Source organism: Arvicanthis niloticus, chromosome 1 (genome assembly GCF_011762505.2).
Source record: "Arvicanthis niloticus isolate mArvNil1 chromosome 1, mArvNil1.pat.X, whole genome shotgun sequence".
Taxonomy (NCBI): Eukaryota; Metazoa; Chordata; class Mammalia; order Rodentia; family Muridae; genus Arvicanthis; species Arvicanthis niloticus.
In genome coordinates, this window is record NC_047658.1 from 27871566 (window position 1) to 28448281 (window position 576716).

At 40.3% G+C, this 576716-nt stretch overlaps 2 protein-coding genes and 2 pseudogenes across 6 annotated transcripts; 2 read left to right on the forward strand and 2 right to left on the reverse strand.

Moving 5' to 3' along the window:
- Positions 1-22903: 22903 nt before the first annotated feature.
- On the forward strand, positions 22904-197849 carry Herc2 (HECT and RLD domain containing E3 ubiquitin protein ligase 2). 2 transcript variants are annotated; one of them, XM_034490041.2, is made up of 93 exons: positions 22904-23063; positions 23601-23693; positions 38474-38588; positions 43193-43330; positions 48077-48296; positions 50385-50485; positions 51327-51483; positions 53407-53517; positions 55070-55241; positions 56823-56996; positions 59570-59758; positions 60332-60483; positions 61532-61689; positions 61781-61894; positions 65222-65473; positions 67678-67871; positions 70668-70868; positions 74785-75013; positions 75136-75260; positions 76435-76613; positions 80786-80970; positions 81589-81744; positions 82488-82673; positions 88427-88597; positions 89209-89312; positions 90436-90586; positions 92624-92838; positions 93055-93187; positions 93293-93420; positions 93508-93703; positions 98269-98402; positions 98899-99072; positions 99146-99282; positions 99430-99581; positions 100499-100690; positions 109659-109846; positions 110470-110662; positions 112575-112757; positions 118350-118531; positions 118961-119108; positions 119182-119378; positions 119699-119929; positions 120975-121113; positions 122334-122477; positions 122801-122943; positions 123229-123496; positions 123588-123724; positions 124984-125082; positions 126420-126588; positions 126689-126814; positions 127616-127724; positions 127839-127978; positions 131601-131791; positions 133279-133384; positions 133469-133560; positions 140033-140208; positions 143194-143305; positions 145673-145754; positions 145856-145999; positions 147453-147543; positions 147823-148000; positions 148149-148230; positions 148315-148486; positions 149219-149363; positions 151841-152066; positions 153060-153231; positions 154461-154647; positions 155085-155225; positions 160032-160223; positions 163468-163621; positions 168489-168596; positions 170139-170270; positions 170746-170904; positions 170994-171112; positions 171651-171776; positions 172189-172344; positions 172851-172966; positions 173058-173256; positions 174049-174263; positions 179498-179675; positions 180118-180279; positions 182063-182154; positions 182540-182679; positions 186267-186454; positions 187022-187219; positions 189646-189729; positions 192031-192172; positions 192347-192541; positions 193851-193963; positions 194516-194706; positions 195317-195422; positions 195696-195908; positions 196906-197849. In XM_034490041.2, the coding sequence occupies exons 2-93, from the start codon at positions 23622-23624 to the stop codon at positions 197176-197178; spliced, it is 14511 nt and encodes a 4836-aa protein (XP_034345932.1). In that variant the 5' UTR covers positions 22904-23063; positions 23601-23621; the 3' UTR covers positions 197179-197849. The 2 variants fall into 2 exon arrangements, with proteins under 2 accessions (XP_034345932.1, XP_076791286.1); XM_076935171.1 differs by lacking the exon at positions 168489-168596.
- Positions 197850-205958: 8109 nt separating this feature from the next.
- Positions 205959-485051, forward strand: Oca2 (OCA2 melanosomal transmembrane protein). Of its 4 annotated transcripts, none has more exons than XM_076935176.1 (25): positions 205959-206195; positions 225473-225736; positions 244111-244206; positions 247096-247284; positions 249833-249890; positions 251050-251122; positions 259111-259271; positions 260855-260934; positions 262461-262614; positions 285135-285206; positions 286816-286881; positions 290109-290165; positions 296137-296261; positions 297164-297302; positions 299644-299776; positions 301024-301171; positions 302637-302694; positions 304906-305014; positions 318801-318928; positions 378550-378609; positions 379175-379279; positions 388218-388311; positions 393273-393366; positions 400675-400750; positions 484488-485051. In XM_076935176.1, exons 2-25 carry the CDS (start codon positions 225492-225494, stop codon positions 484626-484628), a joined length of 2661 nt encoding a protein of 886 aa, XP_076791291.1. In that variant the 5' UTR covers positions 205959-206195; positions 225473-225491; the 3' UTR covers positions 484629-485051. The 4 variants fall into 4 exon arrangements, with proteins under 4 accessions (XP_076791291.1, XP_076791297.1, XP_076791298.1 ...); XM_076935182.1 differs by having other exon boundaries at positions 225477-225736; XM_034486390.2 differs by lacking the exon at positions 400675-400750 and having other exon boundaries at positions 205963-206195.
- LOC117712272 (peroxiredoxin-1 pseudogene) lies at positions 279491-281781 on the reverse strand (annotated as a pseudogene).
- Positions 485052-565399: 80348 nt separating the features above from the next.
- On the reverse strand, positions 565400-565546 carry LOC117700969 (U2 spliceosomal RNA; annotated as a pseudogene).
- Positions 565547-576716: the final 11170 nt, after the last annotated feature.

Sequence of the window (576716 nt, forward strand, 5' to 3'; positions counted from 1 at the left end):
CAGCCTAACATGTCTTATCCAGCTACCATTTCAATAAATGTTTACATAAAAAATATTTTTATACCATTCCTTTACATTTTTGGTAGAGGTAAAAGGTTTACAGGTAATAAATTTATTCATAATGTTTAAGAGCCCATGGAACAATATTTGTTAAAAAATAATTGCTTCAGAAAATGGGTAATGTTTTATATTTTACATATATATACAAATTTTGTTGCCTTAATACAAAAAGGGTAAGAGGTTAAATCTTTTGGTGTGTATTATTCATTGTGTGATATTTGATTAGTGGATTTCTCTAAGAAATTTTTTCTACAAGCTATCGCTTCAATATAGCGAGCTTTTAAAATTTTTAAAATACTTGTTACTTCAAAAAATATTCAAAGACAGTGTCTTTCAATGTTTGAGTCAATTTGACTTTAGAAATAACTCAGCCATTAAGGCTGGACTTAATTTAAAATATAAAGGCTAAACTCCCAGCGGCCACGTGGTGTCTCACAACCATTTGTGGTGAGGATCTAACGCCATCTTCTGGCCTGTGAGTGTACATACAAAGAAAAATAGTTTACTTTAATCTTGAATTACTCTTAGTAATTTTTAAAGGTTGTTAAGAGATATTATTTGACTAAAACCTCATTTTAAGCTTACCATAAGAGGATTAAAAACCTCTGTTTAATGTTTTCAAAGGGATACAAGTCCAAAATAAAATCATATATATATTTTCTTGAGTTTATCTTGCTTTAACACAATTAAATTATGTGTTGTAGTCATTGTTTTAAAATGTTAAAAAGGGGTATATCTGCCTTTGTCTTGTTAAATATGTTTCATAAAGTGCAGAATGTTTCGGCTACAAGATTTAATATCTCTAGCCATTTAAATAACATTAAATTTAATAAGGTGTTTAAAATACATCTGCACAACCGGTGTTGGTGTGTGTAGACCCTTCATTTTTCTTTATGTTATCCAACCTTCAGAATAATTTTGATATCTTGGATTATAAGAATGTTACATGCTTTTAGCACAAGGCTAGAATGGATCACTAGACCTAGCCTTGGTTGTGCATGTGCCTACCTTTGTGCCCATCTCAGTACATCGTTATGGAGACTTAAAATAGACTTTGGTCAATCAGAGAGTTGATTGGCTCTAGCCCATGTGAAGGGGCTCACAGATGTGGCTCAAATAAGCTGTGTCAACAGCCCCACATCCAGGTGTTACACCTCTAAGATTTGTGAATGATGCTTTTACTTAAAGCCATGATCTTTCTGCTTATTTAAAAGGAAAGTGAAATGGGAAATTGGACCAGATACAGCAGTGATTGCAAATCCGGATTTCCAGCCTTGATGGAGTGTGGATGGAGCCTGTTTCCTGTGGAGATTTTACTTCTTAAAAATAAATGTCTTCTGCCTTTTCTTTCTTTCTTTCTTTCTTTCTTTCTTTCTTTCTTTCTTTCTAAAGAGCGGGAATAGGCCTGCTTGATATACAGTTCTATGATGTGAATTAGTATTCATAAATGGTTGGTTTGTAAGCTCAGAGCCCAGCAATATAAGTGACAAGGTAGCTTGAAGCCTAAGCACTCGCAAACCTTGGAGCAAACATTCCTCCCTGAAATTTGATGATCTAGGCTAAAAAATAGCCTATGACAGAGACACTCTCAGTCTATGCACCCCAAGAGCTCAGCTCATTTGCACTGGGTAGATGAGAGGTCTTGTCCAGTCAGCTCTTGCCTAAATAATTGTGATACCTAATAATAGGTTGACAGCCCTCGCACCCCTGGGAGCTATATATACTCCATTGCACAGGGATGGGTGTCAATTCTCTTTATATTTCCTTAGCCCGTGCACCCAGAGGACTCGTTTCCATAGCACCTGGAAGGGTAAGGAAAAATTCTTCGGGCTATAAGCTCTTGATCGCTTATTCCCCCCCCAAGATGGAGTTTGCTTGATCGGGTTTGAGTTCGAATCTTATTTGGTACTACATTTAATCGGCAAAAGGCTGTTTCATATTAATAATTTAAACGGGGGAGATGTAGGAAGCTGCTGTTAGCTGCGCAGTTGCTAGGCAGATAGGCGTGCCTTAGCCACTGCCAATCCCGAGGCATATTGGATGGTGAGCGAACAGCCAATCAAAAGTGAATACGTCACTCTGGACTGTACTTAAGCAGGACCCCTTCCTCAGCTCGCCCCTTCCGAGTTTCTCCACGTGGGTGATAAAGATTAAAAAGCCTCGTTTCACAGTAACTACCTGATCTCTGCGTCTCGTGATTTCTCCGCGGATGCAAAGCTCAAAGGGGGGCGCGTTAGATCTTCCCCCTCATCTATACCTATTATCCTTAGGTTTGGCCTTCTCATTGTGTCTTGGATTTCTTGTATATTTTGGGTTAGTAGCTTTTTGTATTTTGCATTTTCTTTGACAGTTGTGTCAATGTTTTCCATGGTATCTTCTGCACATGAGATTCTCTCTTCCATCTCTTGTATTCTGTTGGTGATACTTGTGTCTATGACTCCTGATCTTTTTTTTAGGTTTTCTATCTCCAGGGTATTGTCCCTTTGTGATTTCTTTATTGTTTCTACTTCCATTTTTAGATCCTGCATGGTTCTGTTTAATTCCTTTTCCCGTTTGGTTGCATTTTCTTGCAATTCCTTAAGGGATTTTTGTGTTTCCTCTTTAAGGGTTTCTATCTGTCTACCAGTGCTCTCCTTAAGTTCTTTGAGAGCGTTATTTATGTCTTTCTTAAAGCCTTCTATCATCATCATGAGAAGTGATTTTAATTCTGATTCCTGCTTTTCTGGTGTGATGGGGTGTTCAGGGCTTGCTCTGATGGGGGAGCTGGGTTCTGATGATGCCATGTAACTTTGGTTTCTGTTGCTTATGTTCTTGCTCTTGCCTTTTGCCATCTGGTTAACTCTAGTGCTGCCTGTACTTGCTGTCTCTGACTGAAGCCTGTCTTTCTAGTTATCTAGCTTGTGTCTGATCTCCTAGGGGTCCAGATGTCTCTGTGATCTTTTCCAGCTGCACTGATTACAGTGGTACCTCTAGGATGCCTCAGGATATGGTGCCTTCAAGGTAGTAGTCCAGCTAGGTGTCTGCTGTTCTGGGTGCAGTGTCTCCTCTAGAATATCTCAGGATACGTTGTCTGAAGCTCTGAGTTCATTTGTTCCTCTGTGGCTCTGGATTGAGTGGACCTTCCAGTATGTCTCAGGTGGAATCCGGGGTCAACACAACGGCAGACCTGGCAGAGGTCTGATCCAGGCCTCAGATCTGGGAACTAGTTTCTAAGACACTGTCCAAGTTAGAGCGCCTGGGATCCCTGCTTCCTCTGGGTTCTTGGAGGTTGAGGACAGAGCTGCCACCCAAGATCTGCTCAGTGCTCTGTCCCAGACTGGAAGGAACCAGTGTTCCAGGCCTGGAGTGACTTCCTGGGTCCTTTTGGTTCCCAGTTATTCCCTGTTTAGGGCGGGCCCTGCTGTCTGCTTACCTAAGATACTGCCTGAGTTCGAGCGCCTGGGATCCCTGCTTCCTCTGGGTTCTTGGAGGTTGGGGACAGAGCTGCCACCCAAGATCTGCTCAGTGCTCTGGCCCAGACTGGAAGGAACCAGTCGGGAGAGCCACTCTTGCAAGCTCTCAACATGCAGATGCTGTCTGCCCTTGGCTTCCACTAGAGGTGACCAGGCAAGCAGGGTTTCTGCACCCTTCTCCAAAGAAAGGACAATCAGTCCTCCAGCCCAAACCACTAACCCCTGTGGGTGGGCCCTAGACTCTGAGCTACCCAGGGAAGTTCCTTCTTAGCCTGTGGGTGGCCGGTCCTCCTCACTCACAGATGTTTCTGCCTTTTCTTTATGCTGCCTCAGAAATCTAACAGGTTTTGTTGTTGTTGTTGCTTCTTTTCTTAATTTTAATTTTTATTATTTTTTTTAAATCAAAGGTAGTTAGCTCCACAAGAACTCACATCTCTTTAATCATTCTCTAACCTTTTTGCATGATTAGCCAATTACATCATTGTGGTGGTTTGAATGTGTTTGAATGCTTGGCCCATCAGGAGAGACACTATTAGGAGATGTGCCCTTGTTGGAGGAAATGTGTCACTCTGGGAGCAGGCTTTGAGGTTTCCTATGCTCAGCCTACACTCAGTGTAGCTCACAGTCTCCTGCTGCTGCCTGTGGATCAAGATGTAGAACTCTCAGCTCTTTCTGTAGTACCATGTCTGTCTGAAGGCTGCCATGTTTCCTGTCACAACAATAATGGACTAAACCTCTAAAATTGTAAGCCATCCCCAATTAAATGTTTTCTTTTATAATAGTTGTTGTGGTCACAATGTCTCTTTGTCAGGGGCATCTCTGTCTATACACTAAAGGCCTGGAATCAGTCATGGGCTTGAAGACAGCGGCAGGCCTAACATGCATACCTGCTAGCACAAAGTCTTGGGTCTCTGTGGAAAAACACTAACTAGAACAGATGGCTAGAAGCTATTGTAAACAAACAGATAGTTACCAGACTCTAGTCATAGACCTTGTAGATAGGTGACTTTGGGTAGAAAGTACCAACTTAGATTAGGACAAGCGAATCATAGGCGGAGTCATAGTGAACTGTCCCCTGAACCTTCACCCAGCTGACACACTGTTCTGGAAGATATCTGTACTCCCCCTGAACACCTATGCTCCTGCGCCATCCCCTTCCCCACATCCTGCCTTTTTGTGTATATAACCTGTGTGTGAAAAATTAAAAATTTCGATCTGATCAGCCTATAGACAGGTCACCCGTTCTTTGTGTCTTTGCCTGCTAACCCCCCTCCCCCGCTCTCTTTCAGGTGATCTCCCCAGACCCCTGTTTAATGTCCTGCTGGACAGGACATCTCTTCACAGCAATAAAACCCTAACCAAGACTACCAGAGTGTGAAGTCTTGCTCCAACAAGTAGAATGAGACAAAGTCACCATGTTTTTCAGGGATAAAATGCAGAAAAATTTTGACCAAAAGGTTCAGATTCTGGTGCATGGTTTTTGCAAAAAGGATTTTCTTGTCAAGCTATTTTCCTTTAGTTTGTGTGTTCCTTTAATGCAACATTGAAATTATTTGTTTTTACTGGGCATTAGAATTATTTTCCCACTGGATGGGCATCATCATTTTGGCTTAAACAAACTGTTCTCACATTCAATATGTTTCAAGCTGCCTTATAGGGTGATGTTTTTTAAATCATATGTCTAAAATTAAAGTTAGTAAAATCATACTGTTTGGAGTTATGTGTCTTTTAACTCTGTTTCAATGTTATATGACATCATTTGACTCCTTGGGATGAGAAAAGAGGAAATAATGTCACTTTGTAGTTTGCTGCCTGTGGTGGTTTGAATAGATATTGCCCCCATAGACTCATGTGTTTGAATGCTTGGTGCATAGAGAGTGGCACTATTAGGAGGTATGGCCCTGTGGAGTAGGTATGCCTTGATAAAGGAAGTGTGTAACCATGGGGGCAGGTTTTGAGGTCTCCTATGCTCAAGCTACACCCAGTGTGGTACACAGTCTCCTTGTTCTGCCTTCAGATCAAGATGTAGAACTCTCAGCTTCTCCAGCACCATGTCTGCCTGCACATTGCCATGTTGATAATGATGATAATGGACTAAACCCCTGAAACTGTAAGCCAGCCCCAATTAAACGTTTTCCTTTGTAAGAGTTGCCATGGTCATGGCCTCTCTTCACAACAATGAAAACCCTAAGACATTGCCTGTCTTTGATTTCTATTGCTGTGATAAAATTTGACCAAAAACTACTTGGGGAAGAAAGGGTTTATTCCAGCTTATAGTTTCTAGTTCATCATTGTGGTGCTTTGAATATGCTTGGCCCATTGAAAGTGGCATTGCTAGGAGGTATGGCCTTATGGAGGAAGTGTAGTCTTGTTAGAGGAAGTATGTCACTGTGGAAGTGGGGCTTTGAGGTCTCATATATATTCTAAAACCCCCTCCTGGCTTCCTGCAGAAGACAGTTTCTCCTTGCTGCCTTCAGATCTCCTCCATCACCATATCTGCCTACTTCCTGTCATGTTTCCTACCATGGTGATAATGGAGAGAACCTCTGAAACTCTAAGCCAGCCCCAATTTGCCTTTATAAGAGTTGCCTTGGTCATGTTGTCCCTTCACAGATATAAAACCCTAGCTAAGACAAGCATCCAGGGAATTCAGAGCAGGAACCTGGAGGCAAGGGCCTTAGAGGAGTGCTGCATACTGACTTCCTATCTATGGCTTGCTTTGCCTGCTTTCTTATAGCACCTAGGACCACAAACCATGGTTTGTATCACTCACAATGAACTGGGCCCTTCCACAGCAACCACCCATCAAGAAAGTGCACTAAAATATTGCCCTTGGGCCAGTCTCCAGGAGAGAAGGCAGCATTTTATCAATTGAGGTTCCCTCTTCTAAAATGGATTCCTTGTTAACTTGACATACAAACACATCACTATTCAACTAGAAACTCCTTTTCCTCATTTGTATCTAAGATGGCATGTTAATATTAATCCCACAGTATAATACATTCCAGCACTTAAAAGGTTTAGATCTTTAAAAATCCAAACATTTCATAAGTTCTGCCACTTTAAAACATCCAAAGTCTCAAAATTTACACCTTTCTAAAATATTCTGAGTCTCTAAAATATCCATAGTCTCTCTGAAACTACAACATCTCTGTAAAACTCCCAAGTCTCCTTAAAATTCCAAAGTCTCTCAACTGTGGGCCCTGTAGAATAAAACTAAGCGTCATACTTTCTTATTCCAAGAGAGAAGAGCCAGAACGCAGTCATGCAGTCACACAGTCAAAGCAAAACCAAGGTCCATAGTGTAAAGCTTAGTGTCAGCCTTCAGGGACTCATGTTTTTTTTTGTTTTTTTTTTTTTTTTACTCTTTCCAAAGGGCTTAGATAGCTATCCACAACACAAGACTGCTCACCTCCTAAGCTCAGGCCAGCTCCACTCACAGCAGCTGCTGTCCGTGGCAGTCATCCAATGGTACTGTTATTTCCAAAGTGCTGGGGTCTTCTGCAGCATCTGGGTCACACTTTCACCAATAGCTTCTCCTGGACTCTCTTCATTGTCTCTGGTCCTGCCACATGGTGCCAAGCCTCACCTTTCCATGATCACTTCAATCCTGGACCCTCTACTGCATCTGGGGCTTTACCTTCACCAATGTCCCCTCTTGGCTTCTTTCTCTTCAGGGACTTCAGGCTTGGCACAAAATGCCAAGCCTCAGTTGTTCACTAGGACCCCATCATACCTTTAAGGTTAGTATCACCTGGGGGACTCATGTGTTACCTAGTTTGGCTGTCAGTATGAGATAAATCCTCCCCCGCCCCCCGACCCTCTGGACCACAGCTTCTGTGTGTTGACTCTGCAGAAACACTCCCAGAAGACTTCACCTCAGTGATGCTGGTTCCTTCTTGATCACTGCTAATTATTCAGCCCCAACTGTCTAGCACCGATTGTCTCAGAAAAGCAAAGATTTCACTTTAATGGTTTTTATTGCAAAATATCACTCAAAGCCCAGTGATAGACTTCTTGATTCTCGCTGAAACTTCAAAAGTCAAGCCCTCATCATCTGCATTTTTCTCAACACCCTCAAGCCTCCCACAGAATGGTACACTGAGCTCTGAGCACTCAATGACTTTCCCAGCTTCAAGTTTCAAATGCCTCCAAAATCCTCCCCCAAAACACAAGGTTTGGTTCGTCAGCAATGCCCCACTTCTAGTACCTATTTCTCTCTAAGGCTTCATTGCTGTGATAAAACACTACTACCTAAAGCAACGTGGTAAGGGAAGGGTTTTACTCAGCTTACAGTTCCATATCACAATCCATCAATGTTGGAAGTCGGGGCAGGAACTCAAGCAGGGCAGGTATTTGGATGAAACAGAAGCCTGTTGTGATGCTTTCTCTCCCAGTTTTGCTCAGTCTGCTTTTGTATAGTATCCATGACCACCAGCTCAAGGATAGTGTGGAACCAAAATGGCCCAGGGTTATAGAGGAAGGGTCAAGGGAACTTCCACTCCTGCTACCTCAAACATGAGAATGGCCGGAGCTGGCCACTTTCCCCCTCCTAACCTGGCACCATAAACCTGGCTCCCCCACCATCAACCCTAGCAAGGTTTATGTAAGCCTCCTGTAAGCCTCCTGCCATCCCCCACTCTGTACCCTACAGTCCCTGAGTATGTAGATGAAGTATCATCCAACACCCCTGCTCTGGCCAATGGCACACAGCCACACAGTCTTTGCCCTAGAGACCCTGGCCACCTCCCTGGGGACATAAATACCTCTCCCCCAATAAACAAACTAGTTCTCCAAAGCTGTTCCTGGGTGTGTTCTTTGCCTGCACACTCATGCACACTCATCAACAACTGAGGCCCTGTACTGCACCCCACCACTCCTGGTTAAGCTTCCGTCCCTCCAGTGCAGCTCCCTGTGCAATGATCCTGGGTACTCCAAGGGGAGAGTGGATATGGGGCAGCAGGATAGAATTGCCTATAGTAAGCTAGGCATTCCCACATCAATCATCGACCAAGGCTATAATTTACCACAGGCCAGTCTCCTGGGGGGATTTTCCTCTGTTGATATTCTCTCTTCTAAAATAACTATCTTGGGTATCAAACTAGCCAGCACCCTACCTTTTGGGGGGTATTCATTTTTATTCATTTTCTTCCAATTTGCTTGAGTTCTCTCTCTCTCTCTCATTCATTCATATATATATATACATATATATATATATATGTATGTATGTATGTATAATATTATCTACACTGTTCTTTTACAGAGTTTTCCCTTCAAAGTTATCTTTCAATCTTTCATGTCATTATACTTTTTTAAATGAATAATGGTATGTAATGGTATGGTAGTTTGAGTGAGAATGGCCCCCATATGCTTTCACATAGTTGAATGTTTGGTTCCCAGTTAGTGCACTGTTTAGGAAGGATTAGACTATGCCCTGTTGAAGGAGGTGTGTCACTGAGGATAGGATTGGAGGTTTCAGAAAGTGCATGCCAGGCCCTGTCTCAAGCTCTCTCTGCCTCTTACCTGAAATTGGGATGTAAATAAGTTCTCAGCTACTACTGCAATGCCATGTTTACCTGTTTCCTGCAGTGACGATCATAGATTAACCCCCTGAAACTATAAGCAAGCCCCCAATTAAATGCTATCTGCTATAGCTGCCTAATTCATGGTCTCTTTGCAGCAACAGAAAAATAACTAAGGTGTTATATGTAAATACAAGTCTTTGAGTTCTTGTAGTCCAGGCAAATCTTGAATACTCAGTTCTAGCTTTAAAACATTGGTTTTTTTTTTTTTTTTTTTTTTTTTCAGTCAGTTGTTGTTGGTGTATGCCTTTAATATCAGCGCTCAGGAGGCAGAGGCAGGTGGATTTCTGTGAGTTTGAGGCCAGCCCAGTCTACAGAGCTAGTTCCAGGACAGGCAGTGCTACACAGAGAAACCCTGTCTGGGGAAAAAAAAAACAGTACAACAACAAAATCAAACAGACAAACAAAAAACCACCAACAAAAAACAAAATAACCCCTGAACCAAACTGGTTTACCTCATTTTGGCGCTTCAGGTTTTATTTGAATGATCTGCTGTTACTCTGATAGCCTGCCTTTGTATGTGACTTGAGGTTTCCTTTTTGTATCTTTCACTATACTTCCTTTGTTCTGTGTATTTAGTGTTTTCATTATAATATGATGGGGAAGTTCTTTTGGTCTTTTTTATGTTAGGGGTCCTGAAGTCCTTCTGTATCTGGGTTGGCATCTCTATTCCTAGCTCTCAGAATTATTGTTAAAATTCTTTTGAGGTTTTCTATTCTTTTTCAAATGAGACTCTTCTTCTATGCCTACCACCCATAAATCTGATTTTTTCAAGGGTTTGTATATATGTTGAAAGTCTCATTGGTATTTTATTATTTTGTCTTTTTGGATTTTCTCCATCTTCACTCTCAGACAGTCTCTTCTTCCTTTGACCCATTCTATTGCTGAGATGTTCCCTAGATTTTCTTTCTTTTCTTTTTAAACTTACTGATTCTTCATGAGTTTCACCATCATGCACCCCAATCTGACTTATCTTCATGTTCCTTTGTATCCATCCTCTGCCCTTGAAACTCCCCACAAAGAAAATTTTTTTAAAAGATTAGAAATTAAATAAAACAAAGCATAGAAAATACCTCATGTGGAAGCTGTAGCGTGTCACAGTGTGTCCCACTTTTGTCCACACATCTTCACTTGCAAATGTTCATTGCAGTGAGTCACTGGTCTGGTTTTAGGCCTCTGGCTTCAGCTATACCATCAATACTGGATCCTCACTAGAAGTCTTCTTGGCTATCCTGTTGTTACCGTGTTGTGGAGATCCTGCAGCTTTGGATCTGCAGGACCAGCCCTTTCACCTGCTCTAGCACTTCACAGATGAAGTAGATTTTGGGGTGGGCCAACTCAAAGCCCTGTATTTGGCCTGGGTGGTAGCTGAGGTGGTCAGTCATCTGCACCACCAGGCGCGCAGCACTCACTGCTCTGCCTAGCTTACCCAGTGTTGCAGCCTGCAAGAAGTGGGGTCAATTCTCATGCCCTTGAAGCTAGCTCTCCAACACCCATGAGTCTCCCCAGTGCTGTGAGGGGTGGGGCCAGCTCTGCACAACCCTTGGATTTTTACATGGTTCTGGGTGGTAGCCCAGACTAGGGACATTCTGGTCTTTACTGGTAATGTAAGCCACAGACACAGACCTGTCGAGAACCGCTCTGCCCCACGTTTGGGTGCCAAAATGTCGGGGACCACTCTATCAATGTTGGAACCCTCACTGCCAAAAGCCTTGGGAACTAAGTTGTTAGAGCCCACACTGCCCCAGGCTGCTCTGGTCTGCGGGTTGGGGTTCAGCAAGAGAGAGAGAGAGGATGGATGCGAAGAATGGAGACCAGACAGAGTATGATTCAATCCTGTTTATTCTTCAGTCTCTGTTCTTCTCTCCAAGTCCCTAGTTCCAAGTCCCTAGTTCCTAGTACCAAGTCTCAGGTCCTAATCCTAAGTCTCTGTTCTAGTTGCTAGTTTCTTTTCCAATCACTAGTCTTTTTCCAAGTTACCCGCTCCAAGTCTCAAGTCTCAAGTGTCTAGTTCCTAGTTCCTAGTGCCTCCAAGTCTCAAGTCCTGGGTTTTGGCACCAAGTCCTAATCCCAGTTCTCTAGGACAAGTGTCTAGTTCCTAGTTCCAAGTCCCTAGTTCCTAGCATCAAGTCTCAGGTCCTAATCCTAGTTCTAAATTGCTAGTCTCTTTCCCAGTTCCAAGTTCTCCTCCAAGTTCCGAGTTTCCAGTGATGTCTTCTGTCTGCCTCTCAGCCTTTTATGTCTCACTTCTAAGTCACGCCTTTAAGTCATGCCTTTAAGTCTCACACACCCAAGGGAAGATCCTGGGTATCTAAAACAAGATGTTATCAGAGTGTGCTCAGCTGTTGTAGGCTGTTGTAAACAAGTCTCTTGTCAGGGTATATGGCTCAAGATGGTTGCAAGGATGATAGCTGCCTTCTGTCGGGTCTCCACACAGACCCCTGATGCTAACAGCCATGGACCCAGACATGGCCCTTAGTGACAGCATGGACTGGGACCTCACCATGGCTTTAGGTGGTGGGACAGCCAACTCACAACAAGCTATTCCTCTACTCGCACATTGTAGAGTCTCTTGCTGCCCAGGAAGGCCTCTGGATGTCCTCCACCTGCCTGGCTGGCTTCTGTTTCTAGTAGAAATAGCTATTTGAAGTAGTTATTTGACAATTTCTTTCTTGGTTTTTACCTGTAACCCAAATGTTGTGAGACGCAGAAACAGGTGGATCCCAAGCGTTCACTGACCATGTATCCAGTCTTGTGGAAATGGAAAGCTTCAGGTTCAGTGATAGACCACTTCTATATTGCTATTCGTTATTGAAGGATGTCAGGACAGGAAGTCAAGCAGGGTAGGAACATGCTTACTGTGATAGTCACAGCCATTTTCTAGTGAAGACTGTCTCTTAGAGAGGGTGAACATTTGTACTAGTGAGTAGAGCAGCCCTGAGGGCCACAGCAACCTTATCCATTTATTGAAATGAATCGCCACCTCTGGGGGTGGGAACTTCGCAAACACAGCAGGGCTGTCAGAGGTAAGGCAAGAACCTGTTTATCTCCAAAAACTGTAGGGACCAACAGTGCTCGTCGGGTTCATTGCAGACACTTGGGCACCAATGACTCCCAACTGAAAAGAAATTCAGGATCCAAGTTTGTAAGGGGTTAGGGAAAATGGCGAATTTGCAAAATCCGTGCAAGTTTGTGAAGCTGAAGCAATCCTCCCACACATGGGGGCCTTGGCGCCCCTCCTTCAGCCCTAAGACTAGCCCACCACTAGGTACATCTGCAGGGATCTGCACCCTGCCTAGCCCCATGGTGGCTGGCGCACTGGAGCTGCCAGGGTCACTGCCCTTTAGCTATCTCAGCTTCTGTGGAGGCATCAGCTTCCCAGGTCTGCCTTTCTCGCCATGCCAGACATGGGGTTCATCCCTAGATTTTCAAATTTTAACTTACTACCTTAAAAAAAATTATTTCTGACACTTCAGATTGGTCTTTCTGTAGCATTTTATTTCAAATCCCTCTTATCACCCACCACCATCCTTATTTCATTCAGCCACTTTGTGTCTTTGTAATCATTATTTTGCATTCTCTGACATTTCATTTAAGTCTTGTTACTTGTCAGTTTTATAGGTTTAATAAATTTTGGTTATATTGTCTTGTTTCTTTGTTGTTGTTGTTGTTCTCTCATATATTACATCCCAAGCCCAGTTTTTCTTACCTCCTCCCCTCCTCCTAACCCCTCTCCCCCACACCCCTCTCCCCCAGATGCACTCCTCCTTGATTTTTCTTCAGAAAAGAGCAGGCCTTTCAATGATATCAACCAAACATGGCATAACCGGTTACAATACTAGGCACAAACCCTCCTGTCAAGGCTGGATGAGCCAACCCAGTAGGACAAAAAGGATCTGAAGAACTGGCAATAGCCAGAGATAACTCCCACTGCCTCTGTATGGAGCCCCACAAGAAACACCAAGCTACACAATCACAACACATATGCAAAGGCCCTAGTTCAGACCCATTCAGGCTTCCTGGTGGTTGGTTCAGTCTCTGTGGACTTCCCCATGAGCCCTGCTTAGTTGATTCTGTGGACTTTGTTCTTGTGGTGACTTCAAATTCTCTGGCTCCTACAACTGTTCCTCCCCTTCTTCCTTGGGATTCCCTGAGCTCTGCCTAATGTTTGGCTGTGGGTCCCTGTATCTACATTCATCAGTAGCTAGATGATGTCTTTTTGATGAGAATTGGGCTATGCTCTGGTCTATGAGTATAGGAATCATTTCACTGGCTTGTTGTGTTTGGTTCTATCCTAGATCTCTAGGCTATCTAACCTCTGGTTCTTGACCCTTCAGGCAGTGTCAGCATGGGCTCCTTCTCCTGGACCTCAAGTTGGACCAGTCATTGTTTGGTCACTCACACAAGTTCTGTGCCACCATTACCCCATCACATCTGGCATGCAGGACACATTACATGTTGAAGGTTTGTGGCTGGGTTAATGCCTCAGTCATACCATTGGGAGCTTTGTCTGGTAACAGAAGATGGCCAGTTCAGGACCCATCTCTCCCATTACTAGGAGTCTTCAATAGGCTCACTGTGGTATATTCCAGAGAATTTCCACTGTATGAGGTTTCCACATCGTCTCCAAAATGCCCTCCCATTCCAGTTGTGTCTCTCCGCATTCTCTATCTTTCATCCCCCTCATACCTGATCCCTCCTGTTCCTGTCCTTACCTGCTCTGAGTTCACCAGCAAAATCTATTTATTCTATTTCACCTTCCCAGGGAGACTTGTGTATCTTCCTGTTAACCCCCTACCACAAGGGCAGGTGATCCCTTGAACCCTCCTTGTCACTTAACCTCTCTGGGTCTATGGATTGTAGCATGATTATCTTTTACTTTACAGTTCATAATATCCACTAATGAGTGAGTATATACCATGCTTGTCTTTTTGGGTCTGGGTTACTTCACGCAGGATGGATGACTTTTTTTTTTTTTTTTTTCCAGTTTCATTCGTCTGCAAATTTCATGGTGCCCTTTATTTCTTAATAGCTGAGTAATACTTCATTGTGCAAATGCATCACATTTTCTTTATTTAATTCTTGGGTTGAGGGACATCTAGGTTGTTTCCAGTTTCTGGCTATTAGGAATAAAGCTGCTATGAATATAGTTGAGCAAGTGTCCTTATGGTAGGAAGGAGTGTCCTTTGAATATATGTCCAGCAGTGATAATAATGTACTAATGTTACTGAATTGGGATTTAATGTTTATGTTAGTTTTACTTTATGTGCATTGGTGGTTTTCCTGCATGTGTGTTGGCTCCCCCAAAACTAGAGTTACAGACAGTTATGAGCTGTCATGTGGGTGCTGGGAATTGAACCCAGGTCCTTGGGAAAAACAGTCAGTGTTCTTAATTGATGAGCCATCTCTCCAGCCCTGTGTAGTTTTTGTTTTTTGTTTTTGTTTTTTTTTTAAATTATTTTCATTATCTCAGTTGAAATATTTGCAATGTTCAAGTAGGACTTACATGTGGTAATTTTGAATGTGTAATTCAGAAAATAGTTCCTCTTGGGTCTGGAGAGATGGCTTAGCAATGAAGAACACTTATTCTTGCTGAGGATCCAGGTTCAGTTCCCCTCACTTACTTGGTGGCTCACTACCGCCAGTAACTCTAGTTTTTCGGAATCTAATACTCTTGAAATCCATGGGCTCCTGATGACATGTGATGCACATACACTCCCTCGTGCTCACACATACATACACATTATAAACAAACAAACAAATGTTGTTGGTTTTCTTTCAGAGAAACTTAGAAAAGAATTTCTCAGACCAGAGGTTCTGGGTCCCACATGTAAGCTCTATATTAGTCCCTCAGTAGGCTATTAACTGGGAGAACAGTCATGGCTGATTTGCTATTTGCATGACTGTAGCCATCTGACTTCAGTACGAATTGAAGGATAAACAATCAAGGATATTATAGAGAGTACTCAGATAGTAGTTAATAAAATTTTAGATTGATTTTAAAAGAAAAAAAATCAAAGTAGGTAAAGTAGGAGAGAAAGTTGATGTATTGCTATGTGCTATAGATTTTAAAGTTTGTTAATGCTATGCAAGGCTGTAATTAATAAGTAAAAAGAGAGGGGATAAGAATGAGAAACTGAAGAAAATGTAAGAATAAGAGGAGGAATACCGAGACATGCTTGAAGCATGTAGTACAGAATGCCTCCTAGTAATAGCATGGAGAAAAATAATAGTCCGAAAACCTAACTGAATACTATATAAACAAAAGCAAAAAGGTCATGAGATTTATATTCCCGAGTGCAGATGAAATAATAGAGATAAATTAAAAGTACATGCACAGCATGGATGTCTGGAAGAGATGTGCTGAGCTGGAAGGTGACGTTCTCAGAATCTTGGTTCCGTCTTGTGAAGGTCCTATGCTGGCAGTCACAGCTGTTGTGAGTTCTTGAGTGCCAGAGCCATGGCAAGCATATAAGATAGCCTTTCTCAGCCATCCTCTCCATCACAATGCTTCCCAAGCCTCCTTGTGTGTATGTGTTTGTGTATGTATGTTTGTGTGTATGTGTGTTTATGTAGGTAAAAATGGCTGGAGAACCGCAGGGTTCCCTATGCCAGGCTGTGTGTAGTTGGCTGGGAACGATCTGGGTTCCTCCAGCTGGAAGTTAGGCCCGGCTGCTCACTAAAGGCCTCTCCACGGCTCCTCATGGCGCAGCCCCAACACACGAGAAAGTCCTTGGGTTTCCAAAACTAGTTTATTGGCATGACAGATGGTGGATGGATCTGGATGCACACCCCAAACCCAGGGCAGACCAGAGTTAAATAGGAAGGGAACGAAGGGGGAGGGGCTGGGGAGGAATGCTTATTTGGCTCCACCCTCTGGCCTTCAGGTACCTTGTTAGTATGTAAATCTCTCTAGGGCCTGAGGCCTGTTCCCAACCTGTGCCTAAGTGACTGAAGGGTGCAGGTTGAATGGAGATCAGACCCGAGTGTCAGGAACCTGGGTTCTGGGGGGGGCATGGCCGAACCCAAAACCCAAGAACCAGGATATACCCTTCTATGGCCTGACATGTTTACATGTGTGTATGTTTGTGTGTGTTTACATGTGTTTGTGTGTGTGTTATGACATCTTCTTTAAGGCTTCATACTCAGCACTCACTTGTTTCCAACACAATGACAAGCCGTGAGTCTCTGCCAATGGAAGAATGCTGCTTGCTCATCATGGCTTGCTTGACCTGCTTTCTTATACAGCCCAGTGAGAAAGGTTATTATCAAGGGAAAAAGTAACAATAATAAATGCTGGTGAAAATATGGGAAAGCAGGAATGCTTATCCATGTTGAATGGAGTTTATATCCATGCAGTCACTATGGAAGTGTGGAGAGTTCCCAACACACTAAGAATAGAACTACCATATGCTCCAGGTATACCATAACCAGGGAGTACCTGACCAGGGATGGCACTGCCCACAGTGAGCTGAACCCTCCCACATCAAACATCAATCAAGAAGCCGATCCATAGCCTCACCTACAGGCCAGTTGGTTGTGATATTTTCTTAATTGAGGTTTTTTTCTTCCCAATGAATCTAGCTTGTGTTAAGTTGACATAACACTAACCAGGACAGTTGAATAAGAAAGCTAGCCGAGTTAAGAAGTGAGGCAGTAAGTAGCCCTTCCCCATCATTTCTATTTCAGTACCTGCCATGACTTTCCTCAATGACAGATGGTGACCTGGAAGTGTAAGACAAACCTTCTTCTTCTCAAGTTGCTTATGGTCAGAGGGGTTGTTTTTAGTTTTAAATCAAGAAAATAAATATTTTATTTTATAAAGTACATTTAATGAAAATTACCCACATTTTCATTGAAATAGGCTTGAAACAGACTGACAAGAAGCTATCTCTTCAGTATGCTAAAAAATGACAAGTTAACGTGCTGATTCTTCTAAAGCTCCACTTATAAATTTAATACAATCTTTTAAAAAAGCATAGTTAGCTTTTTCATGATCTTGATGAACTTATTCTAGTGACAGAAGTCAGGAAAATGCATGTGAGTTCTAGGCTCACAGGACAGTCATAATCATTCAAAGGGGAGCTGACTGCAGATGCATGCCTTTAAAACTACTTTTGTTTTTTAGATATAATTACATCATTTCCCTCTTTCTTTCCTTTCTCCAAACCCTCCCATATACCCTATCTTTGCTCTCTTCCAAATTTATGCCTTTTTCTACTAATTGTTATTACATGCATATTATATGTAAATATAACCTGTTCAATCTATATAATGTAGCCCATATATATATTTTCAGGGTTGACCATTTGGTATTAGATAACCAATTGGTGTGCTTCTCCCTGGGGAAGACTGTTTCTTCTGACCTTGGGATTCCTTAGTTGCCTGTAGTTCTTTATGTATAGTTGAAGCTTCATGGTCTTTCCCTCACCCATGCTGGCATGTCTGTTGTTGCTGCTCTTATTCAGCTTATGCTTAGGCAGTCACATTGGTGAGAAATTACAGGTGTCACTTCTAACATTCCTAGAAAACACTATCTCACAGCAAACTCCCCAATCCCTCTGATTCTTACAGTTTTTCTGTCCCTTCCTTCACACTGATCTCTGAGCACTGGGTGTAGGAGTTGTTTTGTAGATGTATCCATTGGGACTGTGTTCCACAACTTTGCATTTTGATAGACTGTGATTTTTCTATAATGGTTCCCATTTGTTCCAAAGAGAAGTTTTCTTAATGGGGGATGAGGATGATATTTATCTGTGGGTATAAGGACAAAAAATTTAGAATGTAGTTAGGAATTATGTTGTTTTAGTTACATGTTAGTTGTAGGTTCTTCTCCAAGACGTAACTTCACTAGCCCTGGCTAAATGGCTAGGTTTCCAGTACCAGACATGATTTTCTTCTTGTTGAATGGGTTCTACGAGCAATTTTAAAGTAGTTGGTTGCTGCCAAAACATGTATCATGCCACTATTACACCCTTAGGTTTGTCATATTGTTGAATCATGCTGGTCATTGTTGTGGTTCACAGGTATCATAGATGGGTAGGACTCTTGGTTGCTTCCCTCCTTTGGAGGTTTACACGGTGCCTCCTGCTACTATGAAAGCTAGTCTTCAGGAAGAAGGCATTCATGTCAGTTCTAGCTCAGGGTCCTCTGAGCCCTGCATCTGAAGTGCATGGTGTCTTCAGCAATAGGGACTTACCTTCCGTCTCTAGGTGAGGTTGGTAGCTAAGAGCAATAGTCATAGCCTGAAATGTTTTGGAAGTCTCTTGAACCACTCTGATAGTTGGATTATTTTATCATAGCAACAGAAAATCAAACTAGAAAATTATGTATTATATGGGTGGAGTGTTGAAGCAATTTTGGTTAAGAATAGCAAGAACAGGAAGAGATAAAAAATATAATCAGGTAGCCTATCATAGTCTTCACTCTTATAAGGCTGAGACATAAAGACCCTACAAAGACCAAAAGCTTTATAGCTTACAGTCCATCATGTAGAGAGTCAAGGCTGGAACCTGGATGCAGGAACTGAAGTAGAGATGACAGAGGCATGCTGCTTACTGGTTTGCTCCCCATGGCTTACTCAGCCTGCTTTCTTATATAACCCCAAGTATGGTACCAGCACCAGTGGGCTAAGTGGTCCCATATGGATCATGAAACAAGAAATGCACAAACGAACTAGCTTGCACAGGATTATACTCCACAGACAGTCTTTAATTTATGAGTTTTTTATATCACTATTTCTCACTAATGATTGCTTCTTGATAAGAAAAATTCTGCCCAGGCATAATGCTTTCAATACTTTAATACTGAATATTGCTGCACCCATCTACAGCTGTTATTGTTTTAACATAAAAATGAAAAGATGGCTAAGTTTCTTTCCTCCCCCTATTTAGAAGCCATTGGGTTGGGGGATCTCTTGCTAATTTGAGCTACTCCAAATGTCCTGAAAGCCCATTCTGGGTTCAGAAGGACATACATGGGTGCTCTTGACATGCCACCAACAATTCTAATGTAATTTGACTTGGACATTTAAAAAATATCATTTCTCCTTGCTTCTCCTGGTTCCTTGTCAAGGACTTATAACGCTAATAACTTTTGCCTTTACGTCTTCCTCACATCATTTTCCAGGAACCAGAGAAGGACTTCAGCTCCTCTCTATACTAGGCTTCTATATGTAGTGACAATTCTGGAATTTTGGTTTCTTTAAAAAACACAGAAATACAGAAATATTGTAAGAATATATTTTGTTTTAATCCCAGGTGTGGAGTATGATGATGCTTCAGATTGCCCACAATAGCTGGCTATGATTTGCCTCGTGCTCTAGCAGAGGCATGATTCTTGACAGCTGCTGATAGTTTCTGAGATTGTGTGATGTTTGGAATTCTGGGGACTTTTCAGAGGGTATATAAATGCCAGGGCCTACAAAGGCAGGGTGGTTGTTGTTGTTTGTTAAGTAGTTATGTGCAAAGAAGAAACAGCAACAAGAAAAAATTAGATATCCCAATAGAGAAGATCAAACTTGCCCCCAAAACTTATGTCCATAATCAGCAGGACATAGTCTAATGATAAGGTCACCCACTTTCTGACTCCTGACTTTATTTAGGGGTCTCTTTCCTTTCTTCTCTCTTCCTTTCTCTCCTATCTAGAGTTAGGGTCTTGAAAGAGTGGAGAAAGAAGCCATAAATAGCAAAAGAGAGCTTCAGTTATACAAATGAAACTACCAACAACACACTTTTGGGATCTTTTAGACAGATTCACTGGAGGTGTACCCTGACTGCCATGTCTGATGGCCCCATTCTGCTTGAAGTAGTCAGAATGGTAATTATCCCAATTTCATCATGGGAGTGTCACTTCTTCAGAGGGAGGGTGGGTAATTAAACAAAATTGAATAGGCAGGCTTGGGTAAAAATAATACAAGAACAAAACAAACCACCCACATTTCTGTCTTGCCAGAAAGCACAAACTGTCCTTGGGTCTCTTGGCAGCTTGACTTTGGCTAGAAACTAGAGATGTCTAAAAAGTGTGTGTGTGTGTGTGTGTGTGTGTGTGTGCTCACACACGCATGTGAGCACTTGACCTCTGATGCTGGCTCCTAAATAATTCTATCTCTTCAGAGGGAGAATAGTAAAATAGCAGTAAAACTCTATTAAGAGAAGTCTCCTTGTCAGGAGAATAGAATCTTTGGCCAGGGTGAAAACATTACATTCCAGCTGGGACAAGTCACTGAGTCTTGGGACCCCAGTCAGGTGGGCTTACCTTAAGCCATGCTTGAGCCATCAGCTACCAATATTTTACTGTTAATAAACACATCACAAAGTCAACAGATGCTGGCTAACCTCACAGACGGTTATCGTGACAAGAACCTATACTCTCTGAATCTCCCTCTTTGCATGGTTAACCAATCATGTGATTGTGAAGTCAGGCTTCTACCAATGGGATGAGATACAGCCATCGCCTACATTTAGGGATAAACAACAGGGACCTTCTTGGGCATGCATGCTCACTAGCTTGGTTTGGGGTTTCAAGAACCTTTTTTTGAAAAAAAAAAAAAAAAAAAAAAGATCACCTTGCTGAGCTACTCTTGTTTTATTCATGTGTTCTTTTGTGTGACACAAAGTCTATTTTACCACAAACCAAAACCAGGTCCTTTGTAAAAGTAGCAAATGCTCTTAACGTCCAAGGCATCTCTTCAGCCATGTATGTTAAATTACTAACGAATAGTTATCATATTCTTAAACACAAATTCCTAAAGACAATAGGCACCAACTTATGAAGAACTGGGCAAGGTCAGTACTACCGAGCCACTGGAAGGGAGACAGCCTTTGAGCAGGCATGCACAGGGAAACGGGAATCTAGGAATATTAATGTATTTTTTTTTATTGAAACATTTAAGATGCTGACTTCCTGCTTTCTTTTTCCTTTCCAAGATAAAGACTTAGTGGGCTTTTCCTATCAGAAGACTTGTTTGGTGAGACTTTCAAATCTCCCACTAAGAGGGTGTCTGGTATGGAGAAACAGCCAGCCTTCCTTTCTTTGTCTGGATTATACATTTCCCTGAAATAGCCCAATCCAGGTAGTTTTGAGGGAGAGAATGACTTATACCAAACATATAAAGGCCAAACATATAAAAATTTTGCCTCTGACAGATACTATCTTTGGATTCCTTCTCTAATGGGTCACTCTGTCTCTGTATATTTTGTTCTCCTTCTCCCCGCCCCCCTCTTAGTCTGCGTTTCTGTTTTCAAGAAATATTGGCTGAGTTCTGAGACCTTGCTTTTTTTTTTTTGCTGCCCTAGTCTTTAAATTAACAGAAAAAAAAAAATCTACCCCTGCCATCCTAGACACTTCATGATATTGCACTATGGTTTGAATGTCCCTTCAGATCTGTTGAAATGTTACAGCTTTTGTAACAGTATTAAGAGGTGGACCCTTTAAGAAGTGATTAAGTCAAGTAGACTATGCCTCATAGATCAAAAAGATATGTTTGCTTGGTGTATTCTTGCCACACATGGGTTCTCCTGCCTCTATACCATGTTATGCTACATCAGAAACACCATCACCAGATGCCAGTGCCATGCTCTTAGACTTAGCCTCCAGAAGTGTGAGATGTAAATTTCTGTATTTATTATTCAGTCATGTTATTGTTACCGAAACACAAAATGGACTGCAAACATAATTTTTTTTTGAGCTAGCAGACACAGCTCTAAAAATGTATGTAAGTATGTATGTAAGTATGTATGTAAAAATGCTCCAGTATGTGGAGGGACCAAGGTTGTATTGCCTAGGAAGGGAGCCTGAGGACCAGAGAAGCCCCCTCAAGTGTCACATTCCACTGGTAACAAAGCTGTCTTGCCTCAGGTTCAAAGCCCAGTCCAACTTACTTGTATTTTGGATGTGGTTGAATCTGAAACCTTGTTCAGATACTTTTGAGAAGAAGCAGAACTAAATTAGAGTCACAGAGCCATTGGGAAGTGTGATAAAAGACTGTGAACCTTTTATACTGCTTCCTGCTGCTTGAAATAGAAATGTGATGTCCAGAGCTATGGCAAATCCCTTAACCCCTGGAGTGAACTTAAAAGATACATACCAAGGATGACAAAAGACAGGCCTCTTAACGTTGCAACTGAGCCACCATACCACTGTGGCATATCCCTGACTGATGCCTTTTTACAAGTGGGAAAAATGAACTATCGTATTCAAAACATAACACACCCAGTTCCTATTAAAAGTGTTCTAAGTCTTTTGCCTTCTCACGGAAAAGTTTAATTTCTAAATGCTTGGAGATTGTGTTATGTTCTATTTATAGTTATTTTTATTATTCCATGATGATCAGAGAACATATTTTGTGTGATTTTAAGTGCTCTTTCTTACTATCCCCCCCCCCCCAAAGGGTGTCTTCACTCAAAATCCACCTGCTTCTGCCTCCCTAACGCCAGGATTAAAGGCATGCACCACAGGCTCGGCTCAATTGCTTTTTCTTAAATTTCGTCTTATGCCCACTGACTCAAAGGCCAAAAGGACGCTGTCGTTAAAGCACAGGGAGCCTTGAGAACCCTGTCCCGCTGGAAATAACGCAGTTAACTTCGAGTCCCTGGAAGCACCACAGTCTGAGACGGGTAGAGAATCGGCAAGCAAGCGTGCGTGCGCACAAGTCCCGCCTCCCGGCGTCTGCAGTTGGCTCTCGCCGAGCGGGTGAGTCTCAAGAAGGAAGATGAGTCGTGTGGAAGGAAGCGGAAGTTGGGAGGGACTGCGACGCTGCTCGCCCATTGGCTGAAGCCGTCTCTCAACCTCGCGCTATTGGGCCGGCGCAGTCATGCGTCAGCCTGCGCTTCAGGCCGCAGACTGGATCGCGAGCGCCGGCCGGCTCCTGCAGGGAGTGTTCCCTCAGCCGGCAGGCGGAGCGGGCGGCGCCAGGTTTGCCCGAGCTGGGCCGAAGGAAGGCGGAGGGGCCGAAGACGGGCGGCGCCAGGTCCGGGAGAGCGGGGCCCAGAAAGCGGCGGGCGGAAGGCGGGCGTTGGCGCGGAGGTTTTAGGGCCTGTGCGCTCTGGAGGCCGCGCAGTCACGGCTCTCTTTTTTAGTATTTAGGCGATTATTGTAGATTTATCTGCAGACGTGACTTTTGTTTATTTACCACACTCCGCCGGACTGCTGTAGGTATAGCGGCTGATGAACGCTAGTGTCATTTGTCGTTGCGATAGTGAGCTTTTCTGTCGTGTGTATGAGAGTGTCCCTTTGGATTTGAGCGAGTGGGACGACATTGTGCAGTGGTCGCCGGTGACCACTGTATGTATTGGGAAATCCCGGCGACTCTACCTCTATTGAAGTGGTATTTCCCTCCCTTCTCCCGTTCTGGGTCCAGCTTTCCCTCTCATCCCTCATCCTCTCGTCCCCTCCCCCAGCTCTCTTTCCCTGTTTTATGTTCTCTGCCTCTGCCGCGTTAAACAGCAGAATGGTGTAAATAGCAGTTAAAGCTTTAGGACTCCAGCGTTTCTGTTTTGACTTGCAGGCCTGACCACCGGGAGGAAACATGCCTTCTGAGTCTTTCTGTTTGGCTGCCCAGTCTCGACTTGACTCCAAATGGTTGAAAACAGATATCCAGGTGGGGTTAACATGTTTTTTTTTTTTTTTTTTTTTTTCTTTTTTCTTTGTGTGTTCCGATCGCTATAAAAATGTTTGGTTAAGGAGAATGTGTGAGTGAATAGCAATTAGTTCTTAGGAAAGTTATTTCTTATAATTTACAGTGTAACATTTATTATGACTGTTGAAGAGATGCTATGTGGTTGTGTCTTAACTGAAGTTATTTGTAAGTGCAAGAAACTTGAGATCCAGTTATACAATTTTTTAATATTTCTATTCAGGAGTTTTTAAAAATTATTTATTTATTTATTTATTTATTTTATTTAAGACAGGGTTTCATATTCCCAGGCTGGCCTTGAACTCCTCCATGTAGGCGAGGATGACCTGAAATCCGATTCTTTTGCCTCCACCTCTGGAGTGCTAGCATTGCAGGCTTGTGCCACCTTGCTAGGATTATGTGGTATAGTTAGGCAAGTATTTTACCAGCTGAACTCCATCCCAGCTCCTGCCAACAGTCTTGATCAAGACTTGACTGTTGTGTGTTTGCTGCTGCTGCTGCTTCTTTTTCTTCTTCCTCTTCATTTTTCTTCTTCATTCATTCTTCTTCTTTCTTCTTTTATTTTTAGAAAGGGTCTCACTGTTAACTGTGCCTGGCTGGCCTCTGCTTCCTGAGTGCTGGGATTAAAAGCATGTACCGATACTTTTGGAGATGATTGTTAACTATGCAGGAAAGTAGTGAAGTGATATGTAGTTATCATTTCTGCGGTTTTATGTTTGTGCTCCTGGAGAGATGAAAGTTTAGTTAAGCTGCTAAACTCAACTCATTGAGTTTTATATATACTACCACAGCTGTAATTAAGAAAAATGCTCAGATTTTCACACCAGGAACAGGAGAAACAGAATGCTGGCTTGTGACTGTAATGTTTAGTAAAGTAATTACAAGTGTATCAGGAAATTATGAAATAAATGATCACAATAAAAGTTTTGTAGATGGTTCCTTCTAAGCTACTGTTGTTTATGAATAGTTTGAAAGAGTACTTTTGGATCTTCATATCACCAGCATAAAAGAGTGTCTGAAATGTTTCTGTTGTCTGTGTGTCTTTTCCTCCTTTTGGAGACGAGGGTGCTGACCACATTAAGTATTTGTCAAATAATTAACTTTTTATAACAGTCTTACTTAGAGCTTATTATTAGCAACCATTACTGTAAGGCAGGGTAAACAGCGATTGATTATGGAGTTTTATAAATGAAAACTTACTGCCTTCTTGTGATTTCCTTTTCCCTTTAAACATGGGTTGAGTGCCAGTAGGTATGAGACCAAGTGTTGAGGACAGCTGGAGATGACTGTTGGAGATGCTAGGTTTGCTGTTCATGGTGTGCTGCTAGATAGGACTGAGCTAAGGGGACTTAAAAGTGGTTTGATAGTTCTTATTCTTTTGTTGTTTAGATACTTCTTTTTGTGTAGCAATTAGTGTCTGCTTTCTTTTGTCTTTTGTAACCAGATTGGAGAGGTGAAAAATAAGTGATTTTTTTTTTTAATATCCGAGAGTCAAACTTTAAAAAACATTATTTTTGTGTGTATATGATTTGAGTCAGTGTGTTCTTGTTGGAAAGTATGCATTTGGCATCTGTGTGTGTAGAATTTGGGGGACATCCCCAGTGTCAGTCCTGAACTTCTACAGTGTTTGCAGTAGGGTCTCTCTTATTTGCTGCTTTGTGTACTCTAGCCTGGCTGGCCTTCATGCTTCCGAGGGAATTTTCCTGCCTCTACCTCCTGCCATCCTGTACGAAAGCACAGACATACTCTACTGAGTTTGGCTTTTATATGAGCTCCAGGGATCTAAAGTCAGGTTTTCAGGCTTTGTTGGCAATGACTTTTACCTGCTTAGTCAACTCCACATCCCAAGACAGATGCTTTATTTCCTTTTTGGAGTCAACATATTTTGAAACACTTGTTGAAATAAAGAGAGTATCCTAAGAATTGGGAGTTTAGCTTAGTGGGAGAGTAGATTCCTACTGTGTTCAATGAGTTTGTTTCTGCATCGTCTTCAATGCAGAAAAACCAAACCAAACCAAAAAACCCCACATTGAACGAAAACAGAGAATCATCCCCCTTTGCGTAATGGAGTTGTTTTTCCCCTTTAGTAATCACAATTGAATAACTGCTGAATATGAGTTTTAGTATTTTGATCTAAAACCAGCTTAAGAATATGTTGTTATTCATATACCACTTAGTTCCTCATTATTACATAGGCTTTTCATTGACTTACAGCTAGTAAACAGTATGTGGGAAAGTCATATATATGTGCATATGTATATACATTTAGGAAATTTATTTTGGTACGCTTATTTTGTTGGGAATATCAAAGAAATTTCTAGTAACTTTAGAAAGATATTTTTGAAGTATGAAATTTGTTGTTGTTGTTGTTTTGTTTTTCTGAGATGGGTTTCTTTGTGGAGTTCTGGCTTTCCTGAAATTTACTCTGTAGACCAGGCTGGCCTTGAACTCGAAGAGATCTGCTTGGTTCTGCCTCCTCAGTGCCAAGATTAAACCTGTGTGCCACTGCTTCCAGCAAAGTGTGAAAACTTCTAATATGTGTATGATAAACATTGATCCTTGATTACTTTATTGTAGATATTAACATGTCAGGCTTAGTTTCTTGCAACCAGCAGTTTTTGATGTAGTGCCTGTTGCATGCCAATTATCTGTCTGGTTTTCACATACATTATATAAGTATATAAATATGTTTATTTGTTTATAAATATGTATTTATATACTTGTAAATTTATAAATTTATATTAATGTATTTTATAATAATAAAGTACATATAATATATAAATATATATTAATTTATATTTATATAATATATATTATATATGAGTATATAAGTGCATATAATTATTTATATATTATATATAAATATTAATTTATATATAATATATAATATATGAATATATGAATATAGAATATATTTTATATGAATATATAAATAATATATTTATATATTTATATATATTTTATATAAATATATATTCTATATAAACAAAAATATGTATAATATATTTATAATACAGAAATACAGTTACATAAATGTATATATACTATATAAACATGTGTATATGTATATATATTTATGTGTATATATATATCTACACACATATGTATATATATAAACATTGTGAACTGGGAAAGTGGCTCAGTCAGAAGAGCTTGTTTTGCAAGTGTGAGGACACACAATGGTTGATGTTGGTCATAGGTACGACATTAGAGAGAGAAGCTTACTAAGATGCTAAGCCCTCATTTTCTGAAGGAGCAGAGGGGTTTAGCCTTATTGAAAAAAGACTGACCCCAGCTAGCTCACTCCAGTTACTTTTATTCAATCACTACTCAAAATTAATTGGGGCTAGGAAAGGTTCTAACTACCAGTGTTAGCTTGTTCTTGCTGCCTGAGTAAGCTGACAACCCACAGAAAGCTCAATCTTCTTTGACCATGGCTAGCCATAATCAAGACCTCCAGGTTTGTCAGGAGTATCTTAGGACCAAGGTTTGTGCAGCTGCAAGCTCTCACTTTCCAGGGCTACTACATTTCTTCAAGGTTCAAACAGTCTCAAAACAATTTCTCAGTTTCTACTGCTTAACCTAAATGTAGCAAAGGCTTTGCTGAGGCATTTCACTCAAAGCCAGACACAAAAGTGTCACTTTATATATCTCTGCAAACATAAATTCTGATTTCCATCATATACTTAACTGTCAGCTGACTCTGATGGTCCTTCTGTAATCTCTGTGATTAAAATCAAAGACAGAAATTCCCAGAAAAGCTCAATACCGGCTGAATGAAAGGCGCTTGGTTCAAGTGAGAGTTTCTGTGTCAGTAAATAAAGGAAGAGGAAGAGACCTGATGTCAAATTCTGGCCTCCAGACACATTTGCATGTGTCCCTGCACACATTAATGCACCAATACACGTGCATGCACACAAACATGCCGGAAGTCTTTCCACACTTGAATGTTAAGCACTCCTAACTTTTATGTAGATTCATTGAGGCATCTAGCTTTCCTTCATAACTCTCAAACAGGCAATGTAATTAAGGGCTAAGATGTGTGGCTATATTACTGTTTATCTGATGTAATTGTATTTTTCCAGTAAACCAAAAAGGAAATTACATAAAGGACTGAACATAGTGAACATAGTGCATTACACCTTTAGCAGTTTTTTTCCCCAATCTTGATGAAAGGCTAAGAATATGTTTTTGAGCTTGAGTCCAGAATAGAAATTTGTTGCTCTTTCTTACATAAGTTGCATTCAGGATATTTCTATTTAAGGAGTCTTTGAAATGGCACATGAAATTAGATATGCATGAAGCATTTGTAAACCTTTTAGTTTTGAAAATAGTGATAGACTCAGGAAGTTGCCAACAAAATAGTATCAGTGTCTTCTCTTTTACCAGATGCTTCCAATGGTTATATTTTTACTTAACTGGTATAAGATCAGAATCAGATTTATATTATTACAGTTTATGTGCACAGTTCTGTGCCTTTCTGTTGTAATGTCTATTCATGTAACCATCACCACCAGAGTGATCTACTTGGTGATGCTCCTTTATAGTGACTTCCATTACAATCTGTGATCTCTGGCACTGAGAACTGATCTGTTCTGTAGAGTTGTTATTTTGAAATTATCATATGGTGTGTGGTTTTTCTGAGATAACTTTGTTCATTTAGCATAATTTCTTTATAGTTTTTGAGTTACAGCAGTAATTAAATCTGGATCATCTATTTGTATTTGACAGTCATCAACTTTAGGCTTAAAGTGTACTTAAAAATTAAACATTGAATATAAATATGGTCATATTATGCTTAGACATATCAGTAGATCAAAAGGTGTATAAGCATGGACATTTAATGAATGCTCTTCTTATGATTCTGACTAATTATCCAGCTGGTTGCTGAGATGCTCAAATAAAAGATTATGGTCAATGGTAAATTGATGTTTTGGGATTTTCTTTCCCTATCTAAGTATTATTTCCTCATAGTAGAATAGTATTGTTGATAGAATTTCATAATGACAACAAGGGTTTGCTATTTTTGTATATGATATTTTGTTGGGTTGATTCAAAGCATTATGTACAGTTACTAACTTGGATGCTCCCTATGATTTTTTTTTTTTTTTAAATCTTCAAAAAGAAGTTTGACTCGGCTGTTTAAGGAACACACCCAAAGGGCATTGCCTCACTATGTTTTTCCAGTAATTGGTAATCTCGCTCTTAAACAGACCAAACCCTGCTTTAGTAAATAAATAGAATAGGAATGGAGAGAAAAGCAATATATATTTTTGTGTAACGTTTACCATATGGTCAATTAGAATATCATAACTTAAAGTATTATGTTGTTTTCCAGTTTAGAATTTATATCTTTAATATTTATGCATCCCCTTTATGCTTCATACTTTCTTATTCCAAGAGGGAGGAGCCAGGGGACAATCCCAGTCAGATGGAAGCAAATCTAAAGTCCAACAGTGTAAAGCTCCTTGTCAGCCTTCTGGGACTCATGATCTTCTAGGCACTACAGGGCTTGGCACAGGTGCTTCTCTGCTTTTGCCATCCACTACACACGCAGCTCCTTTTTTAGGCTTTGGCTCCATTCCACTGCTGCTATCCTTGATGGTTGTCCCCTGGTATTGGCATCTCCAAAATTCTGAGTTCTTCACTGTAACTAGATTGTACCTTCTTCAGTAGCTTCTCATGGGCTCTCTTCAGGGACTGAAACCTGCCACGTGGTGCCAAGCTTCAGCCTCTCCTACACTCCTTTAGTCCTGCTTTTCACTGCTATTGAAGCTGCACCTTTACCAGTGGTCTCTCCCAGGTCTCTTTCAATGCCATGTGCCTTTAAAACCGGAGCCAGCTGGAAGACTCTTACATATTACCAAGATTAGCTGCCAGTGTGAGGTACCTTGGCTACATCGTCTACAGCTTCTGTGTGCTGACCTTGAGGAAACACTTCCCAGAATATTATCCCACAGTTATGTTGGCTTCTTCTCAATTGTTCTTTCTTAGCTCCAGCTGACCAGTATTTAGTATGTCAGCAAAGCAAAGCTTTCATCTTTTTTTTTTTAGTGGTTCAAGTCTCTTAATCATAGCCAATTTAGTTGACTAGAGCCATAGATTCTTAATACTTAATTACATAAATAACAAGCCAGGCTTCCATTGTCTGCATTGCTTTCAGTATTTTAGTCTTCTAAGCTTCCACAGAACAGTCAATTGAACTCTGAGTGTTCAGTAGCTTTTCCAGCCCCAGATCCCAAATGCTACCATAAATCTCTCCAAAACACATCATCAAGTCTGTCCTAACAATGCCCCACTCCTTGTACCAATTTCTGTCTTAGGGTCTCTATTGTAATAAAACACCATGACCAAAATCAACTTGGAGAAGGAAGGATTACAGTTTGTAGTCCATCATCCAGGGAAGTCATGCCAGAAGCCTGGAGGCAGGAATTGAAGCAGAGACTGTGGCTGAATTATTCTTACTGGCTTGTTTCTCAAGGCTTGCTTATCCTGCTTTCTTCTACATCCCAGGACCACATGCCCAAGGATGGCATCACCCATAGTGGGCTGGGCCCTCCCACATCAATCAATCATTAAGAAAATGCTCAATATGCTTGCCCACAGGTGTTTTCTCACTTGTTCTCTCTTCTCAGAAATGTCTAGATTTGTGTTAGGTTTTTAAAAGCCAACCAGCACAGTAGTCTGTCATTTTTCATGGCTAGCACAGAGTTATTTGAACATTATACTTATGTGGGAAGGTAACACATAACACATGAATTAATTTTTTTGAAAAATATTGAAAAATTGACTTTCTATTTTATAAATACTTCTTGAAAATGTTCTCTATTGATGTGTTAAATATTATGGGTAGGATGATAAGCAACTTCTGCCCAAAAGGTGCCAATATTTAAGCTGGATTATTAGCTAAGCAGAGATCATATAATATGTAATGTGAGCAGTACTAGAAAAATTAAAAGAGCTAGCCAGTCATTGTTTACTGTGAACCATTAAGTAGTAAAAGGTTGGATATTATATCTAATCAGGTTTGCTAGTAAAAACAGTGTCAAGGTAGGACACTTTTAATCCGAAACTCTTGGGAAGCAGAGTTAGGTAGATCTCTGAATTTGAGGCCAGCCTGATTTATAGAGGACAGAGATTCCAGGACAGCCAGGACTACACAGAGAAACTTGAAAAACCAAACCAAACCAATCAACCAGTATCAAGCCCAGAGTCAAGTGAAGGCAGGATGTTAATGAACTGAAAAAGGTAACAGAAAGCAGCCTTGCCTTTGAGAGGATGCAAGTGTATGGATTCCTGGAGCACCAGTATGATACTAGGTCCACATAGTGAGACAGCATGAGTTCCTTTGTGGAGATGGATGCAGAGTGTGGGGAAGTCAGAGGAAAATGCAATTGTTCTCTCTTGGAGTGCTTTCTCTTTTTCATCTTGTTGTAAATATTTTGAGACTTTGTTAAAAAAATCCGTATCTATTAACTGTCCCTCAAATTTTCAGTTTAAAATAGTTGATAATGATTTGCTATAATAGTTTTGTAGATAAATGTACTTTTTATTGGTGTTTTATAGTAATTATTTGGGCTTTGTAAATCTTTTTTTTTAATTAAAAATATTTATTTTTTAATTAATGTATTTTGTTTGCATCCCAAATGCTGCTCCCCCTTCTGGTCTCTTTGTTACCTAGTCCTCCCCCAATCTCAGTTCCCTTCTCTGAGAGGGTAAGACCCCCTCCTGGTTACCGCCACCCTGGCATATCAAGTCTTTGCCAGATTGGGTGCATCCTCTCCCACTGAAGCCAGACAGGGCAGCCATGAAGACTGAGCTGCCTGTCTGCTACATATGTGCCTGGGGGCCTTGTTCCAGCCCCTGTATGTTCTTTGGTTGGTGGCGCACATTCTGAGAGCTCCCATGTCCAGGTTTGTTAACTCTGTTGGGCTTCCTGTGGGGTTCCCAGCTAGTTCTGGGCTTTCAGTCCTTCTGCCAACTCTTTCATAAGTGTTGTGAGCATATGCCAGGAGTGTACGGGTTCCTTCAGACCTCATCTGATCCTCAGGCCGGAGTTACAGGCAGTTATGCACTGTCTGAGATGTGTGTTGGGAACCAAAGTCAGGTCCTAAAACTGACAGGCCTATAACTCCAGCTTTGTGGAAAACTGGAGCAGCAGAGTTGTAAATTTGTGGTGCAAGAGAATGAGTTTGAGATTAGTCTGGGCACTTCACCTCAGTAAGGCACTATCTTAAAAATTTCAAAGCAGGGTGGGTAAGAAAGAAAAGGGAGGAAGGAAAGGCTGGGAATTTTGAATCTATAGTTCAGTGGTTGAGAGCTTGGCTCACATATGTGAGATCAGCCTGGATGTTAGAGAATACCCCAGAAAGATTTCTCCTGGGCTTGTGAGGAATGAATAGAGAAAGGAAGTTCTTTGCTATCACATGACTGTAGATCCAGATAGCACTACTAGTGGCCCAGTGTGGTCATGGAATGGAAGGGATCAGACTTGTGTGATGGACTCCTTGTGTGTTTAGGGGATAGGAGCAGACTGGCATAGCACTATACAATTGAGGTTCTCACTGTACTATTTTGCATCACTCCATTTGGATTTTTTTTTTTTTATAGAGCCTTTAATGCTTTTATCTGCTGAGTTAGTCACAGATACCAGTATGTTGAATGATTCTGTCATTTGCATTGATCGGTTGCTCTAGCTATAGGTTGATACATGTTTGCTAAAAAGTTATTAAATATTGAGCATTATAATAAATGTTATTTTATGTCACATTTTGTTTTATGTCTTTAGTTTTGAGATGGAGTCATAATCTGTTTCCCAGGCTGACTTTATATATTTTTGATCCAATTGCTTCAGCCTTCTGAATGTCTGTGAGAATAGGCATATATTATAGTACCTGGCAGTGGATTTAGTTTTAGTTTAGTTGTTGTTGTTGTTTTTTAAAGAAATAAAGATTGAGAGTACGGGGATATGGTTAATGTAATATATATATATATATATATATATATATATATATATATATATATATATATGAAAATAAAAAGTGAGAATGAGTTTTGCTTTGGCGAATATATAAATTGGTTTAGATCAATTTGTTTTTAAAGCTCTATTTTAATGCTTAGTTAGGTTGGTCCATATAGCTTTTATTCTTAGATAATTTGTCTTAACCACTGCGGCATACCCTTCTTTAGACTACCTAATGCTTGCTTGGTACATGTTCTCACTGTTGCAGTTATGTTGCTTGAGCCCAAGTTTCATGTCTGTTGGTTATTAGTTCCTGCAATCCTTCACACTTTCCTCAAGATGTCCAATCTGTGCCTTTCAAGAAAAAAATTCCTTGCTGTATACACAGCTTCTGTTCCATACTCTTCTTGAGGAGATGCCAGCCACATCTCTTTTTGTACATAGTGGAGGGATGACAGAAAAAATAACTTTTCTACCAAAATTCAGCATGGGTTTATAGGCCATGGATGACTCAGAGGCTGCTCCACCTCTAAAAGCCTACCTCTGCCTGAGTGGGGATTCATGAAAACTAACCCTGGAGCTCTGTGGATGGTTTGCAGATGATTGATAGATTTGATAGTTTCCTCTCTAGGCATCTGTTTACTGCTTTCTATAATCTTGAGGAGGGTCCTTGTAAATCTTGTTAATTTTAAGGACTTTCTGAGACTTGTAAGTTGTTTACTTTTTAGTCTTATGAGCTGCCCCTTTTCTTTCCTGGATGGAAAGTTTGAGTTCTGAAGAAATTTGTGCATAATTATTGTGGTGGTTTGAATGAAAAATGTCCTTCATAGGCTTACATATTTTAACACTTGGTCCCTTAGTGTTGGTACTGTTTGAAGAGAATATGAAACGTTTTAGGCGAAGCCTTGCTGGAGAACTGCCTCAATGGGGGCGGTATTTCTGAGTTTATAGCTTCACCCCACTTCTAGTTCCTTCTTCCTGTTTTGTGGTTGAAGATATGGTTGCTCAGGGTACTGCTCCCACTGTCTGCCCTCAGCCCCTCCTGCCATTATTACCCACAATTTTTAAAATAATTTTTGACCACCAGTGTCTCTGATCTAGGCTGTATTTCAGAACACTGCTATGTGGGTACCAGCCAATCTCTGACAATCCTAGAGTGCAATTGGGGATGAGCATAGTGGCCTTCCGTCTCTTTTGGGATGTTGGCATTTCCTGTAATCTGTCATATATAGCTCACTTGTTGCAATTTCCAGATTTGGTCTTCTATCTTGGAGCACTGGGTAAGATCTAGGTTTATATTTATGATATATTAGTAAGGAGAACTGTTGATGGTAAGTAATTAACTCTGAGAAAAAAATTATTTTGGCCAAGTAAGGATCACTGTCCTAGTTAAGGTTTCTTTTGCTGTAATGAAACACCATGACCAAAAGCAAGTTGGGAGAGGGAAGGGCTTTTTGACTTGTACTTCCACAACACTGTTAATCATTGAAGGAAGTCAAGACAAGAACTAAAGCATGACAGGATCTTGAAGGCAGGGACTGATGCAGAGGCTATGGAAGAGTGCTGGCTCCCTATATCTTGCTCAGCCTGGGATGTCATCACCTACAATGAGCTGGGCTCTTCCCCCATCACTCACTAATTAAGGAAATGGCTGCCTACAGCCCAATCTTTTAGAGACATTTTCTCAATTGTGATTTACCTCCTGTCACATGACTTTAGCCAGGGTCAGGTTGAGCTAGAACAATCACCATAGTCCCTTTCTTCAATAGTAGCTCTCTGAGGACCAAGCCTTTAACTATGAACTCTGAGGGACACTTGCCTAAATTGTAGCATTTGTATAAATTTCCACAGTTAAAACTGATTTTTTAAAAAAAAATTTTAAATTTATTTTACTTTTTTGAGCACACTGTTGCTCTCTTCAGATGCACCAGAAGAGGGCATTGGATCTCATTACAGATGGTTTTGAGCCACCATTGTTGTGGGAAGTATTAAAAAAACATAAGTCTGTTACACACCATGTGGTTGCTGGGAATTGAACTCAGGACCTCTGGAAGACAGATAGTGCTCTTAACCACTGAGCCATCTCTCTAGCCCTTATTCTTGTTTTTTAAAATATTACTTATTTACTATTATTTATGAGTACACTGTCTTCAGACACACCAGAAGAGTGTATCAGATCCCTTTACAGATGGTTGTGAGCCACCATGTGGTTGCTGGGAATTGAACTCAGGATCTCTGGAAGAGCAGTCAGTGGTCTTAACCGCTGAACCATCTCTCCAGCCCCTTATTCTTGTTTTTATTCTCTGCCTTTCTCCAGTTTTCATATCTGACCTGATCACTTAACTGAAATGACCATAATACTTCCTTTGTCTTGATTAATTGACTCTTGACTCTGACTCCTTCACTTTATATTTTTGTAGTTTCTTCCTCTTTCTCCCTCCTTTATAATTGTAATTATATGGAAGCTTGTAAGGCTCATGGGTTCCCTTGAGATCTGAGCATGAAGGATGAATATAACTCCTGTAACAGCACATCTGAGCCGTGAGGCTTGGCCTCTTTGCCTGTAGCCATTTGCACTGTGGTGTGGACTCGATTCCATTGATAGGTCTTAATTGCTGTTCTCTCACTTAGAGCCTTGCCTTCCTGTTCCTTCATTAAGCCTCAAGGTACTCCGAGTATAGTTTCAGAAGGTCCTGTTTCTCTCCTGCTTGTTGCTACTTTACCAAGAGCCCTCTGTTAGGGTTTCAAGCTATTTCATTAGTAATGTGAATAGTACTAGCATAGGGCTGAGAAAAAGCAGTGTGTCTGTGGGACTAAACAGAATACCAATTAGTTTTTTATTACTGTGTAGCAAATCACTAAACACAAGTTTAACAACTTAAAACAATTCACTTCTATTTTAACATTTTGGTGGGTCAAGAGTCTGTTTGTAGTGTAGCTCAGTCTTCTGCTGGCTGTTCCTTGCCCTCATTTGGGCCTCAGAGTCCTCACTGACCTTGTAAGCTCCAAAGATAAGATTTCGTTTGCTTAACTAGAAGCAATGGACTTGGAGCCTTAACACATTGAAATGAAAGCACTTACTTAGCTAGCAGTGTAACCCACCATCTTATTTATAGTCTTGCATATAGTGTGTTAGGAGAGAACACAAGTTGAATATATACCCCACAGGACCAGAATTTGGGGACCATCTTATCCAGTTATCGGTCATCATAGATAATTATATAAAGGTGAGATCTGAATATTTACTTGCATAGAGTGGTTGGGAGAGAACTATGAATAACTGGAGTAAAAGTGTAGAAGAATTCAGGGCTGGAGAAATGGCTCAGCAGTTAAAAGCACTCACTGCTCTTGCAGAAGACTTGGATTCAGTTCTCAGGACCTACCTAGTGACTCATAATTGTCTGGAATTCCAGATCTAGGGTATCCTATGCCTGTTTCTACCTCTGTGCACTCCAGCACATAAGAGGTAGTTACAGGATAGCTGTCATCAAGACAAAACCAAATGGTGATGTGAATGGTAGGAAAAAGGAACCCTTATGTACTGTTGACAGGGAATGTCCTCAGAGGAATCAAAGGCTGCACATGGTAGATGCTCTGCAGTACCCATGCTTACAGTTTTCTAGTCACAATTGCCAAGGTATGACATCAGCTTTGGTGTCCATCAGTGAGGTGAATAAGTAAAAAAAAATGTTGTGCATATATAAAACACACACACACACACACACTCACACATTCACACACTCTATATGCTCGCTCTCTCGCTCCCTCCCTCGCTCCTCCCTCTCCCCCTCCCTCTCCCTCTCCCCTCCCCCTCCCCCTCCCCCCTCACATACACACACACACACACACACACACACACACACACACGCACGCACGCACGCACACACACACACACACACACACACACACACACGACTGTTTCTCAACTATTAAGAAAAACAGGTTTGGGTGATTTTTTTGAGAAAATGAGAGGAAATGATGCTTATGAGCAAAATAAGCCAGATTCAGAAAGGCAAAACTTGTTTTCTGTAGTATGTAGAACCTTTTTTTTTTTTTTTTATCTTTTTAAAATAAAAGTAGGGGGACTCTTAAGGACTAGACCAGGGACAGGTATATCTATGGAGATGACTGTGCATAATAGAGTACATGTGATCAAAATACCTTAGATGATATGTGGAAATATTGGGAAACCCATTTGTATAAGACCTTTTATTGTAACACATTGTTGTAATCCTACCACAAGGAAGGCTGAGGCTGGCCTAGGATACTTAGTGATAACCAGAGAAGTGATTCACTAATAAATCAGCACAGTGTGCACACTGTTACACAATGTGCACTTTGACCTTAGTGCTTTTGTTGCATGATCTTTTTGCATGTTTTTGGTAGGTGGTGGATCACACCTTGAATGGCAACACTCAAAAGGCAGATCTGAGTTCAAGGCCAGCCTAGTCTACAGAGTGAGCTTCAGGACAGCCAGGGCTACACAGAGAAACTGTCTTTAAAAAAAAAAAAAAACAAAACAACAACAACAACAAAGACTCTGTCACTGAAACACCATACATTTTGAACACAGGACTTGGAGAAATTGAGCTAGAACTGTCTTGAAGGCCTCCTGTATGAGGGCTGGCTCTCATAGTATCAGAAGATGGTATGTAATCTTGCAAGGGAAAAAGTAATCAGTACTACCCAGCTATGAAGCCTGCAAACCACAGCTATCACTGACCCAGTAGGATATCCCCCATGGTGTAATAGGTGCACTTTAATTTTGGGGATAACTACCAGCTGTCTAATTTTCTTACTGCCAGCTTAATAGGAGGGCATTCATGCCTGATACTATAAACCTAGTCAGGTATTTGTGGCTGGAGAAGTCATAGACCCTAGAGGTGAAGCTACTTTGCCATTTTCCTAAATTGATATGATTTCTAACTGTATTCTAAACATATATCTACAGATATATACTTATATAAGTATGTATATGTCATGTGAAGTTCTCACTTCTCATTAAAGAAGTTTCTTTTGGTAGCAGACAGAGGCTTTACAGAGATTCATAGCTGGTCATTGAAGTAAGTATGGGGTGCCCAGACCAATTGATTTAATACAGCCCCATCACTTAAGGCAAAAGGGACATCATAGATGAAGGGATGGAAAGATTTTTTAAGAGGCAGAGAACCAGGATGCCTAATGTGAGTTAGTATATTCTCTACATGACAGGGGTGCTGTACCCATGAAAACACAATAGTGGGGTTACCTAAAAAAGACTGTACACAATGTCAGCATCAATTGACATGCCAGTGTGGATGGGGAAATTTCACAAGGTCTCACCCCAGATCAAGAGCTATGGGCCATCTGTAGCTGCTGAGAGAATCAGTTTGCTTCAGTGATGAGCCCCTGGATAATTCACTCTGAAGATCAGGCCTAAACACATACGAGCATACTAGGTAGACCCAGTAAGTTGTGTATACTTTATATGTGTGTGTAATATAGCTATATGTGTGTGTGTGTATATATATATATTATATATGTGTATGTGTGTGAATATATATACATATATATATATATATATATACACACACACACACTGTGTATGTGTATGTATGTAGTAATAATAGACACAGAAGAGGAGGTCATGAATTTGAAGGGATGGTGGGGATAGGAGTTGGAAGGCAGAAGGGTGGAATTGACATAGGTAGAGTACACACGTGAAATTGTCAAAAATATAAAATCTTCGAATAAAAAAGATTTATACTGATCTCTCTAAGTTTATCTTTTTTGTATTTGCCAGCTTGCATTCACAAGAGATGGACTCTGTGGTCTATGGAACGAAATGGTTAAAGATGGGGAAATTGTGTATACTGGAACAGAATTAACACAAAATAGGGAACTTCCTTCTAGAAAAGGTAGGAACTTTTAATGCATATCTTTCTATTTTTTAATGTTAATGGCATGTTAAGAAAAAATTTAAAAATTACATGTGCGTGCATGCTCGTGTGTGTGTGTCTGTCTGTCTGTCTGTGTCTGTGTGTGCATGCAGGTGCTGTGGTATGCATGTCAGGGTACAAATATGTGAGAGCTGGTTCTCTTTGTTGTGTTCTTTAGTGATAAGTACCTTTGTATACTGAGCTATCTCCTTCTCCCCCTTTAAAAATAACTTTTATTTATTTGTGTTTATAAATTGCCTTTTAGAGAAACGTTGCATATATGCCAGAAAACAGGAGCACTTGAGCATTGGCCTCTGGATGTTTGTTTTCCCTTTGTTATTCTTGTCTATAATGTTAGTTAATATTTCATATTGTCCAGACTTTTTGTTTGTGTTAACTATTGTGTAGCCTGCATGAAGTTATGAATGAATAACTTTTCCTGTAAACTTTGAAACAGATCTTCCCATAGCTAACAATAAATATTGATTATTGTGAGAGTAGATGAAAATTATTTCTCTATAAACCTTTATCAGTGAATAGTAATCCTGTATAGGCCTGTAGTGATAGATTTAACACAACTCAGTGTGTGATTGTTGACTTGCCTGGTGATTCAAATCAGCATTAAGACTTTAAAAAAAAGGAATGGATGCCAGCACTTATTCAGATGTGTTGTATCTGAAAAGCCCCAGTTACAGTTCACTGCAGAGTTTGTTGAGTGTTATTCCAATATCAAAAAATCATTACTTTTAGAGTGTTTTTTTTTTTTTTTTTTCTTTTTCAAGACAGTGTTTCTCTGGCTGTCCTGGAACTTGCTCTGTAGACCAGGCTGGTCTGCCTCTGCATCCTGAGTGCTGGGAATAAAGATGGCACTTACTCTACCCAGCTTACTTTTAGGATGCATGGTTTTTCTCTTCGTGTAATGAATTAGTATACTGTTGATTGGAAAGTACATGAGGAAAAGTATTATTAGCTTATGTTATTTGTTACATCATTTAGTAGAGGGAGCTCTGTTTCTTGTATTTATGTGTAAAATTTCTATCTACACACAGAGTAATTGAAAGATATGTACAGTGAATGGATGCAAACTCATGCCCTCACTGTTTGGCTCAACTTGTTCATTTTATCACTTGTGACCATCCATGCATGTGTCTCGTCTGGCTTCCTTAGATGCTTGCTTCATTAGTGTGTGGGGAAAGTTGTGTATCTGTGTTTACGTTTGAAAGCAAGTGTGCATGTGGAGGTCAGAGAATAATTATAGGAGTCAATTCTTTCCTTCCACCTTGATTTTCAAGGCAGGGTCTTATTTCTGCTGCTCTGTGTGCCCCAGGTAAACTGACCCCAAAGCTGACAGGAACAAATACAAAACAATCTATTTTTTGTACCATACCTAGGGTTTCCAGCATACTAGGCAAAACTCTGGGTCGTGTTAGGCAGACCCAGACGTGTTAGACAGACTCTGCTGTGCTATACTTAGCCTATAAAACTTGTTTTCAATAATAAAGCCTTTTAGTATTTATGATATGCCAAAGTTGGATTGATGTACAGAAAATGTTAAAAGTACAAGATTTTTAGTTTGGGCTACAGTATCTGGCTGGATTGTTAGTTTGTTTTGTCTGAAATTAGTCAATTTACTTCTCTTGGGCTGTTCTCCACTTAGTAGCAGCTCTCCAGGTCTCAGGCTCAGTACTTTGAACAAAGATGGCCTTGGGTAGTTTGTACAAATGTCCTCATCATCTTAAAGTCCTAAGATTAGTCAGTTGCTAGCTGGTCCTCAGATGAGGTAACAAACAACCTGAACTTCTGTTTACAGATAACCTTTAGGATTTCCTGGGGCTTTAGGAATGTTAGCCCCTGGCCTTTTTCTTCTCTGCAACAAGTTTTTTTTTTTTTTTTTTTTTTTTTTTTGTGTGTGTGTGTGTATACATACATGTGTGCATGGCGATAGAATATGCTTAGTAATGTGCTCTACTACTGAGCTACACCTCTATATTCTTTCCAGCATTTCTTTTTTTTCAAGACACTTTATTTATCAATATTTGTATAAACATATATACTTATACATGTATACATATATAAACAATAATTAAATAATAAGATGTATTTAAAAAGTATGGGGGGGTTCTTTCCAGCATTTCTTAATTTACTATGTGTTTGGATAATTTTGTGGTCTGGGTCAAGTGTATCTTTTGATTCCTGCAGTCATGAAAAGGAGAGTTGTATAGACACTAAAGTGAGCTTCTTTCCTGTGAGCTGGTGTTGCTAATTATTATAATGTTCATCATGCTCTCGAGGGACTTATCTTGTTCTTGCTGTGGTATTCTGATTTGTGCTCCTGAGATTAAAGCCTGAGGTGTGTTTGGAGATGTTCTTGTTAACTGTGAAAAAATTTCCATCCTGAAGAGGTAAAAGTAAGTAATATGATCTCTAATACAATAGACTTTACATGTGTGGATTCCTGTAGTCTCTACCTTAATCTGGATAGTTTCATCATTGTCCAACTCCCAGTGTTGCTCCTTTCATCCACCTAGAGTCTACTTCATCCAGTGATCTGTTCTTGAGATATCAGTAGAGTGTTTCATGTGTGTTTACTGTTATGTAAATAGAATGTGAGGCTCTTTTGTTTATTTAGTTTTTTCCTTGTGCCATTTGGTGTTTGTTCCAGAAAAATCCCATGCCTTACAGTCCAGAAAAATCCCATGCTTACAGTCTGAGGACAGACTGTAAGCAAGACCATGAAAAGGAAGAAAGGGAGGCAGACAGATTAGAACTGTAGAGAGCACAGCTTATTGGGACTTATAGAACTATGGGCCTTGGTGGCAGCAAAACCAGATGGATCCCACAGTTTGGGTCAAAAAGAGGGATTCATTTATGGTTGGAGAAAAGTGACTTCATTGTGGCTAAAATGTACTTTTTTTTTTTAAAGATCCAACCGAAGAGTCAAATGTGCCCTGGCAGCCAAGGTCTAGTTATTAATTCCATGTACCATTCTAATGATTTTGTGTATTATGGTTTATTGTTAAATGAAACAGGAATAATATAATAAGTCTACTCTTGATAGCCATGGTGGTTATGATTTACAATGGCAGCATTATGACCAGGTCATATCTATCAGGCAGGAGGATTCATGGAAGCCTACTACTTGTTGATCAGGCCAACAGAAGTTGTGTGTTACCCAGAACCTACTGCTTGTAATTGGCATCTGAAGTGGAAGCAGAGCCCTTAATCTGTGTGTTCTGTTCTCCCGTTAGTTACTACCAGAATTGAATTAAATTGCTGGACATATAATTGGTGTTAAGAGAGAATTAGAGAATTGGTTGGTGTGAAACACAAACACATGTACACACACACACACACACACACACACTATAAGATGTAATATATGTGTGTGTGTGTGTAGTTATATGGTTATTTTAGTTAGAGCCTTTTATGACTGGACTTGTTGACACTCAGAGTTTTTCTGTTTCCTCTTCAAAACTCTGTAAGGGGTTTCAAGGTACTTATTACTGTCTGAGACTACAGTGGCCTGAGGTAGTAGTTTTCTACTTTTATGTTTCAGTGCTCTTGAATTATACTTTAGTGATAATGGTTCTTAAAATTTAGTGTGTGTGTGTGCGCGCGTGTGCGCGCGCGTGCGCTTATGTGCTATGGCATGTATGTTGAGATCAGAGGACAACCACTTCTGGGCTCTGGGGATTGGACTCCGATTGTCAAGCCTCACTGAGCCATTTGCCATCTCAGTGAGTGTGGTCTCATGTAGCAGTGGTTCTCAGCTGGCAGGAGAGGAGAACGTTGTATAGTTCAAAATGATTTTACTGTTGTCTCCCTAATTCTTCTTTTGGTGATTCAGCAATTTAGAGTCACTGAATTAAAGCACTTTGTGTAAAGTACAAATAGATAAACATTAAAGGTGAACTTTCTTAGTTGTGAAATCTAGTAGAACATAGATACAATATTTAAAAAACCTTCATGTGTTAAAGAATTAAAAATTCCTCATATTGTTTGTATTCATTAATTACTAAATAAACTATGTTGAATCTTTTGTAGGGTTTTTTTTTTTTTTTTCTTAAATGTAATGTATATGAGTACACTGTAGCTGCCCTCAGACACACCAGAAGAGACCATCAGATCCCATTACAGATGGTTGTGAGCCACCATATGGCTGCTGGGAATTGAACTCAGGACCTCTGGAAGAGCAGTCAGTGCTCTCAGCTGCTGAGTCATCTCTCCAGCCCCTTTTGTAGTTCTAACTCCTGTGTTTTTAAAAACCTAAAACATTGAGTAAATGATGTGTGCTGTAGCTCTCTCATGTTTGGGACGAGCATTTGTAGTGATTGATAAGATGTGCTTCACCTTTTGTCTTCCCCTTAAGACGTGCTCTCTCCTTCTCTCTTTCATTTTCTTTCTTCTGTCTTTATTTTGAGACAGCACCTTACTCTCTAGCCTAGTCTGGCCTGGAACTTACCATGTGACCCAGGGCAACTTTAAACTCATGTGCTGTACATTATAGGTGTGAGCTGCCATGTCCAGCTTTACTGTTTCATTTTGAAAAACAATTATGGACTTGAACATTTTTAATTCTCCAGATGATGGTGTTGATACTCAGAGTGGAACCAAGAAAGAAGATCTTAATGACAAAGAGAAGAAGGAGGAAGAAGAGACACCTGCTCCCGTGTGTAGAGCCAAATCAATCCTGGAGAGTTGGGTGTGGGGCAAGCAGCCAGGTATTACACTTTCTGACAGCAGTGGATCAAGTCTTTGTTTGTTAATGGAATTTTCTAAAATTAAAATCTGTTTGTATTACAGTAAAATATGTCTGATATAAAACATAACCATTATAACCGTTTTTAAGTGTGTAGTTATATAACTTATACTACACATATATTATATATAGGTTATGGAAGTTCATACTATGGCACAAAATTTCTACCACCCAAATCCATTGAACACTACCCCTGCAGATCCCCAGGTAGCCACAGTCAACTAGGAAGTCTGCACTTCACTATTCAAAAGCACCACATATAAATAGTATCAGAGAGTATTTATTCATTTTATCTAGCTTATTTTGCTTAGTATACTTTTAAGTTCATCCATACTTTGGCCTTTTAAATGTTTTAAATGTCACTGTTTTGTGTGCCTATTTTGATTATTTGGGCACTAGTTGGTAGACTCTTGGTTTACTTCTCTCTTGTTTTTTTCATAACAGTAACCTTTATTTAAAATAGGTATAATCTAGGAAGATCAATTCATATGAGTTTCCAAGTAGTTATTAAAGTCAGAAACAATTCTAATAAACATAAATATAAAAGTAAATAAACAAATGAACCCAGAAAAAACATTCTCTGTAGAAAAACTACAAAAGGAACAACCTTTCTAAGTGTGAAAACCAGTAACCATTATTAACCACCAAGCCTCTATATACTAGTCTGAAGGCAGCCTTTCCTAGTGAGTACCACTCTTGGCCTTGAGCTCTGCTTCATTGTTACTGTGCCCTGAGTAGATGTGTGCTGCTGCCATGAACATGCTTGGTCAGACTCTGTGAGGTCACTGCTTTCAGTTCTGTATGTATTCCCAAGGAACCAGTAATGGGCCATGTTAATACTAGAAGGAACTTTTTAAAGCACTGGGACAGTGTCTTCCAGAGGCCACACTGGTTTCACTCTTTGAATAGTACACCAAGGTTTCAGTTTCTCCAGGTCCTTGATAGCACTTGTTTGTTATTTTCTTTTTGATAATATCCACCCAATCATTGTGAAATGGAGTGTTACTGTTTTGATTTGTATTTATAGTTAATGATCTTGAGCATTGTTTTTTCAGTATACCTACTGATCTGTAAATGTTCTTTGGAGAAATATTTATTTAAATCTTTGTTTATGAAAATATATTTCTTAATTTTTAGTTATGTACTTTTTTAGCATTTCTAAATTCATCTCTTCTTTTTATCCGAGCAAGTAAAATAACACTTTCTTCTTTAGTCTTTTTTTTTATTATATTTAATTTAAATCTTTAAAATATCTCATGCGTATTTGTTTCCAAACTTGTTTTCATATGTGTTGGGGCTTGATCCCAGGGTCTTTTTATAAGCTAATTTAATTTTGTTGGCTAATAAAACATTTTGTATAATTTAATTCCTTTCAAATCTGTTGAGTCTTGTGTTACGGCTCAAGATATAATGTGCTTTGTTGACTGTTTCCTATGTACTTGTGAAGAACATTATATATTTTTTTTCTCTGCAAATCCCCCCCCCCCCCCCAGAGATGAGGTTTCTCGGCGTAGACCTGGCTGGCCTGGAACTCACAGAGATCCGCCTGCCTTTGCTTCCCAAGTGTTGGTATTAAAGGCATATACCACCACTGCCTGTCTTACACAGTGAATCTTTTTTTTTTTTTTGTTTTTTGTTTTTTGTTTTTTCGAGACAGGGTTTCTCTGTGTAGCCCTGGCTGTCCTGGAACTCACTCTGTAGACCAGGCTGGCCTCGAACTCAGAAATCTACCTGCCTCTGCCTCCCAAGTGCTGGGATTAAAGGCGTGTGCCACCACCACCCGGCCACAGTGAATCTTTAATAGAATTTTGTTTTGCTTTACAGTTCTGAGAATGGAAGCCAGGGTGTACATGTTAGATAGTCCTTCACTGAGTTACCACCCAGGCCTTATTGTATGAATCTTAATGGAGTCAAGTTAGTTGATACAGTCCAAATGTTCTTTGTTGGTATTACTTTAAAATTTTAAATTAGCATATAAGGTCTTAGGGATCATTATGACATTTTCCAATGAAATACGTTGTGTTGATCTGCTTCTCCTCAAGTCCTCTTTGTAAGAGACCATCTCTTTATCATCTTTCATGTCCCATGTGTTCTTTTACCCACTCTCGTCCTTCCTTCTCACCTATTTTTGCCTTTCTTTGTAGTCTCCTTTACTCACACTTATACCTGTCTATATGCATACATGTATGCATTACAGCTTCTGAGTCTCATGATGGAGGACATTCAATTCTTGCCTGAGTTTGGGTCACCTCACTTAATATTATACTTTGCAGATCCAGCCATTTTCCTTCAAATTTCATTATTTCATTTTTCTTTACGACTGAATATGACTCCCAATGTGTATACATGCCATATTTTGATTATCTGTTCATCTGTTGATGGACATTATTCCTACTTGTTCTGTACATTATTGGGCGAGGAATCACACTAATACATAAGACTGGATTATTACTCCAGGCTGGCATATGTTGGCACTCCGTACCATATCAGGTTGCTTTCTAGTTTGAAGGATGTAGGTAAAGAGATAACACAAACAAGAACAGGGAGCATTGTGGAATGGTTTTAGACCATTTTGTTTTAGACACCTGCTTTCTGGCCCAGTGCATGAAGTGAGATTGCATTGACATGTATGGCCTCCTCATACAGTAGGGCTATTTAGGGTGTGCAGAGCTTCCATTTTATATGTAGAATTATAGACAACTTATAATCATCACAGGTTCTGTTCCATACATTTTGGGTTTCAGATGTGCTTGCTGAAAGTAAATCAAAGTAAAGCACATCTGAAACCCAAAACACATTGTTTAGCACATGTCCAGAGTTTTTGTACATGAAGTCTTCCCCTATACTCCCTTGATTGGGCCTTGTTCTCTGTCTTCTTTGTTTTTCTAGTGTCTCTCTTGTGGTGAGAGAGAAGTAAATCAAAGTCTGACTGCTTATCTTCTCTTCCATGCTAGGAGTATTGAAGCCTTTTGAGTTAGTTGTGGACTTTCAGTTCTTCAGGCTTTACTTCATGTATTTTAAATCTCAGTAATTAGGTATATGAACTTTTAGGATATTTTTTTTTCACACTGGCAGAAGAGAAATGTATTAAAACATTGAGATGCCATTTCACCCCCAGACAGAATACATATCATTAAGAAGACAAATGACAAATGCTGATGAGGATGTGGCAATAAAGGAACCCTTATATACTGCTGATGGGGCTATAAGTTTAGCCACTAAGGAAATCAGTTGGAGCTCTAAACACGCTTCACCCCAAAAGCAGAAATACCATGTATTTCTACAATGTAGAAATTCTGATTTGCCACCTTGAGACCAATATAGAATTCAAGGTGTTGTTCATCTTGTTTTCCATGACTGTCAGCTCTTAGACATTTCAGTTTCAGATTGCCAGTGTGCAGGCCCCTGGCATTCTACCTGCAGTGCCTGATGGCCAGGAATGAAGTTGAGTCCTGGGAAGTAGTGAGATGTACTCTCCAATGCTTTCTAAAAACTGTACTTCCTATGGAGAGCATGTTCAAGTGATGGGTAGCCAGAAAACTGATATCTTCATTCAAGGGAGGTTGGACATGGCTTTGTGATTGACTGTCAGGGCCCGAGTCTTAGAGGCCGGGGACAGTTGTAGTAAAGCCAGGAGATAAACACAGGAGCATTGCTAGCATGGGGGTGGTGACAGGTAACTTAATTTACAGCTGTAGTAGTTTGCAGTGTCAGGTAACTTAGTTGATAGGCCAGGATTTTTTTAAGTTATTTTGTTCATGTGATTGTCTTATAGCTACTTTAAAAAAAAATCAAAAAACAACCAAAAAACTCTTGTGAAAAAATTCAAACATTCACTAGAGAAAATAGATTAAGTACTTATTATACAACCCAATTACCCTATCTTCTAATAAAATAGTTCCATAATGTATTTTATTTATTATTCATACTAAATGTATTGAAATACTACTTTTGGGTTTGGGAAGACCTATCTACAGCATACATGTAAAACAAATAAGGTGTGGTGGCTCTCATTTGTAAATCCTAGCACTGACGTGGTAGAGACAGGCAAATCCCTGGGGCTTGCTGGTAAGCCAGCCTAGTGTACTTGGCATGGTCCAGGCCAATGAGAAACCCTGTTCCAAAAACAGGTAGATAGTACATGAAGAATGACACCCAAAGTTATCCTGGTTTCTATACACATGTGCACTTGGCTACACACATGCACAGGAGTACATGCACACATGTACAGAAACACTGCACATGAGCATGTGTGCACATACACACTCACCCACCCCTGCACTTTCTGACCGTAGTTGCATAGCAAAGTGGTTAGAGGTTTTCCATAGGAAGTGGGCTGTTGAGAAGTTTTGAGGATTGTTTATTTGTTTGGGCTAAGCCTTGAGCCTGGGACCTTGTGCATTGCTAAACAAGGGTTCTTCAGTGTTGTATTAGCAACTTGGACATGGTGATTACAGAGAATCGATGTACAGTGGAGCCCAAAAGCTATCCATGTCCTCTATGTGATTCCAGTCAGGTTCTTTAACCTCTCTGCCTGAGTTTCCTATGTGGACATACAGTACTACCAGCTATGTGCACAGTGGTTAATGCTTTGGGCAGTATTGTATACTTAGGTGTTTCCTATTGTTATTGTCTAATTTCTCAGTATTATTGACAACCATGCCCAAGATACTGACAAGTTAGAATGTTTTCTTACTTTGTATTTCAGATGTGAATGAACTGAAGGAGTGTCTTTCTGTGTTGGTTAAAGAACAGCAAGCCCTGGCTGTTCAGTCAGCTACCACTACACTCTCAGCCTTGAGGTTGAAGCAGAGGCTGGTGATCCTCGAGCGCTATTTCATTGCCTTGAACAGAACTGTTTTCCAGGAGAATGTCAAAGTTAAGTGGAAAAGCAGCAGCATTTCTGTGCCTCCCACGGAGAAGAAAAGGTAAAAATAAAAATGGGAGAACCCTTTTGCCATTCCCGTGTAAGTTCTGGCTCTTTTTTAAAGACATTTTCTCTATTACTAAAGATGCCTCTAGACATACGGTTTTTTAATTTGTGGATATTTATTAATATGTCAGCATATTTCCCCCATGGTATTAACTAGTGTCTACTAAAATATTTAAGGCTCATGTAAAATTGTATCTTTTTCTGAATGTAACTGAAAATTCTTGTCCACGGAACAGTGTCTAGGTAACTCTTATTTTACATGCTTCAGAGCTTGTTTGTTTGGTTGTGATAGTGACTGTCATTCCCTGGAATGCACATGGGAATTGTGTTGCAAATTCATGAGTAAGTGTGGGGACCTTCATCCATCTTGCAGACTAGTGTTAATTGTAACTTCATTTGGTTCGCCCTTCCCTCATCTCTACTCTGCTTTCTTCTCCCTCTTTCTCCTCTGTCCTCTCACCTCCCTTCTCCTATCCTCCCCCTCCCTATTACATCTGGTCAAATCATGTTGTCATACTTAGAGTAAGTTTTCATGTTAACTGTACCAAGGGACCTCTGGGGTTTATTTCCACTTGAAAATAGTTGATGTAGTGATAGGTATAGTAGAGCCTTTGTGTCTGGCTGTGAGTGAAGTTTCTCAGCAAGGCCTTTGCTATGTTTGGGTCAATCAGCAAAAGTTAAGAAATTGTTTTGAGACTGTTTGTACCTTGAAGAACTGTAGTCTCCCTGGGCAGTATGCACGTGGTGTTGTATGAGAACTTGCAGCTGCATAAACCTTGGTCCTAAGACACTCCAGACAAACTTAGACTTCTTTTGATTATGGCTAGTCATGGTAAAAAGAGACTGAGATTTGTGAGGGTTGTCTGCTATCTCAGGCAGCAAGGGCAAGATAACTTTGGTAGCTAGAACCTTTCCCAGCCCCAGTTTAATTTTGTGCAATGATTGAATAAAAGTAATTGGAGTAGCTAGTCAGGGTCACTCTTTTTTCAAAAAACCTGAACTCCTCTGCTCCTTCAAAACTTAAAAGCTTAGCATCTTGGTGAGCCTCTCTCTCTACTGTGGCACCTATGACCAATATTAGCCATTACCTGGCCAGTCAAAAAGACTGACACAAAGCCAGACTCAAAGGCAGACACAACAGCTTCTTACATATCACTACATCATGTCGGGGCATAGGTTTTCATTTTCTAACCACATAGGCAGCAGCCCACAGTGATGGTCACTGCTCTGAGATGTGAGTGGTTGATGCTAAGAGACCTTAAGTACACTTGCGTGTTGGACATATCAACCTAAGATACAGAATTGTCTTGAGTGTTCTGTTGACTTAAGCATTAGTGACTTAATTGGAATATCTTTCACTGGTTGAAGGAATTCCTAAAATTAAAATTTATAGTAGATTGTATTTATTTGTGTGTGCATGTGCGCATGTACACACGCTCATACACACACAATCACACACACACAAGAAACAATAGTAAGGAAAAAAAGAGGCTATTTTGAGTGTGGTTTTTATACTGGCTTAGGGCTATAGGTTTTTTTCTTGGAGCTAAGACTGTCTTGAGGAGAGCTGAGATTCATGATGTTACAGGAACAATTTTCCTCAAGGGAAAATATTGATAATAGTCTTCTAAACTTTTCTAATCAGGTTTAACATAAGTATATAGCTTTAAAGGCTCTATTTTGTAATACTTATATTTCTCATTCAGAAATATATTCCTGTGTTCCTGGCATCTTCCTCTGGAAGTAGCAAATAGCTCTTCTTCCTTAACAGCCACTCGTAGATGTTCACACAGCATCCCCTACACTATTGAGGTTCCCACAGATAAGTTCACAGAGCCTCCCCTGTACTATTGAGATCCTCACAGATAAGTGCACAGAGTGTCCCCTGCAGTATTCATGTCCTCACAGAGAAACTTCCTTTACAAAGGATATTTTATTCAAAGTATAAAAAATTGACACTAAAACCCACAAAGGACCCTGATAGTTAAAGTAGACCATAGGTCATATCCTGGTCTTACTTTATTTTATTATTTTCATGGTCCTCTGACTGACCAGTTGTTATAGCTGATGTGCTTATTTGCAGTGCCCGTCCCACAGGCAGAGGTGTAGAAGGACTTGCCAGAGTCGGATCCCGAGCAGCACTCTCGTTTGCCTTTGCTTTCTTACGGAGGGCCTGGCGTTCAGGTATGTGTGTAGTGTGCCATTCTGTTACCTTCATAGAGAGGAGTTTTGGGTTTCCTGAGCAATTCTGCCACAGCAATTTTCTCATTGGCCACCTACTAGCCAACATGACTCCTGGGTCCCTGAGACCGTTTCAGGGGTGTAAATGTCATTGTTCTCTTTACCATAAGTTCTTTCTTTCTTAAGGCAAGAGACTACAGGGTCTCTGAGTTTTCAGGTCTTTGTTTTAAGACAGTGTTCATTTATTACAACCCCATCTCATCTCTTTTACCATGGAATAAAAGCTTTAGTTAGAAGTTATCAGTTGAACACCCATAATCTGAAAATATGCAGTCTGATATGCTCAAGTCTTTTGATCCTTGATTTCACAAGTGGAAAATCCCTCACTCAGCCTCATGTGATATGTTGCTGCTGGAATGCAGTCCCACTAAAGATACTGCATAAGGCTTTCTCCAGGTTCTCTGTGTAAGATGGACATGAAACAGAATTGAAATTAGACTTTTCTCAAGAACACACACACACACGCACACGCACACACGTGCACACGCACACACACGCACACACGTGCACACATGCACACACATACAGAGAAAGAAACACAGACAGACAGATAGACAGAGTCTCTTCTGACACCCAACATTTCATGTAAGATGCTCAATCTTTATTGTTTATGTGAGAGACATCAAAGGTGGAATGGAATTTCAACAGGTATTAGAGTTTGGTCTGTTGAATTGCATGTGTGTTGTCACCTGAGGTTTTGGAGCCTCAGTGGGAGTGACTAGAACTCCATTTGTCAGCAGTCCCTAAGGGTGGGCAGCCTCCTCTGACTCACTGTGTTATTCAGGTGAGGATGCGGATCTCTGCAGTGAGCTCTTGCAGGAGTCCCTGGATGCCCTTCGAGCTCTTCCTGAAGCCTCCCTCTTTGATGAGAGCACAGTATCCTCGGTGTGGTTGGAGGTGGTAGAGAGAGCAACGAGGTTCCTCAGGTCTGTCGTGACTGGGTGAGTTTGTCCTTTCCTTACATTTCTATGGCATAGCTCTAGTATGCTTGAGCCTCATTCTCATCTTCTCATATTATTGCAACTTAGGGAACTTGATGTCTAGGTTTTGCTGCTGTGTTTTCAGCACACTTTTAAGATCTTGTATTCACATTAAAATTGTTTTTGTACAGTTTGTGTGTGAGGTATGTGTGTATTTGTTTGTGTGAGAGAGAGTGTGTATGAATAGCTGCATGTGTCACAGTGAACGTACACAAGTCAGAACACCTTGTTTTTCTACCATGTGTGACCTAGACATTGAACTCAGGTAAGTCAGTCTTGGCAGCAAGTGCCTTTACCCACTGAGCCAGTTCCCAGCCCACTGTCAACTTTTTAGATGATCTAATTCATGATTATTATGACTTGACCCAAGAAGCTATCATATTAAGTGTGATTGAAAATATCAGCTTTTTTTTTTTTGTTATTTATTGTTTTTTGGAGGTATTTGACCGACCATCTATCTATTCATCCGTCCATCCATCCATCCATCCATCCATCCATCCATCCATCCATCCATCCATCCAAACTGAACACTTCTTTTGAGCCTCTTGGCAATGATGAGGAACCACTTTCTTTATTTTTTTAGGGATTGATGGTGCTTACCTTGAAGTCTCGGTAGATACTATATGAGTACATGGCTTCTCAGACAAAATTCTCTGACTAGTGCTGGGGATGTAGCTTAGTTGTAGAACAGTTGTTGAGCATGGACAACTAAGTTTGATCCTTTTCTCTACAGGAAAAAGAAAACAAACCAAAAACCTATGAACCTGTTTGTTAGTTTACTAGTGCTGTAACAAAAACCTTGGACAACCACCTGAAAGGAGAGAAGGTTTTTGCTGATTGTTTTAAGGACTTCAGGCTATGTTTACTTGGCCCTGTTGCTTTGGATCTGTATCAACACAGTTCTCTATAGAAAAGGCTGTTTAGTCCATGGCAGCCAGTAAACAAAGAAGAGGAGCTACCAGAATTGTAGTATTTCCTTCAAGAGTGCACCAGCAATGATTAACTCTTGAACTTTGCTCTATCAGATTTAATTTAAAAATTTTAAAGTTATAAAGTCTTTCCTTCTGAATCTTAGGTTTAGGAAATTTGTTATTTATTACTGAGTAACAGTTCAAATATTTCTTTGATTTGAAATATGAATATGCATAGACATGCCTTTAGATCTTCTGGTGACTTTAAAAATTCTCTAATTTCTGTGGGAAAGTTGACTATATTTTGTTCAAATTGGAAAAAAATGGGTAAACACACATCCACCTACTCACCCTCCTTTCTTCCTTCCTTTCCTTCTTTTCTTGAGATAGGCTTGCATTCAGCCCAGGCTGGATTCAGACTATTATGTAACTAGGGATGTCCTTGAACTTCTGATCCTTCTGCCTCCACCTCAAGTACTAGGATTATAATAACCCTGTATAACCCTGTCCAGTTTATGGAGTAATGGGCATGGAAAACGGGCTTGTGCATGCTAGCCTAAGGACTCTACCCAGCCCCATTAAAGACCGCTCTATGCATTTTTGTGTAATGATGTAGATGATTTTATGCTTTAGAAACATAGGGTGTATCTTTTGGTGTAGTATAATATCTACATTCATGCTTTTTAAAACTTTAGTAGGTGGGAAATAGAGATTAGTGATAGAGCCTAACACCCAGTGTGTCCATGGCTTAAGATTCAGTCCTACACACAGAAGAAAGCACCCGCCACTAATAAGGATTGTTCACTCACTCTCACTTATCTTTCCTCTCTTCCATTTTCCCTCTTTCTGTGTATTTGAGTGGACGAGCACGAGCTTGCCTTTTTACATGGGAGAGAAGATAATTAGCGTGCTGGTATGATATAAAAATTTCTGATTTCTCTGATGTCTGGCCTTCCTGTCACTGTCATTTCAGGGATGTTCATGGAACACCAGGGACCAAGGGGCCAGGAGGAGTTCCTCTACAGGACCAGCACTTGGCTTTGGCCATTCTACTGGAGTTGGCTGTCCAGAGAGGCACACTTAGGTGAGTTACAGCTCAGGTCACCTCAGGAGATGGTTGTGTATCTGAAAAGCCTGCTGTGTTGTGGGATTCCACTTAACTGTTTGTGACTGGAGCACATAGTTGTGTTCTGGGCAGACCTTCATTCCAGGACACCGTGTTTGTTTGTTTGTTTGTTTATTTATTAATACTTTTTATTGCCTTTTTTTTTTTTTTTTTTTGGTGAATTTCACATCCCAATGATCTCTCTGTCCCTGCGGTGTGTCACACAGTATATAAACCCTTTTACCCAAACTGCGTTTCTTGCAAATGATCATTGCAGTGAGTCAGTGTCTGGTTCAAGGCCTCTGACTTCTGCTACGTTATCAGTACTGGATCCTCAGCGGAACTCTTCTCAGATATCCTGTTCTTGCCCTGTGTCATGGAGAGCCTGCATCTTTGGATCTGCAGGACCAGCCCCTTCAGTAGTTCATAGATGGGGTAACTGTTGGGGTGGGCCAAAGCCCTAGATCTGGGCCTGAATGGTAGCTGAGTTGTTCAGCCTGACAGTTCTTCCTCCCTCATGTCATAGGGGCCAGCTCTCTTTTACTTACACCTGGGCAAGCTCTTCAGTACTGCCCAGTCAAGGGGTGGGGCCAACTACAGCTACAGCTGATGAGGGGTAGGGCCAACTCTGCACAGCCCTCAGACATCATGGCCCTAGGCAGCAGCCTAAACCAGGGACATCTACATGGCCTTTGGTGGCAGTGGACTCCCACTCTTATAGGTCCATGGACCCAGACAAGGTCCTCAGCTGTAGCAAGGGCCAGGACTTCCACATGGCCTCAGGTGGCATTGCCAGCTACTCGCATCAGGCTGTCCCTCACTTCCCTTGAGTCTCTAGTTCTGCCTTTCTTCATTGTGCACTCACCATTCTGCTTCTCTTTCTTTCACCACTCCACTACTTAGTTGCTCATATTAGTGGCACCAGGGGCCTTTGGGTGCCTGGGGTCATCTCAGAGTGCTGTGCCCTGCATATGCTGTGTGATGCCAGGTGGTGGTCAGCTTGGACATGCCCTTTGGACACCTAGGCTGTGTGGCACTGGGTGGGGGTTGTCTCAGGCTTGCTCTGTCTACCTAGGCCTTGTGGTACCAGGCAGGGGTCATCTCTGGCCCCCCTGTGTTTATTCTTGTGCTAGTCCATTTTGTTGTTTTTATTTCTTTTTAGGCTAATTTATCTAGTCATCTAAGAGCTCTTCTTTTAAGATGTTTTTCTCTAAGTAACTGTTTATTTAGTTTTTCTGAAATAAATATTCTTAATTTGTTATCTTAAGATCCAGAAGTTTTATGTACAAAGTACTACTTCAATGCCTTAGCTTTTTTTTTTTTTTTATTAAATACTTTTTAGTAGACAGTTGTCTTTTGCTAAATTCTTGGCATTAATTCAGTGATTTAATTGCCAAGATTTATTTCCATAACATAATGTTAGCATCTTTTCATATCATTTTTCTGTAATTCTAATTATTTTCTTAGTTTTGATGTGGTATGGCAAACATTAATTTGTTTTTACTAGAGAGTAAATATTCTTCCTTTTCAGCCAAATGTTGTCTGCCATCCTGTTGTTGCTTCAGCTGTGGGACAGTGGGGCACAGGAAACTGACAATGAGCGGTCTGCCCAGGGCACCAGTGCTCCTCTTTTGCCTCTGCTGCAGCGGTTTCAGAGCATCATCTGCAGTAAGGACATGCCACACACAGAGAGCGATATGCATGTGAGTATCACCTGGGTTGTGTGTATAGGTGACCCTTTCTTATTCTGTTAATATCAAAGAAGTAGTTTTATTTTAAGTAAGTCAGATTGTGTACTTCTATGGGAGTAGATATCTTTTGGGTGTATTGTTTACTGTTGATAGGAGCAAGTGAAATGGGGCAGGTATGGAAGGTTACACGTACTATGTCGACAAGATAGAAATAGAGTATCATGCACACTGTAGAGATTCTTCCATATGGCAGCTTTTAGATTTGAACTTAGGAAGACGAATATGGTTTGTCGTGGATCCACTGACCTTCTAGAGAGACCTGTGTACTGCCTGCCATGTTGATTTTGCAGACTTCTTCACTGAGTCAGCTGTGGCAGTCTCTGTGTGTTCCAGAAGCTGCTTGACTGTTTTGGGAGTGAAGTTTAGATGCTGTATTAGGCTGTTTTGTGTAAATATAAACAAATACTTGGTGAAATCTCAGGACTTTGGCTTTCTTTTTGTCTTTTCTCTAAAAAGTTAGGTGTTTCATAACCCTTTGGCCTGATTTTTGTGTTGACACTCCTAAGTGATAATAAGACTCTGTTTTTACAAGAATTAGAAATATGATGCTAATTGTAAATAAAATAAAGCTTTGGTAGAGTCGGCAGCAGACCAGGTGGTACAGACCTGGAATCTTAGCTACTTGATAGGCTGAGGCAGAAGGATCAAAAATTTAATACTAGCCCAGGCAGCTTAAGGAGACCCTGTCTCCAAATTTCAAGTGGGTAGGGTGGAGGTTGTTAAAGACTCTTAGAGTACTTGCCTAACAATAGGTTCAATCCCTGGGACTGCAAAACCAGAAAATAAATCAAAATCCCTCTTTAAAGTGGGCAATATTCATATCAAAATGAGGGGTTTTGTTATGTTTTGTTTTTAGCTTTCTTTCAAAGGCATGCTGAAGTACTGTGTTATGTTTCAGAGAGCTTGCTCAGTGTTTCTATAATTTTAAAAAAAGTGTGCATATGTGTGTGTCTGTCTGTCTCCATCTTTACCTTGTGTGGAGCACAAAGGTCAATTTGGGGCTTTATTCCTCAAGAGCCACCAACCTTATTCTCACTTGTCTAGAATTCCTCAGGTAGATCAGACTGGCCGGCCAGTGACCTTGTCTGAACCTCCCTTATCAGGAATTACAAGGGCACAGCACTGTGACTTTTTTTTTTTTTTTTTTTTTAAATATGGGTTCTGGGAATTGAATTCAGGTCCTCTTGCTAAGCACTGTATGGACTGAACTATTTTTCCAGTTCCCTTATCAGGGTTTGAGGGCAGTCTTCCTAAAGGGTGGTTTGGCTGTATTAACAGTTCATATGGAGTTTGTATATGTGTGGTACTAAAGTACATAGATAGTACAGTCAATATTATGTGTATTTATATGCCATATATAGAGGGGAAAATGTATAGTGTAGTTGTATAATAAACATTGTTATTCGATGGCTAAAATATGATAACACAGGAAATGCATAACTAAATACAAAACATAAATAGTGATTAGAAGTTGATTGTGATATTTTTTCTTCCACTGTTTCTGACTATGTTAATTTCTCTCTCTTAATCTAGCTTTTATCTGGCCCTCTAAGCCCCAATGAGAGTTTCCTAAGGTACCTTACTCTTCCACAAGACAATGAACTTGCCATTGATTTACGACAAACTGCAGTTGTTGTCATGGCTCATTTAGACCGTCTGGCTACACCCTGTATGCCTCCTTTGTGTAGCTCTCCAACATCTCATAAGGTATGTGCTAGAGTAGCACTTTTTTCTTGTGTAATGATAAAAATCTCTCCAACCTTTAATGTGCTAGGCAAGTACTTTAACATGGTCTTAGTTTCTCTTGTTGGTGTGAGTTAAAAACAAAGAGCAAAAAATGACAACAACAATAACAAAAACCACACCAAAAAAGCCCTTTAAAATTCTGTCAAAAGTAACCTAAGGGAGAAAGAGTTTTTTTATTATAGCTCACAATTTGAGTATACATGGAAGCAGGAGCTTGAAGCAGCTGGTCACATTGCAGTCACAGTCAGTAATCAAGAGAGCAGTGAATGCTTACTGATGCTCAGCTTGCTTTTTCCACAGATAGTTCACTGCCCAGGGAATCGGTCCACCCACAGTTAAGATGAGTCTTCCCACATCAATTGAAATAGCAAGATAATTCTCTGCAGGCGTGTCAAGAGGCTCACCTCCTAGGCCATTCCAGATTTTGTCAGGTTGATAATTAACACTAACCATCACAAACACTGAACTCCAACCGGCTTAGTATTATTTGTGTGGTGTTTAACTAGGAGTTCTTGTAGATTCTCATTCTGTGTATGTGCCACATTTGCTATGTCTGATAATGATGGTTAGAATGTTTAAATGTGCCTGTAGTTCAGAGCGGGTCAGTGCTGAGTGGGTTCTGAGGAAAACAGACACATTTAGAAATGCTTCGATCAAGTGGGCTGTGCGCACTTTAAAATAGAGGGCATCTACATTCATTGAGTAGGTGTAAGTACAGTATGGAGGAGAGGTAAGTCAGTCTCGGTGGGAGGTCTCCGCAGGGGAGCAGTCCCAGGTTGTAAACATCTGGGGGAGAGGAGGAAGTGTAATCCACACTTTGTGTATGCACTGTGAATAATGTTGCTCTGACTGGGGAAGGCTTTCTTTTTTTTCCTGAATCTGAAGTATTTGGGTCCTTGACATGGCCATGCTCATATCAATAATGTACTTATTCAGAACTTCATCTACTCATAAGAAGTACTCAGGGCTTAGTCACTGAATTGGGGACCTCAGAGAGCTTACTTTTGTCCACATGACAGCAGACTTCATGCCATGTGTAGGGAAATGCCAGAGAATCTTTTCTGATACTAGTGCTAGAAGTTAAACTGTGGCCTTGTACACTCTAATCATATATGTTGTCACTGAGGTACTTAGTGTATAATGTTGGTTATAATATAATGACAACACAGTCATATTTTATGTAGAATGTATAAATAATAGTATGGTAGGAGCAGTGATTGGCTTGTGTGACAAGAACCTGGACATGCCTGCCCATCAAAGGTATCACGTATGAACACAGCTGCTGATCACAATGTTTCTCCTATTGTAGCCATGAGACAATGGACATTTGGGGTGGTAGTGCTCCTGTCAGGATTATACAGATTAATCCTAGCTTTCAATCTAAGCTTTTTACTTGGGGGAAATATATATGTATATAATTTTAATAATTTTATTTATTTATAATATATATTTTTCTGTCTGTTGTCTGTCTGTCTGTCTGTCTGTCTGTCTGTCTGTCTGTCTGTCTCTACATGGTTCAAAATCAGGACTATTGTTTGCTCTCTTGACGTTCACATGCCCTGCATCCCACCTGCTTGATCCAATTTTGCCAAGCTTGGTCTGTAATTTTTCACTGTTCTCTGGAATGGACATATTAGTGATACCATGTTACAGTTATTCTTTGGCTTCTTTTTTCTTTAGCTTTTTCTTCTCACCAAATAGATATACTGGTATCTTTCTGTATTAGTAAATACAGATGGTCTCTTAACTTTTATAAGCTGTTTTAATACATATGTTATGTGTTTAACTCTACCTGTCAGATTTCTCTCTCCTCCTTCTCTGCCACTTCCTCCTGCAGTTGATTTTATTACTGTTATTTTGAGATAGTGTTTCACTATGTAGCCCTATCTGGCCTGGAATCTACGTTGACCAGGATTTGGCCTTGAATTCATAACGTCTGCCTATCCTTGTCTCTTGAGTGCTGTGATGAATGGCATGGGCTACCATGGCTGGCCATGCATCATTTTCTTAATAATTCTCTTTTTAATGGACACCTGAATTATTGATAGTTTTGCTGCCCCAGTAATACTGTGGTGGGTGATCTGGTACATGTTTCTCTGTTGATCTCCGAGTGCCCATGCATATGTGCCTTTGTAGCATTAGTGAGATAACTCAGCTGGGCTAGTTATCTTCAGGTTGTTCCGAAATAGCTTCCTTCCTGTCACCGTCACCAATGAAATCATTTTCGCCCAGCCTTATGCTTGGAGTTTTGATTTTCTCCAGTTTTGACACAAAAATAACCTGATATGGTTTAAGTATTGAAAAAATATGTTGAAGGGCCAGCTTTTGATTGGTACTCTTAAAATGAAATATTATGGACAAATAACCCAGGGAATTTACCATTTAACTGAGGTAATGTGAAATGTTCTGAGTTATTTTGATGTTTTCAATCAATCTCTTTACTTGTTTTGTTTTTAGCTTATGAAGCATCTCTGTATTGGCCCTGGGTGTTCTCTTACTCTAAAGAAATGTTTACATGTGCTCTTTTCCTACAGGGATCATTGCAGGAGGTCATAGGTTGGGGGTTAATAGGATGGAAATACTATGCCAATGTGATTGGTCCAATCCAGTGTGAAGGCCTTGCCAGTCTTGGGGTAATGCAGGTGGCCTGTGCAGAGAAGCGCTTCTTGATCCTCTCTCGAAATGGCCGTGTGTACACACAGGCTTACAACAGTGACATGCTGGTAGGTGCTGAGTGTAGTGTGCCTGCATGCCTCCTTCAGTGGTGTGGTCTCTGCTGTAGATGCAACACAGTCTAGTGTTCTTGGTCATTGGTGTCTGTTCATTGTCTATTATTAGTCATGTTAAATTATCTTAGTTATAATTATTATCAGGGTTTTGAGTTTGTAAGATCAAGAACTCCATCAGGTAATTCCTGTTGTTAATCACAATTGCTTTTTGAAAACCCATTTTTCACATGTATGGCAGTTAACAGAAAAAGAATGGGGTCTGATGAGGACTGTGGTACATTGGGCCATGTGCGCTCTCATTTAAGGAAAGTATGTGAGTTGTGCATCTGTGTTACACAGGCTGCCTACCCTAGGGATTCCCACCCAGCATTTGTTATTCCGTGGATCACTTGGAGAATTCTTACTGTTCTCTTGGTGCTGGAATGGAGAACAGGTCAGAGCCCTGAAGATTCCTAGTCTGTTCATTTGAGTATATTTGTTCAGGGAGAATATGAATGGAAGAGTCATCCTGTGTTCATTGTTCATTACTATGACTGACTAATGTTATTCTTGACTTTACCTTTCTAGGCTCCACAGCTGGTCCAGGGTCTTGCTTCCAGGAACATTGTGAAAATTGCTGCCCATTCTGATGGTCACCACTATCTGGCTTTGGCTGCCACAGGGGAGGTGTACTCCTGGGGCTGTGGGGATGGCGGAAGGCTGGGCCATGGGGACACAGTGTACGTATAGAAATGTTTCAGAAGCTGATATGTTTCTGGTTGTCTATATTCACAACAGAATGGAAAAATATCAGGGGTGATTTTATCTGCTACTGCTGAGTTTAGATAAGGAGGGAGATATAATATAATCTCTCCCCTCCCCTCCCCTTCAGTCCCCTCCTCTCCCCTCCCCTCCTCTCCCCTCCTCTTCTATCCCCTCCCCTTCTCTCCCCTCCCTTTCTCTCCCTTTCCCTCCCCTCCCCTTCCTCATCTTATGAAGTCAGAGCATCATCGAGGAGCAGTCAGGTCAAGTGAGAAACATTCCCAACCTCAACTGTATCTGAGTTGGTGGAGAAGGGACTGGAAGGCGTATGGCCTGTTGATACTGAGAGGGGAGAGAGGGGAATATCACTACTTAGAATATTCTCTTTGAAGAAAAGAGAAAAGAGAAAAGAGAAAAGTAGTGATATGTATGATGCATTATTTTAGAGGTCAGAAATAACCCTAAAGCTACAATGTAAGAAATTGAGAAAAATGAGGTAAAACCAGTGGTAACCCCCCCACCTCCACCCTATTTTACTGTAGGCTTTGGCAAATTCATTCAGTGTAGGAACCACCACAATCAAGAGAGAATGTGTTACCATTGTTCCCACGCTTGTCTTTGTATCCTTTGTAGTCATTCCCTGATTTCCTTCTAGCTCCTGCCAACCATTGTCTTGCCCTCTGTTCATATTATTTTGTCATTCCTAACACTGATTATAGTCAATTGTATAGGAGTTTATTTCTGACTTTGACTTATACTAATATTTTGCAGTATAGCCATGTTGTAGGGTGTCTCAGCATTCATTGCTTTGTTGCTGATTGTGGTTTGGGACATTAGGAGCAGAACTGCTTTATTTAGTTCTTTGTGTAAGTCTTTAATAGATACTCTTGCAGTATCCAGGTTAGCAAGCAGTAATGTTTGGTGTTTGAGATAGAAAGGCAAAAAGTCTTGTGTTCTGATTACCTCTTTACTTTTTTAACTCTTATGAAACACCTATGATGTTGTTTGTTGCCTTCCTTCCTGTAGGCCTCTGGAGGAGCCCAAGGTGATCTCAGCTTTCTCAGGAAAGCAGGCTGGGAAGCACGTGGTGCACATAGCCTGTGGGAGCACATACAGTGCTGCCATCACTGCAGAGGGGGAGCTGTACACCTGGGGCCGTGGAAACTACGGCCGCTTGGGCCATGGTATGTCTGCTGTACAAGAGTATAATCATGAGGTAGGAGGACCTTGTTTCTTTTGAGAGTCATTGACAATGACACTTGTATCTGTTTCAAGGCTCCAGTGAAGATGAGGCCATTCCAATGCTGGTGGCTGGACTCAAAGGACTTAAGGTCATCGATGTTGCGTGTGGGAGTGGGGATGCTCAAACCCTGGCTGTGACTGAGAACGGTATGTAGAGCTTATGCTGCCCTGGGCAGTTTCTTAGGGATGTAAGTGGCTGTTGCCTGGATGAATGAGTTTGGGAGTTGTATGAACCTCCTTAGGCTGCCTTCCCTGGTTGGTGAGTGTATAGGTTACTTTTTTGTTGCTTTGATAAAGCACAATAACCAATGTAACTCGTAGGAGGAAGAGTTATTTTGAGTTATGTTTCCAGAGGATTAAAGTCCATCATGACTGAGAGACATAGCAGCAGTCAGGCAAGACAGCTGGAGCAGAACCTTGAAAGATCACATCTTGAATGCAAGCACAAAACAAAGATAGGAGAAGCTTTTTACTCTCAAAGCCTCCTTGCAGTGATGTGGTTTTTCCAGCAGTCTGCACTACCGTTTACACCTTCCCAAGACAACAGCTGAAAACCTAGTGTTCAAATGCCCAAGATTAAGAGGGACATTTCTTATTTAAACTACCACACTAGGATCTCAGTGGCTTCAGTGAAAAGCCCCAAGAATTTACCAGGATTTGGTTCTTGAAAGCAGGTAGTTGCCTAGGGGCTCCCACTTTTCCTAGTGGGTATTTCATTTTTTCACTAAAAATTTACAGCTAATATTATAACTGACATTCTGAATTTTCACTATTAATATATCACCCAACATTTAACCTCTATTGATTTATTACAGCCAATCTTTCATAGTCATTGTATACTTTACAATCTCATGTACCTTATAAAATTGCTGGCTTATGTTTTATTAGTGAGATTGAGATTGTATACTTTTTTGTTGTTGTTGTTGTACTGTGATTCATGGTTCCAGGATCCAAGTACTTTACCATTGAAATTTATTCCTGTTTAGCCGTAGTTACATATTTTTGTGTTTATTAGTGAGACAGTATCTTGCTAAGTAGCCCTGAATGTCTCTGAACTCATTTTCCTCTTGGCTTAGCTTCCATAGGGCTGCGATCACAGGTGTTTGTCACCATGCATAGTGCATATGTATGTATGTATGTATGTATGTGTGTGTGTATATATGTATATATGTACATACATACAAATATATATATGTATATACATACATACACACACATACACACAGTAGTGGTTCAGGCTTGATGGTCAAAAATGCATCCGTTTTTACAATGAATTTGTCTGTCTGCATTATGATGATCTCACTTCCGTACCTTGTCAGTCCTTGCATCAACTGGGGAATTTCTTAGTTTGTTTTTCCTATAAAGGTTGTTTTAAGGTTTTACTTTTGTAAACAGACACCATGACCAAGGCAACTTGTAGACAATATTTAATTGGGGTGGCTTACAGGTTCAGAGGTTCGGTTCATTATCATCAAGTTGAGAGCATGGCATCCGGGTAGGCATGGTGCAGGAGGAGCTGAGAGTTCTATATCTTCATCTGGAGGCTGCTAGAAGACTGGCTCCCAGGCAGCTAGGACTAGGGTCTTAAAGCCCACACCCACAGTGACTTCACCTACTCCAACAAGGCCACACTCTAGGCCAAGCATATACTAACCATCACAGAGGTTGAATGGTGTGTAGAGAATTGACTATTGAGAGTGTCTTTGGTACAACATAAAATCTCCAGCACTTCCCTATCCTCCTAGAGCCTACCATTGATACATACACATTTTCAGAATCACCGTGCTTCTGCTGCTTTTTGAATTCTACAGAGAGTAGTCATCTGAAAGGTCCCTTCATTATTTGCAAATGTCTACTATTGAATGAGTCATATTTTACCAAATTATTAGCTAAGATGGTTTTGTTTTGTGACAGAACCTTGCTTTTTTTTCTAATGGGCTCCTACCTTCCTCATGAGTCCTGGGACGACTGTGTAGGAGTTACAGTTCCTGGCTAGGTTAGGCAAGTTGTGCTTGGGTTTTATTTGATATTCTGTTTAAACTTTCTGTGAGGAAAATTTTGTAATGATAAAATGGATGGGACTAGGAATAAGGCTATAAATGTTGCTCACACTTGTGCTTTTTTGGTGCAATTCTTTCGGAGAAACATTTTTGTGGCATGATTGTATTCTGAGGTGGTTGGTGCAGTAGAAGCATCCTGCCTGCCTTTGCAGTCTGCTCTTGGGTGATAGGCTCGATGAAAACATTGGCTTAAGTGTAAGCAATAGAATTTTAGACAGGACATATAAAATTAGGTTCATATTCTAAGATATATATGCACACTGAGTTTTTTTCTTTCACTGATTAGCAAACAGTGTATTATTTACAGTTTTCAGTTTAGATGAGGGATTAGCCAATCTTGATAGCTAGCATTATATTGGAATGCATCCAAATTAGCTTATGTGTTGTTTTTGGCTGTTTTCTAGTGACAGTGGCATAGTTGGGTCCTTATTACAGCCTGTATCACCCACAAAGGCTAAATAAAAATATCATCTTATTTTTAAGAAAAAGTATATTGATCTTTGGTTTGGACAGTTGAAAGCAGAATGAGAATAGAGTTATTTACAAGCAAACTGAAAGTTTCATTTTGTCTTTTTTCTTCTGGACTTCCTCTTACAGCTTTCTCTAGTGTGTAACTGAACAGTTTTTTCCTCCCAATTTACTCAGGGTTAGCAAATTATTCAGCTCAATTTTAAAGACCACTTTTGTATTTGTATTGTATTTGTCTATGTCATTTAATTAAATTACATGCACTGATATGTGGCGTGCCATTGGGAAGCACTACAGTGCTGTGAGGACGCCACAGTGCAGACAGACTCAGGGTGGTCCATAAAAGGCAGCATTGCCACACACCTCAGTATTCATGTCTGTGGAGCAGTGGGATTTTTGTTTTGTGTTTAGAATTTAGCTCCAGCAGCAGCATTGGTCCCAAAAAGTAAGAGTCAGAACTCTGTTTTCCATTTAATCTAAATAAAAAGTAACTTCCAGTTTTTACTTTTAAAATAAGATTTGTTTATTTGTATTTTATGAGTATGTATGTTTTGCCTTTAAAGTATGAATGAGAAGTATGTGTGTGTGTCTGTGCATATGTGTGTTTGGGGGGTACCTGAGGAGGGCAGAAGAGAATGCCAATCCCCTGAAACTGGAATTTAGGATGGTTATAAGTGCTGAGTGGGAACCAGAGTCCTCTCAAGAACATAATTATTCTAAACCACTGTACGATTTCTCAAGGTCTTGTTTACAATTTTTTAATTGCTAATATATCAATCTGAAATATAAATTAGATTATATTTAGTCAAAAATCTGTGTAGTATTAACTATATATATATGTAAGATATATGTGTTTTATGGATTGTATTATTTTCAGTCGTTTAAAACTTCCATTATGATGTGCAATGATTTTTACTTCATTGAATATGTAATTTGTGTTTTCTAGGCCAAGTGTGGTCTTGGGGAGATGGCGACTATGGGAAGTTGGGTAGAGGCGGAAGTGATGGCTGCAAAACCCCAAAGCTGATTGAAAAACTTCAAGACTTAGATGTCATCAAAGTGCGATGTGGAAGTCAGTTTTCTATTGCTTTGACAAAAGATGGCCAAGTTTATTCATGGGGAAAAGGTGACAATCAGAGGCTTGGGCATGGAACAGAAGAACATGTCCGTTATCCCAAACTCTTGGAAGGTTTGCAAGGTGATTGCAGGAGTGAAGTTAATCCTTATGGATCTATTCTTTAGAAATCTTCAGATTTCTTTTCTTACCTTATATCCAGTGAATGGAGTGTCATTAGCAATATCTTGATAGCTGTAAATAATGGAAAGTGGCTTATCTATTTTAATAAATATTCTAAGATTATTCTTATCAAATTTAACTTCTAATTCATTTACTTTGAGACTTACTGTGCTGTGGGGTTATAGCAGGAAGTAGGCTTGATTTCTCCCGACTTGGTCTGCTATGACCTTGTTTTTGGTGGTAAGGTATATGTGCTTGGTTACAGAACTGTCCAATGTGTATTGGAGTTGACAGGGAAGGGGAAGTCCATGTGGGTGTGAGTGAGGCGTCTCTGTAGTGTGGTGCTCACTGTGGCATAGAGGGTGGATTGCCTCTGAGAGATCCTCACATAGTCTTAGGCATTCTTGCTAGGAATGGCATGTTTGGAGAAAGAGCCATTAAAACCATGGACTTCATAAAGGGAAAACCTCTCCTTTTTTCTCCATAATGTTTGGCCTCGTGGGATTGTAGGTTGTCCCCATACTGTCCAAAGAGGGGTAGGGGATGTGTCGGGGGTAGAGGCTGGTAAAATATAGATGAGCTGACAGGAAAGCAGAGAAGGGTGAGGTCAGTGAGTCAGGCAAGGTTAGCACATGTATGTTCATTGGTCCCTTTGGTATTTTATTTAGTTCAGAGTGAAAAACATTCTTAAAGGGCTAGCTTATTAATTGTTAAGGGAATAGTCCTCTTGTGTTCCCCTAAAAGTTTATTCACAGATACAGGATTTGGCCTGCATTTTGTTTCACAGATTCATTTCACTAGTTCATTTTCCTTTCTCTCTTTCTGTTTCTTTAATGAGAGGGTTTGGAAATAGGGCTTTTAAGGAGACTTGTCAGTTCTCTGTTCATCAGTTTTATTTTATAGCATGTTAATACTTTAGTCAGTGGGAGTCTCTGTGCTCATCAGGTGTTTTATTCCCAGGCTTCTGTGATAAGTGGTAAAATAACACAGTTCACTGTATTGCACAACTCTATTGAAATTCAGTTGGCCTCTTAAATTTTTCTCCATTCATACAGAAAAACTAGGTTTCTAGTTATTAACTAAAATTTGTTTGGTGCTTTACTCTAGGAATATTTAAATTACTATTGATGTTAACTTATAGTAACTCAGACTTACTAGGTAACACTTTTGTTAGATTTACCTACAAGAAAGGTACAGTGCTTTTCTAACAGTACACAAATAGAAAAATGTTCATGTCATGCGACTTTGAGAAAAGAAAGGCTTCCTTTTAAGAAAAGGCCTTTAGTAAAGAATATGCTTTGCATGGTTACATCTAGGGTACTGAAGAAAAAAATCTATAAACTAGAAATACCATTTTCCCACCAATGTAATTAAATGTCAGAATTAGTGGAACAGGGGTTGGTGAGATGTCTCAGCTAGTAAAAGCACTTGCTGTGCAAGTATAGTGTTCTAAATTTGATCCTGGAACTCCCATAAAGGTGGGAGAAGACAACCAACTTTCCTTCTGACCGCCACATGTGTGCTGTGGCATGTCCTCTCCTGTCCAGTAATCAATCAGCTAATCAGTCAATAAATTAATTATGAGAATGTTTTGGTGGCCAAGCATGTTTAAAAAACAGTTTCTCAGGAAACCTATCTATTAAAAGAGCCAAAGGAGTGCTGCTTTAAGTTTTTCGTTTTGTTTAGTTTTTTAGTTTTTTCAGGGCAGGGTTTAAAGCCATCAGAAGTTCTTGAACAGTACAGATGAATAAGGGATCAGGCTTTCTTGAGATCTTCCTAGTTAATTATAGGGTGTATCTTTTTATGGTGTGTATATATATCTATGTGTCTATGTGTATCTTATCCCATATGAACAAGACTAGGGATATGAACTTAAAAAAATCATACTGTCTTTTTGATTAAAATTCTGAATAAGGAACAGAAAAAAAGACTTCATACTGTAGCTCTAGCTTATTTGTAGACTGTGTTATTAATAAATCATAGTTGACAAGACATGACATTTTAATATGTCATATCAAGTAAATTGAGCTTCATATTGAAGGACGTGTTACTTATCAGAAGTTAGTATTGACTGCTTTATGTTCTTCTGCAGCTATGAGCAGATGTCCTTCTAGGACTTACAGCTATAGGCTGGATGGTGTTAACTGTGTCTGTCTTTTCTCTAGGGAAGAAGGTGATTGATGTGGCTGCAGGCTCCACTCACTGCCTTGCTCTGACAGAAGACAGTGAGGTGCACAGCTGGGGGAGCAATGATCAGTGCCAGCACTTTGACACTCTCCGTGTGACCAAGCCAGAACCTACTGCACTACCAGGACTGGACACCAAACACATAGTTGGAATTGCTTGTGGGCCTGCCCAGGTACTGACTGCATAGTTAGGTTTGGTTTTTTGTACAATTTTATTTTACTTTCCAAATGGTCACTGCTAGTATGTAGAAATACTAGTGTTTGTCCCTCTGTCTTGTGGTTGTTCCACAACAAATTATTACATTTAGTTCTTTTAGCCTTTTTTTCTGTACATTGTAGAGATAGCGTATTCTCCCTCTCTCTTCCTCCCACCCTCTATCTCTCTCTCTCTTCATTGTTGGCTGTGAATTGCTTCTTTTTTTTTTTTTTTTTTTTTTTTTTTTTTTGGAAGTACTCTATCTAAATGGATGCTGAAATTTGTTCAAAAATTTTTTTCTGACATTATGTAAATTAAGTAGTTTTCATTTTGGAAAGTACTGGTTTTCAAATATTGACTAATCTCTGCATTACTGCTATAACTATTGGTCATGGTATTTTATCCTTTTGATGTTTATAGGTTTTACTTGCTAATATTTTGTTATTTATTTTTGTGTGTTCGTGCGTGTGTGTGCGTGCGTGTGTGTGTGTGAGCACCTGTAGACACACTCATCAGGGTTGTTGGCATCCAACTTTTTTTGTGCTGTCTTCTTACTTGATTTCTGTAAAGTTAAAGCTGGCCTCATGAAAAGAACCCGGGTACTTTCTCTAGTGTTTTCTAAAAGAGATTATGTACAGTGCTACTTCTTTAAATGTTTATGAATTCATCTGAGTCTAGAAATATAATTAGAAATACAATTTCATTAGAAGTTCAATTTCTTTAACAGGAAAAGAGGCATTCCTGGCTTCTGTTTTATGGGTAGGTTTTTCTGGTAATGGCCATGAGGAATTGTTCCATTCTGTTACAGTTGTTCAATTAATGGATAAAGGGGTTTTTGTTTGTTGTTTTGTTTTTTGTTTTAATATCTTTAATCTTTTTTTATAGTTCAGTCATTATCCCCATCCTGATCTGCCCTCAGTCTGCCCTCTAACAGTTTCTCATCCCTTTCCTCCTCCCCCATCTCCAAAAGGATATCTCCACTCCCCCAACCCCTACCCCGGCAGGCCTCCCCACTCCCTGGAGCCTCAGGTCTTTAGAGGGTTAGGTGCATCTTCTCTCACTGAGACTAGACAAGGCGGTCCTGTGCTGTATAAGTATCAGGGGCCTTGGACCAGCTGGTGTTTGCTGCCTGGTGGGGCTGATGTTTTGTGGTTCAGTGTCTGGGTGGGGTTCAGGTTGGTTGAGACTGTTAGTCTTCCTATGGGACTACCCTCCTCCTCAACTTCTTCCAGCCTTTCCCTAATTCAACCACAGGGGTTTCTGGCTTCTGTCCATTGGTTGGATGTAAGTATCTGCATCTGTCAGGGTCAGCTGCTTGTTGGGCCTCTCAGAGGACAGCCATGACAGGCTCCTGTAAGCACACCATAGCATCAGTAATAGTGTCAGGCCTTTAAGTTTCCCATTTAGATGGATCCCAATTTGGGCTGGTTGTTATGTTTTTTAAAGTATTCTCTGACTAAGCATTTGAGGTCATATGCCACTTGGATACTAGTAATTTGTGTGTATATGTGTGTGTGTGTGTATGTGTGTGTGTGTGTGTGTGTGTGTGTGTGTGTATATATATATATATATATATATATATATATATCCTTTTTGCTTCAGTTTTTCCCCTGATTAGAGGTTTAATTTTATTGATCTTTTAAAATGATTACTTTCAGTTCATTTTTTACTTATTATTTTTTCTAACTATGTTGGTTTTTTTTCCTCTTTTTAAAGTGTCTTTCACTTAAGCTTACTTCGGGCTTAGTTTTCAGGTTACTTAAAGTGGCATCATGGGTTATTGGGTTTAGCCCTTTTTAAAAAAATTTTTTATTGGATATTTTATTTACATTTCAGATGTAATCCCCTCCCCCCCCCCCCAGAAACCCCCTATCCCATCCCCCCTCCTCCTGCTTTTGTGAGGATATGCCCCCACCCATCCTCCCACTCCCACCTCCCCACCCATGATTTCCCCCATACTGGGGCATCCAGCCTTCACTAGACCAAGGACTTCCTCACCCACCTATGCCTGACACTGTCATCCTCTCCTACATATACAACTGGAGCCATGGCCTCTCCCTATGTGCTCCCAGGCTTGTGGTTTAAACCCTGGGACCTCTGGTTGGTTGACATTGCTGCTCTCCTCATGGGGCTGCAAACCCTTTCAGTTCCTTCAGTCTTCTCTCTAACTTCTCCATTGGAAACTCCATGATCAGCTCAATGGTTAGCTGTGAGCATCCACCTCTGTATATTTCAGGCTCTGGCAGACCTCTAAGGAGACAGCTATATCAGGAGTTTAGCCCTTTTTTGTCTCTATGTGTTCGATACTATAAAATTTTCCTCTAAGTAAACTGTTTCTAGGTGAATTGTTCTCTGACTGCCAGTTAGGTTAATGTACTGCCAGTACATGATCCTGATGGTATAATTGAGTTTCCTTCTTTAAAAGGCTGTGTATGCACTAAGATGCTTTATACTTAGAGCTGTTGTTGTGCCACTGTAAGTGAGTTGAGTGCTCACTCCCCGCCATTAGTGTAGATTAGAAATTTTGTGAGTGAAAGTTTGGAAAAAGCGTTTGTATTTTTTGGGTGTGGAAATGAGGTGGGGTGGTGAAATAAGAGAGGAAATTAGAGATAGTTTATAAGCTAGACAGCTGTGAATTTGGAGATGTAGAGGGATGAATAGGTAACGTTAGGTATTTTTATTGCACTCAGTGGTAAACAGCCTCTTCAGTGGTACAGACTGTTGATGAACCTACAGATTTCATGTTAGGTCTTTTTTTTTTTTTCTTGCACAGAGCTTTGCATGGTCATCTTGTTCTGAGTGGTCCATTGGCCTTCGTGTCCCTTTTGTAGTGGACATCTGCTCAATGACTTTTGAGCAGCTGGATCTCCTGCTGCGGCAAGTCAGTGAGGGAATGGACGGCACCGCTGACTGGCCCCCACCACAAGAGAAAGAGTGCATGGCTGTGGCAACACTGAATCTTCTGCGACTGCAGGTGGTAATTCTTTGCTGGTTTCTTATCCCTCTAGAAATGCCTCAGGAACTCCCGAGTATGTTCATGGGTATAGAATGTATGAATTTTAGCCTGTTCAGTGAACTGATAACAAAACATTGAAAGTATAATAAAATAAGATTATGATGGAGTTATGTGTATAAGGCTTTCAATACTTGTTTTGTTTTTCCTGGAAGTCAGTCTTGCATATAGGAAAGAGTATGTCAGTTATTTCTGCCATATTCACCTTCCTGACATTCATGTGGGGAGAGTATAGAGCCTGAAACAGTAGACGAAAGAGAGGGGTAAATCCAGTTGAGATACCAGTGCTACCTGGAATTTCTTTTGGACTGTGAAAGCTGTATTCAGTAAGTTTGGCTTCCTACATCAGTACCTTCTCTTCCTCACATGGGTATGAACACCTAGCCTTTCTCCTAGTCTCTCTTTTTTACCCTTGTAGGATGATCCTAAACTGCCTTTTCATTATATTAGATATAAGGTCTATTGTCATTTTGTTTCTCTCTGAAAGAGAACATTTCCAATTACAATTTTAGGATATTGTGTGATTTTGAAAAAAAATGTTATTTTTAAATATTATGTATGTATATATATGTGTGTCTCTGTATGGGTATGCAGGTGGGTATACTAACTTTAGGATATGGTCTGATTTTATAGATTATAAAATAGTAACAAAAGTACTTTAGGGCTGGTATAATTATTTTTTAATTTTCTCTAATAGAATTTTTAAAAAATGCCATACTCAAAATATAGTCCTTTGTTTTCTCAGTAGCCAGTTGACTTTGTCACCAGTGCTAATATACCCTGTCTTCTGGGATCAGATCATTTTCTCAGATTCCTTCTTATAAAGGTTTTCTTTTCAGTCTTCAGTGCATGTGCTATTAAAGTTTGAAAAATATTTGCTTATTTTAGCTTTTCAAGATAATTCATTAAGTTAGAGGGGGATCTACCCTCTCAATTCTAGAAATGAATCTATGGCATCACACATGCTCAGCAAGTGTTTGCCACTCAGCTGTGCTCTTGCCACAGGTCATCTCCTTTTTATTAGCACTTGGAAAATGTTCTACTGAAAATCGGTCTTCTATTGTTGATGGGAAGCCTTTCACTGGTACATTTGATCCTTTGTAGCTAATACATCTTTCTCTTTGGTAGCCTTTCAAATGTTCTATTTAGGTGAAACTTTTCTAAATGTAACTTGAGGTTATGAATGTTACTTAGCCTGAGAGTTCATGTTCTCATTAAGTTTGAAATTGTTCTCTACTTTTAATCTATGTCCCCCCAGAGAACGCCTAATAGATATGTTGAGCTTCTCTTTATTGTCCCACCTTTCATGCCTTCCTTGATAGTTTTAAATCTCTTTGTCTCTTTCATCATTTATTTCTCAGTCTTATTGTTCTAAGTGGTTGACTCATTTCTTCAGTTCAAAATTGTTCCTTTAGCTCAGTAGACCCTGTTACTGAATTATTTAATGATTGTTAGTTTGGAGTCCTGTATAAGATGGTGGTTTGAGCACATTTTCCTAGGCCCATGCAACTGGAGCCTCTGTGTATACAGTCCAAAAAGCATGACTATTAGGGCAGGACCTAGAATGCAGAAGGGCCACAAAGGATCTTCCCTGGCCGGGCACAAAGGATCTTCCCTGGCCCTGCACAACTGTCTCAAGAGTTCTGTTGTTGAAACTATTTTTTCATTTCTAGAACGTGGTCAGTTTTGAAGCCTTTGTTTTTATCACAGTATTTTTGTCTACTGGTGTCTGTTTTATTATTATTGTTGTTGTTGGTGGTGGTGGTTTTTTGAGATAGGGTTTCTCTTCGTAGCTCTGGCTGTCCTGGAACTTGCTCTGTAGACCAGGCTGGCCTCACCTCAGAGGTCCACCTGTCTCTGCCTCCCTAGTGCTGGGATTAAAGGTGTGCATCACCGCCACGATGCTTGTTCTCGTTTTTCTAAGATTTATTTTTATTGCTTTTGTTTATATATATTTGTTTGAGTGTCTATATGAATGTATGTGTATGGCTGCCCGTGTTGGCCAGAAGAGGTCATCAGATCCTCTGGTGTTGGAATTACAAGTCATTGTGAGCATGAGGACTGGGAATAAAACTGTATCCTAAATTTATTTTTTATTTTTATTTATTTATTTATTTTTGTTCTTTTGAGACAGGGTTTCTCTGTGTATCCCTGGCTGTCCTGGAACTCACTCTGTAGACCAGGCTGGCCTCGAACTCAGAAATCTGCCTGCCTCTGCCTCCCAAGTGCTGGGATTAAAGGTGTGTGCCACCACTGCCCAGCTGTCCTAAATTTATAACTGAGTAAACTACTGAGCCATGGTTCCAGTCCCAACCTTAATTAAAACATTTTATATTATATTTATGCATTTATGTGTGTGTGTGTGTGTATGCGCGCGTGCCCATGTGTGTTTGTGTGTGTGTGTGTGTGTGTGTGTTTAGGTCAGAGGGTAACTTGTGGAAGTCAGTTACTCATCTACCATGTAGGTCCTAGTTTAAGTTCAGGTTGTTAGGCTTGGTGGTAAGTGACTTTTTTGGCTACGGAGTATTACTGGCTCTCTGATCCTTAACTTCTAAGAATGTTTTTCATATAATTATATGTACTTTTTTTCCATCCTTTTTTAATTGCCATCATCTCTAGGGACATAATTTTCTTTGACAAAGATTCTTTCTCATGTTAGTGTGTTGCAGATAATTAATGCCTTGCTCCTTTTCATAGTGACAGTGGTTTCTCTTTGGTTTGGTCAAGGTGACCCTAGAAGACAGTTTTGTATTTGCTTGTGTTGTGTTGTAGTGTTTCGCAGGCTGTAGTTGGATCAGATTTTCTGCTTGATCTCTCTGATATCTGTGCTTAGATGGGTAGTAGACTCTGGGCAGACTAGCTCTCTGGTTTCTTGTCCACTAGATGCTTTTGCATAGGAATACTGTGGCACACAGTATTCTGGCAGATTTCTAGGGAAAGCTCAGGTTTAGCAGGTGGTTGTGAGGAGCTTGGGAGCTGCTCTTCTGTTCATTGGATGGTTGATTTAAAGCCCAGCCTGGGCCCTGATTTTGAAAGTGGAACCTTTGGCTCCTACCTTTGCCAGTGTTCTTGTTTTGCCCTGAGGACTTTGCTTGTGTTCTGTACTTTATCTAGTTTTAAACTGCAGTTGGTTGTAGGCATTTTTCTGTTGGGTGCAGACTGTTGGGGATTGCACTGATGGTTGCTGCTTTTACATTAATTAGTCCTTTGTGCTGATCTTGTATTTTGCAGTTGCATAGTCAGAACTGGGTAAGACATTGTTTTTGTAAAGTACTTTTACAATGAGATTTCCCAGCTGGTTAAAAAATTTTAATAGTTTTTAGAAATTTATGTAAGGATCAGTCTTTCTAATCTGAAAATTAAAATTTGAAATGGTCCCGATTTTAAACTTTTTCAGTGTTAATGCGATTCTGTAGATGGAAAATTCATTGTATACCAACTACTTCATGTGTAAAAATATTTAAAATAATGTAGCTGGGCATGGTGGCCCATGGCTTTAATCCCAGCATGTGGGAGGCAGAAGGAGGTGGATTTCTGTTGAGTTCAAGGCCAGCCTGGTCTACAGAGTGAGTTCTAGGACAGCAAACAAAGTAATGTATAATTTATGTCTAGGGTACATATATAAGGTGTATATGAAGCACAAATAAATTTTGTATAATACATGAGTCCTTTAACTTACCTCCTGTGTTTGAAAATATTCCAATATCTGAAATACTGAAGCATTTTGGATAAGGGATATCAACTTGAACTGAATGAAAAGTTAATTTTTTTATATAATTAAAATTTCAAATTAAACTTTATTCAGTCTTTTATTAGCATTTTAAAAATACATTTTTGTTTGGATGTTCTAAATAATTATTTTTTTTCCTTTTTATAGTTGCATGCTGCCATTAGTCACCAGGTTGACCCGGAATTCCTTGGTTTAGGTCTGGGCAGTGTGCTCCTGAACAGCCTGAAGCAGACAGTGGTGACCCTGGCCAGCAGTGCAGGAGTGCTGAGCACTGTGCAGTCAGCTGCCCAGGCTGTACTACAGAGCGGCTGGTCTGTGCTGCTGCCCACAGCTGAGGAGCGGGCCAGGGCGCTGTCAGCACTCTTGCCCTGCACAGGTGAGCTTGGTTAAGTGGAGAATTGGGCACTGATAGGAATGTGGGGAGGATGTGGGATGGCACTATCCACATTGCTAAAAACAAACACCAAACTAAACAGAACAAAACCCCTCTTTTTTCAGTTTCAGGCAATGAAGTGAATATAAGTCCAGGTCGTCGATTCATGATTGATCTTTTAGTTGGCAGCTTGATGGCTGATGGAGGATTAGAGTCAGCTTTAAATGCAGCCATTACAGCAGAAATTCAGGTATGGCCCTAGAAGTACAGAGGAGTCAGTGAGTGGTTTTACTTAGTGTATAGTTGAGATTGAAAACTGTGTACTGGGACATATGTAGGAATCATGACTGTAATCATTGAAGACCCCAAAATGTAAAACTTTTAGTTACATACACGTTTTTAAAATTTAAACTCTTGTTTTTATTTGTGATAAAATAATCGCACCTTAAGTGTCTACTTTGATGAATTTGACAGATCCTTCCATCACATAGATTATTTTCATCATCTTGGAAGATCCTTATGTTCCTTTGTGTTTAGGCTACTCCCCTGCCTTAGATTATTTGCCTTGAATGTCATGTAAATGGGATAGAAGGTAGGAGTGCCTCCTTATTTGTCTCATTTGTCTCAATTGATGGTTTCTGTATTCCACCATATCACAGTTTATGTTACTACTTTGTTCTTATGATTGAGAATTCTTTCATGGTTTTTATTGTTGAAAAGTCCTGCATCGAATGGTTCTAACACTTGTTTGGTGGTTTCAAGTCTACTGGGATCATTAGGATCATTAAGTTCATCAGGGAGAATGTGGCTGCTAGCTCTCTGAGCATATCTTTTCCCCATGACTAAATATTTTGGGGAGGAATTAGCTAAGTTCTAGGATGCATGTGTGCTTATAGATTCCCAGATGGGCCCTGTTCCTTACATGTGAACAGCTGTGTGAGAGCTGCAGCTCTTCATTCCTGACTCTGTATGAGTCATCACATACTTAGTAGTTGTCAGAATTGGTGGCAAAGATTTCAGTGTCTTGGGGCTGGAGAGATGACTCAGCAATAAGAGTATTGGCTGCTGCTCTTCCAGATGGCCTTGATTTGATTTCCAGCACTTACATGCTGGCTTATAAGGTCTCAGTCAAGTTCTAGGGCATCTGATGTTATCTTCTGGCCTCTGCCAGCACTGGGCACACATGTTGTCCAGACATACATGCTACATGCAAGCAAAACACTCATACACATAAAAAAAGAAAAAAAGAAAAGAAAAGCAGAAAGAAAGAGAATACTATATTTAAAACCATAGCAACCAAGAAGTGAGGTTTCTGACAGGATATACAGGTAGGTGTTGTCAGTTGCGTGCATTAGCATCTGAGGCTAGGACTGCTGTGGTGTTGATGAGGTCACTGTTCACCAGTTTGTGTTTTTGAATTTCAGGATATAGAAGCCAAAAAAGAAGCACAGAAGGAAAAAGAAATTGATGAGCAAGAAGCCAATGCTTCCACATTTCATAGAAGTAGGACTCCTCTGGATAAAGACCTAATTAATACTGGGATCTATGAATCGTCGGGCAAACAGTGTTTGCCTCTAGTTCAACTCATACAGCAACTTCTTAGGTAAACAGTATTAGCTGTGTCATCTTTTATTTCGAAGTTACTGTTTTAAACACTTAGTGAAATCTAACACTAAAGCCTGAAGAATGGCTTTAGCTGTTGAAGACATACTCTGAAGATTACCTAGGATAGAGGTTAAGAGTGAAGAGAAGGCTCTTAAGCATGAGTAAGAAGGGAAGATACGAAGACGTTTGTACCACTGTACAATTGGAGTATCATAAAAATATTTTTATGTCCATTAATAAGCAAGGAAAAGCAAATTATAACAATTATGGCAAGGTTACAATTTTTTTTATTTTTACATTTAAGTATGTTGATGTTCTGCCTGCATATATGTTTGTATGAGGGTTTTAGATTCCCTAGAACTGGAATTACAGGTAGTTATGAACTGCCATGTGGGTTCTGGGAAGAGCAGCTACTGCTCTTAACTGCTGAGTCATCTCTCTAACCTGGGCAGGGTTACTTTTTAAAGAGGTTAATTAATACTCATTGTTGTCAGCCAGTGTTACACAAAGAAACCCTTTTTAAAAAACAAAACAGAAAAAAGACAAAACCAGAAAACCTTATAAGACAAACTTATAAAAAAACTTACAATTTTTAACTTAAATTAAGAACGTAATGAAAGAATAGTGAGTGGTTCTTTGGAAAGCTGTTTTCAGACGTAGTAAGGATGAAATGAACTCAAACTGTCATCAAAAGTTAACCTTGGGAAGGGTCGAAGCCAAACATAGTTGGATAAAAAAGATAATTCAAAGAGTCAATGAAAGAAATCACATTCAAGGGATGGAGAAATGGCTCAGCAGTTAAGGCCGCTCACTGGCTGCTCTTCCAGAGGTCCTCAGTTTAATTCCCAGCAAGCACATGGTGGCTCACAACTATCTATAATGAGACCTGATGCCCTCTTCTGGCATGCAGGTGTACATGCAGATGCCATAAAAATAAATACATAAAATAAAATAAATACATAAAAATAAATACATCATTTAAAAAAAGAAATCACATTCTTAACATTCTGCTTTCTGAATCTAGGTTCTTTGTTTATTATGCTTTCAGTTTTGGGAGAGGCGGCAAAGGGACAGTCTTATATAACCGGCTTGGCCTTGAATTTGCTATGTAGATAAGTGTGGCCCTGAACGTCTGAATCTCCCTCTTCTTCCTCCTAACATGCCTAGATTGTATTTTATACTCATAAAGAGAGTAGAGTTCTAGTGGGCTGGTCCAGGCAGTTGCCCAGACAGCAGAAGACCAGGTTCTGGCAGCAGCTGTTTCCATGTTTGCCGTAGGTAGGGTGGGTATACCTGCTCTCTTCAGAGGTTAGTGGTGTAATTTTGGTGATTATATTTTAAAACTAATGGTTATTGTCAATTTTAGTAATAAAGTGATAAAATTTTCAGTGATAAAAACCAATAGAAAGGGCTGTATAGCTGGAGGTAGACTCAATGGTAAAGTGGTTGCCTAGCATACATTGATGGCTTCAATATCTAGCACTCATTGAATACACAACACACACACACACACACACACACACACACACACACACACCCATATATACACCCACCCAATAGTTTTTTCCTACACCCACCCAATAGTTTTTTCCTATATTGCGTTCATGTTGAAATGGTAAAATCTTCTAAGTATTTGAATGTGTTAGCTTTGTGTCACTGTGAGAAAGGATTTATTTTGATTCATGGTTTCATAGGCTTTACTCCATGGTTGGTTGGCTCTTGCATTTGGGCCTGTGGTGTATCATAGTAGAAGTATATGGCAGAGCAAAGCTGTTCATCTTATGGTGTCTTGGATGTAAATGGGAAGCTAGGAAGGGCAGGACTCCCAGTATCCCCTTTGAGGTGACAAAGTTCCCAGTGACTAAAGTTCTTTCTACTAGGTCCCATTTCTTCAGGGTTCTGCCACCTCCCAGTAGTGCCCAACTGAGGACTAAGTTTTTGCTAGCTGCGCTTTTGTGGACTGTCTCTCAAAGCTAGAGCATGGGGTAAATATATTCAATTTTGAGTATTTATTTTTACTTTTATTCATGTGAGTAAAAAAATTACATATAGGTGCTCTTTCTCTAGGGGTTCTTTCTATTTAGTAAGTGTATTTTTTTATCCCTATGGCAGGTAGGTTCCTATGTGTGCCACGGAATTATACCTGTTTTGCAAGAATCTTTCAAAATCAGTCAGAGAAGCCTTTTGAGTACCTCTAAATCTAGGCTGTTAAGATAAGCATAGCATATATAATATGCCATTTTTGTATGAATAGACATGTTATTCTTAAAATAATGATCAGAAGGTATTTATGTTGACTTGATTACTTCAGTTTTTACAAAACAGTCTGAAAATATAAGAGGACTTAGAAACATTTCCTGTCATTTATTTCTTAAAAAATGGGAGTTGATGAAATTGATCTTTGCTAAAAATAATCAAGAACAGATTTCAGACTGATTCTTGAATTTTTTGCTGCCAAGTACTACAGAATATTTTTTACATGTGAAAGTAAAAGAGTTCTGATGATTTTATAATAAATGAACCCTATTACACATTTTGATTATAGATCTGAACTTTATAATAAAGGAAATAAGTTAAATTTTTTATACCATTAGTTCTGTAAGATGTATCATTTTATAAAAGACTTATTTTTATTATTTTAAATTATGTATATATGTGTGCCTATGTTGGGGTATGTGCATGTAAATGCAGGTGCACATGGAGACCATAGGCCTTAGATTACTTATGTGTGCTGAGAACCAAACTTGGGTCCTTATAACTTTGAGGCATCTTGCCAGCTCCACCCCACAAAGATGTGTCTTAAGCGTGAGATTCTAGACCCATTTCTTCTGTTGTCAGGGCTACTTATCAGGTTGTGAGTTTGACAGGACCTCACTTTGTGTTTGTTGTAATGTGTGATCAGGGTGAGGTCCTACACCTTAGTAAATATTACAGTGTAAATGAAATTTCTGCAGGAGCCTGAGCCACTCATTTTTTTCTTACTGTCCTGTCTTCATTCACATTGTTCAAAGTTTTGTATCAACCACAGTATAGAAGCTATCAATATTTTTTCAATAGTCTGCTGTTACAGTAGGAATTTAGAGGTGAAGTCTCACAAAACAGAATATGTGAAATTCTCAAAGAATAAACAAAAACATTATTATTTAAAAACAGAGGTGGAGCCTAAAGTATGCCCTTAATCTTTTCTGATGAGTAGAAGTTCCTAGGCTGGTCTTCTGCAGACCATGGTAGGTGTTGGTAGCCTTACATGTAGGACTGCTGGGGTAGATCTGATTTGTGGCAGCCCTGGAACCAGGCTTAATTTTTGACTTTTTCTATTTCCCTTCATTAGCCTATCTTTTTCTTTCTGCTCTCTGTACCAGAGATTAGGCCTGGCTGTTCTCTGTTCCCTCTAAACTGATATCATGCTGACCTCAGTTATACCTTGCTTATGTAGATAATAGCCCTCCCCCCAAACAAACAAACAAACAAACAAAACTTGAGTTAGTCCGTGTTGCAGAATCTCATTGTAACATCGTGGTTCTGATGCCCCTCTACTTCTGACCCTTGTTATTTCTACCTTTGTTTCTTTGAACCTGGTCTATAGAATAGGACTCTCCACTACTTACTTTATGAACTTGTCAGAAGCTCATGACTTTCTTCCTCTCTTCTCATACTTGAGGGCTCAAGTCACAGTACATAGTAGGGACTGAAGCTGCTGCTCCTTGCTGTGTTGTTTGGGCATCCCATTCTAATCAGGGGCAATTTATACTCATTTTATTATTCCTTTCTGTGTTCTCTGCTGAGAGGATCCCCATGTCCATTCTTTAGCAGGTGCAAAGGCAGTGTAATGATGGGGTGCATCTTGACTTTTAGAACAAATGACATTTATATTTGAAGTACTGCTCTGGGGAAAAAATAAGACTTGCTTTCAGACGTTTGTATAGAACTTTCAGTTTTTGAGCAAGATCTGCTCTTATTTTGTGTCATTGATGTTCTGGTAGGGCTTTATTACATCTTTGGCATCTGATCAGTTTAGAATGAGGTGTGCTGCTTCGTGTAGATCCACCTCATACATTTGGTAGGTAACTTATGTATGGTCTGTGCTTCTGATAATTACTTCATGCTGAGTTCTTTCCTTTGCTTTTTAACAGAAAACTTTGTTTTTTCACTTTCTTTTCCCTTACTTAGAAACATTGCTTCTCAGACTGTAGCCAGACTGAAAGATGTTGCTCGCCGCATTTCCTCGTGTCTGGACTTCGAGCAGCATAGTTGTGAGAGATCGGCTTCATTGGATCTGTTACTGCGCTTTCAGCGCCTGCTCATCAGTAAACTTTATCCAGGAGAAAATATTGGTCCAATCTCAGATACTTCCAGTAAGTTTTTTTTTTAAAACATAAAAGTGTCTTGTACATTTGGAGCTTTTAAATTTTGTTTTTGTTTTGTTTTGGTCATCCCAGTATGTATATCCAAGTATGGTTCTCAAACTATATTAAATGTACCAATTGGAAGCTAAATTTTTAATCTTCTCTTTTGAGCATATATATTTATACTAATCACTTTAAAAATATTTATTTATAACAATTCATTTTTACGTATGTGAATCCCTTACCTGTTGCATGTATATGTGTGTAGCACATGTATGTTTGGTACTCAGAGAGGTCAGAAGAGGGCTTCAGGTTTCCTTAAACTGGAGTTACGGTTGTAAGTTGCCATGTGGGTACTGAACTGTCTGATCAGCGTTGGAGTATTATTATTTTACTTAATTGTCTATGCATTTAAATTCTTAAGGTTTTCAGGCATGTAATCAAATTCATTATTCTTTTAGTTCCATGATACAAAAAATAGTCAAAGACTGAGGGTAAATTGTTCTTATTTGAGTAAATAGGTAAACTATCTCTTCTTAGGAATGGAATAGTAGAACAACTCAGTTATTGGATACAACATTAGTATTTTTAGTAATGAAAATGTAATTTTCTGAATCTTCCTTTAAGGTCCTGAGCTAATGGGTGTTGGCTCTTTGCTGAAGAAGTACACAGCTCTCGTGTGCACACACATTGGAGACATCCTGCCCGTGGCTGCCAGCATCGCTTCCAGTAGCTGGCAGCACTTTGCAGAAGTTGCCTGTGTAATGGAAGGGGACTTTACAGGTACTTTTTTGTAGTGTTTCTTTTTTTTTTTCTTTCTTTTTTAACCTTTCTTGTACTTTGACTAGACATATGTTAAGTCATTTGTTATTTTAGGTGACTGGTAAAAGCTATGGTGTATTCTTTACTGATAAAACTGTGTGTTCAACTCTACATTTTCTACTCCCCTTGCCTTTTTCCATTCCTCCTTCCTTTTTTCCCTTTCCCTTTTTGTTAAGTTACCTGGGAATGGAATCTTATAATACAAATGAAAATGTAGTGAGATGAATGCTTAGGATTTAATTTCATTTTGACTGTATAAAAATGAATTGCTACTTTCAGAATCTTGTGATAATTTTGTGAGATGAGAGAATTATTTTGTAGGGCTTATTTTTAGATGGTAAGAACATTGCCAAACTTTTCTGAATAAATCTCACACAGGTGAAATTGGTCTGTGAAGTCCATGTGTTTTTGAAAAATATTTATGTCCCTTAAGAGTTCAGTCTTAAAGCTGCACTACTCTCTTAAAAAAAACAAAAAAACAAAAAAACAAAAAAACAGTACTATGCTAACAGAAATATCCTAACACATAAGCCTTCCTCATTCTGTGACATAGATCTTAAACATAGAGCAAGGTTATTGATTCTGTGTTTTTTTTTTTTTTTTTGTTTTGTTTGTTTTTTGTATTATTGATCATGCTAGGGGCCTGCTGCCCCAGGTCACACTGTAAAAAGCTTACTGCTTTTTTTTTTTTTTTTTAAATATAGGTGTACTCCTTCCAGAGCTAGTGGTCTCCATAGTGCTTCTGCTCAGTAAAAATGCTAGTTTAATGCAAGAGGCTGGCGCTATACCTCTGCTTGGAGGTCTCTTGGAGCACCTGGATCGTTTCAACCACTTAGCACCAGGAAAGGAGCGGGATGATCATGAAGAGTTGGCCTGGCCTGGAATTATGGGTATGCTATCTTCACTTAATGCACTTTCACTGAGGGAAGTTATATTTTTGTTTGCTGTAACCCAGTCCTTCCTTTCTGATTGAAAGAATTTGAAAAAGGAAGTCTAATTACTGCTCTTTTCATTGATGACCATATGAGTGGGAATAGACTGTTATCCAAATAAGAGATTTAGGTTATATTTAAGAGAGATTTTTCATTTAGTAGTTAAATTCTGAAATGTAGAAAGTTTTTAAAACTCCTTCCCTGAGTGGTATTTCTAGAAGTTACTATTAGATGAATAGGTATAGAGCAGCCTGATGGGGCTGGATTTCTGAAGTCATTCATGATGTTTTGTCATTGGTGAACAGGGAATTCTGTATTCATTTGACTTTGTCTTTGAAGTCATTGTCTATTGTCAAAAATATTTCATCTTAGTCGGGAGCTTCTATCCTACCTTTGATTATTCACTTCCTGGATAAAAGACACACAGCTTTAATATTTATAATAAACCTTAATCAACATTAAAGCTGGACAGATATTTACCCTGTCTGCTATTAGAATCTATTTTCCCATTGATTACCCCATTTCATAATTTGCCATGATCCATTTGGGCAGCTCTTAACTTTAATTGGCTAGCCCTCATGGTCATATTTTTTTTTCACTTTTATTATTTTTTTTATATTTTATTTACATTTCAGATGCCATCCCCTTTCCCCATTTCCCCTCCCTAGAAAACCCCTATCCCATGCCCACATTTCCTTTTATACATTTTTTTAAATGTTAATCAAAGGCTTTATAAGTTTGGTAATGCTCAATCAGAAGTGTAACCCACTACCCAACCTAGATATATAAACTATCTTTGACTGGTGGAGACACGTGAACATCTGCCTCCATTCCCCCCTCCCCCCCTTCTCGATCTTTCTCTCTCTCATCACCTAGCTTCACTCTTCCTCAATAAAACTTTTCTCTCAAAATGCAATTAGAGCATAGTTATTCCTAATTGTACCAGTGAGGTACAAGATAGTCGTAATACCCAGTCCATCATTTTGTTGACTAACCAGAACCTCTGTCATCTGTCCTAACTAAAACACTTAGTTTTGAACCTGGCTTTTTTCTTGGCTTTAGAATGAATGTCAGCTGAAAACCATCCACTCAGATCTTTTCTCTCAAAGTAAATAGCCAGGATTGGCTATGAGACTATAGGTCTTCACCCTGTCAGAAATCCAGAATGACTGAGTTAACTGAAATTATGGGAAGCACTAAGCATAGCTTCTAAAACTTAGCCAATTTATAGAGACTGCTGAACACCTGGAAAGCCCCTATACTACCGAACGTTGGAGTATCAAATCTTCAGCCTTCTGGTTCAGAATCATCTGACAGACCTTAGTGATGCAGAATTATTAAGGGCTGATTACTCTGTCTAGGCAGATATATGTAATCAGTCGACTATTTTGCAAGTGTGTCCTTTTCTCATGGTCATATTTTTATGACTCACTTTCCCTTTGGCTGCTTCCTTCTCTTTTCACCTTCTCCTCTCCTTGTGGTCTCCTCATACTCCAAGCCCAGGGGACCTCTCCCCCCCCCCCCCCCCCATGTCTCTTCTGCTTAGTTATTGGCTTTCAGCATCTTTCTTTAACCAACAGGAGCAAGGTCACATTGTACTTGTGGATAATGGTGGCTAGTATTTATCATTACAAGACTTATCAAAAGAGCAAGTTGAAACAAAGTCTTGACTTCTCCAGTTTTTAGCTGTGGAGTAGTTGAAGCTGAGGCTGACTCACTGCTCTGTGATTCTGGTATCTTGGGCTCAGAATTAGCTGGAGTTGTGAATTGGTTTTCATGAAAGCATTTGCTAGTTAATTTTTTTCCTTTTCCCCATTACATATTCACCATTACACTGCAAGCTTAAACCAGAGCTGACAGAACTCCTGAAGAAAATTGCCGTGGATGTCAAATCAAGTTTTTTACATTTTTAGGAAATGTATTTTTAAGTGCAGTTAAAACTTATTTCAGTCCTGTTTTTCTATTTGTATTTCAGAGTGAACTTAAGTGCTGCCCTTTTTGTTTTCTCTGCTAAGTTTGAATAAGAGCATGATTTGACCAAATTTTACTTAATTTAAATCTTTTTTCTTGATGTTGTTTTTAAAAATATTTTTATTATTATTTGTGTGTGCATTGGTTAGTATGTTGAGTGATGTATGCTAGAGCATGACTGTGGAAGTCTGAAAGGACAGTTTTGTGGAGTGAGTTATCACTTTACACATTTATGTGGGTTCTGGGGATTGACCTCGGGTGTCTGGCCTATGTGGCAAGTGCCTTTATCTACCGAGCCATGGAGCCTGTAATGTAACACTAAGGATGTTTAAAAAAAACATAATGGAAGTACATTATTTAATAAGCTTCCAAAATACATGTATAATGCTCCTCTTAGTATCCAATGGTTGGCAAATAAAAAGCCCAATGCCACCTGTGGGAAATCTTTTTTTAAGCTGTTGTTCACTGATGTCCTAGAGACTCCTCCAGAATGATACAGGCTATTACTGTTGGTCTTGGTTGCCCACAAGAATTTGGTGGTAAGACCCTGTTGCTGGCGATAGTACACATGTTTGTCACAGGACGTGGACAACTCGAGCTGGTACTGGTCAGTAAGCTTCCTGCTGGGTAGCCATTATAGTACCTGAAGATGTGTAGCCTTGGTTTGGGATGGGGAGAGAATCATTAACATTCCTAACCTTGTGATGGACCCTGTGAACTGCAGTAACAGTTAGTGTGGCAAGATAAAGCTACTGGGTGCAAAAATGACAGAGATGCTATATAGGACTAACAGTTGTTGGTTGGCTTTAAGGCTTCTTCATAGGAGGAAATGCATCTCTGGTACTGTTGAATCTGGTCAGGGGTCATGGTTGGGGAGTTAATAGGAAACCATGGTGAACCTAGTATTATTGCTTTGCTAAATGAACACAGTATTAAATTTCCCTATAAAGTTTTATGTCAGTACCCATGTAATCTATGGCTAGCTCTCAGACCTTATCAGAGAAGTTTCTTTGTATTGTGGATGGTAGTTGAGGAAAAAGCTTGTGACTGGTCAAAGTACAGAGCACAAGGTACAAGTGTCTGTGGAGTGCACAGCCACATATTGGATATCAGTCTGAGCTCCTACCCATTCTAAGGCTCAAGGACCACCATGAGAGAGGATGTAGACATATATCAAGAAACAGAGAGGTTTGGGAGGACCAGTGTGAAACAGACGTCCAGACACAGCAGAACTGTTCCACTACAAAACTCATAGCACCTGTGGTTGCTTATGCAAGACCTGTGAAGATGAGGGTTCAACACTGTAACGTGAATTGTGAAGGGGTTTCTAATGCTTGACTCCTAACTGAGGAGCTATGGATAGTTAATGGTGTCACTTGCCTTTGAGGATGTGGCCTCTGGACTTCAGTAGAAGTCTCCATATTCGTGAGTATCTGGGTAACAAAAATTGGACTGGGTAGATTATTAAAAACAAAAACAAAAACTCTGTGAATCTGAGTGGGGGTAGAGCAGATGGGCCAGCATCTGGGAGGAGTTAGAGGACGGGGGGAGGGGAGGAGGTGGTAAATGTGATAAATATACATTGCATACATGTATGAAATTCTCAGAATTATTAAAAATGTTATATTTAAGAATGGATTTTTCATATGATATACTTTGATCATATTCACTATATTTTCCTGCCTTATTCCATTCTCGATCCCACCAGACTTCCCTTCTCCCCAAATTAATCTTTTACCCACTTTTCTCCCCTCCTTTTTCCTCCTCTCCCCTTCCATTTCTTTCATGGCCCACTGCATTTAATTAGTGTTGCTTTCATGAGTGTTGGTAGGGGGTTATTTACTTAAGACAAAGGCCATAAGTATCTACACTATTGAATAACAGGATTCCCTCTCTCCCAGCAGCTGTTAATTGCATTAATTGCCCAGGGAGAGTGGGGCCTTGTGAACCCCATCCACACCCATGATGTACTGTTGATAGGTCCAGTCTTGTGCAGGTAGTTGCCACTTCTGAGAGTTCATGGGCATAACAGTCAAGCATGTATAGAAGATAGTTTCACAGCACTCCTCCCCATTCTGTCTTATCCCTTTTCTATCTCCCCTGCCACCTGAGGAGTAAAGGTGGGGGTTATATGTCACCACTCAACAGTCACTCAAAACCATCTTTAAAAAACTTTTGTTTTACACATATTCATGCAATACATACACAAATACAAGGCTTAGCTCTGTGTTTGCTCTCAGGGCAAGCTGTGTGACATCTGTCTAGGTTAAGCGTGGAAACATGGCAGGGCTGTTATAAACATGGCCTCAACTGGGAAGGTTCCCTCTCCAGGATGAATGCTTATTACCATTACCATTTTATTATCAAGTAAAATTGGCTCCTGAACAGTTTAGTTTTTAATTTTGTCTGTTCTTGGACCTCACATAAATGAAATTGTACAGTTATATCTTTGGGTCTGCCTTCTTTTCCTCAGCATTACTCTTAGCTTCATGTCACCATCAAGTTCTATTTTTTTTTTTTTTTTTACTATATGTAATATATCATTATTGACCATTTTATTATTTATTAATTCTGCTTGCTGATTCCAGGTTTAGGTTACAGCAAGTTTTGGCTTGCACATTCGTGTGTTTCTTGGTGGAAGTGCTGGTTTCTAGATGATGCTTACTGCAAAATGGCACATTTTTGTAGCTACTGTGCTTACTTTCATCTCCATTACTCAGTTTGAGGATTTTTGTACTTCTGCATCAGGACCTGGCACTTGTCCTTTGGTGGATATACTGTTGTATCTTCTGTGGCTTCCTTTTTTTCTCCTTCTGTGTTTGGTGCTAAGGATGAAACCCAGGATCTTGCATACCCTTGGCAAAAATTTTACTACTGAATTATATTCCTAGTTAATTTTCTTCAGATTGTTGTTCAGGTTTAATACACTTCTACATGCGTGTTAAACAGTGAGCGTGCTCTTTGCAAAGTGCCAACTCAAGTCTTAGTCACATTTTTCTTCTTTTTAAAGTAATTATATACTTTGCATCCAATAAGCCTTTGGCTTTATTTCTTGAAGAATTTTTTTTCTCATATTGTTTTCTGATGAACAAATGAATATTAATTTCATCAATTTCTTAATCTTTTTGGTTGTTCATTGTGCCTTAAAAATGCTTTCCCTGAGATGAGAAATGATTCAGGGGATAAAGCATGTGCACCTATGAGGACAGAGTTTGGATCTCCATCGTTCATATTTAAAAAAAGCCTGGTGGTAGCTAGGTGTGAAGGTGCATTTCTTTAATCCCCCATACTTGAGAGGCAGAGATCTGAGTTTGAGGCCAGCCAAGGCTATATAGTGATATGAGATCCTGTCCCAAACCCTAAAAGAAAAAGAAAAAAAAAAAAAAAAAAAAAAGCCTAGTGAGTGTAATCCCAGCTTCTTGGAGATGGATATGGAAACCATCTGGGCAATCTGACTAGCTAAAGTAACCAAGTTAGCTCCAGACTCAACAATCAGTAATAAATTTGGTTGATTTTGATCTAAGAAGACAACAGACAACATCATCCACCTCTGGCTTCCTTACACCTATGCATGTATGGATAAATACATACCTACACATATGTGCAAACATGCACACAACACACCATAAACATGTACAAAAAGTCTTTTCCTACTGGAGATTTCATCTATACTGTGTTTTAAAAGTTTTATTGTTGGGACATTTGATCTGATGACTGCTGTTTGGTCTCTATTTCTATAGAGTCATTTTTCACTGGTCAGAACTGTAGAAACAATGAGGAGGTGACTCTGATACGCAAAGCTGATTTGGAGAACCACAATAAAGATGGTGGCTTCTGGACTGTAATTGATGGAAAAGTGTATGATATAAAAGACTTTCAGACACAGTCATTAACAGGAAATAGTATACTGGGTAAGGCTTTACTTTCTATTCCATAGTTTAAAATTACATTATGTGTGATTTTAAGTAGAGTCCTCAGTTTATGAATTTCTTAAATTTAGCCCCAGATTTAACAAAATCTGGGACTTTGGTTTTGTCTTCACAAGAAGTTTAGGCTCAAGTTGAAGAATTTCTCATCATCATGCTTTTCTTCTTCTTGTTTTATCTATCTGTTTGTCTTTTTGTCTTTCTGTCTGTCTGTCTATCTATCTATCTATCTATCTATCTATCTATCTATCTATCTATCTATCTTGAGATAGAAGTTTTCTCTGTGTAGCTCTGGCTGTCTTGGAATTCTTGTAAACCAGGCTGGACTTGCACTCAGAAATCTGTCTGTCTCTTGTTTCCGAAGTGCTGGGATTAAAGGCAGGCACCACCATGCCCAGCCTCCCATCATGCATTTTTATTTTCTAGTACTTTGTAGAACTTATTCTAAGTTCCTGAGTTGCTCCAGGCAAGCCTGGGAGAGTGACAGATTCTTCCATGCCAGTGACCCAGACTCACTTCCTGTCTGCTGTCCATCTACTGGAGCTGTCTGAACAAACTGCATTGAACTCATACTGCTGTTTCCCTTGTTGTTTTAGCTCAGTTTGCAGGGGAAGATCCAGTGGTAGCTTTGGAAGCAGCTTTGCAGTTTGAAGACACACAGGAATCCATGCATGCCTTCTGTGTTGGCCAGTATTTGGAGGTGAGGCTGTGTGCCTGCTTTGTGTGAAATAAAGGAGGTGCCCTTCTTATGTGCCTGTTGTGGTATGACTTTTTACCTAGTTATACTAATAGTTGGACATAAAATGTTTAGTTGGATTAGGGTTTTTTTGGTAAATGAATTTGCATTTTATGTGTTAAGGTTTATTATATACAAGTTTTGAAGAGTTAACATCATTCCAGAAATAGAGAAATGTTCCCCAAAACATGACATTAAACTTTGGCCTTACAGTTTGTAGAATCTTCCCCCCATCCCTGAGACTGGGTTTCTCTTTGTGTTACTCTGGCTGTCTTAGAATTTGATATCTGCAGAGCAGACTGGCTTCAAACTCACAGAGATCCACCTGTCTCCACCCTCTGAATGCTGGGATTCAAGGTGTGTGCCATCACCGCCTGGCACATAAAAATTTAGAAAAGCTTGCTTTTCTAAAAAAATGATAGAACTGTAATTTTTTGAAAGAACTGTAATTTTTTTGAAAGAAATATGTTTTTGTCGCAAATTAATGAATATTGGAGTTCACATATTCGAATTGACCTTCCAGACATCCAGAGGTAACAAAAGTCAGCAAATGCCATAAATGAGGCTTAAGCCATTTTATTATAAAAGGGAGAATGAACTTCATGCATTGTGTGAGTTGACTGGAAAGTTTATGTAGTACACCTGATTTGTTTTTCCTACACAGAATGGCTGGTTTCATGACCATGTGTGGCCACAGCTTACTGTTCTATAATGATACTGCTGTTATGTTTACTGCTGTCATTTCTCATTGTTTCTTTGCACTCAGTGATTTGTTGTCCTTTCCTGAAACATTACATACAGCCATTTTGAAATATCTATTGGATTCTTGAAGGGAATATTCTAGTTCAGTCATTTAATGATGCTTCTCTTTTATGCCCCAGTGCTGTTACTCATTTTCTCTTGTTTGTTCTCTAGTGTTTTAGATGCAGTTAAATGGTTGTTCTAACAGAAACTCATTACAGGATGTAGTAACAAGTACCTTTTTGTTCTGATTGTGGTAGTAGATCGGCACATAAGCTGCTAGTCTTTTTTGATACTGTAATTTTAATTAATTTTGTTTTCTGAACCAACAAATTAATTTTTCCAGCCTGACCAAGAAGTTGTTACCATACCAGATCTTGGAAGTTTGTCTTCACCTCTGATTGACACAGAGAGGAACCTGGGCCTACTTCTTGGATTACATGCTTCCTATTTAGCAATGAGCACACCACTATCTCCTGTGGAGGTTGAATGCGCCAGTAAGAAAAAAAAAAATATTTTTTTGTTAACCAGTTTTACGGTGCAGTACTTTGGACAGAAATGCCTAATGGGAAGGACATGCTTAGGAGGGCAGGAACCTTTAGAGTGGATGTCTGGAGATGGCAGGATGGCCTCCATGCCTGCTAAGCTGCCTGTGAACTAGACTGTACTTCTTGCATTCCTCCCTGATACTTGTCATACTAATGGAGGATGAGTTTCACCTAAGTCAGCAAAGGAGAGGCTTGAAGACACTAGGGTTAGAGGAATGGAAGGCACTGTGCAGTCTGGCAGGAGGGGCCCTTCCCACTGCCAGGTCAGAAGCTTGTCTTTGGAGGATAAAAGGTGCTTGCTTATTTTTTTGCATAGAGCAAGGTGATTAGGGTCAGCTCAGCCTGTGTTTTAGAAGAATTGATATAGCCATTTGTGAAAGTTCCCCAGTACTTCAAATCTAGATATCCAAGAGCACTGAAGGCATCCTAAATTTGATTGCTGGAGTGATTACCAGACTAGATTAGATTTACTGATAAATTAAGTCCTTAATGAAAACCTGCAGTGATGTGCATTCCAGTAATTTTCTAGTGGGGTTTCCTCCAGTGAGACATAAGCAGCTATAATTAATACTCCTCATTGCCACAACAAAAGGTATATTCCTGTCAGACTTGCCTGATCCCACATCTCACACATGGAACAGTACACATAACTCTTCTTTCCAGTTTTTTGCTTTCCCATCAGTAAGATTTTTTTTTTTTTTTTGATTGTGGGTTTGTTAAAGTATTGTCTTGTTTCTTTAGTTTTATGAACAATTCAGATTGAAGATGGTCTTTATAGAAATCTTTCAGGCATGCTGTTTCTTATCTGTGTGCTCAGCATCTTTGTCTTATTCTAGAACTCAGAATGCTCAGTTGTCACTTCCTCTTTCTTTAGTATAGTGGTGATTTTCTGCCTTCATGCCCTTGATATGCCTCTGCTATCTTTCCTTCACAACTGGAGTTGAGTGCTTAGCTGTGTAAGGGGAGATTTTGCGGCTTACCCATGTGAAAGCATACTATCCGAGTCTTCAGATGGTGTGTTAACAAATCCTAAGTAAATCTAAGTAACATGATTGACAGGCCCATTTGGCTACATTATACATGGTGAATGAGACTAGCTGGTAATACAGAAAGTCAGAGTGTGATTTAGGAGTGAAGTTTAGGCTTTTGTAGCAATTGTTTTATGACTAATCTGGATCCTGTAGGCACTATATTTCTTCCATGGGCACAGCCACAGTGACCTACCTGAGGTCCTTCCACGGGGCCCACATCCTACAGATCTCATCACATCCTAGCATCACAATATTGGGGACTAAGCTCCCAAAGTAAGAATTCTTTGGGGACGTGTTAAAGCTGTTTCCCAACCAGAGCACACAGACTTGTGAAGCCTGCACTGGGTTCTAGTGCCATACATTTTAGTTCTGTTTCTGTTGTCAGATAAAACACCTCTGCCCAGCCTTGAGGGTAAGAAAAGGCTTATTGGCTTACAGTTGCTGGTTACAGTCCATCATTATGGGAAAGTCCAGGCAGGACTTAAAGTAGCTAATCACTCACACAGTTGAAAGCAGAGAGAAAATGAATACATTCATGCTTACTACACAGCTCACTGTCTGCAATTTCAGTCATAGACCCAAATCCTGAGAATGGTGTCACTCATGAGCCTAGGTCTTCCCAGGTCAGTAGATGCAGTGAAGGCAATCTGTCAAAAATGTTCTAGGGTCCATCTGATCTAGACAGTCTCTTATAGTATAGGAAGTCTCTTCTCAAGTGATTCTACTTTGTGTCAAGATGATGGTTCAAACAAACCATCACATCATCCTTAGGTGTAATGGGCAATCAGAAACTTCTAGTGTAGAGAATGTAAGTATGTTAGTAACTTAAGATGAATGATACTGAATTTCCTTTTTAAAATTGAGTATTCAGTTCTGGATTTTATTTTATTATAGTGTGTATTTCTGAAGAGGTTACTTCAGTTTCTCTTTAATGAATACTTACACATTTTTCTAGAGTGGCTGCAGTCATCGATTTTCTCTGGGGGTCTACAGACCAGCCAGATTCACTACAGCTATAACGAAGAAAAAGATGAGGACCACTGTAGCTCTCCTGGGGGCACACCCATCAGCAAATCCCGACTGTGTTCTCACAGATGGGCCTTGGGTGATCATTCTCAGGCATTCCTGCAAGCCATCGCAGACAATAACATCCAGGACTACAATGTGAAGGTGAGCTAGATTCTTCTGACGTACCATTCTGTATCTTCAACACAGCACAACTTTGTTATTTGGGGATTTAGTTTTGAGGTGATAAATTGATTCTGCATTCATAAACGTGAGATATAGATCATCTGTTGCAAAAAGTTGGGTAAAAGCTGTGGCATGTTAGGGTTTGTGAAGATTGACTCTTGGCTCTGAGGTTACCTCTGACCCTTCTTCTCACAGGACTTTCTGTGTCAAATTGAAAGGTACTGTAGACAGTGCCACTTGACCACACCAATCACATTTCCTCCTGAGCATCCTGTGGAAGAGGTTGGCCGTCTTCTGTTATGCTGCCTCCTAAAACACGAAGATTTAGGTACAGACCTCAGTATTTATGTGTTTTAATTACATTGTAGACTTTTCCGATGGCATGTGTTATACATTAATTCTTACCTTGCCTTTCACAAAATGTCTTTTACAGGTCACGTGGCATTATCTTTAGTTCATGTAGGTACACTTGGTATTGAGCAAGTAAAGCACAGAACATTGCCTAAATCTGTGGTGGATGTGTGTAGAGTTGTCTACCAAGCAAAATGCTCACTCATTAAGGTGATTGGATTTTAATTCTTTTTCTGTGCTGTGTAGACAGTTGCCAAATTCTTACTGTTAAGTCTGTTTCCCTATTTATCTTGGCAGACTCATCAAGAACAGGGCCGTTCCTACAAGGAGGTGTGTGCTCCTGTCATTGAACGCTTGAGATTTCTCTTCAATGAATTGAGGCCTGCCGTTTGTAGTGACCTCTCTATAATGTCTAAGTTTAAGCTGTTAGGCTCATTACCCCGTTGGAGGAGGATAGCTCAAAAGATCATTCGAGAAAGAAGGAAAAAGAGAGGTAATAATGTAAAATGTTAGAATATATTGTTACAGTGTATTCTATCTAAGCCTTTGGCTGAGTCTGTGCTATCAGAGGGAAGTTTTTGATAACTGGCATGTATCAGAATGCCTGTGGTATTTCCATGTATTGTCATAGTATTTATGTATATTTGTTATTGAATACAACAGTCTTGATTATTTTAGTAAGTTGATAAGAAAAATTCATAACATTATCCTGGTAATGAGATTATTGGAACATTTTATCTTATGATTTGATATTACTACTTTTATAAGAAAATGTTTTGTTGTTGTTTTGAAGTACTGAGTATAATAGTTTCCCTCCTCTATCTTATATATTGTGCTGGGTATTATCTGCAGTTTTGAGGACCTTCAGTGGGTGCTCAAAACTGCAGGTAATATCAAGTGCAATAAATATGGCTCAGTATGAGATGAGTGTAATAATAAAGCAGCATATTTATTACTGTTGAATATAGTGAGCTTACCTGGATATAGTAATTCTTTCCTCAAACTCAAGACAGATAAAAGTATTTCTGGACCACAGTAGACCATAGGAATTGACACTGTGGACAGTGAGGTCATAGCCAGATCTCAGGCGTGTCTCAAACTCAGTTACCTCATGTCTCTGGAGACCCTGACTTCCTTATGTGTGTCTAGACTTACTGTGTGATCTTAGAAGCTGGTTCCTCCCTTTCCTTCTTCTTCTACTCCATTCCATTCCTTTCTTTCCTCCTTTCCTTTTTCTCTCCCCTTCTTATCCCTTTCCTCTTCTCCATCTCTTATTCCTTCTTCCTTCCCTTCTACCCCCTTCTTCCTACTAACCTCTCCCTTTTTCCTCCCTAATCCCTTTCTCTTTGCTTTTTTCTTTTCCCTATTTTCTGTCTTCCTTTCCTTGCCCGCCATTTCTTTCCTTTCCCTCTGTATTCCAACTCACTTTTAACGAAATTAACTTGTAGAAATGGTTGATGATACTGGTATTGAGCCATGTCCCCAGTACATTGTCAGACTTGATAACGTGCACTCATGCTGACAGTTAGGATTGATCACTGCAGAAGGATACAAAAGGATATTAACAAAGGTGAGGATATATGTGAGGAAGATGAGAGCAAATCTGGCACAGCTTCCAGTGCATCCTTGCTATGGGATCTCGTGTGGACCTTCTTAGTTCTCACAGTGCTATTGTCTATCAGGAAAACTTTCTTGAACCTTGGTGTCCAACGTTTCTGTTGATGACTATAAGAACCAGTAAGCAGGCAGGACTTGTGTGATTGACATCAGTTACTCAGATTCCAATGCCCTAGAGCAAAATTAGATCATCTCTTTAAGTCACAATCTAATATCACCTATCCAGGTGTCTTAGTTAGGGTTTCCATTGCTGAGAAGAGACTTCATGACCAAGGCAACTCTTAAAAGGGACAACATTTAATTGGGGCTGGCTTACAGATTCAGAAGTTCAGTCCATTATGGTAGGAAGCATGGCAGTGTCCAGGCAGACACACTGCTGGAGAAGGAGCCAAGAGTTCTACCTCTTGATTAGAAGGTAGTCAGGAGAAGACTGGCTCTTCTGCCTTTGGTGGAGCTCAATCATAGGATCTCAAATCCCACCGGCATAGTGATGTACTTCCTCTAACAAGGCCATTACCTATTTTAACAAGGCCACATCTCCTAATGTGCCACTTCCCATGGGCTAGCATATTGAAACCACCACACCAAGTAAACTGGTCACATGGCCCTAGGATTCAGGTACATGAAAACATTCTTTCAGACACATGGCCCTGCTATGTATCCTAAGCTGGTCTTATGTTTATTTTCTGACTCTGCCTTTGTGGTTGTGTATTATAGGGGTGTTCTATCAAACCCAGCCAAAACACTCTTAATGGGAAGCTATTCTTTTCTCTTTTCTTTCTTTTTTTATTCTCTCATATGTTACATTCTGATCACAGTTTTCCCAGTCCATCCTCCTACCTCTCCTCTCCCCGAGATCCACTCCTCCTTTTCTTTTAGGAAAGGATAGGTCTCATAGGGTTATCAACCAAACATGGTATATCAAATTACAATAAGAGTAGGCACCTCTACTCATATTATGGTTGGACAAGGCAACCTGGTGGGAGGAAAAATGTTCCCAAAGCCGGCAAAAAAGTCAGAGACAGACCCACTCAAGAACACCAAACTACAGAAGCAATATACATGCAGAAGACGTAGGTCAGGCCCATACAGGCTCTCTGATTGTTCAGTCTCTGTGAGCACCTATGAGCCCAGGTATAATTCTGTGGGCCATTTTCTTGTGGCGTCTTTTACCCTCTGGCTCCTACAATCCTTCTTTCCTTTCTTCTGCAGGATCCCCCAAACTCCACTAATGTTTAGCTGTGAGACTCTACATCTGGTCCCATTATTTGCTGAATGAAGCCTCTCAGATGATGATTATGTTAGGCTCCAGTCTAAAAGTATAGCAGAGTATCATTAAGTCATTTCATTGACTTTTTTTTTTTTTTTTTGACAGTTGAGTTTGGTTCTATTCTAGGTCTCTGGGCTATCCAGCCTTTGGTTCCTGGCTATCCAAGCAGTGTCAGGCTTGATTCCCCCTCCTGTCGTGGGATTCAAGTTGGACCAGTCATTGGTGGGCCACTACCACAAATACTGTGCCACTTTACCCTAGTGGATCTTGCTGGCAGGACAAATTGTAGGTCAAAAGTTTGGTGGCTCGGGTGGTGTCCCAGTCCTACTGGAAGCCTTGAAGAGACTATTGTTGGGGCTTAGTGCTTATGCATGCATGCATGCATGCATGCATCCATCCATCCATCCATCCTTCCTTCCTTCCTTCCTTCCTTCCTTCCTTCCTTCCCTCCCTCCCTCCCTCCCTCCCTCCCTCCCTCCCTCCCTCCCTCCCTCCTTCCTTCCCTCCCTCCCTTTCTCCTTTTTTCTTTTAAGAAATCATTATTTTATATGTATGGGTGTTTTGTTTACATGTATGTTTGTGTACCACATGAATGCCTGTTGCTCCTGAAGACCAGAAGAGGATGCTAGATACACTGGAACTGGGGTTACAGACAATGATGAGTTGCCATGTGGATTCTAGGAATTGAACCTGGGTCTTCTGGATGAGTATCTAGTGTTCTTCACTGAAGAACCATTTCTCCAACCAAACATACTTTTCTTATATTTTTGGTTGTGAGCCTAGCCTTTAACGGCTGAGCCATCTCTCCAGCCCCATACTTTTCTTAACTTGCAGGGTTTGGACAATTCAGTACTGCTTTGTTATTACTTTATGCCTATGTATATTGTCCTTTTTTTATATTATATATTGAACAGAATTAAGCTAAAAACCGTAAAGAGATTAAGACAGGGAAGAAATACCACATAGTATTATGCAAATTCAATAGAAGTGTTCTTAACTAAAGAGGCTAGCAGAAGAGGCATGCAGTTTATTTATACACTGATGGTTAAGAATCATGCAGGAGACCAGCAAGGACAAGCAGGGACTGGAGGCCAAATGTGGCTTGTTGCTGTCTTTGCCCTGTTTATTTGCTAAGATTGGCTGTTTCCAATTTTAAATTGTAAGAAGCCATAAAAAAGATAACATGTTGACACATGAAATTTCATGAAATTTAAATTGCAACTTGCATAAATAAAAGTGTAATTTTAAAAAATATTTGTTATGTGTGACACATGTGCATGTGGGCCCAAGTGCCAGGGCACACTTGTGAAGGTCAGAGGACAGCTTGCAAGAGTCTGTCACTACCACGTGGGTTCCAGGGATTAAACTCCCAGTGCCCGGGTTGGCAGCACATGCCTTTTCTGCTGAGCTCTAGCAGCAGTTCCTTCCTGCCTCCCCCTGTTTATATTCATGTCATCCGGATCTGCGCTTTGTGCTATAGAAACTGTAGGGTTGTGCATTTACAAAGAAATGCATGGCCTCAGACACTTAGTTACTCACTCACCCTTGCTCTTTAGGAGAGGCTTGCTCTTCATGAGAGCTCTTCTCTGTTGCAGTGTCTCACTTCTTCTGTCCTTTGAATGATATGGCAGAGTGTTGTTTCTAGATACCATGAGAGACTCACTGTGATAGTTTCTACTTTTGTCGTTTGAGCATTACAGCTGATGGTGCTATTCTGTACTTTTTTAAAAGAAAATATCTAACATTCTTTCTCTTTCTGCTGCGATGATAAAACACTATGACCAGAAGCAATTTGGAGAGGAAAGGGTTTATTTCATCTTACAACTTTCAAGTCACACTCTGTCATGGAGGGAGGTCAGGACAGGAACTTCAAGTGGAATCTGGAGAGGGCAACTGAAACAGGCAATGGAAAAGTGCTGATTACTGGCTTGCTTCTCATGACTTGCTCAGCTCATTTTTTTTGCAGATCCCAAGACCACCATCCCAGGGATGGGGTGCTCTGGGATCTCCCACATCAGTCACTTATTAAAAGAATGCCCTAGTGGTTGCCCATAGGCCAGTCTTGGGAGGCATCTGTCAAACTGACAAAAACCCCAATTTACTCATTCTTGCACATTAAAGTATTTCTTAATTAAAAGTTATAGAAATGATTTTTATGCTTTTAATTACAGTTCCTAAGAAACCAGAATCTACTGATGGTGAAGAAAAAATTGGAAATGAAGAGAGTGACTTAGAAGAAGCTTGTGTTTTGCCTCATAGTCCTATAAATGTAGACAAAAGACCCATTTCCATGAAGTCTCCCAAGGTGAAGTATGTTCTGTGATTCTTAGATTGTGTTATAGAAATACTACACACAAATGAATCTCTGGTACCATGCTGTTGTACTGAGTACCTGTACAGTAGTGAGTATGTTGTGTTGCTGTTACAAGTATGGTACCAGACTGCATAGTAAACTTGGCTGACAGTGTTCTGTCTAGTCACACTGCTGGAAAACTACTTCCTTTTGTTTTGGGTTCAGTATTTCTTCTTTTTTTTCCTTTTCTTTTTTTGTCATTCATTCATTTTCATATTTGCTTGAGAAACTATTGGTTACTGACTATTATATTTTTAAAAGTAATATCTGTTATTTAATCAATTCAAAATATCAGTGACAGTGCTTTCCAAGCTTGTGTTACAGTGTTTTGGGTTGTAGTCCTAATGAACAAATAACAGAACTATTTGTATCTTATTTATATTCAAAGAACTTTTATAGTACATGGTAATAAGGTAAACTAATGGTTTATATTGTTCTTTTTTGTTAGGATAAATGGCAACCATTGTTGAATACAGTTACAGGGGTTCATAAATATAAATGGTTAAAGCAAAATGTGCAGGGCCTTTACCCACAGTCTGCACTCCTCAATACAATTGTTGAATTTGCCCTTAAAGAAGAGCCAGTAGATGTGGAAAAAATGCGGAAGTGCCTACTAAAACAGGTAAGACTTTCTGTGACACGATTCTTTCATTGAGTCAGATAGAGCACTGAATATAAATGTTGTTGTTTTGCAGTTGGAGAGAGCAGAGGTTCGTCTGGAAGGGATAGATACAATTCTGAAACTTGCAGCCAAAAGTTTTTTACTTCCTTCTGTGCAGTATGCTATGTTTTGTGGATGGCAAAGACTTATTCCTGAAGGAATTGATATAGGGTAAAGCTTTATAAAATTTTTTCTCAAAATGGGAATTTTGACAATGCAGTAATGTTCTTTTGAAGTTAAAAGTCTGGCAATGTCCCGAGTCAAATTCTGTTTTTTTTTTTTTTTTTTTTTTTATTTTATTTTTTTTTTATTTGAAAGGGAACCACTTACGGACTGTTTGAGGGATGTGGATTTGATCCCACCGTTTAATCGGATGTTGCTGGAAGTGACTTTTGGCAAGCTGTATGCTTGGGCAGTTCAGAATATTCGTTCTGTTCTAATGGATGCAAGTGCCAAGTTTAAAGAGCTGGGTGAGCTAAACAAAAAGTGATAATTAGAAAGCTCTATTTTAAAACTGATATTATGGTAATGACTGTGATTGTAGTGCTATATATATATATATATATTGTTTAAATTTTCAAAGAGGTTACTTTTTGCTTTAGAAATTTGTTCAACAGGTCAATAATCTTAGGTGCTTTTAGCCATTTTTTTAAAAATAAGATTGAGAATAAAACTTTAAAAAACTTGACAAAATAAATAATCTCAAAATATTCTGAAAACTACATTTTTAGGAGTGTTGTACCATATACTATAGGTGCTAGTGTCCTAAACTAATACTTTTCTTTTAGATAATTTGAGTATCTGTAGAGAAATAATAAGATTTGTTGTTTGGTAGTAAAGTGAAAGATGACCAAAGATGTTTAGAAAACACCATAATACTGTTTTTAAACTTTAGGGTGCTATTGTATAATATGGAGTGCCACACTTTGGGGTGCTTATCCCCAAACTTTTAAATTGGTATTTGTTTGCAATTTTTTGTTGTTTCATTTTGTTTTTTGGATCTTACTATGAATCAGGGTTTTACTATGTAGCCTTTGCTGGCCTGGAACTCAGTATTTAGACCAGGTTGGCCTTCAACTCACAGAGGTCTACCTACAGTGCGCTGGTGAAAATTGTACTAGAATTTATTACTGAGCTGACTTTTAATTTACCCCCTTTGTACTGTATATTGAAGACAGCAGTGTGTGTAATGTAGATAATGGAACTATCACAAAATAAAATAGATCTACCCTAACCACATTATGCGGAAACTCAATTTTCAAAAAAAAAAAAAAAAAAAAGATATAGAAATGAACAAGTAATTAATAACCAAACTGCAGTGTGTATGTGTGAGTGTGTGTATTGTACCCCAAAATAAGCAATTCAAACGAATGTTTATGTTTGTTAGGTATCCAGCCTGTTCCCCTACAAACCATTACCAATGAGAACCCGGCGGGACCAAGTCTGGGTACCATCCCACAAGCTCGATTTCTTCTGGTGATGCTCAGCATGCTTACCCTGCAGCATGGTGCAAACAACCTTGACCTCCTGCTCAACTCAGGCACGCTGGCACTCACACAGACAGCCCTAAGGCTGATCGGTAGGTTGGAATTGGCTTTGGGTCCTTTAGAAAAATGTAACTGGTGTTTTTTCCTTTAATAAAATATTGTAGTAAAATACATATAACATAAAAGCAAGCCTTTAAAATGTGTTGAGTTTGTAACTGAAAAACATTAGGGACATTAATATTTTTTTTTCTTTATTTTTCTTTTTGATCTTGTTGCTTTGTTTTTTAAGACAGGATTTCACATTTTTTGTATCCATTCTTCTGCTGAAGGACATCTGGGTTCTTTCCAGCGTCTGGCTATTATAAATAAGGCTGCTATGAACATAGAGGAACATATGTCCTTGTTATATGTTGGAGCATCTTCTGGGTATATGTCCAGGAGTGGTATAACTGGGTCCTCAGGTAGTACTATGTCCAGTTACCTGAGGAACAGCCAGACTGATTTCCAGAATAGTTGTACTAGCTTGCAGTCCCACAAAAATGGAGGATTCCTCTTTTTCCACATCTTAGCAAGAATCTGCTATCACCTGAGTTTTTGGTCTTAGCCATTCTGACTGGTGTGAGGTGGAATCTCAGGGTTGTTTTGATTTGTATTTCCCTGATGACTAAGGATGTTGAAAATTTCGGCCATTTGATCTTTCTCAGTTAAGAATTCTTTGTTTAGCTCTGTACCCCATTTTTAATAGGCTTATTTGGTTGTCTGGAGTCTAATTCTTGAGTTCTTTTTATATATTGGATATTAGCCCTCTATCGTATGTGGTAAAGATCTTTTCCCAATCTGTTGATTGCCTTTTTGTCAGTGTAAAAGGATACTTTTACAGTGTCCTTTGTCTTACAGAAACTTCGTAATTTTATGAGGTCCCATTTGTCAATTCTTGATCTTAGAGCATAAGCCATTGGTGTTCTGTTCAGGAACTTTTCCCCTGTGCCTAAGCATTCGAGGGTCTTCCCCACCTTCTCTGCTATTAGTTTCAGTGTATCTGGTTTTATGTGAAGTTCCTTTATCCACTTGGACTTGAGCTTTGTACAAGGAGATGAGAATGGATCGGTTTGCATTCTTCTACATGCTGACCTCCAGTTGAACCAGCACCATTTGTTGAAAATGCTGTCCTTTGTTTTAGCTCCTTTGTCAAAGATCAAGTGACCATAGGTGTGTGGGTTTATTTCTGGGTCTTCAATTCTATTTCATTGATCTTCCTGCCTGTCTCTGTACCAATACCATGCAGTTTTTATCACTACTGCTCTGTAGTACAGCTTGAGGTCAGGGATGGTAATTCCTCCAGAAGTTCTTTTATTGTTGAGAATAGTTTTTGCTATCCTGGGTTTTTTGTTATTCCAAATGAATTTGAGAATTTCTCTAACTCTGTGAAGAATTGAGTTGGGATTTTAATTGCATTGAATCTGTAGATTGCTTTTGGCAAGATGGCCATTTTCACTATATTAATCTTGCTAATCCATGAGCATTGGAGATCTTTCCATTTTCTGAGATGTTTGATTTCTTTCTTCAGAGTCTTGAAGTTCTTGTCATACAGATCTTTCACTTGCTTGGTTAGATTCACACCAAGGTATTTTATATTATTTTGTGACTATTGTGAAGGGTATCATTTCCCTAATTTCTTGAGTAGAGGAAGGCTACTGATTTGTTAGAGTTGATTTAATAACCAGCCACTTTGCTGAAGTTGTTTATCAGGTTTAGGAGTTCTCTGGTGGAAGTTTTGGGGTCACTTAAGTATACTATCATATCATCTGCAAATAGTGAAATTTTGACTTCTTCCTTTCCTATTTGTATCCCTTTGACTTCCTTTTGTTGTCTAATTGCTCTGGCTAGGACTTCCAGTACTATATTGAATAGGTAGGGGGAGAGTGGGCAGCCTTGTCTAGTCCCCGATCTTAGTGGGATTGTTTCAAGTTTCTCTCCATTTAGTTTGATGTTGGCTACTGGCTTTCTGTATATTGCTTTTACTATGTTTAGGTATGGGCCTTGAATTCCTGATCTTTTCAAGACTTTTACTGTGAAGGGATGTTGAATTTTATCAAATGCATTCTCAGCATCTAGTGAGGTATCATGTGGGTTTTTTTTCTTTGAGTTTGTTTATATAGTATATTTACATTGATGGATTTCTGATATTGAACCATCTCTGCATTCCTGAGATAAAGCCTACTTGATGATGGATGATTGTTTTGATGTGTTCTTGGATTCGGTTTGCGAGAATTTCATTGAGTATTTTTGCATCAGTATTCATAAAGAAGATTGGTCTGAAATTCTCTTTTGTTGTTGGGTCTTTGTGAGGTTTAGATCTGAGCATGATTATGGCTTCATAGAACGAATTGGGTAGAGTTCCTCCTGTTTCTATTTTGTGGAATAGTTTGAAGAGAATTGGTATGTAGGTCTTCCTTGAAGGTCTGATAGAATTCTGCACCAAAACCATCTGGTCTTGGGCTTTTTTTGGTGGGGAGACTTTTAATGACTGCTGCTATTTCTTTAGGGGTTATAGGACTGTTTAGATCATTTATTTGCTCCTGATTTAACTTTGGTACCTGGTATCTGTCTAGAAAAATTTCCATTTTATCCAGATTTTCCAGTTTTGTTGATTATAAGCTTTTGTAGTAGGATCTAATGATTTTTTTTGAATTTCTTCAGTTTCTGTTGTTATGTCTTCCTTTTCAGTTCTAAGTTTATTAATTTTCATACTGACTCTGTGCCCTCTGGTTAGTCTGGCTAAGGGATTATCTATCTTCTTGATTTTCTCAAAGACCAGCTCCTGGTTTTGTTGATACTTTGTATAGTTCTTTCTGTTTCTAGATGGTTGATTTCAGCCCTGAGTTTGATTATTTCCTGCCTTCTACTACTCTTGGGTGTATTTGCTTCTTTTTGTTCTAGAGCTTTCAGGTGTGCTGTCAAGTTGCTAGTGTATGCTCTTTCTTTTTGTAGACACTTAGAGCTATGAACTTTCCCCTTAGCACTGCTTTCATTGTGTCCCATAAGTTTTGGTATGATGAGCCTTCATTTTCATTAAATTCTAAAAAGTCTTTAATTTCTTTCTTTATTGCTTCTTTGACCAAGTCATCATTGAGTAGAGCGTTATTCAGTTTCCATGTATATGTGGGCTTTCCATTGTATTTGTTATTATTGAAGACCAGCCTTAGTCCGTGGTGATCTGATAGAATGCAAGAGATTATTTCAGTCTTTTTGTATCTGTTTAGGCCTGCTTCTGTAGAAACGTAAAATTAATAAAAAGCTCTGATTTTGGTTTTAATCTCTAACATTAACTTCCCCCAGGGACACATTCAGGGAAGAGCACATTCCAAAGACTCAAACAAACATTCCATGAAGAAAGACCCAAGATAGGAGTTTATTAGCCCTTAATACAGTAAAACCTGGGTAAATAGAAGCTACTTAAGCTGGCGTTCTTTGTTAGGTCCAAATTTGGGTTACTTAGCAACTGAGCATGGGAACAGCTGTTAAAGTCAGCCCTTGTAGTTATTAAGAGGTAAAACTGCCTTTATGAGCCCTGTGAATATGATATAAATACTGCCCCCAACTCTAATTCGGGACTCTTTTGCCTACATACAAGGGGACCATGGTACACCAGCATCAATAAACCTCATGTTATTATAGTGAGTCCTGTCCGTGAGATCTCTGGGGGAGTGCGTCCCTTGGTTTTAGATACTTAGAATCCAACACTTTGTGACCTGTTATGGTCTGTTTTGGAGAAGGTACTGTGAGGTGCTGAGAAAAAGGTGTATTCTTTTGTTTTAGGATGAAATGTTCTATAGATATCTGTTCAATCTGTTTGGTTCTTAACTTATGTTAATTCCACTGTGTCTCTGTTTAGTTTCTGTTTCCATGATATGTCCATTACAAAATGAAGTATTACTCAGCTATTAAAAACAATGAATTTGAGAAATTCTTAGGTAAATGGGTGGAACTAGAAAATATCCTGAGTGAGGTAACCCAATCACAAAAGAACACACATGGTATGCACTCACTGATATGTAGATATTAGCCCAAAAGCTTGAAATAGCCAAGATTCAACTCACAGACCACATGAAGCTCATGAAGAAGGAAGACCAAGTGTGGGTGCTTTGGTCCTTCTTAGAAGGAGTAACAAAATACTCCAGGGAGCAAATATGGAGACAAAGTGTGGGACAGAAACTGAAAGAGGAGCTGTCTGGAGACTATTCCACCTGGGTATCCATCCCATGTGCCGTCACCAAAGGAAGAAGCTGATGTGGATGTCAGGAAGTGCATGCTGACAGGAGCCTGATATAGCTGTCTCCTTAGAAGTCTGCCAGAGTCTGACATATTCAGAGGTGAATGCTCATAGCTAACCATTGAACTGATCAAGGGGTTCCCAATGGAGGAGTTAGAGAGAAGGAGCTGAAAGGGTTTGCAGCCCCATGAAGAGAGCAACAATACCAACCAACCAGAGCTCCCCATGGTCTAAACCACCAGCCTGGGAGCACATAGGGAGGGATTCATGGCTCCAGCTGTATATGTAGGGGAGGATGGCATTGTCATGCTAGGTGGGAGAGGAGATCCTTGGTCCCATGAAGGCTGGACGCTGAGTGTGGGGGAATTCGAGGGTGACGAGGTGGGAGTTGGTGGGTAGGTGTGGGTACATCCTCATAGAAGCAGGAGGAGGGGGGATAGGATAGGGGGTTTCTGGGAGGTGGGAAATGGGGTAAGGGGATAACACCTGAAATGCAAATAATAATAATAAAAAAGACAGGATTTCACTACCCTTGCTTAGCTTGGAGCTCACTATGGAGCCTAGGCTGACCTTGAAGTTAAAGAGATCCACCTGCCTTTGCCTCCAGAGTGTTGGGTTTACAGGTGTGGGCCACCATGCCCATCAGGGACATTCACATTTTGAGCAGCTGTTACTGTTGTCTTGTTTCAGAAAATTTTCATAAACACAAATTCAAGTCTATGTCCATTTAGCAGTCACTATTGTCGTCAAGTCCCAGGTAACCAAAAATCAGCCTTCTGCTTCAATGGATTTACATTTTTGAGTATTTCTTGTAAGTGCAGTGTGCCATTTGTAGGCTTTTATTTTTGAGTTTTAGTATATGCCAGTACTTTATTCTTTTTATGACTGAAAATGTGATTATTTTCTATTTGACATTTATACACTGGTGGACAGATGTTTTACTATTTTACTTTAGTGAGTAGTTTCATTAGGGATGTTTGTATATAAATTCTTGAATACCTATTTTTAGTTCTTTTGCTTATAAAAGGAGTAGACTACTGAGGTCTGTGATACAGGTAGTGATAGTGGTAGTGGTACAGGTTGGATGTCATCTACTGGTGTTTCCAGATTGGTTTGTACTGGAATCAGAGTAGAAACATACAGATGAGAGAAACCAAACTGTTTATTAAGGAAGAAATTATTTCTGAGCTAAAATGATCACTAATGAGCTATAGTATTTGGGGAACATAAGAATATGAATGGCACCTGTACTGCACAGATTGGATAGTTTTATGGTGTGCAACTTTTGTGTACATACTGATACATATAGCCTTAGGGAGAGATTTTTAGTTTTTCTGCTAACTGGCTTCTTTCATACACTTTTTTTTCCCCTCTTAAAGTTACTCTCTATAGCTATGCTTGGCCTGAATATCTATGCTTACAGAGAATTTTTGCCTCTGACTCTAGAATGTGGGCATTAGGCCTGCCACATGTAAACATGAAAGTCTTACTTCTGTTGCACTTCTGCCCAGGGATATGGGTGCTTCACTTTGAATGATTAATGTAGCAGACTCTGCCACAGAGTTGCACACTGCCTCCCCACATGCAAGTCCCAGCATCTCTGGACCTTTGACAGTTTTATTGCTGTAGTTTGGGGATTAAGGCCATCTCAATGAATGTGAAGTGCTCTCTAGAATTTTTTTTGTTTGCCTTCCAACTTAATGACAAATGACTTCATGGTCTGTTTACATCTTTGCAGAAATGTCCTTTGCCATTTTTTAAAAAGTGAGTCACATTCTTTGTCTTTTTGGTACTGAGATATAGGAGTACTATTTAAAAAATTAATAAATGAAGCATACATTTAAAGAAGAGTTACCAGTCTTCAAGTTCTTCACAAATTATGTTGGATGATAGATCTTTGTACATCTGTAGACCTTTAACAGACGTTCTGTGATTTGAGGATAAACTTTCCTGTCTTGTGAATTGTATTTTTCTTTGATGCACAGAAGTTGTTAACTTTTGATGGTCCATCTAGTTTACTCTTCCTTTTGCTGTCTGTGCTTCTTTCATTACCAAGAATCCAGTGCCAAGACTAAGGCTGTGAAAATTACTTATTATTGCTTCTGTAGGTTTTATTGTTTCAGCTCTTATATGTAGGTCTTTTGTACATTTTTAAAATTTTTATTTATTTTACACTTTGACTGCAGTTTCCTCTCCCCCCTCTCCTCCCATCCACTTTCTCTTTAGAAAAGGACTGGCCTTGATGGATATTAACCAGCTATGACATATCAAGTTGCAGTAAGACTAGACACCTCCTCTTGTATTTAGTCTAGAGAAGGCAACCCAAAAGTGAGAAGGATCCCAAAGGCAGGTAGCAGAGTCAGAGACAGCTGCTTCTCCTATTGTTAGGAGTCCCACAAGAAGATTAAGCTACACAACTGTAACACATGTGTGGGGTGGGGCTAGGTGTGTCTCATGTAGGCTCCCTGGTTGCCTGCTCAGTCTCTGTGAGCCCCTGTGGGCCTAGGTTTGTTGATTCTGTAGGTTTTCTTGTGGAGTTCCCTGACCCCTCTGGATCCTACAATCCTCCCTCTTCTTTGGCAGGCTTCCCCAAGCTCTACCTAATGATTGGCTGCCGGTCTCTGCTTCTGTTTCTATCAGTTTCTGGGTAAAGCCTCTTGAATGGCAATTGAGCCAGATGACAATCTATGAGTATAGTGGAATATTATTAGGAAACATTTCATTGACTTTTAAAACTTCATTTGTGTTTGGTTCTATCATGAGTCTCTGGGCTATCCAACCTCTGGCTCCTGGCCCTCTGGGTAGTGTCAGGGGTGTGCTCCTTCTCATGGAATGGGTCTCAAGCTAGACCAGTCATTGATTGTTCATACCCATAGTTTCTGCACCACTTTTACCCCAGCACATCTTGTAGGCAGGACAAATTGTAGGTTGAAGGTTTTGTGGTTGGGTTTGTGTCCCAATCCCTCCATTTAAAGTCTTGCCTGGTTACAGGAAATGGCCAGTTTTGGCTTCATATTCCCCATTTCTAGGAGTCTTAGCTAGAGTTACCCTCATTGATTCCTGGGACTTTCTACTGCCCTAGGTTTCTAGCTCATCCCAGAGATTCCCCCTCCTCCCATTCCAGCTGTCTTTCCCAGTACTCTCTCCTTACATTCTCCCCACACCTGATCCCATCTCCACTCCACACCCTGTCTCTCTCTGACCTACCTGAGTTGTCCATTCTGTTTCTCTTTATCAGTGAGATTCATGTGTCATCCCCCCAACCCTTATTGGGCCTTCCTTGTTACTATTGTAGCATGGTTATCCTTTACTTTATGGCTAATATCCACCCAGAAGTGAGTATATACCATGCTTGTCTTTCTGGGTCTGGGTTACCTCACTCAGAATGATCTTTCTAGTTCCATCCATTTGCCTGCAGATTTCATGGTAACATTATTTTTATTATTATTTTAACATTATTATTATTTTAACATTATTTTTATTATTTTATTATTTTTAATACTCCATTGTATAAATGTGTCATATTTTCTTTATATATTCGTAAGTTGTGGGACATCTAGGTTGTTTCCAGTTTCTGGCTATTACAAATAAACATAGTTGAGCAAGTGTCCTTGTGGTATGATGGAATAGGATATATGCCCAGGAGTGGTATAGCTAGGTTTTGAGGTAGAGCTATTCCTGATTTCCTGAGAAACTGCAACATTGATTTCCGAAGTGGCTAAACAGGTTTGCCCTTCCACTAGCAATGGAGGAGTGTTCTCCTTGCTCCACATGCTCACCAGCATGAGCTGTCACTTGTGTTTTTTATCTTAGCTATTTTGATTTATATTTCCCTGATGGCTCACTTGGTAGACCAGGCTGCCTTAGATTACCCTGTGTTGAGATTAAAGGCACGTGCCACCACCACCGCCTGGTTTTCTCTTTTCTTTTCTCTTTTCTCTCATCTCCTCTCCTTTCCTTTGTTTTCCCCTTTCTTTCTTTCTTGGTTCCTTTTCATCTCTGATTTTATTAATTTGCCTCTCTTTCCATCTTTAAGTTAATTTGGCTAAAGGTTTATCAATCTTACTGATTTTTGCCAAGAACTAATTCATTTCATTGATTATTTGTGTTGTTGTTGGTGGTAGTGGTGTTTGTCAGTTCATATTTTTTTGGTTTCAGTCCTGAGTTCACTTAGTTTTCAGCACCCATGTTTGGTGGCTTACCACTGCCTATAACTCCAGCTCTAGGACACCTGAGGCCCTCTTTTAGACTCATGTTACCATTGTACCAACACGTACAAACCCACATTTAGACATATAATTTACACATAAGTAATGACACAATATAAAAAATAATAAAAATATGACAGTGCCTGTTATGGGCTCAGCTGTTGTCTTAGTCAGGGTTTCTATTCCTGCACAAACGTCATGACCAAGAAGCAAGTTGGAGAGGAAAGGGTTTATTCAGCTTACACTTCCACATTGCTGTTCATCATCAAAGGAAGTCAGGGCTGGAAGTCAAGCAGGGCAGGAAGCTGATGTATAGGCCGTGGAGGGATGTTACTTATTGACTTGCTCCTCCTGCCTTGCTCAGCTTGCTTTCTTATAGAACCCAAGAGTACCAGCTCAGGGATGGCACCACCCACAATGGGTCTTCCTCCCCCTTAATCACTAATTGAGAGAATGCCTTACAACTAGATCTCATAAGGACATTTCCTCAACTGAGGCTCTTTCTCTGTGATAACTCTAGCTTGTGTCAAGTTGACACACAAAACCAGCCATTACAGTTGTTGTTTGATGTTCTGACAGGTCCTACTTGTGACAGTGTTGAGGACGACATGAATGCTTCTGCCCGGGGAGCTTCTGCTACAGTGTTGGAAGAAACAAGGAAGGAAACTGCTCCTGTTCAGCTCCCTGTTTCAGGGCCAGAACTGGCGGCTATGATGAAGATTGGAACCAGGGTCATGAGAGGGGTGGATTGGAAGTGGGGTGACCAGGTATTCAGAGGTTTCATTAACATCTTAGCACATCTCATGTATCAATCAGTAGGAGTTAGAGTAGGTGGCTGCCTGAATTCAGGACTTGTAAGATTGATAGATGATTTAGCTGCTGATTTCTGAACAATAAAATAGAGGCAAAAGACATTGTCCTTTCCCTGATGTCATGGGGATTTTCTCAGCCACACTGCTTAAGCATGTGTTTTGTCACAGTATTCTTAGAAGTAAAATTGCCTGAGACCAAGTAATAGCATGCTATCAACAGCTTTTTTCCTTTGGAATGGTTGATCGAATATTGCTGTGGGGCCTAGGTTTGCACACTAAAGAAGTGATCAGGTCATTGGAGAGACCACTTCCATTGTTAGGACACTCATTAATATGTTTATTCAGAGTCCCCTAGTTGAGAGAATTTACTCCATGTCTCGGTATTTCTTTGATAAAGGAATATGAACATGTGATTTTGTGGCATTTAAAGATAATATGATCTGTACATTTTTTTTCAAGTAAGTTTTAGTCAGGAGGATGCTGATGGAAAGTCTGTATACAGAATTTATACAGGAACTACAGTGGGTTCAGAACAGGACACATACTCTCTTACCTGGTTTATATTTTCACTTTTTCAGGATGGGCCTCCCCCAGGTCTAGGCCGGGTAATTGGTGAGCTGGGAGAGGATGGCTGGATCAGGGTCCAGTGGGACACAGGCAGCACTAACTCATACAGGATGGGAAAAGAAGGAAAATACGACCTCAAGCTGGTGGAGCTGCCTGTGTCATCACAACCCTCTGCAGAGGATTCAGACACAGAGGATGACTCTGGTGGGTGACTCACAAAGTCTTTTAGTTCAAGATAGCTGGGCAAATTGTTCATGTGTTAGATAGCTTTCATTTCCCTCTGGAAAGTTAGACAGTGATCAAGATTCATCTGAAGACATTTCTCTGGCTGCACTTCAAACACAAGATTCTGGTATAGCTGTATAATGGGGCTCTAGATCTAGTAACCCAGACAGACTGATCTATCTTAACCTTTACTTCCTGATGTCCTTGTCAGAGGAGGATGGAAAAGAGGCTATGCAGCATTACTTTTAAAATTAGATCTTAAAAGTGTGTGTGGGTGTGCGCGCGTACAGACACGCACACTCATCTGCATGTCTATAAGTTAATAGGACAGCTTATGGGAGTCAGTTCTTCTTTCATCAACCAGGTCTCAGGGGATTTAACTTAGGTTGTCAGGTTTGGTGGCAGGTTTCTATCTGATGATCCTTAAAATACCAAAACCCATTTATCTATTTATTTTGTGGGGGTTGAGGCACAGACATTCCACAGCATATCTGTGGAGATCAGAAGACAGCTGTGGGGGTCACTTCTCTCTTTTTACCATGTAAATTCTGGGGAGCAAACTGAGGTTGTCAGGCATGGTAGCAAGGACCTGTACCCATTAAGCTAGCTTGCTGGTCTTTAGTCTTACTTCTGTTTGGTTTGTGTGGTTGGCCAAAGCCTGATAGTAGTTTACATGGTGGATTCAGTAGTGTTATGTTTTGTTCTTCTGGACCCTTTGCTTTTTCCTACATCAGCTTCAAGTTGCGAGGTATGACCCCACCTGCTTCCTTTGAGCCCCTCCATATTCTTTGATTTAGAATACTTCAGCCTATCTAGCAACACAGAGAATTTGGAAGTGGATCTAAGCTGTAGTATGTGCCTCTGGACCACATGTGTGTAGCCCCCTTTTCAGCTGTATCTGGGGTATTCCTCATTGTAGAATTAGAGCCAGGAAGAGGTAGGTATGTGACAGTGGTGACTTCCTTGTCCCACAGAATGGCTGGCTACGCAAATGGTCTGTCAATTGCCTTCACTCAGGTTGTAGCTCCTAGACATTTGATGTTGTCTTTCTAAAGAAGGGAAACTTTGTTATAATTTTTTGCTTCTGAGTTATATAATAAGGTTGCTTAAACAGAATGTTACTCTAAACTCTCATTTTTTTTAGGTTAGAATAGATGGCTTAGTTCATAAAAGTGCTTATTATTGTCTAGCAAAGGACCTGAATTCGATTCCTAGTTAAAAGCTGGTGCAGTGATACACATGCTTGTAATCTGAACTCTGGTTGGTCTCAGACTCACTCACCAGACATGCATGCTAGCCTGCCTAATCAGCAATTCCCAAGTTTTGTGAAAGCCACCCCTGTTTCATATAATTGAAATGGATGTTACCTGAAGAAAGAAGACACCTGAGGTTTTCCTCTGATCTCTATACACTATGAGTACCTGCACACCCCACATTCCCAATGTAATTTTTCTTAAGGTAGGGACAGAAATGATTGGGGCAGCCAGGTGCAGAAGTGAGAAGCTGACACAGGCTATCTTGGACCCAGGAGTTTGAGCTAGGTTGGGTAACCGTGAGATTCTGTCTCTTGGGAAAAAAAGAAAGGGAGAAAGAGAATAAATGATAAGTTTTACCTTTTTCCATGAAGATGTTTCCCTTTCTAGTATTAAAACACAACTAAGTCATCTGTCAGTCTTGTAAGTACTGAGTTCAGGTAATCACCTATTCTAAATTCTAAAGAACCAGTTTGTTAGTTCTGTGTACCTTCTTAATTTTACTGTGAACCTAGAACTATTCTAAAATTTGTTCATGTTTTTTGAAAAGAAGAAAGTATGATATGAAACACTGTAAATGATATCCACAGACAATTTTATTTGGGATTGTCATTTCTCATTGCCATTCTCCTTTTCAGAAGCAGAACAAGGTGAAAGAAACATTCACCCCACTTCAATGATGCTGACCAGCGTTATTAACTTACTGCAAACTCTGTGTCTCTCTGTTGGAGTTCATGCTGACATCATGCAGAGTGAGGCCACCAAGACTTTGTGCGGACTGCTTCGAATGTTAGTGGAAAGCGGAACAACAGATAAGCCATGTATGAAATGAATAATTGTGGGCCACAGAACCTCAGCGTGGATATATGTGTGTAAATTTCTCATATTTGTGTGTTTGTGGGTAAGTCTGGATGTTAGAATGTGGATCAGCATGCGTGTGAGGACTAATGTAATAAAGTTCCTGTGGCTGCTGTACCAAGACATTATAAACAAGGTATAATAAACAACAGAGTCCTGACAGGGCTAGTTTCTTCTCAGGCTACCAGCGAGAATCTCTTCTAGGCTTCTCTAGCATTGGTTTGCTTGGCAGTTTTTTTCTTGTAGGCACATCAACCTAGTGTGTATCTTCTCGTTCACATGATTTCCTCTGTACATTTGTGTTTATGTGCATGTGTTTCAGATTTACTCTTTACAAGAATGCCAGTTAGCCTCATCTCTGATCTAATTTACATCTTCAATGACTCCATTTCCAAACAAGATCATATTTTGAGATACTAGTGTTAGCACTTTAACATGTTAATGGGGTTGGGAGTTGGGGGAGGTGTATGTGTGGGAACTAGTCAACCTCTGATGTTCCTTTAGAGTTCTGGAGATTAGAAATCCTCAAGGCAGGTTGTCCACAGAGCTGTGTTCCTCACTGAGCTCTAAAGGAAGGTCTTCCTTTTTCTTTTGTTGTCAGTCTTGTGCTACAGAGCTCACTGGTAGTCTCTGTATCTATCTTCACTTAGTCTGCATCACTTCGTGACCTTTTCTTGTCTGGAAATCTTTCATTTGCTTCGGCTCAACGCAATCCAGCATGTTATCTCAGTCTTTATTATTAATCTACATAGACTTTATTTCCAGCTAGGATCAAATGCTGGTGTTCTGATTGAGTGTCAATGGCAAATATGGAAGTGGAGTGAAGGAACTTGTGAGCATATGTAACTCTTAGCATGTTTGTAAATGTGTTTGGATACATTTGTGAGTGTGTGTTAGCTCTGTGTGAGTATTTAAATTTTAGTATGTTGATATGAGACAGAATGTGTTTGTCATTGCTGAGTTTTCTAGTCAGAGTTCTCTAGAGAAACAGAACTGATAGAATTAGTCCATCAGAATGGAAACAGGGTTTGTTAGCGTGGCTTAAACGATTTAGTCTGACTATTACAACAGTGACTTGTCTCCCAACAGAAAGTCCAAGAGTCCAGTAGTTTGGTCCACAAGGCTGAATGTCTGCTGATTTTCAGCTTATGCAAAAATCACAAAGATTCTGGTACCAGTGAGGGAACAGACTTGCCAGTGAGAGTGAGGGCAAGCAGGCAGAGCAAACACTTCCTTTATGTATGTAGCGAAATTACATTTAGGAAGTAGCAATGAATATGAGGAATGGCATTAAAGGGTTGTAGCACTAAGAAGGTTAAGAACCTCTGTTCTATGTTCTTTATATAGGCTGCCACCAGAAGGTGTAGTTAACAATTTAAGATGGGTCTTTTTACTTCAAATGATCTAATCAAGAAAAATCCCTCCCAGATGTACCTAGCATCTTGGGTTTTAGGTAATTCCATGTAGTCAAGTTGACAACCAAGAACAGCTGTCACACTGAATGAGTGATTCTGTGTTGGGAACATGAAGGTATATGTTTGAGTGTTTGAGTGTGATTGTGTAAGTATAGAGTAAGTGTCTGTTAGGGCATACCGATATGAGCAAATAGTTGCATGAGCTATCGTATGAATGCGCTTGTATGTATGTTCCAGTTGTGTGGGTGCAAGTGTGTGAATGTAATTTGAAGTGTGTATGTGAGGCATGCTTGAATGTACAGGAGTGGTTGAGGATATGTAGGCATGTTATTGGATGTAAATCTGAGTTTGGCATGCTTAAGTGGCAGTGAAAGTACAGGAATATATGTGTGGGTGAAGGGGATAAAAATGAGTAGACATGGTCAGTGAAGGGCTCCAGCCAGCCCACATATGGCAGGTATGGCTCTGTCAGGCCTTGCCCTACTCATTGTTCCTTCTTGTAGTGGTAAATCTCCAACCCAAATAAGACTGGTCAAAGAAAACACAACTCAATAATTATGAATATAAACTGCACGCCTAGATTGGGCAGATTTACCATTACAGTACTCTATTCCCCAGCTATGAGATCCCTTGTAACTTGTGATTTTTCCAGGCCGTGTGCTTCTCCTCCATTGTTTTTCACCTCCTGCTCCTTTGTCGGCTTCCTCCTCTGTAGTCTTCCTCTTCCATGCCTCCCCCCCCCCTCCCCCAAACCTTTTTCTCCACCTCCCCTTCTACTGCCCAGTCACTGGCTCTAGCCTTTATTTTACAAATTAAGGTGGGCAGAAGGTTCAATAGAAGTCACCTGTGTACTGATTCACTCCTCCAATATTGTAATTGTTGAAGTACAAGATAGACCTAATACCCAGTCCATCATTTTTGTTAACTAAATAGGACCTCTGCCATCTCTCCTAACTAAAAGACTTAGTTCTGAACCAGGCTTTTGTCCTGTCTTTAGAATGAATGCCATCTCAAAACCATCTTCTCAAAGTAAATAGCCTGGGTTGGCTGTGAGACTATAGGTCTTCAACCCCATCAGAAATCCAGAATGAATTAACTGAAGATACAGGAAGCACAAAGTGTAGCTTCTAAAACGTAGCCAATTTATATAGACCGCTGATTACCTGGACAGTCCAGTACTTCAAAACATTGGAGCATCTGGTCTTCAGCCTTCTGGCCCAGGATTATCTGAAAGACCTAGTAATGCAGAATTTTTAAGGGCTGATCACTCTGTCTAGGCAGATATAATCAGTCTACTGTTCTGCAAGTGTGTCCCTTTTCTGGACAGTATTTTGTCTATAGATGGAAAGAGGCAATTCTTGCCTAGTGGCTGTCTCACCACAACTGGAATAACTCCAAAGATGCTCAATTTCTTCTTAGAATCCAAAGACAGGGAAGCTGTCAGGAGCAGACAGACAAATGAATGTTTATACAGGAATGTTTGTAATGTCAATTCTGGGGACTTCTGACGTTTTTGAAAACCAGCTATCTATGTAAAGCAATCTGGACTGTTGTCCGTTGACTCCTCTCCACTATTTCTAATTAAATCTAGAAAACACCCTAACAATAAACTTAGAGCCATGCAATTGCTATAGGCCCTTAACTCACAGGCCAACCATCTCTAATTAGTTTTAAAAAAAGTTAAAGAAGGACTGGGTCTAAGCCTTGTATTCCTAAATGTGTTATATAGGCATAATGCCTATATGAGAGAAACAATATTAATCCCACTTGTATATTAATATGAAACTTATATTAGTGAAAACCTTAAATTTGTACAAAATAAATTCTGTGCCAATGTAAGAGATTATAACTTCAACTTTGTATCAATTATAAAGATTTCTACCAATGTAAGATATACCTATGTAATGTTTGGCTTAAGAGTAAATTTGCTAACCTAACCTTATTTGTCTATTTCTATGATTTCTATGATATTAAGTCTATCTTGTACTTTAAAATTACAATATGGTAATATAGTTGTGTTCAATTTATATCTGAGAGAAAAGAGTCTTTTAATTGAACAGAAAGGGAGAAGTGTTGTGGATAGTCCTGGCCTTGTATTTTGAATCTAATTCCACTTTCCTGAGAGGGGCTGCAGAGGAGGAGTAAACTTTTATCTCACGTTAGTTGAGTTCTAAGCAATAAATTGGGTGCCAATTTGTAGAAGTAATTATTTAATTCGGTCGCTGGTCAGGCGGACTGTCTAAGCTGTGGCCATGTACTGGCCCTGCCACCCACAAGACGGCAGCGTGGGAGATGGCTCTGTCAGTGGTTGGGCTGAGCCCAGACCATCCTGCCATCCATGTGGTACCGGGTATGAATGAAACTCTAATGCTTAAAGATTAACCAAAGGCTTTATATGTTTGGTAATGTTTAATAACAATATGCTCATACAATTAGAGGTGTTTTCCCAATTACCTAACCTAAATATAAGTTGTTACCCAGGACTGCTCTCCATATCCGAGTGGCTCTTCATTCTCCTACATCTCTGCTCTCTTGATCCTTCTCTTCCTCCTCCTTCTTACTCTCCTTACTCTCCTTACTCCTCCTTTTCCTCTCCTTACTCCTCTCACCTTAGCTCCTCCCAACTTCCACTACACTTTTTCCTTGCTAAAAACTGTTAGATTACATTGCTAAAGCTAGCCACCAAGGTCCATTCCTGTATTTGGCACTTCCTCTTCCAGAGGCTAACTTCCAAGGTCCAGCTATCAAGGTATTAAAGTCCTGCAATCAGAAAACCCCTTTGGCTCAATTAACTTGTCCAATTAAAATTTAAGAACCTCATCCTAACACAGGGGTTTTCCATTTACCTTTTAAACCACCATTTGCCTATGGACCACGTCTGTCTCCTCTCTATCCAGAGGTACTCTACCTCTTCTCTCCTCTGCCTTTTCCCTTTCCCTTCTCCCGTGACCTCTGTTTCCTCCTTGTTTCTTATTCCCTGCCTTTTGTCCCTCTGGGGCAAATAAATCTCCCTTGTGTTGAGAACTTGGTTGGGGTTCTTGAGCCAATACTGTCCCTCTTCCATTGTGATAATATATGATAGTATGGAAGCAGGGTGTAAGGAAGAGTGTGTAAGGGAGCACATGTATTGTGTCACTATCAGACAGGGATTTCTGTGGTTGCACTATTTTGAAAGTTTCCAGGAGAGGAAAGGTCAGAATTTTGTGTGTCACTGTGAGGAAACTTAGTTGGTGATGCAGGAAGAAAGTGAGCATAGGTGGGTGTGAGTACAAGTGGATAGTAGTGTTTGAGTTTGTCTGAGTAGTTGTTTAAACATGCCTTACTTTATGAGTATGAGAGAGGAATGCGTTAGGAGTACATGTAAAATGTGGGCTTGCATCTTAGGTTCTATATGTATATGGGATAAATGGGGATTATAGGACATGATTTCATTAGTGATCACAGTGGTGGTATAGGAGAGCATGTGTGGGTGTATGTGAGTGACCATGGCAGAGAATGATTGAATGTTTCTGAGTAGTTTCTGATTTAGTGTCTTTATTATATGTGTGTATGTATGAGAGTGAATGTTAGTGTGTGAGCCTGTGTCTTATGTGAGCTTGCAGGGTAGGAAGGCAACATGGGGCAGAGGGAAGTTGCTGCTGGGAAGTCCCAGCAGAGCCCTGTTGGGATTCAGACTTCAGGCTGCATGTCCTAGCTTGAGAAGGAATAGATAGGGGGACAAGTCCTGGGAAACCAGGAGAAGAGAAACTTCATTCTTACTGGGTAGATTAGCACGTCCTTTTAATCCCAGTGTCAGAGAAGTGAAAGCAGGGGATCGTGTACTCTGGCTACATAAGAAAAAAACTAAAGTTCATTCTCACTCTTCTAGTGCGGAGCTCAAACTTTTATGATGTTCAGATCAAAATGAGATCATGAGGACATTTAAGGCATATGAACTTCAAAAGTATAATAGATGCATATTGTTAATTACTGATGTTAGAATTACAGATTTTATTTCCTTGAAATTGCATAAATAGTCAGTCCTGTTGTAAAGTAGCCTGTTTCCCCAAAGGAGTTAGGAGGTTATGCAAAATGTGAGGGTTGCGCTAATGCTTTGGTTTCTCGAGACATAGTTTGAGCACGTTTTGTCTCTTCTGGCAGCTCCTCCAGACAGACTGGTGGCCAGGGAGCAGCACCGGAGCTGGTGTACACTGGGCTTCGTCCGGAGCATTGCACTCACCCCACAGGCCTGTGGTGCTCTCAGCTCCCCAAGGTGGATCACACTGCTGATGAAGGTTGTGGAAGGCCACGCACCCTTCACTGCTGCCTCCCTGCAGAGGCAGGTAATATGTTGCTGGCAAAACCCGGTTCACTGTGAAACACGGCAGTGCTGAAGCTTTCTGACCTTGTAACCAGGTTCTTTATTGATGCTGAATGGAGGAAATAGCAATAAGGAAAACAGAGTAGTTCTTCTGCCTTCAGTTGCTGAGGTTCTTGATTACTGCAGTTGTAGAAGTTGCTACTTGCCTTTTCATAACTGCTCTCTGCCCCCTTGGAATAGTAGTGTGGTTGCCAAGAATTAAGTTTAAAGAACAATTTTCATTTAATGTACATTTATTTTAAATTCCTGATAATCCTTCCTATTAACCAGCTTGGTTAATAATGAACATAATATAGTTGTATATTATCAATTTATTAAAGTAGGTAGAAAGAAGGTAAAAATGTATAATGTCTTTTTTTTTTTTAATTTGTTTTATGTTGTCTTTGGTCAGATCCTAGCTGTTCATTTGCTACAAGCAGTTCTGCCATCATGGGACAAGACAGAAAGGGCACGGGACATGAAATGTCTTGTGGAAAAGCTGTTTGGCTTCTTGGGCAGTTTGCTCACTACTTGTTCTTCTGATGTTCCGTTACTTAGAGGTGAGTGGCTGTGCCTTTACTCAATACCCCTCTTAATGAGCAGTGTGCCACACAGCTTTTCTCTGTCCTTCAGAATCCACACTGAGGAAGCGGAGGGCCCGGCCACAGGCTTCCTTGACTGCCACCCACAGCAGCACTCTGGCTGAAGAAGTGGTGGGGCTGCTCCGCACTCTGCACTCCCTGACCCAGTGGAATGGCCTCATCAACAAATACATTAACTCCCAGCTTTGCTCTGTCACACAAAACTATCCCGGAAAGACATCAGAAAGGGTGTGTTTCATGTTTTCAAATAAGCATAGTAGGACTTTAGCTTTAAATTATCTTAAAACACAATAGTGTTTTTGTTTCATTACTTAAGGGCATTTTAATGAAAGTAATTATTAAAGAAGTTTATAATCCAGAAGGCAGGCACAGTAAAAGGTTTGCTTGAGCCTTCAAACCTGGGACAGTAGAGTGAGATACTCTGTCTTAAAATAAATTTATAAATAGTGAATAAGATAAAGTGACTTAAATCTAGCCAAACTTGTAAGGACAGGCAATTTGGAGGACTTTGCACCTCATACTTGCTCTTTCCTTCCCTTCTGCACTAGGCCCAGTTAGAAGATTACTTCCCAGACTCTGAGAACCTTGAAGTGGGAGGCCTCATGGCAGTCCTTGCTGTGATTGGAGGGATCGATGGCCGACTGCGCCTGGGAGGCCAGGTCATGCATGATGAGTTTGGAGAGGGCACAGTGACTCGCATCACTCCGAAGGGCAGAATCACTGTGCAGTTCTGTGACATGAGGATGTGCCGAGTTTGCCCACTGAATCAGCTCAAACCGGTATATAGCTTATGCTCAGCTTTTCAGTATTGAGGGTAAAACTGGCTTGTAACGTTAGAACTTAGAAAAACCTGTACTTTATGTCACTTTTTTGGAAGCTATGCAAATCAGGAGAGTTACTTCTTTTCTTCTTGTACTAGTTTGTACTCCTGAGAAAGGCCTGACTCCTGGGGGCAAACAGCCAGGGGCTTTCAAAATCATAAACATAAAAAAAGGATTAACACTCTATAAGGTAATTTGTAGAAGTTTAGCCCTGGTTTTTCATCCAGCCCTATGCTCCCAGAAATAAGCATCGGACTCAAAATACATTTACAAATACCTTAATTATATCACTATCTTGTCACATCTTCCTAGCCAATCTACCGCCTCACTCTATCCCAGAATTCTTTCTCCTTCCAGATGTCCCACCTTCTATTTCCTGCCTAAGCCATACGGTTTTTAATTGACAGGTGATGCATCTATTCAATACACAAGATATTCTGTCTACAGTAATTTTAGCAGTTTAAAATAGGAGTTTCTAAAACATTTTTTTCTAAAACATTTTTATTGAGTAATTTAAACTTTTAAAAAATGACTTCTTAAAAACATTTTTTCTTTAGTTGGAAAAATATATTTAATCATGTTGAATACCATATCTTAACTAGCTACTGTAGCATAAGTTTATGACTTAGAGACAATAGAGAAAGTTTATATAGTTTTAATGCAACCCAAGTGCAATTTGACTAATTTTTTAAAAAAATAAGTGGTTTGGTTATTATAGGAATAAAAACATGTAGAAAATTTGGAATTTACAGAAAATGTCATAAATTATAACAGTCACCCTGATGTATTACTGATAAATGGTAATAAAAACATTAATATAGATTATATCATACATATAATACACACACACACCTTTATCATTCTGCAGTATCTTTCAGAATATTCATAGGTAGGACATGACTTGGAGTATGTGAGTTTAAATTCAGGGCTCATGCTGTAATAAGTCTCAGACTATATATTAACCTCATCAGCAACTGTGAAGGTTTCTGTGCTCTTTCATCAGCTCCCTGCTGTGGCCTTTAGTGTGAACAATTTGCCTTTTACGGAGCCTATGCTTTCTGTCTGGGCTGAGTTGGTGAACCTTGCTGGAAGCAAATTGGAAAAACACAAAACAAAGAAATCAGCAAAACAGGCCTTTGCAGGTCAGTATATAGTGCTCCTTGGTGAAATAATCAGAACTGGCATCATTTGCCTTTTACTCAGAGTGCATTCATATGACTCCTGAAGCCTTGGCATTCTCGTGGACTTAGTGCTTGTCAGTCTGTAGTTGGAAATCTAAGATACTTCTGAGGTGTTTGTCTTTGACCTTACATCTGGAACCTCATGGCTTCTGCCTGTCAGTGTTTATTCTAAGCAAACTTTTAGGATCCTGCGTTCATTTCCTGTCTACTAGGTCTCTGACTTATGACCCCTTTGGTGTCAGCTCTTTGTCTTTGGATTCTCTTGGCTTTGTCTCTGTGCATGGTAAGTAGCTTGCTTAAAGCTTTCTTCCCTTTGGATCTGAAAACTACCTTTTTGACTTCCCTTTTCCTGCCCCTTGGTTAGTCTCTGAGATTGTTTCTTTGCTTGCTTTTCATACCATTGAAGTAGTTAGGTTTCTCTCATAACCCCCACCTCATTCTGTCTGCTCTTTGAGCATACTCCCCTAGTTTCCTCCCCATATTTGTTTTTGTTGCTCTAGCATTTAGGATGGTAAACATCTTTAATTCTGCAGCTCCCAACTCTGAATGGTGGGCCTGTGGATATAAACAACTATTTGCCCCAAATTCAGTCTACTTTCTTGCAGTTGCCACCATTTTCCTCATCATGCTGAACAAATAACTGCCAGTTGGTCCAAATTTAGGTATTTTCATTCTTTGAACCTACACTTACTATGCTGCCTCTAGGGCCTCCCACATGCCATGCTGGGGAAGTTGTTTTCCCCTGCACAGCCAGTCTTGTGGTGGTTTCCTTGGTCTGCTGTCAGACACACGTGACATGGCTTCACATCACTGTACCAGATTGTTCATTCTAGGGAAATGGCTTCAGTTACACTAGATGCATGTGAAAGAATCCATTAGGATTATTTCAAGAAGATATGAAAATATTTTACTTGTGTTTGGTTGGAGTTTCAGTAATTTGGGAAACATTTAATGATGACACTAAATGCTTATTGTGGTTCTAGTCTTCCATTTAGCCCATTAGGACAGATATCTAGAACTTGGAAGGAAGAAGACCAGAAGAGTTCACTCCTTGACAGTAATGTGTCACTGATGCGGGCGACCAGTTCATTCCTGAAGGGCATGTCACTGCTTTCATGTTGCATGGTCGGTGAAAAAGAGAGCTGGGTATGAGGTTCTTACTGGGCTCCTTTGTTCCATAGGACAAGTAGACTTGGACCTGCTGCGGAGTCAGCAGTTAAAGCTGTACATCCTGAAAGCAGGGCGGGCACTGCTTTCCCACCAAGACAAACTAAGGCAGATACTGTCTCAGCCAGCAGTTCAGGAAACTGGAACTCTTCATACAGGTATTTTTTTTTTTTAAACAGAAATATTTTAAATATATTTGAAGGAAAGGAAGATACTCTAGAAAAAAATATACAAGAGCTATGAATAAGCAGGTCTTAAAAGGAGAATACAGTGTCTTACACCACACAAGGATGTGGGGCCTGACTGCTAGCCACCAACTGTTAATGCAGTTGTCATCTTACAAGATTTGTAAGTCTGAGGGGTGGGGTGGAACCCTCATACCTGGCTGTGTAAGGTATGGTACAGGTGGCCAGTGCATTACCTTTAGTAGAGATGTTGGTTGTTGTAAAGTAGAGTGTTCAAATTGTGCTTACAAATTTAGATGATGGAGCAGCTGTATCCCCTGACCTTGGGGATATGTCACCTGAAGGGCCACAGCCTCCCATGATTCTCCTGCAGCAGCTACTATCCTCAGCCACCCAGCCGTCTCCTGTGAAGGCTATATTTGATAAACAGGAACTTGAGGTACACTTCTCTAATCTTGACAGTTTTAATCCAGTATACTTAGTTGTGAAGACTAATTGACTAGCTCTGTACTGAAGCAGTCAGCAGCATTATTTGACTACCCATTTTTTTCCTTTTCTTAACTAGCTTTTCCTGTCTTTAACATGTTTTATTAATTCATTTTGAGATGTACGCATGAATCTGGGCTTTCTGTAATGCAACTCATAGAAGATGTTGGTGGTTCACATTTCCTAAGATGGTAGACATTAGATAGGACATGTTTACAAACCTTCCTTATTTTCCCAGGCTGCTGCTTTGGCCCTCTGTCAGTGTTTGGCTGTGGAATCCACACATCCTTCAAGTCCAGGGTGTGAAGATTGTAGCTCCAGTGAGGCTACAACCCCAGTCTCCGTACAGCACATCCATCTTGCCAGGGCGAAGAAGCGCAGGCAGTCCCCAGCTCCTGCTCTGCCTATTGTGGTGCAGCTCATGGAAATGGGATTTCCTAGGAAAAATATAGAGTTTGCTCTGAAGTCGCTCACCGGCACCTCTGGAAATGCATCTGGTTTGCCTGGTATGACTTTTTCTTGTCCATGCTTGCTTTTTTGTGGGGTTGATGTTCAGTGCTATTGGTCTTGATGGCAACTGAATGTTTTTGCTCCTAGGTGTGGAAGCCTTGGTTGGGTGGCTGTTAGACCACTCTGATGTCCAGGTTACAGAGTTCTCGGATGCAGAAACAGTATCTGACGAGTATTCAGATGAAGAGGTGGTGGAGGATGCAGATGATACCCCTTATCCTGTGGTCAGTAGCACCCACATGTCCTGCCTGTCTTATATGATGATTCTTATATGCTACTTCTTTCCATCTCTTAAAAGAACCAATGTATCCCTTGTGAACTTTTCTACAAGATTTACCCACAATTCTGCTAGGTACATAACAAAGTTACCTGTTTTGCTGCTGAGATAATGATTGGGTTTTCTCCATTAGAATTTCTCTCAGCTTTAAAATAAACCATTGTGTAGCAATCTAGTGATGTTGGGTAGTTTTTAGAAGATACTGAAAACACTGAAAGGTTATGTCTTTTGTAGACACAGCTACCCTGGAGAGTGAAAGCAGGATAATTGATTGACCCTGGTAGTTCAAAGCTGGTCTTAGCAACATACTTAGGTATTATCTGGTTAACATACAGATAAACATTCTGGACCCTCTATAGCAAGAGAATCATGAGTTCAAGGCCGGTCTGCATTATATAGTAGTTTCAGACTAGCCTTGGAAGCATGGAAATACTACACTCCGACCATACCTGGCATGGTACTGCATGAGTGTAATACCATTTTGAAGACAGGCATAAGGATTGAGAGTTGGAGACTAGCCGAGGGTGCATAGTGAAAGCCAGTCTAAAGACAGCCATCCAAGCAAACAATAAATCATGTTTTGTGTGACATTCTGAGGAAGTTGTTTTATAAAATTCATTTTTTGAGCCTTGGAAATCTTTGGATATTGAGAGCTGTTTAAAGATTCATTTTGCTTGGATAGATGACTAAGTGGTTAAGAGCACTTGTTGTTCTTGCAGAAACTTAGATTTTATTCTCAGAAGCCACGTGGTGGCCTACAACTATATGTAATTTCATTTGTCCTCTCTGGGCACCAGGCATGCACATTGTTTTTGTGTGTGTGTGTGTGTGTGTGTGTGTGTGTGTGTGTGTGTGTGTATGCAGGTACAACACTAATGATATAATGTATAAAATTTTTTTACAACTATTTTGCATACTGTGCTATTAATATTAAGGTAGGAAGATTTTCATAAAGAAAACACAATATTTTCTACTGCATTTGCTTATACTATAGACTTAGTGTTTTATTTTGTGTTTTTTGCAATAGAGTCTTACTATTTAGCTATGGCTGTTCTGGAACTATATAGACCAGAAAGACCTCAATCACCCATAGAGATCCATCTGTCTCTGCCTTCTGCTATTAAAGATGTATGTCACCATGCCAAGCCAACACTCTGTCTTAAGTATATTTCTCAATTCTTTTTCAAATGTATTTATGTCATTTAGGCTGCTGGTGCTGTTGTGACTGAAAGCCAGACTTACAAGAAGCGTGCTGATTTCCTGAGTAATGACGATTATGCTGTGTATGTGAGAGAGAACGTTCAGGTGGGCATTGATTAGGATGAACCTTGTTCATGCTTTGACAAATACTTGACCATCTCTCATATACTAAGCAGTAGTTGAGTTGACAGATGCCCTTGCCCTTGGGGAACCTGCTGACCTTGTGAGTGGAAGATAGTCAAACTGGCTTAGTAAGATCTACTTATTAGAAGGAAGCATGGATATTATAGGTATGAGAAAGAAGAGACCAGCAAGGTAGATTGCTCTTGGTATGGTGGTAAGATCTATGTTGGGAAAGTTCAAATAGAGCATGAACTAGGACTGGAGTGTGACTGGACTCATCCTGATACTTTGGTAGGAAGGCTTTTTACGTTTTTATATTGATAGGTATCTGTTATTGGGTGCCTACTCATCTTGCTTGTTCTACAATAAGTGTACCAAACCTAGACCCATTTGCAGGCCCATGTGATAGTGATTTTCTAAGTTAATACTCTTGGATTTATCAGCTTAGGTTTTCTTTGATGAGTTTTTTTTCTTTTTTAACCAATTCTAGTTGTATTACAATTTTTGTAGGAAAGACAGGACAAGCACCATAATTATTTCCAGTGATATAAGAGCTTTATCTATTCAGTTTTCACAATGATGTATTGGTGGTCTGCTGCTTTTAAGGTGACCAAGAAGCTTTGGTTTGCTTATTATGATTATGATGAATTTATCAGCTGTAGGATGTGTTTGAGCTGTTACTCCTTTTGATGATCAGAGGGTCCTCCTGTGTGAACATTGTAATCTGTAGCTACAGTGTTTTGTGGCAGAAGAAGATATAGGCTCATGTATGTATTTCCCAGAGACATTTGGATCCCCTTAATCTAAATTCTACTTATCTTAGTTTGCTTTATGTTACTGTGATAAAATACCTAATCTAAAACAACCTGGAAGGAAAGGATTATTTGACTTACATAACCTAGTCCCACCCTGTCAAGTAGGGAAGTCAGGGCAGTGACTCAAGGCAAGAATCTACTGATAGGAGCTGAAGCAGAGGTCATGCACAAATGCAGCTACTGGTTTTGCTCCCCATGGCTTGCTCAAGTTGTGTAGATCACTTGTCCAGGAATGGCACTCCCCACAGATGATTGGACTCTACCCCCATTAATCACTAATCAAGAGGATGTCTCACAGACATGCCCACAGGCCAACCTGATGGAGGCAGTTCCTTACAGTTCCTTCTTCCTAGGGGACTCTAATTGTGTCAAGTTGACAAACTAACCAGGATAATACTTTAAACATACTTCTGGGTCCTAAATAAAATCTTTCCTGAAGAATAGAAAATCCCATTGTATCTCTTGTTTAGGTGTACTTGACTTGACTTTGCATTTCAATTTTAGGTGGGAATGATGGTTAGATGCTGTCGAACATATGAAGAAGTATGTGAAGGTGATGTGGGCAAAGTCATCAAACTGGATAGAGATGGATTACATGACCTTAATGTGCAGTGTGATTGGCAGCAGAAAGGGGGCACTTACTGGGTTAGGTACATTCATGTTGAGCTTATAGGTGAGCACACTCCTTATTAATGTGTTACATTTCTTAGAGACATAGTTCCCAGAAAATGAACAAACACTAATCATTGTGCATTTGCCAATGAAATCCTTAGGGTATCCTCCACCGAGTTCTTCTTCTCACATCAAGATTGGTGATAAAGTACGGGTCAAAGCTTCTGTTACCACACCAAAATACAAGTGGGGATCTGTAACTCATCAAAGTGTGGGGCTTGTGAAAGGTAATATCCAAGCAACAAAATGCTGTCTTAAAGAGCATAATTTTCTTTTATTTATGTATATATTCAGCATTTATTTATTTTAACTAGCTGATAAGAATTTTAATAAATATGTCTGAGAAATACAGTAAAGGACAGAAATAACAGACATAAACAATAACAGGTTTTGGTATGAAGAGAAAATAGACATGTATCACCATTCCTGATTATTTTATCTTTAAACATTTGATGCTACAATACTGGTACTTCCCCAGTGGTTAAGGCCATTGTTAAAGAACTTCTCAGATTATGCAAGAACAAATGACTTCTTTATATCTTTCTTTTTATAATTATTTTTCTTTGCTTAAAATGTTCTTAAATGATCAAAAGAAAGATAAGATAAAAACAATTGTGGTTGTTAAGTCAATGTTTTGAAAGACTATTGTTCATAAAGAATGGCAGTTGTTATTTATTAATACAGCTTTATTCCCTAATATATGAAGGCACTAAGTGTAATTTTTGACTTTTTATAGCTAAAAAATTGCTAGTTTGGAGATTATGAGGATGAATAAAAGTAGACTATAGTATACTAAACTAATCCTCTGAAACTGCTTCCTAATGCAACCACAGTTAAGCCACTCTTCTCTCCTGGAGCTGGCAATGATTTTGTGTGCCATTTCATCCCTAAGTCTCTTACCTGGACTTCTCATGCAACAGTCTTATCAACTGTGAGCAACTGTAGCATAGACTCACAGAGCCACAGTGGTTTACTATAGGCATATGTTGACTTTAAAGGAGCCTCAGGGAGTTTCTGTCCTGTGCTAGCTTTCAGTGCCAATGGGAAAGACATCATTGTGGACTTCCCCCAGCAGTCTCACTGGACTGGGTTGCTGTCGGAAATGGAGTTGGTGCCTAGTATTCATCCAGGGGTTACGTGAGTTCCTGATTTTGTGATTGCTGAATTTCTTTGGGGAGGAAGAGTTTTCTTTTAAAGGTATTTAAAAGTGACATCATTATTTTCTTACCAACTTAACTATTTTAAAAACAGGTGTGATGGCTGTCAGACTTTTCCTATCAACGGATCCAGATTCAAATGCAGAAACTGTGATGACTTTGATTTTTGTGAAACATGTTTCAAGACAAAAAAACACAACACCAGGCATACTTTTGGCAGGATTAATGAGCCAGGTAGAGCTGAATGCTTATGTTTTATCTTCCATCAAATATCACTAGTTAGGTAATTACGGGAGTTTGTTCTTAGGCTCATATGTGTACAGTGAGTGTTTTAGAGGAGCACAGGTAGAGAGAAGGGGCGGCTTGATCCATTTCCTCACCCTTTCTCCTAGTTCTTTCTTTTTAGAATAGTAAGGTTTGCTTGTTTAAGTTTCTGTGAAGAAATGTTAGAATTATCTTCTGAAACTAAGAGCATGCTTAGTTGGATGCAGTTGAAATTGATGGAGTATAAGTTTTCATTTGTACAATATATTTTTATTGAAGTATACAGAGCCTAGAATTTGCCATTATAAATTTACTGTGTATGTCCCTGTACAACTGGTGCTATTATGTATTTCCAAAACATTTGTGTCTATCCAAACAGACATTAGCAGCTAACTTTCTCACCTTCTTTTCCCTATCCCCTGGTGTCTTAGTTAGGATTTCTGTTGCTGTGATATAACACCATGACCAAAAGCAGCTTGGGGAAGAAAGGGTTTATTTAACCTTATAATTTACAAGTCCATAATCCAGGCAAGCAACAGCAAGAACCATAAGAGGAGCCCTACTTACTGGCTTGCACCTACCCCTGGCTTGCTCAGTCTCCTTTGTTTTAGCACCCAGGAACACCTGATGAGGAATAGCTCCCACAAAGGCTAGGCCTGCCCCACATCAATCAGTAAATAAGAAAATGCTCCATGAATTTGCCTACAGATAAATCTAATGGAGGCACTTTTTTCAATTTACATTCCTTCCTCCTGAATGACTCTAGCTTATGTCAACTTACTTTCTGTGTCTATGACTTTGTGTACTTAACGTAAATTATGTGGACAGATCTGTCAAATAGTTACTACACTGATTGTGGCTTAGTTTACCACACTGTGTTGTGGTAAATATGGTTCTGGGAGAGATATACCCACTGTCATTTTTACATATTTAGTAGGGGTTTTTATCCCACTTCAGACCATACTGTTCCCAGTTAAAAGACACAGAAACCTTTAGATTTTAGTAAGCTTAAAATTGCTACAGCTGGGCAGATATCAACCACCTAAGCTATTTTGTCTACTTCCCTGTGATGACCTCCAAGATATCACTTGCCGAGTTCCACCCGGGTAGTTCCTCCTCCATCAGGCAAGCCCTAAATGCCATGTGCTCATGTTCTACCTACACCATGGCAACTTCCTTCCTTCCTCTCTATCCTGGTCTCTACCTCAGACTCTAATTCCAGGAACCAGTGCTCTGTCTACCTCTTTCCTGTCTAGCCCAGTCTGCCAGCAACTTTATTAACCAATCATGGATAACTTGGGGGGCAAGGTTTACATAGCATCATTTGGTGTTCCTGAGGATTTCCTCATCTGGGGTGACCACATCTTGGGGGCCAGTATTTAGTACTTAAATACATAGTAGCACCAGACCAACTCCATACACACTGTCTTTAGGGTTCATCTGTGTTGTAATATGTATTAGAATGTGTCTTAGTTGGTAGTTACAATTTTCCACTATGTGCATATACCAGGTGTTTTTATTCTTTTATTTATTCATGAGCATTTAAGTCTTCCCTCCCTCTTTTGACTGTTGTGAATGATGTAGCCAGTAAGATTGATATGAAAGTGTCAGTCTATGGCTTGCTTTTATAGTCTTTACTGTGTGCCTCAGAGCTACTACCAGAACGTTTGAACATTCTTGTATTGAATCTATGCTTTAGAGGTGATGGTCATTTCCACGGGAAATAAACTGACATATGTGGGTACTGTACTTCTGCAGGCCTTACTAGCTCTAATATGTATGCATGTTTAGATGTAGGCAAGCTAGCCTGAAGCTGGCTGTGTAGTGGAGCCTGATCTTGTTCCTCTGGCCTCTAGCTCCTCAGTGCAAAGATTATAAGCATGTCCTACCAACCTCATTGTTTTCTATAGTTCTGAGTATTATCTTTCCTGGCATTTTCTGTCATCACTTTGAAATTCTGTGCCATTGGAATTTGGTTCATTGTTTTCTGCTGAGTTTGCCGGCAGTCTAATTGTGGGGCCATGAATCCCTACAATTGTTTCCCCGTAATCTGATTTTGAAACAATATTTTTGTATCAACACATAAATTTTACATGTGAATAGATGCATGCTTTTTATATTTATCATTATTAGGTAGGTAAAGCTTCTTAATTCTGTGGCTTGGTATTTTTGGTTAGTTCTTGAAAACTGCCCACCCACTTTTTTTGCATGTCGATTTTGCTCCATTCTCTTGTATTGTGGGGTGTGCTCTTGGCTCTGTATTTGCTTTTGTCTCATTCCTTGTTTGTGACCTGTTCTTCCTCAGTTCATGCTAGATGTTTCAGAACCTCTTCAGAGTCTCATCTGTTGTAAACTACTTATAAAATTCTTAATTGTATTGTTACATTTATCCTTTTTCTTGTTTTTTTCAGTCTTTGTGAATAGTCTATTTTTATTTATTTTTGATGTTCTAAATCATGTTTTCTTGTAGTCCTTATGTACCTTTTGTTCTTTTGACTTTATATTTCAAAAAAAAAATTATATGTATGGGTACTTTGGCTGCAAGTAAGTCTGTGTATCATGTATGCATGCCAGATACCTGTGGAGGCTAGAAAAGGTTCCGTGACTGGAGGTACAGATGGCTATGAGCCACCATGTAGCTACTGAAAATTGAATCTGGGTAGTTTAGAAGAGCAGCTCTTAACCACCAGCTCCCTGGCCCTTGTATATTAAACAATGTTTTTGGAATCAGTTTGGGCCTCATACTCACTTTGTCCGCAAAATAGGGAAGAGAGGTTTATTTTGTCAGGCGTTAGTAATACCTTTTTGATCTCATTTTTGTCAACTGTCTTTGATTGATATAGTTGTATGTTGAACTGTAATCTATAAAAAGAAAGTATGCCTCTAACCTAATGTCACTTCAGAGATTACTCTTACTTTATGCTTCCTTTTGGGCTCTCCAATGCAGCTTGGTTTCTGTAGATAGCATGGCCTCCTTGTTCTCCTCTAACAGATACTCAAGGGATCTGTCAAATCTAGGTATCTCCTTGGCACACTTCCATTTATCCCTAGCCTTCTTTAGATGCTGGCCTTGTAATTCTTTTCTACCTCATTACTTCTGATACTTTCAGACAGAGGTTTATTTACATTTATTTACATTGTTTTACATTGTTTGTCTAGTTGGGAAAGGCTGGCTGAAATTTTCACCATTAATGGATGTGTAAATACTTTACAGATTTAACATTTAGCTCTGAATTCATACAAGCATTTTAATTTTTATCTTATATTTTGTGGGTTTTAGAGGTTGATCCAGGAGCATTTTGTATGTCAGGCAAGAACTCTCTCACAGAATTACTCCCTCAGATCCTAAAAGCAGTTTTAATAAAAGTTTTTTTTTTTTTTTTTAGCCAGACATTAATCCCAGCACTTGGGAGGCAGAGACAGGCAGGCTTTAAAAAGCTATTTTTAGTATTAACCAGCTCTTCTAATTTAAAGGTAATTAGAAAATAGTATAGTTAGAAGCTCTTTGCTGTATAATCCTCTTAGTTTCTCAAACTTGGAGGCTCTGACCAGTCCCACAAGTGTTTATCCTCTGTTTGACCACATGCCATAGGGCAGTCTGCAGTGTTTTGTGGCCGTTCTGGAAAGCAGCTGAAACGATGTCACAGCAGTCAGCCTGGAATGCTACTGGACAGCTGGTCCCGAATGGTAAAGAGCCTGAATGTATCATCCTCTGTAAACCAGGCTTCTCGTCTCATTGATGGCAGTGAGCCCTGTTGGCAGTCATCCGGGTCACAAGGAAAGGTAATATTTGGTGGGATGTGTCAGGAAATAGTATATTTTATTGTATTATTATAATAATATAATTCCAATGGCACAGAATTTCAAAGTGATGATGGAAAATGCCCAGGAAAGATCATACTCAGAACTATAGAAAACAATGAGCTCTGTAAGTCATGCTTATAATCTTGGCACTGAGGAGCTAGAGGCAATATTATAATATATTATATTTTAGTTCATAAAGTTACAGAGTAGTATGTTCGGTATTGTTGCTAGATTTTAAACAGTATGAACAACAGATTTTATTAAGTGACCAATTGATAAACAGGTTCACTGCATGTTTTTTGTTATATTTTCATATACAAAATATTAGTTCCTATTATACTACTGGTTATAAATTTTTCTAGCATACAAATGAGTTTTGTGCATTGCACTAAAACTGTGTGCTGACAGGGCAGATGTGAAACAGGGTGGGGGAGGTGGGGCCATTATCTTATCTCAACTGTAGTGTTTCTGTGACTTATTCAGTATAAAAGGACTATCTCTAGCCAGAAGTCTATAACTATATGGGGCTTGGAGTGAGATCTTGCTCTAATTAGGATGTGGTGGGGACAGATCTGTTGCAGTAAATATTTTAAGGGTGGTTCTATGCTCCTGGTGGGTGAGCACAAAGCTCTGCACCTGCCCAAGAGCCCTGGATTCATGAATGAAAGACACACAACTTTTATATTTGGTCTGCCTTAACTACCTCAGTGGATGGGCACTTCCAAACCTCCCCACAGCTAGCATACCCTCCCCTCTGGTATTTCGGAGTTAACATTTTCTAAATCTATATTTTATCTTTGCTGCCTTGTTTCCTTCTAGGCAGACCTCCCATTGGGTCACTTTCTTTTTGCCCCTACATTTTAGCCATCTTACCCTCCTGCACCTTCACAGCCTGGTCCGTTCTAAGCTCCTCTCATGGACTGACTCCCTCTTTCCCCCTCCTATGTTTCTTGCTGTGGAATCCTAAAAGTTCTACCTCTGCCCAGCCATTGGCCACTGGCTCTTTATTGACCAGTGAAAAAACAAACTGTTGGCAGGGACCTGCAGAGGACATACGAATTCCCATGTTAGCACAGATCAGATCCTCAACAGAGATGTTATTGTTTTTCCAGAGTAAGGTTAAATTTTCATGTTACATTTTGTATTTTAAAAAATCTCATAGGTTCACACTTCCAAAATACTGTTTTATTTTACTTTAACTTAAAAAGCGGCTTTATTTATTTGTGCGTGTGCTTGTGTGCGTGTGTGCGTGTGCGCGTGTGTGCGTGTGTGCGTGTGTGTGTGTGTGTGTGTGTGTGTGTCTGTCTGTCTGTCTGTCTGTCTACAATCTAGGGATTGAATTTGGGTCATCAGGTTTAGCAGCAAGTACTTTTATCCTCTGAGCCATTATACAATATTTTAGCAGAAAAATATAACAAATTTTGGTAACTGAGAATTTTTTTTCTCTTCTTCCCTTTTTGAAAAAGCATTGGATTCGCTTGGAGATTTTCCCAGATGTTCTTGTTCATAGATTAAAAATGATAGTAGATCCAGCAGACAGTAGCTACATGCCGTCTCTAGTTGTGGTGTCAGGTAATTGAATTCATTTACTTTAAAAGAAGCATCTCCTTACTTTTAATAAAGATTATTTGATTTTTAACTCTTTTTTTGTTCTAGGTGGAAATTCTTTAAATAACCTCATTGAACTAAAAACAATTAATATCAACCAAACTGACACCACTGTGCCCCTGCTAAGTGACTGTGCAGAGGTGAGTTGTAGTGGCCCTCTTTCTTTTTGTGTGATTTCATGTAGAACATGAATGACTAGCATGTGTTAGCACATAGCCCAACTTTTTCCTCCTCAAATGATTTGCATATTTCAGTACCTTATTTTATTCGACTACTCTAGGAAAAGAAAGCAAACTGATTAAATTTTTGCTATTTTTGGTAGTAAGCATATGTGCATATTCCTGGTACTCTTTAAAAACATCCATAAGTATTTGTCAACACCAAGTATCTTTTCCTTAGTGGTAGATTTTCTGGCTATATTTGTGATGCTGAAATTTCTTCTTTATTGTTGCACCCTGTGGTTCAACTGTTAAACTTGTGAGGTAGTAATAAAATAACTAGCAGATGGAATCCAAGTTTATTGTGTCTCTTGAAAATTCTGAAGTTTCTTGGCAAAGTTTTTCTGTCAACCTGTAGGCTGGCTCATGGTTTCTTTAGCTGTGCAGAAGAAGCTTCTTTAACTCCATGTGATCCTGTTTGTTAAATCTTGGGGCTGTTAGTTCTACTCTTGGTGCTCTGTGCGTGAAGTTCTTGTGTATACCTATATATGCAGTGCTTTCTCTACACTTTCCTTTAGCAATTTCAGGGTTTCAGCTTTTCAGTTACTCTCTGATTCACTTTAAGTTTTGTGTAGAATGAGAGAAATGGATCTCTTTCTTCTGCAGATGGACATCCAGTTGTGTCAATACCGTTTGTTTAATAGGTTGTATCTTTCTAGTGTTTGTTTTGACAATTTTTTTTAAATAGCTGTGTGAGTTTATTTCTGGGTCCTTTATTCTGTTTTATTTGTTAGCATATTGGCTTTTGTGCCAGTACCATTTGGTTTTTGACACTGTAGCTGTGTAGAATGATTTAAGGCCACATACTGTGATACATCTGACAGTGTTCTTTCTGCTTAGAATTGCTTTGTCTGCACATGTTTTTTTCTTTTTTGTATTTACTTAGGATTTTTAAGTTTTTTCTACTTCAATTAATATAATTGCAATTTTGAAGAAGATTAAATTGAATCTGTTAATTACTATTGGTGACATAGCTGTTTTTATAATATTAACTCTGACAGTTCTGTAGCATGGGAGTCTTTCAGTCACTTAGTGCTGCCTTCAGCATTCTTCTTATACCTACCTTTCCCTTCTTCAGGTTTATTCCTAGATTTTCTTCTTATTTTTTAAAGAAGCTATTGTGTACAGGGTTTTGTTTTTCCCGAGTTTCTTTCTCAGCAAGTTCATTATTGCTAATAATATTTGTATTATTATTTTGTATACTGTAACTTTAATGAAAGCATATCAGATCTTCAAGTTTTCTATTAGACTTATAGAATCTTTACCATCTGCAAATTAACATCTCTTTAGTTTTTAGCCCTTCTCTCTTTTTTTCTTGACTTAGTCTGTAGCTGAGATGATGAAAACTATACGTATAAGACTAGATAAAGCAAGTTCTCTTTTTTTCTGGTTTTAGAGGTAATGCCAGTTTTCCCATTTAATACAATGTTGACTATAAGTTTGCCATACTTAATACTCAATATTATTATAAAGGGACATGTTCCATTTACTCCTAGTTTCTTCAGGAATTTTTATCATTAGTTCAATTCTGTCAACCACCTTTTCTATATTTATTGAAATGACTGTGATTTTTGTCTTAAGTATATTAAGATTGTATTGATTTGCATATATTGAAACAACCTTCCACATGTGGAATGAAACCAACTTAATCATGACATGTTATCTTATTAATGTGATTTTTGAACATAATTTGCAAAGATATTTTTGTATCTGTTTATAAGGAAATTGGTCATCATTTCATTTTTGGTTGTTTGGTTTTGATATCAAGGTGATAACTGGCTTAGTAAAATGAGTTTGAGTTTGTACCTTCTTCTCTTTTGTGTTTTGTGAAATATTTTTATACATGTTGATTACTACCAGATTTTCTTTAAATGTTTCCTATTATTTAGCAGTAAATTCATCCAGTTCTGGGCTTTTCATTATAAAGAGATACTTAAATATTGCTTCAGTATCTTTGAATGTAATGGATTTGTTTAAATTGTTTATATCTTCTAGGTTTAATTTTAGTATGTCATATATAGTTAGAAAATTTTTTATTTCTTCTTTATTTCCAAACTTGAAATATACATTTTCAAAGTATTCTCTAATGGTCTTATGTGTTTCTTTGGAGCCTGTTTTAGCAACTTTTTAAACTCTAGTTTTATTAATTAAAATAATCTCTCTCTTTGGTTAGTTTGGCTAGGGATTTGTCAATTTTATTAGTCTTTCCAAAGAACCAGCTCTTATTTTATGTATTTATTATTCTTTCAGTTTCTGTTTTAGTGATTTTTGCCCTAATCTTTATTATTTACCAGTTGCTGCATTTAGGTTTAGTTTGTTTTTATTTTTTTCAAACCTTGAGTTGTATATCATTACTTGGGAATCTGTCTCTAAATGCCTGTAGGAGGACTGCCTGGGCTTACCTCTCCTGTCTGATACACTGTACTCTTATTGTAGGAACTTGACATTTCACACTCTCATTCCTTCAGTGAGTCACTCAAACTGATTATTTAATCATTAAGTATTTGGGTGTTTTCTAAAGTTCACATTGGGATAGATTTCTGGTATTTCTGTCCTGTGTTTAGGTAAACTTCAGGGATTATTTCTGTGTCTCTGTTTCTGCCTCTGTGTCTGTCTCTGTTTCTCTGATTGCTTTATGGCCTGTAACATGATCAGATTTAGAGAATGGGTACAATATTCTGTATATACCTATTAAATCCAGCTCATCTGCGAATGAAAAAAGATGGTTTTGTTTCATTTTTTAGACAAGGCCTCACTACTCAATATGAAACCTCGACTGGTCTGGTACTTGTTGTATATAACAAGTTGGCCTAAAATTCAGATAACTGCTTGCAGGATTAATGGTGCGCAACTGCCATACCTAGAGTAGATGGTATAATTTAGTTCTGATTTTTTTTTTAACTTTTAGTTTAGTTGGCTCATCTACTCCTATATCTAATATGAGAGTAGGGTATTGGAGTTTTTCACTATTATTTTGTCATGACCTGTGTAACCTTTCATGCCTTTTAGTGTTTGTTTTGTGGAATTTGGAGCTTCAAGATTCAGGATATTAAATGCTTACAATAGTTAGGTCCTCTTGATGAATTGTTCCTTTTTTTTTTTTTTTTTTTTTTTTTAACATATAGTGGTCCTCTACTTTTTAATCTTTTTTTGTAATTTTTATTACAGTTTACTTATCTGTCTGTCTATCTCTATCTATCATCTATCTCTTTTCATTCATCCATTTATCCATCCATCCATCCTTCCATCCATCCATCCATCCATCCATCTACCTGTTTATCTACCTGTCTGTCTGTCTGTCTATCTATCTATCTATCTATCTATCTATCTATCTATCTATCTATCGATCGCACAGTGGCACAACTCTTTCTTTCCAATATGTGAGTCTTTGAGATCCAATCAAATTTGGTGGTCAGGATTGGAGACAGGTGCCTTTGCCTTGTGAGTGAGCCACCTTACTGGCCCAGTTTATAGCAGTCCTCTTTATCTCTTCTAAGTAGTTGTGGCTTGAAGACTGTTGTCAGATGTGCAATGGCTACCAGCTTGTTTGCAACTCCTATTTTGTACGTAGGTTGATTTCTAGCCCTTGATTCAGTTTTTGGAGACAACAGATAGTTGTATCTTGCCATTTAATTCAGTGAATTAAGTGTCTTGGTTTCTTTTCTGGTTGCTGTGATAAAATATTTTAGCAAAACACCATAAAGAGAAAAGGTTCATTGCATCGAGTTTAATGTTTTATCATTTCAAGGAAGTCACAGTGGCAAGAGCCCAAAACAATTGGTCACATCAAATCTAAAGTCTGTCTAATCTAAATCTAAAGTCTGTCTGTCTGAAGCAATGAATGAATGAGTGTATGCTCAGTTCCTCTGTGCATTTACATAGCCTACATCCCGGTCAGGAATTGGTGCCAGTCTCAGTGGGCAGGTGTTCTCACATCTTCAGTTAGTCACAGGAATGACCAAAGGCCCATTTCCTAGGTGGTTCTTGGTTGTTTTAGGTTGACAGTTCTATCCCAAGGAGGTATATAGATCTTCCAGTTGGCTAGTTAGGAGCATCTGTCTTCATGGTTATTACTCAGAAAGTTTTATGATTGATGGTTTTGGTGATGGTGGTATTCTGGTTGGTTGGTTTATTGATACTCTTTTCTTTCTCTTCTGATAGTTTTGGATGTTTTTTGCTCTACTATTCTGACATGATGAAGTCCTTCTGAGTCATGTGTTGTCCCTCCTCCTTTCTTTTTCATGATACATATTCTTTCCTATATTCTCTGGGATGAAACTCCCTTCTTCCTCTCTGTACATTATTCTCTTGGCTTTTTTTCCTTCTTTGGTATTAGCCTAATTGCCATTGAACTGTTATCTGTGCATTCATTTAAGCATTCTTACTTCCCTGTAAATGTTAATGAATAGTTTTGCTGAGTGTCACAATCTTGATTGACAGCTACTTACTTTCAGGGCTTGAAATGCATCATTTTCTATTTTCCTGGCTTTTAGGGTTGGTGATGGCAGGTCTAATTTTATTCTGATATTTCTTTATGTGAGGGTAAATTGTTGTTTCTTCCTTGCAGCTTTTAGTTTTGTTTCTTTACTTTAAAATTTTTTTTTTTTTAAAAAATGTCTTGACTGTAATATACTATGCAGATTTCTTCTCTGGTCTTTTTCTTTTTTCTTTTCTTTCTCAAGTGTTCTAAACACTTTCTGGTTTTGCATATCTTTCATATGCTAGGTTTGAGTCCTTCTCAGCTAGGATTTCATTGAGTACCTTGTCTAAGCCATTTGATTTTATCTCAGTTATATGAGTTACTTGTGGGGGTTTGGTGTCTTGAATTAGTCTAACATTTTGGTTGTTTTGGTCAAGCTCCTTTCCTTGATCCTCATGTTGAGTTGTATGTTAGCTGTGGTCTCTACCCTGGAATGTACTCTTCTGTGTCAACAGGAAGAAGTAAGAAGATGATCTTACTGCTGGGCTTTCTATTTGATTGTTTTTTCTTTCATCTCATACTTATTTTTCTTTCTTTTTGGAGTCTTGATTTTCTTTCCAAAATTTTCCTTGAAGTTACTGGTTTTCTGTTCAGGGGAAAACTGACTGAAGTAACAGTTGTGATAATGCTTTGACAGTAGTCCCAGCATTAGCTTCAGGAGTGAGTTTTGTGTCCCTCACTTTTATCCTTATAAGACTTGGATATAGGGACACTAGTGTACTGGTTGAGGGAAATGGTATAAACACATAGAGTATCCTTATATAAGTAGTTAATGAAGGAACTGTGGGAAGGAAAGGAAGTAGAGTACAAAGGAAAGTATATAGGTAGGTTAGAGGCTTAAAAAAAGCAGTAGAAAACATTGTATATCAGATTTAGCAAAAAGAGATACAGACCTAAAAACCTTTTCCAACAAAGTATAAGTTACAACATACCAGTTGAATACTTAAGATACAAGAATGTAAATATGAAAAAAAGATTAAAAATTACAAAAGATGCATATATATAAAATAGAGTGCTAAAGTCAAAAGTTAATGATTCAGAGCAATATAGAATAAAGGAGAAGGTATTACATTCTCATTGGTGCTTCTTGAACCTGGCTGGGGAGAGCTTGTTCTTGTGTTCTGTGATTCAGTACACTGTGCCAAATTCTGCCACCACAAACTCCACGAAACCTGTGTATCTCCTCCTTACTTATTGCCTGGGTGGGGTTGCTGCAAATCTTAGCTTCACAGTCTCATTTGTGCTTGTGCAGATCTGCACTGTAGCTTGGGGTCTGGTGTTCCTGGCTTTGATGCTGCACCATGTTCCAAATTTTGTAGCCCATTCCCTGGGTCTGATTCACCTGTTTCATTGGATTTTTTTAATCCCCAGATCCCTTATCCCTCCTTGACAAGTAGTCAGGCAGACTCAGTCTCTGTGACATTCTTCCTACATTCCCAACTGCCTAGCTGTGAGATCACCTGCTCTCCAGGCAGTGGCTAGGAAGGAGAATTTTAAATGTTATAATGTTCAATTTCAGATTCTTTTACCTCTTTGTAGTGTATGGTTTGCTGATGCCTACTTAACTTGAAATTCTACCTCCAGTTTGAATTTCCAACAACCCACCCTGTCTCTTTTGGCAGTTTTCAAGCTTTCATTTGGGCTAGGAGTCACTTCCTGGCAATGCTTATCTCTCTGTACTCCTTGGTGTGCTCAGATGTGTTAGCTGGCTTCTATGTGGGAGAAAAATAAAATCCACCTCACCTTCTTTTTGCTGTCTGTATTCTTTCTGTTACTTTGACATTGGTGGCCTTTTATCTTGGCTTTCTATCCAGACACATGAAATAACAAATGCAGTTTCTGATCTCCCATCCTCCCAGAACATTGTCTGTCTCTCGAGCCTGAGATGTTTGTACCCATTGTTTTCTCATCCAGTATCACAGGTACATCGAAATTGCAATAAAACAGTGCAGGAGCTCAGGAATTGACTGCAAAATCCATGGTCTCATCCTGCTCGGACGCATCCGTGCTGAGGAGGAGGATTTGGCTGCGGTTCCTTTTCTGGCTTCAGATAATGAGGAGGAGGAGGATGACAAAGGCAGCACTGGGAGGTGAGCATTCCTACTGTTGGGCTCACTTACTTCTGTTCCATTCACAGGAGTAAATGCTTACTCTGAATGAGGATAGCATTGTGCCTACTAGAGTGATTAATAAATTTAGTTGGGGTTTCGAGGATAATTGCAAGAAAATAAAACATAATAAATACATATTTCAACAAAAACATAATCATGAGAAAGGATTGAAAACAAAGTTTACTTTTTCTTTTAGCCTGAATCATCTCTGTTTTGGTATAAATCCTTATAGCTTCCTCTTTTGTTCCCTGGCCAAAAGATGTTTTTCCATGGTTATGGTATAGTATATATTTTATGGCTACTTAATTTACTATTAACTTAAACATTTATTTTTGCTTTATTGTAGTAGAATATACTAAGCATAGTCTTTCATTTCAACAATTTTAAATTTATAGTTTGCTAGTATTAAATACATGGACATTGCTTTAAAACTGTCTCTGGGTTGTCTTTAGGTTCTTGTATATAATTTTTATGGACTCTTAGGACTTCTTGTTAATCCTGACTTTATGTGTAGTAGTGATGACTGTTACTGTAGTTATCATATCATATGCCTGTGGAGCGTCTTCTGTGGGTCAGTCCTGTGGTGAACATACACACTGAAATCAGACAATCTCATCTCCATCAATTTGGAACTGGGAAGAAAGGGGAACATGTGCTGCCTTGAGGGGCTATAGTGGAATGTTGCCCCCGACAGGAAGAGTTGGTGTTATAAGGTAGAGTGAGCAGGCAAAAGTAATGGACTAGCATATGCCAGAGCCAACAGATTCTTCATTTGTGTGTTTATTCCAAGACATTTATGGAACAAAGGCTACTTTAGGCCTCATTTGCAGTTCTAGCAGCAACATTGTAGATATACTTTCCTCACAGATTGTGCTTTTGTAGATGAATTTGTGCATGTGGAATTATTTGGGCAAGCATGTACCAAATATATTGCCATTTGTCCAACATTGCTAAGACTCTGAAATTCCTAGTAGAGCCAGAGCCTTCCATAGGCATTGGCACCAACTCAGTTAAACAAACACACTTTGCTCTGAGTTGCTTTCAGTGATATAAGAAGACAGAAAAAGTAGTTCCATTTGCATTACTGCTCAGTACACGCTCTCTCATGAGTGGGCCAGCAACTGTGGCTGAGCCAAGTTATTTCAGGGCCTGTGGCATTAGATTTAGATGCTGTCCTGCCTTATTTTAAAACTTCTTCATAGAAGATGAAAAGGAAATACTATATGCATATACTAGCTTATCTACAGTACATGTGAGAATTATAGATTAATGTTTCCTCATTTAATGGTCACTAAAGTGAACTGGGCAGGTCCAATTAGTACATCTATTATATATGTGAGGTAATCATGACTTAGTGATGATTTAAAATGGTTGAATGCACTAACAGGAAAATTGACATTTCAATGAACTTTTAAATTTCTAAATAATACTATTAGTTAGCTAATAACATTTGGATTAATTAGCAGTCTAAACAGTTTGTCTCAGAGCCAGCTCTCAAATTGGATGTGTTCACAGTGATGATGATTAGCTGACCATTCAGTACTTAACATGGTACCGTTCGTTGAATATTCTGAATGTCAGCTCTTGTTTCTCAGCTATATTTTGACCAAAAAAATCTATTACATGATAATCTGATACCTTGTATATTAATTTGTTCTACTTTGCCTTTTATCAGATAAGTCAGCTTTTCTACATTTTATTCCCATATAAAAGGGTTTTGATCTCCTAAAGCAAACATTTATTCTTATATAACATGCTTTTTAAAAAAAGACAAATCTTTATAAAGGGTAGTTTCTAGAACCCAACGTTTTCCATTCCTTGTAAAAATAGATCAAAAAACAAGTTAAAAAAGGGGGCGGGCACTTGGCCTCAAAATACCAACTGAGAAAAATCTGAACACTGTCCCAGGCACTGTGAGACGTTTATCAAGTTGAGAACTGGTGCTGTGACTGATGTTGATTGAGTTTCCGATCATGGAAGACAGGTCAGGGGGTGGGTTCAGCAAAGTAGGTAGCAAATCGGGAACAAGAGGATGACAGAGCCACCAGCCTAGTGGGCCAGTGGCCAGACGTTCTAGCTTGTGTGGTAGACAGAGGATGGAAAGGAAGAAAGTAGCATTTTGCCTGATGTGTGTCTATAACAGAAGAGCTCCAATATTATGTAGTTAAGTCTTTTTAGTTGTTTTCTTTGAGAAATAACATGACCACACATGTGTCTAGGTACAGTGGCCCATCTCCCAAATGCCACAAGGTGTACTTCTAGGTGGAATCTCTTAGGACTTTTCCCCAGTGGCTCCACAGCTCCAGTTGAGTTCTGTTCACTGTGTACCCTCTTGACAAGTAGAACTTGTCTTGAGCCAGTGAAACATAGTAATATTTACTTGTGTTTAAGTAGTAAGCAGATATGTACTAGATCATAGGAGTTTTGTCTCACAGAATCTTATGGTGGAGGAATGACCAATTGATTTGATACCAGAATGCTCTCCATCAAACACAAAAGGCTAAAATTAAAATTTTGCTATTAAAAGATTACATGTTACTGGGTATGGCAATGCATACCTATTATCCTAGCACGCAGGAGACAGAGGCAGGCAGATCTCTCTGAGTTTAAAGAATAGTCCAGTCCACCTAGTGAGGTTCATACTAGACTGGGCTGCATATTCCATGCCAGACATAGTAAGATCCTATCTCAAAAACAAATAAACACACAAACGGACAAAACCAAAACAAACTAATATACACATGTTTATTGTAGTGAAGGTAAGATAGAGTTACAATGTACAGTTTTCACCTATGGAATAGCTATAGAAATGTTGGTCCCATGGAACACTTACACAGATTGGGGGTTTTATTGTGTGAGTTCCTAAGAGTGACTAGAATCTGCTCATTACTTGGAGTTGCTCTCTTGTGTTTTAAATGCTTTGTGTTGAATAAGCTTTGTTTCTACTTTTGTTTTCCTGTCCAGTCTTATTAGAAAGAAAACTCCAGGGTTGGAATCAACAGCTACAATAAGAACCAAAGTGTTTGTGTGGGGACTGAATGACAAGGACCAGCTTGGTGGGCTTAAAGGCTCTAAGGTACTAATATATGCCCTGTGGCTGATATGAATGCTTACTGTTGCTTCTGTCTGAGGCTCAGCTGGAATCAGACTCTTTAAGGATGTACTTTCTAGATGTAGTTTAAGAAACTCAGATTTCAAAAGTAATAAACATTGTCAATTGAGTTTGTGAGAAACCTCTATCCTTTAGATACAATTGTATTCTGCCTCTCTAAAAGACTAGAGCATAAACTGAAACATGTGAAATGATTTGACAATTTATAGGTAAAACTGTAGGTTATAACTATATCTTGCCTTCAGTACAGTAAAATACTTAAACAATAATGTGTACTAATGCCATACTGGTACAAACATGAATAAGTTGTGACTTGCTTTTTGGATATTTGAGGTGGAATAGCCTTTATGGTGAGGATGCTTTGTGAGCACAGAGAAGAGATAAAAATTCACCTGGATGGACACACTTGTCATCGTGGAGTGGCTCTGGGGTAGAGACTTACTCACTATTAATAAGTCATGAGGCCAAGGAAAGCTGTGTGACAGCTCCCGTGCCTGGACTTCATTTCATAACAAGTTGGGTTGAAGGCTAATTTCTATTTACGTACAAAAAGATAAGCTCCCCCAGAATAAACATAACTATAACAGATAATACATTTGAACTAGGATTGAGTTCATTGCATAATATCATGAATCCCAGAAACAGTTCACTCCAAACTTTAGTATTAGGAGACAACTCCATCAGATGAAATCTGCTCTTTTTAGTATTCTGTGATAACATATTTATTTATGCCCCTCTGTCACCTGTAGTGTCAAGAAGCAGAGACTGTTAGAACTCAACTTAAACTTCTTCCATGTTCATACTTGAACTAATTTTATTTTTATTTTGGAAGCTTTAAATTTTATTTGTGTCCTAAGGCTCCTGATACTCATTTTGAAGGGGGCAATGGCAGGTAGATATAGTTGTCTCATTTCTGCCAGAGCTCGTTTTAGTTAACACTTCATGTTGTAGGCCATTCAAGTTGGTAAAACAAATCACTGTATAATAATAAAGGGTTTCTTAGAGGACTTTTTAACTTAAACCACATCTATCTACAATGGAAAATAGAAACATATATAATCTCCCCTCCCCTCCCCTCCCCTCCCCTCCCCTCCCCTCCCCTCCCCTCCCCTCCCCTCCCCTCCCCTCCCCTCTCCTCCCCTCTCCTCCTGTCTTCTCCTCTCCTCTTTCTTCTATTTGAGACAGGGTCTCACTATGTAAACCACACCTGGCCTTAAACTCACAGAAATCCCTTGTCTGGCTTTGCTCACCACGCCCAGTTTACACAGGAGCTATGAGTCAGAATCAAAGAGAGTGAACAAGGCAATGACTTGAAGTGCGATTTACCCTTTCGTTTTACTTTGTATTGTGTATTGCTTGACCTTTCTTGTTGCTGTGGCAAAATACCTCAAAGAAGCAACTCAAGGAAGGAAAGATTTGTTTGGGCCCACATTTGAGAGAGACACAGTCTGTCACGGTGGGGAAGGCATGGTGGTGGTAGCTTACTTACATCTGAGCAGATCGGAAGCAGAGAGAAGGCTACCTGCAGAGTTGTGCCTCCTCAAGGCCGGCCTCCGAGTATTTCATTTTCTCCATCTAGCTCCTATCTGCTACAGAGTCTTCAGTAATCCAGAATAGTACTACAAGCTGGAGACCAAATGTTCAAACACACCTGTGTGTGCGTGTGTTGGGGGGGGGGGGGTTTGGTATGTTATGTTCAAATCATAACATACATACATACTTCATTTTATACCTTTTAGTACAGAAATGTTCTCATGTACCTGGGTGGAAAGGTTAAGAGTTATGAATTCTCATGTCTCTGTTTGTGCATTCAGTTGTTACCAACAACTGGTTCCTTTTTGGTATGTATGTGCACATGGATGTTAGATGTGAATGGCTGGTGCCACTCTTTTGGCACCGTTTGTTTTTTGAGACAGGGTCTTTTCACATACCAAACTCTGTGATTAGGCTAGGTTGGCTAACCAACAAGTTTCAAAGGATCAAGCTGCATTTCTTTCCTAGCATTGAGATTGTAAACCATGATTGGCTCTTTTATATAGATTTTAGGGATTGAACTCAAATCCCCATGCCTGTTTGACAAGCCCTGGACTGAATCATCTCCCTAGCTCCTGGTCTAATTAGGTGTCTGCCCTGCAAATCCACTTTAAGTCAATCTAATAGTATTTCATCTTTAAAATATTTAGCTTGTATATGTAAGAGCTAAGGACTCTTGTGGCTAAGGTAATCAGAAACTAACAGCTGTTCTGTGTATTTTCTGGTAAGATCACTTATGATTTAAAAAGTTTAAACAAACATCTTTTTCCATTCTTTGTTTTAAATATCCTATTCCAGATAAAGGTTCCTTCATTCTCGGAGACTCTGTCAGCCCTGAATGTGGTTCAGGTGGCTGGTGGTTCTAAGAGCTTGTTTGCAGGTATGATGGTAATTCTAATATTGGAAAAATTATGTTTGGCACACATAAAACAATAGCCTTTATGTTCTGAAAAGTGACACTTCCTTTGACTGTTCTTGCAGTGACTGTGGAAGGGAAGGTATATTCTTGTGGAGAAGCCACAAATGGCCGGCTAGGCCTGGGAATGTCTAGTGGTACTGTTCCTATTCCTCGGCAGATTACAGCTCTCAGCAGCTATGTGGTCAAGAAGGTAGCAGTTCACTCAGGTATGTACATCAGTGCTCAGTTTCTAATAAGCTTTTGCTCCTGGAAGTAAGTGACTAAGACCCTTAAGTAACTTCCTGAAATGTCCCTGTGTTGTTTTTCAAGGTTTTTTGTTAATTACTCTGAAGAAAAGGTGGATGTTATAACTCCCTGGGTGGTCTAAGATTTAGTTATTAGTACGTAATGAAGATTTTTGGAATCTAGCATTGTTGGCATTTCAGGTGTGTGGGTGTATAAAAAGTGTGCGTTCAGACCTGGAGTGATTGTGTCAGGCCCAGCATGTTTTAGCTAGGAAACTACTGTAGAAGTCAGTGGCTTTCTTAAAGTTCCCTCAGGTACCTATCAATCTGCAGTGATGAGAAATGAGTTCATTGCTGCCCTTCAGTTTCAGCTTTGGCTTTACTGAATGTTCTTCTGAAGCCCTATGCTAGATTCTTAAAGAATGGAACTAAACTCTTGATAACAAGCTCAATTCATGCTCATACTGGATAGGATATGATATAGCCGTGTGTAACAGACAATTTAAATGGTAGTAGCTTATGCAAAACAAGAATGTACTTTTCTACTCTGTTAACCTCCAGGGCAGTGGTTCTCAATCTGTGAGTCACTTTGCGGGGGGAGGGGGTCACATATCAGATATTCTGCATATCAATACTTATATTATGACTCAGCAGCAAAATTAGAGTTCTGAAGTAGCAATTAAATAGTTTTATGGTTGTGGGTCACCAAAACATGAGGAATTGTATTAAAGGGTAGTAGCATTAGGAAGGTTGAAAACCAATGCTCTAGGGTTAGGGTGCGGGTCCAGGCCCATCTATCTGCCTGTGAAGAGTCCTGGCTCTTCTGGCCTCTTTCTGTGGGAAGGTGGCTATAATACTCTAGCTCCATGCAGCTTCTCTCTAGAGTGGAAGTTGTTGTTATTGCTGATAATATGGGGTCTTCTGTTGGGGATAAAGAGTAGGAAGTGAATGCTGGGTACCAGGAGTCTCATCTGCTGCACTGCCCTGACACACAAAAGTTGTAGAGCCTTGACTGTATAGCTAAACCTCATGGACTCAGAGTGTCTGGGAAGAGAATAAGCTGATGTGCTTTCAAAATGGTGGGTTTAAATAGTCCCACTGACAGTGGTGCTATTTGTGATGACAGTCTGCTTAATTATAATGTGTTCATTTTTACCTTTTATCTAAGTATTCTTATATATTAAAAGCAACAGAAGCACCATTAATAGTCATTATTATTTTGCTTTTTCTTTGTTGGTAAAATATTTTAACAATTTATAATTTACTAAAAGTCCATTTATTTTAGATATATGTCACCTACATAGCTTGTATGATAACTGTGATGATAATTCTGTTTATTCATTCAGTCAACACATGCACATTGACTACATGCTATATTCCAAGCAGAATGAGTAGCAAAAACCTTTGGCAACCTTTCCCTGTATGAATGTTGCAGGTGGCCGACATGCTACAGCCCTAACCGTGGATGGGAAAGTGTTTTCATGGGGTGAAGGTGATGATGGGAAACTTGGACACTTCAGCAGAATGTAAGGCTGCTTCCTTCAGTCTCACTCATTAATAGGGAACTGTTAACTAGTAATAATAGTGTATTTTCATAGTTATTTTGCAGAAAATTAATGTTATAAATTATTTATTAAAATAAATAATAAAATTTTAAAAATCTGGATGGATATACTGTGATTTTACATACAATCTTTTAAGATTTGATAGTTAGAGTGATGTATATATATATTTTTTGTTGACCAAAGATGGGCCACCTCTGTGAAAAGATGTTTGATGAGGAGTGTAATTTACTCTTACTTTAGGAACTGTGATAAGCCCAGACTGATAGAGGCCCTGAAAACCAAGCGGATCAGGGACATAGCCTGTGGGAGTTCTCATAGTGCAGCTCTGACATCCAGTGGGGAACTGTATACCTGGGGCCTTGGAGAGTATGGCCGACTGGGACACGGGGATAATACAACCCAGCTGAAACCCAAAATGGTGAGTAGATACATTTTTTATTGCTTATAAAGAATATCTAGCAAAGATAAGCCTTAAGTCTAGGTTTTTAAAGACTTGAACACTATTGACTTTACTTGTTTTCTCACTTCCCATGCTTCATTCTGTTTTTCAATTTGTCATTGAGTAGGTAAAAGTCCTTCTTGGTCACAGAGTAATCCAGGTTGCATGTGGAAGCAGAGATGCACAGACATTGGCCCTGACTGATGAAGGTAAGAGCTGGTTGTGATGTTGGTTTCTGACTGAGTATCAGTGTTACGAACTATTTACCAGAGGTATTTATTTTTCAAACCTAGGTTTGGTGTTTTCCTGGGGTGATGGTGATTTTGGAAAATTGGGCCGAGGAGGAAGTGAAGGCTGTAATATTCCCCAGAACATTGAGAGACTAAATGGCCAGGGGGTATGCCAGATTGAGTGTGGAGCTCAGTTTTCCTTGGCACTCACCAAGTCGGGAGTGGTGTGGACGTGGTATGTGAACTTCCTCAGTGTTATTGCCAAATGTGGAGTGTGTGACAAGCCCTGTGCGCAACCTAGGCTGCTTGTAAAACTCTTTCTCACTCATTTGGCATCATTATATAGGAAAAAAACCTATATTGCATTGTTGAATTGAGATTACTGATGATATTACAGAACGATCTTACAGTGTTTTTGTGAAGAAATCCAGAGAAGTTTAAACCAGTTTGCATGAGGTTTAAGTAGGTTTTAATAAAGAAAAAAAATCTGTGTTCCATTGTACTGGAAGCTATATGAAATAAGGAGAGCAAAACAGACTTCTAACTTCATTTAATCCTGGAAAAATTTGTTTTCTCCGTGTCTCTGTCTCTTTCTCTCTCTCTGTTTCTTTCTCTCACTCTCTCTCTCTCTCTCTCTCTCTCTCTGTGTGTGTGTGTTTTTTTAAAGTGTGGATTGAGTGGAGGAAAGTTAGCAGTGCTGTCTATTTTTTTTTTGGTTTTTTTTTTTTTTTTTTTAACAATGAAATCTATAGTAACTGAGCTATTGTAAGACATATTACAGCATGAAAGATCTTATTAGCCAAGTAATGAGTTAATTTGGATATGGCATGTAGTTTTAGAATTCTAGGATCCTGAATACTATGTAAGACATTATCACTTCTTTCTAGAAGATATATGGCAGTGAAAGTTTGCTTGTATAGCATTGCCAAACTGTAACCATATAATGACACTGTTGCTTTTCTCTCAGGGGGAAAGGAGACTACTTCAGACTGGGTCATGGCTCTGATGTGCATGTGCGCAAGCCACAGGTGGTGGAAGGACTGAGAGGGAAGAAGATTGTGCATGTGGCAGTTGGAGCCCTGCATTGCCTAGCAGTCACAGACTCAGGGCAGGTAAGGCTGGAGTGGCCTGTAGTGCCCTCTTGGAGTGCTCATCAGCTTATACCCCTAATCTCGTCAAAACTGGAGTAATCAGAGTGGGTATGCTGGTATATGTTTATAATCCCAGCATTTGGAAGTCTGAAGCAGGAGGATAGCTAGTTGAAGGCTGGCCTAGGTTACATAGTAAGTTGCAGGCCAGCCTGGGCCACATTTTCACATGCCACACCAAAAAAATGAAAACAAAAAATACCTGTAAACTCCGGAGATGCTTGAATGAGTTTTAATATTAGGTTGGTGTAAATGGAATTGTTGAAATTTGCTATTTGATCCTAAACTGTATTCTTAAATAAGTGGTTTATTATGAATACCTTTAAATAATTATTTATTTATGAGTATGTTTATGTCTGTCCATCTGTGTGTATGTGTACATACATGTTTAAGTCAGAGGATACCTTTGTGGAGTTCATTCTCTCCTTTCACCATATGAATCTTGGAGATTAATCTCAGGTCCCTAGTCATGGCCATAAGAACTTTTACTTGCTGAGTCATCTCAGCAGCCCCTATTGTGCATCACATTAAAGTGCATCGCATCAAAGCACATTTCTCAATATGTGAGGTTTCTGTTTGTTTGTTTGTTTGTTTGTTTTTTGCGGATTTTGATGCTAATAACTTATTACTTGTCATTTATGTTATGCTATTGAAATGATATTAGACCCCCCCAAAAAAGACACCCAAATTTAAGTGACTTTCTTAAGTTCAAGATGAGTCATAAAACAATGGCAACAATTCATAAAATCAGCAATTTGTCTGGCCCAGAAACTGTTAACAATAGACAATGCAGTTCTGGCTCCAGATGTTTTACAATGAGAGGAGAGAAGGTGGGAAGCATAGGGCTGAGCATCAGGAGCTGCCGATGACCAAGTGACAGTAGTCATGAAGGATGGTTCATAGGGCTTCATAAGATATTGCCAGCTAGCTCAGCTTGGACCATTCAACAGTCGGTATTTGATGCAAATTGGAAAGTTTTCCATTGTCATCTCTTAATTTATGAACAATAGAACTGTTTTTCGATTAGATTGTGCTATGATTAGATTGTGAAGAAAAGTGGATTGTATAGAACAATCAGCTGTGACGTGCTTGGTAGTTGGAAAGAGAAGAAACTCTAAAAACACTTCCCAAAGCAAAACTTGCACAAAATAAAGCATGAAAAGGCCATGGTCATTGTTGATGGTTTGCTAGTCATCTGAGCCATTACTGCTTTCAGAATCTTGCCCAAATCATTGCATCTGAGAAGGATGCTCAGCAAATCAGTGACGTGAGACATCTGTTTAACCAGTGATTCAAAGGTTAAACTAGTTGGGCTGTGATCTTTTGTCTCATCCACCATGTGCACCAGACCTCTCATCACCCATCTGCCATATTTCCAAACTTCTTATGGGGGGAATACTTTACACAACCAATGGGATACAGAAAATATTTTCTAAGAGTTGGTCAAATCCTCAAGCTTAGATTTTTGTATTGTAGAAACAAACAAACTTATTTCTCATTGGTAAAAATGTATTTATTGGTTACAGTGGTTCCCATTTTGATTAATAAATACTTCTTTTGACCTACTTACATGATTTAAAATTTATGCTCCAAAACTGTAGTTTTTGCAAATCTGTTTTGCACCAGCCTAATATTGGAGATCTGTTAGAGTGGTACTCATCTTGTTTACTGATATATTGTCAGCACAGGTTGGGTTGGGGACCCTTTGCAAATCTCCTCTCCATTCTGAAGTCCATGCTGGAATATAAAAGTTATCATTGAAAGTTACTCCTGCCTCTAAGCTATTAGCAGTTTCTACTTTTAAAAAACCTGATGCATGATAGAGGCTGAACCTACACAATGAAGGATATACTTACATGACAGAGGCAGAACCTACACAATGGAGGATATACTTACATGACAGAGGCTGTACATCTACTTTATTTTGGAAATACACAATATTTGATATATATTACTAATTTTGTTGCTTTGATAGGTATATACTATTACTAGCCCATTGAGCCATATTTTAAATTTGGTTTATGAAAGTGAAATTAGCATATTATTGTTTAGTCAGAAGTGAATTATTCTTTATGACTATAAAACCTAAAATGCAAATTACCTGAAAAATGAGCAGGGTATTTTTATTTTTCTTTACAATTTATGGTGTGGCAGAATTATTGCATTTAGCCAAAGCAAGGATGTACCCTGCATCCCCCCATCCAAAAAAGGATAAAGTAATTAGAATAATACTAAATATTTATAGTTGTTGGAAAGCATTTTCATAGTTGATTTTTCCTTGGAACTGTATGTACTCATGTTCTTTTGTTACATTGTAAGTGATTTTTATCTCTAAGAGTCCAGTTTTTTCAAGTACTATGACAGATGTTGTATGCATTTTCAAGTTAAGTGTTTAAAAATTATGTGAATTTGAAAAATGTAAATTCTTTACCCCTTAACAGGTGTATGCTTGGGGGGACAATGACCACGGCCAACAAGGCAATGGCACAACCACAGTTAACAGAAAGCCAACACTTGTGCAAGGCCTGGAAGGTCAGAAGATCACTCGAGTGGCTTGTGGGTCATCACATAGTGTAGCATGGACGACAGTGGATGTAGCCACACCATCTGTCCATGAGCCTGTCCTCTTCCAGACTGCAAGAGACCCACTAGGTGCTTCTTACTTAGGTAACAAAAAATTTATAAAAATTGCGCAAGTTTTGATGTAAATTTTTTTCATTGTCATACTTACTAAAATTTTAGTAATGTAATCATATCAGTGTTATGTGTTGTTAATAAATCAGTGTTGATGTGACTAAAGCAATGCTAAGAGGTAAATTCATAAAAGTATACATTAAAAAAAGACTTTATAGAATTCATCTTGACAAATCAAAATAAACCTAAAGGGGGAAACTAATGAAGGTCAGAACCAAAATTGGTAAAGCTGAAAGCAGGAAGCTAGATTTTGGGGCTGTCTAGTTACAAATGCTACTCTATCCCATCCCTACTCGTGTCCCTGGGATAGAGGCTGTCCTCTAGACCAGTATACGCTTCTTACCCAAGATCTCAAAAAATCTTTGTTTCCTAGGTGGTGGTATACTGAATTTGTCTTTATATCCTCTGGGGTTCTAGTATTGGGCATCAAATCCAGGGCCCTGTGCACTGAAATACATGCCTGGTGCTTCCACCCACTCCAACAAGTATAGCTCACTGTGGGTGGTGGCAACCCCAGACAGGTGGTCCTGGGGCATATAAGAATACAGGCTGAGTAAACCACAAGGAATAAGCCATTAAGCAATGTTCCTCCATGGGTCTGCATCAGTTCCTGCTTTGAGGTTCCAGACTGCATTCCTACCTTGACTTTCATCAGTGATGAACTATGATTTTGAAGTATAAGTAAAATAAGCTTTTTCCTAAGTTCAGCAGTGGGAGTAACTTCTTGAGTCCCTCCTTTGTTTATGCTGAGATTTTGGCTGCCAAGGAGAGAGCCTTTTGAGAACTCCCAGTGTATTTTGAATAACGGGGTTTTCAGCTTAGATAATGTGAGAGGCACTTCATAAATATCAAAGTGCAGTTGTGTTTTTTTTTTTTTTTTTTTCCCCAAAATAACCTAAATGCTCAAACCAGAGAAAAGGAGCATCTGTGATCTTAAAACAACTTCGATTTTTGTTTCTCTTTCAGGTGTGCCTTCAGATGCTGATTCTTCTTCTTCCAGCAATAAGATAAGTGGTGCGAATAACTGTAAGCCTAATCGCCCTTCTCTTGCCAAGATCCTCCTGTCACTGGAAGGAAACCTGGCCAAGCAGCAGGCCTTATCTCACATCCTAACAGCACTGCAGATCATGTATGCCAGGTAGGCTGCTGCTGTGCTGGCTTGTAAATTCTTCCACTATGTAAACTTCATGGCTTTCTAATATTTTAATGGGCCAAATGTTTACAAGAATTTTGTGTTTTGTCTTAAGTGCTATGAGTTGCAAGTCACATACCTTCACTGGTGATTTATAGGATCTTGGCACTTTACAATAAAATCCAACTGAGTATTGATATATGAATCAGAAAATCAAGCTTAAGGATGTTTTCATTTTGTTGATAATTCTCTATCAGTATGACGGAAAGAGAAAGAGTGAGTTGATAATTTATGGTGATATTTAAAAAGATTATTCTTTGATTCACTTGATAAGGTAGTTCTTGCTGTGTTCCATATTCATTTGTTGCTGTTGTTTTAGTCAGTTTTCTAGTTTTGGCCTCTGGTAGCATATCACGGTGGGATGCCTAGGAAGAGCAGAACCTGCTCACTTTACAGTCAGAAGTTGAAAAGAGAAGGAAGCAATCAAGGTTCCACTCCCCTCAGTGACATGTTCTACTGACCCAGGGGCACCCACTAGACCCTGTGTACAAGTCCCACCACCTCCCAGTAGTGATAGCTGAATAGTAGGACTTTACCACATGGTCTTTTGGGGAAGGTCCAAACCATAGTAAAACTTGCCCTCTTAGTTAAAGTGTCCTGGATGTGGATCTGATAGTTGTGCTTATATAGCTTAAGAGCAACACCTAAAACAGACAAGTAAGGGCCAGTTAATCTGCTGATTATTATATCAAGTTGTTATTACACATCAACTATTTGTTCCTCAAGTCCCAGCAGCAACCCAACAGGTGCTCTGACTTTGGATTAGACACTCTTCCATTTGTCGCTTAAGTATATCATGTGTTGTGTAGTATAACAATGAGGGTACATTCCCAGAAATACATTATATTAATGTTATAAGGAGCATATGCCTATAAACTAAGCTCACTGGGGCCTTTCTAGCTGATATAATCCTATAAAATCATAGTTTAATATATATTGTGGACTGAAATGCTACTGTGTGTCTTATATCTATAAAAAAGATCGGGTATACATTTTAGCTTGGAGCTGTTGGCTACCTAGTTAATAATGCACAGTAGTTTCTAAAGCTTATTTATTTGTACATATTCTGTACAAATGAAGACATACTTTTAGTGAGCACTTGACCCATCCTGCTGCTTCTTATGGTGCCCAGATGAAAGGGTGGCTCACCACAGCCTGGCTTTCTGTTCTGACAGAGATGCAGTGGTTGGAGCCTTGATGCCGGCTGGCATGCTCGCCCCAGTGGAGTGCCCCTCATTCTCCTCCTCAGCACCTGCTTCTGATGTATCGGCAATGGCCAGTCCCATGAATGTGGAGGAAGGCATACTGGCTGCTGATCTTGAGGACAGACTGAGTCCAAATCTGTGGCAAGAAAAGAGAGAGGTAAAAGGGAGCCTTAAAGCAATGTTGAGTTGAAAGGGAACGATGGCTTCTCTGTGTCTAGGAAACTCTACTTCTTCTGTCACCTCATTTTTGTGTCTGCTATTTGATTTTGAGCTTGACTTAGTAAAATATATTCCATTTCAAGAGATTTCTTTTTAAAAAAATTTGCTCATTTAAAAAGTCATTAAGTACAATTCTGAAATGTAAAAAGTCAGAAAGTCAGAGAATTTGTTAACTGTTTGGGAGAAGACTCCTTAGAGAGATGTGAACTCAGTCTACTCTGATGTGTGGGTCCTGCTGTTGTTACAGGGCTGTTTTGGCTCACTAGGGTTGCTAGGTGATATGATCACTGAATCATTCCAAAGTGCTATAAGTAGTTTCAGTGTGCTATATAGACAGACTTCTTAAACATTTCCTCTGGTGTATTCTCCAATCAGATCGTCTCCTCTGAGGATGCTGTGACCCCCTCTGCAGTGACACCATCTGCTCCCTCAGCCTCCTCTCGACCATTTATCCCAGTGACAGATGACCCAGGAGCTGCCAGCATTATTGCAGAAACCATGACTAAAACCAAAGAGGTCAGGAAACATTCTTCTTTGACTTCAAATGAAAAATAGCCTTAAATGTACTCAGAAGTTAGGAGGCATTAGTAATCTGCTTGGAAAAAATATAGTTTACAGATTTTTTTTTTTTTAATTAAGCGTATCAGCATTTAGGGAAACAAGGATAAAGGAAAAGTGGCAAAGAGTAAAGTCAGAGCGAGAAGGAAAATGCTAGAGATTTAAGTGTTTGAGAAAGTTGTAGAGAAGGTGTAGAGAAAGGATGGCCATAAAAGCCTTTTTCAGTGAGATATTCACAGCAGCTGAATGAAAATGTAAATAATAACAAGGGCTTCTAACCTCAGTCAGTATCTGCTCACAGCTGTGTGGATGTGTCTTGTGTCAGTGTGCATGGTTGTCAGTGAGGTTGCTAATCCAGGGTACAACGGGTAAGTATGTGATGGTCCTCCCAGATGAGAAAGTTCTGTGGCTGGAGTCTGCTTTTGCCAATCCCTAGTCTAAGGCTTCCTGCCTATAAATTATACCCTTGTCTTGGGTATTTTGTGGTATTGTTTCTTCCTACATACTGGGCATTTTGTGACTGAAGCTCTGAGATAGTGAGCAAAGCCCACTGCCCTGTTATGATCTTTATTATACTTATCAGGATATCTGCACCACATACTTTTGCTTCTTTGTAACAAAATAACAGAGGCAGGTAGATATAGACAAATAGAGAAATAAGACATCCTGGTAGAATGGTAGATTAGAAGCCTTATTTGTGTGAATGGATTTAAAAAATTAAGATGTGAAATAAATTTTTATCTGGGTGGTGTTGGTGCATGCCTTTAATTCCAGAATTTGTGAGGTAGAGGGAGGTGGATTGGTAAGTTCAAGGCCAACCTGGTCTACAGCGTGAGCTCCACAACAGCCAGGACTACATAGAGAAACCCTATTTCAAAAATCAGTCAGTCAATCAATCAATCAGTCAATCATTCTATAAGAGATGGAGCTAAAAAAAACAGAAAGAAGCATTGGTGGGATTTCTCTGTGAACAGAGGAGCTATGCCCTTCTTGGCCTCGCTGTATACATGCTACATATTGCACTTGGACAATCTCTCTGGCTTTTGTAGTGCTGCTGATAGAACCACTTTCCTGGCATCTAAAGCTGCCTGACTTCATGTGAGCAGACTGGTGCAGCTGAGCATTGGTGGCTTGGCTGCTTTGTTCCCAGAGAAATCCCACCAGTGCTTGTTTCTGTTAGCTGTCTCTTACAGGAGGTTTGTTTGTTTGAAATCCATTCATACAGATAGGGTTTCTAACCTGCTCTTTTACCAGGATGTCTTGCTTGTTGGTTTATATCTGTCTGCCTTTCTTATATTGTTATAGATTCATGGGTTTCTATTCTATTTAAGTGAGCTATTTATTTCTGTCACTGTTTAGAGCCAAGTTTTCTCTCATAAGTCTTTGAGTATTTCTTTTTATCATTGTTGTTGTGATAGAATTAAGAAATAAATTGTGCATGTGTGTTTGTTGGGGCGGGGGGGGGGGGTGAAAGTTACATGCATGAAAAAAACAGGGTGTGTCATCTATTTCAGTCTAGTCCCTGTAAGTAGCCAGCTTTCTGTGTTGGCTACCACCTGCGTACTTCCAGGCATCTTTTCTTGGGTACAGGCACTGGTACTCAAAGACAATCTGTCTTGCTTAGGGGACCACATCTTTCCTCTGCATGACTTATGGCCACCCCAACTTCAAAGCTAGCTGGACTTCCTCACTTGATGTACTGCACAAGGCACCCCATCACCCAGCGTCATACAAGTACATCACCTTCCCTTACTCACATTCTTTCTTATGCCAGCTATCCCACTTAGGGACAGATATATATTGTTTTTATTTATGATAGAATCCCTTAACTCATTCCATAGTTACTATGACAGGAAGCGTGTTCTATAAACATGTTGCATCTATAAAGGGGATGCACAGCCACCTGTGTAATAAAGTTACCTTAAATTCAGTCTAGAGTCAGTTTTTGTTTCTGACAATCTTCTGCTATGAGTTTGAAGAGGAATTTTGGAACACTTGTCTCTCTCCCCCCATGGGAGAGGGTAATTAACATTTTTTAGTCAGAGGACACTTGTTGGACTAACATTTAGAGGAGGAAGGGAAAGGCCGATTAACATTTTTCAGACCACAGGGAAGGGAACCCACCTGCAGGTGGGGAAGGCCCAGAGCGTGTAGACACATTTTGCAGGACAGACCAATTCTTGTCACTTACAGACAAGGGAGGTCTTTGTCACCTCATTTTCTAAAGACCAATTAGTTTAAAAGTCACACTATTCTGCCAATCATATTGTGTCTAGTCACTGTTTTTCTAGTCTACCCCTTAAACTATATAAAAACTGCTCTTAGCTTTAGCTCGGAGGTTCCTGTAGCCTCATTTGGGGAACCCCAGTGTACTGGTATCAATAAACTTCTTGTTTTTGTATCGAACCCCCTGACTGTGAGTGTTTCTGTGAAAGCGCATCCCCCAATTTGGATCTTAGGGTCCAACAATTAATGCATAAAGTATCCTGAAGTTTTTGCTTTTAGGTAGAAGGAGGATGCAATGATTCTCTTCCTACAAATTTATCAGTGAGACATAGGCGGTTTCCAGATTGTATCCTCAAATTCTTATCATGAATTATAGCAAGGTAATTTTCCTGCTAGTGTTGGTATATAGTTTATATTTATGGGTATGTAGCCATATTTTTTTTTAAAGATCCTCATCAGATATTGTTAGATTTCTACCTCTGTGTCTTAAGACTGAAGATATTCTATATATTGATAGTTAAGTACTCTCCTGGCTGCTTTTGCTGTCATTCTGGAATGTCATCATTTCTAATGAATTGTGCTTACTCTCTGGTCCCAGGACAAAGAGTTTTGGTTGTTCTCCCTGTTTTCATTTCTGTTATTCTAATTTAGTGAGGTCACAAAAGCAGAAGAGTAGAAAGCCTTCTGGGTTTGACTCTTTTTTTTTTTTTTTTTTTTTTAAATGATGAATAAAAATTTATTTTTTAATGCTTTTTAGGGTTTATAAGAGGTTCTCCCCTAAATGAAGTATGTTCTTTTTTTTATTGGATATTTTATTTATTTACATTTCAGATGTCATCTCCTTTCCCCATTTCCCCTCCCAAGAATCCCCTATCCCATCCCCCCCCCTCCTTTTTGCTTTTATACCATTTTGATTACATGCAAGCATTAAGGTCAGTTTTAGGTTGAGGGACTAGCAATACAATAGATGCAAATAGTCAAGGAACAAGCAAGACAATAAACACAAATAGTCAAAGAACAGGCAAGGCAATAAACAAAATTCCATGAACACTCCAGTGATCACTGTTTCTAAGGGCTTATCAGGACCAAAATATCTGAGCCAACTTCACTGTCCTAGCCCAGAGTCATCTTCGTGTCTGAAGCATACTTCCTTTTTCTAGCCTAAAATTTAGATTCCTGCCTGAAATTACTTTTTTGTTCTAGCCTAATGTCAGATTCCTGCCTAGAGTCTACTTCCTTGTCCTTGGCCAATGTCATATTTTTGTACCCAGCAGCCCATTTCCTTGTCCTTGGCCCATGTCCGGTTTCTGCCGAGCAGCCCCAAAGGCTCTCCACCTCTCCTCCTTTTTTTTTTTTTTTTTTTTTTTTTTCTTTTCGTTAACAAGACTGAGCCCGATTCTACCTAGGGAAGACACAGAACTAGTTTCTGCCTTTGTCTCACATAATTTTTAGGCTGAGTACAGAAGTGGCCTACTTCAACTTTGATGGCTGGGGTCTCTTTCTACTTTTTATGAGTATTGCCCATGTCTGACCTATAAGAGACTCTTAATGTGTAGAAAATAAGGTGGGAACAGCTGACCCAGATGAGGCACCTTCACAGGCTAGGGTCTTGGCAAGGTGGGAGTTGCTTCTTTATTATTGAGTCCTCCACCTTCCAAGGCTCCAGGGGCAGACCATACTGGGGCAGTGAGGGAATAAAGAAAAGACAGAAACACAGAAAGCTGGGGCTGAGTGGACTGCACTCTCTGTGGAGAAGCCACAGCATCCTGGAAGCTCAGTGTGTTTATTTTATAGACTTGAACAAGGAGGAGGGGTTACTGTACGCAGCTGGATTAGGGGGCAGTGTAGGCTTAGGTAACCTCAGCAGGAGCAGTCTCTGCAGGCCGTACATCCCAGAGAGAAAAGGCTATGGTGGACATTTTCTGCACACAGAACAGCTTGGACTAGAAGGGAAGCCCTCTGAGCCTCACTTCCCTGGGGGTGATGTTTTGCTATTCTCCCACTGGTCTGAGGCATGAAATGGCTGTGCTCATGTCAACAGCACATATTCACTCAGGCCTTCTTCTACTCCCTAGTAGTATGGAAGTAAAAAATAATTTTTTAAATGTTAACTAAAAATGTTAAATAATTATTTTTTTAAGGAACCTGAGGAAGGTTGATAGTGTGAATGATGTGTTAGAGATCTAGATGAAAGTTGTAATATAAAATCTGATGAGGAATGGTAGGTTTCACATGGCATGGTATCCTTTTAACTCACATTAGGTATGCTGCCTACCTGGTCATAATAGCAAGCTGTCATTTCTTTACATTTCAAGGCATTATTCCTTGGTGGATGCTATAAGTGCTTCGTAAAATTGTTTCTTGCTCTTGAAAATTGGATAGAGCTTAATGGAGATATTGGGATCAATCGTGTCTTGGTCTTGTTTTTAATGTTTTCCCCCATTCCTAATGTGTCCTTTGAGCTCCAGGATAGACTGGTGACTTTTATCTTTCCATACATCATTCTCTGTTTTAACTGATAATTGTCAATTCGTTTAGGATGTTGAAAGCCAAAATAAAACATCAGGCCCAGAGCCCCAGTCCCTGGATGAGTTCACCAGTCTGCTGATCCCTGATGACACCCGGGTGGTGGTGGACCTGCTCAAGCTGTCAGTGTGCAGCAGGGCTGGAGACAGGGGCAGGGAAGTGCTTTCTGCTGTGCTGTCCGGCATGGGCACTGCCTACCCACAGGTGAGTGATGGGGAAGACACACTATGTGGGACCAGCTTTCTCTGCAAGAATCACTGTTCTTCACACATGGTCTCATCCTAGACTGCTCCGTGGACAGAGGTTTAGAAGCTGTCCTTTAAAAAAAAGTGTATCCCAGTTCTCCCAGTGATTTCTTTTATCCATCTAGGACTGAATCGTTTATTTTTCTTAAAAAAGATTTGTTTCTTATAAGTATTTGCCTGAGTGTATATATGCATAACATGTTCATACATGGTACCTGAGGAGGCCAGAAGAGGGTTTTAGATCCCCTTGAATTGGAGTTACAGATGGCTCTAAGCCATCATGTAAGTGGAAGGAACTAAACTTAGGTTATCTGCAAGAGTAGTAAGTGCTCTTAACCACTGGGCCATCTCACTAGCTCTTGTTCTTTAAAACCAAAAGCATTATTTTATTTTTATTATGTTTTTTAGCTTGTGTTTGGGGTGTGTTTGTGTGTGTGTGTGTGTCTGTGTCTCTGTGTGTGTGTGTGTGTGTGTACACTTTGTAGCAATTGTTTTCTTACTCCTTTTACCATATAGTTCTAGGGATTGAACTCAGGTCATCAGGCTTGGTGGCAAAAACCTGCCTTGCCAGCCCTGTGTATCTTATTCTTACTAAATAAATAAGCCCTTCTATACTTTTGCCTCTAGTTTGTTTTTAGATATTTGGTCAACATTGTTTTGCCATACAAGAATTCTCATTTCTAGGTAGACAAATCTGCCAATATTTTTCATGTCTAACTTCGGAACAATATGCTAAAAGTATATGATACTAATAAAAATACATGGCATTGTTGTAAAGAAATTTTTCTGACTTTACTCCTGAGCATCTTTATAATTTCATTTATTATGTTTACACTTTATCCTAATAAAAACAGTAAAATAGTAAAATAGTAAAATGGTTCAGCTTGTTTTAATATGTGGCAAAGCAGTGGCCCCAACAATATTTGTGAAATAATTCATCCAGTGTCTTGAAAATTATTTATTCTATTCTAAATTCTTATATGCATTTGGGTCTTTTAACAGTGTTGTTTTATTTGAAATGACATCTTTAAAAATGTTTGTATTATAATGTATATGAAAATGTGTACTATTTACTATGTGTATGTCACGGCAAACATGGAGATTAGAGGGCAGTCTGCAGCAGTTAATTCTCTCCTTTCATTATATGGGTGCTAGGAATTTACCTCAGTTGGTCAGGCTTGACAGCAAGCATCTTTACCTGATGAGCCATCTCACTGGTCCAGAAATGACTTCTTATGCTCTAATGTCATAGTATTTTAATATTACATATTTTAATATTTGTTAGCACTGAATCCAGTGGGACTTTCTATCACTGTGGGGAAGTTCTTTTTTGGAGCTGTCTAGAACTGAGGCCACCAGATATAGATATTGTACCTTAACAACTTAACATTTATTTTATTTAACTATATTAAATAACTTAAATTTGTGGTTCAAACATGGTGAAGTCTATGTGCAATTCCAGCATTCAGGGGAAGAAGCAAGACCTCTCCCAATCCCCAGATGTTTGCTGGTCTTTCCTTGATAGGGATAATGGTCTGCTGGGCAGGGGAAGGCTCCAAAATCCAACGGTCACATGTGGATTCTGCATAAAGACAAATAGACAATAGTGCTGACAATTTGGTGAATCAGTCAGGTTCTAGGAAAGACAGAAGTAAGGGTGCAATCATCTTTATTTGTTTGTTTTGTTTTTAAGACAGAGCCTTACAAAGCAGCTCTGGTTGGCCTAGAAATTGTTGTATATACCAGGCTGGCCTTAAACTCACAAAGATCTTACCTTTTTCTGCCTCCTGAATGCTGGAATTAAAGGCATGCACACCACACTTTACAGTTGCAATCATCTTTAAATTGTCCTTGCAGAGGTGAGATAGACACTTGATGACCTGTCCTTATCTAATATTTGAGACTCGTAAATTAATTTATATAAATATGCTTATGTGGCAGTGATATCACTTTGTCATTAATGTAGCTTTATTAAACTGAATTGTTATCTAAACATGAGGTAAATAGAGAAGGATAATCCTGGAAAACAGAAAGTGGGATTTTTCTTTTTGTGTTAAATTTGGGGACTGACAATATTGTCTGTATTCATGTCTTTTTAATTTTTTGAATTTTATTTATTATTAGTGTGGGTAAGGTAGCATGATATGTGTATGTGTGGAAGTCATAGAGCAATTTTTAGAATAATTTCTTGTTTTCTAATTTTGCATGGAGTCCAGGTGTCAAACTCAGTTTGTCAGGCTCACATGGCAAGTACCTTTGTAAACCAAGCCATCTCTCTGCCTCAACCATGTTGGAGCCTATGTTAAGATACTGCCTCTGCCATAGATGGGCCTGAGTGGTATGGTTGTTCCTGGGTCCTGCCCTCTGACTCAACCTGACTCCTTATGCTTTCGAGGATCTTGATCATTATTATCAAATTTCTGCTCCATCTCATGATATTTTTGTCCCCTAGGCTGACTCTTCTCACCAAGAAGTAATCTTGTCCAGGTGTAGATGAGACTGTTATTATCACTGGTCTTTCAGTTTATGAGTCAGCTTTGAGTGTGTTTTGTGTGAGGTGCTTTCCAAATGCTTTCCTGTAGATAGTTGTAATTCTCATAGTACCTTTACTGTGCCTTGATTTTATGCATAAAAAAACCAGGTCTAAAATGAACCTTTGTTTCTTAACTCAGTTTTCTTCTTTCATTTCTTTCTTCCTTTCTTTTTCTAGTGTTATGTGTGTGCATGTGTGCGTGTGTCTCTGGGTGTAAGTCTCTGTGTGTATTTGTGTATCTGTTTATGGGCACACATACACACTTGATTATGTTCAGGCCAGAAGTCAGTGTCAGGTGTCTTCCTTGATTAGTCTTCCATTTTGTTTTTTGAGACACCACCTCTTACTGAATCTGGAACTCAATGATAGGCTGGAAAGATAGGAACCACCCACCTATCTTTGTTTCCTGTGCACTGGGAATGCAGATGTGCATTGCCATACTTGTCCTTTTACATGGGCTCTAGTGATCTAAAGTCAGGTCCACATACTTGCATACCACTGAGTCATTTCCCCAGTCCCTTGGTGGGGTTTTTGTTGTTGTTTGTTTTGTTTTTCCTCCAAGTCCTTCACTCTGCCACTCTTTCCCTGTAGAGAAGCACAGAGCTGGATGCATGGGTAGGGCATGGATGACCCAGGGGTGGCATTTACTCATGTCTCTGTTCCTTTCTAGGTGGCAGACATGTTGTTGGAGCTCTGTGTCACTGAGTTAGAAGATGTAGCCACAGACTCACAGAGTGGACGTCTTTCTTCCCAGCCTGTGGTGGTAGAGAGTAGCCATCCCTATACAGATGACACCTCCACCAGTGGCACAGTGAAGATACCAGGTATGTGGACCAACCCTGGGAAGGGCTGCAAGGTCCACTGTCTGTAGAAGGGCTTGTTTTGTAGCCACTTTCAGGGGAACAATCATTTCCCTTTTCTGAAAAATAAGGGAATAGGATTATTTTAGATCATCTTCCAAAATCGTAGTGAAATAAAATGCAGCATAAAAGCTACACTGTATTAGTTTGCTTTTTGTTGCTATGATAAACACCAATACCAAAAGCAGCTTGAGAGGAAAGGGTTTATTTGACTTTACCTCCAGGTCACAATTCATATTGAGGGAAGTTGGGGTGGAAACTCAATAAGAACTAAAGCAGAAACCATAGAGTGATGCTGCTCACTGTTTGCTCACATGCTTGTGCTCACTAGCTTTCTTCTGTATCCCAGATCTGGCTACTGTGTTGTTTCTAGGCATTTTTGATGCACAGAGATAAGCTGAATGCTTAGATATACACAGTCACTGACTTGTGTGTGTATAATGACACTTCACTACAGTTGTAAAGTGTCAGGCTTCTACACTAATACTGTTCTTATCTATCTGCATCTTTGATGGTACTGTCCATAGTGGGCTGGGCCTCTCACATCAATCATCAGTTAGAACAATCTGACCTGCAGCTCCTCAATTGGAATTCCCTTTGGTGACCTTAGGCTTTGTTAAGTTAAAAGCTGGACCTAACTGGAACATACATCAAATAAAAATTTAACGATTCACCTATCAGGTGAATGAATTTGCCTTCACTAAGACCTAGGTCTAAAGTCAGCTGTCCCCACCTCCTGTGAGGTAAAGTCATCCTGATGTTGAGCACCTCAGATGTGCAATTTTGGCAACCTGTGTTCCTCAATTGTACATTTTTAGTTTCTTCCTCCCTTCCCCCATTCACTGTTCCCTTTTACCTGCTACGTGGTTTGTCTGTTGAGGCAGTCAAGAGGCTGAACTTACCCTCCTTGAACAAATCTACTTTTGTACATGCCCACAATTCAGCATGTTTCTCAGCCTGGTTGTTCCACTTTCATCCACTTGGCAAACTGTTTTGATTTCTGCCACCTCAGTAAAGCACCTACTGTCTGCACATTGCTCCTCAAAATGTCTGCTGCTTCTGCTCAGCACCAAGATTATTGATTCATCAGGGGTGGGGGAGGGTGGAGGGTTGACAAGTAGTGCTGTTCTAATTGAATTGTTTTTATCTTATCAGCTGGAATACTTAATAAAGATATTTTCTCTCACCTTTTAAGTTGACTACTAGGGATAGTGTCTACATGAGAAAGGCAGGATACAGGATTGATTCTTTCCTTGTGGTTACTGTGTTTTAGGAGAATGAATCCTTCCTTCCCCTGCCACTTTTCCAAAGTGCTCATGTAGTATTTGTGTGTTTATATCATTTGTGGCTTGCAAAATGTTTCTGGTGGTTTGTTGGTAACTCCCATGCAGTCTGCAGTGGCAAAGAATTCTAGGGTTGTCCTGTGTGTTCTGCCTTCCACCTAGGATCACCATTGTTTCAAGATCATAACTTGGTGCTAAGAGACCTATTGCCATATGTTGCCACTGTTTTTAAACACCTTCAGTGACAGAAATGAGCCTGATTGGTAGATGAATATAATGAGGACTTACAGCTGTAAAATGCACAGTGTTGTAAAATGCACTATCCTTGTTTCATCAGATCTGCATCTCTTTTTTTCATGTCAGATCCTGATCAGGACAGAGTTGGGATGTCTCTTACTAGCAAAAATCAGCTGCTAGAAACAAAATGTGACAGGACCTCTTCTTTCTTCACATCCTGCTAACCTTTGTCTGAACCCTTTAATTCATTGTAGTAGCTTTAGATATAATGGCTTCATGTGTTGGTCTGTAGCCTTAGTTTTCCTGCATCAAATGTTCCTTCCTCAGGCTGTTGTCTGAGCATGCAGTAAATTCCTCTGTAGCTCCGGGTCAGTCTTTTCCACTAGAGGTTGTGCTATTTGAACTTGAAAGGTTGCTTTTCTGCTGTTAAGCTCTTGGATCACTCATCTGTGGAAGTATGAACAGGTTAATGTTTTCTCTTTTAAGTTATTGTCCTTTTCTGTAATAAAAACTTGTATTAGGGTATATGTTTACTTAGTCACTCTAGGTAATATTTATAGATATAGGGTATACTTTTAGCTCCCAATGTTCTTTCAGAGCATTTTCTTGAATCAGTTTGTGATGCTCTCCCCCTAACTTAGTTCTCTTTTCAGGCATTATGATATCTCTATGTTGGGTGTCTTGGGTTTAATGGTGGTTATTTCCTTCCTTGGGACTCTGATGTATATTTTGAGTCTTCCTTTTCTGGTTTAAATCTTCATTTTGGACTTTTTTAAAATTGTAAGTTATTTTGAATTTTAGCAGGGATATATTTTGGTTTTCTAATTTTTAACTGTTACTCCTTTCTGTCTTGAGTCTTTCTATTGTTTTGACATGATGGTGGCAGTCATAGTGGTATGCGGAACCTTTCTGGCCAGTGTTCATTATCTATAGGGGTATGACCCCAAACTTTGTTTTTTTCTAACAGTAATTTTTAATACTTTTATTTTGTTTATTTTAAATGTATAGTATTGAGCTTTCAGAATGAGATAGGGCTTACAAAGTATTTTTTGTCTAGTTTTGTTCTCATTTTAATCTGTTGTACTTTCATGATGATGAAATTTAAAAATAGTACTGTTCATGGAAGCACAAGCCTTTGATCTCAGCACTGAGGAGGCAGAGACAAGCCTATGCATCTTGTGAGTTCCAGGCCAGGCAGGACTACCAAGTCAGACTTTGTCTCAAAACCACAAAAAATGGCTGGGGTTATAGTAGTGCATGCTTTTAATCCCAGTACTCAGGAGGCAGAGACGGATGATGGATTTCTGTGAATTTGAGGCCAGCCTGGTCTGTATAGTGAATTTCAGGATATCAGAGCTTAATAGTGAGACAGAGTCTCAAACAAGTCAAAAACAAGTAAACAAAACCACCAGAACCCAACCTAACCATCAGAACAAACAAACAAAAAACACACACACACACCCATTTAAAAACTAAAGTGGCAGCTGGAAAACTAAAGTGCTTGCTGTGTATCATGAGGGCCTAAGTTCAGTCCCCAGCCCATGTAAAAGAAGTGGGTACATTGGACTCCAGCCAATGGAGACAGAGGCAAATGGATCTTAGGGACTCATTGGCCAATCAGTGTAGCTGAATTGAGCTATAGGCCAGTGACAGACCCTATCAAAAACCATGGTAGACAGTGCCTGAAGAACAGCACCTGCTTTGTCCTCTATACAGACAAGTAACCATACATACATACAAATACTGTTCACTTACATGCAATAAAAATTGAATAAGAAGTATTTCTACCTAGATCTTAAATAAAAATCATGTGAATATCTTCCTTTTCTGTTTCTCACTTCATACCCATCTACTAACCAAATATATGTTCCAAATTCAATAATTTCTTAGTGACACTCCAGGCCTTCTGAGCCAGTCCAATATATTTGTTTTCCTCCCACTCACTTCTTATGTCCCCTCATACAACGTTCAAATATGTCTCTAAAAACTAGTCAGAGCTGTAGTCCTCCATGAGGAACTGCACAGTGTGTATCCCTTTGACTGTTAGTGTAACCTAAAGTCCTATACAAGGCCAGTCACATTCTCTCTTTTGCTCCCATTCTTTTTCAAGTGTCTTTCCTGATTGTTCTTACAAGACTTTGGATACCAAATATGTGAGATTTTCCACTAAGCAATTCTCAGTAAACACCAGCTGGGTGTATAGCAAGTCAGCTAAGTTCTGCCACTACTAGAATACCTAAAGGGTGCAGTCCCACAAGTTTGTTTCTACTTTAGATGTCACCTCACAGTTAACATCAGCTTTGGCTATCAATCAAAAGTTCACACATTGCGAATGTGATTGTGTTAGTCACTTGAGGTAGTCAGCTTATAAAATGTAAGGGTTTATTCTGCCTGGGCAGTTATGGAGGTTGCAGCACATAGTTTGTACAAAGCATCATGTTGTGGGAAAACATGAGGGTGGAAGACAAATAACCCACCTCACAGCCAAGAAACAGGAAGCAGCCAAGCAGAGAAACAGGAAGGAGCCACAGTCTCACATTCCTTTCCATGGGCACACTCCTAAAAACTTAAGGGCTTCCAATAAGGCCCAGCCCACCTCTCATAGTGCCAAATGGGGGAACAAGTTTGTAACTTACAGAAGCTATCTTATGGTTTTACTGCTGTGAAGAGACACCATGACTCAGGCAACTCTTATAAGGACTACATTTAATTGGGACTGGCTTACAGATTCAGAGGTTCATTTCATTATCATCAAGGTGGGAGCATGGCAGCATCCAGGAGGCATGGTGCAGGAGGGGCTGAGAGTTCTACATCTTCATCTGAAGGCTGCTAGGAGAGACTGGCTAGGATGAGGGTCTTAAAACCCACACCCCCATAATGACACACCTACTCCCAACAAGGTCGCACCTACTCCAACAAGGCTACACCTCCAAATAGTGCCACTCCCAAGCTAAGTATATTCAAACCATGACAAAGACTTAGGGGATCATTCAAGATCACCCTTAGCACTGTCTTGAAGGCATCATAATATGGTTGGTCAGGTGATAGAATTGCAGCATGGAAGTTGTAGAGGTGAGAGAACAGAACAGCTCAGCCAAGTGAAGTGGTTCTCTGGCCTTTTAGTCTAGGGCAGAGCCTTCTGTTGGGGGCTAGTGCTGGGGAAGGTGGTTAACCTCAGGCTATGATTTTGGTGCTGGTTCTTCTCCAGCTCCTACATGCAGTTCTAGGCTTACTCTTCCTACTTTGCTTAACTGTGACTTTCACTTGCTCTCTGGAGTTTCCACTGTGTTTTCTGCTTGCTTATACTCCAGGTGCAGAAGGACTCAGGGTGGAGTTTGACCGGCAGTGCTCCACAGAGAGGCGCCATGATCCTCTCACTGTCATGGATGGTGTCAACAGGATTGTGTCGGTGCGGTCAGGTGAAGAAGGGAGGGCAAGTAGGGACAGTCCTCCTCGCTTGTGCTCCATAAAAGGAGTTGTTAGCATAAGACAGGATACTGGTCCTTCATTCCATGGGAACTTTAAGGAAGGTATAGCAAGGTAATGAGTTGTAAAACAGTAGGTTTTGTTTTCCTCTTTCCAGTACTTTGAATAAGATATGATCTGTGTGATGTGTGCTTCATACCACTGTCAGAGAGGGTTATTGAGTGCCTGGTGTGAGAGATGCCCTGGCAGTTGGAGAACCATAGGTGTGAGTACTGGGGCCTACTTAGCATTGGTGGCATACTATAGAATGTAAAGGAATTCTGCTCTGACTGATAGTAAGGGTTTGGCTCATGGAGTGCTGTGCCTGGAGGGTGAACAGAATGTGCAGTGCATGGGAGACACGGTGTGTGGTCTTGTCTACTCTGCTGAGCTCCATAAGGTCAGGAAGAGGGGTCTAATAAACTTGTTTAAAACTTTGAATGTTTTAGAATTGTTAATGCATGGACATGTTAATGCATGTGTATGAGTCTTGTCATATCTTTTTAGTAGGGGAGGGGGGATGTGAGTGTCTGTGTATGCATGAGTGTGTGTGTGTGTGTTACCCCTATACACATATATACACCTCCCTGTGCTAAGTATTGAACCCAGGGTCCATGTTCATGCGAGGCAAACACTCTCCCACTAAGCTCCATCTTCTTTCATAAAGGCTGAGGAATTTCCCTGTGAAACACTAAGTATGTAAATGGTTGTGGTTTTATGGGCTGCATGTGGTACTTGTCTTTACCACTCAGAGTGTATGTAGTAAGCAGCATGACTATGTTGCATGGTATCACATGAGTCCTTGCTCTAAATGTGGTACAGTGATGATGGACATGGCTTGTCTGGTATTTTTATAAATGTCTTTCAAAAGAGTTCTAGTAGTGTTGTTATTTGTGCTAGTCTCACTGTCTTGGGATGGAAATCCAACAGGCTGTGTGTATACTGTTGCCTCGTGCTTCTACATCATTAAGTTGCTCAGTCTCTCCTGATCTTTTAAAAGACCATTATACAGCTCCACAGATCTTGGATCTGACCAGGTTACTCTATTCCTTCCTTGAGTACAGCCTGTCTTGGCCATGCTGAATTGTTTACAGATGCCCCTTGTGGGAATTTTGGGTCTTTCTGCCATTGCCTAACTACCTGCCATACTCAGAAGCATTCTGAGAACCTACCTTGATATGGGCCTGCTCTCCCTGCAGATTGTCACAGTGCATCCCAGTTGTGTACATAATCATTTCCCCATGTGGTAGCTTCTTTTGGGGCAGCGTGTCTTTATGTGCCTTCAGGTTCTCCAGTACTTGATCAGAGGCTGAATTGAAATCTGTGGATAGGTAGAATATCTTCAACCCACTGTGAATGTAAGCTTGTGAAGTCTTGGGCTGAAGTTCAGGAGCCTGCTTCTGAAGTAGTGTGAACAGCTGTGCTTTGTATCTAGGGAGTCTCGTTGGTAAGATGGTGGAGTCATCTTAATTCCAGGGTGTGCTTTCCTCTGCTAGGTCGAGAATGGTCTGACTGGTCAAGTGAGCTTCGAATCCCTGGAGATGAGCTGAAGTGGAAGTTTATCAGTGATGGGTCTGTGAATGGGTGGGGCTGGCGCTTCACAGTTTATCCCATCATGCCAGCTGCAGGTAAGATGGGTTGTGCTTATCACCCAAAGAAGTGAAACTATGCAAAGTTTCCATTCTGTGATTTAAGGATTGTTGTATGCCTTGGGGAAGAACAGTCCGAGTCCCTACCTGGGGAGGGTCAGACAAAGAGCTGTCTAAGCTTCCCCTGTCAGGGTGCTTACTTAGCCCTGTCCTCACTCCATAGGAATTGGTGCTCCTGTGGTTCCTAATGCGTTTTGGTTCATAGCTAAATGCCAGTTTGAAGAGCGTGGCTCAGGGTTGGAGACGATTGCTTGCTAGTAGAATGCTTCAATCTCTAGCACAGAAAAACAAGCGAGCAACAAGCTAGCAAATAGCTTGACTTCTGAGACTTAGACAGCAGTGCTGTCTGTTCTTCCCTTATACTGTGTTCTAGTGGGAGTTAAGTTTTTGAGTTTATCCATAGGAAGTGGTCCTCACCATACCACACAGGGACATTTGCAGGGCTTCTTTACAGGCCCTAAGGACCTCCTCTCGGATCGCTGTGTCCTCTCCTGTCCATCCATGGACCTAGTGACCTGTCTCCTGGACTTCCGACTCAATCTCACCTCCAACAGAAGCATTGTCCCTCGCCTTGCTGCCTCTCTGGCTGCATGTGCTCAGCTGAGTGCCCTAGGTTAGTGGTACCTCCATGGTCATCCTGTCTGTTTACCTAAGTTGAAGAAAGTAGTCCAGATTCTAAACTTTCCCTGTGTGTTGTTTCAGCTGCCAGCCACAGAATGTGGGCTCTTCAGAGACTGAGGAGACTGCTCACCACAGAATTTGGGCAGTCAATTAACATAAACAGGCTGCTGGGAGAAAATGATGGGGAAACAAGAGCTTTGGTATGAAGCATTAGGGTTTCTAGACCCGTTCAGGATAAATGAGCTGCTATAATCATTAAAACCTCTAAACCAGAGAGAAGAATTCGGAATTCTGGCCTACCTGTTAGGCAGCTTTGTCATATCTAAACTTTTTTTCATGCTGCTGAATATGCCAAGTTCAAGCTGGACTAATTTTTATTTTGAAGTCTGTGTATTGACCCCTGTGAATATTGTATTAGATTTTACAGGCCTGATTGGCCACATCCCTTTTATCGTGCTATAAAGAGAAGGTTCCATTCCAGTTGTTTCTACCATAGGAGAAGATGAGCAGGATTTGCCAAAAAGGGAAGTTCCCTGGGAGTGGCTAACTAAAACCAAGACCAAACATTCTGAATGTTGATACTTTCTTTGCATTATGTACACACCCTTTCCCAAGTTGAGAATTTAAATTCTCATTTCCTTTTTTAGGGGATATACAATCCTTTACTTATAAGGAACAAAACAAACCCCAGGGCTCACCTGGGTTTCTGTAATTGAATATTGTTTTGCTGTTTTTAAGAGCTTTACAGGCAGTGCTCTTGCTGCTTTGGTGAAAGGCCTTCCAGAAGCTTTGCAGAGGCAGTTTGAGTATGAAGATCCTATTGTGAGAGGTGGCAAACAGCTGCTCCATAGTCCATTCTTCAAGGTAATATTTTACTTAAAGTGGTCATCTATAGCTCTTTGGATGGGAGAGCCACTGAGAGCTCTTATGGTAGTGTCACAGACCTGTTTGGGAACAGTTCTTAGTATTGCTGAAGGGCCATATGAAATATACCTCAGAAAGTGGTTATGTATGTGATCAAAGCCTTTATTCCAGAGGCTGTTTTTCATATTAGCATGCTTTGAGATACACAGATGTTCTTAGTTATTGTGGGTACCATAACTGTTGTTGGTATGGGGCCCTGTGTCTCCTGAAGCTGTTATCTTCCTAGAAACTTGCTCTGAGAAAATGAGGAGCTTGGGAACAAGGGTCCTCATAGCTCAGCATGATAGCCTTCTTTCAAACATTAGCTTTGTTTCTAAGAATCCCTGTGTTTCCAATTTTTTGTTGACTGCAGGTGCTAGTAGCTCTTGCTTGTGACTTGGAATTGGACACACTCCCTTGCTGTGCAGAGACCCATAAATGGGCTTGGTTCCGAAGATACTGCATGGCCTCCCGTGTTGCTGTGGCCCTGGACAAAAGAACACCATTGCCTCGTCTGTTTCTTGATGAGGTAACGTGTGTGTGTGTGTGTGTGTGTGTAATTTTTGGAGTTGCATTTGAAATATATGGTGAAAAAGATGCCAGTGTAAAAAAGACATAGTTTTGCTAAGAATAACCATAAGAAACTTACAGATAAAAATGGATACTGTAACATGTAAATTTCAACTAACATTAGATTTTAGCAAAGTAACAAAGATATAATGATAATGGTATTGACTTTTTTTTTTTACCATCTAAGAGTTGATGTAATAAAACTGATTTTTCATACTTAGTATAAAATCATGATGTTGACGTTGCTATAACTTCATATTACCATTTAAAGATTTCCCCTGTCGTCTTACTATAACTGATTTTATTCTTTTACAAGGAACAAAGAGTAAGCCAGGTCTCACATTGTATCTTGGGTTAGACTGGAGCTCACTCTGTAGCCCAGGCTGTCCTTGCTAGGATTGTAAGAGTGAATAACCACACCCAGCTTATTTGTTTGACTCATTAGTTCAAAATAATGTTCCAAAGGTTGCTAAGAAGATTCGTGAATTAATGGCAGATAGCGAAAGTATGGATGTTCTCCATGAAAGCCACAATGTCTTTAAAAGAGAGCAAGATGAGCAACTTGTGCAGTGGATGAACAGGTACTATTTCAGAACTAAGAAAAAATGTTGTACGTAAGTGTTTTTACACAAAGTTCTTTTACATCAAATGTTCTTTTAATGTTTGTTATAGGCGACCAGATGACTGGACTCTTTCTGCTGGCGGTAGTGGAACCATTTATGGATGGGGGCATAATCATAGGGGGCAGCTTGGAGGAATTGAAGGTGCAAAAGTAAAAGTTCCCACTCCATGTGAAGCACTTGCAACTCTCAGGCCAGTGCAGTTAATTGGAGGAGAGCAGACACTGTTTGCTGTGACAGCTGATGGGAAGGTAAGGGTGCAGTGTGTGTGTGTGTGTGTGTGTGTGTGTGAGAGAGAGAGAGAGAGAGAGAGAGAGAGAGAGAGAGAGAGAGAGAGATGCTTCCTTAGGATTGAAAATGTTGTGGCTAGAGATTTTGTTTGTTTCTTGTATGTGTAAGAACTTATATTAAAGTACTACCTGAAGAATGATTATGATAGCACCAAAAGCAGGTAGCTATCTTAAATATTTCTCTATAATATTTAGATATATTTTAACTATATTATTTTTTTTGAAGCACACTACATCCATTATCTGTATTACTTTTAAAAATGAAAACACTTGCTGTCTTACTCTTCTTTTTGTAATGCAGCTCATAGATCTCTGTAGATAGCTGTTTTCTATAAGGGAATTTTTGTTCCTTTTCAGTTTGCATGCTTATATATTTTTTTCCTTTTGGATAAGAGGAAGGGAGCTGTATCCTTATAGTTGGAAATTGGGGTACAAGATTGGATGGGGGAAGGAAGCACCGTTCTCCAGTTATGTCTTTGTGGACATGCCACCAGTAACCCACAGGATTTTCTTCTAAAAGGCCTCACATTTCAAAATTCTCACCATCCATCAGTAGCACTACCCTAGGGACCAAAGCTTTTACACATAGATATTTGGAGAACACTTCTCCAAACCATAACAGTATGTAAAATCTTAAAATTTCCTGTGATTTTGGGCTTACGTTAAAATTGTCTCTGTGGTGTAAAATGTATTGAATGCTGACTCTTTGCGGTAATTACTAAATACAGAAATATTTCTATCTTTTCATCTTAGCTGTATGCTACTGGTTATGGTGCTGGTGGAAGACTGGGGATTGGAGGGACAGAGTCAGTGTCTACTCCAACGTTACTAGAGTCCATTCAACATGTGTTCATTAAGAAAGTTGCTGTGAACTCGGGAGGAAAACATTGCCTTGCTCTCTCTTCAGAAGGAGAAGTTTACTCTTGGGGCGAGGCAGAAGATGGGAAGTTGGGACATGGCAACAGAAGGTACTGTGAAAATGCCATTTTCAATGTTTATTTGGTTTGGTTTAATGCCGACACACTGTATTGGTCTTTGTCTTTTAGAACATGTACAATAACCTGCTCAAATTAGAAAGGTTCATGACTTACTTGTCAGAAATAGGTTCACATGTCACTGTATGTGGGCTTACCTGTATGACTCCTGTAGTGGGAGAGAAACATTAAGTTTTGAGGTTTTTGCTTACAGGTTTTATGAATACTGAGAATATTTTTGAATATTACCTTGTTACTCTTCAGTGAATCACATTGGCATTTTGGTTATTATTACATGATACCACAATTATGAGTATAGAAGAGATGGGGCAAGTAATAGAGAAGGCACCATTCTTCAGACCAAGCAACCGGACTCAGTTGTTTTTTAAAAAAATTCTTGTACCTACCACCCAAAGTAGAAATGGATACGTATCTTAGAAATAACTAAAAAACACGAGACAAAATATGCACAAACCTGAAAGTCACTGACTATCAGACAGCAAAATAGGATTCCCTTAGAAATAGGAAACAAACAAGACTAGTCCAAAAAGTTTCTCCAGTATATCATCAGTAGACAGTTCCCATATCACAGGGTAGGAAAGAAAGAACTGGCAGATAGTGACAGAATTCTGTAGTTTAGAGAGGAGAGAACTGAAGATCTAAGGAGGTCAAAAGACGTAGAATATGCAGGAGAGGAGAGAGCTGTATAAAGAGACTCCAGAGACCCTTAGAACCCAGTAAGGCAGTCACATATGAAGCCTAAGAAAACCACTCCAAATGACTGAAAGAAACATTCCTGTGTGCTCACAGAGAAGAGACAGAGCTCCTAGAAACCTCATAGTTCATAAGTAGTTAGATTACAGAAAGTAATAACGAAAGACTAGAGCGTTAACTTAGATTACCATCTGTAGCTCTAATTCCAGGATGTTATGTGACCTCTGTGGGTACTGCACATGCAGTACACTTACATGTGAGCAAAACACTCCACATCAGTAAATATATAAGTGCCCAATAACAGGAGAAACAATGAATCATATACTATTAGGATGATTCCTCTACCAAAACTTAAAAACTGAAATCATTTTTATAAATAATGGAACTCAGAGCTCAATCATTTTTATGACTATAAATAAACCCCTTATCAAGGTAAACTTTATAATGACCTATAGCCACTCAAAAATTGCAGGTATGCAGAAGAACAAGAAATACACCCATATGAGGAGAAAATCTAGTCAGTCAAAACCGGTTCAGAAACGACACAGTGATAGAATGTATTTATTTTAACCACATACCATGTTGATAATAAACAAGTAAAAGCTTGAGCAGGTTAAATAGAGCCTAAAAATTATTCATATGCTCAAATCAAAGTCTTAAAGATAAAAAATATTCACAGAAAGAAAAAAATGAATTATATAGAGTTAATGCCTGAGTTGACGTTGTAAAAAAAAAAGACCAGAGAAGTGGAAGATATAACCACAGAAAATATCCAGAGTGAAAACGCAAGGGAAAAAAGGAATGTGTAACTGGCGGGACACTAGGGAACTATAGGACAATCCTATACGGCTTAATGTATTCATAGTTAGAACATTTAAAAGAGGGGAATGGGAGATTTTAAAGAAATAACTAAAACTCCAAATTGATTAACAGCAATAAACTTATAGGTGCAGTAATCTTAAAGAATCCCAAGCAAAAGAAACATGAGGAGGAATATAAAGATGGCACCAAAGTATACTGACTGAATTTTGAAAAGCAGTTGGGATGGGTCAGATTAAGGTATGGTAGGTGAAAGGCATATTTAAAGGAATAAGAAACCATAATAAAGTAATACAATAGGTGTGAAATCAGAAAACAGTCAACTAGAAAACAGACAGCAAGGTGAGATCTTAAACACGAGCATGTTTCTATCATCTGTAATGATCTGAACACTCGGAAGTCAGACTCTGACCTGGGGTGATGGCTTAGTGTGTTTTGAGCTTGGGGACCTGAACTTGACTCTCTGAACCCATACTTTTAAAATAAATAAATAAATAAATAAATAAATAAATAAATAAATAAAGGCATAGTGGCATACACGTGTAACTCAGAAGGCAGAGACAGGCAGATCTGTGAGGCTCAATGGCCAGTCAGCCCAGCAAACTGGACAAGTTTTAAGTTTAAGTTTTGTTGAGATGCTGTCTCAACAAAAAGGTGGATGTCCTCTAAGGAACAACACTTAAGATTGTCCTTTAGTCTCCATACCCACATATGTGCATGACCACTGCACACACTCAAAATAAACCAAAGTCAAAATGATGGGAAAATGTATGTACTATGCTAATACTAACCAAAAATAAACTCACAATATTGTGTATAATATATGTTCACAACAAAGACTATTGACAGGAATTAAAATGTTCCTTCATGATGAAGTATTTCTTTAGGTCATCAAGAAAACATTGTAAATTGTAAGCTAAGTCACCTAATAGACATTAATGAAAATAAAAATACGCTCCAACTATGGAGCTTAGACGGATGGCTCAGTGGTGAAGACTACTGGCTGCCCTTGCAGAGATCCAACTCAGGCTTCATCCACAGCACTCACAGGGTGCATCACAACTATCTGTAATTCCAGTTCTAGGGGACCCAGCACTGGTCTCTGAGGGCATTGCACACATTGCACAGTCATACTTGTAAGAACTGCTAGAACTTCCAGGATAAATTAGACAACCCCCCCCCCCCCCATGATCATGGTTTTAAATATTCTTCCTTTAATAATAGATTTAAAAAAAGGTATGAAATACGTAAAGAGAAAAAAATGGGTAAGTACAAACTTCACCAAATTAACATTTCAAGAAAACTGTGACAAACAAAATTTTGATCTTTTCATATGTGCATGGAGCACCTATAAATGTAGACTATGCATTGGACTGCAAATAGCAGATTTTACATAGCAAATGGATTTAAGTTCATACAAAGCTTATTCTCTTATCTGCAAAGAAATTAAAGTGGGAATTAATAGCAAATCTTTGAAAATCATCTCAATCTTAGCCAAGAGGTTGAAAAGCAATGAAAGCATCAGAAAAACTGATAGATCAAAGAATGAGTGAAAAATCAAATGATAAATAATTTTAAACAGAACGAACATGAAATTGATTTACCAAATGTGTGAGATCCAGCAAAAGCAGTACACATTTTAAAGGAAACTTTTAATGTGAAATGCCACTCTTAAAGACAGTAGCAAAAATGGTATAAAACCATAACTTCAGGATATATACACTGTACTGCAGGAATTCCTGTAGGAAGAAGGACAAACAATTCAGCAGAAAAAAAGGGTCAGAATCCTTAATACAGAAAGCTAGGAAGGAGGTAGTAGGAAAATAGAGAGGAAGTCTGGTTCTTAGAGGTAAATACAGTTAGCAACACTTCTGTCAAGACTGATGGTAAATAGATTTCAGTTCACAGGGATTTAGGAGATGAAGTAATTTCAAGCATAGTTTGCAGGTGTCAAAAGATCACAAAGGAAAGCTGGGGATGTAGCTTAGTGGGGAAGCCATCTTCCTAACTTACCTCAGGGCCTGGTGCTTTCTGGGACCATCAGAACAAAATAGATCTGTAAAATTCAAACAACAAAACAACCACCACAGAAAAGAGTAAACAAAAAACCTACAAGTAGCAACCAAGTGTGATTATGTTTTTCTGTAATCAAGGTACTTGGCTGAGGTGGGCTAGAGGTCACATGACTATCCTCCCCCACACCCCTGAACTCTAGGCACTTGAGAACTACATGCTGGGCCCTGTTTCAAACAGCAGAAATCACAGTTTAATAAGCAGTGTTGGATTCTAAAGATCTAATAACACGGGATGTGCTCCCCCAGAGATACTCAGGGACAGGACTCGCTGTAATAACATGAGGTTTATTGATGAATTAATAATAGCTGGTACTGGGGTTCTCTTGTATGAAGGCAAGAAGAACCCTGAGCCAAAATTGAGGGCAGTATTTATACCATATTCATGGGGCTCATAAAGTCAGTTATACAATTATTTCTTAAACATTAACCATAAAGGCCAAACTCCAACAGCCGTTCTCAGGCTCAGTTTCCATCCTCAGGCCTGGTTGCTAAGTCTGTTTACCCAGGTTTTACTGTGCTAAGGCCTCATAAACTCTTATCTTGGGTCCTTCTTCCTCTGGAACGCCTTTGAAATGTGCTTCTCCCGGGATGTGTCCCTGGGGGAAGTTAATATTTGAGTTTAAAACCAAAATCAGAGCTTTTTATTAATTTTAAGTTTCTACAGCAGCTTTATAGCAGCAAAGATGACTTTTTAGAAGAATTGGACAAACTCAAAACCAAACAAAACCCCAATAACCCACAGACTCAAAAAACAAAGTTTTTGATTTCTGATGTAATGTAACCTAATTTTTCAGAACATTTAAGAGAAAGGAGAATTCTCCATGCTTTCTTTTTCTTTTTGGAGACAGGGTTTTGCTATTTAAAATTACTCAGGGTGGCCGCAGACCTGTGATCTTCCTGCCCAGACTCCGGGCATTATAGCTGTGTGCCACAAAACCCATTTCCTATTGTTTTCTTTGTTCTCTTTGTTTGGGGGCCTTTAGGATGTTGAGCAAATTTTCAATCACCAAGCTAGTCTTATACCCCAACTCAATTATTATTTTAAAGAGAACTTTACCTTTATCAAAAAAGACTTGGAAAGAATTCTTAAAATCTTAAGAAATCAAATCCAACAGTATACAAAAGAATAATATTATATGATCAAATGGCATTTATGCCAGAATTCTTAACATTGGGTCCACACTAAAAATTGAGTCAATATAGAAAGAACACATAGACATATAACATGTTGAGCAGACTGAGTAAGAGCCAGGACACACACACACACACACACACACACACACACACACACACACACCTACATATCTACCTATACTCAAACAAAATATTCACTGGCTCATAGGCCTTACAAAAACATATCATAGGTCTGGTTTGAAACTGTGGAAGCCTACTCTGGCATTCAGCTACCCTGTGTAAAGGTAGATAGATAGAAGTAATTACATTTTGATTTCAGGCTTAAATGATTTTTCTTTATTGACTTTATAATCACTTGACTAAGAGAATATTTAGAAACAAACACTGAAAAAATAAGTAGCAAATAAATGTTTAAATTTAAACAAGTGTTTAAATTTTAAAATATGTAAGAATAAAAATATTTTAGTATGTTGTATTCTTTTGCAGTCCGTGTGACCGCCCTCGTGTCATTGAGTCTCTGAGAGGAATTGAAGTGGTTGATGTTGCTGCTGGTGGAGCCCATAGTGCCTGTGTCACAGCAGCTGGAGACCTCTACACATGGGGCAAAGGCCGATATGGCCGCTTGGGGCACAGTGACAGTGAGGACCAGTTAAAGCCAAAACTGGTGAGAAGGTACTGGGTTTAAACGCCCAGGTCCAGGCTCAAGTGTCCGCTCATGCTGTGGTGTTGACATGGGGTAGGGGCCATTTGTCTTTGGTGCTACGTTCCTTTTATTTTAGAGTCAGTGGTCATAGGTTCACCATTTATAAGTATGTTTTCTTATTGATGGAACTTTTATACTTCTTGTAAAGGAGTGAATGATCAGTCTTCATGGTGGCACATAGTTGGCTCACTATGACCCTACAGTTCAGATTTATATTATTCATATAAATATAAATTTATATTGTTCACATAGAGAGGAATGCATTTCTACCTTAAATAATTATTAAACTTTTTTCTTTGTAAAGTCTCAAGCAATCACAAAGTGCCAACACTATTACTATAAAGCCTCTTTTTAGTGATCAAAAATTACTGTCAGCTAAATCCTGCATTTCTTTTTCCTGAAGGTGGAAGCACTGCAGGGCCATCGTGTCATAGACATTGCATGTGGCAGTGGTGATGCCCAGACACTGTGCCTCACTGATGATGATACTGTCTGGTCCTGGGGAGATGGAGACTATGGCAAGCTTGGCAGAGGAGGCAGTGATGGCTGCAAAGTGCCCATGAAGGTATTTTCGATCTGGGCATCCCAGATCTCCAGTTTCTTTCCCTTCAGTGTGCTGCTTAGGAGCATTCTGTTCACTGCAGAAAATGCACTGAAGTAAAAAGTGACTAAAGGGGCCAGGACATTTGGATACCTTAGGTGCTGTTTATGTCCACTTGGGAAAGACATGTAATCCAGATATGTTCCAAAGAGCCTGTGGTTTTTAGTGTGTACATGTGCTTGAGATACAGAGCTAACGTGGGTTCCACTCACTTCAGTTTACAGTGGTAAATAGGGGCCATGTCATCTAATGTAGGATATAGACTAGAGCTTGCTTCTAGTGGATTTGATCGATCTCAAGCAAAGAAAAGAGGCTATGTGTTGCCAAGTCCATAGGCTTAAGTTAGGGGTCTACCTGTGCTGGGGGTGACTTGGCAGTTTCTTAAAGCTGTCAGGTGAACTGACTGTCTTTGGTAGGTGGCTCTAGAGATTGAGGGGAGCAGTATGTCTAGGTCATACTAGATCAGTGTGCTAGATCATTTTCTCTGTGCCTTGCAGTATGTGGATATGGTGATGTAGTATAGTTGGGGCACTATGAAAGAAGACTAGGACTTCTGTATACTCAGGGTCCTTTCTTACTGTATAAATGTAGAACAGAGTCTCAGAACACAGACATCCTAGGGCAGAATCGGACCACGTGGTTCGATTCTTCATATGAGAGACCTAGGTCCAACCACATAGCTTTTGTTTTGGAGTCGTGCTTCTCAGTGCACTTGCTGTTGATTCCAGAATGACTCTTTTAGTCTAAGTCAGTTTAAGTTTTTAAAGTGAAAATTCACAGTGAGGCATAGCACTATATGTCATAATCACAGTACTCCAGGTTGTAAATTCAAGGCTTAACTTGGGTTATATAATGAGACTTTCTAAAAGAAAAAAAAAATCAAATTAAAATCTACTCCTTCACTCACACAGAATGCTCAATATTTATCTCAGGGTGGCACTCATTTCTGTCAGCTGTAGACCTTCCCTTTTTCCAGTACAGGTAGGTATATTGTGACCTCATTGTAAGTTGTTCAGAATTTCTACTTTTATGAAGGAAAATGATTTGCCTTGGTCTTGATTAACTAAGGAAGGCTTTTTACATTTGAATATTAAGATATTGAACATAGAAAAATCTGGTGGAGGATATTACTGATGGTCCTGTGACAGGGCAAGAGATCCAGACAGACTAATTAAGAGAATGAGGTTTTAGTTAATTTTAAAATTAAATATGGGAAATTAAGTAGGAAGGCATACACAGATACCACACAGAGCAAAGCTTGCTGGGTGAGGAGAAGCAGTGACCTGTGAGGCCTGACAGGATCCTAGACATGAGATGTAGAGGGTAGACACTGGGAGTTCATAGGGTCAACACAGCTCACGGGATTGCCAACTGAGGGCGTGTTAATTATGCTGACCTGATCAGAGGATCAGGACCACAGTACCCTGGCCATCTCTCCCTGAGTCTCAGAGTCTGACATTGCTATAAGTAGTTGAGGAAAAACACAGAGCTTATTGGAAACTGGTTCTATCATATCAGTCTTGGGAGAGAAGACTTTAGACTTTACCTGGTTCTTCCTGTGCTTCCTTCATTTCTGCTTCCTTCCTGAAGTTACTTTGGTTACATTGGATGTTAGTACTGTATTAATTATTCTATGTGAATACAGATTGTCAGAGTTCTTACTAGATTTGGTTAAGTGTCGATATGATTATAGCGGTTGACAGTGACGTTGATGAAGCCTGCCTGATTGAGCCTTTTTCCTTTCTAGATTGATTCTCTCACTGGCCTTGGAGTAGTTAAAGTGGAATGTGGATCTCAGTTTTCTGTCGCTCTTACTAAGTCTGGAGCTGTTTATACATGGTACGTCAAACTGTGCAATGACACTAAAAACATACTTAAAATTTTTAATTTTGTTTGGGCATTTTGCTTGCATGTATGTCTGTGTACTACATGCATGCTTGGTGCCCACAGATGCCAGAAAAGCCATTATGTCCCCTTGGAGCTTGATTTAGACATGTTAGTGATTTATCATGTTACCTGGGTCTGCTAGAAGAACAGTAAGTTCTCTTGATTGTTGAGCCACCTCTCCAGCCCCTAGAACCATTTTAATTGCCTTCTTGTTAACTTCTCTGATGGGCTGTGATTTGGTTATAGAGGTTATACCACAATGGTAGCTGCATGAAGGGTACAGGGTGGAATACAGATGACCATAGCCCAGTAAGTTTCATGCTTTCCTTCTATGCAGGGGTAAAGGTGATTATCACCGGCTGGGCCATGGATCCGATGACCATGTTCGGAGACCTCGGCAGGTTCAAGGACTGCAGGGGAAAAAAGTCATTGCTATCGCCACTGGCTCCCTGCACTGTGTGTGCTGCACAGAGGATGGTAGGTTCAAGCCTGACGTTACAGAGCTGAGGCCTGTAACTCTAAGGTTATCTCACATAATTCAAATTGTAGTTCTAGAGACTGAGGGCAGGGTTTGACCCCCCCATCCTCAGTCCTCTGTGTTACGCTCATGAGTCTATTGTGTTGTGTGGCTATGCAGAAAGGCCTTGAGATACTGTCCTCAGACAGGCATCCTGTGAGTCAGTCCTTGGCATCTGGGAACTCTAGCCTGACAGTGCTCCCCCTTCCTCAGATGATGAGTGGGGCTCAGTGTGCCTCAACTGTTTGTATAATGTGGTCTATATTGATAGCTGGTTTCTTCTGGGGTCTGGGACTTAGATTGTGCCAGGTGAACATGGTCCACCCCAGTGAAGATTCTTACTGTAGTCTGTAGCCATCATACCTGTGGATGGTGTGGCCCACCAGGCAGTTTAGAACACTGAGGCTCATGCAGAGTTGGCAAATGTATTTCTCCATAATCTTGCTGGCCACAAGGGACAAAATGTCTGGTGTGGGAGGTGGGGGTGGGGGTGGGGGGAGGATTACCACATAACCCAGGAGACCAAAACCATGGCAGCATCATTGAAAGCTTCAAAGAAAAGAATGAGCACTTTGCCATCAGGCCCAGCTTCCTCAGGGCTACACCAAAGATGATGGCAAACAGTACCAAGTTCAGAATGTTCATGCTCTCTACCTCACAGCCCACCTGGAAACTGGTTGCCAGATTATTCTTTGTGTACAGGTAGCAGCTTGCTATAGATACTGATCTGTGTCTCTGGATACAGATGAGGTAGCGTAAGAATAGAATGTAGCAAACACCAGATTGGAGGAGAGAATATTTCTCACAAGATCTAGGGAGGAATCCAGCACCTCCTGTTGTCTCCAGCTGAGCCTTTGATGTTGCCAAAGGTGCCCAGCAGCAGTACCAGAGACAAGTCCACTCTGAGTACATATAGAAAAAGACCAGCACCCATGCACCCAAGGGCTCTCCTGTCCAGTCTGGTGCACCTCCAGTCAGGCTGCAAACCAGATGATCAGCAGGCACAGCAGTAGCACTCTGGAGAAGGTAGGGGAAGGTGAAAGTGGTCAAGCGAGAGCACACTAGGGTTAAGGAGATGGTTGTCCACAGTGCTTCAGCAGCGTCTGCCACCAAGACCACCAGCATCAGCACCGTGCCGGCCACCACCTTGAGCAGCACCAGCAGTTGGGCATGAATGCAGTGGTGTACCTGGTCCTGGGAACTGCTGCATACCTGTTAATGCACTGTGGTTCTGTCTTGAGCTCAGTGCTGGGCTACCCATTTGTAGTAGCATCCACAGTCACTACCCCCTGGAGTAAGCCTTTCGTGATCAGCAGTTTAGCTGAGCTGCAATCAGGGAGTTCCTTGAGAACCTAGAAAACTGAGGCTGAAACTTGGGAGGGGGCCTTGGAGTTGTGTGCCCACAGGCTCTTGGAGGCTGGAGTGTTGTTCTGTGCTCTGATACTCCTTTATTTTCCCTTATAGTGCTGGATTCCCAAAAGAGAGGCATTGAGAGCCCTGGGTTAGATTTTTGAGATCGGAGGAGGCTGGACATTTTGGATCCAGGAGTTTTTCAGGCTAGTACTTAGGTGTCTTTGGCTCTGGGAAGGCTTGAGGGTACCCAGGAGGCTAACATCTGCAGGAAGTTCAGCCCAGGTGCTGTAAATCCAGAAAGCCTGTGACCCTAGGTCCTGAGATACCAGGGCTAGGGTGGCTAGAGATTAGACACTGGGTACCAGAGCCCAGAGTGTGGTCGATAGAGGGTCTTGGGGTCTGGAGAGAAAATTCAGATTTCTAAATGCAAAAAAGACAGGGCCTGGGAATGTGGAAAGTGGTTCTCTGCTTTTGTTCCTAAGTCATCCTTTCAAGTAACTCTCAGGGGTTTTTGTTTTGTCCCATCACTCATGTTAACAACACCAACTACTTGGCATAAGTTTATGTCTTCCAGGGTTTTCCTCTGTGGAAATGTTTTCTATTTACTAAGTATTTGTAAGAAAAAGATAAAAAAAATCTACTTGATGTCTCTTTGCTCATCCAGTATTTTCTTAGCTTATTTGTTATCCTGGGTGGTACTGAGAGTTGAAACATTTAGTTGGGCCTATGTGGGACCCGTGGCTTCCTGACATATAGTACCAGATATATTTCATTCTGGCCTTTTCTCTGTCTACATTTACAACTCTTTTCTCTTTTAGTGATAAACCTGGATTCCATTAAATGCTTTTAATTATATTGATGTTCAGATTATATCCTGTTGGGCTGATTTTATCTCCTTATGTGCCTAATTATTAATATTTTCTTCTTGGGACAAAAGATGGTGCCACCCACCTTCTCACGTTCTCAGTCTGCATTTGGCTGTTTCCTTAGGAACTCTTACTCCTTTGGAGAACAACATGTAAAAGATCCAGGTGATGAGTATGATCATTGAAATAGGGGTTCGTGTTGTCTAGGCCACCTTATTGATTGTAGCCAAGAAGCATAGATGTTAAAAACACACATAGTTGCACTTTGTGTCTGTGGTTGAAGATTGCATTTACACACACACCCCCAGTTCCATTCAGCAGCACAGGTTTCATTCTGGCTTGTTTTCTTTCCACATGTTTAACTCCTTCTCTTTTAGAGATAAACTAGGATCCTTGTATCTTTTCTATAATAGCTTAGTCACTTTTTTCATTACTCTACAGTTCTTTTTGTCCTCCCCTCTGTGGGCTCTTGCTTTGTCATAGGCTGCCACACAGCCACACAGTAGATGCAGTGGGTTATCCCAGTACAGAAGCTTCCTTTTCTCAACCTCAGTGCCTCCCTTATCTGTGTGCACTTTTGCAGAGATATCTTCTGAGGACACATGCTCAGGTACTCATCCTATGACTTTATAACTGAATTCCTACAGAGCAGGAAAAGACAAGACATAGCGTATTGCTCTTGATCACACAGCCATTTTATTTGAGAAAGTGGCTGAATGATCCACCCTAAGGAGACTGCATTTGATATTGCCAGAAAGCAAAAGCCTCATATCTGGTCTACTCAACACATGACCTTTCATTTAGACCATTTTTTTTTTTAATGATGGTACTTCACAGTTTAGATCCAGCATGGACTCAGAAAATACAATGAATTTTATGAATGATGAAGCCTATGCCTAGATTATGAACAACTAGGGAAGGGTACATATCTTTAGAACATATGGATTTTGTTCAGTTTTAAAGACTGACTTTTTTTCATCTGTCTAGCATTTAGGAGCTGTCTAGGTTGTTAGGAATATTTCCTTAAGTTTCATCTTACTTGTTCTGATAGAGAAATGCTGCTGTTACATACCTGGTCCAGAGAACTAATAAACCAGACCAGACTAGAGTTTTGGCCGACAGGTGAGGTAGAGAGTCCTGGGAAGTGTTCTTAGCTTCTTTAGGTACATGATTGTATAGTGTGTGTTGACATCTAGAATCTGGTGCTTAGAGAGGTGAGCACTAAGACAAAACAGAAGGGTAGTAAGTACTGCCATTGTGATGGGAAGACACTGGAATTGTGCACTCACTGCTTCTGAACCTAAGTTCTTTAAATTTACTTTGTTTAGGTGAAGTTTACACATGGGGTGACAATGATGAGGGACAGCTAGGAGATGGAACAACAAATGCTATTCAGAGACCACGATTGGTAGCTGCCCTTCAGGGTAAGAAGGTCAACCGCGTGGCCTGTGGTTCTGCACACACCCTTGCCTGGTCAACCAGCAAGCCAGCGAGCGCTGGCAAGCTCCCTGCACAGGTCAGTGCTAGCTGGGTAGGTGTGCTAGAATTGGGGCACATTGTGACAGTTAACTATCATGCAGGTACAGCCTCAGGTGGCTCATCTTTTCATTATATATTTACAGAGGTGTTTCATTGATAACAATTCAGTTTATAATATCATAAAATAGTGCTATTAAGAACTGTAATATTGAGCTGAGAGCATAACTCAATGATAGAATGCTTACCTGCTTGGCATACATGAGGTCCTGGGTTTAATCCCCAGGAAAGGGGGAAAAAAGGTAGAGAAAAATAGACTTAATACTCATACCAACCAACATCATTTGTCCAACAATGTGTTGCCTTCTTTACATTTTGTAACTATATAAAATAATTGATTGTATATGTAGCCTACATATTTCTTGGTAAACTTATTTCTGTAAACTAATGTTTGTAACATTCTTCAATGCTTATTTATCTTAAATGATCAGACTAGTCAGAAAGAACATGATGAGTTTTACAGATTACTCTGAGAAATCCTAATGCTGGTTTTTTGGCTTTCTGTGCTTTGCCACTCAGTGGATTCAGTGAAACTTTGGTGTTTCAGGTACCCATGGAGTACAACCATTTACAAGAGATCCCCATCATTGCTCTACGGAACCGACTGCTGCTGCTGCATCATATCTCAGAGCTCTTTTGTCCCTGCATCCCCATGTTTGACCTAGAGGGCTCTCTTGATGAAACTGGACTTGGGCCGTCGGTTGGGTTTGACACACTCCGAGGGATCTTAATATCTCAGGGAAAGGTATTTTGTAGCAGTCTGTAGGATAGGCTAACTGTGGTGGTCAGTAAACTTTTACTCAACAAAAATCCATATTCTGGGACTGAAGATACAGACTTTTAATTCAGCAGGTGGTCTTTGAGTGTCTGCTACATGCCAGCTATTTCTAAGTACTAGAACATGTTCATAAAAAAATAGCTATGAAGCCAAGCCTCGTGCACATGGTTTTCTCTGCCTGCCTGGCCTTGAAGGTTTTTGGTCAGTTCCACTGACACAGGAGGGAAAAGGTCTTAGGTAATTGCTTCTCCTATATATGTTCAGCAGAGGGTTGGGAGCTTAGAGAGAAGCTCTGTGCCAGGTTGTATAGGTGGAGATATCTTGCTGAGAGAGGATTTAACAGGAACAGGAAGTAGACAGAGTCAGGAATTTTGGCATGGGATGTGTTTTGACCCATTGACTTTTTTATTAACCAGAGCTTCCTTGTAGGGAAAGTAAAAGATGTTGAATTTCTGGTGGGAAGCTTAACATGATCTTAGAGGGGATTCAGCATTATATAGCAGGTATAGGAACACAGAAGGTGAGTTAAGGATCTCTCCACCTAGAAGGTCTGCAATTCTTTGATATATGTTGATATCAAGGAGTATAGTCTATTCTTATTGATAAAATTTAGTAGTTTTACAGTGATGTCCCAAACAGTTATTCTCTTTTAGGATAGGTTTTGTTGTACTGAATAGGAGGGCTGTGTGTATTTTATGTCCATTGTGTGCTACTGAGCAATAAAGATAGTATCTAAAAGATGTTCTCACCGGGCAGTGGTGGTGCACGCCTTTAATTCCAGCACTTGGGAGGCAGAGGCAGGCAGATTTCTGAGTTTGAGGCCAGCCTGGTCTACAGAGTGAGTTCCAGGATAGCCAGGGCTACACAGAGAAACCCTGTCTCGAAAAACCAAAAAAAAAAAAAAAAAAAAAAAAAAAAGATGTTCTCTCTGATATTAGATGTAAGAAGAAACCCAATTTCAACTGTTTTTCCAGTAGTTAAAAAATGGCAAAGTTAATTCTGTCTGTCATCTTCACTTTGTCTTACCCTTGAAAGAATAGAGGACAGTAGGCAACAAAGAGGAAAAACATCTCTACTTGTAGAGAGGGAAGAACATAAGACTGGTCACGTCCTGCGTGAGGTAGTATGAGTCACCTCCTGCAGGCAAGAACCTCTGGGATGGGCTTCCGGTAAATTAATCCTGGGGCAGCGTGGACAGTGATGTTGGAGTGTCTGCACTGAAGCAGTACCAGGAGAGGGCAGCCTGGTACTGGGTGTGTGAAGGACCCTGAGCTGAGCAGCCTCTGATTGACAGTCTCTGGATGGGAGTTAGATAAGACAGTGCAAAGGTAGTCTTAAGTGGCCCTGATCCAGAGTAGCAGTGAGAAGTTGGTGTGGATTTGGAAGGTGGAGGCAGGAGAATTGTGAGTATGAGACCACCCTAGGTTACATAATGAGTTCATAGCTAGAGTAGGCTGCATAACTGGAGTTATAAGACTTTTTCTTAAAAACAAAACAAAACAAAGCCATTGCAACAGTTATCACTAGAGGGGAGCTGGGCAACCAGGGATTCAGAGTAGAGAAGTGCTCTGAGAGAGGAGTGGAACATGCAGGAAGGCAAGTAGAGCTGAGACCGTGCATGGGCAATAATGGTACATAGTTTTCTACCAGTAAAACTTTAATCTCCTTCAAAGTTAGTGCTTCCTGGGGTTGCTTAATTTAAGTCCCACTTCTGCTGTCTGGGTTTTGCATTCTCTAGAGTCAGATCTGGGAGAGGGGCTTAGGATCTATAGGAGGCCTTTGTGCTTCTGCAGGTCTCCTTCCTCCTTAGCTCTGAAAAGAGGGCACTGGTGCCCCCTGAGCAAAGAGGCCTGAGACCACTGTTTCCTTTGAATGCCCCTCAAGTGTTCCTTCTGGATGATGCCCATATTCTTACTGTCATACCAACACTGTCCTTGCTGTCTTCACCCTGGTGTCTTTTAGTGTATGTTTACAGTGTATTCCCTACCCTGGGTCTGGCTTGATCCATAAGATCCTTGACTCAACAGCTGCTCTGCGGTGCAGTTAAGAGTTTGAACATCCTACCCTGTTGCTGTTGAACTTGTAGTTTGGCAAGAAATCCTCAGTCTTTTAGACCTGAGTAGTTGGAGTAGGTGTTTGCCAGGCCTCATCCCTCTGATCTGCTCTTCCTGAGGGACTTGCTTCTTTGCTCAGCTGTCAGTCATGCTTGTAAGCTCGCCAGTTCTCTACATCACTTGCTAAGCTACTTAACCTTTGTCATAGAACAGAAAAGGAGCCATTTTCTGTTCTCAAGGAAATCTGACTTTTAGAAATAGAGGATATAAAACAGTGGCATGGTTCTCAGACACGATGATTTCTATTTCAGACTCTAAACTGTTTTTTTCTTGTTTTAGGAAGCAGCTTTCAGAAAGGTAGTGCAAGCAACTATGGTGCGAGATCGCCAGCATGGGCCTGTGGTGGAGCTGAACCGTATCCAGGTAGCTCTCTCCCCATCTGACAGGTGTACAAGTGATACTTTCATGGTATAAGTGATGTCCCTGTAGTCTTGAGGGATGGCAGTACTCATGGGCTTATGGAGCAGGTTTTCTGTATGTAGTACTCTGGGATGCAGAGGTTTTAGGGGCCATTTGTATGAAAATAAAAAAGATTTCCTTGGCATACCCCAAAAGCACAGACAAAGAGAAGTTTTTAAAAGGTAGAGTAAGAAGCAGCTATATTTTCCTCACAAGGTAATAAGGCCACTCTTCTATGTGGCCTTTGTATATTTGTTATACACAAAGCTAAGTCACTCTTGCAAATTGCTAGGGTTTTTTTTTTTTTTTTTTTTTTTTTTTTTTTTTTGGGTGGAACAGTTCACATTCCTTTGAGCCTTGTAACCTCCTGACTCTGAGAGTTTTCCAGTTTAATAAGTCAGTCTTGCTAACATTGTCTCATGAAAAAAAAGGGAAAATTAGGTCATTTCTGAATTAACACTGCTTCGAAGTACACATAAACTTATACTTTGAAATTTTTAATTAAAAACCCAGAGGAATTCCAGTCAGTGATTGTGATAGTGCATGGCATTTGACATTTAATACGCAAATGAAATTAGCCTCGCCTCTCAGATCAGAAACAGAGAGACATGAAGAACAAATTCTTTGTTACTGAACCTTTGTATTAACACATGATTTTTATCCTGATGGTGATTACATGACGAGAATTTTTTTCTGAATTGTACTTGGGGGCATTTTGGATTAAGAAATCAAACTCTTGTCCTTTGTTGAACAACACATGTGACCACATTGGTGGAACTGGTGTCTCTAGTGATGAGCGTCACGGTATCTAGTGCTAGCTGTAGTTTGGTCCACTAGTTTCACAAATAAATGGGCTGTTTAATTCATTCCATAAAAAAGCTGTTATTTCCCCACCTTGGATGACGAGCATTCTAAAGTTTGCAAGACAAGGAAAATTGTATCCTGGGTCAGGTTCCTGTCTTAGGCAGACCTACAGGCTCCTTGGAGCTAGGAGTCTCACTGGGATGTCCATGGCTGGAGGTATCAGTAAGGCCCTGACTGCTTAGAGCCTAAAGTCCTACACTGGGATTGCTGCTGCTTGCTGTCTTTTTTCCTTGGAGATTTTCAATAATACTTGTTTTCTGCTGATCGTTATGTCCCTACTTTTGTGTTTAAAATGGTCAATATGCGTAGAAAAAAAAAGTGACAGATTAAAAAAAAAAAAAAAAAAAAAGCACACAAACATCCTCAGAACAGTGTGCAGTGTAGACTGACATCTAGGGTGCCTCATCATCCGTAGTCTTTGGGCACAGGAGCCTACAGTTAGTGCAGTTATACTCTAAGGGTAGAACGCTCTTCACAAACACTGTAATAGAATTGTTTTTCACCGAAGTCAGACTCTTATGAAGTCTAAGGTGAATTCATGGTGACAGCACTGAGTCAGACTGGCCATACTGCCATGGGGTTGGCATTTATGGTGGCGGTGGTCGGCACTAGTTTCATGAGACTCAGGAAGGCTTAATACTGCCCACTGGAAGGCACTCGAGAGATTCATACACACAGCTCATTTTCCTGGGGAGGGTTTTCTTTTGTTTTGTATAATGAATTTTAGTCAAACCCCTACCACCACCCATTACTTTCTCTTATGTCCCACCCCGCACTTCCCCACTCCCCGCTGCTGAAACCTGGTTCTTTCCTACAAGTTCCCCTGACTTTCCTACTTTCCTGCCTTTGATACTTGTGTGAACTACTGAATTTATTTTTTTTTTTAATTTTTGCATTAGCACAGATGGGGGTTATTTACTGAATCATAGGTCAACTTATTAGTTATCAGTGGCTCTTCTATTGAAGAGAGTGGTACCCTCTGTTCCTATAACTATTATCTATCAATAGACTGTCAGGGAGGGGTGGGACCTTGAGCTCCGTGGTGGGATTTTTATTGTTATGAAAATGGTGCTGTTTGGTATGCAGAAATTCTGAAAAATCAGTGTCTATAAAAATGTTTCTATGTCCAGGGATTTGTTTTTGTTTACTAGAGGTAGTAAGGTAACTGCCCCTCCTTATGACACCTGCTTAATGCAGAAGTCTTCCAGGTGTTAACTTAGAAGGAACCAAAGTGTGTGTGGGGTGTTAGGGCAGGCCAGTGCCAGCTGCAGAGAGGGTCTGAGTGTGGAGTAAAGAGAAGGAGTTTTGAGGACTTATATACAGGCTTCTCTACAGCTGCTTCCAGGCTATGCGTTTTCTGCTGCTTCAGTGTCTTATGCTTTTCGTTCATTTCCTCTCTAGGTTAAACGCTCCAGGAGTAAAGGTGGATTAGCTGGCCCTGATGGCACCAAGTCTGTCTTTGGGCAGATGTGTGCTAAGATGAGTTCCTTCAGTCCTGACAGCCTTCTTCTTCCTCACCGAGTCTGGAAAGTCAAGTTTGTTGGTGAGATTTTCTGTGCATATCTATAGAACTTATTTGCTGGGGAGAGGGAGCCTGAGGGATAGCAAGCTGAGTAGTACTTGAGTACCGCGTGCAGAGGATGAGAGTAGCCACCTTGCTGGCGCTGTTTGGTGGTGTTGGGTGGCCTATGTGTTGCTGATTCTTCTTTCCTTGCAGGTGAATCTGTGGACGACTGTGGCGGTGGCTACAGTGAGTCTATAGCAGAGATTTGTGAGGAGCTACAAAACGGACTCACTCCCCTTCTGATTGTGACTCCCAATGGCAGGGATGAGTCTGGTGCCAACAGAGACTGTTACCTATTGAACCCTGCCACCCGGGCACCCGTGCACTGCAGCATGTTCCGATTCCTAGGTGGGCCTCAGTTGTGTGTCATACTGCTGTGGAGGGCCTGTACCACCATTAAATTAGTGTAGCATCTCTTGTCTATCTCAGAGCAACAGTGGGTATTATGAGTACATATGTTTAGCTTTTGAGACATTGGCGATGAAAGTGATGTGCAGTGATTTTTATGCGTTTACCAACATTATGGAGGAGAAAACATTTGTACTTAGTGTTTAGGACTTGATAGTGGTGAGCTAGCAAAAGTTATGACCATTCTTTGTACAGCTATAGGGATTTATAGTTAGGCAGGGTGTGATGTGTGTTCAATGCTATATGCTTGCTTTGACATGCAGAGGATCTGAAGTAGTGTTTGTGTTCTAAACGTATCTGTTTCAGGAGATATTTAAAATGGCAGCAAATGATCTGTCTTGTGATATGGGGCTGCCATGTTCCTGACTAGGCTACACCTGAGGCCATGAGCAGTAGAGGTGCCAGTGCCACTCGGCTCAGGCCACCCTGAGGCGGCCAGAGACACTGACCCTGCCACCCATGAGACACCAGTGTGGGAGATGGCTCTGCCAGTCTTCCACGCTTTCTCCACAAGGTTGGGCTGAGCCCAGACCATCCCGCCATCCATGCGGTCGATACCCGGTAGAAAATGAGACTCTAATGTTTATGATTAATCAAAGGCTTTATATGTTTGATAATGCTCAGTTAACAAGATGCTCACATAATTAGAGGTGTTAAGCAATTAACTAACCTAGATATAAGTTGTTACCCAGGACTGCTCTCGGTACATGTGTGGTCATCCATGGGCACCTCCAACTCTGCCTACCTCTGCACCTCCTTTTCCTCCTTCTCTTCCTCTCCTTACTCCTCCCACCTTAGCTCTTCCCAACTTTCGGGGAAATTTTCCCACTACATATATCTGAAACTCAGGAGTGCACAGAGAGAGATGGCGTTGGCTGTGAGCCTGTCACTCTTTGTCTGGGTCTGCGGAGAGTGCTCTCTCACCCTACCGCTACCTGTTAACAGAACATTCACCTTCTTGGAGGAACCCATCTCTTTGCTTTGCCATCAAAGGGACAAGAGTTCCTTTAATCCTGTGTATGAAAAGAATAAGAAGAGTTAGTGACTTGTGTCATAGGAGGAAAAGGAAGTAAGTTTTGAGTAGGACCTGCTGGTTCAAGATGGGGCTAGCTCTCAGTTTGGATGGTTCTGGTTTAGAAGGCTCCGTGGTTTCAGTGCAGAGCTGATACTACAAAGCATGTTTGAACAAGCAAGAAGCAACTTCTCATCCATTCCAAGTACATTCTGACCTTCTGGTTTGAATAATCAGGCGTGTTACTGGGCATTGCCATCCGAACTGGGAGTCCGCTGAGTTTGAATCTTGCTGAGCCTGTATGGAAGCAGCTGGCTGGGATGAGCCTTACCATTGCAGACCTGAGTGAGGTAATTTATCTGGGCTGTGGGTCTTGTTAAGGGGCTTGGGCTTTTCTGGGTACCTGAGATAACACTCATGGTTATATGAAAGCAACTGTCCTCTGACCACTTCCTAGAGTAGAGAAAAGTATGGACCTGAGAGAGTTGGTATAATATACTTTGTGTTGCTTAGCAACTGATGTAGCCTGATAGACAAGGGAAATCACTGTCATGTGCAGAGCTGGGCTACACCTCAGGTTCCCAGGAAGGGGACTGATAGGACAGACATAGTCTGGTATCCCTGAGCCACCTTGCTCTTTATGCCCTTTAGGGTTTAGGGGGGAGTATTGGTTATCCACCATTTAGTTATTTCCTCAGCAATAAAGCAGTACATTAAAGAACTTTCTGGATCTTTATTTAGTTCTTTGGGTGAAGTGCTTCCTTGCAGAAGTCTTTTTTTCCTTCTTCTTCAGATTAAGTTAGATATGGCTGGCAGTGCTTGCCTTGGACTGGGCTCTGTGATAGGGAACAACCCAGGCTTAGCATGTACAACCCAGGCTTAGCATGTATACTCTTTGACAGGTTGATAAAGATTTTATTCCTGGGCTTATGTACATTCGTGACAATGAAGCCACTTCAGAGGAGTTTGAGGCTATGAGCCTGCCCTTCACCGTGCCAAGTGCCAGTGGCCAGGACATCCAGCTAAGCTCCAAGCATACACACATCACCCTGGACAACCGTGCAGAGTATGTCCGGCTGGCAATAAACTACAGGTTTGTGATCTTTTGTCTCTTTATTGCTTTGACTTAGTAAATAACAAAAGCAGCAGATTATAGTTTCTTGGCTATTTATGTCTTTTAGATATATTAAAATATACTCATTTTCTTCAACTATTGCTAGTCCTTGTTATGAATTTTATTTGGTGACTTGTGTTCAGAGTACTTATTCCCACCTGAAATTTCTAGATTTCAGTAAAATAGTGAGGTAAATATAATGTTCTCTTTTGCGGGACAATCCCCACAGGGATATCAGGCCTTAGTGACCCTCTATACTTCCTTTGTCAGCTCCTCAGAAAGGGATATAGTTGGGGCCATTATAGCTTCTGTGAGCTTTGGCACTATCATACCCAGCACTGACAAATGACAGTGCTTAAAGTGTGTGTGGCTGTAGTTAATCATTGAGGTTATGTCCTGTGCACCATCCTATACAAACTCCCAGTAGTGTGTATGAAGAGCATTGCCCAGAGCCAGCCTCTCAGTCCTATCCTATGGTGTGTGTGGTAGCAGTACTTGTGTGTAAAGCTTGGTATCAGCAGGACAAAGTGCCCAGTAAATGTAGGTACAGGTGTAAGGAAGATTATTTTCTGTTTCTGTTTTTTCTAAGACTCCATGAATTTGATGAGCAAGTGGCTGCTGTCCGGGAAGGGATGGCTCGAGTGGTGCCTGTACCCCTTCTCTCTCTTTTCACTGGATATGAACTGGAGACAATGGTATGTGACTGCTTTGTGCTACCTAGAGCTGTCTTGGTATACTAGCTCTCCCATTGGATCTTTTACGTAAAACCTTCCATTTGGAAAGCTGAGGCTTGACTGTGACAGTGAATGAATGACAACATAGCTTTCCCACTAGATGCTGAAGTTCAGGATGGCACACATGGCCTCCTGAGAAGAGTATAGGAACCTTATTAGAGAGAAAGAGGATTAGATTCATGTTGAAAAAAAAGATGGAAGCATAAGCCTGCTCTAATAGGATGTTTTTCCTAGGTATGTGGGAGTCCAGACATCCCACTGCATCTTTTAAAGTCAGTGGCAACGTATAAAGGGATTGAACCTTCTGCATCCTTGGTCCAGTGGTTCTGGGAGGTGATGGAATCTTTCTCTAACACGGAACGCTCCCTCTTTCTTCGCTTTGTGTGGGGCCGGACAAGGTTGCCTAGGACCATTGCTGACTTCCGGGGCAGAGACTTTGTCATCCAGGTAGGCTCCTCACCAGGATCCCAGAGCTCTGTATTGACAGCAGTAGTGACTTGTGTGTATTCTGCTTTAGAGCAGTGAGAAAACAGATTCTGTACAATGAAAATGGGAAATACCTAACTTCTGTAATTTGAAGTCTTTGAATTTTACAATTTAAGGTTTTGAACACTATAACCTATTTTTGCATAGTGTATCTATGCCATAGCCAGTACATACTATTGTTAATACCCTCATATAGATTTTGAATACACATACTTCATAAAGCATTTGTTTGATTTTCTGGTTGGGTCAGGTCACTAAATATTATGCTAGCAGAGAAAAATGAGATTGTCATACATTTGAGAGCAAGTTTGTTTTGTCTTAGAACTCAATGGTCTGGTGATTTAAACAAGTGCAGTTTACCTTTTAAGATCACTGAGGAGGGAAAACCAAACCTAACAGTCTTCTTAGTCCTGAGACCATGGTAGCAATAGCCTTGGAGACACATTTGTACCAGATTATCAAAATATCCATCTTCCAGGAACATCTTTGATAGCAAGCAGTTTTTCTAAAACAACAATTAAGATTCGGTTTTGTTGCTTTCTAGTATCTTGATCTGTAGGTGCCAAAAATGGGTTTGATGCTTTTAGAAAGAATATCCTGTGGTGGTCAATTGGTGGACCCCAGTCTAATGCCCCATTCATAGACTGGTGTCAGCTAGGTGGTGGGGTTTTACCTACACCAGTAGGAGACAGTGGACCAGGCTGTTCCATTGGCCACCTTCATGGGACTCCTTGGTGATGATAAGGGGTCACAGTAAAATTGTTTTGCTTCTCTTATTGCTGAACCTAGGGATGAGTTACTTTTTTATATATCTAAAATTGGTTCGATTCTACATTTTCTTAATGTTTTTATTTCTAGCCCAATATATAGTTTCTGTAATAATGATGTGAACACAGTAAAATAAATGAAGTTTTACTTTTCTTCACCACAATCTCTTATTAATATTCTCTACCAACAGGTCTTGGATAAATACAACCCTCCTGATCACTTCCTTCCAGAATCCTACACATGCTTCTTTCTGTTGAAGTTGCCCAGGTATTCCTGCAAGCAGGTGCTTGAGGAAAAGCTGAAGTATGCTATCCACTTTTGCAAGTCCATAGACACAGATGACTATGCTCGCATAGCTCTCACTGGAGAGCCAGCTGCCGATGACAGCAGTGAGGACTCAGATAATGAGGACGCAGACTCTTTTGCTTCAGACTCTACACAAGACTACTTGACAGGACACTAAGACGGAAACCCCATCAGGAAGAGATATGGCTGAACAAGCAGGAATCGTCCTGCTGTGTAAATTGTAAATGTCGAGTGCACTTGATGAAGAATATCACTCTTTGAAGTGTGTGGTAGAGAGAGAGACTGGCTGGCTGAGAGTACTGTGTGGTAGGACAATGGCAAGATGAGCCTGTGCATGAGGAACTCATGGGGTACTTCTTCCCCATAATGCTGCATTACCTATAGGACCCAGTGTTTACTACAGTGTAAATGTTTATATGGACACAGAACAGCATCACTAAAATAAAGCCTTTCTACTTGTGGGTGCAATAGATTCCTTCTTTTTCCTTTGCAGTGTCATCTTGATTGTATATTGAAAATACTGTGTAATGATGAAATCATATTATAAATATTTCAACTAATTTTACTCTGAATTTGTTTATTAAAAGCTTTTTGAACATTAAATTATTATTTCTTCAATGCATTTAGAAGTTATTTAGAACAGGAAACAAAAATGCCATTCAGGCCTCTTCTCCCCGGGTACACCATTTTAGCATATGTATTATGTGATTGGAATTGAGGCATTTTAGTGGACAATATCATAATTTCTATCATGGAAAGTGTATTTAATGTCTGTGTCATGTATATGCCAAAATTTTAATTCCTATAAATAAAACATGTGTCACAAAATTGTAGGCTGAGCTTTCTTAACCAATTAGACTAGCACATGTGGATCTGTCACAACCAAACCAAACTCAGTAACAAAGCACTGGAACAGTTATTAAGATAGCTGCTCTCAGGACCCAAGGAGGCCCAGGGACCCTCAGAGCTCCTCCTCTAACTCTGTAAAAATGCCCTCATGCTCATTTCCAATGCTTGTTCCCACTGGTCTGGGTCAGGCACACCCTTGGTCCTATTGGCCACTGGGTAGGGTTTGCTGTGCGTGGTAAGTTCTCTGCAAATGGAAGAATAGAGAACAGCATAGAAGAACTGACCTGGTATGCTAGATCTTGAGATCTAGTATCAGATAGAGTCCAAACTTTGTAGTTCATGTTGGAAGGCAATTTTTGCAAAAATTAATTGTAAACTAAGACTGAGTTGTCTTTGATTCTTAGTCATAGCTGCTTCATTTTGGTCCAAGAGGGTACAGGACAACTAACCCTTTAACTTTTTAACCTCATGCAACTTAATATGAAGTCAAAATATCAAAATCTGTGCCAAAAAACCTACTGTAGAGAAGACAGGCCATTTGGGAGTGTAGCCTTTTAGTCACACTTGATAATGTGTGTTGTGAAGTTTTACCAGTGTTTTCAATTGCACATTAGTTGGTTTGACACATCATGGTTGTTTAACTACTAATAAAAACAGTAGTAGATTGTGCATTTAGAATACACAAAAACCTGCAATCTGCTTGAATTTACAAGCAGTGTGGTACTACAGAATAATCTTATTTTCTGTTAATTGTAACAAAATACCTGAAGCTGACTAATTTCATGAAGAAGGCTAGCACTTGGGAGCCTGAGGCAGAAGGATTCAGCTTGACTACCTTTCATGACTTCCTGGGGGAAATGTTAAAAAAAATTCTATTCACCTCAGGTAGACACCAAAGAAAGACTTCTGTTCAGTCCAGATTGGTAAACTGTAGAGTTTACGGGAGTGACAGGAACATGCATGTCTGGCTCAAAAGACAGCTACACCACTGGAAAGTCTCCCTGGGCTTCACGGCCAACCACAACACGGAAGAGCACCCCTGTAGCAGCACGGGTCGCACTGTGTGAGTCTCCTGGCATTCTAGTTATCTTTTCTGTTGCCTTGATAACAGAAACAAGTTCGGGAGGAAAGGTCTTACTTACCTCATTTTACAAATGTATCATTAGGGAAGCTGAGGCCTGCTTTCAGGCTCACATTCAGCTGCTTTTCCCCTGCTTAGGGGTGATACTGGCTTGTAGTACACTGGGCTGTCTTGCATCAATTAGCGATCCAGAAAATGCCCCACAGACATGCCCATAGGTTAGTCTGATGGAGACAGTTCCTCATCAAGGGTTCCACTTCCTAGATGTGTCAAAATGACAACCAAGAATAGCCATCACACCTGGGCAACTTAAAGGCAGCCACATTATTGAAAAGTCCCTCTTCCCTGTCAACGGTTGACTTCTATAACCTCATAGAAGACGGAGACTGCATGAGGATCTTGCCAGCACTGTGAGCCTCCTGAGCCCTCTCCAGCTTTTTGTGAGTGGATATTAATAGTCTTCATTTTAGGATTGAGGGCAATGGTTGTGTTCAACCTGAAAAAGACATATATTGCACACCATCTTCCTCCAGCTCTTACATTATTTCTACCCTGTCTTCTGTAGGTGAGTCTTGTTGGGAATGAGGTGATCAGATTGTTTTCTTCCATTTATGGTCGGATATTAGGCTGATATGCTACAGCAACAGTGCAGACTACAGCTAAGATATTCTTAGCATTTTGACTTCATAGGAGCATATGAAGTAACTGCCACGAGTTACCGTAAGGTGTTACCTTCCACTACAGCTGACAGCTGAGTCATCTATGGACACAAACACAAATGCTTAGAAAATAATTTGATATAAACATACCAATTTAACAAAACAATAGCTGTAGCCACCTTACAGGGTATTGGTTTCCCTACCTCAGATTTATGGTGCCAAACAGAAGTCCTTCCTCTGGAGCTAACACTTAAATACAGTTGGAAAGTAACAGTTGTTCTAAATTGCAGCAGCAGGAGATCTTGCAAGACATGCCAGCAGTGTTATATACAAGGGTCCATAGCCAAGCTGGACCATTGGTGACCATTCTCCTGTAGCCTGCATGGCACCTTTTGGAGCTACAAATGTCAGCCAATAGGGAAATTCTAGCTCAGTCCCAGCCTGATTTTTCTGTATCTTACAACCTTCCATATAGTGTCTTTAATGATTGTCCAGGATTTCAAACAAAAGGTCCATTCTTAACAAGTGAGGATTGATTTGGGGACTGAAGCATCTCCTGAATAAGTTTTAGACAGCTACACTACTGAACAGTTCCCTCCTGATAATTGTTCATCTCATATATTGAAGCGATTAAGGTAACACCATCTTATCCTGACTCCATTTTGTGTTTGCTTAGACAATTCTCAGCTTTCTACCTCCACAACAGTCATATATACCTTGGTAACACATTTGAGATTTCCATGACCTTGACTATGGCCCAGGGGTATTAACCAAAGTAAGTAATGTTTATGCAAACAACATAAATTAAAGATGGTATAAGTCAAAAATAAATGTCATGTTATGTTTGAAATAATAACTGCCAGAAATGAATGTTTCGAGGTTTACTCTGATCCTCATCTAATTTTGATATAAATTATGTTCTTTGTACATTTTGTCTTTAAAAACGCTGTACCCCTGAGTTTTGGCATCAAGAAACTGAGGTATGAGTATGCTTTTGGTCACTGGCCAATAAAGGACAACTATCCTTTTAACCAGCATTGTTGTCTATATCTTTCTTACATGGATTATTACAATCTCAGAACAGCGAGTGATTTCTGAGAATATTGTGGCGCTTGTGAACTCCATGAGCTCCGTCAGCACTGTGATTCCTGTGAGACCCGTGGGTCCCTTGAGAGTCCTGAGAGCCACATACAACTTGCACCTTCCCTCTTTCCCCAGGAGGGAAAGTTAGTAGGATGGATCTCTTGAGGGTCTCCTGTACAAGAACAAACCTCCCTGAATTAAGATAGTAATAGTCATGACTGACCAACCCAGAAGGAACACACAGCAGATCCTTTCTCAAAAGACAGTGGGAAGGATGATAGGGGGTAGGAGATAATTTTACTGTGCTTAGCTCTGGTGATGACTTCATGGCAGTATCACAATGGCATGTATGTATAAGGAAGATTACATCTCAAGGTGAGAGCCAAGGAAGGATTGATTGACGTCTTGAAAGTCAGGACCTATCTACCATAATCTCTTCTGCAGACACAACAATGACCTTAGAGCCTTCCACCAAGCTTTGCCTCTCAATTCCTTTCACTTCTAACATTTCCCATTGAAAACTCAGCTTCTAACACATGAGCCCTTACGGACAAACCAAATTCAAGGCATGGTAATGCCTCATACACTTTACCATTATGATTCCTGTCAACAGCTGGTTTCCTTGCATGGGTGAACTCCTCTATTGTCCCCAGCGGTAAGTTGCCTTTCCTCCAAGACTTGGCCAAGGCAACTCTAAGAGCTAGTAGGTGTAGGAAGTTTCTTATTGAGCTCTGACTAGAGAAGTTGGAGTGGAGGCTTCTCCCTCCAGAGGCTTGATCCAAGCAAGACCTCAGAAGTTGACCTTGCTGGCTCAGAAAGCCACTGAGCCTGTTTGGCAGGTTTACTTACAGAAGCAACCTCAAAATTTAGGAATGGGGCAAGCGAAAGACTCAGCTGGTAAAGGCAATTGCTGCCACACCCAATGACCTGATTTTGATCACTGGATACCACATAGTAGAAGAAGAAAACTGGCTCCTGCAAGTCAACATCTAGCTATACCCATCCTGAAGATGCATGAACAAACACATATGCACACAAAATAGTTTTAAAAATGTATGGGGGGATGGCATAGACACTTGGTATTATATGGTAAAAAGAAATATGTTGTATTCACATATGAAGTCATCAAAAAATGAGTAGTTTTTGTTTTGTTTTGTTTATCTACCAGTGTCTGTACCTAATCCAGGGTTAATCTGAACAAGGGGTTTTGCAGTAGCAATGCCTGGTTTATGTAATGGATGTAATGTTGCCCAGATGGGTCTGTTTTAATCAGTGAGGTATGTGTCCAGTCTCTGACTGTCTACTGCTGACTGTCTGCAGTGGGTAGGTTCCACCATCAGGCTTAATTAGAAGTCTACTGATTTCCAGAGAGAGCTCCCCAAGTCCATGTGCTGTATGCTATTTGATTTACAAACACATTCCACTGAAGGAGAGAGGTCTGTGGAATGTCAAATTCCTCTTTTGAAATGCTTGAGCTCTTTGTGAAATCCCCTTTGAATTGCTCTGAATTCAGTTAGTGGAGCTGACAGGCTCCCTGAGACTCCCAAGGCACCCAGGCCTGAGCAATGTGTTGGGCCTCACTTCATACATAGAACTACTCACGCCATCCACGAGGATTGGCCCACCAGAGCAGCCTGGGCAACACGTGAGTGTGAGATTCCTGGGAGTATAAGTTGGCCTTGTGGCTATGGTCTTGTGATCCTTCACCAGTCTCCTTGGTAAAGCTCATGTTTTGGCATTAACATAAGCTGATTAACCCTTAACTTTTTTTTTTTTTTTTTAAATCAGAAAAAACTTCATAGCAGCAATCTCTGCCTAAGCATTTCTCTTCTCACTAAGATCTTATTGTTTAGGTAAAATCCTTTTCAGTTGAGAACAAGGCAGTAAGAAAACTCTGAATCCTGGGATCAGGACTTGAGGTCAGGGAATTCAGGTGCTGACTGATCCAGGTTCCTTCCAACCCCTGTGGCCTGCAGCAAATAGGGTACAGGGTCACGACTTCTGGCAGAAACCAGCCCTAAGGGGCTTTTGATTTCAGGGTCAGTGGTTCTTGTGAACTCTTGGACTTGCACAGGATGGAACATACACCAGCCACCCTTGGGTAGTGTAGAGTTGTAAGGGGAAAGATTAGGTGGCCAGGCCAGGGATGGGAGGCTGAAAGTTGGCCAGGGAGTGAGGCTACTTTCCAGGACGTCTTAGGAGCCTCTTGCTGGCTACTTTAGGAACCCAAGCCTTTTCTGTCTTCAGAGGTGACTTCCATGTGCCTTGGGCAGTGCAGAGAAGAGGACACAGGGGGCCCTAGGTTCCCTAGATGTTCTTAGGATAACTCCTACTCTTCCTACAGCTATAGGGAGGCAACTGTGATACCTGAGCTCTGTTGTGGGAGACTAAGCCACACACCCTATACTCTGCACCAGTGTGGAAGTCACTTTGGCTTCCTGTGGCTATTCTTGCCCACATATTTTGGTGGCCATAGGCATTTGGCTGACTCTATTATGGCAGAGTTCCCCATGTATATAGGTGTGGGTCCAGGTGCTGAGGTCTCAGTGATTCTCATGACTATTAAGAGCAAGAAAGGAAAGGTGCTTTTATTGGATCAGAGATTTTGTCCTGTTTTGTGAGGGGCTCGTTTTAACATCTCTCGCCAGAGGTCCCAGGTATAGGACCTGTTATAGGACATGAAGATCTGGTTGTCTAAGCCAGTCCATGGCAGGGGTAGGATTTTCTCCAGGGTTAAACCTATGTAGCTCATCCCTAAAACTATCAAATGGAGTCCACCGCTAATAGTTGGCAGCCACATAAACAGGAAACCTGATATTCGGCAATACCTGCACTATCAACATTTATAAATCCTCCTTATGACAGGTTCCCTGTGCTTTCTGTCCCACAACCAGGTTGTGATCCACAGTAGTCATGAGTCACACCCACACTTGATATATAGGTAGTCTGAATTGAGACATCGTCTACAAACATCACAGTAGGAGTGATCACAGAAAGCTCGGGCTCTCCTTTGTATGGAACTGGGGTGTCAAGGTTCATGTGCTGCAAACATAATTGGTCCCTGCTGATGGAGTAGCACTTGGATACACCCATCACTGATGTGATGCTTTGCTTTAAATGAAATGATGCTTTGCTTTAAAGCTTGTAACTTGTAAACATGTAGTACCATTCTCAACTTTGGCTGGAGAAGCTTTTTCTTCTTCTTCTTCTTCTTCTTCTTCTTTTTTTTTTAATGATGCAAAAAAGCAAGAGGAATTTTAATTGATCCAATGCATTGGGGCCATCCTACACTGAAGGTGGAATGGCGACCGAGAAGCTTCTTCTGTAGTGGGAAACAGGTAATATAGTGGCTCACAACTGGTTAAAAGGCTGAGAATGAGTGAGTATAAGTACCCAGCCCTGAATGGAACATCTGTATCAACCCATACACCCCAAGGCACAAAGAACATTGCATAAGAGAGGACAGAACACCATATGAGTTGGAGACTGGGGAGGAGATCTGTGAAAGGCTGTCTTCTCAATGTGACTTGCCTGCTGTGTTCACGACCCCATTGCAGCTGTGGTTACATATGAAGACCTGTACAAGATCAGCAGGCAGTGCAAACTGAACTCAGTGGGTTATAAAAAGAAACAGAAGGAGAGATATGGATGGGCAAAAGGATATTTTGGGAATGATTGTGGGTGATGTTGGTGTGGATAGGATCGAGATACGTTGTGTGACTTGTCAAAGAATAAATAAACACTATTTAAAAAAAAAATAAAAGTTAAACAATGTATGGGGCTCAAGAGATGGCTCGGTGGTCAAGAGTATTTGCTGTTTTTCCAGAGGAGCCAACTTTGGTTCCCAGCAACCATGTTAGGGAGCTAATAATCACCTATAATTCCAGCTTCTGTGCATCTAACACCCTCTCTAGCTTCTGTGGACACACACACACACACACACACACACACACACACACACACACACACACACTATTAAAATAAATCTTTGAATGTTTTAAAAACGAAATATTCCTAGCAATGGCCGTGCTCCAGGGATAAATGATTCTCCCCAGGAGATTACTAAGCTCCTCTTACAAGCAGGGTTTGTTTTTTGTTTTTTTTTTTTGTTTTGCTACTACTTTGTGGACAGACCCAAGAGCCTCTGAACTCCAGCCATTCCTATGTAGTGCCTGGCACCTGCAGGCAGTGTGCCTATGTGTGCTGCTCCAGGCCATTTCTATGTACAGAGATGTTCACATACAGTGGGCAGCAAGACCCCTACTCGTCGTGGGTCTCCTTTTCACAAGTTTCTTAATCAGGTTCTGATGTAGAGAAGTTGGGGAAAAAGCTTTCTGGCCAGAGGCTTAATCCAAGGAAGACCTCAGAAGTCTTGTTGGGTATGAAAGGCACCTGATAAAGCTTGGCTGAGCTGTCTAGCAGGCTCACTTAGAGAAGCCACCCAAAAAATCTAGAAATGGGGATGAGCAAAATGACTCAGCAAGTAAGGGCACTTGCGGCAGAACCCAATGAATGACCTGACTTTGGTCACTGGAAACCACATGCTAGAAGGATAAAAGTGACTCCTTTGAGTGGTCCCCTGTGGTATGCATGAACACACACACACACACACACACACACACACACACACATGCATGCATACAAAATAGTTTAAATTTTTAAAAATCTGTGAATGGTGGGGGAGTGGAGAGCAGCTCCCTAGGTTGCTACAGTGAATACTTTAACCTTTTGCTGATCTGTATGGAGGGACTGGGGACTGCTGGGACACTGGGTATTGTGTCATCTTGTAGTTTATATCTGCATGTATGATATGTGTCTGCTTCTGTACCTATTTGCAACTCTGTGTATGTATGTACTTCATGTGTGCAAAGGGTCTGTGTAGTTTGTGTTTATAACTGCATATCACACCTTCTATATGGACTTGTGGGTACTTGTACAGTCTGTGCATTTCCATGCAGTTTATAATTTCTGTGAGCAGTCTTTGTGTATTGATTCGTATTCATGTGTGTGTTGTGTGATAGTGCTTTCCTTGGATGTAACCTTGGCCACAGTCCTGAGTTGGAGGAGAACAAGATAATGAGAAAGTTAATCATCTCCAGTAGACAGTTCTTAAAATGCAGACCAGTTTACATCTCCTCAGTTCTTGTCTTAAGGAAAAATCTGCCACATCGTTTGCCACCTATGAAGGCTTGAGTTTGCTACACATGACTGGGATTTCCAAAAGCCTGGCTTCTGCAGCAAGGCTCTCCATTCCCCTGCTGAGGCTCTCTCATGCTGCTGGACCATTATCAAGTGGGGGTTGGGGGCACTGAGCCTTGCAGCTCTGTGAAGGTCTGTGGGTGTGGCCAGCAGAGGGTGTGGTGAGGAGCACAAGCTATCCAACCCTCCTGGGCTGCAAGTGCCTGCTGAGAAATCTTACCCCAAGGGTTGTGTTCCACGACTCAGAGCCTTTGGATCTGGACACTAGACCTCACTGTTGGAGAAAGATCAGCGAGTCATCAGGTAAAGTGATGGTTGGGAGTCAGAAGCTATTCTGGAAGCTAGTAGGGTGACAAGTCTATACTGAAAATATGCAGTAGTGATTGAGCAGTTTGTATGAGCATTTCTGATTTTAATTGAGTGCCCATCAGCAGCAGTAATAATAGTAGTAGCAACAGCAGCTTTTGATGCTCCCTGGGAGGCTGTGTCCCAGGACAACGGGGGATGTAGAAGGGAACTTGGAGATAAGAGCCTGGTCTTTAAGCATTTCATTGGAACGGAACTCACTGAAGCGAGAACATTAAATGCCTCAAGGCTAATGTGTTTTTTTTTTTTTTTTTTTCTTGTCTATTCACACTCACAGGGAAATAAATGGGGATTCATATAGTCAATTCTTTTCCATAGCACGGTTATTAAGCACAGAAATCTGAGTGAGTGGACATCTTCAGGAACTCAAAGCCCTGGGGCCTTTAGCTTGTAAAGCTTTCTCGGTGTCTTTAACATGCGGTGGTGTTTGAGAAACACTGACTTAAATCAATGTGACAATTCCAAAAAGCCTGCATTTGGGCTAATAGTTGTGAAAGGCAGCTGCCCACTGAAACCGCCACGAAAATGCCACTCCCCGAGGTTTGCTTGGCAGCTGGTGCCTGATCTGGACAGGCAACGAGGCCCACCAAAGGCTGGGAGCCTACGAGCACCGGCTAGTGTAGCTAGTGGTACCAGCTCTCCTGTGAAAGCTGCTGGGATTCTATCTGAAAACAGAGGAAAGCTCCTGATGGCAGAAAAGGATTTCAGGCTGTGTTTACAAAGACTTGAGTGCAGTTGTTCACATTGGGAATAAACCAGGGGTGACTTAGGAGCATAAGTTTTCTTGACAACCCCAACCTCAGTTAGCTGAGTTCTGAGGACACGAGCAACTACTATTGGGAAGAGAGTGGCCTTGACTGCCCCTGGAGACCAGCAATGTCCTCACCTGGAACTTTGGCCAGTGTGTGTGGTGTGGGCTAGGTGGTAAGGGGCAAGAAATGAGGGTTCACAAAAAGCAAACAAACAAACAAACAAACAAACAAACACCTTTCCTGCTGAAAGAAGTCTGCTGGTCTCAAAGCAAAACCAGCTCACAGACCTGAAAACCAAGGTGGCTGCTAGATCGGGACAGGGAACATTTGGCTAGTGATGGATCTTCAGGGTAAGTGTGGGCCACGGAGATAGTGGGTTGCATAGGGGTACACTTTGGATATGTGGTAGATCGGGCATGGGGCTACTAGGAGATGGTGGCTAAGGGAACTTTGGGAGTCTGCGGGTATTTGAACACCTTCGTTTCCACAGAGACAAGCGGCTAAGAGGACAGTGGTCTGGACTGCAGAAGAGTTGCAGCAATGTGTGTGTGTGTGTGTGTGTGTGTGTGTGTCTGTCTGTCTGTCTGTCTGTCTGTCTGTCTGCATGAATGATAGGTGAGGATCTTCCCTTTGAGGAGAGGGAAGAAAGGTCTTTTTAGTTAGATGTAGAGAGAGATAGGCCTGCAGTGAGATCCCAGAAATGCCAGGATAAGAAAAAGCTTGGGGAGAAGGGAGCTTGGTGTGCCTGTTCTTGTGTCTGGGAAAAGAGAGTTGTCCCTGCCCAGCCTTCCCCCCAAGCTCCCCTCATCCCCCCCCCCAACACCAAACACACACAGTTGCAACAATTACCTTGAGCTACCAGTCTTTGTCCTTGCAGGATGTTGGTTTTTCAGTGCGTTGATGAGGAATTTTGTCATCTTTCCCTCACACCCTCTGTCTGCCTAAGGGCAGAGGCACTCCCTAGTACCTTGAGAGGCCCTGCCACCCTCTACTAGACGGCTTATCCTTGCTTGGGCAGAAATGCAGTCCAAATGGTACAGGGAGCTTATACTTGGTTAGGGTCCCCCTAAGGTCCCCCTGAAGCTGATGCAGAAGATATATTCTGCAGCACAGGGGGAATCAGATGAGGTCGTGCTTGGGTCTCCTGTGTTACATAAAGGCTCAGAGTTTCCAAGTTGCTCTGCAGGATGTGCCAAGGAAAGCTACTAGTAGGGCAATGAGCAGAGCCACTCTAAGCCCGAGCCGACAGACAGGGCCTGGGTGCTGGTCCTGACTGGTCAAGGGGCTCATACAGACCCTGGCTATGCAATTCACATGGCTTTCTCTTCCTTACCCGGAGCTGTGATCCCTGTGGTGAACTGTCCATGCTCTGGAGGCCCTGTGGGTATTCTCAGAACAAAGCCCTCTTCACCCCAAGATCTTTTGCTGTGTAGAGAAGGTCACCTCCCTTCCGGTGTGCCAGCCCAGGCTCTCCTTCCTAGTTGCAAGAGGACTCTTTCAAACAAGAAGTGATTAATAATCATGCATGCCATTTGGTTGAATGATCCAGATGATTTAACCAAGTTCACATGGTGTAAAATCAAACCAAAGGAATAAGTGGAATCGTGGCTTATGTTCTGGCCCTGCAGAGGGGAACAGTCTGACCTAGCTGTCCTTAGTGTGATACCCTTTGCCCCTGGGCATCCTGAGTTTCCCCACATTAAAAAGGGGCTGCCCCAAACTCAGCTACTTTGTCTAGGGGGTGCCTAGCTGCATCACCCACTGACCTGGTGGACATGAAATGACAGTAGAGTCCTAGCCAGACCCCACAGGCTCATCCCTTCAACAGCTCTGCATAGCTGATGGGATTGTGATGTTCTGCATAGAGAACAGGCAATAACAGGAACTCACAGGACCTGAAACACATTGGTTACAGTGAGTCATCGAGTGATCTGGCATTGGTGACATGTTGGGCACACACAGGGTGGCACCTACCACCCCAGCTAAGAGTTAGTAGAGGATGATAGTTTACTGATGAGTTGGTTGCTGAGGTATGGCTTTGCTGAGCTGGCAGCACAGAGGGCAGGCCAATTGCTCGGACCTCCCCACCTGTCTACTTCCTGTCCCTCAGATGCCCTCCAGCTTCTTTGTGCCAAAACTGATCTCTGCTCCGTTAGTGCCAACCACCTCACCATGCTCAGAACCCCCAGAGCCATGGGGAAGAGCTGAGAGATTTTAGGTCCTGGTCAGGACTCAGGGTATACAGGCCTGGTTCGAGTATACGGGGCATCTCTTCTTATGCATCCTCTTTTTAATCAAGTCAATTGCTGGTCCATTCTCACCAGGTGAGGAATCAATGACAGATAGCACCGAGAAGAGAAAACTCAGAAGCAGAAAAGTCTCTTTCTCAGCAGTGACAGACTCCTCGTCCCGGACAGTGCCCCACCCTGGGTGCTGTGCCTTAGCTTCTGGCTGGCTTATTATCCAGTGGTATCTTCCAATTAAGTCTCTGTTATGTGTTTGACATGTGCCCATAAGGATTATCAGGGCATCACCGGGCAAGGTGATGAGAGGGCATAGAGGGAGGGCTTGGGAGAGATAAGAGTGACAGAGCAATTGAAAGGGGCGGGGCAGGGTGAGAGGGAGCTTAGCTGGACCTGGTGGGGGAGGGACTAGAACAGCGGGAGGGTGGGAAGCAGACACAACGGGTGGCTTAGGGTCAAGTATGAAGGCTGCAAGATTCCACTGATTGTGAAACAGTTATTAGTTTCTTTTCAAGAAAGTCATGGAATCTATTCGTTTTCCTTAAAACAGAAGGATGCTCAAGTTATTATTATTATTTTGCTTCAAGTTTTGCTGAGAAAGAGCTGTCTGTGGCCAGCCTGAGGTACAAGGCCATGTCCTCCCATATGAGGTCTTCAGGGTGATTATTACATGCACCTGGCAGGGCAGGCCCAGTAGGGCTCAGTCAAGCTGAGGCAGTGAACACAAGGCAGGGCTCGCACTATGAACTGGGGGGTTTGGAGCCCTCCCCTCCTCCTGAGGATGGGCTGGTGCTAGGGTGGTAGGGTCACTCCAGAGGCCAGGCTGTGGTGGTATGGAAGTTTCCAGGAGGACAGGTCATGGGTTGGATCCTTATTGGATAGGCAGGGGTGCTTCAGTGTAAGATGACATCCGAATGCAAACGTCTGGATTTAGAATGTGTTCGGAAGAACTAGATAAAACATGTGAGTCAAGAGGGCAGTGTCTACAGTGTCCCCCGAAGAGAAGGCCACAGAAAGTGGGCAAGCTACAGCAGGCTCATGCTGAGTCAGGGTGTTGGGTATGGCCACTGGAGAATACTGAGCTCAGAGCAGGCTGGGAAACCATCTCCACAGAGTGACTGATATCGGAAGCTGCAGTGGGGAGGCTGCTGGTCTCCGAGTGAAGCCAGGAAGAGCAGAAGAAGTCAGTACCTAAAGAAGAAGAACTCCCCCTGAGGCCAAACCTCAGCAGTCCTGGAGAGGCTGAGTAGGGGCAGACCTCAGGAGTTAGTGGTGATTCTCTCAGAAGCATTAGTCATCACGTTGGGAGAGCAGAACATGGTGAAAGTGGGCTTGAGGGGGAGTGAGGGAGAAAAGAACCTGGTAGCCTAGAGAAGATGGCTAAGAAGGAGCTGAAGAGTCCCACAAAATTTTAAGAGGTAATTCAGAGAGATTCCTTATGGCTAGAACCCAGTGTTTGTCAGTGCTAAAAGCTTATACCAGTTAGTGGGTTATCGCAACTAGGACACCGACACAATCAAGGTCTGGGGCATCTTAACTCCTGCATGGTCCTCTTGTGCCTTTGTGTGGGTACATCCCCAACCTTGCTCGGCTGCTGCTTGTACACTGATTTGTTCCCCCTGTCTATCCTGTTGTCACCTAAAGGATGCTGTCACATGGGACCATGTAGTATGTGACTTTCCCATTTTGTAAAGTCAACCATCTTGCCGTGTTCGTGGACTTCCTGTGATATGGATGCCTCCCTTTACTTAAACACACACACACACACACACAAATGGCAAACATCAAAACAGCAACCACAAAAACCTGAGAAACCTCTGAATTCTTTCCCATTTTTTGCTGAACTTTTATGAATGTTGAGATAGCTGTCCAGGAGGACAGCTTCTGTGTGATAAGGGTGTGACCTGAAGCTCTCAGAGAGGAAGCTGCACCTACGTTGAATATTCTGCATGAATGATTGACTATTAGAACTTCATGATTCTGGAGGGTTGAAATGTTGCCAATCCGGATTGATTTAACCCCTTTAACAGCTATTTGGGGTCTACTTTCTGTGTCCTATGCAGCATCCTTTTAACTATCAGCAAAACCTTTAGAACACATTAACAGATTCCTAGCTTCTACCAACTCAAAAGCTAAGGAAGCTGTCGGATAATATCTGAAGCCTCCAGCAGAGATTTCCTGTTTTGCTATGGTCCACTGACCTGATGTCCCTGTAGATTTGTCTATTAGAAATGTTTTGCATTTACATAAAGTTAGGCAAAATACAGCATATTGTTGACTGATCTCCTTCTCTGAACATATTATCTACAGTTTCCTCCAAACTGTGGCAGGTCTACTGGTGTTCACACATCATTGTCTCTTGCTGTTGAATTGTATTCTGTTGTGCGGATCTTTATAGTACATATATTAATTCTTGTTGTTCTCTTGCATGACTTAACCATATTCTATTTCTTCATGGGACAAGATCACTTCTGGGTGGTTTAAACAACAAAACATTATTTTTTCAGAGGGTAGAAAGTTAGGCAGTCTAAGATGAAGGTTTATGCAGATTTAATGTCCTGGTTCACGGATGGAGCCTTCAGTCAGTGTCCACATACGCCAAGAAGAGAAGCAAGCTCTGAAGACTCGTAGAAAGAAACTGATTCCATTCATGAAGGCTCCATTGCCATGGCTTCCTTCCTCCTTAGACTCCAATCCATCTCTAGAGACCACCTCCTAATACCATCACATACAATAGTCCCCAATCTCTCTGCAGAGATTATCTCCTAACACCATCACATAAGTAGACCCCAATTCCTGTCCAGAAACCATCTCCTAACACCATCACATGCAGGAAGACATCACTATGTGAATTTAGGGTTGAAGATTCAAGTACTTAGCCCCAAATACATCTTAATGGAATGCTCTAAACACCCGGAGTATTAAGGTCAGGCAGAAGATGATGATGATGCCTTGAACCAGGCCAATCACATAATTTGCAGAACCATTTGCTAAAAGACCAAGAGAAAACACCATAAATTAGACTAAAATAAAGCATTCCTTTATCCCCTGATCTTTCTTAACTTGTCATGATATATATTCTGTTGTTTTAGGTTTTTATTTTTATTTACCTTTAAAAATATGATCTTGCTCTGTAGCCTAGGGGGCCCTGGCTTCAAACTCATGGCCATTCTTCTGTGTCTGCCTCCAGTTGCAGGAATTATAGATGTGAGCCTCCGTGCCTTGTGATTTATGATGTTTCAGAATTGCTGCTTAATGTCATTATCCTTAGTAATGAAATATTAAGTTTTATTAAGCATCTTTGCCTAACAAAATATCTGTTTAAAATTTAAATATTGGAGCCTATTTTTTTTTTTTTTGTTTGTGGAATCAGCTAAAACATAGAACTGGTGGTGCTTTGTAACGTGAATGTATACATGTGGTTTGTTCTTACCAGGATGAAAATATTGTAAGAATGAAGCTCAACTGTAGCTTCCCCTTCCTCCACACCTCCTGGGTTCTCAACACACTTCCCTTCTCCCCCAGATCAACTGCCATCTCCCTTCCCTCCTGCCCAGAAAAAACCCCAGCCCTCCAGGGGACATCAACAGAACACAGCACAGCAGGATACAATAAAACCAAGCACAAACCCCCCACTTCAAGACTGGGCAAGGCAACACAGTAAAAGGAAAAGGGTTTCAAAAGTAGGCAAATGAGTCAGAGACACCCCTACTCCTTCTGGAGTCCCACAAAAACACCAAGTCAACGACTTGAAAATATATGCAGAGGACCTAGTGCAGACGAATGCAGGCTCTGTGACTGCCACTTCAGTCTCTTTGAGCCTCCATGAGCCCTGCAGAGATGATTCTGCAGGCTGTACTCTGCCTGTGTCCTCTTGACTAGGAGTTCTCACAAGGGCCACCTTCATAGATTTTGGGGAGTTTCCACTACACTAGGTTTCCACATTGCCCCCCACCCAATGATCGTCAATTCCAATCCTACTTTCTCCCTCAATCTCTTCCTACCTTTCCCCACCTGATCTTTCCTATTCCCATCCCCATCCACCCTAATCTACCCACAAAAATCTATTCCGTTTCTGCTTCCTAGGGAGATCCATGCATCCACCCTAGAGCCCCCCTTGTTACTTAGCCTTTCTGGGTCTGTGGACTGTAGCATGCTTATCCTTTACTTTACAGCTAATATCCACTTATAAGTGAGTACATACCATGTTTGTCTTTCTGGATCTGGGTTACCTCACTCAGCATGGATTTTTTCCTAGTTCTATCCATTTGCCTGCAAATTTCTTTTTTTTATTGGATATTTTATTTACACTTCAGATGCCATCCCCTTTCCCCATTCTCCCTCCCCCCCCCCCGCCTTAGAAAACCTCTGTCCCATGCCCCCTTTTCCTTTTTGCATTTATACAATTTTTTAAAAAAATGTTAATCAAAGGCTTTATAAGTTTGGTAATGCTCAATCAGAGGTGTAACCCACTACCCAACCTAGGTATATCAACTATCTTTGACTGGTGGAGACACGTGAACATCTGCCTCCCTGTCTCCCCCCTCTTTCTCTCTCTTTCTCTCATCACCTAGCTTCTCCTCTCCTTCTTCTCCTCTCCTTACTCCTTCTCTACCTCTCAGTGCTCCTCCCACCTTAGCTCCTACTACATATCACCCTTCCTGTTATAATAAAACTTTTCTCTCAAAATACAATTAGAGAATAATTATGCCAATTTGTACCAGTGAGGTACAAGATAGTCCTAATACCAAGTCCATCATTTTGTTGACTAACCAGAACCTCTGTCATCTATCCTAACTAAAACACTTAGTTCTGAACCTGACTTTTTCCTTGAGTTTAGAATGAATGTCAGCTGAAAACCATCCACTCAAATCTTTTCTCTCAAAGTAAATAGCCAGGATTGGCTATGAGACTATAAGTTTTCAACCCCGTCAGAAATCCAGAATGACTGAGTTAACTAAAATTGTGGGAAGCACAAAGCATAGCTTCTAAAACTTAGCCAATTTATAGAGACCTCTGAACACCTGGACACTCCCTATACTACAAAACATTGGAGCATCTGTTTGTTCTTCCGCCTTCTGGCCCAGGATCATCTGACAGACTTTAGTGCTGCAGAATTATTAAGGGCTGATTACTCTGTCTAGGCAGATATAATCAGTCGACTATTCTGCAAGTGTGTCCTTTTCTGGACAGTAATTTGTCTAGATGGAAAGAGGCAATTCTTGCCTAGTGGCTGTCTCACCACAACTGGAGTAACTCCAAAGATGCTCAATTTCTTCTTAGAATTCAATACAGGAAGCTGTCAGGAGCAGACAGGTCTCTAATCAAAATGAACATTAATACAGAAATATTTGTCACGTCAATTCTGTGGACTTCTGATGTTTTGAAAACCAACTATCCATGTAAGGTAATCTGGATTGTTGTCTGTTCACTCCACTCAGCTATTTCTAAATAAAACATAGAAAACACCCTAACAATAAACTCCAAGCCATGAATTTACTATAGTCCCTTAACTCACAGGCTAACTATCTCAAATCTGTTAAAAAAGTTAAAGAAGGACTGGGTCTAAGCCTTGTATTCCTAAATGTGTTATATAGGCACAATGTCTATGAGTAACAATATTAATCTCACTTTTATATCAATAAGAAGCTCGTACCAATGAAAACCTTAAAATTAGTAATCAAAGTAAATTGGTGCTGTTTAAGAAATTATGTCTTCATCTTGATATTAATTGTACAGATTTCTACCAGTAGGTTTCGGCTATGCAGTAAATCCTAGCTAACCCTCTCTATTCCCACAAAACTACTACTGTTCCCTAGAAAGACAGCCCAACATTTACCACCTTAGTCCCCAAGCCCAGGGAATAGGGGCACTGACTCTTCATTAACTTCTTCAAGCTGATTATAGGCATTGAGATATTAGAAGAGGAGTGGGGGGAAGAGTAAATTGATAAGCCTCTGATGCTGTGTCTTCACTGCATCCAGATGGAATTCCAGGACCTCAGAGGTTTGAGCAGGTCTGCTCAGCTTGCTTGATGAGTAGATACACCAAGGCTGATTATTCTGCAATATACAATTCTCAAAACAAATTTTAGTATCAAGATAATTTTTTAAAGAGGGCTGACATTTTATTAAAGATGTTGGTTCTAACAGCGTTTCTTTTTCCCCTCTTTTATTGGATATAATATTTACATTTCAAATTTTATCCCCTTACCCCATTCCCCCCACCACCCAGGAACCCCTTATCCCATCCCCCTTCCTTCTGCTTCTATGAGGGTGTGCACCCACCTACCCCCCACTCCCCCCTCCCCACCCTCAGATCCCCCCCCCCCCATTCAGTGTTCAGCCTTCATGGGGCCAAAGATCTCCTCTCTCACCTATGTCCGACAAGGCCATCGTCCCCTACATATACAGCTGGAGTCATGTGTCCCTCCATATGTGCTCCTAGGCTGGTGGTTTAGACCCTGGGGAGCTCTGGCTGGTTGGTATTGTTGCTCTCCTCATGGGGCCACCAACCCTTTCAGCTCCTTCAGTCTACTCTCTAACTTCTCCATTGGGAACCCTTGATCAGATTAATGGTTAGCTGTGAGTATCTGCCTCTGGGTATGTCAGACTCTGGGGGACCTCTAAGGAGATAGCCTTATCAGGCTGCTGTCAGCATTCCCTTCCTGTCATCCATATCAGCGTCTATTTTTGGTGACTGCACATGGGATGAATACCCAGGTGGAATGGTCTCCATACAACCTCTCCTTCAGATTCTGTCCCACACTTTGTCTCCATATTTGATCCCTTGGGTGTTTAGTTACTCCTTCTAAGAAAGACCTAGGCATCCACACTTGTTCTTTTTTCTTCATGAGCTTCATGTGGTATGTTAGTTGAATCTTTGTTGTTTCAAACTTTTGGGCTAGTATCTGCTTATCAGTGACTAAATACCACGTGTGTTCTTTTGTGATTGGGTTAACTCACTCAGGATGATATTTTCTAGTTCCATCCATTTACCTAAAAATTTCTCGAATTCATTATTTTTAATAGCTGAGTAATATTCCATTGTGTAAATGTACCACATTTTTTGTATCCATTCCTCTGTTGAAGGGCATCTTTTGGATGGTTCTTTCCAGTTTCTGGCTATTATAAATAAGGCTTCTATGAACATAGTGGAGCATATGTCTTTGTTATATGTTGGGGCATTTTCTGGGTATATGCCCAGGAGTGGTATAGCTGGGTCCTCAGGTAGTGCTATGTCCAGTTTTCTGAGGAACTGCCAGACTGACTTCCAGAGTGGTTGTACCAGCTTGCAACCCCACCAACAATGAAGGAGTGTTCCTCTTTCTCCACATCTTCGCCAACATCTACTATCACCTGAATTTTTTATCTTAGCCATTCTGACTGATGTGAGGTGGTATCTCAGTGTTGTTTTGATTTGCATTTCCCTGATGACTAAGGATGTTGAGCTTTCTTAAGATGTTTGTCAGCCATTCGTGTTTCCTCAGTTGAGAATTCTTTGTTTAGCTCTGTACCCCATTTTAATGGGGTTATTTTGTTGTTTGGCTTCTAATTTCTTGAGTTCTTTGTATATATTTGATATTAGCCCTCTATTGGATCTAGGATTGGTAATGATCTTTTCCCAATCTGTTGGTTGCTGTTTTGTCTTGTTGACAGTTTCCTTTGCCTTACAGAAGCTTTGCAATTTGATCAGGTCCCATTTGTCGATTCTTGGTCTTAGAGCATAAGCCTTTGGTGTTCTGTTCAGGAACATTTCCCCTGTGCCTAGGTATTCGAGGGTCTTCCCCAACTTCTCTTCTATTAGTTTCAGTGTATCTGGTTTTATGTGAAGGTCCTTTATCCACTTGGAGTTGAGCTTTGTACAAGGGGATAAGAATGGATCAATTTGCATTCTTCTACATGCTGACCTCCAGTTGAGCCAGCACCACTTGAAAATGCTGACCTTTTCCCACTGGATGGTTTTAGCTCCCTTGTCAAAGATCAAGTGACCATAGGTGTGCAGGTTCATTTCTGCGTCTTAATTCTATTCCATTGATCTTCCTGCCTGTCTCTGTACCAATACCATGTAGTTTTTTTTTTATCACTACTGGTCTGTAGTACAGCTTGAGGTCAGGGATGGTGATTCCCCCAGAAGTTCTTTTATTGTTGAGAATAGTTTTCGCTATCCTAGGTTTTTTGTTATTCCAAATGAATTTGCAAGTCACTCTTTCTAACTCTATGAAGAATTGAGTTGGAATTTTGATGGAGATTGCAGTGAATCTGTAGATTGCTTTCAGCAAGGTGACTATTTTTACTATATTAATCCTGCTAATCCATGAACATGGGAGATATTTCCATCTTCTGAGATCTTCTTCGATTTCTTTCTTCAGAGACTTGAAGTTCTTGTCATACAGATCTTTCAGTTTCTTGGTTAGATTCACACCAAGGTACTTTATATTATTTGTGACTATTGTGAAGGGTATCATTTCCCTAATTTCTTTCTCAGCCTGTTTATCCTTTGAGTAGAGGAAGCTTACTGATTTGTTTGAGTTAATGTTATATCTAGTCACTTTGCTGAATTTGTTTATCAGGTTTAGGAGTTCTCTAGTAAAATTTTTGGGGTCACTTATGTATACTACTATATCTGCAAATAGTGATATTTTGACTTCTTCCTTTGCAATTTATATCCTGTTGACCTCCTTTTGTTGTCTAATTGCTCTGTCTAGGACTTTAAGTACTATATTGAATAGGTAGGGAGAGAGTGGGCATCCTTGTCTAGTCCCTGATTTAGTGGGATTGCATCAAGTTTCTGTACATTTAGTTTGATGTTGGCTACTGGTTTGTTGTATATTGCTTTTACTATGTTTAGGTATGGGCCTTGAATTCCTAATCTATCCAATACTTTTACCATGAAGGGGTGTTAAATTTTGTCAAATGCTTTCTCAACATCTAATGAGATGATCATGTGGTTTTTTTTCCCTTTGAGTTTGTTTATATAGTAGATTATGTTGATGGATTTCCATATACTGAACCATCCCTACAACCCTTGGATGAAGCCTACACGATCACGGTGAATGATCATTTTGATGTGTTCTTGGATTCTGTTTGTGGGAATTTTATTGAGTATTTTTGCACCAATATTCATAAGGGATATTGGTCTGAAGTTCTCCTTCATCGTTGGGTCTTTGTGTGGTTTAGGTATAAGCATAATTGTGGCTTCATAGAACAAATTGGGTAGTGTTTCTTCTATTTCTATTTTGTGGAATAGTTTGAAGAGTATTAGTATTAGGTCTTTTTTGAAGGACTGATAGAATTCTGCAGTAAACCTATCTGGTCCTGATCTCTTTTTTTGGTTGGGAGACTTTTAATGACTGCTTCTATTTCTTTAGAGGTTATGAGACTATTTACATAGTTTATCTGATCCTGATTTAACTTTGGTACCTGGTATCTGTCTAGAAAATTGTCCATTTCATGCAGATTTTCCAGTTTTGTTGAGTATAGACTTTTGTAGTAGGATCTGGTGATTTTTTGAATTTTTTGGTTTCTGTTGTTATGTCTCCCTTTTCATTTCTGATTTTGTTAATTTGAATACTGTCTCTGTGCCCTCTGTGCCCTCTCGCTAAGGGTTTATCTATCTTGTTGATTTTCTCAAAGAATCAGCTCTTGGTTTTGTTGATGCTTTGTGTAGTTCTTTTTGTTTCTACTTGGTTGATTTCAGCCCTGAATTTGATTATTTCCTGCCTCTTGAGTGTATTTGCTTCTTTTTGTTCTAGAGCTTTCAGGTGTGCTGCCAAGCTGCTATTATATGCTCTCTCCGGTTTCTTTTTGTCGGCACTCAGAGCTATGTGTTTTCCTCTTAGCTTTGCTTTCATTGTGTCCCATAAGTTTGGGTCTGTTGTGTTTTCATTTTCATTAAATTCTAAAAAGTCTTCAATTTCTTTCCTATTTCTTCCTTGACCAAGTTATCATTGAGTAAGGAGTTGTTCAGCTTACACGTGTATGTGGGATTTCTGTTGTTTATGTTGTTATTGAAGACCAGCCTTAGTTCGTGGTGATCTGATAGGATGCATGGGATTATTTCAATCTTCTTGTATCTGTTGAGGCCTGTTTTGTGACCAATTGTATGGACGATTTTGGAGAAGGTACTATGAGGTGCTGAGAAGAAGGTATATTCTTTTGTTTTAGGCTGAAATGTTCTATAGATACCTGTGAAATCCATTTGGTCCATAACTTCTCTTAGTTTCACTGTGTCTCTGTTTAGTTTCTTTTTCTATGATCTGTCCATTGATGAGAGTGGGGTGTTGAACTCTCCCACTATTATTGTATGAGGTGCAATAAATAAAGTTTCAGTAAAGTTTCTTTTATTAGTATGAGTGCCCTTGCATTTGGAACATAGATGTTCAGCATTGTGAGTTCATCTTGGTAGGTTTTTCCTTTGACGAGTATGAAGTGTCCTTTCTTATATTTTGATAACTTTTGGTTGAAAGTCAATTTTATTTGATATTAGAATGGCTATTCCAGCTTGTTTCTTGGGACCATTTGCTTGGAAATTGCTTTTCAGCTTTTTACTCTGAGGTAGTGTCTGTCTTTGTTACTGATGTGTGTTTCCTGTATGCAGCAAAATGCTGGGTCCTGTTTAGGTGTCCACTTCATTTGTCTAGGTCTTTTTATTGGGGAATTGAGTCCATTGATGTTAAGACACATTAAGGAAAAGAGATTGTTGCTTCCTGTTATTTTTGTTGTTAGAGGTGGAACTATGTGTGGCTATCTTCTTTTGGGTTTGTTGAAAGAAGATTACTTTTCTAAGGTGTAGTTTTCCACCTTGTGTTGGAGTTTTCCATCTATTATCCTTTGTAGGGCTTGATTTGAGGAAAGATATTATGTACATTTAGTTTTGTCATGGAATATCTTGTTTTCTCCATCTATGGTAATTGAGAGTTTTGCTGGGTATAGTATTTGTGTTCTCTTACGGTCTGTATGACATCTGTCTAGGATCTTCTGGCTTTTAGAGTCTCTGGTGAGAAATGTGGTGTAATTATGATAGGTCTGCCTTTATATGTTACTTGACTTTTTCCCCTTACTGCTTTTAATATTCTTTGTTTTGTGCATTTGATGTTTTGATTATTATGTTACAGGATGAATTTCTCTTCTGGTCCAATCTATTTGGAGTTCTCTAGGCTTGTTGTATGTTCATGGGTATCTCTTTCTTTAGGTTAGCGAAGTTTGTTTGTTTGTTTTTTATAATTTTGTTGGAGATATTTACTGGCCCTTTAAGTTGGGAATCTTCACTCTCTTCTATACCTATTATCCTTAGGTTTGGTCTTCTCATTGTGTCCTGGATTTCCTGGATGTTTTGGGTAAAGAGCATTTTGAATTTTACATTTTCTTTGACAGTTGTGTCAATGTTTTCTATGGTATCTTCTGCACCTGAGATTTTCTTTTCTATCTCTTGTTGGTGATGCTTGCATCTATGACTCCTGATTTCTTTCCTAGGTTTTCTATCTCCAGGGTAGTCTTCCTTTGTGATTTCTTGATTTTTTCTATTTCCAGTTTTAGATCTTGTATGGTTTTGTTCAATTTCTTCACCTGTTGGGTTGTATTTTCCTGTAATTCTTTAAGGGATTTTTGTGTTTACTCTTTAAAGAATTTTACCTGTTTACCTGTGTCCCCCTGTATTTCTTTAAGGGAGTTATTTATATCTTTCTTAAAGTCCTCTATCATTGTCATGCGATGTGATTTTTAATCAGAATCTTGCTTTTCTGGTGTGTTGGGGTATATGGTGTGCTGTGGTGGGAGAACTGGGTTCTGATGATGCCAAGTAGCCTTGGTTTCTGTTGCTTAGGTTCTTGCGCTTGCCTCTGGCCATTTGGTTATCTCTGGTGTTAGTTGGTCTTGCTGTCTGTAACTGGAATCTGCCTCTTCTGTGAGCCTGTGAGCCTGTGAGCCTGTGATCTTAGGTGTGTCAGCACTCCTGAGAGACCAGCTCTCTCTGGGCAGGATTTGGGTATGGAGAGCTGTGACATAGCCTTAGCTCCAGGGTGCAGATGGAGACCAGAATGCACCTTTGTTTTTTTTAACCTGGGGAATTAAGTCCATCGATATTGAGAAATAGCAATGACTAATGATTGTTAGTTTCTGTTGTTGCTGCTGTTGTTTTTGATGGTGGTGGTGGTGGGGCTGGTGTGTGTGTGTGTGTGTGTGTGTGTGTGTGTGTGTGAGAGAGAGAGAGAGAGAGAGAGAGAGAGAGAGAGAGAGAGAGAGAGAGATTCCATTCATTTGATTTTTCTGGTGTAAGATTATTTTCTCTGGGTGTCTTAACCTCTTTGGGTTGTAGTTTTTTTTTTTTTTTTTTTTTTTTTTTTAAGGTATCTTCTGTAGGGTTGGGTTTGAGATAAATATTGTTTAAAATTGATTTCATTGTGTAATATCTTGTTTTCTCTATCTACAGTAATTGAAAGTTTTGTTGGATAGAGTAGCATGGGCTAGCATCTTTTGTCTTTTAGAGTCTATAGAACATCTGTCCTGGTCCTTCTGTCTTTTTGAGTCTCCATTGAGAAGTCAGGTCTGTCTTTATATGCTACTTGTTCCTTTTTTCTTGCAGATTTTGATACTCTTTCCTGTTCTGTGTGTTTAGTGTTTTATCATCATGTAGAAATGGGACTTTCTTTTCTGGCCCAATCTCCTTGGTGTTTTATATGCTTCTTGTACCTTTATAATTATCTCTTTCTTCAGGTTAAGAAAAATTTCTATGGAAAAATTTCCAGACCTTTGAGCTGAGAATCTTCTTCTATTGTTATTATTTTTAGGTTTGGTATCCCAGATTTCCTGGATGTTTTATTTTAGAAAATTTTTTGATTTAACAGTTTCTTTGACTGATGTACTTATTTCTTCTATCATACCTTCTATGCCTGAGAATCACTCTTCCAACTCTTATATTTTATTAGTCAAGTTTGCCTCTGTAGTTCCTGTACACTTACCTAGATGTTTCACTTCCAGAATTTCCTCAATTTATGTTTTTTGTTATTTTAATTTTTAGGTCTTAAACAATTTTATTTGTTTTCTTCAACTTTTTTTTTAAAGCTTTTAAAAGGACTCTCTCTCTCTCTCTCTCTCTCTCTCTCTCTTCCTGTCTTTTCCTGGATTTCTGTAAGAAATTTATTCATTTCCTCTCTACAGACCTCTATCATCTTCATAAAGTTGGTTTTAAGGTGTTTTTCTTTGTGTGGTAAGATAGCTGGTTCTGGTGGTGACATGTTGATCTAGCGCTTGTTGATTATGTTCTTACGTTGGCATCTAGGCATCTGGTTTTGGAGTGAGTATAGGTCTAGGTTCTGATTTCTGAGTTTGTCTTTATTGCATGGATGTTTTGTTTTGTTCCTTGGTTTCTGTTTCTTCTCTGGTGTTCTGGCCTATGTGGACTCTGGTTGAGCCTGGAGTCTCTGCCTGAGTTGGAGGTTGGGACAAGATGACAGGAATTGGGGAGGAGGATGGAGGTAGATGGTGGAGCATGGAGAGAATGGAGGAGGTCTGCAGATGGGTAGCCTACCTGGACTTCTGGTTGCTGACATGGCTCTTGTTACACAGTGGGTCTCTACCTAAGTTGAATGCTATGACATGGGGATGGGTAGAGAGGGGTTGGGGATAGACTGGGGTCGCACTGGGGGAGTTGGAGAGGTTCACTGGTGGGGAGCCTACCTGGACTTTTGGCAGTAGGTATGGCCTTTGGTTGAGCAGGGTTTTTTTTTTTTTGGCCTGAGTTGGGGGCTAGGATATGTTGATGAGGAAGGGAGATTGAGGATAGAGTTAGAGGGCCCACTGAAATAGTAGGGGTGGGTGGTCTTCTTGGAGTTCTGGTAGCCAGTGTGGCTTCTAGTGGAGCAGGGGTCTTTTGCCTGAATTGCAGACTGGAACATGGTGACAAGGAAAGGTGGGGGTATTTGAGATAGTGTTGGGGGACACTGAGAGAGTGGGGAGGTCTGTAGGTGGGTGGCCTACCTTCTGGTAGGCTTCTGCTCCTGCTTTATTGAAATAAAATATATAAGTATATTCTGCCAACACTCTCTATAATAGTGATCAGTATTTTTTTTTAGTCCAACATGGCTAGGCAAAGCTGGGCACAACAATGTATAGGCTTCTTTCAATGCCAATATCTTTTCATATTTGACATAAATTTTAACTCCACTAAGCTTGGGTCTTGTTGTGCTAGTCAGCTTCTCATAACTACAGCAAGTGCCCGAGGTAAGCAATTATTATGTTCTTACGTTGGCATCTAGGCATCTGGTTTTGGAGTGAGTATAGGTCTAGGTTCTGATTTCTGAGTTTGTCTTTATTGCATGGATGTTTTGTTTTGTTCCTTGGTTTCTGTTTCTTCTCTGAAACAGAAAAAAAAAGAAAAAGTTTTATTTTGGCTTCAAGTTTCATAGGTGTAGGTCTATGATGGCTGACACTATTCCTTAAGGTTGGTGATAACATATATATGTATATGTACATGTATATGTATAATGGTAGAAACATATAGCAGAAAAATCCCCTTATCTCATGGCCAAGAAAGGAGAGAGAAAGGAGGAGCTGGGGCCCCATGGACCTCTTTAAAGTCATGTTTCTTGACGACCTCTCACTAAACCTTACCTTTAAAAGGTCCTACCTTGTCCCAGGAGCTCCATGGGTTAAAAACTGAGCCTTTAACATGTAGGTGTTTTGTGGACATTCTAAATTTAAAGTGCAACACTTGTCTACTTAGTTGCAGATATAACTTACTTGTCCTGTACTTGTTTGGAGTCTAGCTGAACTCATACTCAGCTTTGATCCACAGGAATCCCGTCTCAAAGTGTATGGTGGGTGCTGCAGATGAATCTGGCGACCAGGAATAGTGGGCACACATGCTATGTTAACTACAGGAGAAGCACAAGCCTTTGTTTCTCAGCATTATAATACTTACTCAGACATCCTTGGTTTCACAGAAGCTGTTGACAGCAAACTAGACTGCTACAAAGCCACAGCTTGTTTTGTGAGTTATTGGATGCTATAAAATGTGACAAATAAAAGCAGCAGCTAATTTTAAGTAAGCCCCGATGGCAGTTACAGTGCATTTCCTCATCTTTATAACAGCTATTACCTTCTCAATGCAATTAGAAGCAAAACCTGTAAACACCGTAGTACAAAGAAAAAAGATGAAAACGTTCAGTATTCTGTACCATCCCTCGCCAGAGGTAGCAATGCTGAAGGATATGTTCGTTTGCTCTGATGTTCTAATCTATACATGTTTGCCTCAATATAAATGTCACATAGCATACGTTGTCTTTTATATATATTCTTTTTAAAAATTGGATATTTTATTTATTTACATTTCAAATGTCATCCCCTTTCCCAGTTTCCCCTCTGCAAGCCCCCATCTCATTCCCCCTTACCCTGCTTCTATGAGGGTGCTCCCCATCCATCCACCCACTCACGCCTCACCGCCCTAGCATTTTTCTACACTGGGGCATCAAACATTTATAGTACCAACGGCCTTTCTCCCATTGATGCCTGATAAATATATATATATATATATATATATATATATATTCTTAATATTTACTAATATCATTGAATATCCATCTCCATAACTTTAATGGCTTCATGGTATTTCATACTATGTACATCTCAAAATTTATTGAGTACTAAGAAGGGAAATCCCAATACTGAAAAGGGTAAGTGGACACAAAGTCCAACCCCTAATGAAGAAGATCTTTGCAAATGATATCTGTTGAAAAAAATTAGCTTTTTCCAATGGAGTGACACTGAGTATATCATCCACACTCCAGAGCAGGTCAAATGCCCAACATAAGATGGACTTCACGGCTCTCTGTTTGTGTGGTAGTTTGTTTTGGTTTTCATTTTTTGTTGTTGTTTGAATTGTTTTTTGAGGGAGAAAGAACATAAAATTGTATGGGTCAGGAGGTGGGAAAGAGGTAGAAGACATTGGGGGATGGAAAAAGAATATGATTAAAATATATGATCAAAATATATTGTATGTAAAAAATAACAAATAAAAATTTAAAAATAAACACATAAAATGGATTATATTCTCTTATAGAATGAGCAGATCACTGCTAGCATGAAATTGCTGAGATATCACTCCTTGGAGACAACCACACCCTGTCTCTTGTGTGAGACTTGAATTTTGGACCACAGGAAGGGCCCTCTGATTGTACACTTTACCTTTCAGCAACAGTAAGGCTTCTTTTTGTTTGACTCAGACAGATCAGCAGTGGGGCCATGCACCTCGAGAACAAAGACATCAGGCTGGCCTCAGCCGTGCTGGAAGTAGAGCTACACCAGACATCTGCTTTGTCGGTTCCAACTTGCCCAGACCCAGGACGGCTGATGACAGTCAAACCCACTACCAGTAGCTACAAGCTTGGCCAGGCAGATGCCTGCATCCCAAATGCTGGTGAGGCTGCTGGGAAGAGCCTCTGCGTTCCTGAACATGCAGAATTTGCCTCATTTCACATGAAGGGGAGGTGAGTGTGAAATAGTCCATGTAATAGGCATGGAATTGGTAAATACTAAGTTTCTACAAATATACTTCCTCTCCATTTTATGGGAAAAATTTTTAGAATTTTTTCAGCCATTCTGACTGGAATAAGATAGAGTCTCAAAGAGTTTTAACTTGAATTTCTCTGTTGCCGGAGTACAGCAAGAGGATAAAAAGTACTCTTCAAGCATTCGTTTGGCATTTAAATTTCGTCTCTTCAGATGTCCATTCAGTTCATAAGCCTATTTATTGATTGTTTTGTTTGTAGTGTTTTGGGGGTTTAATTTTTATAGTTCTCTTTATATTTTGGGTACTAATTCCTTCATGATGGGCAGTTGGTAAAACTGTTTCACAGGTTCTGTCTCTTTAGTGATTATTTTGATGCTGTGGAGAATTTTTTTTTTTTTAACTTCATGCACTTTTTTTATTTTTTAATTTTACTTTCTTTGGGCCGTTCTTAGGGCTATTTTCTGTGCTATTGGAGTTCTGTTTAAAAACCCCTGCCTATGTCAGCTGTGGTGTTTTGAGTCAGAATGGCCTCCATAGGCCCATTTGAATGCTTAGTTATCTGGATGTGGCACCATTTGAGAAGAATTAGGAGGTGTGGCCTTGTTGAAGTGGGTGTGGCCTTGTTGGAAGAAGTGTGCCAATGGGAGTGGGCTTTGAGGTTTCAAAACCCCATGCCAGGCCTAGTTTCCCTTTATCTCTGACTATGGATCAGGATGTTACTCTTGGGGCTGCCTACCTTCCACCATGCTCCCCACCATGATGACAATAGATTAAAATTTTGAAACTATAAGCAAGCCTGCAACTAAATGTTTTCTTTTATAGCAGTTGCCTTGCTCATGATGTCTTTTCACAGCAATAAAACAGTGACTAAGACACTGATATACTTAAGTGACTTGTCTATGTTTTTCTTCTAGCAATTTCAAAATTTTAAGCCTTACACTACGGTCTTTGATCCATCTTAAATTGATTCTTGTTTAGAGAAAGAGAAAGATGTGGATCAAGTTTCATTCTTCTAGAACTCTAGCTGTCAAAGAAGCTGTGTTTTCTGCAATGTGTGCGTCTGAAAGAATGATGCAGTTTGTCAAAAGCTTTCAACATTGACTAAGATGATCGTGTAATTTCTCTCCCTGAATCTACGTATGTGCTGAATTACACTTTTTGATTTGCACATGTTGAGTCAACCTTGTGTCCAATAGAAAATAAAAAAAGTTGGTTACGCTGTATTGTCTGAATGTGTTCTTAAACTAAAATGTATTGACCCCTACTGCTTCAGACATAGAACTGTCAAAGTCTAAGTTAATTCTCAGTTGATGAGACCTGATCCTGGGTATTTGATGGTGGGGCTATTTGTCTTTATTCACTTCTTGTCAGAGCCAGCCTCTTGGTACCCATATCCTTTGCTAGTCCTCTAGTTCTACAAAAACTGCCTTTCTATGTCTCTTATTACTCAGCAGCTATAATAAGTCAAACTGAAACTCCTCAACCTGTGGATATTTCCTGCTGTTGGGCCTCCAAGTAGCTTAGTTATTAATGATAGATTCTGTCAAGATGGTGCCCATCTGATGCCCTATAATCATACAGCGTGACAAAGTGGGATTTCTCTTCACTCCTGATCCATCTTCCAGAGGAATCACTGTCTTACTGTAAGCAATAACTGGACTTGAGGCATATGAGAGCTGTGGGCTCATTCTGAGGGTAGGACTGCTTAGCTTTCATCTGACTTTCCTGACTTCCTTCTCTGCCAGCGAACTCCTTGGCTGTGTTTGGCTAGCTTTTTCATATGCAGTATCTTTATTCCTGCTTTTCTTCTATTTCAGTCTTTGGAATAAAGTCTGGTTTCTTATTCAGACATACTCCTTCACTGGCTCTCACAGAAGCAGCCACTAACCTGCCTCGCTCAGAAGCTCCTCAGAACTGTTAGGAGTTGTTTCTGTGCTGCCACCTACCACCATGCAGCCTCAACCAATCACTGTTTCAAGGATGAACCTTGGGGCCTGGGTTAAAAATGAAATGCCCCAGTGTGGGGGAATTCCAGGGCGGGGAGGTGGGAGTGGGTGGGTGGGTGAGGGCACATCCTCATAGAAGCAGGAGGAGAGGGGATGGGATGGAGTTTCTGGGTCAGGGGGAAATGGAGAAAGGGGATAACATCTGAAATGTAAATAAAATATCCAACAAAAATTAATTTAAAAAATAAATAAAAATAAAAATTGTAAATTAAAAAAAAAGGAAATGCCCTCCAATAGTCTCATGTCTGCTAGCTACATGCTTAAGGTCTACTCTGCCTTGAAGACTCTTCTGATTCCTTCTGTGATGCCTTACCTGGCAGCTTTACTGGGCAGGAGCTAACCATCTCCATGCTCCCTAAAATAGTCTCTTGGTGTCATACTTGTTGATAGCTGAGTGTTACTTGTCTGGTTATAGGAATTGGCCAGTGGATTCTTTCCATTCCCTCCTACCCCAATCTACAACAGTCTTTACGTCAGTTTCCAAGGAAGAAGGGTAGACCACATGCTCTTAGGAAATACAGACTCACAGTGTTTAACATTTGTTAGTTTTGAATTTTGTATAAACTGCAAGCTTTCTTAGTATCTATATGAGATTTTTTTATTATTATTATTAAATTGCTGATGTAGGTGGAGATACAGCAGCAGTACAGTGCTTGCCTAGCTTGCTCTGGGCTCAGGCCCTAGTACTGAAAACAAGGGCAGGAATGGCAGTGTAGGGCTTCAAAGTATCATGCAGTTACAGCTGGTGTTTGCCTCCAGCCTATTTACAAATGTCTGATGGGTGCAATTCTTTCGCGTTTCTCAATCAGTTCTTACTTGTTTCCTTTCTGAGCTGTATTGTCATTTGCTTTGCTCTGAGGCCACCAGTGCTTATAGTTAGAAAGAAAGCACAGAAGGGTCGTGCAGTCTCCTCTCTGCAAGTGTACCATCATTAGCACACAGCTGCAAGAGCTGGTAGTTTTTACGTTTCCAAGGAGCTATTTCTTTCCTCACTCATTACTGGAATGTTAACTAATTCCATCTGGCGTACAATTCACAGGATCTTTTGACATCTGTCAAACATTTTATAAGCCCGTGGCAAACTTGGAATCCTCTTTATCTTTTAATTTAAAATTTTTAATGTTTCTGAGCGTCTTGTACATAAGTACTATATTTACAATATTTCTATTCCTCCCTCTCCACTCAAATTCCACCCATGTCCTCTTCACTGAATAAAGAATGAGGACATGACTGATCCTGAGGTATGGTGTATGGTTGAGGTGAGGATTTTATTGTAGATATGAGGGGGAAACAGCCAGAGCATCTGGAAGAACCAGGTCATAGTGGAGGGGAGTGAGAGAGGAAGAGAAGGGGGGGGTGTCTAATAGAGGAGCCTTGGATCTAGAAGCCAAGAAAGGAACCAGGAACTAAGAGGGTGGTAGCCAAAATGGCTGAGGTATGTTGGGATCAGAAGCTGTGGAAAGAGAACTGAAGCCCAGCCCCTGGGTTGGGGAGGTTTAGGGTAGGGGGTGGGGTGAAAAGTGCTGGGGGGGAGCTATAGAGACTGCCTGAGACTTGTCCCAGGGTTATTTGAGACTTAACACTCTCTCAAATTCATGACCTTTTCATTTGAAATTATTATTTACATATATCTATATCTATCTACCTATCTCTGTACATATACATACACGTACATGTACACACACACACACACACACACATTTATATGGCATTTAGGGCGTATCCCTTGAGAATTAGTACCTATCAGGGAGAAGATGATATACTCTCTGTCTCTCTCTGTCTCTGTCTGTCTCTATGTCTGTCTCTCTCTCCATTAATTCCTTGTAGCTCTTCATCTAGAGTCAGGGTCCGGTGAGATTTTCCCCATTCATGTTGTCATGTCAACTGATGTTGTCATTATGGAGCTCTATCTTAGTCAATCCAAAGTAAGAAAGTTCATCGGTTCAACTTCCATGTCACATATAGAAGACGCCATCTCCCATCAGACTTCCTGGTCTTCTGGCTCTTACACTTTTTCTCTTTGCTTATAATTTCTCTCTTCTGGGATGTTCTCTGAGGCTTAGGAATAGGGATTGTGTTGTAGGTCCATCAGTTTAGGTTGGCCACCCTATATGGTCTGGTGTTCTCTGGAAAATGTTCTTCATCTGCTGCAAAAAGAAATTTTTTGGAAGAAGAGTAAAACACTTATCTGTGGTTATAAATACAGCTATTTAGAAGTTGTACTAGTGTATGAAACTGGCAAACACTACATGTTCTCTCTGTGGTGGTTTGAATAAAAATGACCCTCATAGACCCACAGGGAGTGGCAGTATAAGGAGCTTTGACCTTGTTGGAACAGGTGAGTCCTTGTTGGAGTAGGTATGACCTTGTTGGAGGAAATGTGCCACTGGGGGGCAGATTTCGAGGTTTCAGGTGCTCAAGCCAAGCCCAGTGCGTCTTACTTTCTCTTCTTGCTGCCTGCCAATCCAGATGTAGAACTCTCAGCTTCTTCTTCAGCATCATGTCTGCCTGCACACCACCATGTTTCCCACCCTGATGATAATGGACTAAATCTCTGAAACTGTAAGACAGGCACAATTAAATTAATTTTCTTTTTAAGAATTGCCATCATGGCGTCTCTTCACAGTCATAGAGACCCTAACTAAGATACTCTCTTATTTGTTTATCCTAGGTTTGAGTCATTAGAAATGAGTATATGACTTGGAGAAATCACAGACACCAGAGAAAGTAAAACGGGACCATGAGGGTGAAACTGTCTCTAACTATGTATCTTTAAACTCATAGATTTGTGTAGCCCTCAGACCTCATCAGTGTCTTTGTGCAGTAGCCAGTCATTCATGCAGATAAAAGTGGAGAGAACTAGTGTCTGTGGAGTTGTTCATTCACAAATGGGACATCTGTATCTCACCCCTGCCCCAAGGCTTAGGGCCGTTTCTGAAGACACAGCAAAAATATTGTAAGAGCCAGAGGTTGGGGAGGATTGGACTGAATTAGTGTCTTCTAGACATGATAGGAACATTGTGTTCATGGGCACACAAGATGGGTACACGATCAAGCAACATTTCAGCATGAAATGAACGGGAGGGGCTCATGAGCCCCAACCCTAGCTGAGGAGCTGGTGATAGTGCATGACTTCTTGGGGGAGGAGAGTCAATATTCTTTAGGGGTGCTACTCCCACACAGTGAATATATGAGTAGCATGAACTGGACTCAATTGGGTATTAAAAAAAAAAACTGAGGCCACAAAGTTGGGAAGGGGTAGTGGGTGGGGGATGGATCTGGGAGAAGTTAGCGGAAGGAATGTAGAGTGAATAACATAAAAAAAAATACCATATGCGTATATGAAATTCTCAAAAAGCAATAAAATATAAAAAAAGAATAAAATAAAATGACAGCTTTTATGTTATGAATGTTAAAATACCTTTTCAATTGCTGTTATTGTGGTAAAATATATCAATATTGAATATTGCCTTATAAATATATAATGGATATAATAAACATCTGTAGTTATATAAATATATATATATAAACTTTGACATTTTAACCTTTTTTCAAACACATTTTATTTTTGACAATTTTATGCATGTGCTGCATTTTAATCAGTCCATCCCGTTATCTTCTCTTGCTCCCTCCTGTCGAATATGTATTTATCCCCTATTACTCATTCTTCCTTTTTGTTCTTCACTCACTGAGTTTAATTAAGGTTGCTTGTGTGAGCATGAGTGGAGGGCTATTTACTTGAGTGTTGGCAACTGAAGCTATGTCTGTGATGCTGCAAAATAATATCTCCTTCTCTAGGAACCATCAATGGTCAATAACTTCTCAAGGCAGGGTGGGTGGAGCCTCACGAGCCCTTCCCCATCCATGCTAGGATCTGGTCAGGCAAAATCTTTTCCGCAGCATCTCCTCCATCCTCCAGATCTTACAGTCTCTCTGCTCCCTCTTTCACAATGTTCTGAGACCCTTGGATAAATAACATTTGAACATTTAATTTATTTGCATTACAAATGTTATCCCCTTTCCCAGTTTCCCCTCTGGAAACCCCCTATCCCAACCTCCCTCCCACTGCTTCTGTGAGGGTGCTCACCCACCCAACCCACTCCCGCCTCCTTGCCCTGGCATTCTCCTACACTGGGGATCAAGAATCAAGGGCCTCTCCTTCCATTGATACCATATAAGGCCATCCTCTGCTACATATGTGGCTAGAGCCATGGGTCCCTCCATGTGTACTCTTTGGTTGGTGGCTTAGTTCTTTGGAGCTCTAGGGGGTCTGGTTGGTTGATATTGTTGTTCTTCTTATGGGGTTGCAAACCCCTTCAGCTCCTTCAGTCCTCTCTCTAACTCCTCCATTGGGGACCCCATTTCTAGCCTCGGTTAATTCTCTCTCAAATCCCCTCTTTTCCCACAGTCTTCCATCCTTATCTACACGTAAGCCTTTTTACTACAAGTCCCTTCTAAGTTCTGGCACACATATTCTCCTATTCACCTCCTCAATACCTCTTTCCCATGCTGTCATGCCCCATTTTAGCTTTCTAACCCCTATACATACTCATTCCAACTCACACACACACATTTGAAAATCTAAAGCTATAATCAGATATGAGCGAGAACATCTCACATTTTTTCTTTCTGAACCTGACTTGCCTCACTTAAAAAATAAAATTTCCATTCTTTTTCCTAAAAATTTTATTTTTCTTTATGGCTGAATATAAAGTTTCCATTGTGTATGTACCGTTTTCATTTTCCATTTTCCATTAGTCAGTTAGTGAACATCTAAGCTGATCCCTTGTCTTAGCTGCTGTGAATACAGCAGCACTTGAGATGGATGAACAGGTAATATCCGCACACACGGTAGAATGTAAAGCACAAGAATGGGATAGCTTGGGCATATGGTACTTCTACCTTTAGCCATGTGAGAAAACTCAACACTCATTTTCATAGTAACTACATCAGTTTACATTCCTGCCAACAGTGAATAAGGGCTCCCTTTTTCCATAGCCTCATCAGAATCTGTTGTCCCTCTTTCTCTTGATGGTGGACATTCTGACTGGGGTGAGATGCAGTCTCTTGAAGTTTTATTTTTTATCCCCCTGGTTGCTAATGATATTGAGTGCCTTAAAAAAGATAAATAATTTGTACTTCTTTTTGAGAGCTCTCTACTCAACAGTCCTTTTTTCTTTTTTTCTTTTTTTTCTTTTCTTTTCTTTTTTTTTGTATAGTCGAGGTATCAATCCTTGTCAGAGGGATGCTGAGGATTTCCTCCAGGCTGTCTTTTCACCCTGTTGCTTTTTCCTTTGTTGTACACAAGCTTCTGAATTCCATGGGTCCCACTGTTGCTGAAATAAGGCCACCCCACTGGGGACCATGGTCCTGCAGTCCTCATGGCTGCTTACTCTTTGAAGGGTTTTTTTCTAGCCTTTCCTTTATCAGTTTCTTTGTTTTCAGTCTAGTCTTAAATTATTTGATCCACATGGAGTCTTCTGTCCATCGTGAGAGGTGTAGAGATCCAGTTATCCAAGTACTATGTGTTGACAAGCCTGTATTTCTTCTAATGAGTGTTTTTGGAATTTCAGTTAAAAACAGTGTACAATTCAGGGGCATTAATAAGACTTATGATATATAATCATTGCATTTATGCAATTCTAAAATGTTCTCATCAGCTTTACAGAAATTTTATATTCATTAAAATGGTAGCTCGCCATACTCTTTCTCCTGCACTGGTAGCACACATCCCTCTGCCTTCGGTCTCTATTTACTGATCACAGCTAGAACCTTTCGTGAAGGTTGGGCCAGACAGAACTTGTTCCTTCACTTCTTGTTTATCTACTCAGTAGGCACTCAAGCTTCATTATAGCGACGTGCCATTTTTCCTTTTCTTCTTTTTAATTGTAAAGGTTTTAAAGTTTAACTTTATTATAAAAATACTTGGAAATAAACACTAAATTAATCACCCCACATTTTTGTTTTGATTTTTTTTCTAGATAGGGGTTTCTGTGTAAAATCCTTAAGCTTACTATTTGACAGGCCTGACTGTCCTAGAACTCTGTAGACTTGTAGGCTGGCCTCAAACTCAGAGATCCACCTATCTCTGCCTCCTGAGTGCTGGGATTAAAAGCATGTACTGCTACCAGGAACCATTCATTTTTTTTTAAGCAGAAAAATGATATTCCATTGTCTACATATGCCACAGTTTGCATATTTATTTATTTATTTATTCATGTATTTATTTATTATGTGCACAGCTGTGTATGCACATGCATATGTGTGATTGCACATGTGGAAGCCAGATGTCTACATTAGATATTTTCTCCACCTTACTTGTTTTTGAGAAAAGGTCTCACTGAAGCTGGAGCTCACTTGTTTGGCTAGACTAACTGGCCAGAGAGCTCCAGTGATCCTCTCTTCTCTGCCTAGTTAGTGCTGAGACTACAGGTGCATGCCACCACCTCTGTTTTGTTTTTTTTTTCCCATGGGTGCTGGGTCATCCAAACTCAGGCAGGTCCTTGTTCTGGCAGTAACCACTTTGCAAAACAAGCTGTCTTTCCAGCCTTCAAGTGGTAGATTTAATACTACATGTAGTAATCAGTGAAAAATTATATAATTGGATAGAAATTATCAAGATTGAACTATATGCTACCATCAAAGGACCACTGTAAGCATAAAGGCAGCTTGGTTAAAGGCACCAGCAGTGCCAAAATGGATAAGAAGAAAAGAGGGGGAATGGCTAAAAGCAAATGTCAGAAATTACATTAGAAGAATTATTTTCTGAATGAAGATCTTTTAAAAAGAAAGAGTAGACTATAGAGAAAGAATGCTATCTGGGATGAAGAGGCCACACATACTCATGAGGTAGTCAGTTTATCAAAATGGTATTGTTCATCTTGTGAACTTAACCACAGAGCTTCAACATGTACAAAGAGAAGCTGACCCAATGTGGGAGGGAATCACAGAGATCTTAATTCCTTCGCTTGGCAACTATTTGAAAATGCAGACAGAAAATTCTTGAAACTTTAACTGGATCCAAGGCTCAAATCACATGCCAGAGAGAATTGTGACTGCAAACTTTGATTCTGTCTTCGTCTTAAGCACCACTTGAGGCTAGTGCTTGGCTTTTATTGGCCCACCAGTACAAAGATCTGCTCTATCCTGATGGGCTAACATGTTACGGTATCTGTATGGACCAGTTCCTGCATTCCCTAAGGATGCTTAGGTTCCTAACATAAAATGGCATGGTATTTTCCTAGAATCTGTCATTCCCCTGCAGACATTAATTCACCTATAAATGACTTCTTATACCTAGTGCAACATGAGAACTACATAGTTATTATACTACACTAGATAGGGAACAAAGGACTCTACATGTTTAGTACTGATACAAACACTGTAGGTAGTTGTCCAATATACTGATGCAGAAACACTGATATGGAGAGCTTACTATATACCAAAGTATATCCCTGGGATGAAACTTGGATTTCTATCTGGAAACTTGAGAGATAGATCGAACCTGATGTCAGCTTTAGGAATATTTTTGTATCTGTTTTCATTCTTTTTCAAAGATGCCCTTGAATGTTTTTTTATTGATTTTTAACTTAGTGATGACTAAGATAATGTTCTAAAAAATACATTCCTCTTTCTAAGTGAGACATCACTGGTGACCAAATGCTTCCCATATTGCTGATATAAAATGTATTTCAGAGGACTGTCTGCTCTGGCAAGATAAAGCAACCGTGAGTTAAACCGTAATTTAAGGTGCTTTCAAGGTCATCTGAAACCCTGTTTTCAGTGGGATGATTCCCACCTGGCACTCCAGCATTCCTTGATGTCTCTGATGGAGCTTTGTTACCAAAGCTGGTATATATTTCGTAGGGAGAGTATCACATTAATCTTCCTTGAAAGTTTATAGCTCATCAGCATGTTTGGCAGGCATGCATTTATTTTACATGCAATTAAATATACTTATCTCTTAATTAACTACCCTAAGCCCAAGCCCATACATTATTATAATATTAATGACCACATTTCTGGGCTTTCAGGATAACTGAACTGAATAATTTTTTTTTTTTTTTGTGAATGATAGCAATTGTTTGAATAATGTATTCATTGCTCACTGGGTTGAAATGTGAAAAGTCATTTATTACAGTGCAGCAATCTTCCAACATCACTATTTGCATTTCACTTGTTAGCTTTGAAAAGGAAGGATCATATCTTGTATGTTTGGAAAATTGCTTAAGCCTTAGGTTGAAAAGTTCTGTATGACTACCTATGTGTGAGAACAGAGAGATTAGGCATGGTGTGTGTGTGTATGTGTGTGTATGTATGTGTGTGGTGTGTGTGTATATATGTGCATGTATTTGTATGTGTGTGTGGTGTGTGTATGTATATATGTGTATGTGTGTGTATGTGTATATGTGTGTGGTGTGTGTCTATGTGTGGTGTGTGTGTGAAATGTGTGTGTATATGTGTGTGTCTGTCTGTATGTGTGTGTATTTAGCATTTATTAAGTAGTCACTTACTTTGACAACAAGCTGACAGGAATAGTAATGCATATTTAGTTTTATTAAGAATAGGTGTAGCTACTTGTCTAACTAGACAAGTCATTCACTGCTCTTCATCCTAAATTTTCTTTAACCTTCCCATTCATAAACTTCAAAAGCCATCTCACTGCTGCAAGAGAGATGGATGGTTCAGTTGGTAAAGCACCAAAATTATAATAACGCCAAATGTAACAACATTTACTTTTATGTTCATGTGACCAGAGATCTGTGCTAATGTCTTTTTCTGAAAACATTTTTTATTTTAGAAGGTATAGAAATTTTGCCAGATCATAGAGTCAAATTCCTACCATGCCTTATGATCATGGGCTCAAACTGTTATCATACTGTATACTTAGCCTGTTTAAGTTTAACTTGCCTTGAAGAAGGCAGTATAACCAATCTTACTATGCCTTAGATTTCCCATGTAATAAGTTTTTACAACTTAAGCTAACTGCATAGCTTCAACCTTAAACTATGTACTCATCCATACCTCTGACCAAAAGAAGAATGTATTTGTGTGTTATAACCATTTGCTGAAAGCATCCAACAGGTTGAAAGCAACCTTAACAAATATTCTTAGACTGTTGGAAGCAATATGTAGATAAAGTTTTGTAACATCTATTTGAAGTTTTGAGTGCTATTCTGTGTCAGTTGGGTCAGGAAAGTAAGTCCTTCCCTTGTTAACTCTATTAAAGATTTGTATAGAAAAATATCCCTTATTTCTTCCCTCTGCCATGTTTTCAGTGCTGTTCAATAAATACAGAGCTAAGCTCTTTAGGGACAGGCAGCACAGACAGGCTGCAAACCACAAACTACAGACAGAGAGAAGTGGAGAATTCAAATTTAGGTTCACTTTTGGTCTGAACTACTCCAAGAGGAACTGTTTTCATTCCTTAATGCAATGTTGATGCAGTTTGTTACCCTGCATCATTGAAGCACTCTTCAGATCTTTTCTTCTCCTGTTCATTTGTTTATTCACTTTACATCCTGATCACAATGATCCCTCCCCCAGTCAGTCCTCACCTCACATAGTCTCTCCCCCTTCCCTTCTCCTCTAAGAAGGGGGTGCCCTCCTGGGGGGGGTACCAACCCATCCCAGTACATCAAATTACTGCAGGACTAGGTACATCCTCATCCACCAAGGGCAGACAAAGCAGCCCAGTTAGGGGGACAGGAACCACATGCAGGCAACAGACTCAGAGACAGCTCTTGCTCCAGTTGTTGGGGAACAAGCTGCCTATCTGCTACATATGTGTGGGGAAACTTAGGTCTCTGGGAGCCCCTAAGGGTCTAGGTTATTTGACTCTGTCGGTTTTCTTGTAAGGGTCCTATCTCCTCCATGTCCATCAATCTTTTCCCCAACTCTTCCACAAGATTCCTGTAACTCCATCTAGTGTTTGGCTGTGGGTCTTTGCATGTGTTTCAGACAGCTGCGGGGAGAAGCCTCTCAGAGGACAGTTCTCTAGGCTCCTGTTTGTAAGCATAACAGTATCATTAATAGTGTCAGGGATTGGTTCTTGCCCATGGGATGGGTCTCGAGTTGGGACAGTTATTGGTTGATTGTTCCCTCAGTTTCTGCTCCATCTCTTTCCCCGAACTTCTTGTATTCAGGAAAAAGTTGAAGGTTTTATGGGTAGGTTGGTGCCCTTATCCTTTCCTTGGGAGTCCTGCCTAGCTTCAGGAGGTGGCTACTTCAGGCTCCATATTCCTCATGCTAGGAGTTTCAACTTACTCTTCAAATCTTTGACTTAGTGTCTGTGTCATTTCAATGTAAAATGTTCCTTTTATCATTTTTTTTTTCAGCTAGGTGTTCTGGCCACAAACTTCCTTAGCTTTGAAAACAATGGTGCTGGGCATGGTAACACACACCTTTAATTTCAGCACTAAGGCAGAGGTGGAGGCGGGGGTGGGGGCAGAGAGAGGCAGAGAGAGAGGCAGAGAGAGAGGCAGAGAGAGAGACAGAGAGAGAGACAGAGAGAGAGAGAGAGAGAGAGAGAGAGAGAGAGAGAGAGGCAGAGAGGCAGAGAGAGAGAGGCAGAGAGAGAGGCAGAGAGAGAGAGAGGCAGAGAGGCAGAGAGAGAGTCAGAGAGAGAAAGAGGCAGAGAGAGGCAGAGAGGCAGAGAGAGAGAGAGAGAGAGAGAGAGAGAGAATGAGAGGCAGAGAGAGGAAGAGAGAGGCAGAGAGAGAGGCAGAGAGAGAGAGGCAGAGAGAGAGAGGCAGGGAGAGAAAGAGGCAGAGAGAAGCAGAGAGGCAGAGAGAGAGAGACAGAGAGAGAGGCAGAGAGAGAGGCAGAGAGAGAGAGGCAGAGAGAGAGGCAGGGAGAGAAAGAGGCAGAGAGAAGCAGAGAGGCAGAGAGAGAGAGACAGAGAGAGAGGCAGAGAGAGAGAGAGGCAGAGAGAGAAAGAGGCAGAGAGAGAGGCAGGGAGAGAAAGAGGCAGAGAGAGGCAGAGAGAGAGAGAGAGAGGCAGAGAGAGAGGCAGAGAGAGAGAGGCAGGGAGGCAGAGAGAGAGAGAGAGAGAGAGAGAGAGAGAGAGAGAGAGAGAGAGAGAGAGAGAGAGAGAGAGGCGGAGGCGGAGGCGGAGGCGGAGGCGGAGGCGGAGGCGGAGGCGGAGGCGGAGGCGGAGGCAGAAAGTGGATCTCTGAATTTGGTGACAGCCTGGGCTACATAGCCAGTTCCAGATCATCCAGACCTAGCAGTGAGACTATCTCAAACACAACAAAACAAAGAAATTGGTAATGCCTTAATTTCTTTCTCAGTTTTGAAGGTTAGATTAGTAGACGTAGAGTTTTAGTCAACTAATTTTTAAGTGGTTTTTGCTCAACACTTTAAATACGTACCTCTGCTGTCTCTTCTCCTGGATTTCTGCTGAGAGTCTCACTGATGATCTCTGAGAAATGATGGATCACTTCTTTTTTCTTGTTTTCAAGGGTTCTGCTTTGTCTTTCACCAAGCTAACATCACAAGTTGTAGCATTTTTGGGTTCTTGTGTTTACCCTACTTGCAGTTTGTTGAGATTCTTGTACTTCCACATTTATGTCTTCTATCAAACTTAGGAAATTTTTTAGCCAGCATTTCTTCAAATATTTTTCCTGCTTTTCTCTCTCTTTTTTGAAACTTCCAAAATACATAGTGAGTTCAGTTCCACAGATGTTGGATCTCTCTTCAGGTATCATTTTTATTTTCTGTTATTCTCCCATATTTGATGCTTTGTTTTATTTTAAAGTTTTCTAGTTTCCTCTACTTGTTAAGTCAGCTGCTAACGGTTTTTTTGGGAGGCTGGGGAGATGGTTTAGTGGGTAAAGTCCTCACTCCACAAACATAATGCCCTGAGGCTGGATCTGTAATACCTACATGAGTCAGAGCTGGTGGCTTGCAGCCTAACCTGGCACTAGAAAGGCACAGGTGGGAAGATCCTATGAACTCACTGGCTGACAAGGGAACCTAGCTAAATGATGAGTTCCATGTTTGGTGAGAAGCTTTATCTCAAAAAGTAAGATGAAGAAGTAACTAAAGATGATGTTCCAACATCATCAGTCTCTGGCCTCCTCGTACACTCAGGTAGGCATGCATGTGCATGAATACACACATACATACACACACACACACACACACACACACACACACACACACTGACACACAGATATAGTGAAGTTTTCAAATAATTTATATTTTTTTGTTCAGTTCCATTTGAAAATTTCTCTTTTTTGTTTATATTCTAAATTTTATTCATTTTTTTATTTTACTTGTTACCCTTAGATTTTTGTCTATTTTTTAAAAATAAGGTCTTATGGACATAAGGTTCACCTGGAAGCTGTATAGACATGGTTGGCCTGGAATTCATGATTCTGTCTGTCTATACCTCCCCAGTGTTGGGATTATTGGGGTTACCGCCACACTTCATTTATACTGGACTGGGGATTGAACGTAGATCTCCGTGTGTACAAGGCATGCACTTTACCGACTGAGCCACAGCTCCAGGCATGTTTGTAAATATACATTATGAGGCACCTTTTTACCGATTGGCTGGGCACACTTGAGTTTGAAGGTCATTTTGAGATAGGGGTCTCTGACCCTTCCACGTGCTTACTAAGTGTGAATTTTGCTTGATCGTATATATGGCATTTTCAATTTTCTGATATGCATGGCTGCTTTTGAATATCTTACTTTCCTTGTTAAAAAAATATTCCTTGTAATTTAAGTGGGGTTGGGGCAGAGGGATAGGCGAGGGAAGCCAGTGGTGGGTGGATTAGTTAAAAGTAAGAATGTATGAAGAAGCATTATAGAAATCTACTAGTTTATAAATTAATAAAGGTACTATTTATAATAACATATAAACTAATACATATACTAATATTTAAGACTTTACTTTTGACAGAAGTACCTTATATGAGTAGGTAATAATACTGTGGTCAGAAGGATGGATTATTAAGTGAAAATCTCAGTGTCAGTGTTAGTCAGAGGGTACTTCCCTTTGAGTTATTGGCCAGAGTGGCCCTCGGAGGCACACAAAATAACACAGGCTACTGACATTATTCTGGGTTGCCCACCAGAACTGGTTGATAAAACTCTATTGTTGAAGACACCATGTTCTTTGGATGCAGGTCACATAAAAATCAACCATGGCTGAACAGGAAACCATTTCCATGCTTTCTGGCTTACATGGTGACAGAAGGTGCTAAACAGAATTGTTGGGGCAGAAAAGACATCCAGAGTTTCAGCTGGCTCTAGACCTTGCATGTTACGATTACTGACCTTCCTTGAAAACTTTGTCCGATGTTGCAACAGTGGCATGTTTATTATAGGAGCAATCAACTGCTTTCCTGTTAGAGCTGAGGCCTGCTTTACAGGAAAGATTGCGTGCCTTGTACTAAACCTGCTCAAAAGTTTGTGACTGGGAGAGCAGAGGCCCTGGACGGGAGGACTACCCATTGTTGTTGTGGTAACTTGTCCTGTTGTAAACTGCCTGCTAAATACTTACATTCACACCCTTAGATCTGTGTTGCTCTCAACTTTGGTATGAGCTTCTTTTTACAGCGGGTAGTGATTTATGCAGAGAATCCTAACTGGTCAGAGTATAAGTACCTGTGAGTGTTTAACTGTGGATGAACTATTTATATTAACTTCTTCCCTCTTATCCATGGCTCAGAGAACATCTGCAGAAGACTGGGTAATATGAATGTAAGAACAGATTGGATGGGGAGGAGAGCAGTGAAAAGCTGATTTCTGGACATGGCATGGGTGTTGTACAGATCATCTCAGTGGCCCTGGTCCCCTGCAGTAGACCTGTGCAGTATTGAGACAGTCAAAATTCCAGCATGGATGATGGAGGGGCCCCTGAGGATCCACTCTTGGCTAATCGGTGCTTGATGGTTGCTGAGACAATAGATGGCCCTTCTCTCATAGAAATAAAAATAGCAATCGTTGGATGCAAGAGTTTATGAATAACAGAACCAAAAAGAAGTCATGAAGATAGAAAAAGGAGGGAGTGGAAAGCTCTGGAGCCGATATTTTTCAACCTGTGCGCCGTGACCCCTTTGACAACTTTCTATCTCCAAAAATATTTATAATACATTTCCTAACATTATAGCTCTGTACCATTTCCTAGAGAGAACAGAGGTGCCCAAGAACCCTGCTTGAAGGAGCTGTTAAAAAAAAAGGGAACATGTCAGGATAGAAAGATTGGATAGAGTTCTTGACTTAGGCACACCAAAAAGGGAAGGAAAGATGGCTCAGTGTTTAAGAACAATGACTGCTCTTTCAGAGGACCCAGGTTACTTTCCCAACACCTACATGGCAGCTCATAACCACCTGCAACTCCAGTCTTAGGAAATCCAATGCCCTCTTCTGACCTTGCAGGGTACAAGGGATGGATGCATGTGGTTCACAGACACATATGCTGACAAAATACCAATACACATAAAAGTAAATACATGTTTTAAAATAAGGGAAAGTATGAAAAGAATTCTGCCTGGGACAGTTAATAATTAGCATGCTTTCACAGTTCAAACTGACTTGAATCATTGGAGGAGCTGGCTCCCCCATCTCCCATAACTGACTCAGGTCTTCTGGTGCATTTATACAAGTGTCCCAGTGTGGCACTTAGTATCAAGCTGTTCTCTGTCCTAGCCTGAGTGTTTACAGAGTACTTCTGGGAAAGCTCACTGTTGCAAGGACCTTGTTCATAATAATTTAACTCCTCTGTGCTTCTATTTTCTCAGCCATGTGAAGAGAAACACACATATTATATATATAAGGACTCACACACAAGTACACATACACACAGGCATATATACATATACACACGTGCACACATTTACATGCATACACACGTTTTTGTTTTTCTCAGAAATCATGAGATATAAGTGAAAGGTGCACATGCCTGTACTAATTTTGAGTAACTGGCAGACACAAAAAAGATGTTAACAAATTAAACAATTATACATAATTTTAGGATTCAGAGATCCTTACTGTTAACATGTTTTAAAACTTCTTTTTAGTCTTTTAAAAAAAAAAATAGGATAGCCTAGAATGTGTAAGTTTGTAATATTATTACATTTACTATGTCTTTATTTAATTTTTGAAATTATACATATTTGTACAATTTCTGAGGATATCCATTCATGCTGCCTCCCCTCCAGCTTCCTCTACATCAGTGGGTCCCAACCTAATGCTGGGACCTTTTTATACAGTTCTTCCTAATGTGGTGACTGGCAACCATAAAAGTATTTTCCTTGCTACTTCATAGCTGTAATTTTACTACTGTTAGGAAATGTATTATAAATATTTTTGGAGATAGAAAGTTGTCAAAGGGGTCATGGCGCACAGGTTGAAAATATCGGCTCAGAAAAAAATGCTCAGAAGTCACATGCTTATTCTAGGTAAACCCCTTTTCTAATTCTTGAGATATGGTACTTGTTGTTAGACACAGATGAGAGCCCGATTTTCACTTATCCATGAGAAAGCCTTGTTGTCCATGTCTCAGGTAAACCCATGAGAGAAAGCAAATGGAATTATTTTTCTTAAATTCCTTCCTTGTTGTCATTTGCTCATTTACAATTTGAAAGAATTGCTGTTATTCCTCTGGGTAAATGGTTCATGATGGCCATAGAACCTCTGTATGATATGGGCTCTGCAAGAGAGGTAATACACTGGTGCATAAGGTAATTAAGTAGGCAAATGACTTCCTTAACCTCTGATGAAAATTCCTTTCACTTTATGTGTACACACTGTCTGGTTTGAGTGATGCCTTTATGGCGGCTTCTTCTTCACTGGACAGGCTAACATAGCAAAAGGGCATCCTGTCCAGGGCAAATTTTTGTTTAGTTTCAGTTGTGACTAATATGCTATGTTTCCTGACAGCAGTTTTCTTGCCATCTCATTCTGAACTGTTTGCCCTGACTTCTGATGCCTGTTCTTCTAATGGGAGCTATGAGGGCATGTCCCAAGACATATGCTGATCTCAGGAGACAGAATTTTCTATGTATAAAAAGACCCATCAGAACTTAATGGTTCTTATGGATGCAAAGTGCTGCATGGAAATACTAAGGTGGACACTGGGTTATCTGCTAAAGTGAGCCCCAAAGCTTCAGCCTATAACAGATGGCCTTTCATCTAGGAACCTGCTTTGTACTTTTGATCTTCTTTAATCTGGAAAAGAGAACTCTCTATAGTTGTTTCTCTTAAGTTCCAGCTTTTACTGTTCAGAGAGAACTCTGGCCATTTGGATCTCAATTATGTCTGAACCAAGCAGTCCATTCCTGTAAGCATCAGTCCACCTTGGTGATTCCAGTTCCTTCCCTGTCTTTCCTAGGACTCATTCGCCTTTGTCTGAGTTCAGCTCCAGCTTGAAAGATCTTTCTTTTAAGGAAGATACTCCTCTGCTCTGGAATTCTCCACAAAAGAAAAGGTGAGTATTTTTTTTAAACTAAATTAATAACTTCCTGGAAAATATCTGTGGTTCTGAGTATTGTTTGTTTCACAAATGATAGCAAATTCTTCCTGAGATAGGAATTTTTATTTGGCATGCTTGATCTCTGCCAGATCCTTGGGCATCTATTACAGTAGATATTCATGATTTGGGATTGTAGCCTGTGGCTTGTAAATATGCTTTGGGCATAACCCTGGAATGATGACCTCATAAATGTGTGCACCCATGCATATATACAATTCTGACAGGCTGTCTCATTGACCCCGAGGATTAACCTTTATACACTGGAATATAACTAAATTCTCTTATTCCTCTCTGAGAAATAGCTGAAAACAAACATCTACACATTTATTTCTTTAGTTATGTCTCTTGAATTATTTAGTCAACTAGTAAGAGCTGACACATTTCCAATGTGCAATTCACCACAAAGCAGCAATGTACAAGAATTTGTTCTGGGCAGCATGGCTTGGGTGCTAGCTTGGCTCATGTTGGGGGCCAGAGCAAGCTGGAAGCCAAAAACTCAAGGCAACTTTGCTTACATTACATTCTCCTTTTCTTCTTCTGCATGAAGTGAATTAAGGCATTGGTTGTGGGCTTACCTGACAATAAGCCCTGTGAGCTCCAATTATGACACAATTATGTGTCATTTATGCAATCATGACACATCTGTCTCCTAAATACTTATGAGCTTTCACCCCACACCAAAAGATTCTTTTAAGATTTATTGTTAAAATTAATTCATTGAAAATTTCATACAATGTATTTTGATCACACTTCCTTTCTCACGACATTTGCCAGATTCACCCTCCCTCCTAGACCTTCTCAATTTTGTGCTTTCATTTCAACAACAACAACAACAACAACAACAACAACAACAACAACAACCTCTTGAGTCCATTTTCTGTTACTCATATACTCTTGGATTTGTGGCCATCCACAAAACAAAGAGAAACCAAGCTGGTAATGATTGGAAGCAGTGTTTCTATGGCTCAGCTTTCACAGCGCTGGAGGGTGCTATACACACTGCTAGAAGAGAAAAGAAACCATCAATCTCACCTAGTTGTGAGTCCTGATAACTACTATAATGACTATTCTGTCAAGGAAAGCCCAAGTCCAGAGAACAAGTCTCTATGGAGTGCTCAGGCACAAATGGGACATCTATATTGCCCCTCCTCCCAACATTCAGGGAACATTATAGAATAGGGGTTATAAAGAATCATTACAGGACCATTGAACAAACTCAGAACAGTTTGGGCTGCCTGTAGAAGGTCTACACAAGACCGAGCCACTCTATTCAAAGGGTGGGTCATGAAGTTATATGTTTAGCTGAGAACTATTGGCTGCTGGAGGAGGAAGAGCCAATTTTTTAAAAGGGATATGGCCTCTCATAAATTGTCATGCTCTGGTGGATGACCCTACACGCCTCCACACACACAAGGGGCACTAATTGAAGTCAGTGGACCATAAAGGGGGGAAGAAGGTGATATAAAGTCAGCAGAGTGTGTGGAGAGTTCTGGGAGAATTCAGAAAGTAAAATAAGCAACAGATGTTGTCAAAATTCATACTATACATACATGAAAGCTCAGATAATGTATACATAAAAATAAAAATTAAAAAAGATATTGGTGGTTGGGGAATCTTTTGTCTGCTTTTACCACCTTTCCTTTGTTACAGTTTAACTTGAATAGTAGTTTGTCATGAAAACAACCATTGCTTTGTATTTTTACAGTAGGACCAAGTGTCATTTCAGAGAACTCAGGACAATGACACTGGGTTGGAAAGTGCTCCATACCAGAACTAACATGGCAGTCACTCTCCACATGTGATGGTTCAGCTTCAGCTTTCCAGTTGTGCTGGCACAATTCAAGTCTCTGGAGCAGATGGGTAGAATCCACTTCTACTTCTCAGAGAGCCCCAGTGTGCAGCACTTGGCCATTACATTGTGGTTAAACCAACTTAGTTGCTGTCTGTAAGATAAGTGATCTTGTAAATAGTTATCTTTTAATTTAATTCTGTGACTGGAAAATGCCCATGTTTGAAAAATACTATCACTCTTCTTATTTGTTGGAAACACCCACAACTGCAGCAAAACTGGAACTAAGAAACTGCTTTCTGGAGAAGCAGGTTGCTGTCTGCACTGTGTACAGTGCACCTGTTTAAATAAACATGTGACACCAGATCTCAGCTATGATTAATATTAAGATCATCATCACATGGAGTAGGTCTAGCTAGAGAGTGAGTGCTCACGAACATCAAAGAGAAGGACATCAAGGAAGGAGCATGGACTGTCTGAGACAGAAGCAGCTGAGCTAGAACATCAGATAAATCATAAGTCCTCTTTCTAACAGTTTCATTATGAAACTGAATAGCCCCACAAAATTTGAGTTAAATGTCTTCAAGAAAGACACATTGCCAGAAGTATGAGACAATGCCATGATGTCTATGGTCCTGTCTCATTGCTGTGACCAAATGCTCGACAAAACAGCTTAAGGAAGCAAAGGGACATCATGGTGGTATCATGGTTATTATCATGGTGGTAAAGTTACGGCAACAGGAGTGTCAGGTGGCTGGTCACATTGCACCTGCAGTCAAAAAGCAGAGAGATGAAAGCCATTGGTCAGCCAGGTTTCTCCTTTTTATTTTGTTGGGGATCCCAGTCCGTTGAAGGGTGCTACCCATATTTGGGTGGTCCTTCCCAGATTAATTAACCAGATTGAGAACCTGCCTTGTAGACATGCTCAGGGATTTGTCTCCCAGGTAATACTGACAATCAGTGTTAAGTACCACAACTTCTTGAAAGACCAACATTGTTTTTGAGGGAGATACCATTTCAGGAAATATAAACACAGTTTTTTTTTTTCTTTCCAGGTCACAGTTCATGCCTATTCATCACCCAGAATTCATAGCTACTGAAGATTCTTGGGAAAATGGCCTTACTGCCTGGGAGCAAAAATGCATGCTGGGTAAAGAGGTTGCAGATTTGTCTGCTTTGGCCTCCTCAGAGAAAGGGGATCATGCAGGCAGTGTCCACCTTCGAACACAAGTCTCCAAGCTTGGGTAGGTGGATGTGGAGAGACAGCTCTGGCAGTAGATAAGTGGCTGTATGTAGCTTTCTGTATGCCCTGAGGCTTGCCCATACTTCATCCTTTCGAAAACCTAAGGTTTAAAGGAGGATAAACTTATCCTGTTTAGCCAGGCTACATTTTTTTTTTTCCAGTAGTATTTGTTCTTTCCTTAGGCTACAGGAGACACATAGGTCAGCCCTGCAAAATCAGCAGGTTACTGACCAAGTCACAAGGAAGCCTGATGTAATACCCAAGTGAGCTGCATTTCCTATTCATCCCTTCCTGCTTATGAGGCCAGCCAGCATCTTTTTGACAAATAGAATAACTGGGTTTAGAGATCCCTGTGGTGTTTTCAAATTTACTGTCTTGTAGGATTCAGTGTCCTCCTGTGTGGTAAAAAGTGGGAGCCGTAGGCTTCTAGGGCGTGGGTGGAGGGATGTGTGTGGGAGGGCTAAGAGGATTTTCCGGCCTCCGGAGTGGCCCGCAGAGTGTCCTTATTTTACATAGTTCATCTGCTTCACTTCCTTCTTCACATATACTTATTCGGAGAAAGTTCTCCTTAGGTAAAAGTGTTTGAAATTCCATCTCCAGGGAAAGACCAAGGCTTGGGAGCTAAAGTCAGTAGTCCCCATTTAAGGTTTGAAGCAGCTGGATGACTATGACAGGGCTGTGTATGGCTGTGCAGTTACCTGCTGTGACATGACGTCCCTTCACTCCATTGCCTTCTGTGGGCTTACTTAAAGATGCTGTGTATGGCCAAGATGAGATGAAACTTCCCAGTGTGGGTGATGTTGTGTCACTGTGCTTGCTGATTGGTCTTTTCTGAAGATACTGGAAAGGTTGGTGGACTCAGTTTTAGGCCTCATGTGTATTTATCTATCCTCATAGAGGTCCAATGCCAAGCCATTACCAAGTCACCCTATTGGTTTCTGAACACGTGTGACAGTTATGCGGAGGAATAGTAGCTGGGATCCTTTCATCTTGACTATGAACTGTCTCTTTTAACCTGCTTCCCAACCATCGGCAGATTCTTCACCATGACTGCTCTCAGCTCTTCTGTTAGGCATAATATATCGCTGCCTCACAGATCTGCTCTGAAACTTTACAAATCATGAAATTATGTTTGGAGATCTAGCTACAGAGTCATTGAAGGAGAGCCATTCACTAACTGTATATCTGTAGTGAACCCATTCACTAACTGTATATATAACTGTGTGTAACAGAGCAGCTGAATGCAGTAGGCTCAGTCTCGGGGATAAACACAATCAGGAGATAAGAGAGTGAAGAGTGGCTTATTACTTGGCAACAAATAAGGAAGACACTGTGGGTGATTTTCAAAGCAGTGTCTCAAGTAAACCCAACAAAGGGCTTCATCGAGGGAACAGTAGTACTTTCATCAAGTAAGACTCATCTTACAAATGTCTCTGGGCTGGAGGTTCTTCAGCATGGCAGGCACTTTGATACAGGGAGCCCATAAGAGATGACCACCTAAACATACTTTATAGCTAACTGCAAGCCTTTATTCTACTCAGTTGGAATCAAGCAAGTACTGAGGGACCCACATATAGCCCTGAGTGTCCAGAACACAAGATTTTTGAAGGCAGAAACCAAGTCCTGGTATCTTGCTTAGCAGCTTCAGCACAGAGGACGGGACTTGGAGTAAGCAAGCAGTTTGAAAGAAGCTAAGAGGATTCTGCACCATCCGACTAAGATAAGGTAGCTAGGATGTCCTGACCTTAGGTTCCTAGAATAGCTCTGAGTAATTTTCCATGGATTCTCCATCAAGGAGATCAGTTTCTTGTTAAATGACCTCAGCAAGAGTACAAGAGGAGGAACCACTGGATTGTCTTGTTCCGTCACAACTTCAGTGACTTGCTTCTATAATATCACTAGCTCAAACCCTTGGTGGACAAAGAACTCCTCTGGGCAGAGACTATAATAAAATGGTTTTAAGTTTGTTTTTGCTCAACTAACATGCCATTGTGAGTGTATCTGCTTTTTTTTTTATAAGTTTCTCTGAAAGGCCTATCTCCAATCAAAAGCAACTTTAGAGGCGTGTCTGGTCTTCTGAATGGGCAGCAGCTTTCTGCAAGCATATACTATTACCCTGAAAGTACCTGTGGGGTTGCTAACAACAAGTCTAGATAGTTCTAGGCATGAAGAGCAAAGAGCAAGAGATGTTTTCTTCTGAATTGTCAGCTCTGCTGTACATCAGTTATGTTTAAAAAAAAGTGACACTTAGGGTGTCTCAACCATACTTTATACTTTAAAAACAAAAGCCATTAGAGTCCCAACTTAAGTAGGAGCCATCAGGACAGAATTTGGAAGTGTGAAGGATTATTTGTCAAACCGTTAAGTCTAAGAATGCAAAGTAAAAGCTTACCATTGTCAAATTTCCAGGACGTCTTCTAACACATAAGGAGCTGAAGAAGTGAAGAAAGCAATCAGAAGCTGTCCCATTATAGGCTCTCTTGCTTTCTGCGTATCCCAAACAGAGGCTGGTGCTCTGTGGGACTCAGGACCTCGCTTTTCTCTTGCAGGTGCTGTGTGCGGTGGATGAAGATCACAGGCTTGTTTGTTTTTGTGGTGCTGTGCTCTGTGAGTACCAACGTCATCTAAAACTACTATCGGACTAGTGTGGGTCCTGGGGGCCCTCCTGGGTGGACACAGCCCTGTGTGCTTTGGGACGAATGGCAGAGGGGCCTGAGGTCTGGGACCTTGTGTTAGCACTGATCGGCTGATTTCTTTGAAGAAGACACTGAGCGTGCATGGACATGACAGGCTGATGGGTGCTGATGGAAGCCCGCTCTGAGTGGAAGCCACTGGTTAGGCTTTTGTGTGTAGGCAGGAGTCTGTATATCTCTCTGTAACTTGTAGTCTGCAAAAAAAAAAAAAAAAAAAAAAAAAAAAAAAAAAAAGACTCATCTCATTACTTCTGCCTGAATGAGTACAGTCAATTCCTAAGTTCTGTGTGCGAGGGTCCAAAATCAGGCACTCTTGGTCATCAAATGGAAACAAACATCCTGAACTCTGGAAACCTCACAGTTTAATTACGTTTTGGCTACTAATGTTCCCCAGGATGTCTACTCACAAATTGAGTGGTACTAAAGCCTTCACTGAGCAGACCTTGAAGGGTTTCTGGGATGTCTGAGGAAGGGTCAGAGTCTATCAGTTTTTTCTCGAGCCCAAAAGACAACATGAGCTCAATCTTCAGGCTTTAGTTTAGTTTAGTTTAGTTTAGTTTAGTTTTAATTTGGAAAATGAACTTTTTTTTATTTTTATTTTTTTTACTTGTAGACACATCTGAAAGAATTTGAGAAATTGCTTTGAGCTTTCATAGTATGGCCTCTTCTCATTAATTTCTCTAATCTCTTCCATTTTAATTAATAATGTTCTTTGCAATTTCCACAAACATGTTAGAATGGTCACTGAAGTCCATTTCTTTGTTCTCCTAAGTAGGAAAATGACATGTCTGCACTTTGACAGTTTAATTTGTGGCTGGGTATTTAGGAGCTGTCAAAATAGACTTTAGAAGTGTGAATTCTTAAAATTGGAAAATATCAACAATCAAGGTTCACTGTAGCTAAGATAGGTCAATGAATAAAAATATTTTTACATCCTAATGCTTTTAGGGCAAGCTGGTGAAATGTGGATGCATAAATCACACCTCTATTTTTTTTTTACAGTAGTTAAAATGATATAAATCCTATATTCTTTATATTATAGATATATAATTAAATATTTTTAACGGTTACAGATTTTATTCAGCCTGTATCCAGATGAAGGAAAGTTCTGGCAGCTGTTGGCCGTGTCACCACTGGAAAACTACTGTATCCAAAGTATGCATGAGATAGCAGTTACCCCTGGCTGAAATTTGCAAGGCAAAGCCATTCAGAAATGATTACACCTGTTAAGAGGCACAGACTGTGACAGTCAGTATTCTTTCTACATGTACTGTTGCTTTAGGATGTACTGGTGGGCAGGAAGTCCAGGTTTCCCAAAGGTCTAGTGTCATATGTTCTGTGCCTGTCTTCCCTTTCTTCTAGCATTTTGATACAGATAACTTCTATTGACATGTCTTCAAGTTGTGGTTCTTAGCTTTGACCATATCTTCTGTTCAGTTGCTGTTTTTGTGCCTTCATTTTCTCTTGCCTTGGAGTCTTCTGTTGAAAACCATCATATAGGATAGTTGGATACTGAGTTCCATGGAGTTTTTAAGGATAGAGACAGAACATGTTCTCACTTGTTCTACTTGGAGGGTTGATGTGAACCTAGTCAGCTGGTGTAGGGAGTGTTGGAAGACTGGAGTGAATGTGTAGTGTCTGACTTGCGTATGGCCATGTCAAGGACTCTAATGCTTCAGATCATGGGAATTACATACAGATATTGACAGTGCAAAACTAACAACTACAGCTTCATCTGCGATCTGAGACTGCTCCCCTACAGAGACCTCCTACTCAGATTAGCTAACTCCTCCCCCTTGTGTCTCACACAGTGAGTGTGCTGAGTTCTGGGTTGTATAATTGGTGTCCTCTGTTAGAGCGAGCACAGCCCACCTGATCCCAGCTTTTCTGTATATGTGTCTGTTTTTTCTTCATTCCCAATTTGCTCCAGTCATTTCCAGGATAATGCAATGCAAAGCATGGTGAGTGAAGACTTGGAATAGGGGGTCCTAACTATGGGGAACCTGCATAGTCAAGTCCACACTCCTGAGAGAAGTTTGCAAAGAAAGAGAAAGAGAAAGAGAAAGAGGAAGAGGAAGAAGAAGAGGAAGATAAGAGGGGCGGCACAATTCCAAGGACTGGTTACAAAACATGGGATAAGTGGAATCTAGAGACAGGCGGTCAGTTATATATTGGTGCTTTGGGGGGAGATTTTGAGAAACTGTGGAAGTAAGATACAATATTGTATCTTCATCAGATTTGAGATTATGTTCAGGAGGTGCGCCCTTAGTTTCCTGAGAAATGGACAGTAGTTTTGCCTGGTTGGGAGGAAATGGGATGACTGAGGGATTGGGGACATGGCTGAGGGACCCCAGCATATTCCCATTTTCACTTTTAGTTTATGGAGTCTTAAGCATGATTCTATAGGTCAGCCACTGTTCCCTCACAGGAGGGAAGGCTCTTTAGAATTGGTTCCTGGGGAGTCCAGCCTCATCAGCCTTGCTGCTATGGCTATGAAAAGTTGACAATCAATACATTATCCATAGTAAAACTTACCAACAAGTTAACATAGCCATCATAAAGATACAGAAAGCATTAACCAGTAAGTGGGAAAAACCTTGTTGCTGAGATTCACCAGGGCCTATAAGAATGGTGCCCAGGCTCATTTCAGGGGCAGGATCCTTACATCTTGTGTGTGTGCGTGTGTATGTGTGTGTGTGTGTGTACCAATGGCATATATTTTTTGTTACTATGTCTCTGTAGTATAGTTTGAGTTCAGGTATTGCAATACCTCTAACATTGTTCTTTCTGCTTAGTGCGATTTTAGTCACTCAGGATCTTTTGTGTTTCATAGTTATTTTACTACTTCTATAAAGAGTGTCATTATGTTTTGATGGGGATTGCATGACTCTGCAGATTGCTTTAGGCAATACAGCCATTTTTCACATTAATTTTGCTAGTCCATGAGCACCTGTGGCCTTTCCATCTCCTAGGATCATCTTTAATTTCTTCTTGTTTTAAACACCTTAAAGTTTTCATGGCAAGGTCTTTTACCTCCTTGGTTAGATTTACTCCCAGGCATTTAAAAATGTTATTTCAAATGAAGTTTTTAAAAGTCTCTGAAAATTCTCTCTTAAAAAATGAAGAAGCTAATGCACTTAAAGAGCTAAATTTTCATATGTATTATATATACACTTTAGTTCACATGTATGATATATACACTTTAGTTCATATGTATTATATATACACTTTAGTTCACATGTATTATATATACCCTTTAGTTCACATGTATTATATATACACTTTAGTTCATATGTATTATATATACACTTTAGTTCACATGTATTATATATACACTTTAGTTCACATGTATTATATATACACTTTAGAAAATTTGGGCATTTTTCTATCTGTCTTCTGTATAGCTTAATTTTCATGTCCTTGTGAAGGTGTCTCTCTCAGGTTTTGAGAGGTTCACTCCAGGGTTGCTGTGCCATCTGACTAAGCCTTTGCTCACTTCCTTGTATTTTCTTCATTATGGAAAGGGATGCCGGAATTTCAGTTGGAGAAGCACTTCCATGTGAGAACACCGTGGAGCTAGGATTTTGATAGATTTCCCTCCATCTCACATTCTTGGGTGAAAAAAAAAAAAACTAAGACTTTCTCCTGCTGTTTTTTTGTTCCCCTCTTCTTTCTTTTCCAAAGCACTGGTTTCATCTTCACTACCAAGACTTGAATGCTGTGCTCTCTACCACTGGGCGACTTTGTGGCAGATGGCTAAAATCCCCTGCAGACCTACATAGTTGCTGGGTCATGTCTTCCATGAGGCTAATGGAGAGAAAAAGAGAGAGGCATCAGAAGGCAATTGATAGTACTTAGTGCTGTGCTGGGACATCTTGTAAGCACCAACAGTAAAACCCTGGTCACTTAGGCATCCTGCACGGTCAGTGGTTTAGAAGGAGAATGGACATCATCAGGTGTCATGGTTAGAATGGAGTGGAGTGGCACTATTTGGAGGTGTGGCCTTGTTGGGGTAGGTGTCATTGTGGGGATGGGCTTAAATACCCTCAACCTAGCTGCCTGGAAGTCAGTATTCTGCTAGCAGCCTTCAGATGAAGATGTGGAACTCTCCTGCACCATGCCCGCCTGAATGCTGCCATATTCCCTCCTTGATGGTAATGGACTGAACCTCTGAACCTGTAAGCCAGGCTTACTTGGTCATGGTGTCTGTTAATAGCAGTAAAATTCTCACCAAGACAACAGGTATAGCCTTCTTACCTTCCTACCACAATGTGACATAAAGCTCTTCACGGAAAGTCATATGTGCTAGTCTCTACCAAGGGGCCCATGGCCTGTCTTATCCAGTTGCTCATGTGTTTTTTGGCAACACAGATGACAGGGAGCTCTATTTCTTATTTCCTGGCTTTTTGCACATTGGGATAAAGGAAGAGACAGAAAGAGATGGGAGAGATCAGGGCAGCCAGGCTAGAGGGCAGGGGTGCTGGAGGATTTAGGATTGTTCACAGGAGCCTGATTCTGGCTTCACATGGGCTCCTTAGAACAAATCCAATGTCGCCACAGATGTCCCATGGCTCCTGTCTCCAGACATTAGGCTCTAAATGCACAGTGAAGGTTTTTAAAAGCTGCTGGCCTGTAGCCTTTTGGGCCTTAATGAGTGAAGAGGTGGGTGCCAACTTGGTTTTGTGTGTTGCAGAGGATGTACTCAGACTCTACAGAACTCAGTTTTGCTAGAATTTAGGAAGAGGAGATAATAGGTTAATTACTCCCAGAAAAAAAAAAAAAAAAAAAAAAAATCACTCCAAGCACCCAGAGATTAAAAAAAAAAATCTTTTTAGTGAGTGGTTGACTGCAGCCCCTAAATCAAGGATCCTTCACACAGAACACAAATCTTCCATAACTTATATAGAGATTTGAGCCATCATTTTGCACTCTTGCATACACTTTCATGTGTAAGTTGCTTTTAGGTTCCTGTCCCCACGTTACATGTAAATCAATTAAACACTTTTACAGGTACAAAAACTGTAAGCTCTAGTCAGTTTGGACAAATGGGGAATTTGCAGAGCAGAGAGATTGTTGGGCCAGCTGTTAACCAGGGTCATTCAGCCTGCCTGGAGAATTATGTTCTACCTGGTAAGGGATCCAGAGCTCAATAAATAGCTGTTAGCCAGGGTCATCTCTGAACTAACAGAAAGCATGCTCACCGACATCGGTTTGTCATTTTTAATTACTTTCCCCCCAGTTTAGGTCTAGGAGGTTGGTTGGTGAGGCATGACTGTGATCTTGGGATCTTAGCACTTGGGATGCTGAGGTAGGAGGATTGCAACTTCAAAATGAAAATCTGCATGCTGAGACCCTGTTAGGAACCAAAACAAAGAAACAGGCAGACAAGGTGTGTGGGATGGAACAGGGTTCTGACCTTTGAGGGCAGTTCTTAGACGAAAAAGAATTAAGCAGAGGCTGGATGTTCTCCTCTCTTGACCCCTGCTAGCCTTCCTGGTTGGAGCTGAGGCCAGAGACACAGGATATGTGCTGCGACAGGAAAGGCTCTTGGATGAAGAGCCACTGGCCCTCAGTTGGGGAAGAGCAAGGCTCTATCTTCCTTGTGAACATCTGCGTCTCCTTGTAGCAGTCAGGCTGTGTCAGCTCAGTAATTGCAGGGTTTATTTTAGAAACCTGTAATTGCAGGCACCTGAAGTTCTTTGTCCCTGAATTGTTCTCTATGCTTGTTATAGGAGAGGATGGCAAGGCTCCCAGACCATTTTGTAAAGGAGCAGAGGCCAGTTACCCATTACCTACAGGTTACTAGATTTGACACCCTCTTTTCCCCCTCCCTTCTTTCTCAACAGTTCACTCTTTCTTTTTCTTCTTTCTTTCCATGCTCTTTTCCAGCCCTCTTCACACCTTGAGCAGTGGCAAGAACAAGCAGTGAATGTAGAGGAAATGGCACAGGGAAAGAAAACAATTTCCCCCATTGCCCTTTTAGCTCCAAATAGGACCCCGTAAATTAGAGTACCAAAACACAGATAGAACAAATACACACACATGTATCCACTCACAAATATACACATATACACAAACATGTATGTGTACATATAGCTATATATATGAACATATGTATATGTAAAATAAGAATTATTTTAAGGATTGGCTCACATAATTGTGAACACTGAGAAGTCCACTTGCAAGTACAAGTGGAATTCAAAAGGCCTGAGTGGTTGGGGTCTGATGGTGTGTGTTCCAGTCTGAGACTGAAGGTCTGAGCCTAGAGCAGGAAGTGAAGATCTGTGTCGTGAGTGAGTGAGCTGATCAAATCCTCCCTTGGGGAGCATTTTCATCTGGATTCAGTGGGTTGGATGATACCTGCTATTCTGGGGAAAACACTCAGCTTACTTCAGTGCACCAGTTCAAATGTTAATTCTTTTGTTTTAGAAACATCCTCACAGGCATACGCTGTAACTATCATTAAGCAAATACCTGGACATCTTGTAACCTGGGCAAATTGACTCTCAAAGTAACGATTGCAAAAGAAAGAATCCTCAGGTGGTGTCAGGAGGAAGACAGCTTGCAGGCCAAGGACAAGACTAAAATTAAGGTCCAGTACAAAAAGAGGATCAAAGCTTGGCCAAGCAGGGAACCTGGACCTGGTAATACTGAGCCTAATGTTTGATGGCTCCATAGTGAAGTGAAAGGTGAGCTTTTGGGGGATTCAACAGTGTAGGTGTCAGCCTCCTTTAGAGACTGTCCCCTGTCCCGCAGCAAACAGCGTCTGCTCTTCTAGAGTGTCTTCTTCCTCCTGCTACAAGTCTGGATCTGGGTACTGGGACAACCAACATCGGAGTGGAGGAGGAAGTCCCTGTCCTCAGAGGAGCAATGAGAGGTGAGGAGGCCAACAGGACCTCTAAGGGGATGCTGAGTTAGGTCTTGAATGGCATAAATGTAGGCGAATGGGCGAGGCAGGAGGAACGGGGCTGATGGATCAGAAGAAGCATCTTTTCCTGTTCTTGTCTGACTGGAACTCTGGTCTAGGTTCAGAGGACTCCAAGGATGATTCTATAAACAAATGTTTATCTGGCAACCATGTTCTGTTTAAGGGTATCTAACGATTTGAGAATCCATTGTTGTCCAGAAAAGTTAAAGAAAAGAAAAGGAAAGAAAAGAAAAGCAAACGAAAGAAAAAAAATAAGAGCTATACCTGTTAGGCAGAAAATCTAAGATAGGCTTCAACCACTGTGAATAAGTGTGCATGACTTCACACAGAGTACAGCAGAACACGGGCAGAGTGGTAGAAGCTCTGCAGAAGAGAGGGCTCACTGAAGATGGGTGTTCCTGTGCAGAGCGAGACACTGACTGGATTAGGATCGCACTATAGCTGGAAGCCTTGGGTTAAAAAAAATTGCCCGTTATCGGGTAGGGCTCAACCTCCACCCCAGGGGTAGGGTATCGGGTAGGGTATCGGGTAGGGCTCAACCTCCACCCTAGCACAATGGGGAACTTCAGGTTGGGCTTGGCACCCTGGGCTGGGGCTCCCACTGGGAAAAAGAAAGATGGCTACATGTGTAGGGCTTATGCTCCCTAGGTTTTTGTATTGTTCATTTGAATGGCTAATTGTCGAGTGTTTTTAAAATTTACCTAGTCTCCTCCCTACTACTGCTTTTAGACACCCACAAAGACTCACGGGTTTTCAGAGGTAGGAGAAGAATAATTACTACACTGAGGACAAAGGCTTTGTTTTACTCAGCAGTTGATAAATACCCGAATACTGGGTTAGACGGCAATTCTAAGATTTACCCCTAGGTGGCACTGTCCTACTTTCTGCTGTCTTTATGACCATTACTTTTTTTTTTTTTTTTTTTTTTTTTTTTCCTGTTAATTCTAGTTCCTGTCACGAAGGACCAGGACTTGAAAAGTTTCAGTCTGGCAAAGCAACAGGGTCTCTGTGACTTTTTTCTTTGTAAATTCTGTTCCACGAGTGACTTTCATTTTCCATTTGCCCCTTCTATATCCAAGTATCAAGCAGCTCAGAATAGCTGTAACACAGATCACAAGGCTCACCAAACATTTTCTTTACGAAGATTCTTTGTACAATTGTTTAAAACAGTATATTTTGAAGATTTAAAAAGAAAACAATAAAAAAGAAAATGAGTCATTTACTAACTGGCTTCCCCCAACACTGAAAAGAAAACCTCCAGGTACTCTGCCCACAATAAACCAAATACATTTCTAGGGACTGGAGGCAGAACAAAGGAACTGGCCACTACAAAATCCTGAACCCAGCAAGCTCTTTCTGAAGTCTTCGGAGACCTGGGTCAAAATGCCTAGGCTAGCCGTCCTGTGCAATCTACGATTGCACTTACATACTCCATGATACTAGGACCTGGCAGCAGAGGTGCGTGGTTCTGAGAGCTAAGATACAACTGAGGAGTACGACCTCCCATGTTTGTGCAACACACAGTCAGGGATGTAGGAGCTGAGGAGAAGGACTCTGTGCAGTGCCCACTGTCATGGGAAGAACTGTGAAGTGGGAGGGGCCTGTTTCCCTGATAGGCCCTGATTGACGGAGAGCTCGACTTTCAACACGCATTGCTGTGGATGCCATTTATTGTTTCCAGTTTCAGAATGCTTTTAATTCCCATCATGATTTCACACCTTATAACCAGGGGGATAGGAGGGCTTTGGGTGGTGGGGGAGAATGGGGTAAGGGAATAAAATCTGAAATGTAAATATAATATCCAATAAAAAAGAACCAGGGGGTTGATACCCTATAACTTGAATGTAGGTATGGGTTAGTTCATTCATGAGGGCACCCGGCCTTCTATGGGCCCATGGACTTGAATGGAAACTTTATGCCGGCTGTAAATAGACTATGCAGGAAGACAGTCTTGAGTACTGGGTAGATATCATTCAGAACTCAAGCAGCAGGCACTCAACATGAGGATGCAACACAGAACCAATTGTCTGTGTAGTAGTGGGGGCTGGGGTGGTAAGTGGGCCAAGTATCTGGATCAAATGGCTGGATGTACATTTCTTTGTGAGCTTTACTAGAGGGTGTGTGTGTGTGTGTGTGTGTGTGTGTGTGACTGGGGAATGGTAGGAGTTCCTTCCTTGTTCTTTGGTTCACCTTGATGCACCTTCAGCTGTGAACCTCAGTGGCCACGCGGACTCCATAATGCTTCAGCTGGACCTGGCTGGGGCCTTAATGGCTGGTGGAGCAAGTGGTTCAGGGAAAGAAGAACATGTCACAGTGCTGGTGACCCAGACAGACACAGTGGGCAACAGACGGCGGCGACCACAGCAGGTTATTACTTTCACATCATTTGAAAGATATTGTAAAATCTCATTACATCCTATTATAAATTGAGTTTCCTACTGAATGGATTTGATGGAAGCCAAAAGGCAGTAACTCCATTATTAGTGAAGTCACTGATACTTATCTTGCGCTTTGTCATTGAAATTCTTTTTCCATGCTATTACAGTCAAGTTGCACTTGCAAGTTCTTCATGCAATAATGAAAAGAAAAAAGAAAGATTAGTCGCTTATTCAGGGAAGCATTTTGGACTTTAGCAATTTTTGTTGTAAAATGCAAGTCAGAGACTCACCTGATGCCACAGAGTACAGGTGGATCCCACAGCTGCGTTGTGTTGGGGGCAATTGCTAAGCACATAGGTTCCTGAGCCCTGTGTCTGTTGGCCCTGTGAAGACTCCCACTTTCAGCTCCCATTCTGCAAATGCACCTGGGCCCAGGAGGAAAGCCAGCAGTAATCATAGCCTGGGCATCAAAGCCTTGATGCTCATCCATGGAGCCTCCCCTGTCCCCAAGAGGTGTTAGTGACTCCACTGGATACTCACAGGAACTCCTGCATGGAAGGTATGTCCTGTGCTCAGGGGTTTTCCCCTAATGTCAACCAACCATCAGAAGGAAACCCTATTTGAGCAAGACTGTACCCTTACACATTCCTGATCCGTACATCATGATCTGCAGAGCAAAAGTCTAATTATAACCAGCGATGGTAATTGTCAATGGCTGGTATAAACCAACATGCTAAACTATAGAATGATCTTAAGACAGGAACTCAGTTCCCAGTCAAGGACCAAGACTGTTGCAGTGCAAAAGGGAAGCATAGTGTGTCTACCCTGTGCCTGTTGATTCTTGTGCAGAAGACAATGGGGCAAATCCTAATGCCTCTAACACTATTTACATGTGAAATTTTTTAATTGGCAGAGTGTGTATATATACGCTTACATGGTAGAGTGTAGTTTGACACCGGCATATAATGTATAATAATCAAATCAGAGTAGTTGACATTGTTAGTAAAGGACAATGACACCGAGAAACCTCATGACGAGGTTCTCTGCAGAGCTGTATTTGAGAGCCCCTGTGTCCAGTTCTTTCTGTCTGTGGGGGAGACTCCTGTCCTCCCCGGGAAGTTTTCTCTCTGGTCCTCCAGACTGCTGGCTCAGGGCAGGTTTGTCTGCAGCAGCTGCTGTCCCAGCTCTGCTCTGTGGGAAGGAGCTGCTATGACACAGCATGCGGGAGTTTCTTGGGGCAGCAGGAGGCAATTCTAAGAAAGCATTATTTTATTTTATTTTTTTGTAAGTTGCCTGAGAGGACTAAAAAGCCCAGGACTCAAATAATTCCAATAACTAGTGATTTATTTTACTCACAAATCAGTATTGTTGGTCTTCCTTACCCACAGGTTCTACATTCAAGGATTAGATCAACTGTTGTTTGAGAACATTTGTTAAAAAAAAAATATATATATATATATATATATATATATATATATATATATATATATGTCTGTACTGAATATATACCCCTATGTTACATGGTGGCTATTCCCAAAGACTTACTGTCATTTTACATTTTGGCTTCTACAGGTCACTCACAATTGGACTGTCTTTTTAAATCCGAGAAGTGAGCACGTGGTGGTGAGCAGAACCTTCGAGATAGTGAGCAGGTGGGTTTTTGGATGATTTTTCTGGGTAAGGCTTACCATCTTACTCTGACATATCAGAGTATCCAAGACTGAGCGATTTATAGGGAATAACAGTTTCTTTATCTACTGTTCTGGAGGCTGAGAAGTCTGAAAGCACAGGGCCAATAACATCTTGGCACAGAGGCTGTTTTGTTGCATCCAATGGCAAGACTGAGAAGGCCTGCAAGTCTGGGGCATCTTCTCCCACAGCCACAGCTATGATATGAGGACTCATTCTTAGGAGCTCAGGAAACCCTGTGCACCTTTCCTATAACCCCACTAAATACTATCTACATATAAATCTGCAGGCTAAGGACTTTTTGAATGGCACAGTCAAACTATATCACTTACTTAAAGAAGCTTAGCCTACAGGACATCAAACATGGGCATGCCTACAATATGCACTTATAATGCTTACATGATCTGAACAAGGTTATGCATTCACTGTAGACAGCAGGTGCAAAATCTCAGTAGGACACATTGTAACCATCCTGGTCAGGACATAAGAGGATTGACTTCAGTACCCACTTTGAAGCAAAGGCAAGTTTTAGTCAATGTTCAAATTTTATTAATATTATACAAATATTGTCAGTTTACATAAGGGACTCTCAGTATCTTTGGTTTTGGTATCTTTGGGGGGAGGAGGGTCCTAGATTTTGGTATCTTTGGATATTTGGGGATGCTCAATCTCTTGTATACTCTGGGGAGTTTGAGGCTTCTTTTGCTTTTTATATAACTAAAGGCACTCTATTTTTGATCTCTATTCCTGGTTCCTCCCAGCCAGTTAGGTGCATACCCTTGAGGGCTGAAGCATCACACATTCTTACACAGAACTTAAGAGACTGGGAATCTGACATCTAGTTGATGACAGGCTTGGCTTCTTGGATCACAGATGTTATCTTCTTTTGTCTTTCCTGCACGTCTGTGTCCTGATCTCTTCTGAAGGACAGATGTCCCACTGAATTAGGCCCACCCTCATGATTTCACTTCATCATTGTGACTTCCTTAAGAGCCATCTCTAAATAATCACATTCTGAGGGATTCAGAGTAAGTTGTTCAACATATGAACTTGGGGCAGGAATGGACACTACTAGGCTCACCAGGGTTTTACTGAGCGACTTTTACAAAAGAGCTCCTTTTTCTGTATGTCACACTTGATTATCCCCAGGCCTGCCACTTTCGGCTCTGCTCAGCACTACTGGGGACCAAAGTTTTAAGTAGGTGATGATGCCAGAGCGCTCCTGTGCTCATGAGGATGAAGACAATGAGAAGCTAAATCTATTGCCATTGTGCAGGCTAATTGTTGGACTGGCACCTGCAAAAGGCTGAAGAGCTCTTGTTGAGTGGCCCAGAAAGACTTGTGCCCTATGTCATAGGCCAGTACTCAGGGCTTTTCTGTCTGTGAGATTATGCATTAGGCTGAATGACTTGCTAGAAAGAATACTGAGGAAGTATATTATTTCCTTTGTGTCCCTGACCAACATCAAGGTCTTTGATTTATTTTGCAGGGAGGCTGTTTCTATCAGCATCCAGGCCTCTCTCCAACAGACTCACCTTGTTCCTCTCTTGCTGGCCCATCAGTTCCTTGGGGCGAGTGTTGAAGCACAAGTGGCAAGCGCGGTGGCCATCCTAGCAGGGGTTTATACTCTGATCATATTTGAGGTAACTACCATGCCTGTGTTCTATGGTCTACCATTGCTCATGGTCAGGACAGTTTGTGGGATGCTTTGATAGACTCAGTTTTATTTAGTCAAACTGGAAAGGTGTAATTTCTAAGGATTCTAGGTAGGAAATCAACTGCCCCCAAATAGTTACTGAATCTTGGGCACTGACAAAAACAAGAGGGATTGTGAAAGGACCAGAAAAGCTTAGTGAGCTGTCTGTAAGTAGTCATTTATGTACTTTGTAATTAAATTTTTAATGTTGAGTTTCGAGTACTTATATACTTGAGATATAAAGGCTTGGTTGGCTGTACATTTGCAAATGTTTTCTTCTAGGGTGGCTTATAAAGTTGGTGGGTCTTAAAGAGCATGATTTTACTGTTCCATCTAAGAACCTATTGCTCTGATGTAGTTCCTTAAAATATTTAACGTTTTAGCTTTGAGCTGCTTCTTGAATCTGAGTGAGTTGTAGGTGGAGGCTCCTTTTCAGATCCATGGATGCCCTATTACCCCAGCAACATTTATTGAGAAAGCTTTCTCTCCTCTTCTGAATTGCTTTTGTTCCTGTATAATTTTTTTAAAAGTAATTGGAGGGGCTGAAGAGATGGCTCAGTGGTTAAGAGCATTTTTTTGTTGTTGTTGTTGTAGAAGACCTGGGTTTAATTCCCAAAATTCACATGGAGTCTCACAGATGTCCATAACTCCAGTTCCAGGGGATCTGATCCCTCCTTTTTTTGTTTCCACCAGGCGTGTACATGGTGAACAGACATACAAACAAGTAAAACACATATCTAAAAAATGTAAAAAAGCAATTGGAGACTTTGTGGGGCATATGTCTGCATTCTGTCTCAGCACATTGGTTAAGTGCCTATTCATCTCTTCCCACACTGTCTTGATGATAGCAGGTGTATCCTGTCTTCACACTGGAGAGAACATCTCTCACTTGCACACTCCCCTCACCCCACAAGTTGTTCAGTACAGTGGCCATTCCTGCTTGCTATACACTTTATATGCTCTTATAGTCCATGAATATAGTGTATCTCTTGATTGTTTTAAAATCTTTGTACAGATTCTATGACCTTCTGGGTTGATTTTGTGTACTGTCATTTTCTTGATCTCATGGGAGTATTTTTTTTAAATAGTATTCTTGAGATTTTAAAGATAGACTATAATAGCATAAGTAGTGGGGGTATTTCCATTTTTTTCTTTCTAATCTGAATCCTTTAAGTTCCTATTTGTTTGGTTGTTTGCTTATTTTGCTTCTTTACAGTATATTGAATAAGGTAATAAAATGGTGTGGTGGTTTGAATATGCCTGGCCCAGGGAGTGGCATTATTAGGAAGTGTGGCCTTGCTGGAGGAAGTGTGTCACTGTGGGGGTGGACTTTGAGAGCTTCCTTCTAGCTGCCTGAGGATGCCAGCCTTTTCCTGGTTTCCTTCTGATTAAGATGTAGAATTCTTGGCTCCTTCTCCAGCATTGTGTCTCCCAGGATGCTGCCATTCTTCCTGCTATGATGATAATAGACTGAATCTCTGAACCTGTAAGCTAGCCCCAATTAAATGTTGTCCCTTATAAGAGTTATCTTGGTCATGGTGTTTCTTCGCAGCAATAGAAACTCCAACTAAGCCAGGTAGTGAGAGTGGGCATCCTTGCTGTGCTCTCTGATCACACAGGAAGGACTTCCATTAGTTGGACCTCACCTGTTGTTTTGTGAATGCAGCTTGTGGACTTGGGGGAATCTCTTTCTTTTCCAGTGGTATTGAGAAACTTTCCCATAATAGGCTGTTAAGTTTTAAGTGTACTTTTTCCCCCTGTCAGCCCCTGTAGTCATTTGATTGGTTTGCATTAGGTAACTACTACACTAGATTGATTTATGTTAGGACATACTTTGGAATCCTACTTATATGTCTGGATCAAATGTTTCCTAAGTGACTGTACTACTGTATTCTTATCCTTTCATTTAGCTTCATCCTCCAGATTTTGACCTTTGTGTTTCAGTTTTGTTAATTTTCTCTTTAAAAATTTTCAATGTATTTTTTATTTTGTTATTTTTTTTTTTTTTGAGGGGATGGAGCATTGATATATTGGCCAGGCTGGCCTCAAACACAGGTGATCCTCTGGTCTCATCCTCCTTGAGTATCTGGGGCTAAATGTATGTGCTACCATATCTGGCTTAGATATAAGCTGTTTAATTGTAAACTTCAGCACTTTTCTGTTTTCTTTCAGTTATATAATTAGAGTTAAATTTCTGTATGGTCAGAGAACTTACTATACATTCAATGCAAGTTTATTAATTTTTCATGACCTACGGTTTTTAATCTGACTTGACTTATATTTTGCTGACTGAAAGAAATAGGAAATTTTCTATTTTATGACACTAGTGTAACTTGCACCTAAAAATTAACTATGTAACAACTTGTAAAATCCCTAGGTTAAGAAGGAAAAGAAATTTGTAAAAGTGTTAGAGCAGTTATGTTTTGGTTTGCGCTTCTGTAACTTTTGTGCTTCCAGAATTCTGTAGATTGCCTCTACTGGAGCAAGTTCCAGTGGGCAAGAGGTGTGTCCAGAAGTGAGGCCGACACTGTAGTTTCCCTAGGTTGCTCTCAGACTTAACATGTGAGGACTCAGAAGAGTCCCTATGTCGGAATCCCAGTTCTTTCCCCAGAACTAGAGGTCTCTAGGGTCTGAAGACAGGCACCCTCAGCCTACATAGCTGCTGTCTGATGTCACTGCCCTAAGGAAGCAAGTCCTGGAGTGAGCCAACGAACCCACCCACTCATTCTCCCGATATATTGTTGTCAATGCTTCCTGGACAACTGTCTCTGCTATCTGTAGTTGTGACCTGTCTCCTGGTCTTGCCTCATCTGTTCTGTGTAGGACCCCCCCCTCCCCTTATCATGCCTGCTCGTCAATGTTGAGGCCAGTGTCTTGTAAGAACCTGGCTGAAGCTAGCTCAATAAACAAACACATATCCCTAGAGTACCTATAGATGTTTGAGACAGGTGCTGAATTCTGATCCCAGTTAGTCTGACCCCTGAGCACTGCCCACACCATTTTTTTTTTGATATGTGCTACTGACCCACATGTAATTGAGGAGGAGACAAAGGCTCAGCCAGGATTCCCATCGGTCTTTAATATCAGGATAGGCTGAAACTGCTTCAGGACATTCAGGATTATTTATAGCCCTGACCCTATAGTGGAGGTAGAGCTTATTGGCAGTTCCTCGGTGTTATATTTCTTATCCTTGTACAGTTTTCCTCACTGAAAGCAAAGAAGAACAAAGTTGGAGCAATCCTTCTGACTCCTATACTTTGATCTATAACTGGGCCTTGGCCTTGGAGAATTCCGCAGCATAGCATACTAAAAATTCTTCCACAGCTAAAGTTTGTAGACTGAATAAAATCACATTAAAAAAAAAAACAGTCTTAGACAGTCTTAATGAAAAAGAGCTCACAGCGTAGAGGAGATAATATATTTCCCAGATATCCACCTTGGCTTTCTTTAGGCTGGGAACACAAAGCCTCTTTCCTTTACGCCTTATCAAACATAGGCAGTGTTAGGCAGCCTCTGTGTGAGGCCCGGCTTCACTGTTCAGGTCTTTTTGTATTTGGCTTATGCATTTATGTAGCATTTGGTTTAAAAGCTAGTTATGATCTTGTGCAACAGCCCAGTGCCCCATGTCTTCCTAACTTTATTCTGCCTGTGCTGTAACCAATCTCCAGGAACAGCCTGGCCTGTATGTCTGTATTTCAGCCCAGCTAGGTCTGTCTGCCTGACCTACCTCTTTCTCCTGGACCCTCCATAATCCTCAGACTTAGCTCAAGTTCCATATCTACTGTTCTGGCCTAGTCTTGGGAGCCCTGCCTATGCTGTCCTCAACCTGAGGCTTGCATTAGGCTGATGTCCTGTACATCATACCAATCCATGTGCCCTTTTGATCTTATCGAACCCACCATACCTAACCTCCAGGCCAGTCCACAAATCCTCTGTACCAGCCCAACTTGGAGAGTTCATCTGACCATTCTCTGTCTTCAATTTCTTTCCCCATACCTTCCCTAGGCTTATAACTAGGGCCCTGGCTCAGACAGGTAAGCCCTACCTATGCCATACTTATCCTTCAGATTTGGCTGGGTGGCATATCCTTAGTGCCAGTCTTTTGTGTCTACATTAGATTTACAACCAAGAAAATAAATCCAAATGCTCAAGTCTCATTGCAAAGTCGCAAACATCATGCAAGGTTAAGATAATAAGCATTTCCCTTGCAAAATCTACCAATCTTGTAGAAATGTTTTTTTTTTTTCATGTGAGGATTACCTTAGGTGAGCCCCCAAGATCAGGAACATAAAAGGACAATCATAAACATAATCAAAGAATCAAGAAGTTTAAAGATGACACAAAGGAAAAGATTGACAAAATTAAAGAGAATAAATACCTGAATGATACCCAAGAAACACAAATCTAGGTTGAAGGAAACAACCCAGGATTTGAAAACTGAATTCAATAAGGATGTAGAAATACTGAAGTAAACTTGAGATGAAATAAGGATGGTATTGAAAAGCTCGACAACCCAATTAAAAGAGCCAGGGTTAGCCTTACAAGTAGAATGGGTCAAGTAGAAGACAAGAATATCAGGACTCAAAGATAAGGAATTAGGTCACTCAAGCAAAGAAAATCGGAAAAAAAAAAAAAAAGACATAGAAAAAGGCTATGCAGGAACTATGGGGCATTGTGAAAAGACCAAATCTTCAAATTATAGACATGAGTGAAGGAGAAGAATCTCAGGTCACTGATCAAAGAAGAAAATTTCCCCCAAACAAAGGAATGCAATACACAATACACATAAGAAGCACACAGAGCACCAGACAGATAAGAAAAAAAAAAAAAAAAAAGAAGAAGAAGCTCTCCACTGAATAGCATAGCTAAAGCTCTGAATATACAGGACAAAGCAAGAATATTGAAAGCTCTAATAGGAAAAACCACACACATCACATACAAGGAAAATCCATCAGAGCAGCAACTTTTTTCTCCATGGAAACCTCAAAGCTAGATGACCCAGGAACAATGCACTCCAATGGGTGCCAACCTAGACTACTAGAACCAACAAAACTATTTGCCATAGTTGAAGGAGAAATTCAAAATTTCCATTACATAAATGGGCTAAAAGAAATCATGTTCACCAAGCTAGTGCTACAAAGAATACTGAGGTTGGAAGGAGAGCATCCACTATGACCCAGGTCGGTTCATAACCTGAAGATGCAGGGCTGGTTCAATTATATAAGCTAACAAAAAGTGTAATAAATTATACAAATGGGCTTAATGACAAAAAATCGCACAATCATCTCAATAGAAAGAGAAAAGGCCTCTGACAAAATCTAACTTGTATACATGAAAAATGTCCTAGACACAGTAGGCTAGAAGGGATATACCTCACCATAATGAAGGCTATGTATTACAAATTCACACCCAACATAATCCTAAATGGAGAAAATCCTGAAGCAACATTAAAGTCAGAAATGAGAAAGGGGTATCCACTGTCTTTACTCCCTTTTAACATTGTACTTGAAATATAATCTGTAATAAGGCAATATGAGAAGAAAATTAAAGGAGTACAAATAGCAAAAAAGTCAAATTATTCCTAATTGTATATGGTATGATATTATATAGAAGAGATTCCAAAAATGGTACCAGACTTCTAGAAATGATGAACACTTGTATCAAAGTGGTAGAATACAAAACCAATAGTCTTTGTATACATTACAACAGACATGCTGTACACTAAAATGTACAGTAGCTTCAAGGAAAGGAAAATGTCTAGGAATAAACATAAGACCTCTACAATGAAAAGTGTAAATCTCTGAAGATAGAGATTGAGGCAGTATCTGACATTTTGAAAGACCTCTTGTGCACATTGATTGGTAGAATTAATATCATAAAAAGTGGCCATTCCATCAAAAAGCAGTTTACAGATCCAGTGCAATTTTAATAAAAAAAAATCCCCTTGACATAATTCACAGAAATAGAGAAAAATTCTAAAATTGATATGGAATCACAAAAGACCATAGATAGCCAAAGCAGTCCTGAGCAAAAAAGAACAATGTTTGAGACATTACTATTCTAGATTTCAATAGATAAAAAACAGTATAGTTTTGGCATGGGAACAGACATGTAGACCAATGGAACAAAATAGAAGAAAGAAAAATGAGCATGCCTAAGTACAGCCATCTAATATTTAACCAAGATGCCAAAACCATACACTGAAGAAAGACGGCATCCTCAATAAATAGTGCTGGAAAACTGGAAGTCCATACCACGCACAAAGTAAACTTCAATGGGTCAAAGAGCTTAGTGTGACTCCCACAATATCAAAACTGCTGTAAGGAAACAAAGGCAGCATCCTACAAGACATGGATGCAGAAAAAGGACTTTCTGACTGGGACCCAATTTGTCTGAACCATTGTTCAGACCAACAATGAACAAATGGGATCTCTTAAAACTAAATAAAACCATCGATCATGTAAATAAGAAGCCCTGAGAAAAATCTTTGCCGGGTACATATTTGATAGGGGATTGATATCCAGGATATATAAAGAGTAAAATAAACCCCAAAGCCAACAAAACAAACAACCCAAATTAAAAACGGGCTTGTTTCTGACCAGAGTTTTCCGCAAAGAAGGAACAAACGTGGCCAAGAAATATCTCGAAAAGTATTCAACATTCTTAATAGTTAAAGAAATGAAAATTAAAACTACTTTGAAATTTCCTCTTCTAGTCACAATAGTCAACACCAAGAAAACAACTGACAAGTGTCAGCGAGGATATGGAGAAAGGAAAACCTTATTAACTCTCGGTGGGATTGCAAACTGCTGTAGCCACTATGGATATCAGTGTGGAAAATCTCAAAAAACTAAAAAAAATTAATTATTCACCTTGGTTATACCATCCCATGGCATATTTTCAGAGGACTCATGTCCTGTTTCATGGATACTTACTAAGCTATGTTCATTGCCATTCAATTAACAATAGCCAGGGAATGAATGACCTTAAATGTTCTTCAGCTGATGAATGAGTATTGAAAAGTTGTACATTTATACAATGGAATATTGTATAGAAACTTACCATTATATCTACAACTAAATGTGGCTTTTATTCCTTATCAAAGAAGCTTCTTTTTGTAACATCTGGAGACCATTACGGACAGCCTATTCAGCTGTAAAGAAAAATGAAATCATAAAATTTGCTCGTAAATGAATGTTAACTAGAAAATAATTTTAGTAAGATGACCCAGACCCAGAGATTCAAGTGCCACATGTTCTCTAATTTGTGGTTCCTAGCTCCAGATCTTTAGATGTGAGCATATAACCATAGTAACCACAGAAGCCAGGAATGTTAAACAGGATTGTGGAGTGGGCTCTTGAGAGAGGCATAGCAAGAGTCAAATGATATAAAAAGGGAAATGGGAGAGAGGCTTTATCTCCCTCAACTCTGAGGTGTTTGAAAAATCTAAAAGCAATCTTGCTATTTCATACTTACCCCAAATTATACATGGGATATATAATACATGCCTATAATATATACTAAATAAAAAAGAACTATACATGCATATATATATGCATATGGTAAATAAATTTAGGGTGCTTGAGGTGACAATGTTTTCCCCAAGAGTCATACACTATCTTATGAAATCCCCAGTATTAGGCCTGGTCAGGGGAAGCAATCTAAGCTATTAAATTTGCTCCCTAAAGTTTGCATCCCTAAAGTTGAAGTTCAGAACTCAGAGGAATTGGGCTGGATATGAGCTGAGAGCTTCTTCCCCGGGGACTAGCTTTTATAGAACTGGAAGGTGCTATGGAAGCTGTCGATGGAGTACATCAATCAATAGCCCTACACAGCTGTGATATGTTTGAACCACAGAAATGACCAACGCGCAATATATTCTTAACAGTATAATAGCACTTCGGTCTTGGAAGTGACCCACACCTGTCTCATTGGACTCATGGCCTGATTAATAGGAGGGAAATCATACCTCATATTTTAAATGTGGCAAGCGAGGTCATGGTCTTTAAAGGAGAACTTACTAATACTATTGCCTTAAACCAGAATGATTCCTAAATGCATGTTGAAACTGATCCTTATATGTACAAATAAGTGTACAAATGAACTCCTTATCAAAGAAGCTTCTTTTTGTAACATATGGAAACTATTACAGAAAGCCAGAGATGGTCAAATTGCAGACTAAAACTAACCATGGAGTGCCCATTCCCAAGCAATATATAAGTCTACAACATAACTCCTATACTTAGGGGTCAGGGAAAATCACAGAATATGGGGTAGAAAAGTTATAAGAACTGGGGTCCAGAACGCCTGCTGCAAAATTGTGCCCTGTAGATATGACAGGGAATCCACACCATTGAAATCTCAATAATATGGCTGCTTAGACAAGGCCTGAATAATGCCAATGCCAATTGATAGCCTGTGTGGATGGGGATATCTCAAGATGCTCTTGATGAAGAACTGCAAGTAATTAATGACTGCAGAGAGGTAGAATTGATCTTCCCTGGAATTAGTCTTAACTGGGTATTCAATACCAAACGGTCACCCTTAAAACATATACATACAAGCAACGCTAAATAGACTCAGAAAATGTGTGTGTGTGTGTGTGTGTGTGTGTGTGTGTGTGTGTGCATGTAGTAATAATGATTAAAGAAAAAGAAGCCATGCGTTTGAGAGAGCATGGGGGGGGGGGTAGGGGACATGGAAGAGGTTTGCGGGAAGAGGGAAATCATTGTATTTTAATTAAAATGTATTTGAAAAATCTCATTATGAAGTTAACTCCTTGAGAGAAAAGTCCTTTCATTTTCCTGGAGTCTCTGCTTTATAGAGGAAGCATCTTTGGAGAGAGAGGGAGGAGGCCACATTTCAAACTGTAATGTGCACAGCACAGTGCTGGTCCTAGCAGCAGCTCTGAGGTCTGTCGTCTACGTTTTCTTTTTGTAATAGCTTGAAGAGCAGAGACTCAAATTACCCCTGTGGACAACTGCTGTTTCCTAACCAGGTTACTTCTGTTTGTCTTGTTTCTTGTTTCATCCAACAAGTTTTCTCCTATTTCCAAAGTTCTTTCCTTCTCTTCTTTGCATAACATTTTGAATTTCACAAAAACTGATGAATTTGCTTACACGGGCACTATTAGTGAAGTTGACTCTCCTGTCTAGAGTGTCTCAGCTCAGCTGAGGCTTTTAGGTCGTTACCCTTTCAGTCTTGATGGTATTAGAACCTCCCCGAAGTCAGGAACATTTGTTTCTGAACATGAAGATAGTGAGGTGACTTGAGTATGTAGAGGGACAAAGGAAACCAACGCACAAAGACACATAATATGACTCAAAGAAAAAAAATAACGAAGTGGATATTGAGGAAAGGGAGCAGTGCAGAAGGGCAAACACCATTATCCATACACTGTGAGAAGCTGGACCTTGTCATCTTGACTTCCATAGATGAAGAATTATACCACCCAGAAGTCACGTCACTTGTGTAAAGCCCTTGGGCCAGTAGTGTCAGAGTGAGGGTTCCATCTTTAATGGATGCTTTTGAAGTCCATGCTTCTTCCCAGCTATAGTGCTTCCCAAAGTGCACAAGACACCTACAGGAGCCTGATGTGTAGTCATGTCTAGCATGGATCTTCTTCATGTTGCATTGATGGACTAATGAACACCCATCCTCAAAATGTCTACATATGTGATATGTACAAATGACCTGAAAGGGCTCAGCCAGGCTTTGAAGATATGAGTATGGAACAATGGTTTGGAGGGGTGATGTGAGCACTAGACTCACCAGTGATGGCCTTGCAATAAGAAAAGCACTCTGAGTTTAAGATTAGTAGGCAAAAGCATGGAAATGAATGAGGCTCTATTATGTGTATCTGTGAACATGTGGGGGATGGTGTTAGTGTGACTATGTATGCGGATGCCAGTTAAGTGAGTAAATTTATGATATCATGTGTGTGTGAGAGAGAGAAGTTCAGGGTGCCCCCTTTTGTTTCTGTTCCTGGTGCAATCTTTATGACTGGTCTAACATTTCACCTATATGCCGAGTTCATGAGTTTGTTTCTCTAAGGAATGAGTATTCCTAGAAGGAGGGGCAGGTGCAGTCAGCAGAGCGGAGGACAAATTCTGGTGAACATACCACACCTCCTTCCTTACCAGGATCCAGTCTTTGAATCTCCTCATCCATCTTTGTCTAGGAGACAGTTCTCAGGGTCATGTGTCTGGAGGAGTGCTGCAGCCATGCAGCCCAGGCAGAGGTAATATTTCATGTGGCTCAATCTTACAGCATGGGATATGAAGACTGGCGTATATCCATGTGGTAAATCCCACATGTGGCATCTAGACACATAAAAACAATGCAGCTATCCACTGTCTCTCTCCATGAAGTGCCTTCACAAGTGGGGAGGGGACTGGGCAGCAGAGTGTGGCTCCTGAGACCCTTCTGATATTATGATCTTGACCTAATTTGTGAAAGTCTTCTGATGCCAGTTTGCCTTAGAATATGTTTAGAATTTAAGATGACTGGGCAGTCTTCCTTGGGCTGTTTTAATAAAAATATATATGGAATAATGAGATATGGGATAGTATCTCTGTCTTTGGTCATGTGCTTATCTCTAGGTCCTGGGGTGATGTTTACAGGCTAGTGACCAGTGTGGGATCACTGGTCCACATGCATGTGGAAAGGAAGAGCTTAAGGACATTCACCAACGATGAAGTCCCATGTTCTTAAAACACTGTCAAGTTTATAAATGGCTCATCTCTGTCTGAATTCAGGGAGTGTACTGCTTTGTAAATGAAATACCACATTCAGCACGCAGGACTATTATTGCACACCAAATCTCGTTTTCCAGCTGCTTCTTGCTACCAGGAGAAACTCTGAGATCCTGACTGTGGTTATCTCATTTTTACTCATTGGCAAAACAGTCTCTTCTCAGTTTATTGTGAAAGAGAAAGTCGTGGTGTGTGTGTGTGTGTGTGGTGTGTCTGTGTTATGCAGATGGACTATATTAGTGGGAAATCCTAATTTTATGTACAATGGATGTGGTACCCAGCCAGCCTTTGGGAGGGGAGACTAGTTGGTCTAGTCTTAGACCAACTAGAAGACTAGACCAAGTCGAAGACTACTGGCCCACATGAGGCTCATGTTATCTTTGCTTTTGCTGATATGATTTATGTTCGCACTGTTTCACCAGCTGGGTCTCCTCTGTCACTCCTAACTCCCACTGTCTTGTAGTAAGGAAGATTTTCTGGGAACTTTGCAATGGGCAAGCCAGCTCAATGGGAAGGTGTTATGGTCAGAGATACACAGTGAGTGACCCACCTCTCCTTTCATTTTGTGCATGGCTGTGCACTAGGATATGAGTACAACTACAGGAAAGAGATAGAAATAGTCCCTGACAGGAAGACAGGACTCACCATCTCCTGCTTCTCCACTGCTGTCCACCTCCTGCCTTCAAACATCCCCATTTGTGGCCCTGTGACTGTCGGACTCATACCTTTTCGGTGCACAGGCAAGGCTGACCATGCTCTGGCCACAGGGAAACAGCATTCTTTTATTGGGCTTGACAAGGCCCTCTTGGGTTCTGCCTCTGTACTTTCTATTCAGTTCTGGGTTAGTTTCATGCTGTGTAACTGTGTATTTTAAGGATACAGTTACATGAAAAAATGAGGTTTTGATAATATCCACACCTTGTAAGTGTATTTTTGGAGGAGCGAATAGAACAGCTTTTGTGATTCTGCAAAGCTAGAATCATTGTCATACACTCTCTGATTCAGCTCCATACATAAGCTTTTATTGAGACACTTATGATATATAATAGGACTTTGTATCTTAAGAACTTAGTATTGAAAGATTTAATTTTTTTTTTAATGATCTATGCAATCTCTCCTTTCCGGTGATGCAGGGTTAGTTAGTAAAAGCCTGTAGGGTGGCTGGCCAGGGAGCATGCTCATGTATACAGCTTACAATTGTGTGTCCTTGTCTACATGGTTTCATTGTTTCTTTCACTGTTTCTGTTCTGAAACCACAGCTGAGAGCTTTTGTATGTTCAGCTACTACATCGGATCATTTCTTGCAGTGCATAGAAACTCGAGGATCTATGATTCTAGAAAATAGAGCAGGCAAGAGAATTAACCTAGAATTTGGAAGGCAGAACCTAAAAAGAAAATACTTGAATTTTTAGATATGTATTCTGTATTGGTCATACAGTGTGTGAGGAGTCTTGTTATGAGACATGTCAGATAAAACACAAAGAGATCAACAAGCACCAAGACCAAAACGTGATGACACATCAGGGCAGAAAAGCAGCCTCTAGAAGTGACAGACACAGTGGACTGGGGATTCCAAGTGGCTGTAACCTAATAAAAGTGCTTTGGAGAGAAGAGGCCAGGGAAAGGTAATTAGGGTCTTATGAGGTAACCTCACACCTCACAGGCAACTGTTACAGAAACCACCCAGCCATTTACAGGTTCTGGAAACTTCCTCCTAGCCTTCACAGCAACATGTTCTAGCACCCACTCATACCCCTCATAGTTCCATGTTCTAGAATCTACCAGTATCCAATATAGCTCCAAGTTCTAGAATCTATCAGTATCCATAATAGCTCCAAGTTCTAGAGCCCATCAGTATCTCTCACAGCTCTATGATCTAAAAGCACTAGGATTCCTCACAGCTCCACGTTCCAGCACTGGTCTCAATCCCTTATAACAGTGTCATCCCCAGCCCCTCCCAGGTCCAGGTTTCAGCCCCCAAGCCCCTTCGTCACTCAGAGTCCCATGCTCTAAAACCGAGTACCCTAGTCATTCAGTTTCATGGTCCAGTTCCCGATCTCCATTAGTCAGAATCCTACATTCCAGACAGTACCCCGATCCCTCCCTCCCCCATTTTAAAGCCCTTATACCCAAGACTCCCTAGTCCAGTTTTTCAGAATTCACTCCAAGAGTGTCACAGTCCTATGTTCCTCCAGGAACTCATGTGTATGGTCCAATTGCCCAAGCTCCTTAGACACATCTGCCCTCATTATAAAGACAGCAGGCGAGTCCCTGTCTTTATAATGTAGAAGCCATATATTGTCTTCTTATTTCATCCATTACCTGTTTGAAGTCTTCAGCTCTGCCTTAAGGCCTTTGCCACATATTTTATTGATTTTTTTAAACCCCTGTAGCACCCTGCTTTGGACTACTTCATGTTTTAGTATATTAGGCAGCGTCTCTCAATGGCTTAGTATTATTGACTTTGTTGTAACTTTCCAGGCTCTGTTCTGCATGGGAGGCAGGGTTTTTAAATCTGCAGAGTTGTTCTCACATAAAGGACAATGCTACAGAAACACGAAGGTAGATTCATGGCACCTCCAACTCTATTCACCCTCAGCATTTGTTGGGTGTATCTATGTATTTATGGCTTCAGCATGGATGATATTACATCTCTTTGGGTGCTACATATGAGACCTGCAGCTCTCAGAAAAGCACTGTTATTATGAACAACTGTTTAGGGTCCTTTTGTACTAGGGTTTACATTGTAGTAGGTGAGGGGACACTCTTCCAGTGCTGACAGTCAAAGGCTTTTGGGTGCCCAAGCCTAGTGACTGTACTAACAGATTAATTGGCTTTACAGCTCTAATCTCTAAGGCGACCTGACCTGGACCAGTGGGTTGTTCTTTAGTGACCAGATCCTAAGGAGATGACGACTAAGAGATGAGAATATGCAAGATAGAAAAGTTGGGACTCAGAGGTCTTGCCTATCTGATACCAAGTAAGCTTAGTAAGAAGCACAGCATCTTATATCCAGATTTAATGGGAGAAATGGGATCAAGCCAGCATAAATTGAGTCAAGCAATGTTGCTCAAAGAGAATACAGAATATCTCCAGGGCATCAGAGACTGAGCACGTGGCTTTGGGACTGATAATGTTAGTCTCTTCAGGGGGAAAAGGTAAATTTTCAGGAACCTTAATATCTTTGAGGTCCTGGCCCCAGCTCCAGACTGGCTCTTGCTAAGTCTTCTTTTGGGCAAGGACACAGAACTAGGCTCCCTTTGTCCTTTCATTGAGGCCTCTGAGAAAGCTTTGGTTTGGTATGGCTCTCAACAACTAAAGGAATCAGACAATTCAAGTCTATAGGAGATGTGTCCGACTCTGTGTGAGATACATGGAGGCATCGTGCTGAGGCTATAATTCCTAGCATTCCTGGACCTTTACAGCGATTGCAGTCCTCAGCTTTCAACAGGAGCCAGGGTCAGCAGCAGACAGCAGCAAGCAACCAGAATTGGTACCAAACGAGACTTGGATTCTGGGACCCTCATTTCTACAGCAACCAATGGTAGAGTCTTGGATAGCCAGCGTTCCAGCTTTCAGGCCTTGCACTGTCAGGACCCCTATCCCGACAGTGGCCCGTGGGACACTTCTCTAGCCTTTAGCCCTTCATGCCTGGCCACTCCTGAGACCTACCATTGCTCTGACTCTATCAGCCCCGTTTTCCCCGATGCTTCTTCTGCTCCTTGTTTCCATAATGGCTGCTCTCTGGACTTCAGCTGCACTCAAGTTACCATTACTGCTGTTACCACTTCTACCACAGCCACCACCTTTACAGTTGCTGCTGCATCTGCTGCTTCATGTCCCTAGCTCAGCCTGCTCTGCTAATGATAAAGATCAAATATAGCTATAAAAAGGCCGTTTGGGAGAAAGCTTTCATCTGGCCTAATGTTGCAACTCTAGAAGGCAGACAAGGCAAGAGGGTCTTTCAGCTGCCTTGAAAACTGAGTGAAGTAGCCAGAGAGGGGATGTGACAAAAGTGTTTGCACCAATCACAGAACACATTTGTGATGAATATCCGTGTGTGTATCAGTCTTAGAGTAGGGTAAACACGTTTATCTAGATTTCATCAACGCTGTTCATACTTAAAGACCCCCCTCCTTCCTTCTTTATTTTTTAAAAGATTTAATTATTTTATGTATATGGATATTTTGTCTGCATGTTCATCTATCTGCACACCAGGAAATGTCACCTGATCCCATGAGACTATGGTTGTAGATGGTTGTGAGCCAGCATATAGATACTAAGTTCTCGGACCTATGAAAGAGTAGTCACTGTTTTTAACCCCTGAGCCACCTCTTCATCTCTGTTTCTTTTTGAGAGAAGACCTCACAGAGTCCAGGCTGTCCTTGAACTCATTTTGTAGCCGAGGATTACCTTGAACTCCCCATCCTCCTGTCTCCATATCCCAAGTTTTTAGTAGAACCAATTTGTCTGGAATGTTTACAACAAAAATATATCTCCAGTTGTGGTGCTAATATGTCCTCTGCAATTGCTAATGTGTCCTCAGAGTGCTTACAAAGTGCATAAGAAGCTGCCATCTTGACAGTGTAACCCGTTGCCAGTAAAGTGGCTGCTATGTTGACAATGCTGCACTCAAGAGAGTTAGGTACAAGGGTAGGGTCTGCCAAATTGCCACTTTTGACATTTGTAATTATTTTCAGAAAACATTAAAAAGACGTTTATAATAAAGACTTTGCTAAAGCATAACACTTCTAACAACCTTAACATCGTTTAACACTTAATAGTATTTATCAATCTCAAGTAATGGTTATGTTCTGCCCTAGTGTTTCAGTGGAAGGAGTTCTCTGATTTATTTCACTATAAAGACAGGTAATTCTCCCTTCTCTCACCTATTCATCCTATCTTTTGGAAGAGGGAATGAGACAATGTTTCATTGTGTAGCTCAGGATGGCTGATAACTCATTATGTCCACAAGGATGTTTGGATTCACTATGTAGATAGATCAGGATGTCTGGAACTCACTGTGCAGACCAGGATGTCTGGAACTCACTGTGCAGATCAGGATGCCAGGAACTCACTGTGTAGACCAGGATGTCTGGAACTCACTGTGCAGATCAGGATGTCTGGAACTCACTGTGTAGACCAGGATGTCTGAAACTCACTGTGCAGACCAGGATGTCTGAAACTCACTGTGCAGACCAGAATGTCTGGTACTTACTGTGTAGACCAGGATGTCTGGAACTTACTGCAGATCCCCAGCCTTAGTCATCCAAGGGCTGATATTACAAGTGTGAGTACCATACCCAGCTTCCTGTTGGCTCTTTTAAGGTGATTTTAGCTAGCAGCTGGGATTTCAGCAACATTGTGAAACATATGTCCTCAAGCAGAGGGAATAGACTCTTGAATATGGGAGACAATCTATATCTGTGATTCTCTAGCACCTCTCATGGAGCCCCGTGTTAGGTTAAAACTGCCAATAAGTTAACAGATTCAGGACTGCTGGGGTATACATCATGCTCTGTCTGTTTACCCCAGTCCTAGCATTTCAATATCCGAAGGTTGCTGCAGTCCCTCAAAGCATATCCAAGGCCAGAGATCACAGAAGGTCCCTTAGTTTGGGTGATTACTCATGTCTGAAGGTAGGGTGAAGCAGAGGCCAGAAAAACTCATTCCAATCGAGAGTGAGCTCTAGGTTCTAAGCACTAATGTGGTTTGTAATAACTAACTTGATCTATACTTGATACTATTCACTTTCCTCTTCTTGTCTTCCCTGTTATTTTATTTATTCCTCAGAATTCACGTTTAATAGATACTTTTAAAAAAAGAAAAAAAAAGAATTAACAGATTGGTTTCTATGACCGATATAAGATGGTCTGTCCAAAACACAGTTCAGACCATTACTAATAGTGGAAGAAAGGCTAACCACACCCAGCCCTGTAGGAAAGGCTTATCTGGAATCATATCACTTCATGTGTTTAAGCATGAGTAGAGTACAAGAGATTTTCTTCTGGCTGCTCAATGCTGCCTGGCAGAAAAATGGTCCAGTGCTCTCTTCTGCTTAGAGAAATTCTATTTGCTCTTTTGGACATCAGGCGTGATGGTATCACTGCCAGTTTCCAGCCAGCTGGGCACACTTCACCATGTTTGTCAGTGAACTGGAAAGCCTGGATTAGTCTCAGAACCTCATCCACGGAGCAGCCAACAGGAAGATTGTTTATTGTTATCTGGCGAAGGGTACCTTTATCAGCAATAATAAAGAGGCCCCTGAAAGAGATACCTCCATCAGCCTTAAGACTCCATAATCCTGAACTATGGTGCACTTGGGATCTGATACTAAGGGCCTGTTCATGGGTCCCACTCCTCCTTGTTTCTTGGGTGTGTTAATTCATGCCAGATGACAGAAGTGAGAATCCACAGAAACCCCAATTACTTGGCAATTGAGTTTCTTAAATTCTTCTGCTCTATCACTGAAAGCAATGATCTCCATGGGACACACAAAAGTAAAGTCAAGAGGGTAAAAGAAGAACACAACATATTTTCCTCTGTAATCACTTAGGCTGATATCTTTGAATTGTCCATCTGGCACAATAACTGTAGCTTTGAAGATGGGAGCAGGATGCCCAATTTTTTGTATTTCCTGAAGACACCTTGCTATCAGCAGGGTGGAGCCACAGGTCTCACGACCAGAACTAACCGTGAGAATGCAGGAAGAGGTCGTCTGTCTTCCCTGTTACTTAACTCTTGATTGCTATCAACGCGTGCTGCTACAGAAGCCAGTGTGTGGGATCTATTTGTATACCAGATCGTATAACGTGGACTTTAAGTTGTTACTTAGATCTGAACTTCTTAAACTTTCCCCCACTTACAATCTGTTTCCATGAGAGGAATTTTCACACAACTTTATGAATATAAGGACATCCCTAGGTATGCAAATCAAGCATTTATGGATAATGGATCTCAAAGAAATTTATTTTGAAACAATTTGTTTGTATAATATAGTTTTAAGGATGTTAGAACAATCTGAAGTAAATACAATACACATAGGAGGGGCACAACAACACATTTTGAGACCAGTTCTGTGTTTTAAAGAAACTGAGGTCACAAGACTCTTGCCTTGTTTTCTTAGAGTGTTCTCATAAGCACTCAGAATTCTCCTCAGACAGCTCCATTGCTTGGACCATGTTCCAACAGGAAGGGTGCTATTTTTTAGAAATCGTCTTTAGTTTTAATATAAATTCTATTTTTTTTAAAAAATCAATTCCTCATTTTTAGTATCTCATTTTAACTCACATGTAGTTTTTGTAGACCTCTTACTACAAATTACCATTTTAATTAATTTTTAAAAATTAGATCATTTTTCATTTTAATTAAGAAGGCTGCCCACTGGTGATCTTTAAAAATTTAACTGCCCAGGACCTGGTTAAACATGAAAGAGAAACCAATTTGGAGTTAGTAAAATTCCCCACTGAGGGAACCTTGAACCCAGGTCATACTTAGTTAGATTTCTTGTTCTTCTAAATACTCACAAGGTAAAATATTCCCATGCCAGTTCCAGCTAGGAAAGGTATGTTTTAAGTCAGGAGCATGTACTGCTTTTTGGAAGGCTTTTCCCAATGCCCCACCCCCATCTTCTCTCATTGAGTCTTAAAGTTTTCTTTCATGTTTACACACACACACACACACACATACACACACACACACACACACACACACACTCACACACGAGGGTGCTCCAGACACTGGGTGGCCAATCCCCCAGTGAATGTCTTCCCAGGAGAGCCAGTAGATTTTCTTCTTACCCAGGAACAGAATATGTTTTCTGAGTTTCACTGTAAGGCCCTTGCACATTGTGGAGTATTCCCTCTGACCACCTTTGGATCAAGGGGGGAAACAAATGTCACTTGTCTTTGGAGTCTTTATCATCATTGTATGTGAAGGGGCACAGTAAGGAAACTGCTGACATGATCATTCCATGCTGTGGAGAAGAGGAAGGTTTTGTGTGTGTGTGTGTGTGTGAGAGAGAGAGAGAGAGAGAGAGAGAGAGAGAGAGAGAGAGAGAGAGAGAGAGAGAGAGAGAGAGAATGAACATCCAGGGGTATCTGAAAGAATCAGAGAAAGGCTTGGTAAGATTGTGGGAGAAGCAGCAGAAAACCACAAAATTAGGCATTCAAGGAGTACCAGACGACCAATACCAAATGGTTCTGAAGGCAAAAATTTCCCCAATGAAAGGTCAATGATCCCAAAAGACTAAGGTGAGCCAAGAAACTCTAGACAGGAAAGTTGACCCTCTGATGCCTGCAGCAGGCAATTAGGAGCTGGAAGATTCTGATGAGGTCAACATACCAATCTCCAATCTCCATTGGTATTTGCTGCTTTGAGATTGCAGGGGAATAAATCTACAGAAGGTAAAACCCTCAAGCTACTGCATTCATTTATGTCCTTAGGCAATAGCAACTCCTGCCAATTTCTGGGGGTAAGGGACTATGATGACCTGTCCTTAGAGGATCAATTAGGGACACATTGCAGACCTGCTTTCCTCCTTTCAACTACCTTGGAGCCTCAGGCTGTGTTTGTATCTGTCAGCCTGGATTCAGACAGGAGCCCAGCATAACTGTTCTTTGAGAGCCTTACCCAGCAGCTGACCAAAACAGATGCAGAGAGCCATAGCTAGACATTAGACAGAGCTGGGGAAGTCTTGTGAAAGGGTTGGGGAAAGGATTGAGGAACAGGGAGGGGATAGGGACTCCACAAGAAGACCAACAGAGTCAACTAACCTGGACCCTTGGGGGCTCCCAAAGACTGAGCCACCAACCAAAAAGCATACATGGGCTGGGTCTATCCCCCATCCCACATATGTAGCAGAAGTGTAGTTTGGCCATCATGTGGGTCCCTCAACAACTGGCATGGGTATCTTACCCTGACTCTGTTGCCTGCCTGTGGAGCTTGTTCTCCTACCTGGGCTGCCTTGTCTGACCTCAATTGGAGTGACTTGAGGTGCTAGAGTCCGCTGGTATCTGGGGAGGGGGGAACCTGCCGTTCTCAGAGATGAAAGGGACGGGTTGGGGAGAGGGGCCATGTGAATTGGGGACTAGGAGAGGGGGCTGCGATTGATCAGGATGTAAAATGTATAAATAAATTAATTAATGGGGGAAAAAACCCTCCCAAGTGTCCTACACTGTGCCACAGTCTCCACTCCTTGAGAGACTTCTGCTCTTCATGACCTACTAACGGCCTCTGCTGCTGCTGAGGTCACTTTCTGTTTTTCTCTAATCTTCATGTTGCCTCCATCAGTCCTGACATAACACCAAAGACAAAAATAGAAACCAAAGTGCCTTCGATGTTCCCCAAACAAACAAGACTCAAATGCCTTTAGGGAGCCAAACTCAACAATGTGAAGCAAGTGTCTAGACCAAAATGTGTCAAAGCAACTAAACTGGAGACCTTAACCAAATACTTTGGAAGCAGACTGAAGGGGGAGCTACCAAATTAGGATCCTTAATTAGCCAGGTCAGAATTAACAAATGGGTAGGTGAACAAACCTAGGGAGCCCCAGAGCCCCAGAAAGAACTTACAAACAACCCTCTGGAGCAAATGACACCTGCTGGCTTGGACTCCATGGGTCCTTGCAGGCTTCTGGCTCCCATCCGAATGATTCTTCCAGTGAAAAGTGGATCATCCTTGGAGCACTGTGTTATGACACTATAACTGTTAGTGTAAAAAAACCCAACCAACCAACCAACCAACCAACCAACCAACTCCCATAGCTCTCACTTTAAAGAGAGTAAAAATGCCGAGCAGTGGTGATGCACACCTTTAATCCCAGCATTTGGGAGGCAGAGGCAGGCGGATTTCTGAGTTCGAGGCCAGCCTGGTCTACAGAGTGCGTTCCAGGACAGCCAGGACTACACAGAGAAACCCTGTCTCGAAAAGCGAGAGAGAGAGAGAGAGAGAGAGAGAGAGAGAGAGAGAGAGAGAGAGAGAGAGAGAGAGAGAGAGAGAGAGAGAATGTAGTTTATTCTGGAATCGGCTGGGAACACAGGTTTAGATTTGTCAGGTCCAAGGGAAACTCCATTTCCACAAATTCCAAAAGGCAGAAGGGACATATGGCTACTTGTGGTGGCTCCTATTAGCACACCAAAGTGCATGCTGGGCCCCACACCCTTCAGTACCACAGGTATCTGCTGTACCTTTGGAGATTAGCATCCTGGCTTTTTCCTCTCCTCCCTTACCCTGAGCTCCCCCAGCTCACAGACTCCCACAACTCCCCGAAGCAACTCATCTCACTTTTCTTTTGACCTCGCTCAACTTCAGGTTTGTTCTTACAGTTTGAAAACTGAGGAGAAATTTTCTTCAGCCCACTGTCTAGTGTTTATGTCATATAAGGAAGAAGTGTTAATGTGTATCATCAGTTGAAACGCGAGTTTCAGGTCAGCCTACAGAGAGGCTACACAGAGAAACCCTGTTTTGAAAATTCCAAAATTAAGGTAGTGATGATGATGATAAAGGAAAAATAATAAAGCCAATATACTAACCCTTAAAAGTCTGAACATTGAGTATTTTTTAAAAACATATATATATAAAATTACTTGAAAGTCAAGTTGGAATCTAGTGTACAAATGGACACATAGAAATTTCCAAGTTTGCCCTATTTTGAATAAAACATTCAGAACATTCATGCCTTTATGTGATATGTGATACATATTTTCATTTGTGTTTAGCAGACTCCGAGTAGAATTGTTAAATTATGTGGTAAACTTATGTTTAACTGCTGAAACTCTTTTCAGCAGTTGCTTTAGCGTTTCGCATTCTCAGTGGCAGTGTATGCAGGATCAGATTTTCCCTTAGAAATTAGAAATTCCACGTCCACTGGATTATAACTAAATGGGAAGAATTCTTTTGTGATTCGCTTATATGCTGAAGTCTCAATTAGATAAGGCAGTTGTCTGTGTGCTGACTTAAAAGTTGTCTTAGTAATTGAAAAGGGCTGATTTACGTCCTTAAACTAAAGGTTCTGTTGCCTAAAGAGAACATGGTAAATAATTAATGATGCTTTACTGTAGACTTCCTTGAGCATACATTCACAGTCGTTCTGGAGATAAAAGCCACTTTGCAAGAATCTAGACTGCTTCTCCATTAGGAACCCCATGATCAATTCAGTGGTTAGCTGTGAGCATCCCAATGGAGGAGTTAGAGAGAACACTGAAGGAGCTGAAAGGGTTTGCAGCCCCATGGGGAGAACAACAATACCAACCAACCAGAGCTCCCAGGGTCTAAACCACCAGCCTGGGAGCACATAGGGAGGGACCCATGGCTCCAGCTGTATATGTAGGCGAGGATGGCCTTGTCAGGAATAGGTGGGAGAGGAAGCCCTTGGTCCCGTGAAGGTTGGATGCCCCAGTGTGGGGAAATTAGAGGGTGGGGAGGTGGGAGTGGGTGGGGGCACATCCTCATATAAGCAGGAGAAGTGGGGATGGGATAGGGGATTTCTGGGTTGGGGGGAATGGGGAAAGGGGATAACATATGAAATGTAAATAAAATATCCAATAAAAAATTAATTAAAAAAAAGAATCTAGACTGCTGGCGGTTGTGGGTCTCTATGGGCTGCCAAGATATCAAGTCCCTTGATACCTTTTTCATTGCTCATTGTTGTGGTACACAACTGCACACGGAGCATTCACATGTCAGTACATGCTTTTTGTGTCTTCCGTTCCAGATTGTTCACAGAACCCTGGCAGCCATGTTGGGAGCTCTTGCAGCACTAGCAGCATTGGCTGTGGTTGGAGATGTAAGTCTCTATGTTTGATTTACTGGCTTTCCACTAGATACAGCGCCAGATCCAGGTTGTATCAGTTGTTTCAAATTGTTTTTATGTGATGTTTCCATGCGTTTCCCCCATGATTCATAGAGGCATGAACTGACAAACTTGGCTTAAGAAAGTTGTCGCTGGATATAAACACACACTATCTATGTAGTGATAGCCTCTATTTGGTCTGGAGAAAGCCTCCTCAGGCATGCATTTACCCAGCCTGGGGCCATGGAGGTGGACCAATGAGAGATGAGGCTTTGTTCTGTGGCACTGTAGGCCCTAGAGATGCCTCTATGTAAATAATGGTGTCCACTTGACTTTCTGCCCAGCCATTGGCTGTATGGCAATTCTTAAAAATCAATCAAAGTCATCTGGGGGCAGGGACCCTCAGGTCTGGAAGCGAGGCTTTGAGAGCTGAATTAAGACAAAGCATTGGAACCAATCCCAACAGGAACTGACTTAGGGAAGTTGACTATTCTAGCATGGGAAAGTGGGGGCTGCTGAAGCTGGATGCAGTCTGTGGATGTGGGGGGCTATTTGGGCTGGAGTGAGATTGCCTCTGATATGTTTTGTACGGAGTGGTATGGTGTGGCAGGAGGGGGTGCCTCAGCGGGCCCATGTTGAGGCATCTCTTCCCTGAGGTACCAGTCATACTAAGGGTCTAGTATAGAATAGAGTTTATTTAGGGCATGACAAGGGGGGTTGAGAGGGGAGTAGTAGTTTAGATTAGTGGCAAAATAATAAAGTATCTTTTTGCTTTTGTCTTATTATCCAAAAAAAAAAAAAAAAAAAGAGAAGGGAGTAGTAGCAGAGAAAGAGGGAATCAGAGGACAGAGAGAGAGACAGAGAGAGAGAGAGAGAGAGAGAGAGAGAGAGAGAGAGAGAAGGAGAAGAGAGAGAAAGAAGAGGCTGGCTGGGAACACATGGTGCGGGGAGGGAGAAAGGGGTCAGAGAGAAAAAAGGGCCAGAGAGTGAAAAGAGAAGCCAAACAGTCCCTTTTATAGCCAGCCAGGCCTACCTGGCTATTGCTAGGTAACTGTTGGGCAGAGCCTAGAAGGAGTGCCAACATGTTAACAGCTTCCAAGTCTCTGAGTCATGCACTTGTTCTCACGAGTATGGTTCAAATAATCTGTTTCATTTGGAAAATAGTTCTTATGACATATAGCAGGCACATGCATCAAGAAGCCCCCTGGGCACTCAGTGAACTGGTCTTTCCCAGGCAGGCTAGGCTCTGGCAGTCCCTCACTTCATACTTTGTTCTAATGGTACTTGGAGAGTAGACAGCCATCAATCATACCACCCCACCAAACCAGCAATCCAGACAATAGTTCTTCCTAGAGATTCTAGGATTACATTCCCCACCCCCTTTTTTCCACAAATACTTTGGATGTGATAGATGCACTGGGTGATGGGTATTGTTCATCAGTATGATATAATTTGATTTCAGAGGCAAGTGGATGTAGTGTTTCCAACTTTGGCCCAATGTGTGCACTTGCAGGAAGGGTAGCCCCCCCCCCCCCCCCTTTTAGAGCTTTGTTCAGTAGGCTGATGCACAGGATTAATTGGCAAATTTGTGCTTTGATTACAGAGACCCAGCCTGACCCACGTGGTGGAGTGGATTGATTTCGAGACTCTGGCCCTGCTGTTTGGCATGGTAATTACAGTCTTCCCAGCAGGATATGGCTCCAAGTCTGGGTCCTTCACTATTCCATGATTGCTGATCCTATCATTATAGTCAAGATGGCATATCTCTTGACACTTAGGGCTTGATTGAGAAGTGTTAATACAGGTCTAGCTCATTTTTCCCAGGGAGGAGGGAAATGACAAGCTGGTTTGTTAACTGACGACTTCATCTCTAAGGCTTTTGAACAATGAAGTGGCATCATTGTTTCCAAAAGTTAGCAATTTATTTATTACCCTGAAGATAAAAAATGACATACTTTAAATACATGAACCATGGAACAACTTCAGTGATTGGGAAAGTGATTTTAATTATATAAAGAAAAATGTCCCTAAGAAACAGTAAGTAAAGTTCAGTGCTTGTCAGTTTATCATACTGGTGAACTGTGAGGAACATTGCTAGGTAAGCTTGGAGAAAGGAAAGATAGTTTATCTTATAGAGGATTAGTGTAAGACATGAATTGTGAGTCAGCTGAGCTAGAACAATTGTGAGTCAGCTGAGCTAGAACAATTGTGAGTCAGCTGAGCTGAGGTTTGGCAAGGCCTTGGACAAAAGTGAGAATGATCATATGTTCTTGGGTCATCCTCTAGACAAGGTCTGTGTGCTTCATCTTCACTGTACCAGGAGACCTACTTTGTAGAATGCCAGTCACCAGGCAGCCTCATCTTTTTGCTGGAGTCAGCTCTAGGCTTCAAAAGGACACAGAGCTGTCATCCTCATAGAATGGGAAGGTGGAACAGAGCACTGAGATCAGGTTTCAGGGAGGAGCCAACAACTGCATTGGGTGCTGAGAAATGCATAGGGCTTGGTCATCTAGATAGAAAAAGGAAATCATATTAGATGTCTGTTGTGGTAATTACTTTAAAACCTCTAGTCAAGCCTACTATCTATGCTGTGGCAGCTCTGCTTAGCTCAGCCACCATGTTCTGTGGCCAGAGGCCACATGTGCATCACAGCTAGAAACGGCCAGCCAGAAACACCAGCCCTGCCACCCACAAGATGCCAGTGTGGGAGATGGCTCTGCCAATCTTCCAAGCTGTCTCTGCAAGGCTGGGCATTGCCCAGACCATCCTGCCATCCATGCAGGGCCAGTAAGAAAAATGAGACTCTAATGCTTAAAGATTAATTAAAGGCTTTATATGTTTGGTAATGCTCAACAACAATATGTCCATACAAAGAGAGTTGTTTCCCAATTAGCTAACCTAAATAAAAGTTGTTACCCATGACTGTTCTCCATACCTGTGTGGCTCTCCATCACTCTTACATCTCTGCTCTCCCTAGCTCCTCCTCTTCCTTTTCCTCTTTCTCTCCTTACTCCTCCCACCTTAGCTCCTCCTACAAATGTCTGTAACATACCATTTTTTTAAAAGTTAAGAAAGTGGTGTAGTAGTTTTTGCTAGAATTGCTATAACAAAGCATGATATATATATGATGGTTTGATGAATGAAAATCTGTCTCTCACAGTTAAAGAGGCTGATGTCTGAGACTGAAGTATCAGCAGGGCTGACCTCTGAGATTCCTCCTTGGCTGTCTTCTCTCCATGTGCCTGTATCCTACTTCCATCATTTTGTCAGGCCAGCTGTCATATTCAATTAAGTTCCACCTTAATGATCTCATTATAAAGTCAGCTGTCAAATTCAATAACTGTCTACCCTAGTGATCTCATTGTAATGCTTAAAAGTCCTGTCTCTTGGTGCAGCCACATTTTTAGGAACTGGAAGTTCAACATGTACATTTTGAGGAGGGACAGAATTCAGCCTGTAACAGTGGTCTGATTTTTTTCTCAATTAAAATTGCTCCAGCAGCCACTTAGGTCATGCTTTTGATTCTATAATGGTAGTGCACAGAGTGGGTCTTCGTTTACCTGACTTATTTCCTGAGACTGTTTGCCCAAGTCCCTGTTCTATCAGACAATGACAGAATGGCTCCCCATAACAAGAAAAGGCCACACAATCTGCCACCCATATGTGTCTACTGATGTTCACATGACACACTGCATGCTATAAACAGCTGCACAGGGGCCTGCGGAGTTGAGAAGCTGATCTAGACAAGGGTAGTGCTGAGTTAAAGCTGATTTAAGAGTATTTGTGTTTCCTACAGTTTATTTAAAGTGTATTGGGCCTACTAATACAACTACTTTATATAATTTTTTACATAATCCAACTACTTTATATAAATTCATCAGACTCTCACAGCGACCTCACAAGATAAAGACCATCCAGAGGTAAAGTGAGAAACTTGAAGTGTGGAGTGGTAAGTCAAGCATGGCCTTTTGTTGTCATTGAAGGCTTGAACCTGCACGTACCCATTCCAAATTCAACAGGTAGCAATGTGGGTGAAGGGTAGAAAGGCAGGACTGTGCTCTGATCTTAAACTCCATGGAGGACCCAGTCTCTGTGTTGGCCCTGGGAAGAAGATAGGATTTGAGCATCTGAATTAACAGGGGAGCCATATCAGGTATCAGCAAGTTTAAAAAAAAAAAAACAAAAACAAAGAAATTGAATGCTATTTCACTTTTTGGCAAGTAGGAAACCTTCTAACAAGTCCAGGCTTGCCGGAATTTCTAGTTGATTAAACACAGAATAAACGGGGCACAATTTCTGTTAGCCCATGGGGTGGCTGTTTTCCTCACTTGTTATCTGTAGAAACACAGGTAAGCACTCTTGGTGCACAGAGGATTGGAGGGCAGTTGTTTCAGTACCAGTGGTCCAGCTTGTCCATGGTCATCAAAGTTGTAAGGAAAAAAAATCAGTTCAATTATTTTAGAAACCAAAATTTGATACAACTTTAAAGCTACTTAATGTCTGAGTGCTGCTTATGGGGACAACTGGGTACAATGGCCACTTCAGGGCCATGGCTTTCCCTGCTTCTAGCATCAAGACTGATCAAGCCATCAGTCTCTTTGGTCCATAAAACAGAGTGAAGACAGAATTTGATATTTGTTGTCAGGGTTAGACAGGTTGATAACATATCTCAGGACAATGCCCTGGATAGAAATATGCACACAAACCCATCTGTAAGTGGTTCCACTCGGAGTTCACATGTGGATGGCTGAAGTGCCGGACATCCAGCAAGACAGAGACCCTCTTGATGCTTAGCTGTCAGGAGCCAGAGTCCAGACTCAGGATGTGTCACTCCGTTCCAATGTGGTATTTTGCTAAGAAAAATTTTGCTGTCTACTTTTTTTTTCTCCCTTATAGATGATCTTAGTAGCCGTATTTTCAGAAACGGGATTTTTTGATTTCTGTGCTGTAAAGGTAAGTGTAGTGTTGCACTCGCTGGCCATAATATTAAATAAGCATAAACATATTTATATATAAAACCAAAGCAATATGACTACAAATGTGATCGATAGTAATATTAATTGAATAATACTATTTATTAGTCTAATATTATATATCTTTAGTACATTAAAATACTTAAAATTCCATCTTTCTTCAAAATGGCTTCAGGAAGCCTGAGTATAGTTACTGTGCTAAGTATGAAGTGAAAGCAACACTTCCAGCTTTTCCATAAAGAGACGAAGAGGAAGCTCAGGGCAAAAAATTCTCCCCCTAAGCATCTGTGTAACAGCATTTGAATTAGCTGGTTAGGGCTACACATGAAAACCTGCTCTACATTTAAAAGTCTGGATATGTCAAACCATCAGCCTCTGATTGCATTGCCTGCAATGTTTACTTTCTACACCTGTATAGTCCTGATTTTTAAATTTGGGAAAATCAGTTTTTGTCACTGTTGTTGTTTTAAACTTGTATGGATAATATTTACCTTGCATATGCTCATCCCTGGGTTAACGTGCTAGCTCTTTAAAGGTCTTATATTTTTATTTTTTATTAGATATTTTATTTACACTTCAGATGCCATCCCCTTTCCCCATCCCCCCCTTAGAAAACCCCTATCCCATGCCACCTTTTCCTTTTTGCATTTATACATTTTTTTAAAATAATGTTAATCATAAGCGTTATAAGTTTGGAATTGTTCAATCAGAGGTGTAACCCACTGACCAACCTAGATATAACAACTATCTTTGACTGGTGGAGATACATGAATATCTGCCTCCCTGTCTCCCCCCTCTTTCTCTCTTTCATCACCTACCTTCTCCTATCCTTCTTCTCCTCCTCTTCTTACTCCTTTTCTTCCTCTCAGTACTCCTCCTACCTTAGCTCCTCCTACACATCACCCTTCCTGTTAAAATGAAACTTTTCTCTCAAAATACAATTAGAGCATAATTATGCCAATTTGTACCAGTGAGGTACAAGATAGTCCTAATACCCAGTCCATCATTTTGTTGACTAACCAGCACCTCTGTCATCTATCCTAACTAAAACATTTAGTTCTGAACCTGGCTTTAGGATGAATGTCAGCTGACGACCATCCACTCAAATCTTTTCTCTTACGGTAAATAGCTATAAGTTTTCAACCCCATCAGAAATCCAGAATGACTGAGTTAACTATAATTGTGGGAATCACAAAGCATAGCTTCTAAAACTTAGCCAATTTATAGAGACCTCTGAACACCTGAAAAGCCCCTATACTACCGAACGTTGGAGCATCAAATCTTCAGCCTTCTGGCCCAGAATCATCTGACAGACCTTGGTGATGCAGGATTATTAAGGACTAATTACTCTGTCTAGGCAGATATAATCAGTTGACTATTCTGCATGTGTGTCCTTTTCTGGACAGTAATTTGTCTGTAGATGGAGAGAGGCAATTCTTGCCTAGTGGCTGTTACCACACAACTGGAGTAACTCCAAGGATGCTCAATTTCTTCTTAGAATCCACGACAGGAAGCTGTCAGGAGCAGACAGGTCTCTAATCAATATGAACATTAATATATAAATATTTGTAGCATCAGTTCTATGGACTTCTGATGTTTTGAAAACCAACTATCCATGTAAGGTAACCTGGACTGTTTTCCGTTAACTCCTCTCAGCTATTTCTAAGTAAAATATGGAAAACACCCTAACAATAAACTCAAAAATATGAATTTGCTATAGTCCCTTAACTCATAGGTTAACCGTCCCAAATCAGTTAAAAAAGTTAAAAAAGGGCTGGGTCTAGGCATTGTATTCTGAGATTCTAAATGTGTTATACAGGCACAATGCCCATGAGTGTATCAATATTCATCTCATTTTTATATTAATAAGAGGCTCGTACCAATGAAAACCTTAAATTTGAGATCAAAGTAAATTTTGTACCATTTAAGAAATTATAACTTCATCTTGATTATAATTATACAGATTTCTACCAGTAGGTTATGGCTATGCAGTAAGTCCTAGCTAATCCCCCCTGTTCCAACAAAACCACTACTTGTCCCTAGAAAGACAGACCATTATTAATCACATTAGTCCCCAAGCTCAGGGAATAGGGGCGCTGACTCTTCTTTAACTTCTTCAAGCTGATTAAAGGCGTTGAGATTTTAGAAGAGGGGTGGGGGGAGAGTAAGTTGATAAGCCTCTGATGCTGTGTCTTCACCGAATCCAGATGGAATTCCAGGACATCAGAGGTTTGGGCAGGTCTGCTCAGTATGCTTGATGAGTAGATACACCAAGGCTGTGTATTCTGCAATATACAATTCTCAGAACAAGTTTTAGTATCAAGAAAAAAAAAAAATTTCCCACCCCCAGGGGGCTGACATTTTTTTTTTAAAGATGATGGTTCTGAAGACTTTTTTTCCGCGCTTGTTAAAATTGGTTGTAGTATTTACGTTTCAGATTTTAACCCCTTAGCCTACTTCCTCCCACCACCCAGAAACCTATCCCATCCCCCTCCTCATGCTTCTATGAGGCAGTGACCACACCTACCCCCCTCACTATCCCCTCCCAGCCCTCACATCCCCCCCCACTGTGTGTTCATTCATTCATTCATTTTTCATTCATTTTTTTTTTTTTTTATGGGACAGGGCCATCCTCCCCTACATATACCTCTGGAGTCTTGGGTCCCTCCCTATGTGTTCCCAGGCTGGTGGTTTAGACCCTGGGGGGCTCTGGTTGTTTGGTATTGTTGCTTTCCACCTGGGGTCAATAACAGATTAGGTGGCTGTACATGGGGTGAATACCCAGGTGGAAAGGTCTCCTGATGGCCCCTCCTTCAGTTTCTGTTCCATGTTTTGTTTCCCTATTTGCTCCCTTGAGCATTTTTATTTCTCGTTCTAAGTAGAACTGAGGCATCCCCTCTTGGTCGTCCTTCTTCATGAGCTTCATGTGGTCTGTGGGTTGAGTCTTCGCTAATCCAAGCTTTTGGGCTAACATCCGTGGAGATATGTTTGTGTAACTATCTTCTTTTGGGGTTTTTGGAAGATTACTTTCTTGCTTTTTCTAGGTTGTAGTTTCCCTCCTTGTGTTGGAGTTTTCCATCAATTATTCTTTGAAGTGCTGGATTTGTGTTTAGATACTGTGTAAATTTGGATTTGTCATGGAATATTTTGGTTTCTCCATCAATAATGATTGACAGTTTTGCTGGGTATAGTAGTCTGGGCTGGCATTTGTATTCTCTTAGGGTCTGTATGATATCAGTCCAGGATCTTCTGGCTTTTATGGTCTCTGGTGAGAAGTCTGGTGTAATTCTTATAGGTCTGCCTTTATATGTTACTTTGCCTTTTTCCCTTACTGCTTTTAGTATTTTTTCTTTGTTTTGTACATTTGATGTTTTGACTATTATATGGCGGGAAGTATTTCCTGTCTACCAGTGCTCTCCTTAAGTTCTTTGAGAGTGTTATTTATGTCTTTCTTAAAGCCCTCTATCATCATCATGAGAAGTGATTTTAATTCTGATTCCTGCTTTTCTGGTGTGATGGGGTGTTCAGGGCTTGCTCTGATGGGGGAGCTGGGTTCTGATAATGCCATGTAACTTTGGTTTCTGTTGCTTACATTCTTGCTCTTGCCTTTTGCCATCTGGTTAACTCTAGTGCTGCCTGTACTTGCTGTCTCTGACTGAAGCCTGTCTTTCTAGTTATCTAGCTTGTGTCTGATCTCCTAGGGGTCCAGATGTCTCTGTGATCTTTTCCAGCTGCACTGATTACAGTGGTACCTCTAGGATGCCTCAGGATATGGTGCCTCCAAGGTAGTAGTCCAGCTAGGTGTCTGCTGTTCTGGGTGCAGTGTCTCCTCTAGAATATCTCAGGATATGTTGTCTGAAGCTCTGAGTTCATTTGTTCCTCTGTGGATCTGGATTGAGTGGACCTTCCAGTATGTCTCAGGTGGAATCTGGGGTCCACACAACAGCAGACCTGGCAGAGGTCTGATCTAGGCCTCAGATCTGAGAACTAGTTTCTAAGACACTGTCCAAGTTAGAGCGCCTGGGATCCCTGCCTCCTCTGGGTTCTTGGAGGTTGGGGGCAGAGCTGCCACCCAAGATCTGCTCAGTGCTCTGGCCCAGACCGGAAGGAACCAGTGTTCCAGGCCAGGAGTGACTTCCTGGGTCCTTTTGGTTCCCAGTTACTCCCTGTTTAGGGCGGGCCCTGCTGTCTGCTTACCTAGGATACTGCCTGAATTAGAGTGCCTGGGATCCCTGCTTCCTCTGGGTTCTTGGATGTTGGGGGCAGAGCTGCCACTCAAGATCTGCCCAGTGCTCTGGCCCAGACCGGAAGGAACCAGTGTTCCAGGCCAGGAGTGACTTCCTGGGTCCTTTTGGTTCCCAGTTACTCCCTGTTTAGGGCGGGCCCTGCTGTCTGCTTACCTAAGATACTGCCTGAGTTCGAGCTCCTGGGATCCCTGCTTCCTCTGGGTTCTTGGATGTTGGGGGCAGAGCTGCCACCCAAGATCAAGGTCTTATTTTTTAAAATTATAATTTTTATTATTTGGTTGACAATGGTAATATGTTTGGAAACCATAATATGATGTTTCAATGTATATGCATACAGAGTGTTGTGTTTAAATCAAACCAACTAGCATATTCTTATAATAATTTTTTATGGTAACATATTTGAAATCTACTTTCTTCATTTTTGTTTTTGAGATGGAGTTTCTCTACATAGCCCTGGCTGTCCTGGAACTTACTATGTAGACCAGGCTGGCTTCAACTCCCAGAGATTTGCCCAAGTATTGGGATTAAAGTTGTGAGCCACCACACCCAGCTTAAAATTTACTTTTTAAGTTATTCTGAAAGATGCACTAGCCACCCTGCCTGTGCAGCAGTTCTCCAAATTCGTTCCTTCTTACTGTGCCTTTTACAGTTTGACCAGAGTCTCTCTATTCTCTCCCACCCAACTTCCTGCTTCTATGGGATCAGTTTTCTTGAATTCCACATAGAAATGAAGTCATTTGGCATTTGTATGTATATGCCTGGCTAATTACACTTAAGATAATGTCCCAGCTATTATTATATTATGTTAAATAATTGCTGAAAACGTGAAGATTGCATGGGCGAATAGTATCTCATGTCTATGAACATGTTGTCTTTATTCATCTGCTGACAAACACTTATGTTGGTTCCATATCATGGAAGAGTTCTCTAAAAAACATGATGCAGGTGTTCAACCCTTCACCATATACATTAGCTGCCTATGGTTATCCTTTTAGTTCTCTGAAACACATCTGTACTAATTTCCATAATGCACTAATTTTATATTAGCTTAGGAGGATCTCCCTTTCCCTAATCTTCTCCCATGCTTATTCTCTTTTACCCCTACCTCCTTTCTGCTTTTTAAAACAGGATTTCGTTTAACACGGGTCTGGCCTCAAACTCACTATGTTAATGAGAAGACCGACCTCCATCTTCCCCCTGGTAGTAAGACAGCCACCACACTGGTTTAGATGGTGCTGGGGATTAAACCCTGGACCTCGTGCTAACCAAACACTCTACCACTAACACACATCACCAGCCCTGTTACCTTTTATCTTTTAAAATGAAAATAATTCTAACAGGTGTGAAATGGTAACTTGTCATGGTTGGACTTTGCAATTTAACTGGAACCGTGGGCCATCTGTTAACGGGTCTGAAGATTTGAACGGAACCTTCCACGTATTGTGGATGAGGGGAGATCTTGCCATGCCCTACTGGATGAGGAGACCTTAGCACACGCTACTAATGCAGAGGCTTGGTGCTGACCTTCACTTCAGTTTTGGAGTTGAAAATTTCTTTTTAAAATTAATTTCTACAACAAAACTTTGTGCAAATTCTGAAGGAGAATATATTTTGGTCTCCATATCTTGGAGTCATTAGTGAAAACATAGCATTTATTCTACGAATGTTCTGATTCTGGCTTATTCTTTTCTGTATGTGTCCTAGGCATACCAACTTTCTCGAGGAAGAGTGTGGGCCATGATCATCATGCTTTGTCTCATGGCTGCCGTCCTTTCTGCCTTCTTAGACAATGTTACCACAATGCTCCTTTTTACCCCTGTCACCATAAGGTGTGTAGAACACTTCCAATATAGAAATTAAGGCCGAGTTTGGGGCATATGTGTATTTGTTTGGGACAGAAGTGTGTTCTGGTTATACTACCTGGTTTCAAGGTTCCTTCCTTACATCTATAAAAAGTCAAGAGATAGTATTCATTTCTTTCCTAGAGTTTAGCTTAGTGAATTCCAGCCAAGCCATTTCTGGCTTATGTGACTACAGAATATAGAAAGGCCCAGGTGACAGCATAGAACAAATATACCATGAGAAGTTAGAGGACATGGGTCTTGCTTTCCAGGACACAGGCTGTCATAGGGAGTATAGACAAGAGATTTGTGCAGATTGCTAGGTACCAAGAGTTTCTGCTTGTGAATTCCCACATTTCCATCTTCCACCTATTCATAGAGCATAGTCTTCAGCAGATCAGGGTAATAGGACTGCCAAAGATTCCAAGACAAATATCATACAGTCAAGATAGAAGCCCACATTAAGGTAACAATTCAAGTATGAGAGAGAGAGAGAGAGAGAGAAAGAGAGAGAGAGAGAGAGAGAGAGAGAGAGAGAGAAAGAGAGAGAGAGAGATATTAAAGTTTCTTAAAAAGGGGAGGGCAGATAAGGCTTAGTGTTACTTTATTGTTGGTGTTTTTTGATTGCCCACCACTCTCTTGACTGAAGGCATATGATGGCCGGTGTCCATTCACCTGCTCCAGGCCTTTTCATCTACTTCCTTACACCAGGAGCTCAGCACTCTCTCCAGGCTGTGGGAGCAGGCAGAAGGCATACCATCACATGGATAGCTCAGGCTGTGGTGTGTGTACTTAGAAGAATCCTTGTTATTTGTGGAATCTGATGATGTTACTGGTGATGTTCACTCCCTGCAACGTAAGACTTTATCACTGTCTTACATTCATGGTAGGTTATGTGAGGTGCTCAATCTTGATCCAAGACAAGTCCTCATCGCAGAAGTGATCTTTACAAACATTGGAGGAGCTGCCACTGCCATTGGGGACCCACCAAATGTTATCATTGTTTCCAACCAGGAGTTGAGAAAAATGGTAAGTAACAGCACACTGGGGTTGCTTTCAGGAAATGTACAACCCAACCCAACGGTGCCCTTTATGCAGTGTCCTTTATTAAGTGCTGTGAACGAAGGTTCTTGCTGTCACCTGTTCACAGCATGCATTATTGGTCATTAGAAGAGGGAAAGCAGGAGAGGCACTCTACAAGATAAAAGGGTCGCATCTAGGAGATGTGTTGACATTAATGTGATGGGAGGTGGTTTTGCCACTGAGAACATCAAGGAGACATGTCTAGGAGATTACAAAGGGATATAACAGTGGCCAGGAGTTCCAGACACACATGCCTAACAGGCTCAGTGAACACATTAGCTTCCTATGGCACAGTGCATCTGCCCCTGTGGTTTCTAAAAATTATCAGTTTGGGTTTTTCTGATCTTCCTTTCTGTTGCTTGATAAACTCACCTGTAAAGCTTTTGTAGCAACTTCTGCTCGGTGCTGATGCTTGGCTGTGGTGTCTCTCAAGGTCCCCCTTTGCATCTTTAATGAATCTTTCCATTCACTACTCAGTTCTATTATTCCACCATTTCGAATGGGGCAAAACATTGGTGCTTACATTCTGAGCAGATTCAGAGTTGCTCAGGATACAGAACTCCTGTCTCCTCAGGCTATTTTTTTCCCTAAAGCTATTAATTACATTTTATAACCTGGTTGGTTTAAAGGTATTATATTTAAGTAGTTTCCTCATGTTACTAAAATTTTAATGTTTATTTACTTTTTATTTTAATTGTATGAGTGTGTTTTGCCCACATGTATGTCTATGTACCATATGCATGCCTGGTGCCCTTAGAGGTTAGAAGGGGGTTTCCAAGCCCCTAGACAGAAGAGATCATCCTATCACCTGTGACTGGATAGTTGTGAGCAATCATGTTGATTCTGGGGGGAAAATCTGGGTCTTCTGCAAAAGCAGTCAGATCCATTTCTCTATCACTCCCAAGCTCATTTTTCTTCTTCTGGTTTTAAAGGAAAGTACTATATTTTCACAAACACCTACCATATAACTATGTTTCAATCAGACATTTGGGGTATGAATTCTATAGATAAAAATAAAGTTCTGGGTAGTGTTTTCATTGAAGAACTGCCAGGATGTGGTGAGTCCTGGGGGAGGGGTTTGGTGACACCATTAAAACCCCATTACATGGGAGGTTGACACAATTAGCCTGAGGTGTATACTGAGAGGTGTTGGAAAGTGGCCCCCCTGCAGTGACTTACTGATAGCCTATGGGGCTCTCTACCTTTTACCTGTGTGAGCATGTCTCATGGAACAATGGGACTGCTCTGTCCTCTCTGACCCATCCTTACTGCCAAGATCCTTCAGTCTTTGAGATCCCAATGCCTCACTGTGCTATGGTACACTTGACCTCTCCCTTTGAGGCAGTAGCTGCTTATGAATACTGCTTGAATTCTCATAGATCATCATCTTCAAGGCTTCATCTCTTCTAGTGGGGCTCAACAGATGCAGTACATATTTGCTTAAAAACAAATAAAATAACAAAATAAACTAAAGAGCAAGATTAATCAAGGTTGTTGTTGACTTATTCTTTAACAAATTAACCTAGGGACTATTTTTACCAATATGAGGCACACTCAATTGATGACCATGACACATAGACCCATAGGCAGGCAAAGGAAACAGGAAGGAAGGGAGAGGCTGTCTCCCCAGGGCCCTTGTAGCAATTCCAGTGCTCTGGGTAGACACAGTAATAGCCAGCAAATGAAGACTGCAGGTTCCAGCCCAAGGATGTCCCTTCCAGTCACAGTAGGTACTTTAGTCAAATATTAAAAATATCAACCATTAAATGTAATTCTTCAATGTTTTGGATGAAGAGTCCCGGGAGAACACATTAGCCCTGCGAAGGCAGACTAAATCTGGTCTGTAGCTAGTTGTAATAGTCTGTCTTTGGTTCCTTCTATGATGGCTTGTAAGTCCTGTAGGCACTGGCTTTTCAAAAACACAAGATGTATAAAAAGGCTTTAACTAACCAGGCAATGGTGGCACACACCCTTAATCCCAGCACTTGGGAGGCAGAGGCAGGCATATTCTTGTGAATTTGTGGCTAGCCTGGTCTACAGAGGGTGGTTCCAGGACAACCAGAGCTACACAGAGAAATCTTGTGTCAAAGAGAAAAACGAAAAACCAAAACCAAGTCAGCAACAACAAAAGGCTTTAACCATTTCCAACTTACAAAGCATCAACGTTTGGTTGCAGGACTCTCGTTGGAAGGGCGCCAGAGCCCCCCGCCCCCCACTTTCCAGCCCACACCCTGCCTCTGCCTTCCTCAAGGCCCACATATCATGTATTCCTCCTTTCCTCTTCCAGGGCCTGGACTTTGCTGGTTTTACAGCGCACATGTTCCTTGGAATTTGCCTTGTTCTCCTGGTTTCCTTTCCCCTCCTCAGACTCCTGTACTGGAACAAAAAGCTTTATAACAAGGAGCCTAGTGAGATCGTAGGTGGGTATGAGCATCTTCCCATGTTGCAGATTCTTTACTGTAAGATTTTCCCTCAAAACCAAGCGAAGTTCTCATAAGCAGGAGGGGGGCATTCTGCCATAGGATTACCAGGGAGGTATTTATTTGTTCCTGAGATGCTGCAAGCTTAGAGGCAAAGATTGTCCACAGCTACCTGCAATCTGTCTAGTCAGCTGTTCTCTGGCTGTTTCAGTCTGAGTCTGCCAAGGAGCTATAAAGGGTGGCTTGCTTTTAATCAGCTACCTTGGGCCTTTCTATATATAAATATATATAACTGTAAAACAGAGGTTAAATGTAAGGCTCATAAAATAGCTTAATATCTTAGGAAGCAATGGATGGAAAATGGTGTCTCTCCTTTTCACCATTAGAAGGTGTCTGAATTCCGTGATGGGTGAAAGTGCTATTTGATCCTTTCTGGCTAGGATTTCACCAGCTGATTAATCTCTCCTGAGTGACACACTGGAGCTCCCCATACACCCTGAGAGGAGGTGCTTTCCTACTGCCCATTTCTAAGTAGATCCTCCACTAGAGGGAGCCAAGCATGGCTGCCTGAGAACCACATCCATACAGAGTTCTCTTAATGAAACCATTCCAAGACTGGACAATTGGCTGAGTTCATTTGTGTTGCTATCACAATACTCCTGGCAAGCTAAAAGTGAGATGTTTATTTGTGGTAACATACTCTCCAAGAGACAGGACATCTAAGAGCATGGCCTCAGCAACTTTGCTGCATCATAACCGGCCACATAATTTGGAGAGGACAAGCCAGATACACTTGATTATAGCTAAAAAGCATCTGAGAAGCCATGTCAACCTTATTAAAACCACAGCAGGATGCTTAGATTTTGGTTGAAAGTAGGGACAATGAGAATGTTCTAGGGTTGTTAAGTCCTAGAGTTAAGACATTGCATAAACAAAATAATAATGATGATGATGATATATCAATATATATTATTGACATAATAACTCAATAATAATAATAAATCAATAAATGAATTTTTAAAGATATCACTTGAGAAAGGACAACCTTCTTCAGGAGAGTTGAAAATGCCTTTCTTGCTTCCACCATGACATTCAAAGTTCAGCTTTATCATCTGGTTCTGCTGTGAGGAGTCTGTGTGGAATATGGGTGTATGTCGTTGGTGTGTAATGGACAGAAGTGCATTTGTTGAGGACTGAGGGTGGGACAGACTCGGTACCCTTGGTACCTTACACTTATTTCTATGCAGAACTGAAGCATGAGATTCATGTCTGGCGTTTGACTGCCCAGCGCATCAGTCCAGCCAGCCGTGAGGAGACAGCTGTGCGTGGCTTGCTGCTGGAGAAAGTGCTCACCCTGGAGCATCTGCTGGCTCAAAGGCTGCAATCTTTCCACAGGTATCACAGGATCCTGCTTGGATTTATACCAGGGTTGTGCTTAATGGTGGCATTGCAAGAGGAGTATATCTCATTGCATTAAAATGTCATAGGATACCCGAGAGAATATAAAAGATTTTTGATCACAGTATTTGTCACATTTCCACATTAGTTAATTTTCTATTTGTGTAGTTAAACACGATAGCAACTTACAGAAGAAGGGAGGGTTTATTTGTGCTTACAGTTTGGCCTTGTTACTTGTGATTGCTGGTAATAAAATCATGCATGACTCAAGGCAAGTTGAAGAGGACGGGGTTATTTCATCTTCCAGCTTACATCACTGACAGAAGTCAGGGCAGGAACTCAAGGCAGGAACACAAGGGGGAAATGAAACTGAGTCCATAGAAAATGCTAACTGGCTTGCTTTCTATTGCTCACTCAGCTTGGGTTTTTTTTTTTTTTTTTTATACAACCCAGAACTGTCTCTCCAGGATGATACTACTCACAATGTAGTAGGAATTTCCATATTAATCATTGATCAAGAAAATGTCCTACAATTATCGTTTTACCATTTTTTTGAAAAGTTGTTTGAAAAGTGAAGAGAATTATTTCTCTTTCTGCCATGACTTCCTTTAGAGCTGCACAGGAGATGCAGTTGGTCTCCTTCAGTGCTCGTTTGTGATATTTAAGGCTTCACCATAATGATCTTCTTTACTGTGCATCGTTTCCCACTTGCTTAATGTAGAAGAAAACAAAACAAAAAAAGTGAGCTGACTGTATAGATCAAAGGAAATTTGATATAAAGGTTGAGACCCACATGGTAGAAGGAGAACGGATTCCTGCAAGTTATCCTCTGACCTTACACACATGTGTGTCATATGCAGTGTACTCCTAAGTAAATTTAAATATTTCTAAAAACTGATAAAATATGATTCTACTGAATTTGTATAGGTACCTTTCTGGTTATTATTCTGTAAGCAATGAAGAATGACAAGCCATTTACCTAGCATGTAACTATAGTTATAGTTGTATATATTATATCAAGTGCTGTAACGAATATAAAGACTATTGAAAATATGCATGAGGATAGGAGTATGCAATACAGCAGATACAACACCATTTTATAAGAAGCACTTGAGCACCTGAGGGTTCAGTGTTCCTGAAGGGTGGGCTTAGAACACTCCACCCTAGTCATTCTCACACAGTGGCATGTATTTGTGACATTATTTCTTTACAGTTGTTCTCACATTTTCTTCCAACTTTCAGATCATTATTTTTGTTCTTTTTGGGGGAGAGGGGAAATACAAAGTGAATAGTGTCCCTAATTTCCCTGGTCACCTTGATGGATTTGCTGTCCCTTACACAGCTGTATCAGGATCCACAGACATATCTAGGTTTTCACAGCTGTCAATGTCACCTTGCTAATCTCATGAAGCATCGGGCTTTCTGCAACAGAGAAATAATGAGAGTCCTTTCTCTCTTACAGACAAATTTCACAGGAAGACAAAAATTGGGAGACCAATATTCAAGAGCTACAAAGAAAGGTATCTTTTCTTCTTTTCTCAAGGGATTCTGAATCATGGCTGTAGAAAGGGTGATTATTTTTTCCTTTTAGATTTTACTATCATTTCTAGTTGTTAGTAGAACATCGTGAGGTATGGTGTAATATCTGGATGAAGATGCACACGGGGCTCTGGTCACACCAACCCATCTGCATTGTTTGCCATTTCTCTGTGTTGGGCCCTTCAAAATTCCCTCTTCTTTCTAGTACTTACATGTCTTAGTTAAGATTTTACTGTTGTGAACAATTACCATGACCAAGGCAACTCTTATAAGGACAATTGAGGCTGGCTTACAGGTTCAGAGGTTCAGTCCATTATCATTGAGGTAGGAACATGGCAACATCCAAGCAGGTGTGATGCAGGAGGAGCTGACAGTTCTACATCTTCATCTGAAGGCCACTAGAAGACTGGCTTACAGGTAGCTAGGTCAAGGGTATTAAAGCCCACATCCACAGTGACACACCTACTCCAACAAGGCCACACCTACTCCAACAAGGCCACACCTACTCCAACAAGGCCACACCTACTAATAATGCCACTCCCTGGGGCAAGCATATAGAAACCATCACACTAAGATTCAGTTAATGATTGAAAAATATTGCTCTTTTTTATTTCTCTAGCTTTATCTGAGATATAATTTATTTATATGTTAGTGAGAAAAAACATTTTCTAAAATAAGAGAATTATTTTTTCAGGAAATAAAAGCATACATATACATCTGAAAGATGAGTTCCAAGTGAGCCCTGGAAAGGTATGGTAGCCACCCTGTGAGCCAGCTTCTGCCCATTAGCTCTCCTGACCCAGAGAGTACACATGGCACGATTCCTTGAGATGTAATGGTGTTTTAGGGACAGATGTGAGCTGGGTGTATCCTGCCATTATGCGTTTGACTTTTAGGCAGAGTTTTGCTTCTATTTTTTTGCTCATTTTCTTGCTGTAATGAATTGCCTGTGGGGCACAACACCTTCAAGGGACTCATAGGAAACAGAATTCTCATTGCCTCATGACTCTGAGAGTGATGAAGATTCTGCAGAGATGCGCACTCTCTGTGCTCCTTATAAAGGAAAACATTTAATTGGGACTGGTTTACAGTTTCAGAGACTTATCAGTTTTTGTCATGGCAGGAAGAATGGCGACATGCAGACATGGAGCTGGAGAAGGAGCTGAGAGTTCTACAACTTGATTCACAGGCAGCAGAAGGGAATGCCACACTAGGTCTAGCTTGAGCATGGGAGACCTCAAAGCCCACCCTAACAGTGACACACTTCCTCCAACAAAGCCACACCTACTCTAATGCCACACCCTGTAATACCGCCATTCCCTATGAGCCAAGCATTCAAACACGTGGGTCTGTGTGGGGTGTATTCCTATTCAAACTGCCACACATTGTATTTAAAGAATGCCTTAGGCATGTTAAGGACATGTAGAGCTGGTACTGATATGCTTGATAACCACATCTTGTAATGGCTCTTAGATACAGCATCATGATGGGTGCTGATTATATTATTTATTGATTCCACAAAGTTCTTGCTAATATCTTATTGTGTTACAGTAGTTACTCTCCTGGAAGAGTGACTTTTTACAAAGATTTTGAGTGGTATTTACCTTGTTATCTTCTTTCAGTTTTTAAAATGTACTATTTTTAAATATATATATTTATGTATTTATATCCCAAGTGCCGACCCCTTTCTGGTCCCCCCTCACAGGGTTCCTTCCCCATCCCTTCTCCTCTTCACCTCTGAGAGGGTGGCCTCGACCCCAGGTATCCCCTTACCCTGGTGTATCAAGTCTGCAGGATTAGGCTCATCCTTTCCCACTGAGGCCAGACAAGGCAATCCCCTGCTGCATATGTACCAGGGACCCTGGACCAGCCTCTGTATGCTCTTTGGTTGGTAGCTCAGTCTCTGGGAACTCCCATGCATCCAGATTAGTTGACATTGTTGGTATTCCTGTGGGGTTGCCATCACCTTCAGGGCCTTCAATCCTTCTCTTAACTCTTTCTTCCATAGGAGTCCCCGACCTCTGTCCAATATTTGGCAGCTGTTACAGACTAGGCTCACAATCAAAAATGTTCTTTTTTTTTTTTTTTTAGAAAAGACTTAAATAGTGATTCAAGTCATATACTTCTCTGGACACACTTCAAGAATCAGAAGACTGTACTGAGAAAATGAGTTGTGTTTTTTTCTCTCAAAGCACAGGATATCAGACAGGAGTCTGCTTGTCAAGTGCCTGACAGTGCTGGGATTTGTCATTTCCATGTTCTTTCTCAATTCCTTTGTCCCTGGCATTCATCTTGATCTTGGTGAGTCTAATATTTTGTTAACTTGTTGCTAGGTTTTGCATTTGATGTTACAGTATGGATGAGGTTTCTAAGCCTATTCCCAGGTGATAACTGTACCAAAGGCTGCTGTTTGGAGATGGGTGTGGGCAACCCTCAGCAGAAGGAAGAAAGGAAAGCTTTCTGTGTGACTTCGGTCTTTGTTGGGAGGAAGGGAGAATATAACTAAACTGTCCACCTACAGCCCTCGGGGCTCAATGTTAGAGGGGATGTACAATTGCTACTGTCATTCCTATCATGTTCGCTAACCATGTTTTGAAATGGTTCTTAGAAGAACCTGAAAGTCGCATCAGCAAAACTAGTTTTGCCTTCAGCACAGGATGACATCATAAGCAAAAGAGCAACTGTGAAGGGCCTGGGAAATTGGGAGAGCTCCACTGAGTTAGGTGTCCTGTCTGGCTACAAATATTTCCCCCATGTGGTAAGCTCCTCCTCCCAGTTTACCCCATTGGTTCCTCCTCACTGTCAGCACTGCCTCTTCAGTGGTTAGCCTCTGCCCTTCTCCAGTTCTGTGTCAAGGTCCCACCTGTGTTCAGGGGAGAAATGGTTCATTCAGGTTGAAACTCCTACTGCCCCTCCTCTCCCCAGATGTCTCACACTTGCCCATAGACTTCATGTTATTTCACGGTGATCTTTGTGTCAGTACTAGAACCAAACCAAACCAAACCAAACCAAACCAAACCAAACCAAAATCTACTTGTAAAAACCACCTCAAATGAAAGTTGAGACCAATAAGAAATAGAAGTTTGATGCAGTTTACCAGTAACCCAGGCTTGGTTCCGAGAAGACAGCTGTTCTTTTTCTACGACAGAGCTGATCCTTCTAGAAATCTCTCCCGAGTCCCAAGGAAAACAAAAGGCAGTGTTAACAATGACACGGGTCTCAACTGTTTTAGTGAGGGTGCAGCTAGAAATTGTTAAAGTGAGATTATTTTGATTATACCTGGGCAGGTTATAATTTTAACATTACAGACTTTTAATAGCCGAGGTCAAGCCATCATTGATAAGCAAACAAATGCAGTGAGTCTGATGCACCCAAGTGAAGGCCTTCTATTACAGAGTTCTTTTTGATGCTCACAGATCAGTTAGTTTTACTTGTGCTTGAAAACAGTGTGTAAGGACTTGAGAAACTAACAACACGTGGGGCTTATACACAGCTTTTGCTAACATTCTCCACTTGGCCTTGTGTACAGAACAACAGTTTTACAACTTAAGGGCACATCTTTATACATACCTTTAAAAAGCCTTGGTCACTGTTGGGGAAGCCCAGGAATTGTTTTTCTTGAGATTGTATTTAACTACAACTCTTCTCGTTGTACAAAGATGCCTGTCTCTCTATGCCTGTGCTGCACCTGTGACTGAGAGGACTATTTCCTTTCTACTTTTAATGCTAGTGTTGGTTTCTCCCCCCCTTCAGTTTGTGAACAGATGTCTTATCAGAGATCCTAGAATACACATTGCCCTTATTTGCTTCTTTATCTTAAAAGGTTAGATTGAATAGGAAAACATGTCTCCTTAGCATTTTAGAACAGAATACTTAAGTGGGGATATCTTCATTGTATGTAGTACTAGGTTTCAGAGAAAATATTTTCTTGAAAATATGTAATATACTTTGAACTATTATACTATATATTCTTGGGGAGACTCATCCCACTACTGTCTCCTTTCCTCCTCCTGAGCTATTACTTCAGCGTCTACACTGTCTCTTCTACTTTCATATTATATATGTGTATGTATACTATATATACATACATATATATGTACACACACACACAGTGACTTTATATAGAATCTAAAGACCAAGAATTACAGAAATACATATTTGTCTCTCTGAAATTGGCTTAATCTATTTAATGTAGTGATATTCAGTTGTGTCCATTTTCCTGAAAATGCCACACTTTTTTCTTGTGTGTGTGTGTGTTCCACATTTTCTCTTCCCGTTTCCCTGTTGTTGGATACCTAGCTGTTTCCATGACTTATTTGTAGTGAACAGAGCCATAATAGACATTGATACAGAGTGTCTCTATGATGCATGTACTTGGACTTCCTGGAGCAAATACCCAGAAGTGGCATAGCTGGCTTGTGTGCTTGACCTATTTTCAGTTTTTTTGAGAAACTGCCACACTGATTTCCATAATGGCTACAGCAACTGACAGTGTATCAAGGCTTCGTTCACATCCTCATTAGTGTTTGTTGTCATGAATTCTTGATGACTGCCATAATCATGGGGTGAGAAAAAATTACATTGTAGTTTTCATTTGCATTTTTTCTGAGGTTGAGTGAGGTTAAACATTTTTCATGGGTTTACTGACTATTTGTGCTTCATCTGTTGTCAATTCATTACATTAGTCTATTGACTGACTGACTGATCGACTCCTATTTAATTTTTGAAGCACTGTATATTCTCCACGTTAGCTGCCTGTCAGGTATATACGGAGCAAAGGTGTTTTCCTATTCTGTAATATAGGGCCAGAAACTCTGAAACTGTTAAAGAGAAAAATAGGAAGAACATTTCAGGATAAGTACCTGTATTTTTCAAAGGTTTATTTATTTGTGTATTTTTTTTATTATGTGTATGTGGGGGTATGTTCATGTGAGTTCAGGTGCCCACAGAGGCAGGAGGCATCAGATCTGGAGTTACAGGGAGTAGTAAGCCTTCTGATGAGGGTGTTGGGAATCAAATTAAAGTCCTCTGCATAAGCACTATATACTCTTAACTATGAACCATTCTCATCTCTAGCATATGTGTTTTTATTTTTATATTTTCAATTTTTAAAAATTTCTCTCACACATTACATCTTGGCCACAGTTTCCCCTCCTTTACTCCTCTGAATTCCTCCCTCCTCAACCCAACCTTTCCCCCAGATTCACCCCTACTCTGTTTCCCTTCAATAAAAGAGTAGGCTTCCCAGGGATATCAACCTAACATGGCATAACAGGTTACAACAAGACTAGGTGCCAACCCTTGTATCAAGGCTGGATGAGACAACCCAGTAGGAGGAAAAGGGTCTTCAATGTAGGCAAAAGAGTCCAAGAAATCTTCCACTTTCATTGTTAGGAGTCTTTTAAAAACACCCAGCTACATAACTGTAATACATATGCAGAGGACCTAGATCAGGCCCCAACATGCTCCATGACTGTCTCTTAAGTCTCTGTGAGCCCCTATGAGTCCTCTTTAGTTGATTCTGTAGTCTGTGTTTTTGTGATGTCCTCAACCCCTCTGGCTCCTAAAGTCCTTCCTTCCTTTTTTCTGTTGAGTTCCCAGAACTCTGCTTATGCTTAGCTGTGGGCATCTGTATCTGCATCCATCAGTTGTTGGATGAAGCCTATCTGATGGCAATTGGGCTAGGCTCTAGTCTATGAGTATAGTGGAATATCACTAGGAATCATTTCATTGACTCTTTTTGGGCCACATTTGTTTCTATCCCAAGTTTCCAGGGGTATACAACCTCTGGTTTTTGGCCATCTGGCTAATGTCCTTGTGGTAGGATGGGGTGTGCTTTTGGTATGAGTCTAAAAGTGCTATAGTTGGGTCTTGAGGTAGATTGACTCTGAGTTTTTTGAGTAACCTCCATAATGATTTCCATAGTGGCTTTACAAGTTTCTACTTCCACCAGCAATGGAGGAGTGTTCATCTTGCTCTATATCCCCACCATCATGGCCTGCTACGTCTCTTTTGATTTTAGCTGTTCTGAGAGGTGTAGGATGGGAGTCTCAAAGTAGTTCTGATATGCAGTTCCCTGATGAATAAGAATGTCAAGCATACCTTTAAGTGTTTCTCAGCCTTTTGAGATTCCTCTGTTGAAAATTCTCTGTTTAGATCTGTACCCCATTTTAAAATTGCATTACTCGGCTTGTTTATTTCTAGTTTCTTGGATCTTTATATATTTTGGATATTATCCCTCTGTTGGATGTGGAGTTAGATGGTGAAAATCTTAAATGCATATAGACCCATATTAATCACCCAAAAACCCCCTCAAATTCATGTGTATCAAAGACCTCAACATAAAACTAGACATATTGAACCTAATAAAAGAGAAAGTAGGGAACTGCTTCGAATGCATTTGCACAAGAGACAATTTCCTGAACACAACACCAATAACACTAATATCAACAATTAATAAAAAAACTTATTCATGAAACTTAAATGCTTCTGTAAGGCAAAGGACACCACTTTGCTCATGTGATTTTTAACAGACTATAATTTCCGTAGAGAGACAGTAACTGGCCAGATGTCAGCAGGAGAAAAATAGATACATGATCTTTCCAACACTTCAATCAGTAGAGAATAAGATCATTGTTTGATAAATTTTGCTTTGAATGTCGTCTGCTCAGGAACTGAACATATGCATATGTGATGTAATATAGCACAAGGTGACATCCTATAAAAATGTGCATCATGGAATATATGGTATCATATATATAACATGATGTCACATGACACTATGCATTGTGTAAATCAACAGCAACCAAATAATGTAGGATCACATTAAGTGGCACAAGATCTCAGGTAACAGAACTTGTTTATATAGACCGCAGTAGCTGTCCTGTAACATGTGACATCATATGACACAAGGTAATGTCATCTAATTCTGTGTGCTTTAGTTAGGACTTTTATTGCTGTGATAAAATGCCACAACCAAAAGCAACTTGAGGGAAGAAAGGGTTTATTTCATCTTATAGCTTGTAGCCCATCATTCAGCAAAGTCAAGAATGGAACTGAATAATGCAGGAACTTGGAGGCAGGAACCGATGCAGAGGTCAGAGAGGAGTGCTGGTTTGTGCCTCCTGGCTTAGTCAGCCTGCTTTTTTATACCATTTGTCACTACCTACTCAAAGGTGGCACCACCCGGTGTGAGATGGGCCATCCTCATCAACCATCAATTAAGAAAATGCTCCATAAGCATTTTCTCAATTCTTCCCTCTTCCAAAATGGCTCTAGCTTGTCTCAAGTTGACAAACAAAACAAAACAAAACAAAACAAAACAAAACCCAAAAAACAAAACTAGTCAGCATACAAACAAAACAAAAAAACTTTTTGTGCAAACAAAAAGTCAAATAATATAAATTAGCATTATATAACATTATGATATTGTGTAAAATAATGTCATATAACACAAAGTGGTGTCATAGCACATGACATGTATCATGTAACAAAACATGAAAGTATCAAATATAGAGCATCTGTTATGTACTATGTAAATGTAGTGTGACATAAAATGCATATTCTCATGTAATGCACAATAGTGTTGTGAAGTGTATATCATGTAATGAAATGTGACATCATCGGACACATCTCTTCTTTGAAGAACCAGAACCTAAGCACAGCATTGACTCAGTATTCTTATTTTTTAAGTTATCACAGAACAAAACTGACCTTTTCTCATGAAATTGTATTTATTTCAATACCCACAGAGATTTATGCACCTACCAATAAAAGTCAGAGTATAATCCCACAAGCCCCCGTGCTCGCCTTTGTGGATCTTTCCCCTTCCCGTCAACAACAGATCTGGTTCCTTTTTGAGAATGCCACGAATGTGGAAACAGGGAATATGGAACCTTAAAAGAGTTTCTCCTGCGTCGAAAACACATGGCTGGATCCTTCCATGTTTCAGATTATATCAAAACTTTGCTCCTTTATTGCTAAGAGATAGTCCATGGCATGGAGGAAACAGGTTTTGTGTCATTATTTGGGGTCAGCCCAACTGTGAATAGAGCTGGTCCAAATGGCAACAAACTTAAGGATTTGTGTGAAGTTCAACTTTTATTCTTGGCTAATTATCCAGTGGTGAGACTGTTGGTCATATGTGTATATACCATTCACTGCAAAAGAAGTTGCCTGAGTTTCCTAAAGACGCTGTTAGTTTTGCATTCCCACGGTATGAATACCCCATAGCCTTACAAGCACCAAGCAGCATGGACTCCCTTCCTTAGGGCTAGCCTGATACACATGAGGTGTCTCCTGGTATCTTTCAGCATCTGTGTTGGAGCAGTTTATTTGTTTGTCTTTGAGGGAGTATTTTTAGCTACAACTAAAGCAATCTACTTGATTTGTCATTGGCAACAGAGAGGAGTGTGGGAATAATTACAGACTGCCAGCAGAGGTCAGATGAGGACAGGCTTTGAGGGGTACATGGGCAAACCTGCTTGTCTTTCAGGCACCATACATCCCCTGCACCCCACCCCTGCCCTGCAACTTCTGTCACTTTATAGACTCTGCTTTAGCCATACAAAGAGAAAAAAATAGTTTTGAGCTTCGGATTCTTACATGAAGCACCTGACTGGTACAGGTTGTTACTTCCCAAACACTGGAAATGCCAGCCAGGAGGACAGGACCATGTGATACCACATAGCTCTGATGGTTGAGGGCATAACTTTTATAGGAAAGAGGTCATTATAGCTGGACAGACATTCTCCAAACCTTCTACCACATTTATTAGTCCCTCTAGTGTCTGGTCAGTATAGTCATCTCCTGGTATCCTTAGGATACTGGTTCCATCACTTCTTAGGGTTATAAAGACGTTTGGCTGCTTAAGATCCTTATTTAAGATTGTATGTGTTTGCACGTAGCCTAAGTATATTCTTTTCTGGGCTTTAACTCAACCTCTAGATGATTCCTGTTCCTCTTTCTGTTTCTTTCTCCTCCTCTTTCTCCTCTTCCTCTTCCTCATGCTGTTGTCACAGTACTTGGGATTGAACCTAGGATCTCACAGTTGCAGGCAAGTTTTCTACACTGAACTATATCCTCAGCTACTCCATTTAAAATTCTTATTTTGAGACAAGTTCTCACCAAGTTACCCAGGTAAGCTGAAACTCAGTATAGTTCACATTAGCTTTGAAAGTTTCATTCTCCTGGCTCCTAAGAATTGCTTTTTTTTTTTCATTGATTTATAAATTTCATTCTAGTTTAGATATATAATTTAGCATGATTTCAATCCATATACGTTCACTGGTATTTGTTTATGGAATAATATGTTTTAGATAACTTTCCATATATGTGTGAGAGATTTTATATTTGACTTGTGTGACGCCTGTTAGCTCTAGTTTTCTCCTTCTGATTTAAGATATCTCTGTCCTTGCTGATCTGTTGGCATCTGTTGAGATGAGGATAATGACATTTCCAAAAACCATTGAGTTATTTATTCAGTTCTGTCGTTTATGCTTTGTATGTTTGAAAACTTTGTCATTAGAGACATTTATGAACTTGTAATGTTTTCTTGGTCGATTTTCTTCTTTGCCAGCATATAAAATACTCTTCAGCGCCAGTTTCTTTCATTCTGAAATCTTTGTTGCCTGGAATCAACACAGCCAGTCCAATTTTATCTATTCGCTTACTCTTACTAATCGACATTTAGATATACATCTCATAGAATTGAGTTCATGCATACTATATGCTAATTAAGTGCTCTGTCATTGAAGATGTATCTCTAGCCCTTGGGTTTTAAAGACAGTTGCTGAGGTACTCAGCCTGGCCTCAAACACTATGAAGCCTGCTTTTGAACTCATGATTCTCCTTCCTCAGCCTCCTTATGGGTAAGTGTTATCACATGTCGCTTATGGGTTTTACTTTGATTGTGGTTTGTTCTGTATGTTATTTTTTATCCTTTTATTTTCCATTTACCTGAGCACAGCATGTATTTGAATCATTCATGTGCCAGTATCTACTTTTTGTTTGGAGGACTTAAATTTTTATATTTAACATAATCACTGAGATAAAAGGATTTAATCTATACTGCACTATTAATTTTTGTGAATGGTCTCTGCAAACACCATGGCCAGCAGAGTGTTTGTTTATGTGAGGCAAGAGGAAATCCGGTTCAACACAACTCAGTAGCCAGTGTTGGTTCAAACTTCAAGAGTCTTGACACTGGGTAGTTTATTTCAGGCATATTTAAGCACAACACAATTAGGAAAAAAGTTATATGGTAATATTAAACTCAATCTTGTGTATACTACAAAGTTTAAGACATGAATACATAGAAATTTGTAAAGTATAAATGACATCTTCCATAGAGATAAGCTCTGTAACTTAACTTGGGAAGAAGGCTCAAAGTAGACAGCTCATGATAAGGGTCTGGGAGAGGATAACACTATAGATTGATTGAGATAAACATAAGAGTCTTTGGGAGCCACATGTGGTCTGGCCATACAGATAGTGCAGAGGTCAGCAGACTATGAACCACAACTATTCCCAGACTCCTGGGTAGAAAACAGGGAATATATCACTTCTTTTGAAGAGACAACCTTGTGTGTTTACATTCCTGGTTTCCTTAGTGCTTGTTTATGAGTACAAGACCATCCTCCACTGTCTTGGCTTTTATTCTTTTATTTTTAAATTTTTTATTAATTATTCCATTCATTTACATCTCAAATGATATTTCACTTTCTGGTTACCCCCTCTACCAAACCCTCATCCCATGATATCCCAATCCATTTGTTATTTTTGTGTTGCTGCTTCCAAAGCACAGTTTTAATTTCACATTACTCTTATTTTATGAGTTGTTTTCTTAACCATTATTATGGTTATTACCAGGAACAAATTAACTTATAACAGTCTATTTCAGATCAACACTAATTTAATTTTGATGATCTGAAAGAGCTTTCCTCTTTATAATTTTTCATCTCTTTGTCTTTTGTGCTATTTGCTACACAATTTTAATCCTTATATATCTTATGTCCAGTTTTATAATTATTATTTTAAGATGGCATAACATAAAATGTCAAAAAGGATCATATTTTATTTATTTATTTTTTCTTTTTTATTTATTTTTTTATATTTTATTTACATTTCAGATGCCATCCCTTTTCCCCATTTCCCCTCCCTAGAAACCCCTATCCTATGCCCCCTTTTCGTTTTTGCTTTTATACATTTTTTAAAAATGTTAATCAAAGGCTTTATAAGTTTGGTAATGCTCAATCAGAAGTGTAACCCAATACCCAACCTAGATATATAAACTATCTTTGACTGGTGGAGACACGTGAACATCTGCCTCTATGCTCCCCCCCTTCTCTCTCTCATCACCTATTCTTCACCCTTCCTGTTAAAATAAAACCAGTCCATCATTTTGTTGACTAACCAGAACCTCTGTCATCTGTCCTAACTAAAGCACTTAGTTTTGAACCTGGCTTTTTTTCTTGGCTTTAGAATGTATGTCAGCTGAAAACCATCTACTCAGATCTTTTCTCTCAAAGTAAATAGCCAGGACTGGCTATGAGACTATAAGTCTTCAACCCCATCAGAAATCCAGAATGACTGAGTTAACTGAAGTTATGGGAAGCACTAAACATAACTTCTAAAACTTAGCCAATTTATAGAGACCGCTGAACACCTGAAAAGCCCCTATACTACTGAACGTTGGAGCATCAAATCTTCAGCCTTCTGGCCCAGAATCATCTGACAGACCTTAGTGATGCAGAATTATTAAGGGCTGATTACTCTGTCTAGGCAGATATAATCAGTCGACTATTCTGCAAGTGTGTCCTTTTCTGGACAGTAATTTGTCTGTAGATGGAAAGAGGCAATTCTTGCCTAGTGGCTGTCACCACACAACTGGAGTAACTCCAAAGATGCTCAATTTCTTCTTAGAATCCACGACAGGAAGCTGTCAGGAGCAGACAGGTCTCTAATCAAAATGAACATTAATATAGAAATATTTATAACGTCAATTCTGTGGACTTCTGATGTTTTGAAAACCAACTATCCATGTAAGGTAACCTGGACTGTTGTCTGTTCACTCCTCTCAGCTATTTCTAAATAAAATATGGAAAACACCCTAACAATAAACTCAAAGCCATGAGTTTGCTATAGTCCCTTAACTCATAGGTTAACCGTCCCAAATCAGTTAAAAAAGTTAAAAAAGGACTGGGTCTAAGCCTTGTATTCCTAAATGTGTTATACAGGCACAATGCCCATGAGAATATCAATATTCATCTCACTTTTATATCAATAAGAAGCTCATACCAATGAAAACCTTAAATTTGAAATTAAAGTAAATTTTGTACCATTTAAGAAATTATAACTTCATCCTGATATTAATTATACAGATTTCTACCAATAGGTTATGGTTATACAATAAGTCCTAGCTAATCCTCCCTGTTCCAACAAAACCACTACTTTTCCCTAGAAAGACAGCCCAATATTAACCGCCAATATTAACCAGGGAATAGCGGCGCTGACTCTTCTTTAATTTCTTCAAGCTGATTAAGGGCATTGAGATATTAGAAGAGGGGTGGGGGGAAGAGTAAATTGATAAGCCTCTGACGCTGTGTCTTCACTGCATCCAGATGGAATTCCAGGACATTGGAGGTTTGATGAGTAGATACACTAAGGCTGTGTATTCTGCTGCATATTTATATTGTTTTTATTTATATAAATGTTCCCATGTGTTATTTATTCATGTGGTTGGGGTAACTTTCCAAAATAGTTTTTATTTAAGACTTAAGGGCTTCTTTTAGTATGTATACCTTAAATGAAAAGTAGCCATGACTTTTCCTGGTTTTTGTTTATACAACCAGGAATGCTATATCATCTTTCAATTTAAATGGCAGTTTGGTTGGGTATAGAATTCTTGGTTGACAGTCTTCTTTTTCAGCACTTTGACTATGTAATGCCAGGGTTTTCTGGCATCAGTACTGTGTGATGACTAATTTTATTGAGTTACGTGGTTAGTTGCTTCTCTCACTGACTCAAACCTTTCTCGTTGTACCTGTCTTGTCTTTCAACATTTTTACTATAATATGTCTGAGTGTGGCTATCACTGAATCTGTCCTTACTGGACTTAACTGAATTCCATGGATGCTGAGATTTTTTTCATCATATTTGGGGAATTTTGCTATTTATTTATTTATTTATTTATATTTATTTATTTATATTTATTTATAGCTATTTATTTATTTATAGCTATTTTATTTATTATTTATGTATTCATTTATTTATAGCTCTGGCTGTCCTGGAACTAACTCTGTAGACCAGGCTGGACTTGAACTCAGAAATCCGCCTGCCTCTGCCTCCCAAGTGCTGAGATTAAAGGAGTGTGCCACCACTGCCCAGTGCTCATTATTATTTTTTTTAAAATATTCTTTATATCCTTTTCCCTTTGCTTTTACATTTTGAATTCTTATGATCCATATATTGGTCTGCTTCATGGTGTCCCACAAGCCTCTGATATTAATAATTTCTACTTATTAATCTTTTTCCTAAGATTAAAAATTGTTGTTCTTATCAGTGCTCAGCTTATACTTTATATTATTAATAGCTTTGAAAAACCAATTTACATTTTAAAACCCTTACTGTAATTTCATTTTTAAAAAGATGAATAGATTTTTGTAGGTTGTATTTTATATTCACATTGACATCTTTCCCTAGCTGAATTTTGATGTCATCATAGAAATCTGTTGTCAGTGTCAATAAAGATTTTTATTAATTTAATTTTTCTTACAAAATGTTTTGATCATATTTTCCTTCCTACTTCTTCCAAGGTCCTTCCCACCTCCTTACTATTCAACTTCATGTTCTTCATCTTTCTTTCATAAACCAAAGAAATAAAAATAAAAAAGATACTAAAAACAAATAAGCCAGACAAAAACCTCTAGTAAGACAAAACAAAAATAAAAAACAAAAATGAAAACAAACACAAAGACAAAACAAAGAAAATATGCATGAAAATACATGGATTTTAGTTTTGCGTTGGCCAGCTACTGGGCATGTGGCCTGCCCTTCAGGTTGGTATGACCAATGATACTCCATTTGAGAAAATGGATTTTCCCTTTTCCACCAGGTATCAACAGCAAGTAGGTTATGGGTTAGGGGTGGGACTTTTAGTTTACTTCTCAATAAAACCTTCTTTTTGAGAAAAGGTGTTCCTGTTCATTTCTCTCTGGTGATTTATGCATCTCTCCTTGGAGAATATTGAGGTCCTTGAGCACCTGGAGGGTTACAGTTGTCAGAGTAACTTTAATGATCTGATTGAGCTGCACTTGTTGGCCATCATACACACAGTGTGAGAAATGAAACTAAGAAGGCTATCTCCTCTCCTCTGACTTATTCAGACCTTCAGCAGGAACCCAAAGGTGCATTCTGCAAGGTTGGCCATGTTTCAGCTACAAATCCCAAAGTACTACTACTTGCTCTTTTATTAGCTCTTCTATGGTTTGAATACTTCAGCCAGTTTCCTATGTTGAGTTCACACAGATGAATAATTTGGAGCCAAGAATTTGATGGCTCATCTACCTTTCAGTTTTCATTTTCAATATCTTGTATCATACAGGTTTGCACAAACACTAAGACAGCTGACTTTTTGAAAGTGTTTTTGATAGACAGCATGCAGCTTTCCAGCAACAGGTTTTCTGAAAAGTCCATTTAAATAGAAATGTCTATGAGCTATCAGCAAAATAGAAAGGCTTATTTCAAGGTAATTATTAAAACTCTCAAACCAATTGGTTACTATTTATTAATACTATTTTCTCCTTGGCAATTAACCTTGAGTTAATTTAAGTTGTAGCAAACATATTAATATTTTGTTTTCTACACAAATTTCATTTTCCTTTAGCATTTGTAAGATGGGCAATCCTCATATTTGTTTTTAGAAAACCAAATAAAGGGAGTTTCTCAGTCACCTTGGCCAGACAGAAATGGTGGATAGAGCTGAAAGCAACTTCAGGTTTTTGACAGGAATGTGAATTTTGTTTGCTCACAGCTCTGTGAATATGTCAATCTTGTAGCTTCATCTAAGTCCACGGGACTGAGAAAGCTTCCAGGAGGGAGGAGAACAACAGAGTGAGGAGCTGTGAGTGTATACTGATGAGCCATTACACAAAGCATGCTCTGAAATATTTCCAATGGCCTTATGTGACATGGCTTGTGAGCTACAGTACCACAGTCCTCAGGCATCAGAAATGTCTAGAACATGCCCAGATGTTGGTCAGCATGAAAAGAGTCAATGAAGAATCTGTCTTTGATAATTAGGGAGTCTGAGGAGTAAGAAGACAGTCCTCATGACTCTGTGACCTCCAAAGGCAGCTGGATATATTTCTCAGGTCCAGGACAATTTTTTACCCTTTTTCAAGGCTCTGGTCACATGGAGGAAGGTCATTGCAGCTGTCATTCTGTGAATATTTATATCACATGTTCTTAATGGGAAAATGGCATAGCCAAATACACCACCGACTGGGGAAAACCATTGAAATTTGATGCACAACATGAAAGGGAAGAACCTTAAAGTAATTGTGCTAAATGCTGCTTTTCTGTTAAGATAATCTGTTCACGGTCACATAGAAATGTATGCCATTAGATCAATTGGGGATGTGAGGGCCAGAGTGTATTTCAGAGGTAGAACATTGCATAAAACGTGTGAGATTTGGGGTTTGATTTGCAGCATTGAGAGGAGGGAAGGAGGAAGAGAGAGGGGAATACAAATCCCCATTCATAGAGAATACAGAGACTGTAAATTGGTCTACTGAGACAAGAGGAGGATGTTTTGTTGGGAGTGTGTGCGTGCACAGTGACAGGATCTGGAGGGAGATAGAGCATGAATGAGCATGAGTTCTGGGGATGATGACTATGCCCATTATCTTGATTGCAGTGTTGGTTCATGAATGTATACATAAGCCCAAATAGAAATTATACTTTTAAATATACATAGTTTGCAGTTCAGCATTGTTTTCAACAAAAAAAGTAAACCATTCAGAAGATAAATCATCCACTGATATACTAGCAATGGTGTTTTACAGGCTGTATTTTGCCTGTTTTACAGGGTGGATTGCTATTCTGGGTGCCATCTGGTTGCTAATTTTAGCCGATATTCACGACTTTGAGATCATTCTCCACAGAGTAGAGTGGGCGACTCTCCTCTTCTTTGCAGCACTCTTTGTGCTCATGGAGGTAAGGCTTGGAACTTTTACTTGATTGTTTAGATTTCATATTTTATTTGCAGAGTGAAGCCTAAGGCTGCACATCTTTCTACATATTCACTAAATAAGAAATGGTGGTGGTTAATATTCAGGTGACCCATGTTTTTATTTCTGACATTTAAATGTTTCTTACAAAAATGTTTAATTGGTTACTATTCTTTTTTTTCTTGAATTGTTTTTGTGACATATAAATTTGTTTTAATTCACCAATAAAACAGAATTTGCTCAAAATAAGTCTGGAGGAAATGGCTTACAAGAGCAAATTCATAGGGCACAAGGATCTGACATAGGTTACACAATACTGAATGAATACTGTTGTATAGGCAGAGAAAAACTATGTCAGAGAATATGTGATGCTATGTATTGTTTGATTGAGACTATTTCTAAAAATTATTCATAATATATATCTTAATCTTGAGACATTGTTTATAAGTTTGTGCCTTCCTCAAACAGAGAGGAAGAAAAATAACTTACAAAAATACAGTTTGCCAAAGAGTTCCTGACCAAGCACGGGTTCATGGTGTCTCTGATGTTTAACCTGTACTATATGCTTACACTTTGTAAGGCAGAACATTTCTCACATTTCTAAGTAATGGTCTTTTTGACTCTTAAGAGTCTGTTTTTTATTTTTTAAAAATTAATTTTAAAGTTAGCATACACAGTAACGTGTTTTATTATGGCAATTTCATGCAGGTGTTATACTTTTTTCTCATTTATCTCCCTTCTGCCACACCCTTTCGTGCTCTGCTCCACTCTCACTAGTCCCCTTCTATCTTTCAAATAGTCTTCTCCTTGGCTTTCAGGTCCCATGGATTCTCTTAGCCTTTCTCTTTCCACCCTTCCTGACTTCCTGAAGATCTATTCTCACTCATGGTCCCTATATCCGCACTCATGACTACACACACACACACACACACACACACACACACACATACACATGCACGCACACATGTAGTTAAATCTATATTCTACATAGAAGACAAAAACACAACACTTGTCTTTCTGAGTCTGGCTAATAGTGGTTACATAAAATATTATATTGTTTTACAACTAAAATTTTCATTTGGTGTCTGTGATTATACAGCCATTGTGTGAGTCTGTGTGTGTATGCATGTATGAGCACATACTTATCTATTTATGGAGCTTCTAGGCTGAGTCCGTGTCTTAGGTGCAGTCCTTGTGAATGGTGCAACAGTAAACACCAATGTACATGAATCTCTTTGATATGTTAGCTTTAAATTCTTTAGGTACATATGTACAAGTGATATACCTGGGTCATATGATAATTCTATTTATTTATTTATTTATTTATTTATTTACATCTCCCTCCCCTCACCTCTGAGAGGGAAGCCCTCCCACAGCCCTCAGCCCTGGTATCACATCACCCTGGTGCATCAAATCTCTGCAGGATTAGGTGCATCTTTTCTCATTGAGGACAAACAAGGCAATCCTCTGCTACTTATGTGTTGAGGGCCTTGGACCAGCCTCCGTATGCCTTTTGGTTGGTGGCTCAGTCTCTGGGAGCTCCCAGGGGTTTAGGTTAGTTGAAACTGTTGGTCTTCCTGTGTGGTTGCTATCTCCTAGAGGGCCTTCAATCCTTCCCCTAACTCTTCCACAGGGCTCCCAACATCTGTTCAATATTTGTGTGTGGATATCTGCATCTGTCTCAGTCAACTGATGGGTAGAACCTTTCAGAGGGCTCCTATGCCAGACTCCTACCTGCAAGAACAACATAGCATCATTAATAATGTGAGGGATTTTGCCTGCCCATGGGATGGTTCTCAAATTGGGCCAGTCACTGGTCAGCCAATCCTTCAGTCTCTGCTCCATCTTTGTCCCTGCATTTCTTTTAGACAAGACAATTTTGGGTCAAATGTTTTGTAGGTGGATTGGTGTCCACATACACCATGATAATTTTTTTAGAATTTATTGAAGAATGTTTTCACTGAATCCCATAGAACCTGCATAAGTTTGTATTCCTATCAACAGTGAATAAGGTTTCCTCTTTCCCTCACTACTGTTTGTTGTTTTATTAGCTGTTTGAGAATTTCATGAGTTTTGACCATATTCATTTCCCTTCCCCAACTCTTCGTAGATATAATACTGACTTTCTGTATCACTTTGTGTCCTTTTTATTGCCTTATCAATTCTAATTTGTGCCACCCAAATGTTCTTTGATATGAGTACTTTCACTGGAGCATTGTTGACTTGCCAAGGGCTACTTTCTTAGAGGAAACATATTTCTACGTTCCAGCAGGTGACAATTGCCAATAGTTCATCAACAAGCTGGGATCTAATCAGGTGTGGGCTTGCACAGTTCTTGATCATATTGTCACAACTGCTCTGAGTTAATATGTGAAATTTCCTTGCCTTATCCAGAACACACTGTTCTTACACTGTTTCTGTTTCTGCACTCTCTTCTTCAATGGTTCCTGAACCATTCTCTGTGCATTGACTAGTTGTAACTCTCTCTGTGTTAATCACATCTATTGAAGACAGAAGTTTCTCTGATAAGGGTCAGAAGCAGCACTGATCTATGGGTATAATGATATATCCTAGGAGTCAGTTTAATATTATGTACATTGTACAGAATAATAGTAGTAAATTAAAGCCTATGGCCTATGATCTGTCTAGCCATAAGATTTTGGCCTGATAATGCTGCCAGCAATGGGTTTCATTTTATGGGGCTTAACTTAAATCCAATCAGAAAGTTGTTGGTTATTCCCATAATGTTCATGCCTTTATTGCACCAGTGGGCATGTCTTTCCATGATGGTCATTATTATAGTTCATAGTTCATACTTTGATAAAAGTATTACACTTTTATCTTCTGGTAGCACGCTTAGCATCTTCTAGCATTATGAAAGTTAGTCATTAGTGATGAAGCTTTCCGATTTCAGTTTGATTCCATCATGTACTATGACTCAAGTATGTGGTGTCTTCAGCAACAGGATCTTACTGTCAAGTTCTGGAGGGTAATCCAGAACAACTTGGATTGCAAAGAGCATTGACAATAGTCTGTAGTGTTTAGGGATCTTTGATACTTCATTGGACAACAGTTCCTATAGAGGCAACCCATTCCCAGTACTAAACTTCTGGTGTCTGGTAGGGTCATTGTTGACCCATTATAAGAAAACTTAGTTCTGGCTCTTGTTGTATCTGTGTATAGATGTATTTTAGGAAACTTCTAAGGAGTAGATTTCCATGTGAGTTTTTGAAAACTCTTTGGTGATTTTTTTCCCCTTTCAGTTTTTCTCTCCTACTCTGTCCTCCCTCTCGTACCACAATCTATCCCTCCCTATTCTTTAAGTCTTCTTTAGCCCGTTATATCAGGGTATTCTATCTTCCCTCTCCCGAACACCTTTACCTGTAGGCCGTTAATAATTTCCTTGCCTTTATGGGCATTCCAAATAAAGCACTCACATCTAAAAATTTAAAGCTAATATCCACAATTGAAAGAAAACATTTGACTTTTGTCTTTCTGAGTCTCGGTTACCTCATTCAGAATGATTTTTTTGTAGCTTTAGCCATTTACCTTCTAATTCCATCATCTTATTTTTCCTAATAGTTCCTCCAATGTAGAAAATGCTATGTTTTAATTCTTTATTCTTTAGTTGATGGGTATGTAGACTGCTTTTGTGAGCAGAACATCAGTGAACATGGATGAGCCAAGTATATGGAATCCGCTGGGTACATGCCCAAGAATGGTATAGCTGAATTTTAGTTTTAGCTTTTTGAAGAAAACTCAGCTAATTTCCACAGTCGTTATACGGTTTACATTTCCACCAGTGGTAAATAAGCCTTCCACGCCCCCCCCCCCTTTCCCCATCTATGTGTTTGTTGTCATTTTCTTCCTGGATGATGGCAATTCTGATTATGGTTATATAGAATTGTAAAGATGTTTTACTTTCATTGTTCTGATGCTAAGTATGTTGAAAAAATTTCAGATAATTATTGGGCATTTATAATTTCCTTGCAAACCACCTTTTCAGTGTACTGGCTTACTTATTGATTGGATAATGTATGATTCTGATATTTAATATTTGGGGCTATTTGTATAATGCAGATATTAACTGCATGTCTAATATGTAGGTAACAAATTTTTCTCCATTATGTATGCTATCTCTTTACTTTTGTGCTCATGATTTTGCTGTGCAGAAGCCTTTTAATTTCGCATAATCCTTTTTTTTCAATTCTTGGGGATATTTTCTCTCCTATTGGAGACTTTGATGAAAAGTCGCTCTTGCCTATACCTTGAAGTATTTTGCTATGTTCCTCTAAGCAGTGCCAGATTCTCAGGTCTTTCATTAAGGGCTTAGAGTCATTCTGAATCGATTTTTTTTACAGGATGAGAAGCATGGCTTTAGTTTCAGTTGCCTCATTCAGAATGACTGTTTCTAGCTTCAGCCGTTTACCTTCTAATTCTGTCGTCTCATGTTTCCCTTTAGCTTCCTTCCTCTGCATGTGGATAGTCAGTGTTCCCTGAAGTATTTGCTGAAAAGGCTGGTTATTGTTGTTGTTGTTTTGTTTTCTCTGTTTTTGGCACCTTTGTTAGGATGCTATAGTTGTGTAAGTGTATTTGTGAGCACACTGTTTTATTCCAGTGGCCTATATGTCTGTTTATGTGCCAGTACAAAATACAAGTTTTGCTATTATGGTTCTGTAATAATACATGTATTATGATGCCTCTATCCCAATTCTTTCTACTTCATCATACTTTGGCTATGTGCAATCTTTTATGCTTCCATGTGAAAGTTAAGAGTTTTGAAAATATCCCATTGTTAATATTTTAATGGTGAATGTATTGAACCCATAGATTACTTTTAATAACATAACCATTTTTAATAATAGTAAATCTGCCAATCTATAACATGAAAGTTCTTTGCATCATCTAGCAGGTATGCTTAACCTTGTAATATTGGAACATGACATCATTCACAAGGTATACACTCAAGAACTGAACAACAATTATTTAAAACAGTGTTTTAAAAACATTTATGATTTTGTGTAAATTTACATTCATTTCTATTTTTGGCCATATACATTTCTGGGTCATGGTTGAGCACACACATTCAATTTTGTCTTAAATTTTTTATCGAAGATCTATCTTTCTTTCTTTCTTTCTTTCTTTCTTTCTTTCTTTCTTTCTTTCTTTCTTTCTTTCTTTCTTTCAATGATTCGCTGGACATGACTCTCCCACTCCCCGATTTCTCTTTCTGAAAGTTTTTTTGGTATATAGAAAAGCTATTAATTTTTGGATGTTTATTTTATATTCTGCGACTTTGCTAAAAGTGTTGATTAGGTCTAAGGGTTTTCTAGTGGAGTTACTAGGATCTTTTAATCACAAATTTATTTTCTTAGCAAATATTTTTAAATTTAAAAATGATTATTTTAAAATTTAAGTTCTTATTCTTTACATATATTCCGACTGCAGTTTCCTCTAACTCCACTCCTTCTAGACCCCTGCCCAGGCCAGATCTAGTCTTCTTTTGTTTACCTTCAAAAAAATATGCAGGTCTCCCAGGGATATCAACTAAACATGGCATAACAATTTACAACAAGACTAGGCACAAACCCTCATATCAAGGTTGAAAGAGGTGGCTCAGTAGGAGAAAAAGAGTTCCAGATGTAAGCAAAAGAGTCAGAGACATGTCCCCCCAGTCTCACTGTGAGGGATCTCACAAGAACAGCAAGCTATATAACCATAATGTATATGCAAAAGATCTAGTTTAGGCCGATACAGGGTCCATGATTGTACCTGTGAGCTAGTATAAGCCCTGCTTAGATGATTCAGTGGGTCCTGTTCTTACTGTGTTCTCATCCCCTCTTGGCTTCTAGAGTCCTTTCTCCCCCTCTTCTTCTAGGTTCTTGCAGCTTTGCCTAGTGTTTAGCTGTGGTCTCTGCATTTGTTCCTATCAGTTGCTGAATGATACCTCTCTGATATCAATTGTAATAGGAATTGATCTATAGGTATCATTAGGTATCAATTTACTTTTTTTTTTTTTGGCTAGTCTTATTTGGTTCTATCCTGGGTTCCTGTGCTGACCAGCCTCTAGCTCCTGGATATTTATACAGTTTCAAGCATGGGCTCCCTCTTGTGCTGTGGGCCTCAAGTTGGACCAGTCATTGGTTGGTCATTCCCATAAATTCTGTGCCATTATTACCTCACCACATCTTGTAGGCAGGATGTATTGTATGTCAAAGATTTTGTGGCTGGGTTGATGTCACAGTCCCACTGCTAGGGGCCTTGCCTGATTATAAAAATGGCCAGTTTGGGCTCCATATCCCCCACTACTAGGGGACTTCACTAAAGTTATTCTCACAAAATCAAGGGAGTTTCCACTGTACTAGGTCTCTACATTGCCTCCCAAATATCTTCCCAATTCCAGTAGTCTCTCCTGGTACTCTCTCCCTTCATTCCCCGATTTTCGAACCCTCCTATTCCCATCTACACCTGCCCCCAGTTCAGCCACAAAATCTATTCTATTTCCCCTTTCCAAAGAAATCAATGTGTCACCCCTTGAGCCCTCTTTGTTCTTTAGTCTCTCTGAGTCTTTGGATTGTAGTATGATTATTCTTCACTTAACATCTAATGTACACCTATAAGTGAGTACATACCACGCTTGTCTTTCTGGGTCTGGGTTACTTCTTTCAGGGTCATTTTTTTTTCTACTTCCATTTGCAAGTTTCATGATGCCAGTGATTTTAATAGTCGAGTAATACTTCATTGTTATAAATGTACCCCATTCTCTTTATCCATTCATCAACTGAGGGACATCTAGGTGGTTTCCAGTTTCTGGCTATTATTAATAAAGCTGCTATGAATATGGTTGAATAAATGTCCTTATGGTAGGGTTGGGTGTTGTTTGGGTATATGCCTGAGAGATCTGGGTCTTGAGGTAGAACTATTCCCAGTTTTCTGAGAAACCACCATATTGATTTCCATAGTGACTGTACAGGTTTGTACTCCACTAGCAATGAAGACATGTTCTCCTTGTTCTACATCCTCACCATCATAAGCTGTCACTTGTAGGAAATGGGAATTTCTGATTTTGTTGGAGACTCAGTTGTATCATGTGATATTTTTCTGGAAGTTGTCTTATGAGAGGATTTTTGCTAAAGCAGACACATGAGAGGATGTTTTGTTGAGAATAGACGTGGAATTTTTCTGGAAGCTATTTGGTGAAATGGCATGTGATGTTTTGCTGGAGTGGACACTTGAGAGTACACATGATGTTTGGAAAGAGTATCACCCAACAGACAATGGACAATGCTCTGGCATTGGTTTGCCTTGCTAGTCTTCCTTGGCCTTCATCTTGCTGGTCTTCACTGATGATGCTCTGGCATTGGTTCACCTTGTTTTCTTTGCTGATCTTTGATTGTTGTGACCGTGACTTTGTAGAGAGAAATGCACAAAAAGAACTTTTGGTGGTGTCCTGGATGCTTGCTGATTCAGCAGCCTCAAGATGATTGGTAGAGTCTCTAGGTTTCTTATAGATTGAGCTACTTCTGCTGATTTGCTCTTGGTGTTTGGCTAGAGGACTGAAATGCTGACAACAAAGATTGGAATCACCCCAAAGAATCATTTGTAAACCAGTCAATGTCCCCCTTGTCCTATTAGCCATCTTCCTCCCTTGCCTTTGGTGAGCTAGAAGAGAGGTTGAGGCATTAAGAACTCTTATTAAGGTAGGTTTTGAAAAATCTAATCCTATACTTGTGTTTTTGGTTTTATCAATTCAGACAGGTACAAAATGTAATCTCAAAGTAGTTTTGGTTTGCATTTCTCTGATGGCTAAGGCATTGAACATTTCTTTAAGTGTTTTTCAGTCATTTGCAATTCCTCTGTTGAGAATTCTCTGTTTAGATCTGTATCCCATTTTTAAATTGGATTATTTGGTTTGTTGATGTCCAGTTCTTTGAATTCTTTATATAATTTGAATATTAGCCCTCTGTTGGATGTGGAGTTGGTGAAAATCTTTTTCTATTCTGTAGGATGGAGTTAGTCCTATTGATGTTTTTTGTCTTACAGAAGCTTCTCAGGTTCATGCATTTATTGTTGATTTTAATGCCTGTGTTATTGATGTTCTGTATCTTTTTATTGGGGGGTTTTAGACTATTAATATTGAGAGATATCAATGACCAACGATTGTTAATTGGTGTTATTTTGTTGTTGTTGGTGGTGATGATGGTAGTGTATATTTGGGTGTGTGTGTGTGTCTCTGTGTGTGTTTTGCTGGCATGAGATTTGTCTGTGTTTTCATGCATCCTTGGGTTGGACTTTTCTTTTTAGCACCTTCTGTAGGACGGCATTTGTGGATGGATATGGGATACCTTATTTTTTTTTCATGTATTCTGATTCAAAATTTTGGTGGGTATAGTATTCTGGACTGGTATCTGTGGTCTCTTAGAGTTTGTTGCATATCTGTTCAGCCATTTCTGTCATTTAGAGTTGCCATTGAAAAGTCGCATGTAGTTCTGTTTGATCTGTCTTTATATGTCATTTGGTCATTTTCCTTTGCAGCTTTCTAATATTCTTTCTTTCTGTATGTTTAGTGTTTTGATTATTATGTGCTGAGGGGACTTTCTTTTCTGGTCCAATCTATTTGGTTTTTTGCATGCTTCTTGTGCCTTTACAGGCATCTTCTTTTTTAGGTTAGAAGATTTTTCTTCTATTATTTTGTTGAAAATATTTTCTGAATCATTGAGCTGGAATTCTTTTTCTTCTATTCCTATTATTTTTAGATTTGATCTTTTCATAGTGTCCCAGATTTCCTGGATGTTTTGTGTCAGAAAGTTTTTAGATTTAACAATTTCTTTGACCCATGAATTTGTTTCTTCTCTTGTATATTCACTGCCTGAAATTCTTTCTTCTATCTCTTGTGTTCTGTTGCTGACACTGTGTCTATAGTTCCTGCTTGTTTATTTAGATTTTCTATTTTCAGAATTTTCTCAGTTTGTGTTTTCTTTATTGCTTTTATTTCCATTTTTAAGTCTTGAACCACTTTGTTTCATTCAATTGTTTATTTTCCTTGGTTTCCTTAAATGGATTTACTCATTTTCTCTAATTGTTTATATTTTCTTGGATTTCTTTAAGGCATTCATTTATTTCCTCCTTAAGGACCTTTGTCATCTTCATAAAGTTGGGTTTAAGATAATTTTCTTCTGCTTCAGTTGTGTTGTAATGTTTAAGGTTTTCTGTAATAGGATAGGTGGGCTCTGGTAATTACCCTATCTATTGTTGACTGTGTTCTTACAGTGGCATCTAGGCATCTTGGACTTGGCATGCTATTTTCTTAATTTGTCTTTGTAGGATTTTTTTTCTTGGTTTCTCTTTCTTTTGTCTTCTGGCAGAAATGGCTTGTGGTTGAGTAGAGGGTATCTATTGGAATTGTGATGGCAAGGTGGCCTCTGATAGAGCAGGGAGTTTCCTCCCAAGGTGAAGTTCTGGTGGCTGGTGTGGCCTTTGGTCTAGCCAGGTGCCCTGTACAGGAGTTGGATCTGGGATATGGTGACAGGGAGGAGAAAACTCTTTGGAGATGGACTGAGAGGTACTGAAAATTTGGGGGTGGTCTGCTGGGAACAGCCTACCTGAGTGCTGGCTTTGCCTGTGGTGGAACAGTGGGGCTTCCACCAGAGGTATGAGTTGAGATATGGTGATGAGGAGAAGAGTGATGCTTGGGGATAGTCTGGGTGGGTACTTGGGGACTGTTGGTGGTCCCCAGGCAGGAGGCTTACCTGGGGTTCTGGGTCCTAGTTTGGTCTCTAGTAGAGCAGGGAATAATTTAAATTCATTTTCTATTTATATTCTTTTTATTTGTTTCACTTTTCTTATTGTTGTAGCTAAGACTTCATCAGCATATTTATAGGACTGGAGCGAGTGTGTAAACTTCTTTCATTCCAGAGTTTAGAAAACATGGTCTCAGTTTCCCACACTAGAAGAATGTTAGCTTATAACCACATTGAACTTTGTCAAAGGCTATTTTTGGGGGGCTGTAGTGATGACACTTGGCACACAATCAATCATGGAAACCAGAGTTAGAATTCCAGCACCCATATATCAAACTGAGCATCCTGTAAATGCCTGCAACTCCGACTCAGAGGGATCTGATGTTTTCTCTGGCCTCTATTTGCATTCTAACCTATTCACACATAAGCATACACTCACACGCATAAATAAGTAAAAGACTAATAATAAAGGTCTATTCTGTAACTACTGAGATAACTATTTATTTGTCTGCTAAATTAAACTTGCTGGTTTCCATATGTTGAAACAAACTTGCATCTCTGCAATAAAATCAACTCAGTCACGCTATACAATCTTCTTAATGCATCTTTCAATTCTATTTGTAAGAATTTTATTGAGAATTGTTGTGGTTTTGGCCATTGACAAAATTGTTATATACTTTTCTTTACTTGTTGTGTTTTGTCCAGTTTTGATGACAGTAATTTTAACATTGTAACATGAATTTGATAGTGCCTTTCCGTTTGATATTTTACGGAATGATCTGAGGAGCATTACTTGTAGTTTTTCTTTAAATGATTTCTCATTATTTTCCAATTATTAAAATGATTTACCAATCATTCAGCACTGAATTCATCTGGTATCCTGAGCTTTTCTTTGTTGGGAGACTGTCCTTACTGCTTTGATGATTGAGGACTATGCTTCTGTTTAAGTTGCATTATGACTAATCTAGGTTGTCAATTTAACTACCCCTTAAATAACTAAATTCCAAACACTAGAAACACTTGTGAAGGATTTTTCTTCATAGGATCATTTGCTGTGGAAAGACCCACCTAAAATATTGGCCACACTTTCTGGTGGCAGCCCATGTCAAAGGATGTGAAAGAAATAAGCTCTTGGTTTTTTTTTTGCTTGCATGCCCCCACTCTCATTGGAAATTTCATCTTTACTGTTCCTGAGCAACTCCTTTAAATATCAGTGGCCTAAATTTTCCAATTAAAAAACATAGGCTGATGGAAAGAAGCAAGAAACAAACTATCTGTTGTCTACAAGAAACAGCTTTACAGAGGTACTGCCTTAGATTAAGAACAGACAAAAGGACTTCAGTCCCAGGAGGAAGCAAGTAGGGATTGCTATCTTAACAAAATGATTTCAAGCTAAAACTAACCAAAAGAACTGAACATAGTGGTGCACACCTTTAGTTCCAGCAAGTAGGAGGCAGAGGCAGGCAGATTTCTGTGAGATCAAGAGTAAACCAAATAAAAACCCAGCCAACAGTAAAAAATAATAAAATTGGTGCAGAAAGTAATGAAATACAAACAAAGAAAACAATACAAAGAATCAATAAGAGCTGCTTTTTAAAAAGATAAATAAGATCACTAGACCCTTTGCACAACTAAGTGAAAGAAAGATGGATAGATAGAAAGAAAACCAAAACTAGCAGAATCGGAAAGTAACAGTGAAACATTATGACACCAAAATATTCAGAATATTATATAGGTATATTTTTAAAAGCTTATATTCTACTAAGATGGAAAACCTAAAATAAATGGATGAATTTCTAGATGACCAAGATTAAACTAAGAAGTCAACAGCCTAATCAGAGCTTTAACAAATGAAGAGACTGAGACAGTAATAGATAACCTAACTAAAAACAGATGGATTCACAGCAGAGTTCTACTAGACTTTCAAAGGTCTATAGCCAATCCTTCTTTATTATTCTTTTAACAAAAAAGTCTATTAAAGTCTCTGGATGGACTTTAATACACTGCACGAAATTCTCAATTGTGCATCTTCTGTTTGGAAATACATATTTTATTATTACTTTATTTATTTTCAAATGTTATCCCTCTTCCCAGTCCCCCCTTCACAAAAACCCCACCCCATCCTACCCCTTTGCCTCTAAGGGGGTGCTCCCTAATACACCAACCCACTTCCACATCACCCCTCTAGTATCCCCTTCTCTGGGGCATCAAACTTCCTCAGGACCAAGCACATTCCCTTCCATTGAGGCCAGATAAGGCAATCTTCTGCTACACATGTAACAGGAGTAATGGACTGGCCCTATGTATACTCTTTAGTTGGTGGCTTTGTCCCTGGGAGTTCTGGGGGGTCCAGTTAGTTGATACTGTTGTTATTCTTATGAGCGACAATCCCCTTCAGCGCCTTCAGTTCTTCCTCTAGCTCTTCCACTGGGCTTCTCTGGCTCAGTCAAATGGTTGGCTGTGAGTATCTGCATCTGTCTTAGTCAAGTGCTGGCAGAGCGTCTCAGAGGAGAGCCATGTCAGCATTCTGTCTGCAAGTACATCTTGGCATTAGCAATAGTGTCAGGGTTTGGTGTCTGTGCATGGGATGGATCCCAAGGTGGGACAGTCTCTGGATGGCCTTTCCTTCAGTCTCTGCTCCATTTTTTGTCCCTGCATTTCCTTTAGACAGGAACAATTCTTGGTTAAAAATTTTGAAATGGGTGGGTGACTCCATCCCTCAACTGGGGTCCATGTCTATCTACTAGAGGTGGTTTCTTCAGGATCTATCTCCTTGCTTTTGAGTATTTCAGCTAATGCCATCCCTATTGGTTCCTGGGAGCCGCTTGCATCCCTAGTGTGTGGTTCTCTCTGTTTCCCATCCCATACTGCTGCATATTTCTATTCATTCTCCTGGTCCTTAGGGCTTCTCCTTTATCTCCTCCTATACCTGATTCTGTCCCCCTTCTCCCTCCCCCTCTTCTCTCCCATCCAGGCTGTCTTCCTTCCTCTGCCCCCTGTGAGTATTTTGTTTCCCTTTCTAAATGAGATTGAAGCATCCACACTTTGGCCTTCCTTCTTGTTAAGCTTCATATAGTCTATGAGTTTTATTGTGTGTATTCTGAGATTTTGAGCTAATAACCATTTATCAGTGAGTACATACCATACTATGTATGTCCTCTTGGGTCTGGGTTACCTCACTCAGGATGTTATTTTCTAGTTCCATTCATTTGCCTGCAAAACTTGTGATGTTCCTGTTTTTTATAGCTGAGTAGTATTCCATTGTGTAAATGTACCACATTTTCTGTATCCATCCTTCTGTTGAGGAACATCTGGGTTCTTTCCAGCTTCTGGCTATTATAAATAAGGATGCTGTGAACACAGTGCAGCATGTGTCCTTGTGATATGGTAGAGCAACTTTTACTCCTGGGTATATGCCCAGGAGTGGTATAGCTGGGTCTTCAGGTAGAACTATTTCCAATTTCCTGAGGAACCACCAGATTGATTTCCAAAGTGGTTAGACCAGCTTGCAATCCCACCAGCAATAGAATAGTGTTCCTCTTTCACCACATTCTCACCAGCATCTGCTGTCACCTGAGCTTTTGATCTTAGCCATTCTGATTGGTGCAAGGTGGAATCTCAGGGTTGGTTTGATTTGCATTTCCCTGATGACTAAGGATTTTGAACATTTCTTCAGGTGCTTTTAGGCCATTCAAAATTCCTAAGTTGAGAATTCTTTGTTTAACTCTGTACCCCATTTTTAAATTGGGTTATTTGGTTTTCTGGAGTCTAACTTCTCTGAGTTCTTTGTGTATTTGAGATATTAGCCTTCTATCAGATATAGGGTTAGTAAGGATCGTTCTTTTCCCAATCTGTTGGTTGCTGTTTTGTTCTATTGATGGTGTCCTTCGCCTTACAGAAGCTATTCCGTTTCATGAGGTCCCATTTGTCAATTGTTGATCTTTGAGCCTGATCCATTGATATTCTGTTCAAAAAAAATTTTCCCTGTGACCATGTATTTGAGGCTCTTTCCCACTTTCTCTTCTATTAGTTTCAGTGTATCCGATTTTGTGGAGGGCCTTGATCCACTTGGACTTGAGCTTTGTACAAGGAGATAAAAATGGATCAATTTGCATTTTTCTATATGCAGGCCACCAGTTAGACCAGCACCATTTGTTGAAGAAGCTTTATTTTTTCCAATGTATGGTTTTGGCTTCTTTGTCAAAGATCAAGTGACTCTAGGTGTGTGGGTTCATTTTTGGGTCATCAATTCTATTCCACTGATCTGATATACCTGTCTGTCTCTGTACCAATATAATTTTTTTTAAAATCAGTATTACACTGTAGTACTGCTTGAAGTCAGGGATGGTGATTCCACTGGAAGTTGTTTTATTGTTGAGAATTGTTTTCGCTATCTTGGGGATTTTGTTATTCCATATGAAGTTGAGAATTGTTCTTTCTATCTTTGTGAAAAGTTGAGTTGGAATTTTGATGGGGGGTTTCACTGAATCTATAGATTGCTTTTGGTAAGATGGCCATTTTTACTATGTTAATGATATGGATCCATGATCAGAGGAGATCTTTCCATCTTCTGAGGTCTTCTTTGATTTCTTTCTTCAGGAACTTGAAGTTCTTGTCATAAAGATCTTTCACTTGCTTCGTTAGTCAAACCAAGATATTTTATATTATTTGTGACTACTGTGAAGGGTGTTGTTTCCCTAAGTTCTTTCTCAATCCATTTATCTTTGTGTAAAGGAAGGCTACTGATTTGTTTGAGTTAATTTTATATCCAGCCACTTTGCTGAATTTGTTTATCAGCTCTAGGAGTTCTCAGGTAGAATTTTTGGGGTCACTTATGTATACTATAATAGCATCCACAAGTAGTGACACATTGACTTCTTTCTTTCCAACTTGTATCCCTTTGACCTCCTTTTGTTGTCTTATTGCTCTAGCCAGAACTTTGAGTAGTATATTGAATGAACAGGGAGAGAGTGGGCAGCCTTGTTCCTGATTTTAGTGAGATCGCTTCAAGTTTCTCTCCTTTTAACTTTATGTTGGCTGTTGGCTTGCAGTGTATTGCTTTTATTATGTTTAGGTACGTGCCTTGAATTTCTGATCTCGTCAAGTCTTTTAAGATGAAAGGGTGTTGTAGTTTGTCAAAGGCTTTTTCACCACCTAAGGAAATGATCATGTGATTTTTTTCTTTGAGTTTGTTTATATAGTGGATTATGTTGATGAATTTTTATGTATTGAACCATTCCTGTATCCCTGGGATGAAGCCTACTTGATCATGATGAATGATTGTTTTGATGTGTTCTTGGATTTGGTGTGATTATTGATATTCATAAGTGAAATTGGTCAGAAGTTCTCTTTCTTTGTTGGGTCTTTGTGTGGCCAGATCTGTGAGGCAACAGCATCTAGAGGGTCTGGGGTACAAGTAGACATCCCCTAATTCCTTGACTAAGCTCTCCTGGAGTTAGGTATATAATACAGAACTAGAGACTGAGGAATGCCAATGGTCTCCACCTCCTGGAGATGTGCCCTTTCTTCATGTGTCCATCAGGCTAAGCCTGTGCTAGGGGGATAGAGTTGGTTTTGGTTCAAATGGCAGTATTTTCAGGAAGACTTAAGAGATGTCTTTATTTGTTACACATACATCCATAGAAAAACTTCTAGAGAACTAAATGCTTTAAAAATAATTTAAACATTTATTGCCATGGCTGTTTGCTTGGAAAGTTGGTTTCCACACTTCCACTGATGCCATTCTGAAGACATCTTTCTACATTCCTTCATTCTCTGCTTGTCTCTTTTTTCCCCTGAGATCAGAGATCTGTGATTTCCAGAGGTGGAAATCATTCCTAAGAAATTACTTCAGCAGCTAACTTTTCCTTGGGAGCTATTTTTGAGTTTAATCATGTCACTCTAACATGATAAAAATCCTCTGTAGTGTGGTAGTTTGACTAAGAATTGCCCCTCAGTTGAATACTTTGACACCAGGGAGTGGAACTGTTTGAAAGGATTATGAGGATTAGTTGTTGGAGTAGGTGTGGTCTTGCTGATGGAAGTGAGTCACTAGGGTTGGGCTTTGAGTTTTCAAAAGTCACACTAGGCTCTGTCTGTCTGTCTGTCTGTCTCTGTCTCTCTTTCTGTGTGTGTCAGCTAGTCAGGATGTAGTTTTCAGCTACTTCTCCAGCACCATGCCTGCCTGCCACCATGCTCTCTGGCATGATGATGATTGACTAAACTTCTGAAACTGTAAACAAGCCTCAATAAAATGTTTTTTTTTTTTTAAATAAGAGTTTCCTTGGTCATGGTGTTTCTTCACAGCAATGGAACTCTTACTAAGACATAGCAAAAATAAGACCAAATACTAAGTGTTTAAAATGGACCTGCAATATTTCAGATATTCAGTGGTCTTTCTTAGGCTTTTCTTCCCATGAGGAGCTTTTATGTGCAGTAGCTGGGTAAATTTTCCCAATTGTCATTTTACTTTCATATTGGAATACTCAGATTGATAGCGTAACCATTTTGGAGCAGATGAGATCCATTGAAACCAGTTTGTGCCTGCTTTACCCACAGTGCATTACTGCCCCTAACACAAAGTGAGAACAAAGATGGTTCTGTGAGAAGGTTTTTTTTTTTTTTCTTTCTTAGGTGTGGAATTTGCTTTCTTAGGTGTTTACTCTAGATTGTTTTACATTTTACATTTCTTAATCTTTATTTTTATGCACATCTACTTTATAGCCTTATAGTATTTAACAACCCGCAATTGAGTCTTAGTATTTTTCTCCCTTATCTGTGCTAGCCTGGCAATTAGGGAGCCAAACTGATCATATTGACTTAGTTGCTTTGACACGAGGGAAAGGCTATTATATCTCAATTTCTTCTCATTTGCATTCATTACTGTACTGCTGTATCCTGGTAAGAATCAGGCAGCTTCTGCACATAAGCATGAGATGGGGACAATGTGTCTTTAATGTTTATCCAACAGTGCAGATACTTGTAGAATTGATTGTCTTCATATTAATAAGTCGTGATATAATTTTGTAAAATTTCATTATATAGGTGTATTTGGACTTTTCTAGCAATAATAAGGACATAATATGTTTTCCCTTAAGGATGGGAAAAAAACTAAGTGATTTAATTAGTGGCTGAAATTAATATAAAAAACCAGTTCAGCAAAGATTCTTTCTCTTAATTAAAGGTAATTCTGAATAGCTGTGGGTTAGCCATTAATCAAGAGGCACATCTGGTATAGAAGCCAACAGGATAGTTTTCTGACTGCAGCAGAGGAAGACACTTTTGCCTCAGTTTCCATATTGTGACTCAAGTCTCATTAGAATATTTTAGTCTATTTCTTGATACTTGAATCTTCTGATTACTTTTATCATCAGCAGAAACTGAGATTGCTATTACAGTATTTCAGAGTTAGACTAAACATTGTATGAATTGTCATTTTCCAGAAAGTTCATCTTGATTAGGCAAACATGGGAACTGAGCAACAATCAAGTGCATACCCAGTGTGACCTGGAGGAAGTAGGTTCTGATGCTTCCAGTCCAGCAGAGGGTGGGTTAGAGAGAGCCAACACTCACGCCCGCCCGATAGCATCTTAGCACCAGGCAATTATCACTGGGCTGAGGATTTTCACTAGTAACTGAAAATAGCCTACAAGGCTTTTCCTATATTACAAAGAATGATCAGAGTTCTCTTTCCACAGCTCTGACTTCAAATCTCTATTCAAATAGATTCTTTGGTCCCCTTCTAGATTTGGGGTGGGGGTCCTTACCCTTTCCTGCCTTCTAAACTTGAGTTCTCTAGAGCATTTTCTGGAGCTAATCACCATATGTCTTGTTCTTGTAGCTTGGAAACACCCCACTCTGAAGCACAGAGGGTCAGAAGAACTCTAATTTTTTGGGGGGAAATGTTTACATCCACAAAATTATGTACACTGTTGGCTGAATGGTGAACATATGTTTTTCATGTACTTTTTGCAGCTATTCGCTGAATTCTTCTGAAACGAGGAGTAGTCATTCTCCTTAATTTCTTTGTCCCATTTGATTTTTTGCTGTGTCCTGAGTTCACACCATTGCTCATTTTGTTGCTCTATTATTCCATGCTCTCTTTCCTATCCTGGAGAGGATATAGTTGCTAGGTATGCTAGCTGCAACATGGCTGTTGCTGACTTCAGGCTTATAGTCCTAATCTCTCATAAATCCCTCAGTCAATATATCCAGAGGTTTTCAAATCATCCCAACACACAGCCCTTTGCTTGCATGTTTTTCTGTGTGCTCATTTACTCATTCAGTCCAGCATATTCTTCAAGTGACCACAGGACTGACACCTCATGCGTCTGTATAAAATAGATCCATTCCATCAATCAAAAATTTTCTTGTACAGGGTTTTTTTTTTTTTTTTTTTTGAAAGTTTCTTAGTATAATTCTTTTCTCTGTGTTTTTCAATATGGTTGTGTTATGTGTTTATAATGCTGGTGGGGTGGGGTATTTATGATGTAAAGCCATACAAAATAACCACAAAGAAAGAATCACCTCTTCCTCATGTATACTACCCTGGTCACTTCATTTATCTTTTTTATGCTTTCCATATCTTCTTGTAAATGGCTCATATTTCTAGTATATCCCTCCTGTATCTTTTGTACAAATAACAGACATTGATATGTTTTATAAAAGTCCCCTTTTTATTACAAGAAAGGTACCCTGAAATATGTGAGTTTTCCCATTCTACCTTTTAAAAACATAACAACTCTTTTGGAAGTCATGTCTAGTCAGTTCACAGAACGCTTAACCATTTCACAAATGTATGGTTTGCTACATAGTGAAGGTGTCATTGAGCCTCCATCTTATATAGAGGCATTTAGGTTGTTTCCAGTGTTTCATAAGGACAGAACCAGTTGCCACGAGTGTTTTTTGTTTGTTTGTTTTTGTTTTGGAGGTATGTGTATTCAGTACAGTATGGCTTATTAGAAGTCACACTGTTGGGTTCCAAGGAAGAGTGTGCTTTATTAGCTATCAACACCTTTCTTCCACAAGGGTTTCACTGGCATACGCTACACTGAGACTATGTAAAAATTAACCCATCTCCTCACTGTTTCCAGCTATGGGGGACTTCATGCTTTTTCTTTCAGCAGCTAGTGATGAGCAGCACTGTTTCCATGTCCGTTTCTTTTGAGTTGTCTGTATGTATGTGTAAGTACCGGTGCCAACGTAGGACAGAGGCATTGGATCCTCTGGAGCTAGAGTTACAGGCAATTGTGAGATGCTGTAGATGGTGATGAGGACAGAACTCAGTCCTCTCCCAGGAGCAGGGAGCACTCTTAATCCCAGAGCCATCTCCAGCCCCTCAGTTTGTGTTTCTTTAACGAGCGACTTGGCATATTTTTTTAAGATTGAGAACCATTTTCATACCTTTTTGGTGATGTGCATTCGTGTCAATTTTCCCATTTTTTTTTTTCCGAGAGGATCTTGGTTTCTCTCCTAGGTTGGCCTAAAACTTAAATTCTTTCTGCTTCAGCCTCCACATATTGTAGCTGTGATCACCACAGCTGTCTAATTTCCCATTTTCTATTCAGTTTTGTTACACAATTTAAAAAGTTTGTCATTTATTAAGAGTCATAGCTTTTAAGCTATGATATATGCTACGCTTATTTTTCTGAGCTTGACAGTTGCGTTGTGACTTTGTGTAGCACTTTTTTGTTATTTATTTTTGGTCATGCAAATTTCAAACCCATTAATTTCTCAAATTTATGAATTATGCATGTGGACATTTATTTGTATTTGGAAATATTTTATGTACACCCAGGCTAAAAGAAATTATTCATTACTTAGATGTCATCATTCTTATTCCTAAATCTCTGACTCATTTAGAATTCTTGTTTTACTTGGATCCAGTTTTATTTTATTTTCAAATGAGTTCTCTTTTGTCTCAGTAACACTCACTAAGAAGGACACTTTTATCAGGGAGATCTAGATGCCACTTCCGTTATGTGCTGACTTTCTAGGTTAGGTAGGTGTGAGCTGTGATCTATCTATCCCATGGTCTACTTAGCTACACGTGTACTGTGTGAAGCTTTTAGTTTACTTTTAATGTTTAGTGGGGTTAGTTATCTCATAATTTTTCTTTTTTCATTGGGTAATTTTGCATTGCTTGTTTTAGTATCAACTTATCATAATGCAACAAAATAGTTTGCATATAGAAAACTGCACCAGATGTAGAAATTAATGTAAAGCAACTATTGTGTATTTGTTGATTCATCCAATCTAAGAACAGGGTGAGTCTTTTTATGTTCAAGTCTGTATCTATGTCTCTCAAGAATACTTTAAGATTGTATTATATAACTTTTATAGGTGTTCTGTTCAATGTGTTTCAAAACACACAATATTAGTTTATATCACACACATGGTTCTTTACTACCACATTTTCTCTGTGTATGTATGTGTGTATGTATGTGTGTATGTATGTATGTATGTATGTATGTATTAGGAACCCTCATCTTTTTCCCTGTCATACTGGAATTAAACCTACAGCTTCATACTGCCAGTTGAGTCCTTTATCACTCAGCTACCACAGCTAGAACATAGATTTTAAAAATTAGGTTATATGTTAGTTACTTTTTTTGTTGCTGTGACCAAACATGTATTAAGAAGCAGCAAAGTTCCATGATAATAATTCAGAGTGAATAAGCCCTTTTGAAAATGGAGGAACAAGAGGATAGCAAGGAGAGATTGGACCAAAGCAAGACTGAAACCCCACAAGACAAATACAAACCCTGCAGCTCTATGTGTGGCATCTGGAATGCTTGGTGGCAATATCTGGTTTCAATGGCCTTGGATAACCCTGCACTGCCACTTCTATTGTCTATAGTGAATAACACACACTCTCTTGGGCTTCGTTCAGTTTGTGCCAGTAGCTTTTCTCAGCTTGTGTCCTGTATTTCTGACATCTAAAATATTCTAAGGTATCTGGTACACCTTCCCAGCTTCACATGCAGCCTCTTCCGGCATTCCATGTAGGAAATTCAACACTCCTACATGTGGTCTGGTTTCTGTAGCCATTTAGAGCCCTGGTGCTAACTGCAATGACACCTGTCTCTCTTGTTTTGTGTATCTGTTAAATCATCACTACATGGATAATGTAGACTTTGCTGTCAGCTTGAGATGTAACTTGGTGCCTTTGGGTCATAGATGCAGAAGTCTTTATGTGCCTACAAAGGTGAACCTGGGGGTGGGGGGACCCGAGTCCCCAGGCAGCTGATTCACAGTTGAACATCCCAGAGGCACTATCTTTCCAGGTGTTCGTTCATTTTTTCAAATGAATTTGCATTGTCATGCTCCAAAGTTCCTGATGTGTGGATTCCTGACCTCAAGGCACCTTTGTTTCCTGTTGTCACTAGGTCATTAGCCACCTGCATGTTTCTGTCCTCAGTGGAACTTGGGTCAAGGTCTTTTCTCTGCCACAATACATGTCGCTGCATCCATTCTGTTCTCTCTCTTAAAGCAAAACTGGGTAAATTCAGAAAGCAATAACAAGGAACAGACTGACTATAACACTGTCTTGAAATGACTTCTGTCAACAACTTTAGTCTATTCAGTCTCACTGAAGTTTTTAGAACAAAGGCAGAAAGCAGTTGGATTCATAGCATCCATGGCTGCCAAACCAAATTCTGATAGTCTTTTTTTTTTCTCCCTCTGAAATCTCTCGAGCTTGGCTTTCTATCTGCATTCCTATTGTCATTTGCTCTCCCACTCTTGCACCATAAACACAGGGCTTCTTTAGTCTGTATCTCTAACCTTTTCCATCTTCTTCCATTATATTAATTAAAAGGACCTGGGATTTACAGATAAACATAACAAACATGAACAGGTTTATCACAGCAATTGCCCCACTATTCTACATCAGTTTTCTGTCTTTCTTTTATTGGTACTTTGACCCAATACTTGACAAGAAGCACCTTGAGAGAGGAAGGATTATGTGACTTATACTTGGAAGGACACAGTCTACCATGGCAGGGATGGCATGGTAGTAGGTACTTGGGACAGCTGATCACATCATGTCTGCAGTCAGAAAGCATAGAGAGATGAGAAATGGTATTCATTGAGCTTTCTGTCTTTTTCCCCTCCTTTTTATTCAGTCTGGGTCCCTAACCCATGGGATGCTGCAACCCATGCTCTGGGTATGTCTTCCCTGTTTACCTGGATAGTCTCTCATGGATGTTGGGAGAAGTCTGTTTTCTAGGTGAATCTGAATCCAGACACACTGACAACAAAGAATAACTCTCTCTCTCTCTCTCTCTCTCTCTCTCTCTCTCTCTGTGTGTGTGTGTGTGTGTGATGTTTTTAATGTCCCTTGTTGAATATTGAATTGTAGCAGAAATACATTGCGAACACGAGAGGCCTAAAACTGCTGTATGTGGGATTGTCTGCTTGCTAGGAGCTTAGTTGGTACTCAAGTTTAAGAGTGTTCTTTTCATTCTGTAACAGGTATGAGTGCCAAGACTGTGCAATTCAGTCTATGCTAAAGACCTGACTTTCTCCTGGAAGTCTGAAATTTTTTTTATATATATTTAGCAAAAAGTAGCCCCCATAAAAACATAAGTTTACATGGATGTCTCTGATAGAAACATACAAATGCTGCTTGCTGTTTGCTGTATTCCTATCATCCCTGTTTCTGAGTTCTCCCTCTGTGATCTGGAGGGCATTTTCCTACACCGTTACACTACATGTTAGTCAAGTATGCCACTATACATTCAATACCATGCATTCTATCAAATCTCCAAATGTGATATTCTGGAGGAAATGCTTTTAGTGTTAGCCTATTAAATAAAACACTGACATTGGAGATGTTCTATTCCTTTTATCACATTAAGAAAAAATAAACTTCAAGTTCATATTTTTTGAGTACTTTACTTATTAATGGATATTGAATTTTGTAAGGATTGATTTTTTCCTTCAGAACTCATAGTAATAATTTTTCTCTTAGATCAATTAATGAAATTTAAGCTATTAATTAATTTATTACTATGGAAATAACTTTGAATTTTAGAATAAATCATCTTTGTCTTGAAATATATTTATTTTTAAAAAAGTTTTTAGTAGCATATGTTAATTATGCATAATAATATGTTTTATAATGACATTTTAATATGCATATATAAGATATTTTGATAATATTCACCCAATGGTCCTCTCTGTCCCCCACTCACCCCTGCACATCATCTTTTGTGATTGTATATGCTTGACCCAGGAAGTGGCACTATTAGAAGGTGTGGCCTTGTTGGAGTAAGTGTATCACTGTGGGTGTGGGCTATAAGACCCTCATTTTAGCTGCCTGGAAGCCAGTATTCTGCTAGAAACCTTCAGATGAAGATGGTGAACTCTCATCTCCTCCTGCATTATGCCTAGTTGGATGCTGTCATGCTCCCACCTTGATGATACTAGACTGAACCTCTGAATCTGTAAGCCAGCCCCAATTAAATGTTGTCCTTTATAAGACTTGCCTTGGTCATGGTGTCTATTCAGAGCAGTAAAACCCTAAGACATTGCTCATTTCTCAGGTTGTTCACCCTTTGCTTTCATTTCTTTATTTTTAGTGGTGCAATGACATTATCATGATTGCATACAGGAGCAGAGCAAATGTTTGCAGGAACATGCGTGAGCTATACCACTAAAGATCTTTTCCCCTCTGTCTACAGATACTCATGGAAGTGTTTGTGAACCCCTCCCTGCTTCATCATATCTTCCCTTGGCCTTGTTGGGGGGTGATTTAAATGTCCTATTCATGACCAGCACTTTGACCAGCTAAAAGCATTTGCAGTAACTCTCCTTTGCACAAAGATGCTTTTCTGACCAAAGCTGCCAGTAATGCTAATCTGTGACCATAAGCATAAATATTGAGCAAACAGTAAGACAAGTGCATCACATCTATTAGCATTCTTCCCAGGAGGGCCTGCCTCCTCCTTAGTGCAGGCATTTTGACCAGTGTACAGTAACAGATTTTAATTTGTACAAAGGTTCAAGTCTCTGCTCCAACCAGAAAGAAGCTAGTTACCTAAAACAGACTTGCCACTATTGCTCCAGTGGCTACATCTTGTATAGTCTCTTGATAGTGTAGCATGCAAGGGTTATAGCTGAGTCAGACTACCGATGACATAGCTCTTTTTGGCACTATGAAACAAAGAGCTACTTTAGTCACTGTTCTATTGCTGTAAAGAGACACCATGACTAAAGCAACTCTTATAAAAGGAAGTGTTTAACTGGAGGCTTGCTAATGGTTGCAGAGGGTGAGTCTATATGATCCTTATGGTGGAAAGCAGACCGGCCAGCATGGTGCTGGAGCAATAACTGAGAGTTTTATATCCTGATCCTCAGGCAACAGGTAGAGCAACAGACATTGGGCCTGCCATGGGCTTTGAAGTTTCAAAAGCTGTCAGTAACACATCTCCAAAAAGGCTGTACCTTACTCCAACAAGGTCATCTCTCCTAATCCTAGTTCATAGATATATGCTCAGCCATGTTCAATGGCACTGTATTTGCAATAACCAGAATATAGAAACAACCTAAATGTTCTTTTAACAGAAGAATTGATAATGAAAATATGGTATATACCCACAAGGGAATACTGTTTAACTGTACAGAATGACTGTATCCATTTGATGTAAAGAGAAGCTTCTTTGATAAGGGGTGGTAGTTACACTTATGTGTTGATATAAAGATAAAATTTTATAAAGATAAAATTTTCAGATAAATAGGTAGACTTAGAAATAGTTGCATTGAGTGAGCTAATGTGGCCTCAGAAGGACAAGCCATGACCTTTTCATCTGCAGCTTCTAGCTTCAAAACTTCAGATGTGAGTATAAAACTTGGAGTAACCACAGAACCCATGAAAATAAAAGGTGTCTATGGGGGCAAGGGGTGGAGGGCTGTAGTTGAGAATTATTCTGTTTACTAAACTGGTAGTAGCAGATTACCTCCTGAGATCCATGACCTCACTAGACCTGGGCAGCTGGTTAGGTTTCTACCATCAAGCATGATTCTCTTCTTGTTAAGTAGGTCTCAAGTCCAACTGGACTGCTCTTGGCTACCACCAAGATATGAATGCCATTTATTGCATCTTTATAGGTATTTTGGCATACTGGCCGTTCTTGTAGTTCATAGGTGTTACTTTCTTGGCAGCAAGTATAGTATTTTCTGGTGCTATAGATGTTAGATCTTAGGAAGGAGACTTTCAGATTAGATCTAGTTCAAATAACCTTGGTTTTTGTGTCCTAAGTATGCATTGTCTTCAGCAATAAGGAATTTTCTTCAACCTCTGAGAGGCAACCAAAGGCAATAGCCTAAATTGTTTTGGGAGTCACTTAGACTAGCCAAGTGACTATGTGCATTGACTATAATTTTAGATAACTATAAAATTCTATGTTTTATTAAGACCTTGTGAAACAACTTTGGTGATTTTGTCCTTCCTCCCTTTTCTTTCTCTACTGCACACCCTCCCTATTCCTAAGTTGGAGCCATACTTCTATTTTCTATTTCCCATTTCCTATTCTATGTATCTTGTTATTTTCTTCTGAAGCCCTCCACCCCCACCCATGGACCCTTTTTATTTTCATGGGTTTTGTGGTTACTCCATGTTTTATACTCACATCTGAAGTTTTGAAGCTAGAAGCTGCAGATGAAAGAGAGTAAGGCATGGCTTGTCCTTCCTGGGCCAAGTTACCACACTGAATGCAACTATTTCTAAGTCCACCCATTTATCTGAAAATTTCATATTTTTTCAATATACTTAAATAGTATTCCATTTGTGCCCAAGTACCATATATCATTATCCATTTGTTTGTTGAGGGACTTTTAGTTTGTTTCTGTTTCCTGGTTATTGTGAATATGGCATCAGTAAATATGGCTGAGCAATTATCTGTAGAGTGGGTTGTTGTGTTCTTTGGGTATATGCTAAGGAGTGGTATGGCTGGGTCATATAGTAGATTTACTCTACACATTTGAGAATTTCTCATACTGATTTCCAGTGGCCACACCAGTTTGCAATCCTGCTAACAGTGGACGAGGGTTCTTTTTCCTCATTCCTTTCCCCTCAAGCTTACCAGCATTTGTTGTTAGTTGTTTGGTGTGTCTTAGGCATACTGGCTGCCATGAGGCAAACATTTAAAGTTTTTTTTCAGTTTGCATTTTACTAAGTTCTAAGGTTAATGAACTTATTTTCAAGTATTTTTAGCCATTATTATTATTATTTTTTTATTGAGAACTCTCTGTTTACCTCATTTGTTAACTTGGTCATTATGTTTCTTTGACTCCCAGTTCTTTATCTTCTTTGTATGTTCTAGATGCTAACCATCTGTCTGATGTATAACTCGTTAAGATTCTCTCCTGTTATGTGAGCTTCCTCTTCGCTTGACTGAAGGTTTCTTTAGCTGTGCAAAAGTGTTTTAGTTTTATGAGGTCCCACCTGTCAATTGTTGGCCACAATTCCTAGGGGAAATGTAGTGCTACTCAGAAACTCTTTTCCCACACCTGTATCTTGTAGGGTGCTTCTTATGTTTTCTTTGAGCAGTTTCAGTACTTCAGGTTTCAAATTGAGGTCTTTGATCCACTTAGTGATACATTTTGTGTAGGACGGTAGGTACATGTCTAATTCCATTCTTCTTCACATGGACACTCAGTTTCCCCAGCACCATTTGCTGAAAATGCTTTCTTCTTTTTCTGTATTTGTTTTGGGTCTCTTTGTCATATATCAGATGGTTATAGTTATATGCACTATGTTTGAGTCACCCATTCTTTTTCTATTAGTCTAAAATTCTGCTTTTGTTCCAATATCATATTGTTTTTATTACTATGGCTCTGTAGTATACTTGAAGTCTAGTAAGGAGTCTCCCCAGTATATTACTCATTTTGCCTAGGGTCACTTTGGTTATCTGCAGGTTTTTTTTTTTATTCCGTATGAATTTTAGGATATTTTTCTATTTTTTGTGAACAATGTTGTTTCTATTTCAATTGGAGTTGCATTGACTCTGTAAATTCCATCTGGTTTAATGATAATTTTCACAATTTTAATTCTACCAGTCCTTAAACACAGGATATTGTAGCTGGTCTTTGCTATTTTATGGTTTCTTCTTTTTCCCATCCTTTATCCTCTCAGTTTCACTCCCTAACACTAGATAGGAGAGAAAGATGGAGAGAGAGAGAGAGAGAGAGAGAGAGAGAGAGAGAGAGAGAGAGAGCTGAATCTAATTTCTTTCTTTTTGTTTATTCTTTGACCTTGGCTACTAACAAACTACATCCAACCTCCCTAAATGAGCAACCACCCACTCAATGTCTCAGGGCCCTAGCATTAATATACCGTCTGAAAAGTTCTCCAAATTCCAAATGTTATACAATCATAGAAATTATCTTCAGATGGCAAAACCACACTTCTGCTAGAGCACCAGGCAAATCATAATCAGTTGCATCAGACAGTCCAAAGCAGTTCCACATCCTTCTACATGGGACTAAAATATTCTTATAATATTTCTGTGTTTTTTCAAAACAGTTTGTTGTTTTTGTTGATGTTTTAAGTGGGAACGTATGCATGATACCTTTGTTAGCATATCTAAAGGCTACTGATTTTTGTGAGGTGATTCTGCATCCTGCCACCTTGTTCAAATTATTGATAGTTTCTAAATTTTTTTTTGCTGTATTTTTTGGGCTATCTTATGAACAATATCATATCATCTGCAAATAAGTATAGTTTGAATTTCCCCCTGCTCGTATCCTTTTAATGGCCTTCTCTTGCCTTATTGCTTTAGTTAGTTGCAAAGGACCAGCCTCAGTTGTTTCAGGTTCTTGAGAATGGGAGGATTGGTTCAGTGCAAAATCAGAGTCTCAGCAATGAAGCAGGTACAAGCTGCCAGGTGACTTATTGCTGTTCTGAAACCACACTCTGAGATAACTTGCAGTTTCTCTCTCTTCGTCCCCCCTCCCCTGAGTTTACCTCAGTCATTTATTGGTTACATGCCTCCTTGTTATATAATAATATGTAATCAAAAGCCTTTTTGTTATTTTTCTCAAGCCTATTAGTTTTCCTGAAAAACTCCATGTAACTATGTCACTAGAAAGCACAATGCACACACAAAGTCACTGTTCAGTGTCTACTAAATCAAGTTATACATTAACTTTTAACTCTCAGAAAAATCTCTATATCACATAAACTTGGGCATAAACTTGTGGTTACATCCTTAGCATGAGAAGAGAAAGGTGCTAAATAGGTCAGGGTAATATTAACATTTTTAACTTGTCTAAATTGGCAAATATCTCTTTATTAAGCTTATCCAAATATTTACTTCTACAGTACTTTTCAAACTATTTTCCATATGCAATATTGTTGCGCTTACTGGAGCCCGATGTTGGACGCCAAACTGTTGCAGCCCGTACTGCCCGTTCCTGTCCGAGGGTCAGGGTCTAGCGAGAGAGAGAGAGAGTGGGGATAAAGGGGAAGAGACGCGAAGAATGGAGACAAGACAGAGATTCTGATCAAGTCTCGTTTATTGAAGGGAATTCGGAGCTATTTATAGGCTTTTGCCACGTGCCTTGTAGGCGCGTGGATACCACGTGCCTTGCAGGTGTTGATATGACGTAAGCCTTACAGGCGTCTATAGCGTGGACAGCACGTGCACCGCAATGCCTTGCAGGCGTGGATAGCACGTGTGCCTTACAGGCATGTATGGCGTAGATAGCACGTGGACAGCACATGAACTGCAATGTCTTGCAGGCGTGACTACCACGTGCACCTTGCAGCTGGGGCCAGTAAACAGCAACACAAAATATGTGGGGTATCAGAGTGTGCTTTAGCTGTTGTAGGCTATTGAAAACCAAATCTTTCGTCAGGGTATATGGTTCCAGATGGCTGCAAAGTTGATCTAGCCGCTTTCTGCTAAAGTCGGCTCCCAACACAATATTAACTCCTCTTGTAGCTTCCCACAGAGCTCTTTCACAAGCCTAAGTTCTATCTTTTAGAACTTGTACCCTAATTTCCTTAGGCAGACAATGCCAGGGGTCAAATCAGTATGTTTCAATATTTCCAGGCAAGTCAATTAACTAATCCAACATCTCTGTCATAGGGTCCAAACTCTTCTACCCATCCCCTATATATCTGTCTGTCTGTCTGTCTGTCTATCTATCTATCTATCTATCTATCTATCTATCTATCTATCTATTATCTCTCTATGGTTATGTCTTTACTTGGTTTATGTTTTATAATAGTATTTAATATGGGCATCATAGAATGAATTTATCAGTGATCACTGTATTTTTGAATAATGTAAGACATATTGGTTGTAGTTCTTCTTTGAAAGTCTGGTAAAATTTTGCTCAAAATCCATCAGGGCCTGGGCTTCCTAGCTAGAAGTCTCTTCATTCCTCTTTCAGTCTTCTCCTTATTATGGGTTTGCTTAGGTTGTTGGTCTCTTTCTTGGTTTAATTTGGGTAGTTTGATTAATCAAGAATTTGTACATTTAGTTTAGATCTTGGCAACTTAATGGAGTACAGATTTTTAAGGTATTTTTTTTTTTTATAATTACTGAATTTCTGTGGTGTCTGTTATGTTTCTTTGGTCATTTCTGATTCTGTTAAGTTGGTTATCTCTTTCTTTTGTTTGGTTGAGCCAAGGAACTTTTAATGTTGTTATCTTTTTAAAGAAACAGTTCTTAGATTCATTGATTTTTTTTTTTTTTGGTGTTGTTTTCTTTGTTTGTATTTAAGTACTGTTGAAAATTTATTATTTTCATCTACTTGATTTGGTTTGTTCTTGTTTTTCCAAATTTTTCAGATCATTATTAAGTCATTTATTTGTAATCTTTATGATGTTTACCTACTCTTTTTAAGTTAATTTATTCTTTGATAAATTTTATACATGTGTATAATACATTCTGGCTATACTTATTTCTTATTTTCTTTTATCTTCTTCCCAGTCACAAGACCTACCCCATTTCTTCCTACTAAGCTCTTGTTGCACTTTTTAAATATAAGAATGTAGGGCTATAAACTTCCCTCTGAGAACGACTTTTTCATGTGTCCCATAGATTTTCTTCTGTTATACTTTCATTTAGTTCTAGAAATATTTTAATTTTATTTTTAACCCTTTCATCATTCAGTAATGATTTGTTTGATCTCCATGAGTTTATGTATTTACTAGAGATTTGTTTGCTGTCAGTTTTATGTTTTATTGCATAAACATCAGGATAAGATACATGAGCATATCTCAAATTTGCTGTATTTTGTGTGTGCGCACGAGTGCGAGTGCATGTGTGTGTGTTTGTGTCCCAGCATGTGACCTATTTTAAAAGAGCTTCTGTGTATATCCTTTGGTGTTTTGGTAGAATATACTGTAGATATCAGTTAAGTGTTGGGACCCTTGGCAAATTCCAGGGTTAGCCTAGCAACCATCTACATGAACAAGAAGGCAATCTGGCTCAGTATGATTCAGTAGCTTGTGCTGGTTTGAACTTCTAGAGCACTGGGCAGTTTATTTTAGGCTTATTAAAGCACAGCATAATTTTGAAAAAGTTTCCTAATGACAATTCAATCCACCCTATGTGTACACAAAACTTAAGATATGTTTACATGGAAACTCTTTACGAAGTACATATAGCCTTTTTCATAAAGATGAGTTCTATTGACACAGAAACAATGTTCAAGAGAGGGAGAATTAGTGAAGTATTTATAAAAAGCATGTAAGAGTGAGAAGTGGCCTGACTCTACAGATAGCACAGAGGTTACCTAGGCTGTTGTAAAGTACAAGTGAGATCTCTCTTAAGGATGGGTTTGGTTGGCTGAGAAACAATGCTCACGATAAAAGTCTAGGGAAGAAGCGTCTTGGATACCATAATAGTCTGGGAGATTCAGATGTGGCCTGGCCCTAGAGATAGCACAGGTTATTAGGTGATTAATGACATTCATTACCAGCTTTCCAGGTATAAAGGTTGTGTATATCTCTTCCATGGAGGAGAAAACTCTGTGTGTTTACATTTCTGTTTTCCTTGATGCTTATCTGTGAGGACAAGGACCTTTCTACCTCTACAATTACGTCCATTTGATATCATTTAATTAGGTTTCTTTGTGTGGTTTTTGTTCAGATAACCTATTTGGAAAAATGGGGTTCGAAACTGCTGACAATTGTTGGATTTGTGTTAATCTGTGTCTTTAATTCCACTATTAGGACGTAGTCTTTAATTCTAGAATGTGGAGTTAATTGTTTCAGGCCCTATTGGCTCTGATTGCCTGTACAGAGAAGGAGCCACATGGAAGATAAATGGTTAGCTCTTGCATTTGTTCCTGCGAGGGCTGTTCCACTGATATCCTCAATTTCTGTCTGGCCATTGGCTGCTTCCCTGTTGCCCTGTTTTATGTTGTTAATTTTCAAAGTCTAACAGCAATATGATTCTGTTTCTTTTTTCTTTTCTTTTTTTTTTTTGTAGAAGCCCATGGTTATCTTAACTTCTTCTACGTCTTAATAATCTTACTTGAGCATGTGTCCAATATTCTAGCTCAGTAATGGTGCCATCCCTCCATTCCATTTTCTTTCCACTTGCCTCCTTCATCTTCTTGCTCCCATTTCTACTGTGTGTTGGGTTCTTTAATGTATTTTAACAATTTCATTTTCTTGGTTGTTTTAAAACCTTCCTTCAGTGACCGAAATTTTGTTTTCATTTATTTCTGTTTTCCCATGGGTAATATATATATATATATATATATATATATATATATATATCCCATTACTTACTATTTCTGTTTTGGGTTTCTGACTTTAAAATGGGTTTTGAATTTCAAGTTCAAGAACGCTTAGCTTATTCTGAAGTGTGGGCTTTTCATTTTCCTCTGCTTCATGGTTAGAGGTGAAAGGATCTCTTTTCCTTATTTAATAAGCGTGAAATTTCACTCTCATGATTATTTCCTCTGTATGACTCATCTCACTGTTCCTTTGATGCAGCTGTGCCTCATGTTTTGAGGATTCTAGTTTGTGGGTACCCTCTCAGCACAGCAGTGTCTTTTTGCCTTTCACTTGGAGGGCCCATTTTAATCATCCTTTCTTTATGTTTTTTGACCTCTGATATGTAAAGGAGCATTTCTGTTCTCTTATTTCTTTTGAAAATTTTTTATGCAATATATTCTGATCACCACCCACCCCAAGTCCCCCTGATCCTTCTTACCTCCCTACTCACCCAGATCCATGCTTTCTCTTTCTAAACTTAAAACCTAAAATTTATACAGAACTAAACAATTTAAGCCCCATTCTCTAAATAATCCAATCAATAAACGAACAAACAAAATGAATAGGCACATGGCAAAAAAAATACATGAAATATTTTACTATAGTAGCCATTATGAAAATCAAATCAAATACTACATTAACATTTTCTCTCACTCCAGTCAGTGGTTGTTGTGAAAACAAAAACAGGAGGCTGGGCCATGAGCACAGTTGGTAAAGTCATTGTTCTTCAAGCATGAGGACCTAAGTTCAATTCTTATAACCCATTAAAAATCAAAAGGCAGACATGGAGAACATATTCATATAATCTTAGCACTAGAGAGGCAGAGAAAGGCAGCTCTCCAGGACTCTCTGGACATTCAACCTGGCCTACTTGGTGAGTTTTAGACCAATGAGAGGTCTCAAAAAACAGATAGACAACATCTGTCCTCTGTCCTCACACAATTGCACAGGCATCTTCCCATACACAATGATATAATTTTTTGCACACACACACACACACACACACACACACACAAACAATGGTAAAAATAAATGCTGGCAACATGTGGGGAAAATGGACACTTACATACTGTTGGCATGAATATAACTAGCAAAGCCAATGTGGAAATCAATATGGAGGTTCCTCGCAAAACCAGTACAACTGCTTCACGATCTAGACATGGTACTTTTATGACTGCGCCTAAAGAACCTGACATAGTTCCCACATGGGTGTGCATCCCTGCTTGTTGTGGCACTGTTCAAAGAATCCCAGGCTTGGAGTCAGTTAGACGTCTATCAATAAATGAATGGGGTAGAAAGTCACACTTACGGTAGTGAAAGTAGAAAGGGGACTATTTGGAAAATGGGACAAGAGAGAGCAATGGACAGTGCACACAGCTTTAGAACATGGCAGACTGGAATGAAAACGCCATTATAAAGTCCATGTCTCTGTACAGTGAGCATACAAGTAAAAGAAGTTAGAGGACTAGACAGATGAGTTCAAGGGCACTTTACTCTGGTACTTCCTGCAACCTTCCTTCCCCTTTCTGCAGTTGTGAGATATTTTCCCTTAGCTGTGTGGGCATATAGGAGTGCACTCTGCTTGTCTCTGCTCTACCGTCTTTTTTATACTTTTGATGCTGTCTGTCTTCACATTATGAGGAACGTGTGTGTGTCTTAGTGTATTTTCTGTTGCTGAAATGATTCAGGACCATGGGGGTTATCTTTGAATGTAGGCCGTTTCTTGGCTTTGTTGTATTTAGCTTGGGGGCTGGGGTACTGGTGTTCAAGGGCCACCAAAGCCACCTTGACACAGAGGCTCTTTGGTTCTGTCTCATAGATTCAAAGAACAAAACTCGTAGACTATAAAAGGTGGGATGTAGAAAGAAGCATTTTTTTTTTTTTTTTTTTTAACAAGGAGATTAAAGGAGAGAAAGAAAGCAGAGCTGGTGATAGCAGGAGATGTCCCAGGAACGGAAACCATTGAGCCACACTTCTTTTCAGTTAATACAGTTTCAGTACATGGAAGTGGGATGAGCCATGTTCCAGAGGTGAGGAGATCCCAACCTTGGTATGGTTTCCAGAAAGGGGTACTCAGTTAGGGTAAAGAGATAAGGGAAACTTTCACCCTACCCCAGCAAACTTTTTTCTGGATTCTCTAGCCTCTGGCCATGATGGACCATAGACCTTCTTAATTTAGTTACCTCTAAGATTTCTAGCCTTCAGCAATAGGAAGAGGTTAGAGGGATTCCCAAGAATATTCATTCATTCCAGGATTTTAGGCAAAAATTGGTCACTCTTTTTTGGTATCTTTTAACCCAAAACTGGAAGCCAATTTCGATCATGTGTCCTCATCAATAACAGATTAAGGCAGACAGTAATTTATAATGAATAGAAGTTGCTTTGGTTCATGATTCTGGAGGCCGGAAGTTCAAGATACAAATGTCTGTGCATGGCAGAGACTGTCTAGCTTAGCTGTACAGTGGTTAGGCACAGCGCGTAGGAGGAAGCAGGGCTGGAACAAACCCACTGCCTTGAAATAACATTAGTTCACCCTGAGTATGGAGCGCCAATGACCTAAGAGTGCTACCCATAGGGTCCACCTACCAACACTGCTTCTGGCTGGAAGTGCTCAGTACGTGAGCTTTGAGGGACACGTTGAAACCATAGCTGAAAAGTTCTCTGTAGGTTTCGCTGTTCTCTTCTGCTTTTCTTAATCCTTTTGGGAGAAAATAGGTGTGTGCATTTACCAGGTTGCCAGTTTATAAAATGAAACCTCTGTAAATCAGTTTCTCAAGCACTGTGCTACATTGCTGTGGTGGCCACAAGCTAGATTACTAGGTAGTTCACAGCGCTCTGCACTGGAATTACAGGCTGGGAGCAGAAGTGAGTGCTAAGAGAAGGTGTAGTCAGAGCCTGGAGCTACAGGTCTTGTTCTATGTAACTTGCTCCTGGTTTGTCCTTGAACATGCCCTGAGGGATGGGGTGGTAGCAATTTACTCTAAAACAGAACCTGCATATTGCGTTTTCCAAAAAGCAGAGATCAGCAAAAATACTTCTTGTGTGCCTCTTTATCTGCTTCAACTCATGTGCCTCCTCTAGACTGCCCCCTGGTGGGACAAAACTGCATCCTCTTTTCTAGGAGCTGATGATTGAGCTGTGTCAGTACCCCCATCTCACAACACTCATGTCCTCTGTGACCTCCATAGCAGAGTTACCTGAAATGTCCTTACCACAGTGAAACTGCATCCTAGAGCAGAAACAACCTTTCAGGGTTGACTCTTCAAGCTTCTTCTGTCCCTGTGTGTGTCCCCTCCCTTCTCTGCTCTGTCGGGACAGCACCAGTCGGTACACTTTTATCTTTTCTTCTGCGGCATCTCCGTCAAGGACAAAGCCTGCTGCTGCAGACCAGGCTCTACTGTCTACCTGCTTCTGCAACACATGGCTCTGCATTTGTTTTCTTGATGGCTCAGTCCTGGAGATATAATGATAGAGGGGGAGTTCCCCTTTGGGGTTCTTAGTATCCTTGATAAAAGAATCTAACAATGAACTCAAAGGGAACCCTAAGGACAACTTAATTACAGTTGAAAAGAAAGATCTGAAGCCAGACAAGCTGCAAACACACCAGCAGCTTGCTCCAGGAGAGGGATGTAGGAGCAAAGGAAAGGAACCATGCTGTCAAAGCTGGGATGGAGGTCAGACATAAGGCAGACAAGCAGCAACGCAGAGGGGAAGGAGGCTTTGTAGAAAAAGAAAAGGAAGCCCAAAATGTTGGGGGTAAATATTCTGTATAGAAAACATGCTTAGAAAGGAGATAGAGATAAAATTCAGAAAAGTTAAACTTTTCTGAAGAAAATTGGTTACACTTAAAAGCTACAGGGCTGCAGCCCTGATGCTTGGCTGCTTTTGGGCTGAGCAAGCTCCTGCAAACTAGGGGCAGGGATTTTAGGAAGAAAAAAAGTACACTATCTCTTTAAAGGACTAATTATTTTGCTTACGGCATGGCTCATGAAGAACCACCATCCTAGGGCTGGTTTGTTTTTGTTTTTGTTTTTTTTGTTTTTTTTTTTTTTTTGCCAAGAGGATGACCTGGCCCAACTGGAGTGTTGGGTCTCCATCTAGGGCCAAGATTCTTTCTTCTTGATTGGTAGTTTTCTTACCCTAGCATTTCTGCATTTGAAGAGGTAACCCTAAAATCATTTAGGAACCAGCTAAGAGATAAGAGCCCCTAAACACTTTTGGTATCTTTGGTTTTTAAGAGAGTCAAGGACATTTTTTGGCTTTTATCCAACTTTGTTTTGGTGTCTTTTTAATTCTAAACTACCCAGCCATGTCAGTTCCTATTCCCTGTTCCCAAGTTGAGTGAGTTTAGGATTCCCTTGTACGTGGTGTTGTCCTAACAGGCTTATCTCTTTCAAGACTTCATGCCCCGTGGGGTTTAGGAGCTGAGCTTGACTCTGAGAAACTGAAATGCACGGAGAGGGAAAGGTGAGAGTTTTAACATGTCTGAATGTACCATGTTAAATTTTAATGTCTTTCTTGCTAATGGCCACCAAACCACACTCATCATTTTAAAGACTATTCTTGTTAGAGGTTGAGGCCAATTTCTAGTGTGAGGAAGAATCGCTGTGTTCCATGTTGTTCTAATGAGGAAAAGAAAAGTTTTACAAGGGCTTCTCACATGAAATATTCATTTAGCCTCCTTCTCAAACACGAAGAAATGTTCTTATATGCAAGAAGCTCTCTGCTAACATTAAAGATTAATTTTGGGAAAACAAGAGAGTGGGGCACAGTGGTGAGATACAAATGGAAAAAGTTGCGATCCTGAGATCCTGACCTGGAGTTTCATGCTGTGCTTACCTCAGCCACCAAACAAGCTGAGGGCTTCTCTGTTTGTCAGTCCATCTTTGTTGGTTCCTGTTAGGGTGGAATGTCAGGAAGGGACAGGAGGGCTGAGTTCTTGTGGGGGAATCTATTTTGTTTTTGTTGTTGTTGTTTTGTTTTTAAAGAGATTTTTTTTTTTCAGTAGTGGAAAGTGCCTTTCGCAGAGCACACAGGACTGGTGATTATCTGAATCTGCTTTAGTCTCCCAGTGGAGTTTTCTGAACCAGACTCCCTTTGTAGACAGGACCTGCCAGGGAAGGATATGAAACCTGGGGTCACCATTTGAGTAGTAAAAGAAGGAATCTGGTGAACAAAAGGAGAAAGAAGTGATTGACTCCTAAGACCTCAGTTCTTACACAGGGTTCGGGGTACAGAATCATAGCTGTGTGGTCCCTGACCAGTGGTAAAAGGCATGATGTTTATAAAGAGTGAGGATCTTTATAGAATTCAGTCTTACAGTTAGAATATCAGCTCATTGTTACTCAGTTCAGTCCAGTCGGGCTTCAACATGCAGGAAGGGGGAGGGTAGGAGAGCAGCCATTGCTAGGAGCGCTACCTGGGTATGTTATTGATGTAGAGATAACACTTCTTTTTCCCTTTTGACTTTTCTTGCTTAGAAGCCATCAAAGATGCCCCTGCCTCAATGTCCCTTCTGCTAGGATGAGCCCCGAGGGCTCTCAACAATAAAGCACATTGCAGCTGTAAGTCTGTGCCTACACACACACACACACACACACACACACACACACACACAGAGCCACTCCCACCTTTCAGAAGAAGCAAAAGGAAAACGCACAATAGTTTTTAGCAAGTTGTCTGGGAAGCGGTAGATATGTCTGCATAGTCATTTACTTAAATTAATTGCTCATACAGAGAAGCACTAATGTGTCAGGGGAGCTAGACACTCAGTTGCTTGAGTAATGGAGGAATTTGGGTGTTCCATGGATGGTGCACTTGTATTAAGGATTTAGAGGATGCCTGGAAAAGGTCTGCCTCCCTTGCCTCGGCACTTCTAGCTTCTAACACCTGTGCTTTTTTGGGATTTTATTTCCATAGGATCTTTTCCTAAGATGGTGCAGAGAAAGAACAAAGGTGCTAAATTCCTTAAAATTCACTCACTTATATTTCAATTTGGGAAAAAGAAAAGCACTCAAAAAATAAAATTATTCAAGTGATAATTATGGTCTGAATAAGTTCCACTTAATATAATTCTCTAAGCATGATAATCTGTTGAGGAAATCAAATCAGTGATACACTTCAACATTCTACAGTTATGAAATCATCTAAACTACATGAAAGGAAGCATTCCACGTGCTTTAATTTCCTTTAGAATCTGCTTTTTGTTGAAACATAGGAAAAAGCAAGTTTTTCTTTTCTGAGTTCCAAATTTGTCAATATTCTATGCCTGGAAGACATCAGTGTGGCTTTTCCCACTTTGGTGGAGTCCTCACTAAAACAGGAGACTAGCCATGATGCAGGAAGCAGGAGAAACTCCATCTATCTCCAGAAAGAAGAGTTTCTGATGAAGGTGAAACAACGGGAATTATTTAATGGAATCTTTTCATTTTAAGACTGAAACATGGAGGTCAAACAGCATAAGACTGGCCCTATGACCCCCACCAGTCTTCTTTGCTTCGTTACTCGATACAGAACCCTGCTCTACATTGAGAGTCTGGCTCATGGGGCAGAGCCTATTGACATCCCCAGCAGCCCAGAGAGGGTTGGCGTCCCTTACACTGAAGGAAAGCAGAGCGCGTCAGCTCTGTTCTGCTATTGTTCCTTGAGGTCTCTAGTCTAGGATTCAGATGGCTATTCACTTATGACTTCATCTGCCTCTTCACTTCTGGCCTGTTTACCCAGAGTGGCTCACTTGGTTTGTAACCCAGGTCAGCTCCAACTTCTGTGGTCATGATGGTGGTGGTAGTGGTAGGGGCCACACAATCACAAAAAAGACTTTCAGTGTTTTTAACACTTAGGAACTTAATAGACTGATTTTCAGAATTTTTAACTTTAACAAATTAGAAAATTCAGATAAGCAACACCCCTCCCATCTGTAATTAAACACCAATGATAGCAATTTTTCACATTTTGGTGTAGAGATTTCCTGTGTTGTGAGTGTATGGTAAATCAAAACCAAATTGAATCACATATGCATATGATTTTATAATAAAATTTTCTCCAAGTTATTCATATCCTTCAATATCATTCCAACAATTGCTTCTCCATATGACTGTATCAACCATCCTAAAATTGTTTACACTGTTGATTGTTTGGGTGCACCATGGGCATCTTTCTCCCTTTCCTGGTTATTTAGATTATTTCCTATTTTTCCTCACCTTAAAGGGCTCTGCTAGATAGAGTGTGTGTGTGTGTGTGTGTGTGTGTGTGTGTGTGTGTTATGTTGGGTAATACAGACTGAATCCAGAATCCAGGGCTCTATGTATGCTTGGCAAAAGTTTTACCACTGAGCTAATCCCCAGATATGGATGAGTTCTTTTGGCTCCCCTTGCTAGACAGGGTTTCAGCAGGAAAAAAAAAATCAGAAAACAAACAAGCAAACAAACAACTCTGGCCAAAAGTAAGAAGGCAAATGGATGTGCTGAGTTGTGTAGAGAATAACACCGAAGTCATAGCCACGGAGGTTGTAGCTTCACAGGCTTGAATGGGAGCTGGACTTGTCGGGGCTACTCTGCCTTGTGCAGTGGGAGAAGGCTGCCCTGATAAACTACAGCCTGACTGGTAGGAGCTATGCCTACCTCCCTACTCACACCTGCTTTGTCCTGCCCGTATCTTCCATACTTGCCTGGCTCTTTGAAGACAAGACAACTTGACTGACTTAGGTCAAGAAGGTGGTTAGGGACAGTGCAGAAACTGGGGAAAAAAACTAAACTGGGAACAGGCCTGAGAGACACATATAAGACACTCAAGACCAGGCCTCCATGTATGCCTCCTATTTTCAGGAGAAAGTTACTTACCCCAGCACAAGAGTCATATAAATCTTGTCAAATAGTATATGATATTGTGATGCCAATTCAATTATACCCTGAACCTAAAATGTTTGCTGTTCTTATTGTCCTAGTCCATCGTTTGCTGATATAATGAAATAGATAAATAATTTATAAAGGACTAAAGTTTATTTAGCACACATTTCTGGGGACTGCAAGCCCAAGAGCATGCTCCTGACATCTATGAGGGACTTCTTACTACGTTGTGACATAGCAGAGGGCATCACATGGTAAGACAGAGCCTGTGTGCTGGCTTGAATTTCTTCTGTTCTTCATACAAAGCTGCTAATGCCATCACAATGGCCTGGCTCTCAAGAGCTCATCTCATTGTAAATAGCTCAAAGATTCAAGTCCAAGTTCAATCAACATATGAATTGGTTTCCAGCACAGGAACTGTAGGGAAGATGTTCCAAGCGTCTACTGTACCAGGGAATGAAGCAGGTGAGGGGAGGGGCGGCAAGGCTCTCCAACCCAGGGAGCTGGGCTCAGCCTCTAAGGTGACTGTCAAGTTTGAATTGTTAATAGACTTTTTTCTCTAATGCCATGTGCCTTTTTATCTCAGCCATCCTTCCACTTCATAGTCTCTACTCATTTCTGAGATGAGCCAGACAGTCAATGTCACAGACCCAAAATTTTACTGAAGTGCCGAGGCATCTGTGATCAGCGCTGCTGTGATGTTTCAGACAGTTCTTGCTTCTGAGAGGGAGCAGGAATAAGCCATTTGATAACAGAGATTGTCAGCTCTGGACCACTACTCTTGTCTATGTGATGACTGTAAGGCTTTGGAGCCACAGATAGCCAAGCCGTACCTGCAGTTTCGACATCGCAGACCCTGTTTCAGCCAATAAGGCCGGTCTGCTAAGAAAGTTTTTTAGATTTTCTGTGTGAGAGTACCTGTACTCCCTCTTCATTCCAAATGGACAGCTTCCTTTCTCCCAGCACTTGAGAACTACTGCAGCTTTCTCTTTTGTCCTCACAGTTTCTGAGGACAAGGCTCCTACCACTTGAGTTTGTGTTTCCCTGTAGGTAATACATACGCATCCCTGGTTGTTTTCAAGAGAGTTCTGTGCCCAGTTTTTACAGTTTAGACTTTAGGATGGTCTTGGTAGATTTCTCTGAATCATTTTATTAATGATTTTTCTGCAATTTGTTCATCTGCTTAAAAATTTGTGATTTTTATCAAAGTTGGTGAATTTCAGGATTTATTCTTAAACTTCCCTTTCAGCTCTGTTCTAATTCTGTTTGTTACCCTTTTAGGACTCCGACAACACAAATACCAGATTGGAGAAATCAGTTTTAGGTTATGCATTCATTTCGTTGAGATGAAACCCTAGTCCTTTGAGGTATCAGAATATTTCCTGAACAGGTGACAACCCTACTAGGGCCTACAGATGCCCTGGCATTACTTGCCAACCAAAGGAATCTTAGGCCTTGTGTCAGAGAGGACTGAGATTCCAGGGGTATGCTGTCGTGGGATCCCTTTTCTTGTCATAACTGGTTGGGAAATGCTGGTTTGGGGGCATGGTAGACATCTTTCATCTATGTTCCTTATCTAGGAACCAGTGTGGAGTCCTTTTCTCTTCAAGTTGCCTCCTGCTATTTCTCAGAGATGATGCTACTTAGTAGCGATGTAGGAGACAGGAGTTTTGGCCTAGGTTTGGACTGAAAGTTCCCTTAAGTTATATATGCATTATTTTTCTTTTCTTCCGTATCATTTGATTTTTACCTGGGTATTTATCTTCCCATACACCTATGGAAGTAAGATATTGGTAAGATTTCTTTGCATTTATTTTCCTGATATCTTGAGCCTAAAAATGCTATTTGTATTCTTTTAGATGTTAACTTAAAAATTTACAGAAAACAAAGCCAGAGAGCTGCATTAGTTGGTAAAGTACCTGCCACCAAGCTGGGTGACCCTCACTTTATCCTTGCCATCCATGGCAAAAGGAAATAATGGGCTCCCGCAGTTGCCACCTGATCACTTTTGCAGTCTCTCTCTCTCTCTCTCTCTCTCTCTCTCTCTCTCTCTCTCACACACACACACACACACACATACACACACACACAAAACAATAAATTAAAAAACCTTTACAAATGTACAGAAACATATGTAAATTCATCTTTATCTGGAAACTGTAAGATGCCATGAAAGTCATCAGCTACTTCAAACCTGCTGGTGAGTAAGTAGAGTTGGTTACTGACTTCTCCTTGGTAGACTTGTGGTTTGAGAGCCTTGAGTTTATACTCTTGCCTCTGATATTGAAAAGTGAGCCCTTGCTTCTTTGGGAAGACAGTTGAGCAGCAGAAGTCCCTCTTTACTACCATTGAGCACCCCCCCCCCACACACACACACCTTTTTTTCAAGAATAATAGAGTTTTATATTTTTGACAGTGGTATACTGTCCTAGCTGCATTTGGAGAAAGCCGCAACCTATAACCTATATAGATACACACAAACTAGCTTCAGATCCTGCTTGCTCATATTAATACCACCCCTGCTCTGCACAGTGGCTGCTTGTTGGATACGTGTGCATTTATACTGTCACCTCTAGATGGGAGGCTCTTCTCAAGCATGTTTGTGGCTAGCATCTGCTTTGTATCCATCCTTAGGAAGGTCCTATCTCACCCTGTGGAAAGAGCTTCTTCACCTGCTTTTCATTTTCTTCCAGCAGCTTACTGTCTGTTCTACATTATGATGATACCCCAATAGGCATGTGTGTGCATGTGGATGTGTATAATTCTTGCTTTCTGTCTGCCTTCACCAGAATTTAAGCTCTGGAAGACCAGAAAGATGCTGGTGTTGAACCTTTGCACTTCTCACAGTACAAGCTTCATAGTAAGCACTCAGCAAACATTTACAAAGAGAGAGCCACATGGATGAGACTGAGCAATATGAGATGCAGAATTATGCATCTATAAAAATATCCATTTTTGCTAATTCAACAAAGGCTGCCGTCATTTGTTATGTGGAGAGTGGCTCTCAGAAAGAGTCAGCAAGGAAGGGCTTCTTGTCAGAAGAATTTCTTTTTATCCCAATTTCAAACTGAGAAGAAAGCAAAAAAATAATGTTATCACTGTTAGAGAGGTTTGGTGATCTCTTGTCTCCTGGGTGATGAGTTATGCATGCAGTCCTATATTCTTTTGCCTTTGAAATGAATAATCATACAAGTAATAGGCCACATAAAGGCTCTCATTTATAGGTTGAATGTAATAATTGGATTAATAGTTAATAATTCATGCCAAATTCCAAAGTAGCTTCTACTGTGATTTTCTATGTTTTCCCTAGCTCTCTCATGTATATGTATGTGTACATATGTACGTGTATGTACCTGGTTATATATGTATAAACTTCCTTTTAAATAAAGTTACTTTTATTCCTGAACTATAGGGCTTATAGCATAAAAGTTCTATAATTCTTATGTTACCAATTGTATTGAGAAACTTTAAGGTCAACTGAGAAATTACATGTTACATAGAGTAACAGAATTCACTGAAGATTAATTGCAGTGGGGAACAGTTAGTAAAAACACATGACCCTCCATTGGCAGAGTGTGTCCCAATACATTTAGTTTACAAATTCAGAAATGCCCACCTTACTGGGAAATCTTTTGGGTTGTTAGTTTCATTTAAAATGAACTATAAAGGACAATTTCATTAGATTTCAAGAGAAAAACAACAGATCATGCAAGCTTTAAATTGTCCTTGGTGTCCGCTGGGAGGAAGAAGAGGAAGATGAAAGCCGTGTTATATTTAGGCTGCCACATAACATAGGCAAGCAGCTGCATGGCAGAAGAGGAGAGAGTGGATAACATCAGAGACATAGAGGGAGAAGACACAGAGGGTCTGGAAAAGCCTGTCAAGTCTTTGGCAACTATCTAAAGAAAGGAGGTAGAAATAATCTAAAGGCCCAAATATCCATCACCGATGAAAAAATAAAAATATATCTATATGATGTAATATTCTTTAGTCATAAGGTTGAGCATAGTATTGTTGTGTATCAATATGAATTAAGGATGAATATTGAAAATATTTTAATCAATAGAAGAAACATCATATCCTGTACTTTTTTTTCATAGGAAATATCCATACTAGTAAGACTACATAGAAAGAAAGTAGTTAATGGCTGTCTAGGGGAGAATAGGATACAGGGCATCTGAAAGGTAATAAGGAGGGTCAGGGAGAATGCAGTGGGGAGAATCCAGGGGCAGGAATGCCTTAAATTTCTTTCTGGGGTGATAAAAATGGCCTAACACTCATTGTGTGAATGTTTGCATATTTATGAATATATTAAAACATTTTCAATTCTGCATTTTAAATATATAAATGGTTTAATGTGTGAAACTTATCTCAATAAAGAAGTTCTCTTAAGAATTAGAAAGAAAGAAAGAAAGAAAGAAAGAAAGAAAGAAAGAAAGAAAGAAGAAAAAGGCAAAATTGCACGTTTCTGGGTAGCTCAGGAAACTGGGCAGGCTGCAGCGTTCCGTGCTAGAAGCTCTGTGAATGACTGCCTGGATGAAGGACTTCTAGGGAGGAGAGAATCATTCATGCTTTCTCCTTAGCATGGCTTTACATGAACCTGCTTATGTGCACTGGCTGGAACTCCAAGCCAAGTGCTTGACAGGCCCAGCTGGACAAACTCTTAAAAAGGAGGGAATAATAGTTTGGAATGTTTCATACGGCATAGACTACAATTTCTACCCAGAGTCAGAGGGAAAACTTAGTTTCTGATATTCTAACCAGAAGGAAGTTGTTTTGCCTTACTGGATCTCAACAAAGCCTAAATAAGTCTGTCTTTTTCATATGCTAATTTAAATCCCAACGAGGGGCAAGGTTGACATTTAACTTTCAGGTGGTACCAGGAAAATGAGAGGTGAGGTTTAAAGCTTCAATGACAGTATCTCTGAGGCCACTGGCACACCAATGACTTTTTTTTTCCCTAACTTTTGGGAGCAATAACAAATAGTAATAGTAATAACAACAACAATAATAATAATCTGCTCCCATCAAAAAAGGCAGCCAAACAAAGGGAAACACAAAATCAACACTGACTGAAGTAAAAACAAAACAAAAAACCTATTATAACAAAATAAAAAGGAAGACCTTAAATAAATTTTATCTTTTTAATTTATTGCCTTACACCCAAGCCACTCCATGTTCTTCATCTATGGGATATAGAACAAACAGGATTGGCTACAGATGGGACCAAAGGGAGCTGATTCTGGTGTGGAGGGCTCTGAGAGTTGCCTCCTAGCTTTCCTGTAGACACAGGAACATGGGGATGCTTGCTGGTCGTTCTCTCCTGTAAGTCATTCTCTATGGAAATGCTGTCTTGCAAGTAAGATCATCAGTGATCTCCATGAGAAGACACATACATAATTCTGGGGGAAATTAATACATGAGTAATTTTATTTTTAAATTTTGTGGCAAAGATGACTTACAATTAGCTCTTTGTCAGTCTTCTTTTTTTAATAACCTTGCTGTGACATTATCTCCAAAATAGCAGTATAATTCAAGTTTATTTAAAACGATTGTAATTATAATGTATTCAGAATGTTTATAAAAATAAATAAATGCATCAGCTGTTAAACATGTAAGAATATTTTATGTTCTAATGATTAAAAATTGGATTATTTTTCTTAGGTCAGATTTTAAAATAGAGCAGACACTGTGAAAAGAAAAAAAAAAGCAAAGCAAAAAAAAAAAAAAAAAAAAGAAAAAAAAAGAAAAAAAGAAAATAAATCCCAAAGGCACATTGCTTTCTGCCTGACTTTTGAATGTCAGCATTGGTGTTCTTTTCCCTCAGCACAGTCTCTGAGAGAATCAGGCTACTGTCCCCTTTCCCTTTCTTCTAGAGTTGCTGTTTTCCCCCCTAATTTTGTAGAGGGTTCTGGGTTGCCTCTGCTGGAGACCTCTTTGGGTGTATCAGTGAAGAAGAGACCCAGTAAAAGCATATTCATTCTCTTAAGTGTAGACCTGGGTTGGTATTGTGTTACCTCTACTTCACAAGAATCAATGACTCTAACTCCAGTTCTGCTTTATAGCTGTAAACCCACTAAAGTCTATTCTTCCCTCTGCTTACAACTGAAACCCGGACAAAATAGAAAGGTCAACAGACTTCGAACACTAAGCAAAACCAAGTAGGCATTGGAGGGGAGTAGAAACCTTCAGTGGCCCTCTCATGGGTCTCTCTCTCTCTCTCTCTCTCTCTCTCTCTCTCTCTCTCTCTCTCTATTATTACCCCAGAATTGGCCTCTATCATGGAGTGTCATGGCGATATTGATTGAGGAGCCAGACAGAGTGTCTGTGGAATGGATGTGCAGAGGATTCCAAAACAGAGAGTCAAAGGACTCAACCAGTTCTGTGCATGTCTCAGTCCGTATCCGGATATGTGGGGCTGTCTCAAACCAGTTTAACAGAACCTGCCTCACAGGTGCCTGGCCAGCTCAAAAACTGTATACAGGTGCCAAGCCAACCAGTCTGGAGTGTTGGACTGAAACTTGAGCCACTAAAGTCTCTAGCTGACCACTAAACTGTGCACATGGGATACAGACTCCAGAGTATGAGAGAAAAATGTGAATTTACACCACCTCAGAAATTTGTTTTTGATACAGCCAAAGCTTGCTTAAAGAGCAAATTGTGGACAAAATGCATGAATCAAGAAATATAAAAAATTGAGACTAGCAACCATGGAGGAAGATGGATGGGTTGAAAGCAGTCCTGGGTAACAATTTATATCTAAAGGAATCCTAGGTCCATTACACCCAGGTCTGCTTTCTAAACCCAAGCTCGTGACCTAACCTGTGAGACAAGCTGTGAATCCTGCTCGTTGTTGAGCTAAGTTAAGGCACTTTGGTTGGATGTCAGTGAACACCATCAGAGTACCAGGACTTGGAAGGTCACAAAGGCTCACAGTGTCTTGAGCTTCTGGGAGGCAGGCCCTGCCACGGACTTTCTCCTGCCAATGGACTTCACAGCCCTAAAAAGCTTGCGGGACAAGTATACCTGCCACATTTGCTTGGATTTCATGCAAGACCCAGTGACCACTAGGTGTGGGCACAACTTCTGTCATGCCTGCCTCAGTTTGTTCTGGAATGATCTAAAAGACATCTTCCCCTGCCCTGTCAGTCAGATTCACTTTCCACAGAGAAGCTTCAGCAAGAACCACCAACCAGTTCTGTAACATGACTGAAGTCATTAGGCTCCCACAGAAGAGATAGAGCAAGAGGAAGAGGCAGGAAGAACACACAGTGTGTCAGAAGTCTGATCAGCCTCTGGGTCTTGTTCTGCATGAAGGATCGAGATGTCTCATGTACCCGGTGTAGCTTCTCTGTCAAACACCAGGGTCATTACACATGCTCCATTAAGAAAGCTCTTATCACAGGAAAAACCTAGAGTGCATCATTGAAACCTTTAATTGCAAAGTGAAACAAGTAGAAAAACAGCTAGCTCTGCAGCACAGAAGAGTTCTTGAACTGAGGGAGGAGACTGGATTTAAAAAAAAGAGATAAGTTGTCAGGAGTGTGACATCTGACCCTTCATGTATGGCCTCCACTTCCTTCAACAGATCTTTTGCTGTGGAAACATGGTCTAACAGGGTCTCAAGCTATCCACCCAGCTCTGATAAACCCAGTAGCTCCTCGGTGTGTATCTCATTTAGACAGGCCTCATGCTCATTTTGCAGGAACAGTTTGATTTGCCCCAATTCACAACTTATCTCTTTTTCTAACCCAGTACTGAGGATTAGATCTGGGGCATGAGGCAGTCATGTGTTCTTCCTGTGACTACACCCTAGCTCCTATTAGCTGTTCTAACCCATCTTCTCAGTCACCAATCCTTCACATGCGGTCTCCCATCTTAACATACAGTGGTTATCTCAGTGAATGAAATCTCCATCCACACAGGTCAAGCCAAGTTCATTTTCAGTTTGTCTCCCAGATGGGGTGGCAGCAGCAGCAGCAGCAGCAGCAGCAGCAGCAGCAGCATCTCTCCTTTGAATTACTGTCTATTCAGTGCCTTTTCCCCAACATTTTGTTCTCTGACATGTATTTTTTTTTTTTTTTTTTTACTGTGTGTGGCATGAGGGAACATGCACTTGTATGTGTGTGCAGGTAGAGGCTAGAGGACAACCTTAGCTGTCATCCCGGGGTCTCATATTGGCTGGACTGTCTTACTCTTGGTAGCTAAATTTCTGGAGTGCTAGGATGGGACAGGTGTGTCACACTAGTGGCGACCACCATGTTTCTTAGAGTTACTGAAAATGACAGTTAAAGACACAGTCTGGTTTTCAGTAGTTAAATTTAGAAGACTTGGGGGGGTCCTGTGGGTGGTGGATTTTGTTGTTTGTTTGTTTGGTTATGTACTAGCTTAAATGTGGTGGCTACATTAGCTTAGAACTAAGTATGACCCTGGCGTGGGGTGGGCTAACATGTCAAGAGATTCAGAATCCATTCCTGTATAGAAACAAGGCCAAAGGGTGCCGGTAAAAGAATTCCTGAAAGTGTAGAGAAGAGACCTGTCATTCATATTATAGAAGGAGAGCTCACCCACTTCATAATCAAAAAAAAAAAAAAAAAAAAAAAAAAAATGCCGATCTTGCTGTACTGCACCACTGGCAGAAACTCAGTTCTTGTAGGCCTATAGGTGACATAGCTACTCTCAGCGTACCTCCCAATTGCCCAGAAGCCCAAGGGTTGATTGCTCCAGAAAAGCGGGCTTGACACACACCCAGTGTCCATCTGGGCTTCTCTCCCACTTTGACTTCCCAGTACCGGCGGCCAGAATGGAATCCTTTTCATCTCAGGAGAGCAGGCCAGAGGTGAAATTTCCGAGGGCTAGCACACACAGGTTGCCTTGCTTCTTTATAAAGCACCGATCTTCTATCCTCAGAAATAACAATCAAAAGTCACGTCTGTTTGAAATCGCTTGATGATTCTGTCCAAGCCAGAATTCTGTGGCGGGAGACCGAGGTGTGCATATATAATATGTGTGTATTCCTGTGTGTGAGGATGGACATGACATGCTACAGGGTACATGTTCAGGGTAGAGGACAGCTTCGGGTATCGGTCCTCGCTTTCTTCCTTGTATGAGGTAGGGTCTGTTGTTAGTCATAGCGTCCTGAGTGCTGGTATGCCACCTAGCCTAACAAAACAAAACCTTGTGTTTAATTTTCTAACTTAAGGATGCTATGCACACCGACGATTTAAAAATGAGAAAAGTGAGGTCTCTAACCATCTACTTCAGATGGTCTTATCTTGAAAAAAAAAAGGATGTAAAAACATTGTGCAACTAACTTATTTCATAACTTCTGTGAAGCTGACAGGCTCTTGGCTGGTCTCGCACTGGCTTGGAGCTGCTCCACTAGACTAGAGCGGCTAGCTAATAAGTCCTGTGTATTCTGTCTCCTGCTTCCCAGTGTTGGGAAGACAGATGCATGCTACGGTACCTGGGATTTTTATGTGTGTTCTAGGACTGAGTTCTGATTCTTATGCTTTCAAGGCAAGCTCTATAACAACTGAGACATCTCTTAAACATCTTATCCTTTAGCCTGTGAAGTGGTGCCAACCTTCATCCCAGTGCTTCCGAAGCTGAGGTCGGAGGATTGTGGGTTACAGAACAATCTGGGTTCTAGAGCAACATTCTATAAAATACAACACATACAGTAAAATAAAAGCCTGTGCTCCCAATACTCATGGAGGTAGATCCAATGTTGAAGAGTCTCCTCAGACACGTAGCCAGTTCCAGGCCAGCCTAGGCTATGAGAGACTGAGGCTCAAGCAAACAAACAAAAACCAAAAAACAAACAAACAAAAACAAACAAAAAAAACAAAAAGAGGAAAAAAAAAACCCAAAACCAAAGCTTGCTTGTAGTTGTTGGGATAAATATTTTGATCCTGCAGTTTGTGACTTACGTGTGGCAGAAAGTGCTGGTAATTCTTATTCCTTTTGAATGTTGGCAGTGGCCTTCCATGATAAATTAGCTGTACTCAAAGGAATCCTTCATGTTTCTGTATATATGGAAGACTTTGGTGGGAGAAACAAAATGTGTTTAAAAAGACCAACATGCCGGGTGTGGTAGCACACACCTTTAATTCTGGTAGCAGGGAGGTAGAGGCAGGTGGATCTCTGTGTTAGAGACCAGCCTGGTCTACAGATAGAGTTCCAGGCTAGCCAGAGACACGGTGAGACCCTGTCTCAAAAACTAAAAATAAATTTTTAAAAAGTAAAAAAAAATGGATTTTTTTATCAGATGATAAAAAAATCATCTGATGTTCTACTTTAAGAAGAAAATGAGAAAAGAATAAAGACAAGTAAATAGGAAAAAATAGCCAAACAAAGATAAGAATATCATCAACAAAAAAGGAGAAATATATAAAACTTCAGATACAAAGTTAATCCTTCACAATGAAATCAGAGGACACATGCTACCAATGTCAGCAAGAAAATGGGGTGGTAATCCAGACACTACAGATTTGAAAGTAATAATGAGAATATATTAATACATTTACAACAATCAAGTCAACAATTTACATAAATGAAGTACCATCTTGAAATAGAACACCCAGAGTAACTTAAGGTGTAGAAAATCTGAATACCATTATATCAATCAGAGAAATGGAATTAATAATGTAAGTGTTTTCATCTGGGAAAGTTCAGACACAGCTGGCTTCTGTGTAGAATTTTCTCAGACTTAAGTAAGAACTTAATCCCATGAAACCATTTGAAAAGAAAATGGCATTTTCATTACAAAAATTTTCATTTTTGTAACTCCTTGGATATAGGCATAACGGGAGAAAGAAATCCAGACTAACAGACCTCATGAAGACAAATCTAAACATCTCTAGCAAGATATTAACTGGATGCTGCTATATACATACATACATACATACATACATACATACATACACACACACCAAAACAGTTTTATTTCAGCAACACTGTTGATTTAACATTCTAAAGCCAAGCAATTCATTCTTTGTCCTAATGTTATAGGGGAAAAGCCAGCATGACCATTTCATTAGATGGAAAAAAAAAAAAGCATTTGACAGCATTCAAAATTATAATAAAAAAAACTTTCAGAAAACCGTGAGCCCTAACACTGATGACAGGAAGTTTTGAAGGTCCTAGAGACAACCTCCCATTTGTTGTTGAAGAAATAATAACTCTTGCCTATCCCATAAAATCCCCTGGCTGGGAAATACACATGGGCACCCACTTTCTCCACCATGCCACACTATGTTCTCTGGTGTGTAGCTACTGTCTCAAAGAAGCAAAGGACAGAAAGGCAGACTGGTAAAAGCAGAACTCTCCACTTGCAGACCCACATGGTTCCAAGTGTGGACAAACCATCAGGTGCCCCACTAGAACTAAAGTAGAAACGTGGGAAAGAGAAGTAAGGTTGTGCTTACCCACCTTCCTGTCACTGCCATGGAAGACCTGGGCGAACAGCTTGGAGAAGGAAAGAGCTACTTTGATGGATAGTTTCAGTTCCTGTTGGCTGGCTTCATTGTTTTCAGACTGACACCTCCCTCAAGGGGTGTGCAGAGCCAATTGGCTTTCTGTGGCTAGGAGCAGAAGTCCCAGGAAGGGCCAGAGAAGAGATAGAATCCCAAGGGTACAACCTCAGGGCCTGCTCTGTTCAAAAAAGTCCCACTTTCTGATCGCCAAGGCAACTCATTTAGGGAGAAAAAGGTTGTCAACCAATAGTAATGAGTCAGATGGTTATTTGAATGGAAACAAAAAGAATACTAGAGCGTGTTTCCTTTCATATTTTTACACCATATCTGATTTTGTTGTCTCTACAGGTTTACTTGATTATCTTAAAAATATTAAATAATTAAAAATAAATTTTCTTGGTCAACTCCTACCAGATTTACTTCCTACATTTTTATTGATTCAAATCTGTGTTCTCTTTGATTTTCTTACCTTTGGCTACAGTATAGTCAACTTACCAGTGGTAACTCTTTTTAAAGAAAACTGACTCTTTCCTAGCAGCTACCAGTTGCCAACAGCTCCTTGGGTAGAAGCAGGACTTCATGCCTACTTCTGTTCTCCATGCTGGGATGTGGAGTCCTTGGCAGCTCCTTGGATTTGGACCTGGATGGGCTGGTAAAGGAATGAAGAAAAGATAAACACACAGATACACAGCAAACGTGGGATGGGGTTGACTGGGCTCTATGATAAAGAAACAACAGTACTCCAGGAGCTCAGCATGTCTGTTGTAAAGTTGAACAGGGAGGCAAGGCAGATCATGGCACACAACTGAACCAAGGAAGCAGATTTAGCTAATCTTGGTAAGAATAGTAGGGGGACATTCTTCAGTCTGTAAACATCCTGAGGAGAAAGCTACAGTGAACATTTTCTGTACAGACTATCAACATTTGCACTTGGATCTGAGGGGAAAAAAATGCTATTATTCAGAGTCTCACCTTGGTGAGGTTCTTATACTACAATGAAGCTCGGGCATTGGAGTCCTCGTACCCATCCCCTGCTAACAGTATACATTTCTCCCAGGACTTCATTCACTCAGGAATTCCAGGATTAGTGTGGTTTGGGCTTGCAAAGGTCTTGTACATGCTGCTGTAACTGCTATCAGTTCGCATGCCCTGCTATCAACTGCCTTGTTGTGTTCAAAGAACATAGTTTCCCTGTATTCATTCACTGTCTCTGGATTTTATAACCTTTACATCCCCTCAATTGTCCCTGAGCCTTGAGAGAAGGGGTGTATTATAGATGTTCCATTTAGGACTAAACCTGTGATTTGTAGGCTCGTATTTTCTGTATCTCGGCCACAATTTGGTCTCCATGTTGATCGCTATCTACTCAAATAGAAGCTTCTTTGAAGAGGGTTGAAAGATGCATTAATCTGTGGATATAGCAAAAAGTCATAGGAGTAAATTTAGTATTGTCTACTTAGCCGAATAATAGCTGTGGGTTCTCGCCTAGGTCTTATAACCTGCCTAGCCACAGGTTCTCAGCCCAGTAGTTACGCCAGTATTGTTTTCCTTTTGTGGAGTGGGACTTAAATTCAGGCAGAACGTGATGGTTGCCCGATGGATGTTTATACCACTATTGTACCAGTGAGCATGTTTTGGAGGCTAGCCATTAGTGTGGCTACATGATTCACAGCTGGGTAAGGTTGGTGATTGCTTTTCTCCTTCAGTACGGTGCATGGCACCTTCCAGCCTTGCAAAAGCCAGATAGTATGAAAGAGGCTTCCAGATGATAACTAGGGTAATAGCTCCAGTGATGCAAATATATGGTGTCCTCATACCCTTCAGCACCAAGCAGATTGGCAATTGCCTGCAGTATTTGGTGATATTTAGGCTCTTACTAGGCTAAATAATTAGGCTCAATAATTCCAAAAGAAGAAAGAAACCCATTCCTGCCACTGGTCTTTTAATTAGCTAGCCTGTAGTGTAGGGGCATTGTCCTAGTGTATAGTATCTACAATTGTGTGTGTGTGTGTGTGTGTGTGTGTCTGTCTGTCTGTGTGTCTTTGTGTATGCATTTAAGGGAGCTTCTACAGTAATGTAAGTAGGTCTTCATACGACTTTTTGAAGGGTGTTTAGCTATTTACCCCAATCCATTTCTCACTTGAGTTTAGCGACAGCCCTTTTCTGGCTGATGCCACACCCTTGTCTTTTTTTCTACTACCCCATTTGTCTTTATGAATTTCCCTGTAATTACTCTTAATAAAACCATCGACTGTAAATTTGCTACTTGAATGTTTTCTACTTTGCTAATTATTATTATTTTTCTTCTTTACTATTGAAAGGCTTAAATTGTACTCTTTTTTTTTTTTTAACTTCTTGAAGATTGTCTTTCCATTTTCATTACGTTTTTCAGTATTTATATTTAATACTAAATTCCTTTTCAGCTCAGCTTGGCAACACCCTTTGGGCTTTCACATGCATTTTTATTATATTTGCATTCTTCAAATAATTACATGTATATTCTGTGCTGTACATGTGGAGGTCAGAGGACCACGTGGAGGAGTTGACGACCTTCCATCTCGTGGGTTCTTGGGATCAAACTCAGTTTGTCAGCGTTGGTTGGCCTTTACCAGCTACTGAGCCATTTTGCCAGCCCCTGTGTTCTTATTTGTTCAAATTATTTTCATTTACATTGTACTTCTAGACTTATATTACTCCATTAGTTTTGTGAAATGAATATGGAATTATCTACTCGGACTAGTCATTTTATTTGTTTATTCTTCAGATACTTTTGAGTCTGTTATTTGTCAAGTATAATTTAGATTTGCTTGCATTTATAAGTAATACAAAGAAGCATGAAGCTTCATTTGTTAAAATATTCTTGGTACATGTTTTCTTTCTGCTCATTTATTTTTGGGTGCCTTTAGCAAATGTTATATATTTGGATTTTGTTTTTTTAATTCACTGTGACCATCTTCAACATTTAAGTAAGGCTTTCATGTTATTTTATTTTACCTTAACATTTTATTTCATCACCCGTTTTATTATTATTTTGAGATGACATTATTCTCGTCTCAGACTTGCTATGTAGCCTAGGTTGCTCTTCAGGTCATCTCTGTACCTCAGCCTCTCAGGATTGTTGCAATGTATGTGCTACCATATCTGGCTGAAAACACTCTGTTTACATGTAATGACACTGCAAAAACCTGGCTTTAAATCTATCATTTTATTGGCTTTATGTTCTTATTTTCAGTTCCCCTTTTTGACTTATTTGATCTGATTCAGAGTATTTAAAATTCTAGTTTCCCACAGTTATGCATTTGATATTTTTAGTGGTGTCATGTGATTTAGAGACAACTTTCATCTTTAATTCATAAAGGGCCGGTTTGAATTGACATTTCAATTTTCTTCAACCCTTAGCTTCTTTAAACAAAATTCTTTTGTATCTTCTACCTATGAATTCTCATAGAATGTTAGTTCTTTCCTGTTTTAGTTATTTCTACTTTTATCCACGTCTCTTGTCTTCTTTCGTCTTTGATTGCTCTAGACTATAATCTCATTGCTCATCTTAATTTTGGGACTCGGGAGAGCCTACATTAACCTCTTGGGATGACTTGTTCCATCCACTTGTGCTAAAAAGAATTGTATCCAGGGTCTTTTTGTTTGGATGCAAAAGAGCCCGCATTTTGTTGTCCATCGTTCTGAAGGTGGCAGCAATGAATTATCGTGCTGGCTTATCTCTGGGCACAGTTGCTGTGTCCTGCCGGGTGCTATGGGTTATTATCACTCTTTTTTTTTTCTCTGCTGTGTGTCATTGATGGAGATGAGTGATGCTCATAGTCTTTGAGTACACACACACATGATACATTATATCTGTTAACTTAATAATTGATAGTTGGAATCGCCACATACTTACCTACCTTACCCCTTTATTTCATAATGCACAACATTTGTATTTTTCTTATTTTTTTATTTATGATATGCTAGATATTTTGAAATGAGTTCTTTGGTGCAGTGTTAAAGTCTGTTTATGATATTTTTATCTCTTCATACTATATACATAGACTTGGAGATTTTATGTAACACTAGGCATCTACATATACACAAAACATATACATTGCATACTGTGTAGAAATATGCACATAGACCATCTTTATCTGTCATCTGGCAGGAAATTTTAAGTTAGACATCTGGTTTTTCTTAGTCAATGGTTCCATATAATAAGACAAAAGGTTTAGCTGCATTTAGTATTTTAAATGCATATTACTGTTTAATTAAACTTGGATTATATTAGGTTACTAGCTAGTAACAGGGATTTATTGTCCTATGAGACTCAGCCTGGGTTATGGGACATTTGTGGTGTCATATGGCAATGGCAGAAGCATTACTATCCCCCACAGGGGACACAGCACAGCATATCACAGTGCACAAGTCCACCCTTTAGCAAGGAGTTACTTGGCTCTGCTTTAGGTGCTTTTCTCACGGTGACAGAATACTTCAGAAATTCTGCCTCCAGAAGGAATGGTGTATTTGGCTCACAGTTTAAAAATAGCATCTACCTTGGCAGGGTAACTGTGGCAGCAGGTAGCAGTAGCTGTGACGACAGAGGCCTAAGGCTGGTCAAATGGAACAAAGTGAGGAGCTGGAGAGAGATGGGCACTGGTGGGCAGGTCGCCTTCTCATTTTTAGTCAGTGAGAAACCTAATTAACAGCAAATGGTGGCTTTTATATCCAGGGTTGGTCTTCCCCATTTAGTTAAATTTCTCTGAAAACACCTTCACAAGCCTACCTAGAGGTTTGACATTGACATCCAAATCCAGCCAAGCTGACATTGAAAATTAGCTATCATAAGCCTTCCCCTTGTCAACTTGACATCCAAATCCAATACTTCACATTTTAATATTTCACATTTGCCTAATATTTTCATGCTCATTTCATAATACAAGATCTATTTAGTCCACATCTAAGAATCTTCAGTATTTTAAAGCTCCAATGTTGTTCAAAAGTCTAAGTGCAGAATCTTTACTGAGATGCAAACCAGGTTGTAACTGTGAACTCTTATAAAGTCCAAAGTGAACAGGAAACAACAAGCGTTATAAGCTATATACTTCCAATATTCAAAAACACACAGGAACCATTCCCATTCCAAACCATATCACGAAGTTCCATATCTGGCACTTAGTTCTTGTGACAGAATCATTTTCTCCTCTGCAGTTCTATCACCTGTAGCACATGTAACTTCTCTCTTGGGGTGGCTCCACTCTGTGCCTGCAGCTTGCCAAGGAAGACATCCATGGTTCTGGTAACACCAGTATAATGAAGTCTCCATTATAATTTAGGCCTCAGCACAATAGCTTCACTAGAGGCCCTTCAAAGCTCTCTTGCAGGAATCTTACCCTGAGACACAATGCCTGGCCTCAGCATGTTTTCTGTGCCTCGGTGGAAGCCTCCACAAGTCTGTAACTCCTGCCTTTTGCATACTTGTAAAACAAAGTACCATGTGGGTCATGCTGTCAGTTTTACTGCTAGGTTAAGGTATAGTTTGGCGACCTGACACTATTGGAGTAGCCTCTCCATACCTTAATGGTTAAACTTTGGAAAATAATTCCCTAAGTGTTGTTTTTAGAAAAGGAACCAATTTAGTGGCATTTTTAAAGTCAGGTTTCCTTTTTTTTTTTCAAATAATTTTGCAAGTTGGAATCATCCCTATTGTCCCTATGTAATGGGGACAATTTAGTGCTACATACTCATCTTCTTCATTACAGCACATTTTGTGCACCTATCTTGCCTGCAACTGTACACTCCCTTAAACTCATTTCCTCAACAAACTGCATATTTTTCCTGACTTTCTGTTCTCTCACTGAAAGACGTGACCAAGAGCAGTAAGTGCAGAGTGTTTTTCTCTATTGAAATTTCTCCAACAAATAACTGAATCCATTACCTCTGAATTTAGCTTCACTGAAGTTTTTACGATAGAGGCCAAAAATAGATTTATTTTTCTTTTACCATAACACAAATGATCTCCAGCCCATTTCATAGTAAAGTCTTGCTCCTGTTGGAACTTCATGGGCACAGTCTCCAATGCCTGTTGCCTTTGACATCCTGGTATTTCAAGCTTCCAGTTGAATGGCCCATCGATGCTTATAGCATTCCAGGGCTTCTGTAGTCTCAACTATAGAGTCTTCCGCATTCTTCCACAAGCCACTTGTCAATGCCTAAGTACCACATTGTTAACTTGACTGGATGTAGAAACACTATGACCACCATAGTGTTTTCAGAATAGTTTAACTGAAGAGGAAAGACCCACCCTGCATGTGGATGATATCATCACATGCACCGAGGCCCCAAATTATTACTGAAGGCGAAAAAGAGTAAAGCATTGACATTTATCTCTTTCTGTTTCCTGAGTGTGGATGTGGTACGGCCAACATCCTCATGTTCCTATTGTCATGCTGTCCCTGCCATTATGGATTACATCCTCAGTCTGTAGGCCCAAATCAACTCTTCCCTTTGACTTTACTTTTGCCATTATATTGTTGTTACGGCAAGAATAAATGTAACAAATACCACAACAGCCCTACCCCTTGTACCAATCTTCTGTATTATTTTTCTCATTCCTATAACAAAATACTTGGCAAAAACAACTTAAGGAAGAGAGAGTTTGTTTTGCCTCTGATCATGGAGAAAGTGGTGATTGTGACTATATAGACATGATGGCAGACACATGAGAAAGTTGGTCATGTTGTGTCCACAGTTAGGAAGTAGAGAGAGATGAAAGATACTCAACTTGCTTTCTTTTTCCAGTTTTTTTTTTCAGTCTAAGACCCCAGCCCATAGAATAGTGGGCAGGTTTTCCTTCTTAAATGCTATCTGTTTAGAACACCCTCACAGACATTCCTAGAGGTATGTCACTGAGTTGACCGTAATTCCCGTCAAGTGGATTTTGAAGTTGATGGCCTCCAAATATTGGTATTCCTGAAGTGGAGCAGCTCTGTTATGGGTAGATTATCTTTCTGATCTAGTTAATGTTAAAAATTAAGTTGATCAAGTACTGCCCTTCCCCTCAAAAAACCCAGACTAACAGCATAACATATACAGAAGATCTGGTGAAGATCCTTCCAGGCCCTGTACTTGTGGCTTCAGTCTCAGTGAGCTTATATGAGCCCTGCTTAGTTGATTCAGTGGGCTGTGTCCTCCATTGTCCTCTATCCCCTCTGTCTCCTGCAATCTTTCCTCCCCGCTCTTCTTTTGGGTTTTCTGAACTCCAAGGGGAGAGACCCAGTGGAGAGAGACTGTCTCTGACTCCTTTGCCTGGTCTTGGGACTCTTTTCCTCCTATTGGCTTGCCTTGGACAGCCTCAATATAAGGGCTTTTTGCCTTGTCTTATTGTATTTTGTTTTGTTGTGTTTGATTGTTGTCTCTTGAAGGACTACTCTTTTCTGAACAAAAACTGGGAGTGGGGTAGTGGATCTGAAGTAAAGAAGAGATGGGGGAGGGGCTTGGGGGAGTGGAGGGAGGGGAAACTGTGGTCAGAATGTATCATAAGACTCCAACCCTGGTCAGTGGTACTTACTGTGAGACACCCAGAGTGAGATATTTAGATGCAGATGGATGCAAAAGTAAGAGGTTTATTTTCCAGCAAGTCAGGGTCAATTTTCAATTAGTTCCTCAAGGCCAATGACTAGAAGGCGACCCCGAATGACTACTACATGCAGTTTTTATACTTCTCAGGGGCACAGGTTACATCAGCAAGGTTACAGTTCAAACTTATTGACTAACCATATTGACCTTTAAATCTATTGGCTAACAAGTGTGGGCAGATCATGACATGCATTTGAACTCTACCTGGGACTTTCCAGAAGGTCAGGTGACTGAGAGTTTTTACTCAAGAATGTTCCTGTGGATAGAGAATGTAACTTAGCCTAGCCTTGACTTGAGGTAGGAAGCTAGAACTTGGCATGGTCTTGACCCGAGGCAGGTGGGTGTAAGGCTGGTGAAAGCCCCTAGGGTCCTTCAGTATGAGGGAAAATATCTATTTTTCAATAAAAACTAAGTTGATTGAGAATTGTGTTTGAGGTTGCAGCTTTATCATCTTCAAACAAAATCCAATTGGAAACTGTACACACGGATCAGGATACTATAACTTAAGTTTATACACATTCAAGCTGATATTTCAATATTAATCTCCCTTCAGTGGAAATCCCAGTGAAAATGCAATACACTGAAGAGGTGATGGGCAGCTGGGTTGCTGTCCTATCCCAGTGCTGTGTCCTCTGCCCGAGACTGGGACTGGTGTGAGCAGAATCTCTTGAGCATTACCATCTTAATCTGCTCTGCTACATTCCATTGGACATGGGCTCTCATGGAGGCAGATCTATGCTGGGAAAATGGTCATGTGCCTCATTGGATGTCCTTTTTTTTTTTTTGAGTCTTGCTTCAATGGTTGTAAGAACTGAAATTTTAAACTCAAGCTTTAAAAATACATTGGAAATACAGCTTATTTAAAAGTTCCTTTTGGTGGATTGACATTTCTTTGTATACGATCAAGTGGTATGTTCTTTAAAATAAAGGGATTGCCTTCTGTCCAAGTAGAAATGTAGCATAGACACTGACAGGAATCAGCGAGGGAATTCCTGCCTCTGCTGTTGTACAACCTACCTTTGTGCATCTTAATGCGTATGTATGATACCAAACTACCGATAGACACTGTTGAGGGATATAGTCTTCAGTGAGAAAGGATAACCAGTGCCTAGCCTATGTTTTCTTTTTGAAAGACAAAAGAAATCTGGATATACTCTCATCTTTAAACATATCTTTTCTTCCAGGCATTGACACATCTTCACTTAGTAGAGTATGTTGGAGAACAGACTGCCCTGCTAATAAAGGTACATTAAATGTTCTAATAGAATATGTTCCAGCCATTATCCTTTGATTTTTGTTAAAAGAAAAATGAACAAAAGAAGTCTGGTAAGAATGGTACATTAATTATGTCAAAAGCACTGACAGGAGCCTACTTTACCCTGGGTAACCTAGAGATGAAGAGGATATTTGTCAAATAATATACAATTATAGATGCTTGCTATCTTGCTTTTGCTTTTAGTTAAAGTATGCTTAAAAAGGGGTAGTGCACAGTAAGTGAATGCTGCAGAAATTACCATTTTAGGATTCTGCCGGGCCATCAAGCAGGAGGAACCAAATCTGTGTGGCCATCAGATGTTAGTAAGAAATGCACATTCCTCTTCATACAGAGCTATTTGGCTAAGAATAGCTCTACTCCAGTTACTAGTTGCCAAGGTTCTTGGTATAGGTGTGGCCTTCGTTTGCATGTCTATGCTTACCTGGGTCTTATCAGGTGTCAGAAGAAAGATTAACAATCTTTTGACTCTTTCTTATGTATGTTTAGTATTGCTGTAATTAATGCATAACATGGCTATCACTGGATCCTTTTAGATGGTTCCAGAAGATCAGCGCTTTGCAGCTGCCATTGTCCTAATAGTGTGGGTCTCAGCCTTGGCATCGTCATTGATTGACAACATCCCATTCACTGCTACAATGGTAAGTGGTGTGATCCTGTATGTTTAAGGCCAACCTCTGCCTGCTTCCATCTGGGCTCATCCTTTTTTCCTAAGAAGTGGGGCATGATACCAGCTCCTTTATTGTCCTTACATGTAAGGGAAACATGTGAACTGGGCCTGAGGCAGCTGGATATGGGACAGTGAGAGACCAATGACAGGCTAGGGACCAGGCTTTGGAGATTGGACAGCATATTATGGGTGACTCTGCCTGTTTGGGGAATCCAGTTGTTACCCTTCCCAGAAAATAGTTTCATTTTTTTCAAAGGAACTCCAAGACACCAACAGACTGAGCTGTTGCCTTTATTATCCTCAAATGCAGAAGTTACTTATTCTAAGCAGCCTGTATGAATTTTGATACTTGTACATACAGAGATTTAAGTCACCTTTTGATTCTAACTCCTAGCCAACACCAAGACCCCCATCCCTGGGCCATCTTCTATGTCATTGATTGTCTTTGGACAGGAACTGTGGTCTCTGGTGTGAAAAAGTCAAATTGAAAATAAAGACTTAAAGGTAAGATCTGGCTCCTGCCACAAATAGCTCAGGGCTCAAGAGTGCTTAGTATAAGGCAGAAGGGTGAGTGCACTCACAGCAGGATGCTGGCGGAAGAGTTATCTCTGTTTTTCTTGAGGCCCCAAGACGTCCCTCCCTCTCATACAGATAGTCTATGTATTATCCCATAGTGTATTGTGAACAAAGATCGCCAAGGTTGAGTGCAGCAGAGCTGGCCATGTAAGGAGAGGGCTGGTTAGGCTCATAGCCCTTCTTTCTCTCACCCACATTGTTGAGACCTCCTTCTCAGTCTGGAATTCATTTTACGCTAAGCATTACTCTCTAGTGACCCAGTATGGTTCTTGTTTCAAGGTGTGGGTTTGAGAATTCTGAACTAACTCAGTGGTTGTTATTTCTACCAGTCATACATGGAACAAGACACATGAGACCTTCAGGGATCCAGGATGGTGCATTTAAGGAGTCCTGGGAGTCTGTAAAATGGGTAGTGACATAAGGAATGTTAGGTGTTGGTATCAGGCTCTGAACCCAGTGACATCACATCTAGGTGACCCCCATATTGTTGCCAAGGCAACCACCACATATTCCCAGAATCCACCTGGCTACCTCCCACCCTTACCTGCAAGAGGCCATATAAAATAGGCAGAACCCTCTGACCTCCCTCTCTTCTTCTTCTTTTTTCCCCCCTCCCCCCACCTTTGCCCTATCTCCTGAATAAACCCCACTTGGAACTGTTTGGTCTGGTGTGGTCTGTTCCAAGCCGCATGTGGACAAATATCATTAGGTGGTGGATAAACATCTCTCATCAGCAGTCATTGCTGGGGGTTGATGAAATAGATGGAAAAAACAGGAATCTAGATAAATAAGTTGCTTTAGTTTGGGGGATTATCATTGTCATCTCTTGCTTAAAATTAAGGAGCTTCACAATATCACTATTGATATACTCTTCTGGGGAAGCTTTAAGATCTCCAGCCCAAAATCTTACTGGAAGTGAAATGGAGGTACCCCATATTGGAAACATCAGATTATGTTTTTGTTTGAATTTGACTCATTTGTTTATTTTGAATGTGACTCTTGGTATCTGGTGGGTCATGATGGCATCCATTGATGGGAATCATCCCCTGACATTCTTTAAACCACTATTCATTTCTTTCATATCTGTTCCTGTAAGTAACCTCTAACTTATACTGCTGTAAGTAACCCTAGCAACCACCTTTGGCTCACCAAATTGAATGCTGGTTGTATACTTTGGTCCACTGTTGGCTTCCTATCTGGATACTTATACTGAGTACTTGTTTGCTTACGCCTCCACAGGAGTAGTATTACTCAATAACTTGGTGCATTGTTTCCCTCCAAGCTGATACACATAGATCAAGATTCTCTATTTAGTCCCTTCCATAGTATGCTATTAAAGAATATGATACTCTGTCTTGAGAACTTTTTTCCTACTGTGATAAAATATTGTGACCAAGGCATCTTATAAAGGAAAGCATTTAATTTGGCTTAATGTTTCAGAGAGGTAGAGTTCATGGTGGCAGGGTGAAGGAAAAGTTGAAAACTCATATTTTGATTTGCCATCATGAGGTAGATAGAAAGCACCAGGAATTGCATGAATCTTTTGAAACCTCAAAACCTGCTCCCAGTGACTTACTTTCCCAACAAGACCACACCCCCTAATCCTTCCCAAAGGATCCACCAACTGGAAACAAAGTATTCAAATTTTGAGCCTTTAGGTGCCATTCTCATTCTAACCACCACATAATCAAATTCATGAAGGTGACTGTGTAAGGAGGTGGGAAGGTAAAAACAATGCTGTGTGGAACTGAGATCATTTATCTGTAATGTTTTTTTTTTTCCCTGAAAATTAAACAAATAGAACAAAGGCAATGAAATAGTCAAACTTCCTCATGTGCTTTGTGAGTAGAATTCTGTATATGTCTATATGTATGTGTGTGACATTGTGTAATTAGATCGTATATGGACACCTTCTTGTTTTTCTAATTATTCATGACTTACTAGAGAAGATCTTTTATGACTTGAACTTCTGCACACTTCTGCACAGCCTTTCCTTATTTACTTTATAATTGTGTTAGACATTGAAGGTTTACTGTTCATGTGATGCATTTCTTTTATCCTGGGTGAGGTTTCTACCTTTTCTTCAAGTCTTTTTTCTGTATCTTGTTCCAATCCTTTATTTTTGCTCTTTTAAAATATTGTTTCTTGGGCTGGAGAGGTGACTCAGCAGTTAAGAGTACTGACACCCACATAGTAGCTCACAGTCCTCTATAACTCCAACCCAGGAGATTCACCAGCCTCTTCAGGCCTCTAAGGACACTGGAAATGCCCATGGTACACAGGCAGGATGGAAACAGAATATTCCTTTGGATAAAATAAAAAAAATAAATAAAATTCTTTTCTTCAAATTTCATTTTAGTTTCTTAAAAACATGCAAACAAACACTATGTAAATAAGTTTTCAAAATTTTCATGTACATAACCTTAGCAGGTAATAACTTTACTCATAGTGTTTTAGTGAGGGCCATTTTATTTGATGGTTCAGCCTGTGGCAGAACACATTGAATTCACCCTCCTTGGATGAGTGCAAAGCCAATCAGCACACAAGCAATGAAAAAGCAAAAGAAGCTTTGTTACTAGTACAAGTAAGAAGAGCTCTGGGATAACTCTAGAAGCACCAGTCTCCTTAAACAAAGGAGGCAGAGGGATTTTATTAGGGAAACTCATGCATATTCATGTTGAAAAAAAAAAGTCATGCCTGGCATAAATGGATAAAAATAGGAATTAATCACGGTAGGTTGCTTTTCCCAAAGTAACTTTTTTTTTATATCTTCAAACTATATCCCTCTTCAGGCTCTCTTAGTGCTTTCCTGTGTCCCCCAGAGTCATAGGCTTCATCTCTGCCTGCCCCTCCTGCTGGGCCTCCCCCAACCTGAGACACACCATTGCATCACTGGAGGTAGGGTGCCTCTCTTTACCATCTCCTTAGCCTTTGCTTTGTTGATTTTGCCTCTGGTAACAGCTCTCTGGAGCTTAGCTCTTTCCTTCTCTGTCCTGTCCCCGCCTGCACTTGCATGAGTGCAGATGCAGATTGGGAATGCTCCACAGTGTGATGGTAAAGGCCCTTCTTTCGCTCCTATGGTTTTAGCACTACCTGTGGAAGGTGATGCAATGGTCCTCTGCACTCTCTGGGTGTATGTGAGGGGGTAGAGGATGGAGTTGAAGGGTGGAGGGAGGATGGAGGTGAAGGATGCGGAGTAGGGGAGGGGGTCGGGAAAAAGACTGGCAGCAGAATTGATCCACTATTACAATTAGGTTTTGTTTGTTTATTGGTTTGTTTGTTTGTTTGCTTGGATTGTGATTAAGAGAGCACAAATAGCCAGAGGCCTTTGGAGGAGTCCAGAGTAGAGAGAAGGAGAAAATAGATGGGGCCTAGCCAGTTCTAGGGAAGGGAAAGAGTGGGAGAGAATGGTGGAGATAATGAGGTAGCAAGAAATAGACAATAGAGCAGAAAGGGGGTGGGGGAAAGGGAGGAAGGGAGGGAGGGAGGGAGGAAAGAAGGAAGGGAGAGAGAGGACAGAGACAGCAAGAGTGAGTGAGTAAACAGAGCATGAACAGTGAAAGAGAACTGCAAATAGGGACGGGCTACAGAGTGTGTGGAGACATCCTGTAGATTATAAGGTAGATGAGCATCTGGAGGCAGGAGGGCAGGATTTAGAGATGTGCAACAGGTACTTAGGGAGCCTGGAGGCCACCATGGACTTTGATGTGCTGATTGGCACCATAGGTAGCCATATGTCCCTTCTGCTAGGGGAGTGGCATCTAGGGACCAGTTTTACAAGTGCCTAAGGAATTCTGGCTTTTATCTAACCACCAGAAGTCTTTCTACAGTTTAGCCGGTGGGTGCTCATTTCTAGACATTGACAGCCGGAGCCTAACAGCAGGCTTGCAAAGTGCTTGTGTGGCCCACGGCCAGTTATGTGGAAATAGCCAGCTGCCTGTTACTGCTTTTGGTTTTATTTTTACCTTTGCAGTCAGCGATAAGCTGCCTGGGAATTTTCCATTGCTTAATAAAAGACCAGGGCTTGAGAATCTGTCCCCTTCTTCTTCCATCCACTGAGTGTCTGCCTACCTGCAGTAGAATCTTCCCCTGGACCAGCTGTGGTAAGCAGGACCCCATGACCCTGGGTTTCAGGGGTTGCCCAGTTGTGTGGAGTGACTCCCCACTGTGAACTCATGTTTGGCAGTTTCCCTCACTGATTTGGCTCTGACCCACTGACTGATCAGTGGTATGAGGGGCAACAGGTTTCCTGTCTGCAGTGTTCCTTCTCACTGGAAGTGCCTTCATTCTACACAGCTGTGGAGCCTTCTGCATCCAGGGAACACTTATGGAAACTCACCAAGCACCAAAGAGAACAGGTTTCCTGTCTGCAGTGTTCCTTCTCACTGGAAGTGCCTTCATTCTACACAGCTGTGGAGCCTTCTGCATCCAGGGAACACTTATGGAAACTCACCAAGCACCAAAGAGCTGGCAGAGACAGCTGAGGTTTCAAAGGACTATTAGTACAGATGCAGTAGGGACCTAGAGGCCTCTTGGGGAGGAGGCGCCACAGCTGCAGGAATAGAACAGTGGTTCTCAACCTTCCTAATGCTGTGACCCTGTAATCCAGTTCCTCATCCTGTAGTGACCCCCCCACCACAAAACTATTTTCCTTGCTACCTCATAACTGTAAATTTGATACTGTTATGAATCACAATGCACATACCTGATATTTCTCACCATCTTAGGTGACCCTTGTGAAAGGGTCATTCAACCTCCAAAGGCTCACGGCCCACAGGTTGGGAACTGCTGCCTTAGAACAATGGCTGAGTAATTCTGTTATCCCAGGGACAAATGAGAGGAAAGAGACAAATGTAGTCTGTCTCTTCTTTGTGTCAGGTCTGAGACGTGTACTTATGTTCCTTATGTGCACTGTGTACAAAGAGCAGCTCATGTGTGTCAGTGGTAGAGCTCCCCTTTCCATGGTCAGGAAAGAATGAGTTATCACCGGGAGGGAAGAGATTCAGAGAACTAGCCCATAACTGGTAGGATGACACCATGGGAATTTCATTTATGCCCAGAGGAGAAAGAATCAGTCAGTAGATGAGCTCAGCTTTCCATGTTGGCTGGATAAGGCTTCAGGAACATTGTAATCAGAGCAGTGTAGATTATGGAAGGCATTCACACTCCAGGGTTTTGTGATGGACTAAGTTTGCTATTAGCTTTTATCTATCTGTCTGTCTGTCTGTCTGTCTGTCTGTCTCTCTATCTATCTATCTATTGAGACGAGGCTTCATTTTGTTTCTGGAATTCACTATGTAGACCAGGCTAGCCTTGAACTCTTGAGGCCGCCTCATGAATGGTGGCATTTACCACGAGGCCTAGCTATTTTAGCTATCTTATTTTCTAAACTGAAGTAAAATGTGTCTGACTCTTGTCACTTCTGAGTGTTTCTAGGTCACTATTGGCATAGACAAGAGCTGTGGCTAGACCAACCGGCCAGCTGTCACGGGCCCTCGCTGCATTGCTTACTGTTAACTGGGAAATATGAAACAATATTTAGCACTACTAACTTTTAATGCAACGAGAAGAGCCATGGGATTTTTGAAGTGGTCAGTGTGAGGTCCCTGGTCCTTACTACATGCCAGCATGCTTGTTTGAGTTGAAGGGAAAGTCGAATAGGAAGGGCCAATGGAAGATATGGGGCTCTTAGCGTCAATATTTGGACACATATTTCCATGCCAGGGAATCCCCTTCAAACTCACCTGCCCTTTTTTTTCTTTCCCACTCTTCTTGTCTGCAGTTGACAAGAGCTTGTGGGAATCTGAGTACAGCCCTGTAGCAAAGAATTCCTAGGCCTCTGCTGCAGTGCCCTCAAGGGAACCTAAAATACGCTGCTAAGGACTGAGAATTCTGTGACAGTTTTTCTTTGTTGAAGCCCTCCTCCCCTTTTTTTTTTCATACTCCTTCATTTGAATGGGAAAGATTTTGTGGCAACTTTTAGATTTAAAAACGTTATAATTTTTATCCTGGCTTGAATTCACATGATGTGCGTGTGTGCACATAATTCTGTCGCTTTTAAAAGCTGCGTTTTTGGATACACCTAGTTGTGTGTATTGGCATTTAGCCCACGTGTGAAGTCATCTTTTGAACGCCATCTTATTCTTCAGCATCTTCTCATCTCAGGTTTGTTTCCAGGCCCACAAGGAGGCATTCTGGCAAGTGTGGCTATCGGTTGTCATAGCTGGTATAGGGAAAACCGTGCCGTTGTGCTAAAGGTCAAAGGTCCTTCACACAAGTGCTTACATTTTGTTTTTCACTTGATGCCATTTTTGGTTTTAGCTTTTTTTCTTTTTTAAAATGTTCTGAAACAAAATAACATAGAGAGCTGAGCCAGGTCCAGTGGACTGCAATTAGGCTAAATAACATAGCAGTTATAGGCATTCATGGCTGTGTTTCTGCAGAGGGAGGGTCTGGATTGGATCCCAGTATGCCATTTACGAGAGCTAGATAAGGCTATCCTTAGAGGATTAGAACGTGAGCAGCAAAGACACCTTGTCTCCTCCATGAACTTGGCAATGTGGTTTGCAGGCCTTCCCCAAAGGGTAGGTGATGAGTGAGTCCTCTGCCCAGGGAAGGCAGCCTTGGAGAAAAATTCTCATCTGTCTGTCTGCCTGTCTGTCTGTCTGTCTGTCTGTCTGTCTGTCTGTCTGCCTGGTCTGCCTGCCTGTCTGCCTGTCTGCCTGTCTGCCTGTCTGCCTGTCTGCCTGTCTGCCTGTCTGCCTGTCTGCCTGTCTGCCTGCCTGTCTGTCTGTCTGTCTGCCTGGTCTGCCTGCCTGCCTGCCTGTCTGCCTGCCTGCCTCTCTGCCTGTCTGCCTGTCTGCCTGTCTGCCTGCCTGCCTGCCTGCCTGCCTGCCTGCCTGCCTGCCAGTCTGCCAGTCTGCCTGTCTGCCTGTCTGCCTGTCGTCTGCCTGCCTGCCTGCCTGCCTGCCTGCCTGCCTGCCTGCCTGTCTGCCTGTCTGCCTGTCTGCCTGTCTGTCTGTCTGCCTGCCTGCCTGCCTGCCTGCCTGCCTGCCTGCCTGCCTGTCTGCCTGTCTGCCTGCCTGCCTGCCTGTCTCTGTCTGTCTTTATCTGTCTATCTGTCTCTCTCTCTGTGTGTGTGTATGTGTGTGCACATTCGTTTAGAGATCAACTTGCAGGAGTCGGCTCTCTCTTAACAGGTGTATTCTGGGAATCAAACTTGGGTCATTGGTTTGGCATCAAGCCCCCTTTCCCTATGAACCATATCACCAGCCTCCACCTGTCAATCGAAGTGATAGTAGATAAATTTGAGGAGTGATTTAGTGTGTGGACTGACATGGTGCCTCATGAATAGCACGACACTGGCAGGGTTTCATAGACACTGAATGCATGGTTCTTAGGCTCCATATGAGACTCGACATGGCGTTATCCATTGTGACTCACAGCAACAGCCTGGATAGCTTTAAACAAGGAAACCTCGCTGTTCATCTGGCTAGCACCAGACACAGACAGATGGGTACAAACACAAAGTTTTGTGCATGCCAAAGTTTTCTTTGGTTTCCTTCCATGTATCTTGTGCTCTTTTTAAAAAAATATTTAAAAAAAAAAAAAAAAACAGTCTGGCCATTAGAACAAAATATCTCTGAGGGCCAGTGAGATAGCTTAGTGGGTAAAGGCACTTGCTATACAAGAATGTAAGCCTGACAACCTGAGTTTTGTCCCCAGAAGAAAAGAACTGACTGCAATCTACAAAGTTGGCCTTCCACACTTGTGCTGTGATACCACCCCCCCACGCAACACACACACACAGACACAGACACACACACACACACACACACACACACACATAAGTTCACACACATACACACACACAGACACACACAAGCTCACACACACAGACACACACAGAGACACACACACAAGCTCTCACACACACATACACACAAACACACACACAAGCTCACACACACACACACACACACACACACAAGCTCACACACACAAGCTCACAATACTAATAATGTTGATAATAAAATAACAATATGATATAAAGCTCTTAAAATTTTTCTTTTAATTTTATTTAATATGAAAAGCACTCTGTCTACATTTATGGCTGTATTTTACCCTCAGAGGCCAGATCCTTAAGAGGCTGGTTGAAAGGCTTCACATGAGTACTGGAAATTGAACCTGGTCATTTGCAAGAGTAGCCAGTGCTTTTAACTGCTGAGCTATCTCTTCTAAATCAAGGCTCTTTGGGTTTTGTAAGTCAGTCACAGTGGGTAGCTCTTATAATTTTTTATGACATGTGTCTACAATACTTTTTTCTTCCTCAGATTCCTGTACTCCTGAACCTGAGCCAAGATCCTGAAATTAGTTTGCCTGCACTGCCTCTCATGTATGCCCTGGCCCTCGGTGCCTGCCTAGGAGGTAAGGGTTGCTGACTGCATTTTGGGAAACCACACTGACCCTGTTGTCTAGACAAAGCAAGATTTAGTAGTTAACAGATCAAAAGCAAATGGAGGAGAGTCCTGGTGACTTCCTGATTTCAAAGTCTGAACAACTAGAACTTCTCAGTTCATCTGCAAACCTCTCATTTTGGTCATGTCCTTTCATGGCTTGGGTCCCAGAACCCTAATCAGGGCCACCAAAGGAAATGAAGAAATTGTCAAACCATGGACATACAGGAAAACTGGGATCAGGTGGTCTGGGATCTCTGGGTACCTGGGAAGCTCAGAGTTTATCGTACACAGTTGAACAAGGAGGCAAGGTTATTTCATAGATCTGACTAAGAAGACAGGCTTAACTAATCTCCATAGGAGCCGTCTCCATATGGGAGCCGTCTTTAGGCTGTAAACACACAGGGGGGGAAAGCTATATCAGGCATACACACTGTCTTCATTCAAGCTCAGATTAGAGGAAAGCTTTGCCAACAATAGTTGTTTGTGATTTTCTTTCCTCCGAACAACGTTTCACCCTGCAGAGCCCATGATCTGATAACAGTCACTGTTGATGGTTCAAAGCTAATGTGCTCCCACCCTGTCCAAGTAAGAATCTGCAATGGGCACTCCCTCTCATTCTCCTGTCTTCCTCTCCGGGCTCCCCTGTTCAGAAGGAATGCACAGGCATTAGGTAGAGCAGGGACTCTACCTCAAAGGAAGAGGGATGGGAAGAGGTCAAGCACAGGTGCTGGGGCTGAAGTCTAAAGAAAATTGCAATGTGAGTTAGAGATTGCCAGATGAAATTGATCCCTGGTTAATACATGACAGATTTGGATGTAGCTGTCTGGAGGGGAGTCAAGCTAGAGTCCTTTTTATATTTAGATAGCTTAATCACCTGTGGGAACACAGGTGGATTGTGGAGAATCTTAGATAAACACACCAGATATATTTAACATTCTTATTGCCTCCAGATAATCTAGCTTTCTGTGTTCTTTGACTTCTCTGACTACTGAATCGATAACTTTCTGGTTCATTTATCTGCTCATTTGTGAAGGGGGATTAACATCAGCCATTGATGCATCTGTGACTTCAGGAGACAACTAATTTATTTAATGCTGTGACTGGGGCTGAAATTCTTATAAAAGTGCAGAATACTAACATTTTTTCCCCATCTGAGAAACAGCTGCAGAAAACGGCAACAGCATTTCTTTCATAGATACAACAATGGAAATAAGATCCAAGGATGTTTGCAAATTCATCCCTTAAATGGGATTTTAAAAAATTCAAGTGTATGAACTACCTACGATAATAACCTGGCATTGTGCTATATACTGGAGAGTGCCAATCATTTGACCTAAGATTATAAAAATGGGCACATTCTCCCATGGTGTTCCCTGAGCACGTGGAGAATGCCAGAGAAAGATTGTGATGGAGGAGAGAGTAGTCAGAAAATATGATCTGGGGAGGAGGGTGGTGGGTTGAGCAGGATCTTAAAGGGCAAGAGGCCCCTGGGCTAGTTCCTGAAGGGTAAACTTGGAGGGAGTCTCCAGGAGAGACACTAATATTGACTAATTATAGAATAATATGTTAAGGTAGACACTGAGCACATTTGGGAAAGCAGGTATATAGTATTACTAACCAATAAAGTTTTATTGGCAGTGATAATTTTTAAAAAATGTACCGGCTACCTCATTCAGTAGAACATGAGACTCTTAATCTCAGGGTCGTGGGTTTGAGCCCCACGTTAGGCGCCATTCTGTAGCCGCCTGAGAGGAAGGCTGGGAATGAAAGGGGAATGGAGGGCGAGAACAGATGAGGCCAAGACAAAGTTCTCTGATCAAGGCCCAAAGTTTAATATTTTGCTTTCACATATAAAGGGTAAGCCTCACCCCTCAGAGTCTCTTCCCAGTTCAGCCTAGGGGCTGGGTAAGGAGAAGTAGCCTGAAGTATAGAGGCAAGCTCAGCAGGTGGTCCATTCTTCTTAGCCCCTGTAGTAGATTGCAAGCCGGCAATGCAATGCGTCCCACGTCCTATTGTTTGGTCTCTTGTGATAAACAGAGTTCAGGCCTGCTCAGGCTGGCAGGCTGGGGGAAGGGCACATTGGAAGGTGCTTATTCCTGGCACACTAAACATTTACTTGTGCTAGGTGTTAATTGCACACAAATTCTGCTGGGGCCCATCTCTCACAAACTGGGGAACATTGACTAGATAGTTTGAAACTAAAACATATTTTACTCATCTGATTGTCTTGGTTTCTTTTTCTGTTGCTGTGATAAAGTTGTCTTAACTTAATACAAGAAAGGTTTATTATTGTTCATAATTAATGATATGATCTACCATGTGAGGGAATCAAGGTAATAGGAACTTGCAGGGTGTGCTAGCTTGTTTTATGGCAACATAACATAGGCTAAAGTTATTAGTGAGGGAAAAAAATGCCTCCAAATGATAGGACTGTAGGTAAGCCTGTAGGACATTTTCTCTCTCTCTCTCTCTCTCTCTCTCTCTCTCTCTCTCTCTCTATATATATATATATATATATATATATATATATATATATATTCACTTTACATCCTAATCACAGATACTCCCCTCCTACCAGTCTCCCTTTCACACAGTTCCTCTGCCAACCCCCTCCACTTCTCCTCTGAATATGAGAAGGATTCCTTAGGTACCAACCCACCCCGGCCCATCAAGTCACTGCTGGACTAGGCACATCTTCTCCCACTGAGGCCAGATAAGGCAGCCCAGTTAAGGGAACAGGACCTATAGATAGACAATAGAGTCAGGAATAGCTCCTGCTCCAGTTCCTAGAGACCCATATGAAGATCAAGCTGCACATCTGATATTTTTATGTGGGGGTGGGGGGCTAGGTACAGCTCATGTATGGTCTTTGGTTGGTGGTTCAGTCTCCGGGAGCCCCCAATGGTTCAAGTTAGTTGACTCTGTTGGTCTTCTTGTAAAGTCCTTATCCCCTCAGGGTCCCTTAGTTCTTCCTCCAACTCTTATACAAGTATGCACATGCACACACACACACACACAAACACACACGTACACACACAATACCATACATACATACATCAACATCAAAATAACAGGAATTAACAATCATTGGTCACTAACATCTCCCAACATTAACAGGCTAACAGAGTGGATGCATAAACAGTGGATGCATAAAATCCATCATTTTACTGCATACAAGGAACACTTTACTGCATACAAGGAACACAACTCAACCACAAAGATAGGTACTACCTCAGAGTAAAGGGCTGGATAAAGGTTTTACAAGCAAATGGACCCAAGAAACAAATTTGAGTAGTCATTCTAATATGTAATAAAATATATTTTCAACCAAAAGTAATCAAAAGAGATGGGGTAGGATATTTCATACTCATCAAAAGAAAAATCTACCGAATGACATCTCAATTCTGAACATCTATGCCACAAATGCAAGGCAATTTTCTTATTTGTGTTTGCTGGGAAGGATGTAGCCCATTTTGGGTGGTGCTACCCATGGGCTGGTGGTCCTGGGTCCTATAAGAAAGCAAGCTAAACAAGTGACAGGGAGCAAGCCAGTAAGCAGCACCCATCCATGTCTTCTGCATCAAGTATTGCCTTCAGGTTCCTACCCTGACTTTCTTTAATATGGAAATGTAATCCAAACCCTTCCCTCCCAAACTTCCTTTTGGTCATGGTGCTTCTTCACAGCAGAGAAACTGCAAGACACAGCATCCGGTCAGATTCCATTGGCAGTTAGGAAGCAGAGAGCAATGAATGCAATACTCAGCTTTTCTTTCTAAGTACAAAGCCCAGTATCCCAGCCAGGGAATTGTGAGACCCATAGTAGGTAAGACTTCCTACCTTAGTTAACAATCAGTGTAGTATCCCGCACACATCCAGAAGCCTATCATCCAGGTGATTTTTGGTGCTGTAAGGTTGACATTAAGACTAATTATCACATTTGGCAAGGATGAAAAGTCTCATTTTCAAGTCTCTAGGTTCAGAACAAGACCAGATAGACAGGTGATAGATTGGATACATCTGAAAATAACACCCAAGGGAGGTGGTCTGGACCAACAAAACTATGACTTGTATTTGTTCCAGACCCTTCAGATTCTCTTTGTCTGTTCATAGAGAGCCTTAGATACCCTTAAGCTCCTCTTTGATGTTGCTCTAGCACAGTGGTTCTCAACCTTCCTAATGTCTTTAATACAGTTCCTCATGTTGTGGTGATCCTAACCATAAAGTTATTGTCATTGCTACTTCATAATGGTAATTTTGCTACTGTTATGTATTCTAATGTAAATATCTGTGTTTTCTGGTCTTAGGCAAACTCTGTGAAAGAGTCATTCGACCCCCAAATGTGACTCACAGGTTGAAAAACCACTGCTCTTTAGTCAGACGTCTGGATTCATGTTCAGGGCTTAGCATGCTTTTCAGTTTCCCTCCCACTGTTTTCTTCATGAGAACACTGGAATTCTGCCATCTCTCTGTTATGTTCTTATGTTCCCAGTCTCAGAAGCATCACTTTCTCCTGCACATACACTGTAGCAACTCCAGAGCAGCGTTATCCACTCACTAAGCCTCAGGGGAATGAGTCTTTTTCTCTACACTGAAGTCAGACCTGAGCTAAGTTGGTGGAGCCTGCATTTTGCACTTGAATACTGATGGCTCCAATTAGGGCGAAAGAAGAGGCTCATGGACTTGGTTGTGCATGTTTTTCATGAACTAATAGCTGTGTGCGGGTGGAGAAGGACTGGAAAGAGTAATATGATTGGATTGTGTTCTTTATACAAACTATGGAGACCAGCTTATGTTTTGTTTCCAGATGCAAAGCATTGACTTTGTTGATGACTGTATTCATCACATCAGACTTTGAACAGAAGAAAAGAGCAGACACCAGCTTTCAAGATGAGCTGGGATGTTATTTTATTTTTAAATTTCTGATTCCAGGTAATGGGACATTGATCGGAGCATCTGCAAATGTTGTTTGTGCAGGAATTGCAGAGCAGCATGGGTATGGATTCTCTTTCACGGAATTTTTCAGGTACTTTAAATATTAAAAAATAATCATTTAATATGTGTCTTTAAGGATCAGGTGCTTTAAATTATTTAACTAAAAAAACAAGCACCAATGCATGGTGCTGAACACTTGGACATTCGTCATTTGATGATTAGAGACTTTGGTACAGGTGAGATGAGCTCAGACCAAGGCACATTTGTTGCTAAGAAACAGTGGCATAGCCTGGATTAGCTTCATCACATTTTGAGCTGAGTTGAGTCAGTGGCTAAGAAACATTTGTAAGCTTTCTGGATACTTTATGTTAATTTATTTTGTTGTTTGTTTGTTCTGAAAATCTTAATGGTAACTGATCATTAAGGTGACAAGTGCATAGAAAAAAGATGCTAGCAAGGAGTCAGGAGTAATGCTGAAAACTGGGTCCAAGCTAATCATGCCTATGGCAGCCTGGAAGTCGATGTTTTATGTGTGAGTACCTCACAGGAGCACTGCACAGAGATGGGCCCAGTATTCTTGGGAGCAGAGCTGACATTTACAAAAGTAAATCTGTTCAAGAGAGGCTAGGTTCCTTCTATGGTCTTGGTTGCCTGTGTTCCTGTTTATGTGGCCCAGGGCTACTTTTCAATCATGGGGAGAAGAATGGAAGCAAGGGGTCTATGTGAAATGGTCCTGCCAAAATGAGCTTTATTTCATGTTGAGTCATGAAACTGCAACTTCATATATGCATAGCAATGGACTTCTGTCAACTCTTATGTGAAGAATTCTAACGTAAGTTGGGCTAAGTGACAGAGAGACTATGACTCTCAGAGGGAGTCATTCCTGCCCTAGAAAGTTGTTCTTCTGCAAGGTGCTGCTTGCCCAGGTCTGAGCTTAGACAACATAACTGTTACACATACTTGATGACTAAGAATTGTATCTTAGTCTATGTAATATGCAAGGCTCTCTGGAGGATCAGATTAATTTACAGAATAGGTACCAACTAGTCAAAGAATGGTTAGCTGCATAGTAAAGCACTTAGAACCTGGTAGCTGCTCAGCCCATGAGATGGATGGATGCCTTTGAAGTTCCAACCTGGCATTGAAGGCCTAAAAGACTCCTGGAGAATCACTGGTATTCAGCTTTTATTAGAAGGCAAAGGAAGTCTTTGGAAGAAGTGAAGGCAGAGCAGTAGGCAACTTCTTTTTCCTTTGGTCATTTTATATGTAGGCTAGGGTTCAGGCTATTATGGGTGGACCCCTTCAGGTCCTTTTCTCTTTGGAAATGCCCTCAGAGACATTACCTGAGCTGTCACTCTTATCCAATCTTAAATCCAGCCTAGTTGATAATAAAGTTTAATCACATTTCCATAAGTCTTCTAACTTATGATAATGAGAAAGAAATAACTACCCCTCAGATCATATAAGTATCTCCTTACAACTGAGAATTCACTAATTCTTCCTACAGAATATATGACAAAGTCTTTTGAAGAATACTTACTCTTTGAATATCTCATAACTTAAATACAATAACATAATATAAATAATACCAAAATGCTGCTAGTCAGTTGATGTTATATTACATGGAAAATAATAGAAAATAAAGAAAATATGAATATTCACTTAATACATATATATGCATATATACATATATAAATATAAATGCACTCTTTGTTAAATATGTGTATATGTGTATATGTGCAGCACAAGTGTGCCTAGTACTTAAGGGGGTCAGCATAGGGCATCAGATCTCCTGGAACTGGAGTTGTGAGGGTTGGGAACTGAGTACTCTTTTTTAATTTTTAAAAAAAATTTTTAGGTGACCTTATTGTTTTGTTTGTTTGTTTGTTTTATTGGATATTTTATTTATTTACATTTCAGATGTTATCCTCATTTCCCTCCATCCCCATTAATCCCTTATCCCATCCCTCCTTCTCCTTTTTTGCTTTTATACCGTTTAAATTACATGCAAGTATTAAGGTCAGTTCTAGGTTGAGGAACTAGCAATTCACTAGATGCAACTAGTTAAGGAACAAGCAAGACAATAAACCCTGATAGTCAAAGAACAAGTAGGACAAGAGACAGAGTCCCATGATCACCCCTGTAATCACTATTTCTAAAGGCTTATTAGGATGACCAAAACATTTGAGCCTAATTCCCTGTCCTAGCCCAAAGTCATTTTCATGCCTGAAGCCTATTTCTTTGTTCTAGCTTAAGATTTAGATTTCTGCCTGAAATTACTTCTTTGTTCTAGTCTCATGTCAGATTCCTGCTTGAAGCCTACTTCCTTGTCCTTAGCCAATGTCATATTCCTGCCAAGCAGCCCATTGCCTTGTCCTTGGCCCATGTCAGATTCTTGTCAAGCAGCCCCAAAGGCTCTCCACCTCTCCCCCTTTTTTATTTTGTTATCAAGACTGAGCCTGTCTTAGGTCATTCTGACAACAATGCCTTCCTTGCCCATCATGGAATATGCATTATCAAAGGCAATGCACTTCTGTCTTAAGTTGGTAAGGCTCTGTGCAAAATCTTACCTGTCCTTGACTTGCCAGCCTGTTAAATTAATAACTCTGTCTGGGGTATGTTTTTAGTTCCAAGCTATGTACTTTGGCTGCCAACCTGTTGATGTAGTTAGAGACAAGCTTTAACATGATGGGCAGGAATAAAAGTATTCCCAGGACAAAAAGGGCTAGCATGATCAAGCAATATATGCCATTCTTGAGGTCTGACTAAAATGGAAATACTGACTTCAAGCCATGGGTAATTTTATCAGCATTAAAGCTCAACAGAGAAGCATTTTTAAATTCACAATCTCACTATGCAAAGTTAAAACATCCAAAGAGGTGTTAGAATTATGCCAAATACCCTACAGGTGTCTTTAAACTTTTTTCTAATTATAATGACTATCATTGTAAATTTTAGAAGTAATACCACTCCAATGGTATTTGTCTTGACACATGAGATGGCTCCTAACTCTTAAACCCTGAACCTCCATCCGATAATTTGAATAGGATATAGAGCATCAATCCATTGTTCCAAACACCTAAATAAATCTTCTTGTATACTCAACTCATTAGTAACTTATTTTTGCTAGATCATTAACAAAAGTAGCTGTCTTAACTTCTTGTGTCAAAGCAATTGCAGAAGCAGTGGTGCTAGCAATTAATGTAATTAAAGCTGTTATATCAACAATTATCAAGTCCACTATCCTCTTGCTTCTGCTTAAAGCCTAATTCACTTCTTCCAACACTTTCAAGCTTTCTTCGGAGAATCAAGGTTTTCTGATACTCAGGGCAGTAGGACAAAAGCTGGTTGATAGACCCCTGTAACAGACATGCCAGGTTTCAACACACTAACACAATTAGAAAGTATACAGTCAATGCAACTTACAGTAAATACAGTAGAAGAGACAAAACCAATTTTAGCTTGACAATTAAAAGAGCCTGAACACATGTACTAACAGTTGTTTGAAATCCAGATTCTGTCCTAACTTTATCTCTTGCTATCATAACATCATAGCGAACTGCAGCTAACTTCCAAATATGTCTCTGAAAATGTCCAGAATCAGCCTTCCAAGTGTAAACTGTTATTTCCAATTTTGGATTGATTTCTAGACCAGTACATGATTGAATCCAAATAACTGGTCACCTTTAAGAAAAATACAAGAGTCATTATAACTTCTCTTTTTGATTCTTTGTCCCACAAAGTCTAAAACTTAAGCCATGGCAGCTTGTCCCATCTGGGATATAGGCAAGCCAAGGTGGGTCAGGGACATATGTCCAATATAGCTTCCCAGTCACCCTTGTCAGGGCACTCAGCAAGCTCAAAGGTCAGCATCATTCTTTGTCTCAGCAATGGCATTTCTTACCAATCATTCTGTCAGCCACCATGCTCTTTTAGCATTCTTAAGAAAAAAACATAAACATGCCCTCTTCCCCATATTAGATACCTGGTTGGGATCATGCCATATGCCAGTAAGTGGATCCTTCCTTTTCACTTAGGCATAAGTATGCCTAGTTGTAGGGTGCCATAGACACTCAGCAGAAAGTTCCGTGGCATCCAGTATTTTTTTAAAAAAAAATTTAAAAAAAGCATAATTTAAATAAATTTGTGGTGTATGGGGATATTCCTCCCCTTCCTTTTTATGAACATATATTTTTAAAGTTCCATGGGCCCCTTCTGCAATACCTTGTCCCTGAGGTTTGTAAGGAATCCCTGTAATAAATTGTTGACAAAACTCTCAACTGCTTGACTACAATTGCCAGTTCCATTATCTGTTTTCTTGATTGTATATTTTATTTATTTACTTTTCAAATTGTATTTCCTTTCTTCATTCCCCCACAAAACCTCTTATCCCATTGCCCCTCCTCCTACTTCTATGAGGGTGTGCTCTATCCATCTGCCCATTCCCTCTTCTCTGCTCTCAAATCCTCTAACACTAGGGCATCTAGCCTTCTTGGGACCAAGGCCCTCATCTTCCACTGATGCCTGACAAAGCCATCCCCAACTACCTATACAGGTGGAGCCATGGGTTCCTTCCTTTGTGTTCCCAGGCTAGAGGTTTAGACCCTGAGAGCTCTGGTTGGTTGGTATTGGAACTGAGTACTCTTAACCACTGAACCATATGTCCATCCCTAGAAAATTTTTTTTAACAAAACAGAGGCAAAACACTCATAGCTTTCATGTTCCTTTTTCATCCTGTTTGAATTGTGTTGTTTTTCACTGCACTTAACTACAAATCACAGGAATAATAAGAAATACCCTATAGGGTTAGTGAAATGGCTGAGTGCTTAAGAATACTGGCTGCTTGTCTAGAGGACCTGGGTTCAATTCTCAGCACCCATATGGGAGCTTACAACTGTCTGTAACTCAAGTTCCGAGAGATCCAACACCCTCATGCAGACAAAACACCAGTGTAATTGAACTAAAAATAAATAACTAAAACAAAAAGCCGGGTGTGGTGATGCACAGCTTTTATCCCAGCAGCCTAGAGGCAGAGGCAGGTGGATCTCTGTGATTTTGATCTCTGTGAGTTTGAGGCTAGCCTGGTTTACAAAGTGAGTTCTGGGACAATCAGGACTATTACATAGAGAAACCCTGTCTTGAAAAAAACAAATAAACAAACAAAAAACAACAATAGCAACAAAAGAAAATAAAAGAAAGAAGAAATGACCTATACATAGTTTGCATTCCCTATATAATCTTCTGTTGTGTGGTAGAAGTTCAGTTTCCCAAAGGTCTTCTGAATCAATCACACACCCGCCATCACTACAACTCCTACTTTATCTTGTTGACTCAAAGACATGGAGAATCTAATGCAACCATAGGGAAGTGTTAGTATTCAATTTAGTGGAGATAATATCATTCTTCCATCTAGGAGCCATGTCTTCTCTACTAGCAGAGGATAAGGTTGTTGGAGCAAGAAACAGATCTCCTTTTGCTTTAACTGTAAACCTGGTTATGTTCAGTGAGAAGCAACCATTCCACAGCCCAAAGGTTATTCTGTCTTGAAATGTCCTGTAGCAAGCAATTTAGTCCATTACTTTGAAATTCAACTTTGTTAAAATTTTAACAACTTGGAAAAATACAGCCAGACACTATTACAGTATAACATACAAGGAAACTACAATAAAAATTTCCATCAGAGTTCTCATTCTCTAAATCTCATGGGCACTGTTATTAATATCTGTATTGCTGTCAGCATTCTTCTACATTCTCAACAGAATGATCCATTGAAATCTTAGAGCATTTGGGAACATCTTTAGGCCACAGCTCCAAACTCTTGCACATTCTCCCCCAAACAAGTCTCCTCAAAAGACAAACCATATACAGAATTTCTTAGATTAGCTCAGACAATAGGCATCGGTTATTCAACAATGTCCACCTGCACATTGGAGAGTAAAAGTACACACTAGAGGCTCAGCTCATGAAGCTGAGTAATTCATCCATCCTAATCTAATGCTGAAAGCCTGCAAGCTCCCTGGAGAGCCACTAGTGTATAATCTGCCTTAAAAGACTGAGGAGATGAGAGTCTCGTGTCAGTCGAGGATCACAGTGTCGGTGATAGACACACCTGCTCAGAAACAGGCAAAGGAAGTGCATGGATACTGCTTTTCCTCCCAAACATATATACTGGCCAGGGTTTAGAAGGTTTTTGCCAACTTTGAGGACAATTTTTCCTCTTCAGTTTATCCTCTTTGGAAATGTACTTGCAGACACATCTAGTGGTGTATTTCCTAGGCCATTGTAGTAATCAAGACCAACCGCCATGGTCTATTTTCTATCTCAATATCATAATATAACAAATACTTAAGACTGGGTAATTTGCAGAGAATAATGGTTTGTTTAGCTCTAAAGTCTGGAGGCTGAGCATCAAAGACATTTGCCCTTGCATCTGCTTGGCATCTGGTGCAAAGCCTGCTTGCTGCATAATAACATGGGGAACGGCGTCACAAGATGAGACAGAACAATTATGCCAGAGAGCATTTATTACAAAGCCATTCCATCAACAGTCCATTAATTTAGTAATTCATGAGCTCACTCCATTTATGAGAGTGGACTCCACATGACTCAGTCACCTCCTAATGATATCACCTCTAGACACTTAACATATGAATTTGGAAATTAAGTTTCCAACACAGAAAATTGAAGGGGCACAGTCAAAAATAGTAAGTTGTCCCCATATAAAAACGAATGATAACTTTGGTGAGATTTATTTTATTAGGCATTTTCCCAGCTCATGAGAAACTAGAAATACTGTAAATTTTGCTGAGACATGAACTTGATGGACATTCCTGGGAGCCTGAGATGTGGGGAAAAGACCGTAAGCTGCTGTTCAACACAGCATAGGTGCTAACTGTTGATTTTCCCACGGGACCCTGGGCACATTGCTGATCCTGCTGCTAGGAAACAAGGTGGAGATTTAGTGCTTGACCAATTTATTTCTGTTCAGACTCACTTCTGCCTGTGCTGATAATGAAAAGAGTACTCCTAACTATGAAGAATTGTTTTAATAATAATCACAGCAGTGGTCTCACCAGGCTGGCTTGCTTCATGCTATTGGCTTCTTATCTTTGTATCATCATCAGGGAGAAATCAGGCCCAGAATATACCCAAGAAAGGAATACTGAGATGAGCAGTGTCATGGACAGCCACAGCATAGAGAGCTAGACCTCTCTCTATGACAAACCAACTCTCTCTTATTTAGGCTGAGCTCTTAATTTCTGAAGAGCTAGAGGCTGTCACCTAAGTGTTCCTCCTTGGTCATCCAGGCACAGGGCTCAATGGCCTTGCTACTTCCTTTCTACTTTCACTGAGTAGGGAAACTTTATGAAGATTTTGAAGCACTGACTTGGTCTTTCAGGGAGGTAGGAGAGGCCCAGGCCTCTCAGGACATGTGGAGTACCTATAGTTCGGCATCAGTGGATGGTGTGAGCATGGTAAGTCACAGTCTAAAGCTGGGATGACCTCTAGGAGCCTGTTGATCTTCATTAGCTCCTCATGAATCACATTTGACCTCTTGCATGGAAGTTGATGCCCCCATGGCCCAGAGCCACCACTACTTAGCAACTTCGTGAGTTTCTGTTTCAAAAATAAAAAGCTAGAAATGGAGGTATGGCTCAGAAGGAGAACTCTTATCTAGCATGCATGAAAGCCCAAGGTTCAAACTCCAATGATACAAAAAGAGGTACCCCCCCCAAAACTCGGTTGAATACATCTTCTAGAATATGTCTTCAAGTCTTTCATTTCATTTTTTTAATACTTAATATTCATGTTTAATGAAGGAAGAACTTTGGATATTCATGCTTTGACTACATTTATTTATTTAATGTATATGAGTGATTTGCTATATATATGCATGTGCACAGTTTGTGTATTAGTCAGGGTTCCCTAGAGTCACAGAACTTATAGAATGAATCTCTTTTTATATATTAAAGGGGATTTGTTGGAATGACTTACAGACTGTAGCCCAACTAATTCAACAATGACTATTTGTGAACAGAGTTTCCAGAAATCTACTAGTTGCTTAGCCCACAAGGCTGGATGTCTTAGCTGGTCTTCTGTATATTCTGGAATCCCAAAGAAGCCAGTGAAGGAATCGATGTGCTAGCAAGGCAAGGGCAAACAGGGAAGAGCATAATTTTCCTTCTGCTATGTCTTTATATAGATTTCCACCAAAAGGTGTGGTCCAAATGAAAGGTATGTCTTTCTGCCTCATGATCTGGATCAAAGGTTTGTGTCTTCCTACCTGAAAGGTCTGGACTAGAAGTGGATTCACCACTTCAAACCAAGCAAAAAAAATCTCTCATAGGTGTGCTCTTTTTTTTTTTTTTTTTTTTTTTAAATTGTAGCTCATTCTATACATAGTCAAGTTGACATCCAGGAATAGCCATCACAACTTGTGTGCCTGGTACCCAAAGAGGCTGGAAGAGGGTGTTATAGTCTCTGGAACTTGAGTGATGGATGGTTGTGAACCACTATATAGGTGCTGAGAACCAAAGCCAGGTCCTCTGTAAGAGCCACAAGTGATCTTAACCATGGAGCTATCTCCAGTCATTTGACTACATTTTAGTTTAGTTTTTTTTTTTTTTTTTCATATTTTAACTTTTACAAAGGGATCGTAGATGTCCTTTGGCTTCTAGTTATCACCTATATGACCATTGGTAAATTTATTTTCTTTTTAGGTCTTTCTCTACATACTTGCTACTTGATTAATATCTGCATTCTAGACAGAGAATATGTACTTACTACTTTTCCTTGATCTGATTTGTTTGTCTGAGATCTGCAGTTAATCCTCCTGTATGTTCATCACTGGCTCATTTTTTCCAGGCTTGCCTGGTATCTTGTTGGATGAAGTTAATAAATTCTTTAAAGTCACAGTATTTATTTACTTTATGTATATGGGCATTTCTACCTGTATGTATGTCTGTATACCACATGGGTATCTGATGTCCATGGAGGACTGAATAAGCCATTGGACTCCCTGGAACTGAAGTTACAGATGGTTATGAACCTCTGTATGGGTGCTAGGAATTGAACTCAGGTCCTCTGGAAGAGCATCCAGTGCTTTTAACTAGTAAGCCATCTCTCTAGCCCAATGAATGAGATTAATGTTGAACAGCTCCTATATAGAATATTCTTTGAATTCTTGTGTATTTAAATCTGGATTTGGATATTCTTACCATATGATAGAGTTGGCTTTTCTTCTGTGTCTCTGAAGATGTGTTATCATTGCCTTTCTCCTTAGTTTCTTTTCCTGCTGCTGTGATAAAATTCCCTGACAAAAGCATCTTAAGGGAGAAAGGGTTTATTTTGGCTCACAGCTCAGGAACACAGTTGTGTGTGTGTGTGTGTGTGTGTGTGTGTGTGTGCGCGTGTGTGTGTTGGGGATTTCTGTCAGCAGGAGCTTTAGACAGCTAGACACAGTGTGCAGTAGTTAGGCAGTGGAGAGTGATGAACACTGCTCCTTTTCTTTCCTCTTTTCCTTTTCTGTGTGATAGACTCACTCATTTCTATGATAAATTTTCATTGTTTTCATGCTCATTCTCCTTCCTCTCCTTTCTTAAAACCTTTTTTTTCAACATGTTTATCTGCTACATTCCTGTTTTCTTTTTGTGTGTGACTCACTGAGTTGAATTAGAATATCTTGCCTGAGCTTGGATGGCAGGTATTTACTGGAGCTTAATTAATCAGTAATAATAGCTCCAAAGAAAAGAACATCCTTTCTCCAGCACATTTCCCATACCCATCTTTGAAGAAATGGTGATGAGCCTCATTACCTGCAGGTAACCCAGTTGCAGTGACTTCACAAAGTGCTAAGGCCATGTCATGTCTTCAAGATGTCTTTTTGTTTTATGTCTTTCTGTCCTATGCTCTTATAAGATTTTCCTTTCGCACTGTGTATATGTGTGTGTACACATACTTACACACACACACACACACACACATATATATATATGTATATATATATATGTACATATATATATATATATAGTGTGTGTGTGTGAGTGTATATGTATGTGTGTATATGTATGTATATGTGGTGTGTGTGTATGTATGTATATATGGTGTGTGTGTATGTGTGTGTACAGTATAGGCATCTTATTTTCTTTCTCTCTCTCTCTCTCTTTTTTTTTGAATAGTTCTAGATCCCAGCCCTGGAAATGATTCTCTCTGTAGAGGGTGAATTTCCTATCTCAATTTATCTGATCTAGATAATTCCCCACAGGCATGTTCATAGGCCAGCTGGATTCTAGATAGGCCAATCTAGATTCTACATGTTTTCTTAACCTCCCAGTTGTGCTCAGACACCTGTCCAAGTGATTCTAGATTCTGTCCAGTTGACAATGGACACACATTTCTGGGAAGTATGCTTGGTAAATGCTTTCTGTGATATCTTTATGTTGCTTGTTCATTTTGCTGCAGGCCCGGAGAATTTAAAAACTTACCTTTGAAGTCTCAGCTTTATTGGAATGTCTTCTGGTGTCCCATGGGCTTTATAATGTATAAGACTTTATCTCCTTTTAGTTTCATAAAGTTCTCTAGGATCAGAGCTTTAAATATTTGTTATGTTCCTTGCCTCTTGGTTCTCTTTATGTGGTGTTTTACTGTCTTACATTTAACTTAATTTTTGTAAAAATATGGGAATGTTTTCTTTGTTACTTTAGTGTTTTTTTCTTACCCTTTCCCTTGTTTTCTCTTGACTTTACTCTTTCTGTGGCACCTTAGCATTTAATCTTCATTTGTAGCATAATTAGGTCTTTGAATTCTCACTTTGGATTTTTGTCTGCTTCTGTTCTTAGTGTTTAAGTTTTGATTAAAGTTAATTTATCAAATCCCCCTGTTGTATCTGAGAATATGTCATTCCTGCAGAGTGTTTCTGTCCAGTATTTTTTCTTAGTTTACATTTTTTGGAAACATCTGTAGGGTGCTTTGCATATGCATTTTTACAGTCTTTTTGAGTTTGGATTCTTTTACTTCATAGACAGGCTACCAGCTTGAGTCTCTCCCACCATTCATAGTTTAATAGAAGTCTTTAGCCTTTACTGCAAACCCCAGTGTCTGTCTTCTGAGTTTTATTTCTTCATAGCTTTGAGAGTTAACTAATCCATGAATGCTTTGTTTCTTTGTCTTACAGTGTTCTCCATTTTCTCCCTTCATTGCTTTCCCCTTTTTCTCTCAGTCCTGAATTGATGCAGGACTTGCTGTTTGGAAGCCTGTCTTGCTGTTTTCTGTCTCCTCCCCAACAAGGATGCTGCCCAGGCTGTCGTGTGGAGACCTGTGAATGGCATGACTTTCTGCATTCTGTGATATTTGCTGCAGTTCTACAGTAAAGCTGGCCTTCCTGGCACTGGCTGTTATTCCTTCAATGTTATACATTTATTGCTTATTTTCTCTTTTAATCAAGTCTTTGTTTTGTTTTCATTGTTTGTTTTGTTTTTGGTTCTGATAGTTGTTTGCACAGGCTTGGGGCAGGTGCATGAGAGGAGAGATGGTCCTGATAAGAACTGATGATTTTTCTTGGTCTTTTCTGTCCTGTTTTGTAAGTCTTTCATGTTGGCACATGAGTTTATTGTGGCTGTTTTCATGGTGCCTTCCAGAGCTCCTATCTTTTTTGAAGTAGGAATAGCATTAATCTCATTTGTGCATCTCTGTTCTCCCACACCCATGCATCTCCCCCCTCCACCACTACCAAGAGCATCTTCGATTTTTTTCTCCTGAAAAAGGTACCCCCCTTTTTTTTCCCATTGAGGAGAATTATTTTGTAACTAGAGATTATTCTGATGCTGTATTCTTTCACTGGGTAGAAATGTAGTCTCCTGTGCATTTTCCCACAGGGAAAGACTACCAGCTTTCACGCCTACTCACAGTATACACACATCTATAAAGGGATGTTTTATCAATGTAGATGTAGACTTGTTGCTATCTCTTTAAATGTGGAGACATATTAAATTAATTTTTCATAGAAGCAAGTTTCTGTAAAGACTATATTTTGTTTTCTTTTGAAATTTATTGGAGTATAACTAACTTTTATGAGGCTTTAAAAAAGGAGTAAGCTGATAAAACAAAGCAAAAAGTGAAAATAGATCCAGAGAATAGAGTGTTTAGAGAATATTATTCTTGAAGCTGATTTAAAGATGACCTTGCTTTACTTTTTGTGACCATCAACCAACAATGATAAAGTAAAATTCTTTGTAGATTTATAAAGCCTGCAGAGCTACTGCTTCAGGGACCTCTGGCTAGACATGTATATATTCTCAAAGGTCACAGCAGATGCTAATGTATTACAGGGTTCTTTTCTAAAGGTTAAGCTTTGGACTGCCATGTGCAGCCTTATAGCAGCAGAGACAGAGTCCTTCCTTCCTCCTGAGGGATGAAATTATACATATAAGATCCATGGTCTGTGAATGTGAATTTCAAACTTGGTTTCATCTACATATTTTGCTGTTCAAAAAAAGAAGAAAAGAAAGGGAGAGAGAAAGCTATTTTCCATGTAGTTCTTTCCCTGCCGGAAAAGTAGACATCTGTTTTCTTGGAGCAACTGGTATTTTTTTTCTAAATTTCATTCACCACCACCACCACCACCACCACCACCACCACCACCACCACCACCACCACCACCATCATCATTGTCACATTGTCATCATCATCATAGTATTGTGTGTGTATGTGTGTGCATGTGTACCACCAAGCTTGTGGAAGACTTAGTTCATCAGGTTTGTAGGACGAGCACTTCTAACTACTGGGTCACTTAGCTGGCTCAGAGCAACAGGTCTTCTTAATCAAAGTCACCCATCCCTCATTTCGTTGTTCTTAACAGGAACATGAGAGACCTCTCCAGCTGGTTTATGCTAAGATTTAAGGTTAGGGATGATCTGACTTGGGTAAGTTGATGTGTTGAATATCAAGTGCTACTGCTCAGCCATCCTGACAATGATTATAGTTAATGGGGCAGATGCTGGGCAGCCGGAGAGCACTGGAGGACTACTTGTGAAATAGGCAAAAGCAGCCTAGATAGATAGAGGTAGCTGCAAAATCCTAAATAGCCATGGGAGAATGCAGGAGAGGTGGCCCAGAAAAGTCTTAATAATTGTTTACTCATTCTGTTCCATATTTGAAAGGAGTAAAACAACCTATAATTGGTTTGTGGAAACCATGCTTCGATTGTTTACATGTGTTGCAGGAAGTTGCACTTTGCCACCTCAGGGCTGGGGAAGAACCATTGAGATCTCCTAGGGCTGATGCAGGGATAACAAAGCTCAAGTTGAAAGGGCAGCACCATCAAGCTGCTGGCGAGTTTCCAGAGACTGAAGTATCTTATGCTGACTGGGCAGTTGTTAAGACACAGAGTAGGAACTAGAAAGGTGGCCCAGCCATTAAGAGCACTTACAGACATCACAGGTTTGGGTCTCAGTAACCACATGGCAGGTCAGAACCACGATGGGCTCTAACACCCTCTTCTGGCTTCCATGGGGACTACTGCATCCATGTGCCTCTCTCTGTCTCTGTCTGACTGTCTGTCTGTCTGTCTCTCTGTATGTGTATATATATATATATATATATATATATATATATATATATATATATATTATAGATCGATCTATCTATCTATCTATCTATCTATCTATCTATCTATCTATCTATCTATCTGCATGTAGAAAAACTCTCATGCACATAAAATAACAGTAAAATTTAAAACAAGAACCAAACCAAGAGTCATGGGTACCATAGGTAGAAGCCTGAGACTAGAGACTGAGTCCCAAGGTGTCAGAGCTGAGAGAAGGGTCTTGGTTATATCATCTATGGTTCAGTTATTGTGGTTGCATGTGTACTTGTTCCAGAATGTAGTAGTTAAAAGACCATTATATCACTTCTAATGTCCTATTGCTATCCAATGTGAAAGAGCCAGTGTACTTCTGTTCTCAGAATTATTGGAGTCTGATTAAGCCAGGGGGCTTGAATCAGTTATTACTTGTTTATTCCTGTGTTATTCCTTATCTATGGCTACAGAGACTCAAACATCTGAGGATGCTGTGTTAGAGACTTCTAGGCCCTTTTTCTATAACTATATCATGAGCTTCCCCAGATGCAAAAGTAGAAATATTTTTATTTTATTATTAGTTTTTGAAGTAGTGTTTTAAATACTTCCATCCCCTTCTCCCCCATTCCAGTCCCTCCATCATTCCCTATAGCTTTCTCTCTCTCAAATTCAGGACCCTCTCAAATTCATGAGCTCCTCTTCTTATTGCGCGTGCGCACGCGCGCGCACACAAACACACACACACACACACACACACACACACACACACACGCACACAGTCTATTGACTTTATTTCATGTTACTTACAGGTGTGTGTAGGGCTGATTGCTTAATTCTATCAGGAGGCTTGTTTCTGGACAAACATGTTTCCCCTTTTCCAGCAATCACTGATTACCTGTAGCTCTTCATCTAGAGGTGAGGATCTGGGAAAATTTCCCCATCCTCGTTAGCGTGTTAATTGTTGTCATTACAAAAGTTTTGTTTAGGCAACCACGTTGTTGAGACTTCATGGGTACAGCTTCCTGATCATGTCTATAAGACACTACCTAGCAGCAAGCATCCTGGAGGTCCTATTTTACAGTAGGCTGTCCTCTCTTCCATAATTTTCCCTGAATATTAAGATGTAAAGATTTTTTTCAGATGAATCTTTGGGGATAAGCGTCTTATTCTCTATATTTTCACCAGATGTGGTTCTTTGAAACAGCCTCAATTTGCTACAAAAAGGAAGCTTCTTTGATGAGGGGTAATATATGTATACATGCATGCATGCATGCATCCATCCATCCATCCATACATACATACATACATACACACACACATATACATTTATACATACATTCATCCAAATTCTTATATATATTTATTTTCTTGGGGCAGTGTCCTATAGATTACATAGGAGGAAGCCTGTAATCTGATCTATTGCCAAGTCTATTCTTTCTGAGTTTCTATGTTTCTTCTGCCTTTGCTGTATTAATAGAAACAAACACTCTTATCACTAAATTCAAATCTGTTTTCACCATAAAATGTTCATCTTGTACTATTACTAATTCTATCAGCTCCTCACATGATGAGAAAATTTTTGTGATAGTAAATAGATCTTCCTATGTTTTATTACCTGTGAATCTGAGCCAGGCCTGGTTTGATGACCCAGGAACTCGTGCTTTAGATATGAATACTCTTACTAGTCCTAAAAGATTCATTGCTGCTTTCATATTTGAAATTTCTGCTTTAATTGCAATCTTAGAATCTGTCATAGCCTCTGTACTGCCTTGGCTCAGCAAATACATCCTGCAGAACATGTTAACCAGTTTTCTAAGAATGTCTCCTTAGCATTTATTACACAGGAAAATATAAACAATAATTTAGAGGGTAAGATAAATAAATGCATTAGAAGATGCAGTCTTGCATATAGGTTATCAACTTTAAAATATTAAGGTTAGATTGACTTTTCCCTGTCATTCACCATTCGAATGGATATGTGTCACTCACTTCAGTATAATTCTTCTGAGATGTCATGGGAACAAGTTAAATCCCATCTCCAATGGCTTGTGGAGTGGTCCTGATCTAGCAATAAATATGCAGCTTTTATATTGACAAATTTCAGCTTTGAGTTCAACACAATTAAAATCCACTTGAGTCTCAAATGTTGCAAATAAATTTTAGCAGCCTCTGAAATCCTTTGTCTCAGGACAAGGCTTTCTGTCTTCCATTATTAATTTGGGAATAATTCTGGGAGTTGTTCTAATTTTAATTCTTGTCCACTCACTCCTCTTCTAAGGGTTATGAAATGTCCTGCATGCCACGAGCCTTAAAGTTAACAAATAAGAAAAGGGGATATGGCGCAGCCATGACTAGTGAAAAACTGGCGAGGGCCATGAAGCCAGCACAGCTGTCTGACACAGTCTAGCAACGCTGAGCGTGGTGTGGTTTTCACCATCACACAGTCTTTTATTTTGGGTTCTTGATCTCTATGTGTTTCATTTGTGAGGGACTATTGTGATTCATTTATGTCTTTTCCCCAGAAAACTGTTTCTGCTCTCAAAGAAGTAACCTTATCTAACCCTCTTTGGGAGTATTCCTTGCCATGGAGGTTGTGAAAAGCATAAACATGTTAGATAGCCCCAGAGTTCTCTTGGCACACCTGCCCCTAAGCAAACTTAGAAACAGATTGGCAACAGGTCAGATTACAGGCTTCCTCTTGTTCTGGCCTACAGTACATTGCCCCCAGAAAAATAAAAATGCAATAACAAAGTTAGTTTGCCTAAAACAACTTTTGATAATACATATAGGTTACATAAAATTAACATAAAAAATAAGAATTTGCCAATCATAAGGAGACTGGCCCACATTAAATTATTGTGAGGTCTTTTGACGAAAAACAAAACAAAACAAACAAACAAAAGCAAAAAAAAAAAAAAAAACCCAAACCAAACAAAAAAACAAAACAGACAAACAAGCAATCAAAGAGAAAACAAATTAATAGAACAGATCAGCCTGCAACCTGGGAGAGCTTTCAAGCATTTAAGCTAGGCTAACTCACAAGTTATACTTCAACCACTATGCATTCTTCAAGGCTTGGGAACTCATCTAGACTGACCCAGATTTTTTTTTATCAGTTCAGTGTTCTACATAAATGCTTACATAGTCTCTTTCTCCTCCTTCTCTCCACACACACACACACACACACACACACACACACACACACTTTTATACCAGACATTTTACTGGTATAAAAAAAAAAAAGGTCAGTAGTAGGTTCTTTTCCAGTATTTATGACCGGTCCAGCCATTAGCGATTGTCTAGGGTTACAGGATGCGGCATGAGGTCCCTCTTATTGTTCATTCCTTGAATCCAATCAGACAGCAGTTGGTTACTCCCAAGATAAACATTCCCCTATTACACTGTTGGAGATAGCTTGGGAAGCCAGTCACTGTGGTTTATAGGTGTCTTAGTTAGGTTTCTATCGCTGTGATAAACACTATGACCAAAACCAACATGGGGAGCAAAGAGGTTATTTCAGCTTACATCTTGTAGTCCCTCATGAACAGAAGAAACTCAGGGCAAGAAATTCAAACCTGGAGGCAGGAACTGAAGTGGAGTTGCATTCGGGAAATGGTGCTTATAGGCTTGCTCTCCATGATTTTTTCAGCCTGCTTTCTTATACAACCAGGGACCGCATGCCCAAGGGTGTCACAGCATACCGTGGGCTTGGCCCTCCCACATCAAACATTAATAAAAAAAAAAAAAAAGTACTGCACAGAGTTGCCTAGAGGCTAATGTGATGGTGGCATTTTTTTTTTAATTGAGGTTTCTTCTTTCAAGATGACCCTCACTCCTGTCAACCTGACAAAAACTAATCAGCATAGAATAATCTACAGCTGGATAGAACTGTTGTTTGACTTTACCCTTTAGCAGCTTGTACCGTAATACCTTCTGATACTATGAGAGCTATTCTACAGGGAGTATGCCTTTAGTTTGGGTCAGCTCAATCCATCCAAGTTCTGATTACCAACCTTTGTTAATTGCTTTCTTGATCCTGGCCATTCTGACTAGGATAAGATGAAACTCCAGAATGGTTTTAATTCCCAGTTCCCCATTCCTAAGGTTGTTCAATACTTTCAAGATATTTCCTAGCCATTTTATTTCTTCTTGCGAGAACTCTGTTATGCAAGATACCCTGGATACACTCTGCTGATCTCCACAGGCACCAAGCACCCATGAAATACATATACATACGTTCAGGCTAAACCTATATGGAATAACTCTTGCTGGTTATGTTTTACCCACTTGACACAAACTAGCATCATTTAGGAAGAGAGCACTTCATTTCAGGAATTGCTTCCAGCAGATTGGACTGTCTGTGGGACATTTTCTTGATTGCTTATTGGTGTGGAAAGATAGGACTGGACTATGTAAGAAACAAGCTCATGAAGCCATGGGGAGTGACCTAGTAAGTAGTGTTCCTAGCAAGTAGTGTTATGACACTTATTTCAGTTCCTGTCTTCAGATTCTTCCATGAGTTCCTGCCTAGATTTCCTTCAAGGATAGAATGAGTGATACAGAAGTGTAAGCTAAATAAACTTTTTTTTCTCAAGTTGGTTTTAGTCATGATGTTTTACCACAGCAACAGACACCTAATTTAGATAGAAATTGGTGGGAGAAAGTGGGCCATTGCTGTGATGGAGCTGACTGTGTTGTGTTTGCTGAGAACTGTGGAAGGGCTTTGGAGCTTTGGGTTGGAAAAGTTAGTTAGGGCTCAGAACGTAATGGGCTACTCTGTGGCAGCTTGAAAGGTAAAAACATTGGGAGAATACAGACAGCAGAAGCCTATCTTAGGAAATTTCAGAGGGAAGTATTTTATTGAGGTCTTTGAGTTGATTTACATAATTAATTACATTTATTGCTTATTTATATTAGACCATTCAATTTGGTTGTGGTGGATAATATTTTTGATATAAGCTTCTATTTGGCTTGCAAATATTTTATGACAGTTTTTGTATCTATGTTCATTAGTGATATTAGCTTGAGGTTTCTTGCTTTCTCTCTTTTTTTTTCTTTCTTTATCTGGTTTTAGTATTATAATAATATTCCTTCATAGAGGAGTTTGGAAGTGTTCTTTCTCTTTCCTTTTTTGAATAATTTTAGAAGCATTGGTTGTAGTTTTTTTAAGGAATTGATTTTTTAAAATCATTATTCTTTGTCTATGGGTGTTTCGCTTGAATGTATGTATATGTATGTCATGGGTGATCGGTGCCTATAGTGATCAGTAGAGGGTATCCAGGGCATCTTGCACTAAAATCGCAGATGCTTTTGAGCCTCCACGTGGGTGGTAGGTACTAAACCCTGGTTCTCTGCAAAAGCAGCAAGTGTTTTAATACTGAACCACATTTTCATACCTGGTTGGAGTTCTTCCTTGAAATTCTGGTAGAATTCTGGTGTTCATCCGATTGGATCTGGACTTTTTGTTTTTAATCAAAATCTTTCTATTACTATTTTAATCCTCTTTTTTGTTGCAAGTCTATTTGAGTTGTTAATCTATTCTCAGCTTAACTTTTAATTTAACTTTTAGCTTAACTGGTAATTTGTATGAATCTAGGATTTAATCTATTTCTCTTAAGTTCTCACTTAATAGAGAACATATTTTTAAAACATTTCCTTATAGTGTTCTGGACATCTTTGGTGCCTGTTACAGTATTTCCTTGCTTATTTCTAAATTTTTTATTTTGGTCCCCTCTTTCTTTTCTTCCCTTCTTCTTTCCCATCTTCCTTTCGTTCTTGTTCTTCCCTCCTTATCCTCCTCCTCTTTTTCTCCCCCCTCCTCTTCCTCCTTCTCCTGTTTATTCTTTGTTAACTAGGCTGAGTGTAAGATGATCTTGTTAACTTTCCAGGTTTTAGATTTGCTAATCTCTATATAGTTTTCTTTATTTTTATTTGGTTAATTTATGCTCTGATGTTTATTATCCCTTCCTGTCCACTGGGTTTGGCTTTGATTTGCATCATTAAGTTATTTGTGTTCTTTCTGATTTTTTAGTGTAGGTGCTGAGAGCTATAATGTTCCCTTATAGTTCTTAATGTGTCTCAGAGGTTTGTTGCATATGATTGTTTTTTATTTAACTATAGAAATTTAAAGCTTTCTTTTTTAATTTCGTCTTTAACTCATCTATTGTTTAGTAATGTTTTGTTTAATTTCTGTGAGTTTGTTTAATTATTGGGTATGAGTGTGATATTGGTTTTAAGCTTCACCACATTGTTTTCAGATAGGATACATGGAATTATAGTTTTTTGACTTTGATAAAATTTGTGTCTTGTTTTGTGGTCTATTTTAGAGATGTTTATATAGGTTGCTGAGTGGGGTATATGGTGTTTGGTGTTGAGTGGAATATTCTGTAGATACCTGTAAGGTCCATCTAATGTATGATACTATTAATTCCAATGTTTTTGTTTGTTTGCTTGCTTGCTTGCTTTTTGCCTAGTTGACTTGTTTATTGGAAGAAGCAGGGTATTGAAATCCCCAACTGTTATTGAGTTGGAGTTAGTCTGTGTCCTTAAGTCCAATAGTGTGGTTTTTTATGAAACTGTATGCTCCAGAGTTTTGTGCATATATGTTGAAAATTGTAATTTCTTTTTGGTTAATTTTTCTTTATTTTAATGAAGTCTTCTGATTAATTTCATCTTATCTTCATTATCTCTTCTGATTAATTTTATTTTGGAGTCTATTTTGTCAGATATTAGGTTATCAATATGTATTTTTTTCTCTTCTCATTTGTTTAAATAGTTTTTCCTAAGGCCTTCATTTTAAGGTGGCACCTAATTTTGTAGGTAAGATAATTTTCTTGTAGACAACAGAAAAAATGGATTTTTGTTTTTTAATTCATTTAATTTATCTGTACTTTTTATTGAGAACTTAAGGCCATTAATATTTAAAGTTATTATTGAAAATGTATGATTTCTGTCATTTATTTATTTATTTATTTATTTATTTTTGGGTTTTTTGAGACAGGGTTTCTCTGTGTAGCCCTGGCTGTCCTGGCACTCACTCTGTAGACCAGGCTGGCCTCAAACTCAGAAATCCGCCTGCCTCTGCCTCCCAAGTGCTGGGATTAAAGGCGTGCGCCACCACCGCCCGGCTGTCATTTATTTTTTGATTGTGATCTTAGTCCAATTTTGTGATTGAGTAATTATAGCTTCATTTTTTTCTATAGTCTCATGATTCTTTCTCTATTCAGTTAAAAGTATTATTTCTAGTAGTCTATGTAGGTTTGGTGGTTTGATGGTCTTTTTTTGTTATTGTGTTTGTACTATTGAAATTTTTTTCTTCAATTTATGTCAGGTATGATATTTTTGCTGTTTACAGTTGTATAGGTTGGTATCCATGGTCATAGTTCAGTATTTTCATGCAGAATTCTTGTGTTTTTCAAAGCTTTCATATTCTTGCTTATTTGACTGAAATCCAGTCCTTTATGTTCAGGTCTTGATAGTCTGTCTTCTACTTGATCCATTGTATTGTAATCCTTTCCCTTGCATTTTCTAATCCCATCTACATTTAATCTTGACGTATCTTCAAGATTCATCTCTTTATTGAACTTTATTTTCAAATCCTCGGTTGTCTTTGTCATTCTCAGTTATTCTCAAAGTCTCAGTGAACTTCATGCAAGTTTATTGGGGTGTTTGTGTCTTTAAACTCCCTAAATTCTTCGGTCATGTTTATAATTATTTTTAATTCCATATCCTGGTTTCTTCTAGGTAATTCTCATTGGAAGATAGTTCTATAGACCAGTGAGGCTTTTTTTGTTTGGTTGGTTTTTTGTTTGTTTGTTTGTTTGTTTTTTTTGCGGGGTATATTTTCATTTATTATTACTTGTATTGGGGGATGTGACCTAGACATGTGAACTTTTCTCCTTTGGTTATATGTCTGAAACAAGATTCTATCCTACCTTTGTTGAGCAGAAGTTTGGTTCTGTATTTTTGTTGTCTAAGCTTAGTTAATTTCAAATCATGTACAAATCATTGGTAGATTAAGTTTAGATACTTCATGTTTATATTTCCATTGGAGAGCCAATTTAGTGATAAAGCAAGAAAGCTTGAGTATGTTTCTCCTGGCTGGGCCTTCCTGGGTCAGGGTGTGGGCTCTGTTAATAGAGGTTGGATTGAAGGAATGTGATGCTGACATGGCTGGGAGGGCTGGGATCTGGAGTACACAACCTGGCTGGGCTCTCAGAGTGTGAGCATAGTAGGGGCATGCAGGGATCTGAAGCACTCACCAGACGGGGCTGGTGCGTGAGCTGTATGACTCCACTTATGTCTTAGAGTGTCAGGATGGCACAGACAGGTGGTAGCTGGGACATTTGCCAGGCTCAGCTGATGCTCAGGTTGAGTGTTTTGAGCTAGGCCTGCAAATATTGGGAAGGTATCATTGGGTAGAGGTCTGGCTCACTCACTGGGCCGAGTTCATGTTCATTATGTTTTACCAGAGCAAGACTGTCTGAGAATGTAGGGACAATGTGGGTGGGCAGCAATCTGTGGCACTCACTTTTCTGTGTTGGGATAAAAGCTGCATGACACACCAGCTAGGCCTGGGAGTATCCAGATGTTTTGGGCAAGTAGGATTCTGGGTTATTCACAAGAATGGCATAGCTCACAAGCTGAAGAATCTCAACTAGGCCTGGTAGTGTCAAGATGGTGTAGGTAGGCTGGGAACTGGGTAACTTAGCTAGGACCTAGTGCTTGGCCTGTGTGACCACATCTAAACCTTCACGGGTAGATAGAGTGAAGATGGCCATTGTCAAGACTATAGGATGAGCATGCAGGGTAGAATACATAAATATAAACAAAATTGGAAAAGAAAACCTGTTACACAATCCCATTTTTCCCCAGGTGTGACATTCCTGTGATCTCATAAATCTTTGTGTTTCTTTGGCTGTACTATGCTGGACTTTGTGTCCCTTGGGACTATAAGATATCTGAATCATATAATGGTTCAGAAAATGAGTCATCTCTTCATGATATTTTTAAAGAACTCAGTTTAACTAGTTTTTTTTTTTTTTTTTTTTTTTTTTTTTTTTTTTAATTTAAGGGCGTTTAATTACGCATTCGCTCCTGCTTTCTCTTTTCATTTAAATCTAGATGACCTAGATTTCATTTAAATCTAGGTTGGGATCATCCTAGATTGTGGCCTGGGTAATAAGTTGACTTAGATGAACACAAGTGAACAGGACCATGAATGTATTACTTATGTTTCTGTTGCTGTGATGAGGCACCATGACCAGAAGCAACCAGAAGGAAGATTGTATTTGAGCTAGTAGTTTCAGAAGGATAAATCTATCATGCCATGTGGCATAACAGCAAGCAGCAGACATAGTGTCAGGAATAAGAAGCTGAGAGCACTCATCTTCAAATGCAAGCACTAAGCAGAGAGAGTCAACTAGAAGTGGCACAAGGTTCTAATTTCAAAACCTTCCCCCAGTGAGACACTTCTCGCAAAGCTGGACCTAACCCGCCTGTAACAGTGACCCTAACTATAGACCATGTGTTCAGATGCCTGATACTATAGGGGGTATTTCCATTCAAATCATCACAATGCTCTAAAACAAGCTACAGCATCCCCAAGGTACAATCTAATATGGGTGAAAACTTCCCATGGGAAGTTCATCTTAGATCCAAGTGTTCATATAACCTTCCATAATTTATATATATACTAGCATCTCTCAAGATCAATGTATAGAAGAGAGAGGTACATAGAACCCCAGGTGTAAGTTCTCCTTCTCCTGGTATGATGTGTTAAAGCTTCTATTACCATTACTATCAACTGTATACTGCTGATCTTGCTGCTAGTAACTTGTGATACATTATGGCATGGAGGACAATTTCTTTACTGGACAATGCTTAGGACAGGATACTTACAAATACGCTGTGTGAATATTTTTGAAATAACTTGATGTTCTTATAGCTGACCTCAGCAGGAGCCAGTGGTTGCTTTGGGAGACAGGTGAAAGAGTGTCGCAGTCAATATTACTGGTGGGATGCCTGTAATTTCTAAAGTCTCTAGAAGCAACTTTTCCTAAAGGATTGTTCATATTTCCATGATTGACAGGCCTGTTGAGACTGACACTTACAGGAAAGGGGAATGGTTTGTCCTTATATTTTATTAGGCTATGGCTATATACTATTGTATGGTGTAGACAGTTATTTGTTCATGATCTCCCATGCAGCTCCAAATGTCATGCCTTCTACCAGGACCAGAGATAACTCAGATCTCATTCTTCTGATCAGTAACTAGTTTCCCAATGTTCAGAGCTTGTTTGTACAAGTTGCTGAGTGTGAGAGAGGGAGTCACATACAAAGTCCTCTAAGTCTACCAGTATCTAACTCCCTGCCTAGAGGAACTAGAGGCTTTAGTCAAACGTCTTACTGCCTCACCTGCACTGTTTGGTGGTGGGATTTGTATAGGTCATTTACTGAGATGGGTGTGCTAGTTAAGGTAGTTGAGAAGACCATTGCTCATTGTCAGTTGTTCTTTATACTCAGGGCCAGTGAGATGGCTTAGTGGGTAAAGGGGCTTGATGCCAATCCAAATAACTTAAGTTCAGTCCCTGGAACTCACAGAGTGGAAGGAGAGAGCCAACTCCCATTAGTTATTATCTAACATTGAGATATATATATCTCAATGTTAAATATCTCAAATATATATATATATATATATATATATATATATATATATATATATCAATGTTAGAGAATAACTATACACACACACACACCATGGAGTATGTTCCTCTATTACAAATTAAACAATAAATAAATAATAAATAAAAATAAAAAACTTTATATTCCAAACCATAATTGAAAAATGTTTCACAAAGCTGTGCACTGTAAAATTTTGCCTTGCATTTACATTGTATAATTCCCTACAACTAGACTGGAAAGAGATCCACAAGATGCTTACAGCCTAAATGATTGTTTTTATGTAGCTTCCTTGTGTTGTTAATTGAATAAGAGAATTTTCAAATATTAAAGTACCTAGAATACTGGACAAATTGAAACAGTTTTAAATGATTTTGAAAGTCTTAAATTAACATAAGCGACTTAACATTGTTCAAAAGTAAAATATCCTGGTAATGTGGTAGGAGGAGGCGGAGCTGGAGTCCAGGGAGCCCCAGACACTCACTGTACAATCTCTACAAGCAGCACAGATTTAGTAACATCCTGAAAACGCATACAATAGTGTGTAGTTTACCACTAATGGTTGACAGAAGTGCTCTCAAGCTGTCCTTTCTTGAGAATCAATCAATTGACAATTTCCTGAAAAAGGCCCATCTTCTCTATAGGACACACAATATTTAAACAAAAATAATGAACTTAGACATACATATTCACCTAGGTTGATAGCTTTAACTTTACAAAGTGGTATATTTGTGGATAATCAACTTCTATCAGACATTGATCGGGCCATATTTCATAAACACTCATGTAAAAAATGTCTTGTCCATTTATGTTTATCTATCCAGATAACAAACTTAAAACAAACTGGGCCAGAGTATGGGTATCCCAGGGGCAAACATTCAGATAGGGTCTGCAGAGTTAGGAAGCTGCCCATGTGGGAAACAGCAAGCATAGCTGGGAGGATGTGGCCTTGACTGCTCCTGGTGGAAACTAAAATCATTGTTTCTCAGTTGGGAAATGATCTGAGGAGGTGAGTTTTGTGAGCTCCTGCCTTTGGTGTGGAATGCCATGGCCTGGTGAAGGGCTGCACACATTGCTACACAGGACATAGCAGAAGGAAGGCAGGTGTGATAGGGGTATACACTTAAACAGGAGTGAACAAATAAATCAAGACTTACCTCTGAAAGAGCATCTCTTCCTGCTTGCAGTAAAATGAGAAGAGTTAAGATTGGAAGTAGGGAGACAGGACTGAAGCTGGGGGCCTGCGGGGTGGGGGAAGGGGTTGATATGGTATCAAGTAAGCTAGATTTCCTGAAAACAAATATCAGTAAGTCAAAGAGCAAAGAAGTCACAGGTGTGTTTGAATGTAGGAGTTCTCTAAGAGGAGAAAAGTAGTCTGACTGTGTGTTTCATGTAGCACTGGGAGATAGAACGCCAGATGCCAGGGTGTCAGTGGCCTGGGTTCAAAGAGAGAAGCAATCAAAAACTTTTAGAATGAAGACAATGTTATGTGGGGCTTGAGATGGTCTTGAGAGTGGCCAGTGTGTTTTATGTGTTCTTGGAGGAGGAGGGGGAGGAAGAAGAGGAAGAGAGAGAGAGGAGGAGGAGGAGGAATGTAAGGCATACTATTAGTTATGACTTGTGGTTGAGGATAATTTAAACCCTAACCTAATTAGCTTAAGAAAATGGGTAAATGGGCCAGAAGATTTGCCAGTTCTGAATGGCCTGTCTACCTAGGCCTTGCCAGTAGCCTGAATCCTGCCTTGGTCTTGTCCTTCTCTGGCAACTTTGCTTAGGTTAGGGGCAGGGATTTTTACACATAGCAGGGACCAGCCCCCACAGATCCAAGGAAGACCTGAAGGTTTCCTCTGGAAGGGCTTTGTCTGGCCCAAGGAGAACAGGTGCTTAGTCTTGACTGGCTTTAACTGTGTTTGTGTTTAGTATCCATCACTGAGTTCTGTTACCATGGCAGCACATTCAAAATGCAGAACAGGATAGGATATTTCCCATGAAAAGGCAGTGGGGGAGGGGGAGTGAGAATAATGTGTCCAGCACAGATATTGCAGGGATATTGGAGGCGGGAGCAAAAGAGATCCTTGAGGATGCTTTATCTACCCCTCAGTCATATGGTTCCTCAGGTACCACTACCCAGTCTAGCTTTTAAGATTTGCCTTCCTTGAGGGTTATGAAAAGCAGTTGCTTCATTCTGGTTACTTTGCCTTCCTCCAGAGAAAACCTTCCATTTCCCACCACAGTAGGAATGAGCTATTTTTCCCAGAGACATAATGTGTGACCTTTTTACATGTTTTGTTTCAGTCTGTTTTGTTGACAGTTTTAAAAGCCTAAGCTATGCCCGTATTTCTGTGTCTAGATCAGCATCTCTCATCTGTATTCATTATCTTCTATCTATCTATCTATCTATCTATCTATCTATCTATCTATCTATCATCCATCTATAATCTATCATCTTCTATTATATATCACCTATATGCAAATTATTATCTGTCTACCTGTTACTATCTATTATATATAATATTATCTATATAACACGTATAGTGTTGTATATATATTTATTTATTATCTGTTATTTACCTATTATATTTATATTATTTATTTTCTCTCTTTCTCTACACATACCTGCCTTTCCTTTTTCCCCATAGCCATATACCAAACACATACTATAATGACATCACTTTTGTTACAGGCCTGTTTTGCCCCACGTTTACCTTTATCTCAGCAGGGACTTCTTGTCCCTGGGACTTTGGCTCTTGTTCTTGGGACCTGCCTTCCCAAGGTGAACTGTTTTTTCCCTAGGCTGCTTCATGTATTCTGCCCTGGCAGTCATGTGACTCATCTTCAGGATAACTTAGCTAGCAGACCAGGGTAACCATTTTCTGAAGGCTCAGTCACAGGAAACCCCCACCACTCCCCAGGTGCTGGAAAACCCAAAATTTGGCATTTTATTTATGCCAAAGAGAACTAGATCTTTTTCTAAGTTACATAGCTCTGGTCAGGTGTTATCATCCTCTCCAACCTCTCTGCAGACCCAGAAGAGAAGTCTAGCCCCGAGAAGACATCTTTCAGTCCTTCCCTTCACAAATAAATGTATAGTTTTTATAACATTGTTTTTGTGATGTTATATTCATTTTGAATGGCACTGAAGTTTACCAGCCTGTGCTTGTCTGGGCCACCTGAGCATCTAAATTTTATCAGCACTTTGAGATTCACCAGAAATAGCTGAGTGTTTGGGAAGTGGGTTTTGTTTTTGTTTTTTTTTTTTTTTTTTTCCGAATTCCTTCTGCTTCTTCCACAAATAGTCTGTATGGTTCTAAGCATAAAAGTGACAGGCTCCTGGAATGTAAGCACTATCCTCAGGTAGCCTCCATGGTCCAGGCCAGGACTGCTGAGGAGACACTGGTATCTGACCAGCCTGGTCCAGCTAGAGTGGAGAAGGCTAGCACTGAGGACTCATTCCCTGTGAGTGTTCTTGAAAGAATCAGGATCACCCATAGAGTGTGTCTGAGAATGAGGGTGGAGAGTGAGACAAGAGTGTCGCAGTGCCACCAGGGCAGGAAGTGATGTACTTGACTTCATTTTACCTAGATTCAGGTCCTTCTATTCTACCACTCACAAGAACAGCATAAAAAAAACCCAGAAAATCGTAAGGCCAGCCCAGCAAAGTCTCGGTTGAGTTACAGGATTTACCGTAAGAATGCCTTGTGCTATATATACCGTTTTATCCAATTTCCTTACTGAAAATCTGTTGGTTTTAAAAAATCAAAAACACGAATGGAAATTTATTTTAGAAATGCAAATCTGTATTTCTAACAGATGATTTACTTCCCCCTAATTAAAACAAGGATGTGATTGTGTCTGCTTTAAATGTCTCTATATTTAGTTTTCTAAATTTTTAATATCATGCCAGTTTTCCCCCAAGTTTAAAACAAAACACCATTTCTTTTCTTGCACTAAAAAAGCTTGACCTCTACTGTCTTGTGAGCTGGATGTTACAATTAAATTCATAGCATCTTCAAAGTTTTCTTTATATTTTTTCCCCATAAGTGACTCACAGAAATGATAAAGAATATAGAACCTGAGAGTCCAATTTCTGCATGTGAGATTTCTCTAGCATGATAATTTCTCTCCATTGTTCTCTCAGCTTCTGGAGAATAGCATTATCTCCTTGAGGTTTTTTTTTTTTTTCTCTTTATACTAAATTTCAGCTTTCTAAACACTGGGATTTTACTCCAAAATTCATGTAAAAAATTACCTATGAGAATTTAAAAAAATAAATATTTTTATTAATCTTTGGGGATTTCATACATTGTATTTTGATCATATTCATCCATTAACCCAACCCAGATCCACTCCTGAATCCCACCCTCCAACTACCTCTTTTATTTTTTAAATTTAATCATCCACTGACTCTGGTTTGCTATGTCCATATATGTATGTGTGAGGGGCCGTCTGTTGGAGTGTGGTAGACCTACCAGGAGCCACACCCTTAAAAATTAACTCTCCTTCCCATAGAATCTATCAGCTATCAAAAGCATCTCTGTTAGAGGTGGGGGAGGGCTTATGAGCTCCTACTTTTTTCAGACTAGATTGATCTGATTGATTTGATTTTGTACAGGTCTTATGCAGATGACCACAGCTCTTCTAAGTCTGTGAGAGCAGTGGCCCAGTCATGTCTGGAAGACACTGTATTGTTCTGGTGGTATGGAGGAAGTGTGTACAGGATCAGAGGGTCTGAAGACTTTTACTCTGACCAGGCTTGGTACTCATGACGTGGGGGAAGGGAGGAAGGAGCTGCGAGTTTTTAGGCCTCTTACCTGTCTGGTCTGGGTATTGATTGTGTAGTGGAAGTGTGAGTTAGAGTAAGCAGGTCTGGGGATTCCTTACCTGCTCAAACCAGATGCGGAGGGGTCAGGGGTCTTGAATTTTTTTTATTTCCATTTCCCCTATCTTTCTTTAGAATAAAACGTCCTCTGAGAACTCGTCAACATTGATCATTTACAGTCAATATATGTATGTCTCTCTGAGTATATATTGTTTCAAAATACTGAAAATGGGAACCATTCTGTATGCTGCTCTGTACTTTATTTTATTAAAATTTAGTAATGCAGCCCAAGGACCGTCCCTGCGAGCATGCATGTAATTTGCCCACTCTTTAGAGTTTTACTGTATTCCACTGTGGTAGGTCAACAGGAATGTGTTTCCTAGTGTCTTACTAGACTTGTGTACATGACATTGGGACACACATACATCTCTAGAATACTGATGGAGAAGCAAAATTGCTAGCATTGGGTTTTTAGTTACTCATTCATTTTGTTGCTTCCAGGTTGCCCAGCAAATGACTGTTTCATGCTCCTCACCCCATGATGTAACAGGATAGTTTCAGCAAAACTATGAATTTTAAATATTTATTTTAAAAAATATTTATTTACTTTATGTATAAACTTTGAATTTTCTTCTAATTTGGTGTAGAAAACTCTCTGGGAGGGATTATTTGTAGTCACCCAGCCTCAATGTACAAGTGCTGTCTAATGAACTCCATAAAGACATTCTAGAGAAGCTTTCAGATTGATGCTGTGTCAAACGTTTTATTAAAAATAATTATTTGATAAATTGTGTCTTAGAATAAATGGTTCTATTTTGTCCTAACAGGACTGCTATCTTAGTGAACTTACTATTCATTTCAAGTCTGGAATATACTTTTCTTCTTTTAAAATTTTCAAAAACTTTCGCCTCCAAAGAAACAGACAAAAATTCTCTTTTTATGAAGAATTGTGTGTTGTGAAGATTCTTTTAGTTCTACCCCCATTCAATACATCCTATGTCTCTTACCACACAGATCTGACTAACAAGAAGACACACAGCATAGCCTCCCCAAGACCTTCCCCTAAAGCTTGCCCTAGTGGGCTTTCAGTCACCAGGTCCAGACAGTTTGGAGTTCTTCCCCAAACCCCAAGGCATGTCACTACAGCTGTGCTTTTCTCCAGAACACAGAAACTGGAGAAAATAGTCTTAAATATTCAGATATCAACATTTTTTAAAAAGAGAGAAAGGAAGATAAAAAGCCATGAGGTGTAAAGGTCATTAAAGCTCATTAAAGGAAAGTACTTCATCTTCATTCAAAGCTTTCCAACCAGGAGAAAATATCCATCACATTCTGTAATTACAGCGAGGCCTAATGGGACATTGAAATTCATGATGCGCTCCAAGGAGACTTCAGTTACATATTTCATGCTCTCAAAATTAGGAATAATCTTTGCAAAGTATTGATGAGGGGTTAGGAAGGAGCCACTCAAAACTAGAGGTAAGAAGGAACAAATAATAGTAAGCTGTGTTACAAGACCCATAATAAAACATTAAGATAGGAGGAAAATTTAAATAAAATTCAAAAGCAAAGAAAATGGCAAATTTTGTAAATAGAAACTGAGAACCATGATGTGAAAGACCGTGAAAGTACTAGATTGTAGAATATAAATGTATACAATGTATGACAATAAATAAAAGACAATGGTGATAGACACAACAAGATATAATGCTGCCTCTGGTAAGACAGCCTGTGTACATACTTACCACTTATGTTTTATCACTCGCTCTCTGCTTAGTTGAGAATTTTCTACAACATAAGTTGACCATTGTCACCACCCCCATCCAGACCATGTCACCAGACCATGCCATCCCAGATCTATCCTCCTTCCGTATTCACCCAACTTTTTGCCCTCCTATATTTTTTTAAGGGAGTCTAATTTGTGTTGTTCATATAGGCTTGGGTGCATGGCCTTACTCTGGAGCATGGTTGATCTACCAGGGCTACACCCTTAAAGAAAGCAGACTTTTCTTCTTCCAACAACTCTCAACTGCCAATAGCTCTTCATCTAGGGGTAGGACTTCATACCCACCCTGCCTCCACGCTGAGATTGATTCACGCTTGAGTTCTCACAGGTCTTTGCATGCTGTCAAAAATATAATGAGTTCACATGTACAACTTCCCTGCCATGTACAGAAGCAGTTTCCTTGTAGTCAACTTACTACCTCAGGTTCTTACAGTCTTTCTATTGCCTCTTCAGCAATGATCCTGAAACCTTGGCAGAAGGGAGTATGACAAAGAAATTACATTTAGGGTTGAAATTTTCAGTCATTCACTTTCTGCACCAGTTGTAGGTCTCTGTGTTGATCATCATATACTGCAAACAGAAGCTTCTCTCCCTGAAGAGGATCAAGAAATGTACTATCTATAGGTGTAATAATAGGTCATTAGGAGTTGATTTAATACTGTGCCCATTTAGTAGAAAACTAGTAATAAGTTCTTCACTAGGTTGTATGATCTTTCCAGCTGTAGGTTCTTGGCCAGTTGTGGGTTTTATTTTGTGGAATGGGAATCAAATCTAGTAAGAAAGTAGTTCATTGTTTCCATGAGGTTTCTGCCACTATTTCACCAATGGGTGTGTCTTTCCAGGCTGGTCTTGTAGCTGTCAGGGATCACAGTTGGGTAAGATTGGTGATGACTTTTCTCCTCTAGCAGAATGCAAAGCACGTCCCAGAACTGTGAAACCTGGGTAGTAGGGATGAAGTTTCCAGGTGCATACCAGCTTGATTTCTCATGTTCTGACTTGAGTATATGGCATCTTCAGCAGAGGGGTTTACTGCACTTGACATAATTTAATAGTAATGTAAACTGTCATTCATTATCCATAGAAAAACTATTATCAAACGGAGAGGGTTTTAAAGACTATGCATGTTTGATTCAGTCTCTTAGATTATTTTATCATTACCCTAAGAACAGGCATGTTCATATTGAAATTCATAAAAATATGAACTTATCCTATGGAAAAGTGAGACAATAATATGTCAATCACCAGAAGACATGACAGGCTCAAGGATTAGGGCATTAGCTGCACCGGTCAGCCTTTGGAGAACAGGGAGAGGCAAAGGGGACTTTAGGACTGGCAGATCTGCTATTTACTATGTAGATCAGGTTGGTCTGAAACTCACAGAGATTATCCTGCCTCTGCCTAGGATTAAATAATCTTTTTCAATGAAGTTGTGTTGGTGTGTGTGTGTGTGTGTGTGTGTGTGTGTGTGTGTTTCTCTTTGTGACAGAGGCCACAAGCCCAGGAATACACTGGTTCTACTTTCCTAAAGAAAGATAAGCTTTCCACAACGATTCCAAGACTCTGAAACAACACTAAATTTGTTGTCTTCTTTTTTATAATTGTCTTATTCTCTGAATGAAGAAATATGGGGCCCTGAGGGTCCTAGGCTTTAGCAGGTGGTGAATTCTCGAATTGGGCTGGGGGGACACGTAGAAAAACTAATAATTCCAAATAAAGTTAAGTACTCTAACATTCAGAATTTCCCAAAATAAATTGCCACAAAAAAAGTGGGGAAAAAAAAGTCCAAGAAACAAAACTGTGGGAGGCAGCCTGCCTTGGTAAGAGGAAGTTCATGTGATGGTGTGAGGAGCAGCTGAGAAGAAAGCTACAAAGATAGGGAGTCCTGGGAGGGTTGATGTGAGCAGGTCAGTGGAAGACCCCAGGGTGCAACAGAAGGTGAGGAAGAGAGGAATTGACCATGCTTTCAGTGGGGCAGTAAGGGAGAGCGGGCATTTTATTCCCAGCAAGCCTGTGCACAAGCTTAAGTTGCAACATCCTTCGAGGACCTTCTCCTCCACTCCTCACAGGGCCATTTCTACTTTAAACCCAGAACCAACTGTCTCCCTGATGTCAAGTGCACAGCTTTTCCCTACTTCAGGGAACATGCTCCCAGACCATGGAAGGTATTCAGGACAGGAGTGTCAGAGTCACAGAACACCAGTGCTGTATTAGGACATAGGAGTGAATCCACAGCCCTACTTCCCAAGCCTACACATATCTTCTCTTATCATGTATCTTCCAATACTTGGACAGCAAGCCTACTCTATTCAGTTAGTTTGGTGGTTGGATGGCTTCTTTTAACAGGGAAGAAAACCCCGCCTCCCAATGGTCCTCCCTTCAGTGTTGCCTTTATCCGTGGGACCTGGCTTAATAGTTTCAGCTTTAGAAGATTACCTCTCACAGCTAGCCTTTTCTGTCTTCACCTAAAACTCTGCATAGCTCTTGCCATCCATACTCTTTCCCATCCCACTTGAGCAGGTGTGAGTGCTCAGATTTCCTCCATCACATGGGGCCTTACCAGAACAGAAAGGAGCACACTTAAGCTTGTTTTATACTCCATAGCTATACTCATGCGGCCTCACTTGGCATTTTGCACGTGGGGAGTGGAGGAAATGAATTCCTACTAGGGCTACGTGCTGAGGACTTGGTTCTTGTCCTAGTTAGGGTTGCTATTGCTATGATGAAACACCATCACCAAAAGCAACTTGGGGATGAAAATGTTTATTTTGCTTACACTTCCACATCTGTTTGTCATCAAATGCAGTGAGGAACTCAAACAGGGCAGGAACCATGGAAACTCTGCATCAGCTGATGCAGAGACCATGGAAGGGCATTGCTTTCTGGCTTGCTCTTTGTAACTTACTCAGCTCAATTTCTTATAGAACCTAGAACCACTGGCTCAGAGATTGTACCACCCACAATGGGCTGGGCCCTCCTACATTAATACAGAAAATTCTCTCGAGACACACAGCCCCATCTTATGGAGATATCTCTTAGTTGAGGTTCCTTTCTCCCACATGACTTTAGCTTGTGTCAAGTTGACATAAAACCAACCAGCACAGCTCCTGTTTCCTTTGCTCGGTGTCTCCTGTGTCTCCTTCTGAGGCATAGCAAAGCTAGGCATGAAGCAATTACCCATGATTTAATACAGACATATAATGTAATGGCTTGTGCTGCCTTAGCCTCTGTGTGTCATGGAGGATTTCCATTCATCTCCAGACACAAAAGCTTTTCAGTTTTGTGAGACCTCACTTATTAATTATTTCTCTTAGTACCTATGCCATCAGTGTTCTTCTCAGAAAGCTTTTTTGTTGCCAATGACTTCAAGACTATCCCCCACTTTCTCTTCTATCGGTTTCAGTGTTTATATATTTTATATTGAGGTCTTGGAGTTGTATTTTGTGTGGATTGATACATACAGATGCATTTAGATTCTTCCATGGGCAATCATCCAGCATGACCAGCATTCTTTGTTTAAGATGATGTCTTTTCTCAGTGTATTTTTCTGGCTTCTTTACAAAAAAAAATCAGGTGCCCATAGGTGTGTGACATATGTCTGTGCATTCCATTTGATTCTAGTGATCAACGTGTTGGTTTTATGCAATTACCGTGCTGTTTTTATAATACTGTTCTGTAGTACACCTTGAAGTCTGGGATAGTGATACTGCAGCAGTTCTTTTATATTTAGGATTGGTTTAGCGATTCCAAGGTTTTTTGTGTTTCCTTATGAAGCCAAAATTGTCCTTTCAATTCTGTGAAGAATTGTGTTAGAATTTTTATGGGGATTGTATCTAATCTGTATAGATTGCTTCTGGTAGGATAACCATTTTTTTTTTTTGCCATTCTATTATACTAATTAATTACCATACTAATTCATACTAATTTAAGATCTTTCCATCTCCTGATAGCTTCTTCAATTTTTTTTCTTTATCATCATAAAGTTTTGCAGATTGGGAGGGGATAAAGACTGGACTGTAAAAAATGATTAAAGAATTAAAAAAATAAAGTTTTGTTATACAAGTCTTTTACTTGCTTTGTTAGAGTTAGTCCAAGAGATTTTACCTTCTTTGAGACTACTGTGAAAGGTGCTGTTTCACTCATTTCTTTCTCAGTCCACTTGTCATTTGTATGTAGGAGGGCTATTAATATTTGGGTGTTAATTTTGTATCCAGCTACTTTATTAAAAGTGTTTATCAGCTGTTTATGAGCCTACTGGTGGAATTTTTAAGGTCATTTATGTATACCATCATAATCTGCAAATAAAAATACTTTGACTTCTTCCTTTCCTATTAGTATCCCCTTGATCTCCTTCAGTTGTCTTGCTGATCCTGCTAGGGCTTCGAGTGCCATAGAGAACGGTGTGGAGAGAGTGGACAATCTTGTCTTAGAACTGATTTTAGTAGAAATATTTTGAGTTTCTCTCCACTTAAATTGATATTGGCTATTGGCTAGATGTAAATCATCTGTGTTATGTTAGAAGGTATGTCCCTTGTATCCATAGTATCTCCAGGACTTTTAACATGAAGAGAGGTTAGCCTCTAATGAGATGATCTGCATCCAATGATATGATTATGTGGCTTTTGTCTTGCAGTCTGCTTATGTGGTGGATTGCATTTACTGATTTACTGTATGTTGAACCATCTTTTTAATCTCTGGGAATGAAGCCTATTTGAAGATAGCGGGTAGTTTTTTTTTGACTTGTATTCAGTTTGCAAGTATTTTTTTTTTTTTTTTGAGATCTTTTTTTGCATCTATGTTCATAAGGGAATTGAGTTTATAATTCTCTTTCTTTGTTAAGTCTTTGTGTGGTTTAGATACCAGGGAACTTGTGACTTGATAAGAAGAATTAAGCAGTATTCTTTGTGTTTTTATTTTGTGGAATAATTTGAGAAGTGTTGGTGTTCATTTTTCTTTGAACATCTGGATGAATGCTTCACTGAATCCTTGTTTTTGATTGTTTGTCTTTTAATTACTCTTTCTAGTTTATTAGGGGTTAAAAGTCTGTTTATATTGCTTCTCTGATCCTGATTTAACTTTGATAGGTGGTATATATGAAGAAAATGATCTCATTAGCTGTTATTAAAGTGGAAAATGTCTCTAAAGTATGGGCCACTATTGGATTGATAATGTGAGGTTTCTTTCTTTCTTTCTTTCTTTCTTTCTTTCTTTCTTTCTTTCTTTCTTTCTTCCTTCCTTCCTTCCTTCCTGTCTGTCTGTCTGTCTGTCTTTCTTTCTTTCTTTCTTCAGAATGTCTTCTCTTCCACCAAAATCTTCTTCTGTGTAAAAAATTATGTTAGTTAAGCTTGCATGCCCAGCATTGATTTATGACATCAGGCTGATCAGATGGCTGTGACTAGGAGTGCACAGACAGAAAGTGTATGGTCACACCATCATGCAAGGTAGATAGATGCTCGTAGGACAAAGGCAGATCCTCCACACTCCCAAGATGCTCTCTATACACTACAACTGGGGTAGCTGTCTCACACATGCAGGGTTGATCCTCCAACCAACCACAAGATATAAACCTTTCACACATGTGTGGGGTAAATCCTCTATAAGGTAAAGAATGGAATTCTCCTGAGGTATTTTCCACTCCTAAATAATTATACATTTTAGCCCTTGGAAGAGCTCTTGTTTTGATCTCCATCTTGAAATGCAACCTGAGAAGGTGGTGGCAGGAGTGGCAGGCCAAAATCCCAGTATACTTTCCTGTCTCCTCAATCAAGCTCCCAACTGGCCACTTCCCTCACTGAGTCTTTCTTTTTGGGTGAAAAACAGTTTTAATATTTTAAGCACTCTTTGTGAATTTATGAATCATGATCAGACCTCACACTCCTTTCAGATCCCCTTGAACTTTTAAGTTTTAAAGACATCATGGTGAAAAATAAAACTTTCTACTCTGAAAAATTCTAAATCTTTCCAGTGATGACTAAGGGTCATATAAAGCTTATATCAAGACAAGATTAAAAGTGGTTTTTATATATCCAGGGCTGCCATAACCATTCAGAGGCCAGGCACCTTGTCCTTCTGAACTAGTCGGATATGACCTATGCCAGGATAGCTGAGCAGTAGAACTGGAACCCTTCTAAATGCACTGATGTTAGAAAACATCTACTTTTCAGTATGGCAGGAAACTTCCACTGTAATTAGCCTGTAGGGACCTGGCTGAGTCATGTGATCTTGGAGGTAGGATAAAAAGGCAAGGCTTTACATTTTGAAAAATTTTTCATTTTGAATTTAAACTTTGGCTGGTCTTCTTGTTGGGATTATCTCTGCTGCTGTTTCGTTGTCAGGGTGTCCTTCATACTTCTGTGTGGTTTGGACCCCAATCTGCATGCTCTACTGGTACTCAGTACTCACTCTACATCCAGCAGCTCATGAGGACCTCTGTGTGGATGGTTCAGGCTTTTCAGCAGCTATCTCTGTGCTCTTTCTGCCTGTTCCACGACCAAAGCATCTCCAGATGTTGGCCAGCCCAGCCTCACCATTCACAGGTACCTTGGATGGAGACACCTTCCACTTTTCCACCTCCATGCCCAGTTAATTGCTAAACCTCAGCAGGGCCATTCCGAAGGTATGTGGGTGTCTGGCCCTCTGAGGACTCCTTGCTTTCAAAACTTTCCTCTTGCATCTTGAAATTCTGAACATGAGCCTCACGTTACTCCACTCTGTTGGCTGTGCCTGGGCCATCCCAACTTTGTCTGTGATTTTAGAAGTAATTGTTATTGTATCTCCCACCACTCATTATACATAGAGCACCTGGAGGGTGATAAACAGGTGATAAACAGGAAGTAGTTTCATGCTAGACTAGGTGTAAGGATAACTGTGTTACCTTACCATGATATCAGTTCCCCATGCTCCCCACACTCCAGCACTTGCAGTCCCATGAAATCCCATGGATACAACTTATTCAGTCCAGGTGGTCCTTACCCCACTTTTACAAATGTTCTGCTAACTCCTCTCTGCCATCACTGCCCTTTCCAGGTGTTTCACGAAGGCATCAGTAAGAAGTACCATTAAGTAACTAACCATGCTCTCTAATGTTTCACTTCAAGAGGGTCAGACTTCCAGCTAGAAGCAAACTCAGTGAGGATCTGTGTGGTAATAGAGTGAAGAAAAGCATCTTAGAGCTTTGTGTCAAACAGTGGTGAAGGAAATATACACTGAATGATTGAACGCTTGAATAGTCTGTTAAAGAGTGAACTGGACTCCAGTATTGTTATTGTCCTGATAGGCGTTGGGACACTGATTTGTTGGCCTTGTTGTCTTTCTTGGTCTAGGGAAGGAATGAGTGCTGTCCTGTTGTCTCTTGCCCAGCCTCCTCCCCAGCTACTTTTCATAATCTGGGCTTTAGTTGATTTGCTTACATCATAAAGAGGAACCAGATGGTTCTCCAGTCTTCTGTGATGGGCACATTATATGACTCTATTTTTGTCACATGCCTTTAGGAAATAAAACTATAGTGTAAATAATGAAAATAAAAAAGGATGTTCCATGTGAAAGTGCCTTGGGCAATCTTCTTTTTCTGCTCGGGAATGATTCTATTTCTGTCTGCATGAAATTGGGCCTTTCTGACTCCACACACCACAAAGCGTGCACTTCTTTCTTTTGGAGTTTCAAGAAAGGACCTTAGACACCAGGCGCTTGAAGTTTGAAGCCGCTTTAATTTTTCCTTCCTGTGTAGAAGTGCCTAGATATTGTGTGAGTTAAAATTCACAGGGAACAAAATGCAGTATCCAGCTTTGAGAACACACCACAGGGGACAGAGGTAGAAGTCACAGACATTCTGACAATTCCTGAGTCAAGTTTTACTTGTAAGTTTGTTATGGAATTTTTTTTTTCAGACTGAATCAGAGAACATTTCATTGTTCTTAATATTTTGCTGTGTTCTGTCACAGCCTCTTAATGTTAAAAACACTGTTCTTGAAATATATATGATCATTAAACTGCAGGTACTTAAGGTATAAAATGTATAAGTTTGAAATCTGCAGATCTGTAGAGCCACCATCCTACTCTAAGGTTAACATGATTGACATGACGGCATGATTGACCGGAGTGTCCTCTTCTACCCAGACAGCTCTTCCTGCCCATGTACCCATCCCTGCCCAGAGGGAAGCTACTCTACCTTTTTAAAACTGGAAATCAGTTGCTGAAGTGTTATATAATGAGCCCTTTTAAAACTTTGATTTTGACTTTATTGTATAATTACAGTATTTCGTCATTCCTGTTCCTCCCTTTAATATGTCCTTGTTTTGTTTCTAAGGTGAGCATATTTTGAATTTTTGAATGTTGTTTTTTTTTGTATCAGGGCTGATTCCTGTGTACTTCTAAATAGTATTTCATTTTGTGAGTATACTGTACTGTATTTATCCATCTCATTTGTTTTTATAAATAATTAGAATCTTTTAATTTGGGTGTGTTTCTGCAGGAATAGACTCACAAATCTCTTTGGGCCATTTTTAGTGCTTGGCTACTCACGTAAAGTGTTCAGGTACAAGTCTTTGTCTGCATGTATCTGTCTTTTTTAAACAATTAATTAATTAATATAGGTTACATCCGGATTGCTGCCACTCTTCCTGATGCTCCCATCCATAGTGCCCCCTCCCCTTCTCCTCTGAGAGGGTAGAGGTGACCCTGAGTCCTCCATCTCTGGCACATCAAGTCTCCGCAGGACTAGGCGACGAGGCCAGACGAGGGAGCCCAGATAGGGGTACAGGATCCATAGACAGGCAACAGCTTTAAGGATAGCTCCTTCTCCATTTGTTTGGAACCCACATGAAGACCAAGCTGCACATCGGCTACATATGTTTGTGGAGGCCTAGGTCCAGCCCGTGAATGTTCATTGGTTGGTAGTTCAGTCTCTGAAAGCCCCCAAGCATCCAGGTTAATTGACTTTGTTGGTCTACCTGTGGAGTTTCTATCCACTTCAGGGCCCTCAATTCTTCCTCCAACTCTTCCATAAGAGTCCCTAACTTCTACCCATTGTTTGGCCATTGGATGTCTACATTCCTCTGAGTCAGCTGCTGGGTGGAGCTTCTCAGATGACAGCCATGCTAGGCTCCTGTCTGCAATATAACAGAGTATTATAATAGTGTCACAAATCGGAGCTTGCACATGGGATGGGTCTCTAGTTGGGCTGGTTATTGCTTGATCATTCCCTCAGACTCTGCTTCATCCACCTCATCTTCCTGTATTTCTTATAGACAGCATAAATTTTGGGTCAAAATTTTATGGGTGGCTTGGTGTCTCTATTGCTCCATTGGGGCTTCTGCCTGGCTACAGATTCCATATCCCCACTGCTGTCAGTCTCAGCTAAGGTCACTCTCATTAATTCTTGGGAACCTCCCCTACATGAGGTCTCTGGTATGTCCTCCAGATGAACCTCTACCTGCCCCTGGTGAGTTGCAGATTTCCATTCATACTCATAGCCATCTGGCCATTTCTCTTGTCTCTCCCCACACCTGATCCTGAACCCCTCAATTGCCCTCACCATCCCCTCTCCCACTCAGTTCCCTCCTTCCATTTGACTCCTATAACTATTTTATTCCCCCTTCTAAGTGATATTCAAGCATCCTTGCTTATGCCCTTCTTCTTCTTCTCCTTCTCCTCCTCCTCCTCCTCCTCCTCCTCCTCCTCCTCCTCCTCCTCCTCCTCCTCCTCCTCCTCCTCCTCCTCCTCCTCCTCCTCCTCTTCTTCTTCTTCTTCTTCTTCTTCTTCTTCTTCTTCTTCTTCTTCTTCTTCTTCTTCTTCTTCTTCTCTTCTTTGAGTCTGTGGAAGGTAGCATAGATACCCTGTATTTTATGGCTAATGTCACTTATAAATGAATATGTACTATGCTCCATTTGGGACTGGTTTACCTCACTTAGGATGATATTCTCTTTGTTTTTAATAGCTGAATAGTATTCCATTGTGTAGATGTATCACATTTTCTTTATTTATTTTTGACTTGATGGACATGTAGGTTATTTCCAGTTTCTGGCTATTAAAATTAGAGTTGCTATGCACATAGTTGAGCAAGTGTCCCTGTGGCATAGTGGGGATGTCTTTTGGGTGTATGCCCAAGAGTAGTATAGCTGGGTCTTGAGAACTATTCCCAGTTTTCTGAGAAACTACCAAATTGATTTCCAAAGTCATTGTACAAGTTTGCATTCTCACCAATAATAGAGGTATGTGTTTCCTTTCTCTACACCCTTGCCAGTATGTTATCCCTTGAATATTTGATCTTAGCTATTCTGATCATTGTAAAATGGGATTTCAGGACTTGTATTTTGATTTGTATTTTTCTCATGACTAAGGACTTTGAACATTTCTTTAAGTGCTCCTTAGCCATTTGAGATTCTTCTGTTGAGAATTTTATGTTTAGCTCTGCACCTTATTTTTTAATTGGGTTATTTGGGTTGTTGGTATTTAACTTCTTGAGTTCTTTATAAAATTTGGATATTAGCCCTCTGCCAGATGTAGGGTTGGTGAAGATTCTTTCCAATTTGTAGGCTGCCAATTTGTTCTTTGTCAGTATTCTTTGACTTACAGAAGCTTTGCAGTTTCATGAGGTTTCATTTATCAATTTTTTGATCTTAGAGCCTGAGCCTATTGGTGTTCTGTTCAGGAAATTGTTTTCTGTACCAATGAGTTCAGGAAATTTCTTTTATTAAATTTAGTGAATTTAGTTTTACATTGAGTTCTTTGATCTACTTGGACTTGAGTTTTATGCAGGGTGATATATATGGGTCTACTTGCATTCTTCGACATGCAGATATTCAGTTAGACCAGCACCATTTGTTGAAGATAATTTCTTCTTTCCAGTGTATGATTTTACCTTCTTTGTTAAAAATCAAGTGTCCATAGATATGTGGGTTTCTTTCTGGGTCTTCAATTTGATTCAATTTATTAATTTGTCTGTTTCTATATTAATACATCTATTCCCCGGTGTCTTTGCTTCTTTTTTTTTTTCTAGAGCTTTTAGGTATACTTTAAAATTTCTGGTATGAGAACTTTTAAATTTATTTATGGAGATACTTAGTCCTCTTAGCCCTGCTTTCATTGTGTTCCCAAAATCAAAGTATATTGTGCATTCATTTTCATTGAATTCTAGGAAGTCTTTAATCTTTAATTTCTTTATTTATTTCTTCTCTGACCCATGGATCATTGAGTAGAGGGTTGTTCAGTTTCCATGATGTGTAGGATTTCCAGTGGTTTTTGTTGTTATTCAAGTTCAGCTTTAATCCATGGTAGTCTAACCAGATATAAGGTGTTATTTTATTTTCTTGTATCTGTTCAGGCTTGCTTCGTTACTGACTCAATGGTCAATTTTAAAGAAGGATCTATGAGGTGTTGAGATAGTAAATATTTTTTTGTGTTTGGGTGTAATATTTTATAGATGTCTGTTAGATCCATTTGATTCATGTCAGTTATTTTCATTATTTCTCTGTTTAATTTTTGTCTGGATAACCTGTCAATTGGTGAAAGTGGGCTGTTGAAGTCTCCTATTATTAATGTGTAGATATCAATATGTGACTCAATCTTTAGCAATATTTCTTTTATAAATGTGGGCAACTTTGTGTTTGAGGAATAGATGTTCAGAATTGAGATGTCATCTTGGTAGATTTTTCCTTTGATGAGTATGAAGTGTCATTCCCTGTCTTTTTTGATAATTAGAATGGCTATTCCAGCTTGTTTCTTGGGTACTTTTGCTTGGAAAACTTTTTCCAGCCCTTTACTCTGTGGTAATGTCTATCTTTATTGCTGAGGTGTGTTTCTTGTATGCAGCAGAATGATGAATCCTGTTTTTACATCCATTCTGTTAGTGTGTGTTTTTATTAGGGGATTGAGTCCATTGATGTTGAGTTATATTAATGAATAGTGACTATTAATTTCTGTTATTTTTATGTTGGTGGTGTTAATGTGTGTGTGTGTGTTTGTGTGTGTGTGTTTCCCTTGTTTTCGCTGGTATGAGATTACTTATTTCCTATGTTTTCTTGGATTTAGTTATCCTCCTTGGGTTAGAGTTTTTCTTCTAGTATTTTCTGTCAGGCTGGATGTGTGGATAGATATTATTTAAATTTGAATTTGTCTTGAAATACCTTGTTTTCTCCATGTATGGTGATTGAGAGCTTTGCTGGATACATTAGTCTCAGTTGGCATCTATAGTTTTTCAGTGGTTGCAAGATATCAGTCCAGGCACTTCTAGCTTTTAGAGTCTCTGTTTTGAAGTTGGGTATAATTCTGATAGGTCTGCCTTTGTATGTTACCTGCCCTTTTTCATTTGTCACTTTTAATATTCTTTTTTTTTGTTCTATAGATTTTGTGTTTTAATTGTTATATGGATTTTCTCTTCTGGTCCAGTCTAATTGGTATTCTATAAGCTTCTTATATGTTTATAGGCAACTCTTTCCTTAGATTGAAAAATCTTCCTTCTATGAATTTGTCTAAAATATTTTATAGTCCTTAGAGCTGAGTCTCTTCATCTTCCTCTATTCCTATTTTTCTTGGCTTAGGTCTTTTCATGGTATCCCAGATTTCCTGGATGTTTTATATCAAAAGTTTTTTAGATTTAACATTTTCTTTGACTGATGTATCAGTTTCTTCTATTGAATCTTCTATGCCTGAGATTCTATCTTCTGTGTCTTGTATTCTGTTAGTGATGCTTGCATCTGTTGCTCCTGTTCTCTTACCTAGGTTTTCCATAACCACAATTCCCTTAGTTTGTGTTTTCTTTATTACTTCTATTTCCATTTTCAGGTCTTGAACAACTTTATTTGTTTCTTTTTCTATTTTAATTGTATATTTCTTGTATTTCTTCAAAGGATTTGTTTTCTCTTTTAAGGCCTCTTCACCTGTTTTATTGTATTTTCCTGTACTTATGTAAGGATTTATTCATTTTCTCTTTAGGCCTCTATCATCTTTAAAAGATTGGATTCAAGGCCATTTTCTTGTGCTTCAGTTGTGTTAGGATATCCAGGGCTTGCTGTAGTAGGGCAGCTGTGTTCTGAAGGTATTATACAGCCTGGCTTTTGTTGATTGTGTTCTTTCACAGGCCGTTAGTCACCTGGATGGAAATAATTCCTGGATGTTCCTTTTATAGTAGGTATTGGGAAGGGGCCTAACCTGGATGATTCTGGTATGGCAGATTCTGGATCAGCAGGTATGATGAAGGTGGGTAGAGAGGTGATAGGAGAATGGGGGTCCAGAAGGGATAGCAGGGTGCTCAGGACAAATAGAGTTGCCCCAGAGGTCTCTGGGCAGGGAAGATGGGTACAAAAAGGGAATCTTACCTGTATGGTTCTGGATCAGCAGGTCTGATGAAGGTGGACAGAGAGGAGGCAGAACAATGGAGGTCTAACAGAGATATCAGGCTGTTCCAGGACTAGAATCTACTGCTGGGTATAATGACCCACACTTTTCATCCTATTCAGGAGGATGCAGAGGCAGGTGGACTCTATCTGTTTTTTTGAACAAGTATCAGAGCATGAAATGATTGGTCAAATTCTAAGTATGTCATTAGTTTTTCTTAAGAGTTTGTGTCATACCCAAACTGACAATTTTAAGGTATTTGACAAATGGTGTCTTTCATTCCTATCAGTAGTGAATGAGAATTTCCATTTCTGTGCATTTTAAATATTTTTCATACTTTTGATTGTAATCATGAATTTCATTTTAACATATGCTCTTTTATTATGGCAAAACACATACAATACAAAATATTTTAAGTACCATAGATCAACAGCATTACAGACAGCCACATTGCTGAGTAATCACCAGTCCTGTCTATCTCCTAAAGTTTGCATCTTGCAAAGCAAATGCTGTGACAATTAACATTAACAATGACACCTATGCTGTTACTACCCCTAGCTCAACTAGAAACTCATCTTTTTACTTGCTTTGTGTGTATGTGTGCATTGGGGGTTGCTGTACATGTGTAGGGAGGTCAGGTTGGCTTCAGGCAGGTATGTTTCTTGGTATTTCTTCACCTTAGGTTTTGTGTCTACATCCTCAGTGAGATCTGGGGTTGGCTGGTTTACTAGACTGGCTAACCAGAGATCTCTGGGGCTCTGCTATCTTTTTCATCTCAGAACTGAGATTACAGACTACACTGCCATAAAAGCTTTAATATGGGTACTGGGGCTCGAATTCATGTCTTCATACTTGCATCATAGCATATCACCAGTTGAACAATCTCCCTAGCTCCCACTCTATGAATATAAGAATCTGCTTTAGGAGCTCACATGGGCTGAGTTGGGTAGAATTTACTATTTTGTGGTTGGCATTTCACTTTTTCCAGAAGTTTATCCATGTTTCAGCATGTATCTGGACTTTCTTTCCTTTTCAAGCTGATAACATTCTACTTTGTAGATGTTAATGGGTTGGATTAGTTCTCATTTTATCTGTTTTAAGCAGTGTTTCTATGAGTATAGATGTAGAACTGTCTATTTGAGACCTCAGTCAATGGTTTGGTATATATCCAGTCACTTCTAGTTTGGTCTTATTGTTGTTGTAGCTGATGCTAAATATCTTTTCTTTCCCTGTTAGTACTGGAGTATCTAGGACCTTATGTTGTGTAGGCATGCCTTCTTGCATTGAGCTGTATTTTATAGCTCACCCACTTTTATATATTTTTTTATTTTGAGATAGGTCTTTGCTAAGTCACACAAGTTGGCCACTGGTATGAGAATATAGCTCAGTGTTAGAACAGTGTTAGACTTGCATGTTCAAGGCCTTGAGTTTGATCCCCAGGATCCTCCTTTTCCCCAAAAAAGGTAAAGATGAAGAAAACAGAAAGTGAAACAGAAAACATAAAAACAATAGTTAGATTATTGACTATTTCTTTCAGGATATCAGTAAAAATGATAAACACTTGGCCAGATTGATGAATGAAGACATTTGGAAAATATACCAACACAAGGAAAGACAGACAGAGCAGCCCCCAGGCTGTACAGATTTAACTAGAGGACAAGAAAAACATAACCAAACTCCTTGAAGACAGAAGGTCTCAAAGTTGACTCAAAAAGGAAAGACACAACAGAAACTTTTATTTCTATTTAAGTGATTAAAGTAATAGTTAAAAAATTGACATCTCACAAAAGAACAATTTATCCAAATGGATTTACTACAAAATTGCCCCAAATAATAATTCTATACTAATTTTTCAAAAATAGTATTATACAGTGAATACCTCTAACCCATTTATAAGGAGGCTGTTATTATTTTACATGCAAAACAATAAACAAAACTAAAGGAAAAGGAAACTAGAGATAATATGTACATATATTATTATATGTATTATTATAGTATTCAAAGTATTAAAAAGATAATGCTTAATCATAATGAAGATTGGTTTATATGGTATATAATATAATTTACTATATCTACAATTATAAAAAATCATCTTAGTAGATTTATGGACAGCACTTAAGAAATCTATCAAAAATTTTCTTCACAAAGTAGGAAAGAAAAGTAATTTCTCAAATTCACAGGTAACACATGGGGGTTGGAATGGATTTGAGTGGGGCATGGGAAGGAGAGAGCGGGAGAAAAATACATTAACATCAGACACAATGAAAATACTTCTTAAGATCAGCTAAAAGAAATGCTGTCACCATTTCTGTTCAGAACTATAGTGGGGATATAACCAATGTACCGTACTAAAGATTGTAGACAATGCAGCTAGGCAAGGAAATGAAAGGTACGGACATTCTTGGAGAGATGAAGGAGAACTGTGTTTATTAATGTAACAGATTTGATATAATCTATAGAAGACTCCTAGAACCACTAAAGTAGCTTAGTAAATCTTACATAGACAAGTTTAATATACACACATTTACATGAAGAGGGAACTTTAACTCTATATATGAGGTGTCTTCTGCTGTTTGACAATTTTACCACATGAATGCCTTGTTGACTTATATTAAAAATAAGCATATGTGCACAAAATTCACAAAAGAAACTAAAACAACAAAAACAAACAATCAAAAAAGCCATAACACATAATTGAAACTATAAAATACCAAGAAATAAGTCTTACAGATACATAAACTCAAAATAATACAGCTTTGTGGGAAAAGATAGACTGAAAGGAGGGTGGTCCCTCATGTATGGTCAGCATCTGACATCTTGTTGCTAGGACAGCAACTCTCTTCAGTTGTTCTATAGAATCAAAGTTCACGGAAGCCACTAAATATAATACATAAAAGATCACAGAAGACACTGTTCTATTTGTCTTTTTTTTTTTCCCTGAAAACTTCATTTTCAAAGATTTGCATGGAACTCCAGCACGATACTGAAAGAACACCAAATAAAATGAAGTGCCACTTCCTTTCAATGGTGATATAAAAGGTACTTCAGCAACAGTGCACTGCCATCAGGTTGTTCCAGATATAAGACAGAGCAGAGCTGAGGCTTTGGGGAGCTGTGATGGATCTTTCTGTCACTGATTGATCATGCATCTATGAGGTCTCTTGTGCTGTAGCCCCTCTTGCCTGAGCACAGCCCCTATCCCTGTTCTAACCTTTTCTGCATCCTAAAGACCCTCCTGCCCCAACATTTTTGTGGGTTTCCTCCTCTCTCTGGAGAGAGAGAGAGAGAGAGAGAGAGAGAGAGAGAGAGAGAGAGAGAGAGAGGCTACAACCCACCATTCAGGTACATGACACACTGCCGGTGGCAGATTAATACTTTCAAAAATATGAACCCATATGTTTTTTTTTTTTCATTAAAAACTGATTGTATCAGCTGCTTCTTATAATGAAAGAAAGCATGAGCAGAGGCTAATAACACTCATGAATAAAACAGACTGTTCTATAGTAGATTGTCATCAAGGCTCCACGAGTCTTTGCTCTCTGTCTTTCATAGCATTTTATTGCACAGCAGTTGACTTTAGTGAGATCTGTGAGATGACACTGTACCTGCTGTGCTAATGTGATGTCATGTGAGGGGACAGCCTACCTGCTATACTGATGTGAGGTCATGTAAGATGACAGTTAGCCTACCTGCCGTGCTGACCTGAGATCAGTGAGGTAGGCATTTGACATGGCAGCAAGCAATTTTGGCCTTGTGATAGTGACCCTGAAGAGGGACCTTCTGCTTAGGTTGACCAGGGATCATTGAGCCTGCCAGCATCAGCTCATCTAAGCATCCAAAACAACATCAGTGGTTACAGGATTTTCTGACCTTCTTTGTAGATTTACAAGGGACTAAATTTACAAAGCATTTGTCAAAGCTTGGCTAGGAAGCATAGCATCTCATGTGGCTGAGCAGCCACTTGATCAGAAAGGCAGGCTCTAGCTTTGAGTATTCTGTTTAGAATACGATTTGCCAGATGATAATGTAGTCAGCCTTTTGAGAGCAGCTATACACTTTGTTAGATCAGCGTTGCAGTTGAATCTGAAGAGAACAAACAATGCTTTTCAACAAGCACTCTAAAAATATGATTCTTTTTCATTAGTCTAAAAAACTAGTCAGTGTCAGACTCTAGGAAAGAGGAGGGTTGTGTCTTCTTGCTGAGAGTTCAGTTACAGGCTGACCTACTGTAGAGCAGCCTTAAGGCCCGGTGAACCTCACTTATGGATCCATTCCAAATATATTAGCTACCTACTACATGTACCATTCTAGCCCTAGGGATACAAGAGAAAACACAGCAGCCAGGGCCCTGTTTTTAGGAGTCCATTACTCTAACTGGGGAAGTAAACAATAAACAAATATGCATACCACAGGCTAAATGAACAGATATCTGCAATGTGATTTCCCTCCCTCCCTCCTTCCCTCCCTCCCTCTCCCCCCATGTGTGTGTCTCTCTGTCTCTGTCTGTCTCTGTCTGTCTCTCTGTCTCTCTGTCTCTCTCTGTCTCTCTCTGTCTCTCTCTGTCTCTCTGTCTCTGTCTCTCTGTCTCTCTGTCTCTGTCTCTCTGTCTCTCTCTCTCTGTGTCTCTCTGTCTCTCTCTCTCTCTCTCTCTCTCTCTCTCTCTCTCTCTCTCTCTCTCTCTGTGTGTGTGTGTGTGTGTGTGTTTCTAATTACATTCCAATTAAGGTAGGGTTAGAAGGACTTCTAGAACATTAAAAGATACCTCTTGCATATTGTAAGTGCAAAGTAGTAAAAAGATTTTTTTTCCAGTCCTGTCTTACCTTGGAGGACATGTCCATCTTCCCAAGTTCTTGATCCTTTTAAGTCAATATCATACAGGAATTATTTTGAAGAAGAGAAGAAAGCCTGAGAATGAAGTCACATTGCATAAGCATGTGACCTGATCTTGGTTTTTCAGAGAGGAAAGGTCCCCAAGGCCTCTGCTCATTTCTCATAGGCCTTGCACCAGGGTACAGCATCTCTAAAATGTGTATTAATCTGTCTTGAACTAACAAGAGAAAATGGCTTTCTAAATGTGGGCCCTCTGTCTTCCTAACTTTCCTCAATGACCATATGGCCTTTCATAAACTAATTTGCTTTCTTCAACCGTAATGGTCACTCATTGAAATCTAAATATTTAAGGTTTGTAATGCTTATTTTGATGGTGATGTCATGGTCATAGGTCCCATGTACCCTGATTATCAATTTGCACTCACCATTCTGCCTTGTCCTGGATACGGTCTCAGGTCCCCAGGAAAGAGCATAAGAGAATATGTTGAATATATACAAGGAATACTATTCAGCTGTGAAGAAATAAAATCCTGTGATTTTTTTTTCCAGGAGCACTGATTGAACTTTAGGATATTATGCTAAATGAAGTCAGCCAGGTATAGAAGAATAAATATTGTACATTTTCACTTAAATCTAGAACCTAAAAGGCCAAGTTTTATTGCAGTAAACAGTGGAACAGTGTGGTTCCCAAAGTCTGGGGCATGTCCTGGGATATATCCAAGGGAGGTGGTTATAGAAAAGATGGGCAATTGGTTACAAAGGCCAGAAAAATTAACTGATAATGAATGTTCTATAGCATAAAAAGATCACTAGGATTAACAAATATTAATTTTCTGCTTCAAAATAGCTACCAGAGAGGATATGAAATGCCCCTCCTATGTTTTGGATATAAGAGAATAAGCATTCCAAGAGCTCATGTGTTGGCTGGTCCCCAAGTTGGGTACTGGAAATTTCAAGGTAGAGGGAGGTTAGGACATTGAGGGCACTGCCTTAGGAAGGGATCAATACAATTGTGATGAGAGTCCGTTTTTCCCCTAATAGTGAGCAATAATTAAAGGGCAAGACTTCCCTTTCATCTTCCCGGGTTCCAGACATAGCCTGCTTTTACTTTGTAGTCTGTCATGATAGAAGGCTTTCACTTTGTAGTCTGTCATGACAGAAGTCCACCAAAGAACATTGCTATAAAACTTTCAGAGCTGTGAGCTAACTAAATCACTCCTCTTCAGAAGTAGCTTGTGCTCCTATTTTGTTGTAGTAATGAAAATTAACTCCCAACAAAAAGAAATGAAAACATCTGAAGAGATGATGTGCATGCATTGACATGACACCCTGGTCTCTATAAAGATGTACAATATCACACAAAAGTGCCTTCCTGGCTGGAGAGAGAATGGGGTACTATTCCAGTTATCATGTGTGAGCAGGTTTGGAAGGACACTAGAGAGCAAGCATGCGAGCATTTTCTTTCTTAATGCCTCTTAGGAAATGCTTAGGCTACTTTTAGGGGATTTTTTTCTCACTTCCTGTCTAGAAAATGAAAGGAAGAAAGTAACAAAGAAAGAAAGAAACAAAGAAAGATAGAAACAAAGAAAGAAAGGAAAGAAAGACAGGGTTGGGTCCCACAATTCTAGCAGAGGCTCTACCTCCAATGACCTGAAGATCTCACACCAGACCTCTGCCAGTTAGTTTTAACTATAAACTTGATGCAACCAAGAATCACCTGGGAAAATAGTCTTTTTTTCGTAATTTGAGAATTTCCTACATGGGTACTGTATTTACATCATTTCTACCCATCCCTCTCCCCCAGTTCTTCTTGCATCCCCACGACTATCAAATTCAGGACCTCTTCTTTAACTATTATTGCAATATGCAAATGTGTACACTCTCACATGCAATCTGAGGAGTCTATCTAGGGCATATGTCTGTGTTTAGTGCTGGTTACTTGGGGATGGATACTCTATCTGCAGACTCATCTTTAGTCCTGGGAGAAGACTGATTCTCCCTCTCTCAGCAGCCAGTGATTGACTCTAGCTTTTTATGTAGGGATAGGGATAGAGTCTTGTGAGATTTTTCTGTCATCATCAATAACATGTTGAGTGGTTGTAGTTATGCAGGTCTTGCTTAGGCCACCATATTATTGTGATTTCATAGTATAGTTTCTGTATGGTACTTAGAAGACAGAGTCACATAATGGATACTGGTCCTCTGGTTCTTATAATATTTCTGCCCATATTCTTAAAGTTCCCTGAACCTTAGGTATAGGGGTTGTGTTGTAGATATATCAATAGGAACTGGGTATATTAATCCTATAGTGAATTGTTCTCTGCATTTTGGCCAGTTGTAGCTTTCTGTAATGGTCTCCATTGAACAAAGCATGAGAACTACACATATCAGTGTGTAGTCAGCTGAGAATTTAGAATGCAGTTAGAAATTATTCTTGTTTAGGAAAGTAGTAAGTTCAACACCTCATGAGCCATGTGGAGTTGGCTAGGTTTACAAAACAAGTCATGAATTTCCTCCTATTGAGTGGACCTTAAGTCTGGTTAGATAGTTGTTGGCTACTGTCAATGTAAAAGTGTCACTACAGTACCATTGGGGATATCTTGTCATGTTGTTTTGGCTCATGGAATTACAACTTGAATAGGACTGGTGATTTCCTTTTTTCCTGAGCAACTTGCACAATGTCTTCTGATACTGTAAGAGCTAATCCTCAGGGAAGTGGCTTTGAGGTTAGTTCCAGCTCAACTCCAACTTACCTCATCTAAGTCCTGTGTCCAAAGTTTGCAGTGTCTTCAGAAATTGTTCTGAGAAGCAACCAAGGACAACAGCAATATCCTGTGTTGTTTTGGGGGCTTCTTGGACTAACCAACAACCTGAAGAAAGGTTCCTATGCCTGGAACTGAATTTTTGTTAGATAGTCTATGGTTCTTAGGGGAAGTGTTATTACCCCAAGTGATGTAGCTTCATTTAAACATATGCATAAATATGCTCTTGTATTATATATGTATTTTAAGTAAACAAAATATAATTATAAACATCAAATGTGATTTATGTCTTTTAAAAAACATCCTTTCTTCTTCCTCTTTAGAACCCTCTCTCTCCACTTTCCAATTAAAACTCCACCCCATTTTTTACCTTTCATACGTCATAACACCTGTGTCCTACTATCCTCCTCTCTAGAGTTCTTTCCCCATGGTATTTTTCTATTTTTCTGCCTTATTTAGTTACCCCAGGTCATATATCTAATGATTCTGGACAAGGTTTCATACATAAAAGAAATCATTTGTTACTTGCCTTTCTGGGTCTGGGTGACTTTATTTTGTATAATATTTCCTAGTTCTATCTATTTACCTTAAAATTGCCTGATTAAGGTTTTAATTAGAGCTAAATAGAATTCAATGTGTAGATACACCACATTTTCTTATCCATTCATTAGTTGAAGGATATTAGGTTGTTTCCATTTTCTATCTATTATGAATAGAGTGGCAAAGAACATGGCTGAACAAGTATCTGTGGAATGGCTATTGTGTCCTTTAGACATATGCCAAAGAGTAGCATAGCTGGGTCATATAATAGATCTTTTAGTTTTCTGAGAATTTTTCACACTGACTCCAGATTGAAGTTTATAACTGGTACGCCCCATCAACAGAGGATGAGGGTTCCTCTTTACTTGCATCCTCAACTACATTTGTTATCATTTGTTTTCTTGATATTGACCATTCTAAGTCATGGTAAAATCTTAACATATTTTTAATTCGCATTTTACTAATTTCTAAAGTAATAAACAATTTTAAAGATACTTCTTTGTCATTTTTATTTCTTTTTAAAAGAACTCTAAATTTCCTGGTTCTTCCTTTTTGAGTTCTTTGTATAATATAGACATTAATCCTCTATCAAATGTATGGCTTGCAAATATTCTCTCTCACTCTGTGGGCTTCCTATTGACTTGGTTGAATATTTCTTTTGGTCTACCTAAGCTTTTTATGTACGTACCATTTGCCATTTGTTGACATTAATTCCGTGGCAAATGGAATCCTATTCAGAAAGTCCTTTCCAGCACCTATGTCATGTAGAGCACTGCCTGTATTTTCTTCAAGAAGTTTTGGTGTTTCAGGTTTCACATTGAGGTCTTTGATCCATTTACAGTTGACTCTTGAGCAGGGTAATAAATGTGGGTCTAGTTTTATTCTTTTACTTTTGGATACCCAGTTTTCCGAGCACTACTTGTTGCCTTCTCTTGGCAGCATTGTCAAATATTAGATGGCTGTAGCTATGTATATTTATGTTTGGCTGTCCCACTTTGTTCCATTGATCCATAATAGCTCTATATTTGTGCCAGTACCACACTTTTTATTGATACTGCTTTGTAATATGTTTTGGATCAGGAATGATAATCTTTATAGCACTGATCTTTTGGTTCATGAGCTATATTGAAAAGGAGTAGGGATAGTAGACAGTTTGTCTTGTCCCTAGTTTTAATGGGGTTGCTTCATGTTTGTATCAGTTTATGATGATCTAGCTCTTGATCTGTCTTTATTAGCCTTTATTATCTTAAGTTCTATTAACTACAGCCCATTCTTTCCTGAGGACATTTCTCATGCAGTCATGTTGAATATTGTCAAAAGGCCTTTACTACATCTGTTGAAATGATCATGTGGGTTTTATCTTTACGTCTAGTGATTTGTTACCTCTATTGACTTTCCTATGCTAAAATCTTGTAGCACATCCTGATATAAGCTAATTTGACTGTCATAGATGATATTCATGATATATGTATGTCTCAATTTTGTTTATAAGTGTTTTCTTGAGAGTTTTTTCATCTGTTTATTAAGAAGATTAGCTTGTAGGGGCCAGAGAGATGGCTCAGAGGATAAGAGCACTGACTGCTCTTCCAGAGGTCCTAAATTCAATTCCTAGCAACCACATGGTGGCTCATAACCATCTGTAATGGAATCAGATGCCCTCTTCTGGTGTGTCTGAAAACAGCTACAGTGTACTTATCATCATATAAATAAATAAATAAAATAATAAATAAAATTTTAAAAAAGATTAGCTTGTAATTTTCTTTTGTTGTTGCTATGTCTTTATTTGTTTTAGTATTTAGAGCACTACCAGCTATATAGAAAAAGGTTTGCAAATGGTCTTTCTGTTTCTAATCATTTTGAATAACTTAAGAATCATTGCTTGTAGATCTTCTTTAAAATTCTGATAGAATCCTACTATGAATTCTCCAGTGCCTGAGTATATCTTAGTTTTTGTTTTATTTTGTTTTGTTTTGTCTTGTCACAGGCTTTTTGTTACCTTTCTTACCTTTTCATCTTCTCATTTTTAATAGGTCTTTTAAAGTAGTTTGTTTGTTTGTTTATGTTTAACTTAGGTGGTTTGGATGAATTTAGAAATCTATCCATTCTTTTAAATTTTCTAACTTAATTAAGTAGGAGTTTTTAAATTATTATGTTATAATATTCTGAATTTCTTTAGTATATGATATAATATCACCCTATTCATCTTATTCTGCTCATTTCAGTCATATCTCTCTCTCTCTCTCCTCTTCTTTTTTTTTTTTTTGACAACCAGATCAAGATTCTGTTGGTTTATTTGATGTTATTAAAGAACTGTTAGATTTGTTTATTCTATGTACTATTTTCTTTGTTTATATTTCATTAATTTCCACTCTGGTTTTTACTATTTCTTTCATTTACTGAACTTGAGTTTGGATTGCTCTTTTTCTAAATTGCATCATTAAATCATTTATTTTTGTTCTTACTAATTATTTTTTTAAATTTGGCACTTAGTACTGGTAAAGTTCCTCTTCAGACTCCACTTAATGTGTCCCAGAGGTTTTGTCCTGTTGTAGTTTTATTTTCATTTAGTTTCTAGAATTGTTTTTTTTTACTTTAAAGATAAATTTTTCTTTAACCCACTTATCATTCAGTAGTTTTTATTGTTGTTATTTTGTTTAATTTTCTTGAATTTGTGTAATAACTAAAGATTCATTTACCGTTAATTTTAAGCTTTGTTGCATTATGGTCAATTAAGACACAGAGAATTTTTAGATATTTTTTTCCTGAGTTTATTGAGGTTGTGTGTGTGTGTGTGTGTGTTTCAGCACATGGTCTATTTAGAGATCTTCCCATGGACTGATGAGTAGAATGTCTATTCTTTGGTGTTTCAATGTAATATCTGTAGATATGTGGCATGTTCGTTTGATGTATGGGGTCATTTAATTATGATGATTCTCTGTTTATATTGTGTCCAGATAGTCTATCTATTGGAGAATATGGGATATTGAAATCACATACTATTACAAAATTGAGGTGAATCTGCATTTTGTAGTACAATAATGCATATTTAGTGAGTTCAGTTGCACCAGAATTTAGTGAACATATGTTTAGGATTATATTATCTTCTTGATTAATTGTTCCCTTGATCAGAATAAGGTGTCTTTTAAAATATTTTCTGATTGATTTTAGTTTGAAGTCTGTTCTGTTATGTATTAGGATAGTGAAATTTACTTGCTTCCTGGTCCCATTTACTTGGGTTACTGTTCTTGTCCTTTCACTTTAAGGTGCTGTCTATCCTTGAAAGGAAGATAATTTTCTTGTTTGTAACAAAAAGCTTTTTTCTTTTATCCATTCAACTATCCTGTATCTTTTGACTTGAGGCATGAGGTAATTCATATTTAAAGTTATCATGGAAAGTATGTGCTAAATCTTCTTTTCTGTTTGTCTTAATTTCCATTTCAGTTATTATAGATATATTGGTTTTCTTTATGTAGACTCTTGACAATGCTTACTTACTCTCTTTAGCCTGAAGTATTGTTTTCAGAATTGTCTGTTGGATCCGTTTGATGTACATGGGTTGCTTCAGTCATTTTGTATCATTGAATGTTTTTCTTTTGCCTTTAACTATGGCAGACAGTTTTACTTGGTACAATAGTCTAGGTTGGGCTCTGTGGTCTTTAGGAATATGTAGTATAGTGTTCCAAATTCTTCTGTCTTTCAACATTTCCATTGAAAAATTAAAAGTTATTTTGATGTCTTTTTATTCATATATGACATGTCACTTTTCTTCTTGCAGGTCTCAGTACTCACTGTTCTATATATCTAGTGCTTAAATATAATATGCAATGGGGAGTTTCTTTTCTGATTCTGCCCATTTGGTGCTTGTATGCTTCTTGTATGTAATGTCTTTCCTAATTTGGGGAAGTTTTCTTCCTACAGACTCACTGAAGAGCTATCTATAATATGGCATTGACCTAGGATTCTTCACCTTTTTATATAATTTTAAGTGGAAGAGTTGATCTTTCCATGATATCCTAAAGTTCTTGAATGTTTATTATTTTGTATGAAAAAAATCCCAACATTTCATATTCTCTGCTTAAGTGGTCCAATTCTTCTACTTTGTTTTCAACTACTGATATTCTATTTTCTACTTGGTCCATTTTACTACTAAGACTTTCTCCTAGGGTTTTCTAATAGGTTTATTGCATTTTAAAATTCCATTTTTGCTGTGTTCTTGAATGTCTTGGGCCGGGCAGTGGTGGTGCACACCTTTAATCCCAGCACTTAGGAGGCAGAGGCAGGCAGATTTCTGAATTCGAGTCCAGCCTGGTCTACAGAGTGAGTTCCAGGACAGCCAAGACTACACAGAGAAACCCTGTCTTGAAAAACCAAAAAAAAAAAAAAAAAAAAAAAAAAAAAAAAAAAAAAAAAATGTCTTGGGTTCCAGAATCCTGATTAGGGGTGATGAGGGAATGCAGAAATGACACACATGAATACAGAAAAGCTGGTTCAGGTAGACTATGCTTTCTGTTGGAAAAGCTGCATTACCTTGAGGCTCAGTGTATTTATTATATACAGTTGAACAGGGCAATTGGTGATTCCATATAAATAAACAGGGAGCAGGGGTCTTTTACACAGATTCATAAGGAGGCAGGTTTAGCCAGACTCACTAGGTATAGTCTCTGTAGTGGAACAGCCTTCAGGTGATAAATATCTTGGGGGAGAAAGCTGTAGTGGACATTTTCTGCTTACACTGTCAATACTTGTACTTGGATCAGAGGATGGCTTTACCATCCCTCTAGTCCCCACTCAGTGAAGGCTTTGCTGCTTCCATGGGGCTAAAGCACTGGGATCCTTGACATGAGTGTGCCCATGTCAAACAATACACACTCACTCAGAACTTCGCTTGCTCCACCATTTCCCAGGCTGGGCTTTGAGACAACTAAGATTAAAGAAAGTTAGCTGAATATTGGCATAAACAGGAGAGCAAGAAACAAGGGTGTGTGTATTTTCTCTTGTGTTTTGGCTATCGGTTTGATATGACTAGTTTCTTGAGTTCCCTCTTGTGTTCTCTGGAACTACAGAATTATAAGCCAAATGAACATTTCATCCTGATAAGGCCTTTTTGTCAGGCTGTGCTGTCACAGCAATAGAAATGAGACTAAAACAAGATCAACACCTTCTGATACATCCAAATTTGAGCCTTTGGGATGTTCCAAATCTAGACTATAGCAGCATGAGTGTTAATGACTGGAAAAATCAACTAGGATGCTTAATAAACCACAAAATCAATGTGTTTTTAGATCAACCTTTGGGTTTTCTTCCTTAAAAAAAATTCACATGAGTTTTGGTGGCATTCCATGACTGTAAGTTATGGCAAGATGATAACTAAATATACTGTTTACTCCACTCAATCCATCGCTCAGTAACACAGTATGTACACAGCTGAATGCCAGTCATGTGCCGTAGTTATCCTATTATCAATTAGAGCAGAAACTTATCACTTCCCAGACTTGCTAGCCTAGGGCAAAAGAAAAGCTAAAATTTCAAAGTATGATGTCTTTTGAAAGACTGTAACTTCATGGCAAGCCCCAGCAAGCATCTCCTGTGCATTGTCCTCTTATAATTTCATAAGTGAAGCGGCTACATGGCATAGTCTTTTAATTTGTGAGAATACCTCTTGTCTCACAGAGATTTGGATGGAGAATGTCATATTAAGCATGTCTGGAAGAGCGATGATTTGGGAGCCTCTGTGGAAAACAGGGAGGTAGAGAGTTGCTGTCCACTTAGTGGGGATGTAACCAGGGACTTCTCCTTAGAGTCCAACTTCCCCAGTCTTCCTGATTAACAGCCTGGGAAACTTGTTCTGGTTCATGTTTAGAAATAACATTGAATACCATTGGGAGGCAGAGACAGTCACTGAAGAAATGGTGTTGAAGATGAGCCCAAGATACAGGGTGAGATTTTATTTCTATCCACAGCTGACCAGGACTCTGAGGAATTGATGAGCTGAGAAAGAAGAAAGCATGCTAGGAGATTCTAAGTATACAGGTGTTGGTCTGTGTACCAGAAGCTATCCATAGAGATCTCTGGCCTGGCCAGGTGGGAGGGTTCAAGTGAAGGAGAAAGGGCATGACCAGGGAGGAGGAATTGCCTCTGCTGACTCTGCTGCTGCTGTTCTGGTGCCACTGCCCCAGCAGCTGCTGTTGCTCCAAGATTTTGCATTGGCTGCACTAAGCTGAACAGGGCTGAGCCTGTGTGTGGGAGTTGGTGGGGGAGGGCTGGCTAGCCATCAAGGGGGAGTGCAGGGGAGCTTCTGTCAGTGAAAGCTTCAGGAGAAGTGTCACAGTGTCACAGCTCTCGTGACAGATGCTCTCAGATGATGGAGTATTTCTCTCTCATATCTTTATTTCTTCTGGATAGGATCTTATATACAGTTTGGGGCTCTGACAGTAGGTGCTTTCTATTGGCTTGGTCTGAGATGTTAGGGGTGCCTCATCTACATGTAGAGGGGCTTGGGAGCTCTGCCCCTACATGACAGATGGCCACAATTCTCTCTCTGGGGGGACTGTGGCTACATGGCAGGGGCCTGGTACTGGGAGTAGGTGAAGCTCCTACTGAAACTTCAGAGTCCCCAGGGCTTCAAGCCTTAGCTTGACCTTATCATACTCTCTCTCCTGGCCTACTGCCCCACATACAGGTTAGGAAACCGGGTTAACAGCAGGGCTTTCATCTTGGGTGAAAGAAAGAATGGTAGGAGGGTTCTATAGCTTGAAAAGTCAGCAAAAAGTATGGCATAGAAATTGTACAACAAGCTATTGGGAAAGACTCAGTCCCCCCTGAGTAACGTCAAGATACATGTAAAGTGTGCACATCGCTATTTAAAATATATGCTTAGACCTGCTGTCACAGTGCAGTCAGAAGAGTTTGTCCAGATGCCGGCAGTCTTATGGGAGATGGAAGATTGTATTGACAGAGTCTTGTTGTACTGCTTATTTTTACTGTTTCTGTAAACACCTAGCACAAACATGTTATGCATGGAAAGACTCATTTTGGTTCAGGATGTCAGGGGGTTTCATCCATGGTCGCCTGGCCTCACACACTTGGGAAGAACATGAAGTAGTAGAAGTTTGTGACAGAACAGGCTGTTCATTTCCTGGGAAAACGTGGGGGTAGGGAGAACTGGCTGAAGATCACGTCACTCGCAATGACACACTTCCACTGACCTACTTCTTCCAATGAGGCCCCAATTCCTAGAATTGCCATAATCTCCAAAACCAGCAACATCAATTGGGGAGGAGCATTAGCACAGGAGCTCACAAGAGACATTTACATGCAAACCACACCGTTTGTAGGGTAAAGTGAGGTCACCTCTACATTATATCCTGTGAAATCACTCACAGATCACAGGCTGGGAACCAGCCCCTGCATACCATTCCCACCTGCTTTACAGTTCTGACACGTCTGCTCTGCTTTCCATCTTAGCCCACTGCTAAACCATTGGAAAAACGTTTTCCAGGTATTTAGCCTGAAGGGAATCAGGGAACGAAGAGACAACTAAGCTGCAAAATACATTTTATTTATGCCTTCACAGATATTCTATAATTTGACTTGTTATGTGGAATGTCTATATAATGACTGATATTTGAGAAGGGTGATGATTCTTTTGAAGCACATTGTATGCATGTAGGGTTTATATGGCACTGTTTAAAGGTGAAGCTACTTCAGTGTACACAGGCATGATTTTTATTTCTGTTACTATTGTTGGCAGTTCTGGATATAAAATCCAGTACTTTCTCCACAACAAATTCTTTGCGTTTGAGCCACACCCCAACCTCTATATTTTTCCACTAAATTTTTGTGACAAACATTCTTTTGTGTAACATCCAGAATGATGCAGGTAACTATTACATTGTTCAGCATCTGCACAGATTTATTTACTGGATAGGTCTAAAACAGTGGCTCTAAATCTCCCTAAAGTTGTGACTTTTCAGTAAGTTCCTCTTTTTGTGGTTCCTTCAATCATACCATTATTTCATTACTACTTCAGAACTATAATTTTGCTACTGTTATTAATTGTAATGTAAATATCTGATATGCGAGATATCCGATGTATGACCCCCAAAGGGGTCATGACCTACACAGGTTGAGAACTCTTGGTCTAAAACCTTAGGTCCCTTGATTGCAACACAATAGTAAGTAATATTGAGCTATGTATTATTATAATCCTGGTTTTAGGTGATATATCCACTACTCATTTGAAGTTGCCTAAATAGGCTGAAGAAGGCTACATTCAGAAACTTGCTTCTAAATTTTCATTTTTACATCTACCTTTTCCTGGAGTGGTCCCCTTCAGCCACCTTCTGCACAGACGTCATCTTCTTTATGACACTCCTGTGTATTGCTGCCTCACATGCCTCTTGGATTGCTGTCAGCTTGAGGTTTTCTGCACCAGGCCAGGGACACCTGAGGCCCACTTGCACCTCTTTCTGTCGCTTCTCCACTTCCCTGTAAAGTGAGGTGACAATGGGTTTGGCTCATTTTGAAGAGGATTTCCAGCGCAAGCTGAAATATATATGAAAAGCATACATCTAGCTATGTACAAATGCCTGGAGGTTTGGGCACTTATATTTTCTTCCTCTTCCTGTATAAAAGATTTGATTGAAATCTGTCTTCTTTGGGGAAGATTATTTTCTCTAAGAAATCTGCAGAATCCCAAACTCCTATGTTGATCTCCCTTACCCCAGCATACACAGTTCTTTAACCTAGCTCGTGGTCAGTATGTACATATCTAAATTCCAATCAGGGTCGGGGGCCAGAAACTCTGCAGCCAAGGTGAGTGAGTGAAAATAAGCATGTTTCTAAAGGTATGGGGCCTGGGACTGGGGGTTCTTTCCCTACTATGAAGCCCTATTCCATGAACATGTTTAACATTCCCCATTCCTCAGGCGAGGAATGTCTTATGTGCCTATTCTATCTAGAAGAACTTGGGACAGGTATGATTTGCACACATATTTCTGGGAGCTTGAGCTAAGGCTCTTTGTTTCTTTTCTTTGTTCTTTAAGTAGACCATCTGTGTAATCCAGTGAGACAAGAGGCATAGTTCTGCTAGGTAAAGCTGCTTCTCATTGATTTGGAGTTTTTTCTCCTGGTGTCCTCCATTCCCTCTGACTCCTACAATCCTTCCTCCCCTTCTTCTTCTGGGTTCCTTGAGCTCTGAGAGGAAGGATTTGATGGCGACCTCCGATGTAAACCTTCTCTCTGCATAATGTCTGGCTGTGTGTCTCTAGACCAGTTCCCATCTGCTGCCAGAACAAACCTCTGTGGTTACTGGACAATGCACTGATCATATTTGTCTTAAAATTTTCTGAACATTTTAATAAATTGGTGAGAGTATAGAGCTAGTTTTCATCTGAAATCAAAATATTCCCTTCCAATTTGTTAGGCTGCTTTGTGATTTTATTAAGTGTTTTACACATGTGTGTAGGGGTAGAGATAAAATATCATTGTCAGATTTTAGGTGATCATATCATGCATCTGTGAGGAATATAGATAACATCATCATTGTCAGATTTTAGTAGTAGTTTACAAAATATAAGTTGTCACATACCTAATTTTCTGTAAGCTTCATAGTTATGAAACTGAGCTGAAATACACACATGCTAAATTTTCTGGTCCATTTGGAAGAAAGTATTTAGCGATTAGGTGGTGACTTTGAGTTGCACAGCCACACTTATCTCTTAATTCATTAGCCACTCCATTAGTTGCATGAAGTTCTGATTCATTCAAAGCTAATTGCATAAATAAGATGAAATATTGTTAGTGATGATAAAATGCCCACAGCTCGGTGCCCCTTGTGCTGTTGTAGGTGCAGGAACCAGACAGACCCTTCTTTGTTCTCTCGGCAAGGGTTGTGAGTCCAGATAAGACATCACTTTTCTTCTCTGGCTGATTCTCCAGCTTTTCTGATAGCCTTCACTGTGGATTGATGCTTCAAGTCAGCAGCATTCAGCCATGTGTTACTCGTTACTCCCGGGCTCCGAGCAAATCAAATTCTGTCTCTTCTTGACATTGACAGCTCAATGGAGGGAGACAAGCAGATATTATAATCACAATCCACGGTACTAGGTCCCACAGGTCAGGTAAAACTACACAATATCCTTTGCTATTTATAGTGTGTCCTTCAATTGGTTTGGGAAAACATGTAGTAATGAAATAACTAGCCCAACAGGGACATCGACATTTTTATTACTCTCAAAGTTTTCTGGTTTCCTATTACATTCTTCACCTTTTTCTGCTCCTGGCAAGAGTATATATGATTTTGTTTCCACATTTTTGCTTTCTCCAGTGTCTCAGAAAAACATGGTCTAGTTTTCTTCACCTATCAGTAGACCATGGCTGAACCACAGATCCCTGGAGGCATGTATCTGGTCTTATGCCTTGATTTTTTTTTTTTTTTTTTTTTTTTTTTTTTTTTTTTTTTTTTTTTTTTTTTTTTTTTTTTTGCAAAAAGTGCTTAGCAATGGGCTTGTTTGTAAGCCTCACAGATGGTGTGTGACATGTAGCTTCAGAGGCACTGTATCATTTGAATTCCACCACTAACTTGTGTGAGGTGGAGCCAGAAGTTGGTTCTGTCAGATTTTTTTTTTTATTATCTGTTCTAATGTGTGAGATGATATCTTGAAGTTTTAATTTATAATCTACTATATGTGTTTGTGTTCTTGGGTAAGGCGTGTGAAGTCTACACTGCTTTTTAAACTGAATTGTTTCTTGCTATTGAGTTTCAGAAAGATTTTATATGTTCAGAATACATGTCTTGAAGTATAAGTGATTTAATTTTGTTTTATCTCTGTCATAGCAATTTTCTCAGACAAAAGCTTTTTATTATAATAAAATCCAATTGATGGATTGCTGTTGTTCCTGTATAGATCATGTTTTCATTGGTATATCTAAACCCCAAAGCTAAAACAATGCCACAGATTTTATCTTATATTCTACTACAAGGCTTACATTTTTTCCCTCTATGCCCTGTGAGTATTTAGATGACCTTACAAGGTTTACATTTGACCTCTATTAAATTTATGCTTTTGGCTAGGGAAGTAGGTCAATGATAAAGCGCTTGCTTAATATGCATAAGGGCCTGTATTTGTTCCCAGCACTCAAAAATAATAAGTCCACAATTTCTGTGAGTTTATTTTTGCATATGGTATGAGATATGATTAAATATTCCTTTTGCATGTGAATATGTCATCCTTATAGCAGCACTCATTGAAAAGGCCATATGTTTTCATTTACTTTTTTAAAAAGGTAGTAAAAATGCTGGTGAGACATTTAAAGAGATCCAGGTGTCTTAGGCTTTTATTGCTGTGAAGAGACACTATGAATAAGACAACTTTTATAAACATTAAATTAGGGCTGGCTTATAGTTTTAGAAGTTTAGTTCATTGTCATCATGGTGGGAAGCATGGCAGTGTCCAGAGAGACATGGTGCTGGAGAGTTGTCCATTTTGATCCAAAGGCAGCCAGGGGAAAACTGGAATTCCACATTGGGCAGAGCTTAAGTATAGGAGACCCCAAAACCCACCTTCACTGTGACACACTTCCCCCAACAAGGCCATACTACTCCAAGAAGACCACACCTCCTAAGAGTGTCACTTGCTGTGGTCTTATGCCTTGATTTCTTTGCAAAAAGTGCTTAGCAATGGGCTTGTTTGTAAGCCTCACAGATGGTGTGTGACACGTAGCTTTAGAGCCACTGTGTCATTTGAATTCCACCACTAACTTGTGCGAGGTGGAGCCAGAAGTTGGTTCTATCAGATTTTATTATTATCCATTCTAATGAGTGAGATGATATCTTGAATTTAAACATAAATTAACCCCTAAAGGCCAGCCTTAAAATAGTATTAGGGGAGATCAGAGAAAACAAGCAGAGACTTCAGTGGTTCAGGACTACAGGAGAGGTGGAGGACTGACAGAATGTACTTTGCCTCCTGAGAGTACCTGATTCTTCCTCTTCCAACATCCCCCTTAGCTTATTCATACGGCTTGGAATTTTTTGTTGAAATGTGCAGAGTAGAAACTAAAGCAAGAATTCATTTCTGCCTGGAAATGAAAGCACATTCCTCTCTCTCCCAGGTCTTCTCTGCAGGGCGTGATTCAGTCTTGGCTTGAGATTGATTGTTGCTATGGTTATTTGCTGTGCTCTATAATCTTGAGATTCATGTAGTATTACTCTGTGTTTAAAGTAATGTGATTTGAATTCAGAATGTGCCCATAGGCGCGTGTGTTAGAGTACATGATTTCTACTTAATGATACTATTTTTTTAAAAAATTATTTTCATTAGTTCCTTGAGAATTTTGTACAATATAGATTGATTATATTCACCCTACCAACTCCTCCCAGATACATTTCCTGCCCCTACCCAGGCAGCTTTATATTCTCTTATTTTTTATTTACCCATCAAGTACTATTTGCACCAACTATGTACTCACGGATGTGTGGACTTCCACTGAAGTATGGTAGACTTGCCAGAAGCTATACTCTTACTAAAGAAAATTGACTATTCTTCTCCAAGCAGATCTCGTTTGTCAATAGCTCCTTGCTTAGGGGTAGGACTTCTACCTACCCTCTCCACACTAAGATTTGGTCTGGTGTGAGATTACACAGAAATAATTTTATATTTTATTTTTCATATAATACTTTAAGAATCTCATACAATGTATTGTTATAATAACTCTCAGTCCTTACCCTTATGCCTGTCCTTGAATGTACCTCCTACCCCTAAATCCTACTTCCAATTTAGTGTCCTGTTTTGTTGTTGTTTTATTTTTTATTTTATTGATTGATTGATTGATTGATTGATTGATTGCATCTACTCCTTGTTTAAGGCTTCGAGCTAGTCCTCCTGGGCTCAGTAGATCTTCACCAGGGATCCAAGAACTCAGTATTTGTTTCCCTGATCCCTATAACTCTGAACTTTGGTCCACCCAGGTATCCTAGAGATGATTCCAGGCCTGGTATCATACCCACTGAGCAGATGCCTACATTTCTGTTGGGTTTGTATAAATAGCTGGACTTCTTAGTCTTCTTTGGATACTAAATAAAGGTCATGGCGATGACAGTGCAAGCACATATTCTCCCTGTTTCTGAAGTCATAGGATTTACATATTCTCTCACAAGTTCACGTGCTGCTGTCACCAGATGACTAAACACCTGGAACTAAACTCTTCATAGTAGTGTCTGGTAGATGTCTGACAAGTAAGTGGGTGTTCATATCACATATCACACAGCTGCCTGCCTCTGTTTAACTGCTGGGCAGGTAGTGCTCCAGAACTTCAGTTGTATGATGGGTTCAGGAATTTGATGTATGATTTGGGATTTTTAGTATATGGCTGTAAGTTATTGTCTAGTTTTAAGATCTACATCTGATAAGAGACAGCTATGCTAATTAATCAAAACACATGACATGGGGAAATAGATTCCCAAAACTAAGTTTTCCTTTTCTCTTTCTCCATAATGTCTCAGTGCTACACCTCTACATCTGCTGTCCACAGTGACTGTGACTGCTATGCTACGGGTCTGCTGCTTATCTGTAGCATATCCCTTCTCACTCTGAATGGTGCTTACCAGCATACTGTGCTAGACATGGTTGAGACTGTCATAGATGATTCCAGCGGTACTTTAATGGTCTCGCTTAGACACATGATTACATAGCTGCATCCCGCATAGAACCTGTGTACTTTCTCTTAGAATTCCATAGACCAGAGTTGCATGTCTGATCAATGATTAAATATACAGAGACTACAGAAAATCATACACATCTCACTGTGTCACCATTTCTATAACCCACTGAAGGTAAGAAAGGCCTTGCGTGCTTCGAAGCACTCCTGAGAATAGTGGGTTTCAGTGTATCCAGTTAAATGAGCTGACTGATGTAAAGATGAAGCATGTAACTCCAGCGGGGGCAGGGTAGGAAACTGAGAGAAGTAAAGGCTAACAAGGACCAGAGTTGTCTTCTTCAGACGCCACTCAGTCAAGGCCCTGCTACATAGTCTTATAAAGTTGCTTTGTGGCAGGTTTCTTAGTGAATCAGACCAAAGATCAGAAGGCATTAATACTGGCAACATATGTTTTAAAGATGATTATTCTTAAAATGCCATGTTTTGTGAGTTGACCTTTAATTTCTGCTGTTTTTTTTTTTTTTTTCAATTTTATCAACACAATTTAAAAGTTGTAGCGTGCCTGACACACCTGTCCCCCAGCTTGCATTAGAAAACATTCCCAGGAATATCCTTTCAGGGAAACTTTCTGTAGCTAATTTTCTCTTTAGACAACTTTTGACAAAACACAGAAACAGTAGAATCTGCAATCTTAGACTCTCTCATTTTCTTCAGTTTCATTTAGATGAGGTTGCTTCCTCAAGGCTTGGGTTTTCCAAAAGGAACAGCCTTATCAAATGCAGCTTAACTGTAAATACAAATAGATTTTTATTAGTCTTAGGCATCATGTATATGTGAGACATGTGGATATTTAAAGTAACTATTTTGTTATAAAAGGGAAGGGATGAAAGGCAAGAGAGTAATGTAAAGAATTGATTTTGACTCTAAATTTTAAACAGCATACATATTGGAAACAGGTGATTTTGAATGTTCTTTGCCCTACAGCATAAGGTACAGTGTATCATAGCAGGTGGTATGCCAAGGACCAGCCTCCAGCTTGGAGAGGGGTTCTGAGGAAGGGGTGTCTGAGAGCAGCAAAATAAAGTTAAATTGTGGGTCAAGCTGTAGGCTTCTGCTCTGCTTGAGACAGCTTTCCAGCTTGCTTTCTCTCTGTTCTGCTATGTTTCTCTCTGATCTGCTTTCTTTGGAGATCTCCAGACAACTCTCCCTTTCTCTGTTTTCTGCTGGAGACAGTCCTCCAAGCAGTTCCCCTATTTTCAGAATTTCCTGGATACCTTATCTCTTGCAGATTGTAAAACCAGTTTTTTATTTTACATATCAATCCAGTCATTTACTCCAGGTTTCCTTTGATTTTCCTATGAATCAGCATCCCATGGCTCCAGCCCCTTAATTCTTAGGAGACAGCAAGCATACATTTTCTTCTAACATTGCAAAAGAATACAGAGATCTGCCTGTCTCTGTTAAGTACAGATAATAAGCTAGCTGGGTGGGATCCTGTCCTGAAATTACTATTTCTACCACACCTGGGCCTAACCTTGCTCTGTCCCAGGCCTACCCTAGCCCCTCATGATTCATATTGCATCCTTATTTTTTTTTTGAGAAATTTTATATTTTTGAACTCATGATTTTAGAGTTCTTTTCCACAGCCTTAAGGGCTGTCATGAAGGTCCTAGTGTTTACCATTTGGCTAAGACATTAGCCACACCTTCACCTCCTGGACTAATGCTATCTCTGATTATCATGGTGTCACTAACATTAACAGAGAGGACATTTCTTGAAGGAGGAAAGTGAAACATGTACATTATTATACAAACAAACCTTACACTCACAGCAGCCATTGACCCTCATGAAGGCCCATATCTATGGGCCCTGTCCCAGAAGCAGGAACCATGTCATTCTATCGCTACTGAGGCCATGCCAGACCTAGCAGTGGTACATGCTCAGAAACATGTTTTAAAGGACTGCAGCAGTCCCTTGGCACCTCAGGTCTCAGCTTCTTGTGAGCAATATAAAGGATTAGACAAGATTACTCCTGAGGTTCATCCACATTTTCTATAGCTTCATTGTAGTTTACATGTAGAATGTAAGATACTTTTAAGGCTTCCAGAACATCTTATATACATCTGGTGTAGAAGAAAGGAAAGAGAAATCATTAAAGGTGCTAAAGCACATAAATAAAAATGCATAAATGTGTAGATCTCACTGAACCTGCAGAAACTTAAAGGACTCAGGAAGTCAGTATCCATCAATGGGAAAATGGCAGAAAAAATAATGTACAAATCACTAAGAAAGGCATATCCTCTACTCATGTGCCACTATGAAAGTTTGACTTGAAAACATGAACGTGAGCGACAGTGAGATACTAGCTGTATTGCATCAAAAAGAATGGCTGAAGATTTACAGGACGTTATTTGAGGGGTTGAAAGAATAAGAAAAATAGAATATGAACGAGGCAGGAGGTAGACTTAAAATATCTTTCAAATGGGGGTATTTCCACATGACTATAGGGAATATTGTGAGTCCTGTGAATGCACACAGAATTTCTGACCCTCTCTAGGAAGTAGGTGAGGGTCAGAGCCCATGATGAGTACCTGGGGAGATAGATGTCTCTTTAACCCCAGAAACATCTGCATTAGATTAGGACTTTTATAATGATGTGTTATGCTGAATGCCCAAATCTGGTGTTAGGGGAGTGAAATTTATAAAAGGATATACTTGGTATCTTGTATATTTGAATGAGACAGACAAAGCACTTTCACAGAATGTCTGAATAGATGTGGAATTATATACTTGGTACAGAAGGAGACAGACAAGGTATGTTCACATAATGTCAGGATGAATTCTGAATTAAGCAAGACCACAGTTTCCTCCCTCAAAATTTTCTAGAGACACATTTGTTAACCACAGACACTAATATTCTCTCTCTCTCTTTCCCTCTCCCTCTCCCTCTCCCCTCTCTCCCCTCTCCCCTCTCTCCCCTCTCCCCTCTCCCCTCTCCCCTCTCCCCTCTCCCCTCTCCCCTCTCCCCTCTCCCCTCTCCCCTCTCCCCTCTCCCCTCTCCCCTCTCCCCTCTCCCCTCTCCCCTCTCCCCTCTCCCCTCTCCCCTCTCCCCTCTCCCCTCTCCCCTCTCCCCTCTCCCCTCTCCCCTCTCCCCTCTCCCCTCTCCCCTCTCCCCTCTCCCCTCTCCCCTCTCCCTCTCCCTCTCCCTCTCCCCCTCCCCCTCCCTCCCATCCTCTCTCTCTTTGTGTGTGTGTGTGCATATAAAGTGGACCATGGCTCCTAATAGCTCAATAATTCTGGTCCTACTGCCTTCTGTTCCTCTTCTTCTAGAAAAGGTTTTCAGGGCACAGATGCTTTTAGTAATTCCAGAGGGGGCGCCAGGTCAAACTTATGTCTGAACTTAAGTCTGAGAGCTGCGGTGTGGTCTTTGGAGTAGCATTATATCCATGATACCACACCCTATGGGGCACTGTGTTAAACTATGAGTGACCTATTTGGTTTTTCTTTCAGTGTTTCTAAGTTTAATTTACTTTGTAATTTGATTTGAATAACACTGGTCGTTATTCAAGGGTGTTCAGGTTGGGAGTCAGGGTGGGTGGGCAAATGCGCTGCAGGGACACTCTTGTCGACATGGCTGTATGCTTGGATCTAGGCTCAGGAAGGCTCAACAGCCTGCATGAGCAGCAGCAAAGTGAGTATGGTTGTCAAACTTTAGCCCACCAACTGAAGGAGGCACTCTGGAGGACAGCACTAATCCTTCTTGGCTGCCTTAGCCTCTAGTGCCCAAGCATCTTTCAATACAGCCTTGTTGAGAATTAGATCAGTACTTTTGTACAAGCCCTATGTCATTCATGACATGGTACAAATATATTAGTAAAGACCTCAGAATTAGTGTCTACTGTTCAGTCACAAGTGCTGAACTGTTGAAGAAATAGAGGGGAAAAGGGAATTGAATTAAAAATGGACACTATACCTTGGTGGTTGAGCAAAAGGTCTGATACCAAAAGCTAAAGTTAGTCGATAAAACTATGCCCAAAATGTTGCTTTGGTCACAGGTCTTGTGCCTGAATTTTTATATAAAGAAATTCAAATTCATAAAGTAGTTTTAACTTAATTAAGGGGTATTTATGCATAAAGTATTTTTTCCGAAATATGGTTTCCTCACCCACTCCACTGCTTAATGGGCTTAAAATTACTGTAGGCTGTGGTCTACCAGCAACTTATTAAAAAGAGTTTATTTGCTCATTATTCTTTATTCTTTGCTTTGAGAAAGAGTGACCAAAACCCCCTTGTATTCCTCTGAGTTCTGTTTGATATTCTTGCCTCAGCTGAGAATTCAGAAGAGGCAAATATCAGATGCTGTCACCTTGACTGTGATGGCAGGGTGGGGGCTATGTCCCTTGGGAGCACTCAAAAATTCCTTATTAAACAAGGCTTTCCTATAGTCTGCTGCAGATCTGAGCCTCTGCACATAGCACCAAATGCCCTCAAGCATTCATGCCCACTTCTATTCCAGGCAGAGAGCAGAGCCTCAAAATCATTCATGGTTCATGGACTCTGAGCCTGACCACATTGCCATGAGCTCTTAGTGTCAAAAACATGTGTGCATGCTATGAGTTCCTTGAAAGCACACTTAAAAGTGTTAAGGTAGCTACTTATATATGCACCAGTGTAGGCCAGAACTACCAGAGAAGTAGGAAGATTTATTTAAAGATTGAAAAAAATGAAATATTGATAGCAACAGAAGTTTACAATTTCATGACTGATAAACTAAAAGGCTAAAGAGAAAACCATGACTTTTAAGAATTATTGAATGCTAGAGAAGAATCTGGCCTAAAGAGAAAATCTGGGAACTGGTTCCCACTTAGGGTAAGGACTTTCATATTGGATGCTGTTATGGGTCAGATTGGGTCTCACTCAAAACTTGTATGTTGTGGTTCTAACCTCAACATCTCAGAATGTACCTGATATGTTTATAAAAAGATAAAGAGAGAAGAGGACATGTTTTGGTGGATGTGTGATGAGGCATGGGGGAAAGGGGTGGCTTGGCAGGCCCATGCTGAGGTATCGCTTCCCCCTGAGGGACCAGCCACAGGACAGTATAGTATAGACTAGAGATTATTCAGAGCATGGGGAGGGGAGTCAAGAGGGTAGTTGAGGCAGAGAAAGGCAGAAAGAGAGAGAGAGAGAAGAGAAGTAGAGGCCTGCCATGAACACATGGAGAGAGCATGAGGAAGGGAATGGGGAGAGAGGGGGAACAGGAAGGCAAGAGCAAGAGACAGTAGAGGAGAGGGGGCAAGCAGTTCCTTTTATAGTGAGTCAGGAATACCAGGCTGTTGCCAGGTAACTGTGGGGCAGAGCTTAGACAAAACGCTAACAGTACCTATATTTGGAGATAGGATATTTAAAGGGCCATAAACAAAGGTCCATGGCATTCAGGGACATTTCAAGATGATTAAGGTCTTGAGCCTACTTTCTTGTCCTAGCCCAGTGTCAAATTCACTGCACATAGTGTATTCAAGTACTCCCCAGTGCTCCTGTCCTCTAGACTCCAGGCAAAGTGGAAGCCCTGGAGAAGTCATGTCCACAGGACCATACTCTGATATACAGACATACACACAAAAATGAATCTGCAACAAAAGGCCTCCAACCTGTGGCATGTCACTGTGGCATCCTGAGCTGATTTATGTATACATGCTGACTTCAAATGCCTGTTAGATCTGGGCTGATGGAGGTAACATGGAAATAAGAGACATGTAGACGGACCCCATTTGGGAGTAGAACTATTTTTTTAATCAGAACAATTGAGGAAAACCAGTCTTTCTGTGGGATTAGAGACTATGTGTCTGGGTGCAGTGCTTTGGGACTTTATATGGCAGAAGAAGGAACTTTGGGGGCAGGGATATATGGTTCCAAGGACAAATGAATTCAGCAGATGTTCTCACTACTAGGTTGGCTTTCTTGTCAGGTAGGTGTTCTTATCCTTGTGCTGGGTTAGGAGTTTCTTTGCCTATCTAATGTTCCTAGTTTTATGTCATTAACCCTTTAGGACCCATCAGGGATGATGCAGAGGCAGGCTGTTGGAGGACTGTCGACCTTAGACTTATCTGCAGAAGGGGGGGGGGGGGGATAACTGAAGTCATCAGTAGGGCTGAGGGAATCATTCAGCAGTAAAGCTTCTGCTGAGCACACACAGGCCCTGGCTTCACTTCTCAGCACTGCAAAAAGAAAACAAAACAGAAAACCAAAAATAACAACAACAAAAAACAAACAATGTAAAACAATGTAGGTAATGGGTGCCAAGGCTAAGACAGACGAAGAGGCAAAAAGGCTTCAGAATGAATAGTAGAGACCCATTTAGTATATATTAATAGTATTAAATTAATATTAATATATTAATTTAATCAGCAGCTGATTCAATCTGAGTAGAAAAGCCAACTAGATGGAGAGACTATCTGAGAAGAGAGCATCCAAGGCACAGCCCTACATATAGTAAAAAGGGGCACACGACATGGCTAAAGAGACCTGGCTTGGAAAGGTCAGGGGAAGGTGCTGTGAGGCTGAGAGGTCATTCTTGAGTACATTTTTTTTAAGTGGGAGCTGGCCCAGTGTATAGTGAAGCAAAGAGCAAGTGTGTGTGAATCTGCTTCCAGTTAGCTCAGGGGCATGAACTCAGTCTGAGGCCTGGCTTCCTTCTAGACACAAAGAGAATAAAACCAAGCATAGAAATGTAAACACTGTGAGGTCTCACTTATTTGTGGAATTGAAATAAATGACTTTATGGGGATAGAGAATAAAAGGGTAATTATTGAAAGACATGGGTAGGGAAAGGAGGGAGGTAGAAAGAGGCCAGACAAGAGCTACTGGAGTGCATCTAGAAATTAGCTCTTATGTTCTACTGAAGAGTAGAGCAAACTCAGCCAGAATAAGTAGAAGAGAATATTTAAGGTTCCTATGCTGTATACCTGTAGTTATCTCAATTTGATCCGTATGCATTATTTATGTGTATCTGATTATAATTCTACAACCAATAAGTTTATACATTTTTACACACAACATTTAAATACGAAGTTTAAAACTATATACAAAGAAAGGTCATAACACACATACACACACACAACACACTCATTGAAAAAAACAATTTATCAAGTTTCTGGATAGAGGTTTTGCAATTTATAGCCAAAAAAAAAAAAAAAAAAAAAAAAAAAAAAAAAAAATGGCTGGATTGGTGTATTACATTAACAAGGCTGTCACAAGCAAACACCACAGGCTGGCGGCTTAAATCGGATTTTACTTTCTTAGGCCTGGTTTCTGCTGTGGCTCCTCCTGTTAGCTCCCAGATGTCACCTTTTACCTGTGTCTTCACATGGCTTTTGCTTTGTGTCTGGGTTCTTGGTATGTCCATATCTCCCCTGCTTGTGTTAATAGCAGCTCAGTGATGCATCCCAAGGGCATCATTTAACTTTCATTGAGTCTTTAGAAACTCCTTCTCCTAATGAGGTCACATTCTGAGGTGATGGGGAATCAGGAGTTTATTGAATTTAACTTAATTATGTCCTTAAGAGTTGAGAAAACTAGTTGGCTCCATGTCTACCTCAGAGGCTGCTTCTCAATGTCAGGCAAGAGGAGACAGTCTAACAAGAGAACTGGAACTACATGCATTATATGAAGCTCGTAGGCTAGGCTAGAAGCATGGCCTTATTCCTGCTCAGACTCAGAGGTCATTCTTGTCCCTTCTGGTCAATTCTGGTAGCCAGCTGAAATAGGAATCCTTTATGCAGTTGTGTAGCCTGGGACTTATTCCTTGTTGCCAAAGAGATCAAAGATGCCCTGATATCAGTATAAGTGCAGGGAGGCAGAGGTAGACTTTCATTTGGATATGCAAGGGGCCAGCAGAAACACTTAATGAACAGGCTTTTGGAATCTAGTGAAAGTCCATAATATTGTTTATTGGGAAATACCTTCCAGTTAGACTTCACTGATAAGAAATAAAATATTAAAATATAAGACCAAATTTCATAGCCATGACTGGGCTGAGCTTACTGGTAGGATCTAGCATACCCAAGGCCCTGGGTTCCATCTTAAGTTGAAAAACAGAAAATTAGTAACTAATTAAATATTAAAATGATGATGATGTTTAATGAAACATACTTGGATATTGTTAAAAAGGCAGTGGATAAAAAAAACCATGATTATTGGGGAAATAATAAAATATACTTTTGTGTTCCAGATAAAGTTAATATAATGATACTCAAACTAAGACACAGCCTGCCAACCTTATTAATTACCAACAAAAAAAAAATCACATTTCTGTAAGTCTCCAGGAACTATACGCACACAAGTAGAAAACCATGTTCAGAGTCTTCCATCTCCTGGGTCTCCTTAAATGGCCAATTATAAGGTTGTATTGGGAAAGGCTATGATCTAAGGGCCCCAATTCCAGTGGAGCTCCTGTACCTCTGATGCCTACCGAAGCCTTAAGTGTCTCTGTTATGGGTTATGAGGTCACCTGTGTGACCCCAAAACTGCACTTCTAAGGTGGGAAAGTGATAACTTCTGTATCATAGAATTGTTGTATTGACCAGGCTCATCCATGGAGATCTTGGAGGATGCTATAGGTATGTCACCACTCAAAGATGTTACCTGCTGCTGTAATGACCAGATTCCATTTCCCCTTCTTTGTATGAATATATTAGGTGAGTTTGGAATCAGAAAAACAAAGTCCCACTGTTGTTTCTTAAAAAATCATGACTTAAGTATGTATCCCAGAATTAAGCACCAAAGCTATATATCAGAACTCATGTAGCCGGTCTTGGTAGGAGGTTTCTATAAATCATCAGGCTCAGAATGTAAATATCTGGGAGTTTGATTGTAGTTCAGTGGTGGAAAATGCCATCAGAATGTTTGAGGTATTGATTTCATCTCGAGTATGGTAAAACATGAGAGATGGGGGGGGGGGAGAGAAAGAGGAAGAGCGAGAGAGTGAGAAAGAGAGAGATAGACAGACAGACAGACAGAGACAGACGGACGGACAGAAACAGAGATAGCATTAGTAGAAATAATAAAAATATTTGTGGTATAAATAGAATTTACAGGTACAGTCACACAAACAGTAATGTGCACCATTCCATATATCTTTACCAACTACTAGATAATAAAGTGTACTATTTTGCATGTCTTACTGTCTCTTAGCAGCAAATATAGGCACACTAGGCTCAGAGAGGTTGGCGTCGCAACACTCAGTATTCACTAGTCACACACCAAGGCTTTGATATGTTAGCTTCGAGGGTGGGCAGACACTTGATCTTGTCCTAAGATGCACGGTGGCACCCCAACCTTCACTGAGTCCTTGAAGCCACACTTAGGAATGAAGTGAAGCCTTAGGTATTTTAGCCATTTTTAATTGAAGCAAACTATACAGACTGCTTTATAGCACCGGTTTGATGTATAATCTCTTTTTAATTTACAGTGGTTTGAAAGCAATACTCATTCAGTGGGATCTACTAGAATTTGCATTTTGATCCATGGTTACTAATGCCTTCTCTAATTTTTCCATGGTGCTGAGCATGGGCAGCAAGTTGAGGATCCATGTAGAGCACTTCCATCGAAGTCTGGCTTGTGTCAGGGCCCATGCCAGCAATGAGAACATGCATAATGCTCACTTCAACCTTGGCTTTGTATTATTCTTTTTCACTGTGAGTGTCTTGTAAGGCCATGTAAATGAGAGCAGGAGGGATTTGAGAAGGATTAAAACAGAGAGAAAAACAATGTTTTTGTGATCAAGGAAAGGAAAGCATGTGTTGTCCAAGAGAAGATGCAGTAAAAAGAGCAGCGCTGCAGATAGAGAAAGCAGCACTTGGTAGAAAGTTCTAGAAGGAGGACTAAGATGAAGCCATCCAAATTAAGTTCAGCCCATAAAAGGAAGAAATGAAGAAATAGCATTAAAGCAGCTTGCTGGGGGGAGTTGAGCAAGGCGGCTCTGGTTTAACCTGGATAATAAAAACACTATTCAAAAAAATCTGAAGAAAAAAGGTCACATTCTGAAGTCTGAAGATAAGCATATGGGAAGGATCTAGTTGCTTCTAGAAGTATTGAGCAGAATTCAGTATGGTGCCTAGACATGAAGCCAAGTGTGTGCTGGTCCCTGCAGAGTGGGGATGTGCACAGTGGGGATGCTCAGCATATAAAGATGTCCCACAACAGAGGGATGTTTACAGAGTGCTAGTACAGCATAAGAGGGATGTTTATGCTGACTGCAGTCAGATACCATGGAAGGAAGCAGAGAGAGTCCTAGTCTGGATGATAAACAAGAGACCTATAAATTACCAAGAGATGAGGCAGAGGGTACAACTCCCCCATCCCTATACATACATGTACACACACACACACACACACACACACACACACACACACACACACACACACACATTGTGGGCTGAGGTGCATAGTACAGGTGTGCCATGAGGAAGTGAGGAAAGCCCGTTTTTTTCCCCCAGAAAGACCAGGATACATGGTATTCTCAATTTTCTCTTTCTCTTTCTTTCTCATTGGCTAAGATGATAGATCCATTCATAAGATTAAATGCATGAAAAAAAGAAAAAGAATGAAAGGCCACCCAGATGGCATGGAACAAAGGTAAATATTAGAATTTCAGCTATGAGAATCTTTTGCTCTCCAATTCTGTCTTCATGAAAAAGGAAGAAATAAAAGGAAAGGAACATGGCTGTTCCTAGGGATGGTGAAGGGGAAAATGTATTATAGATATGTGGGGGTGCCTAGCCAGAGGCAGGGACCAGAGGAGAGATCAGAGTGTATATGACCCTGAGCTGGACCATGTAGGGAGAGAAGGAGAGGACCAGAGAGGGGGAGTGGGGAATCAGGTGCAGCAGAGAGACAAAGATGCAAAGGTACAAAAAGGTAATCAAAATCCTTGGTTTATCTTGGGAAGAGCAGCCCAACCCCCAAAGGGTGGAGAATTCAGGGTAGAAGTGGGGTTTGCAAGCGGGAGGCCTCTGTAACACCTAGGACTGCAGGCTTCAGGGAGAATCTGGCTGCCAGGTCCCCTTTGATATGTTAAATAGGCATTGTCCTTAGCCTTTGTCCTGCTCTGAAGTCTAACACTGAGTTACCTTTCTCCTTACCCTGAGGTCTAAGATGTCTGTTTGTACTGGTTCTAAGCCTAAGGCGGCTGCCAGAAGCTAGTTACAATGCTCTGAGTTAGGGAGCTGCTACTGATCCCCAGATCTACTTTCTGGCACTGAAAGCACTCTCTGTCTTCTGAAATCCTCCGGGCTCTTTCCCATCCTGTGAACCTGCATTTCCATACTTCTAGTGGAAACACAATAATGGGGTTTTATCTGTAGGGGATGGGAGATCCTCTAGCCATCACTCATGAAAAATTAGAGAATAGACTCCCTACCCAGAACAACCTGAGGGCAGGCCATGGTACTGAAGGTCTGATCTCAAGGGATCCTTTGGCTACCGAAAGGTTGCAGCCTTATGTACCGGTGATCAGTCTTCACAGGCCTGCAGAAGAAAAGGCATTCTTGTTCCTGCTTGAAAACAACCTGTAGTTCAGTGGCAGAGCACTTCCTTCCTGGGTTCATCTCTGGCATGGGCTAGAGGGAAGAGAAACAGGCTCATCTTTGCTGAAAGGCAACATAAGTGTCATTTTTAAAGAACCACAGACAAGCTGTCTTTTGGAAAAGAAACAGTAGAGTACTTCAGTCTAAGCTTCAGGCAGGAAGTTTTATTAGCATCGATTTGATTCTGTTGAATACAGGCCCAGGTAAAGCATCGCCTCCCTGCCCTTTGCTTCCCAGCTGCCTAGAAGCCACAACATGCCATTCAGACAGTTTTCTTTTAACTTAAAACTAAATAGTACATGCAATGTACGCCTGTCTCAGCCTTCATTTGACATTTTGCATCTTGATTTGCACTTTGACATTTAAATATTTTTGTCTGGTATAAGGCAATAGGGTGGCTAGGCCAGACCAGTTTGAAAAGAGCCCCGTGGAGAAAGAAATACATGAAGTCTGACTGTTGTCTGAGCAAGTGTTCTTTTCCTAAGCCCTCTGATAGAGAGGTGTCACCTTTCAGGTGTTGCCTGGGGAGCAAGTTAAATGAGTTGCTGGGAATGAGAAGAACCTGGTGAGCTTGGAGCATCATGGACTCTATTATGTTGGTGTATTCCCAGCAGGGACAGGAAGTCATTATATTAGGCTGCTGGCTGGGGAAGGGTGTGACTCTCTGAGACACCAGTGGAGCTCCCTCCCCTGAAAGGACAGGAAAAAGCACTAGTCACAGGCAGACTCCTGCCTGGAAGCATCCCAGGAGGAGCTGCAGGCAGGCAAGAGAAAGCGCTGAGGAAAGAGTCCCGCTGCTGCAGGCATAGGGTTGACCACGGAAGATGACAAACATTAGCAGGATACTTTTTCCTGGACAGAAAGAAACGTGCCAAGAATGCCACGCCCCTGGCAACTGGGTATCTATGCCTCCCACGTTTCAACGCCCCCACGTCCCCCACCCCCGCAAAAATGTTACTCTTCAGAGTCTGAAAGTTGCATCTGGCCCAGCATTTCCTGAGACCACCTATAGCTGTTGGCCTGCTTAAGCAAAGGCTTCTGCGGGAGAGGGCGCCCCGCTGGCGTCCTGATATGCAGCAAGTCCAGACAGATGTGCAGGATGATGGACTCCACACAGATTCCAAAGATTTAGAAGAAAAAATGATGTAAGCCATTTCACTGAAATTTTATGTTGGGTAGATGGCAAAATTTCCCATGAAAGAGGTGTCGAGCCAGGTTTGACCTTGGGTGTGGAGCAGTTTGGCTGCTGGTCTGGATGACATATATAGGACAGTCATAAAACCTACCACTGTGCAACTTTGTGGGTTAAGGCCTTCTAGGATCTTGCTCTATATGTAGTTATGTTTGCACGCATTATTCTTTGTTGTCATATCATAATCCAATTAGCAGGTGGTGAAGCTAGGATCTAAATCACTAGAGCCAGATAGGAGCAAAGTACAATGACATGCCTGTATGAAATGACACGTTGGAACTTTCTATGCTAAGCTATACCACTAATGGTAAAGATTATAGCTGATGTTTGGTCTTCTCTTCCTGCTACACCTTTCTTCCTCTCTGCACCTCTGTCCACCCTTCTCTTCCCACTAGCTGGGTTCCTTACTTGGGACTCTCTGGTCATACTGACACTGGTTTGGATTGGTTATCCTGAAGTTCAGTGAATATTTAATGTCTTCTAGGATACCCTGTCCTAGGTTCTCTGTCTTGTTAAATAGACACAGGATGTCTTGTCAGCCTCCAATTCAGCAAGTCCCTTTTCAGCCAGGCCATTCAGCTGCACTGGAGCTAAGGCAAATTCCCCTCTGCTCCTAGGAACAGCGCACTCAGCCAAGCATCTTAGCTTCCCCAGAGGCCTCTACCTTCCAGATTGCTGTACAGAGGCATTCTGCTGTCTCCTTTGTCCACTCAAGATCTCCTCAAACCTTAGGGGAAAATGCTTCCACCAGCATCCCAGCTGTGTCCACAATCGTCACATATCAAAACACTGGCAGCTTGTCACTCATTCTCAGTGAGGTGCCTCTGCATGTCTTCTGCTTAAAGTTGCATTGTTTAGGTTTTATGCTGTTGAGTTCTGACTGATCTTGTATATTTTAGACGGGACTCTGTTGTCAGCTCTTTGTCATGGTCTGTGAACATTGTCATCCTTGGGTAACTCATTGAGCAAAAGTCTAAAAGATGTTCTTATTTTATTTTACATTTTATATGGAAACTTTAATGTTGCCAATATGAACTCTTCACTAAGGTGTAGACCCCAAAGATGTGACCCTAGCTTTCATTTAGGTGTTTTGCAGTTTTCCTTTTTACATTTATACGCATAATCTATCAAATGTATGTCAAGTGCAAGACTGATGTTGAAAGTCACTTTCTGGTCTTTGGATAGCTGGCTGCTCCAGAAGCAACTGTCTAAATACTATCTTTCCTCTAACTATGCCTTTGTCAGAACTTAACTGGGCATGTGCCAGTCCTTGGCTCATAGGCATGCTTCAGTTGTTCCTTGTGACCAAGATTACTGGCTCTACTTAGCAGGCCTTCATGTTGATAAATGTTTTCATTTTTGTTACTTTGTGGCCTGTGCCTTACCAGATAAATTTTAAGTATCCACCCTGTGCTTCCCCCCAGCCTGGTGAATCTGTCCTTTTTTACACTAAAATTCTCTTTCACTCACACCAACCCTGAGACCAGGTCTCAAATCCTCTGCTCAGGCCCAGTTTGAGGAGTCCCACTCAGTCCCTCTACCTCTAGATTTGGGCCAGGATGTACATCCTGTGCGTCAACCTAGCCTGCTGCGTCCACATCAGACAGTCAACCAAGAAACAAATGTCCATGTGCTCAGGGTTCATTGCAAAAACAGAGATAGAAAAAATCAAGACCGTATGCCCACCTCCTCAAGCCCAGCAGTCCTATGGATCTCCAATGAGAATTACCTACATAAACCCCAGGACACAAATCATAAAAGAACAGTCATACACTCCATCAAATAAGGTAAGGAGTTTACTGAAGACAAACAAATAACTTGGTGAAGTTAAAGAAAATAGACAAAAGCTTTAATGATGCTGACATATAATCATAAGGCTGAGTCAATGGGAAAAGCAATTATAAAGGATTTGAAAATGGAATTCAATAAAGAAATGTAAATTTTAAGATAATCTTGTCTGTATCAAGGGGAAAAATCTTATTGTAAAGTTGATGAGAATTGTTTTAAGCTTATGATTAATTTGGGACTTAACATTGTGAATATGTTGGGTGTTTCCTTTATGAATATTTTAAATGTCTCACTTATTTTCTCTGGTTTTGTTTTTGCCATTTGCTCTTGCCATCTATATGTTGTCAAGGATTTAAGGTCAGACCAAAGTTTTTACTTTGCTGTCCTCATCCTCTCATTACTTGCATTTTCATTTTCTGTATTCATTTTACACAGTGCTATGGGGCAGACAGCTATCTTCAATGAGTGTATGTTGTCAACCGAGCAGAGCCTCCTGTGTCTTTCCTCGTTCTTTTCCCCACCACTCATGTTGGTCCTGTTGTTTCTGTGGGCAGTTTTACTCCTATTTTCATATCATATCTATATATATCATATCAAAAAGGCATATATGATTTTATGCTTTTATAAAATCTGTAATCTAGACATGAGAGAAAAAGGTGATTTGTCTTTCTGAGACTGACAGTTTGCTCAATGTGATAATCTCTACTTACAGACATTTGCTTCCTTTTTATGGCTGAAAAAATCATATATATATATATATATAATTTTCTTTATCCATTCCTCTGATGTTGGATACCTGTATTGGTTACAGGGCTTAGCACTTTGAACAGTGTTTCGTTATTGATGTACAAGTATCTTTGCATGGTCTTTATTTAGATTCCCTTGGTTGAATGCCGAGGAGTGGGACACGCCTAGGTATTATGGAAGATTTACCCTAGTGAGATCTTCACACTGATTTCCATAGTAGCAGGACTAGTTTACATCCCCATGAGCAGTGTTTAACAGGGTTCCCCTTACTTCACATCCTCAGCAGCATTTGCTGTTTTCTTAATGACTGTCATACTGACCTGATCAAATTTCAACGTGGTTTTGATGTGTAATTCTCCTATGGCTAGTGATGATAAACATTTTCTGTATGTTTATTGGCTATTTATATTTTGCCATTTCAGAACTTTCCATTTTATTAGCCCATTTATTGACTGGGTTGTATAATTTCTTTAAGTTTAATTTTTTAAAGTTATTCATATACTATGGATGTCAGTACTCTTTCAGATTTATAGCTGACAAGGATTTTTCTCATTCTGTAAGCTGTCTCTTCAGTTAATTAGCTGTTTCCTTTCCTGCACAGGAGCTTTTTAATTTCATCAGGTGTCATTGCTCTTTACTTTGCTGGTTGGTGTGACCACATACTTGACAAGAAGCAACTCAGGTGAGGAAGTATTGACTTCAGTTTTGGCAGCTTTGACCTGTCATGGCAAGGAAGGCATGTGGTCACACTGAGTCAGTCGTCTGGAAGTGACATCAAGTTATAAAAACTTCAAGACCCACTCCTTGTGACCCACTTCCTGCAGCAAAACACTACCTCTTAAAGGTTCCCCACCTTTTCAAAGCAGAGCTACCAACCAAGGAGGAGTATTTACTACTCAGATCACCACAGTCTATATTATAAACTCTTGGCATTGCTTCTCATTGTAACTGGAGACCTATTAAGAAAGTCCTTGCCGATGCTTAATCTTGGAATGTTTTCCTCTAACAGTTCCAATGCTTTAGGTCTTATATTAAGGTCTTCAATCAAATTGGAGTTGGAGTCGATTTAGTAGTGTGTGTGTGTGTGTGTGGGGGGGTGTTCTGATTCTGTATTTTACCTTGAGTTTCCCCAGGACATTTTTCTTTCTACAGTGTACATTTTTGACATTGTTGTCAAAAATTAGGTGAATGTACCTGTAAGGGTTTTTATTTGAGTCAACTATTTTGCTGCAACTTCAAACACAAATAAAATATCATTTATTATGATCAAATTGTCTCCATTACACAGGCCGATAGGATGGTTTAACAAACATGCATGAATCAATTAAGTGTAATTCATTGCTTTGTGTAGAAATCACAGGAACATCTCAACAGATGTAGAAATGGCCTTTGACATCACTTCATGATCAAAATAATGGAAAGGTTAGGGATGAAGAGAGCGTACCTCAACATAATAAAGGCCATGTAGGACAAACTTGTAGTAACTGGAGGATAACCAAAAGCATTGTAAAAAGATCAGGCATAAGTCATGGAATCCACTCTCTCCATTTTTATTTATTTGTTTGTTTATATTTTGTGTACATTGGTGTTTTGACTGCCTACATGTCTGTGTGAGGGTGTCAGATCTCTGGGAACAGGAATTATAGACATCTGTGAGTGCTGGGAATTGAACCTTCGTCCTCTGGAAGAGCAACCAGTGCTCTCAACAGCCAAGTCATCTATCCAGCCCACCTCTCTCCACTCTTATTCAATACAGTATTTGATGTTTGAAGAACCTTTTCAGGAACATTCTTGTAATCTGTTGTCCTTTCTGTTTTCCTTCATCCATGAATGGGATTTTTAATGGATATAGGAGTGTATGCTACTTTCTGTTGATCTGCTGGTTTCTTTTTTTCCTTGGTTATTTTATTTATTTACATTTTAAATCTTATCCCCCTTCCTGGTTTCTTCTCCACAAGCCTCCTATGCCAATCTCCCTCTCCCCTGCTTCTATGAGGGAGCTCCTCTACCCACCCATTCCTGCCTCACCACCATAGCATCCCCCTGTGCTGGGGCATCGAGCCTCCATAAGACCAAGGGCCTCCCCTCCCATTGATGCCATATAAGGCTATTCTCTGTTACATATGTATCTGGAGCCATGGGTACCTCCATGTGTAGTCTTTGGTTGGTGGTTTAGTCCTTGGGAGCTCTGGAAGGTGCTGGTTTCTGATGAGAAAATCATCTTCTGCCTTAGAAAGGGACCCAACACTTAAGTCTTTTGTTGTTGTTGTTGTTTTGTTTTTGTTTTTCGAGACAGGGTTTCTCTGTGTAGCTCTGGCTCTCCTGGAACTCACTCTGTAGACCACGCTGGCCTCAAACTCAGAAATCTGCCTGCCTCTGCCTCCCAAGTGCTGGGATTAAAGGCGTGCACCACTACTGCCCAGCAACACTTAAGTCTTTAAAGTAGTGGTTGGTTTTCAATCTTCCCAATGCTCCAACACTTTAATACTGTTCCTCATGATATGATGACCCCCAACCATAAACTTATTTTCATTGCTATTTCATAACTGTAATTTTGTTATTGTTATGAATTGTGATGTAAATATCTGTGTTTTCCAATGGTGGTCCCTGATTATTCAACCACCAAAGGGAGCTAAATCCATAGGTTGAGATCTACCATCCTAGAATGACATTCTTTTGGGGGTGGTAGTGAATTTCATCTGTTATTTCTTTGACTATCCTTTTCCTCTTTGATCATACTCCATCTGGTGACACATGTTAAATCTTTGTCATGTGGTACCCTCAGGATTTGTACTTTAAATTTTTCAGTTTGCTTTTCTCTGGTGAGTGATATTCTGTTCACTTTCCAAGACATCTTCAAGTTTATAAATCTTTCCTTACAAGTTCTCTTATGTTACTGTGCCCATCAGTTAGCTTTGTCTTGAAGTCATTCCATTTTAACTCCAAACTCACCAGGTCCAAGTTTTTGTGGGCTGCTGCACTTTTGAAGATATTTTTTTCTCCAGTTGTTTCTAGTGTTTATAATTGTTTCCTAACTAGTCTTTTATGATGGCCATTTCAAAATACTGGATGATTTCAGGGTCTAAATTACTCTAAAGGTACCTGTTAATGTTTTCTGTTCTCATTTGAGGAGAGGCTTTTTTGTGACTAGTACCATCCTATTTTAAACCTTTAGTTTGAGAAGGTCACGCCAGGGCTGGTGAAGACAGAGTAGGTGCACATGAAGCCTACATTTTTTTTTGCTAGACCTCCACTCATGCTAGTGCATTGTACTGCTAAGTGGGGTCATTCTGCCCTCTCCCAGGATCTCCACCAAGTGGAGGGTTGCATTGTTTTTCTCTTCAGGCAATACCTATTGTTTGGCTGACCTGGGTGGGAGCGTGGCCTTACTACACCTGGCAGGCCATAGAGCAAGAACTGCTTACTTTGTGCAGTTCCCCTTCCTAGCCATCCAGCTGGAAAACCACAGACCTCTTTGCATCTAAGAACGGGTGAAAGTCCAGGCTCCTCATGCTTTTCCATCGACTCCCCAGGAAGATAATTTGGCACAGTTTGGAGAGGTTGAAGTCCTGGCTCTCTCTGTTGTCTTTGTCAAAGAGGTAGAATGAAGATTTAGTTACTAAAATTTGTCTGTTTCTCAGCAGTTACTACTTACAAGGTTTCTGTCTATCTATACTCACCCCTTTACTGCTCCTTTGGCTACAGCAGGCTTTTCCTGGGGGCCCCTTTTCTCTTGGGAATCTACTGTCCACTGAGTTTCCCATGAGCCTGCTTCCTAGAAGGGTACACAGAGGATGGCAGAAGGCAACTCACTGCCATTTTATTTGTTTATTTATTAATTATTATTATTTTTTTTTTTAGTTTTCTCAGCTGCCTTGTTGTTCAGGTTCTTTCCACCACTAAGGTTGTACTTTATTCTTGGCTGTGCTGGGATGGGAATATCGACAGGAAGACATGTCTTCTTTATCTTGCTTTAGAACCAAAAGTCTGCTCGATAGTTTTTCAGAATAACAGAATTAAATTGTATTTCGCAACAGACCCCTGTGTGTTCTGTGGTTAGGTTTTCCCTTGTCAAAAACATTTCATGTTTCTGTCTATACTGGTTAGTTTTTATTGTCAGCTTGACACAAACTAGAAATACCTGGGAAAGGAGAACTTTAATTGAAGAATTGTTCTTTTGGACGGGCCTGGGGAGGGGGCACTTTTTTAATTGCTAAGTGACATAAATGGACATGGATCAATGCGGATGGTGCCGTTCCTACATCAGTGGCTCTTGGCTGCATTTCAAAAGACAGTTGAACAAGTCAGGAACAAACTGACCAATAAGCAACATTCCTTCACCATTTCTGCTTCATTCATCTGCTTTGAGTTCCTTATGTGTCTCTCCATGGCAGATCATAACCTGTGAGATGAAACAATCCCTTTCCTCCTCAAGCTATTTAGAAGAAAGGTGTTTATCACTGCATAGAGCAAACAAGAACAGAAAGAAAACAAGAAGAGAAATTGAATGCAGTATTGTGCTGACAGACCAGACTGTTGTTGTGAAAACATTTGGAACATTGGTTTGGAAAGTTAGCAGAGCATTCAGAGCTCAGCAGGCTGTTCTGTGGGAGCTTAGAAGATAACAATGTGGAGAGCAATGCAGACAATGGAACCACGGTTTCTGAAGTTTTACAGGGAAGCAAAGACTATCAGGGTTGTTTGTGTGGCATATATTTGAATTAAGAACCAGTGAAAGGAGCTAAAGAGATGGCTAAATGGTTATGAGCACTTGTTGCTTTTTGGTTGACAGCACCCACATGACAGCTAACAACTGTCTCTGTAGCTTCTAATTCCAGAGGCTCCTGTGCTCTTATCTAGCCCCTGTGGGCACTGCATGCATGTGCTGCATGGCAATTATGCAGGCAAAACACATAAAAAAAATAAAAGTGAGTAAATAATTTATAGGCAGAATTTGGAAGTGAATTGTACTTGCTTTACTGGGATGAGGGATGTCCTCTGCTGGCACTGAGAAATCAGCATCATTGAGGTGAAATCTAGGAAGTATTGCATCTGGGTCAGCTGTGGTCTGAAAGAGCCAAGGCAGAAGACCATGCTAGCAGCAGGGCTAATAATGATGTATAAGAACTGCCAAAACAGTGTAAAAGCAGACACATTATCAATGGAATTGAATTGATATTCCAGACATAAACCTATGGACACCTGATTTTTTTTGTTAAAGAAGCCAGAATTATACAACAGGAAAAAAGACAGCATCTTCAACAAATGCTCCTGGTCTAGCAGGGCGTTGGTATATAGAAGAGTACAAATAGATCCATAGCTATCACCCTGCACAAAACTCAAATCCAAGTGAATCGAAGACCTCAACAACCAGATACACTGAACCTGATAGAAGAGAAATAGTCTTGAATGCATTGGCACAGGAGATAACTTTCTGAACAGAACACCAATAGCTCGGGCACTAAGATCAGAAATTAATAAATGGGACTTCCTAAGACTGGAGAGCTTCTGGAAGACAAATGATACCATCAATAGGACAAAATGGAAGCCTAAGGAATGGGAAAGACTTTATCAGCTCCACATCTGACAGAGGTGAAACATCCAAAATGTATAAAGAACTCAAGAAACTAGATAATAAGCTAAATAATTCAATTAGGAAATGGGGTACATATCTAAACAGAATTCTCAACAGAGGAATCTCAAATGGCTGAGAAACATTTTTTTAAAAATGTTCACCATTCTTAGCCATCAGAGAAATGTAAATCAAAATGACTTTGCGATTTCATCTTATACCTATCAGAATGGCTAAGAACAAAATCAAAAGTGACAGCTCATGCTGATGAGGATGAACAAGGGAGAACAGTTCACCACTGCTGTTGGGAGTGCATACTTGTACAATCACTTTGGAAGTCGATATGGCAGTATCTCAGAAAATTGGTAGTTGGTCTACCTCAAAACCTAGATATACCACTTTTGGTCATAAACCCAAAGAATGTTTCACCATATCACAGTGATACTTGCTTAACTATGTTCATAGCAGCTTTATTCATAATAGCTAGAAACTAGAAACAACCTAGATGTCCCTCAACTGAAGAATGGATAAAGAAAATGTGGTACCTTTATACAATGGAGCACTTAAAAACAGCAGCATCATGAAATTTGCAGACAAATGGATGGACCTAGAAAAAAATTGTCCCGAGTGAGGTAACTCAGACCCAGAAAGACAAACATGATATGCACTCACTTATAAGTGGATATTAGCTGTAAAATAAAAGATAATCATGCTATAGTACACAGACCCAGACAGGCTAAACAAAAATGAGGCTTTAATGGGGCTGGAAGGATGCAAGAATCTTCCCAAAAAAGAAAAATACAATAGATTTCTCAGGTAGCCTGAGGCTTGGTGGGGCTGGGAACAGGAGGGATCAGGTGGGAATGGGGAATGGAGGGAGAAAATCCTGGGAGAAATGAATGAAATGGAAGAGGCATTTCAGGGGTGAGGTGGAAATCTGGTGTTATAGAAAACCCATGGAACCTACAACAGTAACCCTAGCAAAGAGTCCTAGCAATGGGTAACAAGGAGCCTGAACTGACCATCTTTTGTAACCAGCCAAGGTCTCAAGGGGAGGGAACATAAACATACAGAATATGCTGGGGCAGGAGCCTAGTATAATCAGCATCAGATATATTAGAGAGACTTCATCCAGCAATTGATGGGAACAGATGCAGAGTACTTCAGACAAACATTAGGTGGACTTTGGGGTGTTCTGCAAAGGAGGAAAAAGGAAGAAATAGAGGAACCAGAGGGGTCAGGAACACACCATGAGAGCATGGCTCACAAAACCAACTGACTGGGACTCGTGGGGACTCAGAGGATAAGGAGCCTGTATGGGTCTGATCTAGGTCCTCTGCATGTATGTTATGGCTTAGTAGCTTGTTGTTCTAATCCTAACAGTGGGAGCAGGGACTGTCCTTGACTCTTTTGCCTACTCATGGGACCCTTTCCCCCTACTGGATTGCCTTGTTCATCCTAGTTGTGATGGTACATGCCTGGTTTTATTGTAGCTTGCTATACTGTGTTTGATTAATGTCCCTGGGAGGCCTGCTCCTTTCTCAGGGGAGGCAGAAAGAAGCTTGGATCTTGGGAGAGAAGAGTTGCAGGAGGAGAGACTGGGGGAAGATGAGGAAGGGGAAACAGCAGTCAGGATGTAATATCTGAGAGAAGAATTTTTTTTAAAAAAACCAGGAGTTTGAAGGCATGAAGGGGTCATGGAGAACAGCTAAGGCTTGTCATCATATGGCAGGGTGATGATGACAAGGCAGGTCCTAGAGTGAACCTAAGTGAGGCCATTGGTGGAGGTGCAGCTCTTACAATGGAGTCTTTGGAATATTGGGAATTCCATGGCCATGAAACAACTACCAAGGACGGTGTCTGATGTGGAGTGTAACCTGGCACTTGAACCTCTGAGGCAAACTGTGTGTGTGCTGTGTATGCCAGAGCTGGAAAGCTGGGGCTACTCAAGCCATTTGGAGCCTCAAAGATCATGAGTAGGTCCCAGATATCAGACATTAAGTTTCAGAAGTGGGTTTTAAACTACTGAGTTATGCTTTAAAATAATTGTTTTTATATACAAGTTTCCCATTTGGCATAAAACAAACAAGCAAACAAAAATACATGTTTAACTTACTTCTCATTTTTACAGGAGTCTACAGTTAAGACACTTGGATTTTTAAAGAAATCCTGAACTTTTAAAGTATTGACATGTTAAAAGACTGTCAAAGCTTTTCAAAGCTGGATGGTGTTTGTGATATTAACGTTAGTCTGAGATACTAGAAACAAACAAGAAAGAAAAGGTTATGGTTTAACAGTGATGTGTTTTCGTGGCAAGCTGACAAGAGGTGGATTTTACTACTCAATTTGACATAGACTAAAGATACTTGGGGAAAGAGAGCCTCAATTGCAGAATTATCTTTATCAGACTGTGTTGTGAGCATGTCATGTTGTGAGCACTTTCTCAATTCCCAGTTGATGTAGGGGGACACAGACTACTATAGGAGTAATATCACTAGGCAGGCAAGCAGGTCTGGGCTATATATAAAAGGTATCTGAGAAAGTTAGAGGGAACAGGCAAGTAAATAGTGTTCTTCCATTTGGGTTTCAGCTCAAATCTCCTCGCATGAGTTCCTGCCTTAGTTTCCCTTGCTGATGAAGTGTAGAGCCTGCACGCTGAAATAAACCCTTTCTCCCCAAGTTGTCTTTAGTTATAATGTTTGTCACAGTACCAGAAAGAAGTTAAAACACCATGCAGGCTTTCTCTGGCTTTGCACACTCTTGAAGCCTGTCACCTGGTATGGGTCAGATGTCTGCATGGAGAAGCAGGAGCAGTGGTTCACATTAGTTGAGGGCTCACCTGTTTTAAGAGATTTATAGATGAGAACTTATGACTCCTCATAATAGCCTTCATAAATAGGTGAATACCTACCCACACATCCCATATATACCTCACCCAATGCAGAAGAAAGCCATGTTGTCTGTTACCTTCTTCAGACAAGAGGTGGCCTTATCTCCCGATCCTACCTTTCAACCCCACCCCACCCCTTTGATTTAAGTGAAAGAGACTTTATGAGTTGATGAAAATGTGACTTCATTTGGAAGTCTACAGAATGACAATTACAATTTGACACATCTCTGGAAACATACAGAGATTATTTTTGGAGGGAAAAGGATGATAGAAATTGAGTCCAGATTCTTACACGTCAGACAAGTGCCGTAGCAGAGATTTAAATAGTGGCACTGTGTAAAACGTGTGAGGAGTAGATGGAGTCTTGAGTGAATGTGTATTGTTGAAATGAACAGTGCAGTGCCCAGAGTCATGGAAATAACAGGGCCTTCCCTGGATCAGGTCCAGGGAAAAGGCAAAGCCTTCCCCTAGTCATGTGTGGATGTTGACAGTGTGTGCAGAAAATATAGACCCCAGCTTCCTCCTCTGGGATGTTTACAGCCTCAGACTGCTCCCTTATAGAGGTCTCCCACTGAGATCATCTAAACCCACCTGCCTCCTTTTTAGCTGTATACAGCAACAGTACCTTCTCATTCAGTTGTATACAGAAACCTGCCTCGTGGATTTACATGTATAAAATAAACACACTGAGTTTCCAGAGAACTGCTGGTGTGTCTCCATCAGAACACACAGCCCACCTGACCTGTGTCTCTGTGTGTCTATCTTTTCTTCCTTTCCTTTGGCCCCAGTTGGGTCAGTCCCTAAGCTGAGCAGATCAGAACAGGTGGCACCCAAACAAAGACACCTGACTTCAGGGAACTCACACGTCAAGAGGGAAAATCCCCATGAGAAGCATAAGAATGAAGGCAAAGGAGTAGTGTACATGCAACTCTGGGCATTGGGTGTAAACCATGGGCCACATAGAATCTAGAGATACACAGTTATATGTGTATAACGTTGAAGATTTTATGAAACATCAGAAATAGGGTAAAAGCATCACAGCTCCGTCAGTTCTTAGGCTACATTTGGAAGACTTCTACCAAGATTAGTTGAACCCACCTCCTTGTTCAAGTGTATACAGTAAACCTGTCTCCTATATTCAGGTGTAAAAAATAAACACACTGAGTTTCTGAGCCACTGCTGCTGGGACACAGTCTGTGGCTCCTCCAATCCTAACTTCTCTGTATGTGTGTCTGTATGCCTGTCCTTTTTTCATTCCCTCACCATTCTGGTCTGGTTTCCAGGACCTAACCATATGAGGTATGGCAAAAGTATTTCCAACCTAAATGAGAAATCAAATTTTCCTTACATAAAGATTCTGGAGGCACATTGTTTAGCAATACCATAACATACAAAGTGTCTGTATCTCTTAGTTCTCTCCAGATGCCAAAGGCCATGACCGTTTCTCTGTTTTTCAGGTTGGGCTTCCCTATGATGCTCATGTCCTGTACCATTGGGATGTGCTATCTCCTGATTGCTCACATTGTGGTGGGATGGAATTAACAGACAGCCATCATTTGCAGACCAAGGGAAACTTGATCATCACCAGCATCAGGTAGAAGACTTTTCCCAGCCCCTCTGAAGAAGAAAAGAATGAGCTCACTATGGCATACATGGGAAGAAAGCTTGGTCAATAACAGTATTGTTCAGGTGGATCATGGGAAACTATATCTTATCCCTGTAGACAAAAAATGAGAATTACAATTCAATTTACCAAGATTCCCAGCAGAAAAATGCATATTTTGAAAAATATTTCTTGTAATTCTGTATAAGAAATGGTACAAGCCCACCCACCCAAATAGCTGTCCCTTTAAAGTGTCAACTCTAAGATATACAGTTTTTCTTAATATAATCACCCTCCATGTTGAAATAGATAGCATTCGGTTTGTATATCCCTTTAATATGTCTTTTTCTGGGAAGAGACATATGAGTGTTAAGAAAAGATTTTGTGTATTTAAAAAATAAAGTATCCCTTGACATAAGATTTTGTAATTTATTTGCCATAGTATTTTCGATTTCATCAAACTGCATTTTACCCACTTTTATTTTTTTCTGTAGAGTTTTAAAATTAGTATTGAAATGTCTAGAGGTTTTGTTTGCAGAAGACCAAGGTATCCTTTAAGTAGCACTTTTATATTAATGGCCTAGAACAGTAAGTTTCCATTTTGAAAATGACACATGCTATTTTCATCAATTACTTTGAAGCTTGATCAATATGCTCGTCTCTGTTCTCCCTGGGAGGCTCCAGCTGTTCCAATAACATCTCTAGGTGTGGTTCTTTTGTGTACCACCCCATGTCAGATAGAAAGAATGAGAACAAAGAGCCAGAGGGAGCCTGTACCTTCGCTGATGTCTTTGTGCTTCTGTTGTCAGTGCCTCGACTGTGCCCAGAGGCATTCTCCGCGTGCTCAGTTATCTGTGTCTAACCATGAGACATGAGAGTATCCATCAGGGACTTTACATGGAAGAGCTTCTAATTTAAAAAGGCTCAAGGAGCTTAGAGCACTAAAGTGCAATTTAGGAGACTTCTAGTTGTATTTTCTGTTGCCGACACTTTCAAGGTGGACGTGGCTTTCCTACAAGTCAGAGCATGTATTCAGAAAGAGGCAAAAATGCTTCCTTCCTAAAACACTGTCACTGTTTATAGCAGCAGTTCTCAACCTGTGGGTTGTGAACTCTTTGTGGAGGTCAAGCCACCCTTTCATAGGGCTCACCTAGTATCATCAGAAAGCATCAGATATTTACATTATGATTCGTAACAGTAGCAAATTTTCAGTTATGAATTAGCAGTGAAATAATCTTAGGGCTGGGGATTACCACAACACAAGGAACTGTGTTAAATGGCCAAAGCATTAGGAAGCTTGAGAACCACTGGTATATGGGAACTCTCTCCCTTTTGCACATAATTCCTTGGGTGTCATATGTTATCTCTGAATGTTTTGAAAGCAATGATAGGATGCATCACATTTTTATTTTAAAATCTGGTCTCAGCATTCCATATGTTTACATGTTTGCATCTCATCTCAGGTACCTGATGAGCCCAGGAGGAAACATATTTTCTGGTTGTTTCATCTCTGTTTCCTGTTGGCTTCATGGAAGCCTGAGTTCTTTTGCCCTTTCACTGAAAGCATTGTCCTGGTCCACCCTATGATTCTGCATGCCATGATGTGGCCGGCCGTGATGTCCTTGTACTCCATGCTGCTTCCTGTTCACTTCTGCTCCTCTCCATCAGTGCCTCTTCATCATTGCTCAAGCCACACCCTCATCAGTTCCTCACTTTTCCCTTCTTGCTCCTCTAGGTCTCCCTTGTGACTGATTTTTTTTTTCTCCTTCCTCTCTTCAGACTCCTTCAGATCTCTACAACATTAAAATTAGCTTTTGTTTCCTCTACTTTTATTCTTACATGTAACACTAACTTCATCAGTAGCAGTTGCACTATGATTTCTTCATCTCAAGCATCCCTGATAGCTCTTGTACTTCTGGCTAGTTATTCCAGGCTATGTGAGGTATTTTTTTTTTTTCTTCTCAGGGTTTATGTGTTAGAAGCTTGGTCCTCAGTATAGTGGTTATAGTAGATGGTACACCCTTTAAGAAGCAGAGCCTAGTTGTTAACATTCTCTCTAAGCTCCACCCCACAGTTACCTGGCAACAGCCAAGTAGGCCTGACCCACTATAAAAGGGGCTCCTTGCTTCCCCTTCTCTCTCTTGCTCTCATCTTTTTGCTCCTGCTCTGTCCACTCATCCCTTCCTCCCTCTACCCTATTCCCTGCCCCCCTTTCTCTACACGTGCTCATGGCCAGCCTCTACTCCTCTATGTCTCTTCTCCTCTCTCTATGTCTGCCTTTCTCTGCCTCTACTGCCCTCTTAACTCCCCTCTCCATGCCCTGAATGAACCCTATTCTGTACTATACCATCATGTGGCTGGTCCCTCAGGGGTAAGGAATGCCTTGGCATGGACCTGCTGAGGCATCCTCTTCCACTATACCTCACCACACCTGTGGGGTGGTGGGCTGTGAGAGGCAGCTGGGTACCTGGGCACAGGTCTCGAACCCTGGATAATACACTAGTGAGATGGTAGGTGTTGGGCCTTGCTCCTGGGCCCTGGTTCCTTTCACTTATCCACAGTCCTTCCCAAAGAAAGGTCTGTGGCCTTAGGTCAAGTAGCACAGGTAGAGGGCATGACTACAGGCCGCAGAGCCACAAGAGATCTTCATATTAATGAGATACCTAAAGGCCAGAGGGTATAGCCAATTAAGCATTCCTTCCCAGACCCTCCTTCTCCTTGCAAAAGATAATTAACCTCAGGCCCGTCCTAAGGACACAGAGTACAGCTTCATCCACTTTCTGCCATGACAATAAACCTTTAAAAACCATGGACTTCCTCGTGTCTTTGGGGCCCCTGAAGTGGAGAACCGTAGAGGGGGCCTTCAACCAATGAGCCACCACCTAATCTCCCGCTGGAAGACCTCTCTGCATTCCAGCCATGGAGGCCTATCAACTCAAGCAAGCTAGCTGAGCCAGCTGTGACCTAGCCAAGCAAGTCACCATGACTAAGAGTCTCATCCACCCCACAGGGCACCACCTGAGCTTCTCTCCCTTGTCCCTTTCTGCTGTGGGCTGGTCCAGCTCATATGCCCCTCCCCCAGTCTCAGTCCAGTGGCACCTGGGTGCCCAAGGGCTGAGACCACCAGTTTCCTGCCAGCCACCTCAGCTCAGAGACTCTAGACCCAAGAGCTCTGTCCCCACGGGGTCTCAGACTGAGATCTCCCCATGCCCGGAGCAGAGTTCTGCAACTTCTCACAGCCCGACATCTGCCTGGCACAGCGTGGAGTGAACTCAGTCAAATTCCCGTGCTTCTGCTCCCTGAGCTGCAGTTTCAGCGCCTGGGGGACAGACACACGAGAACCACAATGCAGCCCAACAGAACCCACACCCATGCGTGAGCTACAGCCCCCCCCCCCACACACACCTCCATAGAACATATTCCCCTTTCTATATCTTTTATAAACACATCACTAGTGATAGAGGAAATACTTTCACAATACAAAAATTGTTCTCATGAAAAGCCTTTTAGTTCCCTCAAAAGCAGGTTATAATAAAAGAGCAAGGCTGGCCCCTTCCTGCTCTTGTGCTTGCCGTATCACCATGTGACATTTTTTTCCTCCCAGAGGCTCCTAACATGATACTATCCACTTTCCCAGGCTAGTCAGAGGAGACACAATGTCCCTATAAGGGAGGAGAAAGGGTCATTGTCAGCACCTGAGTTACAGGAAGCTGCATGATAAGCCTGGGTAGTTCTCACCTGGACCAAGACTTCCCTGGCCTCAGCCACCTTGAGGTCTCACAATGTTCACAGAGAACAGGGAACATGGTGCTACTGCACTCCTACTGTATCAGTACTTCCTGAAGCACATCAATGCTCAGGATTTGAGTGTATGATGGTATCCATCCCAAACAGCGCCTATATTAATAACAAGATAAGGAAAGTTCTGGGTTCTCTTGTGGGACTGTGAGAGGTTTGTACACCACCAGAGTTCTTTTTAGAGCTTTCTCCACATGTTAAGAATTAACCAGCAATTCCTAGTCTACATGTGAGACTTTTCTTTTGAATGCTCAGATCACGACACTAAATCTCTAATTCATGCAACATGTATGAAGTCATGTAGACATTTAGCTTATTCAGAGCCTTGATTCCCTTCCTTATGGCCTAGCATCATTTGATTTCAACACCTGACCACTCCAAACAGAGTGGTGAGATCATGTAATGTTTCAGTATTCATAATAGTTTATATGTAAAGCAGACATAATTAAGGATGTATTGGTGTTGTGGAAGAGACCTAGAGAAAATGAGAGGGGCAGGCAACAGGTCTTCAGCAAATCTGTATGTATTGTCAAGCAACAAGCTCAGGGGCAGTCACCAGATAGCTGGGGGAGGGGGCTGTCAAGTGAAAGGGACTCAGCTCAGCTAGGTAGTTCATGTTTCTCTGACTCAGTGCCATTTTGTAACTCTCCTTAGTTCTTTCATCTCTAGTGTCATCCAGCTCCAGTGCCAATCTATTTCACTGAGAACAAGGTGGAAACCTTCAGAGGGGGAGATATCTTCTTATTACTAACTTTTTATATTTGCTTGCACCAGGGCCTGAATGCTCTCTCCTTCCTGGTAAATGGGAGCACCATTCTGGCTTCATTCCAAGCTGTGCTCTAAGTGTGCTCAGATTTGCCTGTGTGCTTTTTCAGATGCTGTGTGTTAGATACTCCTGATATGTAAGAAGACTGGTAAGTATTTCACATATCAGACAGTCTTTGGACAGGATGCTCTGATGGATATTTTTATGACCAGTTCTCTAGACTAGAAAAGGGACTTCTGGGCTAGGTGAAGAAGGAAACCACTCATAGTTACTAGGGATTTCAGCTGATCCCCCTGCTGTCTGTTTCAGCTTTTCTTCTATTATGGGTAGGCTTATGTTCAACCAGAGGGTGGAGGGAAACAATTTGGGCTATCTCCTCTGGCTCAGTAGGGCTGGATAGCACCAAGCCTAGGCTGTTTCCTATGGTTGGTAGAGGGTATGGAGGTCCCACCACTCTTTTGTTCTGGGTCTCATCTATTCTGAGTTCCCTTCCTCCATCTACTTTTCATAGTTCTCCATTGTCCATTTCCAGTGCTTTTAAGATCCTGAACCGTACAGAGTGGGGAAAGAATGGAATGATAATCTACACTATCTAATTAGACCATCATTTTCTTCTGCTATTACAAAATAATTCACATGATCAAATGGAATGCTCTTAAAAGATAATTCTTTAAAAAAAAAAACCCCAGCCAAACTAGATTTAAAATAATCATAGTTTTACTTCTTTTATTTCAAATGGAAAAGAGTCAATTTTAGGTAAAAAGATGAGATCTAAAAGCATGTTATATGTAATTCCTTATTAATTCCTGTTGCAATTACTGCTAGAAAAATAGACCTCTAGGTGTTTCCCATACTGAGAACACAGTTCTCTGCTTCCACTTACTTGTTGAAGATTTTTTGCTCACTAGATAGCCATTGTGATTCTGATATTAAATCCCCAGTAAATCTGGGTCATGGAACCATTAGCAGAATATGCCAAGAATAGTTGTAATAAATCAGTGTCACTATTCAGCAACTTCCCATCTTTGCACAGAGTAGTCAGGCCTGAAATAAAGAAACCCACTGAACAAGAGATGGAAGAAAGAATCTCAGTCATTGAGGACATGATAGAAGAAATTAATACACCTGTCAAACAATGTTAAATCTAAAAAGCTTCTAGCACAAAATATCCAGGAAATCTGGGACACTATGAAAAGACCACTAAGAGTAATAGGATGAAGGAAGGGGAAGAAACAGGGGTCAAAGGCTCATAAAACATTTTCAACAAAATCATGAAATATCCCCAATCTAAAGATGGAGGGGACAATTAAGTTACAAGAAGCATACATAACAACAAATAGAAACAGAAAAGAAAGTCCCCATTACACACAATAATCAAATTGCTAATATACAGATAAAGAAAATATATTAAGTTTCAAGGAAAAAAAAGACTAAGTAACATATAAAGGCAGACACATCAGAGTAATCCCTAACTTATCAGTGGAGACTTTAATAGCCAGGAGGGGAGAGACAGATGTTCTACAAACCAGAGATGACAGCCTAGAGTACTTTACCTAGAAAATGTTCAATCACAGTAGATGGAAAAAGAAAACATTCCATGATAAAGCCTGTTTATAAATCTTGCTCTACAGAAGATGTGAGAAGAACCTGAAGAGATTAGTCATATTCAAGAAAACAAAAGGAACAAATAATTACAGACCTGTAAATTGGGGGGCACACCATAACGACAAAATTAACCAATTAACCCTGCTCACTGATAATTAATAACCATAATTCCCAATAAAAGGACACAGACTAACAGACTCGATAGGGAGGTTGGGAGGATCTGGAAGGAGTTGGGAAGGAGAAACCATGATCATAATATATTGTATGAAATAATGTATTTTCACTAAAATAAAAACTACAGGATAAGAACATAGAAGAAATGTGAGCTACTATGAAAAGACAAAAATCTTTGAATTACAAGCATAGATGAGGGAGCATAATGGTATAGACCAGATATTCAACATGGTCATAGAAGAAAACTTCCCCAAAGTAGAGAAAGACAAACCCATACAATAAAACAAACACCTAGAATACCAAATCTACAAAACCAGGAAAGAGAATCACGACAGCACACCATAGCTAAAACACTTAGTATACAGAGCAAAGAAAGAGTATTGGAAGCATCAAAGGAAGAAAAACAAACAAACAAAAAACCAAAACACAATCACTTATAAAGGAAAACCCATCAGAATAATAGCTAATTTCTCAGTGGCAGAGAAATTTGGAAGAACTTTGGAAGGCAGAAGAGCCTGGAATAATGCATTTCAGGCCCTAAAAGACCATGATGTCTAGATTACTAGACTCCTTGTGAAAAATACACACTATGGTTGAAGGAAAAAGAAAACCTTTCCATAATGTAAACAGTATGCAAAAATTCCATGCAATAACCTAAACCTAAAGAAAATGCAACAAAACATATTTTAGGCTAAGAAGAATGAACATAACCAAAATACTGTAGAAAAAAATAGGAAACCCTAATTACTAAAACTTAAAGTACCACCCAAACCACCCCAAATCAATAAGGCAATGACCACAGTCAACACACATACTTCAGTAATAATATTAATGGCCTCAGTTCTCTAATTAAAATATAGAAATTGGTGAATATATCAATAAACAAAATCCATGTATCTGTTGTCTATGAGAAACACTTCTCAGTTTTGAAGATAATTAGTACCTTAATGTAAAAGAATGGACAAAAGAAAGCTAATCGAATGTGACCAGGAAGCCAGCAGGCATTGTTATATCTGCAAAATAATATTTCAGATTAAAGAACAAACAGAAGAGATAAAGAGGGAGACTTTAATTAGTGGAACAGTTAGTTAAGAGGACATTACTATCCTAAACACATATACATTAAACTCTGGTGCATTAAAAAGCACCATACATTAAAAAGCACACTCCTAGACTCTAAAGACATAGATTAAATTTAACTCAAGAAACAATCAATTGAATGAAGAGGAAGTCCACCATGGGAGAGATTCTTTTCTGATTATACATCTGACAGGGGACTAATATCCAGAATATAGAGAGAACTAAAAGATGAACAAACAAACAAAAGCCTAAGATTTAAAATATCAAACAACAAGAAAACTAACCCAATCCACTCAAAAAAGAAAAAAAAAAAAAAAAAAAACGAATGGGAACTGAACAAAGTGTTCTCAAAAGAAGAAATAAAAATAGCTGAACAAATAGATGAATAGCTGAAAAATAGATGAACAAATGTGTTCATCTTCCCTACAAATTAGGGAATCTTCCCTACAAATTAGGGAAATGCAAATCAAAACAGCATTGAGATTTCATCTTACTCCAGTCAGAATGGCCAATATCAACAAAACAACTTACAATGAATGCTGGAGGATGTGTAGGGAAAAGGAAACCCCATTCACTGGTGGTGGATTGCAAAATTTTCCTACATTTCTAGGAATCAGGATAGAGAATACTTAAAATGCTAAATGTATACCATATGACCCAAATGACTTGACATCCCACTTTACAGATACTTGCTCAGCCATGTTGACTGCTGATCTATTCACAATTCTAAGAAAATGGAAGCAATTTAAATGTCCTTCAACTGATGAATGGATATTTAAAAATGTCAAACTGCAAGGAATCATTGAGTTGGTCTGGTCTAGCTGCCTTGAGATGCATGCATAATGGAATTTTTTGAACTTTGATCCTGTGGCTCCTGGGGGCACTTTGTGGGCCTTTCAGTTCTTAAGAACCAGACACACCTCCTCAGGTAGTGAAGCAAAGAGGCCACCCGTGTGACTCTGTGTTCCATGGAGCGTAGCAAAGCATACAGAACTTGGCTAAACATTTAGCATTGGATATTAATCTTGTATTGTGCTTTTGGACCTTAAATCTGCCATTCTGTTCTGTTGTGCTGAGCTTATAAAAAGTCTGACTGCTTGAAATAAAGTTGTCTCAGTCTTGCTGAGATCCTTTTAATGGGGCCTTGTTCATTCCCGCTGACCATATCTGAAGATCCTGGTTTTTGTAAGTATGTGCTCACTTACATAAGTGCAAATGTAGTACAATAGAATACTATTCACCTATCAAAGTCTATCATACTATTAAAGTCAACATTATTGGAAGCGAATCTACAACCACTAATTTATCTATAAACATTTATCATTTTACATACAGGTAAGTGTAGTCAATCCTCATCAAAGAAATTTCTCCCTGCAACAAAGACTACATCATAAAACCACAACCAATCAAACCTCAGAGTTGTGGCACTCAGTTCTAAGAGGTACATCTACAAAACACTTGTACCTAAGGCTTGGGGAACATTTTGGATGAGGGAACAGAAAGATGGTAAGAAACAGAAGATCAGGGAGTTTGCTGAGAGATTGTTTCCTTATAACATCGATAGCTACATCCATAAAGTCTCACAATGATGACTGCCCAAACTTGAGCTGAGCAAGGACAAAATCAATGGACATGTCAAAGTAGACAAGAAAAAAAACCACAAGGCCTAGATAAAGAACTATAGGCAGCTGAGAAAAGTTAGGAGAAGTAGCTGTAGTCTTTCCCAGAGAAGAGCACACCAATTGGTTGTCCAGTGCCAAAAGGTCAGCTCTGACAACATACGTACAAGTAACATATGGAGTAAGAAGTTTATATTTAATAATATATATGTTTAAAACCATGCATGTATATACATATATACATGCCATAACAATGAAAAGGAGGCCATGAATTTTAAGGAAGGTGGGGAGGATTATATGGAAGGGCTTGGAGGGAGGAAAGGGAAAGGAGAAATGTTGCAGTTGTAATCTGAAAAAGTAAATAAATGAAAAGGAATAGGATATCATGTTGAGTGGGATAACCCAGACCCAGACAGACGGATGTGACATATTCTTTTTCATCTGAGGTTACCAGGTCCGGCTCTCAAATGGGAGTATGCATGCTAGAGTAACTACAGAAAGTAGCAGAATAAAAAGGAACTGTTACAGGGACGAGGGGAATAGGAAGCAAAAGTGATCTAAAGGTGGAAATGTGTAGGAGGAACAGAGGCAGCCACCTCTACATAAATGCACAGCCGCAAAGGGATCTCCTGCAGGAGCACTTAATTTAGGACTACCTAAGAGACCAAGGATTGCTGATGCAGGCAATGCTAGCCAATTGGGAACTGCTGTTAAGGAGAGATGCTTTCTGGGGACCAATGGGGAGATGGTGGAGGGTATTAAAGGAGCTTGCAGTATTGTTCAGATGAGCTTGCTGTGGCATTTCTCACCTGCTCCTGGAGTCTGTGTTGTTGATTCAGGGCCACCTCACCTCTAACCCCCAAGGGCAGGTAGGGTCTAGTGGTGAGTAGTCCAGGGCAGAGGTAACAGAAAAGGAAAAAATATAATGGAGCTTTAATTAGAGAGGTGGAAGTGGCCTGGAGATGCTCTCTCCAAGAGCAAAGACCATCCAACAAAAAACCAACATAAGGCACGAGAAGCCTTGTTTTGACTTATTGGTCAGGATTAACCAAGATACTACCAAAACATGTATATGTGTATGTGTATGTGTATATGATGTATATGTATATGATGTATATGTATAATATATATGTATACAATGTATATATCTATATATCTATATGATGTATATATATGTGTATGTATATGATGTATATGTATATGATGTATATGCATATGTATGTGTATGTATATGATGTATACGCATATGTATGTATATGTGTATATGTATGTCTATATCTATATGCATATCATCTGTATGTATATCTATATGTATATATAATTGCTGTTGCCCTCCTTCGCTTTTCAGAGATGAAATATAAATCCTTATTGGACTTCAGACATAGGATCCAAAGAACCTGACCTCAATCTAACTTGAAAATTTCCTCCCTGAGGATTAGCTTTCATGGTACCAGAAGGCACTATGTTTAAAGTTTCCAAAGGAGGGCAGCAGCCAGTAGTCCTGTTAGCTATGATGTCTATAAACTATAATGACAAGCATGAAACTAAATATTAATAGTGTAATAGTGGTGCTAACCAAAAACTCTCTAATTGGGCTTTAGGAGACCCAGTCAATAAGAGGTAAGTCATGCCTGGCACTGAAAACCTAGACAACTACACGCAGCTAGTGAAGTGATGGATCTTGGAGTAGCACTTACAACTCCCTCTGTACTAAACCACCATAATCATAACTACATTTTAAATATTTATTCATATACTCACAGAAAAGTATACCCTTAACACTTCATCAAGGACATTTCTTTGTAATAGAAAGAGAAACCATTACAGAAAACCACAACCAATGAAAATGCACTTATATAGCTCAGTCCCAACCAAAACAGCCACAGCACAACTCCTGTACCGGTGGCTCACAGATCATTGTGAAACAGAGCTGGAAAGATTGTTAGAGAAATGTGTTGTGACATTCTGTCTCCTAGAAATGTCAGAGAAACTATCTCCATGAGGTTTCACCAGTATGGCTACCTAACAAGGATAACACCTATAGACATGATAAGATGGAAGGGAGAAAACTAATTAGTGAGGTCGCAACTGTAGACGAATAACCACGGGCAACTAAGGAATGATGCCATTGAAGAAATAGTCTTCCCAAGGAAGAGCGCACAACTTGATTATCTAATACTAAATGGTTATTCCTGTATATGCATAATACAGGTATGCATGGCTGAGCAGGATGTATTTATACACTTAGAGAGGTTATTTCTATGATTATATAATTTTATTTTTAAATTTTTATTTATGTGATTTAATATATTTAATTTATTTTTTTTATTTATATAATTCAAGTGTTTGGAGAGAGGAAAGGAAGGGGGAAGTGATGTAACTATAATCTCAAAAATAAAACAACAAAAAGAAGTTAGGACATAAGAGGAACTGGCTAATTCAGTATTGATTAGAAAAAGACAAAATTATTTAGTAATTCAAGGCAACACATATATAAAGTTGGATAATGTATAATAATAAATTCAGGACTCTAATTAAAATAAAACCATTTACTTAGTGTTTACATTGTTTTAGGCATTGTTAGCAACATAGTGCTAATTTATGTAGCCAGACACATGAATTCTGGGCAAAGGCTCTGCCATTTTATATAGTGGGCTTAGAGGGCTGGGTGTCCCGAACCAATATCCTCTGGATGCTAAGGGGCAACTGTATTTTAAGTATGGCTGTATTTTTGGTACTTTAGAATGAACTCGTTAGTTTATTAAAAGCATTTCTCCACTGTGGGCTCCACATTGCATGATGCATGACACGTAGGATGCCTAGGTTAAGGATGGGAGAGGCTGGAGAACCCTGACCTTTATTACTAATTTGACTTTTTCACCTTGGCTCCTGTTGCTAAAACTTTAACTACAAAGTATGGTCTGATTTTTGCAAAAGTCCATGCTAGGTAACCAATGCATTTCTTGGGTTTCCTTACAAAGACTAGGAGAGGGGTTACTTATGGGTGTGTGGTCGCTCCTCCCCCCAATTGACCACACCTTAAAAGCCTTTCCCAACAGAGATGAGGGCTTCTCTGAAGCTGCTGCTGTAGTCTTCTCCCAACTCTATATTCTAGGGTCTGCCTCAGGCCAAATGAATCATTCCAGGTAGTAGGGAGCAGCCGGACACTCAGGTTCAAACCTAAATCTTGTGCCCTGTTCCCTACCTTTGTGCTGGGGTGGAAACGGTTAACCAGGCCATCTACATGTATGTATACGTATGTACATGATCTTTTCAAGGGGGGACAGCTGAACCTCTCCAAGGTGGTGATTTCTTGGCCCAGAGGACTGTCTTATAATAGTTACCAACATGTCCTCTGCATCATGGAATGTAACACGAGGCATAAATGTGTATGAGGGGGTCCGACAGCTTTTGCTAGCCTTCAATCTCATATAGTTTTGCCTCCAGTGGTAGAAAATCAATGAGGAATTCATGTGGGAAATGGGTTTAGTTGTTAGTAGGGAGCAGTTGCTAAGAGATCAGAAGAGGAGATGGTGATGCATTCTGCCTGGAGGGAGAGAGACTGCTGGGGTGGGGGGTGGGGTGGGGGTGGTGTCTGAATCAAGCAATTGTTCTGGGTAGAAGCTGTCAGGAACTTTAGTGAGCTTCCTTTCTCCCTGTTGGATGGATTCGTTAGTTTGTACACTATTTTAGCAGAGACACAAGAATTTCCATTGAAATGCAGGTACCCTGCAATGCAGACACCTGGTGGTGGATGGCCAGTGGCACTCACAGCTCAGGCAGACTCTGCATAATTCAAACCTGGGTACCCCTTGTAACTTAGCAGACTCAGGTCAGGTTGCCTGAAACACTGCTCCAAGTCTAGAAAGTTAAGCCAAAACTCTGAAGGAGCTGTACCACCCTGGCTTCAGAAAGTGTTTTGTCAAACTATCACTGAGGTTCCATACAGCATCCACGGGTCAGACATGTCCCTGCTCCCTTTTCAGGAGCCACTCAAAGGTTATTGTCTTAATAAAGTTTCTGCTGGTGTGATGAAACACCATAGCCAAAAGCAACTTGGAGAGAAAAGGGTTTATTTCACTTCTACTTCCACATCACAGTCCATCCTTGTAAGAAATCAGGGCAGGAAATCAAGGCAGGAACCTGGAGGCAGAAACTGAAGCAGAGGCCATGGGGGAATACTGGTTAGTACTGGCTTGCTAGTTCAATTTGTTTCCTATACCTGTGCAAAAGGGGCATTACCCACAGTGGGCTGGACCCTCCTGCATCCGTCATTAACCAAGAAAATGCCTCACAGACTTACTTAAAGGTACATTTTATGTTGATATTTCATCATTTGGGGTTCCCATTTCCCAAATGCATCTGGCTTGAGTCAAGTTGACATAAAAACAATCAAGACAGTTGCAATCCCTCTCATTGATCTCTTTGGGGACCACAGTTCAATGTTGCCCTGCCTAGCACTTATGGTTTGGTCAAAAGGGTCTGGAATTTGCTCTCATACTTGTGCCCACCCCAGGTGCTCAGCGAAGATGCACAGCCTTGCATACAAGCTTTTTCACAAACATGCTGGGCTAACATGAGTAGTACCAGGCAGAAGACAAGCCCATGCAGTGGCCAGTGAAACGTCCTCAAATGTTGGGTTTGATGGCAGTCTGTGCTTGAAAGAATGAAAAAGCAAGCTTATTGTGGTGGTTTGTATATGCTTGGCCCAGGAAGTGGCACTGTTAGGAGGTGTGGCCTTGTTGGTGTAGGTGTGTTACTGTGAGTGTGGACTATAAGATCCTTATCCTAGCTGCCTGGAAAGCCAGTATTCTGCTAGCATCCTTCAGATGGAGTTGTAGAACTCTCAGCTCCAGGTCTACCATGGCTGCCTGGATGCTGCCATGTTGCTGCCTTGATGATAATGGATTGAACCTCTAACCCTATAAGTCAGCCCCAATTAAATGTTGTCCTTATAAGAGTTGCCTTGGTCATGGTGTCTGTTCACAGCAGTAAAACCCTAACTAAGACAGATATCATCTAATACTGGACTTCATGAAGAGATTACTTCCACTGAGCACTTTGTACTTCAACCAATCCCTGGTCATGGCCCTAGTCACTGGCCAAGTGCTTTTTAATCTGTACAGACTCTCCAGAGGACCTTCATGAAACTTCACGGTTTTGGATTCCTGGAAGGTTATTTTGGGGATGATTGCAAACCGTTAGCTGGTTGGATTCAGGCTCTTTCTTGTACTCTGCTCTGATGCTTCTCTCTGGTGTTTTGAGTATCTATCTATCTATCTATCTATCTATCTATCTATCTATCTATCATCTATCTTTCCAGACAATGTTCAGGAAGCTCTCTTGTCTCCTTCTGCAGTCCTGAGTCTCCCATGGGCATAATTCAGTCTGCACTGGTTTTTACACAAGTGTGCTAATGGCTGAGCTGGCCCCAGGCTATCTTTTTGTTTCACAGCTTCCGGTTGCTCTGCGATTTGTTAACATGATGCTCTATCACTACCAAGCTACAGTTCAAGAGGACTGAATCTTTCATTTCAACTTCTGTCTTCATTGGCAATGCTCAGCCCTGGCCTTGCCTCCCTCTCTAGCTTAGCTGGCAGGCGGATGTGCCCCCTTTTCCTATCTTGTTCAGGCCTAGCATGAGTGATTCTTCTGTCAGTGTTGGTAAAGGGCACACACTGCCTGCCTCTAAGCAAACAGTGACGTCAAGATCCCAGACAAGTCTTTAAGATGCATTGCTTTAAAATCAACATTTTTCAGCAAAAGTCAAAGAGAGTATGTTTTAAAAGCTGGATTAAAGCACATTTGCTCTTCTAAGTTGTTTTATGCGATGACTAATGTTTGTCATGTAACTTTAATGAAAAGTATGCTATTCATAACAATTTAGATGGCATTTGAATATGAGTCATTTGAGATAACTCATAGGAACCTGGTCACATTTCCCCTGACCTCTGTGCTCCTTGAAACATTAGTGGTTAGCTCTCTCTCTCTCTCTTTCTCTCTCTCTCTCTCTTTCCCTCTTCTTCCCTCCCTCCCCTTTCTCTTTCTCTCTTTCAGGAAAGTTTTGCCACAAATAAATCTTCTCCCCAACACCCTGCTCTTTTCAACCATATCTATGAAGGAAAATACTTGCGCTGGTGATGTAGCTCAGTGGCAGTATGATGAAATTTGGGAAGAAAGCTATCAAAGCCTGGGCTCTGGAATCCCCAGCAGGCTGTGCTTTGCTCTAGTGTGCCCATTACAGAGACAAGTGATGATGGAGAGCTGAGAAAAGAAGGAGAGGACAAGGCTGGGAGCTTTTCTCAAACATGTTGCAGGAACAGAGACCTTTAGGAGTGTCCATAGCCTTGGGTGACTGTGTCCTCAACCCCATACTGGTCTCTGCATTTGTTCTGAAGAGGTCAGCTCAGGAATGGAGAGGCTAATTAACATTCCTGGTCAGCTCAGGAAAATCCCTGGAAAAGAAAGACTAATCAACATTCCTCAGATAACAAGGGAGAAGACTGACCTGTGTGGGTGAGGGAGGCCCAGGGCACATGGACACATCCCACAGGATGAACTGTTGGCCACCCATTGACAAGGGAAGTCCCTGCCACCTCATTCCCTAAAGACCAATCGGTTTAAAATTCACACTGTTCTGCCAATCATATTGTGCCTAGCTGCTGTTTCTCTATGCTAACCCTGGAGACTGTATAAATGTCTGCTGAATGAGCTGTGCAGGGTCGCCTCTTTTTTGGAGGCAGGATGACCCCAGCATGCTGGAACAGTAAAAATTCCTCTTGCTTTGCGATGATCCCCCCAGCTCTGTGTTTGTTCACTCAGGGGGTCCCCGGTAAACTAAGGCTCTGCTCTCTAGAGTCTTACAGTTCAACTAAGCTAGCACTGGAGTAAGATAGATCACTTGTTCTTTAGGCAGTCTGCTGGCTGCACTTACCATGATTCAGGATATAAGTTGTACTGGGAGGTAATCGAGCTAGCTGCAACCACTTGGGAACTATCATGAGGTCAAAGCCTTTCTGAGGCTTCTTTGAGTTAATAGGGAACTAGATGCCTATGTTGTCTGTGGGAGGGGAGGGGCGAGATAAGGACGTAATGGCTTTTCTTAACAAACAGAAACACACTTTATCAGGTCTCTAAGCAATGCTGGCTTTTAGTAGCATTAAAGGCTAGAGGCCACTAGAGACAAGGTCAGTGTACGAAGAGCTCAGAATGTCATTTAGGTCGTTCAGTGGCACCACCATTTTGTGAGTGTGTATAGAGGGCAATTGAAGCTAGCAAGCCAGTCTTTTCCATTGATGTTGGGGATGTGTGTCCTAATCTTTAGCTTCAAAAGGAAAGGACAGGATTGTGAAGCATAGGGATGGGTAGGGATGTCATGAGGGTCCCAAGAAGGCTGGAATGTTGGTAAAAGGTGAGAGGAGTCAAGAGACTGAAAAAATTCTATTAGTAGCATCTGGTTTATTGACCATCAATTTTGTCTGGAACAACTTGAAGAGGTAATGTGCAGGATAGTTTTATGTCAACGTGACACAAGTTAAAGTCATCTGAGAGAAGGGAAATTCAATTAAGAATAGGCCTCTAGAAGCTCCATCTGTACACAAGCCTGTAAGGCATTTTCTTAATTAGTGATTGATGGAGGGAGGGCCCAGCCCGTTGTGGGTGGTTCTAACCCTGAGCTGGTGGTCCTGGGTTCTGTAAGAAAGCAGGCAGAGCAAGCCATGGGGAACAAGCCAGTAAGCAGTACCTCTGTGGCTTCTGCATCAACTCCTGCTCCAGGTTCCTATCCTGACTTCCTTTGATGAGGAATTGTGATGTGGAAATGTAAGCTGAATAAACCATTTCCTCCCCAAGTTGCTTTGTTTATGGTACTTTGTCACAGCTATAGTAACTAAGACAGACAGGGAGCAATCATAGCTATGAGAAGGACAGAGAACAGTGAGGGGGGATAAAAGCCAGAGCCCCAAGGGAGATGGAAAAGGAGAACCTCTCTCTCTGGAAGCTGTAGTTTGTGAGCCAGATCCTGTAAATCTTTAATCCTCTCTTCCATATGCCCAGACTGGTCTACACAGTAGCTCTTAGCAATCCCTTTGGGCTCCACCCAACAGTTACCTAGCAACAACTTGCACAGCTGCTCAAGTATAAGGATTATTTCTCTCTCTCTGTCTCTCTCTCTGTCTCTCTCTTTGTCTCTCTCTCCCACTCCCTGCTTCTTTCCCCCTCTGCCCCTCTTACCTCACCCTCTCTTCCTCTCTTCCTTTTCCTCTCCCCCTCTCCCCCTCTTCCCCTCACCCACTCCCCTTCTCTTTCTTTCTTCCTTCCCCCCTCCCCTTTCCCCCTCCTCCTCTTCTCCTTCCCCCCTGGGTTCTTTCCCTCTTCCTCTCTCTTTCTGTCCTTCTCTATCCCTCTTTCTCAGCTTCTACCCCCCTTTCCAGGTCCAGCTCCCTTCCCCCAAATAAACTCCCTTTTATACTAAGCCTGTCATATGGCTGATTCCTCAGGAGAACACCTTGGTAGGACCTGCTAAGGGTTATAAAACACAATAGCAGCAACATTCTTCACTGAGGAAGGGTTCTTCCTTTTCTGCTGTCAGCTAGTTGAGGGTTTGCTGGTTCTGTAGTATCTCCTAAACTGGAGAAGTGAGCTGGTTATACAGTAGTTGCAGGGTCAAAGTTGATTTCTGGATGGTGTCAGATGGAAATGTGCTCGGGCAGGTTAGAGACAGAGAACAGTTAAGGAGTTTAGGGGGATCTCTACCTCAGGTGTATACTTGAAATGTCAATTCAGAGCCTGTTTGACCTGTGAGAGATAGATGCAAGTCATGACTCTCCCAAAAGCTTACATGAATTTTTTTAAAGTTGACAAAGAGATATTTTTTTTAAAGATATATCATCAGAACCACTATCTGTAATGTGCACTGAAATCCTCATTGTCGAGAAATCAGATAATAAATGTCTGCAGCAGACTCATGCCTTTGAGCCATAACAAAAATAATGCCTAAAAATTATCAATGTAAACATGACCATTCATTTGTGATAAGGCAGAAACTTCCTGGCAGGAAACAGAACCAAGGGGAAGAAGAACCTGAAGGCTGAAAAGATGGTTCTGGATGGAAGCACGAACACTCCTTCCTCTGTCTGATTGTCCTCACATCAGCACCTTAAGAGGGCTGGATAGGTAAAGATTGGACAGAGATGTTTCCAACACAATGAGAAGCACCTTGAAGTTCATATTTGGGAGAGAAAACAACCAAAGGAAATTTAAACTTGTTGAGCCCGTGACTATGTCAATTTTTCAAAAAGCTTTAGCAGCCAGTGCATATAACTTGTATCAAGACTAATGACTTCTTAGAGCTCCATTAATCAATATGTTAAACTCTGAACTTTGACGTTTTACAATCATATGATGCATCTGTGAGTCTCACTCCTTATATACCTTAAATCACTTCTCAGATCTTCACAGCTTGTATAAACCTTTCATTCCCTCATACTCCATCTTTTACAATGAGACATAGATGACTGAGTACTGACAGCAGTCATTGAAAAGGCAAGTCCTTTTTTAAATAAGTAGTAACAGCAGTTTGGGGTTTGCTTTTTCACTGCAACCTGTTTAGTGACTGTCCCTTTCTCTGCAGGAAGCCTGCAGCTCTGATTTTTCTTTACAAAAAGCAAGGCCTGATTTTTTTTTTTTATTTATACTTGAAACCAACTTAAGCTAACAGGCAATTGGCTCAATTTTTACTTTTTTTAAAAGACTCAAGCAATTATCATTAATTTTTTTCTTTAAGTTCTCAAATGCGTATTATCAGCAAGCACAAGTGCATTGTTTGCACCCACAATTATTGTAAGAACTGAGCAGACAGTAATGGTGGAGGGGCTGGCCAGGGCCTGCTTCCTGCTAGAGCAACAGGTGTGTGTGTGGGGGGGGGGGGGGCTTCTAATTATCTGATGAAGATAGGGCCCTGGCATGATGAGGCCAGTCATCAGCTCCCATTACAGAGATTCTAGAAGGACAAGTCTTACAGGAGTGAGCAGGAAGTATAGACCAAGTAGCATCTGGATCAATTAAAAATTACAGAAACATAACCTGCTATATGGACAATCAGTCTGGGCTCCTCCACTAGGGGAGCCCAAGGCCCCAGAGCAGTGTCAGCCTTTAGCTGTTGTATAGAGTCATATCAGTCTTTGATGACAAGGCCCAGAAGATCTGAGAGGTTTTCCTGTGAAGGAGGAACTTGGGGAACTGATCTACTTGGTCACATGACAGAGATCAGGAGAGTCAACTCTACAGGGTCCAGCCTGTCCACAGTTTAACCAGGGAGCTGACAGAGGGGGAAGTGGGAGGCAGGTCTTTGCCCAGTGGCCAGTGCTACTACACTTGAAGCAGGTCACAGGTAGAGTCCGTGGGTGCCTCATCTCTTTTGGAGTTGGCCTCGGGGCTGCTGCCAGAAGCTGGCCTTATGTCTACCATGGGAATCCTTTTTCTTTCTTGCCTGCTTTTTCCTTAAATACTCTATTCAGATCTCTCTTAGTAAGGAGCATCATCTAGTACCTGACTTTGACTATTGTTTTATACTAAATGAACTTTATTTTCAGTTGCTTGCTTAAGGCTTAACTTTGACAGCATACACAGAGTGCTAAGGCTTGTCTCTATAAATGAATAACATTTGTATTTCACCTGACTACGAACAGTTCTGAGCTCATTTGCTCATTTAAAGGGTGACTGACCATTAACTTGTGTATCTTAATTATCTTAAACAGCTTTCAATAAGTTAGTAGCTTTCATAAAATTAGGATTTGAAAAGTATCTCTGTTACAGTTGAGCCTTAAAATCTATACTTTTGCAGCACTAAGGTCTGTCAGATGATCCTGGGCCAGAAGGCAGAAGAACAGATGCTCCAACGTTTTGAAGTAGAGCGAGTGTCCAGGTGTTCAGAGGTCTCTATAAATTGGCTAAGTTTTAGATGCTATGCTTTGTGCTTCCGACAATTATAGTTAACTCAGTCATTCTGGATTTCTGACGGGGTTGAAAACTTATAGCTATTTACCTTGAGAGAAAAGATTTGAGTGGATGGTCGTCAGCTGACATTCATCCTAAAGCCAGGTTCAGAACTAAATGTTTTAGTTAGGATAGATGACAGAGGTGCTGGTTAGTCAACAAAAGGATGGACTGGGTATTAGGACTATCTTGTACCTCACTGGTACAAATTGGCATAATTATGCTCTAATTGTATTTTGAGAGAAAAGTTTCATTTTAACAGGAAGGGTGATGTGTAGGAGGAGCTAAGGTAGGAGGAGTACTGAGAGAAAGAGAAGGAGTAAGAAGAGGAGAAGAAGAAGGAGAGGAGAAGCTAGGTAATGAAAGAGAGAAAGAGGGGGGATACAGGGAGGCAGATGTTCATGTATCTCCACCAGTCAAAGATAGTTGTTATATCTAGGATGGGTAGTGGGTTACACCTCTGATTGAACAATACCAAACTTATAAAGCCGATGATTAACATTTTTTAAAAAAATGTATAAATGCAAAAAGGAAAAGGGGGATGGGATAGGGATTTTCTAAGGGGGGGGGATGGGGAAAGGGGATGGCATCTGAAGTGTAAATAAAATATCTAATAAAAAAATCCTTTAGTATCAGAATAAACTTTAAGGCATAAATGCATTTCACAGAGAGACTGGGGAGCCTTGTTTCCTGGTCCTTTTTATAGTGTAATTTTACAGAATATCACAGTTTATTTATTTATCTATTTATTCAATTTATAACTCAATCACAGCATCCCTTTTCCCACTGTTTCTTTTATGACTTAGTTTTTCCAAATAGCAAAAGCTTACCAAAGTTAGCAAGGATATAAGTGATTAGACATTTGCCTTGAGTCAGTTTCTATTAGCCTAAATAGACAGAACTTAGAAATTTATAAGCCTTAATCATCAAAAATATATTGTTACTGAGTCCTATTTCCCATAAATAAAAGTTAAATTCATGTTACATATATAGTATGCTATAGCAAATCAATTTTTCTAAATAAGAATTGAATCCAAGTTACATATATTGTATACTACAGCAAATTAAGATTACTTATGCATAGATTTTTAAAAATTATTAACCCTTTTGTTTCAAGTTTTAAGCTAATTTTTACTGTTAGAAATTTTACATTTTGCAGACTTTTTAGCTACACACACACACACATACACACGCACACATGTCTATATATTTACAGTTTTACACATTTTGATATACAGAAAGTTTACACATCCAAATCTGAAGAGAAAGTTTACACTTCAGTAAAAGCTTTAAAGATGGAAGCTGGGGGTGAGTATCCAGAGAGTTAGACATCTATGATTGTACTTTGCCATCCACAAGCTCTATTGGAAATATTTTACCAAGTAGCTTTTCTCAAGCACACAGTGTCTTTTCCTGGGCTGCTCTGTTTTGCTCTCTTTCTCACATTCATAGAGTCAGATGAATAGCCTGACCCAAGACAGAGACTTTGGAGGAAGGTGAATAGTCTGACCCAAGACAGAGACTTTGGAGGAAACTTTTGAACAAACACACTTGGGGCTAGAATGAGCAGACCAAGTCCTATCTCCAGAGCTCACTTTTTTATAGATCAAAACAGCATGTATGATGGATTGAATATACTTAGTCCAGGGAGTGGCACTATTAGAAGGTGTGGCCTTGTTGGAGTTTGTGTAGCTTTATTGGAGGAAGTGTGTCACTGTGGGAGTGGGCTTTGAGACCCTCCTCCTAGCTGCCTGTAAGCCAGTCTTCTCCTGGCTGCCTGAGGATGTAGAACTCTTGGCTCCTCTGGCACCAGGTCAGTCTGCACACTGCCATGCTTCCCACCACGATGATAAAGGCCTCTGAAACTATAAGCCAGCCTCAATTGTTGTCCCTTATTAGAGTTGCCTTGGTCATGGTGTCTCCTCACCACAAAGGAAACACTGGCTAAGACAGCATGTGACAATATTTCAATATTATCTATACTTGAAATACATTTGAATCTATGTAAAACTGGATCCAGAGATCAGAGAGAAGGCCAAGAGTGGAGAGCACAGAAGGCTTTGAGATAAGAGGGTTTTGGTTATTTGTGTTTTGGCAGAAGTTGTCACAGAGACAACTGTGAGAATTTTAAAATCAAATGTGCCTTTTTTGTTGTTGTTATCAAATCTAATTATCTAGTCCTGTGGTTCTTAACTTCCCTTTTATTCAGTTCCTCATGTTGTGGTGACCTCCAACTATAAAATGCTGTTGCTACCTCATAGCTATAATTTTGTGACTGTTGTTTATTGTAATGTAAATATCTGATATGCAGGATATCTGATATGTGTTCTCCAAAGGGGTCATGGCCCATAAGTTGAGAATCACTGACTGGTCTGTACTAAGGCCAAGCTATTTGTAGTAAGACAGCCAGGCTTTAACAATTTCTGAGTCTTAGGAGGGGAAGAGATTAGAGAAGGCAGATTATAGGAACTACAAGTATAATAAGAACCCATGGTTGTTAGTTCAGGCCAATAAGCCAGCAGGAGAGACAGAGCAAGTTCTAGGAGTGAGCAAAAGACAGAGTGGGTAGGAAAGAAGCAAACTGAGCAAGTAAGAAATAGAGGGAAGAGGAAGGAGGAGGTCCTTAAATAGTGGTAGGAAAGAATTTCCATGGGCAGAGCAAAGAGAGGCAGAACAGACTTAGGAAATGGGTTACAAATAGGAATCCTGCCAGAAGGACTCCAAAAGCACAGACACAGGGAGAGTGACATGGTAAGGGGGGGGGGTGCCAAACAATAGAGTCTCAAACCAAGGGCATCCCAAAGTGGACCAAGACTTGTCAGAGATGCCCAGGATCTCATGAACAGATGCCCATGGGATGGGATGCTTAAAATGGCAAACTGAGGCTACCTGGTTGTCTTAGTTAGGGTTTTATTGCTGTGAAGAAACACCAGAATCATGGCAACTCTGATGAAAGAAAACATTTAATTGGGGCTGGCTTACAGTTTCAGAGTTTTCATCCATTATCATCATTGAGGGAAGCATGGCAGAGTCCGAGCAGATGTGGTGCTGGAGAAGGAGCTGAGAGTTCTTGATCCAAAGGCAGCCAGAAGACTATGGTTCACACTGGATGTTGCTTGAGCATAGGAGACCCCCAAAGTATGCCCTCACCATGACATACTTCCTCCAAAGGCCACACCTATTCCAGTAAAGACACACCTCCTAATAATGCTAGTCTCTATGAGCCAAACCTATTCAAACCACCCCTCCAGTATACTGGCATGACTTTTTTAAGCAGGCTCCAGTAAGCCAGAGAGAAAGAATAGGCATGTCCAAACGGACACTTACCCAAGTAAGGAAAAAAAGACAAATAGGGAGAGTAGGTGGGGGAGAGAAATGGCTGGGGAGGCCGACCCTAAAATTTGGAGTAGAACATTATGGGTCACAGGCTAATGATCTGTAACCAATTGACAGTTTGGTTCAATTCAAAGGGGGCAGGGCTCTTTTTGGGGAAGGAGTGGGGGAGCTGTATTCTCCTGTGTTTCAGCACCAGATTTAAGTGAGGGTGCAGTGAAACCACCAAACTAGACCACTTCATGGGAGGAAAAGGAAGTTTATTCAAACTGCCAAGCTAGCTCTAGGGTCAGAGAGAATCAAAATGGAGGAAAAGTTGTAGTGGGAGGCAGGTGAGTTGGGTGGGACAACCTGGAAACTAGCACTGTGCTTTCATCTTTTGGAGGCTCGTTTCAGTTAACAGGGAACTAGATGTCCTTCCTGGAGGTAGTAGCAGGGGTATGGGGAGATAAGTGAAATGATGGCTTGTCTTGCCAAACAGAAACCTACTGTATAAAATTTCTGAGTAGCCTGCCTTCAGTAGAAACCTCTCTGTTTACCTGAGGTGAACCCTGACTGTCATGTAGAACATTGTCAATGGTACTGCCATTTTGGGGGTTTGAGAGAGCCTGCTTTGAACTTAACACTTTTTCAGTGATCACTTTCTTTCTCTGGTAACAGGCAGGAACATGACCTGTGTGTCCTGTTCTGCTTCTGCACTGGGAAGATGGGCATAGGCAAGGGCCTGATCTAGTAAAGGTGGGTAGGACCCTTTTTGGACTTCTCTGATTTTGTGTGGCCAGGAACACTCACAACTTCAACAGGAATTCATAACCACACCCACAGATGGGCAGAACTCAGAAAACACCTCTTCTACTGAGCTAAAACAATAGGAAACAATGGGTGCTGGAAACTGGGTAGTGTAAGCCACAGGTATAAAAGCCAATTATACATAGTGAAGTGTTCCCAAGCAGGATAAGGGACTGTAGAGCATGGCCCATACCCTGGACATTTTTCAGAGAGCACAGCAGGAGTGGGGCCCATTTCCTACCCAAATCAGGCTTGGGACTACTCAACTCCATAGAGACAAAGGCCACCTCATGATAAAGCCAGTTAGGCATCTGTTTTTCCCTGCCATAGAACTGGTTTCTCAGATATGATATGGCCTGAAGTCTGATAATTTAGCTGATAGCTTGGATCCCCATGCAACACTTCCTCCCTTGTCCTTTTCCCTTTCTTCTCCACAGGCTTGAACTTTATCAGCTAGCTCTACTATTTCAATAAATGAACTGTCCTCAGAAACAGTCTCCAAGGAAGTTTGTGCCCGCCATACTTACCACTGCCCGAGATCCTGCCCCAGTTCTTCTGCTCCCTGTGACCACCATTGTGCAATGGCAGATTGGGAGCTGGTGACCATTTATCAATACAAATGCTCCTCAAGACAGGGAAATAAAAGATAATTCCCAGAGAGGAACATATGACTAAGCATTAAACCTAATGTGCTAATTAAAACTAACTGAAATAAAAATCTAATGATACTACTCTTATGTTATGGCCTCCAAGGACTGTGGTGTCCAGGACATGTGTTAACTCTCTGGGACAGGTGGCTTCGGGTAAAAACAACTCTCCCTCAGCAAACATAGGAATGTGAGGAAGATGTGGGATTTATGTACCAGTGAAGCTTTGACGGAGGTGATAACTGAGGAGTTTATAAGTGATGAAGGGTAATGTTGAGAATTCTGATGACTACTGGGTGATCACATCATTGCTGCTTCTGGTAAATGGTTAAAATCTATGCATAATATTCATGACCTGCTTGGGTCCTTCATAGTGCTGTATGGATCCTGAAACTGCTTTTTTAGTCTTTTCTTTAGTAGTAGCAATGCTGACAAATTTCTTTAAGAGATTACCTTTTAATATCTATTTCTTGAAACTTACTTAGAACCTCTTGACACTTACAGCAATGACATCTAAAATCACAAGGGACAACTTTAGGTTGGTACAGCAAGGTGGAAGGAATCTCCTTGATGCAGGATGAAATTACAAGAAAGACAATGGGCAATGTGTAAGGGAGAAAATGAGGCCTGGGAAAGAAAAAATTGTCAGGATACCAGGGGATCTCACCTGTCCTAATAGTCAGAAACTTCAGGTACTACTGACAAAACTAAATAACCATGGAGACAGTCTATATTTTTTACAGATATTTTTTAAGATGTCAAAGGCAATCAAGCTGTGCTTCTGTCAGGATGAAATGATACATGTTTTTCTAAAGACTCTCTAATCATAGATGTCAAAGAGTGAAGTGTGTTTACAAAGTGATGTAGCAATGTAAGGATTCTTACCTAAATATGAAAAATTCCCCTCATAAGTTCCTTTTGCAACTCTGTTTACTAAGAAAACTTCTCTAGTCCTTAGAGGAAATCACACCCATTAGACAATGTAGCTTAGAAAGCCACAGATTCTACATATGTACCCATTTTAATGAGAGTTGGGATTCTCCCTTAGAAGCCTATGCCCTTGCTGTTGGGAAAGCCTTAGTCTCTTGGAAGACCTTGTTTTCTCTTTTTAATAAATTCAGTTCTGCTTCACTCTGATTTACCATGAAATTCTTCTTCTCCTCAGAGCCATGATTGGTTTTGTCTGGGTAGAGGTCTCTAGAAAGATCTCTTGTGATGGCTTTGGTAACAGCATGGTGTAGAGCTGGGTCACAACTGCCCTCTTTTATTCAAGGACACTGGGAATAGAATCGTTTTGCTCTTCTTCCAATAATTGCACCTTGCACTTGCTATTCGGAGTCTGCACCTCAGTGTCTACCTTGTGGTTCAGAGGCAATGGAATACAGGCTACCTGACTGCTTCTAAATTGGCTAGAAACTTGCCAATGTAATGGTCGAATGAATATTTGCCTAAATTACAGTGTGCATATAGAAAACTAGAAATATATAGACTGATGCTATACTACCACACCCTCTAACCAGCGGCTAGAGAAAATTTCCTCTGTCGGGCCTTCTGAGAGCTCCTACTTTCTACTAACATAGGTTGGTTTGTCTGCATTGGATGCACACCAAATGTTTCTTTCCTATTTTCCAGCCCCAGCTCACTCAGCATCTGTTGGCAGATAGAGCTGTTATGTAGCAGTTTATTTTGTTCCTTCAAAATATTTCATTGTGTGAATCTGCCAGGTACTCAATGAAACAGCTCTCTTAGACAATCTTCAGTGAAATATCTTGTGTGTATATACTTTATTTGGGGTGAAAAATAAAAGGCTATATATGAACCTTTGAGAATGGGAAGGAGTTTTCAGGGTGGATGTAAATTATTGGCTGGAGTTTAGATCAGGCGGAATGCCTCATTTGCATGGAAAGGCATTCCAGAAATCCTAGGTACTTGCTGGGTGGGTCATTAGGAAAGACAAAGTTGAACTTGTAAGTTTGCCAAGGACTATGTGACTTTTCTCAGGTAAAGGGTAAAGGATGTGGGGAACAGGCTCCCCAGATAAGGTCATGGAAGGAGAAACCTTGCAGGGAAAGGGAGTCTTTCATTTTATTTTACTGAGCTCAGAGGAGCTATGTGGACAAGGTAGACTTTGACCTTAACTAGCAGGGTTTCCCAACAACGAGGTATTATTTTATGTTATATATATTTTTAAATTTGACTAGTGCTATTTGTGCTTATGCCTCACAAAAAGCCATTTCTCACAATATTTTCTTGAGATTGTATTGTTTTATATTTTGTGTCCAGCTGGTCAATGCACTCAGAATTAGGTTTTATTTTAATATATGACATAAGTGAGAATCTTTTTCATAAGTATCTGGTTAATCTTTCATTGAAAATTTAGTCTTTTTGGATATTCTGGCTCCCTCACAATTTAACTTCAAACCTACATCCTTGTTATAATCATTGTGGCTTCACAATGAGTCCTAATATGCTGGACTTGTAACTTAGCCTGATTTCTCAAGAGTGTCTTGGCAATTTGCCTTTTCATTTGTACAAATAAATGGCACAGATACATTTTAGATACAACTTTTTTAGCTTCCACACAACTGCCTGCTGTGATTTTGATTGGAATGTTCCTCAATCTGCAGATGAATCTGGGAAGACAAACTCATGACTATTCTGTATCTTGCCCTTCCATCTAGCAACTTGGCTAGATTTTAATAACCGTTCTGATGATAGCTGAACAAACTGGCTTATTTTTCACATAATTAACAAACCATGGCATTACTTGTGGGTACCAGTAGAATCCAGAAGATGGTGCTTGATCCCTTGGATTCTGAGTTGCAGCCTAATTAGGGTGCTGAGATCCAAGCTTAGGTCCCCTGTAAGAGCCGTATGTATTTTTAACTGCTGAGCTATCTCTTCGGCCTTGAACAACCAAGGACTGTGGTATCCACAGGTGGTCCTAGAGTTCATCCTGCCTGGGTATCAAGGGAAAGGCACAGTTTGAGATCCTGAGGTATCTGATATAGTATAAAAGACTAAAGTGGTAAATGTCTTGTTGAAGATAACTCAAGGAAACTGAACCAAACTAGTGGTAGGCAGAGATGATAGATGTAGCCCACTGGTAGGAAGGCTAACAAAGGACACAGACACATCAGGAATGAAAGTGTGGATCTTTCCCCCAGGAAAAGAGCCAAGACCTGCTGAGGTGCTTGTAGAGGGTGGAGGAAATACAGAATGGGTAGTAGAAGAAGGTAGTTATAAATATCAGGTAAGGTCATATGACCAGGTACAGAAATAAGGATTATGAGTGGCATGAGTACTTCTGTTTTATTTTGTTACTAAAAGGATGTTTCCCAAAGGACATTGCCCTATTCTAAATTTACAATGTGGTTATAGTTATACAAAGGATAGTTACATCATGTTAGGTGTATTTATGACCTGGTTATTGTTTTCATTTGGAGTTATAATTTGTGTCAAGCTGACAAGGAGTGGATGGTGATGGCTATTCCCAGCTGTCAACTTGACTATATCTGGAATGAACTACAATCCAGAAATAGAGGGCACACCTGTGACCCAGATCTGTGTCTGGAAGACACTGGCTTTTGATCTGGCTCCTGATGTGGGATGACACAAACTTTTGATTTGAATATTGAGGAAGAGTGACCATAAAAAGCTTACGTCCCAGGAGCCAGAGGCAAGCAGATCTCTAAGTTCAAGGCCAACCTGGGACAGAGCAAGTTCCAAGTAAAGAACAGGTCCAGGTATGGTGGTATACACCTTTAATCTGGGTCATACCTTCTGCTGGAGGCCCACATAAAGACAATGGAAGAAGGAAGGCTTCCTGTTTCTCTGCCTGCTTGTACTTCCTTGCCAGCACATCTGTTGGAACCTACTTCTTCAGGATTTCAGCATATAGATGATCAGCTGAAACAACCAGCCTTATGGGACTGAATAACCACTAGATTCTTAGACTTCTCATTCACAGCTGCCCATTGATGTGTTAGTTGAACTACAGACTGTAAGTCATTCCAATAATTTTCCTTCATATATAGAGACATCCCATTAGTTCTGTGATTCTAGAGAACCTGGACTAATATACCATCGTGTTTGGGAAGCAGGCTCCAGCCTAAGGTTCAGGAGGCACTGAGAGGGAAGCTGAGGGAATAGCAGAGAGCTGGATGTGCTGTCAGCTGTGGATCCACCTCATTTTCTTTGGAGGAAGAATTTGACTTGACTGAAATTTTTCCGAAGGGGGGAAAAATCTATAAAAAAGGAAATAGAAAAAGAAATAAATCCTAACCTCTGGTTTTAACTGTATTTCCTGTCTTTTGAAAGTCTGAATGAGACAAAAAAAAATCCTAGGTATTTGGAAGCTATTTTAACCAAATTAGATCTATGCAGGAGAATGTAGGCTCTGGAATGTCTTTTAGGAGACAATGCGTGCTAATGGGCTCTTGGGTCACCAGGTCTCTGAGGCAGAGTGCTTTTTCCACTTGCTTTTGCTTTTTGATACACAATTGTAATTATCCTTTGCCCAATTTTCTGTGGTGGGCAGACAAAGAAGGCTGCATATGACCATCTGAGAATACAAATGACAATCAAATTGAGTTCTTTCTATGCAGCCAAACCCTCCTGTCAGGCAAAATGCAACGTGACTACTTTTCTCACCTCTTATTTTTTTTTCAAGTTAATATGTCTGAAAGTTATTACTGACTTTCAGGCTTACAAACACATCTGAATGGGGGTAGGGAAAGCTTGTTTGCATGGTGAACATTGCAGTAAAGGAAAAGGGATGCTAATTTGTACAGTATCAGGAGGGGCCCAGAGCTACCTTGTGCCAGGTAAGTTGTATGCTGCTGTGTTATGACAATATGATCGGCCTCAATGCCGCAGGGGTATCAGCCTTGATGGAGAGATCCAGGGCCACACAAACTGAGCAGAAGAAACAGACAATTGGAGAGCCCACCAGGTCATACCCATATGTGTCCTCTTCCTCATTGGGTCCTCTATGGTGAAGGCAGTGCTGGAAGTCCCACATTCCAGCTTAACTCTGCAACTTCCATCTTTACTTCTTGAATGCTGTGTATGTTATGATGGGATGGCCCATCCCATCTCCCTGAGCTTTAAGTGGGCTCTCTCTCATTTGTCCCTGCACCTGGTATACAACATGGATTGAAGGGAGTGATTTTGTTCCTTCTTCCTCCAAGTGGGAAGTGACTGATCCTGCCACTATTGCAGCAGGACTCATATTTTACAAGGTTCTCATTACTGTAACTCACAGGGTTCACAGCTGAATAAGACTGATGATACATTTTTGTCCCGCAGAAGCATATGTAGCACCTCTTAGAACCATGAAAGCTAGCAGTAGTAAGGAAGATTCCCAGTGAGTACCAGCTTGATTTTTTCCATGTTTTACAACTCAGAAGTCTGTGGTTTCTTCAGCCAAAAGGTTTTTTTTTTTTTTTTCGTTTTTTTTTTTTTTTTTTTGATTGTTTTCTGGAGGGTAAACAGGAGGAATGGCAGTAACCTGTGGTGTGTGGAGGTCTGTGGTATACATCTGGCCATCTACTCTAGTAGATGTAAGCGTCTCCTTACAGGACCAAGGTCACATGATATGGTTCCAAGGAATTCAATTAGGCTAGGTAGGAGGGACCATAACAGAACTGAGGCTGTGACAGTTCTATTGAGAGCTATGAGATTTCTTATATCTTTATAATAAACAGAATATGATGGCAATTGCCAGGATCAATAGAGTTGTAGTTGCCAGGATACAATGATATTTGCAAGTTATACATGATACACACATTAATGTTTAAGACCAATTGTCCTGCCAAGTTTTCATGCTTCCTTGACTACTGAGAAAACATACAGAGAAACACAAAGAAGTCTGGATATCTCATTGCCTGAGAGAGTGCATCTGTCTCTCGGGAAATGGAAGGCACATTATGCCCCAGGAACAGTGGACTCTAACCTGAAAAACCTATGATGCCTGCCTCTTAAGGCCACTAGGTCAAGGGACATCTAGGTCATTTCTAGTTTCTAGCTATTATGAAGGGACTATCTCTGACTCTGTTGCCTGCTTTTTGGGCCCCTTTTTCTTACTGGCTTGCCTTGTCCAGCTTTAGGATAAGGAGAGGAATATCTAGTTTTACTGTAATGTGATATGCCATGCTGCTAGCTATCCATGGGAGGCCTGCCCTTTTCTGAAGATAGACAGAGGAGGAGTGAATGGTAGAGGGGAGGTGGAGTGGGGAGAGACTATGAGGAGAGGAAGGAGAGGAAATTAAAGTCAGGCTGTAATAAATAAATAAATAAATAAATAAATAAATAAATAGTAAAAAACCCCAACCAACCAACAAGACAAAAAATGTGCAAGCAAAGCAAAATGAGGCAAAAACGTCTAAAAATCACCACTGAGTTCAGTTTGTATTGGCCAGCTACTCCTGAAGCTGGGACCTATTCTGGAGTATGGTTAATATTGCAGTGAGACACCATCAGAGAAAATAAATTTTTCTTTGCAAGTGGGTGTCAATTGCAGATAGCTTCTTGATTAGAAATAGGAGCCTATGACCACTTCCCCCTCTCTGCACTGTGACCCTATTGGGCATGAAACTGTGTGGTGTGTGTGCATCCTGCCATAGTCTCTGTAAGTTCATATGCGCACTAGTTCTGTTGTGTCTGGAAGACACTGTTTTCCTTGGAGTCAGGCATCACCACTGTCTCTTATGATCATTTGTCCTCTTCTTCTACGTAGAACTAGAGACAGTGCTGACAGATAAGACAATAGTTTTTGCTTGTCAACGAAACATGTTGCTGAGTAGGACCCGTAGGGTGGTCCATAGCAGCCCTGAGATTGTGTAGACTTAGCCCCTAAACATACCACACAGCTACACAATCACCCTGGTTCTGAGCAAAGACAGGATGCCTGAGATGAAGAAAAGTTCATTTTCTGAATTGGACATCCTCAAAAGATTACTATGGTCTTTGTTGTCACCAGAAGACATGTTGGTATTTATGGTCCACTGCCCTGGGGTGTGTTTAAGTCCAAGGTTCATGTGGAAGTCCATGATCTGGGCTGCTACTGGAGGTTATGTGGCTATCCAAGGACCATGCTGCCACAGGAGGCCAGAGGGACATCTATGGTCTATGCTACCACAAGAGTCCACGTTAGTATTTAAGGTCTAGGTTGCGCCTAGGGTCATGTTGATGTAAGTACTCTGTGCAGCCACCTAAGACCATGTTGAAGTTTGTGGTCTGTGCTGCTACTGAGGGCCAGTTCTTACTGCAACCAAGGTTGTGTTGATGTCCACAGCCTGTGTTACCACTGATGGCCATGTCTATGTTACTGACTGCAGCCATATTGATGTCTGTGGGCTGTGCTTCTGCCAAGGGCTATGTTGGTGTGAGTGGCCTGTACTGCCACCTGAGGCCATTGATGCCTGTGGTATATGGTGCCACCAAGGGCCATGTTGGGGTCCATGGTCCTGCAATAGATGGAGATCGTGTTGAAGTCTGTGTTCCATGTTACCACAGAAGGCTATGTGGATGCCTCTGGTCTGTGTTGCTACCTAAAGCCGTGTTGATGTCCATGGACCAGGCTGCTATCAGAATGATGTTGGTGTCCAGGACCTGTGTTGCTTCAGAGGCCATGTTGACATCTTTGGCCTGTGCTGCTTCTGAGGGCTATGATGGTGTCCGTGGCCCATGGAGCAGCAAAGAGTCATGTTGGTGTTCGTGGTCTGTAATGCACCAAAGACTATACTGAAGCCTGTAGCTTCTGCTGATGCCAGAGACCATGTGGATGTCTATGGTCTGTGCAATTGCTAGAAACAATGTGGAAGTCCATGACCCACACTCTTAACTGTAAAGGGCAAGAAAGCTGCCTTTGCAGTGATGTCAATGACTATAGACTCACAGTTGAGAAAGAGAAACATAGAAGACTTCTATGACATCTCCTACCCCACCCTACGCCTATTTTCAAAAAAAAGTAAAAACCTAAACAGCCATTGGACTCTTAAAAACTGTGATAAGGATGCTGTAATGTATCTCTCTATAATTGATGGCTTTTGATGGGGTTTTGGTTAGGGAAGGACTCAGTTTTCTTTAAGTGGCTAGCCACTGGGAGTTTGATCATGTTCCAGTGAATGTATGGGCAACAAAAAATGGAATCTTTCTTCCTTTTTTTTTTCCTTTCTTTTCCTTTTCTTCATTTTTGGGTAAAGGGAGGTCACAAGGGTGGGGTTCGCAGAGCTTGTGGTACTGGGAAGTGAGTGTGATCAGGATGCATAATGTGAAATTTCTACATAATCAATAAAAATATTATGTTTAAAAAAATTCTGGATTCTTGGTGGGTCTTCTCACTTCTAATTATTCAATCAAGAACAATCCCTCACAGATGTACCTAGCTGTCTGAGTTTTAGTTAATTCTAGAAAGTCAATTTGACAATGAAGAATAACCATCACAGTGTCCTAATATGTGGTTGATTTTGGAGGAAGTTTCATAGGTTTCGAGATAAAAGTGTATTCTTTATTGTATGGGTAGAATGTTGTATAAGTATGTGTCGTGTCTATTTGATTAACAATGTCATGTAACTCCAGAGTTTTTGTTTCGTTTTTAATCCAGCTGACCTGTCTTTGGTGAGATCACCTATACTCACTGTGCTGGTGTGAATCTGTAGGTTTAAGTCTAATAGTGTTTATTTTATAAATTTAGGTGCTCCTGTGTCTGGTGTATTTCAGGATTAAAATATATATTGATTTTTTTCTTCTTCTTTAATGAATATGATATCTTCATCCTTTTCAACTTTTTAAAAAAATTTGAAACCTATTTTTTTAATATATTATAATAGGTATAACTCTTTGTTTTTTTATTTCTATTTCCTTGAAATGCCTTCTCTACCCTTTTTACCATAATGTGTTTTCTTATTATTGATGGTGACATGTTTGGAGGTAGCCAAAAGATGAATCCTGTTTTTTTAATACAATCTGTTAGTCTATGTCTTTTTATTGGGTAGTTGAGACCATAAATGTTAAGAATTATCATTAAGGAATGTATCAGTTTCTGTCATTTTGTTGCTTTTTGGTGGTGGTTTGTTAGAACTCTTTTGATTAAATGTTATGGAATTGCTATTATTTATTTATTTATTTCTTATTTATTGTGCCTTCTTGGGCATGTTTAAACTCTTCAGACTGAAGTATGCCTTCCAGTTTCTAATGTAGAGTTGGCTTAGTGTTCAAAAATTCCTTAAATCTTCTTTTATCATGGGGAATTTGCCTTTTTCCTTTGGTTTGGATAATTTTGGAAGGTATGGTAGTCTGGACTGGAATCTGTGGTCACTCATAACATGTAGAATACTAGACCAAACCCTTCTGGCTCTCATAGTCTCCTTTGAAAAATCAGCGGTTGTCCTGGTTGCTCTGGCTTTTATGTAATTTGGTCTTTTCTCAGAGGTTTTAATATTTGTCTGTTCGTTCATTCAGTGTTTTAACTATTACATGGCATAAAGAGTTTCTTTTCTAGACCTGCCTACTTGGCTTTCTGTATGTCTCTTGTGCATTTATAGGCATCTTTTTTTCTGTGTCTTTTCTCCTTATCTACCAAATACATGTAGACTTTGTCTTTTAACAGTATCCCATATTTCCTAAATGTGCTATTCTTGTTTTTGTTGTTTTGTTTTAATGTTTTGTTTAACTGAATGACCCAGTTTCTATTCTGTGTCTTCAAGATTTGAGCCTATCTATTGGTGAGGCTTTCTTCTGGGATTTTTGGTGATTTCCTGGCTTTGTTTCTAGTTTTATTTCATTTTGTCTTTTCTACAGAGATTCTTTTTATTAAGTTCTATTTTCATAACTTGAAATGATTTCATTATTCATAAATAATGAGCTGTTTCATTATTCATCATCTAAATTGCTTTTCTCAGGGAATACTAGTATTGGAGTATTAATTTTTGGCAGAGACCTATTGTCTTGATTATTTATGTTGTTTGTGTCTTTGTAATGGGAGTAGCATTTGATGTTGGGTTACTGTCATGTTTCTTGGTATGGAAATCTTGCCTGTCTCTTGTTGAGTATGTGCTTGAATTTTTGTTTCATGTTATCTTTTCAGAATGTAGCTCTCTGAATGTCGCTTAGAGTTCAGTCACTATTGATGTTTGAATGGGTTATCAGAAGTAGTTCCACCTTGGTTTGAGCTAAAGATGTCTCTCAGACCCAGGTAACCCTTCTGTGTAGTTAAACGATTCTAAGTGTCAATACACAGCAGTCTGAAGTAGGTAATTAGGATGCAGGGATAGAGGGAATGTCCACAGGAGTCTGTAATTCCAGGCTGCGTTTGTGGGGGTGGTAAGTACACAAGGGGTACACAGTCTTCTGGCAGACCACAGGCATAGGTGGAGTTGGCAACATGAGCCTACCATCCCTACATGGAAAAGGTTAAGCCAGCAGGTCAGGTGCATGTGTTTCTCATACAGGCTGCTAGAATGAGTAGAGTTGCTGGTAGAAATCTAGAGTCTCTTTAGGGAAAAAGAGGGGCCAGATTTTAGGGTTGGGAGTCCTGGTCCTCAGACAGGTTGCTGGAGCAGGTAGAGTTGGCAGTGTCAGTCTGAGATAATGGAGATAGGGAGACAGGGAGCAAACTTTAGGAATGAGTGGATCTGGTGGGATGAATATTGGGTCCAAGAGAGGGCTGTGGGTTGAGTGGAGTTGTTAATATAGCTATAGAGTGAGGTGATAGTATTTTTCACATGTAATTTCCTTACCACTATGAATACACAGATTGTAAATTAAGATCCACTATAATTTCATAAAAAATATATAGGCTGTATGAAACTATTTTCAAAAGAATTTCACAGCTACTTCTGCCTTTTGCATTTTAAGGTAATATTATGACCAAGTACAAATTTATCTCAAGTTGTCTGGAACTCCCCCACAGCCAGCTCTGTGTTAGTTTAGTGACTCAGGCAAGTTTTAGGAGCTGTGGATTTCTGCTTAATAGAGAGAGTCATGAGTTTACTTGATAGAAAATTAAACTTTAGTTTTTTGCTTTTTTTTTTTTTTTTTTTTTTTTTTTTTTTTTTTGAGACAGTGTTTCTCTGTGTAGCCCTGGCTGTCCTGGAACTCACTCTGTAGACCAGGCTGGCCTCAAACTCAGAAATCCACCTGCCTCTGCCTCCCAAGTGTTGGGATTAAAGGCGTTCACCACCACTGCCTGGCCTGAACTGCAGTTTTTAAAATGAGGAAAATATTAACTTTAACTAGGAATAATGTTGAGGAAATATGAGCTTGAATGTCAGTCCATTGTGGATGGAAATCCTTCTACATTTTCCCCTTCCTGTCTGTTATATGTGCCTACTTTCTGTGACATGTTCTAGGGCTGGTTTGTTGCTGAGCTGTTGCTGCAGCCACATTCATTTAGTTTCCACAACTCCTGTGACACAATGAGGGTAAGTATTTGGCCCTGGGTTCTGGCATATTTGTGACTCTCCAGAGGAACAACAATATCGTTTGTTTGCTGGTGACGTAAGCGGTGGCTGGGCCCTCTACATGGTTTTCAGATAGAGCTGGATGCTCAAAAGGTGACAGCATTGTTAGATGATTGGGGATCAGCTTATCCCACGTTCAGGAAGGGAAAAGGATCTGGAGATCACATTAATCATCTATGGCTAATAACTCACAACCATGCCTGCCTGAGAACGCCTCTATAGCATCTCTGAGTCTGAAGTTTCTAGAAGATTGATAGAGGATGTGGGTACTCTGGAGACACATCACCCAGGCCTAGCTTTATACAGTTCATCTATTAAAATACACTTTTGTTACATGCTCTAACATAAACTGGTGAAAGAGAATAATGTTTTCCTGAGTATGGTGAGGCACTCCCATGAATCATAACACACACACCCTGAGAGGGAAGGGGGTGGAATCTTGGGAAGCTGCAGTGCACTGCATTTTGGTCTGACTTGTGGGAAGCTTGAGCTTGTGACTGGCATCTGAAATTGGCACTTACTTAAGAAACTGAGATCTCACTTGCTAACTTAGAATATTGTGAGAAATTCCTGAAGTGATTTTTTTAAACACCCAGTTGATGTCAAAGTATTAAATATTGATTGCCCTCCTCTACCCCATTTCTTGCCAGAAGTATCGTGAGTAGAATTTCCATTGAAATTAAACCCATCTATTTTTTTTTTAAACCCTTCGATTGAAGTATAAGTTTAAGCACAACATTCAGGTTTGTAGTTCATTGGAGTTTTAAGTACACCTTTGGGCTAGGTAGAATCCTGCTTCCACCCACACCCCTAGGTGTTCATTTCCCAATATCAATCATATAAATTTTCAAAGCAAAGAATTAGAAAATCTGTTTGATGATAAGTGGAGAGAAATAACAGCTGCAGAACATGCTGACTCTCAGAAACTTTGTGTTGTATATGTATGTGTCTTGTATGTATGTATATATGTATATATGTATGTATATATTATATATGTGTGTATACATGTGTGAATATGTGCATGTGTGTATGTATCTGTATGTGTGTATATGTATATGTGTGTGTATGTTGTGTGCATGTGTGTTTATAACCTGACTTCTGCCAACAATTCAAATAGAAAAGGAAGTAAGAAAATGTTATTTCCTTAGACCCTCCAGTAAGGAGCACAGCTTTCAACAACTTGTGCTAGCCTAGTTCCTTAATGGATGGTGTTGATTACCATATGAATTTTACTGATGATGGAGAGATTACTCTAGGAAGTTAGGATGGTTTGTATATGCTTGGTCTAATGTGTGACACTATTAGGAGGTGTAACCTTGTTGGAATAGGCGTGTCACTGTGGGTGTGGGCTTTAAGACCCTCAACTTAGCTGCCTGGAAGTCAGTCAGTCTTTCATTATCAGCCTTTAGTTGAAGATGTAGAACTCTCAGCTCTGCCTGCAGCATGCTTGCCTAGATACTGCCATGCTTCTTTCTTGACAATAATGAATTGAACCTCTGAACCTGTAAGCCAGCGCTAATTAATTGTCCTTTATAAGACTTGCTTTGGTCATGGTGTCTGTTCACAGCAGTAAAACCCTAACTAAGACAGAAATATTTAGGGACAAGTTTCCTATCAACTCAGGTGAGGTCCTATGATACACATGAAGCCCACAAGGTTGTCAAGAATCTTACAGCAATAGAAACAGTGACAACCTGAACTGAAAGAGAAAGGGCCCAATGAAATGTCAATAACTAATCATTAGTTTTAGAATTTTTCATTGACAAATAGAAAGCTCCTGCATATACATGGAACTAGAAGGTGAGTGTTGTATCAGGAATGGCAGGGCTACTTCTATGTAAATGCTGGGAGCTGCACAGCCTCAAAAGCATCTCCTACAGGAGGACCTAATTGAGGACTGCCTGAGAGGCCAGCATCTACTGCAGAAAGGCCTTATTGAGGACTGTCTGAGAGACCAAAGATTGCTGGTGCAGACAGTGCCAGCCAATCAGGAACTGCTGTTTAGAAGAGATGCTTTCTTGGGACCAATGGAGGTGTGACTGGAGGATATTAAAGGAGCTTGCAGCAGTGTTCAGAGAGCTGGCTGTAGTGTTTCTGACCTGCTCCCACTTGTTGACTCTGTGCCACCCCATTTACAACACCCAAGGGCAGGTAGGGTGAGGTGGTGAGTAGTCCAGGGCACAGGCAACAGAGTGTCCCTGCAGTAGCTTCTTGAAAATGTGGAAATGGTGCTGGATAGAGAAGTACAAAGAGACTAGAAAGGTTTTGAGGTGCTAAAAGGGGGCCTTGGTTGTTGGAGTAGACTAGCAGTAGAAAACATGGGCACTAATATTTCCAGGGAACAAGCAAAAGAGAATATGAGGCACAGCAGAGAAACTTATATCAGGCTTAGAGAATATTTGAATTGTCAGTGGAACATTGGTAGAAGTACAGACACTACTGAGAAAGGTGTGTTACTCTCAGAGAGCATGCCTTAGAGAAAAAGTTGAAGGCTGAGAATCTTCTGTACATTAGGAAGATCTACAGGTCAGAGTATTAAGTCACATAAAAGAGGATTCAAATGATTGACAGGTGCTATAAAACTGGTTTACACCCAGGAAGTGTAAGGGCATTTTCTTCCAACTACTGTAGCAAAAAATAAGGATTGAATTATCTAATGGATATTTGTAGGCAAGCTCTCAAACATTACAGTGAAACCTCATGTTGTATATGTGTGACTGTAGAAGTTATTTAGAATTTTAAGCCCCCAGAAACACTACCAGGCAACCCTGAAAGGAATAAAGAAGAAAAAGGAAAAAGACTGTTAGAGCTTCAAGATTCTATTCATATAAAACAGAGTGGGAAAATTACTTAGCTACATGAAGGGTCTGTTTTTGTATTAGTTTGTATCTGCAATGTCTCCAAAGATCTCTACACTAAAGGCTTCATCCATGCCCTGTGATGTTATTGTAATTTGGCAGAGCCTTTAGGAGGTGGGTCCTAAGAAAAAGTTAAGTCATGAATGGGTATGCCTTGAAAAGGATATTGAGCTGACCTGTCTCTCTCTGTTTCCTGGCGGCCTCTGTCATATACTAACCATGCTGCCTTATGTCATGTAGGACCAAAACCACAGGGATAAATGACCATGGACTGAAATCTCTGAAATGTTAAGCCTCAATTGACATTTTCCCTCATAAAATCGATTGCTATAAATGTTTCATAACAGTGTTGGAAAGCTGATTATATTTTATTTTAAAATGTAAAGAAATTCAAAAGGCAGTATTTAGGATTATAAAGAAATACTCTTAGTCTTTGAGTGTAATGGAATTTGCAAATATTTATTTCATACCTCTTTAGGATTTAATGATTCATCTGGTCCTCAAATGGGAGGATCTGTAACTGATGGGCCATTCCAGTATACTGAGAACAAGCTTATATTCACAGATGCCTTGTGTAATAACTTGGGTTTTTTTTTTAACTTGGGTTTTTAACCTGATGGAATTTAGATTAATTATGTATTGAACATGAGATGAGAATGTTGGGACCCTTGGGAATGGTTGAACATGTTTTACATGTACAATGGATACACATCTTGAGAGGCTAGAGGCAGTCTGTCATAGTTCCTCCAATGCTCTAAAGTATACTTGCATAATCCATCATACCTAGATAAGTAAACTGTTGTGTTTATTTTGATGTTTGCACCATTATCCATCTCCACAAGCAGAGCTACATGTGCATGTATGTGTGCCTGTGTATATGTGTGCATATGTGTGAGCATGTGTATGTGTGTGCTATATGTGTATATTTTGTGTTCTGGATGAGATTGTATATCTCTTAAGAGTTACAAGGTTTTTACAAGTTACAAGTTACAAGTTACAAGTGTTTTACACACACACACATACATACATACATACATACATACACACACACACACACACACACACATATATCCCTTAAAATGGTACTTAATGCTAAATTAAGGCTTATAGACATACCTAGATTCATGGAATTTTAGTAAAATAGAATGGTGTGGTATATATAAAACTAGACAATTCTCATTATGAAAAATTGGAAATTTGTATAACAGTGGTCAATTTCCGTAGTTTCATCCCAGGATTATGAACTTAAGGACAAGGCTGTTATTCAGGTGAGTGTACCATGTTGCCTATAAAAAGTAAGTCCATGATTTGTGTGTGTGTGTATGTGTGTGTGTGTGTGTGTGTTTATGTGTGTGTGTGATTGTTTTAGTTAGAACAGTAGTTCAGAGAATGCTCCACCCAGAGCAGTCACAAGGAGGTACTTGCATATTCTCTTTACTCCAGATATGCTGAATGAGAAGTCTGTGACTGGGGCTAGAGGGTCTCCTAGCAAACTTTCTGCATTGTTTGAAAAGAATAGATATCAGTGACTACAAAAAATATTTATCACTTCTTAGAGTGTTATCTTTACCATCACAAATCTGTGACATCCAAAGTGGCAAAGGTAGAGCCATATTGCCTACTACATCTGCTGCTCCTTTTACACATAGCTAGCAAGCAGAAGGTAGTCAGCAAAGCCTAATTGTGAAGTCATAGAATAAAAGAAAAGAGCACCATAGCTCCTGTTTCAGAAATATTAGGTAATGGTTATTCAAGTATTTATGAATCAAAGAAAGGAAGACTCACTTCCTTTGGTGTTGAGGCCTAAGCTGGCCCACTTTGGGAGGCCAAAAAATGTTGGGAACCGCACTAGCCCCACGTTCGGGAGGCCAAAAAATGTCGCGGCCTGAGCAAAATGTTAAGGCCCGGGCTGCCCCAAGTTTGGCGGACACTGTATCCAGGTCCAAGCTGCCGATCCGGTCCTCAGGTCGGGGTTCAGCAAGAGAGGGAGTGAGGGTGGACTTGAAGAATGGAGACCAGACAGAGTGTGATTCAATCCTGTTTATTCTTCAGTTTCTCTTCTTCTCTCCAAGTCCCAAGTCCTAAGTTCCTAGTCCCTAGTGCCTCCAAGTTCCAAGTTACTTCTTCCAAGTTCTCTTCCAAGTGCCTGCTACCTAATGCCTAATTCCTACTCCAAGTTGTACTCTCTGAAGTGTCTTCTTCTCTGTCTCCTCTGTCTGTCTGATTCTCTGACCTCTGTCTGCCTCTGCCTTTTATATGTCTCACTTCTAAGCCATGCCTTTTGGTCACACCTATAATCATGCCCTTAGGTCTTGTCTCTAAATCTGATCTCTAGGTCACTCTTAAATCACACACCTTTAATCTCACACACCCAAGGTATCTAAACCAAGATTATTGGAGTGTGCTCAGCTGTTGTAGGCTATTGTAATCCAAGTCTCATGTCAGGGTATATGGCTCAAGATGGCTGCAAAGCTGATAGCCGCTTTCTGCTAAAGTTGGCCCCCAACACTTTGGGACTTTCCTGATGACAGCCCTGCTTGCTCCCAAGAATTCAGTAACCACCACACATGGCAGAGACCAGGTATGCTACCTGTGTTCTCCCTTTCTTTCTCATCTACTCCAGTTGCCCATACTACAGCCAACTACCAGGCCCTGCCTGTGTGCTGCATCCGGTGTCCAGGTCCAATCTAGTCAGTCCCCTTAAGTCTATTCTGCCTGTACCCTCTCCAATCCCTAGAGCTAGCCCAGGTTGTACATCCTATGCCTTGGCTCAGTCTAATCAGTCCTGCCCGTGCTATTTCTAACCACCACCTTTGACCTCAGTCACATTCATATTCTGTGTACTGGACTATACTCTAACCATTATGTGCTATATATGATCTCCAGTTTTAGCTTATAGACATCTGTGAAAGGACTCAGTCTCATGAGTGCCAGAAACTTCATTAACTCATTCATATTTACCTTTTTGGCCTTGTCTCAGTCACAAAGGCTATAATCTGGACTACTCTGAGAAAGCCTTGAACTTAATTAGACACACAGTTAATGGAGAAGACTACTTGCTCTGGGCTCAGTATAAAAATATATGAAAGGCAAGACAGTGTGTCTTTCTTGAGATATGCCAATCAGATAGAAATGTTCTAAAATAAGAACTAGTTAGATGAACCTTAGGACACAGAACTCAAAGAATAATCATATATTTCATCAAATATTTCAAGGAAGACATACCTCAAGGTTCAGCTATACAACTCCTAGGTATATACCCAAAAGATGCTCCAACATCCCACAACTATGATCATGGCTGCTTTATTTGTAATGGACAGAAACTAGAAACAACCTAGATGTCCTAAACTGAAAAATGGATAAAGAAAATGTAGTACATCTACACAATGGAATACTATTCAGCTATTAAAAACTAAGACATTATGAATTTTGCAGGCAAATAGATGGAACTTGAGGATATCATCCTGAGTGAGGTAACCCAGTCCCAAAAGGACATGTATGATATGTACTCACTTATAATTTGATATTAGCCATAAAATACAGATACCATGTTATACTCCACAAATCCGAAGAAGCTAAACAAGAAGGAAGGTCCATGCAAGGAAACATGAATCTCACTTAGAAATAGGAATAGTCATAAGAGGCAGATGGAGGGATGGATCTGGGAGGGAGTATGTATGGGGAGGGGAATGGGTTATTTAGGATCTGGTATGGGGAAGGGCAGAAGAGAGCCTACGTGGCCATGAAAATGAATGGAAATTTGCAACAGACAGGGGTGAGGAGATAGAGTGAATCTCTAGGATAAGAAATGGCCTAGAGCAAGGGGGGTTACCCAAGAATCAATGGGGTTACCTTAGCATTGCATTGGGGTTATGCAACCTGAAGAGGCCACCTCTTGTATCCAGACAGGAACCCCGGTGGAGGAATAGAGACACCAACCCACCAACAAAACTTTCAACTTTATCCTGTCTACAAGTAATGCAGACATGGGGGAGGAGACTGAGACTGAGGGAATGGCCAACCAATAACTCGACCAACTTGAGACCCATCCCATGGGCAAGCCCCAATCCCTAACACTAGTAATGATACTGTTATGTTTGCAGACAAAAGTGTTGTGTTCTCTGAGAGGCTCCACCCAGCAGCTCAAACAGATACAGACACCCAGAGCCAAACAGTGGGTGGAGCTTGGGAACTTTTATGGAAGAATAGAAGGAAGGAGAAAGGAACTCCACAGGAAGATAAAAGAGATAATTAACCTGCACCCTTGGGGTTCTCAGAGTCTGAACTATCAAACCAAAGACAGTCTGAACCTAAGCCTGTCTGCTCATATGTAGCAGATGTGCAGCTTGACCTTCATGTAGGTCCTGAACTACCTATCCCAAAAGCTGTTGCCTGTATGTGGGATACATTCTAATAGCTGGGCTGCCTTGTCTGACCTCAGTGGGAGAGGAAGTGCCTCGCCTCACAGAAACTTGAAGTGCTGGGGGTGAGGGGCACCCAGATGAGAAAGAGAGGGGGAAGGGGAAAGGATTGTAGGAGGGGGTGACCAGGAGTGGGCCAATGAGTGAGATGTAAAGTGAATAAATAAAAAAATTAAATTAAATTAAAAACCAAAAATGTTCAATGTCCTTAGTCATCAGAAAAATGCAAGTTAAAACTACTTTAAGATTCCATCCTACACCTGTTAGAATAGCTAAGATCAAAGTTCCATCTTATGCTGGCAAAGATGTGGCACAAAGGAAGCACTCCTTCATTGCCGATGGGAGTGCAAACTTGTACAACCACTTTGGAAATCAATATGGTATTTTCTCAGAAGATGCTGAATTGATTAACCTTAAAACCCAGCAATACCAGTCTTGGACATGCCCCATCCTATTGCAAGGACACTTGCTCAAGTATGTTTTTAGCAGCTTTATTCATAATATCCAGCAATTGGAAACAACTTAGATGTCTCTCAACCAAAGAATGAGTAAAGAAAATGTGGTACATTTGCACAATGGAGTATTACTCAGCTGTTAAAGTAATGGCATCATGAAATTTGCAGACCAATGGATCTAAGGTAAGGTAACCCAGACTCAGAAAGACAAACATGTATATACCCACTTACAAGTGGGTATTGTAGGAAGCCGTGGTCAGTGGTTATACGTTCGCCTTTCCAAGATGGCGCTGGCATCGTGTCTTCCCAGTAGTAAACAAGTAACTGCGCAGCTGCAAAGGCAGAAAGCCGGCCAAAGTCACTGGCCAATCCCGAGGCATAATATTGGGTGGTGAGCGAACAGCCAATCAGAAGTGAATAAGTCACTCTAGGGTGTATTTAAGCGGGGCCTCTTCCTGTCTTCACCTCTTCCACATTTTCCAAGTCTGTGATACAGAGTAAAGCCTCGTTCTATAGTAACTACCCGAATACTGTCTCACGTGTCTCTCTTCCACGGGTGGAGGGGACACAGGAGGTGCGCGCAACATCTGGAGCCGAAACCCTGGAATTTCAAGGCGCTGCGGAAGGCCCCCGAGACTCAGGGAGGGTTAAAAGACTGCAGGTTTCGAGGTACACCTTTGGAAGATATGCCTGGGGTGGCGTTTTTGGCAAGCGGATTTAAACTCACCGCTGCCGCTCCACTAGCTAGCCTCTTGCTTGCATTGCATTTGTTTTTAACTTATGTGTGTTGTGAGAAAGAGGGCCACTCTAGCATACCAGAACCAGGGCGTGTTAGCCGACAACAGGCAAAAAGGCCTGGTCATAGGATAGAGTACTTTAAGGGAACAAGGACTACTGCAGAGTCCATTAAGCTTATGAAACCTCCACCGGCAGGTGGAGAGAGGTCGGAGGAAAAAAGGATCCTCCTTTATGACAGAATCTTTGGGGAAGCGTCTGCGCTCTGCTACGTGTGGCGGCTTGCAGCCCGGCAGAGCAAGAGAGCGTGGTGCGAAAGGCAGACAGAGGAGGGAGATAGTCTGCCCTGGGAAGCGCGGCGGGCACACAGGGAGTGCCCCGCGAGCTTAGAACAAGCAATGCCAGTGATAGAACAGATGATCTTTGAAAATGCCACAGCTGAATGCGGTTTGGGAAACACCCTTACCAACACAGGACTAGAGGCAGCTAATTTACAGAGGGCTGCTGTCCTTTTCCAAGGTCAGGGACAAGATAGGCCTGAGCCATGGCCAGGGATTGGGGCTGTTTGTGCTTATTCCACAGGTGAAAACAATTCAATTTGGGTCCCTACGCGGCTGGTACAGATTGTGAAGAATGAAGCTGGATTACAAGATTACGGTTCTGAGTCTCCTGATACTGAAGTTTGATTTGGCGATAAGTATAACACTGTGGGACATAGTTAGATCTTGCCAGTACATTCAAATGCTGAAGTACTACCTTTTGTTTACAGCTATTTGAGTGTTACTTACAAAAGAGGCTTTAAAACATAGTTAAACTGCCAATATTCCATTGGCTACAGTTGGTAGCTCAACCGAGAGTTTGAAAATTTTTGATTTGCCTATGTTTATAGAGAAAAGATACAACATGTGTCTTTTAAGGTTTACAGTTTAAATTTAAGGTTCAAAATTAAAGCCAAAATGCACAATTCGGTGTAGCCAAGCCTCAGAGAGCAGGCAGAGGGAGGTTAAGTGCATTTACATTTGAATTAAGGCAATGCAGACTGCCTGTAGAAGCTCAGGGGTTAAGCATTCCCTTTTGTTCTGGGTCTTTAGACCAGGCCCTAGAAATGTGCTTAAGGGAATTCGTCTTTTGTCCTCATTGTTTCTAGTGAGAAGAGGGATAAACCTAAAACCCAAAGACTTTACAAGAGTCTGTGGGCTACAAGTTATGATTATGCTGGAGACATTAAACTGTACCTGCTGATAAAATATGGTTCAAATTGTTCTAATTTCTTTTTATTCAAAGTTGTTAAAAATGAGATGCTTTAGATTCCTCTAATATATGTAGCAATTATTAGAGATTAAGGTTGGCTTTTATCCGATATATTCATTGGACTAAAAAAGATTGGTTATTAAATTAATCCAAAATAAAGTTCAAATTTAAGGTTTATACAGCCTAACTTGCCTTCTCCAGCTGCCATTTCAGTAAATTCTTATATAAAAGATGTTTTATACCATCCCTTTACATTTCTGATAAAGGTGTGAGATTTACAGTTAGTAAATTTATTCATAATTTTTAAGAGCCCATGAAGCGATATTTGTTACAAATAATTGCTTCAGAAAATGGTTAATTGTTTTACATTTTATATATACAAATATTGTTGTTGCTTTAATACAAAAAATTAAGAGGTTAAATTTTTTGGTGTATATTGTTCATTGTGTGATACTTTATTAGTGGATTTCTCTAAAAAACGTTTTTCTGCAAGCCATTGCTCCAATATAACGAGCTTTAAAAATTTTTAGAGTACTTGTTACTCCAAAAAAAAAAGGATTCAAAGACAGTGTCTTTCAATATTTGAGACAAGTTGGGCTAGAGAAATGGCTCAGCCGTTAAAGGCTAGACTTTTAAAATATAAAGGCTGAACTCCCAGCAACCACATGGTGGCTCACAACCATTTGTGGTGGGGATCTCACGCCATCTTCTGACTTGTGAGTGTACATGCAAAAGGAAAATGGTTTACTTTTAATCTTGATTTGCTCTTAGTGATTTTTAAAAGTTGTTAAGAGATATTATTTGGCTAAAACCTCATCTTAAGCTTACCATAAGAGGATTTAAACCTCTGTTTGATGTTTTCAAAGGGATGCAAGTCCTAAATTAAATCATATGTGTATTTTCTTGAGTTTACCCTGCTTCAACACAATTAAATTATGTGTTGTAGCCACTGTTTAAAATGTTAAAAAAGGGTGTATCTGCCTTTGTCTTGTTGAATGGTATATTTCATGAAGTACAAAATGTTTCGGCTACATGATTTAATATCTCTAGCCATTTGAATAACATTAAAATTAATAAGGTGTTTAAGAATACATCTGCACAATCGGTGTCGGTGTGTGTAGACCCTCCATTTTTCTTTATGTTATCCAACTTTCAGAATAATTCTGATATCTTGGATTATAAGAATGTTACATGCTTTTTGGCACAATGCTGGAATGGATCACTAGACCTAGCCATGGTTAATCAAGTACAGCACCTACTGTTGTTAATCAAATCTCAGAAAAGACCTCTAAGGCTTTGACCATTCTACAGAAAGTGGATGCATACCTGGCATCAGACATTTTGTTGGTCAATCAGAGAGTTGATTGGCTCCAAGCCCATGTGGAGCAGTTCACGGATGTGGTTCAAATAAGCTGCGTGTCAGCAACCCCACATCCAGGTATTACACCTCTGAGATTTGTGAATGATACATTTATTCAAAGCCATAATCTTTCTGCTTATTTAAAAGAGAATTGGAATGGGAAGCTGGACCTGGTGCAGCAGCAATTGCAGATCTGGATTTCGAGCCTTGATGGAGTGCAGATGGACCCTGTTTCCCTTGGCGATTTTACTTCTTGAATTTCTTCTGCCTTTTCTTTCTTTCTTTCTAAAAGGGGGGATAGGCCTGTTTGGTACAGCCCTATGTTGTGGATTAGTGTTCATGATGGTTGGTCTGTAAGCTCAGAGCCCAACAAAAACGTGACAAGGCCGCTATCGCCCAAGCACTCGCAGCCTTGGAGCAAGCATCTCTCCCTGAAATTTGACTATCTAGGCTGAGAAAGTAGCCGATGACTGAGACCCTCAGTCGATGCACCCCAAGGGTTCAGCCCATTGCACTGGGTCGATGAAAGGTCTAAGTCCAGCCAGCCCTTGCCTAAATAGTTGTGGTACCTGAATAGTAGGTTGACAGCCCTTGCACTCCTGGGAGCTATACTTCATTGCACAGGGACGGGTGTCAATTCCTCTTTACTTCCCCTTAGCCCTTGCACCCAGAGGACTTGTTTCCATTGCACCTGGTAGGGTAAGGGAGAATCTTTGGGCTGTAAGCTCTTGATCGCTTATTCCCCCAAGATGGAGTTTGCTTGATCGGGCTTGAGTTCGAATCTTGATTGGTACTGCGTTTGATAGGCAATAGGCTGTTCCATATTAATAATTTAAACAGGGAGAGATGTAGGAAGCTGTGGTCAGTGGTTATACGTTCGCCTTTCCAAGATGGCGCTGGCATCGTGTCTTCCCAGTAGTAAACAAGTAACTGTGCAGCTGCAAAGGCAGAAAGCCCGCCAAAGTCACTGGCCAATCCCGAGGCATAATATTGGGTGGTGAGCGAACAGCCAATCAGAAGTGAATAAGTCACTCTAGGGTGTATTTAAGTGGGGCCTCTTCCTGTCCTTGGCCCTTCCGTCCCTTCCACGTTTTCCAAGTCTGTGATACAGAGTAAAGCCTCGTTCTGTGGTAACTACCCGAATTCTGCCTCTCGTGTTTCTCTCCCACGGGCGAGGGGGGACACGGGAGGCGCGTGCAACAGGTATTATCTGTAAAGCAAAGGATAATCATGCTACACTCCACAGTCCCAGAGAGGCTAAGTAACAAGGAAGGCTCAAGAAGGTAGGCAAGGATCTCCCTGAGAAAGGGCCATAGAATATATTTCATGGGTGGGACTAGACGTGGGTATGAATGGGATCAGGAGGGATCAAGTACAGGGTATGGAGAGAGAGAATACTGGGAGAAATAGCTGGAAGTGGGAGGACATTTTGGTAATGTTGTAGAAACTTTGCACAATGGATCAGCACTTAGATGACCAGCACAAGGGAGATTTATTTACCCCAGAGGGACAAAGGGCAGGGAATAATAGACAAAGACAGGAAATAAAGGACAAGGAAGAAGGGGAAAGGGGAAAGGGATATTTGACCTGAAGTGACAAAGAATTATCTCTGAATAGACAGACATGGCCTGTAGGCAAAGGACACTTTATAAGGGATAAAAATGGAAAACCCTGTAGTAGGATGAGTTGGGTAAATTTGATTGAACATGTTACTCAGGGTAGTCAAAAGAGCCTTCTGAGGAACTGCCAGACTGATTTCCAGAGTGGTTTTACCAGCTTGCAATCCCACCAAAAATGGAGGAGTTTTCCTCTTTCTCCACATCCTTACCAGCATCTGCTATCACCTGAGTTTTTGATCTTAGCCATTCTGACTGGTATCACTTGGGGACTCAGGGTTGTTTTGATTTGTATTTCCCTGATGACTAAGGATGTTGAACATTTATTTAGGTGCTTTTCTACCTGAGGACCCAGCTGTACCACTCCTGGCCATATACCCAAAAGATGCTTCAACATAGAACAAGGACACATGCTCTACTATGTTCATAGCAGCCTTATTTATAATAGCCAGAAGCTGGAAAGATCATTGATGTCCTTCAACAGAGGAATGGATACAGAAAATGTGGTACATTTACAAAATAGAGTATTATTAAGCTATTGAAAACAATGACTTCATAAAATTCTTAGGCAAATGGATGGAACTAGAAAATATCATCCTGAGTGAGGTAACTCAATCACAAAAGAACACAATAATATGCGCTCACTGACAATTGGATATTAGCCCAAAAGCTTGCAATACCCACAAACCACATGAAACTCATGAAGAAGGAAGACCAAAGTGTGGCTGCTTCGGTCCTCCTTAGAAGGAGTGACAAAATACTTATGGGAGCAAATATGGAGACAAAGTGTAGAGCAGAGACTGAAGGAAAGACTGTCTGGAGACTGCACCACCTGGGGAGCCATCCCATGTGCAATCACCACATATGGACACTGTTGTGGTTGCCAGGAAATGCATGGTGACAGGAGCCTGATATACCTGTCTCCTGAGAGGCTCTGCCCAAATCTGACATATACAGAGGCAGATGCTCACAGCTAACCATTGAACTGATCACAGGGTTTCCAATAGAGGAGTTAGAGAGAAGATTGAAGGAGAGAAGGGGTCTGCAGCCCCATGTGGAGAGAGACAATACCAACCAACCAGAGATCCCAGGGTCTAAACTACCAGCCTGGGAACACACATGGGAGGACCCATGGCTCCAGCTGTATATGTAGTAGAGGATGGACTTGTCAGGCATTGGTGGGAGAGGAGGTATTTGGTCCAGTAAAGGCTGGATGCCCCAGTGTGGGGGAATTTGAGAGCAGGGAGGTGGGAGTTGGTGGGTGAGTGGGGGCATACCCTTGTAGAAGCAAGAGGAAGGAGGGATGGAATAGGGGGCTTCTGGGGGAGTTGGGGAAAGGGGAATAACATCTGAAATGTAAATAAATAAAATATCCAATAAAAAAAGAAAGAAAGAAAAGAGCCTTTTGATTGCTAAGTTTTAATACTTTGATAGCTGGATCTCGGTGGTTGGCTTTAGGAGGAAGTGGCCAAATTAGGCAACAGACCTTGGTGGCTAGCATTAGGAATGTAATCTATGGTTTAGCAGGGAGAAGGGAAGGCCTGCCAGAGCTATGTTTGCCACACTTGGGTCTATTTGAGCCCTTTAAACACTATGACCAAAAGCAACTAGGGAAGGAAAGGGTTTATTTCATAGTCTATCATGAAGGGAAGTCATGACAAGAACTAAAGACAGGAACTTGGGGGCAGCAGCTGAAGCAGAAGCCATGGAAGAACAGTGCTTCCTGGCTTGTTCAGCCTGTTTTCTTATATAGTCTAGGACAACACTGTCCACATTGGGCTGGGACTCTCACAGCAATTATTAATTATTAATCAAGTTAACATCTCATAGGCTTTGCCATTTGGCTAATCTGATAGGGGGACATTTTCTCAATGAGGTTGCCTCTTCCCAGATGACCCTAGCTTGTGTTAAATTGCCAAAATTTAATCAACACAACTTACCTCTTGTCAACTTGGCACACAAATTCATCACTATTAAATCATAACCTTTACCTTCTTATTCATCCCCAAGATCTCATTAATATCACAATAGAAAATGTGGTGTTACTCTAAAAGTCTTTTAAAAATTCAAATACTTTTAAAAGTTCAGCCTCTTTATAATATCCAACATCTCTTTAAAAGTACAGAGTCTCTTAACTGAGGGCTCCTGTAAAATAAAATTTTAAAAAATGTTATGTAACTTATTCTAAGAGGGAAAAATTATTCCACAAGTACAACCAAGTCAAAGCAAAATCAAACACTAGAAGGGCCAAATAACTCAGTTTCTAATGTCTGGATCTTACTATCTTCTGAAATCCAAGGGCTTTGGCAGCTCAGTTTCTGTGGCTCTGCTATCTACAATGCTCGTAGCTATCTCCTATGCAGGCTCCACAAAACACCTGCCTCTGTCCTTGGTGTTTGTCTCATGGTACTAGCATTCACAATGTGGTGTTGGTGTTTCCACAGGCTGCACCTTCACCTCCTGGCCTCTTTTTGAGGAATCTAGTCTTGCCACATAGTACCAAGCCTCAGTTGTTTTCTATAACTTCTTCATGGCTTGCAAAGCCAGTACCGTGTGGAATACTTTCATGCATTACAAAGGTTGGCTGCCAGCTTAAGATGCAGTGCTCACTGGACCACAGCTTCTGTGTGCTGACCCTGAGGAAACTCTTTCCAGAAGATTTTGCCCCAATGATGCTGGTTTGTTGTTAATCACACCTGGTTCTTCAGCCCTTGCTGACTGGAATCACTTATGCTTAATTCAAAATATCCCATGACAACTTTTACTTCCTTATAAGACTTCACAAGCCAGGCATTCATGGTCCTCATCTCTCTCAGCATTCCTATCTCCCAAGCTACTATACAGCAAAGTAAGTAATTGAGTGAAAAAAAAAGAGCACGGTTTGAGAATTTTTACCAATTATACATCATATAGAGCATTAATATCCCAAACAAAGAACTCAAAAAAAAAAAAAAAAAAAAAAAAAAAAAAAAAAAACCAACCCAGAGTTGGCAAAACAAATGAATCAGTTAAAAATGGACTATGGACCTCATTATTAGTCAGGGTTCTCCTGAGTAACAGAATTTACAGAACGAATCTATATCATCTATCTAATCTCCCTAATCTATCTATATCTATATCTATATCTATATCTATATCTATATCTATCTATATATGCATGTTTGTGTATGTGTATGTGTGTATATATGTTTATATAGACATATATAAATGCATATATACATACACACACATATAAAATCAGAACAACCTACAAGTTGTGGTTCAACTAGACCAACAAGGGCTGGTTATAAATATAAAGTCTAATAATACAGAAGTTGCTCAGCCCATGAGTCTCAGTCCACAAAGGCTGATCTTCAGTAGATGCTGGGGTCCTGAAAAAGTAGGTTCTAATGTCAGTGAAGGAATGAACTTGCTAGAAAGACAAGTGCAAGCAGGCAAGGAACAGAAAAACATCCTTCTTCCATGTCCTTATATAAGCTTCCAACAGGAGGTCTCATCCAGATTAAAGGTATGTCTTCCCTACTTCAAAAATCCAAATTAAAGGCATGTCTTCCTACCTCAACATCCAGATTAGAAGTGGATCTTTTTAGTTCAAATTAAGTAAAATTCCATCATAGGTGTACCCTCTATTTTTAAATTTTAGTTAATTTCAGATGTAGTCAAGTTGACAACCAAGAATAGCCATCACAGATATGAACAGAAACTTCTCAAAAAAACAAAACAAAACAAAAAAAACAACCAACCAAACCAACCAACCAAGCAACAAACAATAACAACAAAAAAACCAATAAACAATAATCAAAACCCAAAATACAAATGGCTAAAGAAAAATGTCACAAAAAAGTGTTCAACATCCTTAGGAATTAGAGAAATGAAAATTAAAATTAGTTGGGGTTTCATCTTGCCTCAGTCAAAATGGAGAAAGTCAACAAAACAATCAATAACAAATCTGCAATGTATCTCTTACACCTAAAGCTGAAGGACTATCATAGAAGAGGAGGCAGAAGGATTGTAAGAGCCAGAGGCCCTGGATTTCTGCTGTTAGATAATCATGACAGGGAAAATTCACCCATGAACTCTTTGCAATATGGTTGTCTGAATAAGACAAATATAATGACACCAGTTGAACTGCTTGTACAGAGTGAGGAAATTCCATGTGTTCTCACCTTTAGATGAAAAGCTCCTGGTGGTCAATGACTGCTGAAAAAGAATCAATCAGCTTCCTTTAGAGTTGAACTTCCATAAAGGTTGTACAGCCTTAAGTGGTTAGTTCTTGACATATGTACATAAAAACAATTCTAAATGGACTCAGAAATATATAGGGGTGTGTGTGTGTGTGTGTGTGTGTGTGTGTGTGTATCAATGATAATTAAACAAATTTTGAATTTGGGAGGAGGCCTTGGGAGAACAAGGGCAGTAATGATAAAGATGTAGTGATCATATATAAAGGTTCAAGTTTTTTTAATAAGGTATGGAAATATCAACTATATTTATCTTACTGTATACACTAATACAGTAATATCTTACTGTATAACTAATGTATACACATTAGTAACTTATAGTTGTTGCAGTCAGAGACCTATGTTGGCTATGCCAGGCTAGCTTTCAGCTCTTCTGGAGGCTCTAGGGAATAGCCCAATTCTCTGCTTAGCTCAGGTTTGCAGGATTTGATTTGAGTTCCATTTTGACTACGGGCTGAGGGCTGATGGCCACTTTCAGATTTTAAAAACTCCCCACTTTTCTTGGCTCCTCCTTATGGACTATAATAACAAGCAGCAGGTTTCAGGCTAATCCTATTATGTATCTACATTTTTTCTCATTCTTTCAGTAGTTTTTCAGATTCCTCAGATCATTTGATAATGACAACATAGAGGGAGATATTGGAGCTCTGTAGAGGCAGATGACTGACAGATGCTAAAGGATCAGGCTTAACAAGAATGATCACAAAAATTTCAGAACCACAGGGGTGAAGTTTAATGAACTAAAAGAAGACAGAGTGTATAGGGACTCCTCAAGGAGTTGTAGCTCTGTTGCAGCCCACCTCAGGTTTCCTATAAGGTAAGAATGAAAACAAACTCTATTGTGACTCTCAATTGCATTAGGTTGTTTCACATTAAATCTTTATTTTGATGCCTAAAAAAGCATTTTGGGATAAAAAACAATCTATAAAATTACCATTGAGTTCATTCTATGTTGGCCATCTACTGCTGAACATGGGGCCTACCATGAAGGGTAGTAAATAGAACCAATAAGACTCCATTGGAGACAACTAATATTTCCTTAACAAGTGGATACCAGTTGCAGTAGCTTCTTGTTTAGGGTTGGAAACCTATGTTCATGTCTCCTTCTAGTGCTGGGGTTCCATCTGGATTGAACTTGTTTACAAGCTTGACACTTTAAACCTAGTCATGAGTCCATGGCTGGTGATACCATGAAACCTAGCATAGAACCCAATATTGCCACTTTCCTAACCAGTGTAATTTCTACATTTCAAATATTTATCTTTATATTTACAGGTAAATGTATCTTTCACCTCATCAAAAGAAGGTTCTTTTGAAAAAAGAGGGACCACTACAGAAAGTTATAATGTGTCAAGTTGCAGAGACTGCGGGTACTCAGCCCCATAAAATGCATCTATAACACAAGCCCTTACACCTCAGGGAACATCATGTATGATGGGGCAGAAAGATTGCAAAAGCCAGAGGACCAGAATGTCTGTTGTGACATTGTATCTTCTATTAATATCTGGAAAGATACACCTATGTAATCTTAACAATAAGGGTGTGTCCGAGCAAAATGTTGAGGCCCAGGCTGCCCCGAGTTAGGCGGTCACTGTGTCCTGGCCCAAGCTGCCGCTCTGGTCAGGTCCGCAGGTCGGGGTTCAGCAAGAGAGAGAGAGTGAGGACGGACTCGAAGAATGGAGACCAGACAGACTGTGATTCAATCCCGTTTATTCTTCAGTCTCTCTTCCTAGTCCAGGTCCCAAGTCTAGCTGTACTCTCTAAAGAGTCTCCCTAAAGAGTATGTATCTCTCTGCCATCTGCCTCTGCCTTTTATATGTCTCACTTCTAAGCCACGCCTCTAAGTTACACCTTTAATCATGCCCTTAGGTCTTGTCTCTAAATCTGATCTCTAAGTCACACTCTTAAGTCACACACCTTTAATCTCACACACCCAAGGAAAGTCCTGGGTATCCAAAGCAAGATGTTATCAGAGTGTGCTCAGCTGTTGTAGGCTGTTGTAATCCAAGTCTCATGTCAGGGTATATGGCTCAAGATGGCTGCAAAGCTGATAGCCGCTTTCTGCTAAAAGTTGCCCCCCAACAAGGGTGACTAAAGAAGGCGAGAGCAATGACAACAGTAGGTAATATCTCTCAACATGGGAGCGGGGAGGTGTTGGAATTTCATAAAAGACCCATCCATAGAGGAAGAGCTATAGGGAGAATCAGACTTTCCCAGGAAGGAGCCTTCTAGTTGGTTACCAAGTTGTCAGCCTTAAAGGCAAATATATAGTAGCAACACTAAATGGACTCATTGGGTTGCATTTATATATATTCATTCACATGTGTATATATGTGACACAAATAATTAAGGAAAAGCCAAATTTAAGAAGGAGTTGGGGGACCAAGGGGTTGGAGGAAGAAGCAGGAAGGGGTAATAGTGTAAATATAGTACATTTTTAAAATTCATGCTTTGAATAAACCTATTGTAGCCTCTTTACTGTCAAAGCACACCATTCACATGGCTTTTCCTCAGAAAACAAAACAAAAGACAGACTTTCCCAAGTGTCAGACAAATTTGGGATTTGCGTATACCAGGCAGGGCCTGGGGCTGGCTGTGGTCAGCAGTGCAGAGATAGTTTGTGCAAGAAAAGCTTAGGCTAGAGAAAGTCAAATGTACCTCTTCTGATCCTCTCAGGAATCACCAATCCACTGCAGTGAGCAGTGAATGGTTTTCCAACACTTCTAAGTGTCCGTCCATTGTCTTTCTTTGCTTAGTATTTCAGCTTATTGTTGTACCTCCAAATTCCTGGGAAAATGCAACACGAAGGAAAGGAACACAGTATTTTACAAGTTCATTAATATTTGCTTAATTTTATCTATAGGGGAAGGGTAAAGTATATCCAGAGTGTGGCACACCTCCTACACCCCCCCCCCCCCAGCTAGAAACGCAGCTCTTAAGATCATCAGAGCCTACAGAGCTGGAGAGGGTGGCATCTGGGACGATCTCAGGGATGTAACTGGTGGCCATGGCTGTGTCCTTAGTTCAAAAGCAAGTTTTTAACTCTAAAGAGAAAGCAAACAAGCAAGGAGGGAAGAACGGAAGGAACCTGAAGCCGCGGGCCCTGTACACCCTTTCCTCTGAGCTATCTGCTCTGTGAGAGAGCAGGTGGCCCCCACAAGCTGCCCTATTCCTCAGGTTCATACTTGGTCACCACAATGACAGGGAAGTTCATTACTACAGCTATGGCTTTCATCTCCTAAGTTTCTCAACAGTAAGGTGCTTGAGAGCAAGTGACAGCTATCGACCATCTGCTAAGCGTGAAGAGGCTGTTGGCCATATTGTATATAAGACAGGCTCCCAGAAAAGCTATACAAGGGGTCAGTTATATTTAGATCAACCATGAAAGGAAACCTCTGACTGAACAGACAACCAGTCAGTAGATGGGACTGAGCAGTCCAAAGTTGTTCAATTTTCTTATAAGTTAATTTACACTCTAGATCAACCCTGCTGAGGTGTTCAGACCTAACTGGAGAGGATAGCATCATCCCTGTGCCCTGTGAAGTCTTACCGGCAGGGGGCAGCACTCCAAGCTGCAGCAATGTAAGGAGGCAGAACAAGCCCTTTCCTAACAGTATAAGATAGCTGAGAAAGACAGCTGACTCCCAGTCTATGGATATAGAGGGTTACATTTGACTTTAGTTTTGGGTGAGTTTCTTTTGGGGATGGATGGTGGAATCTAAGTTGTTCCACAGCTGTGACCATCTGACACACATTGAGCTATAACTTTCTTTTCTTTGTTAAGTTACGGCACCAGAGGTTGGATGGTTACTCTTGGATGATTTCATAGCTCCCAGTCCAGCCTTTATTTTCTAGGAGGTGAAAACCTATAATAGTTTCACTTTCTCCCAAGTGTTATATCTAAATTTTCACAGCAATCATCTCTGGACAGACAGTGCTGAGACAGAGGTTAAAGAAAATATGTATATCAAAGATCCCTCCTGTTGGGCCTCTGCAGGGGAATTTTCACAGTTGTTTCTGGGGGTTGTCAGCAGTGAGTTTTTGACAGCTCCGTGGGAAAGCTCAACATTTTAAATGAAGTAATTCTGGGAATTTTAGACAAGGCGTTTACTTAGCTCTGAAATATATTGCTGTACATAATGACCAAGTTGTCCACTGTACCTGAGAAAATGGTAAGATCTTGGGAAATCCTTGATTAGAAAGTAGCAAGTGACCAGAGATAGTCTGCCACAGCACAGGCCTTTCAGATGGCCTTCAGAATATGTCTCTCCTGGTTGTTAGCAACAGCCAATGCTCTGTACACGTGCTAACTTGCAGTTACCTATAAATAGTTCCTTAGGTTTTAGAAATAGAGGCCTGGTTTTTTTCTGTAGTTGGCTGAATAGAGTCTTTTTCAAAACTATCATCTATTTTATTTACTGTGCTAGTAATCTTTAATTTAGTGAATTATAAACAGGTTTAAATTTGTACAGTTCATGAATTTTGACTGTGGAAAAATTATATGGATTTCTATATTTTGGGTGGGGATTCTTTTTTATGGAATGAATTATTGCGTATCTTTCTATTTTAAAAAGTGTAGCATTCATACCTTATATTGAAAAGAGATATTGTGTGCTAGAATGGTAGATTTATTTCTACAGTCCTCTACTCTACCAACTGAGCTATGGAAGAATGGTAGTTTATTTTTTTTAAAAATGTTTTTCTAAGATTTGGTAGATCAAAAAATGAAAAATGCATTTAAATAAAAAATTGATATTTTCATTTTATTAGTTATAACAGTACATATTTAAAATAAAAATGCCTTTATAAGGTAAAACATAACATTTTGACTTATACTTTACTGCCCCAGTGTACGGGAATACTAGGGCGGTGAGGCTGGAGTGGGTGGGTAGGTGAGAGAGCATCCTCATAGAATCAGGGGGATGGGATGGGAGTTTGCAGAAGGGAAACTGGGAAAGGGGATAACATTTGAAATGTAAATAATAAAATATTTAATAAAAAATAAATTCCAAAACAACAAAAAAGAAAAGCAAAATCAATTTATGTATTCTTCCTTAAAATTACATATATTACATAGTTGTATAACATTTATGTCAAAGAAATACAGATCACATGAAAAGCATGATTCTAACAAAATTAAATATTCATTAAAATAAAATCAAAAAGCAACCAAACAAAAGATAGATAAAATTGAAAAAGGAAAAAAAAAATAGAGAAACTTTCAGAAGACAACTGCTATGACCAAGGAAGAAAACCAAAATGGAAAAGTGTTGAATAGCATTGTTTGGGGGCAGGTACAGTAAAGTCAGCTCACAATTTGGACATGTCTGCTGCTAAGCTGGCCTGAAGACGTGCCTCTCATGTGCTGGCCTTGGCACTGGGCTGACATTCAGTTCCCTGAAACACTGTTTCCTAATCTCTGCTGACAGCCTGTCCCATTGGCTCTTTCCCCTCAAATACCGAGATGGGAACCAACACCCAGTGCCTTCCTGAGTGTGCAGTTTGATCTTTGCTCCAACCAGTCATGGTTGCTAAGGAGTGATGTGATTTCCGCCCTTTGGAATTTTCAAGCTACAAATATCATTGCCGTTTTTTTTTTTTAAGACCTTAGAGTACATTTTCAAATGGTTCAAATCTGTGATTTCCCAGATTGCAACCCTAATTAGCACCAAATAAATGTAATCTTTCCCTGTTCTCCACCAAGTTGATTTTATACTCAGCTGACACCATGCAAATCATCTCCACTAACTCATGCACTTCCTCAGGTGGTCAGGGCCATGTTCAGTGGGTGGGCCGCCATCACAAATGAGCAGCAATTAAGCGGAGCCTGCTCTTTCAGAAGTACTGACACGTTCCTCAATTCTCGTATGAAGTGAAAGAGCTAACCCTGAAGGTGACTGCACACTGGGTTGCCATGGAGGCAGCATCCATGGCCACCTGCTCCTCTGTGGAGCCCCTCCCTGTGTCTGCCTAATAAAGCAGAAAGCACCTTTCTTTGCTGCTGGCAGAGATAGCTTTTTTTATTCCCGAGCTGCATGAAACTCAGTATCTTACAGAGGATTTGGCATGGAAAAAAAAATAATGGGTAGAAGTTAGAGTTGTCTATCTGTGACCTTGACGACCCTAAGGGATGTGTGGATTTTATGCCAGGTGATGAAAATGAGACACATCTGTGGAAGGTTGCTATCTAAGCATTGGAAATGGCTGGTCTGTGAGATGCTGGAGGGTGTTGTCATAATTTCCTTTGTCTGGTTTGAAGGCTGCTAAGCTCTTCAGAGGTCTGTCCACATTCAGGCCTGTCCTGCAAGAAGCAAAAGATGACTGAGACAAAGAGCTGCCCCCACTCTTCTGCAGTTTCTGAAGGTGGGGCACCTGATTCTGGAAGCAACTGCCAAAAGCCTAATTTTGAGATTTTATAATTTTATGTGGTTGGTTAATCTGTTACAAAATTCCCCTCTCTGTACCTGCAGACTCTACCTGCCTCTGTTCTTTGTGATTCTCCCAGACATTGAGATGGGCACTTTGGCCACGCTCTACTATGGAAGAAACTAAGGCTCAGGGATTGTTTCAGGAAACATCAGAGCAGAGCCCCAGGCTCTTGCTTGATTGGCAATGAACACTCACTTCTGCTTTCTGGCCTCAGAATCTGGTAAAACAAAACATACCTTTCCCCCACTTGCTCCCTGCTAAGCTTAGTGCTCTATGCCTTCCTTCTTCATTGTAGGTTGGCTCTGAAATTGTCAAGAGCAGCTCTGTCTTACTATGCTGTCTCCCGTTATCACACATGATCCCCTCCATGAGACACCTCCGTGGGCTGAGGAGGCCAGCCCTTTCACCTGCTCTTTCCAAATCCTCTTTGGCCCACTGTGCATACTTGCATCTGTGTTCTTACAGAGAAGTGTCTTGTGCTTCCGAGGCAAGACTGAGACCCCTGGGACAAAAGAGCTCAGGTTTATTCTTCACTCCCAGTCCTTAATGGGTTTCTTCAGCATGGACAGAACTTGAGCAGAAATGTTACTATTGTTGTTAAGGTCAGAGCTGGGACCCTGGCAACCTTTACAAGCAAGACTCTTCCATCTATGTCCAATAGGCTAATTAAAGAGACAAATGAATCCAGAGAGGCTAAGAAAGGCAATTTATTCACTGTGACTATGTCTGGATGGGGAATAAGTAAAAGTGACTCCAAACTCCGTCTTCAGGGTCCTGGCATGAAATTTGGGATTAAACAGAGGGCAAGAGATGCACATAGCTAAGCAGTCCTGGTCAGTGTGTCATAATGCTTATCACCGATCCATCATTGCATTGGTCCTAATTTTTCCTGAAAGATGGTCTGGCAAGTTATCAGAACTGTGTGAAATCTGAGGCAAGTTCTCTGGCTGGCATCAGGCTCAGCCTAGTCTTCTTGCAAGGTTCCTGCAGTAATTGCAGTGCCAAGTAATTGAAGCTCATCATTTAGTTTAAATTGTTTAAACAGCCCAACAGCCAAAGGGGAAGGCACAAATCGTATTGTTCTTTCCAGAGTAGGAGTCTGGAGCTCAGGTCTTCACCTTCAAGGTCTATACTTCATCCTCAGCAGAGTGGGGACAACATGTTCTCAAGAGATCAAAAGTGCAAAGTATAGAAATATGAATACGTAATAATTAGTGAAAACCTAGAGATTCACTCTAAATTCTAGAGTTTATGTGCTGTGACCATAACATAGTCCTGAGGCCCAGTAATGAATAATAATAAATAATTGTTATAATAATAAATAATTGTTATAATAAATAAATAAATAAATAAATGCCAATATCATTGGTGTTTTTCTTGATCACCATGTGCTGTGATAACGGGAGTGAGGGGAACATGAGACAAAAGGCAAAAGAACCAGCAGCAGAAGGAAATGATGACAATGAAAGAAGAAAATTTTTACCTTTCAAGGATAGTTTGGGAGCACTTGTCAATGTTAAGAGAGGCACAATTCAAATGGGAAAAAGTTGCTTAGTGGTTTTGTCTCAAGTTCAAGGCAGAGAGTAAAGAACAAACAAGTTGGGAATAGGATCTAGAGCAGTGTGGTGCTGTTCATTAGCTTTCATTTTGATGTACTGAGGAAATGAGGCCTTCTTTCATTGACTCTGACCCAGCCGAACACTTCTGTGCATTTCCAGGATCCCAGGGCCACAAAATTCTCAACAGAGATGCTTCACTTGAGTGTAGAACATGGAAAAGCTGGAAACAATATTACATAACAGAGGTGCTATGTAGCTCTGGATGGTGAGCGTCTACTGAAAATAAAATATGCTAAAAAGTGGTTTAAAAATGAGAGTAGGCTGGGGAGACAGCTTGTGGTAAAGTGCTTTTTATCTTTTTCAACACAAGCATGAGAACCAGAGTTTGAATACCCAGCACCCAGATAGCGGGCATCTGTAATCTCAGCACTGGGTTTCTTGCTATTACTCCAGCCTCCAAGCTGTTAGCAGTCTTGGGAGATGCCAGACTATATAGAAAAGATATAGTTATTTGAAAAGCAGAACTCCATGATACAGCTTATGTGAGATTACCATCCATGTTAGGTTGGTGTTAAGCCCAAAGTGGCACCCCAAAATGGCAGTGCTGGTGATACTGTCCTAAATGAAGAGCTTTGGCCAGGTAAACAGAAAGCTTGGTGTCAGATCAACAAACCTAATTGAAGGTTTCTGTTTACCAGAAAATCAGATATCCTAAGGCAGGTTCCTGTTTGCCTCTGTTCTCTTAATTTTTCTCCAAAGGTCAACTACCTTGGGCAATGGTACCTAGTTTTCAGTCAACCCCGTCTACCTGTAATATCTCAAAGACACCACCCTGATGCAATATAAAATCCATTTGCTTTTCAGCCATTATTGATCCCCAATAAACCTTTCTTTCTACCCTTGAAGTGAGTGGACTAGTTTGGTGGTTTCTCTGTGCCTCTGCTTACAAGTGGGAGTTAGTGATGATGCAGGGGTTTGAAGTTTGCTACACTCTTGTAAGAAACCCAATGGCTTAAAATGAATTCACTGGTCTCACCAAGTCAAACTTTTGTAAAACCACTTGTTGATCTGTCACTGGTGCCCATCTGTGATGAACAGGCATTTGTGTGTCCCTAGGAAAGTTGATGGTGGTGCCAAAGCAGCTCTAGACCTCAAAGCCTGAATGCTGTTTTACTATGTGCCTGACCTTCAAGAGCCTTGGTGGAGGGTTGGGGAGGAGGTGAGGGAGTAGAGGGTCACTCATGAATCAACCACTAGGACATGAGAACAGGAGAGCTGGCCCTGCCCCTTGTTGGCTGTGGCATTTGGGTAAGTTAACCCAGGCAGTGATGGAGAGCTAGCCCTGGTGTGGCATGGGTGCAGAAGAGCTGGTAAGCTGAGCAACTCAGTTATGATCTAGGCCCAGATCTAGGGCTTAGAGTTGGGCCACTCCCACATCTACCCCATCTATGAACTGATGGCACATGTGAAAGGGATGTTCCTATAGGTCTAAAGCTACAGGATCTCCATGACACGGAGCAATGAGAGGATATCTGAGAGGCATCCAGGTAAGAGTCCAATATTGATAATATAGTAGAAGTGAGAGGCCTCGAACAAGACCAATGACTCATTGCAATGAACATTTCCAAATAAAGATGTGTGGACAAAAAGATATCCTGTGTGTGGTGATTTGAATAGGTATGCCAAGCAATGATTCATGTGTTTGAATGCTTGGCCCATAGGGAATGGCACTATTAGGAGATATGGCCATGTTGGAGTAGGTGTGGCCTTGTTGGAGGAAGTGTGTCACTGTGGGCATGAGCTTTGAAGTCTCCTATGCTCAAGTTCTGCCCAGTATGGAATCCTGTCTTCTCATGGCTGCCTGAGAATCAAGACATAGAATTCTTGGCTCTTCCAGCACCATGTCTGCCTGTGTGCTGCCACGCTTCCTGCTACCATGATAATGGACTGAACCTCTTGAACGGTAAGCCAACTCCAATTAAATGTTTTCCTTTATAAGAGTTGTCTTGGTCACAGTGTCTCTTCACAGCAATAAAACCGTAACCAAGACACTGTCACACACTATGACACACTAAGGTTTCCACAATGAGATTTGCTTTTGTATTATTACTTTTTGGGGGGGGGGAGGTCACAAGGGTGGTGGGGGACATGAAGGGACAGGGAAATGAATGGGATTGGGGTACATGATGTGAAATTCACAATGAATCAACAAAAAGTTAAAGCAAAAGCAGCTCAGGATAAGTTCTGGCTGCACTTACTCTGTTCATAGACCCCACCTTGCTAGGAACATCTCTTAAACTAAGCAGCCTTCTTCTTGTCTGCAGAAGATAAAATCCTCCTCCTCTCTTAAGTCACAGCTCACAGTTATGCTCAACAGGGGGCTGAGTAGGCTCCTTCGCTCTTTCTAGGGAACGCAGTTCTGGTGCTGCAATTTGGGGCAATGATCCAAGCTGTTGCTTGACCTTGTTTGTTTGGTATGTGTCTGGACACCCAGAGTGGCTGACCCATTACTACAGAACGGAGAATAAGGATTATGCAGAAGACTTTGTTAAACAGCTTGGATAAGAGAGGTAGTAGAGCAGAAGATGGTAGGTCCATGAGGGCCTTAGGTCCATGAGGGCCTCTCCAGCAACACCCTCTCTTCCCACTTCACTGATCCATTCCCTGGAGAGTACACACATACATCCCTTGACTACAACCCAGTGTGACTGAGGTGCTTGTACTTGCAAAGAAAATCTACATTGTAAGCACAATATCAAACCTGGTGTTCCCAGAGCATGGTGCAGTGTATACTCATCAGTTGGTTAGGGTCCTTTTGCTATATATACACTGATAGAAATGGAAGAGAGCGTGCTGGTTAGGTTATGCCAACTTGACACAAGTTGGAGTCCATTGGAAAGAGAGATTCTTAACTGAGTCAATACCTCCATAAGATTTACCTATAGACAATCTTAATTAATGATTGATGTGGGTAGATCCAGCTTGCTGAGATGACACCAACCCTGGGCAAGTAAGTGGTATAAAAATGGTATAAAAAAGATATATGGTATCTAAATGGTATATAAAAGATGGTATAAAAAAATCAGGTTAAGCAAGCCAGTAAATAGTATTCTTCCATGACCTCTGCTTCAGGTTCTGACTCCAAGTTCCTACCTTGATTTTCTGCCCTGACTTTTCTCTAGTGGTGAGAGTTGTAAGAAGTAATAACTCTTTCTTCAGTACCTGCTTTTGGTTTTGGTATTTTATAGCAAGAATAAGTAAGTAAGACAAAATTTTGCACCAGTCTGGCAAGTACTGCTGTGATAGACATGGCCATGTGAATTTTGGAGGACTGCAGAAACATTTTGTAACTTTGATCTGGTAAAGCAATTTAATGCTCAAAGCTCACTGGACTGTTCTGTGTGAGCTTATAAGATGAATTCTGAGAGCAGTGTAGGTGGTAGAGGCCTGGCCTGTGAAGTTCTGCTGGGAAATTTAAAAGTCTACTAAAGACTCCATCAAGGCTGTCAGATATTTTGAATTAGGAACCCGTAGTTCTGATCAGCTAGGGCTGAAGAATCAGTTATGATTAACAAGGGATGAGAATCACTAAAGTGTAACCTTTGTTCTACTAGGACAATTTTGGAGAGATGCCAGTATCATAGGATGACTGCCAAGGACAGCAACAGATGTGGAGTTGAGTGGGCCTAATCCTTCAAGACAAACTACATGTGTCATAGATGGCAGAACCAGAAAAGTGGAACTGCCTTATGCTAGAAGACTGTGAGTGAGGAGCCCCTCTTAGCTTGCCACAGGTCTGGGAATGTATGATTGGAGTAATCACAGTGTATCTTGCACATCAATGAAGGTTGTGTCTGTACCAATCACAGCTTTGTCTCCTGTGCCAGTCACAGCAAGTCCAGCAGAGGAAGGACCTCTTCACAGGCCTGGCTGGAAATGGTTGCAGGGTCACACAGAGTTCACCAAGACTCATGATAACAGAAACTCTACTTTGAAACAGCCCTGACTAAGGCTGTGCCCTTAGGAATCAGAATGATTGATTGGCTGTGAATCATTGTGTGATTTTTCTCAAGCTATGCATAGAGTATTTAAGATAGGGTGGTGGGGTTGACTGACTGGCTGACTTCCATCCTTTTCCTCAAAGCAGCTGGTATAGCAAGGGACAGTCGAATAGTTGACAGGGGGTCAAAGTGCCCTATCCTCCAACCTTTGCTTAATTACTAGAAAATAATATAAAGAATGCTTTATGTGCATACAAAAACTTTAAAAATGTTGCATAAACAGTAAAATCACCTTATTATTTATTAGCAGTGCTTTAATACTCACCCAGTACCCTAGGACAGCTGTCTCTCCCCAGTCTAGGTATGTATGGGGGTCACGAGGCTGTCCACTTCATCATATTTTCTAGGCTGACCACAGAAGCTCAGAATGTATACTTTGCACACTCATGGTCTTAATTCTAAAGTGGGGAGGTGTCATGTAGGTGGCTGACTCAGAGGCATCTCAATAGACTAATGAATGCAGCTGTCCTGTCAACAGATATTTAAAGCAACAACAACAAAAAAAATCAGACAGACCAAGCCCCTTCAATGGGGAAAATCTAACCAGTTCTTTGCATTTATTTATTTATTTATTTATTTATTTATTTATTTATTACAAATATTCAAGTTGATATCTTATAGTCTTCTTCCAAATGCCTGAATTGTTCTGATTCCAGAAGACTTAAGTAGCCTGAAGTGTCCAAGGGTTTGGAGCATCACCTTAGCACTCAGTAAATCCCCAGCTTGCCTGGGTCTGAGGAGTACCCACAGCTAGTGCTTAGGATGGGACAGAAGTAAGAAATTCAGTCCCCTAGAGTCTAGGTTTTTTTCTCCTGACATTTTCTCTGATTATAATGCCCTTTCTTATTTCACGCAATAAATCTGCTTTAAATTTCTGTTGATCACAACGTGCTGTTCCAAGTGCTGGACACACAGCTGTGAGCAAGATGAAGCATCATCCTCATGGGGCTTGCGCTCTGCTTTGGAATAGAAAACATAATAAACAAATGGTAGTTATGAGGGATATTCATGAGACAAAGATACAGCAGGGGACAGGCAAAGATAATGGGAGTGACATTAGGCATCTATCTCACTGACCTTCAGTGGCACTGAGAACTCCACTCGCCTGCCTGCCTTCCTCCCCTCCTGCCTGCCTTCTTCCCCTCCTGCCTGCCTTCCTCCCCTCCAGCCTGCCTTCCTCCCCTCCAGCCTGCCTCCCTCCCCTCCTGCCTGCCTTCCTCCCCCCCTGCCTGCTTTCCTCCCCTCCTGCCTGCCTTTCTCCCCTCCTGTCTGCCTTCCTCCTCTCCTTTCTTTCTTCCTCCATCCTTTCCTTACTTCCTTCTCTCCAGCCCTCCCTCCCTGCATCTCTCCCTCCTGTCTTTCTTTGTTACTTGACAATAGATTCTTTTTTATTCAATAAATTTGAACCCACAGTTTCCCCTCCCCCAACCCTTCCAGTTCCTCTTCTACTTGACTCTCCCCCAGATCCACTCTCCTTCTGTTTCCATTTCTTAAAGGCAGAAACTGTCCTTCTGAGAGAAGCGCTGTCATGCTTACCATGACCTTCTGTGCTGATGTGATCTGCTGAACTTGTGCTCCCCCCTGGAGCCCTGCTGTCCTCTGTCTATGCCAGGACCCTTGTTGGGCACCACAAGGCCATGGTACTGTTGTAGAAATAATATACTTTCCCAGTGAGAAATCACTCCATACACTTAGAGGTTAACAAAGAAAAGGGTCTTTAATATAGTGAATTTCTGCTTCTGGCTAATGCTCAAAGAGGAGCTGCCCATGAATAAAAGATTCCACTACCTTATACACACCATAGACCTATGCATTCCACATATTATGGGATCCTTAAATCTCTTTGGGTCTCTTCCTATGTTACAACGTGAACAATTTAAACAGAGACAGGAGACTGCAAGTCTGGTCACTTATGGAGATGGGAGATTTACACAGTAAAACACTGACAGAATTATTTCATGATATACCAGTGTTGTTCTTCTTGAATAGTTGTAACCCAGGTCCATCCTGCCCACCTGTGAGAATTATGCTCCTCCAGATAAAAACTCAGGGAGCTCAACTGCAGACCAGGGTTTAATGGTTGTTGTGATTCTGAACTGCCCCCTTGAGTTGCCTCTTAGAGGCATGTTCTTTGATAAGGAAGGAGCCTAATGGCTGGTTGTAACTCAGGGTTGTATCCTTTTGTTATGGGAATGGTATTCCCTTGGAGGTCAATCTTGGTAAATAAATATTAGTAGAAACTGTTTCTGCAACTCTAACCTTCAGTTATGGAATAGAATTTTCATTCTCACAGTTTCTAGGAAGCCTGGTTAGTCTACAACTTATATCTCAGTCATAATGGAGGCGTGCTCTTTTAGCTAAATTCTACTTTGTATAGCATAGTATTTCTTAAGCAAGTTTATTAGTAAGTCTTTTACAACATCAACTGTCCTACTTCAAGGTTTTCCTTCATCAACATAAGGGAGATTTTTTTCTATTCACTTGATATCCTATTGTTGTACTGCTGTGAAGAGACCCCATGACCAAGGTGACTCTTTTAAAAAATTAATTAACTCACATCCTAAATGTTGCCTCCCTCCAAAATTGAAGAGTTCCTTCCCCATCTCCTTTGGACAAGGCCCTGTATGCTCTTTGGTCGCTCAGCCTCTGGGAGCTCCTAGGAGTCCAGGTTAGTTGACACCTTGGCTCTTCCTGTAGCGTTCCTTCAATTCTTCCCCTAACTCTTCCACAGGGGTCCCCAACCTAGGCCCAATGTTTGTCTGTGGGTATCTGCATCTGTCTCAGTCAGCTGCCGGGTAAAGCCTCTCAGAAGGCTACTACGCTAGGCTCCTGTTTGTAAGCACAGTATAGCATCATTAACAGGGTAAGAGATTGGTGTCTGCCTTTAAGATGGGTCTCAAAATGGGCTGTTCCAAGGTGATTCCTATAAAAGAATATAACTGGGGACTTCCTTATGTTTTCAGATCATGATCATGATGGCAGAAAGCAGATAGGTCTAGAGCTGTAGCAGAGGCTGAGAGCTTTACATCCCGATCCAGAAGGCAGCAAGCAGAAAGGAAGACTAAGCCTGCCATAGGATTTTAAAACCTCGAAGCCCACCCCCTGTGACACACCCCCTCCAGCAATGCTACATCTCCTCCAACAAGGTTATACCCCCTAATTCTTTCCACATAGTTTCACTAACTGGGGATCAAGCATTTAAATATATGAGCCTATGGGGGGAGTGGTATTCTCATTCACACCACCATACTGGCATATAAAATTTGTAGAAGAAACTTTGATTGACTATGAGAAAGTGTAACCCCCCCGCCCCCCAAATGAAGAGGTCACTAGAACACAGGAGGCCTGGTTCTACTGAGCAGATATACTGAGCACCTGGAGGTATCTAGAGCTTTCAAGATGCTCATTGTCTTAGCTAATAGGGGGAAATGGGTGTAGGGAACAGAGGAAACCCTGAGTCAATGCAGCCCTCAGTGAACATGAATTTTGACATAGGCACAGCCTCAGATCCAGGATGCCCAAGGCATGCCTCAGATCCATGGGACAATTGCTAAAGCCATATGTCTTAGGCATACACAAAGGCTTTTCCTGGAAGTTGAAGTGTGAATTTTTGTGACTGATCACTGTGTGCAAAGACTAGCAACTGAAGTTTCTGCCTCTCCCTCCTTAATGTTATAGCCTGAGGCTGTTACTCTATGGAAACCTCCTACTGAGACTATCGAACCTCTTCCCCTGTACTATACCCAAGAAACAAGCTGAGGTTTGAGGCTGCAGCAGTTAGAGGACCCTTCCTGATCCCAGCATCACTATACTTATGTCTGTTCTTTCTTCATTATTTTGCTGTCCCTAGCTGGGGTCCTGGGACCCATGCTGTGCAGGAGCACATGCACACAGGACAAAGATGGGGTAGCCTTTAATAGTCAATAGATAGCTTCTTTTTGGAACTTGTCATTGCTTGGCATGTTTACAGCTGGCTCTGACCTTACTCTCACTTGCCTTCAGCCTGTATGTGTGTTTGTAGTTTAAAGTGGCATATTCATATAAATATAAATACACATAAATATACACACATATTACATATATGTCATGTTTTAGGTTGAGTGTCTTTGTGCAGGTACTGTGTACTGTTTTTGTTTGCGGCACGTGTGTATGTGTATGTTTTATATGTGTGCTTTGAACGTGTGTATTGTATGTGAGTAAGTTCTGTGATTGTATGCTGTGCATATGTGGAGCACTGTATGTGCTTGTAATGTGTGGGACGTGGGCTTGTAGATTGTATCTATATTTGTGTGTATGGTGTGCATATGGTTGTGTTTGTGATGTGTGAAGCTGAGTTCCTTACCAGACACCCTCGTTCTCCCCGTGTTCTATGAGCTATTAGGAATCAGAAATTGATAAAGGAAAACAGATGTGCTTAGACTTTGGCTAAACTGGGAGTTGGCAGTGAGGATGTGGGAACTGTGGTATGGAAGAGAATATTGAATTCCCTCAACCTTAGTAGTTTTGTCTCCTCATTCTATTGTACCTATTCCTTTACTTTCTCTTATCTTAAAAGTTAAGACTGTTTTTGTTTGTTTGTTTGTTTGTTTGTTTGTCTTTCCCCAAATAGCCTCTTGAAGCTGGCCAAACATGCAGTCAATTTAAGTGGGAGGAAGAGTGAAGGAAACTAGAAGTGAAATATGAATGGCCATGAAAGATTGAGATCCAGCAAAAACATCTGAAATCTTAAATCAAAATGCAATTTCCAGCTCCATTCAGAGGAAAGACCACCTTCGCCCCTACACCTGTGACAAGTATCCCTGTTGGAGACTGACCTCTGTGCCTTTTAACTCCAACAGCCCTTTACTTTACTGTTCATGTCCTTCAGCCTCAATTAATGGTTTTTGTATTCCTGTCATGGCTTGGCTTTCACCCACAAAGCCTTCACTGTACCTGGCTATGCAGCTGGACTCACAGAAGAATGCTTTTTGTCTGTTATAGTAATGCTTCCTGTTTTAAGGAGGATTTCTATCTATGTCATAATTTTACCGTGCTTTTGTCCAGCTTGTCCTTTCTGTTTTCTTTTGCTCCTTTGAATCACAACACAAGAATGAAAAGTACCTCCAGGAAATACATCTTAGGGAAGTCTCACAAAAGCATGCTGGCTGTGGGGCACTGCTTTAGAGTTGGGAAGCTACTGACAATAATAAACGTGAAGTTTACAGATAACAGTTTGAGGCCTCTGTGGTGACTGTTGTCATGCATTGGAGACAAATGGGTCTCTGGATGTGGATGTGCCTGTGAATTTAGTATCTCAGAGAGTTTACCTCCCTAGAAGCCAAAGAAATTATACCTCATCTACATATAGCTACCAGAAAGCATCTCTTTTTTTTTTTTTTTTTTTTTTTTTTTGGCCAAATTTGTAAGTTTATTTCATATTTTAAATCATAAAAACATTCATGGTAGCATACCTGGTATTGTTTTTTTTTTTTATTTAATATTTTATTTACATTTAAGATGCCTTCCCCTTTCCCCATTTCCCCTCCCTAGAAAACCCCTGTCCCATGCCCCCCCTTTCCTTTTTGCTTTTATATATATATATATTTTTTTTTAAATGTTAATCAAAGGCTTTATAAGTTTGGTAATGCTCAATCAGAAGCGTAACCCAATACCCAACCTAGATATAAAACCTATCTTTGACTGGTGGAGACCTGTGAACATGCAGAAAGCATCTCTTAATTGGCCTGGACATTAGCTCCAAATTGAAAACTTGGAAGACCTATGCAAAAGCCTGGATGTCATCTCATCGAGCACAACTTTGGTTCCTATATTCGAGTCTTTTGAAATGATAATTAAATTAAATCTTTTCCTAGTATGATAGGCACAGGGAACACAAAGCTCTTGAGTGCTCAGTAATCCCACACAACAGTCTGAAAACCAGAATTGTGCCTCTGAGAAGGGACTGGATCAAATGAAAATTTCCTTGGTGGCAAAGGGAAATTTATGGCTAATTATAGATCTTTTCATTTATGCTCCAAGACACAGCTGCTAGCTCTTCATGATGGTTGCACAGCTTCTTGGGGGGATATTTGGCAAAAGAACCAGGTAATTCATGTCCATATCTTAAAACCATGGGACATTAATAACTAAAGCCATGTGGATTTTTCTGGTTTAGTGTTCAACTCTGTCCTAAACCAAACAAATAAAAATGACTGCAAAGATCCTTTATTTAATTCAAGGCTTCCTCTGCATATGGTCAGAGTGATTATTCTAGTGAGAAAAACTGTAATTTTCATAATTTTTGTTTGCAAACAAAATTATGATTCTACCAGAGAAAACAGAATGAACAATATATGTAGCTTTCCTTCTCAATACCATGATGCTCCTCTTGGCCCACATGTTGGACTTCTTTCTTTGGTATCACATGTTGGAACAGCATCTGTCTTTTTCCTTTTAAGTCAGAGTAAAAATAAATGAATAAATAAAACAAAATAATAAACAAAGAATGCCAATGTCTTGAGGCAAGGTTAGCCATGGCCAGTTCCCAGTCATTTGTTTTCGTATGTAGATGTGCACTCATCCTCCAGTTCTGCAGCCAATTTTTGTATTGCATACAACGCTCCCCTCCAGGAATGGTAAAATGGTGGAGAAAGTCATTTAAATATTCTTCCTAAAATTAATACTTTTCCTCTCTCCTTTCTCTGCATCTGTCTTTTATTCTCAGTCAAAGTCAGCCTATGGTTTGTGAATTGTTTCTGTCTCCTATTTGTAAGCACTTACTTTCTATGTAGCCCAACTCATTTTAGGAAAAGAAAAAAATGTTTGGGAAAATCCTATAGTAAAGGTTGAGGTTCAGGTTAGTCATAAAAAGGACAAATAAGTAGTATAGAGGAGGAGACTGGTTTACTTGACAATAAGCCGGAAAATGAAGTCTAGGAGATAGAAGGGAGAGAAGGAATAGTAGAGATGGTATTTAAAGTGAACATGATCACAGTCTGATTTTAGAATGAAGAACTGCATGTAAGTGGTTTAGAAGAATCAAAATGAACACAGGAAAACTAATGGGTTCAGAAGAGCTGAAGGGAACATTGATGTGACAGGAAGTGGCAGTTTGCAGATGCCTATGTGCTAGTGGGGACTTCCTCTTTTCATCTGTGGAATGGCTTACTTATCTACACCATAGAGCTACCAAAGATTGTTAAAAATAATGTCGGTCTCCTTAGTGCCGCCATGTAGAATGCCATAGACCATGTAGCTTATTTAAATGGATATTCATTCCCTGATAGTTCTGTGGGCTGGAGATCCAAGATCAGTGTTGACAGTTTGGATATCTACTTCAAGACGGTGATATTGCTGTATGAACTAGACAAAATGAGCAGGGAGAAAATGTGTCTTCATGTGGTAGAATGTGAGAAGGAGGACAGGAAGAACACTCCACAAGTCCTTGTCACAGACACCCTAATCAGCTCTATTTCCCTCATGGGTATAGTGCCTCCATGGTCTAACCATCTCCCATTTTGTCCTACCTCCCAATACCACTGGTTGTTGATTAAGTCTCTAATATGTAAATTTTGGAGACAGTCACACTCAAACTATACATGGGGAGAATTCATCAATGTAAGACATATGTAAACAGGCCAGGTGACTGGAGGTATATCACAAAAGCAAGTGTATCTCTGCCATTCCAAGAAGACATTGGTATTAAAACAGCACTGAAGAACTGCTTAAATGGAGCCTCCAGGAAATTCTAAAGGCAAGTCTCTGAGAAGAACACAGCCTAAGTAGCAGGCTGTGAAATAGAGCCATAGAAGGGTGTGGCAGATGGAAAAGATTGCCTGGGTTGGGGATAGGAAACCTGAGACATACAGTGCTAAAATTGGGGATGTTAAGGAAGAGCTAGGTAGTGAGGAATTTTAGTGGCTTGCCATGTTTAAGACATGTGCTTCCAGCAATGGTTTCTAATGTGTTGTCTTCATACCTTGGAAACTGTCTTAGGGGTTCCTTGCTGTGAAGAGACACCATGACCAAGGCAACTCTTCTAAAAAACAACATTTACTTGTTTTTAGAAACAATTAAACAATTAGAACAATTAGAACAATTGTTTTTAGAAACAATTAGCTAGCTTACAGCTTCAGAGGTTTAGTCCATTATCATCATGGCAGACATGATTCTGGAGATGTGGTGCTGGAGAAGAAGTTAAGAATTCTATATCTTGATAGGCAGCAGAAGGAGACTGTGTGTCACACTGGGCATAGCTAGAGCATATATGGTTTCAAAGCCTACCCCTCCCTGCCCCCGGTGACCTGCTTCGTCCAGCAAGGCCATACATCCTAACAGTGCCACTCCCTGTAGCCAAGCATATGAACACATGAGCCTATGGGGGCCATTCCTATCAAGCCACCACAGAAATCTCATCCTTAAGGTAGTGGTATTGGGAAGCAGGGTCTTTGGGAATTGACTAGCTATGAGGATGTAGTAATCACAAATAAAATTAATGCTCTCAAAAGAAGAAGCTCCAGAAAGGCAGACTTCCTCTTCCATTGTATGAGGACACAGCAAAAAGGCTTCATTATTGAACAAGGAAGAAGGCTTCCAGTAGATATTGAATCTGAATTGATGTTAGGCTTCAAGCTTCCAGAACTGAGAGAGAGAAACTTGTTTCTAGACTGTCCAGCCATGCTGTTGTTGCAGGAGCTTGACTGCACTATAGCACAGATTAAAGTGTGGTCTAATTTAGTGAATTCTGAATTTTTTTCATAAGGCACACTAATGGTATACCTACAAATGTTTTTTGAACATTAATTACACACACACACACACACACACACACACACACACCGGTGCAATGTCTACACATTTTTTCCAGCTATCCCATTGGCAAGTACTATGTGCTTTCTGGGCATACCTCACTTTGGAGAAACTGTGGTGATAATGTCTTCCCTAGTCTGTCTTATCAAGTAGATCAGGGAGAAAGATTCTTTAAAGACTTTCTTTTAGGGAGAAAAATATTGGATCTCGAGGCTGTGTAGGAATGTAAGGACAAACATCCTTAAATTACCAATAAAAAACAACGATCACAGCGTAAGGCGAGGCCTAGTACTACCCTGGTACACCAGCCTCCATGTTGAGCAGGAGTGTGTTCAGGCAAATAGACCTGAAGGTGGGGTATTGACACCCACATTCTTCATATCAGAACTTTATCATCTGTTTCTTGAACTCCCGGATTTGATTTCATTTGAGCTATAAACAGAATTTAGATTTGACCCAAAGTCGAGCTAACTAACTCCTGAATCTACAGTGTAAAGTTGCCTATGAATAGCATCATCCAGAATCCTCTTGGAAAGGTTTCAAGAAGTTCTCAATGATGCCTCAAAGTTTGTCACTCTTAGATCACTGCAGAATAGGTCAAGGAATCAAGAGTCTTGTAGCCTTGTGCCAGTTATTTTCCTCTCAAAAATGAAGGATGCATTACAGAGCCAGCTGCTTTGTGTGAGAAAGTGCCAGGTGCCAAGTTTGTCAGCAAGGTTTCAGAATTGATCTTGTCTTTGGTCTCATTGCATGAGTCAGATGTTTGCTCAGTATACTTGTCAGCTTTAGGGGAAATACTATACACATTTTGCTCTTTGGCTGTCTGTCTTAACGAAGACTGGATGTCACTCATGGATGATAATCTGAAAAATCCATGAAGGAGAGTTAGTCCTTGGCATAATCAGAGTAGTAACTGACTATTGTGAGTGGTTACCATTAATCTAACCATAATGTAAACAGTAATTGTGCCCATAGGTAGGTAAGACATTTTAAAAAATAAATAAGTTTTTAATTACATTTTACTCAGTGTTTGTTTGTGTGTGTGTGTGTGTGTGTGTGTGTGTGTGTGTGTGCCATAAAACAATTTATGGGAGTCAGTTCTCTTACTGTGTGTTTCCCAGGAATCTCACTCAGGTCCTCAGGCATGGTAAGAAGCACCTTTGCTGGTCCTGTGGGTAAGGTTTGTATCAACCCACCAATCTTCTATAAGGTTCATTTATTTTCTTTTGTAATACATAATACAAATAGGTAAATACAAGTTACCTATAGTTAATATTTCTCCTTTCATCCTATTTCTCTTTCCACCCTCCAAATATTATTTCCTTTTCTCTCTTTACAAGAAAGATTGAAAATACCTTTACCACATTTAAATTATGATAGATAATTTTGATTGCTCTTTTTGGCAAATACTGATGTGATCACATATGAAAGCAAATAAAATTATATTTGGCATAAATAATTTTTGAACTTATATTATAAAAACAGAGGTGATATTGATATATATCCGTTTGTCTATTGAGAAATTATACTTTAAAGATGAGATTTCATAAAGACAAATAACTGTATAACCTGCCTGAAATATCATAGTCCCTTCTACTCTGCCACTATGTATTACATCTCCTGCAGCAAAATCCTCGTCCATAGTTACTGAGGGACACATGTAGTTCTGCCAGAATATAGCCAAAATCAGGGTTTGCAAGGCACAACATCCTGATCATGGGGACAGAATCCTCCAAGGAAACATGAAGTAGACATTGAAGAATAACCTTCAAAACAGGCACTTTGTAGCCTGTTTCCTACCCCGACCTCATACAGTTTTCAAGACCTCCCAAAGAGCATCACTCGTTTGAGACTAACTACTGAACATGGCCTGTGGGAGCCGGGCAATATTCAAATCATAACAGCATCTAATGCTAGTGGCTGTGCTGGTGAGTCCATCTTATCCAGTGCATGGGGATGCCTGACTGTCCTTTCTGCTGCTGTGATTAAACACTGACCAAAATGACTTGGAAGGAGAGGGTTTATTTCACTTCTTAAGTAATAATTCATCACTGAGAGATAGCAGGGAAGGAACACAAGACAGGAATGTGGAGGCTAGAACTTAAGTAGAGACCACAGAGGAATTCTTATTGCTTCTAATGGCTTGATCAGCTTGCTTTTTTATACAATTAAGGACCACCAGCTAGTAGTGACACTGCCATGTGGGCTGGGCTCTCCCATGTCAATCATTAATGAAGAAAAGTGTCTCATAGACTTGCTTATAGTGTGTTAGAGGTATCTTCTCAACAGAAGTTTCCTTCTCCAAGATACTAACTGAGTCAAGTGGACAAAATACTAGCCAGTGGGCTAGTACCCAGTAGCTTATATTCTGATGTTGAAGTTCTAATGAACAATTTACTCTCTATAAATATTTAGCACCCAAGAAAAATAGTAGGGCAAGACTTCTTAACCTGAATTCTATAAAGTAACTTAGTTTCTAAAGCTGTTTTCTTAGATACTTTTCTATGGCTCTGATAAAATAACATGACCAAAGCATCTTAGGGAAGAAAGCATTTAATTGGGGTTCATGGTCCCAGAGGATTAGTATAGTGGGACTTTCTCATACCTGCCAGCAGTATGAATAATGACACAGAGGCTTTTTAATATTTTAAAGCTTAGATCTTTTAGCTAGGGCAGTGTCCAAGCCAGCTACCTAGCTTAACCCGACTAATTCAGGGACTATGTCCCATTATGTGGCTAGCTCTACCTCTCTGCTCTGCTCTGCTCTGGTTCTTCTATTTACCTCCGTGTCTGCTGGTAAATTTCTGCATCTCATTTCTACTCCTTCTCTCTCTCTCTCTCTCTCTCTCTCTCTCTCTCTCTCTCTCTCTGTGTGTGTGTGTGTGTGTGTGTGTGTGTGTATCTCTCTCTCAAGTCCTGCCCTCCACTTCCTGCTCACCTATTGGCCATCATATCTTTATTATAGTCAATAAGATACAATTCTAGATTGCCACTAGGCTAGTGAAGAAGGATGAATATTTATAAAATATGAAGCTGGTAGTGGGCCATAGAAATAACAATATCAAGATCCTGCCATCATTTAGCTCTGTGCCCATACAGAATTAACAATTGAATATACAGAGACACACCTTCACACAATGTACCCCTGTAGGTTAGAGTACATGGCCATCATGACTTGGAGCGTGATAGTAGGCAAGCAGGCATCATGATCTACAAACATGAAGCAGGGGGGAGAGGGAGAGGGAGGAAAGAGAGAGGAAGAGAGATGGGGAAAGGGAGAGGGACAGGGAGAGGGAGATGATATGAGCTTTTGAGACCTCAAAACCCATGCCCAGTGATATATTTCCTGGAACAAGGCCACATCTCCAAATCTTTCCCAAGCAGTTTCACTGGCTGAGGACCAAGCCTTCTCATATAGGGGCCATTATCATTTAAACAATTATATTCTACTTTCTGGCCCCCATAAACCGTGGCAATGTCATAATGAGTGAGGTGTGTTCTACCAAGTGAGGACCAAGTGCTCAAATGAGCCTATGGGGTTCATTATCACTTAAATTATCACAGATATATAGCACTAACCTTGAAATAAAAACTGGGACCACAAGAGAAAATAAAGAAAGCCAAGGAGGTGGAGATTTCTTCTCTTTTCTCCTCTGGATTCACCTGTTGTTCTTTATCAAGTCATATCAAAACACTGGACTGAGAAAAGGTGTACAATCTGAGAGTGGTTTGTTTCCACATTCATTGTTTACCTTCTTTCTAACTTTCTACTACTTTTTTATAGCCTTCATCTTCCAAATACAGACAGCAGGAATTGCTACTGATAACTTATATTATTCAGTGATCTGGAAGCTCACCAAATGCAAATGGCGGAGCTTACAAGACACGCTATGTGACAAGAGTCTGTTTGCTCTTATGTACAAGCAGTGGTTGTGTTCTGGGCTTCTTGGACCACTGCACTAGAGGCTACTACTGAGCTGTGACTGCTTCTGAATCTGGGCTGTGGTTCCTGAGAACCTTGTTCATGACATTTTACCCAGCCTGACCTTATTTAAAGTTTTGTTTTGTTTTCCTGTTTAAAGACTCCCCGTTTGAAATGTGTTGACTCATTAATAGTGAAGTTTTGGCCAGCTTCTCTGTCATTCATTTCTATACAAAGTTTAACAAATGGTGAAGCCTTTTTCCTCAAATGGCACATGGCAGCCTTATGCTTAGGAACATGAGGTAACACCTGAGTTCTGTGTTTTACCAGTGTGCCAGTTATTTTTACCATAGGACAAGAAGGCCAAGTTTCCCTCACCTTCTACCTCTCATGGGAATGTGTACATTGGGCAATTAAAAATGTTTCCACTCTGTCTGTGTCTGAAAACCCTTGTAAAAGCACATTTTCTTTTTAGGGTATGTACAAGTATAACCTATGAATAAATACCCTGCCACTATGGAGTCTATAAATAACTGAATCTTAACTCTATGTTTCTTATTGCATTTTGGCCAGTTTGTGCTTTAAGAGCAAAATGCCCGAGAGTGGATTTCTTGAGAATTATTTTTTTTCAGACAAGATATTGCTGTTTTTCCCAGGCTGACCCTGACTTTCTGGGCTCACACCATTGTCCTACCTCAGATTCCCAAATGTGTGCAGGTTTATGCATTATTCCGTGTTTAGAGTGGGTAATTTCTTAAGAATAGGAGGGGCTTATTCTTCATATTTGTGGAGGCTGGGAAGCCCAAATGTTGAGAAGTTTGTAGTGTGAGGAGGAATACTCCACCAATATCACCTTTTGTCAGTGAAATCCCCACATGGTGGAAGGCAGAAAGAAAAAAGAAGCCTCAGCTGGTTCTCTCCTTTCATTGTGAAGGCCACTAACTCACCTCTGAGGGCACAGTCTTCAGGACTCAGTCATTTGTCAGTGGCTCCGGTCTTCAAATCACCACTTTGGGTGATACATTTCAGTATATACCTTGGAGAGGAAACTGTCATTACAACCACATCACTTGTCAACAGCAGATCTCCCCCAGGAGTTTCCAAGAATACGGATCTTTGTGATACACTTAATTCAAGGTCACATTTTCCTTGGAACAAGAGCCTATTACATCTCTGATTCTAACAAGAAAATTACATTTTAATTCTCATTTTAATTTGAATGGAAGTAGATCTGTCATTATATCTCAGAGTCATAATCTCTTTGCCTCTCAATGATGTTCCAGGCCTGAAAATATTAACATTGCAGCTGGACAGATGGTGAAGCCTTTTTTATAATGGAAGAGATTAGAAGATAAACAATACAGAACAGGTCATCGTAGAGATGCTTGGCTCAGGGCTCTGGAGGTGGCTGCAGCTGTGAGATGCCAGCAAGCCACAGAGCCTTCTGTATTGTTTATGAACTTGTGAATGGACAGTAACTAACAGTCATCCATCACTAAATGGGGATACTGTTGTTGAAAGCAAATACTTAGACCACCAGGCTGGCAAATCCCTTAAAGAATGAGAAGAAGGAAATTTCCTCATATTGGAATGGTAGCCTGGCTGGAAAGAAAGGTTTATAGAGAGTAGTGTGCAGCCGTACTGATGCCATGGCTCACCACAGTTGCTGGCTGGGTATCAGGTTCTGCATCTGAGGAGGAGACTATCCTTTCTCCCTTACTTCCAGCTTGATCAAGATGTTAATTGAACTCTTTGCATGGATTGATGAGTGGAGGAAATTTAAGGGAGTCATTTATAAGAACCTGTGTCTGTTTTACCACAGATATACAAAGGGTCACCTTCGAGTCTTATCTGAAGAAGAAAGTGGCTTTTTATAGTCAATATTTTCCTTAGGATAGCATTTTTACTGTTTCTAGAAGCATAGAGCTCTGGGAGAACCCAGCCTTGGCAGGGTTATTTGTGGCACTTAAAAAACTGACATACGCTCCAGCTGGCAGTGTAGCTCAGTGGTAGAGCACTTGTCTAGCATGTATAAGGGCTTAGATTCTATATATACCAATGGAAAAACACACAGAAATGTGCTTATAGATCTGGGATGTGTTAAGTTAAATGTTAACTTTTATTATTATTAAGAACCAAAAGCACACATTTGGAGCAGAGATTCTGTGGCTTGCAGTGACTGAAACAGGCAGCTCTATGCATTAGTCTGGGGCAGAGTTAGAGCACAGAACTCATGAATGATGATCTAGAAAAAGGTTTAGGAGTCTACTTCACCAGACAAGAGGTGCCCACAGGGCATTGCTAAAGTATTTTGCTCTGCCTTCCATTGTGTTCCCAAGTATTTTCTGGGTCACCACCTGCTAGTATATCTATGATATGTGGAGAATGGAAGTAGTTAGCCAGTATCTGCTTTATAATAATCCTTACAAGTCAGTTTTGGTAGTCAAGCTTATTTGTGGCTAGTGCACAAACCCTGGTCCTTACAAATTCTGTGCAACTTCTCTACCATCAAACCTCACTACCAGGGATATTAAAACTTATTAAAATATTGCCAAGTCTAGAAAAAATATATCTTTGTCTTAAATTAGATAAGAAGGTGCTAAAAATTCCCAGTGCTTTCTTCTAAGGACTTTCCATCTTGAGGGATAATGGACTAACCATGTAAAATTTAAGATTATCTCCAGACAGCAGATTGTAAAAAGGCTCTGTTTCAACTATACTAGTCTATTGGAACTTTGTATTGTAAAAACTTCAATTTTAGTGAGGTATGATGGTTATAACCCGGAGTCACAGATACTTAAGAGGCTGGGACAGGACGACATTTGAGCCCAGGGACGACATAGCAAACATGTAGTTTAATTTTTTTTTTAGATAGAGGACATATCAAATATTAAACAGATAAGGACAGATACTACACTTGATTTTAGCCAAAAGGTCCAGAAGTGATGCCAAGAAGCACTTGCTAAAAGGAGCCTGATGTGGCTGTTCCCTGAAAGGCTCTGCCAGAGCCTGACCAATATAGATGTGGTTGTTCGCAGTTAACCATCAGATTGAGCGTGGGGACCACAATGGAGAAATTAGGGGAAGGACTGGAGAAGCTGAAGGGGTTTGTAACCCCGTAGGGAGAACCACATTATCAACAAACAAGATCCCCCAGAACTCCCAGGGACTAAACCACCAACAAAAGAGTATATATGGAGAGAGCCATGGCTCCAGCTGCTTATGTAGCAAAGGATGGCCTTATCTGGCATCAGTGGGAGGAGAGGCCCTTGATCCTGTGGAGACTCGATGCCCCAATGTACGGGAATGCTAGGGCGGTGAGATGGGAGTGGGTGAGTGGGTGGGTGAGCTCTGTCGTAGATGCAGGGGGGAGGGGAGATGGGATGGGGGTTTGTGGAGAGGAAACTAGAAAGGGGGGATAACATTTGAAATGTAAATAAAATAACGAATAAAAAACTATTAGGTAATTTATTCAATTGGTGTAGGTTAAAAATTTCTATGTAAGTCTCATCATAAATTGCTAGCATTCCAAAAGACGTGTGCTGAGGACCTGCTTTGTTTCCAACACAACACTACTTCCCTTTCTTCCCTATCCATTTTTACAGTGCATGGGCACTGTGCAAACATTTGCAGCAGTGTGATCGGAGGGCTTGGTGGCTTCTTAGAGAAGCCAGGCTTTGGGGTGCTTATTTTCTCTGGTATGCTGCTTGGTTGTCTAGAGGAGAGCTAGACTTCAATAAATCAGATTTCTTCTTCTTTTTTTTTCTCTCTGTTTTCTTCTCTTCTGAACAACCACCTGAGCCTAGGGTCATTTTAAGAGGAGCCTGTGAGAGGAGCCTTTATCTGGCCAACCACAGGGCTCCGGTGCTGCAGCCTGTTTTGACTCTGTGAGTCTGTGATGATCAAATGGCTCGGCAGGTTGTAGTGCTCTGCAGCCTACTGTGGCGCGGCTCTGCTGCTGGCAAGAGGCCTCTCTCCGACTGCAGCAGCGTGAAGTTGATCGCTGTCTGGTGGGCTCGTTTCATGGCTGACTTACTGTTCCTCCTCCTCCTCCTCCTCCTCCTCCTCCTCCTCCTCCTCCTCCTCCTCCTCCTCCTCAATTTGATGCACAATTGTGGGATAAGAGTGGAAAGGCCCTTTCTTACCTGAACGGTTAGCTGAAGAGCAGGATAAAAGCTCGTTTTGGGGCTTCCTTCATTTCACATTCTTCCCTTTTCTCTCTGGTACTATGGCATTTTCCTTGGGGACGGGTTATTTCTCCCCCAGTTAAAGCAGTTTGGATCGAAAAGCCCAAATCCTTCTAGAGATGCTACTGTAGGCTCGATGCCTTTGCATCCTGGGACGTTCCTCCTGCCATTGACAACAATAACCATGGCTTTGTAGGGTTAGTTTGTGAGATATAATTTCCTGCAAGGGAATGAAATCAAAATACATCTCCCTCCAATTAAGGGCTGTTGAGCTAAAAGACAGGCCTTCTTCTATGCATAAAGATCACTAACAAGGTGAAAGCTCTATACCTCCTCTGCTGTGTAACCAAGATGTTAACCATCTCTTTGAAGCAACTGCTACATCTCAGCTGCCTTGTGCCATAAAGTCTGCAGGGGGACTTTCTTTCTCTCAACGTCCCCCAGGACCAGCATCAGAATCCTCCCCAGAGTAAAGGTTGTTGTCTCATAGCATTTTATATAAGAAAAGCTGTACTTGGGGCCCAGAATGCACTATACAAAATTTAAAGTTTCCCCAGGGTACTTTTATGAGTACTAGGGAATACAGAGTGGGAATACAGAGTAGTATCATTGCCCTCCCAAACTGAATCATCAAGAAGAAAATGCATGCACAGTATTTTACTAAGTAAATGTCCAGTAAATAGCTACAGAAAATTTAATTTTCAAATAATAGCCTAATCTTATTTATGAAATGAAATGATGACAGTCTCTCTCTTTCACCTTAGCAGAAGACTTGGAGATTGAGTGGCATGTTGCCTGTGACGGTCCTGGGATCTGGGAAGACATATACCTTCCAAGTTTTCATTTCTACTTGGTAGCTTCTGGAGGTGTGACCTTCTCTAGCAGCAATACAGCGTATAAAGTCTACTTGCTATGGAACATATAAACCAGAACATCCTTTGTTGTTTGGCTTTGGTAGCTTTACATTTGCAAAATTTGACCAGAATTTAAAAAAAAAAAAAAGAAAAAAAAAGAAAGAAAGAAAAAGAAAGAAAGAAAGAAAGAAAAGAAAAATTGGTTTCATAGGACTGCTTAGAAAAAAACTAGGCCTCACTTGTTGCTATTATTTTCATATAATGTTCAATTTTGCAGAAATAAAAGTGAAACAAAAAGCAAGGTCTTTGCCTTTCTTTAAGGCAATTCAAAACTATAAACAAGACATCTAAGGAATTGCGACACAAGAGTTCACTAGTTGCAAAGGTCCCTTCTTACCCCATGAATCATATCAGACTAAGATCAGAGTCAAGGGGTAGAACCACCCAAATGTGGAACACAGTCAGACATGACCAGATTGCTCCCAGCTCATGGCTTTAGAGTCACAAAGAACAAACTATACTTGTGGGATGGAAGGAAACCTTAGACGAATGGTCACCAATGTGTAGTCCCAGACAGAATCCAGGAATAGCAAAAGAATATTTTCATTTTCAATACTCTGTAAAAGACCATGGAGGCTGGAGAGATGGCTCATTGGCAATGAGCACTGGTTGCTATCCTTAGCATCTACAAGGCGGTTCATGACTCTGTAACTCCAACTCCAAGAAATCCAGTGCCTTCTTCTCACCTCTGTGGGCACCAGACACACAGGTCATATATAGATATACATGTAGGCAAGCATTCATAAATATAAAATAAAAAAATAAATTAAAAATTTAAAGATCATGGGTGTGGTAGTTTGAATAGGTTTGTCCCCCATAGATTCCCATAGAGAGTGGCAATATTAGAAGGTGTGGCCTTGTTGGAGTAGGTTTGGCCTTATTAGAGGAAGTGTTGTCACTGTGGATGTCAGCTTTGAGGTCTCCTAAATAAATTTAAACATCACCCAGTGCAAATGATAGTCTCCTGGCTGCCTTCAGATCAAGATGTAGAACTCTCAGCTCCTTTTCCAGCACCACGTCTGCCTGCAGGTTACCATGCTTCTTGCCATGATGGTAATGAACTGAACCTCTGAGACTGTAAGCCAGTCTCTATTATAATGTTTTCTTTTATAAGAGTTGTCTTCACCACAGTGTCTCTTCACAGCAATAAAACTCTAAGACAATGAGAAATTATTCATTCCACCCACTGTAAAGTTTTTGTTCCACGAGTAGCAGAATGTTTCCCGTGGGCTGGCAGTCTATCAACTCTTAGAAGATACAACATGCTGTTATTGTGTATGGCTTTGATTAAATGAAATATTCAAATATAGCCTGTTAAATATAACAGAATGTGTGTGGGGGGGATTAATGAGCATTTCTCAGTGACAAAAAGTTGACAATGGTAACAGAGAATTACAGTAGCGATCTAGCCACACCATCTTCAAGCAAGCAAGCAAGCAAGCAAACAAACAAAACAAAAGCAAACAAAACCATAATTCTGTAAAGGTGTTTCTGTTTTGTTTTTTGAACATTGTCTTAGTGGCATGCCTAAATAATAGGATTCCTATGAGGGTTTATGAGAGAATTTATGTGAATGTCCTGGCATTGGTTTCCGATCAGCTTTTTAAAATTGCTCTTTGTCTTTCTTTGAAGACCAATAATAATCATTTGATTATTATTTTATGGCTGTTGGGGACAATAGGAAAATGGTGAAATAAAGTAACAGATTTCAGACATCACCATTTCTCTATACAATGCTCAAGAATAAACTATAAATGCTAAGTTCACTCCTAAGGCCTGAGATTCCAGAAGGTTGATTAAGGGAAAAGCAGCTATGAGTTTGAGTAAATGTCTCCATGGAATTGCAAAGAAAGAGACTATACAGACTTCAAGCACCAACTGGAAAATAGAAAATTTGAGATAAAGCCAGATAACCGTTTACCTCTCACAGGGTCATTGTATGAATCTTATCCTTGTTTTTCTTTTTTTTTTTCTTTTTTCTTTTTTTTATTAGATATTTTATTTACACTTCAGATGCCATCCCCTTTCCCCATCCCCCCCCCATCCCCCTTAGGAAACCCCTATCCCATGCCCCCTTTTCCTTTTTGCATTTATACATTTTTTAAAAATAATGTTAATCATAAGCTTTATAAGTTTGGAATTGTTCAATCAGAGGTGTAACCCACTGACCAACCTAGATATAAAAACTATCTTTGACTGGTGGAGATACTTGAACCTCTGCCTCCCTGTCTCCCCCCTCTTTCTCTCTTTCTTCACCTAGCTTCTCCTCTCTTTCTTCTTCTCCTCTTCTTACTCCTTTTCTTCCTCTCAGTACTCCTCCTACCTTAGCTCCTCCTACACATCACCCTTCCTGTTAAATTGAAACTTTTCTCTCAAAATACAATTAGAACATAATTATGCCAATTTGTACCAGTGAGGTACAGGATAGTCCTAATACCCAGTCCATCCTTTTGTTGACTAACCAGCTCCTCTGTCATCTATTCTAACTAAAACATGTAGTTCTGAACCTGGCTTTAGGATGAATGTCAGCTGACGACCATCCACTCAAGTCTTTTCTCTTAAGGTCAATAGCTATATGTTTTCAACCCCATCAGAAATCCAGAATGACTGAGTTAACTATAATTGTCGGAAGCACAAATCATAGTTTCTAAAACTTAGCCAATTTATAGAGACCTCTGAACACCTGGACACTCGCTCTACTTCAAAACATTGGAGCATCTGTTCTTCTGCCTTCTGGCCCAGGATCATCTGACAGACCTTAGTGCTGCAGAATTATTAAGGGCTGATTACTCTGTCTAGGCAGATATAATCAGTCGACTATTCTGCAAGTGTGTCCTTTTCTGGACAGTAATTTGTCTGTAGAAGGAAAGTGGCAATTCTTGCCTAGTGGCTGTCTCACCACAACTGGAGTAACTCCAAGGATGCTCAATTTCTTCTTAGAATTCAATATAGGAAGCTGTCCGGAGCAGACAGGTCTCTAATGAAAATGAACATTAATACTGAAATGTTTGTCATGTCAATTCTAAGGATTTCTGATGTTTTGAAAACCAGCTATCCATGTAAGGTAATCTGGACTGTTGCCTGTTAACTCCACTCAGCTATTTCTAAATAAAACATAGAGAACACCCTTATAATAAACTCCAAGCCATGAATTTGCTATTGTCCCTTAACTCACAGGCTGGCCATCTCAAATCAGTTAAAAAAGTTAAAGAAGGACTGGGTCTAAGCTTTGTATTCCTAAATGTGTTATACTGGTACAATGCCTATGAGAGTAACAATATTCATCTCACTCTTATATCACTAAGAAGCTCATGCCAATGAAAATCTTAAAATTTGTAAACAAAGTAAATTGGTGCCATTTAAGAATTTATATCTTCATCTTGATATTAATTATACAGATTTCTACTAATAGGTTATGGCTATGCAATAAACCCTAGCTAATCCTCTCTATTCCGACAAAAGCACTACTTTTCCCTAGAGAGACAGCCCAACATTTACCACCTTAGTCCCCAAGCCCAGGGAATAGGGGCGCTGACTCATCATTAGCTTCTTCAAGCTGATTATGGGCGTTGAGATATTAGAAGAGGAGGGGGGGGGAGAGCAAGTTGACAATCCTCTGATGCTGTGTCTTCGCTGCCTCCAGATGGAATTCCCAGACCTCAGAGGTTTAGCAGGTCTGCCCAGCTTGCTTGTTGAGTAGATACACCAAGGCTGATCATTCTGCAATATACAATTCTCAAAACAACTTTTAGTATCAAGATAGTTTTTTTTTTTAAAGAGGGCTGACATTTTATTAAGAATGTTGGTTCTAACTGCTTTTCTCTTTTCCCCCCTCTTTTGTTGGATATAATATTTACATTTCAAATTTTATCCCCTTACCATATTTCCCCCACCACCCAGGAACCCCTTATCCCATCCCCCCTTCTCCTGCCTCTATGAAGGTGTTTACCCACCTACTCCCAGCCCCCCTCCCCACCCTCAGATTCCCCCCCTCTGTGCTCAGCCTTCAGGGTACCAATGATCTTGTCTCCCACCTATGCCCGACAAGGCCATCCTCCCCTACATATACAGCTGGAGTCATGTGTCTCTCCATATGTGCTCCTAGGCTGGTGGTTTAGACCCTGGGGAGCTCTGGCTGGTTGGTATTGTTGCTCTCCTCACGGGGCCACCAGCCCTTAAGGTTCCTTCTAGTTACTCTCTAACTCCTCCATTGGGAACCTTTGATCAGATTAATGGATAGCTGTGGGTATCTGTCTCTGGGTATGTCTGACTCTGGAGGACCTCTAAGGAGATAGCCTTATCTGGCTGCTGTCAGCTTTCCCATCCTGACATCCCTATCAGCGTCTATTTTTGGTGACTGCCCATGGAATGAATACCCAGATGGAATGGTCTCCCTACAACACCCCCTTCAGATTCTGTCCCACACTTTGTCTCCATATTTGCTCCCTTGGGTATTTAGTTACTCCTTCGAAGAAAGACCTAGGCATCCTTACTTGTTCTTTCTTCTTCATGAGCTTCATGTTGTCTGGTAGTTGAATCTTTGTTGTTTCAGCTTTTTGGGCTAATCTCCGCTTATCAGTGAGTAAATACCATGTGTGTTCTTTTGTGATTGGGTTACCTCACTCAGGATGATATTTTCTAGTTCCATCCATTTACCTAAGAATTTCCCAAATTAATTATTTTTAATAGCTGAGTAATATTCCATTGTGTAAATGTACCACATTTTTTGTATCCATTCCTCTGTTGAAGGGCATCTGGGTTCTTTCCAGCTTCTGGCTATTATAAATAAGGCTGCTATGAACATAGTGGAGCATATGTCTTTGTTATTTGTTGGGGCATTTTCTGGGTATATGCCCAGGAGTGGTATAGATGGGTCCTCAGGTAGTGCTATATCCAATTTTCTGAGGAACTGCCAGACTGACTTCCAAAGTGGTTGTACCAGCTTGCAACCCCACCAACAATGCAGGAGTGTTCCTCTTCCTTCACATTCTTGCCAGCATCTACTATCACCTGAGTTTTTGATCTTAGCCATTCTGACTGGTGTGAGGTGGTATCTCAGTGTTGTTTTGATTTGCATTTCCCTGATGACTAAGGATGTTGAACATTTCTTAAGGTGCTTCTCGGCCATTCGAGTTTCCTCAGTTGAGAATTCTTTGTTTAGCTCTGTACCCCATTTTTTTAATGGGGTTATTTTGTTGTTTGGTGTCTAATTTCTTGAGTTCTTTGTAAATATTCGATATTAGCCCCCTATCGGATGTAGGATTGGTAATGATCTTTTCCCAATCTGTTGGTTGCCATTTTGTCATGTTGACAGTGTCCTTTGCCTTACAGAAGCTTTGCAATTTGATGAGGTCCCATTTGCCGATTCTTGATCTTAGAGCATAAGCCATTGGTGTTCTGTTCAGGAACTTTTCCCCTGTGCCTAGGTATTCGAGGGTCTTCCCCAACTTCTCTTCTAATAGTTTCAGTGTATCTGGCTTTATGTGAAGGTCCTTTATCCACTTGGAGTTGAGCTTTGTGCAGGGGGATAAGAATGGGTTAATTTGCATTCTTCTACATGCTGACCTCCAGTTGAGCCAGCACCACTTGAAAATGCTGTCCTTTTTCCACTGGATGGATTTAGCTCCCTTGTCAAAGATCAAGTGACCATAGGTGTGCGGGTTCATTTCTGGGTCTTCAATTCTATTCCATTGATCATCCTGTCTGTCTCTGTACCAATACCATGCAGTTTTTATCACTACTGCTCTATAGTACAGTTTGAGGTCCGGAATGGTGATTCCCCCAGAGGTTCTTTTATTGTTGAGAATAGTTCTTGCTATCCTAGGTTTTTTGTTATTCCAAATGAATTTGTAAATTGCTCTTTCTATCTCTATGAAGAATTGATTTGGAATTTTGATGGGTATTGCATTGAATTTGTAGATTGCTTTTGGCAGGATAGCCATTTTTACTAAGTTAATCCTGCCAATCCAGGAGCATGGGAGATCTTTCCATCTTCTGAGATCTTCTTCAATTTCTTTCTTCAGAGACTTGAAGTTCTTGTCATACAGATCTTTCACTTGCTTTGTTAGATTCACTCCAAGATAATTTATTTTATTTGTGGCTATTGTGAAGGGTGTCATTTCCCTAATTCCTTTCTCTGCCTATTTATCCTTTGAATAGAGGAAGGCTACTGATTTGTTTGAGTTGATTTTATATCCAGCCACATTGCTAAAGTTGTTTATCAGGTTTAGGAGTTCTCTGGTGGAAGTTTTAGGTTCACTTAAGTATACTATCATATCATCTGCAAATAGTGAAATTTTGACTTCTTCCTTTCCTATCTGTATCCCTTTGACTTCCTTTTGTTGTCTAATTGCTCTGGCTAAGACTTCTAGTACTATATTGAATAGGTAAGGTGAGAGTGGGCAGCCTTGCCTAGTCCCTGATCTTAGTGGGATTGCTTCAAGTTTCTCTCCATTTAGTTTGATGTTGGCTACTGGCTTGTTGTATATTGCTTTTACTATGTTTAGATATGGGCCTTGTATTGCTGATCTTTCCAAGACTTTTAACATGAAGGGATGTTGAATTTTGTCAAATGCTTTCTCAGCATCTAGTGAGATGACCATGTGGTTTTTCTCTTTGAGTTTATTTATGTAGTGGATTACATTGATGGATTTCCGAATATTGAACCATCCCTGCATTCCTGGGATAAAGCCTACTTGATCTTGATGGATAATTGTTTTGATGTGTTGTTGGATTCGATTTGTGAGAATTTTATTGAGTATTTTTGCATCAATATTCATAAGAGAGATTGGTCTGTAGTTCTCTTTCTTTGTTGGGTCTTTCTGTGGTTTAGGTATGAGTGTAATGGTAGCTTCATAGAATGAATTGGGTAGTGTTCCTTCTGTTTCTATTCGATGGAATAACTTGAAGTCTTCCTTGAAGGTCTGAAAGAATTCTGCACTGAAACCATCTGGCCCTGGACATTTTTTGGTGGGAAGATTTTTAATGACTCTGTCTATTTCTTTAGGCGTTATGGGACTGTTTAGGTGGTTTATCTGCTCCTCGTTTAACTTTGGTACCTGGTATCTATCTAGAAAATTGTCCATTTCCTCCAGATTTTCCAATTTTGTTGAGTATAGGCCTTTGTAGTAGGATCTGATAATTTTTTTAATTTCCACTGTTTCTGTTGTTATGTCTCTCTTTTCAGTTCTGATTTTATTAATTTGAATGCTGTCTCTGCGCCCTTTGGTTAGTCTGGCTAAGGGTTTGTCTATCTTGTTGATTTTCTCAAAGAACCAGCTCCTGGTTTTGTTGATATTTTGTATAGTTCTTTTTGTTTCGACTTGGTTGATTTCAGCCCTGACTTTGATTATTTCCTGCAGTCTACTCCTCTTGGGTATACTAGCTTCTTTTTGTTCTAATGCTTTCAGGTTTGCTGTCAAGTTGTTAATGTATGCTCTTTCCACTTTCTTTTTGTGAGCACTTAGAGCTATGATTTTTCCTCTTAGTACTGCTTTCAATGAGTCCCACATGTTTTGATATGATGTGTCCTCATTTTCATTTAAATCTAAAAAGTCTTTAATTTCTTTCTTAATTTCTTCCTTGACCAAGTCATCATTGAGGAGAGCATTGTTCAGTTGCCAAGTGTATGTGGGCTTTCTGTTGTTTTTGTCTACGTCAAAGACAAGTCTTAACCCATGGTGGTCTGATAAGGTACTAGGGATTATTTCAATCTTTTTGTACCTGTTGAGGCCTGTTTTGTGACCAATTATATGGTCTATTTTGGAGAAGGTACCATGAGGTGCTGAGAAGAAGGTATATTCTTTTTTTTTAGGATGAAATGTTCTATAGATCTCAGTTAGGTCTAATTGGTTCATAACTTCTGTTAGTTTCATTGTGTCTCGATTTAGTTTCTGTTTCCATGATCTGTCCATAGCTGAGAGTGGGGTGTTGAAATATTCCACTATTATTGTGTAGGGTGCAATGTATGCTTTAAGCTTTAGTAAAGTGTCTTTTATATATGTGGGTGCCCTTCCATTTGGGGCATAGATGTTGAGAATTGCGAGTTCCTCTTGATACATTTTTCCTTTGATGAATATGAAGTGTCCTTCTTTATCTTTTTTGATTACTTCTGGTTGAAAACTGATTTTATTTGATATTAGAGTCACTACTCCAGCTTGTTTCTTGGGACCATTTGCTTGGAAGATTGTTTTCCAACCTTTTACTCTGAGGTAGTGTCTGTCCTTTCCACAGAGGTGCGTTTCCTGAATGCAGCAAAATGTTGGGTCCTGTTTACGTATCCAGTCTGATAGTCTATGTCTTTTTACTGGAGAATTGAGTTCATTGATATTAAGAGATATTAAGGAAAAATGAGTGTTGTTTCCTGTTATTTTTGTTATTGGCCGTGGAGATATGTTTGTGTAACTACCTTCTTTTACGGTTTTTAGAAAATTACTTTCCTGCTTTCTCTAGGTTGTAGTTTCCCTCCTTGTGATGGAGTTTTCCACCAATTATCCTTTGAAGTGCTGGGTTTGTGTTGAGATACTGTGTAAATTTGGATTTGTCATGGAATATTTTGTTTTCTCCATCAATAATGATTGACAGTTTTGCTGGGTATAGTAGTCTGGGCTGACATTTATGTTCTTTTAGGGTCTGTATGATATCAGTCCAGGATCTTCTGGCTTTTATGGTCTCTCGTGAGAAGTCTGGTGTAATTCTTATAGGTCTGCCTTTATATGTTACTTTGCCTTTTTCCCTTACTGCTTTTAGTATTTTTTCTTTGTTTTGTACATTTGATGTTTTGACTATTATGTGGCGGGAAGTATTTCTTTTCTGGTCTAAACTATTTGGAGTTCTGTAGGCTTCTTGTATATTTATGGACAGCTCTTTCTTTAGGTTAGGGAAGTTTTCCTCTATAATTTTGTTGAGGATATTTACTGGTCCTTTAAGTTGGGAGTCTTCCCCCTCATCTATTCCTATTATCCTTAGGTTTGGCCTTCTCATTGTGTCTTGGATTTCTTGTATATTTTGGGTTAGT

Coding starts and splice junctions, on each gene's coding strand:
- Herc2 (XM_034490041.2), top strand. CDS start 23,622: ATGCCTTCTGAGTCTTTCTGTTTGGCTGCCCAGTCTCGACTTGACTCC. Junction 48,297..50,384: donor CCTCCCACGGAGAAGAAAAG/GTAAAAATAAAA, acceptor GCTTATTTGCAG/TGCCCGTCCCACAGGCAGAG. Junction 127,979..131,600: donor TGGCAGGATTAATGAGCCAG/GTAGAGCTGAAT, acceptor CACATGCCATAG/GGCAGTCTGCAGTGTTTTGT.
- Oca2 (XM_076935176.1), top strand. CDS start 225,492: ATGCACCTCGAGAACAAAGACATCAGGCTGGCCTCAGCCGTGCTGGAA. Junction 225,737..244,110: donor TCATTTCACATGAAGGGGAG/GTGAGTGTGAAA, acceptor TGTCTTTCCTAG/GACTCATTCGCCTTTGTCTG. Junction 388,312..393,272: donor CCTCGGTGCCTGCCTAGGAG/GTAAGGGTTGCT, acceptor TTCTGATTCCAG/GTAATGGGACATTGATCGGA.